At 42.6% G+C, this 576716-nt stretch overlaps 3 protein-coding genes, 1 long non-coding RNA gene, 2 other non-coding genes and 1 pseudogene across 16 annotated transcripts; 4 read left to right on the forward strand and 3 right to left on the reverse strand.

Annotated features, from left to right (window-relative positions):
• The first annotated feature begins 62695 nt into the window (after positions 1–62695).
• SLC4A7 (solute carrier family 4 member 7) lies at positions 62696–177376 on the forward strand. 10 transcript variants are annotated; one of them, XM_075547125.1, is made up of 27 exons: positions 62697–62965; positions 107560–107641; positions 113239–113385; positions 118507–118645; positions 119372–119532; positions 121573–121761; positions 124321–124689; positions 129723–129838; positions 131529–131686; positions 136272–136359; positions 138250–138396; positions 142052–142158; positions 144522–144696; positions 148184–148317; positions 149991–150236; positions 152278–152383; positions 153831–153992; positions 156127–156240; positions 158346–158507; positions 159355–159606; positions 161151–161219; positions 162355–162528; positions 165122–165253; positions 165384–165485; positions 167865–167965; positions 171402–171509; positions 173242–177376. In XM_075547125.1, exons 1-27 carry the CDS (start codon positions 62906–62908, stop codon positions 173321–173323), a joined length of 3882 nt encoding a protein of 1293 aa, XP_075403240.1. In that variant the 5' UTR covers positions 62697–62905; the 3' UTR covers positions 173324–177376. The 10 variants fall into 10 exon arrangements, with proteins under 10 accessions (XP_075403243.1, XP_075403240.1, XP_075403241.1 ...); XM_075547126.1 differs by having other exon boundaries at positions 62697–62953; XM_075547128.1 differs by lacking the exon at positions 171402–171509 and having other exon boundaries at positions 62696–62965.
• LOC142445366 (uncharacterized) lies at positions 91712–104040 on the reverse strand. Its single transcript, XR_012784010.1, has 3 exons — positions 103952–104040; positions 97593–97790; positions 91712–94792 (listed from the first exon to the last, which is right to left on the reverse strand). It is a non-coding gene; the product is annotated as an uncharacterized LOC142445366 (long non-coding RNA).
• A 2038-nt stretch (positions 177377–179414) lies between the features above and the next one.
• NEK10 (NIMA related kinase 10) lies at positions 179415–448073 on the forward strand. Of its 2 annotated transcripts, XM_075547136.1 has the most exons (37): positions 179415–179594; positions 204662–204772; positions 205084–205144; positions 218671–218801; positions 220810–220908; positions 236439–236523; positions 248820–248861; positions 250518–250596; positions 252443–252510; positions 252848–252927; positions 253667–253753; positions 257584–257808; positions 260905–261044; positions 263790–263851; positions 265288–265365; positions 268801–268865; positions 269874–269976; positions 270080–270208; positions 270723–270860; positions 275398–275443; positions 277409–277530; positions 277669–277771; positions 296516–296591; positions 336854–336983; positions 337624–337694; positions 353465–353678; positions 380696–380879; positions 381004–381090; positions 382537–382591; positions 393390–393427; positions 393523–393663; positions 413490–413590; positions 426570–426680; positions 435123–435231; positions 437690–437742; positions 437826–437881; positions 447171–448073. In XM_075547136.1, exons 2-37 carry the CDS (start codon positions 204699–204701, stop codon positions 447217–447219), a joined length of 3492 nt encoding a protein of 1163 aa, XP_075403251.1. In that variant the 5' UTR covers positions 179415–179594; positions 204662–204698; the 3' UTR covers positions 447220–448073. The 2 variants fall into 2 exon arrangements, with proteins under 2 accessions (XP_075403251.1, XP_075403252.1); XM_075547137.1 differs by lacking the exon at positions 393523–393663.
• LOC142447239 (NADH dehydrogenase [ubiquinone] 1 beta subcomplex subunit 3 pseudogene) lies at positions 250994–251471 on the reverse strand (annotated as a pseudogene).
• Positions 315695–315857, forward strand: LOC142447350 (U1 spliceosomal RNA). Its single transcript, XR_012784090.1, has one exon. It is a non-coding gene; the product is annotated as a U1 spliceosomal RNA (small nuclear RNA).
• On the reverse strand, positions 367241–367347 carry LOC142447445 (U6 spliceosomal RNA). Its single transcript, XR_012784146.1, has one exon. It is a non-coding gene; the product is annotated as a U6 spliceosomal RNA (small nuclear RNA).
• A 94698-nt stretch (positions 448074–542771) lies between the features above and the next one.
• LOC142447240 (small ribosomal subunit protein uS10-like) lies at positions 542772–543143 on the forward strand. Its single transcript, XM_075548946.1, has one exon. It carries the CDS (start codon positions 542772–542774, stop codon positions 543129–543131), a length of 360 nt encoding a protein of 119 aa, XP_075405061.1. The 3' UTR covers positions 543132–543143.
• The last annotated feature ends 33573 nt before the right edge of the window (positions 543144–576716 follow it).

The raw sequence follows: 576716 nt of genomic DNA on the forward strand, positions 1-576716 counted from the left end.
GAAGAGAGTGCCATTAGTTGGAACCATTACCAACTGTTCAGGAATGATATGGGAAGGACCTGAACTAGGAGAAGTGGAACATGTTTCTGTTCGATACTGTTGAGTCCATTCTGTCTCCTAGTGACCCTGTGTACCGTACAGTGAAGCACGGCTGGAAAAATGGAAGTGGACTGATTTGATACATTTGAGGATGTGCTGGCTGAGTGGCAGAGGATGAGAGAAGTCTAGGATCAACTGGACATGATAGCAGACATCCATGATTTTGATAACCCAGTACCATTCCTGTTTTTCTTTTTACTTAAAAGACAATCAAAAAGTACATGTTTTCTTCTGAAAATGGCTTAACCAGTTTTTTCAAGGAAAGTGTCATTGGTTTCTTCATAACTCGGCCCTCATGATCCTAGATGATTGGTCCAGGGGAAGGGGTGTTACCTGTGCCAATCACAGAACCCCACCCACCGGTCAGGGACAGATGTAGAGGAAGGCAGCTGATTCCAGCCAAGTATATTGAAGTCCTTCTCCAGGATTTTGACCTTGAAACTAAAATGAGTTTCAGTCAGTCCCTTTTTGGAGATAGAAGTTGCAAGAAACAAAATAATACAGATCTCGATTTTGCTTTCCACCACCTACAAGGAGCTACTCTTAAACAAACAAACAAACAATGGAGACAACAGGCGAGGAAACAGGAGAGTCTAATGTTTGAGACCCTAGATTTAGTTCCTACTGGGGCCCATTTTCACCTTCGAGTCTCCAGCAGTTTGAGTCTTTCCTTGGATTACACGAGGGAGCTTTGGTCCTTTTGTTACCTACAGTAGTTCAAGTCAGGTTTAGGCACTTGAAGCTAAGAGTCTTGACTGATAATGGCAGGACATTAATTGAGTTGGGGAGAAACAGATAGACAAGTCTGAAGGAGGAGTTAATGGGCTCAGTTTTCAACATATTGAATGGAATTGCCTTTGCACACCCACACGAAAATTTCCAACAAATATTTTCTTATGACTTTGAACCTCGGAAAATAGATGTTGTGCTCCAAATCAGCAAGCATATATTGAGAAAGATAAATGTAGGATAATACTTTAGAGTACACCACTCGAAACCCCCAAGTCAGCTTTGATGCTTGGACCATAGCTGTTTAAATAGCTAAACTCCATTCAGTTGAACTAGCATTCAATTTACCACTTTCAAACTGGTTCATAGTGATATAATGAAGTATTTTTTCAAGATCCTTGATAAAATAAAAATGGATTGTGTGTGTTTCGTTTATCTTATAGTTTAGTAGCATAGCATAGATGTAAGGTGGAAATTAAATTAGTTCAATAAGATTTGTTGGTGTACATGACTTCTAGTACTGCCTCAAATGGACTGTCACTATTTTCTAAATAATTAAATTAATCATCAATCGTGTATTCTTTTAGCTAAATCATATTTCCTTATCTAAATTGGTAGGACTAGGAGTAATCAGTAAATGTCCTGAAGCATGACAGATTTCCCTACACATTATAGGACCTCTCTCTTTTAACTTTGTCAGATCTACACATGGATGCTTTCTCACTTCCCAGCAAGGAGGTCCCAGCATTCCATGAACTTACTAGGGCCTTTGAATTGTCCCCTGTTGTTCTCTTTAGCATGGGAGGCTGTGGCTGCTCCAGAAAACCCTGGGTGAGTTACCATGAGAAAAAAATCTTTTTTTAGTACGCTGCTCCAGAGATCATTGTCTCTTGCAGGCAGAGAACCCTAGGATGCAAACATGGGCTCTAGTAAACATAAAGGTGGTTTGAGGAGGGTTACCTAACCATGACGCACCATCATTTCCCTTCTATGTAAAACGGGAACAAGATGTATTCTGTAGTACATCATTGTGGGGATTAAATGAGATAACGCGCTGCACAAATCGTGTGTGACCTAGAATCAGCTTTCAATCCGGGGTAACGTTGTTGTGTTTGTTAGCTGTAGTTGATGGCCTTGCTTCTTTCTCTTTCTACTTATTCATGTTTATTACTGAACTTAATTCCTTTGCATATCCTTGCCTTTTCCTTTGGAATTATTTCCTTCACCCTGGCATTGTTTCTGATCGGTAGGAAGATGAGGCATAAGAGGGGTGTCTCCACCAAATGCCTATGCCAGTGGCTCTAAGTCTTCCTAATGCTGCAACCCTTTAATACAGTTCCTCATGTTGTGGTGACCCTCTAACCAGCAAATTATTTTCATTACTGCTTCAAAATTGTTATTACTGTTATGAATTGAGCAACCCTTATGAAAGGGTTGCTTGAACCCCAAAGGGGTTGCGACCCACAGGTTGAGAACCACTGGCCTATGCTAAACAGAAATGAGGTGGCCATACCACAAATATAGGGATTTGAACGAAATCAGACACACACTAGACACCTATGGGGACAATCCAAAGCTGGGCATTCGAGGACCAAGGTTACCTAGGTATGCTGATGAAGGTCAACCTGGGCATGTCCATTAGAAACCAGCAACACTACGCCATAGATGTGGCTCAACTCAGCCACTAAGAACAGCCAATACTCTCAACCACGCTGCCGCCCCCCCCCCCCGCCCCAAACACACACGTTGGTGGGGGTGAGTGGATAAAAAGCAGAAACTGAGAGCAGGTGTTCTCTTTCAATTAGGAGGGCTGGGTCTCCCGTGTTCATGGCGTGTTCATGGCGCTCGGGTGTGTGCCCTTTCCAACTCCAGAGATCACCCTCTTTTGGTTGGAGCTCTTTTCCCATTTTCCTTCCATAACTCCTCTTTCCAGCCATTTTGCATGTGGTTTTTCATGCTCCCCTGAAGTGCCCATTATCAGTCTCAAACTCTTGCCAGCACCCCCTACCCCGCCACGGCCATGCACGCTATCTGAGACTCTATTACTCGAAACTTCTCATTCTCCCCTAAAAGTTACTTGGACTACAAAAGTGCTTCTTCCACGTGAATTCTTTCGGTGTTGAGAAACAAGAATGGAGAAAACCATCACAGAAACCTAACATTCGTCCTCAAAAAAAGAGTATTAGTTATCTGCCAGGATGGGTCATTTGTAAAATTCATGATCTTCTTAGGCAGTGTGTTAGTCTGGGTAGACTAGAGAAACAAATCCATAGAAACTCATGTGTATAAGACAGAGTTTTATATAAAGGGTAAATTGTACACTAAGAAAGCATCCTAACCCAGTTCAGTCCAAACCCATATGTCTGACACCAGTCCATATGTCCGACACCAATCTATAAAGTCCTCTTCAGACTCACAAAACACATGCACTGACGCTAAATGCAGGATGGTCCAGGCCAGTGGGTAGACAGTCTTTGGATCCAGTAGCGTTGTATCTCAGCACTGACCGGGGTCTCTACTTGGCTTCTCCAGTTCCCAGGGCACGGGGTCTATCAGTGTAGTACCATGTGTCCTGTCAGTTGAGAGTCTTCACAGGAGTGAGCTGTGAGAGAGTCTCTTCTGCCTCCAAGTAGGAAATCCTGGAGTACCCAGAATTTTCAGGAGAAGGCCATGCCCAAACAGAGACCTCATTGGTGATATATTGATTGACAGGCCAGACTCCACCCCTACACTCCTAATCCTCTCAAATTGACACCAGATTATGTAACTACCACAGGCAGCTATTCAAGCAAGGCTCATGATCATTTCTATCCTAATCTCTGACAAAGTGCCCATTTCGGAGTAAGTTCTCCAGTAACTCCAGGACAGCCAAAATAGCACTATGGGTAAGGTAAGTGCCCTTAATAAATATGTGAACACAAGTTATAACATGCATCTGGTTTGTTAGATATCCACATATTTCTAGTGTTTTAGGGTGTAAAAGAGACCCTAATCTCAAATATAATTTAAGGAAAGCATTTATTAAATTTTAACGGAGACAAAGACACAAACACATCATCTAAATGAGAGAGACCATTAGCAAGAGGTCAAAATGGTGTCTGAGGTGAGGTATGGAACAAAGGAAACTTACAAATTGATGATTGGTGGCAGATCGATATATCATAATTACATGTGGGATTACAGAAGCAGTAACAGAACCATGACTGGGACATGGGCCTTATGTTATATAGAAGGGTTACAAGATTGGACCAGGGCCTTCTGACCAAGGCAGCCCAGGTGAGACTGAGAGAGCATGATTCATGACTTTGTGACATCACCCCCCTACTACCACCACCCCACCCCATACAGTTCCCAGTACTACCCTCCTAAGAGAGAGGTGGATCCTCCCAGGACTGGCTCCAGGGAGCCAGTGGAGGTGATCTACCCTCCAGGACATTCTGCGTGAAAGCAAGTACATCTACAGCTTTGGTTCAGAATCAGAATGAATTCAGTGGATGCCTAATCTATGTGGGGGGACTCTGCAAATGGATTCTGGGTTGTCACTGCTATCAGAGCCTCTTGCCAACCAGGGTGCCCAGAACTTAAGTTCTAATGCACTTGTGCAAGTAGCTTGACAGGAATGGTGGAAGCAAAAGTGCCCTGCAAAGCTCCAGCAGCCAGGCCTCCTCCTGTGGCCCGCCCTATCAGAGCAAAGGCAGAGAGGGGATCAAACATTTCACACACATCTAAGGAACTGGAAGGAGTGAGTTCCTGAATAATTCTTTCTGTTATCCACTTTCCCACCCCCAATGCCCTTGTACATTCCCTAGGCCACCATCTCACTACCTTCACTTCTGATCTGCCCCCTCCTGTACTGCCTGAATGAGCTTTCTAAGGCGCTGTTATTGTCGTTAGGTGCCATGGAGTTGGTGCACATGGAAAGCAACACTGCCTGGTCCTGTGCCTTCTTCACAACTGTTCCTATGCGTTCACCCATCATTGTAGCCACTGTGTCCATGTATCTCCTTGAGAGCCTGCCTCTTTGGGGCTGCCCCTCTACCAAGTATGTTGTCTATCCTAAGGTGTAAATACATTTTATCACTGTGTCAAGTGGACCCTTCAATATGACTTCACTAGCTTCCTCTTGATGGGGTCACTACACTTCCCTTTAGTTGTGTTGCTCCTCACTTGTGGATTCTGAAGCCTTGCGGTTCAACCATTCAAAATGTAGGTATTTCTAGTCTCTGAAGTGCTTCAGGATTTCCCTGTGCCCCTGGGCATTTTCACTGTGGTACTCTGCCTGGAAAAGCCTAGATGTTCCCAACTACTTTGCCCTTGGGCTAATCTAGATAAAGCTGCCCCCTGGAAAGCTTTTATTGACTCTAGGCTGGGTTAATTTGCCTCTCTAATGTACAGTAGTGAATCATGATTGCTAAGTAAAAAGTGACTGCCTTTTGACTTGTCTAGATCAGTCTCCTCAACTGTAGGGACATGACAGTCTTACTCATCGTTTGTGTGGTCAGAATATGAATAAAACTTTGCATAGAGTAAGAATCTTTTTCTTTTTCTCCTTAGTACCTCCTTTTTATTCTTTTTTTAAATAATTCTTTTTTTAAAACATTTTATTAGGGGCTCACACAACTCATCACTAGAGTAAGAATTTCGACAAGTCAATGTTGAATCAATCCTGGGTGGTACAAATGGTTAAGATCCTTGACTTTGAACCAAAAGGTTGAGCGTTTGAGTTCCCCGGGCCACATCTCAGAAGAAAGGCCTCGCAATCTGTTTTATAAAAAATTAACCCTCTGCTGTTAACCCACTATGAACTCATAGTGACCCCACAGGACAGAACATAGCTGTCCCGTCGAGTGTGCGAGCTTGTGAATGTGAGGCAGTCACCTCTTCCTCCTGCAGAATGGCTGGCAAATTTGAACTGCCCATCTTTTGGTCAGTAGCTGAGCTCTTTAACCAAGCTTCCTTCTGAAAGAGTAGTCAATGAAAACTCTGTGGGCCACAGAAACCCACAGGCTCTGTTTTACCCTGTCTTGGAATCGACTGGAAGGCAGTGAAGTGTTTCATTTTTTCTGACACCTCTCTGAAAAATAAATGTGCTACCTTCAACACAACCTAAGTCTCAGAGTTAACTTTTCCTCAGGGTAAATGATCATGTTCCTGGTGAGGAATATATTACTTCTCTTTCTCTGAATAAAGATGATTGTGTGGGTTGAGTCCTCAAATGTCAGTGCCTGCGTGCTTCCACTTACCGTGAACTAATCTAACACACATTCGTGTGCCTACTCTCTTGTCCCGAACACTGTGCTTCCTTAGGTTTCCAGGGACAGCTGTGACACCCTTACGATTGCTAAGTCCTACTTCTTTTCCACATTCCACTCATAGTCTAATTTGTTGACTCCTCTTGGCATCTGAGGCGTTCCAATTTTACTTCCCTTATTGCACAATCAGCGGTGATGGATGTTGACGGATTAATGAGTAATCTCAACCCTCTTCATTCAAACACAACATATCTCTCTTAGTTTCACCAACAATTTACCAGAGATCCTTTTAAAGATCAAAGTCGTTTTCTCTGAGGGCACTAATAAGGAAACTAATTCTTTAGAAGTGAAGTGCGCAAATTATACCAAGATATTGGCGGGGGTTGGGGAATGTTTTTATTGCACAGTTGATTACACAGATTAATACATGCTTGTTGGGTATCTGCTAGGAAATAAAAAACTTAGGTCACTGGTACTTAAATGTGTGTGTGTGTGTGTGTGTGTGTGTGTGTGTATTGCCACAAGAGGAGCCCGGCTGTCATAGTAGGTTATATGTTGTACTACTAATTGAAAAATCAACCATTCGAAACCACTCCTGGAGAGAAAGACAAGCTTCCCACTTTTGTAAAGATTTACAGCCTTCGAGACCTACAAGTGATGTTCTATCCTGTCCTTTAAGGTCGCCATGAGTTGGAATCCACTGGTTGGCAGTGAGGATATGTTTCTTCTTCATTGTTGCCTCAAAGCAAATGAATTTAAGTACAAAATCATTTACTCATTAAATAGTCCCTGAGTGACATGAATGGTTAAGCACTCAATTACTAGCCAGAAGGTTGAAGGCTCGACCCTACCCCAAGGCACCTTGAGAGACACACCTGCTGATCTGTTCCCCAAAGGTCACAGTCTTCAGAACGCTCACCACCTGGGGCCACCACGAGTGGTGCAGCCTCTACAGCAACGACCAGCAATCAGCGATCGCCATTTCAGACTTTCGTCTGGGAGCAGCTGCAAATGTGAACACGAGGCCCTTCCACAAAGAACAGTCTTCTTTAGGGACATGACATGATTTGGTGTGATAAAAAGTAATTGGTGCTACTAAGAAGGTCCAGAAAGAGTTTGCTGAGAGTTCCAATGGACGAGCGCCTGTCCCCATTGGGAAGCAGGTTAGACTGTGGAGGAGGGGGCCCTGGTCCCATGCATGTGAGGCTGGGGCACAATTTCAAACTGGGTAAGAGTGCCCTGCCTGGAAGAAGGATCCCTGTGAGCAATTCAAATGCAGACTCGGTGCCGTTAAGTTGGTTACTGCTGTAGTCATGCTTCGGGAGGGAGTAGAACTGCCCGTGGGGGGTCCCAGGACTACATCTCTTTATAGGAGCAAAAAGCAGCTGGTGGCTTTGAAGTGATCCCAAGATCAGCAGTCCAATGTGAGCAAAACCCTCATATACCTTTTATGGAAGCAACATTCAGTTGCTGAAAAATGAAACGCATCCTCTAGAGCAGTGGTTCTCAACCGTCCTAATGCCGTGACCCTTTAATATAGTCTCTCATGTTGCGGTGACCACAACCATTATATTAATTTTTTTAATAAAATTATTTTAATTGCTACTTCATAACTGTAATTTTGCTACTGCTCTGAGTCGGGCAACCCATGTGAAAGGGTGATTCGACCCCCAAAGGGGTCACGACCCACATGTTGAGGACCACTGTTCTAAAGTCCTTTGGACAGTGTTTATTCAATGGCCCCACACCTGAGCATTTGCAAGGCGGTTGCCCAAAATGTTAGTAAATATTGTAGTGCAAACGATTCACACGGGAACTGAATGGTTCAAATGCAGAGGCACCTGGGAGGTGGCGCATCCTGGTGATCTACTGCTGAAGAAGCCATTGAAAATCCCAGGTGCACAGTCCTCCCTGGCCACATACCACGTTGACTCAACAGCAAGTGCTCTTAGATACATTTGAAGACACCGAGGGAATCGACACTGTGTAGAGAGATGCGGAGACACGTGCGGTGGCGGGATGACCTGCGTAAGAGCCACCGGTAGCTAGATAGAGCGTGCCCGTGTGTGTGTTTGAAGAGAACGTCTCGTGGATAGTGACTCCTAGCACTCCCCCGTGTTCCAGAGTACCACTGGAGGTCTTCTTTGGGGAAGCAGATTTGCACACCTTTTCCTTCCATACACGAAGGGGTGGCTTTCGCCTGCCAACAAGACTTCCCCGTGCGGCTGAGTGCTGCAGACACTGTGTGGAGGCCCTCTGCCTAGCGCAGGTACAGCTAGCTAGCCTCACAGCCAAGACACAGAAACTCCGCCCGGAGCTCGGATACCTCTGCCCAGAACAGTAGCAGCTCCCGCCGGAAGGACTGAGCACATGGGTGTGCTACAGTGTGTGAAGGAACACTTCTGGGAGAGGTTTCTGGGGATTTTTCTTTCCTGTACCTTGGGTCTGATTCATTTCTAGACTCATGTAACTCAGTTATCTGGGCCAAAGGGTGTGGAGAGAAACTGCAAGGCTAAATCCCGGAGCCTTCCTCTTGGCCTTTCCAGAACACTCTCCCCCTCATTTGGGTCTCCTGAGTTCATTGCATTTGAGATATGCACGTGGAGGGCAGGAGATATGCACGTGGAACCAAGAGCTACAAGTCCACTCACCTTTCTCTTCATTCCCCGGAGCCAGAAAGCTCCACAAACTTGACATAACTCATTTGGCAGCAAAAATCTGACCTCACGTGAACTCTTTTTAAAACAAACACTTGGTTCTACTGACATGCGATTATGGATAGTCATTAGCCAAATAGCACAGCCACATTTCGCTCCAGGAGAATGCATGTATTTTGTTGTTGAGTGTTGCCCAGACACCTCTGGGACCGTGTGTCAAATACAGCGCATACCCTGTGTTACCTTCCTAAAACCTCAGGTGATTCTGGGTTCCGGCCAAGTGTACCACTGATATCTCACTGCTGCCACAGCCATGCTGCCTCACAGTGCCCTCATCAATGGTTTCCACGGCGGTCCGTTTGACCTGGCTGTGACACCAGGACTCACTTAACCAACTGTACAAAGGAAGAGTCTTCATTCAGTATTATTTCTGAGTCTGAAATCTTTTTCTTCTTTCCAAAAATACTTTTCATTGTGAATTAGATGGGGGCTTACAGATGAGATCATCATTGGTGCATTCTACAATGTTAACATTTTAAGCAACCCTCCCAGTTGCTTGTTCCGCTCCCACCTCACCCCCCCTCCTGCTCCCTGCCTTTTTTCCCCTTCCATCTCTTTTTTGTCACATAGTAACTTCCCCTTCACCAAGCTCAGGAGGCCTGGTGGCATGGTGTTGCGGGTACCCATTAGGTTGCTAACTTCAAGGTCAGCAGTCTGAAACCATCAACCTTTCCTCGTGAGAAAGATGGGACTTTCTATTCCCGGAAAGAGTTACTGTCCTGTAAAGCCACCGGTAGTTCTACTGTGTTCCACTGGGCCACTAAAAGTTGGCATTGATCCCATGGCAGTGACTTTGGATTTTTTGGTCATCAAGTTGACACCTCTACTTTCCACCCTATGACTTCCCCAATCCGTCCCTTCCCCTCACACCCGTGGTGACCATTAAAGTATATTTTTGCTGGTATTATAACTGTTATCTTAATTTTTGCATGTAACAGTGGTCTCATACAATACTTGACCTTCGGTGCTTGACTAACTTCACTCGGCACACTGGCCTCCACATCCACCCATGTCATGAAGTGCCCCACGGTTTCTTCATTATTCCTTAGTGATCGGTACCATTCCATTGTATGTGTATGCACCAATGTTTATTGATCCATCCTTCCACTGACAGGCATTCCAATGGTTTCCATTTCCCTGCTGTTGTCAAGAGAGCTGTGATGGCTATGGGTGTGCATATGTCTGCTCATACTCTGTTCCTTAAGAGTTCAGGGTCTGTACTCAGCAGAGGGAGGGCTGGGTCACATGGTATGTCTATCCCGAGTTGTTTGTGGAAGCGCCATATTGCTTTCCACGGTTTGACGGTCTCACCCGTTGTGTACAGGGGTTCCAATCTGTTCACACTCTCTCTAGAATGTGTTCTTTTCTGTTTGTTTGTTTTTTAGACTTTGGTATCAATGCCAGTGTGAGGTAGTAACTCATCACGGTTCTGATTTGCATCTCCTGACTGGCCTCTGATCAAGAGCATTTATTCATGCTTATTAGCCACCTGGATGTCTTCTTTGGTGAACTCCCTGTTCCTGTCTTCTGTCTATTTTGAAACTGGATCACTGTGTTTTCCATTTTGAAATGTTGCAGTTAAAATTGATCCTTGTTTTAAAAAACAAAAACAAAACAGCTTTATTGGCACTTCATCCACATGGAAGAGAGGCTCTGGTGGCACAGTGCTTACTCATTGGGCTGCTAACCACAAGGTCCCCAGTTCGAAACCACCAGCCGCTCTGCAAATTTTCTCTTCCTGTAAGGAGTTACAGTTGTGAAAACCCACAGTCTATGGGATCACTGTGATTCAGAACAGACTCTGCGGCAGTAAAGTTTTTGGTGAGAGGGCCATGTATGGCAAGGGGGTAAACAGGAGCTACCAACAATGAATACGAGAAGAAAATGTTCTGAAATTGATTGTGGTGAGATTGTACAACTTTTCTTAATATAAGAACTGTTACATTTTATGATATGTGATGTATATGCCAATAAAACAATTTTTAAGTCCAAATGCTTTCTGCCTACTATTCAGAATCTTCCATGAGGCAACTATATCCGCTTTCTGATCTTTAACTGCTGTTAGGTGTCATTGAATCGGCAATAGTCATGACTTTATGTTCAACAGAACAAAACACTGCCCAGCCTTGCATCATCCTCACAATCATTTCTATAATTGAGCCCGTTGTTGTCACCACTCTGTCAATCCACGTCACCAAGGGTCTTCTTTTTTGCTGACCTTCTGTTTTACCAAGTATGGTAGTTACATAATCTGTTGTCAATTTGAGACTTCCGAGTGAAGGGGTTGAGTTTGGCCTGCCAATCAGGTCACAGCTTGATGACCCCATTTGGAGGCATACAGGAGATAAATAGCTCTCTGGAGGCGGGATGCATGCTCAGTCCCTGCCAGACATTCTTATTGACAAGCCACATGGAGACAGGCTGATGACAGTCAAAGCCTCAGAGCTGGAGAAGTCACGTGGAGACCCCTGCCAGTGCTGAGATGCTTACACTGCCACGGGACCCACAGGGCTCTCCACCCACTGGCCTGTGATCATCCTGTATTCAGCATCATTGCATGTGTTTCGTGAGTCTGAAGAGGAATTTATAAATTGGTATCGGACATATGGGCTAATACCTGACTTATGGACTTGATCAGGACTGGGCTAGGATATTTTCTCAATATTCAATTTCTCATTATACATTTGTATATAAAGCTCTTTCTTATACACATATGAGTGTCTCTGAACTTTTTTCTCTCTTCTACCCAAACTAACACACCAAGCATGATGCTTTTCTCCAGGGACTGATCCCTCCTGATAACACGTCTTAAGTAAGTGAGATGAAGTCTCACCAGCCTCACTTCAAAGGATCATTCTGGCAATACTTCCTGCAAGATAAATCTGTTCATTCTCCTGACAGTCCATGTTGTATATTTAATATTCCTTCCCAGCACCATAAATCAAATAGAGCTCATCTTGTCCAATCTTCCTTATTCACTGTCTGGTGTCTGCATGCATCGAAGGCAATAGGAAATACCGTGGCTTGGGTCAGGCATTACTTCATCTTGAAAGGGAGGGCTTTGCTTTTGAACACTGGCGACAAGTCTTGCGCAGCAGAGCTGCACAGTGCTCCGAGTCAAACAGTATCCCGCTGCTGTGCCGAAGGGTTTCACAGCCCAGAAGTAGATCTCAGGTCCTTCTTCCTGCTCTCAGTCTGGAAGCTCAACTGAAATCTGTCCCCTGTGGATGGCTCTGCTGGCATTTGCCATACTGGTGCTCTAGCTCCCAACATGACAGCAGCAGGAAAGCGGCCACAGGATGCAAACAGACAGGTTCCCAGGTGAGTCAGAGCTCTTTCCGTCGTTAGCTGCAAACCGAATATAACTTAAATGCAAAGGAAACGGACGAGCTTGATTCCCGACACGAGTCGGATGAGTTTGCTTCAGGCACGCTTGGCTTCAAGAATTCCAACATTGACTTCAGGACCCTTTAGGACCTCGGGGCTCTTCATGCTTCTGAGTTCATTTCATTCTGAGGTGGACATCTTAGGAAGAATACAGATCCCTGTGGCAGAGTTAAAATTTACACTGTCTTCATAGGTAGCCGTTGATCATTTCTTCTCCCTTAAACCAACCAAAAAGCAAATCGATGGTGATTGAATTGAGTCAAACTGATCCGGAGGATTTCCAAGACCAAATCTTCAAGGGGAGACAGCCTCATCTTTCTGGTGTGGTGGTACAGCTGCTGGGTACTGGCCCTGTTGTGAAGCCATCTGCACCGCCCCCTCACGACTATCTTACTTTTTCACTACCTGTGCTTTATTTACTAGGAGGGGATTCCTCCCTAATGCACCACAGAACTGGGCAGAAATCAACCAAAAGGTGCGTTAACCGTGCCGACCTCATTCTCCGTGAAGGTTTGCACTAAATTCTATAGCTAATACAGCCTTGTGGTACCACAAACAAGGGTGCTTGATGCCAAGAATCCAAGAACTGGTGCTCTGTATTTGGCCACCCCACCACCCTCTGCACCCGTTGCTGTGGAGTTGATTTCTACTCCTGGCCTGATCCGGCCCCCTCCTCTTTCCTTCCAGAGAGAATTTCCTATGTAGCTACAGAGGGACCAGCCTCTGCCTCCCGTGAACCCCCATAATGTGCTCTCCTCCGCCACCCATCTCACATTTAGCATGGGCTGTTTGGTTTGTTGAAGATCTTTACACATTAACATTGCCCAGTGCTTACCACGGGGTATCCCGCCAAATTGAGAATCAGTGATTTGTGGCAGTAGGTGAATTTCAGATACATTGTGCAGATAAAGGTAATAACGTAGAGGTTGAGACCATTTATGGAGCACTTAATAATTGCTCAACCTTGTGCTGAGTGCTGCCTGGGTGGGGTTAGAAAGTGTAGAGGCCGGTGCCCTTTTCCTCAAGGCAAGTGTCATCTTGCCATAGAGACCGAGCTCAGGGAAGTAACTAGGGAGCAAAGATATGCTGTGCTGCGGGCTAGTCTCTGTGAATGAAGGAGGAGCAACACCATGGAGGATTTTCAGGGCTTGAGTAATCAGCTCTAATCACTCCAATTTCCTTTGGAAGCTTGTGATACTCAGGAATCCCCAACAGGAATGAGGACAAAGATTTCCTTATAACAATATAAATTACACACATGGTAAGAAGCAGCAATTGAACATATAAAATAACCTCACCCAAAGCCTGAAGGACATACACTTGATGGGAGCCAATTGAATATAGGAAATATCCTGGGCCAAGTTATTTTGTATTCATAATATTGTTAATATGCAAGTCCAGCATTAATAATGAAGACCAAAGCATTTCAGTGTCTTAGACCAAGAGAACTTTATTTTCCTTCATATTACCTGCCCATTTGTGAACTGTCCAGTGGTAGTAAGGCAACTGCTTGGTCTCCTAAACCCAAACTCTTTCTGTCTTTGTGTTCTGCAGCTTCCATTTCACAGTGAGGCAGCTCAGATTCTGCCTCCTTGTTTGCATCGTAGTCAACGGAAGAAAAATGGGGGGAAGGAGAGCAGGCTCATGGTTTTGAACGGCACAGTGCCGAAGTGTAATGCATCATTTTTACCATGAAACCAAACCAGATCCACTGCCCCTGAGTCATTCTCGACTCATCGAGTCAATTTGCAAGGCAGGCTCGAACGGCCCCTGCGGGTTTTTGAAGGCTGTTAGCTCCCAGACTGTCAACTCTACTTTTCATGGGAGTACACAGCCTCATCGTTCTCCCGAGGAGCACCTGGTGTTTCCAATGACTGACCTTGAGGTTATCAGCCCCAAGTGTAATCCGTTGTACAGATATATTGTTGGTCAAATTTTGGTCATATGGCCATACTTAGTTGCAAATGAGGTTAGAAAATGTTCTTGGCTGGACTTCCAGCTGCTCAGCTAAAACTGAAGGGGTTCGATTACTAAAGCAAGGGAAGGATGTATAATGGAGTGTAATGGCATTGAGTAAGAGAAATTAAATCAAGGTGAGTTAGGAAGAGATAGTCTTGCCTTGTTTATCGATCCATTTCTGAAATAGTAGTGTTGATGAAGCTTCTCCCAAATTTTCCTGTTTAAAAACAATTCTCTTGTGATCTTTAAGTGGTTTTTTTGTCTGAAGAACCCTGACTCTCATCTACCTGTCTTTCCATTTAAATACTCTTTCAGTAGCTGAGCTTAGCATTCATGAAGAGCTACCACAACCAAGAGGAATGGGACGCAGGCAAATACTAGTTCATTTATTCAGTAAAGTTTGTAAAAATCCTACAATATGCAACACACAGGTCTAAGTACTTGGATACATCAGTGGACAAAACCAGAATCCCTGCATTGTGTAGCTCACATTCCTGTAGGAATTGGGGGATAGAGAGTAAACAAGGAACTTTAGATCCCACGAACAGCAAAAGAATCATCCGCCATCCAGACTGCAATGTCTGTGTATAATCCCTTGGATCAAGTTTTCCATTATGAAAGAAATGTTGGCAACCTTGATGGATCTTTTTCCACAATCAACTGGATCTGTGTGTTTAGTTAGGACCCTTAGTTGTGTTAGAAACTCAACCAGAAGTAGCACAAGGCAAAAAAGAAAAGAAAACAGAGAAGAGGGGAAAACATATTGCCATCGAGTCAATTTGGACTCAAGGTGACTCTATAGGTCAGGGTGAATGCCCCCTGTGAGTTTCCGAGACTGGAACTGTTGACGGGAGTAGAAAGCCCATCGTTCCCTGTGGAGCAGCTGGTGGCTTCAAACTGTGGTCCTTGCACTTTGCATACCAACACATAACCACTACTAATTTAAAAAAAAGCCAAAAATATGAGGCTTAGGCCATCAGACAAGGAGAGAGCCGAATTATGTTAGGGACAGACAAACAAAAAATTCAAATGCAGCCAGCATTTCTTTTTCTCTCACTTTTTTAGACATGAACTCTATTTCCTCCCCTTTTAAGAGTTTCTTCCTCTATATGCTAAGGAATAGAACCCTGGCAACTCTCACACCCCATGATCTCATCATATAAGAGAATATGGGCAGGGGGGGGGGAGAGAGAGAGAATTGGATTCTTTGTTAAGCACCAGTTTGAAAAATCCCAAGTGAGCACATTTCCTGCATTGATACTTAGCTCTGGTTGGTTTTCAACATGTTCTGTGGATTTATTTATTTATTTCAAATTGGGGTTTATCTCTGATGTGTTTTTGAGCTGGACAGTCATTTCAATTTTGCCATGGAAGCAAGCTGGGGGTCCGCCATAGACTTGAGAACATCATATACATCTGTCATTTTTTCCAATAAAAAGTGCCTGAGAATAAGCAGGATCAAAGCAGAGTGATTCTGAAGAAACTCTCAAAGTCACACACATGCAGTACCTTCACTTTAAAAAAATGTGGTCAGTACATTGGTACATAACCGTTTCCATTTCAACAATCTTTCCATGCACATTCCAAAGGACTTTAAATATATTCATGATGCTGTCTTCAAATAATAGGTTAAATGACCTTTAAATTGCAATCATGGCGGGAAGTGTGAGTTCATTGTTTGGCTTTGTTTTGGAATAGGCCTGGTGGCATCTTGCACATGTGTGTGCCTAACAAGCACATAGGTAGTTCAGGAAGTTTTTGTAATATCCTCTGATAATTATCTTTCAAAACAAGAAACTGAGACATTAATATAAAAAGCGTTCTACAAACAATGAAACTTTCTGTTTTGAAATGTCAAGGTCCCAGGAAAACAGCCCCAACCAAGTGGACAATCTTTGTTTTCCACTTGGTGGTGGTAGGCATTATAAGTTTTTCTCCTGTAAAAGAGAACATTTTGAATCAAGTCATACCTCTTCCTTCCTCTGACACCAGGCCCAGAGTGGTAGCAGTGAAGGTTTGCATAATCTTCACGTTTTTTGGCCAAGTATTAGCGTAGGTTGAATAACATTTGGATTGCTAGGGCCAGGGTTTGTTTTTGTTTTTTTCTGAGCTTTATGAAGGACCTAATGTAGTGACACTGTGTGGGCACACAATTAAGCCCTAATTATGTATACAACAAATGACATATGGTACCCAGCCTCCTCCAACGGTGGGCAAAAGGCCAACCGTTGAATTCCACACACAAAGCACCTGAAAAATTGGAGCACGTTTTATTTGAAATCTCTCTGCTTTCGAAACGGAAGCTGAAATGCCTGTGGTGAAAGGGTCTCCTGGGTCAAATCCCAGTTGAGCTCTTGGGGAGCTCAAAAAGCCCGTGTGTGTGTGTGTGTGTGTGTGTGTGTGTGTGTGTGTGTGTGTGTGTGTGTGTGCGTTGTCATCTTCACTTATGTTACCTGGCTTTCATTATTGACCGAAGCCACTGCAGTATAAACTAGCTGTTGGGATAATCCAGACTGTCAGAGCACTGTTCTTAAAGCTGAGAATGTCTGCTGCCTGGCCTTTCCCCTCGACAGAGTCCCTGAGTGGTACAAACAGTTAAGGACACAATGACTAGCCAAAAGGTTGGGGTTTGAATCCACCCAGAGGCATCTTATGGAGCCCCGGTGGTGTAGTGGTTACCTGTTGGACTGCTAACCGCAAGGTCAGCAGTTTGAAACCACCAGCCAGCTTTGAGGGAGAAAGACGGTCCTTTCTGCTTCTATCAACAGTTACAGTCTCTGAAAATCACCAGGGCAGTTCTACCTCATCTTACAGAGTCCGTATGAGTCGGCATCGACTTGACGGCAGTGAGTGTGCGTGTTGACTTATATTGAAGGACAGGTGGATGCTGTGTCTCCAAACGATCCTAGCCATGAAAGCCCAGTAGTGCCCAGGTCAACTTTGCTGGACCTGAGTTGGCACCTGAGTTGGCAACTAAGAAGGGCAACAGCGTGACACTGCAGTCAGGATCAAAGGCTGAAGCTTCTGGAACAACAAATGAGGCCAGGCATCGCACCAAAGGCGAGGGGGGGCATCCAGAAAAGATCCATTCAAAGTCAAGATGTTCTTGCACATTTCAAAATTGTCAATGAGATTGGCAGCCACACCGACTCCCTCCAAATACCCACCCTCACTTCCAGGCGAAGGAGGAAGAGTAGCCTTCCAGCCCATCCCTTCCCCAGCCGACAAACAGTCCTCTGTCTATTTTTACTTTGACGAGACTCCGCTTCCGTTTCAATCAATCACATCCTTTATAGATTTATTTCTCCGCCCCCCCCCATCCTTCCCTTTCCCCACTACGTGATTTATAAATGCTATATGCTTGTTTCTGGAGAAAGTAACTCTTGAAACTCTTGAAAAGTAACTCTTGAAACAATCTCCGAGTGAACAATGTCCGGTGCCCACTCGCCAGCACCCACAGGCCTTTCTCTTCACTCCTTTCGCCGACGCCCCTAGAGCGAGAAGCAGCCCAGCGGCAGGAAGAGAGGTGACTCAAACCCAGAACCCAGCAAACAAACACCCCCCCCCCCCCCCCCCATGATTCACATGTTGGAGCCAGGGAGCCTCTGAGACTTTCCTTCGGTGAAAAAAACTGAAGCAAACAAGCACTCCCACTCGCTGCCTGGCGGTGCCGTGGCTCTGCTGAGGTGGCTTCGAGGAAGGGGTGTGTCACCGAGGCAAGGCGGGAGTTTAGTGGGTCAGTTGAGGGAGGATCAGCCAGAACTCCGATTTCTTCTTTTCTTTTTCCAAATGCCGGTTGGAGAGAGTGTGACACATCCTGTCTGAGTCAGCTGTGACTCTCTGCTTCTGTCAGTAAGGACATTTTAGTCACCAGCCTGCATCCTCCCCACTGGTCTCAATTGTGATTTTAATTAGCCAGTATCTTCAGGCTGGAGGTTGGCCTGCCCACAGAACCAGGGTTTTCTGGCTGTGTGGTTCCTGGGTGACCTCTTAGCTCTTACAATATAAAATCTGTGGGCCTTCATTTTTTTAAAGTATTTTTTTCCTGTATCAAGTTTAAAAGGCTTTGCGGAAGTTTAATCCTTTGGTTTGCGTTTCAATATTTTTTAAAATGAGGGATAAAGGTGGGGATCTTCTGTGGCAAAGGCTTTGAAATTCTGAGAGGAAAGGGAAGCCGTAAAGAGAAATTGACCTCATTTATTTTGTAAGCAGTATTTTGCATGCGTGTATGGACAGATGTAACTGAAGCAGCTTGAACTGAATCTCTTCTACACTCAAAGGCCATGTGACCCCCTCTCTGCCTCCAGCAACATCTGAGGCTCAGTCTTTTTTAAAAATCATTTTATTGGGGGCTCATACAACCCTTATCACAATCAATACATACATCCACTGTGTCAAGCACATTTGTTTTATTCCCCTCCCTCCCTCTCCCCCCTCTCTCATGAACCCTTGATACTTTATAAATTATTATTATTTTGTCATATCTTACACTGTCCGACATCTCACTTCACCCACTTTTCTGTTGTCCGTCCCCCCAGGAAGGAGATTATATGTAGATCCTTGCAATCTATTCCCCCTTTCCACCCACCCTCCCTCCACCCTCCCAGTATCGCCACTCTCACCACTGGTCCTGAAGGGATCATCCGTCCTGGATTCCCTGTGTTTCCAGTTCCTGTCTGTACCAGTGTCCATCCTCTGTTCTAGCCAGATTTATAAGGTAGATTTGAGATCATGATAGTGGTGGGAGGGGAGGAAGCCTTTAGGAACTAGAGGCAAGTTGTATGTTTCATCCTTGCTACACTGCACCCTGACTGGCTCCTCTCCTCCCTGAGACCCTTCTGTAAGGGATGTCCAGTTGCCTACAGATGGGTCTTGGGTCCCCAATCTGCAACCCTCTCACTCACAATGATTTAAATTTTTGTTCTTTGATTCCTGATGCCTGATCCCTTCGACACCGCCAGCCCCTAACACATCATTACGGCTCCGGTAGGCGCAATTGTACAGCGATAATAAGTAAAGATCATAGTAAAGTTATTGAGAGCAGGAGAGATAGAATAGAAGTATTGAAATAAATAGAGTCAGTCACAATTCATGGTAGCATGCTCACCTCTGCTCCGCTAGATGGTCCACATGGAGGGAGAGAGAGAGAGAGAGATCTTTAATGCTAGCCCAGGCTTTTTATCTTCTTGGGGACATTCAAGTCCCCTAATTACAGGTGAGGACATACGTCACAGGAAGGGGCTGTACTATAGGTAATACAGTAATCAGAGGGGGTGGTCTGGGGACATACACGCAATAGGAAGGGGGATTGGGGGTATACATGTGACAAGATGGGCAGACCCTAGATTCAAGATGGTGGCCTAACCTTGGTCATCCTTGGGCGGGTTTGACCTCTCTGGGGGTCTCCTAAAAGAAAACAGACAACTACTATTCTTATCAGAAGGAAGTGGGCCCTATTTGTTGTGGGATAAACAGTGGTGACTACTTGCTCTAGAAGATTGATAGCTCTCAGGAGGAATAACCACTGGCCTACTTCTGATGACCTTCAAGTGTAGTCATTCCCAAGCAGCTATCTGGCATATATTTGGGGGAGACAGCTTGGGAGAAATCCTTCTGTATCCCACAACACAGGCTGGTATGCTTCTTCCATGTGGGCTTTGTTGCTTCTGAGCTAGATGGCCGCTTATTTACCTTCAAGGCTTTAAGACCCTGTATCTTTTGATAGTCGGGTAACTTCAGCTTTCTTCATCACTTTTTTTTTAATCAGAGAGAGTTTTATATAAAAGTTAAGTGTGCATCAGGAAAACATCCCAACCCAGTGCTGCCCAAGCCCACAAGTTCAACATTAGCCCATATGTCTGACACCAATCCACAAAGTCCTCCTCAATCTCACAAAACACTCACTATGATGCCGACTGCAGGAGGAAAGCCAATTCAGTGAACATGTAAGCATCTCAGCGCTGACAGGGGTCTCCACACGGGTGCTCTAGCACCTAGGGCTGCATCAGAGTAGATCCATGTGGCTTCTCCTCAGAGGTGTCTTGCAGGAAGTGAGCATTGCCAGCTGAAGCAGGGAACTGGTTAAGGCAGCTGCATCTTGGTTTGACCATCAGAAAGCAAGAGACCAAAGAACTACAAAGGCGAGGCTCACCAAGCCATTTATCCCTCTGCCCTTCAATTAACCCCACATGTGTTTATCGGCCAGGTTGGCACAATAAACTAACTACCTCAGGCCCTGAGAGCATTGGAGGGAGTATTCTGTGCATCTTACTGGCCTGTGAATAGCACAGTCTTCCTGCAGGTTGTGTCACCAGAAATGCGGATGGCGTCTTATGGACATACTTCTCCAGAGACCTATTTGCCAGAGGCAGGAAGCACATGGCTACCAGCTTGGACTTTGATTCAACTGTTTGGGTTCAAATCCCACTTCTACCACTGACTGTGTGATCCTGGGCAGTCTTCACCACTTTTTCTTATGCACCCATTTGTCTTCAATGATTGTATTGGGAAGGTGAGCATCACAGAATACCAGTTTAAGAGAAAAAAGTATTCTTGCATTGAGGGAGTACTTGAGTGGAGGCCCAATATCCATCTGCTAACTTAATACTAAACCTATAAATATATGCACATAGGTGTATTTCTCCATCCTCATAAATATATTTACATATGCATATGCCTTTATTTAGACCTCTATAAATGCCCTTTGCCTCCTGTTCTTTCCTCTATTTCTTTTTATTTTTCTCTTTTCCCACTATCATGCTCAGCCTTCTTTTGGGTTTCAGGAATTCCTCTCAGTTACAGTAAGTACCCTTGATCACACTCTGTCCCTTGCATGGCTCTGTTTCCCAAGCCAGATTCTATGGGCAGGGAAGGCAAACTCAGGCTTGTGACCCCTGAGCCCTGGTCCCAGGTATGGGGCCCTTCCTTTGGTTGGGTATCCCCAGGTAAGTTCTGTCCTCTCTGTAGGGGAACCCTGAGTTCAGCATAGAAAGGACAAAGTGAGGGGTTGTGGGGTAAGAGGCCTGTGTTTGGCTTTGCTTCCATATGTCTTGAGAATTCTCATCATAATCCTGCATCCATTAATGCATAGGTAGCAAAGTGCTCATAAGTGCTTCAGGCCAGGACTAATATTTAGCTGGAATAGCCAAGCCAAGGCTGAAATATCGAAGTAGCATCTGCACTGAATTGTAAATAGTGGCAGCTCCCATTATCCTGGTCTACCACCCATGATGCCACAAAAGAAAGGTCAACTTCTGGCAATATCGGGTGAGGGAAGCAGGGGAGCGGGGTCAGGACCATTTTATTTTCTTCTAGTTGCCAGCAAGCTGATTCTGACTACTCATGGTAGCCGGTCATGTCTCACAGAACTGGGCTCCATGGGGCTTTCATGGCCGGGACCTCTAAGAAGCAGATTACCAGGCCTCTCCTCTGAGGTGCCTCTGGGTGAGTTTGAACAGCTAACTTCATTTAGTAGCCAGCACGTGACAGTTTCTGCCATTGAGGAACTCAGGCTAAACCATAGTTAATTTTTTTAGTTTTTATTTCCCGCTCTGCGTGGTGAGCTTGACGCAGATCTTCCTTCCCAGCGTCCTCTCCATATTCCACTCGACTTTTGAAATACACAGATTCAAAGGAAAGGAGATGAGGAGAGTCCAGCGGCTTTTTGTTCCTCCGTCGGATGCAGTGGTTTCCTTACAAACTGTCTTTGAGGGTTTTTGCGAGAGGATGAGGAAGTGCTGGCGATTGGGTTAAGGGCTGGACTGCTAACTGGAAGGCCAGCAGTTTGAACCCACCGACTGCTCTGAGCAAGAAAGGTGAGGCTTTCAACTCCCATGGGGGCAGTTCTATGCTGTTGTATAGGGTCTCTAGGGATCAGAGTGTAACGCAGAGCAATGGATTTGGGGCGGGTTTGGGAGGAGAGGATTTGGAGTTCCTAGTGGTGCAGGCGGTGAACTAATTCTGCTCATGGAAAGGTCGGTGCTTTGTGTCCATCCAGACACATTCCAGAAGAAAGACCTGTTGACCCACATCTGACCAATCGCCCTGGGGAGCACAGTGCTGCTCAGGCCCACATCTGGCGACCCTGAGCGAGCATCAGCAGGGCACCGAGAACTAGTCACAGAGGACTGAGAGGTCCACAGCGCCCCTTCCTTCTTTCATTCGCTCTGTAGCACCGACCGGAGGAGCGTGCACACAAGATCAGGAGCAGGACTGGGAACCAAATGCTCTTCCATTCAGGAAGGGCTTGCCAACGGCTCCATGACCTCTGAAACACCACCCCTGAGACCAAAATGTTGCTCCTCACCCTTTGCTGGATTCTGACTTAGAGACCCCTATCTCGACTGCAGAGATGCTGAAAGAGACAGGGCCAGTGTGCCTGGGCCTCCACCACTTCAATGCGAGTAGCCATGGAGACCGAGGAATAGTGTAATTTACTTGGATGCTAAGCATAAAGGAGAAAAGACGGAGCCTGATCTCTGCCTGCTTAAGGCACTAGAACAACTTGAATGTGTGTTACTTTTTGCTTTTGCCCATAGAAATTCCTCTCAGTGGGTTTAAGGTCTGGCTGTCTTCTGGGCTGAACATTTGAGATTTGGTCCCGTGCTGACTAGCTCCAATCAAAGTAATGGGCTGCTTTGGAGTATCATTTTAACCACAGAGAATGAAATCCTGTCATGCTTCATATCATAAACTTTGTTGCCAAAACGTTTCCAAAATGAGAGTAATTACATATTTGTGATTTATTTATTGGAGAGTGTGGGGCTCCACAATTTTCTGAGTGGGAGAATGAGCATGTTAGGCCAGATGATGGATTGATTCAGAGCGGCTTCTCCCAGCCTTTGTGCCCACTTGCCCTCATAAAGAATTGTGTGTGTGTGTGTGCACTCTCACCCGCATATGTATGTCTTCTGAATTATACAAAAAACCACGGGCTCTGGTCTATTCGGTGCAATATTGAGTACAAATTCCTCCCTCTAGTCACAGAATGAAGTGTCCAGCGTTTCGGTGATCAGGACAGTTAACAAACAACTTTCAAAGCCTTTGATCTGAAACATTTTCATGAGTAGGCACGGGCTTCTGAATGTATCATGCAATTGGACAGAAGCCTGGAAATTCACCCTGGTGTGTTTAAACAAACTATGAATACCATGTTTCATGTTATTTGAACATTCATTTCCTTTTTCTTTAAAGGGACCCAAAATCCATCTTTTTCACATCATTGAAATAGTTGGAGTATTAATCCCAAAAGTGTTTTCAAAAGCTTTACTTACTTTTATCCTTATGGAAGGCTAGAAAGTAATATATCAAGAACATAAATGCTGGATCTTCAACACAGATTAAATTCTTAAAAAGTATTAGCCTTAAAAATCCCCCTTCTTAAAAAAAAATCCCCCTTCTTTTTCTCTCTTACATACACACCACACACAGACACAGTATGTATAGGAATGATGCTATTTTAATGCTATTTTTTATTTTGATGCTATTTTTAGCACTATCAACTTAGTCCAATACAGTCTATATTATCTTTATATACTCAGAATCTAGAACAGAATCAGGGACTGGATGATTCAGACTATATATTACACATGAGAATGTATCATTTCTCTTTTAATTGATCACATAGTAATATCAACTATGTAGATATGAATGGACAGAATCCAGTAAAATCCAAGCAAACTGGTAATTTCAAATTTTCAGAATTGACTACAGTTACTCATTCATCAAACATCTGAAAATCTCCTAGATGTCTTGAACTCTATTGTAGACCCTGGGAAGATAAAGGTGAAAATTGCAGTTTATCGCTCTTCCAGTGTAAGAGACAGAGTAATAAACATATAGATAAATTAAGGGTCATAAGATGCATGATATTTCTGAGCAACATGCTCACTTACTGCCATCATGTTGGCTCTGTCTGTAAGAAATGCTAAAGGCTGGCCCACCAGGCCGTGAGGATGATGTTCCTGAGTAGAGCAGCCAGTCCACAGAGAGAACAACATGGCTGGCCCCACTATGAGAAATGATGCCACTCAGTGACTAAGGGCGATACAGGGGACAGCACCGGAGACACAGTGTGGGAATTGCACACCGAGGCAAATCACTGGGGGAGTGCAGCGGAACAGCAAGGGAATGGAGTGGCAAGGTCCCCAGGGAATGCTGAAAGTGGACTTTGGGGCCAGGGCATGGTGCCCCAACAGACTGGACTGGAAAACGCTCCTAAGGGCCAGCAAACGACCCCTGAACTAACTACAAGCTTTTCTCTTGTGAAAAAAAAAAAAAAGAAAAGAAATGCTAAAGGACAGATGGCCCCGCACCTCAGGGATTCTGAGGCTCTAACTCTGTATGGAAGGAGAAAGCCTCATCTTTCTCCTAATGTCCAATGGGTTCAAACTGCTGAACTTGTGGATAACAGCCCTGCACCACCAGATGCTAGGCGAGCAAAAAGTTAAGCATCTACCTCGATCCCAGGGAGGCTACAGAGAACACTTGGGTTCACCCTTGTTAGCAAGTAGAAGCGATCTTGCTTGCCAAGGGTGACACACTCCCAGACAAGATGCTACAGGATGTCAACAGGAATTGACTGGATAGGCAGACTATAAATCAAGTGAGTTTTACATATAACTTAGGGCTTTGTGTTTATAGAGTAATCTGCAGAGAATCAGCCTAGACTCCTGGCTTTCTTGCCTATGCCATATCCAAGCAATCAAAGATATGGGTAAGATTATAGACTTTGTTCAACACACTTGCCACCAGCTTCTCTTGCCTGGACTGCTGCATAATATCTTAATAGATTTTTATTGTTTCTCTCTATCTCTGTAACAAATGCCACAAATTTAATTATTTGAAAACATAATTATTATCTCAGAGTTTTTTCGGGTCGGGGGTCCAGGCATGACTTAGATGGATCCTCCACTCAGAATCCCATAGTATTAATTAAGATCTCAGGGCATTAGATTATTAACCCAATGCATTTCTTTCTGGTTGTAGAACTAAGGGCTTGATTTTTCTCTGACTTTCGGCTTTGGTCATAGAAGTCTCCTGTAGTTTCGTGATAAAAGGTCGTCTCCATAGGTAGTTCATAGCATGACTGTTTGCATTCTTAAGGCCAGAGGATAATCTCTAACATTTCAGTCTGGCAAGGTGAAGTCCAACAGCATATTGTCCTGGGGAGGCTCGTGCATTGCTATGCTGTGGGAAGCTATGTCACTGGTATTCAAAGTAACAGCAGGGTTCGCCATGGAGCACAGACTTCAGCAGAGCTCCCAGAGCAAGACAAAGGAGTAAGGAGGATCTGGCCCTCTCTTTCCCTGGCCTTGTCCTTGAGCTTCCCCTTCATTTCGTCTATAGATGCAATTCATATGATTCTCATAAATCAACGTAGATTGTGGGGTGGGGGAGGAGTGTTTTCCACTAATAAGCCATTGGTCTTGCAAAAGCTCCAGTATTGTGTCTGTCACCAAGGCTGTATTTTCCAACTATGCCTCCTTGTTTCCAATTTGGGCATTTCAATCACCAGTAATCATTAATGCATCTTGGTTACACGTTTGATCAGTTTCAGACTATAGAAGTTGATCAAAATGTTCTACTTATTTATCTTTGGCTTTAAAGGTTGGTGAGGAAATTTGAATGACAGTCATATTAACAGGTCTTCCTTGTAGGTAGATGGATACAACCGGTCTGACAGTGTTCTGCATTATTCTTGTTTTCACTGAGCAGTCTTTTGGAAGGAGATCATGAGGCCCTTCTTATTAGGCTGCCTTAGTCTAAATGTTCCACTGAATCCTGTCCACCATGGGTGACTGAGATGTAATCAGTTAACATGGCCCTGCGGACTATAGTCCCTTCTGTGATGTGTGATAACTTCTCTCCTCTATGTCTGCGGCTATAATTCCATTTTGGAGGGAGAGAGTCTCTGCTCTCCATAGTGGACAGGATGGAGGTGGAATTGCATCTCCACCTTAGTAGAGGGTGCGAAACAAGTCACCACCCTTCATTTCCTAGGTGGCACAACCTTGCTTTCTGAAAACCACACCTCCATCAAAGTCTTTCCTCTGTGCATCGAAGCCAGCTCAGAAACACAGAGGGGTCTCCTAGCAACGTAGGAGAAAGAGCCACCAATGGGGTACCTTTGAGATCTCGTGTCAAGTGGTAGAATCAGTGGGTCAGAGCCCATGGAACAGAGCAAAGGAGCCAGGCCCAAACCTGGAAAGGTGGGCAGGAGGGAGGGAAGCAGGGAGTCAGGGGAAGAAATGGGGAGCAGATAGATATCAGGGGCACAAGTGGGAAGAGAATGCTTTGAAAATGACGATGATAATAATATGGGCAAATATGCTTGACACATTGTAGGAATGTATGGATTGTGATAAGTGATATAAAAGCTCCAAATAAAAGTATATTAAAACATTTTAATGTAAAAAAATGTGTTAAAAAAAAAGGTTTAAATCCCCCCAAAAAAGTATAATTCACAAATATAAGCTGTGAATCTGCAGAGACCATTAGGCCTGGGGACTATGTGTATGCTGAAGGTTCCCTCATTGAAGATGCCGATTTTTGTTTTACTTTGCCATACATACGTAAAGCGCAATAAAAGGGTCTCTACAGGAAAAAAAAAAAAGAAGGTGATCATGCTTGATAAAGAGTCGCCCCCCCAAAACTGGAAGACCTTGAGACGATGGATAGACACAGTTGTTGCCAAATGGGTTCAATCATACAACCTGGTGAAGCCAGTGCAGGCCAGCAGTGTTGCATTCCGTTGCCCACGAGGTTGCTATGAACCAGACCTGACTCGATAGCACCGAACAGCAATGTGCCCTATGTCATCTTTCTGCAAGATTGCTCATGATTTTGTTTTGTTGGAAGAGTGAAGAACACTGTTCAAAAGGGGTTTTAAGTCACTTCAGCAACCTTAGGATAGTTGCTATTTCTTTGTTGGCGTGTGATCAAAATTAGCATCACTAGTAGTGGAAACCCTGGTGTCTATGGATTTGGGTATTTGGCTGCTAATTGCAAGATTGCTCCTTCAATCCCATCACCCTCTTCTCAAAAGAAAGATGAGTCTATTGCTCCCATAAATATAGTCTCAGAGACTCTACCTAGTGTTGTTATAAGTTGGAACATACTTGGTGGAAGTAAGTCTGATTCTATGGAATGGGGGGAAATCTGGTATTTGGGGCCCACTATGATGCCATATGAAGTATGTAGCAATACCAATGAAGTGCTTTTACCAAACATGTTTAACATAAATCATGTTAAGGCTTCAGCCCAACTTCAACTTTACAAGAAATACAGAAGATACAGAAACAAATACCTGACATCAGAAGAAAACAATCTGATAAATCCAATTTATTTATTTATTTATGATGGGCTCAAAAGGTTAGCCTTTTTAAAATGTTAATCATTTTATTAGGGGCTCATACAACTCTTATCACAATCCATACATAGATCAATTGTGTAAAGCACACTTGTACATTCATTTCCCTCATCATTCTCAAAACATTTGCTCTCCACTTAAGCCCCTGGCATCAGCTCCTCCTTTTTTCTCTTCCCTCCCCACTCCCCCCTCCCTCGTGAGCCCTTCATCATTTATAAATTATTATTTTGTCATATCTTGCCCTGTCCGATGTCTCCCTTCACCCCCTTTTCTGTTGTCGTCCCCCAGAGAGAAGGTCACATGTAGATCCTTATAATCGGTTCCCTCTTTCCAACCCACTCTCCCTCTACCCTCCCAGGATCACCACTCACACCACTGGTCCTGAAGGGATTATCCGCCCTGGGTTCCCTGTGCCTCCAGCTCCTATCTGTGCCAGTGTACATCCTCTGGTCTAGACAGAATTGCAAGGCAGAATTGGGATCATGGGGGGAGGGGAGCATTTAGGAACTAGAGGAAACTTGTATACCCCTGAGTTTGTTAACACCACTTCCTTTCAAACACTGGGACAACTAGCTTTCCACATGCAAAAGGATGTGACATGAACCCTTACCTCAGGCCTCATGCAAAAATTAAAAGTGGATCAGAGCTAACTGGAAGAGAGAAATCATAGAGAATACTGTTGGAGAAAATACAAATGTAAATCTTAATGATTTAGGTTTAGGCAATGTTTTCTACAGTATGACACCAAAACCAAAGGGAAATTGGCTTCACTAAAGTTAAACTTTTTGTGCTTCGAATAACACTTTTAACAGTGAAAAGGCACCCCACAGAATGCGAGAAAATAGTTGCAAATCACATATCTGATGGGGTGTAAACCCCAAACCAGACTCATTGCCACCGAGTGGATTCCATGTCTGTTTATTATTGAATTGGAAGAACGTATATTAGGGATATATGTGGGTTGATATACACAGATTTTTGTAATATATGTACACACTTACAATTCAATAATAAAGGGACAAAAATCTTAACTTAGATTGTACAAAGGATTTGAGTAGACATTTCTCTGAGGAAGAGAATCAGATGGCCGAAAAGCCCTTGAAATGATACTCAACAGCATTGTTATTAACTCAACCCACTTCCACCAGCTCCATGCTGACTCATAGTGACTCTGGGATTTCCGAAACTGTGACTGTTTACAGGACTAGAAAGCCCAGTCGTTCTCCCGAGAAGCTGCTGGTGGTTTTGAACTGCTGACCATGCAGATCACAGGCCAGTGTGCAGCCACCACACCACCATCCATTATGGCTCCATCATTAGTTATTAGGGAGTTACAAATAAATACCACATAGATAGATAGCACTTCTTGGCTTTCTTTCTTTTTTTAAAATGGAAAATGAAAGTATTGGTAAGGTTGTGGAGACTTTAGGACCCTCATAGATGATTCATGGGGATGTAAAGTGACGCAGCTTCTCTGGAAAGAGAGTGCTGCAGTTGCCCGAAAGGTAGGAGGCTGGGCCAGGGAGGGGCAAAGGGGAGGAGGAGTGGCTGCCCATGGTTCTGGGATTTCTTTGGTGGGTGAGGAACCGGTTCTTGAATTAGATAGTGATGAAGCTGTTTTGTGAATTTACCCCAAACACCTGAACTTTGTACTTTTCATCAGGATGGATTTTATGATGTATATTATTTGTCAAGTCAAAACACAAAAAAAGGAATGAAACTTAGATAGAAGTTAAGAATGAACAATTCCATTCTGACTGGCGAGACAAGGTTCTTCATAGAGGTTACAGTTGTTAGATACCACTGATTCTGTTCCAGCCCATAGCGACCTTATGCACAACAGAACGAAACACAGCCTGACCCTGCACCATCCTCACAATTGTTCCAATGCTAGAGCCCATTGTTGCAGTCACTGCGTCAACCATCTGTTTGAAGGCCTTCCATTTAACCAAGTATGGCGTCTTTGTCCAGGGACTGGTCTCTCCCGGCGACATGTCCAAGGCTGCAGAAAGGGTAGAAAACTTCCATCCACAGCTAAACCTACCCCTGATTGATCTCATTCAACCTCAGTGTTGCTCGGATCATAATAACTACAATACTGCATGACACGTTCCCCAAATCTCTTGCCTAGTTGGTGGATTCTGCTCTCTCTCTCTCTCTCTCTCTCTCTCTCTCTCTCTCTCTCTCTCTCTCTCTCTCTGTCCCTTTCTCGATTCTACGGGGATCAAGTATATGAATCAAGCATTCCACAACTCTTTCTTTTCTTCCATTTTTTCCGTGTCAGTCTTTCCCGAGTTTCATGTCGTCACCTCTCCTCTTTGTCATGCATGTTGGCCTTTTTCTTCCTGAGTCCACTCACCACTCAGTCTCGATTCCTACACTCCCTTCTCCACTTTCTGTCTGCTTCCCTCTCTCTTCCTGAGCCGCAATAGAGTGTACCTGAAAGTCTTTGGGGGAAGAATTATGTGTTTTTGTCTTTTCTTTGTTTAAAAAGAAAGGGGAAGTGATTGTGAGATTGGTGCTTCTTTTTCTAACCTTTTCCACCCCTATAAGTATTAATTATAATCAAACAAAATCATACCTTATGTGAGCATGTGATGCATAGGTCACAGTAAGAGGGTACAATTTGAGAACTAGAATAGGCAAATCTATTCCCAGAAAAGCCCCCAAACCAACCTGGTTGCCATGGAATCAACTCTGACTCATGGTGTCCCCATGTGTTTTAGGGTAAGAGTTCAATGGCGGTTCCTTAAGAGCATCTTATAATTTTACAGACGCATATTCTTTCTTCCAAGGCACAGCAGAGTGGACCCTGAGTGCTAACCTTTAGGTTAGTCTCGAGAGAAATCCGTTTCCATCACCAAGGGACACAGGAACCTCTTTCAATGATTAAAACAACAAAAATGTCAGGAGCCCCAATGGCTAAGCACAGAGATCAGTAGTTTAAACCTGTGTTAGTCCCAGTAGACTAGAGAAATAAATTCATAGACACTCATATGTATATAAGAAAGAGGTTTATATACAAGAGCAATTGAATATTGAAAAAACATACCAGTCCAGTCCAGATCAAGTCAATAAGTCCAATATTAGCCCATATGTCCGATACCAATCTATAAAGTTCTCTTCAGACTCATAAAATACATGCAATGTTGCCTAATGCAGGAGGCTCACAGGCCAGTGGGTTGGAAGTCTTTTGGATCCAGTGGCATTGTAAGCATCTCAGCGCTGGCTGGGTGCTCTACCTGGCTTTTCCAGTTCCAGAGGTCTGGGTGCATCAGGGTAGGTCCATGTGGCTTCTCCAGCTCCCAGGGCATAGCGCCATGTGTCCTGTCAGTAAGCATCTCCAAGGGAGTGAGCAGAGAGAGTCAGTGTCTCCCACCTCCAAGGAGGAAAAACTGGAGTTCCCAGAATTCTCAGAGAAGGCCATGCCCACACAGAGGTCTCATTGACTATGTTCCGATTGACAACCTAGACTCCACACCTTCACTTTTAATCCTCTCAGGTCCCAAATTGACACCAGACTATGTAACTAGCACAGAAACCTTAAGAAAAGACCTGGTAATCTGCTTCCGTAACAATTCATAGCCTAGGAAATCCTGTAAAGGCAGTTCTACTTTGTCCTATTACGGGGTTGTTATGAATTGGAATATGCTTGACAGCACGCAGTCTTGTCTTTTCTTTTTACTGTTTAACATATAATAAATACTTCCCCATGTTATAAATACTCTCTTCTATACTGTTGTTAGGGTTACATTATATTCCATGTAGTTATCATATCTGAACATCTAGATGTGTGTGTTTATTATGAGTAGATAGGTATTTTTTATGTAACAATATTTCATTTTGGTGAAAATACAAAAACAAAACCTGTTCCCATTCAACAATTTCTAGACATAATTACCAGTGGCATTGGTTAAACTCTTCACATTGTGTCAACATTATTTCTGTTCTAGTTGTTTCATTAATAAATAACGACACTAAATTAATTACATGACTGGATTTAGAGGAATGTAACCAGAATAAAGAATATAAATATTGTCCACCCATGCTGTAGGATTAATTAGAAATAAATAATAGAGGCTAGACACTTTCATAAATAGTATAAAGTGATTTGTAAGGATAAGCAGACACTACTGGTAAACAGTGATAATATCTAGTATGGTAGTGTTTGCTGACAGTTAATTATTGCTCAACTTTTCTGAGTGTAGACATGTCTGAGTTAACCATTTAGGCTACAAAGAGAAAGCCACCTACACAGACAGTGTTTCCTGACCCATGCGAAGCTGATCATATTTTCCCTTAAGAATGCTCTTTTGGGGACTGCACCATAGGCTGAATTGCGAGCTCTTCCCTTATGAAGCCATTCTGAATGACCAATTATTCTCTGGCATTGACCTGGAAGAGCATAATTGACCAATTATTCTCTGACATTGAGCTGGAAGGGAGTACAAAAAGGATACCATGAGCTACAACGTTGTTATCTTTTCCAAACAAAATTCTGATCTATCGTTTGCATATTAAAATAAAAGAGTGATGGCTTTGGTGTGTACATAGGGCGAGATAATCCCCACCCGCTAACCATCGTTTTATAAAAGGCATTCCTTTTCATTTGTCGACAAATGCTCAGACAATGAACTGCCCACATGCCACTGGTCTTCATGATGGAAATGCCAGTGCGTAGAGTGGTGCGATGAGAGCCATGTGGCATCAAGGTGGTGATTGCAGAAACCAACCTGACAGTGTGGCTGTTAGAAGGGAGACGGAAACAAGGGGCCACCCAATTCTTCGGTTACTTTCTACGAGACTCTCTATCTTGCCTTGAACAAATAGACAAATTATTCTACTGTGGGATTTCCCGAGGTGTATTTGTAAGGATAAGCATAATCTATTAAAAATAGATGCATTTTTTAGATAATAGATTTTAGACAATTTGAAGACAGCTAATTAAGGTAGATTGTCATCAGAAGGGTCCTTGCCATTGACCAACTAGTCGTCGGCCAGCTGACACCCGTGAGGCCCCTCCAACAGGAGTTGGGAAGCTTGGCGTTTTCTTGACGTTCTTGTTTTGCACAAAGGCTCTGTGTCTAGGTCAGCTGGCTGCTCAGAAAATTGAGTTTTCTCCTTCCTGGGCATGCAAGTGGACTGTATTTCCCAGACTTCTCTTTTAGTTCCATGTGTCCTTCGGGGTAAATGTTCACCAATGGAACTTGTGTTGAAGTGATTTCTGGGTTAAGGCTTTTATGAAATGAAAATATCTCCCCCTTGTTCCATTTCTTCTTTTACTGGCTAGATGTTAATGACAATGGGACCCTGAGGGAAGAGGGAGTTAGATGATGAAGCACAAAATAGCACACCGGGGCCTGAGCGTGGAGGACAGTCAGTCACCTGCAAATCAGAAACGAGCACTTCTTGCCTGAGCAAGAAATACACTTTTATTATGCTTGCGTATTATGTATTTTGATGTGGATTTTTAAATGACTGCTGGCATGACTCTAATAAGGGTTTTGAGTAGCTCGTAATTGATGGACTGCAGTTCAAGGGGCAGCACCCTTGAAGGGGTGCCTTCAACAAAAGCTCAGAAACAATCCCCAAATCGGTCACTTTACTTTCTCTTCCTGTTGTTTCTCATTTTTGCTTTCTCTTTGGCTGACTTTCCGTTTGTATCCACATTTTCACAAGTTAATTTATTGGAAGCCTTGTCTTTTCTTTGAATCTTATCTGCATCACACCATGCACACAACCCAGGTGACTGAGTGTGGGAAAGTTTTCATCAATTCTCTAAGAATGGCAAGGGGAAGAGTTGGGGAGATTGTTCAGGGGGGTGTGGTGATTGATGGGAGTAGACTATTTAAAGTGTCTCCATGACTCTGAAAGAAACTGTTCCTTTCTGGGTCCATGAGGGATCATTTCTGGTGTCAACTTTTGAGACTCCTATTCAACACAACAAACATTATTTACATTTTATCATCTACCTTTCCAGTTGCCTTTAAGTAGCTGTTATGGCATGACCAATCAGCTAGATATCATGGGCCATTCTATTTATACAGTATCTTCCCCCCCAATTATTCTTAGGGGTTTTGATTTTTTAAATATGAGAACAGCTTAGGAAGAGAGAGTCAAGATCAGCATCTGCCCAAAGCTGAATCCTTTGAGGCCAGACATACCTACTCATGCCGATCTTTTAACCATCTTTGACATCAGCTGTCCCTCCCATGGTACTCTACTTCTCTGCTGGGTCTGATAATTCCGTGCCACGCTACACAAAACTCACAGACACTACTTCGAATTATTGGATTTATTAGAGAAGTAGCAGGTTACAATTCAGGATAAAGAATGACTCAGAATATAGTTCTTTGATCAGGACAGCTTCTTCTTGGTTGTATCTGACACAGCCCTTAGTTCCCTGAAGACAGACTCATCTCAAACCCTCCCCCCGGCCCTCCCACCAATGACAGACTATTCTTTGCCTTGCTCAGGCGAGTATTACAAAGTCAGCTCTTTACCTCCCTTGACAAGTAGAAGTCAATGACAAATTGAGTGCCTGCCTGGGCACCCGGCTTTTCCAGGAAGTCTCCTGCCTGCAAGAGTTTGGCTCGATCCGTCTGTAGGTCAGGAAGCCCACCACTGTCTCCAGTCAGTCTTGTTCTGCAGCTGCTGCTGTTACTCTGCCTTATTTGCAAACTCTCCTTGCTATCTTGTTCCTTCTCTGGTGTTACAGTATTCTTTGTCTCCTGGGTCTAGGTTTTCAGGGCAGATAATTCTAGGTGGTAGTTTGAAAAGACATACTCCACTCTTGGCTCTTCTTTCTGATGGTAGTAAAGCACTTCCTAAACCCCCACATCTTGTTCTGGGATTGGTCCTTTTAAACCTAATGAGCTGATGAACCTGACTAATCACCTATAAGGTTATATGCATATTGTTTGCATAGAGAAAAATTATCCAGTCCCCTCAGTCAACCATAAATATTTTATTACATAGGCCCATTCAATTTTTTTTAGGATCCCTGATGATGTAGTGAGCAGTGCATTGAATGCTCACCACAAAGTCAGAGCATCGAAACCACAAGTTGCTCTACAAGGGAAAAATAAAGCTGTCTACTCCTGTAAAGATTCAAAGTCTTAGAAACTCGCAGGGGCAGTTCTGCTGTGTCCAGTGGGGTCGCTGTGAGTCAGAGGCAGCTCACAGGTAGTGAGTTTGGGGAGTTTTACACAATCATTTTATGGAGTCCTAAAACTATGAAAGCATTTAAAAAACAAAATAAAATAAAACACTCTGCCATCGAGTTGATTCTGACTCATAATGACCCTATACTTATGATGGGTCAATATTTAATCATATAATGGATGATTTAAAATTTATTTATTTATGCTTTGATATCTATTATATACAAATATATCTAATAGACCTCAAATAGCTATTTATCTACATACTATATGAACGGTCCTAGATATACTTTGCTTGTTATATTAAATTAGTTTCCATTTCCTGAGAATACACCAAGTTGCAGTCAGCAGAGACAACCCAGATGTTTGCTAAGTTTCCTCCTGGAAACCATTCTGAAATGAAACATTTGTTACTAGCTTACCCAGGGATAGTCATGTGAATGAGAGCCCTCCAGAGTAGGGTCCCCAGTCATCCATTGGACCCAAAGGCTCTTCCGGAATCGGAGGACTCACGCATAATGGAAAGTTTTCAGGTGGTAGTTGCCTTGGTCCTGTGCCAGGGGGCATTACTCATTGCTCACAAGGCTCCAGCTGGTATTTACTGTCCAACCAAAGGGGAAATTAAAAATGTCTTGTACTAATTTTTACTTCACGTTGTACATAAGGCACGGAAGATGAGACAATGAATGTGCTGGGGGAGAGCGAGGGAGACTTCCCATAGTCCTGGTTTATTTTTATCATTAGACATCGCTTTTCTACCACTTTAGGCAATGTAAAAATCTTAAACTAAAATTCTTTAGCTAAATTTTGTTTATTGACCTCATATCTGAGGAAATAACATTGAATTGCCTCACTTCCTGGACGGCTAGTTTCATATCCTTGACTCAAATTACTGTTGGGCAGTCAAGGGATGCCTTTCTGCTCTCCTCCCCCACCGAACTGAAGGGCAGTTCTGTGCTTCCCAATCTGTGTTGACAGTGACTGGCAAGAAATACCCTTGCCTGGACATTCCTTTATATTTTCACTAGAAAAGTCCTCTAGAAATTTAATCTGTAAAAGAGGCAATAGCACCCAGCAACATTTTTCAAAGAGGAAACATTTTCGTTCCTTTATTTAGCAAGGCGTTCTCTGTGTACAGAAGGTTTAAGAGCTCGGCAGAGATGAATGGTCCTCACGGAACTGACTTGTGTGCAGTACAGTACGTGAAAAGAATCTATGTAGCCCGACACACAGTGAAATGAGTGCTGTGCCGTCCTGTGAGCCATGGATGGTGCCGATCGCTCTTGTCTGACACTTTCTAAGATGTATATTCCACGCCACATTATTCCACACTGTTTTTGGAGTTCTGCCCTCGGTGGTTTCCTATGGTTTTTCCAACTCACCTGATAACCTTCTTAAGGTTGGAAACGGTATCTTTAGAGAGTTGTTGCCGTTAGGTGTTGTTATTGTCTACTCAGTTCCAACTCACAGGGACCCTATGTACAACACAGTGACCCACTCCCCGACCCTGTCCCAGCCTCACTTCTCACTTCTAAGGAACATTACGGACACATTTATTCCAAGACAGATTGGCTTGTTCTTCTGTCAGTCCATAGCAGTATATCCCATGCTCCTCAGCCTCATAATTCAAAGACACCAATGCTTCTCAGACCTTCCTTATTTATTGCTCAGTTTTCATATGCCTTTGAGGCGACTCAGAATACCATCTTGTGCATTATCTCCACCTCAGTCCTCAAAGTGCCAGTAGTGCTCTTTAACGCGTGAAAGAGGTCTTATATGGAAGATCTGCCCAGTGCGACACCTTTGATTTCCTGCCTGCTGCTTCAAGGGGCAATTGTGGCCTCCAGTGAAATGAAATCTTTGACAGCTTCCGTCTTTCCTCCGTTAATCTTGATGTTACTTATGGGTCCAGTTGTGAGGATTTTGGTTTATATTGAGGTCTAAGCCATGCTGAAGGCTGTTGGTTGTGGTTGGTAGCTGCTGTGGAATTGGTACCAGGCACGGTGAAAGGAAAAGGATGCCCACCGCCTGATCTGACACCATCTCCGTGATCATTTGTGATTGGACTTCTATGATCCATAGGGTTTTCCTTGGCTGCTTTTGAGGAGGAAGTCTCTAAACCTTTCTTCCTAATTCATTTTAGTCTGGAAGTTTGGGAGAAAACTGTTCAGCATCACAGCAAAATGCAAACAAGACAGTCATTGGCTGCGCATGAGGTACATTGGCCAGAAATTGAACCTGGGGACGTTTAAGTGAATCCAAAGGCCTGTGATTCTTCATGTACAAAGGGCTCCCACTGGATCACCTGCCAGCACTCTGCTACCTCCCTAGGCTTCCACCACACCACAGCTCTTGCTACAGTACTCAGCCAATACCTAAAGACTTCTGAATGCAAAATTCATTTCAAACCAGCTTTATGATACGTGGTGACTAGTTGGAAATTTCTAAAGCATGGCACATCCTACAGGTGGCTGAAAATATTGTAGGTAAATTGGAACCTGTTAGGATACTATGTCTCTCTCAATATTTGCCAATCTATCAGAGGATCCCTGGAGGTGCAGTGGGTAGGTATTGGGCTGCGATCCACATGGTTGGCAGTTCAAAACCATGAGCAGCTCCACGGGAGAAAGACTGGGCCTTCCACTCCCGCAAACAGTTACAGGACGAAACTCACAGAGGGGTCACTATATATACATGCTATTCCAGGCCGACATTCCTGAAGATTAAACTGAGACACATTCCCTGTGCTTTTTTCTTAAAATCACTTTCTAGGGGACTCTTACAACTCTTATCACAATCCATCTATCCATTGTGTCAAGCACATTTGTACATATGTTGTCATCATCATTCTCAAAACATTTGCCTCCTACTTGAGCCCTTGATGTCAGCTTCTCATCTCCCACCTTCTCCCACCCTCCCTCCCTCACGAACCCTTGATAAGTTACACTTTTATTTTTCATGTCTTCCACCGACCCCTTTCTTGCCCTGTGCTTTTTAAGGGAGATGTAACATGTGTCTTAGTATTTCTCCTCTGGTCCCTCCATAGAATTACTCAGACAACTTTTCTTCAGAGTTGTTACGTTTGCATTGCAGCCCAAGTTCTGCTTTAAGGGAGGATATGGGCATGCAGGCTTATCAAGGGCTCCAGGACAACTCTTAAATATTCGCGCTGTGTATTAATTTTACAAAAATGCTGATCTGATCTAGGCCTCCTACGGAATGACCAATGCCTATTCTGTTTGAGAGTTGACCCCTTCTACCAAATGACTATTCAATTGAATTGTTTGGGGAAAATTTGTTATCACTGAAACGACATGCTTCCATCTTTGGCATGCCAGGTCTTTCCCACACCATTGTGAACCCCTCTCGTTCTCTGGAACATCCATCCTTACATTCGAACCAGTTTATAAATGGCCTTTCCTTTGACCGGGACTGGGCTCACTACCTGTCCTGCCCTTTGAAGCGCGTGTTCTTTTCACTCTACCTTGAGTTACGCTGCATAAATCTAAGATTTAAGATTCTGTCTTAAATCTTTCTAAATGGCTCCCCATTGCCCTCAGAACATATTCAAATGCCTTTAATATAACACAGGAGGTCCCAGGGATACGTCTCTCGCTACTCCTACCCATGAGATGTAGATTCCCTCATTAGTCTGTCTCCTTAGTTCCTCAATTTGCTCAATGTTCAAGAATCATGCTCCATGCTCTGCCCCTAGCCCTTTAAGGGCCATTTCCTCTGCCTGTACTCCACCTCTGGGTGACTCTTCCTCGCCACAAGGTCTTACTCAGCAGTCTCCATTTTGGGGGTGCCGTACTGGATCCCAGGTCTGAAGTTACCAGGCTCTTCCTGTCCCCATACGGAAAGTCTAACAGACAGGTTCACTGACAGGCACTCTCCGAAGGCTCTGAATGGGGTTGGCTTCACGAGAACACAGAAAGGAACTATCTGGTTGGGATTTGATGTTTAGTCGTCAGCTTGAAATCCGAATGGTTTTTCTTTGAATTTGTGTTTGGGAAGTGAAGTCCAGTGGGATTGTGGGGCACGCACCAGGGCTTTGTAGCCTAGGTTCCCGTGTAGTGCCATAGACCCCGGAGGGGTTCTTGACCACCAGCTCCACTGCTCCCACCCAGTGACCGCTGCTGCACTCAGCCCTAGGACAGGAGTGTGTGTGCGCACACAGAGGAGTCTCGGGCATGCCTGTGTGCCTGGCTACCTGTGGGGGTTTTCATGTGCCCTGAAAGTATCCCCATGCCCAGGGGAGCAGCATATTGAAGGAGAGACCCCAGAAGAAAGAAACACATATTTTTCTTGATCTTTTAAGCAAATGCCCTGTATTATCATTTTGTAATTTCTGATGCTAAGTCTAGCTCTCAGTGAGTATTTGCTGAAGATGTGAATTAAAGAAATTTGATGAGATGAATGCTAAATGCATGTGTCCATTCAGTGAGTATTTTATAGCTGTCTGCTGAGCATTTATGTATGCACAGATTTACTGTAGATCCACAGTAGGCCTATTGTATGATCTATTATATACTGATATAAATGCCCTATTTTAAACAAGCTCATATTACATAGTCATCTCTGTTTTAATCTTTTTAAGAAATGGAAAAAAGGTTTTTTGGATGGCAGCCCCAGATTTCTATAATATTCTTTGCCTTTGCAGTTAGTTATTCATGAATCTAAATACAAAGTGGAATTAGAAACTTAGAAATTAGAATCTTACTCAATTATATGGGCCCCCGACATGGTTGGCAATCACTTCTCCCAGAACTGGCCTTAATGGAGCCAGGAAGTTGAGACTTGTGTTGACTTTTAATTTTCCCCCATGGTTGGATCAGCCTGCAATATGTTTACCTTAGTAACAGATATTATCTAGGTAGGTAGGCCGATATGGGTAGGGTATTTGTCTTCGCTGTGTGTTTGATGTGCCTGGTATTTATCATATTCTCTTTTGCAATACACCTTCAGTCTTGTATTGACACTTCCCTTCAGGTAACCAAAGTTCCCTACCTGAGTACAACACATTCTATACTCACGGGGTGCTTTCCAGGGACAGGGCTTTCTTTGCAATCCTGAGAATAATTTCAATTTACAGAAGGCTTGTAGTTGATAACACAAAATAAATTGGGGTTGATTCATGGAAGCAGTATTTACTCAGCTCCTAATTATATGTGCTCGAAAGACTCTGGTTCTTGGGGAGGGGGTGTGGGGAGACAAGGAGTAGAGCCTCTCTCTGCTCTCCCGGAATTGCTGTTTGGTGTGACAGGCAGATGGTACACGAGTCAACAGATAAGTAAGGACGGCAAGTAAATGAGAGCTAGCAAGAAGTGCTAGGAAAGAAAGGGAAGTTTATAGCCATTTTTCTCAAACTTGTTGGTCATGAAGATTACCTGGGGCCCTTGTTAAATTATTACATTCCCTGTTTGCAGCTCAGCCTTGCTGAATCATTTCCAGGGAAATACAGTATTCTATAAGAACTCCAAATGTGGGAACCCCAGTTTAACAGAATTTAACAAAAAGAGGAAGAGTCAAACTTCCATCCACCCAGTCCTCTGAGAGACTTACATTCTGAAGAAGGATTATTTGGAAGATCTTTGAAGATTTCTTATCATCGTAACTGGCAGAAGATTTCCCATTCAAATCTGTGTTGGCTGATGCTGATGACCTATGGACTTAACTGCCAACTCCGTGAAGCCTCGCCTGGGTTGCTAGGCAATGGGCTACTCTCCCATCTGTGTTTTGTATCCCGGATCTAAGGTGCACGGAAAGTCCTGTAGCTTTTCTTCTCTCCTAGAAACACTAATATTTTTCCTTATCCGGAAAAGACGGCCTTGAGAATATCTACGCCGACAACATTCTTCTCCTTTGGGATCTCCCACAACATGCCCAAGAGGTCCTCCGGAGGGTTCTCCTTTATGACCCATATCCATGGAATCACAATGATGAGCTATACTTACTATGAATGTATGAGGCTTTAAAAAATGCGATCAAAGTGAAAACTATTAAAATGCAATATTCCTATCATAAAAATTTATCAAAATTATTTTGGACTATCTTGTCATTAAAATAATGCTTATGACTTTTTCTCTCACTAAAGAAGTAATTTGCTCATTGCATACATTTCTAAAATGCAAAAAACGTCTGAAGAATAAAATGTTTAAATGAAAAAGAAGTAGAATTTAGCAAACAAATTTGTTCGAAAGAATTAAATTTTTTTAAGTTAAAATTTAATCATATTACTCAACAATAACGGTGGCTAGCATTTCGTTTCAATTGTTTTAATGTTAATTTTTTATATATATTAACTTTGTCAGTCATTTATAGATAGGCACAGAGAGGTGGAGTAACATTGCGGGGATCGTGTCTGGCCTCCTCTGACGTCATAAAGAATGATAAGGAGAGTGACCATCAGCGTCTGCCGCAGGCCAATTCCTGTGCCGCTGGGGTCAGCATGCTTCCACTTGCTGGCCTAGTTTTGGCCAAAACAACAGTCATTCCTTCCAAGAAACTCTTTGTTCCACTCTTGGCTCTTCCCTCCTGAGGGCAGTGGGCTCTGCAGCTTCCGAGATGGCTTATGCAGACACAGTAAGAAGGATGACAGTCACAATGAACTCTGGGAGCACTCGCTCACCACCAAGTCACGCCACTTGTGCACATCTTTTCTTGCCCAGCCCATTGGGGAAAAGACATTTGGAGGCAGTTATAAAATCTGACTCCTAGAGGACCCATATTAAAGAATTCACTGCATTGCATTGTGCTGAATGTCCACATGCTTAAAAATCTGATATCATGAGCATTTCCCATCATTTAGAATGTCTTTCAAATTATATTCCAGCATAGAAGTAGGCAAACATGTCATCATGGCTTTCATTGTCACGATTTTAGATTTTTCATGTTCACGTTCATACACAACATTGGTGTGACTCCTTAATATAGAAAGATATTTACATTGTTACTTGCATCTTACGAGGTAGACTAACTATGCCATGAATTGCTACATTGACCGACATGCTCTTTTTCTGGGATGGCTGATCTATGCTGCCAATTCACGTGTCAGAAAGCATGTATCCAATGGGGTCAGTAGGTTCAAGGAAATGAATATGATATATGGAGGCACCAGTTAGCTTTATGCTCTGTGACCCCAGTCATATATTCCTAATGCTGATATAAATGAGTATCACAGGTGGAACATGGAAAGAGCTGCCTCCAACCACTCTTGTGACGACTACACTGAGCCCTTGAAGAACGTGCATTATGGATGATGAGATGTGTTGCTATCTTTGTATCCAAAGGGCAGCCTCTAGTTATCACCCTCATCTATGATTCTACTTGAACAATCAGCACTTTTGCTAATTGGGGTTAACAAGGGGGTTACAGAAAACGAGTCATTTGTGAATGATAAAAACCATATCCCAGGTTTTAGAGGATGCATTTTACAGACTCTAATGGGAACATTGGCAAGTGCTCTTTTTTTAAATTATTTTTTAAAGTTGTCTTTAAGGAAAGAGAGAGAGAGAGAGAGAGAGAGAGAGAGTGTGTGTGTGTGTGTGTGTGTGTGTGTGATAGAACTTGTGAGGTGAGACTTGTAAAGTATCTGTTAAAGCATTTTCAGTTGTGTCGAATGTCTCAAAGACCCAACAAAAGGAAAACGTCCCACATCTTAGTGCTAATGAATTCCAAGCTAGACGCACACTGACTGATCTTTAAGTGGAGGCACCATGCAGGTCAGTGTGCCCATTGACATGTGATAAGCTCGCTGTTCTCCTCACCAAATGAACCACTGGAGCGTAGTGTTTCATTTGACTAGATCAGGACTTACGTTGCTTATAGGGTAGGGGTTGAGGGGAGAGAGAAAGAAGTGTATTGTTTCATACAGAGCCATCGCACATAGGTTGTACCATGTATTTAGGTTCAAACTGAAGATTATGGAAGCTTCCAGGATACCAAAGAACATTCAGGACACCTCTAGGGCACAAGTGCCAACGTGATTCGATTTCTCTCAATTCAGTTGGCAACTCATCACAGCAAGCTTGTGTTTGGCAGAGCCTAGGGCAACAAAGGGCACCCAGGCTGGACTCCAGAGTGGTGAGGAACCCCACTGCTGTCCACTGCTGTCCTTGAAAGGGACCTGGTATAGCAGGGTACAGAAGACCCTGTAGGACAGGGGCAAGCTGAAAGCCAGGGAAAGGACAAGTCCCTAGAAATGCTTCCAGTGCAGGCAGAAAGCGTTCCCCCACCTTGCAGGAGTTTCAGAAACAAGATCCCATCGTTCCCTGTGGAGAACACGTATTACAAGTCTGTAATCTTTTTTTGGAACTCCTGGAGCCAGATATTTTAAGATTTTTGGATATTTCCCATTTAGATGGGTCATATAATGCTAATTATGTGCACTGTGGAATATACCCCAAGAGAGTCTGGCACAATATCCTGTGTTTGGGCACAGGACTATTTCTTCATAGAGACATATGAATAATCACTATGAGGAGATAAAGATTATAAACAGTCTCATGTCAGTTCAGGTTAGGTTCCTGCAGCCAACTATGTTTTGAAAAATCATCAGCTTCACAGAACTTTATAGGTTTTGCAATTGAGGCTAAGGGATTTTGTGGTCTGGATTATCTCCATTTCATAGATGAGGAAACAGGAATCTCACTGGCATTCAGTGCTACGTACAATGCTGTATGGAAAGCTATCGGCAGATCTAAGAACCCAATTCTCATTGTTCTTGCCAGTTTGAGAGTATCCTTGAAAAGGATGAATATGTAGGCTTCAAGGTGATCTAAGCCAATCCAAGCATTTGTTTTAACATTAATATACGATAACAATTTGTTCTAAGGATTTGAAATCATGGCCCCAAAAAAAGAGTTGACTTTCATCCCAGGATTTCTAAAAATTTATTATACCTTTGTTTGTGCATTACAAAAAGGATTAGTGGTGAGGTTTGAACCCGCTTAGAAATCCATGTGAGGAAGATGAGGTTTGCTGCTCCTGTAAAGATTTCGTCTCGAAACCCCAATCTATTTGACACCTATGACTCTATTTGACTCATTTTGCTATGAGTCAAAATTTACACAACGGCAATGAGTTTTGCTTAAAAAAAATTTTTTTTTATTTACTTACACTGCCCGGCGTCTCCCCTTGCCCACCTTCCCATTCCCCATCTCCCAGAGAGGAGGTTACACGTAGATCCCCAAGATCGGTTCTCCCTTTCTACACCCCCTTCCCTCCTGGTGTTGCCACTCCCACCACTGGTCCTGAGGGGTTCATCCGTTCTAGATTCCCTGTGTTTCCAGATCCCTACTGCACCACTGTGCATCCTCTGGTCTAACCAGGTCTGCAAGGTAGAATTGGGGTCATGATAATTGGGAGGGGAGGAAGCGTTCAAGAACTAGAGGCAGGTTTTGAGTTTCATTCTTGCTACACTGAACCCTGAGTGACTCATCTCCTCCCCACTACCCCTCTGCAAGGGATGTCCAGCTGTCTACATATGAGCATTGGGTCTCCATCACACACTCCCCCTCTTTCAGCGATGTGATTCCCCCCCCCCCCGCCTTTGTTGCTTGAGACCTGGTCCCCTCTGTCCTTCATGATCACACATATTGGTGTGCTGCTTCCGTGTGGGCTTTGTTGCTTCTGGGCTAGATGGCCGCTTGTTTACTTTCAAGCCTTTAAGTCCCAGATGCTAAATCTCTCAATAGCTGGGCACCATCAGCCTTCTTCACCACACTTGCTTATGTGCATATTCGTTTTCAGCGTTTATGTGAGGAAGGTGGAGTTTTGCTTTGTTTAAGCATTGCTAAAAGGGCTTTAGATTTCCTTGGTTTTGATGGAATCAAGACTCAGTGGTCCAGTAATAGATAATTGCTCAACTGCTAACCAAAGGTCAGTGGTTTGAAGCCACCCTCTGGCTTCATGCGAATGATGAAAAGATTTAGAAATCTAGGTGGAGAGCAAATGTTTTGAGAATGATGAGAGCAATGAATGTGCAAATGTGCTTTACACAATTGATGTATGTATGGACTGTGATAAGAGTTGTATGGCCCCCTAATAAAACGATTAAAAAAAATTTTTTAAAAGATTTGGAAATCTGTTTCTGTAAATATGAGAGCCTTGGAAATGCTGCCAGGCAGTCTGACTCTGTCTCATAGTAGTTGCAAGGAGCCCTGGTGATGCTTCCAGGAGAGTGTTTGACTGTGAAATACAAGGTTAGTGATTCAAACCCACTATCAGCTCCAAAGGAGAAAGAAAAAGTTCTCCGGTCCCATCAATATTTTCAGCCTCAGAAACCCTAAATAAGACTGCTATGAGTCAGTATTGAGCCTTGATAGCATAATGGATTGTGTGTTGGGCTGCTAACCACAAGGTCAGCAGTTACAAAACACCAGCTGCTCCTTGGGGGAAGGATGAGGCTTTCTACTTCTGTGAACAGTGACAGTGCTGGAAAGCCTCAGGGGCAGGCCTGCCCTGTCTTTTGGTGCGGCTTTGAGTTGGGATGCAGTCACCAAGCAGAATGGACTTGGTGGCAGTGGGTTCTTTTGTTACATCATAACCATGGAAAGCAATTGAATCCATTGCAAAGGGCTGGGTTGGGTAAGTCAAATGAGTTCTTCAGAAAGCACATTAATAAAAGGAGTCAATGTTTATTTAAATGTAGCTATACACAAGAGTAGGTCAAGAAGCACCATATTTAGGGTTCCAGTTCATACATGCACGGATTTATTTCAATCAAACCATGTTGAAACATGGCTCTGTGCGGTCCAGAAGATGGCTGCACGTAAGTCCTCTCAGAAATATTCTTGTCTTACTCTCCTTAGAATACCTGCGGGGGCGGGGGTGGGGGTGGGGTGGGTGGGAAGGACAGTTACGAAACAAAAGAGCATTGTGGGAAGATCAGCTAACTCCAAGAACTGATCCTTCCATCAGGCTTTTAAGCACGGTCAAAGCTAATCAAGCGGATGTTATACAATGAATCATAACCGGACATGTCTTGATAGCAAGCTCCAATAAAAACAGCTGGGCCAATGAAATTCAAAGTAGAGAGTCAGCTCAAATGGTTACAGCAACTGTTTCTGGAGGATCAAAGGGGTCGTCCTGATAGATATTCTTAAAGGACACATGGGGATTAGACTTACTATGAAGACATTTTAGAGAAAATTGGGAACTGTATCGGTAAGAAAAAGGTCAGGGAAGTTTCACTGAGCCATCCCCCAACCACACACACACACACACACACACACACACACACACCACTTTCCAGGATAGGAAGAGTTGCTTTATGTAAATTTTGTTAGGAACCCTCACCTCAGTTACATTCTAATCTTGATCTTGCCCCTTCACACGTCTTTTAGTTTCTTGAATTCAAAGGACATTGAACTGGACACCATTTGAGCCCCTCGAGCCTACCAAAACCACCCCCTTTGACCTTTGTAGAAAGCCGAATTCTGTGGGAATGGTTCGAGAGATGGAAATACCCACTCCAGCAGTGTATAGACCCTAGATGGAAGATCTGTCAGAAAACATTAGCTCACGTTGTGATATTCTTGTTTAATAAAGGTTCTTGTGGTCTTGTGTCGTACCCTCCGACAAAGAGAGAAGTGGGGATCCGCTCAACGTTCTCCCCGCACAAAGACAAAGAGGAGTTGTCTGGAAAATAACTGAAACCTAGCCACGCCCAGGTGTACCTAGGTGTGACAGAATATTGGACTCTGACTTTTAAAGAACACTGCCTAAATCAAAACATGAAACAATCTGAAAAGAAATTTGCTCACACTCCCTGGAGTGCCAATGTACATACATGCTCTCTGTGCTCACTTGCCACCTGTTACCCCAGAGTTGATGACATTATCGAGCTATGCCGGAGCAAACTAGATGGTGGTCAATGATTTTTAACTGACCCGGAAAAAATCCGCATTGTGAAAGAAACAATGAGTTGAATGCTAACCAGTCTAGTCCTTTGTTCCAGGTCCTCCCTAACTTGCTGGTTTTCCACCATGATACCGTTTCTAGGCTTCAGTTTCCATAATTGGTTCTTAAAATACACATGTGCATCAAGGATGCAGACACACAGGTGGTTTTTTAGATATGAATGTGGTGGGGAGGGGCCATAAGTCCATTCTGGCTCCTAGCAACTTGATGCACAACAAAGCAGAACTGCTTGGTCCTGTGCCATTCTCACAGTGGTTCCTGGGTTTGGCCCATTGCTTTGCGGCCACTGTGTCAGTCCATCTCATTGAGGGTCTTTCTGCTCGTTGCTGGCCCTCTACGAAGCAGGATGTCCTTCTGCAGGGACTGGTCTCTCCTGACCGCATGTTCACAGTACTGGAGACAAAGCCTAACCATCCTTGATTCTAAGGAGCACGATGGATATACTTCTTCCAAGACAGATTCTTTGTTCTTCTGGAGTCTGCATTATATTCAGTATCCTTGGCCAATAGCATAATTCAAATGAGTCCATTATTCTTTGTTCTTCTCTATTTATTGTCCTGGTTTCACATGTATTTGAGGCCATTGGAAATGCCATGGATTGGGTCAGACACATGTTAAACCTCACGGGGACAGCTTTACTTTTTAACACTTTTGCAACAGATTTTCCAAGGTGGTATGTCATTTGATTTCTTGGGTGCTGCTTCTGTGGATGTTGACTGGGGACCCAGGTAAAATGAAATCCTTGACATTTTCAATATTTTTTCCATTGATCATAATGTCACATGTTGGTCCACTTATAAGGATATTTTTTCTTTATGCTAAAGTATAACCCATACTGAAAAATCAAAGGATTCTCATCAATACCTATTTCAGTTGAACACTGAATATATCATGGACCGCCAGAAGAAGCAAGCAAGGTTGTGTCCTCTGCATAGCACAAGCTATTTTTGTGCCGTCTCTAATCCTGATGCCACGTCCTTCTTCACAGTCTTGCTTCTCATTATTTATTCAGCACACAGATTGAATAAGTGTCATAAAAAGATTCAACCCTGGCACATAGCTCTCTTGATTTGAAACTAGTTGGTATCTTTGTCTTGTTTGTTTTCTTTTTTTAAGCAGTTTTATTAGCCCTTCATCCATGTCATACAATTCAATAATTCAATCATATCAAGAGTTGTACAATGATAACCGCATTCAATTCTAGAACACATTCTTCTTCCTTGTACTCATTGCGAGTCATGCCATTTCCCCCCCTAGTTGTGGCAAAAATATGCACAACAAAACCTTCTCCAGTCCCACACTTCTGCATGTATAACCAGGGCCATTGACTGTCCGCCTCATGTGGTACAGCCATTATTGAGATCCTTTTCCATATGATTCCACCACCATTGACATAAATTTAATGTCCGCTTTCTCCTTCACCATGGTTACCATTGGTCAAGTTTCTTTCTTTCTTCTCTCTTTTGTGTGTGTGTGTGTTCTAGTCGTTTTCTTGATATGATAGTCACACATCACATACTAGAATCTTTGTTTGGCTTGAGTGTGGGGGACCAGCCTCCCCACAACCAAATGGGTCTAAGGGGCAGTTGTGTAATTGAGGGGTGAATTAAAGAGACGTCAGACCAGATACAGCATGCAAGGGCTCACCTCTCTGTCAGGACTTCAGGAGCCAGAGCAGAGAGAGGGAGTAATGTAATCTCATGAGTTTATGTAATTTGGAGCACACAGGCCATGCGAAGCACATGTGTAATAAGAAGGGGATGTGTAATAGACAATACACACGACGGGAGGGTGGGGACGAGATAGGGGTGGACACGCAATGGGAAGGGGTGCACTAGGGGCACACACGTGACAGAAAGGCATACACGTAACAAAATGAGCTGACTCTAGAATCAAGGTGGCAGCCTAACCTTGGTCATACCTCAGTTGGCTTGACCTTAGGAGGAACCATCCATTATCCTTATCAGAAGGGAGTGGGCCCAACTTAGGGTGAGATAAGCAATAGGGTCTGATTGCCTTAGATGGCTGACAACTTTCAGGCAGATAACCTTCAAGCAGTTGACCTCTAAGTGTGTAGTCAGTGACCATGTGCTTGCCAACAGCACCTTAGATTTGGCATTATTATGGGGGGGGGGGGAACATGGTGGGGAATAACTGTTACAAGAGAATATGAGTGGGACGCACCTCCAACCCACGAATGTGAAGATTTCCTCCACCGGAGCCTGGGCCTCCCAGACTCACCGTATGAATGTTGAGAGTTTGTCTGCATACATATTCTTCCCGGTTCTGTTTCCCAAACTTGAACGACTCCCTCGTGGTCTCTACAAAGGCTCTGCATGAGAACCATTAATTTCATGTGAAACTATCCATTTTCTCAGTGCTATTCATAATTTGCTATGATCTACACTATTGAATGCCATTACATAGTCAATAAAATGTAAGTATCTTTCTGGCATTCTCTGCTTTCAGCCAACATCCATCTGATATCAGCAATGATATCCCCCATGCCACGTCCTCTCGTGAAACTGAAGTCATTGGAAAGGGCCAGTTTAAGTAATTTTTAACATTCAGGATGCAGTGATATACTGGAAAAAAAATACAACATTGAATTACCATATACTTACAAGTATGTTACATAAGTCAGCTTTGAAAAAACAAAAAACTCTACCAGTTCTAAGGGAAAGGATGCATTGCATATGTTTGCTTTAGCACATTCAAATAAGCCCTGCAGTCAAGGGCAGGCAGGAGATGGGACAGTGAAGGGAGGATGTGTCCATCAGGTACAGGATTCTTTAGCCCAGGCTCCAGAAGTCACCAGGAAACTGGAGATGCCCAGAGCCTGGGCACCCTAGTAATCACAGCGGTGTCTTCCCAGTGTTGATCATCTCCACAAAAGCTTGCTGCAGTGCCTTGCAACGGTCAGTTTGGGCCAGCCGGCAGCCCGAGGCCAGCACAGAATCAAAGTGGCCCTGCAGACCAGGACCCAGCAGGATCTCCTTTAGCCAGTGGTCAATGTTGGGGCCCACAGTCAGCTTCAGGCCTTGCTTCTGGCCCGCCATCAGGTGGCACTTGGCACTTGCCAGGTGTCGGGGCTGCTAATGTCCTCATACAGCTGATTAGCAAAAGGGGGTATGGCCTATGCATCCCAAACAGCTGGAAGGACTGCAGGACTACTTCCTGGCACCATTTGTGGGAATTGCGGCCCTGGCTCAGGCCAGAGTTGGTTAAGCTGTAACGCGGAGTCTTGTGTGCCGGTCTGAAGGCTTGCTTTCAACTGTGGCCTTCACCTCCAGCCCGTGGGCCTGGACCTTGGTAGGATACTCCTTCAAGCTGAGTGGCAGAGCCTGAGCAGTGGGTCTTTTTATATCCCACGTTGGCAGGTGTATCTGCAGTGGAGCCGCTATCAGTGCGCAGGTGACGGGCCAAGTCCACCCCAATTCCACCTGAGTTCCCAGGGACCAACAAGAAATAGGATCACTCTTCCACAAACTACATGTCTTCCCTTCCAGGTCTTGTGGGTGCGACTTGCTGGCTGACAATTAGCACCTGGGAAACATCTCTCATAGCACGGAATCTTACCTTGCCAGAAAGCAGGCCACAAAGGAAAGGATCCATTCTCTGCTTTTCTTCTCCTTCTCCTTTCTGTTCACTCGTATTTATCCATGTTGGTGTTGTTAGCTGCTTCAGGGTTTCCATTGGTGAGTTTAGCAAGCAGATGGCCATGCCTTTCTTCCTAGTCTGCCTTAGTCGGGAAATGATAGAAACTTGTTCAGCATCCTAGCAAAGTGAAACCCACTACTGAACAGGTGGTAGGTAGCTGGCACACGTGGTGCCCTGAGCAGGTTCCTGGTTCTCAGGCATGGAAGGTGAGAATGCTTGCACTGTCTTTGGTTATTTATCTATAACTAATGTTTATCTTTCACTTTCACCAAAGAACACAAGTTGTTTCCAATTGGGCCACTATCTATAGAGTTTCTGTAAACATTCAAGGATATCTTTTTCTTTGAATGCAAGTTTTACTTCTGTTGGGTAAATACCCAGGAGTAGGGCTATGCTTTTTTTAAAGCATTTCCCCTACTTATATATTTACCAAGTTTAATGAGGTTGTATTAATAATTAAAAAGGGAAGAACTGATAACAGTATCTGTGAAATCTGTATCAAAGAAAATACTTTGCCTGAAATATATAGACAATATCGTTAAGATGATATTTTATATTATTGGTATAAGGGAAAACATTATCTTCAAGTTCAGTAAGGATTTTGTTGATCAGATATGCACTGGAAAATATCCTGAAAAGGGAGTATTTGATATACCACTTCAGGGTTTTTCTTAATAAGCTATCTTGTTGGATGTGTAGATAAGGATAGGCCCAAATCCCATTATATAACACTCCTATAATAAATTTATGGCTATGTTACATTTTAAATTAACTTTTTAAACATGGGGAGGTATGAAAAAAAGAAATACAAAGTTTGTGATTAGAAGCTAATATAAAGGTTGGCAGTTTGAATCCACCCAGCTGTCCTGGGGAGATGGACTTCGTAATCTGCTTGTATTAAGATTAGAAAAACAAACTCATAAATGAACACACTCACTGCCATTAAGTAAATTCTGACTCATAGCTACGAAGTGTAGAGTCCAGCAAATTCTTTTTTTAATTTATTTTTAAAAATATTTTTATTGGGGGTTCTTACATCTCTTATCACAATCCATACATTCCTCCAGTGTGTTGAGCACATTTGCACATATGCTGCCATCATCATTTTCAAAGCATTCTTGTCCCACTTGAGCCCGTGATATCTTCCCCCTCACTCCCTCCCCTAGCATCCAGCGCATTCTATAGAGCATTTAGTTCTACTCTGTAACATGCATGGCTTCATGACGAGTCAGAACTGATAGCAGCTAACAACAACAAAGGCTTATGCACATCCTCTGGTCGGCAGATGACACATCTTGCGGAAAGTGAGGAGACTTGAAGCCCTTGCTGATGAAGATCAAGGACTGCAGCCTTCAGTCTGGATCACAATTCAATGTAAGGAAGACCACAGTCCTCACAACTGGACCAATAGGTAACATCATGGTAAGTAGGGAAAAGATTGAAGTTATCAAGGATTTCATCTTGCTTGGAGCCACAATCAATGCTTATGGAAGCAGCAGTCAAGAGATCAAAAGACGTATTGTATTGGGTGAATCTGCTGCACCAGATTTCTTTAGAGCATTGAAAAGCAAGGATGTTTACCTGCCCCAAGCCACGGTATTCTCCATGGCATCACATGCATGTGAAAGTTGGTCATGGCATAAGGAAGACAGTACAAAAATCGATGCATTTGGATTGTGTTGCCGGAGAAGGATCCTGAAAGTAACCCCAGACTGGTAAGAAGACAAACCTATCTGTGTGGGGAGACGTAAGGCCAGAGTGCTCCTTAGAGGCCAGGATGGCAAGACTTGTTTCACATCCTTTGGACGCGTTGTCAGGAAAGAACCATCCCTGGAGAAGGACATCATCCTGGATAAAGTGGAGAGGCAGCGAAGGCGGGGAAGGGCCTCAACAAGCTGGATGGACACAGCGGCTGCATCAATGGGCTCAGGCAGAGAATGCGTTGTGAGGAGGGCGCAGGACTGGGCAGTGTTTCCTCCTGCTGTGCGCAGGGCACCTAACAAGACCAACAATAGCAACAGCAACTTTGTCACTGCGTGCATCACCCTGGTTGACATGAAATACAATAATATGAAGAATACTCCAGTAAAGATAGCCACCACTGCTTTCTCCAATGACATCCGCTGTTAGTCGTACTCCTTTCCAGAAGGGAATACAGATACATCATAATTTTAAAATTTATGAAATGCATTGTAGTATAGCCACTCACTATTCCTCATCTTGTCTTTTGTGTGTGTCTTAATAATATATGTTGAAACTCTGTTTTCTTATCAGCCCATACATTTTTACTTCATTTTTGGGTTGCTGTTACATTGTATTCCATTCTTTGAGGTACCAAAAATACATTAAACCATTTCCCTTATTGCTGTCCATATTGGTTAGTCTTTTTTTTTCTATCACAATGTTGTAGTGACCATACATGAACGTACTCACGTATTCTCCACTGCCAAGGCCATGGAGTCGATCCCGACTCACAGGGACCCCAGAGGACAAAGGAGAACTACTCCCTAAGGTTTCCAAGGTCATGCATCATCACAGAAGCCGCCTATCGCTTCATTTCCCCCCACCGAGTGGCTCGCGGGTTTAAATGACTAATCTGGTACTTAACAGCCCAACACATAAAACATTACGACACCAGGGCTCCACTAGTGTATTCCAGCAGCAGCCGAGTTTTAAAAGGAAGATGGATTACAATGTTTTAAAAACACTTTCTGTTTTCCTTTGTTTTTTTTTTTTAAGTGTGGCACATACATATCCACTAGGAATCCTTAGCTATAAAAACAGGAATGGTTGGTCATTGGAACCCGTCAGCGGTGCTTCTGGAGACAGCGCCTCAGGAAATATGCTTCTCAACCATCACAGCCTTCACACTGCAATTCTGCTCTGCACCCACAGGGGGCATGGTGTTAGAATGCAACTCGCGTGTGTGTGAACAATGAAACAATTTGTGGGGGAAATAGCAGAGTATCTATATGAGAGGCTTTCAAAAGTTGATGGAAAAACACCACCACCGCTGCCGCCCAAATTCCATTTTCCCAAATTTTTTTTGAAGTTCTCTCCTATGTATGTCTGTGGCCTAGGAATGTATCGGGTCTCTTATGAAAAACTGCCTAGGGTACTATCATACCAGGAACTTGGTGAACTGTTATTCCTCAAGGAGTCTTCCAGAGAGAGAGAGAGAGAGAGAGAGAGAGAGAGAGAATGTCGATCGTGAAGTTCAAGCTAAATATGTCCTGGTGTCGTGTCTGGATGCATTTCAGCGAACACACAAACCACTGTTGCCTCTCTTCCTTGGTAATGACACTTTACCTTCAAGACTTAAAAAGCACATGCATGGATCTTGAAAACATAACGCTGACTATAAATCAGAAGCAGAAGGCCAACTATTGTATGATCCTCCTGGTAAGACATTTCTAAAATAAGGAAGTGTAAAGGGACCAATGCTTATTTGGGGTCACCAGGGGGAAGTGGGAGGAGGGAAAGGTGAATTCCGGCTTAAGGGATTCAGAACTTCTGTTAATTGTGATGAAAACATGTGGAAATAAACTGTGATGGTGGTTACGCAATGTCACTACACAGTACATGTAAAACAATGTTGAAATGGAAAATTTTTGTTTTATACATATATATGTGTACACACACACGTAACTTTAGCCTGGAGTTCTATTTTTAACTTGAAACTCGAATCTGTCTCCAGTTGAACATTCCTGAAGATCATCAAATTCAGCGTGTCCATGAACCTTGAGGCACCTTAATTCCACCTGGAACCTTCTGTTATCAATGTAATTTCCAAATGATCTCTTAGATCTGACTTACATTTTTCTACTTCTCCTATAACTTCCTTAGTGTGGACTTTGTAAGGCTGCTCTGCCCAGGTGGAACATAACATGCAGCATGTGTGCAGTTGTCGTTCTCTGCACGTGAGGATGGCAGTGCCATCTGAGAAGACCAAGTCCTAAGAAAGAACACCCTGTTTTGTACAGTAGAGGCCCAGTGAACATGAAGGACACCCTCGCTGAGTCACAACCATGGATTCAATGGGGCAGCACCTCCTTCTGCTTTATTAGGAAGCCATCCTGAGCTGGGGCCTTTTAAGTTTGAGCCTATCGCAATTTGGACTAGCCAGAAATCAAGTGCTCAAGAGTCACCATATTGGATAATCCAGTACCAAGAAGGCCAGCCTATTCGTGGTATTTCTTCCCTATCTTCCACCTTTAACATGGTTATAGCTACAATATAGTCATATAATTCTCCTCTTTATACCCTCTGATGAAGGGTCTGAAATTGCACATATAAAAAAGTGTTGATGCATTTTATCATTCAATATGTTTTGAACTGGAAATATCTCTAAGCTCTTGGTAGTATTATTTGTCTTGGAAGAAGCACCTTACTACAGTTCCAGTGGCCAGGTAAACAGGGTCTCTGCACTAGGGGAGTGTTCATTCTAAGTGCAATATAAACTCAGTGTTCTGGCACACAGGTGGGCGGTGCTTAACGTTCACACACGTTGTGTGAAACAGGATGGTATCATCTGGGTGTCGTTCAAATACTATTTTAAAACGTTTGAGAGAACTTGCTCCTGGTCATCCTCATCGTTGCTGCCACCACCGCATTGCTAGTGATGCTGCTGATGGAGGCCCGAGGAAAGGGATACAGAGCATGCTCAGCTCTGCCCGCCGGCCAGACAAAGCCCGAGTCCAGGCCCCGGCCCAGGTCTCCTGCCTTACCTGTCTGTATCCCACCGAGGTGTAGTACAGCAAGCACCTGGGTTCAGGATATTTGAAGACCAGTAGGAGGAAATACTAAACAAAAGCAGAGCTGGGAAACTGGCACATCCTTCTCCTGTGGAGCAGTCAGTGGATTTGAACCGCCAACCTTCTGTTAGCAGCTTAACCACTGTGCTATTAGGACTCCTTAAATCAGCGGTTCTCAACCGGTGGGTCGTGACCCCTTTGTCAAACATGACCTTTCAACAGGGGTTGCCTAAGACCATTGGAAAATACATAAATATTTACATATTGTTTTGTGATTAATCACTATGCTTTAATTCTATTTATTTACATTCAATTTGTAACAATGAAAATACATCCTGCATATCACATATTGACATTCCGATTATAACAGTAGCAAAATTACAGTGATGAAGTAGCAACGAAAATGATTTTATGGTTGGGGGGTCACCACCACATGAGGAACTGTATGAAAGGGTCGCAGCCTTTGGAAGGTTGAGAACCGTTGCCTTAAAGAATGAAAACTTTCTGCCTTTTAGCAGATTCTGACTGACTATGACCCTAAAGGAAAGTGTAGAATTGCCCCACAGGCTTCCAAGGCTGAAAATCTCTATGGAAGCAGACAGTCTTGTTTTTCTCCCAGCGAATTGCCAACCTTGGGGTCAATAGCCCAATGTTTGTCTGTAGCACCAAACTAACACAATGGAAATCAGTCCCACTTAGTCTGCCTGAAGGATGGACATTCCTCACCCTCAGGCTGCAACGCCTCCTCTTACCAGGTCCTTGCTGGGGTTCTTGCTGCCATTCCTCTCCATTTTCGTCCCGTGCATTGGATAAAGTGATGTCACCACCATTCATGACTCTTTACTTTTTAAACAGCGCGATTGACATAATTAGCATATCAGACAATTCAAGAGTTCAATTGTATTTAAAAAGTCATGTAATCATCACCAAAATCCATTTAAAAACATTTTATTCTTTCTTATAGTCATTGATATTAGCTCCCCACTGCCCCTCCAAACTCCCCTGCCATGCTCCTAAGAAACTATTCATCCAGCTACTGTCTTTATAGCTGTATCTATCCTGGATTTCCTATACAGAAAAACATTTTAAAAATGAAAATAACAACAAAAAAACTGAGGAAACCTCAATTCTCCCCCCCCCCCAAAATAGAAAGTATTAAGAACTAGAATAAATTTTAAATGGGTCAAAGGAGAGATCAAATGATAAGGTATTATATTTTAACCTATGAGTCCTGGTGGTGTAGTGGTTACATGCTGGGCTGTGATCTGCATGGTTGGCAGTTTGAAACCTCCAGCAGCTCCTCGGGAGAAAGACTGGGCTTTCTAGTCCTGGTAAACAGTTACAGTCTCAGAAACCCACAGAGGGTCGCTGTGAATCACCACTGACTCAATGGCAGTGAGTTTGGTTTCGGTTTATGTTTACAACAATCCACTTTCCAACGCACTCTCTGATAGCAAAGCCACTCATATCGCTGGTCTATGGTGAGAGGGGATTCCCTAAGGGTTAAATACATCTAGAGGCCTTGCAAATGGATTTTAGGCTTTTACTGTCATCCATAGCCTTCTGCAAATCAGGGGCTCAGAATTTAAGCTCTAATACCGTTTCTTCCTCTGGTTTTGGGTTTTATTGTTTATAACCCTTGGCCTACATAGGCTGGTATGCTTCTTCTGTGTAGACTTAGTTAATGCTTCACTTAGATGGCTGCTCATTTTAATACAATCCTTTAAGATCCCAGGTGTTATCCCTTCGGATATGCGGGCACCATCTGATTTTATCACCACACGTTGCTATAGCATCCATTTCTTTACCAATCTCTCCACATTCTGTGGGATACGAAAAGGTTTCTCCCTAGGTTGTTCCTCATATTTATTGTATGCTCAGCCAAGAACACTGCTTGCAACACATGGCAAATGACTGTAGCACACTTGGAAGCCAGCTGCTTCGAAGTTATCTCGCTGAAGGCATCAGCCATCCAGAGCAATCAGATTATTGTCTGTGGGCTCACTTCCTGCTGATAAGGACAGTGGATTGCTTTCCTGAAGGAGAGCCCAGAGGAAGTCAAGCCAGCTCAAGGACGACCAAGGTTAGGCTGCCATCTTGAATCTAGGATCCGCCCATCTTGTCACATGTGTACCCCTAATCCCGCCTCTTCCTATTGCGTGTCCAGCGCTAGATCATCCCCCTCCCATTGCTGTATTGCCTATGGTACAACCCCTTCCTGTGATGTATGTGGTCACCTGTAATGGGGGGGGTTGCACACCCCTAAGTATATGTGGTTAGAAATATACTCTCTCCTCCTCTCATCTTCCATCTCCATGTGGAGCACCAAGAAGGGCTGAGGTTAGCATGCTACCATGAAATGTGTCCGACTCCTTTCTTTTACCTTCTGTCTCTCCTATACTCTATGACTTTACTATACTCTTTCTATATGATCACTGTATAATTGCACCTATGGACCCTGTGATATTGTCAGAGGCTGGTTACTCTGACAACATTGATGACTATACTTCCCTGTAACTTTTTCAAACACCTTCATATATACACTCAATCCACAGGTGGAAGCCTCATCCCTTCAAGTCCCAACATAATTCATCCTACTTTCTTTTCATTGAGGTATTAGAGCCACATAGCTGCCTTAAAGCTATTTGTCTATATAACAGGTATCTTTCACTCTGAACTCTAGAAAAGAGCACGCTTTTAAAACCCTTTTTATTTTAATTTTCTATATCTATTTGTATGCCTATGTCCTAAATATGGTATGTTAGTTTGGGTGAACTAGAGAAACAAATTCATAGACATTCATGTGTACAAGAAAGAACTGTATATAAAAGAGAAATTGTATATTGAGAAATCATCCCAGCCTAGTCCAGATCAAGTTCATAAGTCCAATATTAGCTCATATGTCAGATACCAGTCTATAAATTCTTTAGACTCATGGCAACCATGAAATGATGCCAAATGCAGGAAGATCATAAGCCAGTAGGTGGAAAGTCTTGTGGATCTAGGGTCTCCACATTCCTCCAGCTCCTGGGCTCTGATTCCTTCAGAGTAGCTCCATGTGTCTTGTCAGCAGGAAGATGAAGCAGAGAGAGCACGTGTCCCAGCTCCAGAGAGGAAGACAGCACTCCCAGAATCCTCAGGAGAAGGCTATGCCCACAGAGAGGCATTATTGGCTATGAGCTGATTGACAGGTTAGACTCCACCCCTTTGCAAGTTGACAAGAGATTATGTAACTGCCACAAATGGTTTAAAGGGCAACCATTTTCTCTCGTCTTTTGCCTATTGAGAATGCCCTGGTGTACTTATAAACACTATTCTAAGGATTTTAATTTCCCTTATAGTATCAAGTGATTAGAAACATTTTTAACTCCATCCTGTGACCAAGTAGTAGCCCTGAGGAGATACAGAATTGCCAAAGGATCTTCTACTGAAGTTTAACAACAACAACAACAAACCCCAAACAAATTAATTGACAATTTAGTCAACTGAGCTTTGACTCAAAGTGACCATAAAAGGCCGTGGTAGAACTTGTCCTGTGGGTTTTCAAGAGTAACACCCCCCCCCCCCCGAAACATTTCTAGCTTTATTTGCAATTTTTTCTTGTAAAAAAAAATCTTTAATATATATTATTGTGTTCCGGCGAGGGTTTGAGCACTGTAACTCTTTATAGGCGTAGAAGCCTTCATCTTTCTCTGGCGAAACAGATGGTGTTTTCAAATGGCTCACTTTGCAGTTAGCAGCTCAACACATAGCTCCTGTGCCTTTCAATTGACTTTATAGCTCATGCCCTGGCTCACAGAGAAGCGGTCAACAAAAGCCTGTGTGACCCCGGAGGATCTTGTCAGGGAATAGATGCCCTCAAGATGATTGCAGTTCATAGGGACCCTTTGTAACCCACCACTGCTGCTCCTGTGTCACTTCCCAGTCATTCTAGTTTGAGTCCATTCTCGTAGCCCCATGAGTCAATCCATCCCATTGACAGTTTCCCCCTTTTCACTGACCCTTTAGTTGAGCAAGCATGTCCTTCTCTAGGGACTGGCTCCTCTGCTAACATGTCCAAAGTACATGACACAAGGTTTACCATCCTCACTTTACTTTTTCCAAGACAGGTTGGTTCATTCTTCTGGACGCCCATGGAATATTCAATATTTTTCAGCAATGCCACCATTCAAACATATGAATCACCAACTGCTTCAGAAATGCAGGCAGGGTGCAGAATTTGAAGTGTAACTGAACCTCATCCAGTTCCGGTGGATGACTGGGGCGATGCTTAACTTTACACTTATTTTTGTTCAGCAAATGTTCACCTTTGCTACAATTTATCGTGAATGTTTAAAACACTCAAGAGAACAATTTGTCTTTAAACACTTTAGAGTCATCGCTGTTTGCATGAAAACAACTTTAATTACAAATTTCCTGTTTTATTCAAGATAACAGGAATTACCTCCTGATAAACATTAGCTGACCTTGAATTTGGTGGAAAATAGAAAGTAATAAACTATATTTAAGACTTTCATTCTAAAAACCAAAGCAAAGACTTTCATTCTCCCTGAGAGCCAATCTCGACTCAGAGAGGCCTTCTAGAGCAGTGTAAAACTATTCCTGTGGGCTTCCAAGACTAACTCTCTATGGGAGGGAGCAGAAAGCCTCATTTTTCTGCTGAAGAGGGGTTGATGGTTTTAAACTGATGACCTTGTGGCTAGTCAGCCCAGTGTGTAACCCATCACACCACCAGGAACCATTTCAGACCTTCGCTACACATTATTTTTCTAGTAGTCAGGAGAAGCAAGTAGTGGGAAAAGTTTACCGCAATACAGAAGTCACGTTCACAAATACTTGTGGACTGAACAAACCAAGGGATTTTCTTTTCTTTTTACCGGCAGATGAGGAGACATCCACGGAGCTTGAAGGTGACTGGCCCTTCCACTCTGGCACCAATTCCTATTTTGTTCTTGTTCTTACTTTGTCCACATCCCTCAGCTGTCACCCGAGATAGTTTTTGATTTCTTAAAGAAGGACACGGTATTCACCCTTATCCGGCCTTTCTCTGTACATTCTTGCAGTCAATGAATACACGTAATTCGGGCCCTGGACTCTAACGGCAAACAAAGCAACAATCACTGGCGCTGGCGTGAAGCGTTCATTAATCTCTGGTGACAAAAAAATCAACAAAAGAAAGATGAACGTACATGGAATCTTGTCAGGGAAAAAAGAGCCCCTGAGTGAAGCCCATGGGTCAGCACTCAAGGGAGCACTGGAGTCTGAGCCCATCCAAAGGCGCCTGGCCATTTGCTTCTGAGAAAGGCTGCTGGAAAATCCGTTGTAACAGTTCTTGTCTGCACACGTGAGATGGCCAGGAGTCAGAATGGACTTGATGGCAGTTCACACAGCCATCGAAAGAAGCAAGTGGTGTGTAGACAAGTGCAGCCGGGAAAGGGGATGGGAGCTGTTCTGGATATACGAAACACAGGGAAAAAACCGTCATATTCACCTTAGAGAATGACGGTGCTGGCCCAAGTCGCCGCCGCCTGGAGCACTTTTGTAGATAAGTTTCCCCCCAGCTTCGTTTCTCCTTAGTTCATCGATTTCATTCTTCCCTCATCTTCTCTTCTTTCTTTATCGTTATTGAATTTTCTTTAGTGAGACTTTAGAATAAAAACCCAGATTCATCACCACTCTGATTCCGAATTGACCCGCTAGGACAGGGTAGAACTGGCCTTGTGGGTTTCTGAGACTGTACATCTGTGTAGAAGTAGAAAGCGTCATCTTTCTCCCAGGAAGTGGCTGGTGGTTTCAAACTGCTGAGCTTGTGGTTGGCAGCCCAACGCATAACGCACTCTGTCACCAAGGCTCCTTGGCATTAGAATGCAGCAGTAGAAAGAGCAGTTCCACTAACAAGGCCCTAAACCCAATTTTCTCTGTGAGTTTCAGTTTCCAGATCTATAAAACAGGGACAATAGAACGCATTTTAGGGGAGCAGTGACCTGATACCAAGACCAGAAAAAAATGTTTTGAAAATGATGATGGCAACATATGTACAAATGTGTTTGACAAAATGGATGCATGTATGGATTGTGATAAAAGATGTAAGAGCCTCACTAAAATGATTTTTTTAAAAGATAGGCATATAAATATGCATTTAGTTTAAATTTAAAAAACATATTTTATAGTATTCTGAATACTGAAGCACTGAATCGTGCGTGCAAACTGTCACAATCTAATTGTTTTAGGTGCCATTGGGTAGCTTCTGACCCTATGAATAATACGATGGAACACTATCTGGTCCTGTCCCATGCTCACAATTGTGTTTGCACCCACATGCTGCGGCACTGTGGCCACCCATTCCTTGAAGGTCTTCCGCTTGCTTGTCCACTAGCTGTAGTCCCCTGGAAAAGGCAGCTATTAATAGAAGCACATCTGTTCTTATCCCAGTAAGCGAACAAAGTGTGCCAGCATAAAAGTGACACTGGGAAATTGGAACAAAAGATGACCAAGATCCAAACCAGGAGCTACTCATACAGCATCCTATTTCTGACCCAAGATCCTGTTGGAGAGAGCTCAACACACATTCTGAATATGTACGTTATTTATAGATAGAGTTTCCTTCCATAGCAAGGATTCAACTCTTCTCAACTAAACCTCCTTTAATTAAACACGCAAGAAAACCTTGTTAACAATAATGACTATTGAAAACATGCCAGACCACGTTCAAGGGTAAGAATTAATTTAATCTTTCTATGACCCACCTGGTGAGGTGGGTACCATCATCACCACCATGAATAGGATGCCAAAACTGGATAAATGCCCCACAGGATACCTGAGTGTGGAGTCAACCACCGTGCCCTCAGATGGGCTAGCGCGCAAGGTCAGGTGTACTCCCTCTTGCACAGACCCTGGGAGAAGAGAAACTCGCAGGAATCACAGAGAGCGTATTGGTTTCTTTTGAGGTTCCTCTGCAGAGTTCTTAAGGAGTCCTGGTGGTGGTGTGTGTTTTAACCTAGCAAGGTCAGTGGTTCCAACTCAGCAACTGCTCCGTGGGAGAAAGACGAGGCTGTCTGCTCCCATAAAGATTTACAGTCCTGGAAACCCTAAGTAGAAGTTTCACCCTGTCCTATGGGATCACTGCGTCTACTCTGACCTATAGGGTCCCCGACAGTGTCGGGCTTTTTTTTTTTTTTTGCTTTTGAGAGTCCTTGAGAGGGCTGGGGACCCTGCTATATAGCCTTCATTCCTCTCTCCTTCCCGCCTTCCTTTAAAGAATGTGGTTAGGAGTCAGGGGGGGACGAGGGTCCCCTACTACTCTAACAAACATTGGGGGAATCAAGGGGAACTTCCAGCTCTGTAAACGGGTTAGACGCTTAGCTTCGGTCAGTTACGATTTTACAAAGAGAGGCGGGGCCTCCCGCAGAGAAGGCGTGGAAACGCGGAGCCTGCGAATCGCTGATTGGCCAGGACAGATGCCCATCCCTCCTCCCTCCCGCCCCACCTCCGGGTGGCCTCGCGGTGGGGGACCGCCGAGTAGGCTCGCGGTGCCAAACTGGCAGGGGGCGTAACGGGAGGAGGCGGGGCGGGGGGCGTGTCCGGACCTTACCGGGCGCCCTGCGCGTCACGGCCTCCGGCCCCGCCCCCGGGTCCCTACGCGACTTTCTCCTCCTCCTCCCCCGCGTCCTCCTCCAGTTCGAGCAGTTCTTGCTCCACGTTCCACGCCGTGGAGGCAGCCCGTGGCCGCGGCGCACACGCTCGTCCCGCGTGGCCCGTGTGCACGGCGCCTGGCCGCCCCGCGCGCGCGCGCGCCCTCGGGCTCGACGCACGTTCCTGCCCCTCGGCGGCGGCGGCGGGCGAACCGCGCGGGGCTGCACCGTAGCGGCCGCAGAGGGCTGGCCGGCCGGCCATGGAGGCGGATGGGGCCGGCGAGCAGATGCGACCGCTACTCACCCGGGTAACGAGCAGGGTGAGGGCTCGGCGGGGCTCCTCGGCGGGGGGCGGAGGGGTGGCCGCGGGGCGAGGTAGACAAAGGCAGGGGCGCGGCGGGCGGCGCGGCCACCCTCTCGCCGGGCCCTGCGCCCCTCCGCCGGCCGGCCGGCGCGCCTCACCATCCCCTTTGTGTGGTCGCCGGGGGCGCGGGGCGGCGCGGCGGCGCGGAGGCCGCAGTGGGGACGGCCCGCAGCGCGCTCGGCATCCTCGGCCCGGCTCCCCAGCGGGGGCCGCCCGCCGGTGACCCCCCCGGCCCCCCATCCCTCCCTTTCTTTCCGCAGCGCTCGTCTCCCCAAATGCCCGGGCGTCCCCCCGCCGGGGTCCCGGTTCCGGCCGCCCGGGCGCTGGTTGCGATTAGCCCCTGGAGCACCCATCTTTCTTCTCCCTCTCCGGAGGACCGCGGCTCCACCTGTCTTTAGCCCCAGGCAGTGGGGAAGAGCTGCGGGGACTCTTCCCCCACTTCCCCCCCGGTTCGCGGGGTGCTTTGTTCGGTGAGTTCTCCGGCCGCGTGGACGAGCCGCCGCCTGTCGCGGCCAGGGCTTTTCGCGACGAGCAGGCTGCGCCGGGTACGCCGCCTCTGCTGGCCAGAGCCGGGGGAGTCGCCTCGAGCCGCAGGCCAAGTGCCCCGGGTCCTCCCGGCTGCTCTTCCTCCGCAGCAGCCTGGCAGAAAACGCGCTTCCTGGTGACCCTGGCTCTGGCTTCACGGGGCCAGGGGAGCGGTGGCGGGCTCTTCCCAAGGCCAGCGTGCCCATCTGGGACGGTGGATCTGGACGAGTGGCCCGTGCCGCACGCAGGATCGACCTCCTGCTCCCTCGTAGAGTACGCGTGCTGCCCCCACCCACACCCCCCCAACATCTTCCCACGCACACACACACACACACACACATGCGTGCGCGCGCACACACACTCATACACACACACACACACACACACACACGAGAGATTCTCTTCTCCCTCCCTAGTGCGTCACTCAAGGGGGGGATGGAGGTGTTATAAATTTTCCTACTTCGGGTTCTTACTCTGTGACTTAGCAAAGGAGGAAAAGTTGCAGCGAGGGAAACTTTCCAGTCTTCGACAACGCAACAGGAAAATTTGCTTTCCATGTGTTTTCATTCAAGACTTTCCCTTCAACGCCACCTCACCCGACCTCCACCCCCATCTTTTTTTTTTTTTAATTTTAAGATGATTTTAAGGCCCTGGTGAGTAGTCATTCATTATTTCAGTATGTTCACCTGTGAGTTTTCAGAACACATGAGGGGAAGTGAGTCTCCAGACAGAGAAGTTATTTAGCAGTGGTTATTGAGAAGGTCATTCCCAAAGAGGGTAATGGAATCCTGGATACTGGTCCTAGGGAATCTTATGTCATTCTTTGTGTGGCCTTTGAATAAAACTGGGTGTGTTTTTTCCCCTTTATCTTTTTTTGGAATATGCTTTTAGTACCTTATCTGATAGTGTGTATCCAACATTAATGATTTTTGTGGCGTTGAAAGCACCCTAGTTTTCATAAAATTGGGTAGAAACTGATATGCTACTATGATAGGTTCACAAATACTGATTTGCTACTTAACTAGCAGAAGAAGCCTATAAGGCCATGGACTTCTAGAATCATTCATTCATTCCATCATGGTACTAGTACTTGCTTCGAACCCTTGCTCTGTAATACCCAGTAAGACAAAAGCAGCCCTCCTTAGAAGACCTTAACTTTCCAGTGGAAAGATAAATGACAAAGGAATTACCAAACACGTTTGTTGCTAATGGCACGGGAGCACTTTGTGAAGATGAGTCTCGAAAACTTGGCTGCAGTAAACAGAGATCAATAATAGAAATCTGATGCAAGAAGAATTACAAATACATTCTAAAAATAGAGTGGGACCACAGTCGTAGGGAAGACTGACTTTAAATCTGCCAGGGGAGGAGACATTGGCATTGTCAAAGTTACAGTTTCCCTCACTTATTTTTCCCTGGCAAGTGAAACAGTTACACAACAACCATGATTTTTCTCTGACCTCCGAGAAGACTGCTTAGCTAGCCCAGGAAGTGGCATAAAATTAATATTCATATGATGCTTAGGCTTGTGATTATACAAATTAACTGAATAAATTGGTGGCAGCCCATATTACTTTGAAACAGACACCCATCTGTTTAATAATTTAGGGTCTAATGTTTCATTTGCTCCTCAAATTGTTACTGATTTTTCACAATAATTTCCACCGATCATGGTAGAGAGAAAGAAGTCACTCATCTTACAAAATGCTACTTTTGTGTTGCTTTTTTACAAAAACTCATCCCTGTTGGGCATTACTTGGAATTGAAGAGCCAGATTTATGTTCAGCTGTTGGTTAAATCCCCATTTGAGTGAATGATAGACCTTTTTAAAGCAATGTCTGGTTTAACATAATCTGTTTGCCTGTGGAGACGCAGCTCCACGAATTTCTTGTTCACACATATAAGGTCATTCAGTCCCAGTATTTATTACCAATCAGGCAAACGGGGCCGAGCCTTGCTCTCGGTGAGCGTGTTGGCGTGGGAAGTGAACACAGTGGTAGCATTTTCATTCCAGCCGTTCCAGTTAAAACATTCTCATGAATCTTTTCGAGAGATTTTCTTTAAATCGTCATTAGGATAAATGAAAGTTATTAACAACCCTGTATGGATTCAGTATGAAAAGACAAATGTTTCTGTGGGTTAGTAAGCATAAAGAAAGGGAAAAAGGCTTTGGGGGTGGGGTGGGGGGGTAGAATCTGATTAGTTATTTTATTTGGAAAGGTTTTAGTGCAGTGAAACGAAATTTTAGAGCATTAATGTATTATAAAAAGGGACACGGAGATCATTGGCATGATGAGAGATTTCCGAATTCAAGTGGAATGGACAGTTTCACATGATGCCATTTCAGTAGTGATTTACTTCAGTGACTGTCACCGTCACTGCATGAGAAATACTGGCCATTTACAGGAGTTTACTTTAGTGCCGCCATCTTCAGGGAGAAGCCCTTTCCCCTCCCGCTTTCACCTCCACTGGCCGAATCTCTCCCCATTTTCCTTTTGAGCCAGACCCAGCAGCTATGGTTGCTTGCAGGGCTTCTCCTTGAGCTTTTTCTCTGGAAACTTCCTACCTCCTTGGGTTACAGTTTCAGCGGCCCTCCTTTCCGCCAGTACTTGGTCAAAGAGGGGAAGAAACTTTCTAAGAGCCTGTCTGTCCTGATGCTTGGGTCGCTTGGGTCGCCTGCTTCAAGGAGAGACCCACACCTGGGCCGGGAGACACTTGATTTTTGAGAGTTCTAGAGACATGTCATCTCTGGAAATATTACCAGGATTTCAGTAACTTTTTTGATTCTTGCTAACTTTGGGACCCCGTCCATGGGGTTGTGATAAAGGGAGAGACAGCAAATCTGTGAAATAGAGGTACAGTTGAATTGATTGTAAAATTGTGTTTTCTTGTCACGGAGACGGGCGAGTTTACCCCAGAGAAAGCATAGGGTATGAACATTAGAATTCTGTTGCACTAGACTGCTGTCCTTGAGTTAAGTGCAAACCGAAAGCCCTAGTAACCTGGTGATGGAGGAACCTACTGTGTTTTTTTTAGTGGTATGTGGCGAGCTGAGCAATATATTCTAAAATTTTGGTAGCGAAACTTGTTAACATCCTGTAATGGGTGGTTTTTCTTCCTCTTCCCCTCCCCCTCCCCTTCTTTCTTACTGTCAGAGAACCACAAATGTGATCTTAAAGTGGATAGACCGAGCCTGCAACAGACAAAACAGATCATTTTTGTAAAGAAGCATCCAGGTGTAGTTCCAGTTACTGTTTAGGCTCATCTGAGATCAGGGTGGCTTTTGATTTACAGTATAGCTTCATCTTACTGCCTATGGATACGTCTACAGGCATCGCTTTTCATCCTTACACTGTTTTCAGCTTTACAATAGCCTGTGTCAGTAATGACAGTCAGTGGGCTGGGGAGAGATGTGGAAGTGTGGCCAGCCCCCTTTTGAATGAGACTTTTGATCCCTAGTCTAAGCAGGTGGAGAAAGATGAGGCTTCCTGTCCCCGTGAAGAGTTACAGTCTCAGAATCCCACAGGGGCAGTTCTAACCTGTCCTTTAGTCTTGCTATGAGTCGACATTTGATGGCCGTGAGTTTGGGGGTCAAAACAGGAAGTGTCACTCTTTAGTTTACAAAGGAATTTGTCTCTGTTTCCGTTGAGCAACTTGGGAAAACTTTGGGGAGTATTGTGATACTGATAGTCCTTAAGACATTTGTGGCTGGCATGGTTTTATGAGAGGGGCTGGCAGTGCAGAGGGCTAGCAGACTAGAGGAGTGATAGATTGCTTTCCCTGGACTAGTCATTTTTAAAAGTCTTCTCTGTGTTGAGACTTCCATGTGTCCCCTCCCTTGGGTATTGGGTTTCAGAAGGTGACATGAGAATGAGGGAGATTGACATTTCATCTGGAGCGAATCTGCTCGTGCAGATTTCAAATTTCTTCCAAAAGATTATTTCAAAACATCAATTAATCAAATCAATCATATATGTTTTTTTATTTAAAGATGATTTTATTGGGGGTTCTTACAGGTCTTATAACAATCTATACATCAGTTGTATCAAGCATTTTGTACATATGTGGCCATCATTATTTTTTATTTTTTGGCCATTTACTTTCTGTTGAGCCTTTGTTATCAGCTCCTCTTAAAAATTTGTTTTTTTTTAATGTGAGTCATTGTTTGGATTTTATTCAGTTCATCTGCAGTTTAATTTTAATTTTGGGTGGGGGAGGTTAGGTGGTGGGGGTCACAGTATTACAGTGAAGGTAAAACATGGGCCCTTTCATTGCCCAAATAGAAAAGGTGTTTTAATGTTTTTGGGTTTTTTTTTTGCGTCCCTGGGTGGACCCGAAGGTGTTTTAATGTTTTAAAAGATTCCTTGTGTATTTTTTTTGCTTTTGTAGGAAATCTTATGTGGGCCGGTGTCACTTGGCTCTCACTGTAACATCTCTCGGGGCTCTGGGATTGTATTGCTTCTTTCCTCAGATTGCCCAGAGTCTGGAGTAGCTGTTGAATTGCGTATCATGATCTGATTCGAAACTTGAGAAGTAGATATGTCATTGAAAATGATTCACACTTAGAAGATACCTATATTCAGTTTTATAATCGAAAGGAGTATTGAATGGTTTCTCAAAAGAGTATGATGAGAGAAATGAAAACATTATCTTTCTCTCCTTCTGTATAGTTTTGATTTTAATATTTTGTGTTCAGTTTGTGTACTTTTGCAGTCGGATGTTTTCAGCTCAATAGTCTTTCTCCAGAAAAGAGGGACAACACAGAAGTATCTTACTTTAGAAACTGTGATACGACCCAGAAAAGTAGGAGTCAGGTAAATGTACGTGTACTAGACTCTTCCCATTGAGTTCCATGTGGGTACTGCAGATGTGTCTCCTAAAAATAGCCCCTTAAGACATCGTTATTGGCTTGGAGTTGGAGGTGGAAGCAGCTAAATGGTCAGAGGATTCCTTCAGAGGCTAAGAGTAAGTGCTACGTACATAACTTGACCTTGCATTAAGTATCAAAACTAACGTAGAGTTAAGTATCTGAGATTATTTGTAAAGATGGCATTCTGAGGACCAAAGAAGGGATGCCCTACCCAAGACACGGCATTTTCAGTTGCCTCATAGGCATTGAAAACCGGCCGGTGGATAACGGAGATTGAAGAAGAGTTGATGCCTCTGAGTTGTACCGACGAAGAACACTGAGCGTCCATCGATGGACGGCCAGAGCAGACAAAGGTGCCTCAGGAGAAGTGTAGCCACAATACCCCTTAGAAGCCAGGATGGTGAGACTTGGTTTCATGTACTTTGGACATGTCGGGAGGGAAAAGGATATCATATGTGGTAAAGTAGAAGAGGAGCTAGCAAACAAACAAAAACCAGGGAAGACCCTTGAAAGATAGGTCTTGAACAGTGACTGTAGCAATAGGCTCAAACATGGCAGCAGTTAAGACAGCATGGGACCAGGCAGGTGGCTGTGTTCTGTTGTACATAAGGTTGACACAAGCCAGAATTGACTTGGTGGCACCTAAGAACGCCATCAACGTGCCATTGTAGTTAAGGGTCTTGAGCAACCTTGGATTTTGGTATCTGATGGGCATCTCAATGGGCATCGTAGAACCAAACCTGAGGATTCCAAATGAAGACTGATCTATACCAAGAAGCCATCCTTAAACTGTTTCCGTGTGTGTGTGCGTGCGTGTGTGTGTAGGGGGAGTTGGGGGGGGCAAGTTTTGTCAGGGAAGTGTGGAAACTAGGGACTGCTTTTGTATGAATTACAAAACGCACCTACCCATGGGCAGATGCAAACCTTAGCACAAGGTGTGGTGAGTAGAATCTGGTTTGGCCTTCAGTCTTCTGGCTGCATGCAGCCTCTGGATAGCCGTAAGGCAATGTGGTCCTGGGATGCATCACCTTTTTCACCTTGGTACCTCTTCTCTCATAATCAAGGAACCCTAGCGGTGCTGTAGGGTAAGGGTTATTCTGTTAACCTTAAGGTTGGCAGTTCAAACCTGGTGGCTTTACTGAGGAAGATAAGGCTATTTGTTGCTCAGAACAGAAGCTCATTTCTCATCTGCTTCAGCAGGGTAGACTGCAGGGCGAGGCTCTTTGTGTCACTAGCCCCAGGAGATCTTGATGCCTGTTTTGGCCGTACCCCTCTGGTATCTGGCTGCTCTCTGCCATTCCCCCCTGTTCAGTGTGTGCTATTAGAAGGAGGAAATGGACAGTTACTATTATTTTTAAGAACAACTGGCTCCTCCTTGGCCATGAGACTAGTAGAACTCAAAGGGTCTTGACTTTAATTACTGCATGTTTTCATCAAAGCTGCTGTAGATCAGAAGCATCAAAGAAGCTGCAGATCAGACGTGGAGAAACATGGACAGAATTTCAAATGTTCGTGGAAGCAGACTTTCTGGGTCCATTGAAGTTGGCCAAACCTTCAGAGAACTATTGCCCTGAGATGATTTTTAAACTTAAAACCAAAATACCCTCTTTAAGCCACTTAGCAGTTGAGCTTAATTAGCAAAGGATGTGTGTTTGTGTTTGCCTGCAGGATCACGTGGGCATCAGCAACTAGAAAGGTTAGATGGGATCCTTTGGAGGCAGTAAGTATATGCTCGTGGGGGAGGAGTACTTCAGACAAGGATGGTGAGAAAGGTTGTACATCTTGAAGAATTTAATCAGTATCACTGAATTGTACATGTAGGAATTGTTGAATTGAAATGTTTGGCTGTTTTTATTTTCAACAACAATAAATTTATACATTTTTTTAAACCTTAAGGATGTTCCTTTTGTCTTTTTATTCTTACCTCTGCTGAAGGTCCATGTTTTTTGTGTTTTTCGAAAAGTTATGGGAGTGGAAATGACTGTGGCAGAATTGCCAGGATGGCTGTGTGCCCTTCACATTGTTTTCCTGGTTTTGCTCGAGGACGCTATGTTTCCCTTATGGGAGCGTTGGTGAGTCAATGGTAGAATTCTCACCTTCCCTGTGGAAGACCTGACTTCTTGCTAGTGCACCTCTAAATAACTACCACTTGGTTTTGTCTGTAGTATGTGTGTGGTGTGTGTGTGTCTAAGAGATTTCAGCAGAGGTTCCGGTCTAAGACTAGGAAGAAAGACCTGGCAATCTACTTCTGCACATCAGCCAATGAAAATCCTATGTACCATGGGCGACTAAGTCCACAGCTGATCATGGGCATAGCCCAGGGCCACACAATATTTTGTTCTCTTGTGTGTGAGGTTCCCATTCATAAGGGGCTGACGGTCCAGTAGCTAACAACATAACACGTTTTTTTTGGGAATTGCGCAATAAAATGGCACCATGGAAGATCTTGTAGCTTTTGATTCCACATGTCTTTATACGTAGTCTGTGTAAAATGTAAGGCTATAGCAATGGCCTTAAAATTTCTATCCACAGAATTGTAACTTTCACTGTCATATATTTCCATCTTAGCAATTTCATTCACAAAAGTTTCAGTTAAAAAGACTCTTTAAAAAGTAGTTGAACACACAGGGAATCCAGGAGAGATGATCCCTTCAGGACCAGTCCTGAGAGTAGTGATACGGGGAGGGTGGAGGGAAGGTGGGGTAGAAAGGGGGAACCAATTAGAAGGATCTACATATAACCTCCTCCCTGCGGGACAGACCACAAAAAAGTGGGTGAAGGGGGATATCGGACAGTGTAAGATATGACAAAATTAAAATTTATAAATTACCAAGGGTTCATGAGGAAGGGGGGACCGGGGAGAGAGGGGGAAAATGAGGGCCTGATACCAAGGGCTCAAGTAGAAAGCAAATGTTTTGAGAATGATGAGAGCAACAAATGTACAAATGTGCTTGACACACAATGGATGTGTATATAGTTAGGGATAAGAGTAGTATGAACCCCCAATAAAATGATTGAAAAAAAAAGAATTACTGTAATCCAAATGAAGGCTGAGAATGATAGTGGGACACGAGGAAAGTACAAGGAAATGGAGGAAAGAGCTAGGAGGCACAGGGCATTTATAGAGGTCTAAATAAAGGCATGTACATATGTAAATATATTTACATATGAGGATGGGGAAAAATTTATGGCCATGTATTTATAGGTTTAGTATTAAGGTAGCAGATGGACATTGGGCCTCTACTCAAGTACTCCCTCAATGCAAGAATATTTTGTTCCATTAAACTGGCATTCTATGATGCCCACCTTCTTGACACAACTGCTGAAGACAAACAGGGTGGGTGAACAAGCAAATGTGGTGAAGAAAGCTGATGGTGCCCGGCTATCAAAAGAGATCATGTCTGGGGTCTTAAAGGCTTGAAGGTAAGCAAGTGGCCATCTACCTCGGAAGCAACAAAGCCCACATGGAAGAAGCACACCAGCCTGTGCGATCACGAGGTGTCGAAGGGATCAGGTATCTGGCATCAAAGAACAAAAAATCATATCATTGTGAATGAGGGGGAGTGCAGAGTGGGGACCCAAAGCCCATCTGGGAGCAACTGGACATCCTCTTACTGAAGGGTTGTGGGGAGGAGACGAGCCAGTCAGGGTGCAGTATAGCAAGGATGAAACACAACTTTCCACTGGTTCCTAATGCTTCCTCCTCACCCACTATCATGATCCCAATTCTACCTTACAAATCTGGCTAGACCGGAGAATGTACACTGGTACAGATAGGAACTGGAAACACTGGGAATCAAGGAGGGATGATCCCTTTAGGACCGACCAGAGGTGAGGGTGGTGATACTGGGAGGGTGGGGTAGAGAAGGGGAATGGATTACAAGGTTCTACATACAACCTCCTCTCTGGGGGATGGACAACAGAAAAGTGGGTGAAGGGATATATCAGACAGTGTAAGATATGACAAAATAATTTATGAATTATCAAGGGTTCATGAGGGAGTGGAGAGCGGGGATGGAGGGGAAAAATGAGCTGATGCCAGGGGCTTACATGGAGAGCAAATATTTTGAGAACGATGAGGGTAACAAATGTACAAATGTGTTTTTATACAATTGATGTATGTATGGATTGTGATAAGAGCTGCATGAGCCCTCAAATTGATTTTAAAAAGCTGCACAAAAAAAAGTTTTAAAAAAAGTAGTTGAAGACTAAAGAAATCCATTTAACCAAAATTTTTGAAGTTAATAGTTTGGAAAAAATAATTTGTTCCTGAGAAATTATTTTGTATGTATGCTTGAGATGCTTGAGTATGAGCCTCCTGGATATTCTGATGGTATAGTGCCTCAAATGAAACAGTGTGACCCCAGGGAAAGCTCTGTCACACCAGTTCTTCAAGCTGAGCCCTGCGTGGGTGAATGTTACTTTTCTTTTTTACATGGTTGCAAATCTGTAATCTAGAATTGAAGGTTTTATGCTTAACTTGTTAGAGAAAGCCTGCTGTGAGCCATGGATTTTTATTACGTATCTCATTTGACTTATCTTCTGTTAGAGTTGTGAATTCAGAGATGGTCAGGTTTTCTAAAAGAGGTCTACTTGTAACTAGTAAGAGGATCGGCTACTGGACTGCTGGTGGCGCCCCCCCCCCCACTGTCCATTTCTTAATAGTCTCAAGTAAACAGAGATACCAGTCTATCAGTACTGTTTAAAATTAATTATAATTGATTGTTTTACTTTTGTGATAAGATACTTGGAAACTATGTGCTTCAGACTTCCAAGTTTGATGCAGTTGTTTGGAAATGAAGTACTTTAGTGAAATTTATACCTACATATGAGGTCATTGCTATAGCTTTAGCTAGGTCTGTTCCAGGTTTTGAGACATTGTAAACATTCAATAAATGACTAATCTGAGAAGATTTGAAGTTGAATGTACTCCTAGTTGTTTTATCATTAATCACTGTAATACATTGTAGTTTGTGTTTGTGATACCTTTTAAAGAAAAGACTCTTACTTTGCTTGATGTGATGGCCAGTAAAAAATAATCCTTCTTAGTTCTTTTGGTGAGGGGATATTAACGGCACTGGATGGTATTTGATCCAAAATGAAGACTAGTTATCTTTAGTTTGTACTTTTGTTCGGAACCTGGAGTAGTCTTTTAGGCAAATGAGTATTAGATAACATGAGAATGAAAACTTGATTTCTGTACCATTGTATACTTTTGCTTTATGAGAATCAGTGACTTTTGATTCACGTGAATATAATAGTACCTATCAGTGACAAAGGGAGGGAGTCCTGGTGTGGTGTAGTGGGTTACAAGTTGGACTGCAATCCACCAGGTCAACCGTTCAAGACTACCCCTGCTCCAAAGGCGAAAGGATGAAGCTTTCTGTTCCTGATGTCAATTCCCTGCCCATTCAGGTCGCTATGAGTTGGAATCAACTTGAGTCCAGTGTTTGGCTTTTGAGTTTGGGGTAGGTCTGGTTTAAGTGCGCAAGCTGTTATGTTCATCTGCTTTTAGTTGGTGGATTTTGAAGATTGTGGGTTCTCCTCATCACTGGACTCTGCCATGTTAATATCCCATTCCACGGTGTTTATGCAGGTGCTGTAACCAGCTAGTGCACTAACTGCGTAGCGTTTTTTTCTTAATACTTGATACTTATTTGTTGTATTGTGCATGATTGTTTCCAACTGAATCCATTACCCATTTTTGTACATTCCATTACCAGTATCCTCAGGGTAAGGTTCTGTTAAGCTCTGCTTTGTATCTGAGCTAGTTGGCCTTACTGTTTAGAAGAATCATTTGTTCAGATTAAAGCTGGACTTTGTCCGGCCTTTCATTGTATTTTGTTAAGCTGATGTCATTTCGTAATAAGGCTTTTAGTTAATAGTCACCAGCTCCAAACCTCATTTTTCAAATAAGGTAAGATTTGGAAGTGACTTAGCAGACTCTAGTGTCTAAACAAGTACATGGTTGGGTCTCCGATCCCTATTGGCTACCTTGTGACCTTGGCCAGCAGACAGCTCGCAATTTCGGTTTTCTTAATTGTAAAGTTGAAACGATTATGACTGTACAATTTGTCTCCAGGTTCAGTGAAGAAAACGTGTGGTCCTTGTTAGCTGCTGTTGAGATGATTCTAACTCGGGGCAGCACCATGTGTGCTGGGTCGAATCACTGCATGAGGGTTTAAAGGCTGTGGCTTTTGAGAACCAGATGGTTCAGCCTATCCTTTGAGGCTCCTCTGGGTGGATTCAAACTCCCAACCTGTCAACGAGTAGTCAAGCACTTAACTGTACAAATATAAAATGCCAATGTGCGCTGGGAAATCATTAATCACCATCTTGTGATGCTCACTTCAGCAGCACATACACTAAAAATCACCGTCTTGTGTTTTTATGAGGTTTCCTCCGTAACAATTCTATTAGAGTTAGTATACACACTAGTAGAGAAAATATATAGAAGAAAGAAAATCTGGACTGTCCTGAAGCTCTGGGTAGCTCCTTCGTAATGGAGGCTGTAGTTGTGCATTTCCTAAACATCAGCATTTGAAGACTATAATTATACTTTGACATAATGTTTGAAGATGAAAGTATAATGTAATCCTGTTGCCATAACTTAATCTCTGGCGGAATATTTAAAAGGTCTTGTGTCTCTTAAAAGTAGAGACTAGCTATAGACTATTGTGTATTTTCCCCCTCTTCCTTTTGATCTGACCTTTTTTAAAAGAAAATTCTTTATTGTCAATCGGGGAGGGGGTTATATTTCAGACCATCAATTCTGTATCCAACAGTTTAAATCGCTCATCAAACTGCACCCCCACACCCACCCGCTGTATTCTGCCCCACCTCTTCCCCTGATCTCTTCCGTTGTGCCCCTTCATCTTCCCTTTTCCCCAATCACCATCTGCCGGCCCTCTAGTCTGCTGCTCTGACTCTCTCTCTTGCCCTCCCTCCCTTGGTCACATCCAAAGCCTCTTCTCTTTGATAGACAGGTTGTCTTGGTTTTTATCCCTGCAGTGCTGCTCTCATACAATATTTGTCATTTTGGTGATTGGCTAACTCAGCACAGTGATCTCCAGGTCCATCGGTGTCACAAGTACTTCGTGGTTTCTGCAGTGTTTCTCAGCGAGGCACGGTATTCTCATGCACTAGAAGTTCTTTATCCATTCTTCTAGTGATGGGCTGTCTCCATTTTCTTACTTTCGGGATCAGTGCTTCAGAAAACATGGGAGTGCATACGTCTGTTCCTGCTATGGCTCTTCTGTAGGGTTTACACCCAGTAGAAGGGTTGCTACATCTTTCCACCCTGTCGTATATGTTTACAGACCTACCAGCAGCAAATCTTTCCTCACCCTCTCCAGCATTTGTTGTGCTTTTAATGGGGCTGTCACTCTCAGTGTAAGGTGGTATCTCATCGTTGTTTTGATTCGCATCTCCCAGCAGCTAGTGATCATGAGCATTTTCTCTTGTTTGTTAGCCATTTGGATGTCGTTTTAGATGAACTGACTATTCTTAGTCCTGTGCCCACTTCTTAATTGGACGATTTGTCTTTTCTTTAATGAGATATTACAGTTTTCTATAGAGTTTAGAGATTAATCCCTTGTCAGTTATGTTATTGCCAAATATTTTCCCCCCAGTCTGTGGGTTCTCTTTTTCCTCTTAGGCGAAATATTTTGATGCACATAAATACTTTCAGTAGGTCCCAGTCATCTATCCTGTTTTTCTACTGTCTGTGTTTTCTGTATCATATATGATCATATGTCCATGATCTTCCCTGGGGCCCTTAAGTTTGTCCCGATATTCTCATTGATGGTCTGGATTTACATTCATGTCTCCGGCCCACTGTGAGCACACTGGATGAGACATGGGTCCTGTTTCATTCTTCTGCAGTTGAAGATTCAATTTTGCCAGCACCATTTGTTGAAGAGGCTGTCTCTTTCCAATTTAATCTTTTTTTAAAATCTTAACCTTATTTTAACTATTGTTAACTGAATTTCTTATCTTCCTTTAAATATGTTATAGTTAATAAATGAGAATACAGTAACTAAATTCACAGTGAGGGTCTTTTGTTATCTCTGAAACATACACTTAGTAATGCCAGTTTTAACTCTTAAAAAATTACAATTTTCTTAAGAACTTTTTTTTGTGTGTGGAAATAGGTGGGAGGTTAAGACCACATTGCTCCGTTATGGGGGATTGATGTGTTTATAAGAGTTTACTAGATAGATGCATTAATTAAGAGTACATACAGCTGTATGTGTTTATATGTACTTTTTGCGCTTATAGTAAACGTTTAGATGAACATGAGGTTCATATTTAACAATTTCTGCACAAACTATTTCACGAGTTGACACTTTTCCCAGTGTGTGAACATTCTTAGTGATTCTCTTCCGATTGTTTCATTTCTAGCCCTCTAGTTTCCCTGCCTCCTCACCTTCTCATCTCTGCTTTAGAGAGAATAATCCTTGACCATTTAGCCTCCTGTAAAGGAGTTAGCTGAACTTCATTCGATGTGCTGGTACTGGGTCTTTCAGAGGCTTGCATAAAGTAATTTGCAGGCATTGCAGTAAACAATAGTGTTTAGTACAGTTCTGGGCAGACTAGACCTGACTTAGTTCCTGATTGTTACAGTGTCTAAGGCATGATGATGCTAAATTATACTTCTTAAAGGGTTCATAGCTGCATCTGAAATGGAAGCATCATTTTGGGGGGACAGCATAAGTTGCCATGTGCAGTAACACTTTTAGACGCTGGCAGCTCTGTAAGGCCGACACCTGTCAGAGAAGGAAGGCGCAGACATTTCCTACTAGAATTCTCAGTAGCCAAGTGACAGCACCGGACCTTGTTCTTGGTGGGAAATTTATAAGCCTGGAGTACAAAGTGGCTCATCGCACGCAGGTATTCCTGAAATGTGTACACTAAAGTGCTAAGCCCACTGCCACCAAGTAGATTCCGACTCATTGGCCCCATAAGACAGAACAGAACGACACCTTAGCATTTCCAAGACTACATCTTGAGCGACTAGTTAGTGTCCGCTTTCTCTTAAGGAGTGCTAGTGGATTTGAACCACTGACCTTGTTAGCAGCCCAGTGCTTAATCCGGTGCACCAGCAGGACTCTTGGATAAAGGGACAGTCTTCTGGATTTTGTTTTACGTGTCCATATGCATACATAAGGAGCCCTAGTGGTGGAGTGACCGCGCGTTGGGCTGCTGACCACCAGGGCAGCAGTTCGGACCCACCTCCACTCCGTTGGGGAAGGATGAAGTTTTCTGCTTCCATAAGGAGTTACAGTTTTGAAAGCCCACAGGGACAGTTCTACGTTGACCTATAGGGTCTTTGTGAGTTGGAACCTCCTCTCTGACGGTGAATTTTATCCATACCTGAGAATGCCAGACAGACTCATTGTACATACACTCATGCTGTTGTGTGTTGCATTCATTCCAACAGTTGTGTGTGTCCCATCTCCGCCCCCATGCCCGCCCTCCCACCCTGCCATGTGTAGCTAGTGAACAGCATTGTTAGGCTTTGAATTCAAACAATCTGGCTCTAGAACCTATCCTTATTAAAGTAATGCTTCAGTTCTAACTGGCTGACAAATTGTATTCTCTGTGTAGAGTTAGTTTTTAGAAGCATCTAGACCTAATTTTGTACTAATAAAGTTTGTTGGGATAATTTCCTACATTAGGCCATTGATTTGGAAGCCTTTTCTGAAATGTATGTAAATTATTCTAATTGCTGAACAATCTTTTTTTACATTATCTAAACAAGATTTTATTTCTTCCATAACCTTTTATTTGAAGGTTGGTATTTATTTCCCAAGTGAGAGAGCCATTCCTAGCTCTACCTTATATCTGTGAAAAATATTATAAGATCTCACTTTTTTGTAGTTTCCACTCGTATGCTCTTTATCCATCTAAATTCTTTTAAAAAATTACTATTATGTTCATGGCTTTTTTGGGGGGGGGAAAGAAGCGATAACTCAATTAATTAAGTCTTGAGCTTTCATGTTTAACTTGATGACCTTCTAGTTTCCCCCTCTCTTGCCTTCTGTAAGCATGTTGTGTGCCCACGTCTCTTGAAACTCCTATGGACCATACTACGTATGCCATGACTCATGCGACACAGTACAACTGCCCCGTAGGGTTTCTCTTAGGCCGAAGTGTTTATCGGAGCAGATTGCTAGGTCTTTTCTCCCTTGGGATAGTAGACCTTTCACTTAGTTGAACACCTCCCCATTGTACCACCTAGGTTCCTTTCTTCCTTTCTGTAAGCATTACCCTGTGTACCCCCCTCCTCCTCCTCTGCCCCTGCCCCCCTAAGCCTTCCCACTTATAGTCATCCTGTAAGCGGAGTGTATTATTTCATGGAGGCATCTCTTTGTTAGTCACCAAAAACGTATCTCCTCTCAGAGAACACATGGGAAAACTTGAGAAACTTGGAAGAATGCTAGGTATATCTGATTCTCAAAAACTCGTGAGACGCTGGAAGTGGTGGAATCAAGTTCGTTCAATGAAAGGAAAGTTTTAAGAAGTATTCTATCCTGCATGCGGGGAATTGCCTTCTGAAGCAGTTTCTACTGGAAAGATAAACTCGATTTTGAATCTTTAAAAAGAACTAGTAATACTCAACTGCCATAGCAAGCAGTCCAACTTGTAGCCATCTTGTGGCTTTCTGAGACTGTCACTTTGTACGGAAGCAGAAAGCCTCCGCTGTCACTGGTGTTCTCAAACCGCTGACCTTGTGGATTGCAGTCCACCGCGTAACCACTGTACCACCAGCCCTCCCAACAAATGGCAGACGGCGACCACGATTTGTCGCAGCTGTAAAGACGTTCTAGTTAACCTACGTAATAACAATGGCAAAGTATTTCATAACTGACAATTGGTTGTTGGTTGCTTTATCTCAGTAAGTAAAGACAAAAGGAACTGTGGGAAGTGTTCAAGGCCGGCGGGGTTCTTTGGGTTGCATGGAATTAAGAAGCCCATTGGGATTTGAGAAGTCACAGCTGCAAACATCTGTTAGTGGCAAACAGGGAAAGTGTGAAGTAGGATCACTGTAAAGTGTGAAGCATGGGAAGCTAGGGAGCATCACAGTGGCAATCGGTCCATATCCTAGGCCTTAGCGAGCTGAACTACATTGGCCTTGGCCATTTAGAGTCACCACCTGGCCTATGCCGGGAACTGCAAGTGAACGCGGAACGGTGGTGTGTTTCAGTGCAGTCAGAGGTGGGCTAACAGTCATGCCTGCCAGGCAGACCAGCGAGTATGGCTGTCATTCAAATTACACACCGAAAATGCCAACGGTGGTGGAATCGAGGAGCTTTGTGACCTGCTGCAGTCTGAACTTGGTTAAGTATGGAATTGAGCTGTATTGATAATTAACCGGTGACTGGAATGTGAGCACTGGAAACAAACAAACAAAACGAGTCTGTCGATGGAACAGGTAGCCTTTGTGACAGAGTTGACACCAGAGATTGCATGGTAGAATTGTGTAAAACCAACCACTTCTTCAGAAACTGGCGCCCCTCCTCCCGCACCCCCAAACAACAGTCTTCGACTTCACACGTGGGCCTCAGAGGGTGGATTCCACAGGAGAGAGACCACGGAGAGCTCAGTTCCATCAGCCAAGACAAAGCGAGCGGACAACTGTCAGACCCTCACTGACACATGTGCACAATCAGGTTGAAATTGAATGTAACCCAAGAAAATGCATGCTTTTCACATGAATATGGAGGGTTCTCCTGTGACTCAGGAAAAGCGAGCAGAGCTTCCAAAAACAGAAGAAAGATGGCTTCAGAGAACAGCCGCCTGCAGGCTTCATTTTTCTCACCTGTCACGTGCTTCTGAGGTGCCCCACGCTCAAGGGCTGTGAAGACGACGTCTGTTGGGCAGATGAAGTAAGTGCGTCCCGGTGGAATGCTCACAGGGACAAGGGATACGAAGTGTCGAGGGTGTTGGGTTGGTCTGGGTGAGTCCATGCAGACACGCACCGCATTTTACCAGCCCCTCTGGATGTGAAAGCGGACGGGAAGAAGGAAAGGCCTCACAACACAATTTGTGATGTTCCTGAAGTGTGCACATAAACAAAAAGATGTTCATCTTGCCTCTATTTAAAACTACTTGAAACTCAAAACTCACTGTCATCAGGTCAATGCTGACCCTCTATTCTGTTCACCAGAGTCCAAAGCCCAGTCTTTTTGCGCAGAGGTGGGTTTTGAACTGCTGATCTTGTGGATCACAGCCCAGCATGTAACCACTACACCAGGGGTCCTCAGACTTTTAAAACAGGGGGCCTGTTCACTGTCCCTCAGACCCATTGGAGGGCCGGACTAGTTTTAAAAAACAACTACGAACAAATTCCAATGCACACTGCACATACCTTATTTTGAAGTAAAAATAAAACGGGGCAAAAACACCTGACGGGCCGGATGAATGTCCTCAGCAGGCTGCATGTGGCCCGCAGGCCATAGTTTGAGGACGCCTGCACGACACCATCACTTAGGAATGTTTTATCAAGTAGCACAGGCCATTGCTGAGATTTCTCTGCATTTAGAACAGGTAACTTCTAGTCCAACTCTCAAATGCAAGTTTAGGCAGCATCTCTGCCCACAGAGTCGATGGCTAGATGCAGTTTTTATAGCGGATGGGCGCTTTAATTTCTGTCGGCGTGGATGCACATTCATTCATACTGACTTTTGAGGAATAACCTGGTGACTTTTCTCTCTCTCTCTGGATCTCTGTGGATGTCCGCAGTAGCTGCAGTTATTTCTAGAGCATCGATTTTCAATAGGTGCATTTATTTTTGCTTCTTCCCTTTCCCCACGCCCCGGGGGTGGGGTGGGGGTGAGGGGGCTTAGGATTTGAACTACAGATCAGGGCTTTGAAGTCACCAAATGCTCCACGCAAGAAAGATGAGGCTATCTGCTCCTGTAATTAGAAAGTATAGGTAAGGAGGTCTCCGAGTCTGAATCCACGTGATGGCAGTGGGTTCGGATACATTTTGGTTTGTATCAGTTAGGGGCAGGGGGAAGGGATGTAATACTGGTATATAATGAACCACTTTCCATACCTAATTGTCAGTAGTGCCAACCTTGCAGAAAACTATTCTGAGGAATTAGGATCAAGATTAATTTCAGAGGACAGCACTGAATCTGCAGCTCTGGGAGAGGGACATGTCTGATCAGAGCACACTGGAGCAAATGAAGGAAGAGGAAGAGAGAGTGGAGCACATCCTGGCCCACCAAGCTTTGAGGACAATATTCCCACAGCCAATCCACAGAGAAGACCATATGGCCGGCCCCACTATGAGACACGACATCTCTCACTGACCCATAGCCCTACAGGGGACAACACTGGAGACAGGGTGGGAATTCCGCCCAATCTGATCCCACCCCACTGAGGCAAAACACTAAGGGTGCGCAACAGAATAGCAAGGGAAAAGAGCAACCAAGTCTCCAGGGAATACCAAAATTAGACTTTGGGGCCAGAGCTTGGTGCTTGAACATACTCACTGGAAAACACTCCTAAAGGCCAACAAACAGTCCTTTAATTAACTAGAAGCTTTTCTTTCTTGTTTTGTTTGTCATTGTTTTGTTTTATTTTGTTGCTTGGTTTTTCTCTGTCTTGTTTTTGTGCATGTTATTGTCTCTGCAGGTCTGTCTAAATAAGATAGGCTGGATAAACAATCTGGAGGAGAAAACAACAGGACCGACAGTTCCAGGGGGACATGGGAGAGGTGGGGGGAAAGTTAGTGGTAAACCCAGGGACAAGGGAACAACAAGTGATCCAAATCGGTGGTAAGGAGGCTGTAGGAGGCCTGATAGGGCATGATCAAGGGTAATGTAACCAAGAGGAATTACTGAAACCCAAATGAAGACTGAGCAAGATAATGGGACAAGAGGAAAGTCAAGGGAAATAGAGGAAAGAGCTAGGAGGCAAAGGGCATTTATAGAGGTCTAAGTAAAGGCATGTACATATGTAAATATATTTATGAGGATGGGGAAGTAGATCTATGTGCATATATTTATAGGTTTAGTATTAAGGTAGCAGATGGACATTGGGCCTCCACTCAAGTACTCCCTCAATGCAAGATTACTTTGTTCTCTTAAACTGGCATTCTATGATGCTCACCTTCCCAATGTGATAGATGAAGACAAAGTGAGTGCATAAGCAAATGTGGTGAAGAAAGCTGATGGTGCCCGGCTATCAAAAGAGATAGTGTCTGGGGTCTTAAAGGCTTGAAGGTAAACAAGAGGCCATCTAGCTGAGAAGCAACAAAGCCCATATGGAAAAAGCACACCAGCCTGTGTGGTCATGAGGTGTTGACGGGATCAGGTATCAGGCATCATCAGAACAAAAAAATCATTGTGAATGGGCCGGGGGGAGTACGGAGTGGAGACCCAAAGCCCATTTGTAGGCCTCTGGACATCCCCTTACAGAAGGGTCTTGGGGAGGAGGGGAGGAGACTAGCCAGTCAGGGTGCAATGTAGCAGCTTTCCTCTAGTTCCTAAATGCTTCCTGAGGACCCCACCCACCCATCCCCACCCCCCACCCACTATCATGATCCCACTTCTACCTTACAAATCTGGCTAGACCAGAGGGTGTATACTGGTACAAATAGGAACTAGGAATATAGGGAATCCAGGGGGGATGATCCCTTTAGGACCAGTGGTGTGAGTGGCGATACTGGGAGAGTAGAGGGAGGAGGGTGGGCTGGAAAGTGGGAACCGATTACAAGGATCTACATCCAAACTCTCTCGGGGGCGGACAACAGAAAAGTGGGTAAAGGGAGATGTCAGACAGTACAAGATATGACAAAATAATAATTTATAAATTATCAAGGGTTCATGAGGGAGGGGGGTGTGAAGAGGGAGGGGGGGAATGAGGAACTGAGAGCAAATGTTTTGAGAATGATGAGGGCAAAGAATGTACAAATGTGCTTTACACAATTGATGTATGTATGGATTGTGGTTAGTTGTATGAGCCCCTAATAAAATGATTAAAAAATATCAAAAGGTCCCAAAGAGAGAGAGAAGAGTAAGAACTAAGTTTCTGGAGTAAGAATGAGTGATCCTTCTTTACTTGTGGATTTCTCCAAGGAAGTGAGGAAAAGAAAGTCTGCTTTAAAGCTGAGTTTAGAGATAACTGGCTTTACTAGACCATGTTTTGACTTCCATCAATGCTTACGTAAGCCAGTGTTAATTATATTTCAGTAGCTATTCTGTTAACATTTCAGTGTCTCAGGGGAATTTTTCTACTAACTGCAGCCAGACACGAGGCTTACAAGAATTAAAAAATCGTGTCATTAACTTTAAGAACACTGTAATAAATGACTGTTTAGTCAGTGCAAATAAAATTAGCATACCAGTCAAATTTTGAACGACAGATTTTTGGTTTTTCTAACATTTTAATTTAGCATGTTCCTATTACAAATAGAGAAACACTTTTTCAGGCACAGTTGTTGCTTTCTTTAGAATGTGTTACGGGGAAGCTCTCGATAAAAGAATGCTTACTTTACCCTGGCTGAATCTTATGTGAATCCAGTTCTTCACTGATGAGTTTTCTTCAAATTATGGATAGGCCTAAAACATACAGTGAAAAGCTCAAAGCCTGGAGCGTTATAAGCATTTGATGCCAGTTTAAAAGGTGAATGTAAATCACCTTCACTTTATGTGCTGGAGCTTCAAGAAAACATTAAAATGTCCTTATGAAAAGCAGAGCTTTATCCTAATTTTGGTTAATATATAAAATATTTATGCCACAGTTCTTTTCTGCCATAGTATTTAAGTTGAATGAAATTAAATGCCTATGTTTCTTTCAAATAAGCTACCAGAACAACGTTTCCAGAACCCAACAAGCTTTTTAAGAGTCTAAAATTTAGACTCATTTTCTTGGCAGTGGTTACAGCTTTGAGTAAGGATCCCGCCAGTTTCTAGTCACCACCACTAGGTGGCGATCTTACAGTTGCTGGAACCTCTGTATTTGTGTTGTGGTAGTTGGTGGAACTGAAATGGTTGCCCAAATTAAGTAATGTGAACTCAGCAGTGGCATTTAGCAATAGGAAAGATGTGGACTAGCTGTACTGCTTACTGAACATACGTTTGAAAATGAGACTGATTTCCATTTGTTTTCTAGGCCCTTTCCCCTTGCTATTTGTCCCCCTTTCCCCTTGCTGTTTGTCCTCCCTTGCTCCCTTCTCCAGAAACCCTTGTGTATGGTTTTTATAATCCTGGAGACAGAGATCGGTGCTTGAGCAGGAGTTTGAGCTCCTAAGTACTACTGGGAGGCCAAGATTTTCCACAGGAAGTACATTTTAAGAGGTTCTCATAGAAATGAGTAAGCTGTGTACAGATGATGTTCATTTGGGAATATGATATATTGAGAGATTTAAAAATCAGTGAATGACATATTTACTTATTTGTTTCTTCAGGTCTACATATATTTACCAGAGATCTGCATAGAAAGACTGAAGGTTTAGAATATATGATTAATTATATGCTCATAACTGTTGATATTGTGGTTTCCAATTCTTAAGGAAGTTTAATGAATTTAGAATGTCATTTATAGTTGTAGGCTATGGCATGCCTGCTGCCTGGTAGCTGTAGTCTCATCTGGAGAGTGAAAGTCTTTAAAATGCAGTACTTTTTCTGTTTGCATTATTAATTCTGTTCTTGATGTCTCACATGCTATTTCTTCAGGATTCAGTGGATCCTACCATACTAGCTGATTTTGTGTGAGCTGAACATTAAATAGAAAATGTAATTGATTTGCTTTGTTAAAATGTAATGAGCCTTCAAAGAGTTCATGGGAAAGTAGAATGAAAATATAATAGAATTTTTCTGTGACTTTCGTAAAGCCCCTTCATATAGACTCTGATGATACTGGAAATAAATCTATCCAATTAGCATATTTTAACTTTTACTTGGATTTTATATGAATTTGATAAACACTTTTTAAATTTTATTCATTTTCTACCAGAATGTGCTTTTTCTATAGGTACAAAAAGTTTTTTTCTTACATTACTTGGAGTACAGGAAAGCATGAAGTAAGAAAGACTGGTGCTTGAATCTTAAATCCCTGCTAGCTAGTTCTTTGGCTATGGATAAGGGATTTAACCTCTGAGATTTTGTCAGAGCTTAGAGGATTAAATGAAGTATTTGGTGGCTAAGTATGCTATTTATAGTATGATGGTTTGGGGCCCAAAATAGTTGCTTAGTAAATATTTGTATTATTTTCAAGAAACTCAGTGTAAAAATATTTCTTAATAGAGTTTTTCCTTATGTACATCAACATTGATTAATTAAACAAAATGGTAGAGAACAGAACAAGAATGTATAATAATTCACCTGTGGTTGGTTGTAGGTCTTACATAGGGATTTTTCCTAGATTGTAAGTAACGTTTATGGGAAGGGGCCCTGGTGGCATTGTCAGGTTCTTACTGGATTGCTAACCTCATTCAAAGTGATTGTTACAAACCTACCAGCTTACTTGCAAGAGCAAGGTGCGGCTCTTTGCTCCCCTTAAGATTTATAGCCCCAAGGCACCTTATGTAGGGCCACTTTCAGTTGGAATCTCCCTGATGATAGTGAGTCATCTCTATGGGAACAGAACTCCAGGCCTTGCTTCTAAGGAACTGCTGGGTTGGCTGGAACCACCAACCTCTGGTTAGCAGCTGAGTGCTTCATTCTCGCACTGTCAGTTGTTGCTGTTAAGTGCTGTCCAGTTGGCTCGTGACCCTAAAAAGGCGCCCGGTCCTGTGCTACCTTCACAGTTGCTGCTATGTTTAAGCCCATTTTTGCCCTGCCAAGGATCCTGGCATGTACTTACAATTCTTTTATTTCTCATTTTACATTCTACGCAGTTTCTCAAAGTTGAATCTGTGGACCCTTGGGAGTTCACCCCTCAAGTTCTTTCAGGAGGTTCTCCAGGTCGATCCTTTTCTCATAGTGATACAAAAACATTCTGCATTGCGTTGGATAAATCTGCTGCACAAGACCTCTCTGAAGTGTTGATCATCAAAGATTATTACATTTGAGGACTAAGGTATTCCTACCCCAAGACATGGTATTTTCATTTCACATGCACAGGTGTGTGAAAGTCGGACATTGAGTTAGGAAGACTGAAGAAGAGTCAGTGCATTGAGTTGTGCTCGTGAAGAATGTTGAATGTACCAAGGACTGCCAAAGAACAAACAAAACCTGTCTCGGAAGAACTATGGGCCAGGATACTCCTTAGCAGCAAGAATGGTGAAACTTTAGCTCTTGTACTTTGGGCATGTTATCAGGAGAGACCAGTCCCTGGAAAAGGATATCATACTTGGTTAAGTAGAGGGGCAATGAGATAGATTGGCACCGTTTCTGCAACCATGGGCCCACGCATAAGAGCAAGGGTTAGAATGATACAGGACCAGGGGGTCTTTTGCTCGGCCGTACTCAGGGTCTCTGTTGGTCAGAATAGGCTTGACAGCATGTAGCTGCCTTTTCCTTCACACGCTGTGATTAGTCCAGCCTGATCCATAGCCATCCTCTGGGACAGAGTCGAACTGCTCTGTAGGGCGTCCGACGAGAGCGGACCACCTCCTCTTGGGGACTTACTAGTGGATTACCCATGGTAACCTGTCTAGGGTTTGGCCCACCGTCCTACCAGAATGGGCTTTTTCACTGAGTTGAAATTTGCATGGCTAGTGCACGTGTGGCGTGGGAGGTAAACTGCAGGCGTCTTAATACAAATCACGATAGTAGCATGAGCCAATCCTAGTTACTATTTTATTATCCACCACCTGTACTTTCCGTTTAGCAAAACCAGCAAATTTTCACGAGAAGCAGTCATTGACTCAGTAGTAGCCATCTTGATAAATCTCAGCCCTTGTGTACGTAGCAGTTTAGCTTTCTGAACAACACACGGGAGGGGTGCTAGACACACTGTTTGTTGCTCCAGAACAGTGGTTGGAGAAAAAACACTTGTGTGATTGCATGTGGAGCCCTGGCGACGCCACAAGACCAGCAGTTCGATCCTACCAGCTGCTCCCTGGGAGAACACATGTGGCTGCTTTCTACTCCATGCGGTAAGCAGTCACAGCCCAGGAGACCTACAGGACAGTTACATCCGGTTGTGCTGGGTTGCTGTGAGTCCGAATCGATTCAGTGGCGGTGAATTGGGTTTTGCTTTGGTGACTGCTTGAGCAACTAACTCGATGTCTTTGTTTTTGCTTTGGTGGCTCAAAAATAATAAGTATTCCTGTCACTTTAAGGAAAAATGGCTTTCGTACAGATAGTAACTCTGGCGGCCATCCAAAAATTAGAATTTTGGGCAAACTTATAATGCCAGCCTGAGGTTAACAGTTTCATAATATTTGGCTTTAGAAGCTTGTTGGTGATGTTGACAAGTGTGTTGTTGACGTTCTGTACGGCAATGCGACATTTGAAGGTCTCTAGTTCTCGTGCTCATGTATTTTCCACGTGGTTGAGTACGGACTAGACCAATGGATTCTAATGGGCTGTACTGAGTGCTCCTTTAAAACCTTTGCAGCTAACCGATACGAAATGACCCACTTGTTGGAGTTCATGAAGCATCACAGAGGAGTATCTCAAAAATCTCTTGAAACTGTTTTCCAACTAAATACCTGTGTGAAGGTGGGTTTTCTTCATCCATGTCCACCAGCACAACACATCAGCGCGCATGCAGAAACAGATCGGAGAATTTGGTTGGCTTCTTTTAAGTCAAATATTAAAGAGATCGCCAGAAATGTAAAACGGAGCCTGTTTGGCTTTTTGAAAATGGTTATTCATTAAAATGTTATTTATGGTGGCATTTACAGACTTTAAGGATGATTAATTAGTATTAAAAACATTTCCCCAGTTTTTGTTCCATATGGTAAACATAAATACCGACAGATAGCGCTCGTATAAGCACAAGTCCTTGGAGGACTTGACTAGGTTTTTGTAAAGGGATTCTAACCCTAAAGTTAGAGAGCAGACACGTTTCTTTGCTCCTTTACTGTTACTGTCCTTCTAAATCCTTCATTTTTTGCTTTATTTCCATGAAAGTTAGAAGACATGAGATTTATCAGTTCTGTTGTTCTTAGCTGAACTACAAAGAAACGTAGTGCCGTTGCTTCAGTGCTGACTGGCAGCAACCCCACAGGACGGAGGAGAGTTGCCCGTGAGTTTCAGAGGCTGTAACTCTTCATGGAAGTAGAAAGCCCGTTTTTCTCCCTTGGAGCTGACTGGTGGTTTCGAACTTTTGAGCTTGAGGTTAGCAGTCAGTGCACAACCGCGGCGACGACACCAGGGTATTTTAAATACCCTATTGTTAAAAAGGCAAAGCTAGTTAGATGAAAACATCCTTTCCCTTTCTAAAACGTAGTAAAAGACCGGATTTAATGAACATTATTGAAAATTCTCTAAAAATCTCCGAGCAGCTTCCAAAAAATTATGGAAAAATTCCATTATCTTTTCATTTCATTTGCTAATGAACTTTTTGAAGCCTCCTTGTATGTTATCCACACACATCCACCCACACTCTATCATTAGAGTAGAGTCTCTTTTTAAAACCGTTTTATTGGGACATAAATGATTCAGTAGTTCAATATTATCAAGAAGAGTTGTACAATCATTAGCACAATTAGTATGCTCTCTTTTGAACCAATGTGAAGAAAGCTTTTAGTTGGAAACTGGTTGCTATATTTCTCTTTTGCATTTACTAGCTAGAGTGAAATGCTTGCATCATTTTCCACATGGGTCATGCTCCGCAACCCTGCATACGTTGTAGTTCCTAAGCTTGGGAGATTAGGTGACGGAGAACACAGCGATTGGCTGTACCATAAAAGCAACTTAGAAGAGTTCATCTCCCAAGCACAGTGACCTGAATCAGACGTGTGCTCACTGTCCTGGGCTCTTAAGGCACTTGACTGCTTGACACATTCAGGAACAAGGCTTTTGTGTTTTACTATGGAGAGATTTCGCCCGCAGAAGAGACTTCTTGTATGTATCTGTAGTTACAGTTTTATATTTTATTTTAAAACCAGTTTGTATCTTTTCAGTGTTTAGCAGGGAAGCTTGGCGAAATGTCAGGCTTATTAGCACGGGCTTAGAATAGTATCATCCTCTGTGTCCTTGGCTGCGCAAGCCATCTGCTGAAAAGAGCCAGTCCTTGCGTAAAGTCACAAATGTGTGCGGCATCTTCATTACTCCGTGAAGCTAATTCTTCCAGAACCTGGACTGCGACCTGGAAAATTGTACTTACCTAAAATAGTAGAAAAGAAATAACTTTATCTTAATGGTTGAGTGTGTTTTTGAAGTCATAAGGCATTTGGTAACTATAATTGTTCCACGTGGTTAACAGTCAGAATTGATGGGGGCAGTGGCACTCCCGGACTATGGACATTTGCTTTATCTAATGGGGAAATTAATTTGTGGTAGGGTCTTGTGATACTGTTTTAATGTTAGGTTTTGTAAACCTCGTGGGTCCAGAAAGGATACTAGACTAGATTTATGAGCATATTGTACAATGCCGGATTCTTTTAAATACTTTTTCCTAATACTTAACCTCTTTTGTCATGTTTATTGATAATTTGACCAAGAAAATACAAATTGTGGGTTCAGGGAGACTGAGTGAGAAGAATTTGTAAAGTGTGCTATGTGGTGATGGAGTGTGTTTCTAACGCAACTAGATTTGTTTGGTTTTGGTGAGAACTCCCATTTGCGTATTGAATTCTGCTTTATCATGTGTTGGTGTTGGACTGCTTAGTAACTGAATTTCTGATTTTCAAAATGTCAAGTGCCTACCTCTGAGCTTAAAATTGTGTTGAGGAGGAGCCTGTGGATGGAATCTTAGTAAGTTTTTAGCAGCAGAACACCTTGGCCTTTGAGACATACTCAACATTCAACAAGGGCTGGTCAGAGAACCTGGGTCAGGGCCAGTTTGATGCTGGCGATATGGTGAGCAAAACCAACCTGGCTCCGCTCTCTTTGGAGCTTGCTCTTCCACCTGGGGACAATGCAGCCTGCAGTGACATAAATGTGTAATTGACGATAAGTTTTGACAAATGCCATGAGGAAGCAGTGCTATGTGTTCTCAGCATATAGTACAGGTGACCTTGATCTGTAGCTCTCTGGGGAGACAGGTGAGCATGTTTCCGGCAACTGGAACTCGAGAGACCTGACTTTGAATTTCACTTCTTTTACCAGCTAACTTAAGTAAGTCATGTCAGCTGTATGTTTTTCTTCCTCTACTTTTGAGAAAAATGAACTGGAAAGTAGGGTTACTCCATATCTGAATCTGTGAGTTCTCCTTTATTTGTCATGGCAAAGATAATTCATTGACTTTGGGATTTATCATAGGTGCAACATCTAAACTATGAGTTAATCGAGCATTAGAGTACACTATTCACTGCCGTTTTACCCAGGAACCTGGTACAGTGCCCAGCACAGAGCATCCCACCATCAAAGCGGTTCTGACTCGTAGCAAGCGACCCTGTAGGCCAGAGTCAGCAACTTCCTAGGCTTTCTGAGGTGGTAAATCTTTGGAAGAGCAGACAGCCTCAGCTTTCTTCCTCCGAGAAGCTGGTGGGTTCAAACTGCCTATCTCATGGTTAAACCCACTACGCCACCTGGGCTCCTTGCTCATAATATACACTCAATACATGTTTGTTGAATGAATAGACCAGTTACTTAATTCCTATTTTGCAAAGGAAATGAGAGCTTTTTCATGGCCCAAGGGTTCATGGTAAATAGGTATTTTCCAGGGGAAGAAAAGGCAAACACATCAGATGATGAGGGATTTCCTGGCTCTCTTGTTGCTTTGCAGTGGAACACTACAAACACCTGGCTCATGCTGATGGAAGATGAGGCATTTTGGAAGTACCTCTACTCTGCTAGACTTCTTTTTGCAGAAAAACTGGTTTCAGGATCTTTCCCTTTCCATTATCGTTCAGAATGCCTGTGTTTTTATGCTTTAATTACTAAGAAAACTAAAGAGATAGGGGGAAAATCAAAATATCTGAAATGTCTCAATTATTTTAGTGAATTTCTCATACTTGATAAACTTAAAATGAGGGGATTGGATTCCTAAGGGGTGTGTGTGTGTGTGTGTGTGTGTGTGTGTGTTGGATTTGAACTTGGCAGGAACGCATCTCTCTGTAGAAAAAGTGTAATAAATACTTGAATTAGATACTTGTGATTTCTGGAAAACCTGTGCCAATACAGCCTGTATGTATTAGTCTGGGTACTGTAGAGAAAGAAATACACAGCAACTCATGTATAAGAGAGAGTTTTATATAAAGGTTAAGTGAGCAACAAGAAAACATCGCAACCCAGTACTGTCCAAGCACACAAGTCCAACATTATTAGCCCATTAACCCATATATATGTCTGACACCAATCCACAAAGTCTTTTTCCATTTCACAAAACAAACACAACAATGCCGACTGCAGGAGGAAGGCCGAGTCAGTGAACATGTAGGCATCTCAGCACGGGCAGGGGTCTCCACCCTGGTGCTCCAGCACCCAGGGCTGCAATCAGGGTAGGTCCATGTGGCTTCTCCTTGGGGATGTCTTGCAGGAAGTCAGCCTTGCAAGTTGAAGCAGGGAACTGGCTAAGGCAGCTGCACCCTGTCTGACCATCAGAAAGCAAGAGACCGGCAAACTAGAAAGGCGAGACTCACCGAGTCATATAGCCCTCCGCCCTTCAATTGATCCCACATGCGTTTATCGGCCAGGTTGGCACGATAACCTAACTCACTGTATCTTGACTGCATCTTCTTTGTTACTGGTCCTCTCTTGCCCAGTTTCTGTGCTTCACACTTGTTTGGGTTCTCTTGCTCATAATTTCTTCGATATCTTCCAATTTTTTTCCCCTTTTGAAACTTTCCTGAAACTTAAATTACCTTTCATTTCAACCACAGTGCCTGAAATAAAACTTAGGAAGCTGTTTGCCCCCAATTTCTGAGTGTATCCATTTCCATTCTTGGTGACAAAGCCTTCAGCCTAGAGCTGATCTTTTCTCTAGAAACCACACGGTTTTCAGGATTTAAAATTTGCAGTGTATCTTCTTAACATGCTTTCCCTGTATTTTATTTAGTACCTATGTAGTTCTTTCTGTTCTACTCATTACACAGTAATGGAGGAAACCTCAATGCCAAAGGGGTTCTTCAGGAATTTTGGAGTTTTCATTCTATAAAACTGCAGGAATTGATGATTGCATCCTTTTACTGGATTGGAAAAGCTTATTGAATTTACATCCAAGTTTATTGCCATACTATGAAGGTGTTTCCTTTTTTAATGTTAAAGTTCTGCTCCTGGTTGTGGGCTGGAGATAGTGTTTGAATCATTTAGGAGGAACGCTGTATTTTGGGAGACATTGCTATTTAAATATACAGCACATTGGTGGCATGACAAGCTGCACTTGTAATTTTATTGTTGTACATATTACTGTCAATAATATTGCAGTGTGATTTGTAGATGTTATTCTCAGATGCTTACTTTTATGATTTATTGTTCAAAACACAGATTTATAAAGATATTCATAATGAAAGGTAATAATAACAAACCCTTAAAAATAAGAGGCCTTCAACTTAAGGCAGACCCGATCTACCACCAAGTAATTGGAGTGGAGCCCCTTTGTAACTCGGACTTTGGTAGATTTCCCTGGGCATCCTGGTGGGGAAAGCTGACACATACAGGTCGCCAGCACTACTTACAGGCTTGCATTACAATGAAAGTGAATAGCAATTTTTATAGTCTCTGGGTGTTTGTGGAATCTGGAAGAAGCATTTCCTTTTCCGTGGGATTACAGCAATGCTAATGATGTTGAGAGTTTCCTGTGAGGGCCACCAAGATGATAAAGGGCAGGATGCAGCTCTTACTGGAGAGCAATTTTCAAACATGGGATTTGTCTTCAACTTAATTGAAGGACATGGCTCTTCCTCTTCCGGCGTGCCCCAGAGTCACATAGAAAAGTTGAAAAATTCTGTTGCCGGGAGTTCCACCTTTACCTACTAACTCAGAAGGAATCTGAACTTTACTAAGCGCTTCAGGAAAGTCTGTGTTTATGTCTTCAAATCTAAACAGCCCATAAAGGAAGACGTTTTAAACTCATTGATGAAAGTTAATTACAGGACTCTGGGCAATTCTCCTTTACAACCATGCCTGCTCGGGCAGGACGCACTCAGTCCTCATCTTCACGACAGTTTTAATGAGGAAACTAAGTGACTTGCTTCCACAACCACAAGACCTACTGCAGTTAGCTTCGTTTTAAAGCTACATGGTGGGTGAGGAAGGGTTTTACCAAGTATATGTATATATATGTGTGTGTGTATATGTATATATGTATGTATGTATGTATGTACGTATGTCCCTCACTCAGAATCAGCAAAGCTTGAAGGGCCTCTGTAGGTTATGCTCTTGTGTCTTTGGCACTTTTACATAGTAGCTCATCCCCAAAGTCTGTAAGGTAGGCGGTACAGACGTTACAAGGTTGATAGAAGTAACATTTACAATATCACACACTTAACTCTATCCCAGTATTTCCATGGTTAAAAACAAAAACGATAAATAATAAATGAAGACGCTGACCTTGCACCCTTCTGCTGGAGGTAACCAGCTTTAATACTGTATATCTTCTCAAGGTCTTACAATTGTCTGTTAGGTAAAAAGTAGCCCACAGGAGATGCGTTTCAGAACCTTGTGTGAGCGACTTTTCCATACCAGTACATAACAAGTGTTCTCTGGTTCTTCAGCACCATGGCATTGCAGGGTATGTACTTGCCAAAGTTCATGATTTATATTGGCCAATACTTTATGGAAGGACCTTGGGGCTATTTGCAAGAGCCCTGGTGGCGGTGCAGTTATTAAAGCACTTGGCTGCTAACCAAGAGGCAAGTCCACGGAGGAGAAAGCTGTGGCAGTCTGTTTCCAGAACCCAACAGGAGAGTTCTTTTTCTATAGGATCACTCAGAGTTGGAATGGACTCCAGGACAATGTCTTTTTGTTTTGTTTTTGGGTTTCTGGTCTTAGTGAATACCAAGTAGTGCTTTAGTAAGTAACTTTATACATGGGGCATTTCATAGGCAGAGAATTTAGACCTTATGATTTTCAACAGAGAATTTTTAAATTTTATTATCTTCTATGTTATAAAGTTCTCAATAATTACTTCTTTACTAAGTAAAAAATTTGAAGTTAATGTGAAATAATTTCTTTAGTTTAGACTTAGTTAATAATGTCTGAGTATACTTGTGTGTGAGAGAGTTTCCTTAGTGCCATGACTGTTTATTTTAGCTTGGCTTTAAAAGCAGTGGCCTTGCGTGACGTGACTCAACCATCTGAAGTGAAGAGCGAAAACGTTTTCATTTTAGGGGTTTCTCATTGTGATTGCTATTTTCAGTTTCTCAGTATATTCCTGGAAGTAAAAAAAAAAGGAGAAAGCCATTTCCAGATGCAAGTTTTTTTCAAAAGAGCAAGTAGATTGAAGTACAGATAGACACATATGGGCATGCGCGTGCGTGCGTGGTTACACTCTAACGCAGAAAGACAAGGCGCTCTCTGACCGTAATGACAGAGTCCCAGAAGCCCACAGGGGCAGTTCTCCTTTGCCCGACAGCATTGCTGTGAGTTGGAATTGACTCAGTGGCAGTGAGTTTGGATTTTGATTTTTTGATTACTAAAAATAAACATTTATTTGAAGAAAAATCAAACACTATGTAGTTGGCTATCTTTTTGTTATTGTCCAACTACATTTTCAGGCATCAGGCAGAATTAGGGTTAGTAATTGATATTTGACCTTCTACGCATTTTTATTTATGTTATATAAAGGAATAGACTCATACTTTATATATATAGTATGTTCACTTTGTGTTAAGACGTATGGCTTAAATCACCCGAAAATGGTAGAATTTAAAAGGCACTATGTCAGTTTCAAAAAAAAATTATGTGTTGACCCCTGGGAACACCAAATAATTTCATTCTCAGAGGTTTTACGTCAGCACTCAGTTGATTTCATAAGAGTTGAATTACTTATATATAGATGGCCAGTTTGTGTGGTCCCCTTGATGCCTGCCTTTATACAGCCCTCTGACATTACTGATTTACACCTCAAAGCTGCTGAAAAGCTAAAAAATGATTTTAAGGGAAAGGAGAAAATACAAGTGCATTAAAAAATAAAATGCAGTGCTCTAAATCCAAGCCACTGAGTCACTTCTGACTCACTGGCAAACCCATCAGTATACTGTCCAATGCTGCAACGTCGGGACTTGGGAAGTTTAACATTTAGTTTGTTACTAAATTCCGCATGGAAACATTCTAATTGAAAGCTCAGACAATGACAGTAGAATTAAGTGTCACTTGGCACTTAATAAGCATTGTTAACATTTTGATGCAGATGTTGACAGGCCGTTTTCTTTGCTGTTATGTATACACATACACAGAAATAGAATTTTGGTTTTGAATCAATATTTTTTAACATTACTGAGTCACAGTTGATTTGATGATAATGAATTTGGTTTGATGATAATATTTTACTTCTCCAGCCCTTGCTTTTCCACTAAATAATATATCCTGGAGATGTACGCTGAGATTTACTTGATTTTTTTTTTAAGAATCATTTTATCGGGGTCTAATATAACTCTTATCACAATCCATACATACATCAATTGTATAAAACACATTTGTACATTCATTACCCTCATCATTCTCAAAACCTTTGCTCTCCACTTAAGGCCCTGGCATCAGCTCATTTTCCCCCTCCCTCCCTGCTCCCCCTCCCTCATGCACCCTTGATAATTTATAAATTATTATTTTTGTCATATCTTACACTGTCTGATGTCTCCCTTCACCCACTTTTCTGTTGTCCGTCCCCCAGGGAGGAGGTTATATGTAGATCCTTGTAGTCGGTTCCCCCTTTCCAACCCACCCTCCTCCACCCTCCCGTTATCGCCACTGGTCCTGAAGGGATCATCTGTCCTGGATTCCCTGTGTTTCCAGTTGCTATCTGTGCCAGTGTCCATCCTCTGGTCTAGCCAGATTTGTAAGGTGGAATTGGGATCATGATTGGGGGGAGGGTAGGGACTGGAAGCATTTAGGAACTAGAGGAAAGTTGTATGTTTCATCATTGCTACACTGCACCCTAACTGGCTCGTCTCCCCCCTCCCCCAGCTCCTTCTGTAAGGGGATGTCCAGTTGCCTACAGATGGGCTTTGGGTCTCCACTCCCCATTCGCAATGATATTTTGTTCTTTGATGCCTGATACCTGATCCTTTGGTACCTCATGATCACACAGGTTAGTGGGCTTCTTCCTTGTGGTTTTTGTTGCTTCTGAGCTACATGGCCACTTGTTTACCTTCAAGCCTTTAAGACTGATTTTTTTTTCTGTTGATTTAAAGTGTCTTGTAGAATTTCTTAGCATTAGATCACCTCACTATTGGCACACTTTCCCCTTTCACGGTTTTTACTATTAGGAGCACAGAGCCTCAGTGAAAATGCAAATTCAGAGATGTTGAATGACCTGCTCAAGCCTTCTTGCAAAAGGTTTCCTGGGAACCAGCTAGGTAGACTGAGCAGATGTGTTGATAGACATCCTTCCTTAGGTGCTGCCTCTTTGCATGGTTGGAATATTTTTCTGATAGACCAATCAGAGGTTAAAAGGTATGTGTATATTAAATAAATGTGTGATAGCCCTCAACTGAAGATGCTTTGGGATAATTGGGAATATTGTTAGTAATATTTGTCGGTACATCTAATATGTAAGTACATCTGTATAGCAATACAAGTTTATTTTTGTTATTGTTTAGAGGTGAGAGTGGAGGAGTGTATTGTTTTCCTGTGTTCTCCTGGCAATTGTGCAGGCTAAATGAAGCTTGGAATGAGAGCAGTTAATCCCTTTTAGAATAGACAATATGCTACCTCTTGTCTTTTATTTAGGAAACAACTTGTCTTTTGTTTCTGTGCTTGCCTAGGTACTAAACATAAAATCATTGGAGGAACGTGTGACATGGTTAATTGATGGTGATTGTTGATGGTTCTTGTACTTTGAAAATTCCATTTCCTCCTGTGTTCATCCCTCATTACTGAGAGAGTGTGCATATTACAGAGCACTTTGATTAACCCTATATCCTGTTAGTTTTCTGACTTTGTCTCAAGACCTGTGGAATCTGCTTTGAGCTACAGCGCTCACCAAGCTATTGAACATCTCTGGAGCGTCTTACCTGAAATTCAACAGTAGCCGACTCTCACACACAAGCATTCTGCTCTTCCGATCTACTCAGTTCTCCAATTTGAATATTTGCAGTTGAGGATGTGACAGTCCGCTGTCCTCAGCCGCGCGATGGGCTACAGGATGGCATGGGCTCTCCTGCTTGATTGAAGAGTACCAGTGACATTTCTAGCCCTTTTATTTAGACTTGCTGAGGGACGGATGGATATATTTAAATTAAATTGTTGGTGTGCATAATGAAATACTTGTTTTGATAGTTATTTGTTTTAGTTAATAGTTAATTGTTTTCATAATCACCTGCTTGCTCTGATTTTTATGATTTTTTTTACCAGATTTTTATGATTTAGGGACATGTTTCAGTTTGTATAACTTACTCTTCACCTTTTGTACTAAGTGCTTGCTTCTGATTTTTAATACTCAGGATTATTTCTTTGGATTCTCACCAATACAAATTTAAGGAAGTTACTAAACTTAAGTATAAAGGCATTCCTAATTTTAGAGTATGCCTGAGAGAAAAAAAAACATACAAAACCATTTCTCTTTTAATAGTAACTAGTTGTCATCACCATCATCTGTCTGTCCGTTTTTTTGCCCTGCGGTGGCTTGTGTGTTGCCCGTGGAAGCTAGGTCACTGGTATTTCAGATTCCTGTAGGGTCACCCAAAGTGAACTGGTTTCAGCAGAGCATCCAGAGTAGGAATAGAAAACAAAGAAGGACTGTAGATGGTCCCCTTCTGAGGAAGCAGCCACAGAGAACCTCGTGGATAGCATCATGGCATTGTCAGACACTGCAGGGCGAGTGAGCAGAAGCACTGTTGTCAGAGAGAGTGCCCAGGAGCGCCTCAGTTTGGGAAGAGCTGCCCTCTCAAAGTAGAGTCGACCATCACCTCATGGGATGGTGAAAAGCCTGCGCAGGAGGAAAGCCTTTGGGACCTGCATTTGCTGATGGGGCACGACTCAACATGAGAAGAATCAGCTGCAAAAATCTATTCATCATCAGAACTTGGATGTAATGGAATTTGAATGTAGGAAAATGGAAGTTATCAGAAATGAAAGGGAATGCATAAAGATCTATTTTCCAGGTATTTGTGAGCTGGATTGGGCTCGTATTGGCCACTTCGATCAGAAAATCTTAGGATTTACTGTGCTGAGAATGACACGTTCAAGAGGATTGGCCTTGCGTTCATCTTCAAAAAGAACCTTCCAACTTCTATCTCAAAGTAAGATGCCTGTGGTTGTATAATATCTATCCGCATCCAGGTAAATCCAATCAATGCAACTTACTGAACTTCAGGTACCACCCAAACTCAAACCAACAAACACAAAACCCCCAAACTCACTGCCATCAAGTTGTTTCTGATTCACAGTGACTTTATAGGACAGGGTAGAACTGCCCCGCGTGAATTTCCGAGACCATACAGTGTACAATAGTAAAAGGCTTCATCTTTCTCTTAGACAAAGACTGGCGTTTTTGAGCTGCTGGCCTTGCATTTAGCAGCCTAAAGCACAGCCAGTATGCTGCCGTGGCTAGTGGTGCCGAAATTAAAGAATTCTACCGACATCTTTAGTTTGCAATGGATCGAACATGAAATCAAGTTGCATTAGCAATTAGAATGCAAAAGTTGGAAACAAAGAGGAAGGAACAGTGGTTAGAAAATAAGGCCTTGCACCATGCAAAAAAAAGATATAAGTGTGTTATGTATGTGTATATGTATGTATATATGTATATGTATATATATACTATATTAAATGAAGGGGGAAGTGCAGAGTGGAGACCCAAGGCCCAAGTGTCGGCCAATGGAGATCCCCTCAGAGGGGTTTAGGAGAGGAGATGGGTTAATTAGGGTGCGAGGTAGTACCGATGAATAACACAGCTTTCCCCCAGATCCTGGATGCTTCCTCCCCCCAACTACCATGATCCGAATTCTACCTTGCAGGGCTGGATAGGGCAGAGGCTGTACACTGGTACATATGAGGGCTGGAGGTACAGGGAATCCAGGGTGGATGATACCTTCAGGACCAAGGGTGTGAGGGACGATGCTGGGAGAGTGGAGGGTGAGTGGGTTGGAAAGGGGGAACTGATTACAAGGATCCACATGTGACCTCCTCCCTGGGAGAGGGACGGCAGAGAAGGGGGCGAAGGGAGACTCCGGATAGGGCAAGAGATGACAAAATAACGATGTATAAATTACCAAGGGCACATGAGGGAGGGGGGAAAGGGGAGGGAGAGGAAAAAAAAAAAGAGGACCTGATGCAAGGGGCTTAAGTGGAGAGCAAATGCTTTGAGAATGATTGGGGCAGGGAATGTATGGATGTGCTTTATACAATTGATGTATGTATATGTATGGATTGTGATAAGAGTTGTATGAGTCCCTAATAAAATGTAAAAAAAGAAAAACATTTATTTTATAAAAAATAAAGTGACTTTAAGGCAGAAAGCAAAAAAAAAAAAAAGAAAAGAAGGCCTTGGAGATAGAAATGAAGATATAGCTCGCATGATAGGATATTGAAAGATTAGTGACTTCATTGCAAATATCTTTTTCAACAACACAAAATGCAACTGTCCTTGTGGACATTGCTGGATGGAATACACAGAAATCAAATGGACTACCGTATGCAGGAAGAGACCATGGAGAAGCTCAGGATGAGCTGCTAAAACAAGTGTAGGGGTTGCCTGTAGAACAGACAGATGATCAGACAATGAAAACAAGTCCACGAGAGCCAAAGAATCATCTTGAATCTATCCTACGTAACTCTCAAGAGCACCTAAAAAGGGGATTTGCTGCATTAAATACGAATATCATTCATGAAGAAAGAAAAAGGCCTTTGAAAAGCCAGGAAAGCAAGAAAAAAAGTGAATATCAGGAGGAACTTGCTATTAATTGTAGACTAGCTAAAGCAAGCAGAAGAAATGAAGTCAAAGAGCTGAACAGAAAACTTCAAAGGGCAGTTCCAGCAGACAAACTGTTCTAATGAAATGTGCAGTAACCACGGGTTAGAAAACTAAAAAGGAAGAATATGCTTAGCATTTTAAAAATCATTTTTGGGGGGCCTCGTACAATCCATGCATCCATCCATCCATCGTGTCAGCACATTTGTACATTTGGTGCCATCGTCATTCTCAAAACATTTGCTTTCTACTTGTGCCCACGCTCAGCATATCTTAAACTACGAAAAAAAAAATTCAAGCCTGGAGTTGTAATATTAAAAAATTCTGTGGGTAAAATGTTTAATGATATAGGAAGCATCAAAGAAGATGGAAAGAATACTCAGTTGCAATACCAGCAAGAACGAGTTGACATCAAACCATTTGGACAGGTGCTGAAGGAAGAAGTCCAAGCTGCACTGACGGCATTAGTCCAAAATGAATTGATGAAATATCAATGGAAAAGTTCCAACAAGTTGATGAAGCACTGGAAGCATGCATCTACGCTAGGAAATTTGGAAGACAGCTACTTGACCAACTGTACTGGCAGAGATCCATGTTTGCACCCATGCCAAAGAAGTGACCCAAGAGAATGCTTAAATTATACATATCACATGCAAGTAAAATGTTGCTGAAAATTATGCAGTAAGGGTTGCAGCAATACATTGACACAAGGGATATCATTGCTGATCTCAGATAGATCTTGGCTGAAAGCAAGGACTAACAGAAGAAAATGTACTTGTCTTTCATTGACTATGCAAAGGCATTCAACTCTGGCTCATAACGAACTATAGATAACCTTGAGAAGAATGGGAATTCCAGAATACGTCTTTGTGCTCATGTGGAACCTGTACATGGATCAAGAAGCAGTTGTGGAAACAGAACAAAAGAATACCGCATGCTTTAAAGTTTGGAAAGGCATGAGTCATGGTTGTATCCTCTCACCATGCTTTGTGAGTTTGTATCTTGAGAAAATAATGAGTAAAGCTGGAATATATGAAGAAGAATGCAGCAACTAGATCAGAGGAAAGCTTATTAACAAGCCACAATCTGCAGGTGACTTAATCTTGTTTGCTGAAAGTAAGGAGGACGTGAAGCACTTGCAGATAAAAATCAAGGATTGTGGCTTTCAGTATGGATTACAACTCAGTGTAAAGAAGATCAAACTCCTCACAACTGGACCAGTAGTTCACAGCACAATAAATAGAGGAAAGATTGAAGTTGTCAAGGATTTCATCTGGCTTGGTGTGATAGTTATATAATCTGTTGTCAATTTGAGTATCAAGAGTAAAGGGGTGGAGGTTAGCCTGTCAATCAGGTTGCAGCTTGATGACTTCATTTGGAGCTGCTAAGGAGATTAAATAGTTTGCTGGAGGCAGGAAACAGATTCACTCCCTGCGAGACATGCTTGCTGACAAGACACGGGGAACGACGCTAGAGCCCTGGAGCCGAACAACGCAGAGACCCTTGCCAGAGCACTGGATCCAAAAGACTTTACACCCACTGGCCTGTGATCTTCCTGCATTTGGCATCATTGCAGGTGTTGTGATTCTGAAGAGTTTCTAAACTGGTACTGGGCATATGGGCTAATATCAGACGTACGGACTTGGACTGGACTGGGATGCTTGCTTTTTTTTTTTTAATATTTTACTAGGTGGATGATTTCTTAATGTACAATTGTTCTTGTATGTAAAGCTCTTTCTTATACACATAAGAGTGTCTATGAATTTGTTTCTGTAGTCAACCCAGATAACACACTTGGATTCACAATCAATGTTCATGGAAGCAGTAGTCAAGCGATCAAAGGATGCGTTGCATTGAGGAAATCTGCACAGGCTTGATTTAAAGTGTTGAAAGGGAGGGAAGGAAGTTAACTTTGAGGACTCATGTTCCTGACCCAAGCTGTGTTATTTTCCCTGGCCTCATATGTGTATGAAGGTTGGACATTAAATAGACTGAAGACTGAAAAATAACCCATGTGTTTGAATTGTGGGGCTGGCAAAGAACATTGAAAGTACTATGAAAGGCCAAAAGGACAAACAGATCTGTCATGGAGGAAGTATGGCCAGAGTGCTCCCTGAAGGCAAGGATGGCAAGACTTCCTCTCACATAATTCAGACATGTCAGGAGTGACCAGGGGCGGTCACAGTGGGCTCAAACATAAAAACAATTGTGGGGATGGAGCAGTACCTTCACAGTGTTTCATTCTCTGGTACATAGGGTCACTCCGGGTCAGAACCGAATTGACAGAAATTAGCAGCAACAACAGTTGTCATCTTGTTGATGTTGTCATGGGAGTCCCATGTGGGCTAGATTAGAGTTGTGCTCCATAGGGTCTTCAATGGCTAACTTTTGGTAAGTCCATGGCCAGGCCTTTGTTGTGCTTCTGAGTGACCTTGAACCCCTGAACTTTTTTGGTGAGTAGTTGAGCATATTAACTATTTGTTCCACCCATGGACTCCTTATCTAGGGATGTACGTATGTAGGTATATATGTGTATATATATCATTTCATATACTGAATGCTTTGGAAAGTGGATTAATACTAGTCCACTGTGAATCACCTTGTTCTGATTTTCATTGCTATCTGCTGTTTTTTGTATTGAGGTTTTTTATGTTTTATTTTGTTAATTGCTGTGGAGGTTTATTTGATACACTTTTCTTTATATGAAATCCAGGATATGCAAGTCTATAGAGACACTAACTGGCCAGTAGTTTCATAGAGTTATAGTTGGGGAGGTTAGGGGGAATTGAGACTTAATAATTTTTGAGTATAAGAATGAAGAAAATGTTTTAAAATTGTGTTGATGATTGCCCAGCGCTTTTTAATATGTTTAAATCATTCACTAGGACATGACTTGTATGTCAATAAAACTTAAAATGATTTTTATAAACTTTATGTAAATTATTTCAACTAATTTTATAATTATAAATGGATGTTTCTTAAATCTAGCCTTTTAGAGTAAGTAATTGTGTTACAGTTCCATTTTAACAAGTGTAAATATTTTTGAGAATACAAATAATTTCCTTTAGATTAGACTGAGTATAATAGAGATTTTTACACTTTACTTATCTTTTTAATTTGTTTTTAATAAATTATTGGGGCCTCTTATCACTCTTCGAACAATCCACACATCAATTGGCTTTACTTTTATCTCTTTCTAAAACAGAATATTACAATATTTCCAAGTCACTAGGAATAAAATGTGAATTTGTTTGGACAGATTTCCTCTTTTAAAAAAGCTTATTTTGAATTTAAGGAAGTCCACAAAAACAGTACAGAGATTCCCCCAACATCCATCCTTGAACTTCCCCTGGTGCTGACATTTTTATAGCCCTGGTTAAAAGGGTAAAACCTGAAAGAAAGCATGGATACAGTGTCAATAGCTGAACCACAGACTGAGCCCACATTTCTCAGTGTTCTCACCTGTGGTCCTTGACAGTTCCAACATCTCACCTGGCCTTTAACGGTTCTTTCTCTTCCGTTTCCTCCAGCCTCTGGCTCTTCAGCCTTTCCTCAGCTTTCATCATTCTGACGTTGTGCAGCAGGGCTGGTCAGTTTTTTTTTAATAGAAAGTTGCTCAATTTGGCTTTGTCTGTGCTGATTTCTTATGATTGGAATGAGCAAATTTCCTCGAACTACAAGAGAGAGAGAAACCCGAAAATTATCAAGGTTATTCTATTTTGGTTGTTTTACCAGTGTCAGAAAATAGGCTAATTTTTCAACTTAAGTAAGCAGCCACATAAAAAGCTGACTGAAAATTATACATACATTATGACTATATATATATATATGTTGCAGTAGTAGCACTTGTATTTGTGTACTATAATCTGCTTGCATTTTCTTATTAGCGTTAATTGTCGTATTACAACTCACATGTCCAAAGATACTTGGAGGTTCCCAAGTCCAGATGGGATCATGGTTAGCATGCCCGACTGCTGTCCGAAAGGCCGCCTTTGAGAGTCCACCCACAGTGTCTTGGCGGCCAGGCCGTGTCCTACTTCCAGAAACATAGCCACTGAACACCCTATGGAGCGGAGTTCTATTCTGACGCACATGGGGTCACCACGGGTCAGAATTAAAGAAACAATAACTTAACAACAACACCTAGTTAGCTTTCCAGTGTAGTACACTTCAGAGTGAATTTTGTACCTCTTGCCTTCTGTCCTTCATAATTTTAGCACTGCTCATCTTGCTTTGTTAACAAGTTTTTCAGGTTTTAGATCCTGTTTTTATAATCAGACCGAAGACTTCTGGAGGAAGATAGGTTTTTATTATTATACCTAGACTGTCTATTTAGTGCTATCATATGAAAAGATAAGTTTCAAGTAGCCTGCGTTAAATTACATTTTTAACACAGTGAAAGTGTATTTTGTAACCTGTACAAACTGTCCATGTGTCATGAGCTTACCTCAGATAAATTATGGTATAGATAAATAAGAGAGGATTTGTTTTATGATGCATGTGACATTGAATATTTTAACATTACAAATTAGAAATTTTACGTCGAATAGTTTCTAAAATTCTTCACAGATTCAAACGCATACACACCAACTCACCTAACTATATTTTTTCATGTATTATAATGAATAGCCAACTAAGTATGAGACTGTTCCTTAGTTACAAATTAATTTTATGACTCTATCACAGGACCCCGTGCTGTAGGATTACTACTCTGTTACAACGAGCCGAGCTGCAGGATCCAGACTCTTGGCTTGCTTAACTATCAATTAGAGTTAAAGAGCCAACAAGAACATCATTTAGTTCAGCTCCTTCTCCCTTTTTATACATGAAAAAGAAACAAGTTCAGACAAGCTCAGTGACTTGCTGCTTAAGGTCCTTAAGAAGTAAGGGGTACAAGTTGGAGGCTTAATTTTCTTCTGCTCCATAAACTGGGATGTCGTCTACCAACCATATCACTGACTGGGACTGCTTTCCTCCTCTTCGTCTCAGCGAAGCATACGTTAAAATAGATCATATGTGTGTTGCTCACATCTCTGTAATCTTCATATTACTATGGTCAAAGTAGCAATGATACATAATCATATTGCTAAGTGAAAAGAGGCCAGACTGAACAATCTGTATTCTGTGTGTCCATCCTTGTGGCATCTGGTCAAGAAACCGTGGGAAGATCAATGGTTGCTCGAGGAGGAGGGAGTAGGTGGAACAGAGAGCATTTTTATGGCAGTTGAAATGATTTCTAAACATGGTGTTTTTGGTGAATGTTTAAACAGCTGTTTGGGTTTCCATTCAGCAGTTTTACACAGCTTACTCAGTGGCATTAGTACATTCTTCACAGTGCACGGACACTCTGCGGCATCTCCATTCTGGCTGTTTCCATCAATCCAGGTCTATACCTAGGCCCCTTTACAGACTTATCTTTGTTTTTAAAAGTAATTGTTTCCCTTTTTCTCATGTAGATGATTTTTTCAAGGGAGCTCAGGACTTAACAATGCTATTCTTTATCTTGTGAACTAATCTGTTATTTAGTTAAAAAAGAAAAGAAAAAAAAAAGGATGGACCACAGGGGCTATTTTTGATGCAAGGTTTAACCTGGATACCAGGGAATCCTCTGGTCTCAGCCAGGCCAGTTAATCTGCTTTGAGGTTGTGTTTAATGGAATTGGAGGTTTGGTACCTTTCTTTCCCATGCAAGCGATCAGGGTCTATCTATTGTGACTCAGTCAGGAATGGTTGGTAGTGTTAGCCTGCACCACCATCTAGGGGACAGTAAATAGGCTAAATAATTTTGGGAACCTATGTTGTGAGCTCTGGTTACTGCTTTCTTCTTGAATTGTGGTTTCCTTCTTATTACCTTCTCCTTCAGACAAGTAGACACCAATAGTTGTCCCTTGATTGGCCAATTTAAAAGCGTTTAAGACTGTAGATACTAATTACCCACCAGGAGGTAGAGTATAAACTTTATGAACTAAATCATGCCGTTTGACTAAAATGTCCCAGGAAACTCTGGTCCTAGTCCCGGTGAAAACTATTTTGAATGATGTGGTACAGTGACCTTATGTATTTGCCAAGCTCACAAGACTGAGCAGTCCTGTAAACTCTGGACCTTAGCTACTCACATCTCCGCATTGCTGCGTTCTCATAGTCGGGGAAGCCCACACGGTCTCTGTGAGTCTGTGGCTCCTTAATTGTAGCACATGAACTACAGAATGCCATTGTTAATAAGAGAGTCTTCGAGGGGGAGGACTCTATACAGGAACTCTCTGTACTCGCTGCACAATTTTTTGCGCCACCCCCCCAAAACAAATTTCCCCTGAAAAATAAAATCATCCTAAAAACAGTAAAAGCCCCCAGAACTCAACAGTCATTTTCACTTATTTTTTCAGTGATACATAAGTCTTAAAATCCATCCCCGGTAGCTGCCCAAGTCAGCTTCTTTTAGAATGAAAACCTTTTCTTGATTTTTCTTTTCTTTTAAATAACGGGTCTCATCATATTTGTCCTTTTGTATTTGGCTCACTTCGGTCAGCATAATGAGCTAAGGGCCCCTTCACGAGGGATTTTCTTTAATTTCTGGATTTGAAGGATCTTTCCCTTGAGCTGAAGTAAACATGCGTCAGTCCTTGGGTATGCGTGCGCATTTAGAAATTTCTAAAAAGCTTGACAAATATAATTAAATGGTTTAATTTCATTATATTCCAGGAATTGAATATAGACATCCAAGGAGAAACCGTATTTCCACACAAACAGCAGAAGGTCGTTTTCTTAGCAAATGTGTTTCTATTTGTTAGAGTTTGTGGTTTCTCTTTCACCTGCGGCCTTTTTGGTAATTCTATGGGCAAAAAGAGGAACAGTGTAAGATTTTAAATAGTCTTACCTGGGTTAAAAAAAGAAGCAGCCGTAGCACCCCATACACCTATTTTAGATGAGTACACCTCTCTGTAATAAACATTCAGCTGGCTGAGAAGGTGGCAGTCTGTTATTACTATTATTTTTTTACAATCCCCAAGAATAGTCATAACAGGATCTAAGTGCATATGGTTTCACATGTGAATGAGAACAATTTGTTTCTAGGGTCCTGATGAGGAAGCTGTTGTGGATCTTGGCAAAACCAGCTCAACCGTGAACACCAAGTTTGAAAAAGAAGAACTGGAAAGTAAGTTTGTTTAAAGTAACTCACTGTACTTAGCAGGATAAATTACTGATACAGGTTGGATATTGTCTTTTAAGATCTGCATACTATTTGTTGAAATATTTTTTTGGTGGTGCTGGTTGTGAGGGAGAGCATATATTGAGAATCATATTCATGCTCGATCCTTTTGAGTGCAATTTAAGGAGTAAGACCACAGATGCATATGTAGCCTCACCCATATCTAGAAATAAGCATTGCCAGTACCCCTGGGGACCCCCATATATGTCCTTACTGGATCTTCACACTTTGTGGAGACTATTGGCATACCAGATTTCAGCGTACTTTTTTTTTTAACCGCACGTAATTGATTTTAATGAGGAGGGAGGGGGGCTCCACATTATCGATTACCCTGGGTCATCCGCCTGGGAGGGCTGCGGCTCCCGGAGCAGTGCAGCTCAGGACTTGCTCGCTGCTGGAGAGTGTCGCGATGCGGGCGCCAGTCAAGCCGCCTGGCTTTGGGGCCCTTCAGCGCTGGAAGATGGGAGAATGCAGCTCCTGGCCGGACCCTTTCAGCGTACTTTTTAAACATCAGCAATGGCACTAAAACTTGGAAAATTGAGTGAGCACAGCTACGAAATCAGTTAATTCTTCTATTTTTTATGTCTAGTAAGCACAAGGTAACTCCAAACATCTCCCCATGTTAACATCTCACACAGCCACCATACAGTGATCAGAATGAAGAAATTAACTTGAGTACCATACTTTGAACTAAACTGCAGATTATATTCAGATTCCACCAGTTTTTCCATTGACGCTCTTTCCTCCTGTCCCACAATTGAGTCAAAACTCTAGACCAGTGGTTCTCAACCTTCCTAATGCCACGGCCCTTTAATATGATTCCTCATGTTAGGGTGACTCCCCCAACTATAAAATTATTTTTGTTACTACTTCATAACTGTAATTTTGCTACTGTTTTGAATAGGGCGACCCCTGTGAAAGGGTTGTTTGACTCTCTCCCCCCCCCCCAAAGGGGTCGCGACCCACAGGCTGAGAACTGCTGCTGTAGACCACGGACCATGTAGTGGTCGTGCATCCATAGTGTTCTCAAATCTCTGATAGTTTCTCAGTTCTTGTTTTTTTATGATCTGGATGCTTTTTCCGAGTCATGGTTAGGTATTTTGTAGAATGTACCTTTCGGTTGAGTGACACTGTTACATGAATACACCTAGGCTTTAGTATCACGGAGGAGGAGTTCCAGAGAGGTAATTATCTTTCTTGTTGCATCTTATCAGCGGCCGGTATCAACATACCTTATTAGTCATGTTAACCCTGAACACTTGGTTAGTTTAAGACTGTGTTCATGAACATTGTGTTCTTCGATATTTTCCCCCTCCTTTGGGTCTCTTTTGGGAACTACGGTTTTAAAGATCTTCTGTGAGAGATATTACCATAAAGGAATGTTAATCTGTTGCTTTAAAAAGAGGAGATGGAAAGAGATACAAACAAGGATCTTCCTCATTTACATTCTGAGATTTAAAAAACAGATGTCTTTTATTAAACTTCAATTTCTAGGAATTAAGGGAGTTGAATCTTATAGCCACCACTTTTCTGTCAAATGTGTAGTGATGCTTCTTTAATCATCACGTATTATTTAAAGTCAGCACTCTTAACGTGTGATCTTGAACATGCAGAGCTAGGTACCAAGCAGAGCAATTTTTTGTTAACTGTTTAGTTCTTTTGGTTACCCCAGAGCCCTTGCTCTGCATTCTTTGTACACATCGGTGTTTAGTTATTATGTGTAAAGAGGAGACACCAAGTTACTTCCAGAGAATTTGACTGAGTAGTTAGTTGTATGATTGGAAGAAGTGAAGTAAGGATCAAGGGAGGATAAATAATAGAGGACAATACGAGTGATCATAAAGGCAGAAAAACAAACAAACAAACAAACCTCAAGCCAATAGAGTCCAGTCACTCAGTTTTTGGATTCTGTATATTTTTACTTTGTCTTCATTAAAAGTGCCCTGGTGGCTGTTGGGTGAGGGTGGACTGCGAACTGCAAGGTCGGTGGGTCAAAGCTCCCAGCTGCTCCGTGCCAGAGAGATGCACCTGTGTGCTCACACAAAGATTCATAGCCTCCGAAGCCCCACATAAGGTCGCTGTGCGCTGGAATTGACTCGACGGCAGTGAGTTTTTGTTTAGTTGTTCTAAACTGCAGACTCAAGAGAATTCTTTTCATCTGGGTGCACTGGGACTGTGTGCCACGACCCATTAGTAACAGCTGTATAATTGCCCGTGCACAGTGGTGATAAATGAACTCTTTCATTTCCACTTTTCTTGATGTTCAGAAGGAAATACTCTCACTAAAATAGTAACATTACTGAGATTGTTTAGAATTGTTTTAGAACTCACAACATAAAATTTACCACGTTTAAGTGTATAGTTCGGTGCTTTCTCTACGCTAACCAATGAATTATGGTTACGCTAACCAATGAATTAAGAATTACCACTCTCTAGCTAGCTGTGGAATATTTTCAGCATCTCATATTGAAACCATGCCTAATTGGTTTTTGAAATTTAGGATTCACTGGTAAAATTTCTTTAGGTAGCTGATAGTTCATTCATTTCTGCAAACCCATTATTGAGTTCTTATACCTGAAAATGTATAACCAGATAATTTAGTTAAAATTATATTTCTTGAAGTCTAGTCTTCTTTTGTTTTAAAGGTGCTAATTTAATGACATTGGTATATTTGGCCCACTGATTAGCCATTTAGCTTGTCAAAAAAGACAAAGAAAAGTCCAGTAACTCTCCTATATTAACATTCAGAAGAGACATTACACCTAAATGAAGTACAGGATCCTGATTAGCTTCTTGACCGAGAACGAAAACTAACTCCACATTTAGAACATTATTGCCACAGTTGACAACATTTATATGTGAGATATAAATTCAATATTTTTGTCAATGATAAATTTTCTCACTTTTACTGTTTGTTTAATATATATATGTAATGGCACACACACTTTGGGGCACAATGCCTGCAGTTTATGTTCAAAAATTGGAAAAATTAAAGACGGACTATATGAAATGGGACAAAATGTAAATAATGGGTCTCAGTAAAACACGACAATTCCTTGTACCTTTTATTTTGCAAGTTAAATATATCTTGCAAGTTAAATATATTACCATGAAAAAAATATACTTGATATTGGGTACTCAAGATGGATTCACCATTTCTTTGACACATGTATGTGTTTTCTACTTGTTCTACTCAAATTTCCTATAAGCAGTGGCAAACCCAATAGCTATGACCACGCCTCGCACTAAGATCTGTGTGTAAATGCCGTTTCCGACTTGAGGCGCTGTAGGAAAGCGTGGGATTGTCCCTTTGGACTTCCGAGATGGTCACCTTCACAGAATACACAGTCTCAGCTGTCTGTCGTAGAGTAGCAGGTATGTTTGAACTGCCGACCGGCCTTGAGGTTAGCAGTCCAACGCTCAACCCACTGAACTACCAGGGCCCCAAAGTGAACCCAAGACTCCTTGGAGAATTGGCTGGTTCCAAGGCTTGGAAAAGCAGTGTACATTGTGATGAGCCTGGAAGAAGTGCTCACAACAAGGACGAGGGGGACACATGGCAGGAGACCCTGCTTGCAGGGGCTGCTACTGGCCCTCTGGGAACATTGTGAACATTAAAATAAATAAATGAATAAAATGGAAAAACCACAAGTCTATGCTGGTAATAAAATAGATAAAATAGAGAAAGAGGGGCTCTTCCTTTTTAATAGAATGTTGATTATTTTAAGGGCAAGGGGATGATTGAATATTAATAAGTTAGAATATTCAGAGGTATTTATTACTTTGGGTCTGTACAATTTTATATTTAGAGCAGCAGAATATTTTTTTAATTTTTAAAAATACTTTATATAGATTTTTCACATCTATCAAGCAAATATGTACATATGTTGCCATCGTCATTTTCAAAACATTATCTTTGTACTTGAGCTCTTAGCAGCTTTCTGAGGTACTATTGACCCACTGTCATTTGAGAGATTTTAGAGGTGAGACCTAATTGATTCACTTTAAACAGGTTTAGCTTGTTTTGTTTTTTTCCCTCATTAATTTGCTCTCACTCTGTGACTAGACTTGTGCTCTCTGACAAGTTTAAGAAGCCTTTTATAAATTTCCTTAAAGGGTTTAAAAATTAACCAAAGGAGGTGGTCTAAAAAACCTAAATAAGACATCATTTAATTCCCAGATTTTCCATCTATTGCTCATGCGTTGTACCGCCCACTAACATTGGGTTGGTTCTGATTTTCAGTGACCCTGTGTAGGGTTTCCTAGACAGAAGTCAGTATGGAAACAGACAGCCTCATCCTTCTCCCAGGGAGTGGCTGGTGGGTTTGACCCACTGACCTTTCACTGATCAGCCTAATGCCTCACCCACAGTGCCACCAGGGTTCCTTCCATATGCTACAAACCACGGGATTGATGCAATTGGCATTTCTTAGACTGTTATATTTTAAAATTAATTCCAGTTAAATATATGACAGTATTCAAAGTATTTTTTAAAATTGTAATACTATTTCTAGGGTTCAGAGAATTTTCAAATTGCATCTAAGGATGAAAGTTTTGGGACATATTTTCTGATCATCTTAATCTGAAATTTGCTAGGACAAGAATGCCACTAACTGATCCTATTTTAATATGCCACATTATATTTTGTTTCCTAAGGGCTGAAAACAGCTCATGCCAGGTGTGCTTTGCATGGTTGCAATGTTGGACTTGTTTCTCGCTCACATCTGCCTTCACTCAACACGGCTAAGATAGGAAACGCATGTGAACATTAGGAAATCAAGCTCACATCTCTTGGGATTTGACATAGTACTGCTCGCCATCTAATTTCCTGATATGTTCCACTTAATGGGCAAAAGAAAGACTGCCTTTCATAACGCTTTTAGCATATGGAGTCAGGCTATTGCAAAATCACAATTTGCTTTTCCTTGTCTGAAAGTAACAACAAGAAGAAAACACCCAAACTTATTGCCATCGAGTCTTGCTTGCATTGAGTCTGATTTGATTTATTTAATCTGATAATTTATTCATTGGAGTATTTAAACCATTTGCATTTAATGTAGCCCTGAGTAGTTTGGACTTTACTGTTTGAGGTTTTCAACCCTCCTGAATTAGTAAAGGGGTATTGATAGGCATACTTTTTATTAATATCGATTATAAAATACTTAATCGTGATTGAAGCAGATCTCTTAAGAACCTATACTAACTAACCCAGGCTGGCCATAAAGGTAGATGGAAGATCTTTATCTGTTGTATGATGTGATTTCAGTAACCAAGCTCTTTTCTTTTTTGTCTCAAAACACCTTTGATTGTCAAACAATGACTTGCATAGGTAACCTTTATATGTAGCCTGTCAATTGTGTTAACCCTTGACATGACATTCTGTGGAGCACTGTGTAGAACAAGATGAATAAAAGGAGGCTAGTCTTGTTAATTATGTGCCCTCGTATGTGATTAGAATCAATGTGAATTGTGGTATACTTTGTGTGCATCAGCCTTTTCCCCGTTTTGGAAAGTCAGTAATCTGTATCTGAACCTTTTAATAGGTCATCGAGCTGTATATATTGGTGTTCATGTTCCTTTCAGTAAAGAGAGTCGTCGCCGTCACAGGCATCGGGGACATAAGCATCACCACCGCAGAAGAAAAGATAAAGAGTCAGACAAAGAAGATGGACGGGAATCTCCTTCTTACGGTAAGGGCGAACCAAAAACCCTACGCCGCCTGCTTAAGGCTTTTCTGGACAGCGTTTTATTTTTTACCGAAAACTTCCTTTTCCCATTGCATGTCTGCAGTAATTGAGCCACGTTGTATATATTGGGTATTACTACTTGAAAGCAGATTTTTTTATAAGAAGAAAAATAATTAAGATCTATTTAGGACAAGTGAAAAAAAAGAAGTGTTTTTCTCTTGTGTTCTACTGTGGTATTGTAAAAGGTGGATCTTAATATTTAATTGCTAATTTAAGAGGATTTGATACCCCTTTTTATTAATAAATCATTTTATTATAGGAGCTTTTACAGCTCTCTTACAGTGATCCGTTCATCAATTGTATCACACACATTTGTACATATGTTGCCATCATCGTTTTCAAAACATTTTCTTTCTGCTTGAGCCCTTGCTACCAGCTTTTTTCCATCCCTCCCCCATCCTCCCACCTTTGTGAACCCCTGATAAATGACAAATTATACCATCCGCTGTCTCCCTTAATACACGTTTCTGTTATTTTTCCCTCTGGGAGGTGGGGGTTATATGTCAATCATTGTAGTCAGTTCCCCATTGCTCCCTCTTCTCCCTCTTCCTTCCCCCTACCCTCATGATATTGTTACTCCCATTACTGTTAGAGGGGTTTATCTGTCCTGGATTCCGTGTGTCAAGAACTCTTCTCTGTAGCAGTGTACATGCTTCAGTCAAGCTTGATTTGTAAGATGGAGCTGGGGTCATAATAATGGGGGGACGGAAGCATTAGGAACTGGGGTTATGTTATGTGTTCCTTCAGTGCTATGCTGCACCCTGGCTGACTCATTCCTTCCCTGTGACCCTTCTGTGAGGGAATAACTAATTGTCTACAGATAGGTTTTGGGTTTCCACTGTGGACCCCCCCCTCATTTGCATCAATATATTTGTTTGTTTTGGGTCTTCTGATCCCTAATCCCAATGAGACCATAGAGGCTGCTGTGCTTCTCCAAGTGGGCTTTGTTGCTTCTCTGCTGATGGCTGCTTGTTTACCTTCAAGCATTTAAGAACTCAGGCACTCTATCCTCTAATAGCTGGGCGCCATTAGCTTTCTTCACCATGTTTGCTTATTCACCCATTTTTACTTCAGTGATCCTGTCAGAAGGTGAGCAACACAGAATGCCAGGTTATTAGAACAGTGTTCTTGCATTGATGGAGTACTTGAGTAGAGGCCCAATGCCCATCTGCTACTTTAATACTTAACAATTAAATATATGTACCTAGACCTATAGCCCTGTGTTATATATTTACATATGTGCATGCCTATATTTATACCTCTGTAAATGTCTTTTGCTTCCTAGTTCTTTCCTCTATTTCTTTTGACTTTCCCCTTGTCCCACTATCATGTTTGACCGTCATTCGGCTCTCAGTACTTTCTTGGCTACACTGCATTTGATCAAACCCCACCAGGCATTCTATGCTCTCCTGGCCATCAATTTTAGATTTCTTATTGTTCCCTTGTCCCTGGGTTTGTGGGCTCCCTTTATCTTATGTGACATTATGTACATGTGCAGTGAACAGACATCTGAAATCCTGGAATGGATTGAGGTGGTTTTTGTTTTCCTCTTTTGATTTTTGAAGTTCCTTCTTTAGGTGCGTAGGTATTTGTTACAGCAGTGTCCTTTAGTTCGACTGACTATTAACTTATTGTATTATAATACCCTTTATGGTATTACAATACCCTTTTTTGGTCTCATGCTGGATTTTGCCTTAACATTAATTTATCAGAAATTGATAATATTACTCCTGCTCCTTTTTGATTACTGTTAACTTGATGTCCACCCCACACCACCACCCCTCCCTACACTGCCAATTCTTTGGTATTTTTGTCTTTGTGTAAAAGGTGAGTATCTAGAGACAGCCTACCAGTAAGTCCTGTTTTCTTAATGTGTATTTTTTGTGGTAATGCTGGTTTATTCTACATAAATTTCAGTGGTTTTCCTCTTTTATTTAAATGAGATTTATTAATTTTCTTTAAGCATACCCTGTAATTTTTTTCATTTCTTCCCACATTTGAAACAATCTGTTCTAACTTGAAATATTGTTGACTTCCTCCCCTTTTATGAGATCTGTAACCACACTTCTAATTGTCATCTGTGAGAATTTATATATGTCATCTTACTGCATTTTTGCATGCATGATTACCACTAAGAAATCAGAGCTAAGTCTTAGGGATTCCTCTTTGTAGGTACCTTTTTGTTTCTTCAATGCCACTCAGAATTCTTGTCCTTTTTTCCCCCTTGTCTTTGGATTATGATAAATCATGGTGATTTCTTTGTTGACGCTTTTTTAATGCTTATTTTTTATGATGTTATGTCAGAGTAAACCAGCCCCTGACAATATCATGGGTCTGTAGGCACAATTATGTGGCAGTAATGTATAAAGATCACAGTAAAGTCCTAGAAGATAGGAGCGATAGAAAAGAAGGTAAAAGAAAGGAGTCAGATACATTTCCTGGACAGCCATCATCTCAGCAGCCAGGTCCAAGCAGAGAGCAGGAGGAGGAGAGAGGAGGGAGAGCTATTTATTTCTAACCAAGGCTTATATATCTTTGGAGTGTGCAAGCCCCCCAGATTACAGGTAACCACTTATGTCAAGGAAGGTTCGTACTATGGGCAATACAGCAATGGAATGGGGATGATCTAGGGGTGTACAATAGGAAGAGGAGGCCTTAGGGGTACACATGTAACAAAATGGCGGATCCTAGATTCAAGATGGCAGCCTAACCTTGATCGCCCTTGAGCTGGCTATACTTAATTCTCGGGGCTCTCCAGGGAAACATTACTATCCTTATCAGAAGGGTGTGAGCCCCACCTAAGGTGGACCAGACAATACTCTGATTGCTCTGGATGGCTAATGCCTTCAGGGAGATAACTTCTAAGCAGCTGAATTCACCACACGCTGACAAACAGTGACAACCTGGGGAAAGACCTTTCTGTGTCTCACAATGTCAGGCATTATTTTTAACAGTTTTCTCTGTACACTTTGCTTCTTCCTTTTCTGGAATTCTAGTCACATGTATGTTATTCCTCTTGATGAATTCCCACTTAATTCTTAGGCTTTCTTAATTTTTTTTTAAATTCAGGCTCACTAATTTGGGCTTACTGATTTGGTTTTATCCCGGTGTCTTTGAATACATTATTTATTTCTGAAATTTTAATATTTCTGTTCTGGATTTCTATTGGTTGTTTTTGTTTCTAATTTTTAACATATTTTGCCCATTCAGGGTTTACTTTAAATCTTAAGGTTGTTTGTTGTTGTTGTTTTGTTTTACTGCTTTTGCATTTTCCTTGATTTTGTGTGGCTTCGTTGATTTTTTTTAGCCAATTTGTTGAGGGTCTCTAAATACTGTTGTTTTTTTAAATTCCTTATCATGTGGTTCCAGTGCCTTTTCTTTCCGAGAAAGGTCTTCTTTCTTAGTGTGAGTGGGAATTGTTTCTGAAACATTTTGATGTTGTGTTTTTAATTGATGATTTTTATGTTGGGGAGATCTGAGCCTCTCACTACCTGCCTCTCCTGGTGGGTTTAGTAAAGGATGAGTATTGGCATATTTATCTTTTTATGCTTGCTTTTTATGTAGCACAGTTGAGGGCTTGTTTCAACTATATTAATAATGATCGGGTGGCACAGGAGTTGGGTTGTGACCCTTGCCCAGTCAGTATGGCTCCAGGAGTTGGGGATGTGGCTTGGCTATGTGGGTACAATTGCTTCCTTCTATCAAGTGGGACATGAAAAAGAACGTCACAAAGGAAATATAAATATGTATACACACACAATTGGGAAATCAGATAAACAACAGCAAAAAATATGAGTAAACATGAAAGGAAAGGAAAAAGGAAGGCCAAGAAGAAAGTAGAATAAGGAAAACCAGGGAGATGGGGAAGGAAAAGAAAACTAAGGTCGATGGACAAAGAGGGAAGGGATTTAAGAAAAGGCGGAAAAAGCAAAAGCTAAAGAACCAAAAGCAAAGAAAGGAAAGCAAAATAGAAAGAAAAGAAATGAAAAGAAAGGACAGAACTGGAGACAGGGCCTCCTCTGCCAGCTGAGTCAGCCACAGTGGGTTGGGAGGGGGCTGGTCACCAGACCTAGGTGAGTTCCTTCTTGCAGGTTTCTATATTGTCTATGGCCAGTGCACCTGATCTGTACTGGCTCAGAAGGATCTCTGTCAGTCACAGGGGGCAGGTGGGGCAGGGCAGGTGGTTATGGAATGAGTTCCCAGCTGTCCAGGGGTGGCCGGGGACCCAGCACTACATCTGGTGTTCTGCTGGTCTGATGAGTGGGAGTTTATGCACCTCCAGGCGGGAGGGTGGAGCCCGAGTTCGAGGCTCACACTCAGACAGAGCAGGGACTGCTTGAGGAGTGTGTGCCATTGGCTACTGGGTGGGTAAGTGGAGTTCTGACCACCAGGAAGTTAAGGAGAGCAAGAGAGAACCCCACCTTTCTTGTTGCCAGCAACCAGCGTACCAGGCCATATGTGTCGGAATGCTTCTACAAAAGTTCTTGATGGCTACACCACATCCGGCTCGCTGACCAACCACTCTTCTGTCTTCTCCCTCCCTGCTCTGTTCAGCTGCTGCTTCTAATCAAGCCAAACCCACTGCCTTCAAGTGGATTCTGACTCGTAGCAACCCTGCATAGGGTTTCGAGGCCATCAATCTTCACAGGAGCAGATGGTGTCCTCTTCTCTCATGGAGCACCTGCTGGGTTTGATCTGCAGGCTTAGTGCTTAGCAGTCCATGCTTACCCAGCGGGGCCACAGCATGTAAAACACATCCTGTCCCTTCCCCTAGAATTCAGCTGAGCATCTGCATCTGTTTCATTAGGTCTCCTGAGTCCTTGATGTGTGAGAGGGCCTGTGCAGCCTGCCGGCCATCCTCTTGGAAGTCCCGTTTCCCTTTTGAATCCATATTCTTTGGCCAGATAGGCTGGATTAACCCTTGGTTATTGCTGCTCCCAGAGCTTTAAGACTATCCGTGGACTGTATTTATTATAAGTGTTTTTCTTTCAGAAATCTGAGTTTTTATCTTTGTATCAATTGAGAAAGATTTTGAATGCTTATTTGAATTTTCATTTTCTCAAGACACACCCTCGCAGAGAGTTCAGTTTATCCTTGGTACTGAAGATGATGATGAGCAGCATATTCCCCACGATCTCTTCACGGAAATGGATGAGCTGTGTTACCGAGACGGGGAAGAATACGAATGGAAAGAAACAGCCAGGTAGTCTTTCTGAGTCTCATTTCCTAATCCTTGTGGTCCTCACATGAAGCCGCTGATTTTAACACAATGGCCCAAGAACTTCTTCATCAGCGTCCGGAAATTATTTCTGTAGTCTCAGCATTGTTTGCCTAGAGAGTTCTTACTATTTTCACATTTTAAAAGCTATTGTGATATTGTAGATTTCTATAAGTCTTACAGAAATTTGGAAGATATAAATCTTATGTATTATAAGTTTAATAAGAGAAGATGAGAAGTGGAAACTATTAACTGCAATAATTTGCCCTTTTTTTTCTTTTCTCATTGTAGTTTATGTGAATAGTTACCAAAACAACTAGTTTCCCTTTCAACAATTTATGCACATTTTGGTTGATGATATTGGTTAACTGTAAGCTCTTCATCTTAATACCATTTCCGCTACTTCCTTCCTGAGCGCCCTGTTTCTGTTTGTTCTTTTTTCTTGCCCTTCTACCCACTGAGGATTTCAGCTTGCTTTTCTGTGCTGATTATTGTAATAGCTAGACTACAAAGAACTACAAGGAAACTTGTGGCTAGAAATATTGCAGACTCTGCCCTAATTAGTAAAAGTGTGTTTGTACCCACATTTTGTTGGGGTGTTGCTTGTCTTTCCCTTTGAAAGAACAAGTCTGTCCTTACTATACTAAAAGCAAACAAACGTGCTTTTATTTTAAAACTATTTTTATGTATTATGCTTTTTTTTTTTTTCAGGTGGCTGAAATTTGAAGAGGATGTTGAGGATGGAGGTGACCGATGGAGCAAACCTTACGTGGCTACGCTGTCTTTGCACAGTCTCTTTGAGTTAAGGAGCTGCATCCTAAATGGCACCGTCATGCTGGATATGAGAGCCGGCACTCTAGATGAAATCGCAGGTCCTGACCCAGTTTCTTTTATCCATTTTAAGCAGAATTAGAAACAGTTAAGTGTGGAGAAGACTCGAGTAAAATCTGAGGACGTTCATTTGATAACTATGTGTTGGCCTTCTCATCTGTGCAGAGTAGTCTGAGAGATGGGCACCCACAAGGAAGGTACACTTTTTTGGCATCTCTATGTTTGGAGTTTGGAAGACCTAGTTAGGCCTAGTGATTTTATCATCTCGAAAGCGACTAGTGACAGGCAAGGTGAGCATAGCCTCTGGAAGTTGAGAGGAAAGAGTCCCCCCTTCCCCTTAGGTTTTGACCCAAAGAGTCCAGGGAAGACTCCTTGAGGACACTAAGTGTACAGTTTATTTGTAGGACTTTGAATCCATGGGGACAAGGTCAGGCAGTACGGGGGACAAGGAGGTCTTCCAAGGAAGAGGAAGACCAGGAAGAAAAGTGCACGCGCACAAAGGCTTCTTGAATGGCCATAGTAGGAAGCATCTTGGGAAATAGCTTAGAGGGAGAGCCTACCGAGCCTAGAGTAACTTGGCAAAGCACTTGGGTTTTATTAGGTAGGTATTTTGATTGATTTAGTGGCTATAAGGTTGGATCATTTGGCAGCTTTGAATTAAAAATAGGTTTGATGCAAGGCCAGTTATTCTCTTGGAATAGTCTGATGGCATCATGAACCGTGGGAAGTAGTGGCAGTGGACTTGATGGGAGATGAGGCTTGAAGGAGACTGGCAGGAGTTTCCCTGGTCACAGTGGTGAAGCGCTCATTTCCTAACTGAAAAAGTTGGCACCTTGAACCTGCCAGCTGCTCTGGAAGCGAGAAGACCTGAAGGTCTGTTCCTGCAGCGATCACAGATGCGGAGCCCCTGTGGGACCGTTCTTTCTCCTGTGTCGGAGAGGGGTGCTGGGAGTAGGAACTGACTCACTGGCAGAGGGTTTGGTTGAGCTTGGTTTGGTTTGGTTTGGTGGAGCTAGAAAGGCCCTGGGTGGCACAGGAGTTAAAGCAGGTGGCTAACCAAGAAGGTTGGCAGTTCATTCCACCAAGGGCTGTGGAAGAAAGTCCTGGGATCTGCTACTGAAACATCATCAGTGAAACCCCAGGACAGCACAGTTCTACCACGAATTACACGAGGTTGCCATGAGTCAGAATTGGCTGAATGGTAACTGATTGTAGAAGTAAAAAGTGGACATACCCAGATACGATATTAAATTCAGTGACAATGAGTTTGATAGTGTGACTAACATAGATTACAGCCAGGGAACAAATGACAAACAAGCTCACTCTAGTATTTGATCTTTGAGAGACTGTAAACTTATTCGAATTTCTAACACTACAAATCCTTTGATCGTATCAGTTGCTTTATGTGCTGCGATCGTTACACAGAGCCTTGACTTTCTTGTCTTGTGTGAGTCACTGAACAGCTGAATTAGCTGAGAGGATGGAATTTGGACGCTGAGTCTTGAACTCTATGGTGATCACACACTGCTGTGCTTTGAGTAAATGCTGCGTGATCTGGCACTCATTTGCACGGAACACATTGTGTTAATATTTGTTCGCCTGCTAGATTGCTCTCCCTCATTTCCTTTCAGAGTAATCTACTCATAGTTTTGAATGCTTGAATTTTGATCCCAAGTTAATGTAAATGTTTAGAATTACTTCGACCTATTTTCTAAAGTAAGGGTAATCCATTCACCACAGTAATGCATAAAATGTCAGTGGTATCAGTCTCTCCACACCCTACACCTGATTATCCATCTTGTTTCTTGGTTTTAGTGCCTCTGGAAGCATGAGGGAAGAAACTTGATCCTCTTTGTTACCTGCTGTATTATTAGCATGGAGAGAACACGCAGTAAAAATTTAATAATTGAATGAATGAGAGTCCAGACTGTCATTTACAAAGCAAATTTAATTTGATGCTTTTTTTTTGAGCTGTTTATGGATCTAACGTTTGTAATGAGGTTTCATTTACATTTGTTGTGTATAACAGTCTTTGAGTGTTCATTTCTATAATAGTAACTTATTTTTCCCCCTTTGGGTAGATATGGTATTGGACAACATGATAGCCTCTGGCCAGTTGGATGGATCCATAAGGGAGAATGTCAGAGAAGCTCTTCTGAAGAGACATCATCATCAGAATGAGAAAAAATTTGCCAGTCGAATTCCCCTGGTTCGATCTTTTGCAGATATAGGCAAGAAACATTCTGACCCTCATTTACTTGAAAGGAATGGTGAGATAAGTTGTGCTGTCCAATTTTTGCTAATGCTTCCGCTCTTAACAGCATTTCTAGTTGATTGCAATGTTATTTATAATCTTACTTTTAAAATAATATGATTTATGCCTTTAAAAATAAGCATTTCCCAGATAGCTTTCTCTCACATACATTTATTTGTTGAAATTATATTTAAAATGCATTCATTATGTTAAAATGACACATTAATTTTTTTATTAAAGTCTTTGTAATATTTAATTCTGTCACTATGTACTTCACCCAGGATTCTCATTCCTTATTATTTGTTTCCATTCAAGATTTTTTAGGTATTGTTGAGTCAGTAGGTATAATTTATGGTCTTAAATGTAGTTAGATATTTATTTATTTATGCAGGGTTTGAAACTCCATCCATGAATTGATTTTTTTTCCTGTTGATTGAATCTCCTGAATATTTTTTGTTTGTTGAACATGAGTTCTGAGGTTGCCTTTTATTCATGCATAGAGAATTTGGACAAGTTTTGTTACATTGTAGGTGATGTAGTGACCTAGGTGGTCTTCCCTTGGCTAATAGAAAATGGCTCAGACCCAAGTCCACATTGTCGCTTCCCCTCATTCAGAGGGTAGTGGGGGTTAAGTGGGGCATGGGAAGACATTGGTGTTGTAGGCATTTACTTCTTTAATGGTTCTTACAGTTGTTGGCGCTTTGGAAAGTTTTGCCTTTGTTTTCCTCTTTCTCAAGCAGAGGACTTTATCACTTAGGGCTTGATTTTTGGCTCTCAGAGAATCTTCAGAAGCTAGGCATGCGGTGTATTGGAATAGCTTGTGGCGTCACTATTGCCTCCGCCACTATCTAATATCATGAGGTACGGTGAAGAGGGAGGGGTAGCATATGGGCCACAAAGCCTTTCTATTTACCTTTTATATTCCTGAAAGACGGGTATGGATATTGAGTGTTCTACAAGTAAACATCCCTAGGCCATAGGGTTAATATAGCTAGAGTCAGCACATTTTATTAATTATTGTATATAGATCTTTTGCAACTCATTGTAAGGTACTTAGGTCCATTTTTTTCTGAGCATTTGGTCATTGAAAAACTTTTTCATCTGTTTAAAATTATGCCTTGATAGATTTAACCAAGTTCAATTTGAACACTAGCCAAATATGTTACTATATTTTACCTCTCTTTTTAATATCATCATTATGTATGCTCTCCATTAGTGAAATGAATTCATTAACCCAGACAGATCTTGTTAAATGTTATTACTTATGTGCAGTGGTCCCTCACTCTTCCCGAGTGGTAGTTTGGTTCCTCTGCGTCTCAGACAATGACTGATGGCTCTTACAGGCCACTTTAGCACAGGCATTCTGTTAGTTTGGTGTTAAAGGTATAGTTATGGTTCAGGGACCCCTGCCGGTACAGTGCTAACCCACAGGTCGGTGGTCTGAACCTACCAGCCATTTTGCCAGAGAAGCGACCTTGACCTGCCCCAGCGAAGCTTATTCCCTGGAAATTCCACGGGGCACTTCTCTGCTCTGTTGGGTGGTTCTGAGGCAAAACTGACTTGGCAGTACCACTCACAAAGTTACCTCTTACCTGTCTTTCTGCACATAGTTCATGTTTTGTTTTTTAATCTAAATGGTGGTTGTTTTTATGGCTTAGAGGTTGATCTTTATTTCCGGATCCTCTGGAGCATGGAGCTCTGATTACTTAGAATTTGACCCCATTGGGTTGATTCTTATAGTTTCTCATGGTTTCCATAGAAACAGCATGCTACTCAGTTGACTACTTAATACCAGGTGTTTTGAGTATCACTATTTGTGCGCTCTTTCAATCTTCTAGATTTCCTTATTGCTGTTGTTGATAAATCCTTTATCCTTATACTGTTAAATTAAACGCTGTATGCATTTGTTAAACTTATGCTTTGAGATGTAAAAATTTGCATCCTCCAAAACAGACATTTTTCTTCTGAAAGAGGGAAAATAAGTTTAACTTGTCCTGTCATTTAGCTTTACTTGAAAGTACCGCCAGTAGGTGGTGTTCTATTGACTGAGGTCCTAAATATTTGGTTAAATATTTTTAGATTAGAAGCTATTAGGTAATGTGGATGTGGACTTGTGGGAGATAATGCTCTATAGCTGCTTGGTACAATGTGGGGATGTGCTGCCCGTAGGCTATCGGTGCTGGTAAGTTTCAGTTTGAGCTCTGCTTGCTAGATCAGTTTTCATATGTTCTCATTTGCCCATTATTTAAGTAGCAACAACTTTGCATTGATGTTGTCCTTTTCATAAAGCTGTGATATTGCTTATTCTGATTTCTAACAGAGTTTTGTCTCCTCCTCCCAGTCTCTGTAACATTTTTACTTTGGATGTAGCTTCAGGTAACTAAAGACAGTTAAATCCACTTCTGTGATTTGCTCACATTTTAATAAAAACTTGACTGCCGTGCTAACCTGCACAGCACGAATTTGGAACCTGTGGCCTACAAAGCATGCAGCTGACCGTGTAAATTGATCTTGTGTGTCTGTTTGCTTTCTGCAGTGAACTTCATCATTTTTTTTCCCGTTTGTTTTATCTCAGGGGAAGGCCTTTCAGCCTCCCGCCACTCTTTGCGAACAGGTCTGTCTGCTTCAAACCTTTCATTGAGAGGAGAATCGCCTTTATCTCTTCTTCTCAGTCATCTTCTTCCTGGTTCAAGAGCTGGAACCCCTGCAGGCTCACGGTCTACCACCCCCGTGCCCACCCCTCAAAACAGCCCTCCTTCCAGCCCTAGCTTCAGCCGCCTGAACTCCAGCAGCTCCCAGCAGAGTCAGCCTCAGACCCCAGAACTACTGGTGACACCCGCCAGTGATGATATTCCCACAGTAGTAATCCATCCGCCCGAGGAGGACCTAGAAGCGCTGAAAGGCCAGGAGCAGAAGAATGAGGAAAATATTGACATAACTGCAGGCAACTATCCCAAACCCTCCATGTGTGGTGCTTTCTGCCTCTGGGTCACGTGCACTTGGAATGCCTTTCAGCACATAGCTTGAGCAGCATACGTAGTTCATGCTTTCGATTTGTTTTGACTTCTGCATGTTGTTTCCCTGCGAGTGTGACAGAGAAAATAGTAGAATGGTTTGAAAATTTCATTTATACAAATACCACACATCATTTAAGCCCCTTTTTTCTTTTTTTTTTCAGTGAGATTTTTTGATATTAGGGTGTTTGAATGGTTTATAAGAATGTAGACATTTTGTAACTGTCATTTGCCATGATTTTTTTTAAATGGTGTCTTTTGTGCCGTTCTTTCATAACATAAGTAGGCACACGTTGTATATGCACGTTATAATCAGGTTATGGTACACCTCTTTTCTTCAGAGATCGAAGTTCATTTTAGTTTTCTTAGATGCTCTGTGGTGGAAAGTGAATCTGGCTGCTCCCGTAATGATTCACCGTAAAGGACGCTGTCCTCATTCTGGTCACTATGAGTTGAGTTGATTCACTGGCAGTGTAGTTTGTTATTTTATTTTTTTCTTAGCAAAGACAGGATTACGTGTTCTTTTTCACATTTTGCTTTCAAGAAGGTGGAGGCCCTCATGATTGCTTGTAACCATGTTTTTTAAGACTAGTTTTATATTTTGGGATAGAGGTTATCTTTTATTTATGGCTATATCTTTTTTTAATCCAAAATTCTCTCCTGATTTTCAGGAAAAGAGCACCTATAGTTATGGTTAGCATATACTTTTGTTTTTTTGTACGTAAATTAGGAAAATTACTACTTAGAGAATAAGTCATAATTCATTTGAGGGCTATAAGTTATGATTAAAAATGTTAATCCTATGTACATTTATGCTTTTAAATTGTCCCACTGGCTTCATGCAGGAAAATTTTTAAAAATTTATTTGTAATATTAATGACATTAATGCTAACTAGTGATTTTTAAAATCATACCTAGTTCTTTGTTGACACTTTACAGTTATTAGAATATTTAACATTTCTGAAGATTTGAGAAAGTTAGGTGTGAATATACCCACGTTCAGACACTCAGATTTTCCATAAACAGAGTAAAAAGTTAATTTCAGGAAATTAGTGATTAGAATTACTAATTAGTAATTCATAGTTGAAATCCCTGACAATAGTTGTTTGTGTTCCTGTAGCTGTATGACAGACATCTCTTTCTATTGGCTTCTGCCAAATACACCAAATAATATTTATTGAATCGAGGTTTATTCAATTTACCAAAAAAAAGAGATGCTTTTAAGAAGTATCCATGGAACTCTTGTGGCAAAACTTGGTGACATTAATTATGATCATAGTTACCGTCCCCATTGTTTTTGTAGCAGTGATCCGTGCTTTCGGCATGCCGCCTTTCTAATTCTTACAACGATGCAGTGAAGTTGGTGATCCCAGGCCTGCAAAGAGGTGTTATATCACACTCTCAATGACCATCAGGGGTTTCACCTCAAACAACCTACCCTACAACAAAATAAAAATATTTCACCGTGAACTTGACTGCTTCACAAAAAAATAGGAAATAATGAGAATGATTGAATAAAAGGTAAAAACACACTCAGAAATAATTACGTAGAAGTAATCAGCACTCTTAACTTTAATAATTAAGAAGACTCATCCTTTTTCGTTGAACAAAAGTGATTGTAAAGTTACTTGTCTTGTTTTTACCTGTATCGTGTTGGTTAGCAACCCTGAACGTTTCTTGTTTTATTTGCGCTTTTGATACAAAAGAGGAGCCTTAATGGTATGGTGGGATAGATGGTGGGCTGCTAACGGCAGGGTTGGCAGATCAAATTCACTAGCTGTTCCTTGAGAGAAAGTTGAGGAAAACTGTCTGCTCAGGAGATTTACAGCCTTGGAAACTGTACTGGATCAACTCAGTGTGAGTGGGTTTATTATTAGTAGGAAGAGAGTGTGAATTTTAGAGAACAAGGATTGGGCTTACGGATTCCTATGAGTTTGCAAGCTGGGATGGTCAGGAGACAGTAGGCAGTTAACTGAGAATTAGGGACTACAGTAAAGTATGTCACAAGATTCATCAGCCTTTTTGAAGAAAATAAATTAAATTGGAAGGGAGATGGAATTTCTAAACCAAGGAAAAGCTCCTAATTACTATTCATGGAGACATCTATTGAGGTTTTGTAATTACTAAATAAAAATAGTAGGGTCAATCGTCTGTTATCTTTTTAATTATCTTTAGTGGCTCTGGCACCTAGAAACTTCCGTTGAGTTTCCTTACTGGCTACGGTTCTGCTAGTGGAGAATTAGGGCCTCGGCTTCAGTTTGGAGAGTCTGTGGTCCCGTATTTTTGTGTCTTGGGGTCATGGCTTGGACAGATGGATAACAAGAGAGAAAGCAGTGTTTCCCATCAGTTTTTCAGTGAGAGAATTATATATAAAGAGGAATGTTTTTCTTCTGTCCGTGAATCTGAGCACTATGTACATTTTGGGCTAGATCTTTTTGTTGCTGTGGGGAGCTGCTGTACATTGTACGCTGTTTTAACAATCTCCGACCTCTGCTCGTGAGCTGGTAGTAGACACTCCATTTGTGATAACCCAAAAGTTGGCTAGACATTACCTTTGGGGGCAGGATTACTTCTGGTTGAAAACCACACCTCATCGCATTGCATCCATCCATTCATTGTGTCAAGCATATTTGTACATTTGCGAAAAGAGTTGTATGAGCCCCCAATAAATTGACTTAAAAAAAAAACACCATGCCTCTAAGTACTCCTACTTTCAAACTTTTAACGTTTGAAATAGAAAACATTCATGCTTTTGCATTTATCTTTAGTTAGGTTTGCTGTTTTACTTCAGGAAAAAAGTAAAACAATTTATTTGCCAGAGTACTTAAAAAACAAAAAAACATTTAATACATACAGAGCATTCACCTTTTTTTGGTTTTGTTTTCAATACTTGAAATTTGGTGAAAGTTTTATATGCCAGGTTAAGTTCCTGTTTAATCGTTTCTGTACGTATTATTTATTGACATTGGTTAGATTTTCCATGTGGTGTGAACATTTTCGTCGCTCCCATCTGGTTGCCCCTTTTCCGTGATTCCTGATTTGCTCCCCCCTCCCCTGTTAGCTGCTTGAGGGTTAACCTTCCCTGTATGTCTCATAGATGTCCCCCCAGCCCCTCCCTGCACCAGTGTTTTTCTTAGAATACAGCAATGTCATCCTTTTTGACACCTATGATAATGACAGCATATCACTATTATTCGCAATTTACTCATTTTAATGAATAGTTTACTCATTTAATTCCTAAGTTCCAGGAATTTATTCCAAGAGCAGAATGACTTGCTTTCTTGATGGAGAAAACACTGTAGCTTCGCTGAGGGTAGGGAGGTTTGTACAGAGAGGATAATGATGGAAAGTTTTGGCATGTCCCTGATGTGCTAGCTCTGAAAATGGGCCAGCTTTGTGGCTGCAAGCAATATCGAGGCAGTCGGTTTTCTGTTCCATGTGATTTCTTTTTCCTTATCGCGTCTTTCCCTACAGCCTTCTCATTCTGTTGTAGCATTGCTCTTCCTAAAACGAAGTGGTTGGTACTTTTCTGGAAAACTATGTAGTATGAATTCTTTTGATTGCATGAATTATCTACAAGTTAGATATCTTTTTTTTTTTTTAGTAGTTAGAAGTATGTGCTTGATGAGACCCGTCATTTCCTTTGTGCATTTGAGTAGAATTAGGTGTAAGCCAGTTTAAAATACTGCCTCATCCCCTGCCCTACCCACTTCTTGCTAACAAAGGAAGAAGTATTGGAAGTTTAGGGGCCAAGATCAAGTAAGAGAACATTTCTGTTGCTAAGCTAATTGTTAAAATTATTAGAAATCTTAGGTAAGAAAGTGTTTATTTCTCAGTTTTTCAACTTTTCCCACTGAGAACATTTCATATGTTTTTACGCCTAGAGTGTGGAGTCACAATGACAGTGGCTTAATTTGAATGTTGAAGAGAACTGACTGTCTCAAAGTTTTCTTCCACTCGTTAGTTAACTGTGAACCCGTGAAGCTTATCAATTTTCATTAGTTATGAAATGCTCCAGTTGCAAAAAGAAAAAATGAAAACTTTTTCTTACATCCATCATACGTATCTGATACACTTAAAACTTTCTAACCTGCCTGTAGATGTTCACGTCAGCGATTGTAGGGTCTAGTCTCCAAGCAAAGTTTAGGTGAATTTATGTGGGTCACTAGAGAGTGGTGATGATTATACTAATAATTAAGCACAGATATTTATCGTGTCTAAACCAAGGAAATGGATATGATAGCTTTGACTCAGTCTTACAGGTTGGGTGGTGCTACTTAAGGTCACCTACTTAGTTACATAGTGTTGGTTGGTATTTCAACAGCTCCATGTGGTTACAAAACTCATTTTTTGCTCTTAATATTGGAAGAACATTTCCTGTACTATTAAAAGCAGTACCGATAGTAGGCAGCCTAGTAACTCCCCAAGGCAGACAAAAATTGCTGAAGTAACTTTTGCATACAGAAGATTATAATAAAATTTATAGGCACCCTGTACATGTCCTGGATGTTGCCTTTCTGGTTCCTGAGTTAAAGCTAGACAGTGCCAGAGAACCTGTGTTGGCCAGGCGTACGCATGCTGAGTGCATTTGCCATCGTGCTCTTCCTCTGTCTGCATTTCACGTGTGTGTTAGCAATGCTGGAAGTCTGGCTTCCCAGCGGATTGGTAAGCAGACTTAGTAGCTCTTTCTCCCATCTCCTGTGGTTCCCACCCACTCACTTTTTTTCTTTCTGCCGAAGGCCACCATTTTTGTCAATTCCTGTTGATTATTTTAAATATTAAAACGCAGTGCTTTATTATAGAGTTGTATTCTAATTTTGCTGGTATGATACTAACACCTGGCACTTTCTTTTCCTCCAACCTTGCACATTTGCTTTTAAACAATCACTTGCAGGATATGAGCAGCGTCAAGTGACACCGTGCAATTTCTCTGTACTAACTTGAGTTTTATTCTTAAATGTAGGTATTTTGGCTTCTCCACAGTCCGCACCCGGAAACTTGGACAATAATAAAAGTGGGGAAATTAAAGGTAATGGAACTGGAGGAAGCAGAGAAAATAGTACTGTTGACTTCAGCAAGGTAATTCCATCATCAACCGGACATTTTTGTAACAACACTCTGTGTGGCTTTATTAACATTGATTATTTTGAATACTTTTTAAAAGGGTAGACTGGTGTTTTCAAACCTTACTGACACATGCTTACAATGTCCCATTGAGTTGAGAAAATGTGACCTCATAGCACATGCTTAGTACCACTCTTAGCCATTCTGGCACATACATGTAAGTAATGCGACGTGTCAGCTTTACCTACCTATAGACATCGTGAGGCTTCCCTACCTTTTGAACCACCGTGGTTTGTTCTGGAGCTACCACCACTAGAAAGGGTAATTCTGGGAATGCTGTTACAGCTCCAGCAATTCGGCCCTCCCTGGGCTGTAATTCCATCCCAGAATCCCTGTCTTGTGGTGTCAGTACTTTCTGCAGTGTCACTGGGAAACATCGGTGCTTCCCCATGGGTAGGTAAAGGCATGGACTTAGTAAAACACAGTAGCTATCTCCACCATGAGTTTTTATTTTGGGAGCTAAGTACTTAGGCAAAGGGGATCAAGAGAAAACCCAAGCCAACTTGATTTGGTTTTGTTAAATCTTTAATTCTGCAGTGCGCGGTCCATAAGTTACATTTTATAGATGGGCGTTTAAGTGGTGACGAGAGCTGTACGTTCCATCGTTACAGAGATCCTACCTATCATTCCCTCTGGCTGTTGTACATTGAATTCTGCCATGTTAACATGATCTTCTGATGATTCCCCATGAGTTAGAAGTATTTAATCACTAAGTTGCAATTTAATTTTGTTAATGACTACATTCGTATGATTTGCATGATAGCGCACCTCTAGACATCGCGTTGCCGTTTATTTTTGTTCCTCTGTCACAGTTTTGCTTTTTTACTTGGCCTGTTCCTGTGTCCGCCTCCTTGTCTCCTGTGGGGCAGGAGTCAGCCTCCTGGCACTGGAGTTGCGGCACACTGGGTGTGGGAGTCAAGAGGCCCGCTGTGAGTGCGGTTTTCTTTTCAGTAGCTAGCCCTGCAAGTGGTCGTTTAGTGACGTGTGTGAAGTTGCATCTCGGTGAAGAAACTCCCATGCTTTGGCATCATGTTGTAGCCTCCTCTCTGTAATTATACACAGACAACTAAAATTTATGATTAGGGCATTCTGAAGACGTTTACTCATCTTTTTCTTTTTAAAAGTTTGAATTAAAAAGGATTTGTATTACTTAAGAAACATTATTGGGAATTTTCTGGAATTCTCTTTAAAAGGGGCTTTATAAAATTATATAAAATACAAAGAGACTGATGAGTCTTTGCGATTAAACAAGAAGATGATTTGAAATGAGTCATTTTTAGCACTGTGTATAATTTCATGAATCCTTGTAAGTTTGTGACTGTATTTGTCTTTAGTAGTTTTTAATGAATAGTGCTATATTCTTTGAAATTTCTTCTAGCTTCTATTTGATAATTTAGATGTCTAAAGTAGTAAATATCGATAGTTAAAAGAGTTGAAATATTGCTCAATGGACGTGTTTTGTTTGCATTTTTGTATTTGTCTGCCCCCATTCTTTTTATTTGTGAAAATCATGGTATGTCCACATACCTAAAATCACAAATCTTGGTTATCCAATATTCCTGGAAGCATTTTTCTGTCTTATGCCCTTCTCAATCATCATGTAAGTCCCACAAAATATTTAAAGTGATCATTTATTTGTCAATAGGTGGACATGAATTTCATGAGAAAAATTCCCACGGGAGCAGAAGCATCCAATGTTCTGGTGGGAGAAGTAGACTTTTTGGAAAGACCTATAATTGCGTTTGTGAGACTGGCACCTGCTGTCCTCCTCTCAGGGTTGACTGAGGTCCCTGTTCCTACAAGGTAAAGAGTCCGGTCCAACCATTAGCTCTCTTCCAGGCTGCCCCAAGCCTACACATGTTCTCAATTACCCCAAACATTGCTTTGAGTATTAGAACATTAAAGAGTTAACTTCTCCCCCTCCCCCATAGAACAATAAATAAATAAGTCATCATTTAAAAATTACATTTATTTGGTAACTTATTATAAGGATCTACATATAACCTCCTCCCTGGGGAATGGACAACAGGGAAGTTGGTGAAGGGAGACATCGGACAGTGTAAGACATGACAAAATAATGATAATTTATAAATTATCAAGGGTTCACAAGGGAGCGGGAAGGGGGGGAATAAATGATGAGCTGATACCACGGGCTTAAGTAGAAAGCAAATGTTTTGAGAATGATGAGGGCAAAAAAGGTACAAATGTGCTTGACATATAATGAATGCATGTGTGGATTGTGATAAGAGTTGTATGAGCCCCCAATAAAATGATTTAAAAAAAATACACTTATCCTTTTGGAAGAAGTTTGACACTAGTTTGGAAAAGCAGTTCATCATTTTAGACCTAAGAAATAATGTTCTGTACAAAACTGGAGTCAGAATGCATCTGAGGCCTTGCTGTGCCTCTTTATGGGGGTGAGTTGGTAAGGGCCGGAAAATAAGTATAGTACCTTAGACACCAAGAAAACCAACCATCAACAGACCACTGCCTTCAGGTGGGTTCTTACAAATAGTGTCAAATATGTGAATTGGGTAAACTACCTTTTCTGACCTGACTTAAAACATCTCTGTAATGTACAGTATGAGTGAAAGCTAAAAATCAGCCATATGAATCATTAGCCAGTTAGGTTGTAAAGGATAATCAATATTTTTATTGACTGTATAATGTATAACCATAATTTAAACACAAATATTTTAAAATTATTTTATTTTTCGTACTATGATAAAATAATAGGAGATTGAGGAAAATATATTTGCTTGTTTTTAAGATGTTTTATTTAGTCACATGAGTTAATGGCTCTATTGAGTGAGGAAAATGATTCCATAGATTCATATAATAAAAAGCAGGAAGATAACTACTTCTGGTGTGTAGACATGCTCCTGTTAACCTTTTACTGTGTTGCTAATTAGGAGTGTTGGTGGCAGAATGGGGTGTGGAGCGTTGAGTTGCAATTCAAAACCACCAGCCGCCCTGTGGGGAAAGATGAGGCTTTCTACTCCGGCACAGAGTTACAGTCTCAGAGACCCTCAAGGACAGTTGTACCTGTCTTAGAAGGTCACTGTTTAGTGAGTTTAGTAAGGATATAACTAGCATGGTTGTGTTATATTTATTCATTAGAATACTCTGAAGTTGGGTGATATATTGGAGATTTCTTTTCTTGTCCTTCTAAAGAAAATACTTTTCTAAAATCCTGTACTTGCCACATTAGAGGCTTAGATCCAAACCTAATCTTCGAGGGGTTGTGGGTGCTTTTGTGAAAGTTGTTATTAGGAGCCACCCAGTCGCTTCCAACCCAATAGCACAATAGCACTCAACACTGCCTGGCAACAATTGTACCAATGTGTTTTACACAATTGCTGTGTGGATTGTGTTAGAGTTGTACGAGCCCCTGAGAAAATGACAACAAACAAACAAAAACACTGCCTGGTGCCATGCTGTCCTCACAGTGCTCCTATGCTTGAGCCGGTTGGCTGCGGCCACTCTGTCCGTCCACCTCACTGAGGATCATCCGTTCTTTTGCTGCCCCTCTACTTTACCCAAGGATGACGTCCTTCTCCAGGGACTGGCCTCTCCTGACAGTCTGTCCAAAGTATGTGAGACGAAGTCTTGCCATCCTTGCCTCTGAGGAGCACCCTGGCCGGACAGACTTGTGTGTCCTTTTAGCTGTCCACGGTGTTCTCCGTGTTCTTCGCCAGCACCCCCACGCAATCATCAATTCTTGTTTTGTCTTCTTTAGTCATTGTCCAACTTTCACAGGCTTACAAGGCAAGTAAAAATACAGTGTGTCGGGTCAGGCACACCTTAATTCTCTTAGTAACATCCTTGCTTTTCAATACTCTGAAGAGGTCTTGTGCAGCAGATTTACCTAATGCAACACATCTTTTGATCTCTTGACTGCTGCTTCCTTGAGCATTGATTGTGGACCCAAGCAAGATGAAACCCTTGACAACTAAGGTCTTTTCTCCATTTATTAAGTAGTTCCCTGTTGGTCCAGCTGTGAGGGTTTTGCTCTTCTGTACAGTGAATTGTAATCCCTACTGAAGGCTACGATCCTTTCCCTTCATCAGCAAGTGCTTTAAGTCCTCCTCACTTTACACAAGCACGATTTTGTCCTCTGCCAATCTCAGCTTGCTAATAAGCCTTCCTCCAATCCTGGTGCTATTGTTCTTCATATAATCCAGTTTCTCTGATGATTTGCTCAGCATACACATTGGATAACTGGTGAGAGGCTACAACCCTGTGGCACACCTCCCCCCATTGTAAACCGTGTAGTATTTTGTTGTTCTGTTTCGCACCACTGCCTCTGGATGCACCTGCAAGTTCCAGCGGAGCACAGCACAACAAAGGCTTCCAGAATGCCTGTTCTTCTCAAGTGTATCCATAATTTGTGATGACCCGCACCGTCAAATGCCAAGGCATAGTCAACAAAGACAAGTAAATATCTGTCTGGTATTCTCTTTCAGCCAAGATCCATCTGACATCATCTATGATACCAGTTGTTCAGCGTTTTTCTTTTGCATCTCACCCGAACCTCTGGCAGCTCCTTGCAACCATTGTCAGATGATCTTCAGCAATATTTTACTTGCATGTGATATCAATGATATTGTTGTTTAATTTGAGCACTGCGTTGTGTCACCTTCTTAGGAATCAGTACAAATATGGATCCCTTCCAGTCAGTTGGGCCAGGTAGCTGCTGTCTTGTAAATGTCCTGGCATAGATTGCTTCCAGTACTTCTTCAGGCCCTTGAAACATTTCAGTGGGTATCCTGTCCATCCTGGAGCCTTATTTTTGATGAATACATTCAGTGCCGTTGGAACTTCTTCCTTCAGCACTATTGGTTCTTGTTTATATGCTACCTCCTTCACAGTGGACTGTCGACTAGTTCTTTTAGGGACAGTGACTCTGAGTATTCTTGCCATTTTCTCTTGATGCTTCCTGCGTCATCCAATACTGTGCACGTAGAATCTTTCAGTTCAGATTCACTGAGCATGTTCCTGCCTTTTTTTGGTTGTCTAATTCTAGGTCTTTGCACATTTCATTATAACGTTTGGCTTTGTCTTCTCGAGCTTCCCTTTGAAATGTTCTGTTTGATTTCATAATTTCTTTCATTTGCCCTAGCTACTATATAATTAGAGCAAATTTCAGTCTCTTCTGACATCCACATTAAAAAAACCCAAAACTTTTACTGACCTTTTACTTTCTTCATGACCATTTGCTTTCTCGTCAGATCTTCTCTCATTAGCGCTCATGTGACAGTTTTGTTCTTGAGATGGTCTCAAAATCTGGGGCTGGACTCAAGGTCCAATTTTGGCTCTCGTGGACTTGTTTTCAGTAGACCTTCAGTATCTGACAATGTTGGGATCCTGTGCATAAGATTTGCAGCAGCTGCTGTGCAGCTGATTTCTTCTTTGTGGTGTGTATTTTGCCTGGAAGCTCTGCGGAAACTTGTCCACTTTTGGTGATCCTGCTGGCGTTTGAGATACCGGTGATGCACATCCCAGCATCCCGGCCATTTAACAGGCACCACAGTATGACCCACTGACAGATGAGTGAGTGGTGATGTTTGGTTTGGTCTTTGTTATTTTGTTGGGCAAACAGTGATGGGATTATTCATCATTGTCTTCACTTAATCCGGCAATCCAAATCCCTTGCTGCTGAGTCCGTTCCAGCTCATAGTGACCTTATAGGACAAAGTAGAAATGTTCCCTAGTTTTCCTAGGTTATAAATATTTATAGGAGCAGAAAGCCTCATCCATCTGCAGAGAGCAGCTCTTGTGGTGAGCCTCCCAGCACTCCACCAGGGTGCTACCAGGACTCCAGATTGGTCAGGACATTCAAGATGTGTTTGTTTAATCCCAAAGCATATAGGAAATGGGAACACATAATGTACTGGACTTAGTTCCTAAATTACTGTATTGCCCCAAGGAAGATGTGAGTTGATAATGTGGTACAGCAGGTTGTTGTGTGCAGTTGTGTTAAGTTCTGTGAGCTGCTTCAATAGAAGTTAAAGAACCCCGGTGGCTTAGTGGGTTAAGCAACGAGCTACTGACTGCCATTTCAAAACTTGCTACAGCTCAGGAGGGCTGTCTGCTTCCCTACACACTTACCACCATCTCCTAAGCTCTACAGAGATCCCTGCTCAGGCCTGAGGGAGTGCTAGGAGTCAGGACACGCTGGGTGGCAGCGGGTTTTAGAGTTCAGTCTGAATAGAATGAATGGCTGTCTTTTTTTTTTTCAGTCTTTGATGTGGGTGAAGGAAAAAGAATCTTAAGAACGATTTCTTTGTTTACTATTGAATGGTTTTTAAGGTAATTTCTTACCTGTATGTGCGTATGATATTTTTGAAATTGAGTTGATCATCCCTGCTTTTCAATGTTTCCATAGGTTTTTGTTTCTATTACTGGGTCCAGCAGGCAAGGCACCACAGTACCATGAAATTGGAAGATCCATAGCCACTCTAATGACAGATGAGGTAATTAAAATGCACTAAAATTTCATTGAAATAGGAACTGTTCCTGATAATAAATGACAATTCTTATTCTTTCCACAGCAAACCTTTAAAAATTCTCCTTGTTGCCTGCAATAGTTTTAAACTTTTTAACTGTATGCTTTTGTTAAGGTCTTACAAGACATTCTGTCAATACTTTTCTTTTTTCAAAACTATTGAAATTGTTGACACCACGTGAACATTTCCCTCATAGGTTGCACGGGTCTTGTTGCTGTTTCTTTTCCTCGTCATTGTCTGTTTCCCTGTAGATTTCTTTTTACTTATTTGAAGACCTCATTTTTTATGTTGCCCCCCATACATTGATCACGGATTTTCTTTTTCCCTTTGGGGAGAGTTTTTTAAGCAGATGTTTGCTAGATGTCTCTGTCATGCTTCCCACAAACCTGAACCTGCTTCAGTCCCGTTAGCCACCTTTAGTCACATGTTCCTGTTGCTTTATCTCTTCAATGGTTTTAGCATGTACTTCGTCATCTCCTTTCCGCCTCCACTGTTACTTCCCTTGTTTGGCAATTTGCCGTCTCTCTTTGGTGATTTCGGATCTCCACTGTTCTTTCTCTTGTGGTTTTTTCCTTTGCACTACTGGTGTCATGCAACTACTTTCCTTGATCCCAGCGTATCCGTGACATCCTATTAATAGACTTAGGCTTAAATTTCAGTTCCGTACAACTGTAAGCCTATTTATTCTCATAGACATACAATTCTCTTTCTACCCTTCCTCCCCCATCGTAGTCCTTTTGCATGGTTTTGTCTTCCCTTATTTCATTTCTCTTCCTGTTACCTCAGTGGTTCTCAACCTGTGGGTCACGATCCCTTTGGGGGGGTCGAATGGTGCTTTCACAGGGGTCACCATCTAAGACCACCAGAAAGCACTTATTTCCGAGACACCGCTCCTCTATCCGTCTCCAGGCAGGTCTGCCCACGTGCAGATAACGCCCACATAGTCACCTGGAGCGAAGGCTGTTACTCATGCTACACCATGCTTCAAGACAAAATTTCATTTATTTGTCACTAGAAATAACTATTTCACAACATATAATGACATACTCTTTTTTGTTTCCCAATGTGTATTGACACTACAGTATTTTAATTGTGTTTGATTTGTAACAATGAAAATCCATCCTGAATATCAGATATTTACATTACGATTCATAACAGTAGCAAAATGGCAGTTATGAAGCAGCCATGAAAATAATGTTCTGGTTGGGGTCACCACCACATGAGGAACTGTATGAAGGGGTCCCAGCATGAGGAAGGTTGAGAACCATTGTGTGACCTCCTGAGAGACCATTCCTATTCCTTGATTTGTGCTCATCAGAGCATTTGTCTTCTCGAGAATTATTTATGTAATTACTTGTTTTCACTCTCTCCCACTCCCCCATGCCCCAAGAAAGTGGAAGAATTTTTTTTTTTTTTAGCAAATAGGAGATCAAATAAAATAAATTATTTAACTAAAACTATTTGCATGTGAGTGGCCATTTCCTTAGAATGAATGACATTAAAGTTCTTAGACATAGAATGACATGACTTAATATTATTGAATTCAATAAAGAATTATTAAATATTTTTCATGTGCAAGTGAATTGTCCTAACACATAGTTCTTTGTGTGTGGTTGTTATCATTGATTCATTTGATCGTATTAATGGTCAAAAAAGAGTTACTTTTATAGTTGTTAATCTGGGATAGGTTGGAAACCTGTCTGGAATGAACATTTAAACAATTGCCTTCAGTTTAGAAATATTTGTGGTTTTTAAAGTGGGATTACTATGTCTGTAATATTCTGTCAACATTGAAATCGTATTACATGATCTATTAAAATGTTTTATAATTCCTCTTATTTCATTAATTTTGTTAAGATTTTTCATGATGTTGCCTATAAAGCAAAAGACAGAAATGACCTCTTATCTGGAATCGATGAATTTTTAGACCAAGTAACTGTCCTTCCTCCAGGGGAGTGGGACCCTTCCATACGCATAGAGCCGCCAAAGAGTGTCCCTTCTCAGGTAAGCGTTCACCTACCTCATTTTTCCTCTGCTTGTAGCTTTAAAAAAGAGGTTGTACAATTTTGTGATTCTAATATTAAAAGTATATGAAGAGGCTCATTCAGAGAAGTTTTCGCCCTTCTTGGTCTCCTTTCACTCTCTACCTACTTTCTGTGTTTCCTCCATTTTTAGGACAACAGGGTTTGTCCTTCAAATTCTTATGCAGTACGAGGCAGTGAACATTGAGTCTTATTTTTACTTTATCATATGTTTTCCATATAACATAGATGCCAAAAATACAATTATAATAGATTATAGAATTACCCCGTAACTTTGGTGCCCGAGATTTGTGGGATGCCATGCGTGGCTGCAGCACGGGTCACTGTGCTCCTGCCCTCAGGCAGTTGTCCTTTGCTGTGACAAACCATGACCGCTGTGTCCATGCCATTATTGCCGATGCAGACGTAGCTATTAAATAAATTGCCAGAATTTCTAAGGCTATGGCATAAAGGGTACGCTTTTTAGTAATTTTAGTAACTACTACCAAATTTCTCTATGTAGAGTTGAGCTGGCTTACATCGGGTCGGGCTTCATGTACGAACAAGTACCTGTTTTCCTACAGCCTCACGAATACCGCCTTTCTGGGTTTTGTCAACCTGATAGGAATCCGCCCTACTGTATGAAGCATTTTAATCTAGTTTTCATTGGCATTTCTGCCATGAGTGAGATTTAGCCATGCTGAATAGTTGGTTATCCTGCGCATTTCCCGCCCCCCTTACTGTTCCCTTTCTTTTTTCACACTGGAATCTTTCATGGATGCCTTAGGCTTATCTTGGGTTAATATGTGGCGTAGCATTCAACCTCATCTCTTTCTGAGTTGTGGCCTGGTTGTCCCTATTGAAAAGTTCATCTTTCTCTTTGCGGCTGTCACAGTTTCCTTTTACTTGATTTTCATATGCTTTCTGATGTGTTTTTCAAGTTTCTTTCCTTTTCCACTGGTCTGTCAGAGACCAATTACGCACTCTTACCTCCCTCTCCCTGTGTGTTTTTTAGTTTCCTTGGCTATCTTTGCATATTTCATTTTCTGCGTAAACTTTAAAATTAGATCTTTATTTCTTGAAACAAAACCTGATGGATTTCGGTGCTGATAGGGCGATTAAATGTCTAAATTTATTGAGGGACACTTTTTGTGACTTTCAACACTTGTGTTCAAGAACAGGGCCTGTCGCTATTTCAAGGGAATTTCTGTGTGGATAGCTTCCCTCATCTGCACTTTACAGGCCTTATTCGTTAGCGCTTTTTCTTTCTTTATTGTAAATGAGGAGTTGTTCCATTAAGTCACTGTTGCTGTTATAGATGTGAAGTTATTGCTGATTGTAGTCAGTGAGTGTTTCTAGTATTTCTCCTATTAAATAAGCTATTTATGTTGGTCAACATACAGATTTTGTCATGTTAAAAAAGTATCATAAATTTGGAAATTTTTAATAGAGTGAATTTTGAATTTTATCAAATGCCTTTTCAGCATTTATGGAAATGACCCTACGTAATTTTTATCAATTATTATGATTGATCCTAATATATAATTAAATATGCAGATACTGTAGCATTCTTGGAGTGAAGTCAACTTGAACTCCGAAATGTTGGTGTTCAATGTCTTATGTACCTACATACTATCTACTCCTCACTGTCTCTTGCCTTATTCAACATCTCACACCAGGAAAATAGTCAAAAAAGTTACTATCTGACTGTTCTGTAGACTACATACATACATATATGTTTGGCCTTGACAGACACCGAGTTGTGTTTATTAGTGTTATGTGTCAAGGGTGCTGGGCCGTGAGTCTCCGGAATGAAATTGGATACTTAGATAATGATTTAGTGACTTTCTCCATTTTGTATTCTGATGTGTTTATTTTTTCCCCTACCATGCTGGTCTTTAGAACCTAAGTTGCCAGTAAGTGAGGAGTGGCATATTTTATTTAGATACTTTGCATCATTGGGACAATTGTTAGGGGTGTTTGTAATTGTCTTCATGCTTTGGTATTATCACTATATTTTATGCAGGGAAAATTGTGAGTTCCCCCTTTTCTGTGTTCATAAATAGCTAGGATACTTTGGTTTTTAAAATTTGGAAGAATTCCTTTGTAAAATTGTCTGAACTTGACACTTCTAGGCTTCAACAACTTGCTCATTTATTGTGTGGAAATTGGCCTGTGTAAGCTTTCTCTTTTTTCTAGGGTCAGTTTTGGTGCATTATGTGTTTCTAAAATACTATTTACTTTATATCTTGGCATGTAGCTAGAGTAATCATAGTCTTCAACATATACACATATAAATACACACTAAATTTATTGTCTGTAGTATGAATTTCAGTCACAGGAACGCCATGAGACAGCGAACTGCTCCACATGTTTTCCAAGGCAGTAGAGTTTGTGGAAGCAGATTCCTACATGTTTCTCCCCTGGTGTAGCTGGTGGGTTGGAACCACGAATCCTTTGCTTTGCAGTCCCGAGCCCTGAGCCACTGTTAGGTGCATGGCCAGGGCTCCTTCTACATGCACTCTCCCTGTTCCTTTTCTATATTCAGATCTGTGTTGCTGAACTCCCCCTGGTTTTTGACATCATTGCCTTTTTTATCTTATTTTCTCTAATAATTAATAATTGTTTTCAAACAGTGCAGCTTTAAATTTCAGGGTTTTTTTTCCCACTAATACTTTTAAAAGTGTTCTAGTTTGATTCTTTTTTAGCTGTTTTCATTTCTTTCCCGCATTCTTTCAGGATTTAGGTTTTGTTTTTATAATTTCCTGAGTCAGAGCATAATTTATTTCTTTTTAGCAATATGTATTTTTTTAATTTAAGTGTAGTCACTCTACTTGTGGTGGGTCATGTTTTTCATTGTTGTTTGTTTGGTAAGAATTTTATAGTCAGTCTTATTTTCTATGTGCTCTTTCCCCTAAGAGAATGTTAGCTTCAGTGTTGCTGTTTTCAAATGGACACCTTTCTAATAATAAATAGAGGAGTCTTACTACTTTGTAAAGGTTAAGTGCAGAGATGGTGGAAGTTAGTTCAGCTGAGCACATGCCCAGAGGGCCTCCTGGAAGATGGGACTTGTATTCACACACACAAGCACACACATTCTTTGAAGCCAGCAATTCTTGAAGCAGAACATTTTAAAAGAAAGCTGGCTCTTTTCTGTTCAAGTGAGGGGGAGATCTCTTATCATGGATATATTACTATTGAATTTGTAATAAAACTTTATGGGATATCACTTTTTATGAATGTATGTGATACTTCTTTTTAAAAGGGGTAATAATTTAGTGGGGGGGAGCTGTTCTTTTTATCAATACAAAGTACTTTTTCAGTAGTTAGATGAACAGTACTTGAAAGAATATCGCGGGGGGGGGGCGGCGGCGATGGGATGCTTTCTTGTAGGATATTTATGGTCTTATGGCCAAGTCGTGATAGGAAATTGTGTGTATACTTAGTTGTAGAACATTTTGATGTTTGAACATGGAGGTTTATTTTTGGAAGAATTTTTTTTCCCCTAGGAGCATTGATATAGATAGATATATATGTGTGTATATATATTCAATATAAAACATATGTCCTCAAGTTGAAAATGCCATCTCAGCCTTTTTATAAACTGAATCTTCAAAGTGTCTTTTTATGAAATGCAGGAAAAGAGAAAAATCCCCGTGTTTCCTAATGGCTCTGCCCCCACTTCGGGTGATGCTCCAAAGGAGGCCGCTCATCATGCTGGGCCCGAGCTACAGCGGACTGGACGGTGGGTACAAATGCTCAGTTAGCACAGAGAGAGGTTTTCAGTCCAGGGGTTGAGATGATATTTAAAAACACCCCCCCCCCCCAAGTGTTTGAAGCATAATCTCCCATCAGTTTCTAAGTATGTATGTTTTTAATGTGCACAGTTATATTAAGGGAAATTATATGCTTTTAAAAAGCCAATATACACCTGGCTTTCATCTTTAAATAAATATACTGGACCAGATGATACTACGCATGCGTATATAGCATGTAGGTAATTTCTATTGCCTACATGAAAGATTCTTTAAAAAGTATAGAATCCTGTTACAATACCCAGTATCAAGATAGAAAAATAACATGAAATAGAGAGTAATTATATAACTATAAGGATTTTTCAGAGAGTGACCAAAGCCTCATAACTTAAAACCCAAAATTGAGCATTAGATCGGGACAAAATTATGTGGAGAAACATGATAAGTGATGGTAATAATCTTGGGAAACCTGATTAGACAAATGTTTAAGAGATGAATTTTCTTGATTAAAGATAAGAAGTCTTGCCAGGTGCAATCATGGGCCTTAAAATGGTTCCTAAAAGTAGATAATATGGAAAATCCATCATGTCGAAGATCATGTGCATGCCGGTCCTCTGGGCCCACTGGTGGTTACCGTGGAACTCAGGATTTTGAGTCTCAGCTCTTGTCATATTTTCTCTTAAACCAGGATGTCTATATAGACATGTTATTCAGGAATTTTAATGCATCAGGGTTCTAGTACAAGAAAAATAACAACTGAACATAGGCTACAGAGAAACTTCAACTCATAATTCATCAAGTCTCTCTGAATCCAGTAGAGAATAAGATTCTATCTCAGTGCCAAAATTCCTTCCTCACACTTGGCCAGAGTCTGGCTGAGGAGCCCCTAGGCTGAGGCAGTGTTAGTCCCTGAGAAATACCTGGGCAGGTGTGCCCTCTCCCCCATTGCCATCGTCACTCAAGAGCTTCGCATAGGTATTAGTAAAATAATCAATTCTTGATGTGATGATGTAGATGTGCTTTCCAGATTACCAGTAGTCCCTTGTTTTATTAAAAGCTTTGTTGATATATTTAGTTATAGGATTACTTCCTCACCCTTTCATGCATGTTTAGAATTTATTTCATTATTAATCTAAGGGGGAAAAAAAACTAGGATGGAAAAATCCAAAGCATTTGAGAACTTAAGAGGAATTTTTTTCTCATCTAGTTTTTTGCAGGAGAGTTGATGATTTTAAAATATATAATACAGGGGTCATCAAACTTTTTAAACAGGGGGCCAGTTCACTGTCCCGCAGACCATTGGAGGACTGGACTATAGTCTAAAAAAACTTGAGCAAATTCCTATGCACACTGCATATATTTTATTTTGAAGTAAAAAAAAACAAACGGGGCAAAATCACTCAGCGGGTCAGATAAATGTCCTCGCTGGGCTGTATGTGGCCCATGGGCCGTAGTTTGAGGACCCCTGATAAAATATATAAAATAATATGTAGTAAACAACATATTATGTACACTATGAGTCACAAAACACTAAAAATTTTTATTCAGTGATGATTATATTTGTTGAGTTGCGTAGGAAATGTTCCAGACGTTAGAAATATGGCAATGAACAAAAAATGTTTGCTCCTCACAGAGCTTTTATTTTAGTCGAAAAATTTCTAGTTAAGTGTTTTTTTAAATGATAAAAAATAACTGGAATGGTATTCATTTATGCATTTTGACTATATGTACAGTACATTAAATTTACTAAAATACCTTTTTAATTTTTACCTGTAAGGTGGAAGTACCGATTCTAAGAGTATTAAAGACTGTCATTTAATATAAGTGATTTAAACTTATATTAGTTATTTTAGTGTTCACACTAAAGAATGTTTGGGTATATAAGGTTTGTTAAAATTGCTGCCCGATATTTCTTATACTTGCTGTTATGATTTATAATGTAGATGATAGTTAATAGAATTGCTTATGCACATTTTCACGAATGGGATATTATATATTTTAAAAATTGTATCTTTCCTTGCCCTTCGTTGTCCAAATTACACTTACTCATGAAGTCATTTGCCTGTAGTGTGTTCAGTAAACAGTTCATAAATAGTTGTTTATGCCTCTTTTAACCTAATGAGACTTAAGCCTTCACTTTGTCATCAATGGATTAGATTAAATGGCTCTCTGTTAATTCTTGAAAGGCAATGTTTTGTTTCTGTACAGTTATTACTATAATTTAAATTGGGTTTTTAACTTTTGTTGACAAAAAGCACTGGGTATCAGCCGTCTTATGTAGCCCATAGCTTTAGTGTGAACGAGCTAGAATCCTCTAGTGTACAGTTTGACGAGTTTCATCTCACCTATTTAGGCTTTTTGGTGGTTTGATACTTGACATCAAAAGGAAAGCACCTTTTTTCTTGAGTGACTTCAAGGATGCATTAAGTCTGCAGTGCCTGGCCTCGATTCTTTTCCTATACTGTGCCTGTATGTCTCCTGTAATCACTTTTGGAGGGCTGCTTGGAGAAGCCACAGAAGGCAGAATAGTGAGTACAAAGATTGGTAGCAGCCAGGCTCTTAGCTCTTCAGAGGCAAGTGTCTGTATGCATTTGTCTCGCGATTCATACTTTTATTTGAAGAGTCTCCCAACAGCATGATTGCCCTGCCCCAAAGCAGACTTCCCCCAAAGGTAATTGCTATGGAAAACATGGGGAAGCCATTTGAACAGGAGAAGATGCACAGTTGAGGTAAAAAGGGGTGGGAGGGCATGTTTATCCTGGTGTGGTTTTATAACTTGAAGTAAAAGGCTTGGGTTGTCTTTGTTGGGGGGAGCGGCTGGGGGAGAACGATCACAGGGATTCTGGGTGGGTCTTGGGTGGGAAGATTTCTCAAATTTATCGATTTCATTGTATAAGGCACCTAGGATTAGTTAGAGCCATCTCATTAATATTAATGTCTCAGCCCTGGCTGATAGGCCTGGCCTAGACTGTGGGAGAAGAGAACACAATTGAGGAAATGATGGTTTTTTTTTTGAAGTCGTGTTTATTTTAATTTTGCTGTTAATAAAATTATGTGCAAGTTGCCAAAGCATCTATGTGGGAAATGTCATTGAAAGCTTCATCCTTCGATATGACTGAAAGTTCTTATTTTGTTGTTGTTGTTGCTGCTGTTCTTGATAATAATGTTAGGAATGGTGGGAGACATGATAACCGAACGAACTAGCTGCGGTGCTCTGTAACTCGTGAAAGGCATGGTGTTGTGTCCGAACATTGTAATGGCATTTAAATGAGATGACTTGTTTCTAAAGTGGTTAAACTAAATTTTTTTATTTCATGATAAATTTATTTTTATGGATAAGATGTTAAATGCTTAGGAGTGATAGAGTATTTTGTGACATAAGAATCTCAACACCTTAAGTTTTCTTTCAACTCTTGGTTTATTTACTTAGATTTATTGTAACATTTTCAGACATTTCGTAGATCTTTCTTTGCCTTATTCTTCAATCATTGTATGAAAACACGCCTATTTTCAGTAAGTTCCTTAATGCGCAGTCACACATTGCACACGTACCTCTGCTGGTCCCTGTGGACATGTGTCCTTTGTCTGCTGCCCTAATGGAAACTTCTGCTTTGCTGTTGGAGTAACTGTCACTCCCTGCCTGCCGACACGAATGTCACATAGACTGCTGGTGTGGCCTGGTATGCTGTGCCACCTGTGGGCATTGGAATTAGGGAAAAACCAAGAGTATCACGGAGGACAGTGCTAAGGAGTGACTTGGTTACCGAGGCTCTTTTGGACTCTCACGTAGAAATGGAGACATGCAGAGGTACATTCAAAGAGTTGGTAGACAGGCCCAGGAAGTATTTCGTTCCGTTCTGTGTTGGGCCGCTGTGAGTCAGAACCAACTCACAGCACAGATCGAAGAAGAGGAGAGACAAAGATGAGGACTTGTTCACCGACACGAGCAGGTTGAGACTGAGGATAAAGTGAGCCCAACAAGGGAGATAATTGGAGGGAGAGAAGCAGAGGGTAAATAGGGACGCTCCCCAGATTTGTGTAAGGGGAGAGGGATGAAATGACCCAGCACAGGTGCCCTAGAAGAGGAATCAGTGGTCTTGGCGGAGGAGGATTAGCAACCCAAGTCTTCAGTGCGGTGCGGGGGAGGGGTGTTTATCTCTCTGTGGGGAGGAAGGCGAGGCAGTGGCAGGCTTGTACAATAGAAGCTTCAGGATGTGGGCAGGTGGTGAAGACAGTGATTTATGCAGGAAAAGAGAAAACAATTTGGGAAAGAACCAAAAAGAGTTATTTGCCATCCTCCCACCCCCAAACCAAAAAAAAAAAAAAGCAAAAAAACCCCAACCAGGTCTGGTGAAAGCAAGTCTTGCTCCTAGTCAGAGTGACAGTCAGGGGCGGGGAGTGGAAGGTTTCCGGAAGTCAGTTTCTTCTTTCTCAGCCCAGGTGGGTGCAAAGAGGAACCCTCCGTTTGTGCCACCTGTCTACTGATAGCATTTCTTTATTTTGCTGTTTGCTTGCCTTCTCCACTATTTTCTGTCTTCTTCTTGATAACATTTAGACTTCCCCCTCCCCACTGACCCAAAGCCCGGATTGAACTAAGAATTTCATGATATTCAAGGACAGAAGGAAAATTTTCGTTTTGAAAAATGCTGCTCTAGTTGAGGATGAGAATGGCTACTTTTTATTGTGTACATTCCGTGTACCATGCTCTGTGTTTACACAAACACCGCTTCCTTACGTTCTCCTGGTTTGTATCAGCCTTGTTTAAAAGCTAAATCACTAGGATGAGATCTGTATTACACTAATTAGATTGGATTAGATCTGGCCACGGCTGGGTAGCCAGTCCTGGAAGCAGCCTTCCCCAGCAGCTCTGCTCTGAGCATGCTGCTGTACCGCCTCTCCTCCCGTGCCTTGGGTGCGTGTTGCTCACAGCCTCCCTTTGTCTGTCTTCTCCCACTGAGGACGGGCTTCTTCCTCTCTGGAAAGTGCTTGCCCGAGGCTGCAGTATGTGTGAGTGTGAATGCTCCATTCCTCCTCTTTGTGATCCGCTCCCTCTGTTCAGTGGCATAGCCAAGCACCACCCCTTTACCGTCTGCTCCACACCAGTTCAGATGTCACTGTGGTGGTCATGCACAGCTTCTCTGACACTTCCCTTTTATTTGTCCTTTTACCTTCGCTGCCAAACTTCAGGGACAAGTTGCTGTGCATTATTTAACAGAGGGGTTTTCATCTATTGCAGCGGTTCTCAACCTGTGGGTTGCCACGACCCCTTTGGGTGTTGAACGGCCCTTTCGCAGGGAGTCGCCTGATTCATTAACAGTAGCAAAATGACAGTTATGAACTAGCAACGAAAATAATTTTGTGGTTGGGGGTCAACACAACATGAGGCCCTATGTGAAAGGGTCGCGGCACGAGGAAGGTTGAGAACCGCTCTGTTTGATTTGTATTAAGCATTTCAGTTTTGTTCTCAGCTTATCGAGCCTGTCATGTAAAGTAATTCCTTTAAAATGTGTGGGGAATGGGTCTTTAGCTATCAAATTGGGAAAGGGGACTGTGTGTTAAATTTTTATTTGCTTTTTAATGGATTCTCTTTTATAGCACATCATACAGAATAATACGGTTTTTTATTTCCAAATGGATTACATAAAGCATATTAAAATTATTTAAAATAGTAGATGCACCGGTGACAGTCATAAGTAACAAAACATCTGTAGATAAGAGTTGAAGCCCCTATGTCTCTCTTTCATCGATTTCTGCTTTCTCCCTATAGTACTGGGTTGGATGTTAAGATTAATTGTGAAATTTTCCATTTCAATGTGCAAAATGAAAGCAATTTCCCCCATGTACTTAGAATGTGTGTGATTTTGGCTTATCTAACTTTTAAGGACTCGAAGTTGTGTTTGCTTTGTATTTTTAGCTATTTAAGATTCATAATTTTGATCTTCCAGATATTGTACTTGTAGGTTAGGGATATGTTTATGAAGTGTTGCTCTTATTTGTATCTTTTTCCTTAAACAGAGTGCAATAGAGTCTCTTTTTGGAGCATCATTAACTGGGATTGCCTATTCATTGCTTGCTGGGCAACCTCTTACAATATTGGGGAGCACAGGTCCAGTTCTAGTATTTGAAAAAATTTTATTTAAATTCTGCAGGTAAGTACTGTGATGTGTTATTTGCATGTTATTATTTTTGCATATTATTAGCATATACACACGATTGCATGTTACATATTAACTTCAGTTAAAATTACATTGCATATTTAAGAAGGAAAATAATCTGATCAGTATGCGTATTTTGGGTACTTTGCCACTACTCTATGGCCAGCCCTGCTCTGGACCCTCTAACAATATATCGACCCCAGTAACTTGGATTTGCGGATTAAAGATTGTCCGTGAGCGTAACATCAACAGGTTTGAGCATTAGCTATGCAGATCACTTGAGGAGCAATAAAAATATTTTATGCTAGCAAGTTTCAACCAGCAAAAAAGTGTTCATCCAGGTGTTTATTAGGTGGTAAGTATGGTAGTATCATAAGAGAATCTTTGAAAAAGGTAGATCGTGAGGCCCCTAAGGCCCGTGCTGCCTGTACCAGTCAGGCTTTGTTTAACTCAAAAGCAATATTGTAGCACTTAGACTAAGGTGTGGATTTCTACTGGCATGGAGATAAATACAGTTATTATTGATAGTTGACTTTGAATAGGACAGAATTCAGCATTCGTGAGATAAATGTAGTTGAGTAAGTTAGCCCTAAATTGCATGATGTTATTCATAAAGCCTTTGATAGACACCTTTTCAGATTCTTTGCTCATTAAACCAGCAAATTTTGATTCTAATCTGGCATACTGCATCTATTTATAGAGAGATCATGCAGTGACCCGAAGTGTTTTAAATTCCTTGGTAGTATTTTCTCGTGTGAAATTTAAAAACAAAATAGAAAAGCCCCTGCCTTTCTTTGATGATAGTGGTGGTGGAGGAAATTGTGGTTGTGAAGGTCGTGACGGTTTGGGCATGGCTAGTGACGGGATTGCCACACTGGCCGAGGTTCCTGACCTTCAGAGAGTATCAGCCAAGACCAGCTGTTCTTTCCTGTGGGCTGACACCTGCCATTTACTCTTCATCAGCGATTCCTCAAGTGAGGCCCAAGGGTTTTTAAATACTTACTGCCAAGTCGACTTCTACTACAAATTTTTTTTTACATCTGTATAGGGCTTTGAAACCATTTTTATTCTGTTCAGTCATGTCCAATGAAGTGACACTGGAATGGACTCAAATTTGTAAACCTGGGGTTGTACCAGGATGATAAGCAGAATGGGGGAAAATGATGGGTCAGTACCCTGCTCGAAACTGAAAGACAAGAGCAACCTGACAGCAACATGTGTACAAATGTGCTTGATACAGAGTTGTAAGGGCCACCAACAAAACGGTCTTTTAATTAAACCAAAACGAGCAACCTGTATGTTGCATAGCAGTCACATCTCTTGCCGGGCACTGTTGTGAATGTGTGTTTCCCCACAGCCCTGGGAACAATCAAGTCTCCCACAGGAGGCACCTTAAAAGGCGCCCTCTGCCTCCGCTGAGCCTCACATTCCAGTGCTTCTGCCCGTAATGTTTCCTGTCTGGGTCACTGTTTTGGCGAGTCCCCAGATGAAGCCAGAAGTACACACGGAGCTGTCTGCTGCCATTATTTGTCAGTCTTTTATTCGCTGTCCTCTTTAGGAATCTTAAGGTTTTATGTTGTTCCTTTTGTTGATTATGAGCTTTTCGTGAGCACAGTTATTTGAGCACATTACGTATTGATCATGTCTGCATTTTTCTTTCTAAACAGAGATTACCATCTTTCCTATCTATCTTTGCGAACCAGTATTGGTCTGTGGACTTCTTTCTTGTGCATTGTTTTGGTTGCAACAGATGCCAGCAGCCTTGTGTGTTACATTACTCGATTTACAGAGGAGGCTTTTGCAGCGCTCATTTGCATCATATTCATCTATGAGGCTTTGGAGAAGATCTTTCATTTAGGAGAAACATATGCTTTCAATATGAATAACAACCTTGACGAACTGACGACGTACTCGTAAGTGTTTCTGCTTCCCTCATTACTTCCTGTCACATCGTGCATTTGCAGCGGCACCTGCAGAGAAGAACATGGGTCTTTGCAGCGTCCTCGCGCTCCCTCTGTCTAGCTGAGACTACCCAATTCACAGTTTGGGGTGGTGACTTTGTTTCACATGAGATTTTGTCAAAGTGCTGAATGGACGTAAGATTGATGAGATACAGTAATTTTTGATCAGCTGCAATAATTTGTCCAAGAGTATATATTTTAGGTTTTTGTTTGAATTGGAATGATCAACTTAAATTTGGTTGTCAGCCGATAATACCAAAATGCAAATCTCAGGCTATTCAATTCAATCGTATGGTTTTGTAATCGGTCAGAGGTGTGTGTATGTGTATGCATCTCTTTATGAGGATGCTTCAGTAAAGTTAGTGAGAAAATGGAATGAAAAGATAATGGAGATTTCCCATGAATGTTTGGAAGCCTCCTCATATTTATTGATGTTCTTATGTATATTCATACATCTAAGGAGCCCTGGTGGTGTGGTAGGTAATGCTTTGGGCGGCTAACCCCAAGGGCAGCAGGCAGGACCCGCACGTCCACCCACAGGAAGAAAGATGAGGCTTTCTGCTCCCATAAGATTTACAGTAGCTGAGGCCCACGCGATGGCAGGGAGTTTGGGGTTATACTTATATAGTTTATATATTAATGCTTTGAAGTCTAATCATTTTTATTGGAACTTGATTTAAAGTAGAATTTTAGTACACTCTTACGTGTTGGTTGTGGGGTATTGTCTTTGTGATAAGAAAACATGGGAGGAAAATATTTTTAAACCTCAGAGTAAATTAAGATTTGAAAACTAATGTTTCAACATGTTGGCAAGTATATTGAACAAAAAGTAAAATAGGCGATTAAAATTGGGCATAGCTAGGTAGGTGCCTATATTTTAATTTTCTCATACGAAGGAAAGTAGTGGTTACCAAAAGAAAAAATGGACTTAACTTTCTGCACACCAGACAGAATAATAATGTTTTCTTCCAGTTAATTAACTTAGTAATTATGTGTGAGCACCAACTAGCTCACATTTATCCAGTATGTGTAAACACTGTGCTAGACGGGTTGTAGACTTTGCCCCTTAGTGTTATTTAACTCATGCTGTCTGCGTCTGTGGATGAAGAAGCTGAGCCTCTTAGAGGATGTGTCCTGCAGCTTGTGAATGGTGGCGCCTAGATTTACTCCCAAGCTGATCCTCCTGCCTCTTCTCAGACAACACACGATCTGCTTGGGAATATTCCTAGGTTTATTTATTTTCTTTACTTTTAATTGTTTTTCTCTCCTTTTTCAAATCTACTTTGTCAAATCTATGTTGAGAGACTTCTTCGCTTACATATATGTTTCTAGCTTTTTATAGGCAGTTGAGAGCATGCTGTCAGTGAACCGAACTCTATTTTATTCCTATCACTCTTCTGTCTGCGTGCCTGATGCAGCATGACTTTGCTGATTCCAATATGAGTTAAGGTCCATTAAGGTAGGACTTGTGGGAGGCCCAGCTGTGCAGGTGCCATGGAAGTGGTGAAATAGAACGTTACACTCTCTGGTGTAAAGAAAGCAGTGTCTCTCAAAAATGCTCCATCTAGCCAGTTTCAGTAGGTAACCATTTGGTTGATATTTGTGTTACTCGTTTTTTTTATTGTATCTAGGCTTGGCAAGGAGTGTGGTCTTGTGGTCTGTTTTTTTCTAGCCCCAGTAGTACTGTGAGTGGCTGAGTGCCCCAATGCTAGCTGAGGGGCTTGCGGTGATGGGGCAGCTTGCTCGCTTGGAAGCTCAAGGAGGCAGTTCTAGTCTGTCCTAACGGGTGACTGTGAGTCACAGCTGACTCGGATGGCAACAGGTTGGTTGTTAACCAAGCGTTCTGTTCTTCTTGTCTCTTTCCATAGCCTCTGTACATTGCAACGGAGAAAAACTAAGTGGTGGAACGCTGCCATTTTTGTATAATTGACTTAATGAAATGTGTGCATGTAATACAGGAACCTTAAACATGTGTCCTGTTTTTATTTCTCAGATGTGTGTGTATTGAGCCTCCTAACCCTACCAACGAGACACTAGAGCTGTGGAAAGAAAAGCATCTAACAGCGGAGAACATTTCCTGGGGAAATCTCACTGTGTCTGTGAGTATATTGCAAATTAAGGCTCTTGCAAATCATTATCAACCCGGTTCTTTTTTCTCTATCCTTTTCTGATTTGATGGACATTTTGTTCTTGGTCCGTGGATCTGCATGTGATTTCAGAATGCAGTGTTGCTGTAAGCAACTAGAGGTCCTTCCTTTCTCACTGCAGAGGGCAGTGAACCTGCACTGTTCCGTGTGCGGGATGTGGTCTGAGATTTCATTCCACTGCGAATTTAAAGGCTGCACTGTCCAGTAAGCAGTCATTCGTAACATGGGCATATGCATTTACATTAGTTCATTATTACTAAAATGGATTAAGCATTTCTCACTCGATCCACATGAACGTGCTTCCACACCTCATGCTGCAGCACAGATATGGAACCTGTCCATCGTGAGACAGCTGCTTTGTCCCTTGTGGGCATGGGATGGCTTTTCTATCGATGACTCATTTTCTAAGTTTAGAGATTTAAGGATATTACCATCTGGAAAGTGAAAATAAAGGAACCTTCAGCTTTCATAAACTTTTAGTTATTATTTTGTTAAAATGAACTTCACTCATCAGAAAAATATAGATTTTGGTGTCAGTTGGTTTTGTTACTTTCTGGGTTTGTTTTGTTTTTTAAAGTAATTTTTCATCCAAAAGTAAATTCAAGTCAATATACTTCTGGCAGTGTATAGACAGTGGGCTTGCTAACCACAAGGTCATCAGTTTGAAACCACCAGGTGCTCCACAGGGAAAGACGATGCTTTCTTCTGCCGTAAAGAGTTAGAGTCTTGGGAAACCTATTGGGGCAGAGACCACAGGGCAGGTCTCTGTGGGTCAGAATTGGCTTGGCGGCAGTAAGCTGGTGTAGCACGGATTATATTATGTTGCTGGTTTCATTTATTAGCCAATTGCAGCTATGATCCCATACTCGAATCCCAAGCTTTGAGTAAAGTCAGATTACAGGTGTTATATAAAAGTGGATGTTCCTATGTTTATGTTCATTTCCCTCCCTTAGCACTTAGCTTTCATTACTGATTTGAATTCTTATTATGTTAAAAAGAAGAGTGGGATTGCCTGTCTGCTCCTCTGTGTCTTAAACCATTTGTTCAGAAGTGAGACTGTGGACCATCAACAGGAAACATTTGAGAATTAGTATACTGACCACGATTCTCTCACTAAATGTTATATGGTACGGAGAGAAAGAAATGGTTGAATTAATGTGGCAGTACTCTGTATTTGAATGGTTTAAGATACAGTCTTTTGAAATGAGAATATTCTGGACTTTGTGTCTTCTAGTTAGTGTGTTTGATAATTGGCTTGGCAGTGGTTTGATTTTTCTTCTGAGTGAAACATTATCAGTCTGTAGCGTCGTAAGAGTCAATGAACTTCTTGGTAATTTACTAAATATTTGAGAATTGCCTCCATCCTCTCTTATTTTCTTTGTTTGTTTTTTTTCCCCAGCAATGTAAAACCTTCCATGGTGCATTTGTTGGATCAGCGTGTAGTCTTCATGGACCTTATATTCCCGATGTGCTCTTTTGGTGTGTCATCCTGTTTTTTACAACGTTTTTTCTCTCTTCATTCCTCAAGCAATTTAAGACCAAGCGTTATTTTCCTACCAAGGTAATTGTTATACACTGTGGAGTCATGCTTAATATTGATTTTATTTCCTTAGTGTATTTTAAAATTGTAACTTATTTTTTAAGGTTAATATTTGTGTGGGTCAAGTGCTGTGATAACAGAAGTACCTCTTTGTTCAAGCCAAAGAGAATTTGGTTTTCTCTAGAGGTCAGAGTTCAGAGCGTTGACTCCAGTGATGGAAACTTCTAATCTCTTCCCAGTTTCTGTTCCTGGGAAGTCTTTATGTGACTTGGCATCTCCCTTCTCCCATCTTCTTCTTTTATTGTTTGAATCACTTCTATCCCAAAGAGATCAACTTAAGAACACATTCTCTACTACTATTATTCATGTCCTTCCTCGATGCAGAACACATGCAGAGCCTGGCAGAAATTGGAGGGAAAGACGAGTAAAAGGTACTTTGTAGGCTCACTAGAATGGCAACTCTGCTCCCTGCATCTAGAGCATCTCCATGTTCCAGTTCTGGCAGCCTCTTGGACATTCTTCCCCTTGGCCGTAGAAACCCCACCCCTTCAGTTTGGTTAGCGGCCCTCTACTCGGCCATCCGTGAGCAACTGCGAACCCAGTTGAAACCTAGGAGGCTGTGGCCCCACCCATTGGGATTCTGGAGAGCACAGTCCTACTCTCCCAAACGGAGAAAGCCCTCCTTTTCCTGATCCTGCCTCCAGTGATATGGATTTCTAAGCTGCTCCGCGATGGCCCTTTTCTTTGCCTGAAGGACAAGATGTAGCTAGCTCTTTGACCTGTTCCCTGCCTGTGCAGTTCAGCATCCTTTCCCTCCCTTTTTTCTATCTTGGACCCCTTCAGTCTAAGTTCATGGGTTTTCTGCTCCGGTAGTTGATTACATCTGTCAGCCACAGGCATGATCTTTTAAACAAAGGATTGTGTGTCCACAACTTCATGAACATTCTAGGGTGTGTCCTTAGTTTGTATTTTGTAATTATTCTGGTCATACGTGTTCTCATTTTGCATTTTCTTTTGAAGTTCATCTCTATTGGACTTAGTCTGAACAGTTCAGGGGGAACCTCATGAACCTTTTAATACCTGGCTGAGGAGAAATCTCAACCAAGTGTCCAAGTTCATCGCTTACAAGTCCCACCTTATAACAAACATTTCAGCAAAAATTTCTGCTTTGTTGTCACTGCTTAAAAAGCATCACCCTTTCTCCACTACCCAGTCACATGTTCATCATTTCTTTTAAAGCCTCACCAGAAGCACTTTCAATGCCTACGTGTTTCCCTGCATTCGTGGGCTCTAAGACAGCAGAGACCTTTTTTTTAATAGTTATCTTCTTTTTGTGCCTTCCTTTGATCGATAATTCTGCCAACAGTCTCGTCAAGGTAAGAGACTGCCGCTTTATTACTGGGCACCTGAGGTATTTACCCCTTAACCCATTACCCAACTCCAGAGCCACTTCCACATCATAGGTGTTTGTTAGAGGAACACCCCTACTCTCAACACCAAAATCTCAGTTAGCCAGCTGCGCTGTCGCAGAAACTTAACAAGCAAATTGCTGTTCTCACAGGTTAGATGGTTACAAGTGTGAATTCTGGGTTCTGGTTTTAGGGGATGGCTTCCTGTTGGCTCTGGAATAAGGTTCTTTTCTCCTCGGGGATTTTGCTCCTAAGCAGACTTCTTGTGGCTCGGCATCTCTCTCCCCCCTATCGCATGCCTGTTTAATCTGTCTCACATCGCAGAAGAGAAGGGCTTTAAACACACCCTGTACAGATCCTGGGTCATTAGTAAATACAGCCCTTTTCTGGATGGAATTATAACCGCAGACCATGGGGGTTAGAATTTAGCACACATACTTTGGAAAACACGGTTCAAGCCCTAGCAACACTCTGTGCGCCGATAGTTGTGAAGAATTATTTATAGTGACAGGTGTGTGGTACATGTCTAGCTCCCCTTAAGAAAAGGATGGCACGGTGAGAGATAGTAGCTGGGTTGTAAAATGTGTTTTGTTTCTTTGGAGAAAGAATCCAATTTATTTCATTGATGTTTTCACTAATTAAAAACCCAATTCTAGTGAGATTTTATTTGTGAAAGATGTTAATGCTTTTAAAACGATGCATAGTATTTCTGTGTTTATAGTAACACAACCCCTTTCTTAACTTAGGTGCGATCGACAATCAGTGACTTTGCAGTATTTCTCACTATAGTGATAATGGTTGCAATTGACTACCTTGTAGGAGTTCCATCTCCTAAACTTCATGTTCCGGAGAAATTTGAGGTGAGGGCTATGACACATTGCTATTTGTTGTTTGGAAACACCAAAATAGTGCCCTGCCTGTACATAGTTCTCTTAAAGCTATATACGATCTCTTTTTGAAGAACTGTTGTTTTGTAAGGGATTTATGTGTCTATTTTATGTTTCAGGAGACTTCAAAAAGCTTGTGGGGAAATTTTATTGTTTTTTAACTCAATGAACTTTTGGGGGAGAGCGTGTGTGTGTGTGTAAATATGGATACACATGTATATTTACTTTCATTGTTAAAATGACAAGTAAACCTATTTAGAGAGTAAGATCTCCAAACTAGTTCATCAGGAAAAGTGAATAAAAATAACCATGGTGAAGAGGAGCTGGGAGCCATTTAAAAAATAGGATCCTACCCACAGCACAGACATTCCTGATGCACATTCCAGGGCAAAGAAGGCACTTCTTATTCTTTCCCAACGAGGAAACTGAGATTTATCAGAGACTGGGAAGGAGACCCTGTGTACGTTTCTCAAAGGATTGTGTGTCTGGCAGTCATTAGAATACTCCATGTAACATTTTCCAGCAGAAACAGGAGAGAACCACAAGCAACTAGTACTGAATCCAAACATCTGCTTGTGTTTGATATTTTCAGTCCCAACAACAGTCTTCTGTGGACATAATGATATTCATACGAGCCACCAATAAAATTATTTTTTAAAATCATAGTCATAATAGCATGCAATGATTGTTTTCTACATGGAAGAAGGTAACTTCCAAAGTAGATCTTATCCTGGAACTTTCTTATCATGAAGTCATTATAATTATTCTTCCCTCCCTGGAAGTGGTGAAGCATTGGGCTGCAGTCCGCATGGTCAGCAGTTTGAAACCACCAACAGCTCTGAAGGAGGAGCACTAGGCTTTCTACAAACAGTTACAGTCTCGGAAAGCCACGGGGGCGGGGGTCGCTATGAGTCAGCACCGACTCCATGCTGAGAGGTGAAAGGGCACATTCATTTTGAGTTGTGCGATCGCGTTTAACCAGATAATATGGCTCTCTTTAGAATCAGAAGATTTAAAGGGGATATGAATGTAAGAATATAATGAAGGTAGTTTTCAACTCTTTTGTCTTTCACACAATAATTAAACAGCAAAAAATAGTTTTTAAAAGCTGTGGTCTCCACTGTAGGGTACATGTGTGGAATTCATTCCAATAAAATTATTCACCCTGAAATTTACTATATTGATAGCCAGTCGTAACATAAAATGAAGATGAACATAGAGTCATTGTATTTATCAGTAGTCTTCAGGATCTCCAAAGTAGTTTAGTTTAGGAATTGATTTCTAGTAGGTACAGTGAGCCCACTGTATGTGACGTTCATAGGGATTTAGTGAAATCTACTTCACTTACCTCTTCCTACATAACAAACCTCCCCAAGGCATAGTAGCAGTAACCCTTTATTTGCTCAGAGTCCCGTGGCAGTTAGGCGGGCTTTGCTGGGAAGTAGTCTGGTCTGAGGCCTGATGGGTCTACCATCATCGGTTGACTCCACGGGAGCAGCATGGTCACTCACCTGTCTGCAGCCGAAGCAGACGCTGGAGCGGATGCTGCAAGGTTTCATGAGATTGCAGCTCAGAAAGTAGGAGGGTCTTCTCCTGTAGGCTCATCACAGGGCCATTTCAGATCCGAGCAGAGGGTCAGTCGTCCCTTTCCTCTGCGTGGAGAGAGTGGCTAAGTCACGTTACAAGGGGTCCTGCTTTCTAAGGATGGGTGGTGTGGTCTGCTTCTCCGAAAGCCAGCCGTTCGAAACTGCCAGCCTCTTCTCTGAAGAAAGATGAGTCTTTCTACTCTTGGAAAGAGCTACAGCCTTGGAAACGCATGGGCAGTCTACATTGCCCTACAGCGTCGCTATGAGTCTGCATCGACTCGATGGCAGTGAGTTTGGGTTTGGTATTTGCAAATAATTCTTCACACAGCTCAAGAGGTAATCCAGTTCTTTCTGATACTTTTGACTTTTCATAGAACAGACCGAGTTTAAGGTGTGAAATGTTGGGCAATAGAAAAAGGAAACCTTTTCTTAATGTCTTGTTTTTTAAATTTTTATTTATTCATTTATTTAATATCTTAATTGTTATAACAGCCTACTTATCCAAATCGAGGCTGGATCATAAGCCCTTTGGGAGAAAATCCTTGGTGGACCTTATTAATAGCTGCTATTCCAGCTCTGCTTTGCACCATCCTCATCTTTATGGATCAACAGATTACAGCTGTAATCATCAACAGGAAAGAGCACAAGTTGAAGGTAATTTTTGAACAGTTATATCTCTGTCATGACTTCTGAGGATTTGTGGTGTTTTTATGGTCAGTAGACTCTGGAAAGCGCTAAGATGAAAGTTAGTTTGTTCCCTCTTTGTATGATTTATAGCAGTAAGAACACCATTTAAAAATTCACCAACAAACTAATAATACAAAATTAAACAGCATTTCAAGTTCTTCTCTCAGGTAAATAAACCATACTATAATTGTAGGTGTTAGTCCAAGTTTTTAGAAGCGGAAAATAAAAGTGGAACTAATGAGGAAAATGTTAACGCTCACAGTCCCACAGAGAGGAAACCCTAGGGTTAGCCCCTTGTTGTACAGACATTGATGGTCTTTACATTAAATGAATTCATGTTTTTTTTTAAACTGGAAATACTTCGATAATTAAAGATAATGCTTCAAGGCCATTTGCATAGCTCCTATGTGTTTGTTGAACTACTATTAGTGCCGAATGAACACCCATTTGACAAAATAATTCTGAAACAACCCAATGAAACGCGAGGCGGCTTTTCCATGTTGTATTTAAGCACAAACATAGGACTAGGTTCACAGAAGTTATGGCTGTCAAATTTTAGATAAAAGCAATGTTTTGAAAGGTCAAGGTGGGAGTGGGGTGGGGAACCATACACACATTTTCTTTGCTGCTTCCCTAGACCTTATTTGTCAGTGCAAGACAGGGAAACAAGCACTTGCCTCGTGTGCTCTGGCCTGGTATGCTGGTCATCAAAGCACACACCAGGCTACGTCAACTGCCGCACATTAAATCGTGCAGCGTCTTAACCTGAGAGAGGACGTAGACTGATGCATACTCATGCTCCGTTCACTTGCAGAAAGGAGCCGGCTATCACCTCGACTTGCTCATGGTTGGCGTTATGCTGGGAGTGTGCTCCGTCATGGGCCTGCCATGGTTTGTGGCTGCAACAGTGTTATCCATAAGCCATGTCAACAGCCTAAAAGTTGAGTCTGAGTGTTCTGCTCCAGGAGAACAGCCCAAGTTCCTGGGAATCCGCGAACAGAGGGTTACAGGGCTGATAATTTTCATTCTGATGGGCCTCTCCGTGTTCATGACTTCCGTGCTGAAGGTAAAAATCTCGTTATCCATTGGGTTCAAGTATTATCATCAAGCCTATACTTCCTTGTATGAAGGGAAGCATTAAAATCAGCCTAATTTCCTAGGATTGATTAGGGAAAGAATACTTTGATGCGATTGTAAACATGATGTGAGAGGCTGGTATGAGGGACTGCAGATTCTGTTTGGAGGGAGCTAGCCCACGGGTAGTTGGCGTCTGCACAAGTACCTCAGAAGGTTTTGTCTGCCTGCTGGAGGAAGCGATGCGGAAAGATGGGAACTCAAGCCACGGAAATCTAAACATAACGCTGCTGTTAATTGATGCATCCTTCCGCATACACTTAGTGAAATAAAAGTAGTAAGCACTCATTAGGAACGCTGAAAACAGGTTAGCAGTGAAGCACAAGAGAAATGATGTTTGGCTAATCCTCTTTAAATCGCCTCGGATTTTTCATTAAGCATATTCCACTGAACCTAGGGAGTAAAAATAATAACCGTAACCATAACCAGCATAGCTGTTAGACCCCTCGCTCTCGTGGGAGAGGTACACCTCGATCCTTGGCTGTGCAGCAGCCTTTGGGAGAACACGCCAGAGCCGCCCCCACGCCCCCTCGTTGGATCAACTTCACCTGGCCTAGATGGGCCAGTTCAGGGGTAATGCCCACCTAGGTGTACCACCCCTTCCTGGCTGGGAACTCGAACCTAACATAGCTAAATAATTAATCTGAAAGTTTTAAGCACTGGGATTCTTTGGCTTCCTTTCACAAAATAGTCCGTTGAGTTCTTCTCAGGCTGGTCCCCAGTGGGGCAGCAGTAGTCACCAGGGCTCCTGATGGTCGCCCGTGAAGAACGTGGCAGTCCAGCGGGAGCAGCGGGCCAGCACTGAGGCTCAGTCAGCGCCCTTCCGCTCCAGCAGTCACAGTCCAAGAAGGAGCCTCCAGACCCAGTGCATTTTCTTATTATCTGTTAGCAGCTCTCCTTGAAGTGTGTCATGCAGGTTCCACCCTTTTGTGTTCCTTCAGTCATTGTTGTGGGTGGATCAGGGTGGGGTATTATTCAAAGAACGCTTAGAATAGGGTTCTTTATTTTTTCTCCTTCACATGGAGCGCCATAGACTGTACAACTCCAGGGTGGTGTGTGTGTGTGTGTGTGTGTGTGTGTGCACGCGCATATTTCAAAATTCCTTTATGTACCCTTACATGACAGTTAACATATTTTGAGTAACGAACACATTGCAGGTGGCTTTCTGAATATGTTATGTATTGGATGTAGTGGAATATTTATGAGAATCTGAGGTGGAAAGTGCGGCGCCCTAGATCTGAGTTTTAAAAACAAGCCGTTTTCAGGGTAACACTTTCAGCCGCGAACACCCCTCATTGTAGGCAGAGCACACAGGATGTTATGCTTTCAGGAGCGTTTTCCTTTTTTATGGGAACGTTGGTCGGTCAAGGCCTCTTCTAATTTTATCACCGTGGGTCGTTAGTGGCTGGTTTTTTATGTCGATTACGATGATGTTATTTCAGGAAGGCGGTTCTAATTTTACCTTTTCGCTTACAGTTCATCCCAATGCCTGTTCTGTATGGTGTTTTCCTGTATATGGGAGTGTCCTCGTTGAAAGGCATCCAGGCAAGTCCTAAGTTACTTTATGGTTTTGTAGAAAAACTCCCAAGTACCGGGGGCCTTCAGGAAGTTTGTGGGAAGAAATCCCACAGTCTTTCCCTCGGGCTTTGTGAAGCCCTCTCGTGTTGTGAATTTGCAGTGGCTGCTCTGTGACCGCAGCAATGTGCTCTTTCCCTGATGGCTTGGTGGGTTGCGGTTTGGGCTGCTTCATCGCAAGCCCAGCGGTGTGAACCCACCGACTGCTCAGGAGAGAGAGAGAGGTCGCGGTATCTGCTCCCATGGGATTGCTTTACCAGCTCAGATACCCAGAGCGGCAGCTGTGCTCTGCCTCAGAGGGTTGCTATTAGACTGGATGACAGTGTGACTAGTTTGGCTTCTGTGATACTTTCAGAGTGGGTTGGTTTTCTGATTGCTGACTTTCAGTCCACATTTGCCCCGTAATTGTTGCTTGCGACCCTCTCCCTACCTTCCCCTGGAGCTCACGAACGGATGTGATCCTCACTGATGCTTGGTTGAAGCCAATGAAAAGCCCTGCGTGAAGAATCAAAGCTACTGGGGTGGGCGAGTGGAAAGGACTGGTTTTTTAAGAAGCAGTTCCTTCTATAAACAGTTAACACCTGGCCTTTATATGGCACAGTGTAGTTCGTGCAGCTATAAAGCCCTGACCTATAACCTTTTCTTTTTTAATATCCTCAAAGTAACACAAGAAAACAGCAAGGGAAGAGATCCTCATTTAAAAATAAAGATGGACCCTACTGAAGGCTATTAGTTAGCAATCCAGCCACAGCTAGCACCCATCACTGGATGTGTGGCCCGATTTATAATACTTCCTGGAAAGCACTGAGATTGTAGGGCAGAGTGAAAACCTCATTTTTGTAACTGAGCATCTCCTGCAGTGGAGAGGGTGCTGACTGAGGTTGGGGCTGTGGCTGATGACTTGTGACACTGCTTTGAGGCAATGTCTTTACTTCTTAGCCTAGCCAGTCTAGCGTCTGCTCTTCACTAATCGGTGCAATCTCCTTTTATCCTATGTTTTTGAGGAATTTGTGAGGTGGACAGAGTGCTGCCCCAAAAAGTCGCATATCGTTTCTTTATTTTTGTTGAGAACCTTTTCTTCTTCCCTTCTCCTGTCCACATACAGTTTTTTGACCGCATAAAGTTATTTGGAATGCCTGCTAAGCATCAGCCTGACCTGATTTACCTCCGCTACGTGCCCCTCTGGAAGGTGCACGTGTTCACAGTCATCCAGCTCACGTGCCTGGTTCTTCTGTGGGTGATCAAGGCGTCCTCTGCTGCCGTGGTTTTCCCCATGATGGTACGTTTGTGTTTCCCTCTGTTTTGTCCTTTAACCATAATGGTTTGCGTGTGTTGATGCTGCTTTTAAAGTTAACATTTACAATTAACTTTGGGGGGAAAAAGCAAACCAAAAACCTATTTTTGACACCTTTGTTGTGTGAAATTAGAAATTGATTCTTTCTAGCTAAAAACCAGACTGTGGTTATTTTGTAATTTTTATTTTTTTTACATCTTTGGGATACATAAGTAGAACTTTGTCTTGCGTTTTTAAACAACTTCAGGGTTTAAGAAGCTTATGGAACTAGCATAACAGCCAAATAAAAGTAAACTTCCGAGCAGCCAGAATACACACATGGCTCTTTAACTGGGCTGCTGTAATACCTCTTTGTCAGGATTTTTGAGATCTAGATGTTACACAGTTATCAAGACTTTCCATGAGTTTAGTAACTCAATGAACTGAATTCATTATGTAATCACAGAATATCATACTTCCCCACTAGAGTATAAACACTCTTTTGTAAATTAGACAATGGTCATGTACAAAGAAAAAATATTAAAAGTGAAACGCTACATATACTGTATAGGTGGCATTGTCCCTACTCATAAGTAAATTAAATGACAAATGATGGGGTGGGGGGAAACCTCAAATAATTTTAAGTTTTAGGAAATTAAACACTGGTCCAAATAATCCCTGGATAGAAAACTGAGTTTCAAAACACTTTTGGAGATAATCAAAGAAACTTCTGCAACAATGTCTTATCTATAGGAAGGTATAAAATTACAGAAAAGAATACCGTTTGTGTCTTTATTATTCACGCCTTAAATGCAGCCAAAGGTTTTTTATTTGTAAAGACTGATAAGGAGTAACCCTTCCCAAGCCTGAGCACAGAAGAAAATAAAAGAGAGAATTGTGTGGAAGATAGGAAAAAAAGCTTTAAAAAATATTATATGTGCCTCTGGTGATAAATTTGAACATCTAGAATTGGGGGGAGGCAGTCAACATTTACACACACACACACACGCACACACACACCCGCCCCCACCCCCATAAAGGATCAAATAATAGTAAACATATTAAGTTTTGTGGGTCACGAGAAAACACAAATTTCCAAAAAGTAATTATACAACTTCTTAAAATCAAAATCTGTTCATGAGAAGAAAGAAATTCTATCTACTTGGGATAGCGTTTCAATTAATGGGGAGTTTAATATCAATTATTGCTCCTGGTCATCAGATCCCTTTCAAAGGTTCACTTGGCAAAACCATTCTTAGCTCATAGCCTCTGTGGAGCAGGTGACGGCTTGTCAACCGTAACCCAGAGGGAAAGAATTGTTATCGTACTGCGTACAATGGTAAGGTGACTCCCAGGGGACGTGTGACACCTAGGCAAAATTCAGAACTGGAACAGTAGTTTAAAACCGACCCTTGAAAACATTAACCAAGCTCAGATGGATTAACAGCAATTTTCTTCTTTATTATTTTAGCTTGCATAGCCATTGATTTTTACTCAGGTGTAAGTCAGATTCTGTTTCTTCAAAACCTTAAGAGGGGTTCATGAGAGCCCAGGAAGGTTGTATTTGTTGTGCTGAATCGGAGTAGCCCTGCAGTAATTCACTTGATACCTACTGAATGCAACACGCTAGGAATAAGAACAAAGGAATGAGAGAGCTCTTCAAAATGTGTGGAAAAATACAATGAAAAGACCTTGGAATTTTCCGTAAGCTTTAAAGGCCTCTCGAATGGACTCTATTCTACGTGGTTATAAAGGCTTCAACTCTCTTTTTCCTGCTGTGGAGTCACTGGTGCATTGTAAGCACCAGTGTATGTATGCTGAATGTGTTTTGATTTTTTTTTTTGGTTAGTTCCATAGCATTAGCCTTAAGACATAGGTATGAGGAATCAAAACTTGAGCCAGAAATATTCCAAAATCTGAGTCGTTTCTTTTGTACAGCAAAACCTGTGAGAGCCAGCAGCTGTTTGTCCAGGTTGTGAAAATTTCTGGCCTGTGGCAGGATGCACTTTTCTATCTACTTAAGTTAAAATGGAAAAAAGAAAATTTCTCAGGTTTTCCTAATATTCTTTGATGCTTAATATTTTTTCACATAATATCAATGCATATATTTTTACATACTATGCCGAGGGTTAAAATGTTTTCATGTTCTACCTCTAGAATGTGGAGCTTGGAGTTCATAATTATACTTTTTTCTGTTCATATCTTTCCTCAAAAATAGTAAAATTAATAGGAAGGTGTTTTTAATTACTTATATAATATATAATGTAAAGCCATTCTAAAACTTCCTAACTTTATTTTACTGTGATGATTCTCAGTATGCACAACTTACTTTATAATTGTATGCAGAAAGCAAGGTGTTTATTCAGAAAAGGGTTAGTTAGGAAGCCTCTTTGCATTTTAATTCCTTGATAACTATTATTTGAGAAGAAAGTTCAAGAGGAAAGGTGACCCAGTTCTTTTAAATTAAGATGGTGTATGCAAACATTTGTCAGCTAATTATATGAGTGACTTTTACATTATTTCTAGTTAATACATATTTTTATATTCTCTTCTAAGTGACAGCTTTTCAATGTTGTTAATCCTTGTCCATTTTCAAAAGGTTCTTGCGTTAGTCTTTGTGCGCAAACTTATGGACCTGTGCTTCACAAAGAGGGAACTTAGCTGGCTCGATGATCTAATGCCAGAAAGTAAGAAAAAGAAAGAAGATGACAAGAAGAAAAAAGAGAAAGAGGTAACAAGCCAAGAAATCCAGATCGACAGCATTGATTGGATTAGTAGTTTGTGCCGTCTGGCAGGCATTCTAATCACCTTAAATAGGTTAACTTCTCGAATCCTCACAAGACACTTGTTGTGATTTGTAGATTGAAGAAACGGCGTGGGGGCCCCCTCTAACCTCCTCCACGTACACATGGGAGAAGGAGACTCCGACTGCACTTTCCCAGGAGCCATCCGATAAGGCAGAGGTTGGACATGCCGCCACCCTCCCACCTTCTCCCTCCCACCTTCTTTCCTCTCTGCTGCCGCCACTGCCCACCCATGGCACCCTGTCTCTGTGCAAGGGCACTACCTAGGCAGACCTCCCGGACACTGCCCATAACCGTGGCGGTTTGTTAGGGAAGTTAGCAGGTCACATCACCATCAGAAATGTCAAGAAACCAGTTATTTTGGCTGCAGTGCTGCCTCTCAGTGGTGCCGTACACCCTTCCCTTGTGCCTCTTCTCACTTGCTGTTCTTAGAGTTCTGTCTCTGCTTCAGGTGGCTGGCTCACTTTATAGCCAGTAGAGTGGCAAAGCCAGCTAGCCCCCTGTTCAGAGTTTAACACACGCTGCTGTTTGCACGCTCCCGCCTCGTCATTTGGTGGTGGTTAGAAAGACTAGGGATAAACAGGCTGAGCAAGTAACCGCACATCATTACGTGGATGCTCTTGTTGTGCCGTCCCTGGAGGACAGCGTGCGTGGTAACGGGGAGGGGCAGTGAAGGGAGAGGCAGGCCCTCCAGGACATGGATGGACAGTGTGGCTACAAGAGTGGGCTCGGGCACAGGAGCAGTCGTGAGGATGGGTCGGGCCATGCAGTGGTTCTGTTGCGCATGGAATTGCCATGAGTGGTAGCTGACTCGGTGGCACTTAGCCACAGCACTTGCTGTGTCCACTTCACAAATAAGGAAACTGAGGAAGAGGACAGGTCAAGTATGGTGCAAACCTTGCCTCTTCGCCATTTCACTGTCTTGCTTCTCTTGATATTAGGAATACTATCTTAAAGTGATATATCACTTACCAACAATCAGATGTATTTGAGTCTTTAAAAAAATTCTTCATCCTAATCTATCATCTAATTTTACCTACCATGCATGAGGAGATTTTTTTGTACATGTTAAATTTTTTAATGAATTTATAATAATCAGGCATACTCAATGATGAAAAGAACCTTAAATATTTTTTATAAAAAATGTATACCATTTTAATCTTTACATGTAATTAAGTCTATCATTCAGTTGATTTGTATATTTTGATTCAACATTATTACTTTAGTTTCAGATGTTGTTTTGTTTTTTATATTTAACTGAGTGCCATCACTGTTTGCAGGGAGCATGACTGTATTGATTTTATTGCCTGGCTCAGTTTTCCCATTCAAAAGAGTGTTTGGAAATCAAAGATCAGAAAGATTTACTTTCAAGTTTGATAATTTTAAGTATAGATATTGAAATTTCTGGCTTTATATTTTTCAAGAAAATGATGAATTTTTACTTCGAAGATTAACTTGCATTGAGATGCTAATATTTAACAGGTTCTGTTTTTTTTCTAAAGTATTTTATATATATAAATATGAGCTTTTATGAATTTTCAAATGGGTGCCACTATCTTATAGTGGGCACAGAGTACTTATGACATAGTTAGAGGTATAATTACCTGTTGATTACTTAACAATTAGATAGGAGGGGGGATAAACACGAACACTCATTTTATTCTCTCGTGCAAAAATGGAAGAAATGAAGTGTGGGGTGCCCTATGGGCCAAGACGACTGCTGAACGCCACGTGTCCGTGATCACTGGAGAAGAGTAGAGCAGTCTCTACCCAGCGGTCCTTTGGTAGTCCCCCCAGTGTCCTTCACTAATCAATGTTACGTGTCCCACATGGCCACACTGGCTTGCTATGGACACCAGGACATTATAGAGGATCCTCCTTCTCTTTTCCCCAGCTGCACGCACCGCACCTCAGAATAACGAGAGTCCGCTAGTAGGAAGGGAGAGTCTGAGCGCCGTCTCTCCTTTGCTCCTTGCGATGTCCTGGTGTTGGTCTGTCCACTGTCCAGAGTTTCCCCACCCAAAGAAGTTTTGCAGTGTCAGACTGACTTGGATGTCATGCCTGTCGTGGAGCGAGTAGAGCCCAGAGGTGTTGGTGGTGAGCGTTCTATGTGTGCGCCCTCCAGACGCCTCCAACCAAAATGTGTCTGGTCTTTAAATGTCAGTTGCTGAGGTTGAGAAACCCAGCTTTATCCAAAGGAGAGTCTCCTTGTATTGCATTATGATGAAAGACAGAGAGTCGTATCTCTCATTAAGTGCCCACATTGTAATTGAGAGTCGGATTTACTTACATGTCTAAACTCTTTAAATTAAAAAAATAAAATATGACTGACTTATAGAGGTGACAGGTATACAATTAAACATTACAGTGATTGTGCCACTGCAAATCGTGCCACTGTGTTCATAGCAAAGTGAGTTAGTCGGTGGTAGGCAGATGTGCTCTCTCTAAATAATGTTTGGTTTTTAAGATACTGTGTATTAATTGATCTTCCTGAAGAGCCTCAGAGTAAAGTAACCATTTTACATACGCACCCTAAAGGAAGCTGAGCGGATGCTGCAGGCCGAAGACAGTGATACCGTGCACCTTCCATTTGAAGGAGGAAGTCTTTTGCAAATTCCAGTGAAGGCCCTAAATTACAGGTGAGCTGCTATTTTATTTTCTTAAAGAAGCCAGAAAACAAAGTATCTGATGTCGATGCCAACAGCATATGGAAACTATGGTCGTGTTTCTCTAGTGACGTCTGTGTTTTAAAGGCTGATAGCGCATCTGTTGGGCATGCCCACGCGAGTACTGCTTCTCACAGTCTCCAAAGCAGTGTCAGCTGCTCATCACTGGACGTGGACCAGCTCCGTTGACTACCTTTCATGTCAAGCCTGTGACATTTGCTTTTAACCCATTGCTTCGCCTGTCTCTGTGCCACTTTCGACCATTCCCCTTCTTCGAAGAACTCCTTTCTCGGTAAGGCTCAGTGCCATCGTCAACGCTGGGCCATAGCGACTCCCGTCTGAGACTGTTAGGGGAGTAGAAAGCCCAGCCTTTCTCCCTTGAAGCTGCTGCCCCGTAGTATTTCTTCTTCCTTCCTCCCTTCATTCGGGCTGACGTTAGTATGTGCTTGAAAATAAACGCCTCCATCCATTTTCTGATAACTTTCCCATATGTGGTATGTTGAGAGGCTGTCTAATGATGGTAACTTCCAGAGGTGAGCTTTTTCACGATTGGATGTAAGGGCTTATATTAAGGAAACATTATTGGTATGTATGATTTGGTAGTTTATATTCACATATAAGGATGAAAGCTGAAGACTGGATACACTATTTTACTATTTTAAAGTAGGGTAGGGGGAAAGACCTATATTTTTATTGTTGAGTTTCTTTCCCAACCAGTCAGTGAAAGATGTGTTGATGCCAACTTGCATCCAACTTAGAAAATATTTTATTCTGTATAGTTTTTACTGAAGTTGCACTTGCACATATATATGTTTATTAGTTCAGATAAATGAATTTAAGTGTTTTTCTTTTGTACATTTTAATTTTAATTTTGATCATTAATATTCTTCTGAGTCCCTTTCCATACTTTACCTCCAATCTTTGTATGTTGTTGTATGCTCCTGGGGAACCTTTGGACTCGTAGTGATCCACTGTGGCAGTGCAGAACTGCCCCATACAGCTTCTCTAGTCTGTAATCTTCACAGGAGTAGTTCACCAGGTCATGTCTTCAGTGGAACAGCTGGTGGATCTTTGGGTTGGCAGTTGCATGCTCACGTCTTGCACCACTAGGGCTGTGTCATACCAAGTATCTGGATTTTAATTCAGCCAGCACTAAAGGAAGGGCTCTGCTTTGCCCAGCACTGTAGATGTGGATTTGAGTGAATTCTATTAACCACTGTAGTTGTGCTTCTGCCAAGAGCATGGGAACTGTCGTGCTGCCTTGGTGACTCACCAGTTTGTGGATATCACTTGTCACTTCGTTTCTGTCTTGCCTTCTCACTTTCTCAGTGTGATTACGTGTGGGCCCTGACAAACTGAAGGGGGGAGTCTGTACGTGAGATTTAACACAAATTGATGCGTTGTCTGTCTTCTTGAGAGATGACACCAACTATTACTAATGCTGCTTTGCTAAAAACAGTTTCAGCATGATGAATGCTTATAAATTTGCAGATCTGTTTATTTCCCCGAATTAAAGTTTTTACATAGCTTTGGATTGCTTCCGGTGAAGATCCGTGAAATACAACGTGGAAGCCTTGGATCCTTCGAAAGGCCTGTTGTGTATGAAAACAGCCTACTTCATGCAGGCAGAGTTCCCCTCTCGTTTTATTTTGGAGGTTGAAAATGGCTGCATGCCTTTTTAAGGGAAAGCCTCAATTTCTACTGGTAGGAACGTCCCTCTTTAGAAGATGGCCACCAAGAGCGAAGACCCCTGAGCACACCCTTTCTGCAGTTCTCTGAAGTTGACAGCCACGCACATAGCTGCTGACTTGGGCTGACAGCGGTTCCAGTGGGAAGTCGGGCCATTTCTGAACCTGGAGACTTTAAAAAAAATTATTGGGGCTCACACGACTCTTATCACAATCCTTACATACATCAATTGTGTCAAGCACACTTACACATTCGTTGACCTCATCATTCTCTAAACATTTGCCTTCTGCTGGGGCTCTTGTAATCAGCTCATTTTTCTTTTTCCCTCTCCCTCATGAACCCTTGATAATTTATAAATTATTATTTTGCCATATCTTACACTGCCCGATGTCTCCCTTCCCCCACTTTCCATTGTTCACCCCCCCCCCCCCCCAGGGAGGAGATTATAGGTAGATCCTTGTAATCGGTTCCTCCTTTCTACCCGACCTTCTTGCCTCCCTCCCGGTGTCACCACTCTCACCACTGGTCCTGAGGGGTTCATCAGTTCTGGATTCCCTGTGTTTCTAGTTCCTGTCTGTGCCAGTGTACATGCTCTGGTCTAGCCAGGTTTGTAAGGTAGAATTGGGATCATGATGGCGGGGCGGGGGAAAGCGTTTAAGGTACCGGGACACTCTTACAAAAACGGACTTGGGTTTTCTTTTGACTGCTCGGTGACGACGTCCAGCTTGTTTGCACGCGATCGGGAGTCAGCACTCTTGAGATGACGGCTCTTCTCTGGTTCATTTCCCACCGCCTGTGGGAACACTGGTGTTTGTCGCTTGTGTGTGTGAAGTGGTTTCCCTTGGTGAAGAATTTGGCTTGCAAACACCTCTACATTAATTTCATGCTGCTCTGGTATTACATCTGACTGACAACCTAGAGCACAAAATTAAAAATTCATGCATACCATCGTTGGCTTTGGGTTTTTAAAGTAATGGTGGGAATATATGATAGGGATTGAGAGAAGTTTGTCCCTTGCGGGAATAAGGACAGTTTTCTGGGCTGTTAATTTTGGTCAACTCAAATTAGCACCTCAACACTAAGAAATGCTCTGTCAGCTAAAAGCCGTATTTTATATTGATGTGTGTGTTAGCTGTTGAAAATGTTCTGGGTTTTGTTTTCAACTTTAAAGTGTCCCATTTCTCCACTGTACTTTTTGAAGATTTGCAAAAGTGATGAAAACGAAGGTGGTTGTATTTTTTTCCCTGTCATCTTAATTTCCCTTAAGTATTTGGGATATTTGTTTGGTGACATTGGAATTCGTGTTATAAACATTTTTGGGGTTGTGGTAATCTTGCACCTTTTTAATGTGTATAAGCACCTTAGTATATATTCTTTCGTGTTATTTTAAGCAATGTTCTTCAATATTTAATATCCAAGGTGACTGTCTTTGGTCATCATGGCTAGAGAAATGCTATGGAACCTCAAATTATATTCTGAATATTAGTTACATAAATAAATTTTGCTTGTTTAAACGATCCTCTTGGTTTTGATAATAAAGTTTCCTATGTAGCCTTTGTAAACAGATGCCACGGTTCTGATACTTTGCTAAACCTTGTTGGTAAATGCATGGCAAGAGTTATAAGTTGATGAGTACAACTATTAAATAAATAATTTGAATGGCAGTATTAATGCTTTAGCACGTACTGAACACTAACCAAAAAGTGTGTTTGTTCTTCAGCGTCGACCCCTCAGTTGTTAACATATCAGATGAAATGGCCAAAACTGCACAGTGGAAGGCACTGGCCATGAACACTGAGACTGCCAAAGTAACCAGATCTAACACGAGGTAGCTATAACCGTTTATGCTTTTATAATTGTATCCAGTTTTCAGATTCCTTTAAGAAACCAAAAGTAAGATTAACATATCTAAACCTAATTGATTTCATCTTTGCCTGACAAAAACCACTCTGCCTTTTTCACCCACTCTTTTTCCTTCCCATGTGTGCCTGCGTCCACCTATCATTTTAGTGCATACAAACATAAGGCAGTAAGTAAGCTTGTACCTTATTTGTGTCTTTCAGTTTATACTTTGCCCATTGTCTACTCTAAAGAAAGGAGTTGAGACATTTTATGATAAATATGAACACATTCTATGAAATGAAAATGTAAACCATATGAAGAAAGATAATTACTAGGGATAAGTAGTTTCACTGAATACTAAGCTCAAATCATTCTTTCTCTGATAGTTGAAGAAAAGCATTTTCCCTTCTCAAATGTATGTGTGGGGGTGGGGGGGGCAGTGTCTAGCATTCCATTTCTTCAAATGTTGAGCATAGACTTTTTTTGGAGGATATTTCTGGCAGAAATTGAATCCATGTATGTAAAGATCGTCACTGGATCATGAAATGGAACTATTATGCAGCTTCTTGTGATGTAACTCAACATTAGACAAAGATTTTGTTTCATTCCTTGGCCCTCACTTTGAAGGCTGAGCTCTGCGTCTCCCTCCATGATCATCTGCGCTCCATTCCACAGTGCCTTGTAGCCTGTTCAGATGCTCACATTCAAAGGAACACCGATTTGGCGTGTGCTTTGTACCAGGCACTATGCTGGGCGCCTGTGTATTGTGTTTGCGTGTCATGCAAAGGGCGTTTTGGACACACGGCCATGCTCCTGCCCATGGTTGGCTGCTGTCTCTGAGTGCTGTCTCTCGGTAGCTGTGGGTTAGCTCCCCAGCCCCTGCCTTTCTCTACTCCCTTTTAGAGCCCTTTGCCTGTTTCTTTCTTTATGCTCGCTTTGCTCTTACTTATCTTAGGCTTTGTCATTTTTGCATTCCACACAACCCAAATCTCACTAACTGTTCTTTTGACTTCAGTAATTTTTCTCACCTTTTCGTCCCCTGCTTTCTGGGTTGTTGCTACAGTTGAAAGACTAAAGATGTTACAATAATGCCAGCGCGTGTAAAGTGAGGGACCCTGGACGTCCTGTCGTTTCGTAGGAAAGTGTTAGAAGGACCTTCATGAAAAATTCCCCCCCAATATCCAGAGATTCACTTGTGACATCAAATCAGCTCATACAAATGAAGTTATTTATACTTTAACTTGAAAGTGCAGCCTAAGTGTTGATTGCGAATTTGTAAACCAGGTGATAGGGAAAGGTATTTCATAAGTTTGTTACCTTTTCCAGGATATAGTTTGATACCTATATCTATTTGTCAGTAAAATAAAAGTCAAATGCTGTGCTTGTCTTCACGAATTCAGTTAAAATTACTAAATCAAGCCTAGTCACGTATTGACCAGTTTTCAGGACCCCCCCCCCCTTCAGTTTGTAAGACAAGTAGGGATTTCATTCATAAACACATCCATTAAAAAAACCACGTAAAAGCATTTTCATATTTAGCTTTCCAATTAAGTTTACTGGTGTAAAAAGAAGAGAGACGAATAGTAATAAAAACGTTGTAATGTTCCTAGTCATCTCAAAAAGCTTATGATAGATGTTAGCCATGTGTATAATTTTTAAATGTTCATTTTGAAATAATTTTCTTTACCTTTGTTTTTTTGTGTGTTTGTTTTAAACAGCCCTGAAAGATCTGTGAGTGTGAAAATAGATTTTGAAGATGAACCAACCAGGAGCTACATGGATGCTGAGACGTCATTATAGGATTGCCCCACGAAGAATTATACATATGTGTGCATTTGTATACTGTGTGTGTATATGTGTGTTTCAGGCCCTGTACATAATAATATTGTAGGCCGTGTGTGCGTGACTCGTGGCTCTTGTGAAGTAGCGTGTGAGGTTTATGAGCACCAGGGAGACTGTCTGTGTAATGAAATGGTCTCTCACAAGTGAGGTACATGATCCCTGCAATTCAAATATTTATTCTGCTGGATTTTGTTCTCCTTTTCTGCAATAGAAGGATATGGGGGAGTGCATTCAATCTACCTTTTTAAAATCTGTTCACAGTGACAATTCATATCAACTTTTAGTGATATTTATAATAATTTTTACATGTGAGTTTTAACTTGTTTCTGAAAAGTTTAGTCTATCGCATCAGCGAATGCTTTACGGGAGGAGCAGGGGGTCATTATGCCAGTGCTGTGGGACACATGGTAACATGCCGTGCCTTTTGCATGTGTCTTTCATTCATGTATCTGCCCATCCTGTTTCACAAGCAGTGGAGTTTGAGAATAGGACCTTCCTAGCTAGAGAACTATGGATTTGACTTTTATGTTGAAAAGGGTTTCTGAATCTCCACCCCCCCCTCCCCAACCTCCAGATTTAGTTTCTGTTCTGAAAGATAAGTAAAATTGCTAAATTTATGAGTTAGCCTCCATACTTTATGGATTTAATCTCCATAACCATATAACTTTTTGAAGCTAGACCATGCTGATTTTCCAAAGTTAAATTTTGTTTCCTGTGTTGATCCCCCCGCCCCCCGAATTCGTTATTAGATCCCAGAATGCCCACTTTGTTCTCTGCCTTTCCTGGCTTTTACTGTAAATGGTTTAGTTTGTATTAAGTTCAAGTCCTTGATTAGTTTCTCTTATAAGTCGTGTCAGCAGATAATCAGGAGTCAGGATTCTCTCATGGGTTTGTGATCAGTATTAATTTATACTCCTCAGAATTACCCTTCATTTCCGGTTGACAGTGCTATTCTTTCTATTGTACAGAATATATTTAATAGTTAATTGCCCATGATTATATTTTAAAATATTTTATTTATTTTAATTGATAGGGATGCTAAAGACAATATATACCAATTTGATAAGGTAACAGTACATTGCTATGTAAATAGTTGGTGCTCACAGCATTTATGATTTATTATCTGGAAGCAGTAGCTAGATTTTCTATCTTTGATACCGACTACTGCCATCTTTGCATTTTAAACAGAAAGTTGACATTTTCTGCATCAACTGAGATTGATGGCACTCTTCCTGCTTTGTTTCAGTTATCTGTTTTCTTCGTTTCTGTTTTTCTGGGCTGTCCTTTTTAACTTTCAGCAGTTCTTTTTGAGTCATGTGCTAGACACTCTTAGCTCCACATGAAGTAAATCTCGTTCTTACTAGTGAGGCCTGTGGGACGGGATGGATGGAGTTGTGAAGCTGATTTGGCAAGAGAATAATTTGCAGAATCCAAAAGAGCATTGAGAAGCCCCAGAAATCGACACCGGGTGACGGGAATGTTAGGGTGAGGATTTTAATTCAATGCCAGTGTTCCCGTCAACAGTCAAAACAATTTGATCTTAAAGGGTCACCGGGAATGCCAAAAGCTGGTGTTTTCTGCAATTCTGAAGTGTTTGTTTAATTCATTCCAATCTGTGTTTTGACCATTTCGTTTCCTCATCTAAGGTATTATTGCCAGATTCTCGTTAACAAAACAGTTTCAACTTCTGCCTCAACGGAAGAGGTTGGAAATGTAGCTGCTTTTCTTTAGAAATTATAACTGGTGTTATTTAGCAGTGCCTGAAAAAGAGACTCTAGTATTCCCCTTGGTGCTTCCCTGTTCTTTGTGAGCTTCCACAGAACTGATTCCTTTAACTCAGAGCAGCATCATTTCCAGAGACCCCAGGATTCGCTGCTATTTTTATTCCCCCCCACCTCCATGTACCTGAGAGCAAGAGAGTTCCTCACGTCACATCCTTGGGTCTGGACACCAAAGGGTTAACACATTGTATACCTATTTTACAGGAAGTGATTTTAAAATATAAACAGAAAACTACCTGGGAGCACAGTGTTTCTGTGATTTTTATTTAATTATGTATACTAATCATGCAGTGCCAGAATAACCATGACTTGTAAAATAGTTTGCACACAAAATGGTTTTTGCCCCCCACAAGTTTCTACTTATTAATGGCTTCTACTTCCTTGTGACTACTTTATTTTACTGTATGATCTGATATGACTACTTCATTGAAGAGCAAAGGTAACTCATGTTTAAATCATTTACTGCTTGTTTTACATGATTATACTTTTCCCACTTTTTAAAAAATAATCATGGTTAACATTCATTGCAAGACAGTGAAGAATATAATTTGCAACATAACGTTGGATTTTAAATATTGCCTTAAATGGGTATAGATGTGCAGTAGCAATTGCTCTATACTGATTTACCTCAAGGTGCAAAAGAACGAAACCTGTACATACTCCATTTTCAAAATGAAATCGGATGAACAGCCCTGCACTTTCTTAGATGCCTTGGTTTCCAGGGGTGGAGCTTCGAGCTACTGAATACCCTGGCCACAGAGCCACCTCAGGATAGTCTTCTCTCCGCCCTTTTTAATTTATTTATAGATGTCTGTTTACATAGACTGTAATGGGTCCTGATGTGTTGACCATCTGAACTATGCTTTCTTCTGAGTGCTGTTTCACTCTAAAATAACAACTTTAAAAAAAAAGCAAAACAGTGAACTAGCTTCATTGTGGTGAAAGCATGGTTCTACATATTTCATAATTAGATATGCAGACGTGAAGCACAGTGTCTTTCTGATGAGTGTGCATGTGTGTGTGATGTTCTTGATCAGTTTTTAGAATCGGCTGTGGCTCACCAGTGTTCCTGTTGGCCAAGTCTTCAGTAGGATGTGTAGCACAGAATTCTGGTGCCTGTAGTTATCGATCAGATTTCTTGACCACTTAAAAGTAGTAACTTTTCCCCTCCATCCAAACATACATTTATTTTCCTTCCTTATGCAGATAGTAGCCTTCTTTTTTTTTTTCTTTCACAAAGCAGGTTCCAAATTCTGTAAAAACAAAAATGGTTTCTGAAACTGAGATGCCACACCGGAGTTTTTTGTGGAAAGGGTTATATCACGTGCATCGGTTCTGTAAGCATGTTCAACAGTGTAACCGGCGGGGGGATCCTGTTTTTAACTGCACAGATTTTGGATGTATAAGCCATCGACAGAACAGTGTAATTCACAAATGATTCTATTGAAAAACAACGTCTGAAATTTATTTATGTAGACCAGATCATTGTTATACAGTACCAATGTGTGAAATGTCTTTTAGTCTAGACCAACAATTATTTATTTCTTAGAAAGTAAATTGAAAGGCTTCCAGGACATTCAAAGTTTGAATAGTGTTAAAAATGTAAAAACCTGGTAATTTTAATGTAAACTACTCTTGGCTAATCTTTCAAAAATAAAATGTCAATGATAGGAAAACGTAGTTGGAGATAGAATCATCTTAAGATTATTTTTAATTAAATTAGCATAAATTGATTTCTGCAGCTGGCTTCAAGTAATTGTTTAACCAATTTTTATTTTAAATCAGAAAAATAAAAAATGAGATATGGTTGGTTTTTGTTGTATCTTTTCTTTTGTTGTTTTATTCACGGATTTTTTTGTTTTGGGTGGAGGGTGGGGGGACCAGGGAGATGTGATTTGTTTCCATTGTTTACTGTGTTTAAATAAACAGATTGAATTTTATTGTTCCTTTATATAATATTTGATAACATGAGATGTAATTTCAAAGTACAGTTCCAATTTTTATGACTTTTTATAGTTACAATGGTAATATTTTTTTTGTAATAAAATCCAAAGTAAATTAAACATTTTAAGTGGAGAACTAATATTTTTCATTTCTATGAAGCACAAGTCTCTAACAAGTGTATGATGTGAATGACCCTGCCTTCAAATTTGTTTCATAATTTTTAGAGGAAAACTATTTTTTGGAATGTTACTGAAGTTGAGAGAGCAATAAAAGTCTACTGAATTAATTGTGGGTGTGTTTACTTTGTATTTGGACTGGTAGCAGAGGGATCATAGAGGAAAATGGAAAATGAGTGATTCATTCATTTTTCTTGCCAAAGAAGATGAAATAGAATAGTGGGTTTTTTCCAATTATTTGGATATTTAAGAAATATTCCAATTAAAGCCATCTACAAAGTGTCTGATCCTTTATTTCCCTTTTATGTAAAAATTTTGCATCATGTTTACAATCTGTAAACTTCATTTCAGGGTAGTAACGGAACAGCAATGTTACCTAAAGACGCAGAAAATGTCAAGGGAGATGAACATGGTTGAGACTGAGCGTCAGAGTCAAATTGTCTTAAGCTTACCCTATGTCAGTCGTTTACCACCTCTGCCACCTCTTGTGACTTCACAAATTTCATGTGCCTCAATGTTGCAAATCTAACCAGCAGCAGGTGAAGTTATTTGGACAGTAAATGAAGAAAGTTTAGGATAGTGCCAAGTACAAAATGAACAATCATTTTTTTAAAAAAATGTGAAAGATAAACATCTTTGAAATAAAGTCAAATCTCTTCTTTACCCTCCATGCAATGTTTTTTATTTCCCTCTCTCAAGCCTCAGACGTTCACAAAAGATTAAATGACTCGCACAAGGCCAAAACATGAATTTGTTCATGGGGGAGGGGGAGGGCTGTGTTTATCAGAGTTGTATTTTTCACCCCACAGTCTGTATGTGAGCAGATAATAGGAGACGCTGAACTATGTGAAGACCTCAGGCACCAGGAAGAAGGCTTATTAACGTTGGAAGTGCACGTGACACAGCCCTGCCTGATGACAGCAAGGAGGATTAAAAGCACTTGCTGGTGAACGTCAAGCACCTCAGCCTTCAGTGTGGATTACATCTCCATGTAAAGACAAATCCTCAAAATTGGACCAATAGATAACATTGTAATTACTAGAGCGAAGACTTGAAGTTGTAGGGAGTTCATCTCAAGAAATCAAAAGGCATGGCATTGGGCAAATCTGCTGAACAAGACTTTTAAAAAAATAATTTTATTGGGAGCTCTTACAATTCTTAGCACTATCCATACATACATCCATTGTGTCAAGCACATATGTACATTTGTGGCCCACAAGACTTCTTCTAAAGTGTTGAAGAGCACAGATGTCACTTTGAGGACCAAGATGTACCTAGTCCAAGCCATGGTATCTTCATTTGCCTCATATGCATGTGAAAGTTGGGCAGTGACTAAAAAAAACCTCAAGAACAACCGGTGCATCTGAATCATGGTGTTGGCAAAGAATATTGAAAGTACCCTGGACTGCCAGAAGCAAAACAAATCTGTCTCGGAAGAAGTCCGTTTGGAATGCTCCTTGAATGATGAGGATGGTGAGCCTTGTGTCTTATATGCTTTGGACATGTTCTCAGGAGAGAACCCTGGAGAAGGACATCAGACTTGGTGAGATTGCCAGTTAGTGAAGCAATACCCCCAAAGGTAACAGTTGTGAGGCTGTCGAAGGCAGTGTTTCGTTCTATTATGCACTGTTGATTGCACCTAAGACCACCGGACCACCACACCATCTAAGCCTTATTCTCAGTGTGTTTCAGTAATGACATATAAAAGTATGTTACATAATGCATAGATTCCTTTTTAAATTAATGTTTTCTGTGGAAGATTTTTTTGGGTTTTAGTCTTTCAAAGGAACTTTTGAACCACCTTGTGATATAAGTTGCTTTTTCCTACCTATTTTATTCCAAATGTCCTACGTGGGTCATTCAAAATCCAGAAAAATCTAGATCTGGGCAACCTGCCTTCAACCACGAAGCTCTAGGTTCAGGTGAAGTGGAGCATCCCTCAGCAGCATCTCCCTTTGCTCCTCCCTAGCAGCCTGGGAGCTAGACGCCGCGCGTTCTCTGGTTGCTATGGTAACGCGGGTCGGCGTCATCCGTCGTTGGGGCGACCGCCACTCCGCAACATGGTTATTCTGGATTGGCTGAGACTCCCTGGCTAGGCGGAGGAAGAGGTGCAGGCATTGGCTTAGGCAGCGCCGGTTGGTGGCCTGAAGGAGCAGTGATTGAAAAACCAACCGAGCGGCTGGCGGCGGCGCCCCCTGGTTGAGGGGACTGAGGGGGGCTGGGCTGAGACCGGACGGGCTCGCGGTCCGGCATAGCCGGTGGCCACACAAGGAAGGATGAGAGGGACGCCGTGGAGGTTCGCCTGAAGGAGGGCCTCCCTCCGGCGCGGTGAGTGCAGGCGCCGCTGCTCCGCGGGGCCGGCGCGGGCTTCGCGGCCGGGTCTCTCGGGAACTGCCCAGCGGTCCCTGTGCGGCCCCCCCGAAGCCTCGGGGACGAGGCCACCGACGGGAGCGCGGGCGTCTCCGTTCCCACCCCGCAGGACGGGTGGGCATCGGCGGTTGACGGTGGGAAAGTGCCCTGAGCAATGGCTGGTGGCCCTTCCAGTGGTTAAAGGGGAGGCCGAGCGTGACCCTTCTGATCTGCCCCTGGCACTTTGTAAAGCTCGTGCAGACTCTCACAGATGGGCGTCTCTCTTCTGCTCTCCCCACCGCATAGCGCTGCTCTGGCCTCGCCCCACGTTCATGCCTCCAGGTACCACGTTTCTGGAGAGGGGGAAGCCGCCACCTCCATTCCAGACTGCCCCGCTAAACGCCCCCAACCCAGCCCCAGCCAGAGAACCGCACACCTGTGCCAGCCTGAATCTCCGCCCCCTCCCATCTGTCACCAGATCGCACCTTCCCTCGGATTCCTTAGTTTGGACTCAACAATCCATTCCGTTATCCAAACCACATCCAAAGTCTAGATCCTTGGCAATGCCTCTTCTTCCACGTCTTCGTCTTCGTGACGTTCAACTCACTTCCCACACCACTCTCTCCATTCTCACACACATACTGTCTCACACACAACAGCCATCCAGCTTACCTGGCCATGGTTGGCCCCATTTAACTTTTTCTTTTGCTTCCATTGCTAGACGGATCTTCACTCCCTGAATCAAAGATTAGCCCTACCTTAATCACACCCCTATAGGTTCACATCAGCTGTTCTATCTTGGTTGTTCTCTCCTGCGTGGTAGTTCAGCTGTGTGTTCACGCTGCCCAGAATGGATTCTCTTGTTGGCCCCCTCACTGCCCAATCATTCTGCGTTGTGTTAACTGATGCCTCATCCTGTCTTCAGATGCTCTTTGAGAGGGCCTCAGCCGTGTGTGTCTAGCCGGTAACAGGCACAGAGCAGGTGCTCACCATCGGGGAGACTTAAAAATCCACTTAAATCCATTGAGGATTTCAGAAATGAGATATTACTGCTTGGCAGGGCATCCGTATTAGCTCCAGGAAACTCAGAAATCACGTGTGGCCATTAAAGCTATTGCTTAGAAAAGATAAATATTGAATTTAGAGCTTGTACATTGATTTCAAGACTCTAAATATCGGAAAACTCCACTCACTGCAATTAAGTTCATTCCCACTCACAGCGACCCTGCAGGACAGAGGAAAACCGCCCCTGTGGATTTCCCAGGCAGTGAATCTTTACGGGAGCAAGGAGTCTCATTTTACCCCCTGAGAAGTGGCTGGCGGTTTCAAACTGCTGACCTTGTGGTTAACACCACGAGGAGAGAAAGAGGAGGGTACTGAGTGGCTACAAGTGGCAACGGACCTGGTGGCAGTTAGTAGGGGTTTTTTGGTTTTGCTGTGTTTTTGATGAGTCAACCACATGGGTGGTGGTGGGTTTGGTTTGGGTTGGGCACTACGTGGTTGGAAGCTGTATTTCAATTCACTCTTTTCTGTTTATGTTTCAATTCACACATTTTACGCTATACCCATTGTGATCGTAGCTGTCATTAAATGACGGATGTTTAAACTGGTGAAACAGAATAAGCACAGCACGGCTTGCAAGCGCATGCTTGGAAGATTCCTACTTTGGACACTGCCAGTTATAACGATGACTTGATGTTTGCTGCTGGTCTTTCTCATTTTGAGTTGTGCTCTGTCGGCAAACGAAGCTCCCGGCGGCTTTGCTCCCACAGGCCTTGCTCCATCATTACGGCTGGCTCTATTTTGAGGAGGAAGCTTCCCCTCGGTGATATTTTGAGCGCCTTCCAACTTGAGGACTCAGCTTCTGGCCGCATCCCCGACAGTGTTCTGCATGGTGTTTCCATGCTACCCCACATCACACAAGGCACCAACATCACACATCACACAAGGCACCAGAGTATGATGCACAAGTGCTGGTGAACTCTTTCTTGCTCAATGCATCTGAAAAGATGATTTTGTGAGGATTAAAGAAATTAATACAGGCAAATTTCTTACACGGAATACAAATAGCAAATATTTACGTGGAACTTTTTAAGTACTAGGGTGAGGGCTGGTACCTAAGCAGTTCCATGTAAGTATTAGCTGTTTGCACAATGGTCTACTGGAGAGGAAGAGGCAGGTGTTATTGTTGCGGTTAGGTGCCGTTGAGTCCGTTCTGGCCCACAGCAACTCGGTGCATAATGGAATGAAGCTCTGCCTGGTCCTGTCCTTGAGCCCATTGTTGCAGCTGTGATGTCCATCCATCTCAATGAGGGCCTTCTCATTTGCTGCTCCTCTACGAGCATGATGTCCTTCTCCAGGGAGTGGTCTCTCTTGAGCACGTGTCCAAGATACTTGAGATAAAGTCTCATCATCCTTGCCTCTCAGGAGCACTCTGGCCATACTTCTTCCAAGACAAATTTGTCTTTTAGCAGTCCATGATACTTTCAGTATTCTTTGCTAACACTATAATTTAGGCAGATAATCAGATAAAAAATACATTGGTTTGGGGCCAGGCTATGATTTGAATTTGGGAATGAGTCTTACGTTCTTGAAAGACTTGTTCTTCTTGTAGGAATTTGTTTTAAACATGCACTTGACCCTTGAGCAACTTGGGGGGTTAGAGGTCCTGATCTCTGCACAGTTGAGATGTTTCAACAAGCCGATGAAGCACTGAAAACACTTGTTTACTTATGCAAGGAAATTTGGAAGACAGTTACTTGGCCAACTGAATGAAAGAGATTCATATTTTTATCCATTCTAAAGAAAAGTGACCCAATAGAATGCTTATACTATAGAATACTATCATTGATATCACATGCAAGTAACATTTTACACAATATCATCCAGCAATGGATGCAACAGGGAATTGCCAGTGAATTGCCAGAGGTTCAGACTGGATTCACAAGAGGATATGGAACAAGGGATATCATTGCTGATGTCAGCTAGATCTTGCCTCCAAGTACAGCATACCAGAAAGATGTGTCCATGTGTTTTATTGACTACAGGAAGGCATTTGACTGTGTGGACCACAGTAAACTCTGGGTAACCTTGAGAAGAACGGGAACTCCAGAACACTTCACTGTGCTCATGAAGAACTTGTGCATAAACCAAGAGCAGTTGTGTGAACAGAACAAGGCAATAAATACTGTATGGTTTAAAATCAGGAAAAGCGTGTATCAGGATTGTATCCTCTCACATAAGTGTTTAATCTGTATGTGGAACAAATCATCAGAGAAGCTGAATTATATGAAGAAGAATGTGTCCTCAGGATTCAAAGAAGGCTTATTAACAACCTTTAATATGCAGATGACACACTTTGCTTGCTGAAAGCAAAGGAGACTTGAAACACTTGCTGATGAAGATGGAGTACAGCCTTCATTATGGACCATGACTCAATGTAAAGAAGACTAAAATCTTCACAATTGGATCAACAGGGAATATTATAATAAATGGAGAAAAGGTTGAATTTGTCAAGGATTTTGTCTTGCTTGGATCTGCCATCAATGCTCACGGAAGGAGCAGTTTAGAAATAAAAAAAATTGCATTGGGAAAATCTGCTGCAGAAGACCTTTATTATGTTTTTCATTTATTTATTTAAAGTTCATTTTATTGGGGGCTCTTACAACTTTTATAACAATCCATACATCAGTTGTATCAAGCATAGTGGTACTTAGGTTGCCAGCATTCTTTAAAGAAGACCTTTCTAAAGTATTGAAAATCAAGGAAGTTGCTTTGAGGACTGTGGTGCACCTGACTCCATCCAAGATATTTTCAGTCGCTCTCTGTGTATGTGAAAGTTGGACACGGAGTAAGGAATACTGAAGAAGAATCTATGTATTTGCATCATGGCCCTGGCAAAGAACATTGAAAGTACTGAGGGCTTCCAGAAGAACAAACAAATCTCTCTTGGAAGAAGTATACCCAGAATTCTCTTTAGGAGTGAGGATGGTGAGATTTTATTTCACATACTTTGAGCATGCTAGGAGAGACTAGTCCTGGGGAAGGACATCATGCCTGGTAAAATAGAGGGGCAGCTAGACAAGACAGATTAATACAGTGGTTGGAACAATGAGCTCAAATGTAGGAACAACTGTGAGAATGGCACAGGACCAGGTAGTGTTTTGTTCTGCTGTGCATTGGGTCACTGTGAGTTGGGACAGACTCAATGGCACTTAACAACAACAACAAGCTTTCGAGTTAGACATGTGTGGAGTGGAATCATATCTGCAGCATTTTAACTTCAAGGTCCGCTATAAATTACTTACCTTTTAATCAGTTTCTTTTTCTGTACAATAGCACCTACCTCGTAGCATTATTATAAAGGCTGAGGGTACATAAACTCTACCAAGTGCCTAGTGTGTTCTAATTAGTAAGTTGAAAATTCTAATAAGTTCGCAAAAGGTAAAAAGAACATTTTTGATGAAAATATACACAGCAAAACCATGGTTTTCAGACTCAATGACCATTGACAGTTAAGTTATTTACAGCGTGTGAATATATTCATTGTTTCCATTCTGGTTGTTTCACTGTCATTTACTGAATTCTCATCCCCCCTTCTTCTCATTTATGCTTTACAAGAGCTGCGGACCCTTTGGTCCCGTGTGTGTGTCTGCACATAAACACACACATATATTTGAATATAGCCAGTATGTCTTTAAGAAGTATAAGAAGGGCCTGGAATATTCCTAGCCTCTCAGTGAGAGAAAGATGAGGCTTTCTACTCCCAATAGAGCAGTGGTTCTCAATCTTCCTAATGCCGCCACCCTTGAATACAGTTCCTCATGTTGTGGTGACCCCCCAGCCATAAAATTATTCTTGTTGCTACATCAGCACTGTCATTTTGCTCTTGCTATGAATTGTATGACCCCTGTGAAAGGGTCGTTCAACCCCTAAAAGGGGTCACGACCCACAGGTTAAGAACTGCTGCAGTAGAGGGTTACAATCTAGGAAATGTACAGGGGCAGTTTTGCCTGATCTGTGGGGTAATTGAATCGTCAGCCAGTTCCCCACTGTTGACTGGACCCCTTACTGATAACATAAGCCATCAAGGGACACATCAATGGCTTATGTCGTATATACTGTACCCACAGCAAAGCATGACCAAAAAGAGTTTTTCTGAAAGCGCCAGGTTTTCGCATCTGCTGGCCTACTAGCAGCCCTGTCTTCTTGCCTCTCGTGACCTTTTTAGCACGGCCCTCACGCTGGGCTCCTTCATCTTGAAATGACAGTGGAAGCCACAAGCCACTCAACGGTTTCTCGTAATGTCATGACTTTTCTCTGCTTCCTGGGAGCACCTCCACCACGGCAGGTGATGGTTGGCCGCCTGGATGTCATCCTTAGTCAATTAATCTACACCTGTTTTTTGCCCAATTTTCAACAGGGCTATTTGTGTCTTTCTTATTAAGGTATTATAATTATCTGTAGGCTTTATCTTATATATCATTGTAAAATACGTTATTTCCCAGTTGACAGGTTCTCTTTATTCCTTTGATGAAGTCTTTGGGTGGGTATAAATGTATCTTCAGTAGGTTCCAGGCCTCTATTTTGTCTTCCTTGTTATGAATGCGTTTTGTTGTTTTGGTTGAATATTTATGCTCTCTCAGCGCTCTTAAGTTTTTCAAGAGGCCATTTTAAAAAAGTTGTGTGCTAAAGGTCTCTGTTGTATTTGGGGTTGTTTTCTTACTCTTGTGGAGAGGTGAGTGGTTCAAACTCACTCTTGGGGAGGAAGATGAGGCTGCCTGCTCCCATAAAGACGTGCTGCCTCTGGGGCTTTGTCTAGGGTTGCTTTGAGTCAGACACTACTCGATGGCAGTGGGTTTGGTTGTTTTGTTTGTTTGTTTGTTGGTTTGGCCTTCCTTGCTGCTTGAGGTAGTTCCTTTGAATTCAATGAATCGTCTAATATAGTTTAGGTAAATTCATCTATATTAGAGTTGGTCAGAGGTTAATGAAATGTGAAAATGCAATGTCACAACACAGTACAGGGCCTTAAATAAGAAGGCAGGGCATCCCCTGGTTTGAACTCAGCTTGGAACATGTAGGGAGAGCAACGCAATGCCCCTCCCTCTGCACATGTCCACAAACGAGGACAGAAGCACTATGAGTATTGATGTTGGACTTACAAATACATTTTCAGCAAGTAGGCCAATGTGCAAATACAAAATCTGTAAATAGTGGGGACCAACAGTATTTTTCTATCAGAAAACAGGGAGTATAATTTGATCTTAGTATGTTTGGGTTCAATGAGGAAAGAGAAATTTGATGTGGTCACTTCAGTTGTTTTCATTGACTTTTGATTGAAAATGATTTCTTCACATCATTTTCTGAGCTTTTTGTCACTTAACTTTTCAAGACCACTAAATGCTATTTAGGTCTCAGATCCGTTTGACCCAGGTACATTATAAACTATCATATGAGTAGATAAATGAGCACGGTGTGTTATACATAAATCTTATTTCGCATTGGGCAGTTTAGAGCACCAGGGGGACTCTGTCCATGCTTGTGGGTATTTCCCTTTGAGTGAGATGTCTGGGTTTCAGGAGTAAAGGAATAAAGCCTGGTAACACGGAGGCTCATGCTCTCTAGGTGATTCTGACTCACAGACCTCCCCTATGTGTCAGGGTAGGGCTGGGCTCCCTGCCATTTTCAATGGCTGGTTTGGGGGAAGTGGATCAGCAGGCCCCTTTTCTGTGGCAACCTTGGGTAAGCTTGAATCTCCAACCTTTTGATTGGCAGCTGAGAGCACTAACTCTTTGGAACCGCCAGGGACCCCAAAAAGCTTTAGCGGTAGCGCTATCCATGTACTCTAGATAATTTTGGAGCAGCACCCAGAGCGTATTAACCAAAACTTACTGCTCTTGGGGCGATGCCCACGCATAGCCACACTACAGGACAGATAGTGTAGACCTGCCCCTGTGGGTTCTAGGACTCCTAGCCATTGGAAAATGAAGGCCAATTCTTCAGGGAATGGTCTAACATAAGCATGCGGTCAGTAATGAGTGGGTAACTGAGGGAGAGAGGGGCAGAAGATGATTACATGTGTTTATTCTTTTTACTTCTAAGTGTCTGTTAGGTATCTAGTGCTGCTATTACAGAAACACCTCAGATGGGGGTTATTCATGAACAGAAACGTGTTTTTTCACAGTTTAGTTTTTTCACATGCTGGCATGTTTGAATTCAGGGAGTTGGTCCTAGGAGAAGACCCATTTTGTCGGTCTGAGGGAAATTCTTGCCTCGGAATCTCTTAAAATCCCTTTCTGCGATCCTTGGAGATCTCCACGTGGCTTCTGTCTTGACCTCATTTTTCCTGCCCGCTTCTCTTCTCTGTCTGCTCCTTTTACATCTCACAAGTGATTTGCATAAGACACACCTTTACCGATTTGACCTCATTAATATAAAAAGAAAAATGTATTCCCAAATGGGATTACATAGACAAGGATCCTTGTGCTATCATAGACAAGGATCCTTGTTCTGTTGCGCCTCATACCTTCCAAACAACAGAATGAATTAATCCTGCCTGTGTTAGCCACAGGCTTGCTGCTGTTTGAGTCCATTGCGGTACCCATTGTGTCAGTCAACTCTTGGAGGGTCTTCCTCTTTTTTGCTGACCCTCCACTTCACCAAGCACGATGCCCTTGCTCAGACACTGGTCTCTCCTGACAACATGTCCAAAGTACCATCCTGGCTTCTCAGGAGCATTCTGACCATACATCTTCCAAGACATTTCTTTGTTCTTCTTAAAGGAAGCCCACGATATATTTCATATTCTTCACTCAACACCATATTTCAAAGGCATCAGTGCTTCTTCAATATTCCCTATTTATGGTCCAGCTTTTGCGTGCCTCTGAGGTGATAGGAACTAGCTTGGTTTGGATCAGGGGCACCTTAGTCCTCCTCAAAGTGAGATCTCTGATTTTTAACACTTTAAAGAAGTATTTTATAGTAGATTTGCCCAACACAACATACCGTCTGATTTCTTGACTGGTCCTTGCATGGGCATTGATTATGAATTCAGGTAAAATGCCATCCTTGACCACTTAAATAGTTCTCCCACTAGTCATGCTGCTGCTTAATGACTTAGTTGCTGAGGTTTTCATTTAACAGCCGTTAAACATTTACGCATCCAGTTGGAGAAGCTCTCGTGACTCCAGAATAGGAAGGAAGTCAATGACTTGACTGTTCCTTGGTGCTGTTGGGTGGGTGGGTTCAAATCGTCAGCCTTTTATCTATTGGCCCAGCACAAATTGTCAGCACCACCCAGGTACTTTTGGTTGGTCCGCTTGAGGATTTTGGTTTTCGTTACATTGAGAGGAGTCCTGACGGGGTAGTGGATTATGGATGTGAGTGTTAACCACAGGCCATCAGTTTGAATCCAACAGGAGATGATGAGGTTTTCTGCTCCTGCAAAGATTTACAGCGTCAGAAGTCAAAGGGATGCAGTTCTGCTCCATAGGGGGCAGTGGGTTTGGGGATGGGGTGGGATTGAGGTGTCACTGCATGCAGAAGGCCTTGCTCTGCCTCTTCAATCTTCATAAGCAAGTTCAAGTCCTCATCACTTGCAGCAAGCACGGTTCTGTTGTTGTCTACATATCACAGGTTATTAATAAACCTTCCTCTAAGGCCGATGCTTTATATAGTCCAACTTCTCAGACTGTTTCATCACATACAGGTTGAATAAGAGGGGTGAGATGATACAATCCTGGTCCCTCACCTACCTTTTCTTATTCTGTTTGAATGACCACCTCATTGTCTATGTATAGGTTCTGCCTGAGCGCAACTTAGGTCTTCTGGAATTCCCATTCTTCATAATATAATTAATATTTTTAATTATCCACAGCGTTGAATGCTCTCACATAATCTATAAAAAATAGAAGTAAACATGTAGTAGTCTCTGTTTTCAGCCAAGATCCATCGGACATCAGCTTTGATAGCCCACATTCCACATCCTCCTCTGAGTCCGGCCAGGATTTCTGACAATGCCTTGTCCATGTTCTGCTACAATCTTTAAATATGTCTCCAGCAAAGCTATACTTGTTTTTTCAGCCCATGAGGTTGTTCAGCCATTTCTGCGTTCTGTTGGACCACGTGTCTGGAAATGGCAGTGAAATGGAGATCTTCCAGTTGACTTGGCTGGTAGCTGCCTTTCCAATTTCTTGATGTAAATGAGTGAGCAACTCCCACGATGCCGCTCTGTTTTGAAAGATTTCAGTTGGCTTCTCCTCAATGTATGCATCCTTGTTTCGCACCAGTGCTTTCAGTGCAGCTGGGACTTCTTCATTCCTCAGTTCCTGATGATATACTACGTCCCGCAATGGTTGAACATCAGTCATTTCGTTTTGCCACGGTGACTGTGTAATCCTTCTGTCTTCATTTGATGTTTCTTTTGCTGTTCAATAATTTGCCCATTGCATTTATCAATAGTGCAACTTGAAGCTTGAATTTTTTCAGTTTTTCAGCTTGAGAAATGTTCTTTCCTTTGGCTTTCAGCTCCGTGGCCCTGTACATGTCATTATTCCAATGCTGTGTCTCCTGGAGCTACCGGAAGTCTCTGCAGCTTCACTTCTTGCTTTCTTCCTTCCTTCCTTCCTTCCTTCCTTCCTTCCTTCCTTCCTTCCTTCCTTCCTTTCTTTCTTTCTTTCTTTTTCATTCGCCTTAGTTTCTTTACCTTCTGGAGCTAGTTTCAGAGTTTTTTGCTCACATCCATGCCAGTCTTTTCTGTTTATTCTTTTAATGACCATTTACTTTCTTTGCGTTTGATATCCCTTACACAATCCCACGAATGTCCGGATCTTCGTTCATTAGTATTCACCACATGTAATCTCTTCTTGAGACGGTCCCTAAATTCAAGTGGGGGTATACTCAAGGTCATACTTTGGCTCTTGGGGACTTGCTTTAATTTCCTTCAGTTTCAACCTGAACTTGCCTACGCTCAGTCAATTGACAGACAAGTGACAGATGGACAGGTACAGAAGTTTGGACTTGTAACTTATTTTTGGAGGCTGGGTTGGGGAGTACACTATTCAATCCAAAAGACTTGTTTAAATAACAAAGTGATTAAAGTCTAAACTCAGGGAAAGTCTAGAGTCTTTTTGTTTTCACAACAGTTTTATTGGCACACAATCCACATATCAAAGAATCAAACAGTTCAACTGCTCAAACACATGAAGGGGGAATTGTACAATCACCACCACATCCATCCCAGAGCCTTTTGACTCACTGGAGCAAGGTCTTGATAATACTTGTACATCTTAAGAGACGTTCTCACTGATGTAGGTTCTGGACCATCTGTGTCTTTGTTTCCCACTAATATGGTGATGTTAAAATAACACCACCTATGTATTTCACATGGGTACACCAAGATGAATGAGCAGATGTTTATAAGCTCCCCCAGGGCCCAGGAGGTGAAGTTATGTAACCATCAATGGTTTTTATATCACTATATGCCCTGGGCTAAAGGCTACTGTCAACAAATTCTTCTCTTTATCCCAGGCTTGTCTAGTAAAATTGAGATCCTGTACTGAACTGCCATCTGTCCTACTCTTTCTCATAAAAGAGCTGCTTGGCCTCAGACACATTGCAGCTCTCCAAGCCCCAGTTTCTTCATCTGCTGGAGGAAGGGAACAGAATCGTGGTCTGAAACGGGTTTCTCGGGGACCTGTTTATTTTTTCCCTTTTCCTTGGCCAGTGTTTTGTTTTTTAAACCCCTAAGGAGGACAAGCCTTTTCAGGTTTGACCCCTACCCTTACCTCCACCAACACCTGTCATTCATTTGCCTGTCCCTGGACCGGTAAAAGGTGAGATGTCTGGCATGAGATACGCTTTCAGGCTCCTCCTTGTGATAGCCACCCCTGTTCTGTTTACTCCATAATATTTCCCATTGAAGAATAAGAATGTAATCAATCATACTGGTTGATTAGTCTAGAGAATGGAACTCTTGATTTTTTTTTGTTTTTCAATTTGATATTGAATAGGTATAAGCAAGCCATATTTCTTACAAGATTACCTCTTTTTGTTCATATTACACACCCATATACGTGCAACTATATGTTTTGGTGTATGTTTTATTTATTGTTCAGCATTTGACCAATTTAACTTTCCACTTTCCACGTATGTTACACCATTTTCTAACACGCATCTAATTTGAGAAGACCAAGGCACATAATGCATCTGTGAGGAGGGGGGTAGTTATTCCCTGGAAAAGAGAACCCCTCTATTTTCAAAACATTAGGAAATAAACCGCTTCAGTGATCCATAGATTTAAATGCATATTTTGAAATCATTTTAGATTTGCTTGAAAATTGCAATAATTGTGGAGGGGACCCATATATGTCACCCAGCTTTCTTGACATTCACGAAGACACTAGCATTTAACCAGCGCATTGTAACCTAGTTTCTTATTTCTGTATGCTCTATGCATCACATTTTGTTTTAAATGTTTTTTTCCCTCCTTTGAGGAGCCCCTATTAAAAAAATTGTAGGAAAAAAATACCCTAGAGTGGCAAACAGTTAGTGCCCAACTTCAACATGGTTCCATCCCAATGGCTGTCTTAACCTACCTTAAAAACAAAACAGAACTTTTCATGATGATTATCTTTCCATATCAGCACTTTCATGAATGTGATCTTCCAGCACTTGTGCAAACACTGTGAGCAAAGTGTGCAGTGCCACAGTGTATGTAGTCCCCGGTATGTGTCCACAGCGCACACAGACCCAGATGTTGGTACGTGGGGCTCAGCATCCCTTGAACATGTCACACGTGGGGGACTACCCATAACAGGAAAAGGGTTTTCCATTTTGCATTGCCAGTCGGTTATGAGAATGACAGTTCCTTAGATGATTCCATCGACTTTATCGACTAGAGCAGAACTGCAAGTTATCATCTAGGATAGAGTCAGCTATTTTCCTGCAAAAGGACGAAAGGACCCCTCAGTCTTGTCTCAGGGGCGCTTTAACATTCAGACATTCGCAAGGACATTTGGTGTCTTTTTGGTAGTAGGGTTCATAGAAGTTTATTTGGCTGCCTTTTTCCACATAGCAAAGTGATCATTTACTTTTGTCCTGTTAAGGCCTCCCACTGTTATTACTTCATACATAAAGTTTTAAAAAACACAAAAGCAGCAAAAGTAGTCAGTGGAATGGGATGACTATGGAGATGTAGCCCAAGTTATCAATAAGGGAAAAAGATATTTGTGTGGTTTGAACGTTAAATGCAAAACTGATTGAGATACATGTATAATGTTTATTTAATAAAGATGAAGGCATTGGAGGGGCTTCTGAGGAGTTGCAGCAACTGGGGAATTCAAAAGGATACCCCGCAGAGGACATGAAACCTCTCACAAGTGCTGTCTCGTTGTTGTGCGCAGTTGAGTTGTGACTCATAGCTTAGTAGGTCTTTGTTACATAATTTAGATGAATGATAATCAATTAAGTAATTCTTACTGAAGCATAGACACCTTTATCTGTCATGTTTGCTCATGTTTACCCTGTAATGACCGAGCTATCACGCGCAAATGAGGTGTGTGTCTCTGTGGATTTCTTCAACATAAGCATACATTTCACAGGACAATAGGGAGATAGTAATTGCTTTAGAAAGTTTCTCTCTCTTTCTTTTTTTTCTTTTAGTGGATTAAACAATTGTGATGAGTCAGACTGGGCTTATGCCTGTACTTGACGAGGGCGGTCAATAGCAAAACCCGTGGAGCTCCTTTGTAAGGTTTGGAGGGAGCTTTAGTTTGATCGGCATGGCCGAGGCTTATCAAACAAAGACACTGAATGATTCTGTGATTAAAGCAGCAGGTATTGGCTGACATATACGTAATCTCTGCGTGTGCCTTTTCTTTCTTTTTTTTTTTTTTAGACACTCAATGTTAGCTTTCCCATTGAGGACTGACCGAAAATCCTTGTGGGGAAACGGGGTTGTATAGCAACAATGGGGTTTTCATTTCTGGCTTCATCTCATCTGCCAAATGAGTGAGTTAGGTAATTAGTGGTTTTCTATTTTTATTTTTTAGCAGAGGAATCCCTTTTTCTCAAATGAAACAGTACAAGAAGCCCCCGGGAAGTAGGACTCCTTAGGACTGAGTAGGCCTCATTAAGCGCAACTCTTTGGCCAAAAGTCTCTCCTTCCAGGCTCACTCTCACCCTCTCGTGGATGTTCTGGAATTGACAGCTAGCTATCCCTTGGGAGAAAGTCATAGCCGAGAAGGGGAGAGTCTGCTCAGGGAGAGTCACAGCCTGGGAAATCCTCTGGAGCCGCTCCGTTCTGTTCCGTAGGGTCCCTCTGAGTCAGCAGGGCTGGATGGCAGTAGGGTTTGGGGTTTGAGGCTAGTCCCCTCTGCGCGCCGTTCTTCAACGATTCTTTGTGAACTTTGGTGAGTATCAGCATCATCTGGGAGGCAGTGAAAACAATTTTGTTCTTTGAAAGGGTAGACGTCAGTTATCTGTATCACCTCCATTCGGTGCCGTGAACAAACAGTTAAGTTACTGATTCACACGGACCTAAGTAGAAATGGAGTGAGCATTGCCCTGGCATTCAAGTATACTGTCCGTCCACTAGTCTTGCTGAGAAACGTATACAGCCCAAAGAACTCAATCCTATTGAGCTGCTTCTGATGCCTAGTGACCCCATAGGAGAGTAGAGTTGCTCCTGTGGGTTTCTGAGACTGCAAATCTTTACGGGAGCAGAAAGCCTCACCTTTCTTGTGCACAGTGATTGGTGGGTGTGAACCAATGGCCTTGCGTTTAGCAGTTCAATGCGTAGACCACTATGCCAGTAAGGCTGCTAAAAACTGTAAAGTTAAAAATTATAAACCAAACCAATCTCACTGTCATCAAGTCAGCTCTAATTCATAGAGACCCTCTGGGACAGCTAGAACTGCCCCTGTGGGTTTCCAAGACTGGAACCCTGCTCAGGAGTAGAGAGCCTCATCCTTCGCCGAAGGAGTGGCTGGTGGTTTTGAACTTCTGACCTTACAGTTAACAACTCAACACATAGGCCATTTTGCCACCAAGACTCCTCTCATAGAGCACAGGAGATTGTACAGGAAAATATTTTTTTTTCTACTATAGATAGTCTGAGAAGCACTTTTCCAGAAATTGTCTTTAATCGAATTATAATTTCCTCCTTAAAGACTGAATGATATCACTCCTGACCTCATTCAGGATTTTAATATCCCCATTGTGTATCCATTGAAATAGGCTCTAAAGGAACTTTATGAGGAACTTGTTGGACCACAATAGCAGCGATGCAAATTTCTTTACAAGTATTTTATTTACCCATTCTTGAAGAAAATCGTTTTATTGGCATATACTTCACATGCCGTATAATTTAATTGTTCAGTCACGTTGAAGACCTGTGCAACCGTCACCCTGTCAGTTTCAGGACATGTGCTTCTCGTGCTCACTGTTAGCTTCTCATTTCTCGCCTCACCCCCTGCTGAGTCCCTCGGGGATTATTAACCCAGTGACTGTCGCTATAGATCTCCCATGCTGGATTTCAGACAGACTCTCATACAAAACACAGTCAGAAAGTAAACAAACACAGAAACCAAAGAAACCCACCTAAACAACAGGGACTAGACAAAACAGACGAAAACCTCAAGCAGAGAGAAAACAAAATATGAAAAGCAAACAACTTTAAAGTGGGTCCGAAGGCAGATCAAATGATAAGGGATTGCATTTTCACCTGACTACATCTGCTGTAAGAGACTTTTCAATGCCCTCTGTCTGACAGCAAGGCTACTCACCTCCCTGAACTCTACGATCAGAGGGGAGCCGCTGGAGGCTTAGTCCACGCGTGAACCCTGCAAATGAATTTTGGGCTACCATAGTCTTCCATAGCTTTCTATACACCAGGCATGCACAATTTCACCTCTGATATCGTTCCCTCCTTCATATTGGGATTTTATTATTTTAATCCTTAGGTCACACAGACTGGTGTGGTTCTTCCATGCAGATTAGTTGAACACCTCACTTAGACGGCTGCTTGTTTAAAGACGAGCCCTTAAGACCCCAGGTGCTATTCTTTCTGATAGTCAGGCACCATCTGGTTTCTTCACCACACGTTACTATAGTACTCCTATCTTCAGTGATCTTTTCATGAGGGTGAGTATTGAGTGGGACATGTCATAAGAACTAATTGTTCTTCGATTGGGGCTAGAATTAAGTGCAAGCACCCAATGCATTCATATATCTATGGTTTATATTCATCTCTGGTTCATTTTAGAGACATCACTATCATTTTATGATAGAGAGCATTATAGATCACCCTCCCAAGGCATAAGGTAATTCTATTGATAGTGTCACTAATTTAGCCAATGCTATAGAATTTAAAACATTGTTGAGAGAAGGAAATTATACAAGTATCAGTTGGCTTCAAGTGACAATACATGAATTATTGACTTGTACAGATTTAACTCTTCAGTGACTGGACTCTACTTACACAGACAATAGGGCAAAATTTTCAATAACACTCATTCACAAAAGAAGAATCATGCCTACCAGACTAATGAATGTCATAAGAAAGCAAGGAGGGCATTAACATAGTGAATATATGGTGGTCTCAGGCCACCACTCATTGGCCACCCTCAAAGCAAGAGATCTGATCCCTGGTCCAATGGCCAACAATTCCATAACCTTGGGATCACAGTCGTCTGCTCTTCTCACAGTAGGACGTTTCAGCCTTAAATCCAAGGAAGTGTGTCACTTCCTTAAATCCGCCACAGGTGAGTTTAAGGTCGAGACCCAGTTCACTTAGTGGGATTTCCACATCAACTCCTTCTAGTGTGGTCTATGAAATAGAAGTTTTGCACCATGCATTCCTTGACTCAAAAATGTTACTGTTTGCCTGAGGTCTAATCCCTGCTCTTATGACATGAGTTAATCAGGAATGTTCAGTATCGCACGGGCAGGTTTGCAATGTGGAGAGTTTGGAGAAGGAGCTCCAGGCAAGGGGCAAAGAGGAGAATGTAATCATAAAAATAAACAATTTCTAAAGAGCAGATTATTCACAAACTTTGGTAAAAATACTGCAGCCTCTCGGTAAAGATTGCGACAGTAGTCATGTTACAAATATTTTTCGTGTCCTTTATGGCACTATTTTGTGTGTCAGGGGAGGTATCTGTGGATAAGATATACAGTCTCTGGTCTTGATCTTGAGGTTTATGATCTAGTGTAAGGAAACTAAGTAATAATGTATGAAAGGATGTCTGATTTTGATGAGCACCAGAAAGGAAACAAGACAGGACAGTGTAAGAAATATGTATGTAGGGTAGATCACAGATGTCTTGATGGCATAGTAGGTTAAGTTTTGGGCTGCTGACCAGAAGGCCAGCAGTTCAAATCTACCAGTTTCTCTGCCAGAGAAAGATGAGGCTGTCTGCTTCCATAAAGACCCAAAGGACAGCCTTATTTACAGCCTGAGAAACCCCATGGAGCAATTATACTTTATCCTGTAAGGTTGCTATGAGTTGGGATGGACTTAGTGGCAGTGGGTCTGAGTAGGGTGGCTATGTCGCTGAGTTTCATCAGAAGAACCCTCCTGAAGCTGCGACTTGAGTAACAAGAGGGCAGGGAGAGGTGTAAACACCAAGCTCTAAGTAAGGCAAGAACAAGGTCGATGTTTACAGGCCAGAGAGAAAGAGTGAATGTTGCTAAGGGGAAGGGAGCAAGATGGAGAGGGTGGGAAAGAGGCAAGAGTCCTGATTGGATGACGTGTGCGATAGGAGCGCGCGGAAGAGCAGAGGTGGAGGCAGAGGAGCCGAGTGAGGAGGCTGAGGGAGTGGTCCAGAGTTCTGGAAGAGGCTGATAGACTGGAGAGAAGGGAAAGCAGACTGCTTTTGCCGGCAGCTTGACTCTGGGAAGTAAAGAGCAAGATCAAGAATGGCCTCTGAAATTTTGTCTAGCACAGCGGTTCTCAACCTTCCTAATACAGTTCCTCATGTTGTGGTGACCACCCCCAACCATAAAATTAATTTCGTTGCTACTTCATAACTGTCATTTTGCTACTGTGATGAATTGGGTGACCCCTGTGAAAGGGTTGCTCAACCCCCAAAAGGGTTGGGACCCACAGGTTGAGAACCGCTGGTCTAGAGCATCTGGGCGTGTCAGGCCAGTCTGCCTCAGGGTTCAGAACTGGTGACACTCATATGTAAATAAGAAAGAACTTTCAAGAAGTAGTTTTAAATCAAGAAGGTATGCCAGCCCAGTCCAACTCAAGGTCATGGGTCTGACGCTACCTGGAGCCCTCTCCACGCTCACGTAGCTGCAGGTCAGTGCTGCCAGAAGGTGAAGTGGGAAGCAGAGAGATCACAAGCTGGTAGGGACAGTGGCGTGGATCCAAGGTCCCATATGGAACTGTCCCTGGAGGCAGCCGTAGAGTCTGTTGAGCAGGAAGGCCAAGGGCAAACAAGAGAGCGCCCAGTATCTCTCATATAAAAGGGCCATCTCCTGAAGGAGGCGTCACCACACTGTGAGGTTATTGGACTCTGCCTTTACACTTTCACACAGGTTCAAGTTGACACAAAGTCTAACTGCCACCCTGGGTGAAACGGAGATACGGGTAAGGGACGGGGGCGAGGACCCTAGAGGGGATTTGGTAATTGAGTGGGGTTCAAAAGCTCTGCTTGAGATGCCGATTCATCTCCGGGTGGTAATGATGTGCAGGCGCCAGGCCCAGGGGAGGTGGTGGTGGTTCCGCGTGGCTGTGGCACCAACTCCAACTCATGGCAACCCCATGGGGGCCGAGCACAGTTGCTCCAGAGTTTTCAAGAGGGCAGTATTTCTTTTAAAAAATAAATCATTTTATTGGGGACTCTTACAACTCTTATAATAATCCATACAACCATTGTGTTAAGCACATTTGAATATATGTTGCCATCATTCTTTTCAAAACATTTTCTTTCTACCTGAGCCCTTATCACCTCCTCTTTCCCCCCACTCCTTCCCCCACCTTTCCACCCTCACGACCCTTTGATAAATTATTATCTTTTCCATATCTTGAACCATCTGATGTCTCCCTTCATCCACTTTTCTGTTGTCCATCCCCCTGGGGGAGCTGTTATACATAGATCATTGTGATCCATTTCCCCCTTCTCCCCACACCTTCCCCCTACTCTCATGGTATTGCTCGTCCCATTACAGTTCCTGAGGGGTTTAATCTGCCCTGGATTCCATGTGTGTAGAGAGCTCTTATCTGGAGCAGTGTACATCCTCTGGTCTAGCTGGATTTGTAAGGTAGAATTGGGATCATGATAGTAGGGGTGGGGTAGGGGGTAGGGGTGGGGGAGGAAGTACTGAAGAACTAGAGGAATGTTGTGTGTTTCAGCAGTGCTATACTGCGCCGGGGCTGGTTTGTTCCTTCCTTGTGACCCCTCTGTGCGGAGATGTCCAATTGTCTACAGATGGGCACTGGGTCTGCACTCCAGCCTCTCTTGTTTGCATGGATAGGATTGTTTGTTTGGGACTGCAGTCTTTCATGAGCAGATTGCCAGGCCTGTCTCCTGAGGTGCCCGTGAATGAGCTTGACCCTCCAACCTTTTGGCTAGTAGTCAAGAACTTGAGTGTTTGCACCAGCCAGAGACTTGTAGGGTGGAGTTAGGGCTGGGTATCTACATTTGGAAGTCAGGAGTGCTATTTAAATTCTCGGGAGGGCAAGCGATCTACTGGGGAGAGAGGGGAGATAGAGCAGCAGAACAAGGGCACTAGCTGTTGCCCCACGAGGTCGGGAGAAGTCAAGCAGAACACCTACTGCTGCACCGCCAGCTCCTCTTCTTAGCAGCCTTGAAGAACACAGAGAACTCCATAGGGTTTCCAAGACGGTCAATCTGTATGGAAGCAGCCAGCTTCTTTCTCCCTCCGAGCTAGGAGAGACATTGGTACTCTGACCATCAGTCGATAACCTCTGCAGTAGGCTAAGCTTAGTTTGCATCCCCTGAACGATCCGTGTCACCTTCTTACCCGCAGCATTATTACATGTTCACTCTCATGGCCGATCTTGCCAGTCAGTCTTCTGCCCGGAGTTTCCCCAGTCCCTTGGGGCTGTTGTTGGCTTGTCCTGGGTGCTGTATTCAAGGTGCTTCAGCTTCAAACAGCCAGTTCCCAGGGCTCTTTGTTGGAGGACGTCCCCACACGATGAGTCTCTCTACCCACAGACTTAGACCACCTGGGTGGTGTCACCTCCCCAGGGACCCTTAGCAAATTACTGAAGGGTGCTGGAGGATGAAAGCCGCTCCCTGCCTGCAGGCGTGGGCAGCTCAGGCGGTGCTCCCCATGGGCCCAGGTTGAAGAGCAGTTCTGAAGAGTTTGTGCCTCAGGCGCCTTCAGCTCTCTTGGGAGCACTGCCTGGGAACACTGTCTGCCTCTGGGCCACTTGCTGTCAGATGTGGACTGCCCCTTCCACATACAACCATATCAGACGTTAATCAAGGCGATGCCACAGTCTTCATTTAAATGGGGACTGGAGAACACATTTCGAAAACGTTCCTAACGTCTCAAAGGTTTTTATCTTTTCCCCTTCCTTTCAGAATAGCCTCGAATTAAACAGTCATCGAGGGGAAATGGATTTTATTTTCTATCCCCATGCCTGTTTCTGCTGATTTGGGGGAAATTGTTTACTGTTTAATTAAATGTAACTTTCCTAGAAGTTAGCTGTTTCACTCTTCTAGCTCACAGAATTCAAGCTAGTCTCCAGCAGATAAAGATGTTAGATGAATTGTGAATGAGGGGGAGTGCAGATTGGGGACTCAAGACTCATCTCTAGGCAATTGGACATACCCTATGGAAGGGCTTCAGGGAGGAGACGAGCCAGTCAGGGTGCACTGTAGCAACGATGAAACATACAACTTTCCTCTAGTTCCTAAATGCTTCCCCGCCCCTTCCCCTCCACCCCCAGCCCCACTATCATCCCAATTCTACCTTACAAACCTGGCTAGACCAGAGGATGTACACTGGTACAGATAGGAACTGGAAACACAGGGAATCCAGGACAGCTTATCCCTTCAGGACCAGTGCTGAGAGTTGCGATACTGGGAGGATGGAAAAAGGGAGGGGTGGAAATGGGGAACCAATGACAAGGATCTACATATAATCTCCCTCACTGGGGGATGGACAACAGCAAAGTGGGTGAAGGGGACCTTGGGCAGTGTAAGATATGACAAAATAATTTATAAATTATCAAGTGTTCATGGGGGACGGGGGAGTGGGGAGGGAGGGGGAAAATGAGCTGATACCAAGGGCTCAAGTAGAAAGCAAATGTTTTGAGAATGATGAGGGCAGTGAATGTACAAATGTGCTTGACACAATGGATGGATGTATGGATGGTGATAAGAGTTGTATGAGCCCCCAATACAATGATTTAAAATTTAAAAAACCTGTTAGATGATTAGATCTTGTTCCTAGATGTAAGGATGCTAAGCATGAGAAGGTAGGGCGTTCCTCAGGGGTCGAAGGTGGAAATGTCATCCTCTAGCTGAAGAACTTTGCCCTGAGTGTTCCTATGCTAATCGTGTTGGTTTCCTTAAGATTCCTCAGGTGAGAAATACCTTGGTCCTTGGCTTTGCACGACGAAGAATTCACACCGAAGCCTAGTTTGTGATCCAAGTGGGTTTTTATAAAGGTTAGAAGCAGTTTCGGGTGTTACAATAAACTAAACACTAGCCAGAGATAGAGACTGTGGCTTGAGTGGGCAGGACTGGGGAGGAGCAAGTGGAAAAGAGAGGGGGGTCTCTTGGTTCAGGCTTTTTTAGGGCCTTCCACTGAGTGGCATGGCTGACGGTGCTGGTTGACCCCACTGGCTGAATTAAGCCCATCTGGCCTAGATTGGGGCCCACTCAGGTGTACCGCCCATCCTGACTCAGAGCCTGAAATTGTAGCATGCCCAGTAGACACCCTTACCTCTGATTTGGCTACCTAACAGTTTTAATTTCCTACTTCCAAAGTAGTTTGAAGCTGTGATGTGAGGAGGAATTTGAAGCAAACAGGCCAGTGTGTCTAAGTGGAATTTTCCTTAAACCTTTAGGGAAAATTTTAAATTGTATTCTATTTGTTTTGATTGGATTTTCATTTATTTTAGAACTTTTGGGCATTTTAATATCTGTATTAAAACGTACTCAGATATTTTGCTTTTGAACAATTTATAGCTCCTCCATTTTTACTTTTTCCTTCCTCTGTCTCTTCCTTGTTTCCCTTTTCTTGCTTGCTTCCTTCCTTCCTAGTAAAACCCACGGCCATTGAGTCAATTTTGACTCAAAGCCAACCCATAGGGTGAGGAAACCATGTGGGCCCACACCTGACGTAGCTCCCAAGTCCATTGCCTGCACCCTCCACCCTCAACCCTTCTTTTGCTCTATCCTCATGCCAGCTGCCTGTCCCATGGCACTCTACTTCAGTGGCTGGGTTTGATAATTCATTGCAATGGCCACATTGAACTCTCTGACCATACTCATGAGTATGGGGTCTATTATGGAAGTTAACAGGTTCAATTCATGTGTAATATGCTCAGGATTCAGTTGTTCAGTAAGGGACTGTCTGGCAGGCAGGTCTCTTTGGCCCTCAATTGCTTAGTGTGACTTCTGCCCTTTTCCAGCAATGTTATAAAACTCTTTTAGAGCTGCCAATAAATGCCCCAAAGGCATGTTACTCCATCACAAAATCTCAACCGGAAAGTACTCATGTCTAGCTCTTTGTGTCAGCAAACCCAGCTCCCCAATTTCACTGCCCAGAGGCACTCCACTCCACCAGCCAGTCTCCTGCCCAAAGGCACTCGGCTGATTGTTCTGTTCTGGGGGCTTGGAAGTCTGCTGCTCCGCCTCAGGCTTGGGCTCCAGTTGTGTTGCTGTGACTCCTCTGCTTCTCCTGTGGTGTCACAGTTGTCTTGTGGATCCATCAAGGAGGTCCAGTGTGTAGGAATCTCATGGTCCACTCCCAACACGTCTTTCTTGCTGGTGATAGTAAAGTTCATGCTCTCCAATCCTCTGGTCAAAGAGGATGCATTTTATCCCCAGCAGGATGTCATTCACAATCTACCTTGTTTACAGTCCCCCACAGCTAAATCATCTCATCCAGTCAGCATCTTAGTCCCACCTTTTTGCCTAGGTCCTATCATATCATTTGGTGGGACTAACAAGGCTGTGGCTAGAAGAGCCAAGTTAAACAACCCACTCAATTATACAGGGTTTCTGCGCCTGTGGATCTTCACAGGAGCATACCCCCCCCAAATCCACACTCATTGCCATAGAGTTGATGCCTAATCGTAGAGACCCTGAATGGCAGGACAGAATGGCCCGTGTGTATGTCTGAGACTATAACTCTTTACAGGAATGGAAAGCCCCATCTTTCTCCCGAGGAGCCGCTGGTGGTTTTGAACTGTGGACTTGGAGGCCAGCAGCTAACACGCACCCAGTACGCCACCAGAGCTCCTGCAGGAGCAGATAACCACATCTTTCCCCTGTGGAAGGGCTGGCTGCTGGGTTCTTTGGTAGAGCTAGGAGCCATGTGCTACTACCGGCATGGATCTTGTTTGTGGTCAGTTACCCAACAACACAGACGCCAAATCAAATCTCTATCTAACCTCCTTACGAAACCCGTTTTCAAGTCCAATTCGTGAGTTTTCCTTTGTTTGTGGTTGAAAGACATACCTGTGATTGACTCTCTTCCTCTGAGTAGTTTTCAATCTGAGGTATTTGATATGGTAAACACTGGTTGAATGAATACATCTCTTTGACATTACCCCTCTAGTACAATCTTAAAATGTTACTTTTGAGAGCTCAAGTAGAAAAAAATGTTTTGAAAAGGATGACGGTAACATATGTACAAATGTGCTTGATACAGTGGATGCATGGATTATTATAAGAGCTGTAAGAGTCCCCAATAAAATGATTTATTAAAATTAAAAAATATTACTTTTGATTTGAGGCCTCTTCCCCATTTCTTAATTCCAGTTCAACTATTCATCAGAAGTATATGAGGCCCTCATTTTTCATTCCTTAAATACGTAGGTTCCCTGTGTAGATTTCATCTTTCTGGATACCTTTGTAGTGAAGCATCCGTTGGCACATTCCCTCTGTGTCTCTGAATTCCTCGGGAACACCTGGATTTAACCATCGGTCGCACAATACATGGAGGCCTGTGATTATCAAATGGCAGATGCCTTTTCACGCCTGAACAACGCTCTGATGTCACACTGTGGCCTTGAAGCCTGGTTGGAAATGTTTTACTGACAATCCGATTAGACCAGATTAGCTTTATATTTTCCGTGTAACAAAGTACGAGGACCTTCACTCCTTTTTGTTTATCTTCTGGAAGCTGAAATAATTGCATCAGCCACCAGTGGCAGGTGGGAAGAGCATACAGAGGACTTGTGCTCGGTCCACTGGTGAGCGGATGCTTATCTTTTGGGCAGGGTGGGAAACAGTCGTACAATTTATCCTAGGGAGGGTACCCGGGAGGAAGGGGCTTAATTTAGAAGGCTGAGATGTCTGCTGGTAGTATCCCTACAGGACTAGCCTCCCTGCCCGGATGGACTGAGTATATCTCTGCCATCGGTGTACGTCTGCAGGCATGTTCTCAGCAATATGCTTGCCTGAGTCTCATCACGGTTAGGGTGCCTTTAAAAAAGAAGAAAAGACCCAAGTGGAGAGCAAAGGTTTTGAGAAGGATGAGGAGACAATGAAAGTACAAATGTGCTTTACACAATCGATGTGTGTATGGATTGTGATAAGAGTTGTATGAGCCCCTAATAAAATGATTTTTAAAAGATGAAGAACAGTGGCTTCAGAGGGGTCCTGCCGGGCCAGTTAAGTTCAAGGCAGAGACTTCCATGGTTGCAGCCACAGCGTCAGTCCTTGCTCGTTTTTGCTGCCCCTCTGCTTTACCAGGCACGATGTCCTTTCCCAGAGACTACATGTCCAAAGTAGGGGAGACAAAGTCTCGCCATCCTTGCCTTAAGGAGCATTCTTACTTTTTCCAAGGCAGAAGCTTATGGTGACCATTGGCTTCCCGCCGGAATATTCTTGATAGATTTTCTCAAAGGACACAGGGTGATCATAAAGTTTATTAAGAAGATGTTTTACAATGGAAACTGCAAATAAAAGAAATGTGGGTGAAGGGAGACAGAGGATGGTGTAATATATGAAAATAATAATAATAATTTATAGTTTATCAAGGGTTTATGAACATGAGGGGTGGAAGGGAGAGGGAAAAGAGAGGAGCTGATACCAAGGGTTCAAGTAGGAAGAAAATGTTTTGAAAATGAGGATGGCAACATATGTACAAATGTACTTGATACAATTGATGTATGGATTGTTATAAGAGCTGTAAGAGCCCCAATAAAATGACTTATACATTTTTAAAAAAAGAAAGAAAGCTTCACTGATGAGGGAAAAAAAAGTTAGGGAAGTTTTGCCCAAGAAATTTAATTAATTGTTCATTTTCATCGTGACAATGCACCTGAGTAGCAAGATTTTGTGAGAGTAGCAAGGTTTTGCTGAGGAACTTGGTCCTGTCCACCTTACAGCTTGTGTCCTTTCAAACTTTTTTTTGTTCTCTAAGCTCAAACAATATTAAAAGGAATACACTTTGAGTTCCTTGAGGATCCTATAGCTGCCTTATGGCTGTGGTCCCGTGGAAGAATGACTGAATCTCTGGGGAAGCGTCAGAGAGATGGAAACGTGCCGTGAGCAGTGCATAGGCCTATATAGAAGACATGCCAAGGGGCAATAGTTTTGCTTGTTATTTAATAAAGGTGTTCATGACATTGTTACACTACTTTTTGACTTACCCTCACAGAGGCTCATGAGCTAACTGTTATGACAAACTATGCCCTAAATGTGTTCAAAGGCTTTTGAATGATAAATAGTAAATGGTATTCTTATGACCATCTTTTGTTATTTTACTGGAAATAAATGTTAGCTTTTTGCTTGTTTAAATAGCTAAGTGAGTTGTACTTGTATAAACTGAAAATATTTTGGAGCACGCAAGCCAACTGAAGTTTCCACTCTGGTTTACTTGCACAGGAGTGCGATGTTAATTCTGGGGCACTGATGTTTTACAATGCCTGATCAAGACGAGAAGGGGAAGACCACGGAAAAAGCCACGGAAAAGATCCAGCAGGGAATCGCCACTAGGTAACCACGCCCGAGTCTTTGAGAATTACCCACTCAGGCGCTGGCCTGTGAACAGATTTCACGGCTTTCTGAGAAACAGAGTCACTCCTTGACAATGGCTATTCTGGGTAGCAGTAATTACTGAGGCATTGGATCATTTCTAGATTTCTAGATGAAATATGTATATCACACACACAAATATATATATATATATATATATATATATATATATATATATCTTTAAAAGCAGGCCTTCAAATGGCAGTGGATAGCATGGCCTTGTTCACTGAAGCCCTCGGTTGGCTGATAATTGTGTTATTTCTTTCTTCTAGGGATTATTCAGATCTTAAAAGACTTCGGTGCCTTTTGAACGTTCAGTCAAGCAAACAACAGGTAGTATTTTCAAAGAATGTGCATGCTCTATTTTTAAAAAATAACTTACTTTTGGAAGTATCTCTTCAGCGTGGTTTTGAACTTTTATTTTAACCTTTTCATTGTGAATTAGGTTGGGTGGGGTGGGATTACATGTCAGATCATCATTTGTGAATTCTTTTACTTTAACCACGTATTACCCGTTAGTTAGCTCTGCCCCCCTTTCCCCATCTCCCTTTTGTCAGATATTATTTCCCCTTCCATCATGCTGTCTCCCCTCTACCCTATTACTTCTCCTTCCCCCCTTCCCCTCTCACCCCTGCTTCCCATCAAAGCCTGCACCTTTTGGTGTTATAAGCCTTATTTCTCTCTTTTTCAAATAATAAAATTCTCACTGTATTTGCCTCACTTCACTCAGCAGAATATCCAGATGCATCCGTGTCATGAGGTGTTTTGCGTATTCATCATTCGTCATTAGCGATGCATCTGCTGCTCTTTGTTCTGTCCTGTCTTCCCCCTGTCTTCATCTGGCGGTTTTCCTTCACTCTGATTGAGGCTCGGCCAGGCCTGACGTCCACAGCCCTCTCCTTCTTCTCCTCTCATGCCCGGGCCCTGCCTCATCCCATGCGCTTTGTCCTGTGTCCCTGATGACCCCTGTTTTGACCCCTCAGTCTAGATCCATCACATTCTTCTCTGGAATGCGTGTGCACCTCGTCAGAGCTTTAGGGACGTTGATTTTCCAAAGTGTGTTGACCACCTTGCTGCCCTTCTCTTCTCAGTCACCCTGCTCCCTTTCACCGTGCAAGGAAGTGGGCTTCTAGCAACCCCACGATGCCCTTCCATGTGTTACTCTCACCCATCGTGAGCAATGGGTGAATCCGTACAGGGGCTGCTAAAAGCAAAGACCGACAGACAGGAGAAAAGATACTTTCTTCTGAGGCGCAGGAAGCACGGTGTCTCTCGAAAACGTGGACTCGTTACGGCAGCACTTGGGTTTGGCTGCTCTGAGTCTGTGGGGGAGCCGTGCGGTTGGAGGCTGTCCCGGGAGCTTTGGAGAGCAGCATGGCAGTGCAAGGGACGAGGATTCCGCAGGCAGCTAGTCCATGGCCAGGATGGAGCCTGACCCCGGCTGGTCTACAACCAAGGTCCGCCGTGCTACCCTTTTGTACACCAATGGGAGTGCCCACGTGGTTGGTAGTCCGACCCTGATGGGCTTGGCTGTATCAAGCAAACTACTAGGTAACTAGTACAGCCTTGCTATGAGTCGGAATTGACTTGATGGCAGTGAGTTTGGTTTGGGTTTTATGTGTGGTGGGGAATAACTTTCTGATGATTTGATGGCTTACAAAGCCCAGTGATAGTTAATATCCAGGGGCTGCTTACTGGGTGCTTGACACTTTACGCACATTTCTCTATGTAATAAACACAACTCCCACTTTTACAGATGAGGAAACTAGGGCACAGAGTGCTTAAGAGAGTTTCCCAAGAGTACACAGCTATGAAATGATGGAGTACCATTCTGAACCCAGGCAACAAGCCTTTGCAATGTATGATTATAATCACTAAGTTCTTGCGATGCAGTGAATTACTTATTATGGTCCTTGTAGCTGGAAGGCTGCTAAGTGCAAGGCCAACAGGCTTTCTCTTTCCATAGAAAGTGACAGTCTTAGAAACCCACTGGGGTAGTTCTACCCTGTCCTGTTGGGCCACTCTGAGTTGGGATGGATGTGCTGCCCTGGCGGCACTCTGGGTTATGCATTGGGTTGTGTGTTAGGCTGGGTTGTGTAGAGAAACAAAGCCAGGGATAATCATATAAGAAAGATTTAGATCAAGAAGTAATCTCTATCAAGAAGGTGTCTCAGCCCAGTCCAACTTAAATCCATGGGCCGCATGCTAGCTGGATCCCTCTTCAGACTCACCTAGCTGCAGGCCAAGGATGCTTACAGATGATCTAGATGCAGAGACCCGGTGGTTGCAGAGTTGCGTGGATCCAAGGTTGGAAACGTGGCAGGGTGCTGACAGTTCTCGGGGTTGGGCAGCCCACAGGGGCCACCCCTGGAGGTAGACACAGAGTCCCAGTGAAGTCCCAAGGAGGAGGAAGGTGAAGGAGCAGAGAGGGAGGGAGAACTCCCCATTTCTCCCTTATAAACAGGCCACACCTCTCAGCATGCATCACTGGTCTACTACCTAAATGACAGATTGGACTCCACCCCATCACTTTCATACAAATTCAAGTTGACGTAAAATCTGACTTCCAGAGGCTTCTAACTCCAAGGTCAGCATTTCACACCCGTCAGCTGCTCCACAGGAGTCCCTGTCCTGGGAACCCATGAGACCCAGGGTGTGGAGAGCTGTCACAATGGAGATGGCAAGAGATGATGAGCAGCAGCAGAGAAATGATGGCAGCAGACGTGGCAGAACCGAGAGACTGACGAGAGACATGGGGATGAGCTTTTTGGCCTAAAGAGTAAGGGAGCTGAACACTTGGATTGAGGCTTACTGGTGGAGTGGGGTGCCTCTGAGCTTGTATTGGTAGAACTAAAGAGCTTTGTAGCACTTGATCAAGCAGGTAGCAGGATAGAAGTTGGGCTGGCCAGAGAGGATCAAGGGTCTGATGACCAGAGAGAGACCTGTTTGTGGGCTCAGCTGAGCAGATGCTGTCCTCATTGAAGACCTGTATTCTGAGCCTTTTCTGATCCTGAATTATAACCTAGTAGGTACTTCGCTAATAGAAGGTTTCTTAACCACCTACGAAATGCAGATGGCACAACCTTGCTTGCTGCAAGTGAAGAGGACTTGAAGCGCTTGCTGATCACATCAAGGATTGCAGCCTGCAGTATGGATCACAACTCAATGTAAAGAAGACCAAAATCCTCACAAATGGACCAATAGTTAATATCAAGATAAGCAGAGAAAAGGGCGACGTTGTCAAGGATTGCACAATCACTGCTTATGGAAGTGGCAGTGCAGAGATGAAAGATGAGTGGCATTAGGTAAATCTGCTACACAGACCTCTTTAACGTATTGAGGAGCAAGGATGTTACTTTGAGGACTCGGGTGTGCCTGGCCCAGGCCATGGTGTTTTCAATCACCTCATACACACGTGAAAGTTGGGCCCTGAATAAGGATGACCAAAGAGGAATCGACCCCTTTGAAATGTGGTGCCGGAGGAAAATATAGAAAGTACCATCGACTGCTGAATGGACAAACAGATCTGTCGTGGCACTCTGTAAGGCCAGCCTGCTCCTTAGAGGCGAGACTTTATCTCATATACTTTGGGCACGTAGCCAAGAGCGACTAGTCCCTGGAGGAGGGCAGTATGTTCAGTAAAGTAAAGGGGCAGCAAAAAGGAGGAAGGCCCTCAAGGAGCTGGACTGACACTGCGGCTACAACAATGGGCTCAAGCACGGGAGCACTTGTGAAGCTGGCGCCTAGCCGGGGCAGTGAGGCGATAGGGTCAGCCTCATGGCGAGCATTGCCTGCGAGGTCTATGTGATTGCTGCAGTGAACCTCCGGACCCAGCGGAGGAGGAGAGAGTGCTGTGACTGGGGTGGAGGGTGGCAGATGTTGGGAAAATGTTGGCGCGAAGGAGGTACGCTTGACCCTGCCGCATAGCAATCAGCCAAGAGTGGCTGAGGGTGTTAGTGGTCCCCCACCCCCTCAATGAAGTTAGAGGGGAGATGCTCCTGCCAGGCTGTTTTCACATGTGTCTTTTACAGGACTTCAGAAATTAAATGACACTTCCCGATGCTGTTGGTTGAATGTGGGTTCAGTGTAAATCTGAGGCTTAAAATGTCCTTGCTCTGGTGAGCCCCTTCTTCTCTGCTAACAATGTGGCCATTCCCAGAGCGGCAGCCCTCTGATCCCTTGCTGCGTTTACGTGATGCCGAATTCATGTCTCATACAAAATTCCTGACTCACAGCCCTTCACAAGTCACTGCCTCACATGAAGCCAGTTCTTCCCTAGGAAAGCATGCAAGGTAAAGCAAAATGCCTTTTTTTCTTTTTTCATTAACAGTTTTATTGGCATATAATTCACATACAATTCATATTCTTCCTTAGCTTTAAAAAATGTCATTTTATTGGGGGCTCGTACAACTCATCACAATCCATCCATCCATCCATCCATCCATCCATCCATCCATTGTGTCAAGCATATTTGTACATTTGTTGCCATCATCATTCTCAAAACATTTGCTTTCTACTTGAGCCCTTGGTATCAGCTCCTCATTTTCTCCTCCCTTTCCAACCCCCCTCACAAACTCTTGATAATTTATAAATTATTATTATTTTGTCATGTCTTATACTGTCTGATGTCTCCCTTCACCCACTTTTCTCTTGTCCATCCCCCAGGGAGGGGGTTATATGTAGCTCCTTGTGATCTGTTCTCCCTTTCTCCTCTACTTTCTTCTTAGCCTCCTGGTATCGCTACTCTCATTATTGGTCCTGAGGGGTTTATCTGTCCTGGATTCTCTGTGTTTCCAGTTCCTATCTGTACCAATGTCCATCCTCTGGTCTAGCCAGACTTATAAAGTAGAATTGGGATCATGATAGTGGTGGGGATGGGGTGGGAAGGAAGCATTAAAGGACTAAAGGAAGTTGTATGTTTCATCAGTGCTATACTGAACCCTGACTGGCTCATCTCCTCCCCACCACCCTTCTGCAAAGAGATGTCCAGTTGCCTACAGATGGGCTTTGGGTCTCCCCTTTGCACTCCCCCTCATTCACAATGAGTTTTTGTTCTTTGATGTCTGATACCTGATCGACACCTCGTGATCACACCTCATGGTTATGGTTTCCACCCTTCCCCTCTGTGCATCATGAGAGACTCTTATACTGTCAGGACTCTCACCTTACCACTTCCCCTGTCTTCTAGGTTTGCCACGTCTCTCTCCCCAACTTTCTGTCCTATAAAGTCTGGTGTATTTGCAAGACCTAAATCGAAGGGCACCACCTCCATCAGCAACGTTCTGTGCTTCCCTAGCACCTTCTTTCACTGTGCTGGCATTCCCCTTTTTCTCTCTTCTTGGAAACATGGCTGTCAGGGAAGCCAGCCCCTAACACATCATTACGGGTCCGGTAGGTGCAATCGTACAGCGATAATAAGTAAAGATCATAGTAAAGTTATAGAGAGCATGAGAGATAGAAATATTGAAATAAATAGAGTCAGACACGATTCATGGTAGCATGCTCACCTCAGCCCCACTTGGTGGTCCACGTGGAGGGAGGGAGAGAGCAATTTTAATGCTAGCCCAGGCTTTTTATCTTCTTTGGGGACATGCAAGCCCCCTAATTACAGGTGAGGACATACCTCACAGGAAGGTGAGGACATACATCATAGGTAATACAGTAATGAGAGGGGGTGGTCTAGGGACATACGTGCAATAGGAAGAGGAGGGATTGGGGGTATACATGTGACAAGATGGACGGATCCTAGATTCAAGATGGCAGCCTAGCCTTAGTCATCCTTGGGCGGGTTTGACCTCTCTGGGGTCTCCTACAAGGAAACAGACAACTACTATTCTTATCAGAAGGGAGTGGGCCCTATTTGTTGTGGGATAAACAGTGGTGCCTGCCTGCTCTAGATGGCTGATAGCTCTCAGGGGGAATAACCCCTGACCTACTTCTGATGACCTCCAAGTGTATGGTCATTCCCAAGCAGCTGTTTGGCATATATTTGGGGGAGACAGCTTGGGAGAAATCCTTCTCTAACCCACACATGGTCTTATTTCCTGACAAGATTATAAATAGCTCAGTGCCAGCATGTGATGTTTGAACAAGCTCTTCGTATCTTGTTGGTCGGTTCTTGATCAGTTTTTTGCCCAATTGAATTGAGACTTGGGTTACCACATGCATATATATAACTCTCTGTCCAGAGCAAAGAGGAGCTCAGGGGTGACTTGTTGGGTTGCAATGCGTCAGTTGGAAACCACTAGCTGCTCTGCAGGAGTCCCATCGACAATCACAGGCTCGGAAACTCCCAGGGCCAGTTCTTCCCTGTCCTGTCGGGTCACTATGGACCCGCATTGACGCGATGGCAGTGAGGTTGATTTGATTGGTTTGCTCCAGTGTAAAAGGATCCCTTGTGGTACAGTGGGCTCGGTGCGGGACTGCTAACTCAGCATTCAGTGGTCCATGAATTTGCTACCATTTGCTCCATGGGGGAAAATCTGAGCCAGTCTGCTTCTGTAAACATTTACAGCCTCCTTCAAAACCTTAAGGAGTCATTTTACCCTGCCCTATAGGCACTATTAGTTGGAGTTCACTGCACTACAGGGTTTCTTAAAAAAATTTTTTATTGAGGTTTAGAGCAAAAGAAACATGAGAAAAGGTTTTTTTTTGCTCTACCTTTCCAACCTTGAAACCTATGATGAAATTTATCATATTCGCTTGCAACAGCACTTCCTTATTAACACCTGGTCGGCTTAATTGAAGTGAATTATTTTCCACATTCAGCCAATCTTAAAATATACCATAAGTTTGTTTTTCTTTTGTCACGTTCACATGTGACACCATGTTTTTCAGTGAAATATTTCACACGTGCAAAGAGTATTTGCATTATCTGAATTATCCAGAAAATGATGGTTCTAAAACTACGAAAATAATTGCCCTCAGTTATTTGAAGGTTTACAAAATTCATACCTCATTTTGTTAATGAAATTTTCATGCATGTAGAATTTTGAAATAGTAAATGATATTCTAGATACCTGTTCTCTATTGTGTGAAATAATGTGCAGACATATATTCCAAACTCCCAAGCAAATTCAGTGCAAATCCAAACCCCCAAGCAAATCTGAGTGGATTCCAACTCATAGCAACTCTATGTAGGGCTTGGAAAGCTGTAAATCTTTATCAGAGCAAACAGCCTCATGTTTCTCCTGTGGAGCAGTGGGTGGGTTTGAACCATCAATCTTGTGGTGAACAGTCCAATACTTACCTGACAGTGCCCTAAGGGCTCCTTGAATTTAAAGGATGAGAAAGATATTAGAGCAAATAAATGAGGAAGTTATTTATTTCCACCTTGCTTGTCTGAGAAAGATAGGAACCCTGGTGGCGGAGTGGTTATACAACTTGGGCTCTTAATCACAAGGTCAGCAGTTCGAAACCACTGGCTGCTCTACAGGAGGACTATGAGGCTTTCTACTCCCACAAAGGACTGCCATCTCGGAATTCCACAGGGGCAGTTCTATCTGCTCTGGAGGGTTGCTATGAGCCGCAAGTGGCCCAATGGCAGTGTGTTTGGAGACTTTAAAAGCAGCAGAGGAGTCTTTGGGTGGGGCCCACAGTTACATGCTTGACTGCCCACCCAGAGGTACCTCCGAAGACAGGCCTGGGAATCTGCTTTTGTAAAGTGGCAGCCTTGAGAAGCCTCTGGTGAAGTTCTACTCTGCACATACTAGGTCCCCGTGGGTGGGAACGGACCCATTGACAACTAACAAGAGGATACAGAGGAGTGACCCACAATTAATGGCGCTGTTACTAATGGAAACTTACTGAGATAGTTAAGGTTTATTGTGCCAACCTGGCCCATAAACACATGTGGTATTAATTGAAGGGCAGCGAATTGAATGCCTCGGTGAGCCTCACCTTTCGAGTTCTCGGGTCTCTTATTTTCTGATGGTTGGACCAGGGTGCAGCTGCCTTAGCCAGTTCCCTGCTTCAGCTGGCAAGGCTCACTCCCTGTAAGACATCCCTGAGGAGAAGCCACATCAACCTACCCCAATGCAGCCCTGGGTGCTGGGGCAGCCGTGTGGAGACCTCTGCCAGCACTGAAATGATTGCTTGTTCACTGATTTGGCTTTCCTCCTGCAGTTGGCATCATTGTGTGTGTTTTGTGAGATTGAAGAGGACTTTGCGGATTGGTGTCAGACTTATGGGATAATGTCGGACCTATGGGCTTGGGCAGCACTGGGTTGGGACGCTTCCTTAATGTACACTTACTCTTAATATAAAAGTCTCTCATATATATGAGTTTCTGTGGATTTGTTTCACTGGTTTACCCAGACTTACAGTTATGTATGAACACTTTTGAATAATCCTGGATGTTTCTTGGAAAAAAGCCTGGCAGTTGGTTTCTGAGAAAAATCACAGCTCTGGAAAACTTAGGACACCTTCTCCAAGGGAACACTGGCTCGTGGATGCAGCTGGTGTCTCAGGAGGACCTGGAGGTGCTTGTGCGCCAGTGATGGCAGCTCTCAGTGGCTTTCCACCAAGTTTTCAGCAGTGGTCTGTGGGGCTCAGAAGTCGGCCTGGGAACTCTCAGGGGAGAATCCAGGACCAGGCGTGGCCCCTAGCCAGTAAGTTGGGCTGTCTGGTCCTGGACATGAAGATCAAGCCCCTGGAGGGGATCATTGCTCCCTGCCCATCTGGGAGTCTGTGATCATCGACTTCTTCATCTTCAAAGAAGAGGTTTTGAAAATCATGCCTGTGAAGAAGTAGATGTGCATCATCTAGTAGACCAGAGTGAAGGCATTTGTCTCCATTGAGAACTAGAGTGGCATGTTCATCTGGGGCTTAAGTGTACCAAGGAGGTGACCTTTGCCCTCCAAGGGGCCATCATTCTGCCCTAATGCCCTACTGGACTCAGAGGCTACTGAGGGCACAAGATGGGCGAACCCTACACAGTTCTTGCAAAGTGACAGGCCGCGGTGGCTCTGTGCTGGGCTGCCTCATGCCTCCCAGAGGCACTGGCATGGCATTGGCACGGAGGCACTGGCATGGCATTGGACTCTGTGCCCAAGAAGCTGCTTCTGTTGCTGGCCAGTTTTGATGATTGCTACACCTTGACCAGGGGCTGCGCTGTCACCTGGGGCAACTTTTCCTGGGGCCACAGCTCTCTCATTCCCCCACCTCTGTGGCTCCCAAGCTCTTGTGCAGAGGACCAACCTCTGTGCAGTGGACGCAGGCTCCAGTCACCGTCACCACACAGTCGTTTTCATACAAGAAAAACAAAGTGAATAATTAAACATGTAACAATAAAGAAAAAGAAGGAAAGAAAAACCTATGGGCCGCAGTTTTCGGAAACACATGGAGGGGCCATGAGTTGAGTTAGCAACCAATGTGCTAATAACTCAAAATCTCACTGCCATCGAGTTGATTCTGACTCATAGCAACCCTATAGGACAAGGCAGAGCTGCTCCTGTGGGTTTCTCACGCTTTTCGTAGCTCTTTAGGGGAGTAGAAAACCTTACCTTTCTCCCTCAGAGTGACTGGTGGCTTCAAACTGCTGGCCTTGTTAGCTGCCCAACAGATCACCCACTATGGCATGTAAAGCATGACAAGCAGGCAGACATACACCCCCCACCCCCACAGCGTTCGAATTGACTCATGCATAGCAGCCCTCCAGGAGAGTTGAGCTGCTGTTTAGGGATTCCAAGACTGCTTGTTTACCATCTTGTTTACCATTGTTTCTCTCTGGAGGAGCGATGGGGGGGTTCAGTCACCAACACTACTTAGCCATCACGCAGTACCAATTAGGGTTACTTAAAAGCGTGACAGGTTAATGTAACTGGGACTAAAGGAGAGACACAAGCATCAGCAAAGTAGGATCAAGTGCAAGCAGAAATGCCCATCAAATAGGCAAAGAGACCACACGTTTGGCTCTGAGGTTTCTTTTTTCACAGTCAACTGGAAAAGGGGGGAGTCAGGTTCACACAGCTGAATTCCTGCTCCTCTAGGAAGCCCTGGGGAGAAAGATGCCGCTGTCACCTCCTGGGAAGCGTGACCGTCTTGGAAACCCACAGGCAGTTCTGCTCTGCCACGTAGGGTTGCCATGAGTCAGAATGGACTCGGTGGCCGTGAGTTTGATTTTTGAGTGAAGAAGACATGGCTTCCTATTTGCCAGTGGGGTGGGCTGGCCATGCGCCGGGTGCAGAGACTCTCCTTTAGGCAGATTCTTGGAAATAATGGAATGACCTGCATCTGAAGTCCTGACCAGACGGGCAGGCCCTTCCCCTTATCGCTACATGGTGTGCTGTATCCCACGTATGCATGCTCTGTCTTGACAGACTTCCTGCTCTCTCTGTGCCTGCTGTTCTGTGAGACAGTGTGAGGGCACCGAGAACACACGCATACTCGCCGGGCCCGAGGGGGGGGGCCCTCCCTGGCAGCACGCTTAGAATCCGAATGGCCCAATAAACCCCAAAATTCAAGAAAAAAGAACTGCCCCAGGGCTGTTGAGACGGAAGAGGTTGAGATTTCACTGGGCGCTTTTCACGACTCACGAAGGCATCTGCCTGGAGCTCTGGGATGAAGGTGTCTTTGTATGTCTGTTTGCTCTCTGTTCTTGGCCCTTTCTGCAGTCAGAGCCAGTGGAAGCTGCAAGACAGGTTTTCAATTAAAAAAAATAAAGAAGGTAGAAAAACAAAAACCACTCATTGTTGGTCCGTTCATTTCCTTGAAACAAAAGGGATTGTAATAGTTGCTATGTAGAGGAAAGATTCCCGCTGCCATCGAGTCAGTTCTGACACACAGCGACCCTACAGGACTGAGGCGAACTACCCCTTTGGTTCTCTCGGCAAGGTGCCGGCTTAGGGGGTGGGAAGCCCAGCGCAGAGCCACGGCTGCATGCGTTTTGAGGAGGAAGGTGAGGCCACTCTTCTCTCAGGTGGCACAGAAGGAGATGGCTCTTGAAAACGAGACTGCTTTTTTTTTTTTTTTTTTTTTTAAATGAGGGGACTTGCTGGGAAAGGCATCCTGCCCAAAGGGAGTAAAGCAAGCAGCCATTTGAAGGCAGGATGGCGGGAAAGTGACACACAATGGGCAGAGATGTCATCAGTGTGGCGCTAACTAAAGCTGGAGGGGCGGGGACGGTGCCTGCTGGCTCTTCTGAGGGTTTCATACTCGATCCCCCCCCCCCACCCCCAACAACGAATGTGGAAATTGCTGAGCAGAAGCGATGGGACCAAATGTTCAGGAAGGTCCTGCCTGATGCGGCCTGGCTCTGGCCTCGTACTGTCCACTCCCCTTGTATGAGGGGCAGAAGTGCCTTCTGGCTCATGGAAAGCCTTCTGCCTTCTGTTGTTGGCGCCAGGTGCAGGAGAGTCATCCCCGAGCAAAGCCCTCAGTAATTGTTCTGTTTCAGCCACTCTGCCATTCCCTTTTGTCGCCCATCTTCCTCATTTTCTACTCACCCTGTCCCTTCCAGCCCGGGGGCGGCAGTCTTTTGAGACAGAGGAAGAACCAATCCTGTCCCACACAACAATTTAAAAATTATTCAAGAACCATAAATATATTCTTTGGCAAACAAAGGAAATCACCATTATCTGAATAATATCCTTTTGAAAATTTCATTTTACTCCGGAGCCCCTGAAAAGCTGCCTATGGTCTGAGAGCCAAAGTTTGCCGACCGCCGTTCCTTCCAGCCTGTGTGAAAATCTGCCCGGAATATCTTGGAACGTTCCTCGCATGGCTGGTGCACAGTCCAAACCCCTGTTCACATGGGCCCATGCACGCCTTGAAGGCAGAGGCCAGGGCCCTTCTGCTTAATATACCCAGTATCGCACACAACACCTGATACCCAGTGGGTCTACAAGAAATGTGAATGGAGGTGGTTGACAAGATGGATCCATGTAGCAAAGACTGGGACCAAGGTGAGCATTCATAGGACAGCTTCATATCTGAACACCTACTAGGTGCCAGACCTTAGGTGAGGTCTTAAGAACACCAGGATGGCCAGACTGAGTGGGGAAAGCTGCTGTGTCCATTAGACGTGGTAACAGCATGTTGCCTGTGGTCAGAGGAGAGGTGGGACAGCCATGTCAGCCGGGGAGGGCACAGAGAGCTCTACCCAGGAGGCGCTGGGGCAGCCGTTTGCCCGGGAGATGGTTGGATCTGAGCCCTGGAATGTGGGTAGGAGTTGCAGGCCGCACAGGCCCAAGCATGGAGCGACGTGAGATGTGCTCCTGGTCCAGTGACCAGTTAATGCAGCCAGACCCCGGGCAGAAGCTGCTCACCTGCCTCTTTGCCTAGGAGTGTTCCGATTTGGTCTGTACCAGGTGGGTGGGTGGGTGGGAGCTGTTGAACCAAGAGAACTGTATATGTTTTACTGACCCTGCTTCTTCTATACAGTAGACGTTGAAGGATACACCAGAGGGTCTGAGGAATTAGGGGGCCAAAGCAAAGGCTCTGGGTTCTGAACAGATTTCTGAACCCACCACAGATTTGGTTTCTTCCAGGTTCCAGGTTCCTACTATTAAATTCTAAGCTTTACAGCTATTGATGCCAACTCTGCTGTATCCGCTGAGTTTCCCTCGATTGACTTCCAGGATCAGCTGCCTGGCTGCCTTCTCTCTGGCAGTCAGTCAGCATTCTGACGGTTCGAGTCACCCCAGGGGGCTTGAATCCCTTTGGCCCCGCATACACACCCACGTCCTGTTCTCAGCGCGCCATGACACGTTCTGTGCAGCACAGGAAAGGTCACTCCCCGATGTGACTTTGTGTCCAATGCTATTTGGGTTAACGAATGTAACTGACACGTAGCCAGCGCTTTATGAATGCTCATTTGAAGCCTCCAAATAACTCCACGAGTCATGCACTATTACTCTGATCATTTCTATTGTCCAGTTGTGGCAGCGGATGAACGGGGAGATTAAATATCTTGCCCAAGCTCATGCAGCTGGCTCATGGTGGACTTAAACCCAGGGAATCTAGTCTGGGGTTGGTTCTCTTACTCACAGAGCCCTGCGGCCTCCAGTGCCCACGGTCTGTTGTAGATTGAGCCACTGGACACTGAGCAGGAGAGTTTTACGGGGTGGAAGTTTTGTTCTTCTTCTTGTAAACACACCGTTCTTGCTGGAGAACTGAACCATGGCTGGCATACAAAGAACACCCCCCCCCCACCCTTTGGAGGGCTGTTGAACGCTCCCTCTCTTAGAATGCATCTCTGTTATAATTAAGCCATATTCTAAATGGGGTGTAGTCAACGTGTGGTTGTTAATTTAAGGGAGTTTTTAGTTTCGTACGGGGAATCCTATGGTACAGCATTTATAAATGCGATTACGTGTTCAGAAGGTTAAGGCTTTGACACCGCTATGTCACTACCACCCACAGCACGCATTGCGCAGATACGGTCAGTGCTGAGGAACGAATGGCATGGCATGCATGATGATTCATCCTCAGTCTGGACCCCTCACCAGTGTGCTCTAGCTGCATCCCGAAACGTTCTTGTGTGCTTGCACCTCTGAGTCATTCAGCAAGCTGTACACACCCCAGGCCTTCCCCTAGACATACGTCTCCAACACTGCCTTTTAGGTTCTGGGGATACAGCATTGGACAGACAGAGGCAAGTTCCCGCTTGGTACATTGTCATCAGAGGAGACTAGAAATAAATGCCTCTGGGACATGGCAGGTGGTGGCATAGGCTGCAAAGTCAAATAAAGCAGAGAGTAAATGTTTAAGTTAGCGTTGTTTAAATCTGGGGGGGGGGGTGACCCTACGTTTGACGTAGCTGCCAGGTTCCTCATCACCCTCCCTCCACCGTCATTTAGTTACTGTCTCTGCTCTGTGCTTAACTGATCCTCATGTACTCTGTGCTTCTCTTTCTGTAGCTTCCTGCCATTACCTTTGAGAGTGCCCAAAGTAGAATGACGAAGTCTGAGCCCGCCATCAAGGTGGGTGGACACAGAGCTCGAGGTCAGTGGCATGAGTCCACAGAAGCTGTTGAACTTGAAAATTTTAGGTAAGAAATCTAGTGTCACCCTTGTCTCCAGCCATCTATTCTACTTAGCCCTAAGCCTTATGTAGGCTGTAGCTCACTAAGGTTTTATAAGTCCCTTTCTTCTAATTCGTTGCTTAAGCCATTCCCAGAAATCGCCTGTAAACAGCAGGCATTGTGGCTATGGGTGACACTGACCTGGGGGGTTGGGGACACAGTGTTGACGCACATTGGGCCTGGGCTCAATGAGGAAGTGAGTCCAGACTGTCGACCTGGCCAGGCTGATCCCCAGCTTGCGCTGTTGATCACGGGAAGGCGTATCTAATCATTTGCGGTGAGGCGGTCTGATGGCTGAGGAATGTGGTTGTCAACGCAACCAAACCCTTCCTTTGGAGGGATCTCGCCTCTCCTCTCACCTGGAAGTGCCCACGCAGGTTTCTTTCTCTCGTCACCAGGAAGGTCTCCTAGAAGCCAGGAAGGTCTCCTAGAAGCCTCATGTCCCGAGGGCCACTCCCATTCCGGGAATTGGTTCTCGTCACCTTACAGTGTGCTGAGGTCATTTGAGACTAAGTGCTATGTAAATAATGACTGCCCTGAGATACTGATATGAGCATTCTAGATCGGCCATTTGCCCCCATTCTCCCCCCACCCACCCCCCCCACCCCCGACCTAGGGTTTTTGTGTTTGCTTGTTTTGTTTTCTCCCATTAAATGACAGTGGATTTAACAGCCTAGGAAAGTCCCATGGTTATTAATATGTTAATATTTTTAAGATATTGTTTTAGTGAGGAACTTAAGGACTTTAAGTTTGGTCACACAAGCAGCCTCCCAGGGTTTGAGTACAGGAAACAACTGCCTCTCTCACCTGGAGAGGATGGTGACGTGCCATCCAGGGACACTTGAAAGGCTGCGAAGGCAGTGTAAGGCTAAGGTGACAGCACCTGCCTTTGCTTATGTAATCCCAGCTTCTTTGGCCTAAGCTTTCAACTGAACGGCTTCTATGTGCACAAAAAGAGTGTGTCCCTTTTGTGCATACGTTTGTATCCTCTCCCAGTTTCAGCGTGGACTGTTTTGCGGGGGAACTTTTTAATGTGTTTGGTGGGCTGTCACCCCAGCAACTAGAAATGGAAGCTGGACAGTGTCAACACTTTGTTCAAAATGCACAGCCCTGCAGAACGCAGTGGCGAAATGCTCACATTTGACAGGGCGTAGACTGTCTTTAATGAGCCCCGGATGTCCACCAGGATTCTCTGAATGGTGCAAGTGGCTAAGACATTTTGCTGCTAACCAGACGGTTGCAGGTTTGGATGCAGCTAGAGGTATCTCAGGAAGCTCTGGTGATCTGGTAAACCAAAAGTCAGCTCTTGAGCGCCATATGGAGCACAGTTCTGTCCTGACCCATGAGATCTCCATGAGCCAGGATCGGCTGAGTGATCTGTAAGGAACCACAGGTGCCAACCAATGGAGCGGACAGTTCCAGAGGCCGGGGGCAAGGAATAAAGGAGTTCTTCTCTGCTTATTTCACAACTCTCTAGAGAAATGGGCCCTAATCGCTCTCTCTCTCTCCATCTACCTCTCTTCCCCCTGCCACCCAGTTTTAGATATTAAATGTTTTTAGGATTATTATACAATGTTAAGATAAAATACATGTACTGGGTTATTTATGTTATTAACTTCATACGTGAATTTTTAGTTCCTATTTTAACAATGTAGGCACCTGGTGATGCAATGGATGGATCCCTGGGCCACTAACCACAAGGTTGGTGGTTCAAACCCACCGGCTGCTCACAGCGGGGAAGATGAGGCTTCTTGGAAGCCTTATTTAGGGTTGCTGTGAACTGGCATCACCCAGCACAATGGTTTTCTTTTTTTGTGTGAAAATTTTAACAATTGCTGCTTACCGTTAGCACTGTGTTCAACCCCCAAAATTCTTCTGTAGTCGCAAGACCATATAATCTTTACCTGCGCTGTGAAATTCATGGCAGCCTAAATGATTTCTATTACCTAAAGCTTTTCTGTTTGTTTCCTCTCAGTATAAACTACAAGAATGAGAGAAATTTCAGCAAACACCCCCAGCACAAAGTATTTCAGGAGATCTTTACAGCCCTGGTGAAAAATAGACTCATATGCAGGTAAGAATGTCCTGGAGAAGGAAAGCAGACAGTTACCCAAGAACAGCATGTTTTATATAGTTTGTCTATAGACTCTGGTCTGAAGCAGCTTACAAGAGTGAACACAACGTAATTAATGGACAGACTAGAACAAAGGCCAGCTATGCTGGGGTGAACAGGTTGGCACTGTGGATGAGCTAACTCAAATCTCTCTGGTTAGATGCTGAATTTCCTGACTGACAAGGTGAAATGGGGAAGCTCTCTAGTTACGCTGTGCCCCGACTTCCCAGCCCTGGTATCTAAGCACACAGCAGAGGTTACTGTGTGGGCGTTTATGGGAAAATGCATTGGGCAACAACCATGGGCGACATTTTCCTGATATAGTTTTGCAGTAGATGCAGTTACTGAATAAATGGCATATTCCAGCCCTGGCTTTGGGGACAGAGGGGATGAATGTGCACGATGTCCAGCCATCGCCTGGTGAAGACAGGCCCAAACCAATGGTCCTCCTCTCTTCTCAGATCTTTCTTAACACAGGTTTCATGTTGGGGCTGTTGAAGAAGGGTTAGTTAATCCGTCTTTTAAGTTCCTTCTCCCACAGCAGAGCTTTGAGTGAGCCCTTGACGGCAGCTGGCCGGTTGCCGGCATTGGATTCCTCGTCCTTTATATGCTGGCGATAGCGTTCCCTTTGGTGCATATGCTGCACGCACAGCTACCAACCACAAGTCTAGCTGTTCGAATCTACCCAGGGGAGCCTGGGAGAAAGGTCCTGGAGATCTACTTTTGGATAACCAGCTGTTGTAACTCCTGTAGCTCAATTTCACTCGAAAACATGGGGTCGCCATAAATCAGAATGGATGCCGCGGTGAATGGGGAGAAATGAATTTGATGGCTGCTGTGCTGGTTAAAGTGAGATGTCAGTCTGCTGCATGAGAGGATGGCTCTCTACCTTTGGTGTGAAGATGTGAAGGAGGCTCCCTCCGTTTCATCAGTTAGGATCCTGCCTTTTGCTCCCCATCTTCCCCAAAGAGGTCCAGTCTTTCTCCCTACAGATATAGGCTGGAAGAGAGCAAAAAACCACCTAGGCTTACATATATGTATACACACCCAGAGGTGCATATCAAGGACATGGCTCACACAGTTGTAGAAACTTGTACAGTTTCAAGTCCATGGGTCAGGTGTCAGGGTGGAGGCTTCTTCTAACTCTCTTAGGTTCAGGCCCTAAGGATCCCAAGATGGGTAGGTCAGGCTTCTGGCTAGAGACGTGAATGAATGCCAGGCTAGCAGGTAAGATAGCAACTGCTAAGGAACCCTCATGATTGGCAGGTCAGGGTCAGGCCTCTGGCTGCAGAGACAGATCAATCCAAGGCTGGCAGATAAGATAAGCTGGGACATTACTGATAATTCCTAGGGTCAGCAGGTAATTCAAACAGGCCACTGACTGCAGCCCAATCCAGAAGATGGGCCAGATATAGGATCCGGAAACAGCAAGCTTTCCCACAGTGTCCACTTGTATTGGACACAGACCATGTCCTTGAAGAGAGAGCTCATCATGTGGAAATTACTTTGTCTTAACTATCAAACCGCTGAGAATCGTGGCCCAGCCAAGTGACTACAAAACCTTAGCTATCACCGATGCCTATAAAGAATCTCCTCTTACACTTCAGGGATGGATGGAGATATCTCAATTCTGCCCTACTGAGAAGGGAAAAAAAATTTATTTTGAACAATAAGAGAAGTGTTAATAATTGAATTCCTTGACCAAATTAAAACCCTGCGTTAGTACAGTGAATTTGCCGATTTTAGCGAAAAGCATCCTGATGGTCCTGCATGATAAGTCAGCTACTAAATACAAGCCTGAGTGGTGGTGACTTGGTGTTTAGATGGCATTATTTAATATTGTGTTTAGTGGGCCCTCAGCATCTGAGGGGGATTGGTTCCAGGTACCCTTACTACTATTACTGCCATGCGGTTACCAAATCAAGTCCCTCATATAAATTGGCATAATATTTGCAATATAACCTACACACCTGCTGTCATATATTTGAAATCATCTCTGAAAACCAAACTCACTGCCATCAAGGAAATGTCATCTCATGGCAACCCTATAGGACTGAATAGAAACACCCTGGTGGGTTGCTGAAGCCATAAGTCTTCACAGGAGCAGAAAGCCTCTTCTCTCTCCTTTGAAGCTACTGGTGGTTTTGAACTGCTGACTTTGCAGTTAACAACTCAAGCAGTGGGCCTCTACTCAAGCACACCCTCAATGCATGAATACTTTCTTTTATTAAATTTGCACTCTATGATGCTCACTCTCCCGACACAACTGCTGAAGCCAAAGCGGGTGAACAAGTAAGTGTGGTGAAGAAAGCTGATGGTGCCCGGCTATCAAAAGAGATAGTGACTGGGGTCTTAAAGGCTTGAAGATAAACAAGTGACCATCTAGCTCAGAAGCAACAAAGCCCACATGGAAGAATACATCAACCTGTGTGATCACATAGTCCCAAAGGGAACAGTTATCAGGCATCAAAGAACAAAAAATCATATCATTGGCTGCGCACCTCCATGATATGATCGCCGAAGACAAACGGGTGCATAAGTAAATGTGGCGAAGAAAGCTGATGGTGCCCGGCTATCGAAAGAGATAGTGTCTGGGGTCTTAAAGGCTTGAAGGTGATCAAGCAGCCATCTAGCTCAGAAGCAATAAAGCCCACATGGAAGAAGCACACCAGCCTGTGTGATCATGAGGTGCCAAAGGGACCAGGTATAAGGCATCATGCAAAAAAAAGAATATATATATATATATATATATATATATATATATATATATATACACATATATACCATAGTGTATGAAGGGGGAAGTGCAGAGTGGAGACCTGAGGCCCAAGTGTCGACCACTGGAGATCCCCTCACAGAGGGGTTTAGGAGAGGAGACAGGTCAGTCAGGGTGCGATGTAGTACCGATGAAGAACACAGATTTCCCCCAGATCCTGGATGCTTCCTCCCCCCAACTACCATGATCAGAATTCTACCTTGCAGGACTGGATAGGGCAGAGATTGTACACTGGTGCATATGGGAGCTGGAGGCACAGGGAATCCAGGGTGGATGATACCTTCAGGACCAGGGGTGTGAGGGGCGAGGCTGGGAGAGTGGAGGGTGAGTGGGTTGGAAAGGGGGAACTGATTACAAGGATCCACATGTGACCTCCTCCCTGGGAGATGGACGGCAGAGAAGGGGGGGAAGGGAGACCTGGATAGGGCAAGATATGACAAAATAACAATCTGTGGATTATCAAGGGCTCATGAGGGAGGGGGGAGCGGGGAGGGAGGGGAAAAAAAAAGAGGACCTGATGCAAGGGGCTTAAGTGGAGAGCAAATGCTTTGAGAGTGATTCGGGCAAAGAATGCATGGATGTGCTTTATACAATTGATATATGTATATGCATGGATTGTGATAAGAGTTGTATGAGCCCCTAATAAAATGTTAAAACAAAAAACAAAAAACCAACCCAAGCAGATTACTTCTCATATTTAATAAAAAAATAAACACTATGTAACTAGCATTTTAATATCCCTCTTAGTGCCTCAGAAGGAGTGCTTTAACAATTCAATTCCTTTTTTTCCTTCTTGAATGTTTTTGATCCACAGATGGTTAAATCTATGGATGTAGAACCTGTACATTTGGAGGATAAAGCGGAGGGAGAGGTTTCCCAAAGGTTGTGGAAAACAGAATGAAAAGATAATGGAACTTTCCCACTAAGTTTTAAAATGCTCTCATATTTAAGTGGTGGACAGTGAGTGCCCAATGCACGGTTTAGCTCAAAGCAATCCAGATTGAGAGGGCATCTGCCAGGCTTTTGTACTTAGTATAAGGAGCGGATTGTTAGGCTGACTCAGATGATATAAGCAGCCCTAGCAGCTTCAGCAGGGCTATGCAGTCTTTAGCAAGGCCTGCTCTGTTCTGGACAGTAGACTCAATGGTTGTCGAAAGATCCGTGAGCATGACAAAAGACCTGAAGTTGTCAACCGCCTCTTTCTCGGGCTCAAAGCGAGTACAACATGACTAATAGCAGAATAATTATGCCTGTAACAGTAATAAGAAATGAGACTCTATAATTTGTTTTGAGGACAGCTAGCATGAACGTTTCCAGGGATTCTTAGCCGACCATTTCTTTGTCTGTACTGTGTGCTCCTAGAAGCAGCAGTCAAGAGATGAAAGTGCGATTCACATTGGGCAGATCTGCACAGGACCTCTTTTAAAAGTCCCCCTCCCCAGAAGAAGTCAATGCAGAAGACAGTACTGAAGAAAGGAGGGTCTGTGCAGACCACATGGAAGCGAACTAAGAGGGAGGGAGGGAGGGGGAGAGAGAGAGAGAGAGAGAGAGAGAGAGAGAGAGAGAGAGAGAGAGAGAGAGAGAGAGAGAGAGAGAGAGAGAGAGAGAGAACGAATCTCATCATGGCCCACCAAGCCCCAGGGATGACATCCCTATTTGGAGCAGCCAGCACACAGAGAGGACCATAGGGCTGGCCCCACCACGAGACACAATGTTCCCTCCCTGATTCATAGCACTACAGCAGACAGCACATGGAAAGTGTACCCATGAACAGTGAGGTGAAATGCGAAGGGAATGCAACTGGGCAGCAAGGGGAGCAAAGTAACCAAGTCCCCAAGGAATCCTGAAAATAGACTTCAGACTTGGGGGACAGGGCTTGGCACCTCATCAGACCTGATTGGAAAACATACATTAGGGTCAACAGACAGACCTGGAATTATTGGTTTTTCTTCTGTTCTGCTTGTTTGTTTTATTAGGTTTCTTTTGTTTTTTTTTCTCTTTCTTTTGCCCCATGTCTATCTATATAAGATAGGCAGGATGAACAATCCCGAGGAGAAAACTATGGGACCAGCGGTTCTTGGGGGACATGGGAGAGAAGGGGGTGGGGAGCCAACAAACTCAGAGAAGGGAACAACAAGAGAGCTAAAATTGATGGTGAAGAGGGTGCATAATGCCAAGTGGGGTGTGAACAAGAGCAAAGTATTAGAGAGGAAATACTGAGAGCCAAATGGAGGATGAGCACGATAGTGGGACAGGAAGAAGGTGAAAGGAAATAGAGGAAAGAAACAGGAGGCAAGAGCTATTTATAGAGGCATAGTTATAGGCATGTGTATATGTAAATATATTAATTTATAACAAAAGGGATAGAGGTCAATGTACATATATTTATATGATAGATAGCAAGATAGCAGACAGACTGGGCCTCTATTCAAGGCTTCCCTTAACACAAGAACACTTGGTTCTGATAAGCTGGCACTCCTTCATACCTCATCTTGCCAACATTATTGCTGAAGACAAAATGGATGTATACACAAATGTGGTGAAGTGGATAGTGGAGAGTGGATAGTGCCCGGCTTTCAAAAGATAGAGGGTCTGGGGTCTGAAAGGCTTGAGTTAAAAGAAGCAGCCATCTTAACAGGGGAGCAAATAAGCTCACATAGAAGAAGAATGTGCTCTGTGATCATGAGGTGTTGACAGGATCAGGCAACAGGTATCAAAAGATCCAAAACAACTATATTGGTGTGAAAGGTGGGGTTGGAGTAGAGATACAAACCCATCCATAGATAATTGGATATTCCCATAGGTACAAGGAGGGGATGATTCAACCAAGATGTAGTATAGCACCAACGAATCACATCATTGCTCTAGTTCCCGAATATTCCTCCCCACTACCATGACCCAGTTTTAGGACATGCTAGGATGGGGAAGGGTGAGAAAAGGGGAACTCATCACAAGATTGGATACATAGTCCCCATCCCCACCCGAGAAGGGGACAACTAGTGGAAATGTGGGTGAAGGGAGACAAAGGACAGTATAAGATGTGAAATAACAATGACAATATATAATTGCTCAAGGATACAGGAGGGTGGGAGGGTGGGGAAGGGAGAGGGGAAGAGGAGCTTATATCAAGGGTTCAAGCAGAAAATGTCTTGATAATGATGATGGGAACATATATACAAATATGCTTGATAAAATTGATGTATAGAATGTTATAAGAGCTGTAAGAGCCCCCAATAAAATGATGGGGAAAATGTGGTAAAGCAAGGAAGTTACTTTGAGGACTAAGATGCAACTTATCCAAGCCATGGTCTTTTCAATGGCTTCCTACGTATGTGAAAGTTGGACACTGGATAGTGTATTTGACTTATGGTGTTGGCAAAAACATATTGAAAGTACCATGGAGTGCCAAGGGACCCTGGTGGCCTAGTGGTTACGTGTTGGGCTGCTAACCTCAAAGTTAGCAGTTCAAAATCACCAGCTGCTCCACATGATAAAGACAGGGTTTTCGACTCCCATGAAGAGTTATAGTCTTAGAAACTCACAGGGGCAGTTTTACCCTGTCCTCCAGGGTGGTTATGAGTCAGAATGGACTTGATGGCAGTGAATTTTTGAGTTATGGACTAACAAAAGAACAAACAACTGTCTCAGAAGAAGTCCAATCAGATTGTTGCTTAGACGCAAGGATGGAGAGACTTCATCTCATGTACTTTGGACCTGTTAACAGGAGAGCTCAGTCTCGTGAAGAGAACACCATGCGTGGTAAAGTGGAGGGACAACGACAAAGAAGACCCTTGACAAGATGGGCTGACACAATGGGCTCCAACATCACAGCAATTGTGAGGAGGGTGTAGGACAAGGTAGCATTTTGTTCTCTAGTACACGGGGTCACTATGAGTTGTACTGACTCGATAGCACCTACAACTACAAAAATAACAACAGCAACAATGACATTATGGAAGGCGGCAGATTTTCTGCATGGAGATTTGTGAGAGGCCTCATTTGCATTACATGCAGAAATCATTAGGGGAAATCATTGGGCAAAGGTTAGCATTCACCAGCTGAAAAACATCCTGGCAATTTTGAAGTCAGGAGATGTCCTTTCCTAATTTGTAGTGATTAATGAGCCCAGTGGGATAGAGTTACTGGCTCGCACATGCGCATCCTTGGAAATCTTCACACTAGGAAGAGCTGATTGTGGGCCTGTGATTTCATAAGACAAGAAGGACTTCAGGAATGTTGAACATTGAGGGCATCCTTTTATGTTGGCCTTTGGCCACAGATAGATTATGCTATTCCGTTCTATTCTAAAAACAGAGTTTAGTCAATGATGACGTAAGTATCAAGTTCTTCCATTGTGCCTCACCCTGCATAACCTTGCTAGGATGGTCACCTGTTTCTTCCCGACCCACATCCCATCCTCCACCATACCTTCAGCCTTACAGAACAACTGTGTTTCCACACCTTTTCTTTTGGAACATCAGATTTAATTGGATGAAAATCCTAGATTCAGTGATTCAAAAACCAAATCCTGGAACATGTATGTGCAAAGAAGGGAAGAAGCAGAGGGCAGAGAAGAAAAGAGGAACGGAGGGTGAAGCTACAAGGATGAATAGCGCATGCAGAGATGAGTGCCTTCCTTCTCTGGAACCCAGCGTCTGCTCTGATGAGGAGCCACTCTCTTGTGTCCCAATAAAAGGGAACACGTGGAGCGTTTCCTTGAACGTGTGACTTAGTGTTCTTTTAAAGCAGGTTCACTTCGTTTCCTCTTGCTGGTGCAGTTACCCTAAATCATCATCCCAGTGTGAGTAACGTGTCCCAGCCTCCGAGGAAGGATTACTTATACTTTAGCCATAGCCATAAGCAGCCACCCTCTCCAGTTTCCCATCTGGCTCAATTGATAGCTGTTTCTCACCAGGACACACGGCCATGAAAGCATCTGGTAAGCAACTGTCTGGTTCCAGGAGCCACGTTCCCACAGCTAAAAAGTGAGTCCACTTGCAAATGACCATCCACCCACTGTTATGAGAAACTGGCGTCATAAGCACAGTTCTTCCTTGCTGGAAATTTATTCATTGGTCCAGACACAGAATGGTGGACATTTGCTTCTTTGGGCATCACAAATTTAATATCCCATACATAAGACCTGTGATTCTTTTCTTTCTAATCTGCCCTCCTCACTTAGTCTTTTCCAACGGTTAGCCTAGTCCAAGCCACCGTCATCCCTGGCTTGCAATATTACATTAGGCAAGCTGAGTTCCCTACTTTGAACTCATCCAGACGGATTGCGTTAACATCCAAGTCAGATCATACCAAACTCTGCCCTTGGCTTTCAGCGACTTTCCAGAACAAAGAGTCCAGGGTCTTATTTAAATCTACAGGGCCTTTCAAGATTTAGATCCCATCATTTCATTGGCCTCAGCTCATGCCACCTTATTTTTGCTTCTCTCTCTGCTATTTGTCTGTGTTGGTATTCTCTGAACTTACAACCAGGCTCCCGCCTTCGGGACTGTCACCATTCTGCTTCTCTGGCTTGACATTCATTCATAGGACCCTCCTTTCATTTGCTCAGATACTGTTTTTTCATGGAATCCTTGTCTAACTATCCTAAATTATAAAGGGGCTTCAAAAGGTTTGTGGATAAACAGAACTAAAAGATAAAAATAAAAGCTATGAACTTGTTTTTCTGAAATATAAGCTCCACCACAGTTAAGCCACTTTTGTTAGTGTCTTACATCATTAAAGAACTAAGGATCCCAGGACTTTAACCATGTCCATGCCGTCCTTTATAAATTATTAACTAAAGAGAAATGGGTACTCATTAAAGGATTTCCTTTAAAAATTTTTATTTCTTTTTAAATTAGGAAACAAAAGAAATCAGAAGGAGCCAAACCAGGGTTGTAGTTAGATTCCTAATGATTTCCCATGGAATCCCTTGAAAAATTGCCCTTGTTTTGATGAGAGGAATTAGCAAAAGCATTGTCACAGTGGAGAAGGATTTTCTGATGAAATTTTCCCAGATGTTTTTCTGCTGTAGCTCGGGCTGACTTTCTCAAACAGTCTTGTAATAAATCAAAAAGCCTTTTGGAAAGTCAGCAAGCAAAAAGCTACGAGCATCCTAAAACCTGTTGCCATGGCGCTTGCTTATGATCGGTCCGCTTTTGCTCTGACTGACCCAATATCGCTTCTTGCTTGGATTGTGCTTTGTCTCCATCATGATACTGACAAAGCTCTGTTTCATCTCTCATTACATTTCTTCCAAGAAATGCATCAGAATCCTGTTAAAAATGTCCCCCAAAAGCTCAGCTTTTGCTTGCAGCTGATCTGATGACAACCGTTCAGACACCCTTTGAGCAGAAAGTTTGCATTACTTTAATTTTTCAGTCAGACTTATGTAAACCAGTTGAGATGTGTAGGTGTTGCTCATTACTTCTGTTATTAATTACCAGTCCTCTCTAGTTAGGGCACAAACAGGGTGATTCTGTTCCTTGAAAATCAGCTTGGTGGCTTGTCATTGCTTTTGTAATCTTCAACATGGTCTTGCTCTTTCATAAAATAAGTTATCACATTATAAACTGCTGATTTCTTTGGGGCATTGTCCCCACAAACTTTTCGTGAGGCATCACTTCCCCCTAAGTTTCACCATAAATTTGATGTTTGTTTGTGGTTCAATTTCAGCCGAATCCACAGTGCTCTTACAGGGGCTCTTTTCCAACTGGTGTCTTAGCCTTATTCCTGCTTCAAATAAGATCCTACTTAGACATGTTACATGAGTTCATTTGGGCACAAACATTTTTTGAAGTACATTAGTAGTTTTAAAATATATATATTTAAACTTTATGGCTCTTTACTGTTCATTGCCTGGCATACATTTTTATTTGTTGGTGTTTGTTATTGGCCTTCTCCCTTTAGAATGTATGCTTCCTGAGAGAAGGGCCCTATCCCTCCACCCACCCCACCTCATACAGTACTTGATTCTTAGATGTTTAATATTGGCCGGCATGTGGTAGGTGACAGTATTTGAAAACATTTTACTTTTAAGTTTTGTTTTATAAACTATGTAAAAGGAATATGTAGAAAAGAGTCCCTGCTACTCAAGATCCCTCTGAATTTAGAAATATTCACAATATGAATCTATGTCGCTATTCTGTATTAGGATTAGTGGAGGACACAGAGGAAGAACAAAGACCCATCACGTCTAGTGGAACAAGCTGGTGCATGACCTACTTGTTTTCAAACATAGGCTTGTTTGTTAAATTTGGTGTATCGACTTTGATGTGAATTTTATCTTTTCAACAGCAACAAGAAACTAGTTTACAAATTGGAGGTAACATTATATTTCTTTGGAAAGGACTTGAATTCCTTTCCCTTTAACTTTGGATCCTAAGTGTTCAATTAAAATAAAATAATAATACAACAACACAAAATGGGCGATTTGAACAACGGGCAGTTTAAACAAGTGAATGCTATTCCTTCTAAATGGGAGGCAGAGCAGCCCCCTACGAAGGGAAATGGAGTGCATCCCCTCTGGCATTGGCACGAGTCCCTGGATTGAGCTAACCCAGAACCTTCACCATCGGAGGCGATGGCTCTCTCGTCCTTGCGGCTTTGTTACTCAATACCGCAGCATCGTGGCTTAGCTTCATCTGGGATTCTCTTGTCCCATGTTGGTTTTCCCTACTGTGTAAGAAGGTCAAACCCTGACTGTGCTCTTTCTTGTGTTCAAAGACCCCCGCTGCCGCCCAGCGGCCTTTCCTTCTCTCTGTGGAGAGCAGACAGTGGCATCTGATGCTGAAAGTGATATGGCAGGGGGCCACGGACAAAGGCTCTGGAAGCTGGTCACACTGCGATGTATTAATAGTCCTGTGGACACAGTGGCAAAAGTTCAGTCACAAGATAGTCTAAATATTTGCCCTCACACGAATTCTCTGCTCCGCGGTGGTTATACTGAGCATACCCTCCAGGGAGACGCTATCATTGCTGACAAGTTTTCCAGGGCTGCCTCCAAGGATCCCCAGGCCACTCTGCAGAGCCCTCCTGGCTCCGGTACTCAATGTGTTTGAAGAAGCACTTTCTCTTCAGACATTCCCTTGTGTCTGGGCGCCAGGAGCACTGGCTGAGAGGCAGCCCCCCAACTGGGTTTCTGGTGTGCAGCTAACTCCAGGCTGCGGTTGTTCAGCCAGACTCAAAGGCACTAGCCTTTACAGTACACCCACTGGTCTTCTCGATGGAACTCTGCTCGCACCGAGTTGTGTGTTTCCAGGTCGCCCCACCTCTTGGCAAGGAATTATCCGTATCGTCTTACAGAACACGCAATCCCCTTTGAATACCAACACCGATTGGATGGGCCACGTCCTGGTGGGGTTTCAGGGGCTGGGAGCCAAGGAAAGGAACAACTGCGCCTTCTGAGGTCAGTGCGTGCAGAGAGGGAGCCAGAGCAGTCAGCCACCAGGAATCCTATTGACATGGACGCCAGCAGGGGCCAGCCTCGCGTAGGAATGTTAATAGCTGTGGGCTTCGGTCCCCAAATTACAAAACAGAATTAAAAAAAATACACGCTATGTGCTTGGGACAGAACTTTCAACTCTGAGACTTTCCTGGAACTCATCGTCCCCTCTTTTAATAGTAAAAAATAAAATTTTTTTTTTAAATCCAAGGATGGATTTTTTTCCTCCTCTCTCTTTTTTTTAAGGAACAGGGACACCATTTCACTATTTATTTTGACACACACACGCACGTACACACACACACACACAGGACTGGAAAGGTTATGAGCTTACCCCATGAAGATGTTATCTAAGAAACAGGAAAGAATACCAAGTGCACACATACTGAAGGTGCCCTGGTGGTGCAGTGGTTGATGGACTTGGCCGCTAACTGAAAGGTTGGTGGTTCTAATTCACTGGCTGCTCCGAGGGAGAAAGATGAGGCAGTCTGCCTCTGTGAAAGAGTTTACAACCTTGGAAGCTCCATGGGGGTAGATCAGCTCTGTCCTGCAGAGTAATTATGAGTTAGAATGGACTTGACAGGAACAGGTTTAGTTTGGGTGGGTGCACGCTATTTTTGCTGCCTGAATTATCTCTTGAAACACCTCATTGCTTTTCTCTTAAATGATGAAAATGAACCACCATTAAACTTCATTAAGCATCCACCAGCTCTTCCAAGTTGAGCATTACTTTCACTAGATTCTTGTGATGCAGTGTCTTTGCACCTGAAAGGCGCGCCAGTCCTGTGTCACTGGCCTATTCATAAAGACTAAAGGTATTCTCTCGGGAATTTTAGAATAACCAGGTGTTTCCAAAGGGGATTGGTTTTAAGTTTAAAACATAGTTCAAGTCTGCAGTCTATATGCGTGTTTGTGTATTTCCCCCCCAGATCCAGAATATGTACAGACATGAGTGCAGTTTCCAACTGTGGCTTTGGGTAAATTTCTCATGCTGGCAGACCTGCTCCTGATGGATCCTGAGCTTTGTTTTCAGGAAAACCCCCATTGAAAAGGGGTGTCTGACAAGAGGGCACCTGGCTGAAAATGTCCTGGCGGTAGTGGCAGCTGTGGCAGATGCTCCTGCCAGGCCACTTGGTGGTGGCATGGGTCATTCCTAGGCAGTGTGCTCTTGGGGCATCTTCTTCCGCCTCTCTCAGCAGTCAGGACTCTGCTGTGTGAGCAGCACTCAGACGACCCTGGGACTAGAAGGGATGGGAAAATCCCGTTTGCCAGCTTCCTTCCTATGAGATAGTTTTGGCAGAGGCAAGGACCGATTAGGGTGAATACACACGGGCACAGGTTAGTTCTCCAGCGGCAATAACTACAGGGGTTCATTTGGCCTCTCAGTAGACTGAGTCTCAGTCGCTTAATTTGAGAGATGTAGGTTTGCAGACAGATTTGAATTTAATTGTGGTGTTGTCAAAGAACACTGATTAGATGGCGATTGGCCAGAAGAACCAGAAGTACAGCCAGAATGATCCTGACAAGGGAGGATGGTAGGAGTTCATCTCAAATACTTTGGGCATGTATCAGGAGGAGCCAGGCCCTGAAAAGCAGAGGGACAGCCCCAGAGAGGATGATCCTTTGGGGGAGATGGATTGACACAGTGGCTGCAACACGGGGCTCAAATACGGGAAAGCCTGGGAGGACGGCACACAGCCAGGCAGTGTGTCATTCTGTCGGATGGAGGGCTGCGACAAGTCAGAGCCGACACGATGGCAACTGACAATAGTATAGATGAGACAAACCTGAATCCTCACCCTCACGGGTCAAAGGTCAGTCTAAGAGAAGCCAAGTGAACCGTGGAGGCGGGGCACAATTCAACCAAGTGCTTCCTTTGATTGGGGACAGACACTGAGACTACAGGAACCTCATTGGATCCATACCAAGCTCGGCAGGGAGGGAAGCGATGTGGATTCTCATCTACATAAGCCTGGGGTGTCTCCCTGTTTCCCTTGCCTATGAACCAGTAGATACTCTCCCCATCAAGTGTGTACCTTCTATTTTGTTGATTTTTAAAATTTTATTTTGGGAGGGGGTGGTTGGTTTACGAATTCTGTTTCAAACATTCTAGCCTCAGCCTGGGCTCTATTCCTTGGCCTCCTTGGGTACAAGTGTTACCACCAGCTGAGGTGAAAGGCATCTTGCACCTCACACATGCCATTACACCTCACACCCTGGCCCTTTGTGCCCATGTGCTCTACATCGATCTAGCACTATTGGGAGCAGGCTGGGAAGTTTGAACATTTTCACTACATTTACTACTCGCTCACAGTAGGGAACACAGCTCAGCCGCTTGATGATATTGGTCCAGAAGGTACTGGTCTGGGCAGGACAATGAGCATCAACAGAGCATGCAGATTACACCCACCCTGTCTTCCTACTGTCTGCGCTCACACAAGCCCATTAATGATTGAGACTCTTCAGCGCTAGATTGGAGTCCATTGAGGGTGCCCTGTACTGTGTGTGGTGCATGATAACAGTGTGGTGCTGGCAAAGGTCAGAGAGTCCCGTCAGTTGACACTGGATTAGCTGGGCAGTGGCAGGTGTTGTGACATACTCTGATCCCACGCGTTGTCTGTCCCTTGACCTTTCCATCAACAACATATCGAAATTGCATTTGTCCTTGTTGTAAATAAAGATCCCTAAGGGCGCGAACTAACAAGTCTTTGCTAAAGACACATACGTAATTTAAAAGTCTCTCAGAGTGCACGTGAGTGGGCACTGAATCATTAGATGGCAGTGAAGTGATCCTTGGAGCTAGCTACTTTTTTGAAAATTGAGTGTTTTCTGTAAATTGGGTGTCCCCCCTGTTTGAAGCCGCAGTCCATTTCTCTCCTCCTCCACAACCAGCCCAGGTCACTAGTTGCCTGTGCACTTGAGTTTATGATAATGCACCTTCAGCATCCAAGGACCCCACCTGAATCCCTGCATTCTGATCTGTTGTGAACTATAGAGATGTAGGACAATGCTGGTGCTTCTCGGCCTGGGACGCCCACTTCGTCCCTCCCCACGTTGGGTCTGGCGTTTCCTTGCCCCGGGATGTGCAGACCATCTCAGGCTCCTCGAGTCCGGTTTGCCAGCAAGCACGGGGCCAGTTTATAAGGGCTAATGACATCACTTTGGGGACTGGGAAAGGCCAGTCCCTTGCTTCAGTCTGGGGCCACTCCTAGGTCTAACTTCCACCCCAAGCTCCCCTGTAGCATCAGGTGAGGCAAGGCTGGTGCTTTGCCTGAGATCAGAGTTGCCATTGGCTCTTCCTCTTTCTCCCACTCCCGTTATTAAAGCACGTCTCTAATAACGCTCTGCACCTGCACACCCATCTTCTTCCCAGGGTCTGCCTGCTTCTTGGGAAATGCACGGCGACGACGAAAGTACTTTCTCACCAAGTTTTCCAAAGGGCACGGAGATGCCACAAGATGTCACAGTGAACTCCCAGTGTGGGCGAGTTCACAAATTCAGGAAGTTGAACTTGATATTCGACGTCTCTTAGATACAGAGGCAACTACTCACGGTAGCTTAGAGCTTCCTTGTTAGATCTTATTACCTTCCTTCAGAGGACGGCACATCTTTCTGAAGTTGGATTTTCAGTGGTTGCCACACAGAAAGGAAGGGCAGTGTGCAAATCAGTGGGCCACAAGAAACGAAGATGGTGGCTTCCCCTCTGAATCCAGGGCTAGGTTACTTGGTGCCTGCAGGTTCACCTACCCACCCTATTAACCAATTGTAGCTCTTTCAGGATAAAGTTCAAATATTCTTTTAAGATACGTGCATTATTTCTAGAGGTCTATAGGACATGCATACATACTAAGTTTGGGCCTTACTACTGCATACATGGGACCGGTAGATACTTCCTCTGGCCCAGGCATGGCATGAAAAAATGATTGCGACAGTAAGGTCCCTATGAACCAGAAAAACCTGGGGGCCTCTGCTGTGTAGTGAAAAGAAGACAGTTTACAAGGGAGTGTCCAAAAGTCCAGGAAAAGTTCCATAATGTTTCAGTTCCATTTGCCCAGAACCATTTTGAAGTCCTCGTGTATATGTGTGCTGTTTAAAAATGGGTCATGTGTTCAAGTTCACGTAATCAATTCCAGTTGTAGATTAAACTTGACATCATAAACTCTGTGGTTATTTTGTTAGACCCATGCTTGTCTTCACCGTCTTAAACATTGCTCACGAACCATCACACTTGGCAGTTAAACTTGAACAGATTCTCTTGTTTTCTTTTCACAGAGAGTGGGTTAACCGAGCCCCGTCTATTCATTTTCTGAGAGTGTTAATCTGTCTGAGACTATTAATGAGGGATCCGTGCTATCAGGTTAGTTGGAAGAAGAAAAATGTTTTTATTTATTTATAATTTGTTATGAAGACCAAACCAAACAACCTTGTGGACTTTGAAGCTGGCCACAATAACTTGCTTCCTCTCTCATAACTGTATTTAAATTCTTCCTCTGCCACCTAGAAAGACATGAAAATTATTTTAATGGGGGGCATCTGTATATATTTACTATATTACCTATGGGGCTAAGTGTGTTGAACTTTAGGTCTATATTTTTGTGTTTACCTGGCATTTAAAAACCATTACTAATTAAAAGAGGTCCCCTTGACCAGACATTCAAGCTTGTTCAAGTTCATCCAGGTTAAAGTCACAGAGACAAGTAGGGACTTGCCATGTGGCTCACTGACGGGTAGGGGTTTGCAGCTTCAGCAGCTCCCCCAGAGTCCATTTCTTCCCAACCTCCTGCTTAGGACTAGAGAGGAGCAAGGGGTTGCCCATAGGGTCCCGAGCTCAGGACTCTTTCCCTCCTCTCACTATTTACTTGAATCTGCTGTCTCTGGTTTACTGTCTGTCTAACATTACTATGAATAGCAACCACTCGGGAATCTTATAAATGCATACCTGATTCAGTAGGTACAAAGTGGGGCCCAAGTCCTGCATTTCCAACAAGTGTCCAGGGTCGCCTAGACCGCTGGTCCATGGTCCACATTTTGAGTAGCAAGGATGTAGAGCTTCAGCGGGAGGCTCCAAAGCACCGCTCACGGATCCCTTCACCTGGACTGAAGGTCCTTCCTTCCAGTTCTGCCTGAGGGATTAGCAGAGTCTCTTCAGTGCCCAAACATTAGGGTGTGTCAGAAACCAGGGGAGGGGTAGATTTCTGGGAGCGGCACCCAGAATTTCTGATTCAGTAAATTTGGGATGGAGCCTGAACATTTGCGTCTCTATAAAGCTCCTAGGTGATGCTGATGCTATGACTTGAGGGCCATGTGTTCAGGAACATTGCCCAAGGTCTCTAGATTGCCTCTTTCCCCCTCCTTTTAATAACCCTTCCTTTTCCAATAGTTTATTCTGCCCCACCCCCACCCCCCAGCTTCTGACAACCACCAATCTTTTGTCTTAATGGGTTTGCATATGCTAGATAGTTCTCGTGGAATCATGCAATAGTTGCCCTTTGGTCTCTGATGTATTTCATTTAGCAGCACGTTTCAAGGTTCATCCATGTCACAGCACATTTCCGGACTTCGCTTTTCTTCATGGAAGACTCGTACCATGTTTATCCACCTACCGCTTGGCTTGTCTTCACCTTTTGACTATCGTGAATTACATTGCAATTGGTATCAAAGTGAGGATTTCTAATGGACCATTATTATTTCTCTTTGCCAAGGTTAAATGTTCATCAGTACCCTTCTTTTTCTATAACTTTCACATTGTTATTGCCCCACCCCCCTGTGCGCCACCCCCCCCCCCCGAACATCTCTAGCTAACAAACTCTAAAGCAAAGTGCACTTATCCTGTCACCTGAACCTGGAAGGTCATTCCTTCTGGTTCGAAGCTGCTAGAAAGCTCAAGCTGCTCAAAAGATCTTTTAAGCTGTGTCTTCAGTTTTACTGCTGAATCCTTATTTGAGTCAGAAGATGCTTTCTTTCATTGTCCAAATAGCAGTCTTTTGAAAATCTTGCACTTAAAAATGATATATATAAATAGTATATAAAATATAATATCTAAATAAAACACACATGTGTGTGTATATATGTATGTATACATACATACATACACACATACCATTTATCTCCAGAGCCTGCTCTGGTCTGAGTTTTCTTGGATTGTTGGCCACTCTATGTCTTCCCTTGAAAAGAATCAGTCCTTCCTCATGCTGTTTTCTAAACTGGCCTTCGAAACCACCAGCCACTCGTCAGAAGAAAGATGAGGCTTTCTACTCCCATAAAGAGCTCCAGTCTGGGAAACTCTCTGGGACAGTGCCTCCCTGCCCTCTGGGGTCGCCATGAGTCAGAATGGACTCAGTGGCAGTGAGTTTTTTGATGTTATTCTGAAAATCTTCCAAAGGCCATTCTGCCCTGTTTGCTTGGTTTTTGGTCATCCTCTCCCCACCATGAACCAGCCACACAGACCCGTGGGTCCTGTGTGTTTCTGAGTGGCCATTTCAGTTCTGCGTGGGTCAGCCATAAGGAGCGGGAGCCCGAGTTCCATTTTGCCTCGTTCAGTCCCAGTACAGGCTTGCTGTTTCAGCTTAGCTATACACGGTGCTCTCGCTTCGTCTTCACCATGGCACAGTTTGGATAAAAATATTTCATGTGTGAAATTAAACTGGTAATCCGTTTGTTTATTCCCCTCCCTCCGTTATGGCTAGAGGGCAATCACCGGAGGCGTATTTGGGCTTCTTGGGCTTCACTCTCATCCCTAGCCTTCTGCAAGCCAAACCCTCACCCTTTAAGCTCAGATACTGTTCCCTCCATTGGTTTTGCCAACTTTCCTTTTCTTATTTCAGTAGAAATGTTCTTCTCCTCACTGTGACTTAGCCTTTCACTTGTGCTTTTAGAAAATGTGGTCAGTACCTCCTTAGCTTTCCCTTGGGCTGCTAACTGGAAAATTGGCAGTTCAAAACCACCGACCTCTCTGCAGGCAAAAGATGAGGCATTTGACGCCGGTGAAGAGTTACAGTCTTGAATTCTCACATGGGGGTTTTGATCCTGTCCTGTAGGGTCACTGTGAGTTGGTGTTGACTCAATGGCAGTTGAGTTTTGACCCGGCTACCTCTTTAAGCCATCACCTTATCTTCACCACGGTGTTTCTTAAAGGTCAATCCGTGTCTCTTGAATCTACTTCCTCCACACAGTGATTGCTGCGTATTATAAAATATATTAGATTCTACGAACAAGGTTCTCTCTGGAAGCCACTTAAATAGACCACAGTGTGCAGTGCTGCACCCTCCATCCTTGGTACAGAGGTTGGAAACTGGTGTCCTCCGTACTTATATCCTCTGTACTGTATATTGGTCTGGCCTGCCAATATAGAGCCTTTGGCATGAGTTTAATGGGTGTGTGTGTGTGTGTGTGTGTGTGTGTGTGTGTGTGTGTCCGTGTCCCAGCAAGAACACTTGGAAGAAATAACAGAGAAGTCATTTTTGAAGACATTGTTACTTAGAATTTCCAAGAATTAAAGGAAGATATATTTTGAGATTTCTAGTATACTTGGTGCCTGAATCAGAATAATATTAAATTCTCACCTGGACACATTATGTAGTCAAATCATAACATATTGCTCATCGCGATAAAGAGAAAATGTATGTGCTTCCAACTGTAAGTCTAGTAGACACAGCAATAAAATGATTGACCCCGGGGCATCTCTCAGCCCTTAAGTTCTTTAAGCTCCTGTTAGAAGACACTCTACAACATGGTCTGCTGGCCTTCTCAGCTCCTGAGTCCCTCTAGGTCATAGTCAACAGTGCTGGTTGGACATTTTCTCTATTATTCACTTGCTTACTAAGTGTTAACCTTCCCACAGTGCTCCTTTGTCCCCAATCTTCTTCAACCCCGTACTTCAGCGATCATTTTTTACTTTTTCACAAGGTCCTGTTGCCACCCTTCAATAAATTCTGCACTTCCAGGTATCTGGTAGACAGCCACCTGGTGACACAGCAGTCTGAAGGGACTTCAAAAGTTTGTGAAAAAATGAAATGAAAAGATAATAGAATTTTTCATGAACTTAAAAAAATTCTAAAAAGCTTTTTACTATGATTTGGGTGGCAGTTCAGAGAGAAGAATAGTTTTCCATTCAATAGTTCATGCACATTTTGTCTTAGGTCATGTACTGCAATCCCCACAACGTGATGTGTCTCCCTTCCTCCCCATGCTTCCTCTTCCCCTTACAAAGTGTGTGCCCGTGGGCCAGTGCTGCCCCTTTACCTCATGTGGTTGATTCCTCTGAGCACCTCTGTAGGGTTCCTGCTCCTCTCATGGACTTGTTTATTGTTTGTCTGAAAACTAAGCCATGGGCGTGAGTTTATTTCCAGACCTAAGGGTGATGAAGGGCTGTCGCCTGGGGGTCCCACCAGGCTCTGTTCGTTTAGTAAGCCTAATTGTTTTTAGGATCTGGAGGTTTTGTTCCCCATTTTTCTCTCACTCTATCCAGGATCTTCTACTGTGGTCTCTAACAGAGCAGGTACTTAGTAGTGATAGCTGGCTTCTATTTCTAGTGTTTCTGGCCTGAAGAGTCCTGGAAACTGCTATTTGTGGTCCACAATTTTTCAAAGCCTCCTCATATATTTAGTAGTTCCCAAGTAGGGTCTGGGGAGCATTTACAGTTCTTGGGGGACATTTTGAGGAGTTCCACATATGCCCCCAGTGGAAGATTGATCAGAAACAAACTTTCTATCAATTCTTCTTTCCCCCTCTAAAAAAGTCTTTGCCTCCCTTAGGTCATGAAGTGTTCCCTTTTCGGTTTCAGGTTTTCATGCATCTAGAGTTGATTTTGTGTATGATGTAGGAATCGATTTTAGTTTGGCTCATATGGCTGTGCTACACTCGGCATCAGTTCAGTGCCTGGATCCAGACAGGCAGGTCTGTGTGGACACTCTCGTCACGATGAGTCCTCCGAGGTCCCCTGAATAGTCACCGTAACTTGTAAACCTCTCTTATTCATCCCCAGAAGTCTAAACATACCTAGCAGGCCTTTCCGCCGTACTTGGACAAACTAGCGAAGACCAGTCCATTAGGATGTTGTAAAGTCAAGATGGAGGGATAGGAGTAGGCAACGCGGAGTCACGGAGGATTGTGGAACAGAGGGGCATCCACGGGCCATTCTTAAGAACTGACTGCAGGGCAGGCGTAGGTCTGATAGAGCCTGATGGAAAGGACAATGGTGTTCTAATAACATCCACAGAAGCAGTCTGTGCCCCATTTCTTGAAACAGGACTATACTGTTCATTTATAAGAACAGTTGTGAGGATGGCACAGGGCCCACGGTGGTGTTCATTTGGTTGTACGTAGCGTCCGTATGAGTCGGAACTGGCTCCATGGTTCCTAACAAAACGACATCTTACTGGAAGAGCCCGGAGGGCACTGCCATTTAAACATTGGACTGGTAACTGCAAAGTCAGCCGTGCAAACCCACTTTTGGCCCCTCAGAAGGAAGATGAGACTATCTGTTCCTTTAACGAGGTACAGTCTTGGATACCTTATATAGGGCCATTGTGAATCGGGATTGAACTCCGTGGCCCTGGGTTTTGGTGGGATATTACTGAATCTCTTTGGGGGGCGGGGAGGGACAAAAAAAGAAAAGAAAGTTACAAAGTGAGCAGAACAAGGACATTGCTCATATTTTACATCCTGAACCAAAGTCGAGGTGGACTAGCGGCCTTTTCCCTGGTCAGTAGGTGCCGGCACGCAGGGTGCCTGTCTCCTGACCTGTGCTGAGTTCTGAAAGGTCACGCAGGCGGCAGTGCTGTAATCTAAGCCTGCGCCCGTATTTACGCTTCAGCTCTGTGACCAAATCTGTTAAGCCCAGGTGGGTTGCCTAGCAGGTCGTCATGGTTTTGTCCAGTTTACGCGCTTAGGTCAGAGCAGTGTTTCCCAGAGTGGGTGACACTATTTCCTGGTGGGGGTCCTGGGCTGATCCAAGGGTGCTGCAAAAGCAGATACGCTTTATCCTTGACTATGGGTTACAGTGTAACAATATTTGAATGCCAAGGTGATGCTAAGTAGTTGGTTATTGTTTCATCTGAAAAGGAGGTGGTAGGCCACCTAAATTTGAGAACTTATGGGTTAGTGCAACCACATTAATATAACTGAAACACACACACACACACACACACACACACACACACACACACACACACACACACACGGAAGACCGTGAGCTTATAAGCAATCCTCCTTGCCCTGGGCCAGTCTCCATAGGAGCCTGTGGGGAAAGTGCATAATTCAGAACTGAAGGTTACACTGTCGAGTGTGAGTGACAACTTTTCTCTAAGAAAATAAAGCCTCTTTCTCCTTCCTGGCCTTTTTAGCATCCTTTACTCAACTTTTCCCAAAGAAGTAATACGTGTTCTCTAAGAACTGTGTTTTGGTTAATAATGTTCAGTAGAAGTTGCAGACTGCTTCTCCATTAGAGATTCATGATGCAAAGCAAACTATCAATGATTTTGAGGAATTCTGCAATAAAGACCTTTCTGTTTAACCTAGCATTTCCCAAGCTGATTGAACCGGAGTTTAAAATTTTTTAGTGTAGTAAAAATAACTCTTCCCAGGCCCTAGAGTGGGAAGCAATGCCATACTTCCATATTGTTTATATTGAATAGCAGCTAGATAGGTTTCTTGTTATGGCTTACATTTCAAAATGTGACCGAGTAGAAAACAATATAGAGGACTGGATGCTTTCTCCTTTGGTGCTTTCCCACACCCCAGTTTCAAGTTTGAGTTGCCTTCATCTGACTGATTCCCTGATTTTAGTCATTTTCTGTGGATTTTAGGAATCCCTATGTAGGAGTGGGTCATGTACTGGGCTGCTAGCCACAAGGTCAGCAGATTGAACACTCCGGCCGCTCCTTGGAAGAAATGGGAGGCCATCTGCTCAGAAACCCCAAGGGGAAGTTGGAATCTACTTCATGGCAATGTATTTTAGGGTCTGTTTTAGTTTTTCCTGCTGGACGTTCCATCAAGCCCTCAGCATGCCCTTCCTTTGAATGCAGTCTGATCCTTTCCTCTGTCACTGTCCCAGAGTCTCCCAGCTCAAATGTGATGACGTTTTCCACTTTGATCCCATTCTTCCAATCCGCCTTCATCTCTGGTTGGTCATATTTCAAAGGCCATCCTGCCCTCTCCACCTCTCCATTTTTATTTTCAAAACCACGGATTCCCAGAAACAGACAGCATTCCCCTTGTAAATGGGAGCCACACAAGGATGCCTCTCCTGATCACCAATCTTATTCAATATTGTACTGGAATCCTTAGCCAAACACAACAACAACAAATTAGAAAAGAAAAAGGAAAATGCTCACTGTGTTCAGATGAGATGATTTCATACATAGAAAACTTCAAAATCTGAAAAACAAAAAGCTGTTGGAAACAATCTAAAGACTTGGCAACATGGCAGGACACAAGATTAGTGTACAAAAGTCAGTTGTCTTCTTGTATATTAACACGAGAGCTCTGAAAAAGAAATCACTAAAACAGTACCATGTATACCAGCCACCCAAAAGATTAAAAACTTAGGAATAAATCTAACCAGAGAAATACATGACAAAGAAACTACAGAACACTATTACAAGAAACTAAAAGAAATCCACATATGGAAGAATATTCTATGTCCATGGATAGGAAGACTTGCCATTGTGAAAATATAAATACTCATCCCCCAAATCTATAAATATAAAGTAATTCCAATCCAGATCCCAATTCCATTCTTTAAACAAATGGAAAAATTAATTACTAACTTTATAAGCAAAGAACCTCTTAAGAAGTAGAACAAATTATAAACCCATAGAAACATTCATAAAACAAAAATAATGTAGAACAAAATTGGAGGCCTTTCACTTCCTGGCCTCAAAGCCTATTATACAGCCACAGTGGTTAAAATAGATACATAGAGTGGTGGAATAGATAGAGAAAGCAGAAATTAACAAATGAATGAATGAATGAATGAATGAATGAATAAAGCCATTCATCTACAGACAACTGATCTTTGACAAAGGGCCAAAACCCAACACCATTGAATGGAAGAAGATAATTTCTTCAGCAAATGGCACTGACAAAATTGGATCTCTATCTGCAGAAGAATGAAATAAGCCCTATACCTTACCCCAAGTGTTAGTCCAGGTAGACTAGAGAAACAAATAAATAGACACACATATGTGTGTAAGAAAGAGGTTTATATACAAGAGTAATTGAATATTGAGAAAACATCCCAGCCCAGTCCAAGTCCAGAAGCCCGCTATTAGCCCATATGTTCATACCAATATATAAATTCCTCTTCAGAATCAAGCAACACATGCAATGATGCTAAATGCAGGCAGAGTGGGCTTGTAAGCATCTCTGTGGTGGCAGGGGTCTCCTCGTGGCTGCTCTAGCACAGGGCTGCATCAGAGTAGGTCCACGTGGCTTCTACAGCTCCCAGGGCATGCAGTCTATGTGCGCAGTGCCATGTGTCTTGTCAGTAGAGCCTCTCCAAGGAAGTGAGCCAAGAGCGAATGAGTCTCTCCCACCTTCAAAGGAGGAAATCCAGGAGTTCCCAGAATCCTTAGGGGAAGGCCATACCTACACAGAGGCCTCATTAGTTATCTCCTGATTGACAGCCTAGACTCTACCCCTACACTCTTAATCCTCTCAAGTCCCAAATTGATACCAGATTATGCAACTACCACATCCTGTATACAAAAAACGAACTCAAGATGGATCAAAGACATAAATGTAAATCCCAAAGCTATGGAACAAAATTGAGAAAAGAGGGACACATGGAAGGGACCTATTGCAGGGCATAAGCACACTATGAAAGCTAATGAGGGAGACCCACCAAGTAGGAGACAACTAGATGACAGAGACCTCCGGAAAATAAGACAGTTGCGTCCATTAAAAGATTTCATCAACAGAAAAGCCATGGAGTGGGAACAATTTTTTTTTGGCGTGGGGAGAATCTATAAAAAACTGCAATACCTCAATGAGAGAAAGACCCATAACCTAATTCAAAAACAGGAAGAGACAGTTCACTAAAGGTAACACCCAAATGGTCAACAAACATGAAGAAATGTTCACAATCAGTAGCCATCTGGGACATGCAAATCAAAAGAACATTGACACATTCCTCTGACATACAACAATAGCCACATTAAAAGCAAAACAAACCCCCCAGAAAACAACAGATTCTGGAGAGGCTGTGGAAAGTTCAGAACCCACACAGTGCTGCTGGGGCAGTAAACACATGCAACCATTGTGGAAAGCAACATGGTGCACCTCACACAACTGGGAATAGAAACCCCCTATGACCCAGCAATCCCTCTGATGGCTGCGTTCCCTAGAGAAGCAAGAGTCCTGGTAAAGACAGGCGTAGGAATGTCTACTTTCTTCACAGCCCTGTTCACAATAGCAAGAAGATGGAAGTCATCAAAATGCCCCTCGGTTGGAGAATGGCGAGAGAAACATCGGTACTTGCACACCATGGAATACTATACATTGCTAAAAAATAATAACACCACAAAGCACCGGATGGCATGAATGGATTAGAAAACATTACATTTCGGGCCGTTAGTCAATCTCAAAAGGACAAATACAATGCGAGACTACTGTTAGAAAGAACAAGGAAGAAAAATAAAACCTGTTCTTACCAAAGGAACAGACTCTGGAGTTTACAAAGAGGCCAAGGCGGGGCCGGTGAAAGAAGAGAGGTGAAGCAATAGCTAGAGGCTTGCCATGTACTCACTCGGGTGAAGGGGCAGATCATAATCCACAAGGGACAACAGCTAACTCCAAAGAGATGGGGAAGCTACCTGGGAGTTTGGTAAGTCCTTTACTGTGTTGGTGAATACCACATTGCTTATCTGAAATGTAACCCCCTGCCTAATTCACATTTAAAAATAGTTAAAAACAAACAAACCCACAGAATCCCAAGTGGAATCCCAGGTAACTGTTTCCTTCCTGTTCATGCTGAGACGAGAGGAGCATTCTCTCAAGCGGTCCTGATGCATCCCTTGTGCATACAGTTTAATTGTCTGCACAACCCAGTCCAAATTCAGGCTCATGTCCATGTCTTCCCACAGTTTAATCCCACTGTTCTATTCAAACTTATTTTCATTAATGCCCTTCGCACAGTTATAGATTTGGCTCATTCCAAAGCTGTGGAATGTCTCACTGTTCTTTCTATGTAACATCAATCTACCCTTATGCCTACTGCTCTCTTTGCTTGGAATATTTATTTTCCTAGTTTCTTCTATCTCCACTCAACAGATCCATGCTCTTTTGGGGTCCCTGTGCAGAAGCTACCAACATGCTGATCTTTTGCTTCAGTCTTTTCAGCGGGGAGTTCTATGTCCCTTCCTTGGGCATTTATCGTGGGCTCATATGAGGGGCCTTCAAAACCTTAGTGGAAAAATGGATTTAAAAGATAATAGATTTTTTCCCCACCAAGGTTTTGAAGCCCTTCTTATTTGTACCCTGTTCATAACCAAACCCAAGACCTTTATATAAATATAATATTAGTAGTTTGAAGATGCATAAAATAGCCTCCCATAACTAGGTAAAATGTGTGCAGTCTCTCTCTATTCTTCAATTACAGCACTTCAATGGTGAATAGCAATGACGAGACTTCCTATCAGTAGGTAGTCACAAACGATTTTTAATTGAGTTCAAGTGCCCTGGCATGCTGTGTTGAAACAAGGGCCTGTGCACTGTTTACCAGTTGTCTCCATGCAGAATAAGGAAAGAGGCCTTGAGAGCCAGTGTCTTTTCCCCGGCTGCCCGCTGTCGTTCATGAGAACAAGACTGGTCTCCTTTACACTCTTGAACTCTTCCCTCACGCGGTTCCCAGCTTTGGGATGATGGCAGTGGTGGCTGATGTTTATATTTCAAATAACTTCCCTGTGTGCATGTTAAATAAGAAGGGAGATGTCAACACAGCTTTAATTAAGGAGGCCACCTGAAAACACACTGCCCTGCAGATGGTTGTCAATGCGGATAACCTGAGAGCACGCACTCTGAACAGACTCCTTAGCCTGCCCTTTTCCCAGCACCCACCTCTCACCACTTACCTTCCTTACTTAGCACTGTCAGAGCAACCTCAGTCTTCTTATGAGGAATTGGCTTTACAGTTGTGAATCAAGAGACATTTTTGCAGTGCTTGCCCTCTGTTTGTTTAGAGTCTGGGTTTGCTACATCCAGCAGCCTAAGGATTTTATGAAACCCCGTGATCTACAAAAACAGTCCTTAAACTTTTAAAAAAAATAAATCATTTTATTGTGGGATGTTACATATATTATAACAAACCATACATCTATGACCTCAAGCAGACATGTACAATTATTGACATCAATAATTTCTAAACAATATCTTTCTTCTTGAGCTCTTTGATATCAGCTCCTCTTATTTCCCCCTCCTTTTCTGCTCTCCCCCTCCCGCCCAAACTCTCAATATATTATGCATTGCTATTATTATGTATACATATCTTACACTGCCCATTCTATCCCTTCATCTACTATCCTGGTATTCTTCCCCTGAGGGGTTATTCTGCCATCATTGCTGTCCATTCCCCCTTCCTCTCCTTTTTCCCCTACTCTCCTGGGATCATTGCTCCCATTATTGTTTCTGAGGGGCTTTGTCTTTTCTGAATTCCATATATTGAAAGCTCTCATCTGTGCCACTGTCTGTACACTTTACACAATAAAGTCTTTCTCAAACTTTATTGTGCCTGTGACTCAACTGGAGATCATGCTGAAGTTCAGAGTGTGATTCACAAGGCTGGGTACAGCCAGAGGTTCTGCAGTTCTAATCAGATTCCAGGTGAGGCAACCGGTCTGTGGACCACACTTTAGGTAGCAAATAAGCCTTCTAGCCAGTTCCTTCTTGTTTGAGCCCCTGCAGGGACTTTACATTTCTACTCCAGATATGCTGAATCAGAAGCTACATTTGAACAGATCTGATGTGTAACTAAGAATCACCTGGGCATCAGTGAGTCACTTGGGAATTTTGTTAAACTGTAGCTTCTGATCCCAGTATATTTGGAGTGGAAATGTAAATTCTCCGCAGGGGTTGCAAGGAAGAAACTAATCAGAAGCCTTAAGAGCAGAGCCTAGGGAAGATGTCTGGGGTTGGATGGTGTTGAATCTACCACCAGGCATTGTGGCTCTGGCAAGATGGTCTCCCTTACGGGTATTAGCTTCCCTCATCTGTAATGCGAGAGGCTGAATGCAATGAGAACCAAGAACTCTTCCCTGCTCCCAGAATGCAATGCAGTGAGTGTCCTTTGGCTTGTTAGAGTCTGGGTTTAATCCATCCAGTGGCCTAGGTTTTTTTTTTTTTCCTCTGATGACATGTTGACGACGTAAAAGAGCAAGAACACAGGCCGCTATTCTGAGCACATGCACATCCTCTTACTCTCAGTTCAATGTTCATATTTATAAAGCCTTTATTTTAAAAATAGAACAACAGACATGAAGTTCTCTCTGCCCCCGCCCCCCCACCCCTCATATTGATGTTAACAGTAGATCTTTAAGAAACATTATCATGAATCCCAGGCCTTGATAAAGAAATTCCCTATAGAACAGAGCCCCCTAAACTGTCATCTCTTATGTGTATCCTGCTGTTTCTGTTTTTTTTTTTGTTTTTTTTTTTTAGGAAATACTCCATAACCTGGGTGGGATCGAAAACCTAGCTCAGGTAAGACTCCTCGTGTGGTGGCTGGCCTTGCCTTTGCGTTTTGTGCCATGGCTCTGGGCAGGGATTACGGGGTGCTTGACCTGAAGGCAGCTTCCTTCTGCTACGCTGCCTGCCAAGGAAGGGGAGGAGCAGGTGAGGTTGTGAAGTGCAAGCATGAGGCACGCTACTCAGAACAGGGAGGTACCTGGGACCTTTTGTTCGGGCTAATTGGGCTCCCTTTACCCAGCCTGTTGGAACGAGAATATGTTATAAAAGGTCACATGTCTTTAGCTCGTGTTGAAAAGGAATAGGCGTTGGCTGGCAGGCCCATGCCTTCAAAACTGCACCAACCATTGAATGAGGGGACATATTAGTTATGAAAATACCCCCAACATTTTCACCACGGTATAAAACAAAAGTAAGTGAGTACTATGCTCATTAAATATTAATGTTGATAAATAAGTGATCACGGGATAGATGATCTCAACCTTGTTTTGCTAACTACTGAGGGAGGCAATGGAGGGACTCTATTACCCATGTATGCCGAGCCCATTAAAAGACTGGCTTTATTCATGTAATGGAACACCCTTTCCGTGGCTCTCACCGGGTTGGATCAGACCCGTCTCCTGAAACCTCCACTGGGTGCACAGAGGATGATTTTCATAATCACCCCGAGCCCTGCAAGCTCATTCTGAATTATTAACCGAAGATTAAGTGTAATGGTCATTTAATATGAAATCTCTTATTTTACTCTATTCTCACTCATGATACAGCGTGCCTAGTTTTGATTCATATGAATAAAACACTTTTAATTGACTGGAGGCTTAACTCAGTCAATAAAATTCTCTTTTCCTGAAACTTTACTGTCGAGGGAAACGCCTTGAAAGTAGCTCTCAGTGCCACGGAGCAGTGCCGGCTCATCCGGACCCTGCACAGCAGGGCAGAACTGCCCCCTGGGTTTCTGAGTCTGACTTCACAGGAATGGGCAGCTGCGTCCTTCTCCCGAGGAGCCACTGGTGGTTCACACTGCCGACTTTGTGGTTCGCAGCCCAACGTGTAACCAGCAGGGACTTTCTTATCTGCGCCCGCCAAGACCTACCGTCTCGGAAACCCACCCGGACAGTCCTACCCTGTCCTGTAGGGTCACTGAGTCAGCATCGACTCCATGGTAGTGAGTTGGAGTTCTTTTGTCACTCCCGTTTTCATATCTGAAATGTGGTGTGTCTTTCTGCGCCGGTTTATGAATATGACCAGTTAGTCACAGTGAAGAATTACCAGACTACTCAGTTCCCACTCTATTCTAATTATTATCATCTGCGTATTTCTGGTTAGATGCAATTTTGAATACTGTATAAGGTCAACGGAATGGATGCAGTGTGTTATGAAACTACTAAAGAGGCACATTGAAGAATTAAGTCTATTATGCACTACATATTGTACATGTTACATGTTACCTTATATTTGGATGCAACATCAAACATGTACAGTCCTCCCTGCACTTCAGTGCAGGCAAGAGAATCCAGAGACCCAACCTTAAAAGGGGCCCAGAAGGTGCCCCCAGTGCTATTTGGTGAATCTGTTGTGCCACCTGCAGGCCGTTTTAAGAATTGCACCGTCACCCGTGCGTGTGTGCCTTTGAGTGTCCTGATTTGCTGGTTGCTTTGGTCCCTCCTGCAGTACATGGAGATGGTGGCGAACGAGTACCTGGGCTACGGCGACGAGCAGCACAGCGCGGACAAGCTGGTCAATATGACATGTGAGCACAGTGGCACGGGCACAGCCAGCCCTCCAGCTGGGCTAGGATAGGCCGGGAAGGTGTTTGCAGCAGGCACAAGGAGACATTTATGAATGTATCGAAAGCCTTCAGGACACAGTTTGCTGTCCTCGGTGGCAAAATCTCCTCAGAAGGACGGTTTTTAGAGCACAGCTCTGACCTTGCAAACACAACTGTCATATTTAAAGAAAGATCTTTAAAAAATAATTTTTATTGGGGGCCCTTACAGTTCTTACCACAATTCATCCATCCTTCCATCCATCCATCCATCCATCCATCCATCCATCCATCCATCGTTTCAAGCATATTTGTACATATGTTGTCCTCATCATTTTCAGAACATTTTACTTTCTTTTTTAAAAAATTTTTATGGCATCTTACTTGTTTTATTTAATGAACAAACACACCGAGGAGGAGGCTATGGTATAGATATCTTATTTCTATAATAGATTAAGAAGTCACTAATCAATTTTCAGGAACTAGCTTCAGTGATCCTTCTTATCTTTATGCGGGGACTCCAGGAAATACTCAGTTCCTGCAGCTATCACGAAGGCAGCAAATCCCCATTTGAATCCTTTTAATATTGCACCAAGAAAGGAAACATTGTTTGCAAATCCACCCATGTATCTCCAAGCTTCATTGTGGCCCCATGGATCTCTTAGCCCCTGTGCAGCCAGCTTCTCCTGGACAATTTCTAACGGTGTCCCTCTATCTTCCACTGTCTATAATCTGGAAGTTCCATTTTATGATGGCCATGTTCATGTCCATGTCCATGTCCATGTCCAGGGGCCATGTCTACAGGAAGATACTGACGGCAATCTGACCTCTCAGGACATTCAAAATTTAATCTTCCATCGAGAGCCCCACATTTTACTTTCTACTTAAGCCCGTGGTATCAGCTCGTTCTCCCCTCCCATCCTCCTTTCTTCATGAACCCCTGATAATTTATAATTATTTCCATGTCTGACACTGACTGCTGTCTCCCTTCACCCCCTTTTCTGTTGTTTGTCCCCCTGGGAGGGGGCTTATATGTCGATCATTGTGATCGGTTTCCCCTTTATTGAGCAAAAGCTTACTTTCTATAATGCCAGGAGGCTTCCATGAAAACCATTTTTTTCCAATGTAATTTTTTGCTCTTCCATTTCTGTGAAACCACCACGAGTTGTTAGCTCATAGATCTGGCATCTCTCATACAGACAATGAAAGGAAGACAGCCCTCATATGAAATGATGATGGGGCAACGCTGGGCTCGCCGGAGGTCCTAGCAGCCGGGGTGCCATCTGGTTTGCGCAGCTGGAAGCCCCCTGCTGCCGTGTGGGAGGCTTGCCCAGGGTCTTGGTGTGGCAGGGTTGGTTCCCGCACTTGTTCATGGGGCGTGTAGCACACAGCTTCTCATTTAGGGGCAGCGAGAAAGCAGTCCTAGTAAACCCGACCAGCAGGCAGTCCCTCTGAGATAGATGCCCATTGGACTTCTCTGCCCTCTTTAGACCTTGTCCTCGGTGTAGGGAGGATTTCTGGAGGCTAGCTCTTGCTTTGAACTCTTGATGATGTTAAGGAATTTGCTTAACTTCCAGGGGAAAGAAATATTTGGATTTTTTTGTCTTTCCCTGTTTTATGATAACACCACTATAATAAAACACATGCTCATTGTGTTTGGTGTGTGTGGGGGGGTTTCATTCTGGGAGTTAAAAAACAAATGTCCCTGTGGCTCTGTGCTTTTTGCGTTCTCTGTGCTCCGCTTGCCCTCTCTCTGCGTGCCCATCACGCTTTCCCATGAGAGACCCGCTGCTTACTGGATCCCCCTCCGAGTGGTTGTCATCTTTTACAGATATTTTTCAGAAGCTGGCTGCTGTCAAAGACCAGAGAGAATGGGTCACCGCAAGTGGAGCCCACAAGGTGAGTAGCCCAGGCTCAAGCTGTGGTCAATCCACATGCACATTATAATCCACAAACACGCTAACCTGGAGTCTAACACCGCGGGTCTCTGCCAAGGCTTTCCTAGGTTGACTAGCCTAAACCTGCTGCCAGCCTTTTCCTCTTCATGCCATTTACCACCAACTCAGTGTACCGACTACTTACAGTGTTGCCTGGTACTCATACACCTTCAATCTGTCAAAAACACGATCTTCAAGGTGCAATACAATGATGTGGAATACATTGAGATACTTCTCTTGATCCTTCAAGAAACTTGTAGTCTTTCTTTCATTAAATTCTATTTTACATTATTTTTCAGACGTTAGTCAACTTACTTGGTGCCCGAGACACGAATGTTCTCTTGGGGGCTCTGCTGGCGCTGGCTAGTTTAGCGGAGAGGTAAGTATTTGATAACCTGCCGTTCAGTTCGTTTTTCATACACTCTTCAGCCATGTGGCGTGCGAACGAGTCAGTTTCTGTGGTCACTCTGACACCTGCTAGTTACCGTGTTTGAAACATCAAGATGGAATAAAGTGAGTAAGTATGTCGAAGAGAGTCCTGGGCGGAGAAAGTCTCTTTTTAAAACTGATGCTGGAAAGGCAATTCACATGAAAACATTTTCTTTTTTCTCCATGATTGGAAATATTTACCTAGCCTTTTTATCCAACCCTCAGTTACCTCCACTTTTAAAATGATCTTACTATTTCCTTGGAAACAAAATATTTTTTCCTTTTCATTTTTACCTGGCGATTAGAGCATGCAAACCATTTTCAGATATTTTTGACCTGTCAAACATCGCAGCTAACCCTGGCCCCTCTTGGTGGCTTGGCTGCTGGAAACCAAAGAGCTTTATGTATATTTTCATACAAATATATGGACCATTGTGCACTCCATGCGTGTGTTTGTGTATTTGAATAGTATATGACTGGTTCCCTTTAGAGAAATGAAATGGTGTTATCACCATATTGCTGTTTGGTTAGTTTATGACCTATAGTATTCATGGAGCATTAGCATTTGACGTGGCCCTGCCTCTGGGGATGGGTTGTATTTGTCTCATCCTGAAATATAATGTGGGATGTTAAATAAGTGGAGTAGATAAACTACGTTTGTACTAGTTCTCATGTATTTTGATTTATAGTCCAGAATGTAGGGAGAAGATAAGTGAACTCAACATTGTAGAAAACCTGCTGATGATTTTACATGAATATGACTTGCTTTCCAAAAGGTAAGATTGCTCTGGGGAAGAAGACTAGAAAATGGTGGGTGTAGTAACATCAGAACCTAACTTCAAGGGGCTAATGGCCAGAACCAGGCCAAAGCTGATCCGTGAAGTAGAAGTGAGACATCTCTCTACCCATCCAACTATTTCATCAGTTCTGATCCCTCCCACGGCACTCTCCACTTCTCTTCTGAGTTGTAGAATCCATTTCAATGCCTACCCAAAACCCAAAGACCTTACTTCAGTGGATTTTTAGGGAAGCAGTGGTGTAACTGAAGGTCAAGATAAAAACAAGCATTGTGGCAGTCTTCCTTCTTCACTGCAGGACAACCTCTTCTTGACCCTGAAGTCTGTCACTACTGCCACTGCCCCAGGACCCCTCCCAGGCCATCCCTTCTGGCTGTGTCCCTGGCTCTTTTCTTCAGTGTTGCAGCCTTTGGCTTGTGTTACAGTTTTACTGAATCTGGGACATTCTCTCTTTTCTCTCTTTACTCCTCTCTCCCTTTTCCCTCCTCCCCTTCTTCTTTCTTCCTTTTGCTTATCTTCCTGCGCCTCTTTCTGAGCCCTCTGTGAGATTGCCTGCCTATATGTACAAAATCCCTTGTTGAGTTCAAAGCATGGCCCCCAACCAGGCCCACGGACTGATCAGTCCTCTTGTAGGTCGCAGATACTTCCTTTATACAGAAGACTACTACAGCACAGTTTAATGGTCAGTTCCGGCAAGGTGCAGACCAATCGCAGGACAGATTGTATCCCCGGCTAGGCAAAAAGTATCAAACCAAGTTGTTTATAATTTATTCAGGAAATGTAACCTTCCAGGTGGAAGAGTTGGGAAAGGTACCTCCCATGGCTGAGGGAAAATTTTTCTCAAGCTGTTTTCTGAAGAACCAAGGCAAAGGCCACATAAAATAAATAATATAAATAAAAACCCCATTTCTCCGCAAAGGTATTTTCTTATATTTCTTAAAATTCTTATATAAAATCCATTTTATATAAGATAAGGAAAATGAATGACGACAGTATAATCTTTTATGTAATTACCTGTTTTTATTACTCAAAAAAAGATTCTGGAGTAAAATGAAAACATTTTTTATTGGAACTGCCTATCACTCTGAAGAATCATTGTAGCCGGTTAATTACCAGGTTGCTTTTAAGTGGAGCTGCATCCTACATCATTGGAGGCTTCGTTGAGTAAGGCAGAACCTTCTAAAGAGGCAAAATAGAAAACAGAAATCTCACGCAAAGAAGCCCTAACATCTGACTCAGCAAATCCTCTTAGATTCTCAATCAAGCTGATGTTTTTGCTTGCGCACATTATACGTAACCAACTTGGCAATCTGAACTCAGTCACCTCCTCTCCCCCCCAAAATCACCTCAAGGTGCCTGACCCCACACCAGTTGTAAATTTGAAGCTGTATAGGGGAGCAGCCAGTGGGAGGGTAGATGGCACTTAGGTTCCTCTGGGAGCATGAAGCAGAGGACCTGGAGGAAGGAGTTACTGGGCAGAGGAGAGCAAGCAGACAGACATCGAAGGTGCCTCGACAGGAGGCATGAAGTGGCGGGCATGTTAGGTATGGGTGGGCTTGCGTATATCTCCAGAAAAGAGTGCAGAAGGAAACTAAGACAGCTTAGTAATACACTTCTATAAAAAATAGGTAATTTTCAGTTAGCACATTCTATGTGCCAGGTTATTGCTAACTCATTTGATCTGTATCACAACCCTATTATTTTCCACATTCTTCAGATGAGGCAACACCTATAAACTGAACCCACTGAGTCGGTTGTGATTCATAATAGCCTTGCATAGGGTTTTGTAGACTCTCAATCTTGACTGGAGCAGACACCCCATCTTTCTTTTGTGGGGTGGCTGGTGGGTTTGACATGCCGACTTTTCAGTTTGCAGCCCCTGCTGCACCAGACAGCATTACCAGGAGCATTACCAGGGCTCCTTTGGGCAGCACCTACATCCAGAGAAGCTCAGGGACTCTGTGGTAAAGAGGACTTTACCATGAGCATTATGGGAACGGACAGAATGACTCTAAAGTCCAATCAGATTAATTTTTTTTAAACATGACTCTAATGGCAATGTTTGTGTAGAGTGAGGTGGGTTGGGGAATGGCCCCACACAGTAAGATCCACTTCCAGAAAAGGAGTATGTTTGCTGTAGGAAGTTTGTGAAGCTGAAGAATCTAGAAAATGGCAGAACAGGAATGTTTGAGCCCAGCAGGAGTAATGGAAAATTGGGGAGGGGAATTCTGGTACGAATGAGGAGAACCCTGGTGACCCAGGTTCAGAGCTTGGCTGACACTCAAAAGGTCAGCAGTTCAAACCCACCCAGTTACTCCATGGAAGAAAAGACGTAGTGATCTGCTCCAGGGACAGTTGCAGGCCTTGAAGTCCCACGGGAAGTTCTAGCCTGTCGTACAGTGTTGCTATCACTTGAAACTGTCTTACAACAAGGAGTAGGTGCGTCAGAGTATTAGAGACGTAGATTAGCAGAGCGCCTTGTCTCTGGAGCATGGTCAGGATTCCTGAGGATGGAAGGCACAGCGGGTTGAGCTCGCTGTCTGGTTTACTAGGGAACCAACCCCAGGGGTTCACCCAGAAAACAGGGGGCACCTAGGCTAGCATGCTCTCTAGAAGCAAGGAGGGTAAGACTTGCTCCCCTTAACACCTTTTGGATGTGGTTATTGCGGGAGACTCATCCCTGAGAAAGGCCCTCATGCTTGGTAAAGTGGAAGGTCGGCGAAGAAGAGGAGGACCCTAATGAGCCGGTTCCGCAATGGGCTCTAGAATCGAGGCAGGTGTGAGAATGGGGCAGGAGGGGCAGTGCTTCCTGCTGTGGGGTGTGATCCCGTCAGCCAGAGCCTCTGAGCAACAGCACTAAGGCCATTGAGCAGCAGCAGCAGCAGCAGCAGCACTAGCCACCACCACCACCACCACCACCAGGCCTCATGATTGCCAATGATGACGTGAGGAATGAGAAGGAGGCATCTAGGACGTCTCCCATCCTTCCAGCTCAGAGAACCGGGGGTGGGGGTGGGGGTGGGGCTGGGGGATGCGCCAGGAGCCCAGACCCGGTAAGGAAGAACAGATCTGGGGAGGAGGGTAATGGCTTTAATGTACACCTGTTGGCCATTTGTGTGACTCATTCGGGCAGAGATTCGCAAGGCCAGGGAAGAGATGGCTTTTAGAGGCAGAATGACTGTCCCCATCCAGGGACAGTGCTTACAGGATGGACAGTGGACAACCAGGGCGGTTTCATGAAACATATCATCACCATTTTCCAGACTTCAGCTGAACTTGCCTTCTATCATTATTTTTATCTTGATTCTATAGTGCATATATTTTTAATTTCATTTTAAAGGTCTTAATTTTTCACAACCACAGGGTACATTTCTGAAGACTAAAATAAGAGTTAATTTAAAAAAATCTTTAATTACAGTGTAGGGCATAGATACTTGAATGTCTAATTGTTGGTTCATAGGTTGTCAGGCCAGATCAATAATTACAACCTGCAGGCTTACTTTGGTCTGTTGCCTGCTTTTGTGAAAAAAGTTTTATGAAGACACAGCTATGCCCATTCGATGACATATTGTGTGTCGCTGCTACATAGTCGGTGCTGAGTTATTGCGACAGAGACTTCACAGCCCACAGAGCCTACAATGTTAACTACCTGTTCCTTTTGGGGAAAAACAGACACAAAAAGGTTGCTGACCTGTGGCTTAGGAAATGTAGTGCTCATAGCTGGTTCGGTGCCGATACCTGTAGCCTGGTGTGTGGTCAGCAGCCTGTGTTGGCTGAGACTCTAATCACCCCTCCCCACCCGGTTCCAGACTGACGGCAGAGTTGCTGCGGCTGCTGTGTGCCGAGCCCCAGGTGAAGGAGCAGCTGAAGCTGTATGAGGGGATACCCGTCCTCCTCAGTCTGCTCCACTCCGACCACCTGAAGCTCCTTTGGAGCGTCGTCTGGATCCTGGTTCAGGTGTGTGAGGACCCTGAGACCAGTGTGGAAATTCGCATTTGGGGAGGCATCAAGCAGATCCTTCATATTTTACAAGGGTGAGTCGCGGAGGGCGTGTGTCCCCCGGGTCCTCCTTACGGAAGGCTGGGGACTTGTAGGGCAGGATGGCAGATGGGTACACGCTCAGCTTGCTTCCTCCGCTCTGAGGTTTCTCTGGTTGTTTATGTTTCCCAGAGTCCCATGATCACAAACACGCTCTCAGTCAATGTATGGGGCATTAGTCTTTGAAGTTTCTTGGGAACTGTGGTTTTTTTTTTTCTTTGCTTCACCAGCCTGGAGTACAGTGCAGGCACATCGTGAGTCACCAGCCTGCAAATGCAGGCTGAATAGAAGTCAGTACCCCAAAGAAAACGCTTGCCTTTCTACTTTTCTGTGACTCATTGTATGTGCCTTGTATTGCCAACAAGTGCAACGATGACTAACCGTCTCTAAAGTGTCTGTGTGTATGTGTGTGTGTGTGTATGTGTGTCTGTGTAGAAACTTTATCCTCCAAGAGAAAGAAAAGCCCTCATGAAAGAAACAGATGTATAGTCCTTACGTAAAATGAGGGAAAACGCCACTAACCAAGTGCTTCCCATGCTGCTGACTGCAGGCCAGTGGCGTTTACTCTTCCCTCTAATCTTCACTGCAGTCGGCTAGGGTTGGTATTATTATCTCTCTTCCAAACGTGGAATTCCCATGGAATCTAAAGCCAGGAATTTGTTTATTAAAACAGTTGCAGATGGGAATTCTCCTGAAGTGTGTTACACTTCAATCCTTCTATTTTGTGCATTGCATGCCGGCATATTGGAGTAGCTGACTAATGATATCTTCTGGCACCACCCTGGGGAAAGCCTTGTTACCTGTTATTATAAAGCGCCACTGCAGCCTTCTGGGGACCGACTCAGCGTTGAGAGCAGTATGTCTCCTTGGAAGGCCCAGCTGCAGTGTGATCTGTGGTACAGAAATGAAGCTCGCGCTAATGAAAGCAGAGCGACTTTATCAATTTGAACATGACTAGATGTTATCAAATCAATATTATTCAGCCTTGGTACTTGTTATGCCCCTAGGGATATGTGGAATTATGTGTTACCAAGTGCATTTTCTCTGAGGAAATATTCCAAAGCATAAGAACAGGCTGTAGAGATAAGAACAGTCACCTTGTTGGTGATTTCTGTTATTATGTAAAAAAATATGGACTGATGTATCTTCTTGCCTTTAGGAATGTACTATTAATATATCATATCCTTAGAAATATACATTGTTCATTAGTACTGTGTCACCTTAAGTTACTCTCTTGTAACTTATAATTTAAAAGGCTCAGTTGGATGTATAGTTTGTTGTTGTTTTTTGCTTGTGGAGGGTGTGTGTGTGTGTGTGTGTGTGTGTGTGTGTGTGTGTGTGTGTGTGTCCGGGGGTTGGTTTTAAAGAATGTTGAAGGGGCTGGTCTTAGTATTAGTTATGCATACCCATTGCAACAGCTGTGGCTTGCTCTCACAAAGCGCTTCCACTCTCTTCGTAATAAAACGAATAAAAATTCCACAATCGCTAAACAGTACTTCACAGACAAACCTACTCCTCCACCCCACCTCACCCCAAATTGAGTTTGACATAGGAAACCACTCTTCTTTTTGCTCAAGCCATAAGTACCTTTGATAGGAAAGGTTTCTCTGAAGTCTCCGGAGTCATTTTCCAGCGTCTCCACATTGTAAGGATAGAAAGCTCATCCTTAGGAAGATGCTACGTGTCAACTCTTGTTCCATGGGAAACAGGTCTCTGTGCTCTGGAAGCATTTATTACCCTGGCTGGACAAACAGTATTATTTCCAAGCTTGTGCCTGCTCTGGCGGGGCTTCGTGGAGCTGGGGTCGACTTTGCAAGTGGTTGTCTAGTGTCTTGAATATGAACAGGGACGGTTATAGGCTAGTTCTCAGGAGCCCTGTTCCTGCCCGTTCACCTGTAACCCCCAATGCACAACAGTTTCTGAGGGGCTGTGCACTCTTGATGGGGCTGGAGTGGTCCCCAGACTTGGAACTTTCACATAAAACCACAAATTGTGACATTTCCTAGGTCCAGCTCCAATGCCATCCCCGTGACTATTGAAGAAAGGGCAACAGGTTGGCCCTGATAACAGGAGAGGACGCCCAGGGGCCCCCATCGACACTGTGGTTGGGCACGCATGGTTCCAGATGGAGCTGCTGGCCACAAAAGAAAATCGAGTGAATGAAAGAATAGGGCACGTCTGTCAAGCAGCAGGGAGCCACACACAGACACACACACACACACACACACACACACACAGATGCAGGCTGTTCTGTGGAAGACGTTGCACCAAGTAAACAGAAAAACGAACGCTTTATTCAGTCAGACACTTAAAAGAACACAGTATATGAAATGAGATGAATGTTGAGATGACAGGACACTGAAAAGGAGAGAGAGTGCGAGATAAGGACAGAGAATGAGGACCGGACGATACCCAGGCAACTGTTGAATTAACCCAAGTATGAGATGGAAGAGAGTTATGACACAGAGAGAAAACTTGGGGGAAAATATCTACCTGGTAGAGGACAAAAACAAGGTCTTAGGAAAGGAAAGAGCTGGCCATCAGAAGAGGAGGGGTCAGCATGTGGGCCACGGACATCCCCACATTGATTAAGGTAGAAAATCAAACCTAAAAAAAGTGTCCAGAGAGAGTGGGAAGGCACTCTCCTAAAATGAAGGAAGCTGGGCATTTCAGGGAAAAATAGAACTCAGCACGCTCCACACTGAGACATCCTCAAGCTAACGACCTGGAGCAGAAAAGAGTCCCCGCACGACCCCACACCTCTCCGGGCACCTCACTGATGTCACGGGGAGAAAGGGGGACAGGCTTTTCAATACACAGTGTCACCTCTGCGCAGCAGCCATGCGAGGAAAACAAACCCAAACAAAATTTTATCCCTTTATCAGACTGTATGCAAAATCCACTCTAGGCAGATTGAAAAGTGAACCCGCAAAGAGAAAACCTTCATGAACTGGGCTGGGGGTGTGGGGCGGGGGAGGCAATGACTTCTCACATGGGACACACACACACACACACATACACACACACACAGACACACACACCCATAAAGGAAAACCGATCACTTGCTGTGCACATCAACTTTTCTTTTTCAGAGATAGAAATTTCGTCTCTGATCGTTCCTCCATCGGCAGCCTGTCCAGCGCAAACGCAGCGGGGCGCATCCAGCAGCTTCATTTGTCCGAGGATCTAAGCCCCCGGGAAATCCAGGAAAACACCTTCTCTCTGCAAGCAGGTATTTCTGTTCCACCGCCGCATTTTGTTTCTGTGGTGTCGTGCTTCGCTGTCAGGAACGTAGTGTGGGCACGTTGCCTGCACACGTTTGTCAGCTTAAAAGATGGCGAGGTAAATCCGAGCGGACACTAGAAGCTTCCTCTAGTCTAGAGTCTTCTGCTGGCCACATCTCTCGCTTTCTTTCTTTCTTTTCATTTTTTATTTATTGCTGCCTTTCAGAACCATTTTATTGGGAGTCAACACTGTTATCATTCCATAGTTCAATCACATCAAGCGGTATTGTGCAATCGCTACGGCCGCAATCAGTTTCACAACATTCATTTCCTTCTTGAACTCCTTGACATCAGTTCCCTTAACTCCACCTCTCACCACATTCCCCCCCCCCACCCATCCCCGCCAGAAGCCCTTATTCTACTTGCTGTCCCCATAGGTTTTTCAATTCTAGGTTTCATATACTGAAACACGGAAAAAAACAGAACAAAAATTTAAGAGGATGACACCCCAATGACATAACACATCTGAGATAAACCCCAGTGTGAACAAAAACCAAAATTCCAATGGATCTCATTCCTTTGTCATTTTTCTCTGCAACAATGTGCAGAGAAAATGCCAGGGAATGGCACAGCGAACATTCCTCTGCCTCCACCCAGATCTGCACTGAGAAGCAGACATGCGGTTTGTCTGTGGCCGGAATCGGGCTTGGGATTGTTTTCTGGATCGTGGGGCACCTTCCTGAAGGGATAAACTCCTGTGGGCAAACCCTTCCCGCCTGGGTCAGGCTGGGTGTTCCTGGCAGAGACAGAGGCTGCCCTGAGTTTCCACATGCAAGCAGAAGCGAAACAGCCTCAACCCTTTTTTTTTTAAGCAGGGCCCTTTTGAGCAGTTGTGCAGTGTGTGCCCTGCTCTGGAGCACCTGGCCTTTGGGACGCTGTGAGGCCCCAGCATTGCTCCCCATGCTGGGTGCGGAAAGGCACCGTCCGGGCCAACAGGCTGGTGCACAGACTAAGCTGGAAAGAGCCAAGGTGGGGTCTGCGGAGTGGGAATGAGAGAATAGGAGTAGGACTGACTGACTTTGCCCTTTTCTTTCGTCCTGGAGCCTGAAGAAGTCATGTCCTACTGGGAGTTGGAGGAAGGGGGAAGAAAGTCCCTGTAACAGCTGCTCAGCTTACTCTGAAAGGGCTCCGTCTCAGGACAGTGGCCCGCGCGGGGTGTTTCTGGTCTGAAGGCACTCTAGTATGGGCTGAATCGCGGTGCGCAAGTGTTTCTAGGTCACGCTCAGAGAGTGGGATAGACGGCTGGTGAGAGAAGTCAGAAGAGTGAGTATGGAGGTGCACCATGCTGGAGTGGTTCCTGCCTGGGCGGGAGCACCAGGGCACTCCGCAGTCTGGAAATGTCCTTCATCTTGAACTGCGTGGTGGTAACTGGGTATGCAGATTAGAGAACATTCGCCCAACTGGACACTTAAGATACATTCTCTTTAGGCAGTTTTCTCGGGATATTTCATGCTTCAATAAAAAAATGGGAAAACAAGGAAGGAAATGAAAATGAAATAAGGTTAAGGCTTGAGTTTTGGCTCCACTCACTGTAATGGACGTGTGACCTTGGGCAAGTTCCATAACCTCCTTGAGCCTAAATTTTGCTCCTTTAGGCAATGGTGATGGTCATGGTGCTGTTAGTACTGGAAGGTTACTGGGAGGATGGATTGAGTCAAGTCTGTGGCACAGTGTCTGACCCAGGGTAAGGAATTGTTCTTCACAGACACCTGCTACATCTGGGAGGACCAGACGCCTCTCAGAGTAGAAGTCAGCAGAGGCTGCCCTGCGGCCACTGGGAGGTAGGTGTGGGTGGTGTTGAGGGCAAGGGATGGCATGTCTGTTGAGTTGGCGTGAGATTCCTGGCCCTATCCACTTGCAGCAGTGGTTCTCAACCTTCCTAATGCTGTGACCTTAAAATTATTTTCATTGCTGTGTCATGAATCTGGTGACCCCAAAGGGGTTGCGACCCACAGGTTGAGAACCGCTGGCTTACAGGCTATGTGACCCAGTCTAGTAAACTCTCTGCACCTCAGCTTTCTTATCTCTAAAATTAATCATCATAGGGTGCATTATGATGCTCAAGACTAATTTGGATAATGTATTTACAATATTCATTTATTTATTATACCAGATTCATGAGTAAATACAGTAAAACCTGAGAGTCAGTTCTGAGAGTCAGAACTCGATGGGGCTGTCCGGTTTATCTGGATTGTGCAAGTTTCTTTTTTCTTTTCATTTTTCTTTCTTTCTTTTTTAACCTTTGATAGGGTGCCACCTTAGCCCTTGCCCATTGATATTTTATTAAGAATCTTACCTGGTAACCCCCCACTGAGTTTTCCTTCTCTGAGAGTTTCCTCCTTACACAGGTTAGGACTTTTGCAGGGTTTGCTAATTGAGCACCTACTTTGTGTGAAGTGCCTTAGCAGGCACTGGGGATTACAGGGGACCAGACAAAGGCAGTTTCCGCATCCCAGCCCCTAGCGGAAGCTCGGAAAGAGGCGACTGCGTTGTACCTGCGTGCATGTCATGAAGGGTGAAGTTAAGTCAAGCAAGGTGAAGCTTCTCTTTTTCCAGAGCTGTGCCAGAAAGAAAACTGGTCTCTGATCAGTGGCTTCGACCAAATCCTGCGGGAATTGGTGTATCGGCCTGAATAGGTAAAAGCGTGCTTGCAGTGAAGACCCTCCCTGTACACCTGCTCTTTGTCATTCCAGCCTGCTGTGCTGCCCTCACGGAACTGGTGCTCAACGACACCAACGCCCACCAGGTGGTTCAGGTGAGCATGCGCCTCTGGAACCATGGGCACCATGCACCTCACCTTTTGTGTAGGCTCTAGTGTGTAGTCCTGGTGGCATAGTGGTTATGAGATGGTCTGCTAGCAGCAAAGTCAACAGTTCAAAGCCACCAGCTGCTCTGTGGGTGAAAGGCAGGGATTTCTACTCTCGTACAGAGTTGTAGTCTTGGAAACCCACAGGGGCAGTTCAACCCTGTCGTATAGGGTGTCTAAGAGTTGGCATAGATTTGATGGCAGTGAGTTTGGTTTCTTGGTTCTATGTAGTCTGACCATGTGTTTTGGGATCACGTCACATGGTTTTTATGTTTTGTCTGATTTAATTTTGTAGAGTTCTGTTTTCTGTTCTTCTCTGTCTTTAATTCACTTGGCTTAAAAGCATCAACATGTAGTTAATTGATAATGATATTGTCTCTTTACTTACACCTCTTCATAGTTATATATGACCATTTTAATCGAGAGCAGCAAATTATTTCAAAAACCCCCAAATCAAACTCACTGTCATGGAGTTGATTCCCACTTGTAGTAATTCTGTAGGACAGGTCAGAACTGCCCCTGTGGGTTTCCAAGACTGTAAGTCTTTGTAGGGGTGGAGAGCCTCAGCTTTCTCCTCAGCTGGTGGTTTTGAACTGCTGACCTTGTGATTAGCAGCCCACAGCAAATTACTTACTTAATAATGGAAAAGTAGCAATAAGTTGATATTATATTTATTTATCTATATCTGTATCTAGAACATAGGATCCCAGACTTATGTGGCCCACTGCCTCCTTTTCAGGAAAAAAAAAACAAACTCAGTGGCCTCCTGGCAATTACTATATATAGCCCATGATCCAGAAGAAAGTGTTGCTGCTTTTGCAGCCCCTGCATTTCTCCCAGTAACCCCTAGGGTGCAGTATCACCCACGCTGGGAAAGAGTGGTCTGCTCTAGAAAGATGTTAACTTTCCCTAATGTGTTTTCCCTAATAACTTGTTGATTTTCTTTCCCCCCTACATATTTGCGGGTTTCCAATTTTTCTTCTTTTAAACAATGAATGACTTACAAATTTTTCTTTAATTACAGAAACTATACATGGAGAAATGATATCCTATAGTTACAATGTAAAGTTTTAAACTATTCACATCTCTTCATTCTGTACCTTTTTATATTCCATTCTTTTAAAATACTTAAGCCATTTAAAATTTTTATTATTTATAATCATGATTTTTTTTAAGGAAATCAAAATGTTAAGTTTGTGGTTATGGCCGTAGCTGCTTAAGAGTATTACATGGCTGTTTTATTATTTCTCTGCGGTGTTTGCTTTAGTTTCTAAAGCCATACTAACAGTGCTTGCTTAATATTAATTTGTGCGATTGTTTGGTTCTTTCTTCATGTTTCTGTTATCACTGCTCACTGATAAGATCCTCCCCTTTTTTTCTTCCAGGAAAATGGTGTCTATACAATAGCAAAATTGATTTTACCCAACAAACAAAAGAATGCAGCAAAAACAAATCTATTACAGGTAACAAATAGGTTTTCTCTTCTTCAATTCAAGTTGCTGAAATCTGGGGGAACTTTGATAAGGTATCTATGATATTTTGAATTTCAGTTGGCCCATGCTGAGTGGGAGGAAAAATACCTCCTGTAGAGGCTGAGCTAGAAACAAAGAAGCAAAAATTCCAACTCCACTGCCACTCATAACTACGGTACTTGGGGCTTCCGAGTTGGAAATCTTTATGGGACCCGATAGCCTCATATTTCTCCTTTCTGAGTGACTGGTGGCTTTGTACCGGGGACTTTGCAGTTAGCAGCCTAACACTTATTAAAAGAATGTAAAAGATTTAGCAATGTTATCTCAGTATGAAAGAATGAAGTGGTTTTATGGATATTTCTTTGCTTATCAGTAGGTTAGTGGAGGGGGGGTTGTGGGGAGGCTTTAAAACACTCATGGAAAAATGTCTTCATCTGTGAATGCAGCCTTCCTATGACCTTTTGGAAGTCCCCTCCTCTTACTTGTGCCACTTTAGTGTCAGAAAATAACAGACAAGGAAACTCTTGTGCCCTCTCCGTGCATATGCCCCCAGCACACTTAGCAAGCAAAGCCTGTCAGGTGGACGAGTTGGGGCTTGGGACTTGCCGCGTGGAAGCGGGCCTGGAGGATACGCAGCTGGTAGCTGCCCCAGCAGCACAGAGGGGCTTTCCCTGAGGACAGAGCCGCCTCTGCAAAGGGTGGAGGCCCCTGGAGAGCTTAGCGTGTGTTTAGGGACGTGTGGGCTGCTCAGAGGGGTTGGCAAAAGAGAGAGAGTCTGAGGAGATGTGGGGTCCAGGGTAAGAAGCAGCCTGGCATTGAGGGCCCTGTGTCGGGGACAGGAAATCAGTTGTAGGGTATTGGGGAATCAGGACCTCCAAGGGCACTGGGGTGGCAAACACCGATTCAGATGCAGTCTCTGCAGCAGGTTCAGCTCATCTGTCTTTGGGCCCATCAGAACAGAGAACAGCGGACCACATTTGCCTCTAAGATGACTTTAGAGCTATCATCTCGATCGAGGGTCAAACATAGCAGAAATGTTTGCGGGGGTGGGGGGCAGTTTCTCTGTGCTGGCAGGCAGCGGATTCGGGGAGCTTACTAGTGAGGGTGTGCCGTGGCGGTCCTTGCTTTCTTTGGCGTGTCCCAGACACCCGACCCTGGGCTGGAATGGATAAAGTCAAATCCAGCCTTCAGATGCTTTTCATTAAGCTTATGGAGTGGTTTTTAATTAAAAAATTATTTTCCTGCTGTTGGGAGTTTACATAGCAAAACGTGTATTAATCCCACAATTCCTACAACTGCAATCCAGTGACATTGATTGCATTCTTTGAATTCTCCTTCTCTGCGTTGTTCTGCCCTCGTTAACATAAACCCACAGACCCATGAAGTTCCTACCGACCCTTTCAAGTAGCTGCTGTCAGTTTGATCCCATGCATCTAGCTCTTCAAAGAGCAGAGAGCTCAAGGCAGACATTCTTTATCAGAGAGGCTGCTAATGGCTTGATTTCACCACGGTGGTTTTACAGCACAGAGCAGACCGGCTCCCTGGGTTTCCAAGACTGTGAATCTTTAGAGCCTCATCTTTCTCTCATGGAGTGACTGGTGGGTTTGAACCACTGGCTCACTCTGTGGTTTGCAGACTCAGAATCAACATGATGACAGTCGACTTAGTTTGTTGTTTGGCTTTAAGAAGACTTGAGGGGATTTTATGGTATAAGATTTAAAGGTTGTCTCAGGAAAGCAATTTTAAAGGGTTCATCCAACCTTGCGGCTTCCAGAAGTCTGGAGTCCAGAAGGGTTTGACAGTGTTTCTGCATTTACCCCTTTTTGATGAGAAATTTTCTATAGGCCAGCAATGTGTTTTATAAAACATTCAAATTGGAATGGCTTTCAAGGTGAATATGTGCTTTTTACTTTCTCATAGTCTCACCATGATTTTGTTACCTGCTTGGCCAGACTGGGCAATTTTGTTAATCAACCTTGTAAAGTCTGATCTCGTGGCATAGTGGTTACACATTGGTCGAAACCACCATCTGCTCCATGGGAGAAAGGCAGCTGTCTACTTCTGTGGCGAGTTACAGCCTTGGAAACCCGCAGTGGCTGTTCCTCCCTGCCCTACAGGGTCTTAGGCGTAGGAATCAACTTGATGGCAGTGTATGCTGGGGTTTGTTGCATTCTGACCACTAAACTTATGAGGTGGTTTCAGATTCGCTTGCAGCAGGCTTTGTTCGCCCTGCGGTGAGCTCTAGCTCACGTACAGCTGCAGGCTCTCCTTTTCTGTTCTTGGCATTGCAACATGTCAGATGTTTATTTTTCTTAAAGTCTCCCAGGCCTCTTTCTGGGTGTTCTGGGGAGTTGCTGCAGACGGTTCTATTTGGGGAGTGCCTAAGACTCTTTCCTCAAGAGACCAGTTTGTCATGGTTCCATCCAGTGTGCCTGCGACTATTTTTACATGTCATCATTTGCTCTGTTTATTTTCTCACAGAAAAGCCTTATCAATGTTGAGGCACACACAGCAGGCCGGAGACAAAATAAGCCGTGAGCTCCCAAGATCTTGGGATGTTTGTTTGTTTTTTCCTCCATTTAGGAATCATAATTTCTTATCTCTTTGTTCATTTTGTACTCTCTAGAAAGGAATGAATGACAAGTAGTGAGTAATGCAAGACCCAAATCCCTAACGTTCTACAATGCAAACACTTTTTCACATCAAGAACGATCCTGGGGGTGGTGTGGTGTGTGTGTGTGTGTGTGTGTGTGTGTGTGTGTGTGTGTGTGATTTCCTTCTGCTATAAGCATTAGAACGAGTGTGTGTGTGTCTGCTAGAAGCATTAGAACTAGCATAGGCTGTGTGTGTGTGTGTGTGTGGTTTGTGTGTGTCTGTGATTTCCTTCTGCTATAAACATTAGAACTGGTGTGTGTGTGTGTGTGTGTGTGTGTGTGTGAGAGAGAGAGAGAGAGAGAGAGAGAGAGAGAATTTCCTTCTGCTATAGGCATTAGAACTAGCATAGGGGGTGTGTGTGTGTGAGAGAGAGAGAGAGATTTCATTCTGCTATAAGCATTAGAACTAGCAGAGGCTGTGTATGTATGTATGTGGTTTGTGTGTGTGTATGTGGTTTGTGTGTGTGTGTGTGAGAGAGATTTCCTTCTGCTACAAGCATTAGAACTGGTATGTGTGTGTGTGTGTGTGTGTGTGTGTGTGTGTGTGTGAGAGAGAGAGAGAGAGAGAGAGAGAGAGAGAGAGAGAGAGAGAGAGAGAGAGAGAGAGAGAGAGAGAGAGAGAGATTTCCTTCTGCTATAAGCATTTGAACTAGCAGAGGCCGGGCACTCACGGTAGGGCTGCTCAATGCTTGCTTCAAAGGTCATTCGATCTTGAAAATGCTTGACTTGGTGGAACTGCTGTTTGAGAATCGTGTCTCCTTGTATTTTCCAGTGTTACGCTTTCCGGGCCTTGAGGTTTCTCTTCAGTATGGAAAGAAACAGACCACTCTTTAAAAGGTACTTGGGCTGATTTGGAGGAATGTTAAGCGCCCGAGACCATTAGGCTCCGCTGCGTCCACTTGCCTGATGTAGACGCAAACAGCAAAGGAGGGGGATCAGGCTGCAGTCCATGTGCCTTCAGGCTTGCCCACGTCCACACATGGTCCCGGGCTGAGCTGGAGATAAGTAACCATGAGATGAGGGTGGAAGCACACGAGTGGCTGTGCCAATACCACCTCTCTGGATGGTGATGTGCCGGCTACAAATGTCAGTGTTTGCTCTTCAAAAATCAACGTTTGAAACGATGGCCTCTAAATTCATATTTGTTTCAGATGTGCCCGAGTGTTGATCTCATCATTCCCCTTCACCAGGGGAAAACCCAGATGCTGGTCTTGGATGTTCTTGGGAGGTGGGGGTCGGGGCATAGCGGTGGGGGATGGGAAGGAGGTGCGAAGCTGTGCTGGTGAATATGATGGAGAATGCGCCGACGCCAGTAACCATGTGTGTTGTCTTCACCCCATTTAATGGGATGGGTGCTCCGAGACCACAGACCCAAGTTCTTGCTAGCATTTTACTGTCAAAGCAGAACAGAAGCCTGACGTTATTATAGCACCTTTTGTTCAGAACACATGTTGGGCTTTCTACTTGAATTAAGCGTGAGGGAGCGAGAGCATGTTAGCTGCTCATTACAACCTGCCATCTCAAGGCCCGCAGCTATTTTATTTTATGCCGTTTTAGTGGAGTTCAATAGCTAAAGAAGCTCTTGGTCCCCGTGCCTTGGGAGGGATGAACAAGCCTTTCCTTTAGTTTCTTCTGACCTCTCAAGGATGGTCACAGTGGGGAAAAAATGGTCACAGCGTGTACGTTTGATAGATGAGTTCCTTTCCCCACTTCATTGATGACCCGCGGAAATGACATGTGTTTCGTGTAAAGCACCTGTTAGTGAGCGCGATTCTGAGCCAGAAGGTGAGTTATGTCCAACACTTTCCAATTCCTACATTAAGGGTGTGTGTGTGTTTCCTGCAGACTCTTCCCTACGGACTTGTTTGAGATCTTCATTGACATAGGACATTATGTTCGCGACATCAGTGCGTATGAAGAGCTGGTGGCCAAGCTGAACTCATTAGCGGTACGTTGGCAGTTTGAAGCATTTTCTCATGGGTTCCCTTGTCAGGAGCGACTTTTTTGGGAGCAATCCACATCCCTTCTGTTTGTGCTTGTTTTTTATTTAGGAGGAAGAACTGAAGCAAATTGCTGAAAATATTGAAAGCATTAATCAGAATAAAGCTCCCTCAAAGTATATAGGCAACTATGCGATTCTGGATCATCTCGGAAGTGGAGCATTTGGCTGCGTTTACAAGGTGACTGACGGTGTCCTTTGAATGAGACTTTTGTGTTCACTTACACACTAACGGAGTCACAAAAATAGTAAACAAATAGATGCGGAAATGAGATGATACTTCTCTGGGTGCCACAGAGTTCTACTGGTGTAGCCATAGGTCTTACCGGTAGGAACTTGACGTTGACCTGGTGGACACAAAAGACTTCCTTTTTGGAGACAAAGTCCTTGCACAAAAGATGGCCAGAGTGGCCTTGTCACCCTGTGCCAGATCGCCCCACTCACACCCTGGCTTTCAGTCATCCAGGAAAATCCCGCAGACCACTGCACACCGGCCGGGGGCACCAGTGAATTTTATGCTGGGCTTCATGTAAACAGAGTTAGAATTTTGAAAGTTCTGTGATATTTTTTAAAAAAACGTAGCTTAATTAACTGTGTGACCTTTATAATTCATCTCTTTCACCATCCCTTTCAATCATTTCCTCATTCTTTAAAAAAAATTTCCTCTTTCCTTTTTTGTTCCTTGCTTACCCTAGGTTAGAAAGCGTAGTGGCCAAAACCTTTTAGCCATGAAAGAAGTCAACCTACACAACCCAGCATTTGGAAAGGATAAAAAAGACCGAGACAGCAGTGTAAAGAACATTGTTTCTGAATTAACGATAATTAAAGAGCAGGTAAATCTTTTCCTTGTTTCTGAGGGTGTTTGCCGCCCAAACGTGGAGTTTGGGTGTAATTGTTGCCCCAGGTGCCTAGGATTACAGGTTCCTGTTAAGACAATTGGCTTGGAGGCGTGATTTGTGTTTAACCAGCTTTCCTCCTAAGGCTTGACATTGGACTATAGAAATGCCCTCTGGAGTGTGATTCAGGGCTGGGAGCAAAGAGAGTGAGTGTTACAGCCCACATAGAGAGAGAAGCTTCTCTTTCTTCACCGTAAGCACGCTATTCCCTTCTGGTTGTATCGTATTTAGCTTTGTGCATAAAAATATGATTTATGTGGAGTGGAACCAAGCTGTTAGCGTTCCTCAAATATGGCTGATTGAATCTAAAATGCGGATTTTTGAAGGCGGCTTATTCTTTTAGCGGTTTTATTGGCATGCAATTCACATACGATACCATTCAATAGTCCTGCTTCATCAGGAAGAGTCATAGAGTCCCCACCACAATCAGTTTTAGGACATTTTCTTCATTTCTGTACTCATTTTTATTAGCTCCCTTTGCCTCCAACCTGCCTGCCAAGCAACATTCATCAACTACCCTCTCTGTCCGTATAGTTGTCCTGGATTGCATATACAGACGAACATTAAACAGCAGCAACAACAATCAGGACAGAATAAAACCTCTATTGAAAAGAAAACTGAAAATATTAAAACTTCTTATTGCTTGGGTGAGCCGAATATTCTGACTTAATGATATGGCTCAAATGAACTGTCTCATGAAGGTTTGTTTGGGGAGAAAGAATAAACAAATCTGACCAATAATGAGAATAGAGATACGAGGAGGGTGGAGGGAAGGTGGCGGAGAAAGGGGGAACTGGTCACAATGATCTACATATAACTCCTCCCAGGGAGACGGACAACAGAAAAGTGGGTGAAGGGAGAGATCAGACAGTGTAAGACCTGACCAAATAATAATGATTTATAAATTATCAAGGGTTCGTGAAGGGGGGAGGGTGGGGAAGGGAGGAGAAAAAAATTAGCTGATACCAAGGGCTAAAGTAGAAAGAAAATGTTTTGAGAATGATGATGACAACAAATGTACAAATGTGCTTGACACATGGATGCATGGTTGTATTATGATAAGAGTTATATGAGCCCCCAACAAAATGATTTTTTAAAAAAAGCATAAACACATCAGAAGAGAATCGGGATTCATTTTTTGTGATCCATGAGCACATTGCTTTCTTTTCCAGCTTTCCTTGTCTGTGTGTCTCTTTTGGATCCCGTTCATTTATAACTCCCGTGGAGAGCCAACAGTTACACGCCTCTTTGTCCTCCATCAGTCAGATTTGCCTTGCTTCTGGGCTGGCATGCAGAGCAGAGTGTAAATACCATCTTTTGTCATCAAAATCACCAGTGCCTCTCCAATTTATAAATTGTAGCAAATAGCAACATTCATTGCTTGTTTTATGTTTGCCTTTCATACGCTAACAGATGAGATTAAAAGGAACGCATTAGCATGCGCTCATGGTGAGGATAACCTGGCCTTCCGCAGTGTGCTGTTTCCCTTTGGCACAGATTAGAGCAAGGCTTTTGAGTCAAGCTGATGTACTGTCTTCATTTGGAATCCCATCTGGTTCTGGTCCTAGTGAGTGAGGTCCAGAATGTAGTTCTGGTGGCTTACCTGATTTTAGTGTTTGTTGTAATCCCCTGGCCATTTGCTAGTTGATGAGGAAACCTCTGCCTTTTAGCACATTGCCCGAGAAAAGAGAGTGTCAAGGTGGGGTAGAGAGGAGTCAACTGCTTTGCCTTTGAGGTTTCTGATAGTCTATACCTGCTCTCTCGGCTGAGGATGGAGCCAATGGTGATGATGGTCACCTTGGGCCGAAGAAAGAAAGAAAGAAAAAATGAAAGACTAAACCCACAGCGATCAAGCAGATTCTATAGGACAGAATAGAACTGCTCCATAGTGTTCAGCAACTCTGCTGAGTTGATGCCCACATGCCCCATGGATCGGCTGGTGGTTTTGAACTGCTGACCTTGTGGATTGTGTAATTATTATACCGCCAGTCTTCCATAGAGTTACTGAGATGGTTTACAGAAACAGTCTGCCTCATCTTCCTCTCCTGGGATGGCTGGTGGGTTTGAATCCCTGATCTTTCAGTTGGTAGCTCAACACTTAACCTATTGCACTGCAAGGGCTCCCTTTGGGTGTCCTAATTGGGGCAATGGCAGAAAGAGGCGCCAGAAATGGGACTTAATCACTAAAACCAGAGAACCCATTCATTAAAGTGAAGACTATACAGTTGCAGTAAAACCCAAACGGAGCCCCTTCGCTGTGGAATTGATTTTGACTCACAGTGACCCTATAGGTCAGAGGACAACTGCTCCCCAGGATTTTTGAGACCCCAAGTCTTTACAGGGTCAGATTGTCTCGGCCTTCTTCTCCTGAGAGCTAGTCAGTTTGAGCCACTGGCCTTTCAGTCAGCAGCCACAGGCTTTGCCCATTGTGCCCTCAGGACTTGCCCTGCTCTGACAAAACCCCCAACCCTGACCCACTACTCATAGCAACCTATAGAGGGTTTCCGAGACCACAAATCTTTAGAGACAGCCAACGTCATCACTCTTCCCCCGAAGGCTGGTGTGTTTGAACTGCCAACCTTGGGGTTAACAGCCCAACGCTTACCCAATAGCACCACCGGGGTGCCTTTGCGGTAACAATGTCACTGCCATCGAGCACAGTCTGACTCAGAGCAGCCCTGTTGGGCAGAGTAGAACTGCCCCGGCGGGTTTCCGAGATTGTAACTGTTTACGGGAGTGTAAAGCCTCATTTTCCTCCCAAGGTACGAACGTCTGGTAGTTTCTAACTGCTGACCTTGCAGTTAGCGGCCCAACATCTAACCACTGTGCCACCAGGTACTTCAATAATGGAAACCAAAAAAGCAAACGGACTGCCATTGAGTCACTGCCGACTCGAAATACAATAACTTAAAAAGAAGTCTTATAATATATATGGTATTTAAGGAACATCGAAGCTTGGTTTGTTCCTTTGTTTTCTCTCCCCATGTAAATGCCCCCAAACGAATGGATCTCATGTATCGTGTTCTTTGCGCCTCCATGTGGAAGGTGGGACAAGGAAATGGGAAGGTCCCACCTGGTGCGTGAGGCTCAGACACCTGAGACCTGTGGTGTCCACTCACAGTCAGTCAGTAGAATTGGGAGAAAGGCCTCGTGCTGCAAGCCTGCTGGGGAAGCTTGTCCAGGAGCAGCTCTGTTACAACCACGCCGAGTGGGAGAGCGGTTTCTGGTGCACAGCTCGAAGGCAGCTTTGCAGAAACGGGGCAAGAAGGCTACAAATGAGATGCAAGCCACTGACAGATGTTCAGGACAAGTCCTCTGAGATCAAACACATTTCAATTTGCCTAGAAGCTCAAATTGTAAATATTCAATATTCCTATAGAAAATATCTTGCTTTGTTTTCAAAAGACCATTCCATGCCACATCCTGAAATGAATTTTGATTTAAACTCTACCACTTCTTAAAGGATTTCTATTTTATAAAAATAATTTTGGAGAGCCTAGGACATTTGGGTACAAAGACACCAAGTGATGTCTGTAGATATTTAAGTAAAGAGAAGTAATTAGAGGTAAATACCAATGAATGTGTGCGTGTGTGTATTCTACATAAATTATTATTGTCTTCTCTCCATGCATTCTGTGTATGGTGTTGGGGCCGGGAGTACTAAGTGAATTCTAAGGTTCCTGCTGATTCTCCAATTCTGAATTTCTCTTGTAGGAGATAAAGCACAATATGAAAAGGCTTCAAAAGTTTGGTGGAAAAAACCCATTTTGTAAAAAGAAATTTAAGTTCTGTTGGCATCTAATTCCCATATCATACCATCCACTGGTTTAAACATACTGAAAAGAGTTACAATCAATTTTAGAACATTTTCTTTATTCTTGTACTTCTTCTTATTAGCTCCCTACTTCCCCCTAACTCCCCCTGCTGTAACCCTAAGAAACTATCAATCCAGTTTCTATTTCTATAAAAAACATAGAAAAACCCAAACGATAACAGCAACAACAGACCCACACCACAATAATAAATTAAACAGAGGAAAACTTAATTGGAAAAGAAAGCATAAAATAACCAAAGTTAGAACGGATTTAAAATGGACTCAAAGGGAGTGCAAATGACAGATGTTAAATTTTCACCCAACTGCATCTGCAATGCACTCTGCCCGATAGCAAGGAGATGTGCATCCCTGGGCCCCGGCCAGAGGGGAATCCTATTACAATTCCAAGGCCCCTCCTATGTTTTAGTTCTATTTGATCAGATATTAGCTAGCTATAATATTAGTTCAATTTAGGAGGTTGCCTTTTACAGATAAGTTTTGTGCATAACAAAAATAATCCTGAAAAATCTCAATCAGATGATATATTGAAATGTTTAATTCTGGGAATAATATTTCTTTTTGCTTTCAAATTAAAGAGCCTGTGGAAAAATGATTACTGTTCTGAAGAAGAATAATACCTGTCATTTCTTTTCCTTACAGCTTTATCATCCAAATATTGTACGCTATTACAAAACATTTCTGGAGAGTAAGTAGGCATTTCTTATGATTTTGGAAAATAAATCTGAGTTTTACATATGTTTTTTCATATTAGAATGCCACAAAATAAGTGTAAGAAACTAGTTTTCCCATATTTTCTATTTGCATGATAGTGTACATCCTCTTGATCAGGGAAACAGTGATGCGGTCAATGGTGCAACAATAGGCCTAAAATACTTACATTGAGAAAGGCCATAAAAACATCTCACAATAGTTATTACTGCTGTTGTAAGATGTCAAAAGAAGTACACGATAGGACCAAGATGAGAGAAAGCTAAAGTCTGGTGAGCTAATACAAAGAAAAGGTAGAAGTTACTTTGTTGCACCAGACAACATATCTGTTCCCTTCACAAAATAAGCTGGAGTGGTTTTGATACTTGAGACTGTCCATCCCATGAGTAGCAGAAGCTTACACACTCAACGACTAGCTGGAAGGTTGGTGGCTCGAATTTACCCAGAGGCACCATGCAATTGGGGTGGCTCTGGGAGGAGTCCATCTACAACAAACTGGGCTCTTGACATGGCTTTCCCATGAAATTCAGGTGAGCGCCACAAGGTGGCGATGGTACCATGGCGATTCTGCACACGAGGGCCTCTGCCAGGGTGAGGGAGTATTGACTCAAAACCTTGAGCTACACCTAAACGTCGTCACTTGTTTAAACAAATATAGAATATCTAAGTGCAATAGCACATGTACTGATAAGCATTAACGATCCGTATCACATGAAATTTCAAGCTGAAAATCCATTTGAAGGAAAGTTTAAAGAAATACAAGGCTGAAGCAAAGACGTCCTTCCTCATGCATGCAGTCGCAATGGGATGGAGCTAACAGCAACAGCACCACTACCTTCTTGATCAGCCCTGAAAATGGGCGTGCCCTTTGGCCTTTGTTATGATGTCGTCCCTCTCCCTTCCTAGAAGAACTGCAGCTTATCTGGTGGGAAGCTCTGCCAGCAGGCCCAAAAGACACCCCGTTTGTTCTTGAGATGAGAGCAATCACTCTCATTCCATGCACACCCCATGAAAAAAAGCCTGAGATTGTTTTCCTCATGCTGTAGGGTTATAAATTGTTTTAATTTAAAAAGAAAAGAAAATTTCTTTACAACCTGACATCTCACCCAAATAATTTGAAGTGTCTTAAAGATGTCTCAATAGGTGATCAAATAAATTAGAGAATTTTAATTAAAGGGAGCAATTGAAGACAGACTGGGAATAATATAGAGATATTTGGAATTATGAAAAGTTGGAAACAACATGGAGGTCACTCATTAGGAGAATGGGTAAATCGACTATGATACACCCATATTATACACTCAACAGAAAGCTTGGGGTAGGTCTGTGTGCTGATGTACGAGACAATATATAGTATATAGTAAAATTGTGTCTTGTGTATATATTATCTGTGTAAATACACATACATGCACATCAAAAAAGTTATAAAGGATATGTATCACTATGCAATTGTGAATAATTGCATATCAGTTTTGGAAGAGGATGTGAAATTACTTTTCGGTCCTCTGGCATCCAGAGCAAAACCGTGAACTCAACAAGTTAGGAGATTCTCAGATAAAAAGTTGCACCCCAGCTTTTCCCACTCTTTAGGGACATAACACGTGTGTGTGTGTGTGTGTGTGTGTGTGTGTGTGTGTGTGCTGGGTAGTGTCATAGAACGGCCACCTCATGATTCCAGTGCGCACTTCTGTAAGACCTTGTGTGAAACTCCTAAACAATACAGCTTGCAGCGCTATTTTCCACTGCTGACTTGATGGAAAGGTACATTGAGGTTAATGAGAGGAAAGATAGGGGTACTCAGTCTCCAGGAAATCCCCCTTTGCTCCTGCCAACCCTTCCACATCTTAGTTTACACAAAAGCTGATCATGTTTGCTAGAGTAACATGGTGTCTCTGGTACATCCAATTCAACTTGCTCGACTTACCTTTTTTTGCATGTATAGATGACAGATTATATATCGTCATGGAGCTTATAGAAGGGGCCCCGCTTGGGGAGCATTTCAGTTCTTTGAAGGAAAAGCAACACCATTTTACTGAAGAAAGGCTATGGAAAATATTCATACAGGTATTCTTTGTTCTTCCATCGTTTTCTATTGAACAGTGCAAGTTCTGAGCCGATGTCTCAGGCACAGGTGTTAGTCCTCCTTGGCCTTACATCTATCGCAGGGGTAAAAATAAGCATGGTTTTTATTGCTGTTTCCAGCTGTGCTTGGCCCTTCGATACCTGCACAAGGAGAAGAGGATAGTCCACAGAGATCTGACGCCCAACAACATCATGCTGGGGGATAAGGACAAAGTGACCGTTAGTAAGTACAACACTCTCAGCATGTTCAACTGAAGAAGTTGTGAATAGTAGTCAAGGCCCCTGCTGTCCAATGGAACTTTATACACGGCTGGAAAAGCTCTTGGTACACTCGGCCCCACATGTTAACCACCAGCTGCATGCAGCTGTCGTGCACCTGAAACGTGGCTAGTACAGCTGTGGTGGTGGATGTGTCAGGGTCATAAATCCTACTCAGCCTCCATCCGCCTACCTATCCATATGTGACCAGTTTGGACTCTGCTATATTTTTGCCCATATGAGAGAATGGGTTTTCTTTCAAATGTTTAAGTGTTTAAAGTCTCACATCAGTGGTTTCTAATACTATGTCACCAATGCATGAGCTCATTATTTGGGAATATTTTACCATGTCATGGGTGACAAATATTTATACCTAGAGGTAGTAAAATCCCAGCTGTTTGTATACATCAATATCATATTTTCATCTATAGCAGGTAGATTTACTCAAAGTTTCATTTTGACAAATGAAAAGGTTGATTTTTTTCCTCCACAATTGTCTACTTCCCAATTATAAGCTAAAATCATTTTTCCCAACAGTCTTATTAGCAAATAATTTACATATCATATAATTCAATAGTTTGATCCTTCCAGCATATCAAAGAGAATTGTACAATCACCCCCACATCAATTTTAGAGCATTTCTCCCCCACTCCCCACCATGATTAAATCACCTTTAAGTTGAGGTATGCAAAAAAAAAACAAAAAAGAAAAAAAGTTGAGTTACGCAATCACAACCATTCTAGTGCTCCCTCCCACCTCCCATCTTCATTATTTACTCCCCAAATCCCCATTCTCTCTCCCTATCATCCACCCTCACCCCTCTTGTATCCTCTTGTATCACTCCTGTGCTTCATATCTGGGAGAGCTAACAGGAGAATTAAAACACAAAATCATGCAAAGGTGGTAAGGATAAAACATAGTAGACAGACAAAACTTAGCATATATATATACATATATTGTAAACAAACACCCCCCCCACACACAGACTTGTGCAGAGATATGCACATATATGAGCTATCTTCTGCCCTTCACTCATGAACCTTGTTATTTTCATGAACTAGTAATGATTCACCAACTAAAAGTGGGCAGATACACTCCTAAATTAGTGATGTCCAAAGATTTTGATCTTGGCTTTCTACCAGTGATTATTTTTTGCAAATACATTGCCAATATAGGTACGCTCATGTATAAATTTTATACATATATTGTTATATAAATATTTTATACCAGACAATAAAGCATATAGTGGTAAAATGTAAGAGATGCATTAGAAAGTCAAAATAGAGCTCTTGGTATTTTTATTGCACCCTAGTGGATTGCCTCCACTCCATCTGCTAGCCTTTCAGTATAGTTTGTAGCATAATTTTGGGTAAACTTGATATTTCATGCTTACCTTATTGCCACTATGTAAATATTCTTCTATATAGACTCCTTTTCTTTATCCACAGATGTTTTCCTTCCCTTCTGTGGAGTTCATGATTTCCATTTTGGGGGGGTGTGTGTTTGTTTTGGGTTTCTGTTGTACCCATTTTTGCTATTTCTTTCTAAGTCTTCCAAAAGGATTATAAAATTCCATTACAGACTCTTCCCATCTGGTCCAATGTAACAGCGACTCCCAATTTTCTTTTCCTAGAAACTTCCTACTTGCAACTGTTTGCTCTCGGTCTGTGGTCCTGGAACTTTTGGTTACTCTCCTGCTCTATGTCCTGTTCTCTTTCGTCTCTTCTCCAAACTCCTTTTGTTTTGCTGAAGTGTAACTTCTAATACTTTCCTTTGAATAGTGCTTTGGGAATTACATGCTTTGAATGCTTGCATGGCACAAAATATCTTTATGGGATTTTCATCGCTGGTTGTTAGTTTGGTTGGGTATTTTATCTCCCAGATGAAAGTCATCATCCTACACAAATTTGGAAGGGTCCAGCTTAGCTGTTAGGAAACCCACTGTTTTTCTGATGTAAATGCTTTATACACGAGCAGTTGTCTGTGTGGAGATTTTAAAGAAGGTTCCCTTTATCATCTGCCTGGGGTAGGCCTCTTTTAATCCAACATTTGGAAATTACTAGGGGGTCCCCCCACAAAGAACAGCATATTTTTCAATGCTATGTATTTAAATTTTTAAAAAGACATTCTGATCACCTTCAAAGTACTCTTCATTACACTTAATACATTTGTCAAATCTGTGAATCTATTTTTGGAAACATTTTTCCAATTAATCTATTTGAATGGCTGACAGCACCTTCCTTGTTTTTTTCTTCACTTATTCTACACCATCAAATGGCTGTCCTTTCATGTCCCTCTGCATTCACAGAAACAAAAAGAAGTCACCCGGAGCGAGGTCAGGTGAGTAGGGTGCAGGGCAAGAGAGGCGTGCTGGTTTTTGCCAAACGCTGGTGCACTGAGATGGCTGCATGGCAGGTGCCTTGTCGTGGTGGCAAAACCAGTCCCTGGTCTGCCACAAACCAGGCCTTTTTGTCACGCCCTGTTACATTATCTTTTTAGAAACTTTAAATAGAAAGCTTGATTAACAGTCTGACCTGGTGGAATGAACTCCAAATGTACTATGAGTTGACATTTTTTTCTTTGGTTCTGGAAGTTGATGGAAGTCCTGAATGAGGTTTGCCATCAATTGATATTTCACCTTTTTTGAAAGAGAAAACCATTCTCGCGCACTTGAGTTTTTCCCATAGCGCTGTCCTTGTAAGCTGTGCTCAACATCACGACAGGTTCTGCAGCATTTTTAGCAAGCAGGAAACAAAATTCCACAGCTGCATGCTGCTCTCTTAAATTGGCCATCACCTAAACAAGGTTGGGGTGTGTGGTGGTTTGGGTAGACGAGAGAAACAAATTCATAGACACTCATGTGGATAAGAAAGAGCTTTATTTACAGGAGCAATGGAATATTGAGAAAACATCCCAGCCCAGTCCAGATAAAGTCTATAAGTCCAATATTAGCCCATATATCCAATACTGGTTGCGGAGATACATACTACATCATCTCTGTCCAGTGGAGCTATTTTCCATTTTTTTTGGGGGGGGGTGCCCCCTCATAGGTGTGTTCTTTGCCTTGGAGATTTACAATGTCAGTTCCTTCCCCTCTGGTTTATCTGTTCATTCTTTCCAGAAGTACTAGCATCAAATATTATGCCAACGAAATTGATTTAATTTTCAAAATAATGTATCTTCTTTTCAAGTAGTTCTTTATAAGTTATGTTATTCAGCTTCATTTCCCAGTCCTATGGAATATTTCATTTTAGATATCATAGTTTTCATTTTAAAAAACCTTATCTTGTGCTTTGTTTCATTCACCTGGAACCTTGTTCACAGTACCTGAATGTTTATCTTAATCTCTTTCAGTATAGTATTACATAGAGTGTGTTTCTCTCTCCTGAACTGCTTTCTGAGCCCTCCCCTCCCCTCTTTTCTCTACCGAGTTTGATCTCCCTTCCTGTTGGAGGCTCTCTCAAATGTCTGGGGATTCTAGAATGGCCTTAACTACCTCAGAGGAAGACATTAAGCAGGCTGTCTTCTGCGGACTTTATTACAGAATGATGCGTCTTTTCCTTTGGAGACTCCCACAGTCAATATCGAAAGTTTTCTGCCTCCTCCTTTTTGCCCGGGGGAGTGTACCTCTGTCTGTTTCATTCTCGGGGCAGCGTGGAGCAAGAGGGCTGGGGGAACCAGGTTCCGTTTTATTATCTTTGACTGAATTCCCCAGCGTTCAGTCTCGTGTGTTGTCTCAGCCCTTCTCTGCTTGGTACCTTACTAATTTAGTTTCTTTGGAAAATAAATCCCCTTTTCTTTCTTGCTTTGGTATCAGAAGAGCTTCGCCTGCTGTCTGCCCTGTGTGGGCAGGAGAGGGAGTGGGATCCGCATCTCTATTCATACTCGGAGCTTTTTGCTTCAGCCTTCCTTGGCGCTCTCCCGAGTTGGCAGGGCAGCAGGATTCTTTTCTGCCTTCTCAGTCTCAGGACTTACTGTTTGCTGACGCTGTGACCATTTTCTATTTACATCTGGGGATATTGTATCCTTGGTGTCTCCTCTCCCATTCCCCTCATCCCCGTGGACTAGGAACCATTCAAAGAAAAGTCCTTCATTATAGCAGGATCTTAAGAACGAGTGCACTAGTGCATTATTAAGCCTACAAATGCAGTTTAATGAGACGCTCACATTTATGCGGAGTGTTTACATTTACATAGTTAAAATATGCATTTCTACTTGCATTCAAATTGTAAATGACTACGTAGAAAGTGCGACTTAATTTTACCGGAGTAATTGTCTTCTTGCTCAAACTGTATTCTTATTAAGATTAACGTTATCATGGTGGATATGTCACCCTCGTGTTGGGAGCTCGGTGGCTCAGTGGTTCAAGCACATGACTGCTTATGGAAAGGGCAGTTATATGAACTCATTATCAGCTCCGTGGGAGAAAGATGTGTCAATCTGCTTCTGGAGAGGTTTACATGTCCAGAAACCCTATGGGCAGTTTCACTCTGTTCTGCAGGGTTGTTCTGCATTGGAATCCACTCAGTCATGGAGGGTTTGGCTAATTGATGGGTGAACCTCAACCTATAGTTGCAATTAAGTTTTGAAAAGTCTAATTTTCAATACTTTTCAGCTTTAAGCAAGACAATGTTGTTCTAGCTTCAAATAAGAAGCAGCCATAAAGCTTGGTGCACAATATCGACTTAGTCTAGTTTCTGTCCCCAGAAACAGCTGCCTGGATAAAACATTGATCTTCCAGTTTTATTTTCAGTGAATACAAAGTTCCTAGAGAGGAAAAATGGTTCGTGTGCTGGGCTGAAAGGTTGAGATTCTCACATTTGGGGAGTTTGAAATATGCCTGTAGTTTCTAAACTAAAATAGCCCAAACTCACCGTGGTTCAGTTTGTTCTGTCTCATCGTAACCTCGGAGGACAGAGTAGCCTGCTCCACAGGGTTTCCCAGGCTGCCAATCTTTCTGGAAGCAGACTACCATATCTCACACCCCCAGTGGGACAAATGGGTTCCAGCCCCCCAGCCCAGTGGTTGAAAGTCCGAAGCAGCAGGTACTTTAGCAGGACCTCGCCCCTGGGCCTTTTCCCTGAAGTTCCTGGAGCTGATCCGAAGAGGTTGCAACGTGGGACATTATGTCACCACAGGGGGGCAGGCTTGTCCTACGTTAGTTTTCTCCTTTGGGTGCTAGAGAATTTATTTACTCCCAGAAAAGAAGTACGGAATTAGCACATGATGTGTAAGCTATATGGGGCAAAGTAGATTGGAAATGTAAGCCAAAAAAAAAAAAAACCAACAAAATCCCCTTTAGAGCAGCGGTTCTCAACCCGTGGGTCACTACCCCTTTGGGGGTCGAACGACCCTTTCACAAGGGTTGCCCGATTTATAACAGTAGCAAAATTACAGTTATGAAGTAACAACAAAAATGATTTTATGGTTGGGGGGGGTCACTACAACAGGAGGAGGAACTGTATTAAAGGGTCGCGGCATGAGGAAGGTTGAGAACCACTGCTTTAGAGAAAGTGCAATTTGCCTCTTCTCCTTTTCCCCGATGCCGTGAATTAAATGTTTTGGGTGGAGGTTGGTGTGCATGTGTTTACAGCAAGCCTGTTGGCCGGAGTTCGGCTTCACATGGCAGCAGAAGAGAAAGTATTAACCTCTTTAGGAATGTACGGCTTTACAAATGCAACATATTTTTAAGTTTAATAACTTGTTAATGACTTGTGCTGGGACACATGCCCAAGGATTGCCCTGGCACTGATTGGTGAACTTTGAGATAACACCAACGGGCAGACGTGGACTCAGTGACAGGCGAGGCTGAGCAGGCCTTCCCCCAAATACTGCCGTCTGCCGAGCCAGAGCCGTAACAGTGCGGTCACTACCAGTGCGACCGTTGCACCCCTTGAACCTACCGTGTCACAGCTCTTTGTGTCAGGGTCATGCTGCGGGAACAGCCAGCCTGAAAGTCTCAGCAGCTTAGAGCTGCCGCTGGTAGCATGTTGGCTAAACACTCACCTACTAGCCCGCAGCCAGGGGCTTCTCTGAAGACAGGCCTGCAGATCCGCTTTCTAAAGGTTGCAGCTTTGAACACCTAGGGGATGATTCTACGCTGCACACCCACGAGTCAGGATGAACCGGCCTCTGCCGCCACCCCCACCATGAATGTCGATTCTTCACGCTTCCTCACCTCCCCTAGTTCTGAATAGATGAGAAATGGAAGAGAGAGAAAAGATGACACTAATTTGCTTATATTTAATATAAGTATGGGCTTGAATGCATGCCTTGGGAGACATGTTATCTTTTGGAAACAAAAGCTCTGTGAGATGGAGTGCACAGGTCTCCATTTCAGGGCCTTAAGTCCCTTCCTTCCTGTGCCACTGTCGCGTTTGTGCATGTGGTGGAAATTCAGTGATGCACACAGAACTCGAATCTCACATGCTCACCCGTAAATAGCCTTTGCACGGTTTCTAGATGACGGTAAGGAGCTCTCGTGGAGCTGTGCGTTAGGCCATGGACTGCTAACCACAAGGTAGGAAGTTCAAACCCACCAGCTCTCTGAGAGAGATGAGGCTGCCTGCCACCATGAGGATTTACAACCCTCTATACAAGGATTGCTATGAAACCCGAGGGTGGAGGGTTTGCATTTTGCTTTTGATGATGATAACTAACTATCAGAACATACTGAATTCAAGGGATGTTCAAGGGGAAGACTCGTAGGTTCATTATAAGAGTACGCCAGACATTGTGCTGGTCTGGCATTCGGGTGGGTATTGGATGACAAGCTCTGGTCCCTGCCCTCTGAGTTCCTGCCTCAGTGAAGGGAAATCGTTCAGGGTTCAGCAGGCATTGAATGTGCTCTCACAGCCCGCACTAAACAAGGGCAGCACATCTAGTCACTACCCGTTCTTATGGAACTTGTATTACAGCGTGACTTTTGTCTGTACCAGACGCTCTTCTGCTAATCAGGCTGCGTCACGTTGTGCTGTGCTAACAGCCAGCCTGAAAGTCTCAGCAGCTTAGAACCGCACTGGCACACTGCGCCCAGAGGGCCGCAGCCAACCCCGGGGCCTGCGTCCGCATACCTTGCGAGCTAAATCTGGTTTCTGATGCCTTAAAAGTGCTCATTAAATACAAAACAAAAAGAGGAAGACTATGTGAGAAAGACTTATTGATTCACAAATTCACAATATTTACCCATTTACTGCTGGCCCTTTACAGAAAAGTTTGCTCACCTCTGACCTGAAACAAGGTTTCTATTTTGTTCGTGTTTCATAACCATAGTGGGTCAGTAAGGGAGCTGTCCTTAGAGACCCAGACTGCCTGAAGCTTCCACGATATCATTTTCTATGGCGGGTCTTCATATGGTTTGTGGAAAACTGGACTAGAAAGATTGTGAAATGTTGTCATGAGTTTTTGATGCCCAGAGGCAGGAAGAAAAGAACTCGGCAAGCTAAAACTTCTCCCTTAAAGTTGTAACACGTTTACTGCTTCTCAGGTTTCCTTACTCAAAGCAAATCTAGTTCAACAGGATGGGCCTGGCTTCTTCCCATGATAGAATATGGGTGGACAGTTATGGGTTCCACCACAGCCCTCTGGACCAGGAGGAGGACAGAATGAGCTCTGCCCAAGGAACCTTAGGGCGGGCGGGGCCTTACACAGGAGGGACATCAGATGCGAATGGTTGGAGACTTGAACGCGTTATCAGGCCCAGGGATTGTGGAGATGTTCTGGGAGGCCAGAGGTGAGGAGTCTGTGAGGAAGGAGTTTGGCATTGCCTTTGGGTTAGAGATTTATCTTAGGGAATTTCGGAATGGAAGTTGTTTGATTTGCTTTGAGAGGGAGAAGGATCATTCTAAGGGCAGGTGTGAAAGCTTGGTGGGACAAACTGGAGACAGAGACTGTTTAAGAGCTGAACCAGTTCTGTGCAGGGGATAGCCTGCTTACCAAGGGTGAATTCTGGAGACCGCGTTCTTCTAGTAGGGAGCCTGAAGGTAGAGAGTTTCAGGGGCCAGGGGGCTCGGGGGGTAGAGAGTTGCGGGGCTGCTTCATCTAGGTCAAGGCCTCTCAGTCTGCTTTCTGCATTATCGCCAGCACACTGCTATCTGTTCTTAAGCTTGTCACCTCATAAGCTCAAGATTCAGGACTCCAGGCTTCTCTACCAAACTCAGATCAGAAGAATTCTACCCTTCCCCCAGGTGTGGATGACTGATCTGATCCCATCCTGAGTTCCCTCAGTACGCTGGCACTGCGCTGGTCTTTTTTCCACCCCCTACCAAAAACCCAAACAAACAACTAACGCCCTGCTATTGAGTCAATTTTGATTTATAGCGACCCTATAGGACTGGACAGAAGTGCCCTGTGGGTTTCCCAGACGGTAAATCTTTATGGGAGTGAAAAACCTTTATCTTTCTCCCTTGGAACTGCTGGTGGTTTTGAACTGCTAAACTTGCTGTTAACATCCCAAGGAGTAACCCACTACCCACCAGGGCTCCTGCCTTTCACAAGTTACTCTCTGCCATCAAGCCATGTCCACTCACACAGGTCCTATAGGAAGGGGAAGGACTATTCCTGTGGGTTTCTGAGGCTGTAACTTTTTTGGGACTAGAAACCCTAATCTTTCTCCCGAGGAAGAGTTGGTGGTTCTGAACCGCTGACCTTGTCATTAACAGCCCAGGGCATAGCCACTGCGCCACCTTTCATAGCTCATCCCCAAACAAAACAGCTGCCACCCATTTGACTCTGATTCCTCATAACTGTGCCAGGGTAGAACCGAGCTCCACTGGGATTTTGACGGCCGCGTCTTGCAAGTAGTTCACCTGGCCTTTCTTCTAAAGCGCCTCTGGGGAGACTTGGAATTCCAACCTTTTGGTAAGCAGTTGAGCATATTAACTCAGGGATTCCCTCAGTGGACATGGTATTGAAAGCATGAGTTTATTGTCATGTCCTCCTTGATGTAAGGGAAACGAAATTTTCCTTGATGTTGCTGCTCCGATAGCACTTCGTAAATATAGATCTAATAAATGGCTAGAACAAGTGAGGGAAAGAATACACACATGAATTAATACACTTCCATGTAGTAACCTTCAGAAATATGTGATCATGATCTTCAGGAGAGATACCTAGGTTGGGAGATTGTGCTCTGGTAGCCAACAGAGCCTGGGCAGTGTTCAGTGGGAAGTGGACCTGAGACTTCCGATGGAAACCAGGTACATACATGGGGAAAGGTACACGCGGGTCCCACTCTTTTCTCAGCAAGCTGTGTACCCCAACATAGAGAAAATCATTTTCCTTTCATGAATGCCACCAAAGTTTGAGAAATAAACTTAGACCTGTCTTATATTGTCAGGATTCCAAGAGGGTGTTACTTATAATTGGTTGGCTTACTTTTTGTTGAGAACTGGTGCTGTCATCGGAACTAAAGTAGTAGTGTCCTTGTGGTGAGGAATTCCCAGTCCCTACAGGCAGATCATCTCACAAACCTGTACACTCTCCCTGTCGACGGCGTAGGTAATGACTCTGTCGACGGCCTCAGCTGGTCTTTGGCTCTCCTTTGCTTCGGAGCTGCCTCTGCTTTCGCTCCGCTAGCCAGATCTGGTGACTAGCTGAGTACGAGATGCTGCAGAAGCTGTGCCCCCGTAACAGACCACAGAGCACTGAGCCACCTCTGTGGCATGCCCTCACAGCTTCTGTTATCGAAGGCCAGCTGCGGGCTTTCTCTCTTTCTGCATCACGTCACGTTATTAAGAAGGGGAATAATTTCTTTCAAAGTCCCCACAGTTGTCTTTTGTTGCTGAACTTTTTGTTGTGATTTAGGTGAAGGTTTTCGGAGCGGGTCATCCCTTTTACAAGCAACAGCTCGTCTACATTTGTTTCAGCTCGACCATCGCAGTCCCTCAATGTACCACCGTTACCTGCTTTCTGCGGTTTCCGTTCCATTCCTCCCCTTCGACTAACCCTGTGAACTTTGTCTTTGGGTAGATTCTGCCCCTTTGACCTTAGTTGGGTGACATCTTATCACAGGGTGGGTTCAGTTCTGGACCTGCTGGGTGACAGTGCCATAGTCGTGGGGTCTCACCAGTCTCTAGCTGACTGTAAGCCTAGCCTCTTTTATGATTTTGAGTTTGGGTCCACGTATTTTTTCCAGCACTCTACCCAGGACCTCCTAGTGAGATTGTGTTCTGAGCAATTTCACTACAGTTTTCTTATATTAGTCACTTGCGCATGTGAAATAAGGAAAAGACGTGAGGAAAATTCAGTCATCATGCCATTTGGCTGTTTTTAGGTGTCACATAGAGTTGACTTGGTTCTGATTCCACAGTGACCCCATGTACGACAGAACGAAACGCCACTCCGTCCTGCACCATCCTCATAATTGTGATGTTTGAGCTCATTGTTGAAACCACTGCGTGGATTTATCTTCGGAGGCCCTTTCTCTTTTCTTGCTGCCCCTCTCCTTTACCACGCATGATGTCCTTCTCCAGGAACTGGTCTCTCCTGACAACTGCCCAAAGTATGTAGGATGGAATGTTGCCATCTTTGCTTCTAAGAAGCATTCTGGCTGTACTTCTTCCAAGATAGATCTATTTGTTCTTTTTGCCATGTGTTCTTTATTGATACTATCACAGGTGACTATTGATACTTATTTGTGAGATTATTTGTTAAACGTTTCCCTGCATCACTGTTCCCTAACATCGATGGTAATATAGATGGTTTCTAGGTACTATCTTCAGTACTGAGCCTGGTGCATGGTGGGGGCTTACTGTATATTTGTTGGACAACAGAGTGAATTAATGAGTAAAGGGAAAATCTGGAAGATCAGACAGGGCATCTGGGAATGGATGCTGAATAGCTGATAATCAGGAGACCATTTAGGACGTGGTTCTCAACCTTCCTAAGGCCGTGACCCTTTAATACAGTTCATCATGTTGTGGTGACTCCCCAACCATAAAATTATCTTTGTTGCTATTTCATAACTGTCATTTTCTACTGTTATAAATCAGGAAACCCTTGTGAAAAGGTCATTCGACCTCCAAAGTTGGGACCCACAGGTTGAGAGCTGCTGGTTTAGCACTTGGCTGGGAGCTACTGCGATGAAGACAGAGGCTGGAGGATTGTTCCATTGTCGAATCCCTGACGAAGGGCTTAGAAGAGAAATCTTCTCATATAATCTTCCAACTGTGATGAGGTCCTCCGAGGCTGCTGTAGAAGGAGGGATGGCCTCTTCTCCTGACACATGGAAAAAGTGCTCACTGAAATCAAAAGATAGGTTCCAAAAGAAGAGAGAGTCCAGAAGTGTTAGCTGGGCTGAGGAAGGGCGGGTGTAGGAGCCATAGACACGAGGCAGAGACTTCAAGCCTAGAGAAGGGGGAGATGAGATGCCATTTGCTGTACTACCTGTCCACGCTGTGTGAGCTCAGACTGGAGGGTGAAGTAGCTGGGGGTGAAACCCCAGACCACAGCGGGATGTTCTGGCCGGACTGTGGAGTTGGGAGCCAGAAGAATGTGGCATCAGGATTGGAGGAAGGCTTATCAACAACCTGCGATATGCAGATGACACAACCTTGCTTGCTTTAAAGCACTGGATGATGAAGATCAAGGATTGCAGCCTTCAGTACGATTATAACTCAATGTAAAAAGAAAACCCAAATCCTCACAACTAGGCCAAGAGGTAACAATAGATAAACAGAGAACGTATGGAAATTGTCAAGGATTTCTTCTTGATTGGACCCACAGTGAATGCTCATAGAAGTAGCCTTCAAGAGATCGAAGGACACATTGCGTTGGTTAAATCTGCTGCTCAAGACCTCTTTAGAGTATTTAAGGATGTTCTTTGAAGCCTAAGGTGTTCCTGACCCAAGCCATGGTATTGTCCATTGCCTCATATGCATGTGAAAGTTGGACATTGAAGAAGAACTGATGCATTTGAGATGTGGAAAGAACTGTGAAGAATATCGTGAGCACCCTGAATATTGGTGGAATATTGAAAGTACCATGGCCTGCCAAAGGACAAGCAAGTCTGTGTTGGGGGAAGTATGACTGGAATGCTTGTTAGAAGCAAGGATGGGGAGACTTTGTGTATTGTACTTCGGACGTGTTGTCAGGAGAGACCGTTCCCCGGAGGCGGCCAGCGTGCGTGGTAAAGTGGAGGGGTGGTGACAAAGCGGAAGGCCCTCGAAAGATGAGTTGCCACAGTGACTGCCACACTGGGCTCCCACATAAGAACAATTGTGGGGACGGCGCAGGACCCGCCAGTGTTTCATTCTGCCGGACACAGGGTTGCTATGAGTCAGTGGCACGGACTCGCTGGCACCAAACAACAACAAGAACAGCAACAACAGCATGCAGATGATGAATGAAAACATAAAAATTGCTGAGTTCCCTATGGGGACAAGGGGAATGCCTCGCATTGTATTCGATTGTTTCCTCATGTCTAGTCGTGTGATCAGCAGAGCCACCCCTTGCAAAAGGTAGGGCCAGCTTTATGGACCATTTTTGAGAGAAGGAAAGCAGTCATCCAGCCATATGTCCAGTGCTACACAGAGAGTAAATGACAGAGCCAGGATCAGGGGACTCGTCAGAGACCCACAGCTTTTCCATCTGGAAGTTGACAGCTGCAGGCGGTAGCATAAACATGCTGAGGTCTTTCCCATTTTCTGTATCGTTTGTTTTATCAAATGAGAGATTGAGAGTGCTGTACCCTGCCCCTTTAAAAATTTTAATTCTGCACATAAAATATTTTCTGCGATTTGGAATTTCTTTCATAGCACAGATTCTGAAATAAAACATTTCCTGTCCTCCCAAATGGGGGTCACACAGGGGAAAGAGTATTCCAGAAGCATGACTGCTGCTACCCCACCCTCTGACTGGCCAGTGTTCGTTTTTGCTCTCTTTAAGAATTGTTCCCACCATCTGTGTTTTTGCAGACGTCTGTCTGAGTTTCTGCCATTATCTGAATTAACTGGAGTGATTAGAATTGTTAGGAGATTTTGCCTCTCCATCAAATTCCCTGGCACTTTTATAAGCTTAAAACATTTTTTTTATGTGTAATGAGATTTAAAATTCCAAGTATTTTAGGTTGTATGTTGGACAAGGCTTATATGTTTGCTAAAATATAGTGAGTCCCTCCCTACCTAAAATTACTGTGCTGTCACTTCTGTGTAGTGATTGCTTCATTTTGAATTACAGTTAATTTCCTGCAATATTTAGTACCAATAAGATTTATAGAAATTATCTAGCTCATGACTAGTTTTTTTAAACGTTTTTTATTGGGGGCTCATACAACTCTTATCACAATCCATACATATATCAGTTACATAAAGCACATTTGTATATTCGCTATCCTTATCATTCTTAAAACATTTGCTCTCCACTTAAGCCCCTGGCATCAGCTCATTTTCCCTCTCCCTCCCCACGCCCCCTCCCTCATGAACCCTTGATAATTTATAAATTATTATTTTGTCATATCTTGCACTGTCCGACATCTCCCTTCACCCACTTTTCTGCTGTCCGCCCCCCAGGGAAGAAGTTATGTGTAGATCCTTGTAATCGGTTCCCCTTTTCCAGGCCACCTTTCCTCCACCCTCCCGGTATCTCCACCCTCACCACTGGTCCTGAAGGGATCATCCGCCCTGGATTCCCTGTGTTTCCAGTTCCTATCTGTACCAGTGTACATCCTCTGGTCCAGTCAGATTTGTTAGGTAGAATTGGGATCATAATAGCAGGGTTGGGGGTCGGGAGGGCTCAGAACATTTAGGAACTAAAGGAAAGTTGTATGTTTCATTGATGCTCCTGCACCCTGACTGGTTCATCTCCTCCCCACGACCCTTCTGCAAAGGGATGGAAAAGGCTGTGCTTTCTCCATTTCTTCTGTCCATCATTGTTCAGAAACAACTGACTGTATAAGATCTATTTCTGCATTTTCTTACTCTGCCCCACTAGTCAGTACATCATTTTGCAGTAAGTACCAAATGTCGGTTGCAGTAAGTCTTGCAATTAAGTGTTATGGGTCGTCTCACTCTGTTGTTAATTTTCAAACTTGCTTTGGGTACTGTAACTTATTTGCCTTTCTATATAAAGTTTAGAATTAACTTGTGGAAATCTAAGGAAAATGTTGCTATGATATTGATTACTTTGGATGGATGGTTCAATTTGGGTAGAATTTACATCTTCACAACATTTTCTAATCCATGAGCATTGTCTTATCTCTCCACTTATTTAAGTCCTCATTCATTAATTCTTTCACTTGAATATTAAATTTTATTTTACTAATTCCATCTCCAGTGTTCTATAGTATTTAGTTTATATATATATTTGAATTTATACCTAGGTGTGTCTTTTGTGTGTATGCTATGGTAAATGGACACCCCTCCCTTTTTATTGCAAGTTCCAATTCTTTGCTGCTGGTATATCCATGGCTGTTATAACAATTCTGACTCACCGTGAGCTATAAGTATAATCAGTTTGTATGTTGATTTTGTACCTGCAACTTTGCCAAATTCACTTCTTAATTTTAGGAGCATTTTAAATAAATTCCTTCGAATTTTATATATTGCAAATTGTATCATTTGTTAATGGGCTATGAGGGGACTTCAAATAGTTCATGGAAAATGGCATTAGTAGATAATGGAATTTTTCCATGAACTTTTTGAACACTGCTGTATTTAATTTCTTTATAATTTGGATGTCTTTTATTGGTTTTTCTTGCCTTGTTGCACTTACTTGGGTTTCCAGTATAAGGCTGGGGAGAACAGACTCATTTTTTTAATCTTAGGCATAAAGCATTCCAACATCAAGAGGTATATTAGCTGAAAACTTTTTTGTGGGTCAGTTGTTCAAACCTACCAGCTGATTCATGGAAGAAAGGTGAGGCTATCTATTCCCATAAAGATTTATAGCCTCAGAAACCATAGATAGGGGTTGCTGAGTTGGAAATGACTAAAGAAGACACTGTGTTTTGTTTTGCTTAATTTGTTTTTCATTAAGAAAGTTCTCATCTAGTCTTCATTTCCTCAAAGGAGTGGGTTTTCAATTATGGCAAATGTCTTTTGTGCATTTTTTTTGAGATGGTGTACTATAGTTTTAATTCTTTTGTCTGTTGATCTAATGAACTACATAGACTTTTCAGCGTTCTATTAACTTTGAGTTCCTGTATAGACTTTATTATTCCCTTTCTACAGCGTTAGATTTCATTTGCTTATATTTCACTGAGAATTTGTGTTTCTGTGATTCATAAGGATGTTGTTGGTTCTTTAGTTCTTCGTTGTTCTTGTAATGTCTTTAACTGACTTTGGTATCATAGTAATGCTGACTTATAAAATTATTTCCCAAGGATGTCCACCTTTTCTATTTCCTGGTTGAGATCGCAGAATTGATAGTACTCATTATTTAGGCGTTCGCTTGAATTTGCCAGTGAAACTCTCTGGGCATGAGTGTGGTGGTGGTGGCTGTTATTGGTGGTGTTACATTTGGATATAAGGATTTCGTGCATTAGAACCAAGAAACCCCAGGTTCATATCTGTCACTTTCCCCCAGGAAGAACTTGTGCAAGTTAGCATATAGTTTTCTCATCTATAGGATGAGTGATTGTGAAGGTTAAATAATAATATATACTAGTCATTCAGCACCGTACTATTAGTTACTACTTTTGCATTTAGTAGTTGATTAATATACATAAATTTTACAATGACCATTTGAGGTAAATATTGTAATCCTTAAAAGGAGCCCTGGTGGCCTCGTGGTTACACGTTGGCCTGCTAATCCCGCAAGGTCATCAATTTGAACCCACCAGCTGCTCCGTGGGAGAAAGACAGGCTCTCTCTGGAGAGTCACAGTCTCAGAAACTCAGAGGGTCAGCTCCACACTGCCCTGGGGGTCGCTATAAGTCAGCATCGACTTGATGGTAGTGAGTTTATTTCTTTCGTAATTGTAATCCTTAGTTTCCAAGAAGTAGTTCACAAATGCTGCAAAGGGAAATCGAGTAATTTACCCAGGGTTTTTCAGACAGTACATTAGATAGTTAGGATTTAAATCGAGGTTGACTAATTCCAGAGCCTTCACTTTTAAACACTACGCTATATCAACTACAGTTACCTTTTAGAGTCCCTAGGAAGCTGAAATGAAGACCCATGGTGGTATAGTGGTTAGAGTGTGAACCAAAAGTCAGAGGTTGGAGCTCACCAGCTACTCAGTGAGAGAAAGACGCGGCAGTCTGCTTCTGTGAGATTTACAGCCTGGCGCACCCTATGGAGCTGTTCTGCTTGGTTCTATAGAGTTGCTTTGAGTCACAACATACCAGCAGTGTGCTTTATCAACATTAAATGGGCAACACATGTAGGCAAATAATTTTGTGCTAGTGTCAGGTTGTGATTTGAGGAGTAGGTATTGTAATGAATAATGTGAATAATTACAATTTTATCTTTCTTTTTATTATTTTAAAAATATATTGGGGGCTCATACAGCTCTTCTCACAATCTATACATTCATCCATCGAGTCAAGCACATTTGTGTATATGTTACCATCATCATTTTCAAAACATTTTCTTTCTACTTGAGCACTTGGGATCAGCTCCTTTCCCCCCTTCCCTCCCTCAGGAACCCTTAATAAATTATTATTTTTTTCCATGTCTTACACCCACTGCTGTCTCCCTTCACCCGCTTTTCTGTTGTCCATCCCCCTGAGAGGGGGTTATATGTACATCATTGTGATCGGTTCCCATCTTCTCCCCGCACCTTCCTCTTACCCTCCTGGTATTGCTACTCTCCTTATTGGTCCTGAGGAGTTTATCTGTCCTGGATTCCCTGTGTTTCTAGCTCTTATCTGTACCAGTGTACATCCTCTGGTCTAGCTGGATTTCTAAGGTAGAATTGGGATTATGACAGTGGGGGACGGGTGGGGAGGAGCCTTAAAGAACTAGAGGAAAGTTGTTTGTTTCATTGGTGCTATGCTACATCCTTACTGGCTCGTCTCTTCCTTGTGACCCTTCTGTAAGGGGATGTCCAGTTGTCTCCAGTTGGGCTTTGGGTCTCCACTCTGTACTCTCCCTCATAACGTTGATATTTTTTTTCCCTGGGTCTTTGATGCCTGCTGCCTGATCCTATCAACAACTCATTATCACGCAGGCTGGTGTGCTTCTTCCATGTGGGCTTTGTTGTTTCTCAGCCAGATGGCCACTTGTTTACCTTCAAGTCTTGAAGACCCCAGACACTATATCTTTTTATGTGAATTATTATTACTTTGAAGACAAACTATGGGATATTTTCAACGTCAATTGCATGGTGTTATAAGTAATCAAATATTTTATTCAAGTTTATTGCAGTGAGATTCCCGTAAGCATTTGGCATACTTTATACAGTGGTATGTTATGAACATCACATCTATTAGAATTCGTGATTTGAATTCTGGACCTAGTTCAATATTGTGCTTTTGTTTGATCCTGGTAATTAATCTTTTTGAAATGATGGTAAATCTATACCATAAGTAGATAAAGAATATCTGGTGTCACTGCTTTGACCTAAGTTATTAAAATATTTTAAAAACAGAAGTATCTGATGGTGCTTTCAAAAGCACTGACCAGTGTGAATACTAGTTGGTGCCAGTGTGAATACTAGTTGGTGCCAGTGTGAATACTAGTTGGTGTCATTGTGAATACTAGCTGGTGCCAGTGTGAATACTAGCTGGTGCCAGTGTGAATACTAGCTGGTGTCATTGTGAATACTAGTTGGTGCCAGTGTGAATACTAGCTGGTGCCAGTGTGAATACTAGCTGGTGCCAGTGTGAATACTAGCTGGTGCCAGTGTGAATACTAGCTGGTGCCAGTGTGAATACTAGCTGGTGCCAGTGTGAATACTAGCTGGTGCCAGTGTGAATACTAGCTGGTGCCAGTGTGAATGCTAGCTGGTGCCAGTGTGAATGCTAGTTGGTGCCAGTGTGAATACTAGTTGGTGCCAGTGTGAATGCTAGTTGGTGCCAGTGTGAATACTAGTTGGTGTCATTGTGAGTACTAGTTGGTGCCAGTGTGAATGCTAGTTGGTGCCAGTGTGAATGCTAGTTGGTGTCATTGTGAGTACTAGTTGGTGCCAGTGTGAATACTAGTTGGTGCCAGTGTGAATACTAGTTGGTGCCAGTGTGAATGCTAGTTGGTATACTCATCTAAAATCGTCATCCTTTTTCATGGTCATTAGATGATTCTGAACATGGTAGGTGCTTCAGACGTGGTAGTTCATAAGTATTTGGTTGAATATGCCAGGGAACCCCGATGGCATGCTTGTTGTTGTTGTTAACTGTGTTTACTCCTTGCATGACTTTGTGTACAATGAGATGCCATTTAATAGCACTCATTCAGACCTTCCTGTCGGTTATTCAGGCTTATTTTATTTTTCTTTCAGCCTTAAGAGGTAATTTTGCTGAAATTATTAGATTCATTCCATTACTTGAAAATTATAAGGGATAGTTGGACAAGTGGAATGGCAAATTTGATAAGTAATGTGCAAGGTTTATTGTAAATATTTAAAAATGAGAAACTACTATGCCATATTACACATGATAAAACCAAGAATGGTGTGTATAGAATATTGGCATATGGGATGTTTTCATGAGATACAAAAAGAAAAACTTTTTATTGTGAATTGCAACAGTCAGTGTGAGGCAAATCAAGAATTAAGGAACAATGTTACATTTGGGAATATATATTAACATATTTCTTTGTCTTGTGAATTGTAGCTGACTTTGGCCTGGCAAAGCAGAAACAAGAAAACAGTAAACTCACGTCGGTTGTTGGAACTATCCTGTATTCCTGGTAAGGACAATTATTTTATTACTCTTAAACATTATATATAACTGGTTTGAACTACCATGCCTTTTTTTGACTTACCATAGAATAAGGAAGCTCATTGAATAAGATTACCAATATTACCCAGGTAATATATATATGCATGGAATTATGGAATATTAGGTATATTTTTAAAAGTCACAGGAACTTTTATAAGCACTTTATAAAAGGAAATAAACCTTGTACATATTAGGTGTGTAACAGTTGTTGAGTGAATCCGTGAATGAACCAGTTGATGCACTGCCCAACATAGTACTTTGAACACTGTATTGTACCTACTTGCATATATGACTTTTCATCTGTTTTCACCTGTAAATACGTATTCAAAGCCAGGGAACGGGCTTTCTGTGCTCTGTTGCGTATTCTAGCACTGGGCAAGTGCTCAGTAACTGCTTGCTGAATACATGAACGAGTGAGGACCTATATACCGGCACATGCGTATAAAGTGGTTTGCTTACAAAGTAAATGGGTATTTATATTTTGAGGCAACAAAACACTTCTAGCCTGTCTTTAGGTTATTTTATTTGTTTATTTATTTTACAATCTGTGTTAGGCTGGGCTGACGAGAGAACAAATCCAGTGACACTCATACTTGTGTAACAAAGAGTTTTATATCAGGAAACAGTTCTATACGGAGAAAACATTCTAGCCCAGTCCATCTCGAGTCTGTACGTCTGATACTGGTCCATAAGCCCTTTTTCAGACTCACACAATCACATGCAATGTTGCAGAATTCAGGGATATCACAAGCCAGTGGATGCAAAGTCTTATGGATCCAATGCCAGTGGACACATCTCCTGGGCTCTGGCAGCAACTAGGGTCAGCTAGGAGGAAGGTGAAAGAGAGAGAGGGGAGATCACACAAACCCACCTATGAGTAGGCCACACCCACAAAGAGTCAACCTTACGCTGTGACCTGATTGACAGACTAGACTCCACCCCTACACTCTTATATATCTTCAAGTTGACATGAAATTATACAACTACCACAGAATCCGTTAATTGTTACAGAATTATAATTTTTTCTAATTATGCACACATACTGTGTTAGTCTGGATACTTTAGAGAAACAAATCCACAGAGACTCATATGTGTAAGAGAGAGTTTTATGTAAAGGGTAAGTGCACATCAAGAAAGCATCCCAACCCAGTGCTCCCCAAGCCGCAAAGTCCAACACCAATCCACAAAGTCCTCCTCCATCTTACAAAACACACACAATGATGCTGACTGCAGGAGGAAAGCCGAATCAGTGAATGTGTAAGCATCTCAGCGCTGGCAGGGGTCTCCACACGGCTGCTCCAGCACCCAGGGCTGCATCGAGGTAGGTCCATGTGGCTTCTCCTCAGGGATGTCTTGCAGGAAGTGGGCCTTGCCAGTTGAAGTAGGGAACTGGCAAAGGCAGCTGCACCCTGGTGCGACCATCACAAAGCAAGAGACCCAAGAACTAGAAAGGCGAGGCTCACCAAACCATTTATCTCTCTGCCCTTCAATTAACCCCATGTGTGTTTATCTGCCAGGTTGGCACAGTAAACTAACACACACACACACACACACACACACACAACCTTTGTGATGTGTGGGCTAAGGGTTGAGTTGTTAATTGCAAAGTCAGCAGTTCAAAACCACAAGGACGAAAGATGAAACTGACTGCTCCCCTGAAGATGCACAGCCCTGGAACGTCTGTCTAGAGTCTAGGTGAGTTAGAGTCCACTTTGTAGTATTGAGTTTAGTTTATATTTGTGTGTGTGTATATTTGTTTGTTTCTAAATCTTTTGAAATTGGCAAACAAATATGCTCTTCCGGGAGATGGAATGGGTCTCAGAAATATTCTGAAACCTCATTCAAGAGGCGCCGTGATTAAGGCATGCCTATCTTCTCGTTAACGCTGTTGTGCACTTGAGTCCTGTGGACACAGTTGAGGACAGAGCTGGGGATGAATCTCTTTGACAAAGGGTGGCAAAATGCACCAAGTCATTCATACAAGATTTCCAGGTAGTACTTTAATCACAGGTTTAGTTCTTTTACTAGGACTTTTTACATCTTTGTTTTTGAAACTAGCTTCCGGAAAATGCAGAGATTGACGGCCAGGACAATATTGTGCCTTGAAAACCACAACTTGATCTACATATCTGTCCTTTGGACAATAACACACTGACTGCTTGAGTATCTTGTTTCATTTTGTTCTCTTCTTCAGAAATAATGAGAATTGGCTCACCAAAGTGTTAACTAATCACCTACTCCTCAGTAGATTTCATGGTCGATCAAAACACGAACCATAAGCTCAACTTTAAGTCAGTATGACTTGGTTTAAGCGGATTTCCTTTCCAGGCTGACTCATGTTCAGTATGACTAATGTGAGAGTGTCAACCTTTGAGTGTGTCCGCCTCCGAGGTTCTTTAGCATGCGTGGGAAGAAATTAAAAACATGGCGGCTGTTGCTTATTAGTCCAAAGATGGATTCGTTCTTTTCTTTGATTTTCACATTAGCTGGATTTAGGAAAGCTGTTACTCCTCATATAGATCAGCTGTTATTTCAAATACACGTGTCAGTATATGCATGAAATAGCTTATTACATTTGTGTTTTCATAAAAACACATTTCGAGAAATTTGTTTTTAAAAAATTGCTTGAAAACATTTTCTTTCCATTCCCTCTTCCCATCTCTCTTCTTCTGCAGTCAATGGAAATGCCCCTTATTTACCGTGAACTTGGCTCACAGACCATCTTTCTTTACTTTTAGTTTTTGACATTTTCACCTGAGAGTAGAAGTGAAAGGACTGAGTCTTGAAATACACGCTGCTGGTTTTTCAGTTTGGTCATCGGCCTCCTCAGACAATCTACCCGATCTAGGTCATGCTTCCCTTGGTACACTGCTGCCCATTGGCCAATGACCAGCCGGTGTAGACACCCACAACGGTGTAGCTGGGCTGCTTCTCCTTCGGTTGTGCATGGGGCTACAATGAGTTAGGGTCCTGGCCAATGGCAGATAAGGACAACAACCACAGAAGCCCCAGACTCTGACACCAGGATGCCAGGGAAACATTTGTTTGGGAGGAAATCCCAGGAAGCACTCTTAGGTAGGAAACTGAGGAAATGATACTGGGAAGGGGAGCAGGCAGCCCAGCATTTATCAATATAAGGAGGTTAAACCCTGGAGAGTTGGGCTGAGGGTGGGTGGCCTTCCCACAAGAGGCCTCTGGGCGACATGTAGGAGATGTTCCCCAGTTGTCCCACGCTTTTGGACGGCCTGAGCCTGAGAGAAAGCCATTAGGCTGAAGAAGGTATCAGGCAGGGTGTGAAGTATGATGCCGTAGGTTGGCATTAGAACAACGAATAGGCAGGAACCTGGGCAGAGGCCTGACACTATTGGCTATGATAATCTCTCTCTTCTCATTGTCCAAGTTTACAGTGTCTACTAACTACCTTTTCTCTCATGTCCTATTCTACTTGTGTTTCCCCTATATTGATTTTGTGGGTTTTGTTTAAACAGAAACCTCTCAGAGTAACTCCTAGGAGACTCACACCTTTTGGTATCTTCTTGAGTTGTCTTGTTAGCCACCCCTAGTGTGTTTGTCAAGAGAGAAGCCATCTGCTGTCATCACACGCTCACTCTGAGTTTCCCTGAGCCTGTAACTAGGGGTGCGGGAAACCCAAGGGGTCTTCATCCTTTCCTCCGGAGCTCCTCAGCGTTTGAGGAGCTAGAAGTCCCGGGGCACTTCCCCCCTTTTCCTTTGATACGAACTTACTCAGTGGAAAAAAAAACATTCTCCTTATCAACACTCGTAAGAATTTATTCTGTATCTCAGCTGCCAGATAAATATCTGGCAGCTATTTATCATCGGAGACCCTATTGTTCTAGAACAGATGGTCAATAAAATCTACTTTTCTTCAGCTAATTTGATTCATGATTAGCCAACACTTGTTAATCTTCTTAAAAAATAACTTCTTAATTATTTTGCTTTTTATCTTTGTTCTTTCCCATTTTCATCTCTCAATCTCAGTCTAACTCTGAAGTCCAACCCCGCCCACCTCCAAGCTCAACTGCACTTTCATGGCAGAGTCTAGAATTTGAAGCTTGGGAAAGCATTTTAGGACATGTCTGCATGGAACATATATTTGGGATTTATGAGTAATGAACTAGCACTATATAATAAAAGTGGAAGCTGACGACTCTGGGGATGGGAATTCTGGGAGAATTTATTGCTCACTATAACTCTACTCATATTATGGCATTAGGTAATTGAAAGAAAAGCCAAAGGTTTCCTTTGATGGATTAAAATGATACTGTGAGTAAACCCAGACAAGTAGAGAGAAAAGGCAGCCTGCCAACTGTTGACGGTATCCCTTGAATTCTTAAAAAAGTCGCAATACACTCAGAACCCTGAAACTTTTCAGCAGCTTCAAACAATCCAGTGGTGGGGAATGACTTAGGATGTGAAGATCCAGTCCTGGGCTCTGGCCTCTGTCGATTTCTCGAGCGTCACATCGGACTCCTCTTTACCTCTAGCAATCCCAGTTGTCCTCTCTCTGTTTCCTCTAGGAAGGGGCCTTTGCGCATGCTCTCTGCCTAGATTACTCATCTTACACTTTCCATCTGGTTAACTCCTTCTCATTCAACTGTCAGCTGGAATGTAGCCTCCTTAGCCGACACCTTCCCGCTCCCTGGACAGGGCATATTTGCCCTGGTCTCATGATCCATGCATGGTCCCTTCCGCCACACGGTCAAAAATTTCACCTATTGGTAATTGTTGGAGTCTGCCTCATAGCCTCCCTGAAGATAGAGGCTACAGAGATTTTGTTCACTGCTTGCCCCAGCAACAAGAGGACCCCTGGTGGCCCAGTGCATTAAGCGTTGGGCTGCGAATCACTGGGCCAGTAGTCGGAACCCCCCAGCTGCTTTCCACTCTCGTAAAGAGTTACTGTTTCAGAGAATCAGAGGTCGTTCTACTCTGTCTTAGTGCCTTGTTATGAGTCACGCTAAACTCAAAGGCAGTGAGCTTTTGTTGGTTTATTTTCCATTTTTGCTATCCTGAGTACCAAGCCCAGGTTCTTGTATCTTCTCCTGAAACCCACTGCCCTCACGTGGATTTTGACTCGTGATGACCCATAGAGGGATTCTGGGGCTGTACGTCTTTATGGGAGCAGATTAATGGGTGGCATCGCCAGGCTCCTGTGGTTCCATAGAGGCTCTTGAAAAAATAATTTTTACTTAATGACTCGAAAATTGCCTAATCATGAGCAGGGTCTGAAATGATATGCTGTGGAAAAAATGGCTTCTCTCCATCATAGCACAGTATCAATTGCCTGCTACACTCTGCCTACTGCCGGAGCTGCAAAACCTTCAACCTACTCATCCCCGAATCACTATGACCCAGAGAGCTATACAATTTGCTTCCTCACTTCATTCCAGACTCGGCTTGAAGATCTCTTCTGTAGAGGTTTTGCCTGATTACCTGCCTAAAATACTAGTCTCTCTTCAGAATCTATCCCCGTATCCTGCTTGATTTTTTTATTAGACTTCCTTGTATATGACACTCTATTTTAATCAGACTTTCATATGTCTCTTCTATGAAGTATAAGCTCTATGAGAATAGGCCTGTTATCCATTTTCTTCATGATTGTTTCCATAGAGCCTAATTGGTACAATCTTCATACATATTTTGAGTCATTATACTGACAATAAATCAGATTAAAATTCCATGTGATCAAAAATCAGTGAGGTGAGCTAAACTTTCCAACTCTCTGGAGGGAAGATACTCAGGGATGAGACTTGGAAGAGTTTTGTAAGAATAATGAGGAGAGGGTAGTAGAGAATGAAAATTGTGTTACAGTAGAAAAGAACAGGTTTCTTCATTGCATATTATTATAGGCACTGTGCATAATTAGGCAATTATGGGATCCTTCATGTAACCAATATTTTTCATGAGCCTATATCTTCTAGAAGGTGGGCCTGGCTCTGAAAATAGAACTTAACAGAACCACCATGACTTCTATTTTCAGTTTTTAAAACCACCAACATAATTCAAAGGCATCAGTTCTTTTTTGATATTTCTTATCCCGCGTACAGTTTTCACATGCATATGAGGTCATTGAAAATACCAAGGCTTGGGTAAATCACAACTTAAGTCTTTGAAGTGACTATCCCTTCCTTCCTTCCTTCCTTCCTTCCTTCCTTCCTTCCTTCCTTCCTTCCTTCCTTTCTTCCTTCCTTCCTTCCTTCCTTCCTTCCTTCTTAAAACACTTTAAAGAAGTCTTGTTGGCAGATCTGCCCATACTTTATTTGGTTTCTTGTGGTGTGGTGGGTTATGTGTTTGGCTCCTAACCTAACCACAAGGTGAGCAGGCTCCAAACCACCTGCCCAGGCACAGAGAGTTACAGTCTCAGAAACACACAGAGAGCGTTCTGCCTTGGCTCCAGGGCTGCTCTGAGTCAGAACTGTCTTTAGGACAGCATGGGAGACTTCTCTCACTGCCAACAGTTCTTGATCTTATGCCACTTCCTGAAGTGATCTGAACCCCCTCATTTCTTCTTGGTACAGTGACTCTGTATTACTTCCATTTTCTTTTGATGTGTCCTGCGTCATTCAGCATTTTGCCCATGTTCTGTCTTCACCTCTTTCAGCTTGCTATCCCCGTTTGCTTTTCTAAGTCCAGGTCTCTGCACATTTTGTTATTCTGCTTTACTTTGTCTTCTCAAACTGCCTTTGGAAATCTATTGAGCTTTTATTTCACTATTTCTTCCATTCACCGTGGTTAATTTATGTTCAAGGGAAAGTTTCAGTCTCTCTGACACCCACTGCAGCCCCTTTGTTCTTACTCTCTTTTGCTTTCTTCATGTATGATGCTCTTTATGAATCTGTGTGTTTTGCAGTCATTAGTGTTCACTGCATCAACTCTGTTCTTGAGATGACCTTTAAATTCAGATTTCCTCAATGTTGTACTTTGGCTCATGCGGATTTTTCACTAGTTTCTTCAGCTTCAAGTTGCGTACAAGCAATCGATCTTCTCTTCCATAGTTGGCCCTGGCCTTGTTTTGGCTGCTGCTATTGGCTCCATGGTTCTTTCCACAGATGTAATTGGTTTGATTCTTGTGTTTCTATCCAGTGAGGTGCATGAGTCTAATCACAGTTCATGTTGTTTACAAAAAGAAGTATTTTCCGTGAGTAAGTCACCATTCCTGCAAAATTCTATCATGAGATCTTCATGGTCCTAGCACCAAGGGCATATTTACCAGGGCGTCCTTCATTACAAAGCCCTGGTGGCACAGCGGGTACAGGTTGGGCTGCTAATTGCCAGACCAACAGTTCAAAACCACCTGCAGGTCTGACGGTGCAAAACAGAACTTTCTACTCCCATAAAGAGTTACAGTCTTAGAAAATCACAAGGGGTAGGTATTCCCTGTCTAATAGGGTCACAATGAGTAAGCATTGGCTTGGTAGCGAGTTTGGTTTGGGGATCCTCTATTGTTTCATACTTTTGCATCACAATTATCAGTAATTTAAGTGCATCTTGGTTACCTGATTGCTCAATTTTAAATGCAAAACCTTGTAGAATCTTCAATTTCTTCATGTTTCACATTTTGTATTAGTGTAGAAATTTGAATAATAGGCGTACTAACTGGTCTTCCCCTAAGTAGCAATATTGTTCTATTATTGACAATGCTGTACTTTAGGAGAGATATTGAAGTATTCAATTTGACAATGAATGTGATGCCATTACTTTTGAATTTGTCACCCTGACCTCATAGACCATGTCATTAATTCAAAATGGTCCCTACTAGTCCATTTCAACACACTAATGCTGGTCCATTCAGTTCACAGCTTAGGATGTTGATCTTTTTGTGTTCCATTTCATTCTTGACAACTTCCAATTTTCTTAGATAGATAATTATCACATCTGTGCTCTAACTATTAACAGATGTTTGTGTGTGTTTATTTTAAGTTGTGTTGCACCAGCCTTTGAAGGTCCCCCAAACTTTGCTCCATCCACATTATTAAGGCTGACTCCACTCCGAGGAGGCGACTCTCTGTCAGTCATTGTACTTTGAATGCCTTCCAACTGAGCGGCTCATCTGCTGGCATGATATCAAACAATTCTCCATTGCATTTCACTGCCCAATTGTCGTAGACCTTCAGGTTCTCCTTCCGATTGTGTCTCAGTCTGGAAACTTCCTTGAACTGCACCCAACAAGGGTGACCCTCTTGGTATTTGAAATACTACTGACAAAGGTTCCAGCATCACAGAAACTTAAGAATCACATCATAATAAAAAACTGACAGAGGAGTGGTTGATATTTGTTCCACAGGTAATTTAACCCTCTAACCTCCTTTAAGGTAAGTGAGGCTACCTAAAGCAATTACAAGGGTGGTTAAGTCATTTGCCCAACATCACACAGCAAGTGGATCCCGGATGCAAACCCACACCGCCCACCACAGTCCAGGTCATTAACCATCATGCTATTGTGCTTGCTAATATAATCATGAGTAATTGGTAGATTAAGTTGACATATTAAGAATTTAAAATGTTGCACTAGGTTGATGTCTTCGTGTAGGGGTATTGTGATTTGTTCTTTAGAGAGTACATATTCCGGAGAGCCTTCATCAGTATATATTTTATTTGCAGAGTTTTATTTAACCCAAATCAAATTCAGTCATATTTAGAAAGAGTTGTGTATACATCACCACAGTCAGTTCTTTAACATCCTCCCCTCTTCTATATTAATTATTTGCTCCTCATCACCCTGCAGCCCCACCCCCAGCCCCAACAGTGCTTCATAGACTAGAAAAGTGATAAAGCAATAACAACAACAGAATACCCAAACACAACAAAATACACACAAGAAGCAAATACTGTATATACTCAAGTACAAGCCGACCCGACTATCAGCCGAGGCACTTATTTTTTTAATCATTTTATTGGTGGCTCTTACAGCTCATAACATTTCGTACATTAATTGTTTCAAGCATATTTGTACATACATTTCCATCATCATTTTCTTTTTTTTACATTTTATTAGGGGCTCATACAACTCTTATCACAATCCATACATATACATGCTTCAAGTGTATAAAGCACATCCATACATTCTTTGCCCAAATCATTTTCAAAGCATTTGCTCTCCACTTAAGCCCTTTGCATCAGGTTCTCTTTTTTTCCCCCTCCCTCCCAGCTCCCCACTCCCTCATGAGCCCTTGATAATTTATAGATTGCTATTTTGTCATATCTTGCCCTATCTGGAGTCTCCCTCCCCCTCCCCCCACTTCTCTGCCGTCCATCTCCCAGGGAGGAGGTCACATGTGGATCCTTGTAATCGATTCCCCTTTCCAACCCACTCACCCTCTACTCTTCCAGTATCGCCCCTCACACCCTTGGTCCTGAAGGTATCATCCACCCTGGATTCCCTGTACCTTCAGCCCTCATATGTACCAGTGTACAGCCTCTTCCCAATCCAGCCCTACAAGGTAGAATTTGGATCATGGTAGTTGGGGGGAGGAAGCATCCAGGATCTGGGGGAAAGCTGTGTTCTTCATCGGTACTACATCGCACCCTGACTGACTCATTTCCTCCCCTAAACCCCTCTGTGAGGGGATCTCCAGTGGCCGACAAATGGGCTTTGGGCCTCCACTCTGCACTTCCCCCTTCATTCACTATGGTGTGTGTGTGTATGTATATATATATATATATAAATATAAAAATTATTATTTTTTGCATGATGCCGTATACCTGGTCCCTTTAGCACCTCATGATCGCACAGGCTGGTGTGCTTCTTCCATGTGGGCTTTGTTGCTTCTGAGCTAGATGGCCGCTTGTTCACCTTCAAGCCTTTAAGACCCCAGACACTATCTCTTTTGATAGCCGGGCACCATCAGCTTTCTTCACCACATTTGCTTATGCACCCTTTTGTCTTCAGCAATCGTATCATGGAGGTGTGCAGCCAATGATATGATTTTTTTTTGTTTTTTGATGCCTGATAACTGATCCCTTCGGGACCTCGTGATCACACAGGCTGGTGTGTTCTTCCATGCGGACTTTGTAGCTTCTGAGCTAGATGGCAGCTTGTTTATCTTTAAGCCTTTAAGACCCAGACACTATCTCTTTTGAGAGCCGGGTACCATCAGCTTTCTTCACCACATTTACTTGTTCACCCCCTTTGGCTTCAGCAGTTGTGTTGGGAGGGTGAGCATGGTAGAGGAGGCACTTAATTTTACCACAGAAACTGCATTAAAAATGTGCTGAAAAACTCGGTTTATGTACCAGTATATACGGGAGATTAAAAAAAGAAAAAGATCAACAGCAATATTATAATAAACTAGAGGAAAAACCTCTGTCATGAGAGAAACAGGGGCTATTGAAAACTAGAACTGGATAAAATGATTACAGGCAATCCCATGTGCTGCAAGCAGGTCGACAGTAGTGTCTGTCGGTGAGATGAGCAAGCTTATTCACACCCCTCGAGTGTGTTCGGAGGGGCTCTGCCAGCAGCTACATCCATGTAGGGCCCCGGCAGACGGGTTTGGGGTTCCCACTATCACCACAGTCTTCTTCAAATTGGGTGTTCACAATTTAAGCTCAGATTCCTCACCCTCCTCGGGATTTGGATTTTGTTGTTTATCATCTTTTTAACCAGAACATTTTTCTTTCTTTCTTTTTACCATTTTCACAATTAATTACTAATTAATACATTTTAGGAAAGTGTAGATATATTTTTCATAATGGCAGCAGACTTAGTAAAGTCCCAAGACTCTTTCTGAATTAACGAGGTTATTTCCAGAAAGGGAGGCAAGACAAAATCGAAGTTAAGCAACTGCCCTGTAGGGTCTCGAAGGCTAGAAACCAGCACGAAGCCAGCGGCCACATCTTTGTTTGCGGGTCAAGCCTCCACACTTTTCAGTTTGCTGCTGAATGCTTAACCCCTGCACCACTAAGGCTCACGAGAGCACTTATAAATTCATATCCTTTCAAAATTAGTGTTTTGACACTTATAGAATTTATAGAAACCACAGGAAAAATGGATAAAATTAAGTATATATTAGAATATACGCTAGTTTTAATTTTGTGTGTGTCTTTACTTAGCCAAGATTAAGAACAGTGTGACTCGAGATGCATGCTGGCAGCTCCTTCTGGATTGTCAGAGGCTGCTCTGCTCTGGGCTCTTCAGCAATCAAGAAAGGGGCCTCGCTCTCGGGTGATTGGTTTCACCCATCCGCAGAGGCCCTTCGTGTGTTAACTAGTGATTGAGAATCGCTTCTTTTCACTGTCTATATGTCTCTTCCCTTGCTTTTTCATAATAGCATATATTTTTACAAGTGAACATGAGTCTGTAAACATTATATGTCTTTATCCACATGTATCTTTTGGGGGACCTGTTTTGTCCTCTTAAACCTTCCATACCAATATACATTTCATATTTCTACTGGAAAGAGACATGATTGAGAATACAGAGTAGATGTCTTCCTTTAACATGATATTCTTCTTGGTGGGTGTAGGGGCATAGTTGATCACAACATATCCTCAGGAAATACCACAAAGTGAAAAATCCAGGTGATTTATTTGCTGATGGGAAGATGCAGGTTTTTGTTATCCATTGCTTTATAAGGAGCCCTCATGGTGCAATAGTTACACACTTACTTCGTCACTGAAAGGTCAGTGATGAACGATGGGGCATTCAGCCTCTGCAACGATTTCAGCATCAGAAACTCAGTGGACTAGTTCTGCTCTGTTCTCCGAGGCTGCTATGAAGCAGAGTTGACTCAACAATAACTGAGTTGAGTGTAGTTTGTTATTACTTAGAGTAAATTCACTCTGGAGAGGCTTTAAAGAACAATCTGTGTGGCTTTGCGGGGTTTACTCAATCAGCATTCAGATGAATGGTTGACTGAGCTGGTAGGCCCACCATAGCCTGGTGCATCTGGGAGTTGGCCTTGGTTCCTGGCTGGGGTGCCCAGGGCCCTCTTCCTTGTCTCCTCTCATTTCCATGACGTAGTCCAAGCTGCACTCCCAAAGGCAGAAGTGGACGCTGCAAGCTGTCTAAAGCCTAGCTCTGGTAGTTGGTTAACACTCCCGTCACAGTCTGTTAGCCAAAACAAGCTAAAGCGAGACCAAATTCAAGGGATTAGGAAATGGATTATCTCTAGATGGGAGGAGCTGGCCAGAATGTTTTGGCCATACTCAATAAACTGAAATATAGCACTACTGTTCAGTCAAAGATAAGCAAAAACAACCTGTAAGTGGATTCAGGGGCCAGTAGCTGTAGTAAAGAAAACGAGTCTGTTTTAACCACTAACATTTTGACCTCTCAGCCCATATCACCTCAGAATGACGTGTAGCACTTTAGGTCCTACCAGAAACAGGAGATGACATGGGAAATGTAACATAAGGGATTGGTAACTGTGATTAACGATACAAAGAAACTCTTCCTGGTCCCTTCAGCAGAGGGAGAGCCTATCCAAGGGTAGGTTTACTTGCAATGGGTTGAGCCTTCTTTAGAGAAAGTGCTTCTGAGCAGTAGACAGCGAGGAGTTCACTGGATGGGTCCCGGTGGAGCTGGGACCAGCGGTGCAGAGTGGCTGTGCAGCAGGGAGTCTGGGTGCCTGAGGGCAGAGGGCTTGAGAGGAATTGGGGAGGGTGGGGTGGGGCGAAAGCTGGGCGTCTTCCAAAGTGTGCGTTCTCTGGGTTCTGTGTTGGCCTGGGTAAAGCAAGGTTATCAGCAGACTGAGGTTGAAGAGTCTCAGAGGGACAGCCTTCTGGGCCAGTGTCTGGAGCAGATTCCACGGAGTGTTGTTTTTGTTCGCTGCTATTGGGTCACGTCTGATCCATGGTGAGCCCATGCACAGGGAAAGCAATGGCTGCCGGGGCCTCTGCCGACTCCATGCTCCATGGAGGATCTGACCACGTGCTCCGTCCACAGAGCTTTCATGGCTGATCTTTGGAAGTTGAGCTCATGCCCTTCCTTCGGCAATCCTTTCAGAAGTCTCTGTAGAGAGAGCGTAATACTGCGTTCACTTTACAGGAAAAATATCTGAGGGGATTCCATTGCTTACCACAAAACGGACACTGAAGGGTGCCGTCAGTGCTGAGGGGCAGGAGATAGGAAGCTGACACACGGAAGTAAGTTCACACTTGGTCCCGGCACAGCGAGGCTGGCATAAGCAGAACAGCCCCTGCCACTTCCACGGCGGGGGAACATCTTGATTTCCCACTCTGCCGCTGAGTGCCTTTTAGAATTGTGCAAATTAACCCTTTCTTCAGCTCTGTCCCGCACATCCGCAGCTTAGTTAGGGAGAGCAGAAGTCTGGGTTGGAATTTATGTTGGATCGCAGACGGCCTGGAGTTTCCTTTCAAATGTGAACAGGTGAGAATTTGGAAAGCAAAACGGGGACAGTGATGTGGGTGAACAGAGAAGGGAAAGAGCGAGAATCTGGGGGCCATCTGAGCAGTTGGGAAATCAGAACGCCAAAGTTCCATGCCGGTGGTGAAGAGGTGAAGAGACCCCTTAGTTGTTGTGTGGTGTCTCGTTCGACTTGTACTGTTCTTATGACTGAGTTATTCCAAGTGGTCTTGCAATCATATTTCAACCCCTTTTCAATCTGTGATTGCAAGTTCTGTTTCATAACTTATTTGGCTAGTACTATAAAACCTCTATGCTGAACATTAATTCAATTTTTAATCTTGGCATTTCAGAGTAGTCATAACAATCCTAGGTGAAACAAAATCATAAATGCCAAATAAAAGACAAACTTTTTTTGAAAGGCCAGGGATTATTTTTGCTAAAATGGTAGGATCATAGTTATGAATCCACAACTTTGAAATTCAAGCTGCCCTTTGGGGAAGGATTTTTTCTTTCCTTTTTTTAAGTACACACAAAAAAACAAAACAATAAACTGTCAAACTGTGACAATGATGTAATGGGCTATGAGAAAATGTCAAAATAAATATCTGAAAATGTGAACCCTAGGTAACTTTCATGTACATAGGTGATATTCAACTATTTTAGAATCCACACGTTTTGGGCATTAGGTTCTTAAAGACTTTACATCCATCAACTAATATGTTCATGCTACTCTGGTTTTCCCAAAAGGTTTTTTCTCTAATAAAACATTTCCCTCACATTTTGCTTAGCCTTTCCTTCCTTATTTCCTCCAAGCTCATTTATAATTTTTGTATGAAAGCTTACTTAATTTATAAACTTAGTAAATATTACCACAGAGCAGCAGTAGTGAGAGAAGCCAGGAGGTGTAGGAGATTTCCCTGGAGGGAGAGTGTGACATAATAAAGAGCTAGATTCCCTGGATTTGCTCCCACAGGGCGCTTTTAAAAAAATCAGTTTATTGGGGCTCATACAACTCTTATCACAATCCATACATACATCAACTGTGTAAAGCACCCTTATACATTCGTTGCCCTCATCATTCTCAAAATTCGTCTTCCGCTTGGGTTCCTGGAATCAGCTCATTTTCCCTTTTTCCCTCCTCCTCCCCACCCCCCCCATGAACCCTTAATAATTTACAAATTATTATTTTATCTTATCTTACACTGCCCAGTGACTCCTACAGGGCTTTGTGCCTTCTTGTTTGATTGTGTTAAAGTTACTTAATTTTTCAGGACCTCAGTTTTCTCATCTGAAATGCTGGATGATGATAGTCCCCCCAACCCCAAAAGGTGCTATTCTGATTAAAAAGAAACAAAAAAAGATGATTAGATAGCTAGCTAGATATGGGTAGATAGCAAATGCTGTTAGTGACCATAAATATTAGCTATTATGATATTGGGAGTCAACCCTCACTCTTCACTCCAAGTTACATGGTTTGTACGGTTTAGCACGTTTTATCTCGTCTCTCTGATCCAATCTGGTTTGCCCAGCTTTGGCATTTGTCTCAAGGTGGGCTAACCCTATCGCTCACATGCTCTGGTCAAACATGACACGATGAGGAATGTCGCTTTCATTCTAAGTGAAAATGGGCCAATTGGAGTTCTTTCCCAACTAAGTGTTGAGCAAGGGCTCAGGGAAGAGCCGAAGCTGGGAGAAAAGGGGCCGCAGAGTGTTGGTGGGCGTGTTCCTGAGCCTGGAGGAGACCAGCCTGGGAGACTCAGACCAGCACACGGTGAATATCAGAGAACTCTGACATTGCCCAGTTCGCAGTTACTCTTGGTCCCTGAGACCTAGCTGTAGCCTTGCTCTTGTGATACTTACAAGCGCCCACGAGTGAATTCCTCTGGGCTTGCCACTTACTTTTACCTACCTGTGAGTTTGGGTTCCTTTAGAGAAAGACCCCAGCACAAGAATTCAAGTGCAGGGGATCATTCTGGAGGCGATTCTAGGAGCCATGGATAGGGGAGTGCGGGACTGAGGCAGAGGAGGGTAGGCAGTTGATAAAGGATTTTTTGTGCAAGGTTTCACTCTGGGTATCTGAAGCATAAGCCTGCTGGGGCATGTGGGAGCTGGTGTAAATGATGTAACAGAATTATCATGCCCTAAGAGAAAGAGTATTTCTGTACATCAACTCTTCTCAGCCATTGCTTGAGGGTTGTTCCTGGGGCACATTAATTCCATCGACCCCTGTGGCCTTTCATGTTTCAGGCAGAGAAAGTTGAGGTGTTAACAAAAATCCTTCGACATTCAAACAGTTGGAAGTCTGGCCAGTGTGCTTGGAAGCAGGGCCAGTGGGGCTGGACAGGATACTTACAGCCGTCCCTAAAATCTACAGGAAAAGTGCTTCCGTGTAAGACGTGCTTGAAGGCCTCAAAGTCTTTGTGCAGCCAGATAGAAGCTGAAGCTTTGACCCTCCCCAATCTCTTCATAATTTTAAGCTTTCTCGATGTCCTTTTGGACACACTCTTCTTTGTTAATAGTTGAAAGTCATTAAAGCGGTTCTTGGCAGCTCTTTGAGGTTTTTCTTATAGAGAGATGGAATTGAGACTGTTTTTCCATTTCATAATGTCACACAGAGAAAATTTCTACCCCACGCCCTGCCCTTGTAAGTCTGAACTGCTATTGCCTGCATAGACTTGGCTGATAAGATCGTAATCCAAGGCAAAGGGTCTAATGATCATTTACAAATAGATATGATAGTAATAACTGTAAGCCTGATTCAGATAAAGAATATTCTCCATTAGAGAGGATCTGCTACTGAGCATGAAGACAATCAGGTCTTTGCTTGGAAGTTGCTTACCATACTTTCTTGTTATGTTTGTGTTATGGAGAGATACACATTTTGATGTGGCTTTCTATTTAGGGAAAAGCATTTATATAATTATATACTGTAATTGAGATTGTACGATCTCTTTTTGATACAGCACCACTATTACTTGGTTTAGTTATATACTTGAATTTTAAAAGCTGGTGATCTGTGGCTTGAGTGCAAATGAAAAATCAGTGAGTCAACCCACGTATGTTCAATATCACTAGAGACAAAAGTCATTAAAGCAGTTATATATATTTATGCTTAGAAATTTCAGGACTATTGGCTCTGAATTCCATTTCTGTTTATGATGCAAAAATATAGTGCTTGACAATCACTAGATGGCTGGAGTATAATAATTGGGTGAATTTAATCTATTTGTTTAATTACCCAGAACCCTCACTGTGAGTACATTCAGTTGGTTTCCATGAGGGCCTTCTGGACAATGAATGAGGAAGAGAGCAGAATTGATGCTTTTGAAAGAATATTGAAAATACACTAGACTGCCAGAACAAACAATTCTGTCTGGAAAGAAGTACAGCAGTCAGTGTAAGATATGAAAATCATAGTAATTTATAATTTATCAAGGGGTCATGCGGGTGGGGAGGAGGGCAAAAAGAGGAGCTGATATCAAGGGCTCAAATAGAAAGTAAATGTTTAGAAAATAATTATGGCAACATATGTACAGATATGCTTCATACAATTGATGTCTGGATTGTTATAAACTGTAAGAGCCTCCAATACAATGATCTTTTAATTAAAAAATAAACAAACAAGAAACTACCAGCCAGCGTTGCTGGAGAAAGATAGGGCTTTCTACTCCTGTACAGAGTGACAGTCTCAGAAACCCACAGGAGCAGTTTTACCCTGTTCTGTGGGATCACCATGAGTTGCTATCAACTTGATGGCAGTGAGTTTGTCTTTTTTATGCTTTGCCTAGAAATTCAGCCACGGAAATGAGTTCATTTCCAGACTTGAAGGGTGGCTAGGGGCTTTGGTCTTAGGGATTTCACTATGTCCCATCAGTAAGGTCTTTTAGTAAGATTTTAAGTTTGTTTCACACTTTCTCACTCTGTCAAGGGCCTTCTAATGTGATCGCTTTCAAGGCAGTTGGTCATAGTGGTCGGGCACCATCTCATTCCTATGGCCTCAGGATCAGGGAGGGTGATGCTCCCATGGTCCATTAGTCTATTGGGCTGATTATTTCCATATATCTTCAATTGTCTTTATTCTTCTTTCCTCTGGACGCACAGAAGTCAATAGCTGGGCCTTTGATGTTGGCACATAAGCTTTTAAGGCATCATGCAAAAAAAAACCCCAACGATATAAGTGTGTGTATGTATGTGTATATGTATATGTATATATATATATATACCATATTAAATGAAGGGGGAAAAAATGAAGGGGGAAGTGCAGAGTGGAGACCCAAGGCCCAAGTGTCGGCCAACGGAGATCCCCTCATAGAGGCGTTTAGGAGAGGAGATGGGTTAATTAGGGTGCGAGGTAGTACCGATGAAGAACACAGCTTTCCCCCAGATCCTGGATGCTTCCTCCCCCCAACTACCATGATCCGAATTCTACCTTGCAGGCCTGGATAGGTCAGAGGCTGTACACTGGTACATATGAGGGCTGGAGGTACAGGGAATCCAGGGTGGATGATACCTTCAGGACCAGGGGTGTGAGGGGTGATGTTGGGAGAGTGGAGGGTGAGTGGGTTGGAAAGGGGGAACTGATTACAAGGATCCACATGTGACCTCTTCCCTGGGAGAGGGACAGCAGAGAAGGGGGGAAGGGAGACTCCGGATAGGGCAAGATATGACAAATAACGATGTATAAATTACCAAGGGCACATGAGGGAGGGGGAAAAGGGGAGGGAGGGGAAAAAAAAAAGAGGACCTGATGCAAAGGGCTTAAGTGGAGAGCAAATGCCTTGAGAATGATTGGGGCAGGGAATGTATGGATGTGCTTTATACAATTGATGTATGTATATGTATGGATGGTGATAAGAGTTGTATGAGTCCCTAATAAAATGTAAAAAAAGAAAAGAGGAGAAAAAATGATTAGGGCAGGGACTGTACAGATGTGCTTTATACAATTGATGTATGTATATGTATGAACTGTGATAAGAATTGTATGAGCCCCTAATAAATTGTTAAAATTAATAAAATAAATTTTTAAAAAATCATTTTCTTGTGATTTAGGTGGTTTCCTGAGTCTATTGCAGTTTTACCTTCAATAAGTCATACATGTTCTGATGCAACTCACTGATCCAAACCCCTTCAATGGACCATCACTCATTCCCTGTGTTGACTATTTCCAGCCTTCCTTCTTTCCTGAGGCTCTAAACTTCGCCCTTGGGCAAAGGCTGCCCTTTGTTCTTAGATTGTTAATTATTTCTAACACAGAGGTGAATTCAGTCTCTCTCTGACCAGTCTCTAACCAATAAAACTGATCTTTTTTATGATTTTGACTTCTGTTCCACATTTTTCTCCCACTCTATTTTTCTAATGTGATTCTTCCCAGAGAAGTTGCTAGTGGTAGTCATGCACTGTCTTCATCATAGATTTTTAAGATCTATTGACAATTCTTTTTTGGAAGCCTATAAATATTTTTGCTTAATGTTTCCCCCCTCCCTGCTGTGTAGTTGACATTTTACTTAATTTTCAATCACATGTGACTATTATGCAGTGAAATGTGGAGTTGGTTAGGTACATGTGAGGGGGCTTCAAAAAGTTCCTGGAAAAATTCCATTATCTTTTAATTCCATTTTTCCCACAGTCAACAATTGTTTTTATATGTTGATTTGAGATGGTGCAATGTAAAAGATTAAAGACTCTCTCTTGGATGTGCAGATAGTGATCACCAGGAGAATTGGAAAGTAGTGCTGAGAATCAATATGCTTACCTGGCAGGGAGACACCATGATCACGAAGGTGGTTTTTCCAGGGCGAGGCTCATCCATCGCTCTCCGGATATGCTGACCCCTGAAATTTCCCCAAATGTGGGAAACTCGACTGCATAATTTGTAGTAATGGGGGACTATGTTCACGCTGTCTCTTATTAAAAAAAAATTGATGCAAGACTGCAGTGGGAGGGGAAAAGTGGCTAGCTAAGGTAGACAGAGCACTAGCAACAACCAGAAGAGAACACTGCCCTGAGACGGAATGTGAGAATGAGGGGCCCAGGTAGAACCTGGAGGATTGAAGATACTTGTCTTCAGAGGGAGAAGGAGGCACTGATGGAGAGAGAAGTAAAAGGTGAGAGAGAAGCAATATTCGGTGGAGCAATAGAAGGCAGGTTCAGCCCTCTGTTTTAAACAAGGCTCTTTTGTTTTGATTTCTGTTCTATCTGGGGCTTCTGTACCATTATTTAAAATGAAGAAAGAGTTCTAAAAAACCTTTAAAAACACTGAATTAGATGTTCCAGTTCTAAAAGTCTATTAATTACGAGATACATCTCTACCCAGAGTAATTTACAATAATAACTTATATAGAGCCCATTCAGATAAAAGGACCTTAATCGACAGGAATGACGATTATAGCTGTAATTATTTGCATTTCAGTTTCTGACTAGTACTTAAACATTAGGGGTGTGTAAATTTCAACCTGTAAATTTTGACTTTTGTTTGTGAAAAGAAAAGGAAGCATTATTCTGCACTGAACTACCTGTGGAGATTTTTATATGAAAATGAGGTTTTAGCCCGTGTTCAGTTTTTATAAGCATGTACAGGCAGTTCCCAAGGTTCAGACATTGGCATATGAAGCGCTGACTTACCAAACAACTACAACTTGCCCTTTAACTTTAGAGAAATTTGTTCTTTCTTTGAAACTCATCACTTTCGACTTTCCTATCACTGAAAAGACTTTGGACTTTTCTTGCATTAGAAAAACAAAAGCAAAACCCCACCCACTCCTATCAAATTGATTACAACTCAGAGCAATCCTACAGGGCAAGTCAACTCCAAACCAACTCACTGCCTGAGTCCAGGCTGATCAGTGGAACCCTATAGGACATGTCTGAGACTATCACTGTTTATAGGAGTAGAAAGCCCTCTCTTTCTCCTGAAGACTGCCTTACAGGGTTTCCAAAGTTTTACCTTTAAACATTTTTTTATAAATCATTTTATTGGGGGCTCTTACAGCTCTTATAACAATTCATATACATCAATTGTATAAAGCACATTTATACATAATGTTGCTATCATCATTTTCTTTATACTTGAGCCCTTGGTATCAGCTCCTTCCCCTCCCTCCCATCCCACTCTAGCCACCCCTGGATAAATGATCATTATTTTTATATCTTACACTGTCTGCTGTCTCCCTTCATCCATGTTTCTGTTGTTCATCCCACTTGGGGTGGGATGTATATGTTGATCATTGTGATTGGTTCCCCATATCTTCCCCTTCTCTACCCACCTTCCCCCTACCCTCATGGTATTGCTACTAGCATTACTGTATCTGAGGGTTTATCTGTCCTGGATTCCATGTGTCCAGAGCTCTTATCTGTACCAGTGTACATGCTCTGGTCTAGTCGCGTTTGTAAGGTGGAACTGGGGTCATGATAGTGGGGGGTTGGGTGGGGAGCATTAAAGAACTAGAGGAATGTTGAGTGTTTTATTGGTGCTATACTGCACCCTGGCTTGCTTGTCCTTTCCTTGTGACCCTTCTGTGAGGGGATGTTGAATTGTGTACAGATGGGCTTTGGGTCTCCACTCTGCCCTCTTCCTCATTCACATGGATATGATTTTTTGTTCTGGGTCTTTGATACCTGATATCTGATCCCATCGACACCTGTGATAAACAGGCTGGTGTGCTTCTTCCATGTGGGCTTTGTTGTTTCCCTACTAGATGGCTGCTTGTTTAACTTCAAGCCTTTAAGACCCCAGACACTATCTCTTATAATAGCTGGGAACCATCTGCTTTCTTTACCACATTTGCTTAAGTACCTATTTTAACTTCAGCGATCATGTTGGGAAGGTGAGCATCATGAAATGCCAGGTTATTAGAACAAAGTATTCCTGCATTGAGGGAGGGCTTTAGAGTAGAGGCCCAATATCCATCCTCTACCTTGATACTTAACATAGAAATATATGTACATTGACCTATATCCCTATAGTTACATAGTAATATATTTACATATATCCATGTCTATATTTATACCTCTATAAATGTCTTTTAACTTCTTGTTCTTTCCTCTATTTCCTTTTATTTACCCCCTGTTCCAGTACCATGTTTGACCTTCATTCGGCTCTCAGTAATTGCTCTCAGCTACATTGCCTTCGTGAAACCCCACCAGGCGTTCTACACCCTTCTTGCCATCGATTTTAGATCTCTTATTGTTCCCTTGCCCTTGAGTTTGTTGCCTCCCAGCTCCCTCTCCCTCTCTCCCCTGTCCCCTTAGAACCATTGTTCCTGTTGTTTTCTCCTCAGGATTGCTGATCTTGCCTATCTTATATAGATGGAAATGAAAAAAAAGAGAAAGAAACAATAGGGCCTATAAACAATAGGGCCTACAGTTCCAGGTGTGTCTACTGACCCTTATGTACATTTTCCGGTAGAATCTGATGAGGTGCCAAACCCTGCCCTCCAAGTCTGAAGTGTATTTTCAGAGTTTCACCTTTGTTTATGATAGCAGGCTACCACACCCCATGAGGCGACTGGTAGGTACCCACCTCAGGGTAATGGTTAGCAGATTAGTAGCCTGCAGCTTCATCATGGCACCACCAGAGCTCCCAATGTAAGGCCAAACAAGAACAATATGCACCTATCTGACTACCAACAGCATGTTAAAGACAGGAATGGTTCTTGTTCATAACCCACAGGCTGTTTGTACTACCGTTTAATAAAAAGATTTTTATTACTCTCTATCTCTGATGACATCATTGAGTAAGCCTTGGATTGATGGCTAACCGCGAGGTTGGTGGTTCAAACCCACCAGCCACTCATGGGAGAAAGATGAGATTTTCCGCTCTTGTAAAGGTTCAGCACCTCACAAACCCTATGCTGGGTTTCTGTGAGTTGGAATTGACTTGGTGACAGTGGTTATTATTTTTTTTTGTTTTTGCTTCAGTAAAGTTACTGAGGACAATACATATTTTTAAAATCATTTAATTGGGGGCTTATGTAATTCTTATCACAATCCATACATACATCCATTGTGTCAAGCACATTTGAACATTCATTGCCATCATCATTCTCAAAACATTTACCTTCTACTCGAGCCCTTAATATCAGCTCCTCATTTTCCCTCCCTCATGAACCCTTCATAATTTATAAATTATTATTATTTTGTCATATTTTACACTGTCCGATGTCTCCCTTCACCCACTTTTCTGTTGTCCATCCCCCAGGGAGGAGGTTATATGTAGATCCTTGTAATTGGTTCCCCCTTTCTACCCCACCTGCCCTCCACCCTCCAGGTATCGCCACTCTCACCACTGGTCTTGAGGGGTTCAACTGTTCTGGATTCCCAGTGTTTCCAGTTCCTATCTGTACCAGTATACATCCTCTGGTTAGCTGGATTTGTAAGGTAGAATTGGGATCATGATAGTGGGGGGAGGAAGCATTTAAGAACTAGAGGAAAGTTGTATATTTCATTGTTGTTACCCTGCACCCTGACTGGCTCATCTCCTCCCTGCAATCCTTCAGTAAGGGTGTGTCCAGTTGCCTCCAGATGGGCTTTGAGTCTCCACTCTGCTCTCACCCTCATTTACAATGATATGATTTTTTGTTCTTTGATGCCTTATACCCGATCTCTTAGACACCTCGTGGTCACACAAGCTGATGCGCTTCCTCCATGTGGGTTTTGATGTTTCTGAGCTATATGGCTGCTTGTTTATCTTCAAGCCTTTAAGACCCCAGACACTATATCTTTTGATAGCCGGGCTTCATCAGCTTTCTTTACCACGTTTGCTTATGCACACATTTGTGTTCAGCTATCGGGTTGGGAAGGTGTACATCATGGAAGAGGACAGTACATTTTTGAAAACCAAATAGATTGCTTGTTATCAAAAAATTAATGTTGTTTGAGAGAATTTTTGAATTATAAAAATGTGTCAAGAACAAAAATTTTTAAAGTGATTACAAAAAAAGATCAAAATTAAAGTAGCATATAATCCCACCTAGAGCTAACCATTATTTAGCATTTTTACTATTTTATATATGAAACATTAAAAAAATCCAACAACATATAAAAAATCCATCATGATGAACTGGGATTCATACCAGCGATACAAGGATGACTCACCATTCGAAAAACAAGTAATGCAATCCATCATATAAATAAGATAAAGTGTAAGAACCATATGCTCATGTCAATTGATACAGAAAACTCATTTGACAGTATCCAATACCCATTCCTAATAAAAGCACTTAGTAAGACAGGAATCCAAGGGAAATCCCTCAACACAATAAAGGCCATACATGAAAAACCAACAGCTAATATCACATCCAATGGGGAAAATTTTCCCACCGAATAAAAGGTAACCCAACAAGGATATCCCTGATCACCACTTTTATTCAGCATTGTGTTGGAAGTCCTAGCCAGAACCATAAGACAACAGCAAGAAATTAAGGGAGTACAACTGGGCAAAGAATAAGCGCAACTTTTTCTACTTGCAGATGATATGATTTTATAGATAACCCTAAAGTCTCCACAGTGGGATTGTTGGAAACAATTAGGAGTTTGTAATTAGATTCTCTATATCAGTAATGAGAATTCAAAAAAAATACATCAAAAAAATAAAACCATGCACAATTGCCTCACAGAAGTTGAAATATGTAGGAATAAACCTAAAAGAAGACAAAAGACCGGTACACAGAAAACTTCCTAACATTATTACAAGAAACAGAGAAACTACATAAATAGAAAAACATCCGGGGTTCATGAAGGAAGACTCACTGTTGTGAAAATGTCAATACTATCTAAGTCAATGTAAGAATTCAATGCAATTCTGACCCAGATCCCCATATCATTCATTAAAGAAATGGGAAAACTAATTACCAACTTCACATGGAGAGAGAAGAAGCCCAGGTTAAGCAAAGTGCTCCGAAAGAAGAACAAAGGAGGTGGTCTTGTACTTCCTGACCTCAAAACCTACTACACAGCCACAGTTGTCAAAACAGTCTGGTACTGGCTCAAAGGAGGATACATTGACCAATGGACCAGGACAGAACACGAGAATTAAAAGCGTCTGCATACAAACAACTGATGTTTGACAAGGGCCCAATAACGGGAAGGTGTTGGCCTCTCCCATAAATGGTGCCAGGAAAGCTCTATATCCATCTGCAGAAGAATAGAACAAGACTCACACTTCACCCCACACACAAAGAAGAACTCAAAGTGGATCAAAGACCTAAACAGAAAACTCAAAGCTATCAGGATCATTCATGAGGAAATTGGGACAAATCTAAGTGCCCTAGTACAGGGCATACCCAACATAATAGGAAGCACACACCGTGGAGGACACAATAAATGAATAGGATTTATTAAGAAAGAAAACGTTTGAATACACCAAATGAGCTAATCAAAAGATTAAAATGGAAATCACAGAGTGGGAAAAGATATTTAGCTATGGTATAATGGACTAAGGACTAATTACTAAAATCTACAGAATACTTCTACAAGACTACAAGAAGAAAAAGACAAATACGTCTCAATCTAAGAAGCATAGTTGGTTCTAGTTGTTGGCCAGCAGCTCTCTTGGGCTGCCATTGTTGTTGGTGTTGGCATTGTATATTCTCCTCTGCTCTCTCTACTACAGGGAGACCGAGCTTTTTACAATATGGTGGATGGCATCTGAGGAGGTGTCCAAGAATGAGAATTCTAGAAATTAAGCCTGCCTTTATAAGTACTTAGCAAGCATCTGCTGTCATCACGCTTGCTAATTCCTTGTTGGCCAAAGCCAGTCACGTGGACGTGGCCACGCTCAGAAAGAGTGTGTAAATGGACTCCACACAAGCGACCATACTAGGAAATAAGCATTCCTGGTAAGTCCGCAAAGTCTGTCACCCTCCAAAATAATAAAGTATATGCAACTTTTATGGCTTCCTTCAAGAGAATATTTTCTTTGGGTTTAGGCCATACAGCTTAGCATTTGTTTAGCAAATTAAATGTACTGACAGATTATTCACATTGTTATGTATGCCAAAGATAAATTGTATGATTCCCCCTTGTTATTGTTGATTGTTTTTAATTTAGTGCTCTTTATATTTATAATAGTTTCTGCTTTGTTTACTTTTATGCAATTTAGTTATGTTAAGATATATTAATTATTAAGATATATGAATCCTTATTTTGAATTATACCTTTCATTAGTAACAGGTGGCCATCTTTGTGTTAAATACCTTTTTTTGTATGCTTGTCCTGATTGTTTTCTTTGTCTTCTATTACTGCAATTAATTCTCATTATCTTGATGGTCTTCAGTCACTTTTATTTCTTGTTTTTGTATTGAATTGGTAACGACCCTGGCTGAGATGTTTTGATTAATAACCATCCTCTTGGGCAAGACCTGTTTTTCTTCTTTCTCAGATAATGAGTCCTTTCACAGGGCTCTTTTTGTTTACACTTTTTACAAAGTTAAGAAAAGAGAGGGATCTTCTAAGGAAATACAGATTTCAATTTATAACAGTTTGACTTTCTGAGTTTATACAATAAATCAAGATGATGATCGCTACATAAAATTGTGGCAAACAAATACAGCCCCCTTTTTACCTTTTTCTGTCCATCTTCCCCCTTTTGTTCCATTTAAACTGACTGCATCTGAGGAAAGAGGAGGAATGCATATATTCATCATGATAGGGCTTGTGCTTTGAAGAAAAAAGAACAATGCATTTCTTCTCCAGCTGTACATCAGCTTATAGACTTACGATCTATACCTTCGGCAGTTTATGAGAAGATAAACTGGTGGTTTAAACTAAAGTATATACAATAAAAAAACCAAATTCTTCAAAAGTGATGGGAACATATGCTAATCTTTAGAATAAATATGTTTTATTTTGCTTTAAAAATGTAAAGACAACAAAAATTTTAAATGTACAAAGTAATTGTGCCAGTACCAGATATCTATTCTATTGTTCTGTTCTATAGAATTACTTCCTATTCATAGTGATCTGTGAATCAGAATGAACTGCCCTATCGGGCTTTCTAAGCTATAATCTTTACAAAAGTGGATCACCGTATCTTCTTTTCTGTGGAGTGGCTGATGGGGTCCAATTGCCAGACTCTCAGTTAGCAGCACAGCTCTTCCTGCTCAAAAATTGCTTACCTGTTCACAAATTGGTGGTGAGTGTGAATGCACTGTACTATAGCGGTGCTTCAGTACTTCATGTTTAAGACGTACTGAGAAACAACTTTATTCTGGGCTTCAAAACTGAGTATATATCTGTCATTAAAATACTTCTTAAACTTTTATGATGGAGACAGCATTTCAGAACAGGAATAGAGCTTACAGACCATCGATTTTCCTATTGAGTTGCGGAAATTGAGACGCCCCCCAGTGATTGCTTATTCTTGAGATAAACATTTGTTTATTTGTTTGCCTGTTTGTTTTTAGCTTGTCCATTTTCTTTACTTATTAAGTCTTATTTATGTTTGTGTTGATTTTAATCTAGTAAATTTTAATTTACTAGAATGTGAATTTCCTGAGACCAGGGATGTTTGCGTGATTTTTTTCTTCCTTTCTGCTGTAACTTTAACATATACAGCACCGTCTGGCACATAGTAGGGCGCCCAGTGAATATTTCTTGAATAAATGAAAGGATGACTATCTAGGGAGCAATTAAAAAAGGTGTGTGTGTTTTTAGAAGATGATGTCAGGCTATCTGTGTGCACTGGCCAAAGAAGATGTTACCTCATATGTATAGATCTCACCTTAGACATGCAAAGATGCTCTATTTGGGGGACCAAGGGTATGACATGGCATGACTGGCAGGGGTCAGAGATTGGGGGGGTTAACATAGTGCGATAGAGGAGTTGGTAAGATTAGGCTGCCATTACTGTTTAGAGTCCACACATGTTTTCTAGAATTATTTAGGTTACAGGCTGGAAAGAAAGACAACCTGAAACCATTGTCACCAGAACCAGGTTTCTATTTTTCCAGCAACAGTAGTAAAATTCCCTTGTTATCTCACTTTGCCTCAAATAGGTCCAAGATCACATATTTGTCTGGACCTAGGCCATCTCGCGCTTCAGGCATGTGGCACTCTCATCTTCACTGCCATGCCTATGGCCTTGCCCCTTTTTTCCTGCCTTCACACAATCTCCATGGAAGCTGAGAACTCTCTCGGAGATATAGCACCTCTGTATATACAATGATGTCACTTTGCATTTCTGTGACCCAAACCAAACCAACCGCCATCAAGTTCATTCCAATGCTTGGTGACCTTATAGGACAGAGTAGAACTCTCTGTGGGATTCTGTCCCTGAAAATCTTTATAGGAGCCTCATCTTTATCCCAATAACTAGCTGGTGAATTCAAACTGCTGACTTTGTGGTTATCAGCCCGACTCATAACCCATAACCCACTATGCCAGCAGAGCACCTTTGCATTTGTATAGTGTTTAGGCTTTTCAATGGCATGTGCACCTATTTTATGAGTGGATTATAAATAAATTGCAGTGCTGCATGAAACCAATTGTACTATCTGGGAAAAGTTCACCGATCTGAATGGGATAATGAAAAATTGAGTCTAACTAGATTTTTCATTTCCATTTAAAACAAATCAATTAAAGACATAGTGGCAACCACACAGCTAATCCCAGATCTTGGATTGTAGATAACCGTGCCAATCTATTCTACTTTTTATTACCATATGTACTCATGCATAAGCCATTTTCAGCACATTTTAATGCAGTTTTTGTGATAAAATTAGGTACCTTGGCTGATATTTGGCTCAACTTATACAGTATGTTTTTTTACATTAGATATGATGCAATGTAGTTTTTTGTTTTTTATATATATATGTTTGTGTTAGATAGAGTTCTCTAGAGAAACAATACCAGGACACTTATTATATATACAGCACTGAAATTTATTTGGATATATATCTATATCATGAAGCAATATAACAGCTAATTAGTCCACACAACAATACAGAGGGCTCAATTCAACTCATTTCCATGGAACAGTTAATATACTGTAAGTCCTTCAATTCATGAGGGCTGCTGGGTCTAAGGTCAAGGAAGTAGACCGCTCAGTCTTCCCTAAGGCAATGCAGGCAGTCTGGTCACAGCAGCAAACAGCAGGGTGGGTCACCAACAGTCAGCAGCTCAGGAGCTTAGTGAAGCAGGCTTGGATGGATTATCAAGCTCAAGCAATGTAAGACGACCAGATCCCACAGCCTCAAGCTCAAGCGATGTACACACCAGCAGTGTGGCAAAGCAGGTCTCAAAGGAACTTCAAGCTCTAGCCATACAACCCATGGGTTGGCTGTCACACAGGTAGTGTTGCTCACAAGATGAGGCAGAGAACTAGCTAAAGAAGCTACATGCTGTTCTGATCACCAGAGAGCAAGAGAGAGAGGGATGGGGCTTGTCGAATCATGTATCTCTTTGCTCTCCAATCAAACTGTGAACTTAATAATCCCACATATCCCTACTGGCCAGGTTGGCACAATAAACCTACCTATCACACTGGTCTCTAAATAAGTATTATCTGAATTCAATAAATAATGGTCCAGTTTTAGTTGTAAGTCATCTTCTACTCATTCAAGGAAAAGATATTAATTAGTTTTCCAACTAGAGTGACAACTACTCTAGTTCAAACCCATCAGCCACTCCACAGGACAAAGACAAGGCTTTCTACTCCTGTAGAGAGTTCTGTAACCCCCAGGGGGTTCTCTGTCCTTTGGTTCACTATGAGTCAGAAATGACTCAATGGCAGTGAGAATGATTTGAATCATGCTGTCTCCCTCGCATGATGAGAGGGTTTGGTGTCTAGAAACCAGTCTTGGCCTAGCTTTATCTGTGGCAATAATAAGGCTATTTTAATGAACCTAAGGCCAGTTTGTTATTTAACTAAATTATTTACATATCAGATTTGATAATTTGTGTCAACATTGGGTATAGATTTAAGATTTATTTGTATAGAGATACTATGAGTTGACATTGACTCAATAGAAGAGAGTTTGGTATTTTTGGTTTTGCACTTTAAGATGCTACTTATATTTATAAGACCACCTTAATCATAGATGTCATTGGTGTTAAGATGTGTATTTACAAAACATGAGAGAAATGTTATGCTTTTAGAGATAAGACTCAAGTATCTTATATTAAATACATGACTATCACTACTTTTCTAAAGTAAGTGAAGAAATGAGATTCAATGTTCAAATAATGTGCTTTTCTAAAAGAAGTATAAACATTAATTAAAGATGCACACAAATAATTTTGTAGCTCAGGTTGTCAGGTAAAATAAATAAATGTGCCACGACTTGGATAAACCAAAAGTGAAGAATAAGCTCAGCATTTCTCAAACTGAAAGAAACGAAGAAATAAACCATGGGGGAAAGGAGGCAGCAGTCAGTGTAAGCTATGTAAATAATAATAATTTATAATTTATCAAGGGGTCACAAGGCTGGGGGGAGGATGGAGAGAACAAAAGAGGAGCTGCTACTAAGGGCTCAATAGAAAGTAAATGTTTAGAAAATAATGATGGCGACACATGTCCAAGTATGCTTGATACAATTGTTGTATGGGTTGCTGGAAGAGCTGTAAGAGCCCCCAGTAAAATGATCATCTAATAATAATAGAAAAATATACCAAGCCTGTAGTTGTTCCTGAGTTCTACATATGAATACAAGCACACAAGCATTCAGAAAGAGACACCAGGCACACACAAATATGTGCATGCACATATTGTATCTACTTTATGTTGATGAATGCCATTTCCTGTACTACATAGACGCATCCTGATAGGGAGTCTAAATAAATGGGAGCTTTTTGTGTGTAGATTTAATATGTCTTGAGCAAGTCTTTATCCTCATCACTTAAGTTGGGCCTTGCCTCTTTGATGATATGAATAGTGGATCGTACGTTCTGACACAGATGAATAGTGTTTTCTTAAAATGTATGATTTTGTTTTTTTTTCAGTTAGCAACAATAAGTTTGCCCTCTTTCTCCTTGTAGATGAGGGATCAGGAAGTTTGACAGCTAATACTTGAGAGAACTAAATGTACTTTTTAGAGATTCTGAATTAATATATTGCAGTGAGATGTAAAAATCCCTTCCCCATGTTTACTCAGTGAAGCAAATATTATTGATTGAATTACTTCAGCAATAGAAAGTTGTCTCCAATGTTTAGACTCAACCACATCCCCAAACCCTCAAGATTCTTTTAATAATATTTTTGAAAGCGTGGGCGGGCTGCATTTTCTTTTATGATGTCTCCAAACACCACTTACAAGATGCTAGATCATTATGTAGTCAATTAGATACTTTCCCAATGAGAAATTTTCAATTTCTCCCCAAGTTTTAATGTCTTCTCCAACGTTAACTCTTCTGCAGTGGGTGGCTCGCCTGTTGCATGTTTCAGCTGAGCTGCTGAGCACTGTGCCATTGGTATGGTGGACAGGTTCTAGACCAAGGCACATTCAGAAGAAAGAAGAGGTGGTGCATTCAGCAGTTAAAACCAATGATCAGCCCCCTTCCTCATGTTCTCTCCCACCCACCCCTCTCCTGATTTTTCTTTTTCTTTTTATGAACCTTTGCCCAAACCTGTCAGTCTTCTCATCCATTCATCTTCCCACCTTTTCCCTCCATCCCTTGGGAGTCCCCCAGACCTGTTTCCTTTGGTGTGCAAATCTTTGTCTTGGTTACTTGTGCTTCATTGACTATGCAGAACTGCTCTGTGTGGACCAGGGATCCTCAAACTATGGCCCACAGGCCACATGCAGCCCGCAGAGGATATATATCCAGACCGCTGGATGTTTTGCCCCATTTTGTTTTTTACTTCAAAATAAGATATGTGCAGGGTGAATAGGAATTTGTTCATAGTGTGTTTTTTTTTAAACCATAGTCTGGCCCTCCAACGGGTCTGAGGGACAGTGAACTGGCCCCCTGTTTAAAACGTTTGAGGACCCCTGTGTGGATCATAACAAACTATAGACCAGACTGTGGAAAACAAGAATTCCAGAACACATCACTGTACTTCTGTAGAAGCTGCGCGTGGACTCAGAGGCAGCCCTTCAAACCGAACCAGGGAAGACTGCAGGGCTGAACGTCAGGAAAGGGGTGCCCCAGGGTTCTATGCTGGTACTGTACTTACTCAATCTGTGTGCTGAGCAAATCATCTCAGAAAACTGGACTACATGAAGAATTCAGGTCAGGATGGGAGAAAGGCTCATTAACAATCTGTGATACGCAGATGACACACCTTTCTTGCTGAAAGGAAAGAGAACTTGAAGCCCTGATTGATGAAGATCAAAGACTGCAGCCTTCAGTAAATATTGCAACTCAATGTACAGAAAACCTAAGTGTTTACAATAGACATTATGATAGCTGGAGAAAGGATTGCATTTGTCAGTGATTTCCTTTTCTGTGAAACCACAGTCGAAGCATCTGGAAGCAGCTGAACATATCAAGAAACCCATGGCATTGGGGAAATCTGCAGCAGAAGACTTCTTTAAAGTGTTAAAGAGGAAAGATGTCCCTTTGAGATGCGTCTCACCCAAGACAGAAGAATTGATGCATTTGACTTATGATGTTGGTGTCGAATAGTGGAAGTGTCCTGAGCAGCCCCCAAATCAAACAAGTCTCTCGGAAGATGTAGAGCCAGAATACGCCTTAGAATCGAGGACGGCGCTACTTTATCCCATACTGGGGATTATGTACTGTGGATTATACTTTGGGTCTCTCAAGCCCTGGAGAAGGACACTGTTCTAGGTAAGTATAGGCTCAGTGAAGCAGAGGAAGACCCTCCACAAGAGAGATTGACACAGTGTCTGCAAGAGTGGCTTCAGGGAGAACTGTGAGTGTGGCGCTGCCCTGGGCAGGGCTTGTTTAGTGGTACATAGGGCACTATGAGTGGAAACCCAACGTGATGGCACCTAACCACAATACAAATGAATCTACCTTAGTCCCTGGCATTTCTTTTTGTTTGTTCATTGTCACTGCTATTGAGTCATTTCTGACTCATAGCAACCCTATAAGACAGGGTAGACCTGCCCTGGCGGATTTCTGATATTGTAATTCTTTATGGGAGTAGAAAGCATCATCTTTCCCCCAAGGAGTGGCTGGTGGTTTTGAACTGCAAACCTTGAGGTTAGCAGCCCAACGTGTTACCACTATGCCCTCAAGAACTGACATTAAGCAGTTATTATGAAATTCTAGCTGAAGAATTACTTGAAGTGACTTGTGTTCACAGTACAAAGGGGATGTGGGACAGGCATTCCAGTATCTCTCTGGTTATAGCGAGTTCTGTGGTGAAGACAGGCTTCAGAGGCAATTCTAGAAATGTAAGCAAGTAGGTTGTTGACATTGTATTTTAAATTATAAAACAGTTCGTTAAATGGTTAAATCATTACAGAATGCAGTCCCTTGATCAGAGACTTATGATGTCACTCCATAGCTGAGGGCCAGCTGTGTCCATGTCACAGGTGTGTGGAATGGAGATGAATCCTAGGTGCAATCAGTATATGGTTTTAATAGATAATGTGGGTGTAATTGAGTGAAGAGTGGAAAGAAAGAAAAGCACCACATATTGTATGGGTGGAGGATATCAGCTACTGACTTTTCATTACATGGGATCTGAGAGAAAGAGCCTACCTTTTCTAATCTTGCATCTTGCCTTCAACCACCACGCCCCACCTCCAGTAACCTATGTTTTCCACAACAGTTATCACCTACTAAAATGCTGTGTACTTTACTTGAAGCCCTTTCATTAAAAGGTCCATGAGAGAAGCTCTTCTTATCTGGGGATGGCTCCCAGACAAATAGAACAGTGCCTGGTACTTGGGATGTGATCAGTAAATATTTACTGAATAAATGGGAAAATAGCAATATTTCAGGAAGCACGTCTCACTCAACAACGTCAAAGTCTTCAGGGATGTCACTTAAAGCAAGCGAGGCAATTAGCAATCTATTGGTGTTCTTAGGACCCACTTGAGTGGAATATGGGAAAAGAAGCTAGTTGTAGTGGGACTGAAGAATGAATGGTCAGGGAGGAAGCACGGAAGTCATTAGAACTACTATGAAAGTTTTAACTGTAGAAGTTACATACTGCATGGTTTAAAATCAGAAAACATGTGCATCAGGCTTGTGTCCTCACCATATTTATTCAGTTTGTATGCTGAGCAATTCATCGGAGAAGCTGGCTTATCTGCAGGACTCAGCCCCATCACTGGAGGATGGCTTATCAACCACCTGCGATATACAGATAACACAAGCTTGCTTGTGGAAAGTGAGCAGGACTTGACGCACTTGCTGATGAAGATCAAGGATGGCAGCCTCCGTATGGATTACAACTCAATGTAAAGAAGACCAAAATCCTCACAACTGGACCACGAGGCAACATCATGAAAAATAGAGAAAACGATTGAAGTTGTCAAGGATTTTGTCTTGCTTGGCTCCACAATCAATGATCACGGAAGCAACAGTTAGGAGATGGAACAACACATTGCATTGCAAAAATCTGCTGCACAAGCCCTCTTGAAGAGTGTTAAAAAGCAAGGAGGTCTCTTTGAGGACTAAGCTGCGCCTGACCCAAACCCAGGTAGAATTTTCAATCTCCTCATCTCTATGTGAAAGTTGGGCATTGAGTAAGGAATACCGAAAAATTGATGCATTTGAATCGTGCTGGCAAAGACTATTGAAAGGACCATGGACTGCCAAAAGAACAAACAAATCTGTCTCTGAAGAAGTCCAGCCCGAGTTCTCCTTAGAGGCAGAGATGTTGTCAGGTGAGACGAGTCCCCGGAGAAGACCATCAGAGCTTGGTAACGGAGCACAAGAAAGAGGATGCCCCTCAACGAGACGGATGGACACAGGGACTGCAGCAGTCGGCTCAAGCTCAGGAACAACCATGAGTGTGCTGCAGAACCGGGCAATGCTGTGTTCTCTTGTGCACAGGGTCACTGTTGGTTCAAATCGACTCAGTGACACCTAGCAAAGTGACAGTGTAGTAAATAAGATGAATATATGTGTCTCTATACGCCCACCCGTCAGTGATTGACATGGTTAGGCTCTCAAGACCAGGTTGTTAATGTGAAAATTATATGACAATGGAAGGTCGGATCACTCTATCAGATCACAACATGCAGAATGACTGTTCCATGACTGTCATGCTGCATCACTACCTAACTGGCAAACTACTGAGAATCATGACTTCATCAGGGTGATCGATAACTTTAGCCAGGATTATTTTGACTTTGTAGCCCAGTGTTCACTATTGACAGGTATAATGCACAAAAATACAATTTTTATTATTGCTGTAAATGCAAAATGTTGAATAATGAGATTGCTAAAACATGAGGCCATGGTATATAGCATTTTTAAACAGTAATACCTGGGAAAGTCAGAATTTGTGTATGGCAGAAATCTGTCAGAGCAAGAAAACAAAAGTATTTTCCACTAACAGAAGCACTAGGAAAAGGCAAGATTGCACTTTGTCAAATGCAGAAACTTGTAAGACCTGGACAGGCAAGGCAAGTCCATCAAGTGCCAACTCTCACAAGGTCCACTGTCTAAGTCATCTTATTTAATTCACTTTGTTCTATTTTAAGAAACTCCTCCAAGTTTTATAAATCATTATATTATTGAACCATTTGATAATTACGGAATCATTCACATTTTAGGATGTTTTGAAAGATACCTAAGACCAATACTTGATTATTTTCCTTATTGAGTAAGTAAGAAAAACTCATTTGTAATTAGCAACTTAATTGTTTATCTATTCAAAAGAAACTATTAAGGGAACATTAAAATCTAAACCATCTGCCTTTAAATAATCAGAATAAGTATTCTTGCTCCCTCATTTTTCTTCCACCTTGTTTTCACTGAGTGTTTAATAATGAATCCCTTTCCAGACAAACCCTTCAGGAACAGAAATGGGAGCAGGGACACCAGGAGGGGAGGTGGGTGGATGGGTGGAGGGGAAAGGTGGGGGGTGACACGGAGGAAAGGGGAACCAATTGCAATGATCGACACATACCTCCTCTCCCCACCTCCAAGGGGATGAATAACAGAAACCTGGGGGAAAGGAGACAGTAGTCGGTGTAAGATAGAAAAGCAGTAATAAATTTTAATTTATCAAGCGATCATGAGGGTGGACGAGGGAGAGGGAGGGGAAAAAAAGGAGCCTGATACCAAGGGCTCAAGTAGAAAGTAAATATTTAGAAATGGATGATGGCAACATATGTCCAAATGTGCTTGACAAAATGGATATATGGATTGTTCTAAGAGTTGTAAGAGTCCCTGATAAAATGATTTATTATTAATGATAATAATAATATATCCCTTTCTAAGACAGAGGTAGTTCTTAGGTAAAGTTTAGTTCAGCCTCTTTACAGTCATGACTGATGATGAATTATGTTTACTATTTATGAAACTATTTATAATACATTGTTCTTTGCTATCTTATACCTGGTTACACTTTAAAAAATAAGTTTTTTAAAAATTATAACTTACAATGAATGTAATTTTTTATACATTTAATTGTACATAATTAAAACAGTCACTTCCCCTCTCTTAATATGCTTTGCCTGGATCTTTGATAATGCTTGTGTTAAATTATGCACTATTTTTATCACAAATGAGATGTTAAATGACCAGATTTTTTCATTTATAGAGAATATATTTTTTTGAACTGTAAATACAGTATGTATAATTTAACTTCTCTCAAATGACTCATTCTTAGCTCTCTTTAGTACTATAACTAGTAATATAACTGTCTTTTTCCAAATGTGTAACTGGAGAAATTGGACATTAATGTATGATAGTTAATGAATTTTCAGTAGCTTTTAAAACAATGATCACATAAAATCTCTATGATATATTTTCAAGTCGTGACTCAAACAATGACTTCAGCCAGACTTCCCACAGACTAGGCACTACTTTTGGGGTGAAAGGAAAAACAATTCTAGTAGAGAGCCTTTTGTTGTGACTTCTAGAAATTTCAGTGCTTTTTTGTTTTGTCGTTATTAGTCATTGTTTCTAGTTTTAGCTGTACATCTTTTTAAACCATAGGATATTTGAAGTTTGAGTCCAGATGCCCTGTGACAGTTAGCAACTGTTCTTTTTGATTTTTACTGTGTCTTCTTATCTGCAAGAGATATGGTTTTGAATTTTTTTCAAGGGCCTTTGGACAGGATCTGGTGGAAACTATTAAATTAGTTCACTCTTGCTATGTGACAAGTCACTTCCAAATGTACTGTTTCAGACAGTAACTTTTCCCCCTCTTAGTGCAATGCTGTGCATTAGCCACGTGACCTGCGTCCCGCAGAGGCTGCTCACCATAGTGCTAACTGGACTCCTGTACGTGTTGTGGTCAGAGGTGGTCCATGGCTTCATTCACATGTGGACTGACTGTGGACAAGGGTAGTGGAAGGGTACCATCACCCAACAGAGCCTGGGCTCCATCACCTGGTAGTGCTTATAGGATTTCTGAGAATAAAAATAATATTTTAAAAAATGTTAGTTTAAAATAAATGTTCAGTTCTCTGGCATTAATTATATCTACAATGTTTTGCTGCCACCATCGCTATTTGCTTCAAACACCTCAGACAGAAATCCCCCATCTATCCTTCTCTCTAATCTAGGGGTCCTCGAACTATGGCCCACGGGCCACATGCGGCCCGCCGAGGACACTTATCCGGCCCGCCGGGTGTTTTTGCCGTTTTGTTTTTTTTACTTCAAAATAAGATATGTGCAGTGTGCATAGGAATTTGTTCATATTTTTTTTAAAACTATAGTCCGGCCCTCCAACAGCTCTGAGGGACAGTGAACTGTCCCCCTGCTTAAAAAGTTTGAGGACCCCTGCCATTGTTATTGCGAGGTGCTGTCGAATGGGGTCTGAGTCATAGCGACCCTCGGTGTGAGAGAACACAATCCTGCCCGTTTGTGCCCCATCATCACAGGCGGTCGAGCCCCTGGTGCCCTCACTGTGTCAGACCATCTTGTTGGGCTTTCCTCTTTTCACTGCCCCTGCTTGACTGTGCGTGATGTCCCTCTCCAGGGAGCGGCCTCTCCTCACATGTCCAAAGTAGGGGAAATGAGTTACTGCCATCCTTGCCTCTCAGGAGCATTCTGGCTGTACTTCTTCGAAGACAGATTTTTTGTAGTCCGTGGCACTTTCAACATTCTTCTCCAGCACCAACCACAATTCAAATGCATTGATTCTTGTTCAGTCTTGCTTACTCAATGTCCATCTTAGCAAAATACCATGACTCCTGTCAGGTGCACCGTAATCCTCAAAATGAACTCCTTGTTTTTCAACGCTTTAAGGAAGTCTTGTGCAGCATATTTACCCAATGCAATCTGTTGTTTGATCGCTTGACTGCTGTTTCCATGACCATTGGTTCTGGGTTCATGCAAGACAAAATCCTCAACAACTGCAGCTTGTCTCCATTTATCATGATGTGTCTATTGGTCCAGTTGTGAGGATTTGGATCTTCTCTACATTGAGTTGCAATCTATACTGAAGACTGCAGTCCTTGATCTCCATTGGCAAGCGCTTCAAGCCCTCCTCCCTTTCAGCGAACAAGGTTGTATCACCTGTGGAACACAGGTTGGTACTAAGGCTTTCTCTAATCCCGATGCCGAAGTCTTCTTCAGAGAATCCAGCTTCTCTGATTATTTATACAGCATGTCGATGGAAGAAATATGATGACAGGATATAACCCTGGCCATAGCAACTGTTTACCTATTTCCTGTCTCAATGCATTCGCCAATTATAGATACATAAGTGGGGTAATAAAATATCTGTCCTTTTGGGCTTGGATATTTCACTTACCATTCTGTTTTCAAGATTCATTCATTTTATAGTATGTATTAGAACCTTTTTGGGGTAATGTTTCATTGTATGTAAATAGCATACTTACTCTATCCATTCATCAAGCATCCCTGGTTTTTGTATATGTATGTTTGTTGAATACTTGGACAATTCTTTTGAATGTTTTATGAGTTCTACTTGTGCTTTTCCAATCTGAGAGAGAGAGAGAGAGAGAGAGAGAGAGAGAGAGAGAGAGAGAGAGAGAGAGAGAGAGAAAATGAGAATCAGTTCAAAATATACAAGGGAACTGTATTTCCCTACACACAAATAAAATAAATAAAAATAATGACCTGTAGCTTCTCACAGCTTAATTCTCCTTAAAGATCAACAGCATCTTTGTTGACATGATGGACGTTGCATTTCAGCAACACATTTAAATTGCCCATCGTATTACACCAATTTATAAACTGGAGTTTAGTACCAGACAGGTGGAGGCTATACCATTCACTTTGACCATAATAATGCGATATAATACATAACCACAAAACCTCGTGACATTCAACAATAAGTGTTTCTTCCATCACTGACTCATTTATTGGTGTGTGGGTCAGCTTGGCTGGCTGCCCTTTAGGCTGTAGCCCCACAGCTTGTCTGGACATATCGAATCATGTCACTTATTCGAGAACCAGAGTGGAAGGGTAGCAGTTATCTGGGCATGAGCTTTCGGTGATCGTGACAGAAGTTTCTAGGGAGACAAATGGAAACACTCACTATCTCTTAGGACCGAGGCTCGGATTCCGTGCACTATGGCTTCTCCATTCCCTTAGGCAAAGCAAGTAAACACTCCACAGGCAGGAGTTAGAAATGAACGCTGCCTACCCTGAAGCCTCAAGTGTGGGTTTGTGCAAAATTTCCACTGTAGTGTGGAACTGAGTCCTCAATTCCTTCCGCAACAGAAAAGGCTGCTGCTTCTGGCAATAAAAATAACTTACAGATACATTATAGACTGTTTACCACAGAACACTTAGACTAATCGGGCCATGCAAGTTTTAGTCTCTCAGGCCCTGAGTCCAAAACTAAATGATGCCCGGTTACCACTACCAAGTGCTCTGAAAGGGACCACATTAGGTGGTCCTGGGTGGAGTGAGAGAAAAATGTGAAACAGAATCAACATAATGAAAGAGACCAGGGATTTTTGTTGTTGTTGTTGTTAGATAAAGGTTAATGGAACCCCAAGACTCTAATCCTTACCCATCCTTCAGGTTTGAAATGAGCTCACCTTTGTGGTTCAGTTTTCAGCCAAACAATGGATAACAATAACACTTGGTAGGTTACTCGCACTTTGGAACAGTGGTTCTCAACCTGTGGGTCACGACCCCTTGGGGGGGGTGTTCAATGATCCTTTCACAGGGGTTGCCTGATTCATAACAGTAGCAAAATGACAGTGATGAAGTAGCAACGAAATAATTTTATGGTTGGGGGGAATCACCACAACATGAGGGACTATGTTAAAGGGTCACGGCATTAGGAAGGTTGAGAACAACTATCTTAGAATAATAGACAATCAGTTAAGAGCAAAAGGGAAGTATTTACCCAAGAACTTGTTCAGAAGGTTAGGAAAGGAGGAATGGAAAGGGGAAGCATAGGGTAGAAGTAGTATATTGAGGGGATTGCAATACATGAGACGAAGCAAAAATGTGTATGACTTGTTGCATGTAAGATGTGATTTACTCTGAAAACCTCCACCTCATTCATAATAAAAAGCTTTAAAAATAGAGCGGACGATGTCTATGTACTTAGCTGATGTTTAAGTGGCTTTAAAGGAAGAGCAAGGCCTGTTGGTCTGCTCCTGTAAAGATTACTGCATGGGAAACCCTGCGGGCAGATCTGCTCTGTCACACGGACCATTATGAATCACAGTGGACGTGTTGGCACCTACAGCAGCAAACTGCAATTGCTTGAGTACTTATTCAGTCGCCGAGGTGGGAGGCTTCCTAGATATTTTTAATAGTTTTACCTGGAATAGGATCAAGAGTTTCAAGTGTCTCCTCCCACCTCCACCCTTGTGTGCAACTACAGCACGAGTCTTTGTTGACTTTTTTAAGAGCCTATTAACATCCTTATTCCAATCCAGCCCCGAGGTCCTCAAGAGTGAGCCCTATGGAGAGAAGGCTGACGTCTGGGCGGCGGGCTGCATCCTTTACCAAATGGCAACTCTGACTCCTCCCTTCTACAGCACCAACATGCTCTCTCTGGCCACTAAAGTAAGCAGCCCTCGGGAACCCAAGGGCCTTTGTTGCTAAGAATGCCGTCCCTCTGCCCTGATAGAGCTTTTGAAAAAAAAAGTCAATTAAAAGCAGGCATTGTACATGACTTAATTTATCCCCCTCCCCTCTATCTACACACATACATATATGTTATATATGTTTGTATCAGGATATGTATTATGTAGTATACATGTATATACATCATTTATATGCTATATATATACCATGGTGTATGTATTGTATAAGCACACATATCATATGCTATTATATATTTCCCCCTATCATTGTTAATATTTATCATAGAAAATTACTAGATATATCAAATTACTTTTGATCTTTAATTTTCATTGTGGTTTGGCTACCCACAATCCCTATATCATATCATCTCACACTTGACTTATTTAAGAATCCAAGGTTAACTTTTACTCAGCTTGGAGAACACAAATCCGCGTGCAAGAACTGTTTAATTGATGCCGAGTTTTACATTTGGTCAGGGTGTTTGTGTTTTGGAATAAAATCTGTGGCTGAAGTTTTACTGCTTAATCAAGTACTCTCATGTTGGGGCCCAGTATATGTGATGTAGTACAGGTATAAACGATCCCTTTATTTCTGTCACTCTCATCTGTGTGTTTTACAGATAGTGGAGGCGGTGTACGAACCTGTGCCAGCAGGCATCTACTCAGAAAAAGTGGCAGGTACCATCAGCAGGTAATTAGTGCTCATCTACAATCGTGATACATGTGATATGTACAACAGCGCCCATCCGGGCCCACTGCCCAATGCCCCACATCTGCAGAGATTTCCTGTGCATTACTGGTCAACAGCACAGGAAGAGGAAGGGCCCCACAAATAATCCAAATCTAGAAAATTGTTTATACATCGCAATTATAATTTGGAACTAGATACAATGCCCAAGAAAACTCAAAAACAGTACGCCCTGCCCAAATCAAAACAGAATCCCAATGCCACTGCCTTCAGGTTGATGGGGAGTCAGCAACTTTATGGAAGCAAATAGTGTCATCTTTCTCCAGAGGAGCAGGGTTTGAACCTCAAATCTTGTGATTAGCAGTCTTTAACCGTTACCCAACAGTGCTACCAGGGCTCCCCAAAACAATACCTCTACCCCAAAAAACAAACCTTTGCTGCCATGGAGATGATTTTAACTCTTAGTGACCCTATCGAACAGGGTAGAACGTTCCCTGTGGGTTTCTGAGACTGTAACTCTTTACTGGAATAGAAATCTTCATCTTCTTCCCGCAGAGCAGCTGATTATTTGAACTGCACATCTTGCGTTTAGTCACTTAAAATATACAACCACAAAAAAATCATTGTTTGGCACAAGAACACTTTGTTCTATAACCTGGCACTCTTTGTTGTTGTTTTTTCTTTATTTTTTTATCGTTTTATCAGGGGCTCATACAACTTTTACCACAATCCAGACATACATCAATTGTATAAAGCACATTTGTACATTCGTTACTCTCATCATTCTCAAAACATTTGCTCTCCACCTAAGCCCTTGGCATCACCTCCTCATTTTCCCCCTCTCTCCCCACTCCCCACCTCCCTCAAGAACTCTTGGTAATTTATAAGTGATTATTTTTGTCATATCTTGCACTGTTCAATGTCTCCTTTCACCCATTTTTCTGTTGTCCATTCCCCAGGGAGGAGGTTATATGTAGATCCTTGTAATTGGTTCCCCCTTTCCACCCCTTCCTCCCTCCACCCTCCTGGTATCACCACCCTCACCATCGGTCCTGAAGGGATCATCTGTCCTGGATTCCCTGTGTTTCCAGTTCCTATCTGTACCAGGGTACACCCTCTGGTCTAGCCAGATTTGTAAGGTAGATTTGGGATCATGTTGGTGGGGGGGAAGCATTTAGGAACTAGAGGAAAGTTGTATGTTTCATGATTGCTACAACTTGGCACTCTTTGATACGCACCTTCCCGACATGATCACTGAAGACAAAAATGGATGCATAAGAAAATGTAGTGAAGAAAGTGGATGGTGTTTGGCTATCAAAAGATGTAGTGTCTTGGGTCCTAAAGGTGTGAAGTCAAACAAGCAGCCATCTAGCAGGGAGGCAACTAAGCCTATATGGAAGGAGCACACCAGCCTCTGTGATCATGAGGTGTTGATGGGATCAGGTATCAAAAGCTCCAAAACAAACAATTACATCAGTGTGAAAGAGGGTGGTTGGAGTGGAGACCCAAAGCCCATCTGTAGACAACTGGACACCGCCCCCCCCCAGAAGGGTTGCAAGGAAAATTCAACCAGGGTACAGCATAGCACTGATGAAACACACATCATTCCTCTAATTCCTGAATGCTTCCTCCCTCCCACAACAATGACCCAATTCTACCTTACAAATCCAGCTAGACAGGGGAACACACATTGATAAGAGCTCTCAGCACACGGAGTTAAGGACAGATACACCCCTCAGAAACAGTAGTTGGAGTAGCAATGTCATGAGGGTAGGGGGATACTGGGGGCAGGTGGTGGGAGAAAAAGGGGGAACCCATCATAAGGTAGGATATATAGCCTTCCCCACCAGGGGGACAAATAACAGAAATGTGGGTGAAGGGAGACAGTGGACAGTGTAAGACATGAAATAACAACAATATATAATTGATCAAGGATTCACGAGGATGGGAGCATGGCAGAGGGAAGGGCGATAAAAGAGCTGATACAAAGGGCTACAAGTAGAAAAAATGATTTGGAAGTGTAGATGGCAACATATGTACAAGTGTGCTTGATACTGTTGAATTATGGATTGTTATAAGATTTGTAAGAGCCCCCCAATAGAATGATTCATAAATAAGTAGCTAAATAAATAAATAAAATCCTTTGGGAGGAGGCTTTGTAGCAACCGGTAAAATGCATAGGATATACAACTAAATTCAGCAGACAGGATATAAAGTTGTTTGTTACTGTAACCGAAACCTTAAACATAAAAACCGTCACCAGTCTGGGAACAGGCTGTCGGTACTCACATGAACTGTGTAACTAACACATGGTAGCTGATAAAATTGCAAGTAGTTTTTATTTCTATTTTGACATTAGTAGCATTTCTCCTCATAACTAACGGATCCTTTTCATATGTTTATAGGATTTTGTGTCGAGTCTTTCCTTGTTCAGAATGTACTGTTGTGTTAAATCTTCACCCAGTCCCCAACCCCAAACCCACCACTGTCCAGAGGATTCCAACTCATAGCCCCCACAGGACAGAGTAGAACGTCCCAGAGGATTTCCAAAATCTGTACTCTTCAGGGAAACAGACTGCCCCACGTTGCAGTCACAAAGCGGCTGGTGCCTTCCGCTCCAACGTTTCCATTTGCTGCCATGCATTTAATCAACATGGCAGCCACCTGGGGTCCCTCAGTTTCCACACACAAAGGTACTGGTAGCAACAACCGCAGTGAAGAGCCTCAGGTCAACTGGACGAACAACTTGGCTCTTTTTTCCCCCTATTTCCTTTATCCTATGAAAAGAGGATCTTTATAAGACCTACCTCTTTGAGGCAATGGGATAAGTATATGAAGTAGCATATGTAAACACTGGGCATCATGTTTGACAAATGGTAAATGAGACATGTTAGTAATTGTCATTTTTAATTTTATGAGAAATGAGCTGAAGCTCATTTGCATCCTTCTCCATTGATATGAGTCCAGATCAATGTATTTAACTGCCCCTTTCTTCAGGATGTGCGCCTGTTCTTAGTGGTTTTCTGGAAAGCACTTTTATTTAAATTTTAAAAATCTTATTAGGGGCTCATACAACTCTTATCACAATCCATACATATACATACATCAATTGTATAAAGCACATCCGTACATTCTTTGCCCTAATCATTTTCAAAGCATTTGCTCTCCACTTAAGCCCTTTGCATCAGGTCCTCTTTTTTTTCCCCTCCCTCCCTGCTTCCCCCTCTCTCACGAGCCCTTGATAATTTATAGATTGTTATTTTGTCATATCTTGCCCTATCCGGAGTCTCCCATCCCCCCCTTCCCTGTCGTCCATCTCCCAGGGAGGAGGTCACATGTGGATCCTTGTAATCGGTTCCCTCTTTCCAACCTACTCACCCTCCACTCTCCCAACATCACCCCTCACACCCCTGGTCCTGAAGGTATCATCCACCCTGGATTCCCTCTGCCTCCAGCTCCCATATGCACCAGTGTACAACCTCTGCCCCATACAGTCCTGCAAGGTAGAATTCAGATCATGGTAGCTGGGGGGAGGAAGCATCCAGGATCTGGGGGAAAGCTGTGTTCTTCATCGGTACTACATCGCACCCTGACTGACCCATCTCTCCTAAACCCCTCTATGAGGGGATCTCCAGTGGCCAACAAATGGGCCTTGGGTCTCCACTCTGCACTTCCCCTTCATTCACTATGGCATGCACACACACACACACACACACACACACACACACATACACATATTCTTTTTTTTTTTGCACGATGCTTTATACTTGGTCCCTTTGGCACCTCGTGATCGCACAGGCTGGTGTGCTTCTTCCCTGTGGGCTTTATTGCTTCTGAGCTAGATGGCCGCTTGTTCACCTTCAAGCCTTTAAGAACCCAGACACTATCTCTTTCGATAGCCGGTCACCATCAGCTTTCTTCACCACATTTGCTTATGCACCCGTTTGTCTTCGGCGATCGTATCATGGAGGTGTGCAGCCAATGATATGATTTTTTGTTCTTTGATGCCTGATAACTGATCCCTTCGGGACCACCTGATCACACAGGCTGGCTTGTTCTTCCATGTGGGCTTTGTTGCTTTTGAGCTAGATGGCCGTTTGTTTATCTTCAAGCCTTTAAGACCCCAGACACTATCTCTTTTGATAGGCGGGCACCATCAGCTTTCTGCAAAGCACTTTAAAAAAAAGTAAGATGCCAAGATGAAGTCCACTGGATTAGCTCATTTAAATATCTCCTTTATAGTGGTGCATGAATCCACAAAGAGGAGAAGGAGGGGTAAGTGCAGGAAGGACGAACACCAGTAGGTTCTGGCATCCACTGGGCTCTAATTTCTATGCTCCCACCCACTGTCTGTGTGACCTTGGATATTTTACTGACCTCAAAAGCCTTCATACCCTCACCAGTGATATGTGGGTTGGAACAATCACTATTTTATGTTGTTTTGAAACTTAAATAAATTAATGCTTCTGACATATTAGGACCCCCACATAGAAGTCCTTTATTAAGCATTGATTTTTGTTATTATAATTTTAAATGATAAGATAAAATATATGTTATTGTAATTGTGATAACAGATGTTAAAGGAAGCAGTGTGAGAGATTGCCTAGTGGTGGGGTTTGGGCTCAGCCCCTCTGAAGAAGGGATGTGTAAGCTGGAGCCCAAATAGTGAGTCTGAATTCACTGCCATTGAGTTGATTCCAACTAAGCGACCCTATAGAACAGGGTACCCTGTGGGTTTCTCAACCGATACATCTTTATGGGAGTAGAAAGTCTCCTTTTTTCATACATGGAGCAGCTGGTGGTTCCAAACTGCTGATCTTGTGGTTCACAGCCCAACTTGTAGCCCACTCCACCACCACCAATCCTTGATTAATAAATGGCAATCTCCAATAGTAAACGCAGTGGAAAAAGCATGCCAGCGGCTTTCCCAAGGAATGAAGTTGATAATCGGAGGAATTGAAAAACAGTGGAGAGAAAACATGTTAAATAAGACAGAGAAGAATCAGTGAATGAGGGGCTGGGAAGCAAATTGGGGCCTGGTCAATCAGGCCCTATAGGCCATATTGAGGGCTTGGGGGGTTGTGAGTGCCAAGGGGTGTGTCGCTAGGTTTGCAGAGGGCTGTGCCATAGTGATCGTTGCTTCTTTCACAAGGGCTGTGCTGGCTGCTCAGTGGGATATGTAGGAGAGACTGCGCATGGGAGGAGGAAGCAGCGCCAACTGTTCCTAGAGAGCGGACGGTGGCTTTGACAGGAGTGGAGGTGGAGAAGAGCAGTTATTTGCGGGGTAGTTAGGAAATTGCGCCAACAGGCAGAATGATAGGATTGCAGTAGAGGAGGCTACTAGACGGTAGTGAGTTCACTGTCACCAGGAGTCAGAGGCGGATTGATCACTCATTAACTGCAACCCAATGAAATGTGGAGGACACTTCTAATTAAAAGCAAAACAAAACAAACCACATTGATTCCATAAGAAGTAATGGCTGGCCATTTATTTTATAATGGACTATATGAGGGGGTACCCCGCCCCTAAATGGAAAAATTTCTCACAGCTACGTATTTAATTTTTTTTACAAAGCAACCTTATCACCTTTAAAGTACTCTCCATTACACTTAATACATTTTTCAACTCTACAATTCCATTCTTGGGAACATTTTTCAAACACATCTGTTTGGATGACTAACAGCACCTACCTCATTTTTTGCTTCACTTCTTCCATGTTGTCAGATCTCCGTCCTTTCATGTCCCTCTGCATTTTAAGAAACAAAAAAAAAGGCACATGGAGCGAGGTCAGGTGAGTAAGGTGCAGCAGGGGCAAGGAAGGCATGCTTTTTTTTTGCCAAAAGCTGGCGCTCTGAGATGGCTGCATGAGCAGGTGCATGATCATGGTGGCAAAACTGGTCCCCCATCTGCCACAAATCAGGGCTTTTTTGTCACGCATTGTTACACAATCTTTTCAGAACCTCTAAATAGATAGCTTGATTAACAGTCTGACCTGGTGGAACAAATTCCAAATACACTATCTTCCTCACATAAAAAACAACAAAAAAAAGCATTACCTTAATTTTTGATTTCACTTGACAGGCTTTTTTTGGAGTGATGTGATGATGGTGTCTTCCACTGGCTCGATTGATGTTTGCTTTCAGGGTCATAAGAATAGCACCATGCCTCCTCACCAGTAATGACCTTGGAAAGAAGTGTGGGTCACCTTGCAGCTGTTCATTCTTTCTTTTTAAATCATTGTATTAGGAGGCTCTGACAGCTCTTATCACTATCCACACATGCATCAATTGTGTAAAGCACATTTGTACATTCATTGCCCTCATCATTCTCAAAACATGTGCTCTCCATCGAAGCCCTTGGCATCAGCAGCTGTTCTTTCAAAGCACGGCATGTTTCCAATTGATGCTCTATTTACTGGCCAGTCAGAACCCAAGGCACAGACTTCGCAGCGACTCTTCTCATTCCCAGACCTTCCATTAAAATTCACTGACCCCCGAGTTCCAAGTGAGTCCAGATAACTTACCCATCTCTTCAATGGTTTGTCATCAGTCTTGGAGTACAAGTGTATGAATTTTGTTGACATTTTTATCCATTCGGGAAGTTGACAGACATTGAGAACAATGTTTGTCATCAATGAATATTTTTTTAGAAACAAGAAAACCACTCTTACACTTGAGTTTTTCCCCATAGTGCTGTCCTGATAAGCTGTGTTCAACATTACAACGTTTTCTGCACCATTTTTCCAGGGCAGGAAATATTTCACAGCTGCACGTTGTTCTTTTAAATTGGCCATCACAAAAAACGAGGTTCAAATGAAACTGCTTTTATGAAAAAGTTCACTCTGACCAGAGAGAACCTTCCCAGGCAGTGTCACTGGGTGCACTAACTCAGACTGAGTTGCTCGATGCTCGCCTTGCGGCCAAAATGCTACTACGAAAGCTCTGTGTGCGTGCGTGCGTGGTATCCCCTTGTATATTAAAATTACAGCATGTATTCTATAATAGATATTATTTTCATTTAAAGCTATTCAGGACTACACGATTTCTGGGTTCACATCACTGATAAAGTTTCATCTTTAGGAAATTTTATGTAAAACCAAAACCAATCAGGAGCCATATTATCCAAACCAAACTAAGCCAAACCAAACAACTCACTGCCTTTGAGTTGATGCAGATTCATAGTGACTCCCCTGTGAGTTTCAGGAACTGTCACTGTTGAAGGGAATAGAAAACCCATTTTTTTCTCCCTTGGAGTCGCTGGCGGTTTTGAACTGCTGACCATGTGGATTGCAGCCCAATGCATAACCATTACACCACCAGGGCTCCTGAGCCATATGCAAGTGCATGGTTAATTTGCTCGGGGTTTTTCATCCTTAAAAAAATTGTGACGTCCCCAAAGAATTAGGGAACATATTTACATATTCTTTGCTCTTTGATTCCGTTCCCCCTCCACAAGAGAATGAATCAATGGGTCCATAAAGAAAAAAATATCATTTATTACTCAGGAAAGCATTATGCCCAGATTGATAAAACTTCTGCAATTTAAGTCAATTGTTGATGGGGAAGTTTCACTATGATAATTTCTTCTTGATTTAAAACTCTGCCTGGATTCTAATCATGCATACGTAGTGTCTTTGATCTCACTAGCCACTCATCTTCGTCTCCTTGCCCGTGTCCAGTGGGGCTCCTGATGTGTGCACTTCTGGGGTACAGCCGCTGCATCTTCTCCCATTCCCTCCTGAGGCATGGATGCACCCCTCCACCTGGCAGCCTCTTCAATTGGGAGAGTGGCTTGCAGTCCTGAAGCCTTTGGGGCAGAGCTTAAATGCATGTGTGGTCCTGCCCAGTACCAGCATTACGGCTTGCACCTTCCAGGTTACTGGTAGAGAATACTGTCTGTTTACTCTTTGAAAAGGAAGATGAACATTTCATTTTATGCACAAATGATTCCAACTGCTCCCGTTCCCTCCGTCAGGGAGTCTGGTTGCACAAGGTGTCTGGTACTTTAGTGCAGAGGTCGTCTTGAGTGACAAAGTGGATGCTTGCCATTAGCTAGCTCTTAGAACAAGCACATCTTTATGTTTTAGGCATATTTATCCAGTTTCTTAAAAACATGCAGTGGATACAATCTCAACTCTTTGTTTCTTAAAAACACGCAGACGCCCTATCCCATTAATTTTTCCCATCTAATCTCTCAAAGGAGCATGGGCACAAGTTGGGTGAGCCCAACAGTCCAAGGTTGAATTTTCTTTTAAAAACATCATTTTATTGGGGGCTCGTACAATTCTTACCACAATCCATCCATCCATCCATTGAGTCAAGTGCATATGTACATGTGTTGCCATCATCATTCTCAAAACATTTGCCTTCTACTTGAGCCCTTAATATCAGCTGCTCATTTCCCCCCTCTCCCCACTCCCCCTACCTCATGAACCCTTCATCATTCATAAATTATTATTTGTCACATGCTATGCTCTCTGACGTCTCCCCAAGCCCTCTTCTCTACTGTCCCTCCCCCAGGGAGGAGGCTATACGTAGATTCCTGTAATCAGTTCCCCCTTTCTACCCCACATTCCCTCCATCCTACAGGCATCGCCACTCTCACAGCTGGGAAGGAGTCATCTGTCCTGGATGCCCTGTGTTTCCAGTTGCTATCTGTGCCTATGTACATCCTCTGGTCTAGCCAGACTTTTATGGTCGAATTGGGATCATGATAGTAGGGGGAGGAAGTATTTAAGAACTAGAGGAAATTTACATGTTTCATCGTTGCTACCCTGCACCCTGACGGGCTCATCTCCTCCCCAAGACCCTTCTGTAAGGGGGTGTCCGGTTGACTAGTGATGGACTTTGAGTCTCCACTCTGTACTCACCCACATTTACAATGATATGATTTTTTGTTCCTTGATGCTCGATCCCTTCGACAGCTCATTGTCACACAGGCTGGTGTGTTTCTTCTATGTGGACTTTGTTGCTTCTGAACTAGATGGTTACTTGTTTATCTTCGAGCTTCCAAGACCCCAGACGTTATATCTTTTGATAGCTGGACACCATCAGCTTTCTTCACCACATTTGCTTAAGCACATGTTTGTCTTCATTGGTCATATCAGGAAGGTGGGCACCCACTGATACGATTTTTAGTTCTTTGATGTCTGATAACTGGTCCCTTCTACACTTCGTGGTCAGATAGGCTGGTGTGCTTCTTCCATGTGGGGTTTGATACTTCTCACCTATATGGCTGCTTGTTTATCTTCAAACCTTTAAGACCCCAGATGCTATATGTTCTGATAGCCAGGCACCATTAGCCTTCTTCACCACATCTGCTATGTACACATTTTTCTTCAGCAATCATGTCGGGAAGGTGTGCTTCCTGGAATGCCAATTTAATAGAACAACGTATTCTTATATTGAGTAAGTGCTTGAGTCGAGGACCAATGTCCATCTGCTGCCTTAATACTAAACCTATAAATATATGCACATAGATCTGTTTCCCCACACTCTTATACAAATATATTTACATATGTACATTCCAGTCTTTAGACCTCTGTAAATACTCTTTGTCATCTACTTCTTTCCCCTATTTCCTTTCACTTTCCTCTTGTCCCACTATCATGCTCAGCCTTCATTTGGGTTTCAGTAATTTCTCTCCGTTACATTGCCCTTGCTGAATCCCTACCAGGCCTCTCTCACCCTCCTTGCCACTGATTTTGGATCACTTGTTGCTCCTTTGTCCCTGGGTTGGTCAGCACCACCTCCTTACCCCCTCTTCCCCATCTCCCGTGTCCCCCCAGAACCATTGGTCCCGTTGTTTTCTCCTCCAGACTATTCATCCAGTCTATCTTATCTAGGTAGATCTGTAGAGATAATAATATGCACCAAAAATCAAGCCATAGCAAGATAGGTGATGAGTGAGAACACAGCAATAACAACAAAAAAGGAAACCAATTACCCATAGAGGAATAAATTAATTAAAAGAAAAAAATTTTAAAGAAAGAAAAACCTGTAAATAGATCAAGGTCTGATATTTGATCTCTAGGCATGTCCTTCAGTCAGGTCCAATGGGGTGCCATGCTTTGGCCCCAGAGTCTGTCCTTTGTACTCCCTCAGGGGCTTCCTGCTCTGCTCCCATGGTTGCTCTGCTGCACGCTTTTAGTAGTTTACCTTGGTGTCACACGGTCAGTCTGGTCCAGTCCTGACCCTGAGTCTCCAGTGTTGTCCCCCATAGAGCCCTGGGCCATCAGGGGATGGCGTGTCTCATAGTGGAATCAGCCATATTGTCCCCTCTGTCCATTGGCTGTTCAGAGCGGGGATATCGTCCTCCAGGCCTGATGGGCCAGGATGTACTCCACTTGCTCCTCCTCCCCTTCATTTGCTCCCATTTGCTCTGATCAGACATGCCCCTCTCCCCTAGCTGCACCTTCAGTGCTGTCCTCTCAAGTAAATTCTTCTGGGGTGAGTGGCAGTTGTCCACATAGTTGGTATGGGGACTGAGCCCTCAGGCCCCTCCACTGGTTCCCCACTCCTTGCCAACATACTGAATTCGTCTGGCACTGACTTTATATCTAGTCCTTCTTTCCTGTGGAGACAAACAATACCCTCCCCTTGGGTGGGTCAGTGCCCTATTCCCCCATCACACATCTTTTATTTTTTCTTTCCTCTTTTCTCCCTCCACCCCCTTTTTAGTTGGCTACCGTATGTATCCCTGGATTTGGTCTGGCCCCTGCCATACTACCTGGACCTCACCCCCGGAGTGTTTGTATACAGTAGCTTTTCCCCTGTGCCCCTTTTGCACTTGCCTTTCTGTTCTCTCATATATATCTATATCTATATATATCTATATATAAACTTACAAGGTTGAATTTTTTTAATGAAGAGTGATAGATGAACCATCTATCATTCATGTTCTCTGATTTAAGGATTTCTCAGAGTTGTTTCTGAGCAATGAGATGAAACTGGAATTTCTGGTAGGAGTGTTCCTAAGAGTCAAAAAATCTGTGACCTTATCTTTTGGGTAATAGATACTATTCGGTACTCATTCATTCATTCATTTGCTGAGTACAGATCAAGATCAAGATTTGATTTTATCTGTTGATGAGACCACAGTGAAGAGGACACATACTCTCCCCTGGAAGTCTCTAGTTTAGCAGTAATACAGACCATTACAGTCTAAGACTTATGGTCATTTTCAGTTCTAAAATGTAGATGGTACAATAAGAGCATGCAAAGGGATTAGGAAGTATGTCTGGTCATAGTCCCATAAGCCTTGTCAAATATATGCTTGAAAAATATGCAGTTTTGGCAGGCAGATAAGGAATGTAACAATTGCAAATCACTGCCATAGAGCCAATTCTGACTCAAAGCAACCCTAAGGAATAGTTAGGGAAAGGACATTTCTAGCAGAGGAAATATCATGAGCAAAGTAACAGAGGCTAGGAAAGCCATGGTTGGTAAGAGAAGGTGTGGGTAGGATCGTTTGGTTTCTGGACAAGGAAAGGAACATGTGAGGGTGTACAGGGGAGGTATGGTGACTTATATCCACCCAGATACCAGAGAGGAAATGGCTTGATCTGCCACTGTGAAGATACCCACCCACCCCTAAAACAAAACAAAACCAGACAAAATTCACTGCCATCAAGTAGAGTCCCACTCAGGGTCAAACTGCTGCTGTAAGTTTCTGAGACTAACTTTTTATGAGTAGAAAGTCTCGCATTTCTCCTCCGGAATGACTGGTGGTTTTCAGCTGCTGACCTCGCAGTTAGCAGCCCAGTGCATAAGTCAGTACTTCACCAGGATGCCTGCTTTTAAGGTTACAGCCAGGAAACCCATATGGCCGAATCTTACTTAGTTAGTAACCTATGGAGGTCACCATGAGTTGGATTTAAATCAGAGCCAATTAACAGTAAACCTAACGTGGCATGCTGGTAATTATAATTTTGTCCTACCAGGGCATGTAAGGGTGTTGAGGGATTTTGAGCAGAGGAAGAAGACTGTAGTCAGATGTAGGAATGTTGTTCTGGCAGCAGATCAGATGTAGACCACCTTCCTGTTGCCCACCCCCCAGAGAGGAGGTTATACGTAGATCCTGAGATCGGTTCCCCCTTCCTACACCCGCTTCCCTCCCGGTGTCGCCACTCTCACCATTGATCCCGAGGGGTTCATCTGTCCTAGATTCCCTGTGTTTCCAGATCCCAGATGTACCACTGTGCATCTTCTGGTCTAACCAGGTTTGCAAGGTAGAATTGGGATCATGATAGTTGCGGGGGAGGAAGCGTTTAAGAACTAGAGGAAGGTTGTGAGTTTCATTATTGCTACACTGAACCCTGAGTGACATCTCCTCCCCACTACCCCTCTGCAAGGGATGTCCAGTTGTCTACAGATGGGCATTGGGTCCCCATCATGCACTCCCCTCATTCATGATGATATGACTTTTTTCCCCCACCTTTGTTGCTTGAAACCTGGTCCTCTCGGCCCTTCATGATCACACATGGTGTGCTGCTTCCATGTGGGCTTTGTTGCTTCTGGGCTAGATGGCCGCTTGTTTACTTTCAAGCATCTATGTCCCCAGATGCTATATCTCTCGATAGCCAGGCACCATCAGTCTTCTTCACCACACTCACTAATGTGCACATTCGTCTTCAGTGTTTATGTGGGGAAAGTGATCACACAATGATGGCTTTTGTTCTTTGGTGTCTGCCACCTGATCCCTTCAACACCTCGTGTTCACTTAGGCTTGTGTACGTCTTCACTGTGGGCTTTGTTGCTTCTGAGCTAGATGGCCGCTTGTTTGCCTTCAAGCCTTTAAGAGCCCAGATGCTATATCTTTTTGATAGCTGGGCACCATGAGCTTTCTTCACCACATTTGCTTATGCACACATCTGTCTTCAGCGATCATGTCGGGAAGGTGGGTATCATGGAATGACTGTTTAGCTGAGCAAGGTGCTATTGTATTGAGGGAGTGTACGTGAGGAGGCCCAATGTCCACTTGCTACTCTGCTACTGAACCTATAAATATATGCACATAGGTCTATTTTCCCCATAGTCATAAATATATTTACATATGTGCATGTCTGTATTTAGGCTTCTCTGTATGACCTTTGCCTCCTACTCCTTTCCTCTGTTTCCTTATGCTTTCCTCCTGTCCCACTACCATGTTCAGCCTTCATTCTGGTTTCAGTAATTCCTCTCAGTTACCTTGCCCTTGGTCACTCCCTCCCAGTCCTCCCATCCCCTCCCTCCACTGCTTTTGAACCACTCGCTGTTCCCTTGTCCCTGGGTTGGCCAACACCTCCTCCCTTCCCCTACCTCCCACGCTCTCATGTCCCTCCGGGACCGTTGGTCCTCTTGTTTTCTTCTCACATTGTTTTTCCAGTCTATCTGATCTAGGTGGACCTGCAGATATAGTAATATGCCATAGCTGTAAAAGTTTTATGGGAAGTTCTAGAATTGAATGTGGTGATAATTGTATACCACATTCTTGATATGATTGAATTATTAAATAGTATGACATGTGAATGAAATGGTAATGAAATTTAAAAAAATCTTTACAGGAGCAGACTCCTCTTTTTACTTTGGAGAGTCTGGTGGTTCCAACTGCTGACCTTGGGGTGAAAAGTTCAACACATGACCCATGATGTCACTCGGGCTGCTCAAGGCCAGAGCGAGTGCCTTCTGAGCTGGGGTTTGAACTCTGGTCATCGGACCGCAGAGCCCACATGGATGGTCACAATGCTACATCGTGCCTTCCTGGAGGCGCCTTTTCTAGTGAAGGCAAATGCAGGAGGGGAGAGTAAGCTTGGAAACAAATACCACCTTCATATCTGTCATCATATCTCCAGATCCTGAAAACGTGGTGGTTGAAACAGTGAGCAATTTTTAATACGTTGCCTTTAAAGGGCTTTTTAGTGACCACTGATATAAAAGTTTAAATTTCTGTAAGACATTTTTAAGGGCCTGCAGGAGTAGGATCTTTAGAGGCTTTTGTCTTCTCAATGAAACGTGCACCAGCTGGAAGCAGTGTCAGATGGGAAAATGTCGGAGGAGGAAAGCTCAAGTATATGCCACCAAGAGAGCAGTAGAAAGTGGTAGGACTGCGACCTGTGGGGGAAAACTCGCGAGACTCAGGAAAAACAAGACGATCCCATCCTTGAGTCTCAACCCTCCCAGGTCCCATAGCAGACAAGCATCAGTTCCCAAACGACCTTACATTAACTGTTTGGTTTAAAACCTAAAACACAAACAAAACTTACTCAGCTGGAAATCCAAATGCTAACTGATCTCGACTCAATTGAAAGATACCCAGCCTAGAGGCGGGAGGGGGGGAATAAAGAAAAAATAGAATAAGAAAAAAAAAAAAAAGAAAGATACCCAGCCTAAGCATTTAGGCAGGCAACTGAAAGGTTTAAAACCAGGAAACGTGTGCATCTGAGCTGTATCCTTTTCCCCATATTTATTCAGTCTGTATGCTGTGTTCAAACCCACCAGCCACTTTGTGGAAGAAAGACGAGCCTACTTGTTTCGGTAAAGATACAGCCTTGGAAACTCAGGCTGAGTCAGAATGGACGAAGGACAGTGGGTTCAGTTTGGTTTAATAACTCATTAAGAAAGAATAATGATCACATCATTAAAAGAAAGTCTTGATTTGATTTCTATTGTGAGGCGTGAAGAGCTCTGGTGGTGTAGGGATTACACCTTGGGCTGCGATCCACATGGTCGGCAGTTCAGAACCACCAGCAGCTCCTCCAGAAAAAGACTGGACTTTCGACTCCTTGAGCAGTCTCAGAAATCCCCCGGGTGTCACTGTGAGTTAGCATTCACCTGATGGCAGTGAGTTTTGTTTTATTTTGTTTTTAATCATGATGCATAACTGTGAGTGATTCTAAAACTTGCCTAGAGACACAAGTAGGGATGAAAGTTTGTTTATTGGCGGCTAAATCAAATGCAAGGTGTGAATATTAAATTGCTTTCTCAAAATTAAAACAGTGACATTATATTGAGAAGCACATATAGCTTTGATGATGCTGGAGACTTTGAAATAAAACACAAATAAAATGTTATATTAGATGCCAGACATATTTAACATATCAGTGATCTTGCTAATTTATCCCGCGAACATCAAATAAACACTTTCTATGAGCATTTAGCTGTGACACAGCAATGCTTCCTTTAATATGCTATTGATATTTCTTACCTCCAAAATCACCGAACATATTACAATGTAAGGTATCAAATTAACTCGCCCACCCCTAATTTACTGCAAACATCTTAAACATTTCAGTAGCTGGGTTTTGTTTTATTCTTGTGGCTCCATATTTTGTGTGCTATTTCCACTAGTTAAATTACATGAATATTGCTAAAAGACCAATAAATTATGACACCCTCCCCCCCACTGAAATGTTCCTCCGCCCCCCTGGTGCATTAAGAACGATCACTCAGGGTTAACTTTGGGTGTCCCTCTGTGTTTCATTGACTGGAGAGTTGGCAGCTCATCACTTAAGAGGAGTCCCTAGGAGGCTGTCCTGAAACCTGAGGAGCCACCTCTTGATCACCCTATACATCCTCACCTGTGAGCATACTCGATCCCTCACCTTCCCTAGCATTGCCCGTGACTTTCGAGAAGTCTCAGCTACAAAACCGTGTGGGTGTCCCTCGTACCCCAGATTCTCTTGGGGGGAATAACGGTGGACTTTAGCCTTGCCTCTTTGCACCCATGGCCAGCTCCCCTCACCCAACCCTGAGCAGAGAGACTGTTAACAATGAGCTCGAATTATCGTCCTTAGGTGTCTCACTCCAGATGCAGAAGCCCGCCCGGATATTGTGGAAGTCAGTTCACTGATATCAGATGTTATGATGAAATATTTAGACAGCTTATCTACATCCCAGCTGGCCTTGGAGAAGAAGCTGGAGCGGGAACGCCGGCGCACACAGAGGTACTTTATGGAGGCCAACCGGAATGCCGTCACGTGCCACCACGAGCTGGCTCTGCTGTCTCAAGTACGTGCGCATCTTTCCCTCTCTTTCTGATGTACTCTAATGGACTGTTGGAGATACATGTGTTTTTAAAGGGAAATTTAGCTAATGCCTGGGATATACAACCAGTTACATGCAGTGTTTCAGTAGTCTAGAGTTACATATTTCATGAATTTCTATGTCTTACAAATAAATTAACTCTGCATAACTGGTTTCATTAAAAATTCACTCATAATTTATTATCGATTAAACAATCAGAGATGTCAAAAAGTTATCTTAGCAATTCTTTATGTTTATCAGAAGGTCTTTATAGAACTCCCAGCGAATGCTTATCTTTAATTTCAGTGATCAGATTGTACCTTTTGGGAATATTGATGACAATGTTGTGAGTTAATTCAAAGAGGAAAATAATAGTTACCTTAAATGTTTTCCCTCTCAGTCTATGTAATTGATTTTATTACTCTCTGCGGTGGCTATGGTACTGCCAGACTTCAAATTGGAATTTGTCACTTTTCCTGCTAGAGACCTTCAGATTATTTTGCTATTTAGGGTATCACTGAACATCTCTTGAAAAAGTGAGGGCAAAGCCACCCATCTGCACATGTGCACATACATGATGGTGCCAGGGCTGACCTGGTTGTTCCTCTTTTCCTTCTTTTCCACTGTTTGCTCATACTCTGGGGCCCCCACTCAGCAGGGGTTAATGAAAAGTCCTGGTAGTGTGGAGGTTACACACTGGCTGCTAACTCTAAGGTCACCGGTTCAAAATAACCAACTGGGCCATAGGAGAAAGATGGAGCTTTGTACGCTCAGGAAGAGTCATACTTTCAGAAACACACAGGGGCAGTTCCATACTGCCCTGTAGGGTCACTATGAGTCAGCATTGACTTGATGGCAGTGAGCTTGGTGTGAGTTTGATCAACCCAACAAACCTTATTTTCAATATTTCTTAGCTTGGGACACAATTGAGTGGGATCATAAATCCAGTCCTTGGTTAGACTATCGGTTCTTAGGTTCTTTCCCAGGACCTAAGAATCTGCTCTACCTCAGCTAGGAACATGATGCAAAAAGTTGGTCTCAAAGAACAGGCAATTGTGACTTTTTACATAACACTGTTTTCCACTCTTACAAAGATGGCACTACTGTTTAGTGGGCTAATCTTAACATCTGATCCCAGGTTAAAAAATTGGCTACAAAGTTACAGGAACCTTTGTTAAACAAAAATATCAAAACATGCAGCTCCTGCTTCTTTCTCCCCCATGCAGGTCTGTCCACTTCTGATGGGTGTTGTTCCATCCCTCTAACCCTGCCCTGCAGGGCTTTGTGTCGTAGATTGACACCACATCAAAGCAGCAGTCTTGATATCCAAAACAAAACAAAAACCCAAACCAAACTCACTGCCATTGAGTTGGTTAGGACTCATAGTGACCCTATATGACAGCAGAACAGCCCCCTTGGGATTCTGAGGCTGTAAATCTTTAGGGAGCAGAAAGCCTCATCTTTCCCCCAAGGAAGGGTTGCTGGGTTCGAACTGCTGCTCTGTGGTTAGCAATCCAACACATAACCTACTTTGCCACCAGGTCTCCTTTCCAACTCTTTGTGACCCTCTACAGGGCTTCCCAGTCTTTATTTTATTTTATAAGGATCCATTCATTTTTTTGGAAACCATTTTATTGGGACATAATCCTCATATACAATTCAATAGTTTAACCATATTAAGAAGAGTTGGACAGGCATTGCCACAACCCATTTTACAAGGCTCTCCCCGTCTTTGGAAGGAACTTTGTATTTCCCTTGAGGAGCAGCTGGTGGGTTTGAACAGTTCCTGCTTCCTTGAAAGCACCACCAGGACTTTTTGGCAGTCCCAAGGGATTCGAACAAGGATCCTCTTAAATGCGCTATAAATTTGGGGAACTAAAAGAAGCCTAATGGGACACGAGCATGGTTGTAAGGTGAACAGGGGACAGTTTCCCAGAGATATTCTCATAGGACCGCTCTTGCTATCGCTGAAGAATGAGCAGGTGCTTTATCATGATGGAAAAAATATTCCTCAACACAGCCCCCTGGACCCTTTTCTCACCAATACAGTTTTCAATTGTCAGCAAACTTCTTCATCATAAGCCCCTGTGATTATTCCTTGTCCTTCTGTACAATTTGTCAAGATTTCCTTATGAGAGTCCCTAAAAACACTTGCCATAACCTTCTTAGCTGACTTCTCTTGCCCTGAATGTAATTGGCTCAGCATGTCACCCCGAAACCACTGTGTTAAAGGGATTTTATTTTAAGGCACTCTAAAGAGACTAAGGCAAGTGTACTTGTATTCTGGAGGGAACTTGTCTGCAGCCATCTACTCCCAGCAGCAATAGGTTCCGTGTAGAATAGATCCATGCATATATGAATGGAACCTAGTAGTAATGCTTTTAACTTATCCTCCTAGTTGATGCCAGCTGTCAAAGACTCAATTTAGTTTTCATGGGGGGTGGGGGGAAAAATGCCTTTATCTTCATTACCTTAAATACTAAGTCCAACTGCAATTTCACAGAACAGCGCCTGGTGATTATCTAAGGTCTCAGCTTGTGCTCAGTAGCCTATGACTTAGAGTGATAGTTCTGGTTGAACTTGGTTAGATCGCATACATGGGGAGTTAGAGCTCACTCTGCTTGCTATTTTACTACCGACTTTGTAAAAACTAGGCCACAATGAGAAACAGCAGGATATATAAGCCAAGTTGCATTGAGGATATGGTATTCCCGGTAGATGAAAATTCAAGAGATTTAACTATTTCTGTATATCACAAGTATTACAGACCCACTATTAAGTCCTACCCCGCAAAGCTCTTTAGCAATTTCCAGTTTGATATAAAAGAGTCATTTTATATTACATTCATGCAGCTGATTCAAGGTTAGTTTAAAATCTTACATCAAAAATCCTCTTATCTTCAGCAAAACACCTTTAGAAAGGACCATTTTATTTGCTTGTTTATTTTCACTTGTCAGCTATTTTTTTTAAAAAACTCTTTATTGTGGAATATTTCAGACATTTACAGACACAAAGAGTGTGTCATAATGATCTTCTTCATATATGCCCGTCTTCCAGCCTCAATTTTCAACTCTGGACCAAACCTATTCTCTCAGCCTCGGTTCACTTCCCCTCTCTGCCCCCCCATCCCCCCCATGAGTGTGAAGCAAATTCCGGGTGTCCGATGCTTCCACCCACTGAGGTGCAGCAGCAATGGCAGCAGTGGTGTGAGAGCATCTCCACGTCAGTTCAGAGTTGTTTCCAGTGAGGCGCTGGTTGGACATACCTGTACTTTTCGACGTCTTTACCATTTCTGACACCTACTACCCACCCCATAATGCACGAAAGAAGTACATTCTGCTTTTTTGCTGGGTTTGATAATTTGTTGAAATGGCCTCATTGAACCTGCAGACTATAATTCCAAGTAAGCGATATATTAAAGAAGTAACAGGGTACACCTCAGGATCAGAATTAGCCATCTGCCACCCTGGGGCAGGGGTAGGATGTGGGGAGGCAAAGTCTAGAAGGTGCCCCTGAAGTAAGGAGCACATCCTTCTTCAGTGCAGGACTGCTCCCTGAGTTCTTCTTGGCCATGCAGACGGGCAGCCCCTTTTCTCCGTCTGGCATGGCTTCACCAGCCTCCTGCAGCCCACTCATGTGGCCTCCCTGCTGCCAGCCTTTCCGGGACTAACTGGCCCAGACCATAGCCAGAGTAGAAGCTTCTGTAACCACCGTCAGCTCTGCCACGGGGCCTGTCCCAAACCTGTGCTGCTGAGTTTGCCATAGGATTTCTTCCAAGCCTCTCGTTAGCTTCGATGTTACAACTGTTGAGCCATGTTACAGATCTTCTAGGGGTTCCTCACCTCCTCGCTCTTGCTTGCTATTATTAGAGTTTTCTCGATCTCTGTGAGGTTAGCCGCATAGATGAGCGTCCATCTCATAAATTCCAGCATGGCTCTTCGGGCAGGACTAGGAACTGACCAGTGCACTCAGCGCACCGTTGTCACTTCGTTTGCATTCCCAAACTGCCCTCCGGCATCAGTTGGATTCTGACTCGTGCTGATCTTATTATGTAGAGTTTCTGAGACTGTAAGTCTTTATGGGAGCCATCTTTTCCCCCTAGAGGGTGGCTGGTCGGTTTGAACCTCGATCTCTGCAGTTAGCTATCCAGTGCCTAACCCACAGCACCACGAACGCTCCTTTTATTTGCACATAATGTTGACCAATCCTTGCAAGGTAGATAAAATAGACAAATTACAAAAAGTATTAAACCATACAAACTGTATGCTGTCTACCCAGGAAACGTTTATCCATCTGGACAAAAGTTATAAACCCTGCAAGGTAAAAACTAGGGCAGAAGGGAAATTCTTCAACTTGTTTTCCAGAGAGCCAAGACAAAAGGAGTTCATTAAACCACATCCATGCACATTTCACTAACTATTCATGGGGCTGCTTTTAATGTAGAAATCTTGCTCACGGGCCACAGTCAAGTAAGACAAAGCGCCTTGCAGTCAAGAGAGGGAATTTTGAGTGTGTAGGGCTTGCGTCTCTGGATGGTGTAAACAATGAAGTGCTGGCCTGCTCACCCAAAGGTTGGTGGATTGAATCCGTCTAGAGATAAACCAGGCCACGATGGGAACGTTGGTGGAGAATCGTTCTGCTCTGATACACAGGGTGTCATCAGGAGGTGGGCTGGTTTGTTCTTTGGTTTCTGAGTTTGGTTGTAAACAGATTTTGCTGGGAAGGAGAGAGGGAAGCAGGCTGGGAGGCTGGAGGGCCTGAGGGAAAGAAGCAGGAAGGAATTCCCGTGCGGTGACAGTGATCTAGGGGCTTTCGAGAAACTGGTGGTTTGGCAGTCAATCCTGTAACACGATGTTTTGATGGGATGTGAGGCCACCCATCCTCTACGGCTATTCCTACATCTGTGATGAAAGCCCATTACCCACAACTACCTGGTGTCTATTATGGTTTTGAAAATCTAGGGATGGATGTATGGATTGTGATAAGAGTTATATGAGCTCCCAATAAACTGACTTAAAAGAAAGAAAATCAAGGGCAAGGAGACGCGGAACCCTGCTTGAGTTTAGAAGGGCAAAGAGATGGCTGGTCAAAAGAAGGGAGGGGCACATGGAGTTCAGCAAACTGACAAGGATGCCTGCAAGGTGTCTAGAATCCTCTGGAGATATTGCTAAGGCAGTGCACGTGGTGACACATGAGCCCCTCTGGGCTTAAACATTAGTAATCCTGCATAAGCAGTGAAGTGAAGGTGATTCCGAATCTGGGCCTCAGCTGAATAAACGTTCTATATGGTTCTTCAGAATTTAGCTCCAGGAAGTTAAATAGCTTCATCTTACTGTCTCCAGAAACTGTCATTATTTTAAAGCAAAAGCTTTTGCTTTTTAAAAATCAGTGCCAAACAGCTTTGTGAGACTCAAGTACAGTGTGCTTGAACAATTTGGATTAAAAGACATATCTGCTTTCTCTATTTAGAGAATAAACGCATTGAACCGTGAATAAACTGGCATTTTGTGAATGCTTTCAGCCAGTGAGCCCAGCCATGCAAACACGGCTAAGTCATGACTTGGTGACCAAAGAGGCCTGCATATGGTTTTGTCTAGAAGGCTCCATTTCCTTGCCTGTGCCTCACCCTGATGGGAAACCTAATCTTTGGAAATGAAAAATTCAGATTTGGATGAGTTAGGAGTATTTTCTACTTAAAAAAAGTCTTCAAGATAGTTTTGAACTAATGCAATGACATGTAACTCAATGTGGAACACCTTGATTTGGATACATGGTCATCACAGTGATGGAGACACTTTACACGTTGTTTTTAATTTATGTGAATCCAGGTACCACTACCCATTATTTGTGTGAATTTTTTGAGGTTCCACATGAAATGATCTTGTTTGTAAAATCCAGGGTACCCGAGTTAGATAAGCTAATATGCTTGGAAGTGCTGTGTCATTTGAACAGTGCATAGATTCCTAAGAAGCCTCACTTACACAGAAGAGCTCTACTTGTGCTAAAGGGGTGCCATGCTGATGTCATTTGTTACTACCTAGCGAACTGGTCCCAGTGGTTCTGGTGGCATTAAAGACAAGTATTTAATTTATACAGTTAATGTATTTTTAGGGAGTACATGCCACTCACCAGCCTCAGACTCCTCATGAAGTGCAGTCTTATAGGACTCAGGGAGATGTGCTTTATGTCAAAGCAAATTTGTATTTCTGTCTCAAAGAGTCATACAGTTTCTTCTCCTTGCAGTATTTTATGTATACCGATAACTTTCCATTTCACAATTACTCAAATGTTCAGTAAAAGGGAAACAATGCAGATTTATTTGAGAACCGAGAAGGGAACATTATATTTCATCAAATGATAGCATGCAGTTAATTGCCGTTATTCTCACTGGGGACTAATTGTAATTCTAAAAACGTGCATCCATATCATTGCTGGCAGAAACAATTATAGGTGTAAAATGGTATGACCTTTTTTCCCCAAAGTGGTGTTATCATTGTTTCATTTAAAATATAGATGACTCTTCACCTAGAACAGTTAATATCAGCACTGCAGTTACACAACCGGTGATAAATAGCAAAGGAGAGAGAAATTTGTGGATTACGTAGAACTTGATGAAATTCCAGTACTAATAAGGAAGTCCACTATGAATTATTGAAATTTTACAAATTAGGTAAACAAACAACTAATAAGAAACATCAAAAAACTATATCATGGGGTAATGTTCCATTTACATTCACATTTTAGCTTATTTTTAATCAGGGCAATTTTCATAGCAGACTAATCTGAGACAAGTACTAAATATATATATATATTTCTACAGGACAGAAACCGCTTCAGTCGTAATGTTTATTGCTGTGTACTGTTTATGGCTGTTTACTGTCTATGAAATTTGAGTGAACTTCCATGTTTCTTTTGAAATGTTCCCATTGAAGAATATTAAGCTTCTGATTAAAATAGAAAATAAGCTATTTGGGGGAGAGTTCAGGGTTGAGAAAGAGGAGACTCAAATAGAGGGAAAATGAAGTGCAGCTTCTAAGTCAATGTGCAAAATAAGTGGCCATGGCGTTGACATGGCCACCATCAGGCTCAGTTTGGCCCTGGGCATGACTGTGCATCCAACGCCATTATTGAATTAGGACCATGGTATTATAGCAATGAAAGCATAATCGGGGTAGTATAGCTCAGAGAGAACAGCTGTTTAGAGACATTTCCAAGGGGCACAGCGCTAAGTTTTTCATCACCCAACGCAAAGATGAATAATGAATAATAAAACCCTGAGGAATTGATGGAATATTGACCTTTAGGCTACATTTACACTGGTGAACAAACACCTCTCTGTCTGTGTAGAGTTGAATATTCTAAGGGGGGAGGTGGTTCTCAAGAGTAACCAGGAGAGAAGCCTGTCCTCTCAACGGGAGATCTTTCTGTGACATTTCATCAGGACATTATCGCTACATCTCCTGCTAAAGCTTAAGGATGCTTTCCCCCCAGTAGGTTAGGACATTGGTTCAGTTTGGACAAGTGCTTTAACTCCAGAAGACTTATCAGGAAACAGCACAACGAGAGAAACTGAGAATGCATGTAGTCTGTAATTAATAATGAAAGAACAAGGGTTTGCTCGCTGTCTGCGGGTGTTTGGTATTGTGAAGGTGATAAAAAAAAAAACCTATGAGCAATAGTCCCAGCCAGGAAATAATTTGTAGTCCACTTGGGAAGCTATGATGAATATGCAGGAGGGAATTTCTAATTGTTCCAGACAGTCTGAGTAAATATCAAATGAGACGTTCAGAGCGAACAGTGCCACCAGGCTTTAGAAACTGGAGAAGGAAGAGGAGCGCAAAGGACAGACACTCCAAGTGTACCAACAATCCGGTCCTCGTTGTTATGTGCCATTGAGCCCACTCCAACCCAGGTCGACCCTGGGCACAGCAGAACAAACCCCTCTGGTCTGGCGGCATCCTGACCATTGTTCTTATGTGCGAGCCCACGAAGTCTCACCGTCCTTGCTTCTAAGGAGCTTTCCAAGACAGATGGTTCTTCAAAGGAGATTTGTTTGCTTGCTTCCATGGTACCTTCAATATTCTTTGCCAGCACCCTAATTCAAATGCATTGATTCTTCATTGGTCTTCCTTATTCAATGTCCAACTCTCACATGCATATGCGACAACTGAAAATACCATGTCTTGGGTCAGGTGCACCTCAGTCCTCAAAGTAACTGCCTTGCTTTTCAACACTTTAATGAAGTCTGGTGCAGCTGATTTACCCAAGGCAGCAGCATGTCTTTTGATCTCTCGGCTGTTGCCTCCATGAGATTGATTGTGGATCCAAGCCAGATGAACTCCTTGAGAACTGCAATCTTTTCTCCCTTAATCATGGTGTTATCTATTGGTCAAGCGATGGGGATTTTGGTCTTTACATCGAGTTGTAATGTAACGCATACTGAAGACTGCAATCTTTGATCTTCATCAGCAAATGCTTCAAGCCTTTCTTACTTTTAACAAGTAATTCTGTATTTTCTGTATATCTCAGGATGCTAATCAGCCACCCTCCAAAACGTTTTTCTTCATATAATTCAGCTTCTCCGATGATTTTCTCAGCATATAGATTGAATAAGTACAGTGAGAGGACACAACCCTATCACACACTTTTCCTGCTTTTAAATGATGCAATGTCCCCGTGTTCTGTTTGCCCAACCTCCTCTTGATCCATATACTGCTTCCTCATGAGCACAATGAAGCATTCTGGGATTCCCATTTTTCTCAAGGCTACCCATAGTTTTTTCTGATCAGCATAGTCCAATGCCTTTCCGTAGTCAATGAAACACAAGCAACTATCTTTCAGGTATTCTCTACTTTTAGCCAAGATCTGTCTGACATAAGCAATGCTCTCCCTTATTCTATGTACTCCTTAGAATCTGGTCTGAGCCTCTGGCAGCTCCCCGACAAAGTACTGCTGCAATTGTTGTTGGAGGGTCTTCAGTACAATTTTTCTGGCTTGTGATATTACTATTCTGTAATCTGAGCATTCTGTTGGGTCACCTTACTTTGGAATGAGTATAAATATGGATCTCTTCCAATCATTTGATCAAGTACTTTTCTTCCAAATTTCCTGGAATAAACTAGTGAGTGCTTCCAGGGCTTTATCAGCTGGTCAAGACATTTCAATTGGTGTTCCGTCAACTCATGGATCCTTGTTTTTCTTTTTTTTTTTAAAACATTTTATTAGGGACTCATACAACTCTTATCACAATCCATACATATACATACATCAATTGTATAAAGCACATCTGTACAGTCTTTGCCCTAATCATTTTCTTTTCTTTTCTTTTCTTTATATTTTATTAGGGGCTCATACAACTCTTACCACAATCCATACATATACATACATCAATTGTATAAAGCACATCTGCACATTCCCTGCCCCAATCATTCTCAAAGCATTTGCTCTCCACTTAAGCCCTTTGCATCAGGTCCTCTTTTTTTCCCCCTCCCTCCCCACTCCCCCCTCCCTCATGTGCCCTTGGTAATTTATACATTGTTATTTTGTCATATATTGCCCTATTTGGAGTCTCCCTTACCCCCCTTCTCTGCCGTCCATCTCCCAGGGAGGAGGTCACATGTGGATCCTTGTAATCAGTTCCCCCTTTCCAACCCACTCACCCTCCACTCTCCCAGCATCGTCCCTCACACCCTTGGTCCAGAATGTATCATCCACCCTGGATTCCCTGTGCCTACAGCCCCCATATGCACCAGTGTACAACCTCTGCCCTATCCAGCCCTGCAAGGTAGAATTCGGATCATGGTAGTTGGGGGGAGGAAGCATCCAGGATCCTTGTTTTTCATGAATGCTTTCAATTCAGCTTCAACGTCTTCCTTCAGTATCATTGGTTCTCGCTCATGCTACATGCTGAAATGGTGGAATATCGACTAGTTCTTATTGATAGAATGACTGTGCATTCTTTCCATCTTCTCTTGATGCTTCCTGCATCATTCAGTATTTTTCCCATAGAATCTTTAAATATTGCAATTCCAGGCTTGAATTATTTTTGATTAGTTCTTTCATTTTAAGATATGCTAAGCATATTCTTGGTATAATAGTAGGATTAATAATTTAGAAATGATACTGTTTCATGCTTCAACTTAATAGGGAAAGGGAAATGGAGAATTGTTATGACAGTTATCCAAGATTTCCCAGCAACAGACCAAGGACCTAAACTTGGATTTCCTGACCTACTGCATGCATCTAAATGTACATTTTGAGAACCCTGGGTGTTTAAGGTATTTGAGTTCACTATTCTAGGGAGTGTCATCTAAATTTTTTTATTTCTTCAATGTAACTAACACCTGAATTGCTACATCTAAAGGCTCATTCTTCCTCGTGGTTCATATTCCCTTGAATTAAAACATGTTTTAAACAATTATATTGATTGTTTTATTGATTTACATATCATACAGTTAAATAATTTAAACTTAAAAATTTAAACTTATTAAAAGAGTTGCGCACTCATCACCACAATCAATTTTAGATTTTTTTCTTCTTTCTTGTGCTCATCATCAGCTTCCCTTTCCCCTCAACCTTCTCTGACGTAACCCTAAGGAGCTATTAATCCAGCTACCCCTTCTATAGATTTATCTATCCTGGATTTCACATGAAAAACCACATTTGATCTCCCTTTTGGCCTACTTTAAAGTTATTTCATATGTAGCTATAGACAGTGAAGGGGAAAGACCAGTGCATGAAGCCTCCAGTGAGTTCCCTCTGGCCACAGACCAGCGCTGTGAATGGCCGTGCTCTTATGCAGAGTGCAGTGGAAAGTGGATTATTGCAGAGCCAGATAGCTTAAAATCTAATACCATTTAAAATTTGTTTCAGTGTTTTATATTTCATGCTTTCTTTTCAATTGAGGCTTCTCTGGTTTAATTTGTTATTGCTGCGTGGTTTTTTTCCTTGTTTGTAGTTATTGTTGTATGTTTTCTGATGTATGAAATACAGGCTAGGGAAACCTATACAGAGAGTAACTGGATTAATGGTTTATTTAGGGTATGGGAGGGGGAGGTTGGAGCGAAATGGGGAGTTAATATCAATGATTATATGTGGAAGGAAATGTCCTAGAACTGATTGTAGTGATGTTTGTACAACTTTTTTTCAATGTGACTGAACTATTGAAGTATATGTTATGTAAATTATATGTCAAAGGGGGAAGGAAAGAACCCAGCAACACTAACAAAATAAAACAGAAAATCTTCAATCAAAAAGATAACAGTAAATAATAAAGACAAGCACAACTTTAAAATGGGTCCAAAGGGAGAACAGATGATAAGGTGTTGAATTTTAACCTAACTGCATCTGCAGTAGTCCACTTCTCACTCTTCTTGGTTGAAGGCTATTCACCTTACTTTCTGATCAGTGATTGGAGGGGATTCACCAGGGGCTTATTCCACACTGGGAACCTGCGAATGGATTTTGGGCTTTCACTAGCACCCACAGCTTCTTGAATATCTTTTTCTCCTATGGTTACCGCCACATCTGGTTTCCATCTTACCTCTTTTCTCATTCTCTCATTCATCCTTGCCCCTTAGATTTGCTTGCTCTTCCTGTCTTGCTCATTCACTCATCCAGCCTTATGGTTTGCCATTTCTTCTGAATTGGAATCAAAATCAGGGGTGCAAAAATGGTAATTTCATTTACTATACTCATATCTATAGATATGATGCTATGGATGACACTGTTGGGTAAATTCTGGATTATTAAATTCAGAGTTAGTGGTTCAAACTCACCAGCAGCCTTATGGAAGAAAGATGATGCTTTCTTCTCCCACAAAGATTTACAAAGCCCCAGAAATTCTGTATAAGGTTGCCATGAGTCGGAATGGACTTGATGTCTGGTAGTTTTTCTTGATGGGAGTATTTCTCTTTTTTTAAAAAAAAAATTTATTGGGGGCTCGTACAACTCTTATCACAATCCATCCATACATCCATTGTATGTCAAGCAAATTTGTACATTTGTTGCCCTCATCATTCCCAAAACATTTGCTTTCTACTTGAGTCCTTGGTGTCGGCTCCTCAGTTTTCCCTCCCTCTCTGCTCCCCACGCCCTCATGAACCTTTGATGATTTATAAATTATTATTATTTTGTCCTATCTTACACTGTCTGAGGGGGGTGTTTCTATTGATGGCAGAAAACCGTGGATCTAGCGCATGTAAGTCATGTCATTCCCTTTGGTCTGAAAGTTTCTTTCCCACTCCAAGGATTCCATTCTCTGTCTCCTCCCCCCAAGAAGACAGCTGGGATGGGGAAGGAGCTTTGCGGCTGCCTTCTCTTGTTGGCCTCTGCTACCTGCAACGAGGGGAACCCATCTGTTTCGGGTCTGAAGCGCCAAACTCTATCCCTGTGAAGTGTTGATGGCCCCACACCGCAGTTCAAGCACAGTGAATGCCCACGATGCCTCCATACCCACCTTGGAGTCATGGTCTCTGTTCATTCTGTGTCCTGATTGTAACCTCATTGGCAGCACTGATTTCAGGTGTATGTTCAATGACCTCACTGGAGAGTGGGCCTGGTGACCTGGTCAGCCAGAAGACAGCGATCTTCTACATTCTCACTGATGCACTCGGGATATTCGGGTTTGCATCCATGCCACTCACAGTTGATGGAGAACCAACTGGGAGTGTGGGAGACACTATGTTAGTTCTACCGTGTCCGTAATGTCCTTCATCCCTTTCCATTCTTCCCCTGTTCCTTTTTCTCCAGTTATTCAATTCTTTGGTCACAAATATTTATTGAGCACCTATTTGGTGTCAGACACAGTTCTAGGCACTGGAGATACCTCAGGAACAAAACAGATAAGGCCTTTGCCCTCATGTTCCTTGTGGTAAATGCCCATGTCAACTACATTGTATGTAGTGCTCCTGACCCCATGACTTTTCCAAAGCGCCCGGTCTTTTCTGGCTGTGTCTAAATTTCTCCTTCAAGCCCTCTGTGTACTTCTGCTGCAAGTTCCCCAGCTCCCTACCCTAAGTCCTCGGAGCAGGTGTGAGGGGGAAAAGTAAGCCCCTCACTCTTTAGTTTTTATCTTTTTCTAAACTTTTAAATTGTGTATTAGGTGAAGATTTACAGAGTTAATCAGTTTTTCATTAAGCAGGTCATGTACATTTTGCCTTACACCACTGATCCAATCCCTAAAAGTACCACCACCTATCCCATTTTCTCCTGTGTCTCGTTTTCTCTTCCTACTCCTTCCCTCCCCTTCCTGAGCTTGGTTTCTGATGAAATACTGCCTTTTAAAAATAGCAGATGGATAACTGCTCTAAGGTGCTGTCTAGCTCCCTATTGTTATTATGTTTTGTTTTTTTTTTTGTTTTATTTTATTTTATTTTTTTTTTAATTTTAACAATTTATTGGGGCTCATACAATTCTTTTCACAGTTCATATATATACATACATCAATTGTATAAAGCACATCTGTACAGTCTTTGCCTTAATCATTTTTTTCTCTTTTCTTCTTTTACATTTTATTAGGGACTCATACAACTCTTACCACAATCCATAAAAATATGGAACGCTTCACGAATTTGCGTGTCATCCTTGCGCAGGGGCCATGCTAATCTTCTCTGTATCGTTCCAATTTTAGTATATGTGCTGCCGAAGCGAGCACTGTTATTATGTTTTTATAGATATATTTTTTGACTGGAAATCGAGAGGTTAGTTCATTGCCAGATCTGAAGGGTGACAAAGGGTCGTAGACTCTGGAATCCCACCTGTCTCCATTGGGCCAGTAAGCCTGGTATTTTTTTTTTGGATTTTGAGTTTTATTTCACAATTTTTCCCCCACTCGTTCCAGGACCATCTAAATGAATTTCTTCCCAAGCAAGGTGGTAAAGGCTGAGATTCAGGTGTTCTCTTTGTGCGTTGGGTTAATTGTTCCCATGCACCTTTGATGTTTTCACTCTTCTTTCCTCCAGGCACAGAGACACCAATAGCTGCTCCATAGATTGCCACTCATGGGCTTTTAGGGTCACCACCGACCAAAGGAAAAGGCAGCACCCTGGGTTGTTTTTGGTGGACTAAATTAGACCACTTGATCTAGATGCCCCCCAACACTGTGGTCCTAAGTCCTGAAGCCCAGTGACTCATACCCTCAAGGTGGTTGGTTATGGCTAAGAAGTTTCTAGAACTTTGCCACCTGTAGTAATGTGCTCAACTATATCCTTGAATGTTATGAGGGGACTTAAAAAAGTTCATGGAGCAATGAGATAATGGAATTTCCCCCTGAGCTATTGAAGCCACCCTCATCTATTTGCAGGTATGGCTCCATTCTCCTTCCTGTTTGTTCATTTTGCATGTCCCTCTAGGCATCCCCTCCTAGATTATTGCTGCAGGATTATATTCAGTAGCATTTGCTTTTGATGCCTCTAAGTCATTCATGTACTTTCCCCAAGTTTGTTCTTGGGCTTCTGAACGGTTTTTCAGTCGCTGGCAATTTCCCTTCCATCGCTTGTTTCTCTTTCCCCATATGTTCTTCAACCTGCCTTCTCTTGGATCTGTAAGCCATAGTCTCCTGACTTGTTCTCCATAGTGGATGGGCGCTGGATACACGAACTCTTTCTAAGTAAGCAAGACCTACTGGGGTATGTTGTACAGCATAATTTCCAGACTCACTTGCTGAGGCTACCAGTCTGATACGAGCCTCTCCTGTGCAGCAGACCCACACATTCAGCAGACGGCCTCCCAATCAACAAGCGCCACACCAACTGGGCTCTTTGCTTTTAATCTGATCCGGCTCTTTCCACTTTCTTTGGAACCTTGCCATCTTCTTCAACTCAGTCTTCCTCAGAGCCTACCAGTTCAATCGGTGAAATATTTAACAGGTCCATCTTATCCTTTCAGTTATTATGTACCTTGCCTTGTACATTGTGATATCCAATATTTCCTACTCTAGTTCTTTCTCCCCTCTTACCAGAAATTCAGTGGATCACGTCTTCATCCTAACAATGATCATTAGAGGCCAGGGTGTTATTTCTGCTTATCAGAATCACTCTGAACAACGCCTGTATTAAAGAGCAACAAGCAGGGACACTAAACATTGTGCCGGCGAAGGACAATCCTGTATGAAATGTGTACAGCAGAACCAGTAGGAAAGTAGGAAATATGTATTGAGAGATTATACATTGCAAGAAATTGGCTTACATGTTTGTGGGGAGTGGCTAGGCAAATTCAGGGGCCACAGGGCAGGTCCACAGAAAAGGCCGGCTGATAGCCCTCTGGCACAGGTTGAAGCTGCAATTCACAGGAGGAAGTTTTTTCTTCATGTCAGACTCCTCAGCTCTCCCATTAAGACTTTTTAACTGATTGAATAAGGCCCCCTCTACTTATCTACCTTTCCTCCACGCTGCTACCATAATTATCTTTCGAAGAAAGTCCTTCAAATTTACACGAAGGTTTTAGTTTTATTGAAAAAGAATAAAAAAAAATAAAATAAAATAAAAAAAGGAAAAAGAATAGATTCCTATAATCAGATTTTGTCAGATAATTAAACTATGGTTTCACATAAGTGATACCTTAGATTTCATCTACTTTTACGGACACCAAATGATATTTGATACATTTACAAATAGACTGTAATCATGTTTTTATTGTGAATTGTGATGTTTTACTGACATTTTCTAATGTAATCTCTGTTATGTTTCTCACAGATTTTTGTTATCAAGCATTTGCTTTTTTTGCTTTTTCAATTTTTTTAAAATAAATCATTTTATTGGTGGTTCTTACAGCTCTTACAAGAATCCATACATCAGTTGTATCAAGCACATTTGTACATATGTAGCCATCATTTTCAAAACATTTTCTTTCTACTTGACCCCTTGGTGTCAGCTTCTCTTTTTTCCCTCCCTCCCCCACCCTCCTACTCTCACAATCCCTGGATAAATCATAAGTTACTATATTATTATTTTGATATCTTATACTGTCTGCTGCCTCCCTTCACCCACTTTTCTATTGCTTGTCCCCTGAAGGTAGGGTGTGTGTGTGTGTGTGTGTCTGTGTGTGTGTGTGTGTGTGTTATACATTGATCATTGCGATCAGGTCCCTCTTTTTCCCCTTCTCCCCCCACCTTCCCCCTACTCTCATGGTATTGCTACTCGCATTACTGGTTCTGAGGGATTTATCTGTACTGGATTCTGTGTGTCGAGAGCTCTTATCTGTAGCAGTGTATATGCTCCAGACTAGCCAGATTTGTAAGTTAGAACTGGGGTCATGATAGTGGAGGGGAGAAAGCATTAAAGAAATAAGCAATGTGTGTTTCGTCAGTGCTTTACTGCGCCTTGGCTGCCTCATCCCTTCCTGTTGGCCCTACTGTGAGGGGATGTCCAATTATCTACATTTGGGTTTTGAGTCTCCACTCTGACCCCCTCATTCACATGGGTATCGATTGCTTGTTTTGAGTCTTTCTATGCCTGATACTTGATCCCGTTGACACCTCATGATCACACCCGCTGGTATGCTGCTGCGATGTGGGCTTTGTTTAACTTCAATCCTTTAAGATCCCAGACACTATATCTCCTAATAGCTGGGCACCATCAGCTTTCTTCACCACATTTTCTTAGGAATCCATTTGACTTCAGCGATTGTGTCGGGAAGGTGAGCGTTAACAGAGTGCCAGGTTATTAGAGCAAAGTGTTCTTGCGACGAGGGAGGACTTGAATACAGGCCCAATGTCCGTCTGCTACCTTGATACGTAACATATAAATATATGTACATTGACCTATATCCCTATTGTTATATATTAATATATTTACATATATACGAACAGGCATTTGGTATTTTAATCAAGGTCTCAGTTATGTTTAAACACTTAAACATTTAGTGTAATTGAGATTTTCATGGTGAAAAATTTTTTAAATGTGCTGTTTATTTACGTGAGTTTTTTTGCTTTTGTTTTTACTTCTCTCATATATCATTTACAGTGGCTGAGCACACCACTGAAGGTGTGTGTCTGCAAGCCTTTGGTAAGAGATTAAATTAAGCCATGCAGAAAATGATATATTTTAAAAGAACAATCCTTTTTGAACACCTTTGCTTTTATTATCTAGTTAATTGCTGCTGACTGACTTTCTCTCAACAGTGTGAAATTGTAACAAGTAATGATGCAGTGACAGAGGATCAGGAAGAATCATGATTTGCTTTGAAAATATTCTTTGCTAGTTATGTTATAAGAAAATAAAGCAGTGTTTGATAGACTCCCACACATTTCTCACATTACCCTATAATCTCCCTTTAATTGAGGTATAACATATGGACAATAAAACATATAACTCTGTGTTAGGTTCGGTGACTATTAAAATATGTGTAACCCTCTACTTAAAGCAAGCTTCAGAACATTTAAAATGCCTCAACATATCCCCTTGCCTCCCCTTTTAGAAACACCCTTGCTGGAAAGCAACCATTGATATGACTTCTGAAACCACAAATATTCTTTTATCATCTGGGTTTATTACATTCACTTTTTCTATGAGATCCATCCACACGGTTGTTTACCAGAAATGCATCGTTTTTATTGCTACGTGGCTAACAGATATTGAGGTTGCTCTAACTTTGCATTTTCACAAATAAAATTGTTGTGAGCACGTGTTTCCATTCTTTCAGATAGCTACTCAGGAATAGAATGACAGGGTCATGAGGGAGTTGGACATTTCACTGTAAAAAAGACACTGCCAAACATTTCTGCAAACGCATGATTTGACACTCCTAGAGCAGTGTGTGAGAGTTCCCCTTGGTATTGTCAGTCTTTTGACCTTCCCTTTGGGTAGTAAATGTAAGAAGGAGTCCCTGGTGATGCAGTGGGTTACACATCGGGCTGTTAATCTCAAGGGTCAGCAGTTCAAAAGCACCAGCTGCTCCATGGGAGTTGGTGACACTTTCCGCTTCTGTGAAAATGTACTGTCTTGAAAACCCGGAGGGGCAGTTTTACTCTGTCCTACAAGGTCCTTATGAGTCCGAATGGGCTTGAGGTGGGTTTTTGTTTTTGTTCTTTGGAAATGCAAAATAGTATCTGCACGTTATGGTTTTAATTCCAATTTTTATTTAAAAATTTTAAAATGAAAACATTTTATTGGGGGCTCTTACAACAATCCATATATCAATTATATCAAGCATATTTGTACATATGTTGCCATCATTCTTTTCTAGACATTTATTTTCTATTGAACCCTTGGTATCATCTCCTCAATTCCTATTTTTCTGATGACCAATTATGTTGAGCATCTTCACATATAAATATCAGTTATTCATATATTTTGTCTGTTCTTTTTATCTGTTCAAATCTTTTGCCTCCTTATTTTACTAGTGTAGCTATCTGTTCTTGTTGGTTTGTAGAAGTTTGTTCTATATCCCAGCACTATATCTAGTCTCAAATAAATGTATCACAAGTATTTTCCCCAGAATTGTCTAGGCATTTTATTAACAGTATTTTTTGATGAGCAGAAAATTTCTATCTTATAACCCTATTTATTTATGTGTAGCTAGTGGTCTTTGCATCTTGTTAAATAAATTGTTTTATTCCAAGATTGTACAGAATGGTCATTGTATTATAGTTTTTATGTTTAGGTCTCAAATCTATTTTTATTTGATTTTGCATATAGGATAATGAAGAGATTGGATTTTTTCCATATAGAATTCCTACTTGTATAGCATCACTTAAAAAATCTGTTTTCTATTGATTTACTTCACCCACTTTTCTGTTGTCCATCCTCTTGGGAAGGGGTTATATGTAGATCATTGTGATCAGTTCCCCCTTTCTCCCCCTACCTCCCCTTTCCCCTCGCGGTATGACTACTCTCAATATTGGTCCTGAGGGGTTTATTATGTCTGTATTCCCAGCTCTTATCTGTACCCGTGTATATGCTCTGCTCTAGCCGGATTTGTAAGGTAGAATTGGGGTCATGATAGTGGGAGTCGGGGAGGAGGAAGCATTAAAGAACTAGAGGAAAGTTGTATGTTTCATCGGTGCACCCTGACTGGCTCATCTCCTCCCAGTGATCCTCTGTAAGGGGATGTCCAATTGTCTACAGATGGGCTTTGGGTCTCCACTCTGCACTCCCCCTCATTCACAATGATAGAATTTTTTGTTCTGGGTCTTTGATGCCTTCTACCTGATCCTATTGATATCTCATGATCACATAGGATGGTGTGCTTGTGGGCTTTGTTGCTTCTTAGCTTGATGGCTGCTTGTTTACCTTCAAGCCTTTAAGATCCCGGATACTGTATCTTTTGATAGCCGGGCACCATCACCTTTCTTTGCAGTGACCATGTAAGGAAGGTGAACATCATGGAACGCCAGTTTAATAGAACAAAGTGTTCTTGCATTGAGGGAGTACTTGAGTAGAGAGGCCCAATATCCATCTGCTACCTTAATACTAAACCTATAAATATATGCACATAGATCTATTTCCCCATCATCTATAAATGTATTTATATATGTACATGTTTATAATTAGACCTCTATATATGCCTTTTGCCTCCCAGTTCTTCCCTCTATTTCCCTTTACTTTCCTCTTGTCCCACTATCATGTTCAGTTTTCATTAGTGTTTCAGTGAGGCCTCTCAGTTACATTGCCATTGATCAAGCCCTACCAGAACTCTTACACCCTCCTTTACCATTGATTTTGGATCACTTGTTGTTCCCTTGTCCCTGGGGTGGGTCTATTTCTGAACTCTATTTTATTCCATTGATTCATATATCTTTTAGACTACTAACACATTTTCTTGATTAGTGTAGATTTATAACAAGTTTTGAAATTGGGTCCTAAAAGTCTACAAAATTTGTTCTTTCCTTCAAATTTGATCTGACTATTCTAGGTCCATTGCTTTATCTTCCCAATTTCAAGATCAACTTGTCAATTTCTTCCAAAAAAAACTCCAAACCCCAACATATTGCAATTTTTATTTCCCTTCTTTTTTTCTCTCCTTTGTTTTAACATGGAGATCATTTTGTAAAAACTTGTATTCCATTTATTCAGCAAGTATTTATTGAGAATATACTCCCTTTTCATAATAATCACATCTGGTAAAATAGCAATGGACAAACTGTCCAAAATACCACCTTCATAATGGGGGTGGTATAACAGATAAATATACATTTCAGTGCTGTGGACCACACTGAAAGACGGCAAGGTGATTGAACGTGACTGCTAAAAGTGGGAAGACAATTTTAAACAGGGATACCAGGGAAAGCTTCCCTATCATGCTGTGACATTTGAGCAGAGACCTGGGAGCATTAGAAAGGGTGATCCAGGCAAACATCTGGAGACACAGCATTGGTGGCAGAGCCTGAGGTGGGAGTGCGCTTGCTATGTTCAAAGGGTCTCAATGAAGTGTCTTTGGCTGGCGTGTAGTTAGCAGAATGGAGAGCAATGGGAGATGAGGACTCAGTGGCATAGGCTTGAGGATGTCAATTTGAATATAGCTCGCTGCTCTCGGTTAATGGACTGATACCAGCCAAGAGTGGCAGCAGTGAGATGGGTCAAGAGGAGACGGCAGTGTCCCACGCAAACCATCATGTGATGCTTTTCCTTGACAGTTTTTTTTTTCTCTCCTGCCGCTTAATCAGTTTGGTATTTCAGTATCATGTGCTATATGTGTGGGTTAACAAGTGCTAGAACTTTTCCTATGTAATTTTATTTTAAAATGGAATCGTAACTGAGTCCTAGTTTGTGGAGTTCATTTTGTGGCTAGTATTCTGACTCCCAGTGACCTCATGGGATAGAGCAGAGCTGCTCCGCAGGGCTGTCGGTCCTTACAGAGGGAGATGCCAATCGTCCTCACGTGGAGCAGCTGGCGGGCTCAAACTGCTGAGCTTTTGGTTAGCAGCAAAGTAGTTATGCACTGCACCACCTGCATTCCTCATGCTCACAGTGCTTATGCCGGATCCTGCGCTCCGAAATGCCTTACACCTGCTTTATTTTTGAGCAATCCAAATTAGAATGTTGTGCAAATTTGACCACTTAATGAGTCTCTTCTCATTGTTCCTGTGTTATGCTAAAGAAAGGCCAGTTTCTGGCCTTACTTGAAATTCTTTTAGAGATGGGAACATTCAGTTCAGTTTGTATTTTGTAGTCTGAGAACAACACGGTCAGTAAATGTTGTCTCCTATATCTTCTGTATGCTTAATAAGTGATAATTTCAGATTATACCATTGCTCTTTCTCTTCTCATATTCATATGGTAAATTAAAAGCTGCTGTCTTTTCATTAGGAATAATAGAGAACCCGTGTCTGATACTACGTTAGTAATGTGTGGCAGAGGATCTGTCAAACACTATCAAGCACGGCACATTCGAAACTGTATGTTCAGACTGAGTTTCAATGATCAATCCATGCCCTAATTTATTTCATGTAGTGACAGCTCATTAGTATGCCATAGTGCTTCCAAGAAGTTCTAATTAGTCTACTACCTTGATCATGGTGGGATCCTAATTATGTCATGGATCCAAAATTATGACTATTTATGATGAGCATTCATTTTTAGCTTTGTGTGAGTATTTTTGCTGAGATGTAACACTTAATAATTATGATCTAAACCCGAGGAAAAGATTTTCCTTCATTATACAGACCTCATTGATTTATTTCCAGGACCATATTATTCTAGTTTAACTTTAACCTTGTTGCTCTCCTACCTGATATGTGGAGAAGAGAGATGCTTCAGGATGTCACAGACAAAATTTCTCATCCAGGCAGATTTGGAGGTGGAAGATTTTGATCGGCCATTGTGAATGACTAGCCTCCTGGCTAGTTGGATCATTCATCTGCTAAGCTGGATAGACGCAGGAGTTCCTGCAGAGCATCCTCTCATTTCCCCAGCTAGAGTGGGCAATGCCCTCAGCTACGGCTGCCTCTATCTGACCCGTCGGCCAGTAGGCCACCCTGGCTGGCTGTTTGTGTCCTTTGGAACCCAGGAGCCATCAGACAGCCAGTAACCTGCTTCCTACTTTGAATTTCTCTGTGCCGTCATCTGTGAGAAGTGCAGGATGTGATTGCACCTGCTGAAAGATCAACTGGATTAGATGCATTTCTGTCAAGCTCCTGGTGCCCTGAATTTAAGTATTGAGAACAGCACTATTAATGAAAGAAATTGAAGGAACTGTGTAATAGAATATGAATACTTGGATATAGGTACATTTTTCAAGGCTCTAAAGTAAACAATCTTTAGGAGATTGGTGGTGTTGTGTTATTATTTATCTCTTACCCGCCCCTTATAAAATTAACATTCTGTCCAATTTTTAAGAATGGCACTTATTTTAGTAAAACAGATTCTCATTTCTGCCCTTCCCACTGCAGTTAATTTGGAGACTGTCAGTATGTTGATATTAGAATTGATTTTCAACTGAAAATGTACTATGAGCTGTGCACATATTTAAAGAAATTACAATATAATGAGAAAAACCAAGCTAAGCATGATTGTTGTACCTGTATTAGGGTGCTGGCAGGCACCATCCTCTGTGACAGATGTCTCCGGTGGTAATTTAATGATCTGATTTGCATTGTATTTTCCTTGGTGCCATTTCGATACGCAGAATGTGTCCATCCGTTCCTAGGAGGCATAGGTACTAAATGCATCTTATTAACTCCTTCTCTTAGTTCTTTAAAAATCTAGATAATTAGAACATTTTTTAAAAGACGACAGAGCCAAATTCTGTTCCTTAAGGCTAGGCCTCTTTTGCTTAAACTCCTCCATTAGGCTCGTATATTTGCTCACAGTTTCTTCTGTGATGTATTAATGGCTTCATGTCTCAGAGCAAAAATAGTCCACAGTTTGCTGCTTTGGACCAGTGTCTCTTGGGTCATAGAGATGTCTTGTCTTTGTTGAGCTGGTCTTCTAGAAGGCAGATGAGCCTCAGAACTCCTCCTAACGCACAGGGGATATACTGGCCAATTGTGCCTGTATTTCCTAGAGAAACCTAACAATGTAGGCTCCTGGATGACAGGGAAACAAAGGAATCAACCGCCAATATAGAATCCCCAAAGCCTGCGCATCGGCTGAGCTACCCTACCTACTTTTCTAGGCCTTCTCTCCCTCTGGTCTCAGCATAGCAATGAAGTACAAGCAGGCTTCAAAACGTGTGTGGATAGATGGAATGAAGAGAAAATGGAATATCCTACTAACTTTTTTGAAGCCACCTCATCCCATGCAAGTAAAAGAGTAAGCTGGAAGCTGAAGGATTTAAAGAGTGACTGAAATAGTCCTGGGTCCTGCACGGAGCAGATCGGATAATGAGTTGGGTCCTCGTTGTTCAAAGTGAAAACATCAGGAAGCCACAGTGGAGCAGGTGTACTCACCATGCCATGTCGTCTGTGACCAGCCGGTGGCTACATGCATACTTTGAAGCAAGAGAGAGGGAGAGAGGTAATTTTCTAGAAATCAAAGCTTTAAACTTGCTATGTATTCTGTGTTGCTTTCTCATGCCTTCTATAATTACAGAGTCTTAAAGATCATATCGCCCAGATTGTGACTTCTCCATTCATCTGGAATGGTGTTCAAATATCACATTACATATGAATGCAGTGTGGCCCATGGCAAGTGTCTGTTGGTTTACAACTCAACTTGTTCGTGGGTATTGGTCGCAAGTCCAGCCTTCTCAAGTCTGGAATTGTCTGTATTGGGAATCACAGCTTCTCCTTGTTCTTGATTTGCTCAATGAACCATGCCTTCCACGGAGCCTCACCCGTGCCTGTGTTTTGTTGCTTAACAGTTTTATTGATATATAATTCACATATCATTCAATTGAGCAGCTCGGCCATATAAAAAGAGTTGTTCAATTATCACCACAATCAATTATAAAACATTTTCTTCTTACTTGCACCTAGTTTTCCCCCAACCTCACCTGCTGTACCCCCAAGAAACCATTAGTCCAGTTACTGTCTCTATAGATTTACCCATCCTGGATGTCATGTACAGAAAAACATACCAAAATAACAATGACAAAATAAAAGAGAAAACCTCAATTGAAAATAAAGTAGAAAGAACGAAAAAGTAGAACAAATTTAAAAGGGAAAAAAGATAAAATAATAAGTTGTTAACTTTTAACCTAAATGCATCTGCAGTCATCAACTTTCCAATTCGTTCTTCATGATAACATTCACATCCCTGCCTGTGGTCACAGAGGGTTCCCCAAAGGCTTTATTCATGCGTATTTCCCCTTCACTGTAAAAAACAAAAACAAAACTGAAACAACTTTAACATGGGTCCAAAGGGAGAGCAACTCATCTATTCCATTATAACCTAAGTGCACATCCCATAATTGACTTTACAGTGCTCTGCGCCTGGTAACATAGCTCTTTACCTCCCTCCACTGTGGTCAGACTTAACCCATCTATGGACCCTGCAGCAAGTGGATTTTGGGCTTCCACCGTCATCTATAGCCTTCTTCAAACCAGGCGTTCACAATTGAAGTGTGATGTCATTCCTTTCTTTGCATGTGGATTTTATTATTTACAATCCTTGGCACACACGTGGTTGATGCCTCGCTTAGATGGAAGCTTGCTTTAAGACAAGCCTCTAACGGACACTGTTCTCTCTGCTAGCCGGGGACCATCTAGTTTCTTCGCCACAATTTGCTCTAGCACTCTGATCTTCAGTGATCTCTTCATGAAGGCTAGCACCAAGCAGGGCCATGTCATAGGAACTAATTATTCTTTGTTTGGGCTAGAATGAAGTGCATGTCCCAGATCTATTCATATAGCTAACTCTGTCTGTTCTTAGAAAGAGAAGCCCTTTCCTAAAAAACTGGTAGTTTTAGAGACTTGCATTTCAGTTCCTAATTATTGGACTATTAACCTTAAGGTCAAACCTGCAGTTCAAATCTACCCGCAGTTCCTTGGGAGAAAGATGACGCCCTTTGGTCCCATATAGATTTATGGTCTTTATGCTATATAGGTTTGTGATGAGTTAGAAATAATTCAATGGCAATATGTTTAGTGGTTTTTTTCTTAATTTTATCAGTGCAATCAAAAACTTTCGCAGCTCACAAATTACCATATATACTCATGTATAAGCTGACCCAAATATCAGCTGAGGCACCTAATTACCACAAAAGCTACACAAAAATGTGCTGAAAAACTCAGATTATACATGAGTATATATGGTACCACTCATCCTTGTTTCACCACTGATAGCATTGGTACATCTTGAGCCTGCAGGTCTTACTAAACCAGTTGTTATAGAGTAAGTTCCATATGCTCCTTTGAGGGCTGTTAATGCAGGTATATATTTTTAAAATATGGCAGAAAATTACTAATTTATTCTCAGAAAGGTCAAAAGGAGAGGGAAGCCTGGAATCATTTCTATGTACATTTCTGATGACTTCACTTGAGGAGAATGGGAAGAATTGAGGATAGAGAGAGTAAGTAGGCTCTGGAGGATGCTGAGGGGGGTCCGCAGTTCAATCTGGGGCATATTTGAGATTGGCAATGGGAGCTCCTTACTGGCCTTGGCATTATAATTTTTGGAAAAGTATTCATCCAGCTCTGCTGTGGAGATTAAGGAAAGGACACTCAAGGCATCGCCGGCTCAGGCTCTAAGTTATGGACCAGGATGGATCCATGAAGCAGGAACTAACACTTCTGTGTCATAAAAGGAAGACGTCTTTGAACATTGGATGGAGAACTAGACATAGAAATTTTAAAGTCACCTTTACCTGTATATTAGCTTCAACAAGACAAGAAATATCTCTAAGCATCTTAATGGAACTTGTAGGACGGGAACACAGAAAGACTCTCAGGCCAAAAGTGATAATGGTCGACTTGACTGGATAGTTTACATCAATACTAACTTAAACCTCAAACTACCCTAGCGCATAGTGACCCTATAGAAAGAGTAGAAATTCTCCCTATGGTTTCTGACACTGTCCATCTTTATGGGAACAGACAGCCTCATCTTTCTCATAGGGAGCAGCTGGTAGATTTGAACTTGTCCTTGAGGTTATTAGTGCAGCACTTAACCCACAATACCATTAAAAAATGGCCATCCCATCGATGCTGGTCCGTAGTACCACTAGGGTTCCTTAATCCTAATTGAAGATACAAAAAGTCATTGGTATTCATTTTCTTTTTAAACGTAATATTATTATTGTGATTTGAACGTTTACGAAGCAGATTTGTTTTTCATTCAACAGCTTGGATACGTTTTGATTGATGGCATTGATTATAATCCCTATGTAACTGCACTCTTCCCACTTGCTCCTTGGGGTTCACCACATCCCCTTTTTTCTTTCCTTTTCCTTCCTGCTCTCTGGGTAAATGTACTCCTTTCTGTCTCATGGGTGTGTCTGTCCCTGGTGGTGTTATTCACATTATAGACCTGTCTGTCATTGGCTGAAAGGCCAACCATGGGGATGGGTCTAGTCCTAGGCTCGAAGGGTATCCAAGGACCATAATCGTGAATACTCCACTAGTCCATCAGACCTGGAAGCCATTTATAAACCAAACATTATTCTGAGTCATCTTTCAGGAAGGTCACTTCTCTCTGTGTGCCCTTCCTTCCTTTGCTACTAAGTTCCCTTGAGGTTTGAAGAAAGCATGTCTGGCTTAGCTGCTATGGTGCTGAGAAGGTTTGGGAGCAGCTGTTTTGAAAACAACTGAAAGCGGTCAATGCTTAGATACATGATCTATTCCTTCGGGCCCGAGTACTCTGGACTGGCCACTCTTTGTTGCCCAGTGGTAACTTACAGTCACGTGTTGCAGCACCCATTGGAGGATGGGTGGCTTGTTTATGTATTTATTTTTCAGGTATTTTCCTTCCTTCCTTTCTTTTCCTATCTTTTCTTGTGTTTATGGACTAAGGATTCCACCGCAGGCGTAATGGTAGAATTCTTTTTCTGCTTCTGCGTAAAGTACTGGTCAGGATATTTGAAGCACATATATAATCTGTACTGTGAGAAGCTACGAGTCCTACAGAATGAAAGAGAAAGAAACTATTAAAAATAGAGCCCCCCGCCTTTTTTTCTTCTTCTTTCAGGAAACCTTTGAGAAGGCAAGCTTGAGTAGCAGCAGCAGCGGAGCAGCCAGCCTGCGAAGCGAGCTTTCTGAAAGCGCAGACCTGCCCCCCGAAAGCTTCCAGCCCCCCTGTAGTAAAGACGAAGACAGGGCCTGTGAGGAAACCCTGTCAGATGATAACTTCAACCTGGACAGCATCGAGAAAGGTGCGCCTAGTGACAAGGTGTTGGCACTGAGGACACCCTGGGCCCCGTCTTGTGTCAGGATTCACTCGTCTCTCTCTCTCTCTCTCTCTCTCTCTCTCTCTCTCTCGTTTACACGAATGTGCAGACATCTACTCGGAGTTAGAGGATGAGCTGGACGTGTCGGATAACTCCAGCAGCTCCAGTTCGAGCCCCTTGAAAGAGTCGACGTTCAGTAAGCTTTCTTCACCCGTTTGTCATGTGGGGGACTTCAGCAGGTTGGATTTTGAGAATGAGACTGTATCAAGAAGAAAAGTAATACGTGACTAGTGGTTTGTTTACAGAGCATTTAACTAGGGCAGCAGGTATGTGGTGCAGGCATGTGGGCAAGTAGGGGTGCTACTGGCACAGAACCCCCAGGCCAACCGACACACGTTTCCATCGCCCAGCTGTAAAATCCGTAGTGTTGTTGTTTCTGTCAGCAAATGCAGGGTCTAAATATGCTAACTAGTTAGAGACAACCTAAACAATGAAGAAAATGGAGTCTGTTGATTTAGATCAAAAATCTGGAGAATAAGTTAGTCCTGGTACGAGTAGTTTTGGTAGGATTTCATCTATATAATGTAAAGGGACGTACTGTATTTAAGACCTTACACATGAAAGAAATTGTTTAATTTTCAGAACCATGAAAGTAATATGATACCTAAATTCAGTCCATGTGCTAATCCTGACTGAAAATGAAACAGTAAAGAAAATAGTCACGCTATTTTAGTATAGGGGAAAGGAGGAAAAATAGAGATATGGATAAATTTAAATATTGTATGGGAAACAGGCTTTCGAGCGCTCACCAAATCTGAAATAGAAAGTGGGAAGAAAAGAATAATTTCTAAATGAGTATATGATGCAATATTTCAGAAAGATAGAAATACTCTGAAATGAGCGAAGTGTAAATAATTCCTTTCACTAAATGAATATACTACAAAAATCTCATTAAAAAGGGTTTAAAATAGTTTCTCTAAGGATTAAATATGACCCGAAGGCTTCAAATACTCTCCCTTTCCCTTTCAAAAATTAATTGGTCCATCATAACGGTGACTAGAGGTTCAAGATTTTCTGGGTCAACCCCAATTTCCAACACTGTCCTATTTTCCCTCTAAATCCCTGCCTTCTAGAAAAAGTATCTTGATTTGCGATTATGGAAACATGAATATTTCACAGGAAAAATATTTATGCATTTTCTGGAAGCAGTTCACACTGACTGTGTTGAGGTGAATGAGTGCGGAGCTGTGTATCCCTTGTACCAAGGGAGGTAGCCAGTGTGGGAAGCAGGAGGTAGAGACTGGGCCCTCAAATGTGCAGGTGGTAACTTGCAGCTGCCTGGGCAAAGGTTTTAAGATGACTATGACTTAAGTCTTTTACTGAACTTTGTTAGTTATTAATAATGGAGATTTTTTTGGGCTAGCGCTCTTTCTTTGGGAAAAAAGACTTTTAAACAAACCTGTCAACTTGTAACATTATATTTGCAACTGATGCGTTCATAAACCCAAACTATCTTTACAATATGCAAAAAAAAATCAAATAGCTAACAGAATTGCAGTGTTTTGATTTAAAAGCCAGAGAGAAAGAAAGAACATACTTGCATGGGAAAAAGCTAGTTATTTCTGTTTTTTTGTTGTTCCAGCCGTTTTAAAGAGAAGTTTTAGTGCTTCCGGAGGAGAAAGGCAGTCCCAAACAAGGTATGGCCAATTTAGCTTCCTTTACAGAGCTGAGCCCCTGGCGTTTAAATGGCCCACTGAGAGCCAGAAATTACCCGAACACGTGGTCACCGAGGCCCTGAGAGCCACCCTCTCAGAACTGATCACAATGTACAAGGCAGCAGATGGAAACATACTGAGCCTGGACCCGAGTTGTAGTCCAGTGCTGTGTTTTTCTAGCTTTACGGCTTTGGCAAGGCAGCATCTCTGAGTTCACGAGCAAACCAAGAAGGTGGGGATGTTTCGCTCCATGAGCTCTGGGTTCTATCTCTTTCGCATCCCTAGAAGCAGGGGTCCTCAAACTACGGCCCGCGGGCCACATGCAGCCTGCTGAGGATATTTATCCAGCCCGCCTGGTGTTTTTGCCCCATTTGTATTTGTTTTTTTTTTACTTCAAAATAAGGTATGTGCAGTGTGCATAGGAATTTGTTTATAGTTCATTTTTTAAAACTATAGTCTGGCCGTCCAACGGGTCTGAGGGGCTGTGAACTGGCCCCCTGTTTAAAAAGTTTGAGGACCCCCCCAGAGTCTTATTCTGATCCACACCCTTGCCAATGGGAGTTGGAAAAGGGAAGTGGAAGGCACAGCCTCCCCTTTTAAAGGCAGGACCTGGGTCGTTGTACTTAACATTTTTTTCTCAGACTATTGGCCAGAACGTAATTATATGGCCAGTGTGGAGTGCGTTCAGCGGCCTGTATTTCTGAGGGCGCCCTGGGAACGTAGTGATTACAGTGCTTGGCTACTAACGGAAAGGCCAACATTGCAAGATCACTGGCCACTGCCGCGGAGAAAGAGGTGGAAGTCTGCTTCGGTGGAGATGTATGTCGCTTCAGAAGCCCCCTGGAGAAGACCTGCTCTGTCCTAAGGAGTCACTGTGCGCTGGATTTGACATGATAGGGACAGGCGTGGGCGTTTTCTGTTGTGTGTTTGCTTGTTTTAAAAGGCAGGCTACCTTGTTATTTTTGGACAGCGAGGAGGTGTTGTGTGGTTTTGTCTTTGCTGTCACCTCTCTGTCAGTTTGCTGTGGTGGTTGTGTGTGGCCGGGATGCTGGTATTTCAGATACCAGTAGGGTCCCCTCTATAGTGAACACATTTCAGGGGAGCTTCCTATGGAAATGGAATATACTGTCCACTTCCGAGAGATTAGCCACTCACAATCTTATTGACAGCAGCGTAACACTCAAGATGGATTGGAAACCTGGACAATGACGGGATTGTCAGATAGAGTGCTAGAAGGTGCGCCCCTCAGGTGGGAAGGCATTCAAAATCCGACGGGAGAAGAGCCGCCTGCTCAAAGTAGAGCCGACCATAATGAGGTGGATGGAATACGACTCGAAGGTCCTTCATTTGTTGATGGAAAAAGACTCAAAAATGAGAACAGACTGCAAACATTCCACGAATAATTGGAAAATGGAACCTATGAAGTGCAAATCTACAAAAACTGGAAGAACATACTCAACACTGATCAAGTTGAAAGAACTAACAAAAAAATTCAAGCCACTAGTTGAAATAGTGAAGGATTCTATGGCCAAAATATTGACCTGTGCAGGAAGAACTGATCAACATTCACCTATTTCAAGAGAAAGCTTATGATCAAGATCCAGTGGTAAAGGAAGAAGTCCATCCTGCACTGAAGGCGTTAATCAACACCAAGACTCCAGAAATTGATGAACACCAAGGGAAATGTTTCAACAAGCTGATGAAGCACTGGAAGCGTTTACTCCTCTATACCAAGAAATCTACATAAGTGCTACCTGGCCAACCAACTAGAAGACATTCAGATCTTGTGCAAATTCCAACAAGGTGACTCCACCGAACGCAGCAAGCAGTAAACAATATTGTAATGTCACCCGGAAGTAAAATTTTGCCGAAGATCACTCAACAACGAACGCCCAGTACCTTGACAAAGAGCTACCAGAACTTGAGGTCAGATTCAGAAGAGGATGTGGAACAAGGGACAGCACTGCTGATGTCAGATGGATCTAGACTGAAAGCAAAAGATACCAGAAATATGCTTCCTTTGTTTTATGTTCTATGCAAAGGCATTTGACTGTGTGGGTCATAACAAATCATGGATAGCGTTGAGAACCATGGGAATTTCAGAGCCCTTCATGTGCTCCTGCAGAACCTGCGCAAGGGACCAGGCGGCCGTTTTTTGCACGGAACAAGGGGACACTGCAGAGTTTAAAAATCAAGAAATGTGTATGCCCTTTCAGCCCACTCATTCATTCTTTGTACGAAGTAACTAATCTGAGAAGGTGGACTACGTGAAAGGAGCATGGCATTAGGAGTTTCGGAAGGCTGTTTAGCTTTGGCGTGCATCTGACAACCTGGCTTGCGGAAATCAAGGACCATTTGTAGCACGATGTTGGAGATCAAGGACTGCCGACGGAAGTTCGGATTCAACCAGACCAAAAGGCCGCGTCATGATGAATGAAGAATAAGAAAAGGAATAAAAGCAACAACATAAAGAAACCTTTAAAAGAGTGTCGCAGCAGGTCCTTCTTTCAGTAAGAGCTCAACGGGTCAAGCACCCAGGTGCTGCAGGTACAGGACTCTGTCTGCTTGGGAAGAGGTGGGGCTGATTGCCACTTGTGTGTGGGAGGGAGCCCAAGGGAATCAGAAAGGTGTGGAATGGTAGGGGGGATTGTTCCTGGGCACTACAATGAGGCAGGTGGGTAGTCACTTCACCCCTAGTCCCCTGGGAGGTGTATTGGGGAAAGCAGGAGAAAGCATATCTCTGGTAGCAAGTCACTGTAATGGGCCAGGTGCACTCCTGGGCGGGTATAGCCAATTCTCCACTTCCTGCGTAGACTCAAGCCTGTTGGGAGGCACCCAGAATTCAGTAGCTACCATTGGTCCATAGCCTTTCTCTGACTGGGTCCTCAACCTGTGTGAGTAGGACCCTTCTAGGGAGTTGTTTTCATCCCCCTTCACTGGCTCCCTCCCCACCCTGTGATGCCTGTGCCCTGGGTTTTTAACCTGCTCTCTGGCACCTTCCTCTCAAAGAGCCAGCCTGTGTTCTGCTCACCTTGTCTCAGTCAGGATCTGGCCACACTGCGTCTTTGTCCCGCTGGGGACTTGGTGAAGTTGGTTTCCTCTCGGTCTTGTGTGCTGCCTTCCATCTCTCACAGTGGTCAGATGCAGGATAGGTACCTACTCAGTTTCTCTCCTCAATCACAGTTTTCAATCTGTCTCCCTTTCCAAACACAGTCATGTTTAATCAACAACTTTATCCTTTCATTTACAGATTATCATCTTTGTGTGCTTCACTTGTGTTTGTTGGGGTCTCCATTGTGGAGGTATTGGGTGGAATGTGTCAGCAGGATGGCCAATTGGATAAAGTAGGGTCACTGCAGAGTAGAAAGGAAAAGTGACATCTGAAGTTCATTGAGACAGAGTTATTGTAGAATGGATATCTTAGTGGAAAAGATGGAGTTAACAACAGAGTCAACAAACAGAGTATAAGAAAAATGACTCATTGGGCAAGAGTGATGCCCATGTAGGTGGGTTTAAAAGTAGATAAGTGTGATCTGATATACCATTTGTGCAGCTGTGTCATGTATGTGGTATAGTATGACCTGCCATCGGCAAATACAGGTTAATTTAGACAAACTCCTTTCCTCCAAGGAATTCACAGTGTATCTGAAAGCCAAGCACATACATTTGAGAAGAAAATAAATGTTATCAGACAGTCTATGATTCATGCCAACAAGAGAAAAAAATTAATACCTCGTTGACTTTCTTCCAGGAAATTCCCAGAGTCTCAGAATTAAAAGGAGACAACTCTAAAATGTATTTAATTCTTTAAAAGGCATTAAGTAAAGCTAAAGTTATTTACAGTCTGATTTGTTTAGGATTTTCCTAGATTTCTTGGTTTGGTAATATGAAATGGGAATCTATTCTGGAAACTATACAGGAACTACATGAGAAGTTAGACGATGAATAGAGATAGCAAAGCTACATAATAAAAGTAAATTGAAATTCTAGACCGTCTAATTTTATTTTGTTTTATTATGCTCTTTAGCTATTCTGTGTTAGGTATGGAAGAGTCTAACAGGTTCTATGACCCTTATGTAGTTCTCCCAATTGGGGGACCCTCCCTGACACTTAAAACAAGGAATTGGTGCCAATGAAAAGTAGCCACAGAGAAGGGTTTATCTGGTCTGGGTAAAGGTTCTAGAGGTCAGACGTGGCCTTGCTAGAGAGACACCTTAAGAACACATACACAACTTTGGTCACCCCACATATTAGGAGTCGGATTTACACCATTGCCTGCTGAAGAATCGAGGTACCTCACTTCCTAATAACTTGGAATAGATTTTCTTGGGGAAATGGACCTGGCAATTGAGTAAATTATGAGCAAACAACTAAGAAAGCACAGTTCTTGGCTCCTCGGGGCAATGTTGAAGTCTCAAGGTTCAAGGTACCCTGGTAATCCAAATAATGATTAATTTATGTACCTTTATTCAAGGAAGATTAAGAGACAACCAACCTCCTTATCCTTGTTTTATCTATGAACTCTTTAGCAGAAGTCATATTAAGTCAGTAAATAATTCCTCTGAGCTCCTTCCCCGCACTCCGCCTTTATTACCAAATTCTCAACTTGCCAAAAATTGTAGAAGCCAAACTCAAAACTGTGATAAAGCTCAATGGACAGAAAGCACCCAGTCCATTGCCTCTGGAAATGCACCCATCAGTAGCGGAAGGGGTGACCATCTTCTCAACAGAAGCCTAAACATGTGCAGCCAGTATTGGGCATCCCCAAGCACCCGGACAGTGAATTTTTACCACCGGGGTGCTGCATGGCCATTGCTTTCAGGAGATTTTCCAGACCCTCCGCAAACCTGGATGGGTCAGTGTAGACTTTTTAATATTACCGAAGTAGACTATAGAGGACTTCTAATTGACTCACATTTCCTAAGAATGAACAGGTAGATCACTTACACCACAAGTAAATTCACTTAGCATGAGTTATTTTGAGGCAGGCTTTTAATGGACTGGAATCGGGATTTTAATTTCACATCTGAGTTCGTAGCATGTAATTAGACTATCACCACTAGGAGTATCACTCCTACCGATATTTATCAGCCCGGCCGCCATGTAGCGGCTTTAGCTGTGATCATTTATACTCTAGTGAGGGCTAGCTAATTGCACTCTCAAAGATATAGAGCCATGAGATAATACTTCGTACTGTATAGAACCATGAGCTACTAGATGGTACACTCCCCTAGTTAAAGGAGTTCAACCTCTGTATCACAAACACGGAGGTCCTAGTGAGCTTCGATTATGTGTTACTGTATGCCAAACATGTCAGACTGGCCTATATTTACAGTTCTCTGGGCACAGTACATTGCACACAGGAGCCAGCCCACATATACTTGCTGTTAATACATGAGTAATCTTTGCGTAAATTCTATACCTTTCTCAGTTATAGGGCTGTTGTCTCACCTACTGGCTTGAACTATCAGCTTTAGTGGTAGTCACAGCCGAAGACCCCATTTTCTTTTCTTTTTTTAAGGTCCTGTTGCCTGAGCAACAGGCTTTCTGTATGCCTGCTTGCATCCTGTTACCAAGGTAACAGAGTGTCCTCGGAAGGCCCATGTTCGTGCTATGAGAGATGCCTGTGGTTCACAACTTCATTGATAAATTGGTATTTGCATAATTGTACCTGAGAGCGTTTCTGACTCTCATCTTTGCAAATAAAGATGACTGTGTATGTTTGTAACCAACCACCATCACAGATGCGAACAGAATGAGCCTTGTGTGAGCTTAGAACCTGCCTCCTTTCTGCAGTTTTTACCGATTCTTATTTGTCGCTCTTCTTCAGAAATCCCTTTGAATAGTCTGTGCCTTCATCTTTTTCGTAACTTGAACTAACAGTGTTTGATCACGACTTGCAAGAATCTATTTGGCCTGTTTACCAATGTCCCAATACAGCAGTCATACAGCAAATACATTAAGTATACATATACAAAGTCAGTGCCTGCTTCATTCCCTCTCTGGGATAGCCAGAAACTTCTCTGGATTATTGCTTGTTTGTTCCTAGTTGTTATTGAGGGGATGGAAGGAGGGCTAGCGTAGTTGCAGTGCTCGCTTTCCTGCAGGGATTACAAATTATCACAGACAAAAACTTTTGATAAATCATGAAAGCATACTTGCACATGTGTGACTTATTCATACATGATTATGAGTAATGCCAGGGCCTTAGAGAGGCTTTGTGCCAGGAAAGTCTCATTAACTGAGATCGTGTGGCTGCAGTGCCATCAGAAGGCATTAGGGCAAGGTTGTAAGCCAAGTTTATTTCATAAGGTTAAATATGTCTTCTTTGTATCAACATCAGATTGTACCGGCCAACACTCCTCAATGGAATTACTGGTAAATTGTGTGATGCATTTCAAATGCACTTGAAAACAGTTCCTTGGTTCTGAGACATATTTTAAAAAACCTTTCAAAGCTAATTATCTTCTTTTTGCACCATATTTATTAGTGGTTTTGGCGGAAATTTGTAGGCTAACACTCATTTTCAGCACTTCAGTTTCTATTTTGACTTATGAATTCCAGATGAGATCAAACCAGATCTGAAGAGAGTTGGAAGTAAATAACCTTTCAGAATCCTTTCAACCTTTTATGTCTTTGAAATTCTGTTTGCATCAGCCGGAAGTTATTGGTCAATGGCCATTTCAAAACTTTGAGAGCACACAAACTTCAATATGCCAACTCTTTAATTTGGGGGGAATGTTTTCTTTTGTATTAAACTATTTCTTTGTATTTTCCTGCTTGTTCAATTATGGGAAAAAGCTCATTCTGCAGATTTAATGTTCTGCTGGGGCACAAACATTCAGAATGATTTAATCTCAAGGCAGACCTCCTCCAAGCTCCGCATAATCGAAATCTTTTGTCTACTCATGGATCAGCAAACTGTATACTTAAAAGGTTCCACGTATAGTCACCAGGAGTCTGCTTTATTTTGAAATTTCAAATAACTATATTTCCTTGTGATTAGAAATACAACTTTGAGAGAAAACAACAGTGTTTGCTGTGTCTTTAAATTCCTCTTCAATAAGCTTCAGGAAGTACTTCAAACTAGAAGCCACGTGATCTTGAACATTGCAAGACTGTAGGGGCCTTGTCTGTTTTCACCCTCTCCCCTTCAGTGCCCAGCACGGTGCTTACACATAGAAAAAGAAAAACCCACTGCCGTCCAGTGGATCCCAACTCAAAACGGAATATAGGGCAGAGGCCATTGGCTCCACAGGCTTTCCAGGGCTGCCAAGCTTTATCAAAGCAGACTGCCACGCCTGTCTCGTGTAGAGTGCCTGCTAGTTAGCAATCACGTGTTCTAATCTCTGCACCAGCAGGGCTCCGTAATATTTGTTGAACGCACAAGTTCCATGATTGTTTTTCAAGCATTCCCTGACACTGACTATAGGGGAATTTGGAGTTGGGAGCAGCTCAGCATTGCCATACACACGGACAGGACATCCTGTATGTGGCACTTTTATTAAAGGAAAAAGGCTGAAATCTTAGATTCTTTCAGACAGCTGGAATAGTCTTCTGGTTATCAGTGCGTCAGGAGCCCCCATAAACTTAGTCATATTTTTTTTCCAGAAGGTACATTTTTCTTTCTTTATCAGAAACTGCAGCATTAGCAGGTTTGAGCCATGACTGTTCAGGCCAGAGGTAATGCAGGTGTGAAGATAATGATCAGTGCTTTCTAAGGAAGAGTCTGGAAGACACTGCCAAATCCGGTAGCGCTGGCCACGTGTAAGGAGTCCGAGTGATGCATTGGAAGACCAGGAATTCCAACCCACTAGTCGCTCCATGGGAGGAGGAGGAGGCTCTCTGCTCCTGTAAAGCGTTACAGTCTCGGAACTCTAAGGAGCAAGTCACCCTGTCCTGAGGGCTCCTGTGAGTCAAAAAGGGTTTGATGGCAGTGGGTTTGGTTTGACCACATGTCCCTATCGATCAGTTGAAATGTAGCTAATGTGACGAAAATGTGGATTTTAGATTTCATTTCATGCTCATTTACATGCAATATCTCAATGTAAACTGCCTCATTCATTTTTAATATAGATTGTGTATTGAAATGGTGACATGCCAGATAGACTGAGTTCATCAAATTGATTTAAGAAGAATTTTACTTAACAATTACGGTAACCCAGTTTTAGAATTTTGTGACTTGCAGTATATTTCTATTGCAAAGCAGTCCTCTCTATCGGAATTTCAGGATTATGTCTGTGACTTGCATGACATCTCTGTTGGAAAGCACTGGGCTGGTCTAGACGGTTCAGAGACCAGGTTGTTCAGAAAGCCTTCTCGAGGAGATGGCATGTGTGCTAGGCCATACGGTGCCAGAACAGAGGCTCTGCTTCTCAGCTTATCCTCACTGTGCCGCCCAGGTAGGGGCTCTGCTGCCATCATGTCCCTCAAGGTGTGCTGAGGGCAGCGACCACCCCTTTTCCTTCTTTAAGCATGCCCTGTATCCTAGGGCTAGGGAGAGCGTCTAAGCTATGCAAGACATGAGTTATATTTACTTTTGACGGCTCTTTGAACCTGGACTAGGAGTGGGACAGAACATAAAAAGAGATCCAAGAGGACTGCTTGGTGAGAGACAGAGAAAGGGGCCAGAAACTCTCTGGATGAGAAGATTTTGGTATTGTCGTCCTGCTTACACTGGCCTCTTTTAATATACATAATAATTTGTATGCATAACCTGTAGGTATTGACAATTCTATGATTTAAAAGGAAAGGATTGAGACAAGAAAATTATCAACTATTCATATTTGTGTTTGAATCTCTGCATCCACTCATATCTAATAAAATGGTCACATGTGCCTTATGCATAGTAGATGTCCCATTGTATTTTTGCTGGATTGCCTGAAAGTACAGTTCATAGAATTGTCAGGGAACAGGTATCTGTTACTCCATTTTAGAATATGATTTAAAAAATTAACTGTAGGTTTCAGTGGAAGAAACAAGGTCCAAGGTTATTTCAGGTTGTCCTTGGTGTGGTCTCAGAGCTAAAACGAATTTGAAAAATGATCAGACAGTTTAGAATTTTAGGGCGGGGAAATCAGGAATTCTTAGCAACACTGGAAACTTTAGAAAAAAATCGAAATCCTTTGAAATGTCAAAGTCTTCTAATTTCATAGAAACAGTTAATGTTTTTATTAAAGATGGCAGGAACAAAGTCTGGGAAAATAATGTGTTTGAAACTTAAAAAAATTAAATTTCAGAGGAGGTGGGGGAAGTGAGGAGGAAGCCTTCCAGGTGATTCTGGTACCCACTTGAGTTAAAAAGTATCCATCTGTAAATGAGTTCCTAGACGTAATTGTAAGCCCTGAGCAAACATTAGTATTGAAAATGGCGGTCCATCTTAGAATTCAAGCCTCATAGCAGAACTCAAGCCAACCTGAAGCATGTCAAGGCTAAACCTGCGCAGGGAAGAGAGCCTTTCTTTTTCACCAGCCCTCACATGGGAGCTCTTCCCTTTGCAAAGGATGCATGTCCTTGCTGTCTGGGAGCAGTCCAGTCATCACTCTAAGACCCCTCCTCCATGAAGCCTTTGGAAACAATTCACAAAGTGGATGAATTGCTTTCTCCCCTGTATGCCCAGATTCCAGACACCAGGCTCCAGATGCCAGGCTTTCATGTTGGTCAGCAACCCTTGGTGGTCTAGGGATTATTATTGAAATATTTACCCCATAAACTTGTACCACCTAATGTGGTGCCCATTAACCATAGTGAGCATCCCCAATGGGGCTAGGGTAAATTGAGATATGCTGTAAGTATAGACTCCACAGTGGATTTTTAAAAATCCGCTTTGTCTTTATGAGTTAGAGTATCAGTATATGTTATACATTGAATTGTGTCCCACCAAAATTATGTGTTGTGAATAATATTTATTTTAATGAGACAGGATTAGTATAACTGTATATGAATCTTGTGTGTTTTAAGCCAATATCTTTTGAGATAGAAAAACCCCCAAAGATTAAATAAGCAAGAGAGAAAAGTCAAAATGGGGAAAACGAATACCAAACTCACTGCCATTAAGTTGATCCCAACTCAGAGAGAGGCCCTTCCTCCAGAGCCAATGGAGAGAACGCCTTTCCTTAGAGCAGGGCCCTGAGTTTGGAGTTGTAGCTTCCTAAACTATGAGAAGATACATTTACCCTTGCTTCACCACTGATAGGAGCACTGGATAGACGAGGGCAGTAAGAGAAAAGAATGTAGCATACCTTGTTCATAATATTCATATTGATTTCATGCTGAAATGATATATTTTGGATATATTGAGCTCAATACATACATTTTTTAAGAGGAAGGTGTTATTTGTTGTTTTTTATTTTTTTAATCATTTTATTGGGGGACTCATATGACTCTTAGCACCATCCATCCATCCATTGTGTCAAGCACATTTGTACATGTGTTGCCATCATCATTCTCAAAACATTTTCTTTCTACTTGAGCCCTTGGTTATCAGCTCCTGAAAGTGGCATTTTGATTTTAAATGTACGAAAATCAGGTGAGGCTCTGAGAGCTAGGCTTCTCAGTCATTCTTACAGCTTTACAAACGCCGGGGTGGGACACGTTTCTTCCCTTTTCGGGTGGGATGCCAGTTCTACTTTGAGTTGCCACGTGTTTATTTCCTTCTCCATTGAAGTCTTGAGCATTTTACTTTTACAATGTAGACCACAGCAAAGCGCAGGCCCCCAGTGAGTGTCCAACCAGAGCTGTGTTAATAAGACACTCTAATGGCCTCTCTTTCTGCTTTCAGGGACTTCACGGGTGGAATTGGATCAAGACCAAGGCCAGGTAACTTATTGTTGGCAGCAGTAAAATCATACTCATTGATGTTGATTGTAATTTATGTTACAGTTTCATATCTTTCCCCCCTTTTATTTCTTCAGCTTTGCTGCCTTTTGACCTGCTTCTGAAAGTGCCACCTCTCATGCTCAGGGCCCACGTTAAGGAGCTAGACACCGAGTTAGTGACAGGGTGGCAGTCCCACAGCCTTCCTGCTGTGATTCTTCGCAATCTCAAAGATCATGGTAGTACTTACTAGATCACAGTAATGCCAAGCACGCAATGGGAGAGCACAGAATGATAGTTGGGCCTGATATGTCTGAATGATGCTTGAGAGGTAATTTTAATACAAACAGCAGGAGGATTCTATCCACCAATGTAAGTTTGGCGATTTGATGGTTTCAAGATGCTCTGTGTTCACTTATTTGATTGAAAGATCAGACTGTTTTTCAAAAATTTGTGCTTCCACCCCAGTGGGATTGTTAACCACTTGAACTATTGATGCTTAAAGTGCATATCTGCTAACAAAACTAATAAAAAATAGTAACTGTTTCACACATATATTTCTATCCTCTCTACAGTCTTGTATAATCCAAGAGACTGAAGGATATGTATTCTCCTACCTCCTTGACTCTAACACAGTAACTCTTTTTAGTTATTTCCATTTGTGTATTTTAATTGAACTGATTTTATACCACATTGTTTCTTTAATAATTTGAAAACTATAGATGGGTAAGACATAAAATTTTATCACAATGGTTTGGGAAGAACAGAATCCATTTCTAATTTTTGTTGAGGACCCAAATCCAAAAGTAATAGTGAAATTATTAGATAACCTTGAACATTTCAGAAAAAAAGTATAATTCATGATTACGTTGATAATTTATGTGTGAATATATTGATGGATGTGCAAATGCCTTTTGGGCATAAAGCTTTATTCTGTTTTGTTTAACTTGGAATTATTGTTTAGTGTTATTTTCACCTTGGCTTTCTTAGCTCACATATTTGTGTAGAGATAACACATATAGAGAACATAGGCTCTGCGAATTGAGCTGCTAAACTACTAGTCACTTTGTAAAATTGGCTTTAGAACATTTGACAGTTTGGAGTCACTTGCACCACTGACATAGATGCAGAATCAGATGGCTTGGTTTCTTATGATGTTTAAACCTATCATGTTGACCATGTTATTCTCGTTTTTTAGAAGGTAAGTTCATCATATAATAATGAAGTTAAAATGACTTTTTAATTTGATTGACTTTTGGTGACAGGAAGAGTAAAACATATACTGTTTTTTACATGTTACATAGCTGTGTAAATGGTGTGCACCTGCATATAACATGTGTAGAGGACACATAGGAAATGAATGCATGAGGGGGTTGGCAGTTTGAACACAATATATAATGCATGCATTATTTATGTAAAAGTATGGTACATATTGAGCGATTCATAGTCCTGGTATAATTTCAGAATAGTGATCAGTTGTTCCTAAAGGCATGCTGAGTTCATCCAATTTAAGACTTGCATTTGTACCAGTTAAATTAATCAGGTGTCTGAAGCTTTAAGCCAACTAATTCTTTTACAGCACAGTTTATATGTGACATATTCCTTTGTTCAACACTTTTCTGCACCATCTAACTTAAAAAATTCACCCATTTGTAAATATAGTTTAAATTTAAAGTAGAATATGCTAAAAAAATAGATGTTATGTAATTTTACATGTTGACCATGAATGGTAAAGTTTACCCACCGAAAAAGTAATCCATTTCTAAAGTTGTAGAACATTTTGAGCCATTTTTTATCATGGGTTATTGTACTTTTGAGTGAAAAAAATTAGATCTTTGTGTTTTCTCCATGTTATTACAAAATTGTGTTCTGAATACTGTAAAAATCTCACTTTTTAAAGTTTTGTATGTAAATTTGGACCTTTCATTACTTTATCTGACCACAAACAACTAGTTAGGTCCTTGTTTACTTAGGTCATCACATCTGCAAATTGTGCTTTGTTCCAGTGATGAGCTCTGTATTTCTAGCCTACGGAGGCATGAAAGGGCAATCTTAGCACTATACTAGGGCAGCATGCCGGGACCAAAGTATCAGGAGATACAGCTGGTTCCAGCAACTGTATTACTAATAAGTAGGCAAAACACTGATATTTGTGAATGGGTTATTATTTTTTTAATAAGCAGATTATATTAGTGTATTTATTATGTTTACTTAGCACTTGGTGTTGTTTTGTTAGAAGAAAAAGAACAGGCTAGAAACCAGGAGCATAATCAGTAGCTACAGGATTGCATTTGCTTAAATGTTATGAAAAGAATCGGTAGGGAGGGAAGGAAGGAAACTTTTGTCACAATTTGGGTGTATCACAATCTGGATATTTCCTCAGGAGCGTCTATAGTTGGTGAGCATCATTTGCCGTTTGGTCTAAGAGCAAAGGGTGAGGCTTATTATTGCAGAGTATCAAGTGTATATGTATAATGCAGTCTTCCCTGTGTGGTAATTGGTTTTCAGATACACTCATGGTGATGTTGTAGTATTTAATGACATCTCTAGACAAATAACCATGACAATTTTACAAAGCTTATCATATGTTCCTTGCTTTATCTTTTAATACTAACTAAATTTTATAGATTATTTATCTCATTCATACTTTTTGGATTAAATGATAAACTTTCATTCTTTACCATGAGAAATGAAAATGTAAGAATGTCCAGATGAAAACATATTAGCATTACATAACATGGAGTCAATGAATAAACCAAATATTGTTAACAGACTTATTATTTTACTTCTATTTCCCCAACTTTAGTCAATGTGATTGCTATCACACACACGTGTTTTTATCTGAGTACTGGCTGTACTACTATTGTCCTAATATTTTCACCTCACTTTCAGCTTTAATTTTAAAGAGGAAGTTTATTTCAGGCTCTAAGGGGGAAAGCAAGTATAATATTGCTTTCCACACATAAATAGTAGTTGTAAAACTGAATATGAAATTAATCAAGAAAATATTCTTAAATTCTGAAAAGATCTTATCTACCATGAGATCTTCTGTATTTTTTATAAAGGAATAGTAGGTTGGATTTGAAATAATGTGAAGACATATTTGTACTATGCTGAGAATACCCAAAACAGCAGGGCAAAAAAAAGAAAGAAAATTGGAAAAGGTATAACTTCCCCACTATGCTATTTCATGCCTGTTCTACTTACAACATAAAATCATTCTGAGTAAGTGTCCCGTATTGAAGGGAACTCTGTTCTTTGATTGGGCCCATTGTCTATAAAGTTAAATTAATCAGACAGCTGGCTAGTATGATTTTGAGTGGGAAAAATAAGCCTTAAGGTAGATAAAAGAGAAGCTGTCCTGTCCTTTGGAGCTAAGTAGATGGGTGAACTAGGAGGCTTAAAAAGTTCTTAGAAAATATTTATTATTTTTTAACTCTTTTTTTCCACAAACTTTTTGAAGACCTTTTGTGGTTTTGAAAAATTGAATCATACCAAAATATCGATATGGGAAATGTACTCTCTTTCAAATAAATGGGGGTACACTAAAATGTTTTTAGATATAAGGTAATGTCAGCTGAGAGGAAGGCCCCTTTTGGCTGCATTTACATTGCCTTTTTTCCCCCTTAAATGAATGGAAACCTAAAGATAGCTCACTGGCTTAGTTTTGCATTTAGCCAGCACCTGACACCAAAGCATTGAGCTGATGTATGGGAATTCTTAAGCTCTGAATTTTCAGCTGGAATAATCACTTCATAATAACTGGGCTCCTAATTATGTTTTCTACTAGATGCCTGACAATCTATTTTTGCACTTGGTTTTGTTCTAAAGGTCAGGGCTGGCTCAAGTAGTCAATGTTTCATGCAGATATTCCAGGTGGAAGCACGGCTCGTGTCTAGTTGTCTTTATTACGAGCAATCTCCGGTAGTCTGCTGTCAAGTTAGTGGCTCAAATAAAGTGCTCAATTTTCACAACAAAACAATTTCAAATATTTGCCTTGTCTTATGTTACTAAATAGTTTTTTGAGAAGACAAAAATTTACACAAGTTTTAATAAAATCTCCTATCATACTAGTCTCTGCTATTCAGTTTGATGTGTAATACTTTCCAGTATTGTTTGTTGAAATCTCGAATAAAATCATGTTAGTTATGTTTCCCAACCAGATTATAAGCTTCTTCAGTATAGTTGCACATACTCACAGAGAGAGGGAAAGAGAGAGTTTTCCTTGAGACTTTAAGATCAGGACTTAAAAAGTTGCTTCCTAAGTAACTAATGAAAATTACCTCTGTATAAACCTTTGTTTATTCTTGGATAAACTGTTATCTATTGAAAGGAACTGCATAAAAATCTGGAACAGTGGGGAAGTACTTTTTTAAAGATTAAAATGTAATTTGAGGAAGAAGTAAAGATAACAATTTTTTTGGTACCAATTGTGATTTACCCCTAATTCCTCATGCCAAGAGTATCCTGAAGAACTGAGTACAAGGTCCCAGGAGGATGCTTTGTGGAGATATAGTTTTGGGGGGCAGGGAGTGGGGAGGCATTGTGTTCTTAATATCTTGTCTCTCAGAAAAAAGTTGTTGATAGTCTCAAGATGAGTTGCAAACTTTAAATCTGCTATTGAAAGAACGATGTGTAACTCCAGCTTGGGCCTTCTGCACTGGCAAAAGGCAAAATGGAGAAAAGGGTGGCAAGCTGCACTTCCCCCTGGTAGGAAAAAAATGAGGCCCTTGTGGCTTAGGTAATAATGGCAACATGACCTAAAAGATATTTGAGCCAATTCAGGAAAAGTGAGGCTCTCAAATTCCACACTGCCGTTGTTTGAGCGATCTAAATGGATTAAAAATAGAACATCAGAACACCCACAACTACCTTTGTATTGCTTTGTTAAGATAGTAAGCTTCTTTGAGAATTGAGGATGAAGACAGGTAGGCCAACCATAATGAAAAACCTGTTCTCCAGGACAACCCTCGGTTGGAAGAAATTCAGCCAGGATGTGCTTCAGCAGCTAAGATGGCAAGACTTCGTCTCACGTACTTTGGGCATGTTATCAGGAAGGACCAAGTCCTGGAGAAGGACGTTTTCTTGGGAAAGCAGAGGGTTGGTAAAAAAAGAGGAAGACCCTCAATTATTACGATGACCACAGTGCCTGCAACAAAGGGCTCAAGCAGCGGTGACTGTGAGAATGACACAGGACTGGGCAGTGTTTCCATCTGTTGGACATGGTTGTGTTGCTATGAGCTGGAACTCCAGTTGAAGCCACCTAACAATGGCAGCACAGGAAGCCTCGAGCTTAACCGCTCTCATTTCAGGGCTGTAAATGGCCTTCTTTAGCATGGACGGTAGCGTTGGATACTGTGATGTGCCCTTTTTCGGATGAAGACACCCCGATGACTCTGTGGGTTAGGTTTTGGGCTGCTAAGCACACGGCTAGTGCTTCCACCTCAGCAGCCGATCCTCGAGATAAAGACGACAATCTCACTTTCACGAAGATTTACAGTCTTGGAAACCCGGAGTCAGCCTCGACTCAATGGTAACGACTTTCGTTTTGTGTTGGCAGCGTCATTAGAAAACGTCTAGAAAGATTTCAGAGAATCAAGCAAGAGTCATGTATGTCTCCCCTCTCACCGCCCTCCCGCTGTACCACACCCACCTCACCCTCTCTCCTGGGCAAATTTTTCTCTAATGGCTTCAATCATCATCATTTCCAGAAAAATTGAATGAGGGAAAGGCTCCATTTTTTCCCTTTTCCTTTTAGATTAATTGATCAGCTTTCTATCTCTAGTGATGACTATGATGTATGTGTTTTATAACTATATATATATATATGATAATTCTAGAAATCCTAAATAGAGTCCACTTCTAAAGAAGAAAAAAATTAATCTCTATTCTAATAACTTTAACTGGTTAGTGATTGTGGTATAGTATAAGAAATCATTGAATGAAGCGAAGGGTCAGATTTTATCAAAGACTAAATGATATGCTATTTTAGGCCATAAATCCAGGCACAGTATTTCACCTTTCTGTGTTTTCTTAAAACTGATTTTCATTTCTATTTTAAAATAATTTCACTGATATAAAAAATGCAATCAATTAGTGTATAGGTAAGTTTCAACCTGTTGACTATTTCTTGATCACATCAGGCTAAAACAGTCAGTTTAATATCACCCTTTTCTCTCTTCTCCCTTGGTTGGTGTGTTGGCCCTTGGTTGGTGTGTTGGCCCTTGGTTGGTGTGTTGGTCCTTGGTTGGTGTGTTGGCCCTTGGTTGGTGTGTTGGCCCTTGGTTGGTGTGTTGGTCCTTGGTTGGTGTGTTGGTCCTTGGTTGGTGTGTTGGTCCTTGGTTGGTGTGTTGGCCCTTGGTTGGTGTGTTGGCCCTTGGTTGGTATGCTGGCCTTTGGTTGGTGTGTTGGTCCTCAGGGGTTCAGTCAGCACGATGCTACTGGAGCTGAGAGACCATCAGTTGCTGGCATTTTGACTGACTATTAAGTATGGCAGCCCTTAATGCTGGCATATATAAAAGTGCTATAGACGTGTCACTGCCATCCCTGATCTCCAGTTACCAGTCCTTGTGACCACCCATTCTCTTGGCATGAAGAGAAGACCTCTCTGTAAAGCAAATGATCTCTGTCAGCTAACCTACTTGGGCACGGGGTAGATGAACCTATTCTTCCCAGTATCTTTGGGCATCGAGACTTAGGGAATCCGGCAGAGCCTGTCTGCTTTTGATACCCTATGAAGTTACCCCTACTGCCTTCCCTGCTGCCTCGGGCTACAGTTGGGCATGGAACATCAATCAGTGTGGCTACTGTCTCCAAGAGGCTTCCATGGGAACAAGCACAGGTCTTCACCACTCCTGAAGCAGGCTGCTCAGAGTAGGTTAAAATTTGCATCTGTCTCAGAGATTTTCTTCTGTGTCTCCTCAGACAAATATTTATTTCTTCTAGAGGGAGTAGGAAAAAGAATTTTCAGCAACAATTTTCCAAAACTCTCTGCTTGGACCATTACATTGTTTTTTTCCTTACTAAAAGTTCACACAGCAACTTAGTTCCAACAGTGTCCCGGCATCAGTTGCTATGCCTGCAATATGCCAGCACACTCCCATTTGTGCCCCTGCTTCAGTTTCCCACTCCCTCCCTTCTTTCTCCTCTTTGCTTTTGGCTAGATCTTGCCTCTTTGGTCTCATAGCTCTAAGGTAGTGGTTCTCAACCTGTGGGTCGCGACTCCTTTGGGTGTTGAATGACCCTTTCACAGGGGTCATCTGATTCACAACAGGTAGCAAAATTACAGTTATGAAGTAGCAAAGAAAATAATTTTATGGTTGGGGGGGTCACCCCAATATGAGGAACTGTATTAAAGGGTCATGGCATTAGGAAGGTTGAGAACCACTGTTCTACAGAATACATTACTTATGGGTAGTAGAATTGTATTTCATAGACCATTCTGTTATTTGGCTGAAAGTTGACTATTGGGAGGGACTTCCGTTCCAGGTTAACTGGATGTTTAGGGAGATAGTGTTAGAGATTCTTCCAGTTTCTATTAGTCCAGTAAATCTGGTCTTTTTTTTTTAATTTGAGTTTTGTTCTACATTTTATATCCAGAATTTTCTATTGTGTACCTGGATAGAGTAGACAGTATAGATAGCTGGGTACCATCTAGTTCTTTTGGTCTCAGGTGTTTTGTAGACTAATTGCTTAAGTCTGGTTTCCTTTGCTTTTACAGTAGGAAAGAAGAGACCAATAGTTATAATTTAGATGACCACTTGTAAACCTTTAAGATCTCAGACACTACTCCATTCCAAACTAGGAGGTAGAAAGTTATCTTAAGAATGTTTGCCAGTGTTCCTCCAAACAATGGCCCTTAGCCTCACCTCATAAAATGTTTGACTCTAAGAGTTTTTCATAACAGTGCCCCTTATATGTTCTGCTATGGAAATTAATGCTGATTCTGCATATACAATTAGATACCAAGGTAATTACAAAATTGCCATTGCTAGAGTTCTAGTTTATACATGAATGGGTGTACTCCAAAACAATACTTATTAACAACATATCTCTGCAATTAGTGGGTATTTGCAGAGAAATTCAAGAATACATTTGTCTTAGTCCATTTGGGAGATTCAGCCAGTTCCTCCCAGTTCAGCAGAACCGATACCTAATTTTTTTTTTTTTTTAGTGGACCATTTGTTAAATCAGGGTTGTTTCTGGTGAGTGGCTGGACAACTGCCCATTGTGAAAGTCACAAATTTACATTCTTTTAAAAATTGTATTAGTTGGTATTCAATACATATATCATTCCATATTTCAATCAAATCAATTAGAATTGTACGATTGCTACCACAATTAGTTTCCAAACACTCTTTTCCGACACGGGGAAAGTTACATTCTTTACTCTGTTTTTAACATCCATCTGTGCAACACAGTGTTCCCATGTCTTGTTAAAATAATAAACTACTTTTGGCATACCTTTTTTATATGCAAAACAGTCATAAAATTATTTGAATCCTACAACTCTCATCATCTTAAAAGAATAAGTCCAATTAAAATTGGTTTGGGAGAAGATACACAGGGCCAGTTAATTTCAAGGCAGAGAGCTCAGCTCAGAAGTTTATGATGTCTGTTTAGTAGAAAACCAAAGAACTAACCTGGCTAGGACACAGGATAATCACAGGGGCTTATTATGAAGAAGATTTCAAAAAATAGAAAACTGCAATGTTGAGGAAAAGGTCAGATGGCTGTGCTGGGGAATGTGGAAAGGGAAACCTGAGGACGCGGGCCACATGATGTTACCTTTGGGGATTGTAATTAATGACACAACAAAATGTGTCTGAACTGTTGAATTGAAAACCAATTTTCTCTATAAACTTTAACCCAATTCACAATAAAAATGTTTTAGAAAATGTTGGGATTCGTATTGGGATTGCATTATAGCTTAGATTTTTTTTTTTGTTAGTACATTTTACAAGTTGTCTTCTAATTCATGAACATGGTATTTTTCCCATTCATGCACCTTACATGCTTGTTTTTAGTTGTTTTTGTTTTGTTTTAATTTTCACTTAAAAGTCTTTTATGTCCCTGGTTATACTTATCCCTACATATTTTATCCTTTGGGGAGCTAATGTAAATGGTTTTCTTGTTGTTTTATTTCTTTTTCTTGGAGTTCTCTTTGTTAGCATAGAGGAATTCAAGTGGTTTGGGTATGTTCATCCTGGATTCTGTCACTTTGCTGAACCGTTTGATTAGTTTTAGAACCTTTTAGGGGGGTGGAATTTCTGGGATTTACTATGTATTGGATTTATGCTGAGCCCTGGTGGTCTAGTGGGCTACCTGTTGGGCTGCTAACCAGAAGGTCAGCAGTTCAAAACCACCAGCTGCTCTGCTGGAGAAGGAGGAGCCTTTCTACTTAGTTCAGAATCACCGTCTCAGAAACCCAGAGAGCAGTTCTCTCTGTCCTATCAGAATTGACTCAGTGGCAGTGAGTTTAAGGGGTTTTTTTTGGGGGGGTGGTGGTGTTTGTTTTTAGGATTATGCCCTCTGTAATTTGAAATAATTTTTATTTCTTCCATCCATTTGGGGGCGTTTGATTTTCTTTTTATTTATTTGGTTAGGGTTAGGATTTGGTTATTTGAGTTTCTTGCCCTATTTCTCTGATGGGGATTTTTCACACAATACCAACTACGAGCAATGATACTGGACATTCTTGATTCCTTCTCATTCTTAAGGTGAATGCTTTCAGCTCTCTCTGTTGACAGGAACACTGGCTGTTGGTGTTCCATGTGTCCTTAATTATGTTGTGAAGTTTCCCTTCCATTCTTATTTTTTTTATCAGTAAAGGGTGCTTGGTTTTATCAATGCCTCTTTTGCATCGATTGAGATGATCACATAATTATTTTCCTGTGTGGGTCATCATGGTGACTGATTTTCTGACACGGAATCACCCTTTCCTCCCTGGCATGCAGCCCATCTGATTGTGACACGTTATTTTCCCATAGGTTGTTGAGTTCTGTTCCAAGCATTTTGTTGTCAACGCGTACATCTCCATTCACGAAGGATATTGTCCTGAAATTTTGTTGTTGTTGTTTGTTTGCTTCTCTTGGTATCTTTGTGTAGCATTGCTGTCGGTGTTATTCTGACTTTATGAAACAAGTGTAGTCCTTCTTTTTCTGTGCTCTGAAATTATATGAGCAAACTTTGTGCCAACCGTTCTCTGACTGTTTGGTAGAACTCTGCAGTGCAGTAACCTGCACCGTGACTTTGACAGTTGTTGCTGTTAAGAGCTTCAATAAGTGTCTTCTTTTGTTACAGATCTACTTAGGTAGATAGCGTGTGTCTCCAAATGTGATTATTTCTTCTAGGGATTTAAATTTGTCGTACGATGTTTTCATAATATCTTGTTAGGCTCCTTATTATTTCATTTGGTTCTGTTGTAATATTGCCCATCTCATATCCTATTTTGGTTATTTGCATCTTTTCATTTTGACCCCCTCGTCAATTGGATTTGACTTGATTTGTCAGTTTTATGGGCCAGCTTGTAATATTGCTGATTCTGTCATTTTTCTGTTTCATGTATTGCTGCTCTGATATTTCCCCCTCCCAACCTCCCCTCTGGTGACTGTGCTCTTTAACTGCTCCTTTCCGGGTTGAATTGTAAGAGCTGTTTATTTTGGCCCTCTCTTCTGTTTTGATAAACACTCATATAAAGGCTTCTCTGCTGCTGTTCCTGCGTCCCAGAGGTTTGAGTGTCTTATGTTTTCATTCTCATTTGATTATAAGAATTTTAAAGCTTCATTTTTTAATTCTTTTCATGACCCAATAGTTTTAAAGTAAGATTCTATTCAGTTTCAATATAATATTTTTGTTTGTATGTACTTTCTGATATCTTGTTTAATAGTATTGTTATCAAAGAAGATGCTTCATATTATTACAGTGTTTTTTAATTTATTAAGACTTGCTTGGAGGCCTACCATGTGGTCTATTCTGGATACTGATCTATGCTTGTCTGAAATGAATCTGCACTGGGGTGCTGTTAGATGATTAATTCAGTATGTATCTTTCAGGTCAATTGGTTGGTTGTGTTATTTAGATCTTTTGCATATTTGTTACATTTCTTCTGTTTTTGTCCATCTTTGAAAGTGGTTGCATTAAAGTCCCCTAGTATTGTAGAGCTGTCTGCTTCTTTCCCACTTGGTTTGAGTTTGTTTTATGTATTTTGGAGCTCTGTCATGAAGAGCATGAATATGTATTCTGGTTATGTCCTCCTGGTTGACTGACCCTTGTGCTCACCAGTAGGGCTGGGTTGGGACTTTCACTCATCCCTCTGCACCTCCCTCCCCCTATTCTCCACCACCACTCTGCACTCCCTGTCTATGCTTTATCCTTCTGTAAAGTGACTATGGCTCAGTCTGTTTCATTTACTTTAAAGAGACTTCCCCATGGTGCCCTGGCTTCAAAGCTGTCCCTCACCCCCATCCCAGATGCCCCGTCACTTATTCCCAGGGTTGTTGGCACAGAATTCCTGCCACCAGCCTCACCCTCTTTGAGGATGCTTTCCTAGCTTCCTCGCTCAAGGTTGTTATGGCACGCTGTTCCAAAGCCATCATGCTGCTCCACCCCAGCAGCCAGGATGCATTCCGTTGGTGAATCTCTGGGGTTATTTTTGTTGGTCTCCTTCCATCTCTCCTTCTAGTTGGTGCTCAGTACATTTCTTCAGTTCTCTTTATGATGCGCTCATGTCCAAGGTTGTTTTGTGTGTGACTTCATTATGCAAGTCTTTCTTGGCTGGGTGTCATTGCAAATACCTACGGTGACATGTTGAGGAGACCGTTGCTTTGTAAAACCTCGGAATTCCCTCCCTCTGCCCTTGGGGTTCTCTCCCCCACTCAGGAGAGGATCTCATGAAGCTTCACCACCATGTATGGTCCTTGGCTACCTCTTCAACCGTATCCCATATCATTCCTTTGCATCGCTCTGCGTGTCGACTAAACTCCACGGTCCTCTCTTCAAATGTATTCTGCACTTACGAGATGCCTGTCCGATGCCCTTTCTGATGCCCTGTCAACCCAGAAGCTACCCCTGAAGCACCCATTTTATTCCACCCCATCTATGTCCGGTGTTCCTTGAAGCCCTGCTCTTCTGGGTTTTAATAAGCCACTCTTGGTCCCCCCATTTCCTGCTTCTCAGAGATCCTCCCATGAACCTTTTGAATACAACAGCCTTGGTCTCCGTAACTGCCTTCCATTCTGCCAGATTCCGTGGTGGACCGCCCAGGGTTTGTAGACCTAAACTACAACCCATCAAGTTTATTCCCTTTTATAAAAGTCAAAGGAAGAGGTGAGCTCAAAACTATTCACTAGTATTTACACTGAAAAAGTTGTACTGTTTTTCAACAGGGCACTTAATTACACTGCATTTTCAACAGGGTACTTCATCTATATAGAGATGCTCATGTTTGTTTTGCTTCTGTTCATTAAGAGAACATACCTTTTTTTACTTCTCCAAAGAGCCCCTGAACCTTTTGCCTCTCCAGCTTTCTAAAAATTCCTGATGCTCAGCAGAGGGAATTCAGAAAAATAGGTTGAGACTATATCTAGGTCAATATTTGGGGAAAACAATGTAATCCATCTTTTTAAAAAATTGGATTTGTAATAATTAGCAGCTCCAGGGCCTGCACTGTGAGTTTTAATTTTAATAGATGGATATATAGTGTAAATCAGGTCTCAAAGCACGGGGTATGGGCAAGTACCCCTGCTAGAGTCAAGCATGAAGCGATAATAAAACAGAAGCTAGTGCACCTGATGATTCCAGTTTATTTTATGTATGTGCTTTCTGAAAGTTTTAGTTAATGAACTGTTCACAGGTGGAGGCAGAACATCAAGCTTGAAGTAGCACCTTGTTAGAAAGAGTAATAGTATTTCAGACCTGGGAATGAATGTAGATATAATCATGTACTTGAGGTGACCAGAGGGATTCTCTGAGACCACAGTGTTGTATTGACAGGCTTCAAAGTGGTCTTAGAGTCCCATCTCTCCTAGCTCTCCGTCTCAGAGCCCACCTACTTTCAACTCCCAGCTCCCCTTTGCTCCATAATCTTGGTCGGTCAATTTCCTTCATCAATTCCAAGGCTTGTCTTGTTACCTGCAAAATGGGGATACAAACGCCCGCCTTTCAGAATGGTTGTGAGGACGAGGCCAAGTGCATAAACAAGATCCCTGGTGCCACAGTGGCTAAACGTTCAGTGGGCTAACTGCTCAGCCGCAAACCAGAAGGTTGGTGGTTCAGCCACACCCAGTGGTCCCATGGGACACACACCTGGTGCTCTGATCCCATAAAGATTATAAACAAGAAAGCCCCCCGGGACAGTTCTTCTGCTCTGGGCCTTGGCATTGCTGTGCGTAGGAATTGGCTCGACGACACTTTGCAACAATAAGTGTGTGCAATCTGTGCACAGATTGGTCCCCTGCTCCTGTTTACCACCTCAGAGAGGGCAGAGAATGACTGCGTAGTGTCATACTCTCCACAGAGAAAGCTAGCAAGTAGGATTCATTGTTTTTGTGTGTTCCCGCCCCTTCCCCCACAGGGCAACTTCTCTCTTCTTTTAAAAAAAATCATTTTATTGGGGGCTCATACAACTCTTATCACAATCCATACATACATCAATTGTATAAAGCACATTTGTATATTTGTTGCCCTAATCATTCTCAAAACATTTCTCCATGTAAGCCTCTGGCATCAGCTCCTCATTTTCCCCCTCCCTCCTCACTGTCCAATCCCTGATGAACCCTTGATAATTTATGAATTATAATTGTGTTATATCTTACACTGTCTGATATGTCTCCCTTCACCCTCTTTTCTGTTGTCCATCCCACAGGGAGGAGGTCACATGTAGATCCTTGTAATTGGTTCCCCCTTTCCACCCTACCCAACTCCACTCTCCTGGTATCACCACTCTCCCCACTGGTCCTGAAGGCAGTTTTTTTTTTAATGACTCAAAATTTTATTATTGAAATCATACATCTCTTTTGAATGTTCAGATGTTCCCACAAGCTATTAACACTCCACATGAGAAAAAAGTGGTGCTTCTGCACGTCCAAGAGCCCCTCTCCTTTCCCAGCCCCCACTTTCACCTCAGTGGTTTGGTCTAGACCGCCTTGCCCACACAGAGTAGGTGAGGTTCCTATGTGTGCCAGGCAGGGTGAGGGCTGCCTGCCTACTGAGCTCTGCTCCTGCTTAACAGACAAAGGGAAAATGATTTCATTCGGTTTTGATGTCTGTCACTTTTAAGCATTTTATCTCTTATAAAAAAATTTGTAGCTTTGTCTACATCTTGAAACACGAATTAAATTTACTATTTAAACAAAATTCATAAGAATAGGAAGATATTTCAATATATGAAGCATTAGTTTTACTTAAAACTTATTTAAATTAAGTTTTTTCATAGAAGACTACAGAGATGAATTAATAGTATATTATATATGACTTCATATATATTATAAAATATCAGGTATACACTGTACATAAAATATCAGTCTCATTAAATTATTTTAATAAAAATATTCTTTATTTTCAAAATAAATATTTTATTGGGGGCTCTTACAGCTCTTTTTAAAAAATGATTTAGAACAAAAATTTCATACATTTTCCATGCTTTTTTTGTGCTTTTTCTGTGAATTGTTAGTGACGTTTTTAAAATCTAGTCTTAAAGATGGAAAGATTGTAAGATTTTAGTTCTTTAAGGAAAATAAACCCCCAAAACTAGGATATGAGTGACATTTTCCATGAAACTCAGTGGTTACTCGATAGTGTGAGTTTGTTAAGGATGAATAAAAATATCTGTCTGGATTTTAATTTTTAAATGTTTTCCTAAAATAACTAAAAGCTAAATAGATGCACCTTTTCCCCCGGGACTATAAAAAATGGTGAGGATTTGATCAGGTAGGAAAGGAAGAATAAGTATTCTCTTATCCATGATTTTGTGACCCCGTCCCGGAAATCCAGAGAGTTGTGAAATGGTCTAGCTAGCCAGACTTCTTGCCCCGCCTTTCTAGTGAGCTGGCCATGAAGTCTCAGCTGATGATAGTGGTACCAGAGGGACTGGCTGTGTGTGTGTGTGTGTGTGTGTGTGTGTGTGTGTGTGTGTGTGTGTGTTTCTTCAGAGTAGAAATTATCACTAGTAAGGGTGGTGGACCTAAGAAATGCCTTTTAAGGAGAAGAAAAGTAGCAGATTCAGAAACGGTACCTTTAATGTATAAAATACAGTACAGCAGTGTTCACAGTATGTAAAGAGCGGTTGCAGAGCAATAAGAAAAATAGAACACAAGCATCAAACAGGAAATTTGCAAAAGAACAAGAATGTCATTTGATGTTGAGTCGGTGATGTTGAGTCGGTCTGATCCTGTGCACTAGTAATCTTTAAAATGCACATTAGAATCAGATTGGCAAAATGGAAAAGTTTGGTATACAGCATTGATCAAAGTGTTTAAAAATGGGCTTTTCTCTGATATAAGTTAAGTGAGACATATTTGTATGTATTTGTTAAACTAAAAAATAGACATATAATTTCAGATTTCCTTACCTACTCTGAAAAAAACTCTTATACCTTATGCACAATGAAACATGGGTCTTTATTAATTTAAAAAAATTGTTTTATTAGGGGCTCACACACTCTTTTCACAATCCGTACTTACATCATTTGTGTCCAGCACATTCATATATATGTTGCCATCAGCGTTCTCAAAACAAGTGCTTTCTACTTGAGCCCTTGGTATCAGCTCCTCATTTTTTACCCTCCCCCGAACCCTTGTTAATTTATAAATATTATTTTATCATATCTTACACCATCTGACATCTCCCTCACCCAGTTGTCCGCTGTCCAAACCCCAGGGAGGAGGTTATATATAGACCTTGTAATCTGTTCCCCTTTCTCCCTCACCCTCCCTTTACCCTCCCGATATCGCCACTCTCACCACTCATCCTAAGGGGCCTCATCTGTCCTGGATTCCCTGTATTTCCAGTTCCTATCTGTGCCAGTGTACATCCTCCAGTCCAGCCTGATGTGCAAGATAGAATTGGAATCACGATAGTGTGGGGGAGGAAGCATTTAAGAACTAGAGGAAAATTGTATATTTAATCGTTGCTATACTGCACCCTGACTGGCTCGTCTCCTCCCTGCAGGCCTTCTGCAAGGGGATGTCCAATTTCCCCCAGATGGGCCCTGGGTCCCCACTTTGCACTCCCCCTCATTCACAATGCTATGATTAAAAAAAAATATTTTGTCTTTGATGCCTGCTACCTGATCCCTTTAACACCTTGTAATCTCACAGGCTGGTGTGCATTTTCCATGTGGGCTTTCTTGTTTCTAAGTTAGATGGCCCCTTGTTTATCTTCCAGCCTATGGGACCCTAGATTCTATATATTTTGACAACTGGGCACCATCAACTTTCTTCACCACATTTGCCTATGCACCTCCTTTGTCTTCAGCGTTCGTGGTGGGGTAGGCTGGTGTGCTTCTTCCATGTGAGCTTTGTTGTTTCTTAGCTAGATGGATGCCTGATTGTCTTCAAGCCTTTAAGACCCCAGATGATATATAATTTGATAGCTGGGCACCATCAGATTTCTTCACAATTTTTGCTTATGCACCCACTCTGTCCTCAGTGATTGTGTTAGGACAGGCCAGTGTGCTTCTTCCATGTGGGTTTTGTTGTCTCTCAGCTAGATGGCTGCTTGTTTATCTTCAGGTCTTTAAGACTTCAGATGCTATATCTTTTGGTAGCTGGGCACTATCAGCTTTCTTCACCACATTTTCTTGTGCACCTATTGTCTTCAGCATCTTCAGGTGCTATATCTTTTGGTAGTCGGGTACCATCAGCTTTCTTAACCACATTTGCTTGTGCACCCATTGTCATCAGTGATCGTGCCAGGGAGGTAAGCATCTCAGACTGCCGAATTGTTAGAACAAAATGTTCTTGTGTTGAGGGAGTACTTGTGTAGGGGCCCACTGTCCATCTGTTTTCTTACTACTCAACCTATAAATATATGTACATAGACCTATTTCCCCCTCATCGTATATAAATATATTTGCATCTTTATAATAGGGGCCTTTATCTGCAATGTAGCATCACTTATAATCCTGATAAGCTAAAAACAACTAAATACCCATCAAGTTGTACGTGGTTAAGTAAAACATGGCACAGCTCGATAGTCTGTGCTATTGGATGGTTATAAAGAATGAACTACAGCTATGTGTGTTGGCCATAAAAAAAGATTATGGCAGAGTGCATAAAAATATGATGTATCACCATATTAGTATAGATCTGTTAAAGTAGTATTCTCAAAACTGCTTTTGGAAATGGCCCATCAAACAAGGAAATAATACTGCATCGTTTAAAATCAGGAAAGATATGTGTCAGGGTTGAATCTTCTGACCATAATTGTTCAGTATGTATGCTGAGCTGTATTATATGAAGAAAGTGGCGTCAGGATTAGAGGAAGGATTGTTAACCACCTGAAATGTGCAGATGACACGCCTTGCTTGCTGACAGTGAGGAGGACATGCAGCCCTTGCTGATGAAGATCAAGGGCTGCAGCCTTCACTGTGGATGACAACTCAGTGCAAGGAAGACCCAACTGCTCACAGCTGAACCAATCAGTAACATCATGATAAAAAAGGTTGAAGTTGTCAAGGATTTCATGTTGCTTAGATCTACAATCAATACTCATGGAAACAGCAGTCAAGAGATCAAACAATGAATTGCATTATGGAAATATGTTGCACAAAACCTTTTTAAAGTGTTGAAAAGCAAGCATGTTACTTGGAGGACCAAAGTATACTTTACCCAAACCATTGTCTTTTCATTGCTTTGTATTCACATGAAAGTTGGACATGGAATAAGGAAGACTGAAGAGAATTGATACATCGGAACAATGGTGTTGACAAAGCATCTTTAAAGTGCTACGGACCGTCAACGAACAAACAGAATTGTCTTGGAAGAAGTGCAACCAGAATGCTCCTTCGAGGCAAGGACACACTTTAAAGACATTGTCCTACATCCTTTGGTCATGTTGTCAGGAGAGACCAGTGTCTGCTGGGTAAAGTGGAGGGGCAGCGGAAAAGAGGATTGACACAGTGGCTGCAACAGTGGGCTCGAACATAGGAACAACTGGCGGTGTTTCGCTCTCTTGTACATCGGGTTTCTATGAGTTGATGGCACCTAACAACAAAGGGACAGTTGGCTTTATAGTTGAGTAAACGCTCACTCTCTGTGATATGCTCTGAACTTTTCTTGTTCTGTTCTATTGCACTCCACTCTATTCCATTAACTTTTTTATTGCTGGTCATGACCCATTAAATTTGTTTCAGGTTCAAGCAAAGTTTGACAAATATTGTTAAGGTATGTATTGCATACATGACTGGAAGTTTGCACATCAAGCTGATATCAGGGCGTAGTTCAGAGGAGGTGGCTGCATTGGACAGGGGGCCTTGGATCTTGCCTGTGATACTTTGTTTTGTTTTTATAAGATGCATAATTAAACATTTTTAAATGATGTTTTTAGAGAGTGAGAAATCAAACTTTTCAAAATGCAAGCATTTATGGAATTGGCGAGGTTTTATGAAAAATAACTTAAGTGGCTCAGAGGGTATAGAGCTAACTGTCTCTGTTTTTGTATCTAGGGCCACAGATGAGCACATTCTTGTGGCAAGGTAGAGTCATGCCTGTGTGGTTTTCTACTCAAAATGTAATCACAAACCTAAGAAAACTCTGCCATGTTGTGAGATTTTAATTGTTCCTTATGTTAAACCTACAATTAAAAAATGTGGAGTAGTCCCCATGGAACAGTGGTTCTTAACCTTCCTAATGCCACGACCCTTTAAAATAGTTCCTCAGGTTGTGGTGACCCCCCAACCATCGGAAATGTGTGTTGTCTGATGGTCTTAGGCGATCCCTGTGAAAGGGTCGTTCGACTCCCAAAGGGGTCATGACCCACAGGTTGAGAACCGCTGCCATAGAAGAAGCTATTTTAGAAAGTGCAAAGCTGGTGTACCCACATCAACTTAACTGCATCACAGTCTCTGGTTTTGGAGATTAAAACTAAACCCATTGTAATCTAGTTCATTATGACGCAACCTCTATATAGGAGAGGATGAAATTGCTCCTTAGGATTTCCACGGCTGGAAATCTTTATTCGGAAGACTGCTTCATTTTTCTCCCATGAGTAGCTATAGACCTAGATTATGATTAGCATTTTAAGAATTATTTCTGTAAGAAGCACTACTGTAGAAAAGAAGGCATATGTACAACTGGCCTGACTACAGCCGGGAATAAACAACTCTACTTCTGAGCTTCCTAGTTTGTAGTTACATTAATGTTTTCCTCACATTTTGTACCAAAAAAGAGAATGCACCGATGTTCATTTTAGTGACAAGGTAGTTGGTGTACAGAAGGAGTCAGCCACAGTGTCGAAGGGAAATGAATTGTCTTTGAAACCTCAGGCCTTTAACTGCAGCACGTACTGCAGATAAGCCAGAGCTAGAGAATTTCTTGTGTAAGCTGCTGAACTGATTGAGTAAAGACATCCTGAAAGAAAGTATTTCCATACACTTGTACTTTTTATTCTGTGTGTGTGTTTGTGTGTATGTTTTACATATGCTTATAGTAAAAAGCCACATTAACTTTTCTCTGTAAGTGTTTTGAAAACAATTTTTATGATAAGTATGCAAGTTTTCTCATCAAGCACTTATATAAAAATCTTAACTGTTGTTCGGGCAATGGTTATTGCTGAATTTAAATCCACAGAAAGCTCACCATTGTGTAGTAGAAAGAAAATAAGGGGGTGTTATGACAGGGAATGGTGCCAGTTTGTCACTTAAGGGACCAAAGAGTACAGGGAAGGAACTGGGTATTATGTATCATAAAGTATTAAAGGGTCACCGGAGTCTACGCAGAGTCTCTCCTTGGTAGGATAAAAGTAGTTGCTGAATTTCCCCCCAGAGTTTTACCCTCTTCTTCACTAATGTCACTTTGGGGAAAGGACACTGGGTTTCCTAACTAACTGCAGATCCTCTCGTCCGCAGCCTCGGCGGGGATAGCTGTGTCCCAGAGGAGAGTGCGGCAGATCAGTGATCCCATCCAGCAGATCTTAATTCAGCTCCACAAAATCATCTACATCACGCAGGTCAGTCTTCCGGCTTCCGATTTTCTTTTCACGCCGAGTGAGAGTTTGGTGCTAGTATTGCTGAATAACTCTTCTGAGAACTCGGAATGAGAAGGAGTACTTTGTTCTAATCCTGTCTGCATATACCTGGGGGCCCTTTGACTTAGCAGCAGAGCAGAGAGGGTATGTGGATATCCCCTGTGTCTCCTAAGAGTTGTGTCATCTAAGCAGGAAAAAAAAACACCCAAACCTGTGAGGACATGACTGCTCCACAGGGCAGGATGTGCCTGTGTGTCCTTCAAGTGTTGGATGGTGGCAGAGACAGCCAAAGGATCTAGTGCAGTGGTTCTGAACCTTCCTAAAGCTGCGACCCTTTAATACAGTTCTTCATGTTGTGGTGACCCCCCAACTATAGCATTTTCATTGCTACTTCATCACTGTAATTTTGCTACTGTTATGAATCCGGTGGCCCCTGTGGAAGGGTCCTCTGAGCCCCCAAAGGGGTCATGACCCACAGGTTGAGAACCACTGATCTAAGGAGAGCAGCTAGAAGGAGCACTTAATACATCTGGGGCTGAGGAAGCGCCCTCAGGAAACGAATGCATGTGGATGCAGACACCCTCTTCTTGGGCAGTGTTCTAGACTTCCCTTGAAATGAGTGTACTATGGAAATTAACAGGGAAGCCTCCTTCTGGGTCACCTCCACAGTGGGGTATCATGCAGTCGAGCTTGCTGGAACTCGGTTTGTGAGAGTGGTGTACTGGGAAATCACCCTGAATGGGGCCAGGAAATAGCCTGAAAGATTGGTGCAGGATTGCAAGCCTGCAAGATTGAAACCAACAGGGTAAGAAGGAGGTCAGTGCCATGAAGTGTCCCTCATGGTACTGACTGCAATGCGCTATGGGAGAAAGAAGACAAGAGCGCCGTGGAATCAGAAAGAAAAGCCCGATCCTCCTCCAACATCTACTAAATGCTTGAGGTTAGCATCACAAGAAGGACCTGGAATGCTGCCTTGGATCTGAGAGGCGATACCTGAATACTTGGTACACGCAGTCTGGCAGATGGACCAAGGACCTCTCGTCTCCAGGACCTCCCACGTTTGTTTCTAGGCGATTTTCTTCTAGGAAGTCTTCATTTATCCTGGGCTTGGGGGTCTTGGCTCTTACCCATCATGTTTTCTCTCAAATCTGGTATTTTTCAGTCACCCTGAAAGTGAAGCTGTTGAGACTCAGAAATCTAGAGTGGCTTTTTTTTTCTTCCTTTGGTCCTACTCTCAACCTTTCTCTTAAACAACCACGTGGAATTGTTTTACTAAATGAAAGGGAGTGAAGGGGTATAAGAAAATATGAAGGAGAAACTTAATCAGCTATTATTTAGTAAAATATATGATTACATTTGTGTTAGGCTAGATTCTCTAGAAAAGTAAAACAAGTGATATTCATACATACATACATACATACATACATACATACAAGCATACATACCTGTATACATACATGTATCCACATACACATAAAAATACAAAGAGAGGAATTTATGTCAAGAAAATGACTCACACCATTGTAGAAGCAAGTAAGTCCTGTCCTCTTTCTCACAGACTAGTGGCCAGTAGATGAGGTTTGTGACTAGGGAAACAAAGGAATCCGAGCAGGTTTGATAGCAGACAAATAATAGCTCCTGGATTGGTGGCAGTAGAGTCTGCCATTGGTTTGAGTCCAAAGAACTGGACGTCAGTGAGCCAGACACAGGATGCAGACCCAGCCAATAGAAAGCAAGCTTTCCCACAGCCTCTACTTGTGTAGGAATAAGGCCGAACCCGAGAAAGCTTCTTTCCATTGCATCAGGGCTGTGACCTGAGTAAGGGGGTCACACCCCACCCTACTCTTTCTATAACGACTTGGTAGCTCATGGCAGATCTTTATCATGGAATTTGTTACATTATATTAGGCCATATCATGAGAGATTATTAGGTGTCAGCTGCCAAACCACTGTCCCAGCCAAGTTGACACAAAATCCAACTATCACAATATTAAAAATGCATTTTCATTTAAATCCTGATGTAGAAATATTGGAAATGTATTCTTAATTTTAGTTTTATGGAGGTAGTTTTAAGAGCTTTTTTATTTACCATAACTATTAACTATGGAGTCCTGGTGGTATGGTGGTAACTGCAATCGGTGTGGTCAGCAGTTTGAAACCACCAGCAAAAGGCTGGGCTTCCTACTCCTGTGACCAGAGCTCGTCTCTGACACTCATACTCCTGTGGCTACGAGTCAGCTATAAGCCAGCACTGGTTCCATGGCGGTGAGTTTGGAGTTACTCTTAAGCAGGGGTTCTGAACTTACCTCAAGCCGTGACCCTTTCATATAGTTCCTCATGTGGTGGTGACCCCCCAATCATAAAATTATTGTCATTGCTACTTCATAACTGTAATTTTGCTACTGTTATGAATCATAATGTAAATATCTGATATGTCGGATGTATTTTCATTGTTACAAATTGAACATAATTAGACATAATTAAAGCGAAGTGGTTAATCACAAAACAACATATATCGTGAAATATTTATGTGTTTGCTGACGTTTTTAGGGGACCCCTGTGAAAGGGTTATTTGACCCCCAAAGGGGTCATGACCCACACATTGAGAACCATTGCTCTTGTATTAACCTGAGAGGAAATAGACTTTAAATTTTCTTATTGTTTACATATGCCTGTTTTCCTATCCTTTATATATCCAAAGCATCTAATGGATGTATTACATTTCTTTATTGGGTTTTAAAGTGTTTTTAAAGCAAAAATAAAGTTATTATAAATATCTCTTTATTAGCCTTTAAACTGCCAGCATAACAAATGGCTACATATTCTTTGCCAAGGTGGCACTCTCAGCAAGTTCAGATAGAACCAGGGCGAGTCTTAAATGTGTTTTCAGAATGCTTAAAAATTTATGACACTTCACATGGTAAGGAATGATTCCCCCTTGGGCACCTTCAACTCACCAGTGCAAAACAGAGTCAGTGACTGTCCAACAAAGGAGGAAAGGACAAGGCTAAAAATGATCCTGATGTGTTTGCTATCGTTTAAAACCACGCGTAGTATTCTCTCGCTGCTCACTGCGCAGGGAAACTGCTGCAATTGTCCAAGCAAGCAAACAGCCCCTTCCTGTTCCCCTATGTCTTTGCCAGTTTACGCTGTCACAGACTTACACCGCGGTGACTGCCATGAACCATGGGACCCGATACCACCTGGCAGCCAGCACCTGTGCTACACGGGCAGCATCTGGCTTTTTACTGCTGGTGGCCTTTCCTGTCCAGTTTCCATGGAGATAGAGCCGTGAAAGTCATCTATCTTAAAAGGCAGGATGTTAAAATCCTTACTCTGCTTTACAGACCCAACATCTGTTTGCATCAAAACAGAAATGGTAATCTTAAGACCAGCAAGCTAAGAACAAAACCAGCGGTTCATTTGCATTTGCTGGAAACCCAAATCTGTCTTTGGGGACATAAGGTGACCAAAGTGTGTTCATTTTGATGTATGATTGTTGTAGCGGCAAGACTTACACAACCTAACCCAAGCACTAGGTTCAACTCCGTAGGTGTGCTTTGATTGTTCTCGTTAATAAATGATTTGAAAATATGCATACAGCCACTTGAAAATTTAAACATCTGCCGCCCAGAGAAGAGGCAGGCAATATGGTTAGCCCCTTCAAACTGCCATTTTAACAACCATGGTTGTTGCCAGCAGAAAGGAAAAAAAAAAAAAAACGTGATGGGAATAAAAATGTGCTGTGCTCAGATGAAAAGTATACCGCTGACTGTCCTCAGAGACACGCTGTTTGTTTGGCAGGAGGGATGGTAGTGGGGAGAAACCGCTCAAACCTCAAAATGAATTTCAGAGGACTTACTTGGCTTTAAAGATCCATTCAAATGGGGGAAAGCACCAGGTCAGACAAGTGAACACATGGTGACTCTGGAGACAGTGACAGTGATAAGGCCAAATGAGGATGTCACAACAAAATTCCCTGGTGGGTTATCAGAGATTCCCAAAGTTATTGGCTCACCACATCCTTTTCAGGAAAAATAAATTACTCAGCAGTCCTCTGGCAATGAAAAACGTGTATTCTAGGTTTCCCTCCAGGATAAAGTGTAGGTTTCTGCTTTGCTGCCCCGAGCTAGCGTGGACCCCCTCAGTGCCACAGGCGCTCTTACAACCCTAGGGTAAACATTGGTTGAGGTCAGAAGACGGAGGGTCAAGCAAAGAGGAGAAAGGACTTCTGTTGGATGCATATGCTTAGGTATGTTTAAAGGGGCTGCAAAGATGGGTTACAAGAGCTCCATGCAAAAGTTCTTCAAGCACAGAGATTTACCATCGTAGTCTCAAGAGACTTAAAATGCCTATCTGCTAGAATGATTTTGATGGAAAACATTTCTTGGTATACAGGCTCGTGGCAAATAAATAAACAAAAGGTGCCAGGACTCCTTCCTGAGAACTGCTAGCTCGGTGGGAATCTTTCCCGAGACCTGACCACTTGGGGTAATCCTTGTGTAGGTTTCTGGGGGGATTCCAACGGCTCTTCTCAACACGGAAAGGATTCACGCAGCAGAAGCACTTACGTAATCCAAGCCACGCTTTTGAGGGAAAGGGACGGTTCAAGGAAGACAGTCTCAGAAAGGCCGCATGGCAGGGGCCATGGGAAAGTGCGCGATGGAAAATGGCCACCGCAGCCACTTCAGGGAGCGGCAAACACGTGGAAGGAGCACTGGGACAGGATCGCACGTCCAGAGTGCGGGGCCCAGGGAGAGAGCGCGCGGCCTGAGAGCGCAGAGAGAGCCCAAGGGAGTTCACACCTGGAGAGGGGCTGGGCACCTCTGCCCTGCAAGAGAACACCTGAACCAGAGAGGGTGGCTGCCCTCACACTGGGACTTATCCCCTCCCATCGCCGCTGGCTGGGGAGGCATGGTTGAGGGTACTGGCCCATCTTATTGGCTGAGTTTAGGCACACCTCTGTGCGATGTGATACTGCTGGTGCCTAATGTGGGTGTGCCCAGGTTGGTCTCCACCTGGGCTAGGTGTCCAGGGTGTGCCCATGCCCACTTCTGGATTTTCTCAGAGGTGCCTGTGCCTGATTTCTTTCCAGCCCCTTATGGTGCCACGGACAGCTAATTTTCGATTAGCAGAGGCATGCGGTGGAGAAACTATCCCTAATCTAGTAGCTCCCTTTCAATGGGACCGCTAACTACCAGGCTGTCCGCACCTGTAAAGAGGTACAGCTTCACAAATGCTATATTGAGTTCCTGTGAATGGGACTGTTTTTGTTGTTTGCTATTTTAAAACAATCACAATAGGAATATATCTTAAGGCCACTTTATGCAAACACATTTGTGTTACAAGGCCTTCCTGGCTTGACTCAAAGAAGATCTCTTCCTGGCTGCCCATGGTCACCAGTCAGATCAGGAACCCCAAGGCCGGCATTGTGTGTTTGCTTTTAATTCTGATGAATGTAGCAGAAACATGGACTTTAATGCAGGCGTTTTACTTTGATCAAAGATTCAGAACTCCTCTTGTAGAGGATGAGTGAGGATGTAACCAGTCACACCTCTTTATCTGGACCTCCTACTTACGCGTGGCCTGAGTGACTGAGATGACACAGAGCTCAGTATTAGAGCAAAGCTAGGGTTTTCGAGTTGACTCGTGTTTTAGGGTGGTAGAGTATAAGAGACGTTTTATCATTTGCATGCTTATTTTGATGATAGTCTGTAAACGTAAATGAGTGGACTCCCCTCTCAAGCAGTAATATGGCAAAATATCAACATCTTTATAGCACAAGGTGTTAATTTAAATTTTTTATCAAATGGGGGACCTGTGGAGTATGGTTGGTCTACTACATTATGAGAGATTAACAAGAGAATGCAGTTCTTTGGAAAAAACAAAGTGGAATCAAACACACTGCCATTGAGTGGACACAGAGTGGCTGTGTAAGACAGAGTAGAATTGACCATATGGGCTTCCAAGAGTACATCTGTACGAGAGCAAACAGCTTCATGTTTCTTCTGTGGAGGAATTTGAGCTTGTGACAAGTCGCTCAGTGCATATCTCACCACGCCATCAGGACTCCTTAGTTCCACAGAAAGAACCTATGGGTTATACAAGTTGGAGGGAAAACAATAATAACAGAAAAAACTAGCTAAGATGGATGAGATTCCACTTTCTCTTGCTTTGTGGGCTATAGTAACAATAACAAACAAAAACCCCATGTGTGTGGATGGCTGACTTCAAGGAAGTCATTATCATCTCTAGAATTTGTTTCTTCATGAGTAAATGGGGGGTTGCTTATGGGACTAGTTGAGCCTCCAATGAAATAAAATGTTTATAAACATTTTCATTTAAAAAATACTATCCTATGACAACACTAGTGGCGCCAATATTTGTTCTGGCCTTATGGTTGTACTAGATGCCTGAGAAGGTATCCTGTCATGCCCTATAATCTTTAAACTTTTATTTCCTCACTATTAAAATAGTACCTGATCGGTAAGGCTGTTGTGAAGGATTAAATGAATGATGCCTATAAAGGAGTAATTATAGTGCCTAGAACATACAAATCATAGCTAATAATATTAATGTTCTATTCCATATGTCCTAGTCTTTTTAAAAAATCGTTTTATTAGGGGCTCATATGACTCTTATCTCATCAATTGTGTAAAGCACATCTGTACATTCATTGCCCTCATCATTCTCAAAACATTTGCTCTCCACCTAAGCCCCTGGCATCAGCTCCTAATTTTTCCCCTCCTTCCCTACTCCTCCCCTCCCCCATGAACCCTTGATAATTTATAATTTATTATTTTGTCATATCTTACCCTGTCTGATGTCTCCCTTCACCCACTTTTCTGTTGTCTGTCCCCCAGGGAGGAGGTCACACGTAGATCCTTGTAAATATTTCCCCTTTTATAACCTACCCTCCTTCTACCCTCCCAATATCGCCACTCACACCACTGGTCCTGAAGGGATCATCCACCCTGGATTCCCTGTGTTTCTGGTTCCTAACTGTACCAGTGTACATCCTCTGGTCTAGGCAGACTTGCAAGGTAGAATTGGGATCATGATAGTGGGAGGGGGGATGAGGGGGAAGCATTTAGGAACCAGAGGAAAGTTGTATTTTTCATCATTGCTACATCGCACCCTGACTGGCTCGTCTCCTCCCCAATACCCTTCTGTAAGGAGATGTCCAGTGACCTACAAATGGGCCTTGGGTCTCCACTCCGCACTCCCACCCTCATTCACTATGATAAGACTTTTTGTTCTGATGATGCCTGATACCTGATCCCTTCAATACCTCCTGATCGCAGAGGCTGGTGTGCTTCTTCCATGTGGGCTTTGTTGCTTCTGAGCTAGATGGCCGCTTGTTTACCTTCAAGCCTTTAAAACCCCAGATGCTGTATCTTTTGATAGCTGGGCACCATCAGCTTTCTTCACCATATTTGCTTATTCACCCACTTTGTCTTCAGCGGTTGTGTCAGGAAGGTGAGCATCAAAAAATGCCAATTTAATAGAACAAAGTGTTCTTGCATTGAGGGAGTACTTGAGTGGAGGCCCAATGTCCATCTGCTACCTTAATACTAAACCTATAAATATATGCACATAGATCTGTTTCCCCATCCTCATATATAAATATATTTGCATAGGTACATGCCTTTATCTAGACCTCTATAAATGCCCTTTGTCTCCCATCTCTTTCCTCTATTTCCCTGGACTTTCCTCCTGTCTCACTATCATGCTCAGTCCCCAACAGGGTTTCAGCAATTCCTCTTGGTTACATTACCCTTGATCATGCCCAACCAGGTCTCCCACACCCTCCTCACCACCGATTTGAATCACTTGTTGTTCCCTTGTCCCTGGGTTTGTTAATACCACTACCTTTCCCTTCACCTCCCCGATCCCATGTCCCCCAAGAATTGTCAGCCCCGTTGTTTTCTTCTCCAGATTGTTCATCCAGCCTATCTTATTTAGACAGACCTGCAGAGATAATAACATGCACTAAAACAAGACAGAGAAAAACCAAGCAACAATGTACAACAAACCAATGACAGATAACAAAACAAAACACAAGAAAGAAAAGCTTGTAGTTAGTTCAAGGATTGTTTGTTGGCCTTTAGGAGTGTTTTCCAGTCCATTCTGTTGGGGCACCATGCCCTGGCCCCAGAGTCCACCTTCAGCATTCCATGGGAACCTTGCTACTTCATTCCCTTGCTGTTCTGTTGCACCCCCTTAGTGTTTTGCCTCAATGTGGCAGGATCAGATCGGGCCCAATCCCCACACTGTGTCTCCCATGTTGTCTCCTGTAGGGCTATGGGTCAGTGAGGGACGTCATGACTCATAGTGGGGCTGGCCACGTGGTCCTCTCTGTGGACTGGCTGCTCTAGTTGGGAACATCGTCCTCTTGGCCTGGTGGTCCAGGTTGTGCTCCACTCTCTTCTCCTCCCCCTTCATCTGCTCCCATGTGCTCCTATCAGCTATGTGCCTCTCCCGGAGCTGCAGATTCAATGCCATCCTTTGATATAAATTCTTCTGGGGGGAGGAGCAGGTGTCCACATAGTAGTTGGGCTTGGGAGCGGCCCCCCAGAAATGTCCTATTCTTTATATATATTTAGGAGGAGCTCTGATGGCACAGTGATTAAGAACTCACTGTTAACTGAGAGTTTGTTCAGTTAACTTTCCAGCGGTTCCGTGGAGAAAGATGTGTGGCCGTCTGCTTCAGTACAGAGTACAGCCATGGGAACCCTGCGGAACAGTTGCATACTGTCCTACAAGGTCACCACAAGTCAAAATTGACTCAAAGGCAAAGGGTGCGGTTTGGCGTTTGATAATATCCTGTGTATGCAATTGACTTATGTCTGAGTCATCATTCTGTGTAAAATTTTAAATCTTCCTTGAAAACTTTAAAGATGATATGCTGTCCAATTGCTTTCTAAGACTGCCCTGCACATGAAATGCAAGTTGAATGAATGTTAACTTGCTTCAGGTTACTGTAGTGACTTTTTAGGAGGGTAAATTCATGCCACTAACAACAACAACAACAACAAGCCAAACTCACTGCCATCGAATCGATGCTGACTCATAGCGACCCTGTAAGTTTCTGAGACTGTAACTGTTTATAGAAGTAGAAAACCCTGTGCTTGTCCTCTCAGAGTGGCTGGTGGTTTTGAATTACTGACCTGTGGTTAGTAGCCCATTGGCTAACCCAGTTCGCTACCAGGGCTCCTTTTAGGGCATTAGAGGCAATGAGAACAGTTCTCTGTTGAGTTGAATAACAGCAGAAGTGGTGCCATTAAATCAGATAATCTCAAACCGACAGGGGTCAGTGCTAGGGAAAGCCCTTTTTGTGGAAACCATGAACGCACCAGACAGTCATATGGTTCACATCAGGCGTATTGCCTTCTCCTTTGATTTTGCTGTTAGGTGCCGTTTAGTTGGTTTCAATTCCCAGTGACCCCCCTCTGTACGACAGAATGAATCAGTGCTGGCTTCCTGTACCACCCCCATCTTTGTTATGTTCGGGCCCATGGCTGCTGCAGCCACTCTGTCAAGGGCAGCAAGTAGGCATCTTGGACAATACTGCTCGTGCCACTTGGTTTTGGGAAATGGAAACCTCTGGTGTTTAGACAAGGGACTTATCAAACCAACGTGTCTCTCCAGGCACCTTTCCCATTCTGTCCACCTGCCAACCCATCCACTTGTGAGGGAAGTGTATATGGGCTCGTGTTAGTCCAGGTAGACTAGAGAAACAAGTATATAGACACTCACATGTATATAAGAAAGAGCTTTATATACAAGAGAAATCAAAAATTGAAAACAAATCCCAGCCCAGCCCAGATCAAGTCCGTTATTAGCCCTTATATCCCATTCCAATATATAATGACCTCTTCAGACTCATGGAACACATGCACTGATGCCAAATTCAGGAAGATCACAGGCCAGTGGGTGGAAGGTCTTGTGGATCCAGTGGCAGTGTGAGCATCTCAGAGCTGGCAGAGGTCCCTATGTGGCTCCTCCAGCTCCAGAGCTCCAACTCCATGTGTCTTGTCAACGGAGATGTCTCACAGGGAGTGGCCATGTGTCCATTCTCCAGCAAGCTATTTATCTCCTTAGCACCTTCAAATGGGTCTCAAGATACGACCTGATTGTCAGGCTAAACTCCACCCCTTCACTCTTCTCTCAAATTGACAATAGATTATGTAATTGCCACAGTGCTCCTCCCTTTTCTTGTCTGTTTCTCTCCTAAATTAAACTCATCCCCCTTTTGCTAATCCCTCACGCATACAAAAATCATTCTTCTCATCTATTTTAAATGTTGGGTCATTAAAGAGACAAAATCTCTTTCTTTATTTGCCTCTTTCTATATCTTGACTTCCTCTTTTGATTTAGGGTGTGAGTCAAAGGACCTCAATCATTATAATAGTTTTATGAAGTTGGGTCTTAGGGTTGGCCAAGGTAAAAGAGAATATATAAATATTGACATTTAAGGTGAAATCAAAAAGCATTGTTACTGGAGTCCCAGTTTCACATATGCCCAGGCTTATTGAAACAAATGAAAACATTTTTGTGATTCCTCTGGCTGCAGACAAGCACTATCAATAATACATTTGACTTAGTCTCATTAGGATGCCTTCCAAAAAAAAAAAAAGGCCAGTGAAAATGGTGCCTTCTGAGGGAATCTGCTGGTCTAGTTATATTCAAGGCAGCGAGGTCAGCTCAGAAGGCTATGGTGAATATATATTTCTGAGATTCCAAAGGGGTAGTCTTGATCGATTTTTCCTGGGGCTTATTAGGAAGAGGTCTTCTGCGAATGAGCACCACTGCATTGGTGAGAGAGAGGTGCGGAAGTTGTGTGAAGGATTCTTTTGTCGTTCCCACACCGAGGGTGGCCAGGGCTGTCCTGTGAGCATTTCACTGAGCAATCTTACCTCATCCACCATGTCGCCCTGGTTTTTCTACGTCAGACTTACGTTTGTGCCGCAAGCTCCAAAGAACATGGACAAGGATCACGAATGGAGCTCCCTTCTAAGGAGGCCAGCCTGCCACTTTGGTGTGATGCCAACGAGGACACGGAGTTCCTCAGGGAAGCTTCCCAGTTAGAGGTGCATAGACCGAAACAGACGGAATGCCGAGGAACAAGGGACTTGGGTTTTTCCATTTTTTGGCTTCACGCACGTGCCTGTGACTTTGTAGTGACACTTTTGGACGTATGCTCATGCAAAGAGATCCCAAGAAGCTCGGTGCTGTTAACGACGGAGCCTTTCAAACCACCCTGAAGGGCTTCAAAAACTCCCGCAGAGTCTCACTTCTCTAATGAAACCTGCTTCATGCACGAGGCTGCAGAATGCGTTTTAAAAACATTCCCCAACTGTGCTGTCTTTCTCTTTATGGTTTGACGATGCTTCATGATGAGCCCTTCCTTCTGTCGCATTTGGGGTGATGGGTAGCGTTACTTGGGCTTTAAGATCAGTTGTTGTGAGCCTCAGTGACCCTGCTGTCCACTCTGCTCTGACTTTTGACTACATTTCCCTTTGTTCCTTGTATTCGTCGGGACAAAGTAAGCTATAGCACTCTCATAGATAAACTCTGTAATTCCCTGCCCTATTGAACACACTAGCGATTTGTTTCTCGGTTAACTAGAGTGTGACAGGCCGGAGGAGCCTCCTGCATGTGTACTTGAGTCATCGGTTCAGGTGGGCGCTGCATTCTTTGCAGAAGGGAGGAAACACACTGGGCATGAACTGCCTGTCTTCCTGCCCAGTGGCACCAATCACCCTGTCATGTAGCTAGAAAATGGAGGGGAAGAGGAGCCACAGAGGTGGCCAGGGGGGTGGAGGTGGTGGGCGGAGGCAGTGGTGCTGCTACTAATAATTGTGTCTTTCATTTTTGTTGTTCTCACCCTGAGTTTTGAATCCGGTTCTTGGTTTATAAAGTTTGGTTCCTTTCTCTCTCTTTTCAAGGCCTTTCCCTTGAGTTTGAAGCAAAACCAAACATCATTTTGACCCGATCCTCCGACCCTCTAAAAAATAAAAACAATCTCTAAAGCCAAACCCACTGCCATAGAGTTGATTCAGACTAATAGCAACGTTACCTAGGCATTCCAAGGCGACACACTTTTACAGGGGCAGGAGAACGTCATCTCTCTCCCTCTCGGAGCTCCTGGTGGGTTTGAACTGCTTGCCTTGTAGCTAGCAGTCCAACATGTACCCAGCAGCATGTCCAGGGCTCCTTCCTCTGACCCCGAGGCCCCTGATAATGCCGTGTTTTCTCTGTTGTGCCTCTCCCACACTTGACTTCATCCCTCTTTCCTCTTTGCGTCCCAAGACCTTTGATATATTGATGTAAATCTAACTGACAAAGATACCAAACCAATCGTTGAAATTCCTCATTTTTATCCAGTCACCCTATTTTCCAAGACTTTGCAATGACTTCCTTATTAAATCTTGTCATCCTTGCTCAGCTCTAATACATCCTAATTATTCCCCTTCTACTCCTAGATGACACCAGAGGGGACTTGCCCGGAGCACTCCCTCACAGACAGCTGTGACTCTGTGCGCTCTCGCTGGGATCTGTCCTTTGTCCCGCACAGGAGCCAGATCTAGTCTAGTCCAGGTGTTGTGAGTGCCTAAAGATCTGATCAATGCATCTCCCCTTGTAAAGCCATGGAATTCATTTTATGTGTGTAATTGATAGATCGTTCCGTTTCTAGTTGAAAATAACATCTGTAAAATGAAAGAATAAGATAGATGGAAGCAAACTTTGGAACGAGAGCAAAATCATGCATTTTACTTTGGATCGCAGGATGAAGAATGGTAGCATATATCCGTGTGCCACTTAGAATAAAAGCTAAATTATATTCCGGTCTTGTTGAGTGACTATTGTTCCGCTAGCCATCAAGAAAGGCTTCCAGGGAGCTGTCTGGGCAGCATTAATGATTTGGTTATAATGGGTGTTTTCTCATTTCCTGCAGCTTCCTCCAGCCTTGCGTCACAATTTGAAAAGAAGGGTTATAGAGAGATTCAAGAAATCCCTCTTCAGCCAGCAGAGTAACCCTTGCAATTTGAAATCTGAAATTAAAAAGGTACAGTATTCTATACATAGGGATTCTTTTGGTGAATGAACACATCATATGACTTGTATTTTGTTTCTCTTTAATTTTAGACTTGAAACTCGATCGCTAGGATATTCAATGGTGGATACACCATTGCCTCTAATTTTCTCACCTCTATTTCTATAGCCATCATTGTCAGAAGATTGCTAGAAAGTTCTTTGACAAGTATCACATATTTGCCTAATGCGCGTGTTATTGGAATAGCTTTCATTTTGTATATATTTTATCACCTTTTAGAGAATGAATTCCAACATTTTGTTAGAACGGTGCTCAGCAAGCTTTTAAATGGAAAGTTTGGGGATAAACTATGTTGGCCCCTAGTAGGGTTTGTCACTCTGAACAAGTCATGTCATTTTCCAGAATCTTGGTTTCTTAAAAAAATTATTATTCATGAGGGTTGAAGGTTTTTTCCATCTTTGACTTCTAGAGCCTTCTAAATTTGGGGAACCAGTAAATATGTCTGTTCACATAGGTAAAAACTAGATCAGAAACAGGGCAAGTAACCAGACAGGAAGGGAGAAAGAAAATCATTTACCTGCGGGGTATATATTTGGTGACAGGGAGTCCCTCTGTCCTGGCTCTCAGCCATATTGGATGCAGCCCTGGAGGCGGCCATCACTGCCATCTCAGATTCTCTGGTTCCTGAAAGGCTCTGGGCATTACCAACTTGGGCTCCCTGACTAAAGAAGCTAGGTCTCACCCTAATTTCTCCTTTTTGAATTGTATCATATACTTAAATTTGGCTTAGTCATGCTGTCAGTAGGTTTTTCTTTTGAAGGTTTCTTTCTTTTTTCTTTTTTTCTCCGTCCTGAACCCATGCTCAACCCAGTCCCTTTGTTATTCAGGAAATACAATGGACTCTTGGGTACAAAATGGAAACAGTACATTTTTACTTTGTTGTCTAACAGCATCGGTACACACACGCGCGCACATATACACACTCACATACACACTCACGCACACACACTCACATACCACACACACACACTGAATCAAAGGAGATAGCGGGGTGTGGGTGGTTGAACACAGGTGCAGGCGAGCCAAGCATGAACCCCCTCATTAGAGATTAGAGTGGAGATGTGTTTCATGGCTTCTATTGGCTAAACAAACCCAGGAGCAAAGCGAGAGGCTATCCAAATAGAAGTGGAAGAGACCCCCATTATTTCATGACATTTATATAGCGTCCCCTGAGTCCCAATACATTTATTTTAAACACATTGCACTCCAATCTCCCATTGAAAAGATGACATGCTGCTAGGTTTTAGTATTATTGTTCAAATGATATTTTGAATAATCCCATTTGCACACAAATTTACTTTTAACCCCAATCCCGTTTACAGGATGGAAGAAGTGCCTATTGCCTGTTGTCTTCCCTTTCTCCCTGAGAGAGAAGAGAATCCTGTTAGTGAAATTGCCTTTCGCCCTGCCTCCTAGCCTGCCCTCCTGTCTATTGTGCCAGCATTTCTTGCTGGAGTATTTCCCTTCACAACCCTGGCCCACCCCCCGTGGCGGAATGGCTCCTGATTTGTGGCAGCCCTGTGTGTGTATCGTTGAAGCTACGGGCTCCATAGGGTTTTCCATGGCTGTTTTTATTTCTTTAGTTCCAGAAATAGATCTCCAGGCTTTTCTTCCACAGCACCTACCTCTGGGTGGATTTGAGCCTCTGTCTCTTGATTAGCAGCCACAGACGTAACCATGTTGGCCACCCAGGGTGTCCTAAGTCATTTGAGAGTGTTTCACTTGTCACCAGCAGAAGCAGCTCCACCAACCGGGTGAGGTGAAACACGTGCGTGGGGGCATTCCAGGAGCCTAGTGGAGAGAGACCCATCCTCATCTTTAATTTGGTCGAAAGGCAGAGAATGCTATCTTCAGATGAGTGCCGTCGGTCTCTATACTAGTAGTACAAGCTCATGTTGTCCCTGGAACATGTGGCGGGGACCTCTAAGCTGGCCAGTGTCTATATGTGGATTCCGATTCTGGGGTTATCCAAGGGAACCCCCAGTTTCCAGGCTCAGCACATGACCCACACAGTTAGAGTCCTGGTGTTCCTGAGCCATCTCCCGGGCCAGTGGGGTGGCAGGCCACATCTCCTGTGTGTTAATGACAGCTCTAGTCTGGGAGATTCAAATCCTTCTTACTCTTCACCACTGAGCCAAGAAGTTACCTCCTCCATTTAAAACCTTTTCTTTTCTCCTTTGGGCTGCTAACCTAAAGGACAGTATTTTGAACCCACCAGCCACTTTCCAGGAGAGAGACTAAACTTTCTACTCCCATAATGAGTTACAATCCCAGAAACCCGTAGGGCCCGTTGTACACTGTCCTGTAGGGTCGCGCTGAATCACAATTGACTCAATGCAGTGAGTTTGGCTTTGGGTGTCTCTTACTTGAGTCACTTTGTCAATCATATGATTGTGTTCTAAATAGCTATAAGCTGCCTTCAAAGCCCACATGGAAGAAGCACCCAGCCTGTGTGATCACGAGGTGTTGATGGGATCACCTATCAGGCATCAAAGAACAAAAAAATCATATCATTGTGAATGAGGGGGAGTGCAGAGTAGAGACCCAAAACCCATCTGTAGGACACTGGACATCCCCTTACAAAAGGGTTGCAGGGAGGAGACGAGCCAGTCAGGGTGCAGTGTAGCAACGATGAAACATCCAAGTTTCATCTAGTTCCTAAATGCTTCCTCCCCACCACTATCATGATCCCAATTCTACCTTACAAATCTGGCTAGACCAGAGGATGTACACTGGGACAGACAGGAACTGGAAACACACGGAATCCAGAACAGATGACCCCTTCAGGACCAGTGGTGAGAGTGGCGATTCCAGGAGGGTGGAGAGATCTACATATTACTCCTCCCTGGGGGATGAACAATAGAAAAGTTGGTGAAGGGAAACATCAGACTGTGTAAGACATGACTAGATAATAATAATTTACAAATTATCAAGGGTTTCTTAGGGAGGGGACAGGGAGTTGGAGGGGAATGAGTTGCTGATACCAAGGGCTCAAATAAAAAACAAATGTTTTGAGAATGATGAGGGCAACAAACATACAAATGGTGCTTGACACAATGGATGGATGGGTTGTGCTAAGAGTTGTGATTCCTCAGAGCATTAGTGCCTGGCTCACAGTAGGCATTCAGGGCATAACTGGGGGCTCAATGAAAATGACCCCACTCTATCAAAACCTAAATGAGAAGAATTCGTGACCATTGGTTCTCTCCATTCTGGAATAACCCTTTGCCAGAGGGTATTTTTTTTTCAGGATTGGACGTTTTTCTTTCCTCTTTAGTCATGGAAGGTGGCCCAGGGGCACAATAGTTGAGCATTCAGCTGCTAAGGGAAAGGCAGAAAGACGCAGCCATCTGTTTCCATCAAGATTGCTTTTTGTTGTTTTGTGCACAATAGAACAGAACACAGCTTTGTCCTGCACCGTCCTCACAATTGGTAGGGTTGAGCTCATGGTTGCAGCCACTGTGTCTGTCCATCTGGCTGAGGATCCACTTCTTTTTCGCTTACCTTCAACTTTACCAAGCCTGACCTCCTTTTCTAGGGATTGGGCTCACCTGATCACATGGCTAGCATTCATGGGACAAATGCTTGCCTGCCTCGTCCCTAAGGAGTATTCTGGCTGGACTTCTTCCAGGATACCCTACAAAACCCTGTGAGGCCATTCTACGGTGTCCTAGAGGGTCACACTGAGTCCAAAGGGACTCACCTGCAGTGGGTTCCATCATAGAGGGGATCCTGGACAGCACAAATCGTTCACGTGCCTGGCTGCTAGCCAAGGTCGGCACAAGTGGGGTCTCCGTGGGTTGGAACTGTCCCCTGGCAAATGGTTGCTCTTTATGGTGAATGTGGAAACAGGAAGCAGTGATAGTCCATCAAATGGCCTTGATGTTGACGCTCCCCTCTGAAACATCTGTGGAACGCCACAGACCACTTTGGAGGACCTAGAGTTTAGAATGTAATGCAATTTTTTTATGAGTCTTACCTGTTCAAATTTACAAATTTCCTAACATGTCTACTTAAAAGATTTAGAAACTAAGCCAGTGGCAATGAGCAAGCCTAGCATGCCGGACTCCTGGAGAGCTAGCTGGTCAGCACTCTAGGGCCAGAGTTGTGTGAAATGAGACTGCACTTTCTTGAAGTAACAAGAGAGTAGGGACTGAGGCTGAGTCAGGGGATTCAGTGCCCGCTTGATGGGCCTTCCACTGGTGCTTCATGGGGATAATTAGAGCACTAATAAGAATAACAACAGCGGATTGAAAACACTTTGTTTAATCCAGGAGTTCATAATGACTCTCAACAGTAATCCCTCCTTGGTTGCCCTTGGAGTAACCTTGAGAGGTAGCCAACTCCTTATTTTGAAATTTATTTACAAAAGAAAATACAGCAATAAATTTTTTTTTAAAAGAAAAAGAGATTCCAAACAAAAAAAGAAAATACAGCAAGCCCTTTTCTTTTCTTGATTAATTCTGTCAGATTTACTAAATGGTTGATGAAGGGATATGTCTCATTGTAGAATTACTTCAGCTAATAAGTGCCAAAGGTGAATTGAGATGACACCATTTTGCAGCCCCTAATGAAACATTGTACCTAGTCCCTTCAACCTGATGGTACACAGCGACACAAGACATAATCACCAGTGGCTGTTAACAGAACAAAAAAAAAGGCATTGAATGGCTCCCAATGGGAGCACGAAGCACCACCTATGAAGCATTCTTGCCCGAACCTTGAATCTAAATTCATCAGACTTCTAGCTGAACTCACTGCCATCCATACAATTCCAATGCCTAATGACCCTATAGAACACAGTAGACCTGCCTCCTATGGGTTTCTGAGATGGTCAGTGTTCACAGGAGTAGAAAACCTCATCTTTTTCCTGAAGAACCACTAGTAGTTTCAAACTGCTGACCTGGAGGGTAGCAGGCCTACTCTTAACCCTCTGTGTCACCAGGGCTCACCGCTAGATAAGGGGTCAATAAACTATAGCCCTTGGGCCAGAGTCAGCATAGTGATTTCATTAGTAGATTTTTATTGGAACCCAGGCACACCCATTTGCTTAAACCTTGTCTGGGCCGCTTTCTTTCCCTAGGAGTAAAGAACACAGTAGGAAGGGAGGCAGAGGACTCATCGATGAAGCTAGAGCAGCCATGTTCACGATGGGTGGTGGATATTTTTATTGTGAGATGCTATAGTGTTGTTTCCAACCCACAGTGACCCTGGGTACCATGCAACGGGACACTGCACCATCCTCACTGTCATTGTGTCTGAGCCCACGGTCGAAACCACCGTGTCACTCTCCTTGGGGTCTTTCTCCTTTTGCCGACTCTTCTTTCCCAAACATAATGTCCTTCTTCAGGGACTGGCCTGCTAACATGTCCAAATACATGATACGAAGCTTCGCCATGCTGACCGACTTTGAAGGGACATTCTGGCGATACTTATTCCAAGACACATTTGTTTGTTCTTCTGGCAGTCCATGATACTTTCAGTATTCATTAGCAACCTCATAATTCACATGTGTCAATTCTTCTTCAGTCTTTATTATTCTGTTGTCCAGCTTCCATATGCATCAGAGGCGATGGATATCCCCATGGCTTCAGTCAAAAGCACCTTCATCCTCAATGTGACATCTTTGCTTTGTAACATTTTAAAGGCATCTTTTTGCAGCAAATTTGCTTAATGCAATACATTGCTTAATCTCTTGACTGCTGCTTTCTTGGGTAGTGACTGGATCCCAGATGTTCAATATTTTGTCTGCAGAATCCTTCTATGTATTTAACTCACAGCGTGACTTTGTCTTCAGTTCTTTAAGTTTGAGAAATGCTGATAATCTTCCTTATCCGCCTTTCTGCCTCTAGATCTGGGCACTGTTGTAATATTTTATCTTCTCAAGCCATCCTTTGAAATTGACTTCAATTATTTTATTTCACCATTCATTTTGTTTGCTCTAGCTCCTCTATGTTTAAGAACAAACTTCAGAGTTTTTTCTGACATCCATGTGGCTCTTTTCCCAAGTGATTGAATAGTCGTGTGTTTTTAATTTGCCTTGGATGTATATAAGGCTCAACAAAACATACTCACTCTATAATCCTAAAACTCGAGTTCTAGGTATTATTCAAGAAGAACAGTGTATGTGTCGATCAAAAGATATATACAAGAATGCTCATGATACTTTGATTCATAAAATGTAAAATTCTCTCCCCTGTTTCTTAATGGTAGCCAACTCCTTATTTTGAAATTTATTTACAAAAGAAAATACAGCAATAAAATTAAAAAAAAGACATGAAGACAGCAAAGCCATTAAGAAGACCATCCTGTTTTCAGTCCTGATGGACGTGTCTTAATTTCTCCAGCTTTCATTTTAACTTGCCTAGGAGCAGTTGAAGACCTTTTCCACAGTCAGCCCCTGGCCTTGCTCTGAATAAGAAGATTGAACCTCTGTCTCATCTCTTTCCTCAGAGGTACTCAATTTAATCCCTGTGTATTCCAGATGGTGAGGCCCACTTTCCTGTTTATGTTGTTGATAAAGTGTATTTGTAATAATAAGTAGGTGATCTAGTAAATATTCTGTCGTGCCTGCTCCCTCACCGTTTCTTTCACCAAGGCTATATTGTCCATCTGATGATTTGTCTTCTTTGTTTCCAACTTTTGTCTGCTTCAAAATTGCAGTATCAGTCTATTCTACTCACTGATGCCTACAATTTGATTTTATGTGTTCCATTTCATTTTTGATGATTGCCAATTTTCCTAGGTTCATAATTAGTATATTCCACATTCTGATTATTAATGGATGCTTTCAAGGATTTCTTCTCATCTTGAACTGAGCCACATCATCACCTTCAGAATCTTTACTTCATCCACATCAAGGTTGATAACATCCTGAGGATGTTCCCTTTGAGTACAGTGGTTAAAGCACCGGGCTGCTAACTGATAGGTAGATGGTTTGAACTCAAGTAACTCCATGGGAGAAAAATGTGGCATCTGCTTCTGGAAAGACTTTTGTAGCCTTGGAAATCGCATAGAGTGGTTCTATATCCTACCTTGCTGTCATGAGTCAGAGTCAACTCAACAGCAGTGGACAGCATGCTCTCCTCTGTTGAGGAGGCAACTTTCCCCTTTGGGGTTTTGAGTGCCTTCCAACCTAAGGGGCTCAACTTCCAGGGTTCTCTTGCTGTTTATCAGGTTTTCCCTGGTGTTATTATTTTTTTTAAGTAGATCACCAGTTCCTCCTTTTTAATCTTTCATAGTCTGGAAGCTCTGCTGAAACCTGTCCACTGGGGCGATCTTACTGGCATTTTAAAGACCCGTGGCCCAGCTTCTCACATCGCAGCAGCACGCGAGCGCCTGCGGTACAACAAACTGACAGACACGCGGTCAATCCACACACCTTTGGACTTCTTCCGAATTTTACATTTTATGAATCAAAGTATCATGAGCATTCTTGTATATATCTTTTGATTGACACATACACTGTTCTTCTTGAATAATACCTAGAACTCGAGTTTTAGGATTATAGAGTGAGTATGTTTTGTTGAGCCTTATATACATCCAAGGCATTTCCCCAAGTGATTGAATAGTCGTGTGTTTTTAATTCATGAGCAAAAGTATACATATTCAGGGTAACTAGGATTACATAGTAAAAATCGGGCCAATTTGGTTATGTTTATTAATACAGATTGATGTTTTGAACACATATATTCAAGCACAAAACCTGGGCCAACCCAAATGCTGGTTGAAAGGAAATGAAAGAAAAGGTTAATGAAAGGTTAACAATGAAAGGAAGAGTGCAAAACACGTAGAGCATGAAATTTCATCCGAACAATTCATCTATACAAAGGGCATTAAACCACTGTAACTTTAATCAATTCTGTCATTTGGTGAATTACTCTTTAGAGTGTTGTGAAGAAATGTGAGGGATTAAAGTTAATTAATAGGAATTTAGGGGAAAATGTATTAAGAGACTACTTTGTCTCAGCCCGATAAGAAGGCATTGTTCACAGCAACTATAAGACAAAGATCATGATTTGAGTGAAATGCATTGTTCTGTCAAATCCTTGGAGGTTATTCTTCTATGCCGGGCAACACTGACATTTTGATGTCCAAGGCCTCGTGACACTGTTGTTCTGCCCAGTTTGACTTTGCTGTCATAAAGCTGTAAAGCACTTTATTTTTTCATATGGCCAGAGAATTATCTAGCTTGCTTTCACTGTAATTTACCTGCCTAGGATTTATAAATTATGTAAGAAGGAAGAAGCTGTCTCTGTCTATTTACAAGGAATTGAAAAACCACAAAGCACTAAATTGTCTATGTTGTGATTTAGGGAAATAGAAAGCCTTCTGGCCTATTTGTTTCTGTGTTTAAAATAAGATGTGGTTTTGCTGTGTTTTTTTTTTTTTTAGTTATCTCAGGGATCTCCAGAACCAATTGAACCCACCTTTTTTACAGCAGATTATCATTCATTACATCATTCATCTGGTGGAAAAATCCTGTCCCCAAATGACCCAACAGGTAAGGGCCACCGTCATGGAAAATCAGGCTTTCAGATGGAAATAAATTGTTTAAATCTATTTGTCTCAACAGTTATCTCTGATAGATAATTTTCAATTAAAAGAAAAGGCAGGGAAAGCTAATTTTCATGATCTCTGACAGTAATTGGAAGAGGCATCTGATAGGAAACTAGAAATCCCCCGAGATCCATCTTACCTACTTGTGGCAGCGTCCTTGATCATGTATTAACACCATCAATAAACACCAGATGCTGTGTGGGTGAACAGTGTAGCCTTTTATGTCTTCTGGCTTATCTGATGGGGGGAAGTCAAAGGCTCAGAAGCAGCCAGTGAGAGAAAAAGTAGAAAAGAGTACTTTGTACTCAAAATGGACAAAAATCTAACAAAACAAAACACAATAAACTTCTTCAGACAGATATTTATGTATCCATCTTTCTATGCATGGGCCAGTTTAATTTTGTATGCATTTTACCTCGGGAGGCACAGTAGAGCATACGGATTAATGGTTAGTGGTGTAAGTTCTAGAACCTGAATGCCCAGGTGAACAATCTCAGCTAGCACAGTTAGTAGCTGGTATTAGAAAACCAGACTCTGTGCTTTCGGATCAAGGCTGACTAGTAGTGACCCTATAGAGCAGGGTAGCACAAGGTTGAACTGTGAGTTTCCGAGATGATAACTGTTTACAGGGATAGAAAACTCCTCTTTCTCCCTCAAAGCAGCTGGTGGTATCAAACTGCTGACCTTTCAGATCACAGCCCACCTTGTATCCACTGTGCCACTAGGGCTCCCTAACTGGCCTTGGATAAGATATTTAAACCTTTCTGACCCTCAATTTCCTTGCTCATAAAACGGGGCTAAATATAGTGCCAATCTTATTGGGTTACATTAAAAATTCAGCATAAAAAGTACTTGGCCATTAGCAGAGGTTCAGTATAGTTTAATACTTATCACATATTTGAGATCTAAGGAGAAGCTTTCAGGGTACTCCAAAGTTTCAGTTATTTAATAATTTTTGAATTGCTGTAAACTATAGTTACTTCACTCTGTGAACTTGCTGAAACTGCAGCTTTTATGGTTAAAGGAAGACTTCTCTCTTCAGTCCGGAAAAAAGGCACTAATTTTTCTTGTCCTTTCATTGTCTAATTTAGGAAGATCATTTTATTGATCAATTATCAAACATTCCCTACGTCTTGGACTCATGGGCTAAAGCAAGCCTGTGTAAACAGATTTTTTTTAATTGGCCCTCAGGAATCTGTAAGATCAAGATAAAGTGTGGTCAAAAATCATTTGACTTTACAAGTATTTCCCATGACAAGTCCTCAGGCCAAACTTCTCTGATGGAAGTCTTTCCCAGTTCCCATAGTGAGGTGACTCCTTGCAGGGCAGGTGGACACCCTCCCTCCCTCCCAGTTATCCTAGCTAGCCCTGTCACAACAGGAAAGGGAAAAAGCAAAGGAGGCAGAGACCGCCAGCCCTGTGGGAAATGCTTGGATGCTTGGCTTTAAGAAGGAGCTGCCGAGACTTCAAGCTTCCATGTCTCCTCTCAACCATCGCCATTTTCTTTTCTCTATCTAAAACGGCAGGGCTGTCTCTGGTCCTCCACATGAGTCACTGTGGATTGAATGCTGGCTCATATGGCTTTAGGTAATACAGAGGGTGAGCGTGGGTTACAGGGCGCCTTGGTGGCTCAGTGGTGGGAGTGTTAAGCTGCTAACCAGAAGGTCAGAGCAGCAAACCTATCAGCCACTCCATGGGAGAAAGATGTAGCAGCCTGCATCCACAAAGACTGATAGCCTTGGAAACCCTCTGCCCTGTAGTTTTGCTGTGAATTGGAGTAGATTTGATAACACTGGGTTTCGGTGGGTGTGGGTTAAGGTATCGGTATACCAAACCCACACTAACAATCAAAATAAGTTTTGTCTTTTGGCGTTAAGTGTAGTTTATTTACCTCTAGGCAGGATTATGAAGTCACCAGATCCTTGGTGTTCTTCACTGTCCGTTTCTGCCCTCCTCTCGGAATTCATTTCCAGAATTCACTTCCAGCACCTATTTGCTCTTTTTCCCTTCTGGACGAGGGAGTTTCTTAATCAGTTAACTCACATGTCAGACACTTGTGTTTAGAATCCTTCCCCATCTGTCCCCAACACATGCGTGTGTACACAGGCAGACACACGGTGATCACACTAACTTAGCTGACCAATTTTTATACCCTGAACAATGCACCTAAACCTGTCTGTGTGTTAACTCTGGGATGGCCACCCACAAAGCATGTGAAGATTTAAGCAGAGAGACAAAGAGTTGGGATACTGAAAAGCAAAATACTTTGGAATTTGCTCACAAGCCCCCATCTTCATCATTAAGAAACTGACCTGTTTCCATTGCAGTCGGGACATTATGGTCAATAGAGCCTAAGAAAATATGAACCAAATGTCAGACTTTCCATAATTTATCTATTTCAGGTTTATTCAGCAGCTTTGACTTGGAGGAAGGAATAACATACGAACAGATGCAGGTGAGGATTGGGCAGCACTTCTGAATCATTATATGATGTTGCTTGTAAAGCAGTACTGACCTGTTTCCCTCCCCCATGTGTAGACGGTGATTGAAGAAGTCCTGGAGGAAAGTGGCTATTACAATTTTACTTCTCAAAGGTGAGACCCAGACCTTTCTTTCAAAGAAAAGAGGAACTGACATAATTGGATATGAGATCCTACTTCTTTGTCCTTGATTCCAAGACGGGTTTTTTTTGGTTGTTGTTGTTGTTTTAGCTTTCATTTTGAACATTTGAAAAATACAGATGGTGCTTGACTAGCCACCACCCTGGGGAGGGTCTGTGCTGCGCAGCTTTGTATGCACACGGCCGCTCCCTGTGGAAACAGAAAGGGTGGTCTCACCCACGGTGACTTGGGTCCAACTCACAGGCTCATGAGAAATAACGAAGAAAATGAAATGAAACACAAAATCTCTGGGTGTTTCAAAATCAACTATTCATTTGTACTATTGTAGAAGAGCTAGAAACACAGATCTCCTTCCCTGAAACCTATCCGTTATTTTTATAGAATAATTAGGAAGGAAAAAATAGGTATACAACGAAACAAACATTTCTTTCCCTTTTTTGGGGAAAATTTTTGATTGTGGATTAGATGAGGCTTTACATTCCACAACACCAATTTTGTATTCCAATGGTTTAAATGACTTACCAATTCCGCTCTCCCTCCAGCCCCGTAGCTTACCCTTCCGGCTGCTCCTCTGATTTCTCTTCTCCTTCTGTGGGTTAGGATCTTTCCCTTCATCCAAGTCAGATCACTAGCCTATTGCTCTGGCTCCCCTCCCTTGCCCTAGCCCACCTGGTAACTTCAAAAGTCAGTTCCCTTCGGTTTGAAAGCCTTTGTCTTGATTTCCTTTTTCTTCCCATACAATATTTGTCCTTTGGGAATTGACAAGTTTCACTCAGCAAGACTTAAAACAGGTTGGTTGCTACTTGCAACTAAGTAAGACTCTTCTGTTTACTGGCACTGTGTATTATCCTATATTATAACTGTTACTGGTATTCTAAAAATATACTCTATGCTATCAATGTAACCCATCTCTAGATTCTTATATTAATTACTAGAGGGGGCACTTTGTTGGGCACAAGGTGTTTGAATGCAATTAGTGTATCAGAGGGTTAATCCAGAGCCCTCTTGGCATGGATTCAAGGTCCACCAGCAGTTCAAAATCACCAGCTGCTCTAGAGGAAAAAAGACAAGACTTTATATCCCTGTAAAAATGTACAGTCTTGGAAACCCACAGGGGTTGTTATACCCAGTCCTATGTGGTTGCTATGAGTCTGAGTTGACTGGATGGCAGTCAGTGAGTGAGTGAATGAGTGAGTGAGTGAGTGTGATTAATATGCAGCTGCTCAGTAGTACAAACCCACCAACCTCTTTGTGGGAGAAAAGACCTGATCACCCGTTCTTATAAAGATGATAGCAGAGTAAACACCGTGGGAGCCGTCCTCCTCTGTCACACATGATCACTCACTACGAGTCAGAATCGAGTTGGTGGCACACCGCAACATCTAGCCGGTTATTGATTTGGACAATCAAAGCTTGACCTCACTTGGAAAATCGGAGAGAGCTTTCTCAGTGTGGAATACAGTCCCACTCTAGGACTGAGGGACTTTCCATCTTTATCCTCCAATTTATACCAGTCACCGTTTGAGGGCTGCCCTTAGGGGGTTATTGATTTCCTGGCAATTCTGGCTTGTTGCCCATGTGGGCAAAGCTGGCCCCGGAGGCCAGAGAATGTCTTCCGGAAAAGAAAGACAGGTTGGCAGTTGGATGACGGGCAAGCATGCCTTGAAGTGCTGAGTGAGGGGGGACATGGTCATTGACAGTGTCTACTCCTTACAACTTGACTTTCCCACGGATCTTACTCCATCCTGAATCCTCAAGTTGGTCTTAGGCATCCACGGCCATCAGCTTCCTCCTGTGTGGCTTGAAGTTGTCTAGGAAACATGCTGACTCTGGAGTAGATTCTCTCAAAGCAGTCTTGTGTGCTTTAGGGAATTTACCACCTTTCCAGCCACCCCACCTGGAGCTTGACCAGTGTGTAAGACCCGGAAGTTTCTCCAAAGAAAACTGGAAACCGTGGTGCCGGAGAGAGGTTTCGAGAACAGCCGGTTTCAGCCATTACGTGGGAATTTGATTCTTTTTTGAGTTTAATTCAATTTCTGAGCAATTTCTCTCCTCCTGTTTCAATGACTTATTCTTATGAATCACACACACGACTATTCAACTGCTTGCTCTTCAGGCTTCATAATCTACTTCCAAAATACTACCTTTGTAAATTTAGTTCTATTGTGATTTGTAACTGCAGAGAAGTGATGAGTCAGTCTCTGGCCAAAGGCGTATCTTTCACAGGAATGACAGCCTCCGCAGCCACGCCTCCCATCATCCCTTTAGTGACTGTGGATTTCCACCTTCTCCTGGAGCCTTACCTGGGGAGGATCAATGGCTATGTTCTTGACTAGCAGCATTTTATTGTTTCAAGTCCCTTTGGCCTCTCGTGGGAATGGAGGTCATTCTTGTCATTTTATCAGCATTTTCTCACAGACTCACACTCATGGGCAGTGAAAGGCTTCATATTTTTGCTGCAAATAGAGTAAATACCAGTGAATATCCAGATCTGTCCAGACCTTAAGCAAAGCTTTACAGGACTCCTCCTCACACCTGCCCCTCCCTTTTAAAAACTGTCATTTGAGTCATGCTTTGCAGTGCATGGCTAATCTTATCCTGCTCTACCATAATTAATGTTTGAAAAACTCCAATACTACTATTCCCCAAGCCAACGTTCCTCTATCAAAAGACATCATAAGTTTGCCTTATTATGATAAATAGATAACCAGATGCATAATCAAGAAGACTCACAATTATTCAGAGTTATATTGGGACTTATGACTAGATGGTACAGGCAAAACTTAAGTAGGTTTAAGTAATGCAAGTTTGATATGACATCCAATTTTTTAAAAATGCCCCAAATTAAAATGGATCACCCATTAAAAAGCCCACAGCCCATGGTTTTAGATTCTAATAGCAGTAAGAGTCTGAAAATCTACCTTGAGAGGAAAATTCCTTACAGGTTACCAGTAAAATATCGTAGGCCCCCAGAGGATGCCTAAGACCACTGCTTGATTAGAATTGTTTCAGTTTAATGTCAGGTCACACTTAGGAGCACTCGACAGTCCACAAATGAGAAACACCGAACTGCAGATGCCAGTCAGATCAGCTGTTACTGTCCTGATTTCCCACAGTCAAAGGATGGAGATGACGGAATATGACAGGATATTCATGAAATATAGTTAGACTTAAGAGTGTATTTCTTCAAATAGGTTCAATGGAATGACTGATATTATCAAAGATATTAATAAATTATCCCAGAAAAAAGTTCATGACCAAATAGATTTGGCATGTGCTGGGTGTACAAGTTTTCATTTTTGGAGACTCTCAACATATATTAACATACTAAGGACTCGGCTTTTCTGTAAGAAAGACCTCTATTTATCTTGCTTGTCCAAGTTGAGCCCTAGCTATGTGGATAGAAGTAGAGAAGGCTGCTTTAAATCCTCAACCAGGGTCCAGCAGGTCTGCTATTATTTTCTTTGTCATCGTCATCCATCATAATTGTCAATGGCATCTTCATTGCCAACCCTTATTAAATGATCTTAATTAAATGCAAATCTAGGACTGTTGGTCCAAGCCCACACATGCATTTGCAAAGCATCCAGGTGGCAACTAAAGTGTGAGTTCAAGGTATGGCATGTGTTCAGCTCAGGATGTGGGGCCTTAGTTAAGGGAAGGGCAGAGACAGGTGACATTTTCAAAACGAGAGTTGCAGAATAAAGCCTTTATCTATTATCTCTCTCTGAAAAAGTTTCTAGAGCTGTGCAAATAACTTTTTAAAAAGAGACCGCTTTGACAATTGGGTAGGAAGAATATTCTGGGCATAAAATGCTGCATTAAGAACAGAAAATGGTGAGAGAAAGAGGATGTTGTTAGGCGCCATTGTGCCAGTTTCAACTCATGGCAAGCCTATGTACAACAGAAGGGAACGCCACATACCCCAGTCCCGTGACATCCTAACAATTGCTGGTATGTCTGAGGTTGCTCCCACTGTGTCAATCCATGTTGTCCAGAATCTTCCTCTTTCATGCCCCTCTGCTTTATCAAGCATGAGGTCCTTTTCCAGGGGCTGGTTTCTCTTGATAAGTCCAAAGTACATGAGACAAAGGCTTGCTATCCTTACTTCTAAGGAGTATTCGGGCAGTACTTCTTCCAGACAGTTCTGTTTGTTCTTCTGGAATTCCATGGTACTTTCCGTGATCTTTACCAGCACCAAAATTCAAACATACTGATTCTTTTTTGGTCTTCTTATACAGTGTCCAACTTTCATATGCATATGATACTATTGAAAATTCCATGACTTGTGTCAGGGGCAACTTAAAGCAACATCCTTGCTTTTCAATGCTCTAAAGAGATTTACCCAATGTAATGCATACATCCTTTGATCTCTTGACTGCTGCTTCCATGAGCATTGATTGTGGATCCAAGCAAGGTGAAATTCTTGACAACTTCAATCGTTTCTCTGTTTACCATGATGTTGCCTGTTAGCCCTATTGTGAGGATTTTTGTTTTCTTTATATTGGTATGTAATCCATATTGAAGACTGAAATACTTGATATTAATCAGCAAGTGCTTCAAGTCCTCCTCACTTTCAGTAAGCAAGGGTATATCATCTTCATATCAAAGGCTGTTAATTAGCCTCTTCCAATCTTGATATCGCCCTCAGGATATAGCTCAATTTCTCTGATTATTTGCATACAGAATGAACAAGTGTGGGGAAAACGAGTATTCCCTTGTTCTGCTCACACAACTGTCTCTTGACCCATGTACAGGTTCCACATGAGCACATAGGATTTCTGGAGTCCCCATTCTTCTCAACACTATTTATAGTTTGTTATGATCCCTCCAGTCAAATGTCTTTGTATAGTCAATGAAACACAAGTAAATATATTTTGGTTATTTTCCGCTTTCCACCAAGATCCATTTGACATCAGCAGTTATATCCCTTGTTCCATGATTTCTTCTGAATGTGACCTGAGTTTCTGTTAGCTCCATGTCAATGTACTTATGGAACCATTGTTGAAGAAGCTTCTGAAAAATTCTTGCTTGCAAGCGATAGCAATGATATTGTTCAATAATCTTTACTTTCTCTTGGTAGATATATGGATCTCTTCCAGTCACTTATCCAGACAGCTATCTTCCAAATCGTTTGGCATAAACAAGGAGTGCCTTTAGTGCTGTGTCAGTGGTTGAGACAGTTCAATTTGTATTCTGCCAATTTGGGTGGCCTTGTTTTTGACTAATGAATGCCTGCAGCGTAGCTTGGACTTCTTCCTTTCGTACCACTGGTCCTTGATCGTGTACTACCTGCCTCTTGAGATGGTTCAATATTGACTAGTTCTTTTTGGTACAGTGACTGTGGGTTCTTTCCATCTTCTTTTGATGTTTCCTGCATCATTCAATAATTTGCCCGTAGAATATTTCAATATAGTAACTTAAGGCTTAAATCTTGTCTACAGTTCTTTCAAGTTAAGATGCTGATTATGTTCTTCCTTTTTAGTTTTCTAACTTTAGGTCTTTATATTTTTTCACTATAATACTTGTCTTTTCAAGCTTTTGAAGTTTTTTGGTCAAATATTTTACTTCATTTCTCCCATTTGTTTTAGTTACTAGACTATAAAGAGCAAGTTGGAGTCTCCCCTGACATCCACTTTGATCTTTTCTTTCTTTCCTGTACTTTTATTGACCTTCTGCTTTCTTCACATATGACGTTCTGGATGTCATCCCACAGCTCATCGGGTCTCCTGTCCTGAATCGTCAATGTATCAAGTCTCTTCTGGAGATATTCTCGAAATTCGGGTGATATAGACTCAACTTGTATTTTGGTTCTCATAGATTTGTTTAATTTTCTCTAGCCTCCAGCTCAACTTAAATATGGGCATTTTATGGTCACTTCCCCAGTTGGCCCCTAGCCTTGTTGTTGCTATTAATATTGAGCTTCTCTATCATGTATTCCCACAGATGTAGTCAATTTGACATTTGGGTATTCCATCTGTGGGAGTCCATGTGTATAATATCCTTTTGTTTTTTGGGGAAAAAAGTATTTGTAATGAAGTTATTGGTCTTGCAAAATTCTGTCATATGATCTCCAGCTTTATTTCTGTCACCAACTCTGTTCCTTTCTCTTCATTTCCAACTTTTGCATTGCAATTGATCAAATTCAGAACGAAGATGTTGATAGAATCTTCAGTTTCTTCATCACTAGCTTTCATTGTTGGTGCATAAATGTGAACAATAGTTGTATTGACTGGGTTTCCTTATATGTGGATAAATATTATAGATAGATGGATATTGTACTTTAAGAGTAGATCTTGAAATTTCCTTTGTGATGATGAATACGATGCCTTTCCTCCTGAGTTTGTCATTCCTGACAGAGTAAACCATGTGACTGTCCTAGTCAAATGGCCAAGACCAGTCCATTTCAGCCTAGGATATTGATCGTTATGAATTTCCTTTTCATTTTTTATGACTTCCAATTTTCTTAGATTCATGCTTCATACATTCTAAGGTCCAATTATTAGTAAATGTTTGCTACTATTTCTTTGCATTTTGAATTAGCACCCATAAGCAAAGGGAGGTTCCAAAGGCTTCAGTAGTGCAGGGTGCACTCCAGCCATGTCACTGCACTCTACTTTGAGAAGGCAGCTTGTCCTCAGTCATATTTTTAAAAATGTAATAAATCAATTTATTGGGAACTCTTACAGGTCTTATAAAAATCCATACATCAATTGTATTAAGCACATTTGTATATATGTTGCCATCATCATTTCTAAAACATTTTCTTTCTACTTGAGCCCTTGGTATAGGCTCCTCTTTTTTCCTTCCCTCCCCCACCCTCCCACCTTTCTGAGTCCTTGATCATTTATAAATTATTTTTATTTTCATATTTTACACCATCCACTGTTTCCCTTCACCCACATTTCTATTGTTCATCTGCTGTGTGTGTGTGTGTGGCGGAGGGTGGGGGTGTACATCAATCATTGCAATTGGTTTCCCCTTTCTCCTCTTCTTCCCCCACCTTCCCCCTTTCCTCATAGTATCACTACTCTCATTATTGTTCCTGAGGGGTTTATCTGTCCTGGATTCTTTGTGTTGAGAACTCTTATCTGTTCCAGTGTACATGCTCTGGTCTAGCCAGATTTGTAAGATAGCACTGAGGTCATGATAGTGGCAGGGAGGAAGCATTAAAGAACTAGCGGAATTTTGTGTGTTTTGTCAGTGCTATACTGCACTCTGGCTGTCTCATCCTTCCTTGTGAGGGGCTGTCCAGTTGTCTACAGATGGGTTTTGGGTTTTCATTCTAAACTTCCTTGTTTGCATCAAAATGGCTGTTTGTGTTGAGTCTTCTGATGCCTGATACCTGATCTCATTGACATCTCGTGATCACATGAGTTGGTGTGCTTCTACCAAGTGGGTTTTATTGATTTCCTATTAGATGGCTATTTACCTTCAAGCTTTTAAGACCCCAGAGGCTATATCTTCCAATAGCTGGACACCATCAGCTTTCTTCACCACATTTGCTTATGCACTCATTTTGTCTTCAGCGATCTTGTAGGAAAGATGAGCATCACAGAATGCCAGGTTATTAGAACAAAGTGTTCTTGCATTGAGGGAGTACTTGAGTAGAGGCCAAATGTCTGCCTGCTACCCTAATACTTAACCTATATACATATATATGTACATAGATTTGTCATTATATATTAATATATTTACATATATACATACCTATATTTATACCTCTCATATATACATACCTATATTTATACCTCTATAAATGGCTTTTGCCTCCTAGTTCTTTCCTCTATTTCTTTTACTTTCCTGTTGCCCCGCTATCATGTTCAACCTTAATTCAGCTCTCTGTACTTCCTCTCAGCTACATTGCACTTGATCGAACCCCACCACGCATTCTATACCGTCATTGCCATCGATTTTAGATCTCTTGTTCTCTTGTCCCTGGGTTTGTTGACCCCTCCTTTGCTCCCACCTCCTCCTCCCCCATGTTCCCCCAGAACTGTGGGTCCCGTTGCTTTCTGCTAGGGATTGTTTCTCCTCCTCAGTTGTTCACCGAGTGCCAGCCCTCTCCTAGCATTATATTGGACTATGTTCTGCTGCTATTCATGAAGTTTGAGGTGGCAAATGCCTCCAAAAAAGATAGTCAATTCCTTTTTTTATGGTCTGTTCTTATTGTGGAAGCTCTGCCAAAGCCTGTTCACTCTGAGCGACCCTGCTGATGTTTGAAATAGCTCTGCTATGGTGTCCAGAATCAACAAGACACCACAGTAGCAAAATCTGACAAGTGGTAGAAATTGGATTGGTAGATTTCTATTTTAACAAAATGGGAGATTCTTCTGGGCTTCTGTTAAGAAGAGGTAGGGCTGGTTGAGAGGAGGAAAGTTATGTAAAGAAAATAGCAGGACAAACAGACCTGCCAAACCTTGTAACCATTCCACAAATGGGCTGTAATTCTTGATCATTGGCACGGCTGACTGGGGCTGCTGTGAGTTATAACCATAGGAAAATGTTGTCTTGAAAACTCTCACTGACGTAAGTGGCTTGGTTTTGGGTTCTGTTTAGTAACTGCGTTTTATGAACATGCACATTTAGCTAACTCGCTAAAAGGATACAACCCTAGCGTGCCGTGTTATCACTGCTGTTTGTGAGGGCGACATTGTTTGAGCTCAGACAGAAGAGAAGATGAGCATGTCAACTTGTAAAATATATTTGGCATTCACATTAATATTTTATTTCATCATGCTGAATGTATTTTGATAAAAACAACCAGATGGAGTCCACTTGCTGAGTCCTGCTTCCCCGACTGACGAGTGGCCCGAGGGCTCTGTGCCGCCATAGGGGCCCATGAGCATGAAGTAGAACTGCCCCTTTGGGTGCTCCAGACTGTCATCTTTGTGGGAGATTATTTTTCTCCTGTGGACCTGCTGGTGGGTTCGAACCACTGACTGCTGGGTTAGCAGCTAATCATTAACCGTTGTGCAAACACAGTTCTTTTACCGACTGATGTTGGGGGCATGATAGATACTTTAGTACACTTAGGTACTTAAATTCCCATCATAAAGGGATAGCTGTTTCTATTGAGTTCGTCATTTGAGAAAGACCCTATTCTGATTTCTAAAACTATACCTTTATGTTTAGAAACATTTTTTAATAATTTGTGATTGCATGGCTTTCTCGTGCGCCTAAGCGACAGCTGTTTAGAGTGACTGTGTGAACCTACAATCTTGTGACAACTGGCCACTCTTTTCACTTCTGAATCATGTAGGTACCACTCCTATCCATGGGGGACCAAAAATCACCCGGGCAAAAGATGAAGGCAGTGCCTTGGAATGGACTTGATTTTGCCCCAGTGACGTTCAAACTCTGGACTTCAGCCACCATCGAAGGATGCCCAAAGGTTCTGCTGCTGATAAAGGGTGTGGAAGAGGAAAAACCAGGATGCAGGGCACATGTGGGACCTTTTTCTGGATTTCTGAAGTCCTGGGCAATACGGCAGCTGCAGTAGCTGGGGGCTATTTCCCCAGGAGGCATTGCCTGGGAGAGGATGCGCCCACTTCCTCTCTGGGAGGAACGCCCACTCCTCACAGGACTGTCTTTCGAGTTTAAAAAACAAAAAGGGAAAAGAAGTTTGTTATATTTTCAAAAGAATATTTTATACTCAGGTTTACTAAAACTTTGTTTAAAGGCATCTAGCCTTTTTATGTATAAAAATAGTTTTAAGTAAAAAGAAAATTAAATGACCCAGAGTACTATATTGGGTGATTCACTGTATCCCCAAATTTTTCTTAAAAAGAAATTCAACATATGCAATTGATTTTTCTTTCTTTCAAATGAAAGGGATTGGCTCTCTTAACCACTTGGTGCTTGTGGTTTGAACTGTGATACAGTGTAGACAGTATTTATAACCTTGCACAGCCTCTGGAAACACCTGTCATGGAGTCATATGTAACTTGGACTAATACACTATGTGGATGTACTGTGTGTCTATATACGCACATGCATATGTATATAATGTATGGATGGGAGGCTTTGATTAGACTACTGCTTTGCTGCTAATCAAACGTATAGTATTTATAGGGCACTTTGATGAGTTCGTAGAACCTACGAAAGAGATGCAACCTTCCTTATTCTAAGTCCCTCCATACTTATCTGACTGACATTGTTTAAATCTGGGAAATGGAAATGAAAATAAATTATATAATAAAATATAATCTCCTTCGTTATTTGTTGAAATAAGCCTCAGAAAGGGAGATGAGAATATGCCAAGCAGTGTACTAGTTTGATATGGAGAGAATTTCTGATGATTGGCTTAATGCTTATTGGGTCAAAATTCCTTTCTTTAACTGACCTCTGGTATAACGCCAAGAAATAACCTCACTATCAAATGATTTCTAACTGCTAGAAGAGCAGATATTTTCTTCTAAACAATTAGTCATCTGTAAGTTAAGGGTCTACTTTCATCGAATTCTCTCATCGTGATTTGCACTCATATAATTTTAGTGTGATGGCTTGATATGTGTAGAGGTAGCTGAAACACCGCCTTTAGTACAGTAAGACATGGAGAAAATCTCTTAAAGGAAACCCGTAGCTTACTTTTAAAATAGTGTGTTTATCCAAATTCCCTTTAACTGCATTAACACCTTTGCAGATTGCCAGTGAATCTCTGTATTTAAACCAAATTAATTATTGCAAATGCACTGTGGTACATTAATGGTACATACAAATGTAGCTGTGAATAATTTCACTTTGAGCCTTCAAACCAACGCCCATCCATCTAGATGTGAAGTCCACACACGTGATCAGAATGCTGTCATTTTGTTGATTTGCTCGGGTCTAACATCACTGGGATTCCAACTTCACCTGATTCTGCAATACCATTATTTATACCCCTTAAGGCACATTTTCACATCATGCAGAGAGCGTAGGCCCAGAAGGGGGCACACTTTCAAAGTGTGACTTTTAGTTAGGACTTTGGAAAGAAACAAAGCCAAATGGTGGAGTGCAAGTTTGTCTGATAAACTTCTTCCTCAAGTAGTAACACCTGCAGAAGAAAGATAGGACAAAGCCATTCACTCACATATTGGCAAGGAAAGAAAGTGTCTTTAAAATGCATACAGCTGTGATTAATTGGAAAGGAGAGACATCTTCATATCTCACTCTTACTGGTTGTGCAATTGACATTTAATCTGATAGAAGCCAATAAGAATGAGCAAAATTGGGCAATTCAATTTCCTTTTCCGACACAGCTTCAAATGCAGCAATACTGTATTGATAGATGAATTGATCTAATAGAGAATGTCTTTATCGGACCATTCTGCCTTTGAAAATGTAAATGGAATCAACTATAGGGTTTCCTGTTTATCACTATCACTGGATCAGGGTTTCCCCAGCACATGACCAGCTTTCTCAGAGCAAAGTGTGTGTGTGTGTGTGTGTGTGTGTGTGTGTGTGTGTGTGTGTGTGTGGTGTGTGGGAGGGGGCGGGGTGGAAAAGGACTTGCTATAGTCGCCATCTTATGCATAGAGTTCCATCCCAACACAAAGTCAGCTTTTCAAAAGCCCCTTTATTTTCTATGTTTCAACCTAGGAACATGTCTTCTCCTAATTTTATTGTAGGCTCCCTGACCCGTCTTCTAGCACAAAGAAGTTGTTCCTTGAGCTTTGAAGGCGTCAGAATCGGCTCCTTATTGCAAGTCATTTTTTTCTTTCTCTTGCCTAAATTTTAATTATTTATTGTGCAGGGAAATCCCTGTGGATTCAGCTAATTCCCAACAATTGAACATTTATTTAGATGGTGGGAAATATCAACCATCTTTCCCAGATCACTTTTGATTCACAAATGCTTCAGTTACTTCTGCTTTGATCCATGTATCTGAATCTGTGTACTCGAGACCTTAATTTGCTTTTCAGAAGCAAAATGTTCCATTCTCATGGAAGTCACGGAAGCAGGGGCATTTGCTTGTCACTTGCTAAGACTGTCTACACACTAAGATGTGTGGTGGCTAGCTGTAGACCGTCAGTGCATTGCACCATGGTCTCTACGCCTAATGCTCCGGAATTGATTCCAGAAACCTGGGGAGTCTTCTGCTACTTGAGTTTGAGGTGGAAACTGGAATGGCATTGGACAGTGTGCAGAGTCTACTTAGGCATTCTAAAGCAGAGCATAATTAAGAAGCACTGCTAGGAAGTGGAGGAGCCCTGGTGGTGTCGTGGGTTTTGCGTTGGGCTGCTGACCACAAAATCAGCAATTCAAAACCACCAGCCACTCCACAGAAGAAAGATCAGGCTGTCTACGCCAGTAAAGATTTACAGTCTTAGAAATAGTTGCACTCTGTCCTGTTCTATGGGGTCTTATGAGCAGGAATCCACTCAACAGCACGAGGTTTGGGTGATGACATCTACCCAAATGGCATCATTGATTAGGAATTAAGGTCCTATCTAAAACTCACGACAGGTTATGCTTCTTGACACCCAGAAAGAACCCTAGACGTCATCTATACCACAATGTTGTTGAGTCAATTCTGCAAGTATTCATGTAGGTCACGCATTCCTTTTGCTGGTTTACTCAGTTGGAAACTATTTTTTTTCTCTCTTTTTTAATGATTGAACAATACACAAGAAATGGGTGGCTTTAGAAATGGCTTGGTTTCTGTCTGAAGACAGGGAAAACTCCTGGGTAAGCCGCTTTTATCGTTGACCTCTTGTTTTTGTTGTTAGTGATGTATAATCACGAGTGCAGAAATAAAATGGAGAGGCAACACAATGACACCTGGGCTAAAGCTGCTTCTCTGAGGAGCGCCAAAGCAAGGAAGCGCAATGCTTCTCTACCCTGGCCCCAGGGGCTTGGCGGCAGTTCCGTCCAAACAAGAAATTCTTCTGTGTCAACAACTGATCATGAAAATATCCTTGGTGGAAATGAGGTTTTGTTTTTGTTTTTTTAATTTGAACTGGGCTGCTAACAGTATGTTTACTCTTGAATGCTATTTTTTAGATGGATGAGAAGACACGATGTCTCAGGAAATAGCTTTGTGATAAAGGAATTCGTAAGTGTATCATTACAGCGGAACTGCATAGTGTCGCTACGACTGCTGGAGTGGGTTCCATCCCCACTGTAATGCTGGTTTGAGATTCACAAGAGACACAGGAATGCATCGGTGAATTTGATGGTGGACATTGGGCATTAATATGTCCTCGGGGTCCATGGGTGGTTGTGGCGTGTAAAAAGGAAGCACACCCCCCTAAAATCAGCCTCCTTGGCGTGGAAGTACACTGGAGTTTGTGCTACACGTTAGTACAGGCGGCAATGAGCTATCACCATTTTTAAAACACAGTTCGCTGATTTCATCAAGAAAGTAAATGGACTCCTCTTAGTTGACAGCTGAATATTATTCCAGAAGCTGCAGGCCTGCCTCCCGTTACTTTTTAATTAATACAAAGCATTGCGTGACACCCAGGTAGCAGAAGTGAGTTACGGGAGCCGTGTGACTGTTAAAGGCTGCCTCTGTGTCACTTGTACAGCGACAGGTTTTGTCTCTCTGGAAAATGATGATCGGCTTATTCTGGCAGAGAGTCAAGTGGTCCGGGGTATGATTACAATTGATTTGATGGCCACACGGATGAAACTTTAGTCAATATTTTATAAGCATGCCAAGCCCGGGTCCCACAGAACATGTTCAGAGAATGTCTACGCCCCCTTCAACAAGCCCTGTTTCCAAACCTGTAAGTCAGGTCCCTGGTGGAATGACAGTGTTAGCCTGTGATTGAGCTCTGCTACATTCCAGGTGCCCTTTGAACCAGGATTCTGAACCAGAACAGAAGGTTTTCATGGCAAGGGAATGTTTGTCCTCTGCGTGCTTTGTCTTTGCCTCACACTCCAGCCAGTTCGGGAGGAAACGGAACTGGCTAAAAGATGGCTCCTGGCCAGGGAGATGGGGTGAACCTAACACTTCACTGAGGGAGGGAATCAAGGGAAGTGAAAGTCAAACTTGCTCAAGGCAAGTTGGCAGGTCTGCTCCCAAGTAAGTACTGCAACTTGGAAGGTAGCCCTTAGATGGCAGGGGGTCCTGAAGCCTCTGGCCCTGGCCTGCCTAGTGTGCTCTGGGTCCTGAGCCATCGGCACGGGTGGCTCCTGGAGCATCCAAGGCATTTGGGCGATTGAGGCTGCTGGATCTCCAGGAAGCAGCCAACCAGATGGCATCCCAGGGTGCAGTTACCTTGGCGCTAGCCCAGCACTGTCTCCTGAAAGGCCACCACTCAGGACAGTCGCAGGAGGCCGCCCGCCATAGGGTCCCCGGTGACATGAAATCCCCCCGACATCACCAGTGCCCTCCGAAACATTCCGAAGACGTACCCAACCTCCTCAAAACGAATGTGCCGCCAGCCTCTTTCATCCCTGGCCCTTGGCTTTGACCAAGGGCACCTTTGAAAGGACTGCGGCTGCGTGCAGGTGCATTTGAATAAGCACACACTTAGCGAGCAGCACTTCAAGATATTTTAGTTGCTCGCAGGCTGCTGAAAGAGCAGGGAACTGAGGCCATTTAAAGGACAATCTTCCCCGTGCCTTTGGCTTACTGACATTTAGCCAGTCCTGATGGAATGCTTCCTGCCTTCTCTCATCCTAACGGTGAGCTAGGCGAACGGACACATTCAGAACAAAAGAACAAGCAATGGCAGAGCTGTCCTTGCAGGCCCCCCTCCCGCAGAGTCCACGTTTCTGCAGAATGGTCTGAGTTTCCGCACAGCCGAAGGTCGCAATCAGAGGACCTGGGCCCACTCAATGGAAAAATACTCCCAATATGATTGTTGCTCCTTATTCCTTAAGATCCTATCTTTTTCTGTCCCCTCCAAGACTGCACCCCTGTCCCGTCTCCCCCTTGTCGCCCTTCTTGAGGAACCCGCCAGCAGAGGGCCCTGCAGGGAGTCTTGTCCTCCTATGACAGCGGGTGGAACCGACAGCCAAGAAGCCAGGCGCTGCCCAGTACACGATTCTGCCCCCGTGACCACGACACGCCTGCGGCACACAGAGATACTCAGAGAACCGTGAAGTTGAAGCCCTGGGAGAAAAGAAAGAAACAAAGAGAAAGAAATGCCTTGATCACAGATTTCTATCAATGATGCAAGCCAGGTTTGTTTTTGCTGTTGCTTAAGCATGCTCTATAAAATGCTGGGAAAATTTTTTTTTAATTCTCAGCCTTATTGGAAAATAATTTCTATTTGGTCAAGCATCTGCAGCCAATGGGCCCCTATCTTCTCCCATCAGTCTCTCCTCTTACTCTTGTCAAGCTGGATTCTAACACAGCAAAAGATCGTTCTGAACAAGCAGACGCGTTCCATCTGGATGGCAGGGACTTCGGTTCGGTTTGGCAGCAATGATTTATGGTCGCAAATGTTGCAGAATGGGACACCCCCAAGTATAAAGCAACACACAGGCGTTATTTCTCAGGAGCCGGGGATTTGGATGGCAAAGTGGGTGGGCACTGGCTGGCTCAGGATGGCCCAGTGGGGACCAGTTGGCTCTCCTCCCTGTATCTCTCATACCCCTTCAGCAATTTGTCCCAGGTGTGTGTTTGCGTCCAGGACAACCGCTTCAAACAGAACGCAGAAATGCATAACCCCACCCCCTACCCTTCCCACCCCCCACCCCCCACCCCCCAGCGTTTGGAACCAGCTCCGTTTGGCTGAAACAGCTCCATCGGAACAGACTCGAATTGTTTAATGTGAGTGAAGCGGGGCAGTAACCAGAATGGGGAAAGCTAGGGGTTGGCGCCCTGGAATGAGCCCTTGACGGAACCTCGTGCGGAGACCAGACTCGCGCCTGGACGTTAGAGAGCATCACGCGCTCAAACCGAAGTGCTTGCTGCGCGATCCCTGCTTCCAATTCCAACGGAAGGCGGCCCTTGTTTTCTAAGAGGGAGATTAAGCTTCTAGCACGGTGCTGACTCATAATCCCCCTCCCCATTCTGGTCATCATTCCCGGGCACCCACAGCTTACACGTTGGGTCCATTCTGCTTTCACTCTGCCAGCCATTACTGCCCTGAGACCAGCTGGTTCCGAGTCTTGCTTTGTCAGCCTTTGCTTGTGGGAAGTGGGGCCTGTTCCATTGGCCAAAGCAGGTCACGTTGCCAAGCGCAGAGCCAGAGCGGGAGGAGTGTGCTAGGTGTTTGTCATTGCCTGACGAAGTCCCATACACGTAGCAGTTCCAAACAGCACACCTTTCTCCAGGGTCGACAGCCCTGAGGACACTGTCGAGAGGCCCGCTGCCCGGGGTCTGCCAGTGTTGCCTGGGGTCTGCCAGTGTTGCCCGGGGTCTGCCAGTGTTGCCTGGGGTCTGCCAGTGTTGCCCGGGGTCTGCCAGTGTTGCCTGGGGTCTGCCAGTGTTGCCTGGGGTCTGCCAGTGTTGCCCGGGGTCTGCCAGTGTTGCCCGGGGTCTGCCAGTGTTGCCCGGGATGGAGTCTGAGTTGAGGTCTGCGGTTTCACTCCAATTTCCCACGGTTGGCAGAATTTAGGATCTTGTGTTTGTTGGAAGAAAATTCAACAACTAGTTGCCAGTGCGGTCCCCTATCACGTGGCTCCCTCCATGGGAAGTTCCCACTAAGGTAATTTACATCTTCAGGGGTTTCTCTCTCTGGGCTTCTAAGCAGGATCTTAAAACCCAATGAGGGGCGGGGCATTTCATCCCCTTGGACAATTGGGAAGTGCTCAGCTGCGAATCTCTCTTGACAGGATGCCCAAATATGTACAACAAATTCCCACCACCCTTGCTCCTAAGGAACACTCTGGGCAGACTCTTCTGAGCCAGCCTTGTTTGGCCTTTGGCAGTCCGTGGTACTTTCTTGGAGGGGCAGGAAAAAGGAGGACCTTCATAGAGACGGAGGGATACCGTGGCTGCACCAATGGCTCCAGCAGAAGCACAATGGTGAGGATGGCCCAGGTCGGCGGAGCTGTGTCTTTCTGTTGTGCATCGGGGCGCTGTGAGTTGGAGCAAACTTGATGGTACTTATCAACAACAGCTGCTAATCTGGAGGTCAGTGTAAAGATTATGGCCTAGAAATCACAAGGGGCAGTTCTAATCTGTCCTAAAGGTCCCTGGGAGTCAGAACTTACTCTATAACATGAAACAACAAGGTTAGAAGCAAGTCGTAGCTCCTGCCTCCACGTCAATGGGTTGAGGGTGGAGTGGGAAGGGAGATTATAGAGTCAGGGATCTCTGTAGGCCACTATCACTGTGGGCTAAGCAACCCTGGTGGTGCTGCTGGGTAAGTGTTGGGCTATCATTCACAAGGTAGGTGGTTCAAACCCACCAGCCACTCCTTGGGAGAAAGATGAGGCTGTAGAGCAGCAGTTCTCAACCTTCCTAAGGCCGTGATCCTTACATACAGTGTCTGATGTGGTGACCCCCAACCATAAAATTATTTTCATTGCTACTTCATCACTGTCATTTTGCTACTCTTATGAATCTTCATGTAAATATCTGATATGCAGGAGGTATTTTCATTGTTACAAATTGAACATAATTAAAGCAAAATGATTAATCAAAACAATATGTAATTATACATTTAAAAATTTATTTCTAATGACAAATGAATTTTTGTTCGAAGCATGGTATAACATGGGTAACAGTCTTAATATAACAACAGTAAACTATATTGCTACATTGTGCAACATCAGAAATTTTTGGTTTCCAGTGGTCTTAGGTGACCCCTGTGAAAGGGTCGTTTGATCCCCAAAGGGGTCATGACCCTCAGGTTGAGAACCACTGCTGTAGAGTCTTGGAAACCCTATGTAGGACCTTGATGAGTCAGAATTGACTTGCTGGTGATTGTTTTATAGGTGTGTGGGCCACCAAGAGCCAAACCAAAAGACCCCAATACGCGTACCCCCGACCATTGTACTGCTGTGGCAGTGGACCGCGCATGGGTCTCAGAGGCTGTCCGTATTTGAGACTTATCTTTCTCCTGAGGAGTGGCTGGTTCGAACCTCGCGAGCTGTGTTTATAACCAGGGCTACCTAGACGTCTGGAGAAGTGGAGCTACTTATGCCATAAAAACCCCACCCCCGTGACAGAGGACTCTCCCGGGGGGACTCTGAAGAAGCAGTACCAAAAAAGCACCCTCAGACTTCTGGACCCGACTTCCGGAACATTCCACTCCCCTTCCCAGGGTTCACTTCGATGTCTCCAGAGGGCTATTTGAAAACCAGATCTGGCCCAACACTGAACCACACCTCGGTCTTCCGCATGAGAAGCAGGACCAGAAATGATTTCTACCTCAGCAGCAAAGTCGCTTTCAGCAGCCTGCCGGCAAACACCCCACATTCTTAAAGCTCAGGGAGGTGCAACCTGCCCGTCTTCCTTTTGTCCTTTATCAAATGACGACAAGTGGGTTCCCCATAATCACTTTTATAAGTGAACTCGAGAGTACAGTTGGATACAGCCATAAGCTGCCATCTTAAAAACAATACTTCATAAGCAAAGACTTTAAAGATTCTGTCTGTCTTTTCAAGATTGATGATAACATTTTATATTGCTTTCACTCCTATGAGGCTGCCCTGTGGGGACGATTTAATTTGCTAGTGTACTATCAAGACTGAATGTCATGGACAAATGTTCTGCATATACTGGTTTTGTCTTTTAAGCCACACAGTGTTGCCACAGACATGTTAACGGGGGCTGTTGTTGTTAAATACCCCAGGAATACACGTGCAGATGTACCTGTCTGCGTTATCTCCTGCTGCTAGCAGGGAAACCACAGATGGGAGGCTTCGAGGAGCGCATCTATTTTCTCACAGGGCAGGAGGCAGGAAGCCCGACTCTCGGGCAGCGACTGCAGAGAAAGACTTCCTTTCTTCGTTTTCTCTGGAGGATGCCCCTTTCTCCTTCAGCTGCCAAAGCCCCGGCGTGCCTCAATTCCTTGGTGATCCTCAAATAATATGTCTTGCCTCCGATGTGCTTCCTTGTCCGTGTGTTCAAGGAGCCTTTGTGACATAGTGGGTTACTCATTGGGTGACCAACTGCAAAGTCAGCAATTGGAAACCACCAGCCAATCTGAGAGAGAAGAATGAGGCGTGGTACTCTCTTAAAGAGTTAGAGTTTTGGAAAGTCACAGGGGGAAGGTCTACACTGTCCTATAGTGTTGCCATGATTCAGAATCAACTTGATGTCAGTGGGTTTGACTTTTGGGATTTTGTCTCCACATTTAGGAGCCCTGGTGGTACTATCAGGTAAGCATTGGACTGCGAAGTGCAGGGTTGGCAGTTCAAACCCACCAGCTACTCCATGGGAAAAATGAAGCATTTGGTCCTGAAAATATTTACAGCCTCAGAAGCCTATATACAATTGCTGTGAGTTGGAATCAACTTAATGGCAGTGGGTTAAGTTTGGAGTTTGGTCCGGTCTCAGGATCTACACTGGAGAAATGATCAGGTTTAGGATACACCTTATGTGCCTGTGGCCTCAGCCACCGCAAAACCCTATTTCAAATAGGATTATATTCACAAGTGTCAGGGTAAGGGGCCCAACACCTCTTTTCATTTTTTGGACGAGGTGATATAATTCAATCTGTATCAGTACTCAGCCATCTCACCTGAGAATAAAGAGGAGCCTATCTGCTCCCATAAAGATCTCCAACCTTGGAAAGCCCCCAGCATCATCATATGGAGTTTCTCAGAGCTGAAATAACCTGATGGCAGTGGAATGGGCTCGATGGCCCACAGTAGTGCCTAGTCCTGTCTCATCCTGCTACAATGGCCTGGAGGGACTCTACTCTGTCTACCGGGGTCAGGGGCTGTGCATCTTTGTTTCCCTTTAGTTCAAGGGGCACCATGAGTCAGCAGTGACTCAATGGTGGTGAGTAGAGTTAAAATCAGAACTCTGGTGGGGATGTTACAAGGAAGGAGATGGTCTTCTCCCCATACCCGGGAACCCCTCTGCTGCCCAGGAAGGAAGGAAAGGCTGGCTTGGATGCTAAAAGAGTTCATATATTTTACTCACAGATTCACCATGTGGAAGTTACATAATCTGGTGTCAATTAGAGACTGGAGAGGATAAAGAGTGAAGGGGTGGAGTCTTTTTTTTTTTGCCCAAGGGAATCCATTGTTTATTTTTTTAACAGCTGCTTATGTGAGCATTGATTATGGATTTAAGTAGAATGAAATATTGAACATCTTTCATTTCCCCCCTCAGTTTATCATTGTTTTCTATTGGTTCAGTTGTTAGGATTTCTATTTTCTTTGTGTTGAGTTGTAATCCATACAGAAGGCTGTAATCTATGATTTTCCTCAAAGTCCTTCAAAGGTGTCTCACTTTAAGCCAGCAGATTTGTATCATGTGCATATTGTAGGTTCTTAATAAGTCTTCTCCAATCTTAATGTTTAGCTCTTCTTCTAATAGTTCAGCATCTTGGATTATTTATCCCTTATAAATATTATAGTATAATATTATGTATTATTCTATTTTCTTCTAGAGGAAGTAATTCCTATAAAAATAGCTAATTACAGTTGATGAAGGGGTGGAGTCTAGTCTGCCAATTGGATCATAGTCAATGAGGCCTCTGTGTGGGCATGGCCTTCTCCTGAGAATTCTGGGAAATCTGGTGTTTCTTCCTTGGAGGAGGAAAACACTTCTCTCACTCTGCTGACTTCCTGTGAGACATCCCTGAGGAGAAGCCACATGGACCTACCCTGATGCAGCCCTGGGAACAGGAGGAGCCACATGGAGCGTCCTGCCAGATGCTTACAACACCACTGGATCCACAAGACTTTCTACCCGCTGGCCTGTGATCGTCCTGCACTCAGCATCAGTGCATGTGTTTTGTGAGTCTGAAGATAACTTTATACATTGGTGTCAGACAGATGGGTTAATATTAGACTTATAGGCTTGGACTTGACTGGGTTGAAATTCTTTCTTAATATACAATTACCCTTTATATAAAACCCTCTTTTATACACACGAGTTTCTATGAATTTGTTTCTCGTCTGCTGGACTAACACACATCAGTTTTTCATCTGAGGGTGTTTGTTTCATTCAAATAATCTCAACCAAAGTAATGAGCATTTTGACACTTGCTAACTTATTTTTAAAATGCTTTCAATTTATGGTTATTAATTCTACCCTGGACTTTTAAAATGATTGTATCTTCTACCTTTCCAGGAAATGAATTCTCACAGCAACCACGTACTTTCCATATGAACTACACACCAAAAAATGACTATTATTTCTATTCAGCTGCGTATCAGCATCTCTGGTCAGTAGTGCATCAGGCAATCATTTCATTAGGAAGGCTTCTGACAACATTCAGGAGTTGTCATGTTCTATTGTGTCCCTCTCATCATCCGTCTGGTTGTACCTCACTAAGAACAGCATTAATAGGTGCTTTCGTCTGGAAAGAATATTCCAAAGTCACCGTGGCAGAAAGGGCAGGAGGAGGAGTGAAATAATAAATGTTAAAAGTCTACGTACCCTTCCATGACAGTGGGTAAGGAGGTAAAGCCATGGTTTCTGATCTGTTCTTGGTGTTTAATAAGAACCAGTGGGAAGGTTGCCACTGGAGACCTTTCTTTGTCCTCTTCTTTTACTCTCTACATGGACTTTCCCCTGTCCTGCCTGCATATCTCTCTCTCTCTCTCTCTCTCTCTCTCTCTCTCTCTCTCTCTCTCTCTCTCTCTCTCTCTCTCTCTCTCTCTCTCTCTCACACACACACACACACACACACACACTCTCTCTCTCTCTCTCTCTCTCTCACACACACACACACACACGTGATTATTAGGACTAGATGAGCAATGATTAAGTACTTGATTGTTAATTGCAAACTTGGCAGCTCCAACTAACCCATCTGCTTGGCAGTAGGAAACCCTGGCGCTCTGCTCCCATAAACATCTCAGTCTAGAAAATCTTATGGGACTGTTATATTGATCAACACTGGTCAGTTGCAAGAGCCTCGTGTATAATGTCGGGAATTGCTATTCAATGCTCAGCTTTAAAAAAAAATTTTTTAAGTTGTAAGTTTTATTGATATATTTCACATGTCAGAGAATTCACTAGTTTAAACAGATTAAAAAGATTTGTATAATCACCACCACAATCAATTTAAAACATTTTCTTTCTTGAACTCATTATTATTAGCTCCTCAATTCCTTCCAACTTCCCTGACCATAACCTCAAGAAATTATTAATTCAGTTACTATCTATAGATTTATTTATTCTGGATTGAATATAAAGAAACCATTCAAAACCAAAACCTTAACAATACCAGAAATAGAACAGGAAGACCTTTAGCTGAAAAGGTAACAAAACAAAAAACTTTGGCTGAAAAAAAAAATAGGAACTAGAAAAAATTTAAAATGGATCAAAAGGGAGATCCAATGATAAGGTGTGGAATTTCAATCTAACTCCATCTTCATTAGTCTGCTCTCTTTCTGAGAGTCAGCTATTTACATCCCTGGTCAATGGTTGGAAGGATTCGCCTGCGGCTTAGTCTAAGTGGGGATTCTGCAAATGCACTTTCGGTTTTTATTGGCATCAAGACCCTTCTGGAAAATTGAGTGCTTACACTTTAAGCTAGAAGACCACTCCCTCCTCTGATCTTGGATATTATTATTTACAGCCCTTGGATCATACAGGCTAGTGTGCTTCTTCCCTATGCACGTATGCATGTAGCTGTCACTTCACTTAGATGGATACCTGTTTTAAGACAAGTCTTTACAACCCCAGGCATTATTCTTTCTCATAGGCAGGAAAACTCTGATGTCTGCACCATACTTCGCTATGTTACATATCTTCCGCGATCTCTGGATAAGGTAAAGTGGGGCCAAGTCATAAGAATAAATTGTAGTGAGATGAGGGCTATGATGAAGTGTGAGCCCCCCACCATTCATGTATCCATGATTTACACGTAGACACATCATTATCCTTTTATTTGGGAACAGTATCAGTCATCCTCAGGGGGCATATGACAATTCTATCAATAGGATCATTACTTTAGCCAATGTGGTAGAATTTCAAATACTGTGTAGAAAAGGAAAGAATACATACACAGGCCAGTTTTTAGACCAAAGCACATGGTTATTGACCTGAACAGGTCAAAAACTTGGGTGACTGGACACTATAAATCGTAAACTCAATCAATGAGGGTTGGAGATAGGGCAGGACTGTCAATTACACTCATTCACAAAGGCAGAATCCTGCCTGCTAGACTAACACATGCCATTTTAAAAAAAATCATGGGAAGAGGAAATAGATGGTAGTCCCGAGCTGCCATTCACTGGGCACCCTCGAAGCAAGAGATCTAAATCAAAGTCCAACAAACTCCAATTCCATAGCATTGGGCGAGTGGTCACCTGCTGCTTCTTATACAAGGGCAGTTCAGCCTGAAGTCCAAAGGAGTCTTTCAGTTCCTTAAATCTGCTGCAGCTGAGTCTAAGGGAAAGTCCGCTTTGCTTAGTGGGGTTTCCAGATTGGAGTCTTTTGGTGTGGTCTATGAAGGATGTTGTGAACCTCAAAAGGATACAGTCTAAACTTCTGGTTGTCTAAGCTCATGGCCTGCGTCACTAAGGGCTAGCGAGAAACGAGGTCGAAAGTGCTGAATGAGGAACATAATATTGGGCACAGTCTCCCCTAGTGGGTCAATATAAGTCAAATGTTAAGCATTTTTTCCTAAGGGCAGATCTCCCTACCTGGCTTATCCACCAACAAAGTATAACCACCTTCCCCAGGACAGACTTGCCCCCTCACCACCTCGGACACTTAGTTCCATTAAGGTCACTGAGCACCCTCATAGGAGAAGTGGTTATGGATGTGGTGTCACTGTAGCACGAGGTGATAGGGCAGAAACTGCTGGGTCTCCTTCTCCCTCCCGCTTGAAAAATGGACCCCGGCTGAGGCGCAGCCTCTGCATGGAAGTGGTTATTAAGGGGTGATAAGGATTCCTGAGCATTGGGAGATGATGAGAAGATTCCATGATCTGAAAACAAAAGGCTGCCTTTGGTTTGGTGTTTATTCTCAGAGTTGTGGTCTCATACAGTGTGTGTCTTTTTGTGGTTGACTAACTTCACGCAGCACAATGGTTTCCAGGCCCGTCCATGTCACGAGCCATGTCATAGCTTCATCACTGTGTCTCAGCGATGCACAGTATTCTAATCTGTGTATGTACCAGAATGCCTTTATCCATTCTCCTACCGATGGGCATTGGGGCTGTTTTCAGCCGCTTGCTATCGGGACGCTGTGCTGCATGCGTTTCGTCTCTTACTTCTCTGACGTATCCATACTCAGCAGAGGTGTTGCTGGGTCCTACGGTACTTCTATTTCTACTTGTTTTAGGCAGTTCCATCTTGCTTTCCACAGTGGTTGTACATGCATGCACCAGCAGTATATAAGAGTTCCGACCTTTCCACACCCTCTCCAGCATTTCATTTTTTTAGTATGGAATTTGGAGCCTTCATGGTGTAGTGGTAACACATTGGGCGACTGCCTGAACAGTCCTCATATCAAAATGACCAGTCACTGCTTCTCAGGGGAAATACTGGACTTTGGACTCCCTGCATTAGTTACAGTCTTGGAAACTCACAGGGGCAGTTTCACGCTGTCTGAGAGTCTCACGATGAGTCGTCATCGACTCGATGACAGTGAGAGTGTTTGCGCGTTGAGCTAGTCCCACACTCACCCTGCTCAGGTATCTTTCCAACAGGAAAATAGCAGTCCACACAGCCCAGTGTCTTCCATGGTCAATACAGTTCATACTGTTTAATATGGAAGTTGGTCTTCTCTTCCACTCTCTTCTTTATTATCAATTTTTAACATGCATTTGTGCTTTAAGGGATATAGAATGCCACGTAAACATCATTTGTTCCCCATTTTCTCCTGCAGCCTTCAAAACAGTCTTAGAAGTATGTATAGTATAATTATTTTGTTTTGTTGTTTTCCTTAGGAACAATAGAGGTGAGTTGCTCTCTTTGAAACAAAATTCTGATCTCATCTTTAACTTGCATGTCTATTTTTAAAAACCCTACAGAGCTATGATGTGCTGTCAGGTGCTTTGGATTAAGAAATAAACATATAAACAAGTGATTGACAAATAGCTGAAGATTGGAATCAACAACTCTATTATACACTTAAATGGAAAGCAGATCTGGTTAAAGAAATGCTAGATTTATAGGGTGCCAGATTCATAAATTCATGAGGATGGTTTCCATGATTCTCACCTCAACATGAGTCCTCTTCTTTTCCACCAGGGGGCAGGGGGCCTTGTTGGGGGGCTGACATGCCAGGCACTGTTTAAAGCACTTGTCATAATCATTTGATTATTGATTCTGATGAAGGGAAAAGATTGTAATAATCATTTGATTATTGATTCTGATGAAGGCAAAAGAAGAATTCTTCCGTTACTGTAATGACAAAAAAAACCCCAGAATTCAATAAAGTAAATTTTCATTAGCTGGTCCTAAAAACAACAATGGCTACAAAATCAAGGCTGGAGTCCCAGAAGAAGAACTCAATCTTGTAGCATGCTTCTTTCACCATTACCAAACCCAACCCCCTAATTATATTACAGAGACCTCCATACTGTGAAGCCCCTTTCAACTCAGAGTGACCCTCGAGGGCAGCCGAGAACTGCTTCATAGGGCTTTCCGGGACTGTAAATTGTCAAGGGAGCGGACAGCCTTCTCTGACAGAGCAACTGAGCATCGTCAACAGGGCTCCCAGGAAGTAGAGAGAGAGAGAGAGAGAGAGAGAGAGAGAGAGAGAGAGAGAGAGAGAGAGAGAGAGAGAGAGAGAGAGAGAGAGAATGGAGAGCGTCTTTGACTATTCTCCTCTGGGTCGCTTTGCTGTCCTGGATGTGGGACAGGCAGCTGCGGTGGCAAGGCAGTGGGCAAGAAGGCTGCTGAAGCTAGCAAGGTCGCCCAGTCTGCTCAAAGGCTTAGAAGGCTAAACGAGTCTTACCCATCTCACCTGGCACTCCAGTCTTAATCAGCTATGGAAGAACAGTCTCAGAAATGGTGTATCTCAGTGGGCCATTTAAGTTTAATAGTAACAGCTCTGGTTAATGATAATAACGCATCATAAAACTTTCAGAAGGCAAGGAGTGTTTTATGGGCCATGTTTCTGTTTTGTGTTCTTAGTTTTTAATCTTAGTACTTTTAAAAGTGGAAACAACTTGACCAAAAAAATTGTCTTTTGGGACCCATTAAATCAAAGAAAGCTTAAGAGACCACACACACACACACACACAATAGGCCACACTCAGCTCTCAGTAACTGCTTAGTCACTGCCAGGGCCCGACCCCCTCAGATTAATCACAACCTACCCCATTTCAAATGTTTTTGCTAGAATCCAATTTGCCCAAAAAAAGCATCTCAGTCACCTTACTGATGCCACCTGTCGCCATGTAATGTGCGCTGACATAAAATTTGTCAATTAAATGGTTCCAGAATCAATCAGGCAGTTTGGTTCTAAAACTCAGTAGTCTACCGCTTTCTTTGGAGAGGGGAAATGAAACATATTGTCTGTGTCCCCTGGCGAATGACTTCTCCACTCTGAACCTCCATTGCCTGAAGTTACTCTCGTACTAGTACTACAGTTTTGTGAAGGACTAAAGGTCTAGAAACAATTACTTCAGTGGGTGGATCAAGGACAGCATGAGATCAAACGAAACGATCAATCTTATGCACCTGCAGGATCCCAAAGGAAACTTGCTGGCTTTTACAATGGTCCAGCCAGCACTGCCTTCGTCGCTGAAGATGTCCAGTGCTGAGGCTGCCTGTTCCACGGGAACCGTGTCGAAGGGGCTACTGGCGAGCCGAACGTCTGAATCAACAACTCTCACAGACACTCAACAGGAAAGCAGGTCTCCTTAAAGAAATGCGGGATTTATAGGGTGCCAGATTTATAAATTCAGGAGGATAGTTTCCAGGATTATCACCTCCTTTTCCTTTCCACTAGGCGAGAGTGGATTCATTAATACGGACATGGGCGTATCCAGCACGCCGTCAGTCTAGAGGAGAGGGGACACTAAACCAAATCGTTCATGAAAGGAGTTTGATTGGTTTAGGTCGTTAACATATCAAGGACAGGATAAGGTTGAGGTTGGGATAAAGTCAAGAGTGCAAGAGGTGCAGCAGGACTTTATGTAAAAATTTAGGAAGTTTTTTTTACTAAAACTAAGTGATTGCATTCAATGCAGTCCTTCCTGCATCCTCCCTGCCATTGAACCAATTCCGACTCCTCAGGGAGCCTGCGGGAGAGGACGGGACTGCCCCTGCGGGTGGAGACTTCACGTGTCCCACGGGGAGCGGCCTGACCTTTCCCCTGCAGTGGGGCTTAGGGGCTCCAGCTGCGGACCTCGGGGAGAGGAGCTCAGAAAGCAGCAGCCCACATGTCTGTCTGTCCTCCGGCTGCTGGCCCTGTTTGCGCACTATGCTAATTGCTAGAAGCCATCGATAATGAAATGAATATTTGCTCCGCAGAAAAGCCAGGTGAAATACACCCTAAAGGAGGAGATTTAAACCCAGATACATTTGTGTAAAATGGCTTTGAAAAAAAAGGTGTGTTTTTTTTTTTCCAGGATAGCATATATAAACAAAGTCTCACAAACAACCTAAGACTGGCAATAAAGTTTCCTAGGCAACCAAGATGGTTTCACTTGAGCCAGCCAGTTCTAAAGCAAGATCTTTGGTGTCCATTCTTACCAGCACGTTCAGCTTCAAAGCGCAGGTTACATCAACTTCGACATTTTTTTAAACCGCTTGGAAAGCTTACATTGGAAGCACTGTGTGATTCGGATGGTAACCCTTGTCCACCCAAACATGTAAGCGTTTCTATCACTCGGGGGTGTTTCTCCCCCTTTCTCACCCTCCCTTCTATGGCTGCACCGAAAACTGACCAATCAATGGTTTGATTGTAATCTCCTTGGTCCGAGTCCTGTATTTGCCTTTGCTCAGGACCCACTTGCTGAAATTGCCAGGATTTTAAGCTCTGTAAACTGGTGAGTATCTCTCCAAAGACTGGTCATCTGACCCTTCACTGGGTGTTTTTCACAGCAGCAGCTGTCTCTCTGACTCACTGCTTCGATCTCTCTCTTCTCTGAGCTTCGCTCTCCTCCATCCTGGCCTTTCTTCTCCCCAGCAGGCCCACTTCCCACAGTCACTCCCAGAAGCTTCCAGCTCAAGTCCATAGTAAAAATCTCCATTTCTCGTGAATTTGATGAAAATTTTCGAATTAATTCTAGATGAACCAACCTGGATATCAGACCCAGGCCTTAAGCAATCACGGGAGTTAAAGGCAAGATGGGTTAACAGGAAAAGCTGATAGCGTGGGCCCGTGTTGATGCCTGAACTAATCCCTGTGTCCAGAAGAGTGAAATGTCCGTTGTTGGGGCTCTAGTGGAGAAGCCCATGGGAGCGCATGGGTTGGAAAAGCCATGGAACAACTAACTCACTGAGGGATGACCATGAGCTGGGGTGTGGGCCTAGAAACAGGACATGTTCAAGCATTGGCTTAGCCTTATCAGGATACATGCGCATCATTCCACAGATACACTCTCATGGCTAACTTCTTCTTATCCTACTACTGTATCACCTCAGTTTGCTTAAGAACATGTAAATAACCTCTCAAGAAAAAACACAACCAACTAATAGGAGAAACACCATGGCAGACCAGGGGGGAAAAGATCACCTTAGCACTTGTGTTTCATCTGTCACAGCCCACTGGGTAATGGTGAGCAGACAAAAAACAAACAAACAAACAAACAAAAAACAACTGAGCTGGAAGACTAAATATATCCTTCCTTGAGGGTGTTTCTGGCATGGCTCTTGTTACTTGTAGCGAGCTCCCCGTGCAGACCTGTTCCGTAGTTTTCCAGGCTGTGAGCCCCCAGAAGCCCATTGCCAGGCCTGTTTGTGAGGCACCCTTTGGGTAGGTGCCAACCAGCACTTTTCAATTAGTAAACGACTTAACCTTTGTGCTACCTTATCAGACAGCTCACTGCAGTCACTCCTTGTTTCTGCGCTGTGTTGGGAGCCCGCTCTGTGTTTCTCAGATGGAATGCGTTGGTTGCCGTGCCACTCTGGCTGTTGTTTCTCGGCACTTCCATCTGGGTCAAGGCAAGCACCAGCCTTCCCGAACTCTACCACTCAGTGTGCCCCACTGAAGGCTGACCCCAAGCCTCAGGTCCTCCCAAATTTGGGCCCATTCTGATAAGAACGTCCATCAGATTAACAACAAATTTAGAAACACACAAACATCCCCCCTTCCATCTGCAACAATTTTTTGGAGGTTGTTTGGTTTGTTTGCTTATTTTGTTTTTTGAGAGGGTTATGGGGAGCATCACCCCAGGGAAGATCCATTCTAATATTCCTGGACTAATTCTTAATTTATTTTCCTTTCTTATTCTTAGTGCTGTTGCTCTTGCTGTTAGCAGGAGCCTCCTCAGGTCCCAAAGAAAATGAGAGCCGTCTGATCCAATGTCTCCGGTCTCAGTGCCGTTGGTCCCATCCACAGTACCAACCAGGCACAGGCTTGGGTTAGGCGTATACAGGGCACGCAGTGGCTTAACTAATATGGCTCTGGGCATAGTGCACGTTACTCCCATGAGACAACCCTCATTCTCCTGATAGATCTACGTGAGAAGGCGGAGGGGTGGGGAAGATACAGATCGGAGTAGGCGATTCAGGTGTGAGTGATTGTTAATAGGGTTCATTGTGATTGACATCCTGCTGGGTATGAAATGAGCCGTCTCAGAAGCAGGAGGGCACGGTTTTACTGCCAGCAAGAGAGAAGAGTCAGGAGGAGCGTACGTCCTTAGGACCCTGAGATCCCCCACATGCAACTTCCTTATCCAGGAGACAGCCTTGATCCAGGAGGAGGAGCGCCAGCAGAACCAGGGCCCAGTGCACGAGACAGAGCGGTGGGATTCCCAGCCCACGGACCAAGTAAGTCTGCATGCGGGGCAGAAGGCTGGCTTTTGAGTGGACTGCGCGTGATATGGGAAGTTGGGTTTGCTGAGCGCCTTTGGATCAGGGCTCATCATAGAGTTGGTATGTCCCCTGTGCATTGATTACCAGCCTTCGAGTTTTGTAACAGTGTACATGCAGGGCAGAGACCACTGGGCTGTGTGGCTGAGAGACCCAAGATCAGAGCGTGGCCTGCCCATGACTTTCACGGAGAAAAGGCTGTCCTGTGGGACTACTTGCATCCCGATCATTCGTAACCTGCTAACCTCCCTAAGAAACCCCACAATCCTGAGCGTGGCCTGTGACTTCTGTATGGCTACGTCCATGAATGACCAAACTGAGGAGAACTAGAGTGCCACGGGAGCAATTGTTAAGGTCGAAATAGGGTTAAGAAGAATGGAGGGTGAAGGGCTGTCTGTTCTCCACCTGTGGCAATTGACCTTGGGAGATGAGAAGGTCAGGTGCGGTCTCCATGCCATTTGCATACTCACTCAGTCTTGAGAGCGATTGATTTGCTTGATTGCAGCCCTGTAAATGCCTTCAAACCCAGCCCAGGTAGCTGAATTCAAAGCAAATTCACCACCTGCAACCTAAACAGCTTGTAACTTACCAAACAGCAATGTAAAGCCTTGGGTCATGGCTCACCCACAACAGGCCACGTCAGATCATGAACTTGGGCAGTAGCTCAGAGTTCCAACTTCTCCTCACCCCAGTTCCTTATAGGCAAGATTCAAAAGCCTGTGTGAGGGCCCTGAAACAGGTGCTTGCCATGATTGAAAACGACTGGCATGGATCTGAAGGACTTCTTTTTAATTTTCGTGTTTTGGTTTGTTTTTTAAGTTAAATTTTATTTTGTCTTTATTTCTGCCTTCTTGTGGAAGCTGTGAATTTCTTCTAAAACTTTAAACCACCCGCAGCAAACAGTAGGGGAGGCAAGGGTACAGTTTGTGAAGAAATGTGTACCAGGAAGGTCTTGACAAATTGCCTGACCAAGGAGGAATGTATGGTACATGTTTCAGAGAGTCACTGGACGAACTGATTCTAAGGATTCAATGCTTACGTGTAGATTAGCTAGCCTCGCGTCATTTTAACTTGCTGTGTTCGTATAACTATTGATAATTCCTGCCTCATTGTCTGTTGAAAGACTCACCTCGTCTCCATCATGTTGGGGCTCTTGGTTTCAGTTACACGGTCTCAGAAACCCACAGGAGCAGTTCTACTCTGTCCTATAGGGTCGTTGTGAGTGGTAATAGACTAGATGGCAGTGAGTGAGTTTTGTGTCTCTCCGATATATCTCTTCCTCAATAAACTTCTGTACTTTGCTCCTAACAGTACTGGGATTTTCTTCTGAAAGTCCAATGTGCAGCAGTGTCAAGTCCGGAAGGATGCTTTAAGTAGGTGGGGAAGTTGAAGAGGGTGAATTCTCCATTATGTACGTGCTGGGAAGCTTAGTAAGCTACTGTACTGACTTGTTTATTCGCTCCATTATTCATGTAGTATTCATCATAGTCTAGTGCGTCTGAAACCTTAATGAGCATATTCATTGGTTGGGGCTCTTGTTACAATACAGATTTGATTCATTAGGAGTGGAACCAGAGATCTTGAACCCTTAAGGAGCGCTCCAGATGAGGTGCATGATGACAATCCATGGGACAGAGTTGGAATAGCAAGAAACAAAGAAACGCAATATATGTTGAAGGTTAAATGAATGAAAGCCCGAAGCCAAATTGCACATTGAAATGTCAACTTAGGTAACTAACTGAGAAGCATAATATTGGCTAGGCTATCGGTAAGTGACAGGCTAGTGGGTCAAACTCCCAAGCCTTTGCCAATCGATTCTTCCCTGGTGTTTCTCATTATCCATTCTGTTGGCCTTTGACCTGATCCATCTGTCCTTACCTTACACTAAGCCTTAGTGACTAAGGGAACCAAAGCCAGCTTTAGAGTTGCCTTTCGATTATCTGACTTTTTAAGCCGGTTCTTTTAAACGGTACTCAGTTTTAACATGAGCTCTGCAATGCATACGAGGATAGCTTGCTATTAATATGCACGCAGTACTTGGTGACTGGCAGGTTAGGTCTCACCAGTAGGCCATATCTTCACTTCCATGGGACCCCAAGGCATGGCATGTCTACCTAGCATCTCAACAATCCCCAGAAGCTCCCAATGAGTTAAAAAGGAAGACATTCAGAAGACCACACTATACACAAAGCCCAGTCCCACCTCACCTTCCTCACCTCGATCTATTCTCTCCTCCTCTCATATATCTGGTTTGATTTCTTTGCCAACGACATGTTTCTTAGCTGCACAAAGGATACTCTTCTGTATCCTTAAAGTTCCTTTGTCAGCGTACAGCATACTTTGAGGTAAGGTTTGCTCCCTGAAGCAGGCTGGGTGCCCGCCTCTATGGAAAGCTCATTAGAAGTCCCCAGAGGTCTGAAGCAGGCTGGGATTGAGAGAATGACCATCCTTGGTGAAATGTTAGTCCTGTCATCCTCATTCCCTGGAACTCTGGCTCTGCGCATAAGAACAAGTTGCCCTTCGATGGAACTTGCTAGATATGTTGGGATGCTCATGCATTTCTTCCTGTATGCCAAAAAATGCTCCCTTACTGACATGCCCCCTCCCCCACCTCCCCACAGAGCCATAATCTACAATAGCCCTGGACAGGAATTCAACGGACCTCTGGTTTCTCATATTTTTATCTGCAGGTGTATCTTTGAATGCAACATTTAATATTCAGAATCCAACAGGATCTTACGTTTGTTTCTAAACGACTGGTAAGCGTTTTTGCCTTTCCATGTGGAAGGCGTCACACATTTGAGTGTCACGCTTGTTCAGGCGCCCATGCTCATCCTTCCTGTGTTGATCCAGTTTTAGCAGATGTGCTCCCAAAGTGGCCACAGCGACGATGCCAGTTGAAACTGTTGTCAACCTGAGCTCACTTGAGTTCACGAGTGGGAGACCCCCTTGTCATGTGATCACACTTTACTTGGCTTTAGGAGACATCCAAATCCACTGAACTTTTTGAGCAGGTAGTTGACCTCAAATGTCAACACCCTCGCTGTGACCGTTGTAGCTTTAATAGGAATCTGAGAACAGACTATCAGTGAATCATGGAAGTCTTCCCTGCCAACGTGTGAAGGAATGCAGAACGGGGGAGCCCCCGGCTGAAGTGGGAGGAACATATTGAAGCAGTCACTGACGTGATCTTTGGAATGGCTTGGTTGGCACTTGCAGAAGGCACGCTAGCATGGCTGCACCTGATGCCGCGTCGCCTCGTCACACTCTGAGTACCTGGAAGAAATTCAGAATGCCATAGGACCACTCATGAAGATACTTTCTCTAGTTATCATTTTTCAGTTAAAGTCTTTTTTAAGTTAAAATGACTTTTGGGGTGTTTTATATACCTTCCTCTCAGAAAATTTAAAAAGCACGAAAAAGAACAGTAAAACACTCCAATCTTAACCATTCAGAATTTTTCCCAGTCTTGCATATCGTTGTTTTAAAAAAGATGTTTTCTAACTTTTTTTGTTGTAAAGCACTTACCAATGTGGTGTGCATAGCTTGATGTCAAGAACAAAATGAATACCGGGTGGAACTGTGAGGTGGAAGGGTCGAATCCTGCCTACCGCCTGATCTTCTACGTTTGAACTGGAACTCAGCCCTGTCTGTTGTGTAGGCGTTGCTAGCTGCTTTTGAGCCACAGTGGCAGCATTGCAGTCCTCTCAGTGGTCGGGCCTGCCGAGCGTTGGCTGTTTTCCATTGGCCCTTTTCAGAGAAGGTTTCTTGGCCCCGATCTGCATTCCCCTTTTGACCATTTCTGAGCAGTCTTTCTTGGCATCGTACTGAGTCAACCAGCACAGCTCACTACTGACGGCTTGTCCAGCTTAGGTGACATTTAAAAACTGCCTTGTAGGTGGTTTCCCACGACATGCAGTGCTAGGATACAGAGCGGCATTATCTTTCCTGCCACCTTTCCACCCCAGTAGGCCACATTCTGAACATTGCAATTTATTGGGCCCCAGGAATCATCCAACTTCCTTGGTCTTGGTGTATCTATTGTCCTGCTGGTCATCTCCAAGGTAAAGTTGTTCTTCTGGCAACAATCGCTCAATCCATGCAGAGGGGAGAGGCCCCTAATTTCTTATGCTGACCAGCTGTAGAGCTAGGCCCACACAGCAGGCGGAAGCAAACGGTACGCAGACCCCTGGAGAGAGCCTGGCAGAGGAAGAGGCAGAGCACTCTGTCAGCCAGCTCCCAGGCTGCACCCTCCCAGGAAGGCCTGGACAGACAGACTGCGATTTGTCTACCCCCTGATGGATTTGTCCTCCGGCTTGGCTCAGACCACATAAAAAGAGAAAATAAACCCAAACAAACAAACTACATTGAAATAGCCAGCTGTGGTGGCGGCTCAGAGGTAACTCGGGTGCGTTTTGATTGGCTTGTGTCATTTTCTATGAACTTGTCACACCTGTAGTAAAATATCAGGCCCGGCCTCTCAGAGCTCAAGATCAGCTTCTGCAAATGCCTTCTCTGGGGTCCTGGGAGCTACGTGGACTCTGGCCTTACACTTTCCGGCCCTCTTTAGGCAGGAATTTAAACTCATCTATGTTTCTGCCATACCCTGGCTCCAACCCTAAATTCCTCAGAACCCTTACTGAGCCTGATAGATACTGGACATTTTCTCTAAAGCAGTGATTCTCCCCCTTCCTGATGCCACGACCCTTTCATACAGTTCCTCAGGTTGGTGACCTCCAACCATAACATTATTTTCATTGCTACTTCATCACTGTCATTTTGCTACTGTTATGAATCAGGTGACCTGTGTGAAAGGGTCATTCGGCTCCCAAAAGGGTGAGGACCCCCAGGTTGAGAACTGCTGCTAAAGTGTCTTCTGATTCTCTGCACAGTGCAGGGAGGAAGGCAAACAAGTAAGCCAATGGGTAGAGATATTTCGCTGTCTTTTCACTTGTCAGCATCTTCCTCTGGCTTTAAAAACATATCTACTCACATGTACTTATACATGGATACATACAAGTTAATCCTGTGGGGGAAGCAGGCCCGTTGTCTTCTCTTGAAAATAAAGTTTAGGACGGCCCATGAGCCAGTGGTCATGAGGTTGGTTGCCTGGGAGCTTGTTAGAAAGGCAGACTCTCACCCCACTACAGACCTATGGCGTCTTCATTTTCACAAGATCCCCAGGTAATCCCAAGGCACATGAAAGCTTGAGAAAAGTTGCTTTAGGTTGACCTAAGCCCTTTCCTTTCCTCCATCTTTTCCCAAAACTCCATGGAGGGAATATAGGCTGCCGACATCAAGGATTATCTCATGGCACGAGAATAGCTTGATTTTAATAAACAAAAGAATCCTTTACAATGACTGCAGGCTAACATAGCTGAGGCAGTTTAACTCCAAGGTGTTCTGTTTATTCAGCAGGCTGTGCTTGCTTCTGGGAAGCTGTCCAGGTTTATTTAGAGTGGAGAGCACAAAAAAGCCAGGTCCTACGTCCTCACGAACTTGTATATAACCTTTGCTTACCCAAGGGATAGAAATGCTTCTTGTTTTCTTTTTGTAGATTAATTGTCCATGAAGAGAGAGCTGGGGGCTCAGTGGCATCTCAAATGCATTACAGCAACAGGCTCTGTGTTGACCACACTGTTGCTTCTATCAATCTAGGTGCTTATCTGTATCCACCGCCACCTCCCAGGAGGTAGAGGTGGGCTCATAAGCAGATCGGAGAGCTGCCACATGCCTGAGCCTTTGTTTTCACTAAATCCCCAAGTAATCCCAATGCTCGCTCTGATGGGGCAGCTTGCCCAAGACACTTGGTCTTTTTGCTTGGTGACCAAGCTGTCAGTTTGTTGGTGAATTCCATCAGAATACCAAGAGGCTGTTGAAGAAACTCTAGCAGATGGGTAAATGCTGGGGCTTTGTCAACTGACCGACCTGGATTATATCCCAGTTCTGCCACTTCATTGCTTCGGCCCCACCCTCACGTCTGCTTTCTCATCACTAGCAGATTGCTACAAAGAACAAATGCAATAAACAGTTGAAAAAACCTCATATAAACTATAGATGATCTACCAATGTCTGATGATATTATTACTGTCACTGAGTGACCCTTCGAGCTTTTGGGAGCAGAGAGCCTCATCTTTTTCTTGCAGGGTGGCTGGTGGGTTTGAACTTTCTGAGCTTGTGGTTAATAGTTCCCTGCTTACTTAACAATGTCACAAGTGTTCCTTGGTTTCTTTTGGGATGTTAGTCCAACATGGCCTCCTGGCATAGACTGTCAGGCACGTTCACTTTTCCCAAGCACCTCTCTCACCCCCATCCATGTCCTCGACACTGGAGGCTCCCTTCATATTGTGATCGATGTGGGGCAGAACCTGTGTGGTTATCTGCTGCTACTGTGCAATAGCTCTCTTGACCAACATGACATCTTCTGGAACACACCAAGCTGGGGGCTCCCTTGGATCCCGTGAACTTGGCGTTCCTTCTCTCAGGTCAGGCCTCACCTCAAGTACCACCTGATAAGAAAGCTGTCCCTGACCACCCTATTAATATCATCCACTCCAAGGACTCCAAAAACCTGCAGAAAATGGATTTCTACTGTCAACTGTCACCCACATCACAACCACAAGTTCAAAAACAAATGGGAAGAGCAGGATGGAAATACCAGCTTGGGGAGAGAAAGCCAACTGGTTTATTAGCCTTCCTTATTCAGGAAAACCGCCTTAAGAACATGCCCAGTTCTTCACCGAAGAACCAAGGTTCAGAACTAGAACCAGGCTCCTGTTTGGGGAGACTCTCGGGAGGCGGGGGGGGGCAGATCATGGGAAGTATGAAGACCTGATTATAGATTGTGTTTGCTTTACAGTTTGCTTCAGAGTAAAGCCCTAATCACAAGCATAATTTCATTTTTTAGAGAAGCACAGTTAGTAATGAAGAGGACAGGGGCTGGATATCGTCTACTTGCATTCAAATCTCAGCTCTGTCACTTGGGAAAGTCATGTAACCCCTTCATATCTCCATTTACAAGGCTGCGAGACACTAGTGGGGAAACGTATTCTGCCACAGGCTGCTTATAACAGCTGAGGGGCAAACATTTCATTAGCTCTCCCCGAATGCGATGGCTGGACCTGATCTACTTCTCTTTAGGGAGGCTTGTGGGGTCAACAGGTATTGATGATTTTGTGGGCCATAAACAGCCCTTTGGCTGGACATTCCTCACCCCTAGTATAAGATAATAACTTTATTCAAGAGATGGTATTTTTTAATTCTTTTAAGATATGTGAAATGCTGGGACAGTGTGCTGTATATTAGAAGAGTTCCATGTATATTAATATTAGCAATTATCATTTGGAGTTGACTTGGTTGGAACTAATGGTTTTTATTATCATTCCAAATTTCCACAGCAGCTTCCCTGTCTGGTAGGCTTTCTTATTCTCATTTTATAGAGGAAGAAGCCAACTTGCCAATAACCTAAGCCTGCCAATGTTTGGACTGAAATTTGGATCTTCTGGAGGCAATTTTCTTTCCACTTTGATTTCTGAGGGTCACTCACTCACACACTTGAACTCAATTTCTCAACAAATGGATCTGGGGTGTCTTTCGGAGCCAGCTGGGTTGTAGGCTGTCGGTATGGAGAGGGACTGGAGAGGAACGAGGGGCAGAGAAGAACCACTTCTTCATCCAGGTTTGTAGGAGGAAACCCTTGGTGCATCAGCCTCTCAAGGGCACGATCTTGCTAGGCCTGAGTATAGGCTGACACCATGGAGATAGTCTGAAAATGTATGTAGAACTAGACGTAAGCTGAAGAGATGGAAGTGGAGATAGAGATGAGAAAGGACTTAGGTCCCCACAACTTGTCCTCTACTGTGTGCCCCCTCCCTCAGCCATGTGTGCCCATCGACTCTTTGAGTCCAGTTGCCTGGACCATAAACATAGTTGTCCACAACTTCCCCTCCCCCAACCTCATTTTCATTTATTCTTCTAAACCATGCACCTTTTCTTAAACCCACTGTGATTTGATTGCTCCCCAACTTCCACCCTGTCTTCTCTGTGTCCTTTCTTTTTGGGTGTTGACTGATGCTTCAAGGAAGGCTCGACTGAAGCACCATGTGGTTTGTAGCAGATTCTGTCAACAGCTCATCTGCATCAGCTTGCCATCTCTTCCTGTGAGGGACAGCTGGTCTGCTGTCTGCCAGTCACTGTGACCCCCACTGAGGACTCTCTCGGGCTACCAAGTACATTCTGCTGACAAGCAAGGCTTGCTGGAAATGCAGAGGAACCAATGGCCTGATCCTCTACCCCAAACTGGCAGGATTTCTCTTCGGCAGAGCCACTCCAAGGAGCGTATTCAACGCTGACCCTTTGGTGTTCTAGCAAGACTCCAACTCCAGAGGCCGATGAAAGTAACTTGCTTGACCAAACACGGGTCTCCTTCCTTTCCCTGTCTCTCTCCCATGCTTCCCTGCTGGTATTTCTCTAAATAAATGACTTGCTCTCAAACTTTTTGCTCAGGGTTAGCTTTCTCTCCTGGCTTTTTGTAACCCCCCCAAGAACCGTATAAACCAAAGCTTGCTGGGGATCCGATTCTGCCTGAGAACCCCTACAGTCCAGGGTAGATCGGGCCTCGTAGGGTTTCTAAGGTGGCAAATCTTTGTGGACGGAGATGGCTGCATCTTTCTCTCAAAGAGTGACTGGTAGGTTTGAACTTCAGAACTTCTGGTTAATAGTCATTTGCTTAACTCCTATGCCACCACGGTTCTTGAGAACTCTCTGGGGTGGGGGAAATGGCTTCCCTGTGCATACCTCTTACAAAGCTGTGAGGGCAATTGATTAAAATTACTGCTTAGGTATTAGACGGTGAGCTGGGGAAGGCAGGGCCCAGGTACCTCTGATCCACGTAGCACCTAGCACGGGGTACACGTGCTGTATACTGGGCATTCCATATTTATTGAAGGTCAGCTTTTAGGCTTGGCTTCCCCCTCTGTGCTTAGCGCCTTGCCCTCTCCTGGCAGGGTCCAGGGATGTATCAGCAGTTTCACCTAAACCCTATTTGCACTGGCATCTTCTTTGAAGGCTGGCAAAGAGTCCCTGACCATCAACGAGTATAGCAAGAATCCGCTATTAAAGAATTAGAAGGCCAAAGATTAACCACATTTGCAATTCTAAAATGTTTAGCTTAATAGGGCTTGGGAGTTGCGCTTGCTCATAGGAGGATTACTAAGCAGAAAGGTTAAGATAATGAGGATGGGTCATTGACCCAGGTTGGAAGAAAATTTGCTGAGATGGCCTGTTGTGAGGTCCACACAAAGCTGGAGCCCCATCAGCCAATTACATTTAAACTCTCTGCGGGATCATCTTTTTCTAGAGCCATTCAGGGACCAAAGTAGATTATTGTCATAATTGAAGGTCATGAGAAGTACAATCCAGAAGAGGAATTGATCAGTTTCTTTCATTGAGTACCATTAATTCACATCTCATCCTTCAGTCATTCATTTGTTTGTCCACATCTATATCCAATATATATTCACACAGGATTTGTGAGGGTGATATGTAAAGCAAGGCTGACTCCGGCACTGAATTGACTGTGAGGATATTTGGGTTTTGGTTTTCTTCTCAGATCTTAAGTCTATGGTTGCTGGTTGGTCATACATCACATTACCCCAGTATTTTTACAAATAGAGATTTAATATTGCTATCAATTATTGCTAGGACCTCCAAACAATAACTCAACTGGGAAGATAGTACTATTCCCATGATAAGAAAACTGAAACAGTAAATTATTGGTTTTTTTTGGTAATACTCTTTTTGAAATTTCTTAATTAATCACTTAAAAATAGTTAATGCTTTCCCTGCAATAAAGATAATCTAGCATGTTTGCATTCTTAAATATCTTTTGAGAAAGAAATATGACAGTCACTGACAGCAAAGAAAAACTGTAACAACTTGTATGTGACCATGAGAAGAGTTACAATATGAACCATTTATTTGCATTTTGTCAGGAAAATGTCTCCTCTAGTTATCCCTCCCAACATCATTTCAAGTAAGCAAAAGTGCTAAAGTACCAAAAATAATAGAGCTAACACCGTTTGTGTTAAGAGAAAATGCAGATGGTTGTTTTACTTTCTTGGTTATCACTACCAATTATTTAAACTCCCCTGGAATACTGTATGTAGGTTGAATGCCAGGCAATCATTCCAAATATCTCTGTCAGTGACCTACCCAATTATAAAGATTCAAAAGAATGCCACCTCTCTATGGTAGCATTTCAGGCTCTCAAATGGTCTGTTATTGGTTGCTCTGTGTCTTGTCAGTTCTGACTCACAGCGACTCTCTACGGCAGAGTGGAATTACCCCATAGGGAATAGTCTCCTGTCCTTGTGAAAGGTGACTCTAGCAACTGTAAACTGCCATTGCGAATTTGAGAGATTAGGATGATTTAGTTAGGGTATAAGTTTCAGACTTCTTCACGTGGATGTGGGAATGAGAGGGGAAACTCTTAGAAGATATAACAGACCAAATTTGTATTACTTCATTTATGCTTCCTAGGTCTTTTGAATTATGCCTTCTTTCAAAAATGCTTATGAGTTGAGGCTCAATAACTACCCTTAAGGCAGTGGTTCTCAACCTTCCTCATGCTGCAACCATTTCATACAGTTCCTCATGTTGTGGTGACCCCAACCATAAATTTATTTTCATTGTTACTTCATAACTGTAATTTTGCTACTGTTATGAATTGGGTGACCCCCGTGAAAGGATCATTTTACCCCCAAAGGGTCATGGCCCACAGGTTGAGAACAGCTGCCTTAAGGTATACTAAAATTTAACTGGTATACTAAACATATACGAGTTTACTGATAGGTGAGAAAATGGTGGTTATTTATGTATGTAGTTGCGTGTGCCTACATATGTAGTATGTATGAATATAAGTATGCGCAGAAAGTAAATGGACACTTAACTTAGAGTTAAGTGTCTGAACCAAGATTCTACCCAGATGAATAGTATAATTTTTTAATATTTCTAATTTTATTAAACTATATCATTTACTGGCTCACATGTATGGAAAAACTCCATTATGACTTCAGAAAGATTTGATTCAGAATCTCAAAATGTTATCAAGATTCTTTTGAAATGCATGTGAATCAAGCCTCTGGTGAATTGCCTTGATCATAGACCAGGGATGTGAACAGCCTTGGTGTGGTAGTTACATAATCTGGTGTCAATTTGGGATTTGAGAGGATTATGAGTGAAGGGGCAGAGCCTAAGCTGTCAATCAGGTCACAGCCAATGAGCCTTTGTGGGCATGGCCTTCCCCTGAGGATTCTGGGAAAACTACGGTATTTCCTGTTGGAGGTTGGAGACACTCTCTGCTCACTTCCTTGGAGACTCTCTACTGTCAAGGCTGACTTCCTGTGAGACATTCCTGAGGAGAAGACACATGGACCTACCCTGATGCAGCCAGAACCCTGGATCTTGAGAAGCCACATGGAGACTCACCTAAGCACTGAGATGCTTACAATGCCACTGGATCCACAAGACTTCCCACCCACTTGCCTGTGATTGTCCTGCATTCAGCAGCATTGCATGTGTTTCGTGAGTCTGAAGAGGACTTTATAGATTGGTATCGGACATATGGGCTAATATTAGTCTTAAGGACTTGATATGGACTGGGCTGGGATGTTTTCTCAATATTCAACTGCTCTTATATATAAACCTTTTTCTTATAAATATACACATGAGTGTCTATGAATTTGTTTCTCTAGTCAACCCCGACTAACATACTTGCTATCATGCGCAATTAGGTTAAAGTTTGGCACCTTATCATTTTATTTCCCTTTTAAATTTGTTCTGGTTTTTAATATATTTTGCTTTCTTTTCCACTGAAATTTTTCTGTTTTACTTTTTTAAATGTTTTTCTGTATATGAAATCCAGAGTAAGTAAATCTGTAGAGACAGTCACTGGATGAATGGTTTCTTGGGGCAGGGCAGGGAGGTTGGGGGGAAACGGTGAGTTAATAATAATAATACAAGAAGGAAGAAAATGTTCTACGTTTGATTATGATGATGATTGTACAACTCTAAGATGATTGAATTATTGAATTGTATGCCAATAAAACTGCTTAAGAATAACATTTCTTTAGAAAATGTCTTCCTTCTGCTTAGTATAGCACTTGGCCTTATCGGAAGGTTGATTCCGTTCATTATCAACAGACCCCAGGGTTTCCTGCTTTTTCTTCATTACTTTCAGCAAAGAGAGAATGCTTTCATTTCAAATTCTGGATAAAGAGTCTAATATTCACTTTATAGAGGTCACCCCACTGGAAAAACTATTATGAGCAGGGGAATGGATTTTGTGGATCCCCAAGTGGAATCCTGGAGTTCAGAACCACATCGAGAAAGAGCAATGGATTCTGGGGAGGGAACTAATGTCCACCTCCTTCTGAGTCCAGAGAGAATATTATGCCATTGGGAGCTGTGAACCTCAAATGAATGAGAGGATGTACAAGGATTTTGTAAACGATGTGATAAGGTCGATTCCCAGTATGAAAACGATTATGAAGGTCAGTAGTGACAAGTTTAAATAAAGATAACCCCAGACATAGAGCTGGAGCTATCCAGATGTGAGTAGTAGTCATCTTGTTCAAACCTCTTATTTTACAGACACTTTGCTTCCTCCATACCATTTCTCCCCCTAAAACAATGCATTACACTCTTAGCTGCGGCAATCTTACTCTTTTTTTCTGTCCTGAACTGAGACTCAGTAAATAGCTCTTCCATAGCCCTGGCTGAACCCTACAGTGAACTGAGGTCTGTGCTAGATGGCATTTCCATCAGAAAACATATACACTATGTGGCTTCTGACCTTGAACATGAGGAGACACATGAACACAGAACTGCGAGCTGATGTTGTGGACTGGACTGTTCTCCACAGGTTTTTACCGTCTAGGTGCCAACCTTTTCCCCCAGTCTCTCTTAGCCTGAAAGCTTATGCTAAAGCCTGTTCACCACCAATGACCCGTCTGATATTTGGAATACCAGGGGCATGTCTTCCAGCATCACACCAATAGGTGAGCCAACACAGGATGGTAAACCAAGGGATGGCGAATCCTAACAGAAAGGCCTATTTTATACATAAAGATGTGATTTCAGTGTTATGTCTAAGAGTTGTCGTCGTTGTTGAGTTGATCCTGAGCCATGACGGCCCCACGTGTGCAGAATAGAGCTGCTCCGTCATTCACAAGCCCATGACCTTTCAGTGGGAGATTGCCAGACATGGCTTCTAAGGCACCTCTTAGGTGGGTTCAAATTAGAATTAAAACTAATTTTTGTTTCTAGCCATAGAGGCTTGGATAAATAAATGTTAGAGTTAAATGCATCCATTAAAATGATTGAACAGAGTCTATAGTAGTATGAAGCAATGCTTATATCTAATAGATTCCAGATTCCTCTTGGGATGTTGGAAAGTGAGTGCAAAGACCTTCGATCCCGGATCCCTCTTACAATAGTAATAAAACACACAGAGTCTAAGGTCACAAATTTTCTTGAAATCAGACAGCTTAAGTCGCAGGGCAACCAAATAACCTGAACTCTGGTGAAACGGGCACCTGCAGGGTGCTTCTCTGAGGGAAGTGCTACCAGACCGCAGCAGGAAGACTTCAGCTACAAGAGGTGACACCTTGTTAGAGGCCAACTACTGGCTGGGAAGGTGGTGTGAACTACTAGGAGCTACAGAGAGAGGAGGGTGCAGTGTGCCAAGAGTTGGGCTGCTAACTTCAAGTCAGTGGTTCAAATTCAGCAGCTGCTCCACTTATCTCCAGAGGAGAAAATCTCCCATAAACATTCATGTCCAGAGGCTACCTGCTCCCACAATTACAGTCTCCGGAAACCTATGGAGCGCCTCTGCTCTGGTCTGTAGGGTCACTGAGTCAGAACTGACTCAATTGCAGTGGATTCAGTTTTCATTTTCCTGCAGGCCTGGGAGCCGCAACTGAGGCCACTGAAGGAGAGGCAACACCCTTCTCACACTCCCCTTCATGCTAGAACAAAAGCCTTCACCTGAGGGCATTGTTTTGTTGGTGTTAGGGACCCCTGAGTTGATCACCTTCAAGGCTGCTGGGTGGATTCAAGCAGCTGACTCTTCCTTTGGTAGAGGACGACTAACCACTGTGCCACCAGTCCTCCTTGGGTGAGATAAGAGAGGACCCCCCCCCCAACCACTTATTTTTATGAACATGGGTAAAAATTCATTGCAGCTGGGGTCGGAAAATGGGGGTGTGGGAACCCTTTCCCCTGGGGAGAATCGGAGAACTACACCGGGCTCATTTTGTAGTGCCTCAAAGTCGGAAAGGGTTCCAAACAGAAGGAGGAGATGAGGGAAGTGGTCCAAAAAGGATAAAGAACTCAGAAAGTTCCCAGCACCCAACACTGGACCGATTAAGCAACCAAATAGTTCACGCAAGCTGTTCTCATGCTGTTAGCTGCTATGGAGTCACAAGGTGTGAATTTTTGGAAGCAGATTGCCAGGCCCGTTTTCTGAGGAGCCTCGGGTAGTTCCAACCAGGTTTTCAATTACTAGTCAAGTCCTTACCCAGTTGTACCCTCTCTCCCTACGCCCCCCCCCCGCACCCCCCCTCAAGGGTTCTTACTAGAGAATAATCTCAACGCTGTGAGTCTGCAGTGATCCAGTGATAGACAAAGAAGCCAATAGATGAAGAAGAAGGGAAGCTCTTCCCTACAGAATGATTGAAGAAAATAGAAAATTGTGAGAATACTTTAGTAATCATTGTTGCAGGCATGAGCCACTGATGGAAGCTAAAATGAATGGGGGAAATTGAAGAAAAGCCTGATAGCTGCAGTCTTAAAATATCATCCCCTCATCTTACTTTGGTAGATATCTTGAGCTAATTTCCTGTACTGAAGGTACAGGTGGATGATAGAGTTCAACTTTTCACCCAGTTGCTTAATAGAAAGGGCATTGAAATGTGAGTCATCATTTAGTTATGTGAATTTGAGCAGATAGTTTAAATTCTAAAAATTGTAGTGAAGGAAAATAAAGTGAAAAGGAAATAAAAAGATAAAAGATTACATATATATATATCTGCTTGGGTTGACTAGAGAAATAAATCCAGAGACACTCATATGTATATGAGAGAGCATTATATAATATAAAAGAGTAATTGTATAGTAAGAAAAACATGCCAGCCCAGTCCAGTTCAAGTCCCTAAGTCTGTATTAGCCCACGTGTCCGATCCCAGTCTATAAATTCCTCTTCAGACTCACTCAACATATGCAATGATGCTGAAATCAGGAAGATCACAGGCCAGTAGGTGGAAAGTCTTGTGAATTCACTGGTGGTGGAAGCATCTCAGCACTGGCATGAGTCTCCACATGGCTCCTCCAACTCCAGAGTTCTGGTTGCCATCAGCATAATTCCATGTGGCCTGTCAACAGGAATGCCAAGCAGAGAGAGTGTCCCCCTCCGGCGAGGAAGACAGGAGTTGCTAGAGTCCTCAGAAGAAGGCCAGGCCCACACAGAGGCATTATTGGCTATGATCTGATTGACAGGCTAGACTCCACCCCTTTGCTCATACAATTATGTAACTGCACATACACATACACACATGCATATATAGATATGTGTGTATGTATATATATATATATATATATATATATATATATATATTTTCCCCAAGACATTTATCAATTGGAAAGTGACCAATACTAATTTCCCTTCTATAAATCTGGCAGGTGCCATCTTACCACACCACATTATCAAAACGATGTCACCAATTATAAGACATACTGACATCCTGCCCAATCTGGTATGTCATAATGAGAAGGGCAGATCACTTTTGTAGTATTCTTGCAAGCAATACAGAACTTCAGATAAAACCAAGAAGCATTGAAACCAAAATTGAACAACATAGTGTAAACAAATGGCCCAGCATGAGTGGATTCAAAGGCAGCTCACAACAATTTTTCAAAGTGACCCATGAGTGACAAACTACTACAGACGGTGGAGGATATGATAAGACATTGCCGTGCGGGATGCTGGATGGGATCCTGGAATGGATAAAGGACATTAGCAGCAAAATTTGTAAAATCCACAGTCAGTATTTTAGATAAAACTATTATGTTCAATTGATAACTGTACTGTGGTAAAGGGAGATTCAGGAATTGTGGTGGCTCAGCAGTTAAGCATTTGAACCAAAAGGTTGGAGGCTGGAACTCACCGATCTGGCAATCTGCTCCCATAAAGATCACAGCTCAACTCTATTGTGTCCCATGGAGTCACTGTGAGTCAAAAATGGACTTGACAGTGCCTCCGATTGGCAACCATGCTGGGTGTCCACAATAGCGGGAGCTAGACGCCTGCTATAGGAGAAATCTACCAATTTTGCAACATTTTCTAAGTCTAAAATGATCTTAAAATTCTGTAAGAACATGCTAAAATCATCTATATTTGGTTCACAGCACACCAGTTTTTATTCATTGGAAATCATTTGGAAAGAAATATTCAAAAGTATTATATAAGCCTTTGGGATTGATTGATCAGAGTAAGGAAAATAGTTTAAAAGTTCAACTGTTCTTAAGTCTTATCAATCTTCTCTGACCTTGCATAATGACCAGCTTTTGACAGATGAGAAAGCTAAGGCTCAGAGAGGACAAATATCTTAAGTGTGTTGGACTGGGTGGTCTGAAGAAACAAAACCAGTGACACTCCTATCTATATGCTTAAGGTGGCACTGTATATTAAGAAGTAATTTTACATCAAGCCCATGGGTCAGATGCTGGTGGCGGTGCTCTTCAGACTGTGGTGACTGTGGGTCATTGATGCAGACAGTGAAGCAGGAAGCAGGGAGAGCACAGGCAGGTAGGGGCAGAGTACCATGGATCCACGGTCAGTGGAAATGTGGCAGGGCACCAACAACCCTCTAGGTTGGTGGCCCATATGGGGTCTTCCCTGCAGGCAGACACAGAGTCCCAGCGAAGACCCAGGGAGGCAGAAAGTGAGGCCAGAGAAGGAGGGGGGAAGTTCTTCTTGTCTTTCCTGTAGGAAAGGCCACACCTCAATGGAGGTATCCCCATTCCCCCTCGCCCCTGCCCCCAGTTACTACCTGATTAACAAGTTTGACTCCACCCCTACCTCCACACAGGTACCATCAAGCTGACACAAAGTCTTACTGCCACATCAGGGTTACACAGGATCCAAGTGGGAGATCTAAAACATGAGCACGGTTTTTCTAACTCCAAGGGCCATGGATAAGGCTACTTTTCTTCTTCTCTACTTCTTTCTCTCTTTGAGATCATGCAATCACAGTACCTTCCTCGGAAAAACACACAAACGAAAATACCTCATACCAGTACAGTAAAAACGAAATGAAACTCAGTACCTGAAGTCAGCGAAAGACTGAAGTATATTGACTGAGAGAAGAACGACATGCCGACCATGGCATGCCAAACATACTTGGCCAGCACAGTCAACTTGAATCTCTTAATGCTTTGGGGAGTATGACTCAATGTCTCGCAGACCGAGATCTGTGTTTCTCTTGTTTCCAGAGTTTTAGTATTTGCTGCTGCTTTAGTCCCAGAAACATACACCCTCTAAAAATAATAGGAAATCTTAATTTTTTTGAAACCATGAAGAATTCAGTGACAGCCATTCCATTTCTCACCTGAGAATGAGTGAAGGTAGAACGATCTCTTTTCTTCCTCTGAAGAACCCAGGGGTTCCAAAGAATCAATTGATATTTAATTCCATTGCAATACAGTTGTGACCAGAGTTATAATCTATGCCTGTATGAAGCCCAAAGTAATTTTAGGAAGGGGGTGGGTGGGATCGATTCTAGAAGGTTGGAAACACTGGACTTCTTATAAAAGTCTCCTCTTTGAAGCGCTGCTGTGGTCTCTACTGAGCTTGCTTTTTCCCATGCAAACCTTCCGGGGAATGTTGCATAAATTGGTAACGGTTTCTGGGAAAATAGCTTCAGGTCCTGCTCAAATAAGGACATTTTTTTCTCAAGCATAGAAAAGCATCAGCATTTTCTAAATTTTATTTTATGAGTATCTAGCACACCTCAAGGACTCTGGGGAATACAAATCTTTGATTTCTATATGTGATTTCACAAGAAGCTTTATACACTCAAATACCTACAAAGGGTAGACAGTAAAAGTGCACAGGAACCAGAGCAAGGTGAGGGTCAAGAGCAGGGAGAGGGAATGCCCTGAAAAGGGGGCAGTTTCTATTGAATAGCGAAGGAATTGCCAAGTCTTACTGTTCCCAATAAGTATTGCAAATTGATATAAAATATTAAGACACAGGTTAGCTAAATAAACATGTTCATGGACTTAATCCTGCCTGTGGTACCCAGTTAATGTCTAGCTTCTAGAAACTCCAAGGATGTCACATCACTTGTAAGAGTCACTAGAGAATCAGCGATGATCCCCAAACCAAGCAGACTTAGACATAGGGACTTATCCCATATCAGAGGCAGGGCAAAGATTCAAGAAGAAGAAAAAACAAACCTTTCTTTCAATCCAGCAGTGACAATTTAGTGAGGAAAATTATCCTTTAGCTTATATTTCTGTTTTCTTGGTTTCTCATAAGGCCCTTCAGTCAGCTAGGAAGAAAGTGGCCAAGTGGCTAAGGCACCGAGGATGGTCCAACGCCACTGGAATTCTGAATGTTGGCTGTGCCATCAGTAATGACAGAGGAGGGGTTGGAATGGGTGTGGTTTTATTTCCTCTGCATTCTTTTATCTTTTTAGTGATTGCCAACTAGTTAAGAATAAATGAAAATTTAAAATCCCTATTAGAGTTTATCCAAAGACTCTGGAAGTCATGGAATCATAGATTATAAGGACCATCTGACCCAACTCCACTTTTTTCTTCCTATTGGAAGAATCAGCTGCCTGTGAACCTTAGTTGTCTCACTGGCAGGCAAGGCCCTAGGAGTTTCTAAGGATTTTCCCACGGTGGGATGTGCTGACTTCCACCCGGAATCTAGTTAGATTGTTTAGTCTCCATATTGCTATTTATTTTACAATGGAAGGGCTCTCAAGTCTTTTATTTCAAGCCCTGTGAACACCTGTTGCAACAGAAGGAAATAATTATATTATTCACAGAGGGCTGCTACATTTCAGATCGATAATGAAGGATTTGGTCTTGGTCTAAATAAACCAAGGCTATCAGCCAACAACAAAGAAGGGAGAAGGCAGTATGATTTACTTGTGGAAAAGCTTAAGAAGGGATCTCAAGTTTGTACATCCCATCCTAGCATTGTCTTTTCCACAGTCAACATCAGCAACTTTCTAGGCATTGAGGGACATACCCTCCGTCTTGGGGGGCACTTGATTGCATTGGGCCATTGGCAAAGTCAATTGACTTACGAGGTGATTCAGAAATGATGGAGCAAATATTGGTGGGGAGAGGGATGTCCAATGATAACATTCTTGTTGTGGGAGCTGGGCTCATTACTGCCTGATGTGGGTCGACATTGTTACCTGATGGCCTGAGAAGCGTAGGTGGTTCAGAGTGGAGGGGATAGTGGGGTACACTCGCCACCGGCAACTGGAGGGGCAGAAGACACTAATTCAACTCTGCATGATAATTCTCTGATGTTGGCAATTCAGGCAGATTCTGACACCCTAACTCTCTTGCTGGTCACACCATTCCTATTAGTCTTCCATCCTCATCAATTCTGTTCCTTTTCCCTCCCCACTCTCCATCCCCCAAAGGTACTTCAAAAAGTTTGTGGGGAAAAAATAGAATAAAAAATAAGGGTGTTTTCCTACAAGCTTCTTGACACATCCTTGTATATACAGATGCTAGCTGGTCTGCACTTTTCCAATGCAGGGTAGCTAGCTCATCGGCCCCAAATGTATTATTGATCATAAAATCTTTTTTGCTGCTCAAAATACCCAGCTTCTTGCAAAGAAAACCTTTTCTTTTAAAGTAACTGTCTTCACCAAGGCCCTCAGAAATATATTTTGAAATTCAAGGCTAAGTAGCTTTCTTTTCTCTCTTGAATCTTTGCTGCCACAACCCTACCTTTAGGGCAGACATATAACAGCAAATCCTTGTGGCTATGTGAAGGGTGGCCGACAGGATAGAAGTGAAATTGCAGGAGAATCATCTGCAGGCTAATTTAAATATTTTTTTACCCTTCTACACAGAAAATTTAGATCCCTCCCTTCTCACCCCTGATGTTTGCACACTCCCCAGATAATTGGGCTTCATGGCATAAATTAGCCAGAGTCTCTCGGCTCAACTTTCTACTTCAAATGGTGCTTCACTGGCATATAAATATGCAATGATTTTACTCAAAAGAAAGAACAGGTAGCCATTTTACATAGGAATAAGATTGTTGGAAAGCAGCGTTGGTTCTTTGTGTTTTTAGAGGTTAAAGTGAGTCAATTCAGGCCCAAGAACAAAGACCAGTTGAGGAGGACGCTGGTGTCTGAGAGAATTCTGGAGGGGAAATCAAGTTTTTTCAGCAAGCGGTAGGGGTCGTTGTAGACAAGATTGTGCGTGAGATTTTCCAAGGTGGGTATTTTTGCTCAGTCTCAGATTTGTGTTGTATGTCCTTTAAGGAAACCCTGGTGTCTTTAATTTAGATCGGAGGTAGAGTAAGTGTTCAACTTTGCCAAGGAGAAAAGAAAAATCCTGCGGAGTCCTTATTATTTAATCTTTTGTGTCCAGGACTCTGATATTAGTCATTTTATCTCCTTAATGCAATTCCAACGAGAGGTTTTGGGTATTGAAAGGTAAGTGCCTGTTTGATAACTTAGATTTGAGCAAGTCCTAAAGGGATTAGAACATCTCTTTGTTGCTGCCAGGAGCTCTCTCTCCAGTTGTGACTCAGAATAATGCCACGACGAAGCGGAACCGCTCAGTATTTCCTAGAGGTCGTCACCTTTACGGGGCCGATTATCAAGCCTTCTTGAGGGGCACCTGCTTAGGTTCACAAATGCCGATCGTTGTACTGGCTTTCGATGTAGGCATCTGCAGTCCATTTAGAACTGGAGATCCCCACCTTCATTTTAGTACTTTAATCTTGACCAGGGCTGCCTCCCCCCACTCTCCGGCGCTGCTTGAGTCTTGCGTACCTTGATCTCCACACCTATCCAACTCCCCCTGGCTTGGCTGCAGTGTCTTAGCCTGGTGTCTGTCTGCCTTACCCTCGGCCTCCTCTTTGCCAGATTACTCACAGAAGTTAGATTTTTCTTCCTTTATCACATTTACTTTCCAAAATCTGGATGAAAAGGGACCAGATATGGAAGAGCTCTGGGACGCTGACATGTGCTCCTGTAGGACGATCGATCGGCCTGTGTCTGTGGGTAGAGTCCTTGCTCAAACCAAGGCAGGGCTAGAGGCTAGAGGCTAGAGGCTGATGGGTGGGCTTGCAAGTCAGATGGCCACAGTCTACATCCAGATCCCTGATAGCTTTCAACTTTGGGGAAGTGACTCAACATGTCTTTGAACACAGTTTTTGGCTCCAGGTGGTAATGGCTACTATGCTGTGGAAGGGAGTCTGAGTTGTGTGAAGAGTCAGCAGACCCAGCTGCTTCACCAAAAGGCTGGGGCTACACAGAGGCACCTCGGAGGAAAGGCTTGGCAATCGACTGTGGAGAAATTGGCCCTTGGAAATCACGTGGAGCTCTGTTCTACTCGGGCATCCAGGGGTGCCATAGATCTGCCGATGAAGCTGACTCGATGACAACTGTGTATTTGTTGTTGCGGTGGGGGTGGTTTTTTTCAATAGAGTGACCGTGGCTCGCTGCCTTCTCACGTCTCTTTATCCTTTTCTTTCTAACTCAACTCCAGTGTTTCTTTCTTTCAGGTCTTCACTCATCCTGCGTGGAGCCGACTTCCTCAGGGGAGGTGACCCGTGTGTGCTGTGCTTCGTCCCGGAGCACGCAGCCCCGGGGTGCTCAGCGAGAGGTGGAGGAAATCAGTGGACAGGAAGGGCCCTCATCCTTCGGTGACTGCCATGAGAGGAGCGCCCCTCGATCAGGTTAGTGACCGTGACCACCTGACGCTGTCGTATGTCGTAGCCAGCTTGCTCCACTGGGGGAAGCAGCCCTTATGACTGGGGAAGAGTGTAAAGGCTGATTGATAGGAACCAGGTCATTGTTGTGGGAAAGGCACTGAATCAACCCAAACCCAGAGAGGGCTGTACCATTTCTGGCTGTGCTCTGCTTGAGATAACAGATGGATTCCTGGTTGCATCGGTTTGGGTAGGAGCTTCTGTATGTTTCTGGCAAGGTTTTTGGGAATACCAAATGAGTATAAAACTTTGAAAGCACTGAGCACCTATATAGGACATGTCAGTGAGCTATTCGTTTAAATATATTATCCACGACATCAGGGGAACAGGCTGCTCCTGGTGAAGAAGCTGCCCAATATTGTGAGACATGGGTATGATGAGACCACTGGGATTCCGTGCCCTCCACACAGCTGTCTTTCTAAGAGGGGAGAGCAAAGGGGTCTTACAGCTCTGGGGACTACATCTGGCATAGTGCCACTCACCAAAACTCCACGGACATTCTAGCAACTTCTACTTAACAGAGACTTAGCAAGTGGAGTGACCTAGCAGCAAATAAGACCATAGGCATGTTCAGGCTTACAAAAATCCATTTGTCTATAATCTCCCCTTTAAGGCCAGTTTTCCCAATCTAGTGTGCGCCCTGCTTTGGAAAGGCCTCTGAGATCCCTGAGGGGCCGCAGGCCCCGGAGTTGGGAGCACTGATGCCTGGACCAAGGGTTGATGGAGAGAGACCTGCTTTTCCCTCTATTGTCCTGCTTGTCTTTGTGCTGAGTGACTTTTGTGGCCTTGCCAGCTCTGGTCAGTGTGGCTCTTTCAGACAAGTTTTTAAAAATTCGATACTAATTGTTGCCCCGCTGTCAGTCAGTTTCTACTGAAGGGAATTTACTCAGCTCCGTTCTACCCTGCCAGTATTACAAGAGACCTCCGGCTGCTTTGGTTCATTCTAGCCCTAGTGCTTGGGGGTGGGGGCTGCCCACGAGTGCACTGGGTCGGCATTGTTACAAAGTGGGACGTCTTAGCTCTGCACGGGCACCAAATATTGTTTTCGTTCTTTCTTTTTGTCTTAAAACTCATCTGACCTGGCTCTCAAAGATGCTGCCTGTGGAGGAATGAGCCTAGCGTCTCAGGCCCCATTGCATTCCGTCGTCGGTCATGTAATGGGTTCATGTGTTCTCCTGGAAGACAGCGCAGCTGCCATGGCAGCCCGCTGTGGGTTGAATTCCTCCTGAGCATTAGAGCCAGAGAGAGAAGATACATCACCGTGCAATCGTCCTAGGAACCCTGGGCGGTGGTCCTCAGGCACATTTGCATGGGGAAGAGGCGGGGATAAAAGAAGAGGCATGATTTCCTTGCTTCTGCAGGCCTGGGTAGAATTTATTTTGGGCTCTGGTGTGTGCACACCCTTACCATGAATATTCCTTCTCGTATTGCTCCACAGGAGTCTCAGCTGGGAACTCTAGGGAGTTAAGGCCCCCCGGACCTGGATGGATTTTCTTTTCCTGCCTCATTGCCTTCTGCTTTCTCTCCTGGGCTGCTGTCAGGTAGACAGGCTCTGCACTGCGCTGCCTCGGGAAGCTGCTGCTCCATCCAGGCCCTGTGTTCCCCACTTGCCAGTCTCTCAGGACTCATTTTCAACTCCTTTTTCTTTGGCCTCCTGCCTTCCCTGTCTATCCCCATGTCGCCTCTTACAACTCTAGGGTAGCAAGTGTGACATATGCCAAACTTGGGCATTACCAGCGCTGTCATTGTGTTGTAGACCTGACGTGCAAATGTGCTTGAAACTACCCCCACAGATTAGTGCAAATGACTCAACATAGCAAATGCATGGAGCATTACTAAAGCGAGGTATGCCGCCACGCATTGCCTTTTCCAAATGAAGGAACGATCAATGCTTCCTGATGCTTAGCCTAATCACAGCTGGGGTTTGAAGACCTAAATCCATTTGTCATTGCAGGAGATCATGGCTTTGTATTTCTCTCTCTGCTTGAGAGCTACGAGGTTAGGAAGAGCTTGGGTTTGCATGATGCTGTTGTGTTTAGGTTGCATATTTTCCAAATGACTATAGAATCCTATGGAAAATCGAGAATCCAGGAATCCAGAATTGATGTACGTTGGTAGGGAAAATGAAGAATTTCATGTGTCAGTCATCGGAGCTGGAATCATATTTTAAAGTCTTATTAGGATTCTATAAATAGGGAGCAGTTTTTCCCAACCTTACGAATATTATAATTGGATGCTATCAGCTGGGTGATGGGGTAAGTAAGTAGTTATCATGACTGGATTTAAACTTCATATTTCTTAAGCTAATTCAGCATCTAATTTTAGAGGCACGAATCTGCCGTGTTCTCACCAGGGAAAACACATCCCAATTCCTTACTAGGTCTAATAATAATTCTTTACGTGCGCTCCATCCTTTTTAGTCATCGCACCGACATCAGCTGGGATTTCAATAACATGCCCCATTGCTAACGGCAGTCGCTGCCAGCTGCCTGTCATGAGATAGGGTGGATGACCTAGAAAAAATGTGAAGCGGCGCATAATCCCCAATGCCCGTTTGGCCAGCAACTCGGACTTCTTCAAGGCTTTTGAACTTCCCCTTTAGGCAATGCGAAGGCTTCTGCTCTCTCTCTCTCTCTCTCTCTCTCTCTCTCTCTCTCTCTCTCTCTTTCTCTCTCTCTCTCTCTCTCTCTCTCTCTCTCTCTCTCTCTCTCTCTGGAAGAAGGGATGACAGGCAGGAAAAAGGGTCAGGAAGAAAGACACTTGTAAAGCAGCCATTAGGGTTTTACATTCATGATCTCGTTCATGTTTCACCATCAGTGGGTCACAACCTCTAGCGTCAGTGAGGATCATTTTGGAATGTGGTAAACAACCCCCTATGTTCAGACTAAGTCCCTGATCAAGGTCTCCATACTTAAACTCCCCAGAAGATGTCAAGCAATAGTCAGGGGCTGCTCCTCTTCACAGCCCATGTTATTCTGTGGAAACGGAGGCAAGGTGAATTTCATTTGTTTACACAGGGCAATTCTCAGGAGTAAGTTTTACAGGCACCAAACCCACCGCCAATGAGTCCATTCCTATCAAATCCTCGCCATAGTGTCACTGCAGGACAGACTAGAACTGTGCCATAGGGTTTCAGAGTCCTGGTGGCGCTGTCAGGTAAGCAGTGCACTGCTAACCTCAAGGTGGGCAATTCAAGGCCCCCAGACGTCTCACGGGAGAAAGACGAGGCTGTCTGTACCAGTACAGATTTACAGTGCCTCAGAAGTCCTCCAGAGGGTCATGATGAGTCAAAATCTACTGGATAACAGTCATTTGGGGCTTTGGTAAATCTTGGCAGAAGCGGAATTCCTCATGTTTCTTCCAAGGCTCAGCTTGGGGGCGTTCGAACCACTGACCTTTAGGTTAGCAGGTGAGTGTTTCTTGTGCAACCAGAGCTCCGAGAATCTGCAGCACTGCACAGATGCCTGTCCTACACCGCACAGATGCCTGTCCTACACTGCACAGATGCCTGTCCTGTCTACTGCGTCCGTTGAGACTGAGTGGTGATCAGAGGCATGTCCCTGGGCCTGGGGATGTGTCCGCTATGTTCTACCCTTCTTTGAGGTTCACCCTGGGGGTGTAACCTGGTGGCATAGTGGTTACACGTTGGGCTGCGATCCACCAGGTCGGCAGATTGAGACCAGCAGGCAGTCCACGGGAGAAAGAAGAGGCTTTCCTCTCTTCTAAGCTATTCTCCCCTGCCCTATAGGCTCACTAGGAGTGGGTATCAATTTGATGGCAGTGAGAGTAGAGAGAGAGGAACCCCCTCCCCACCTTTGGGATCCCTGGTGGGTTGGTGGTTACGCCTCGGGCTACTTTGGACAATGGCAGCAGTTTGAAACCAGTAGCAGCTCCGTGAGAGAAAGACGGGCTTTCTACTCCCTTAAAGAGCCACAGTCTCAGAAGCTCAGAGGCAGTTCTTCCCTGTCCTGTAGGGTCGCCATGACCTGGAATGGATTTCCTGTGTCGGTTTACCTCTCTTTGCATGTCTTCTGGTGGACACACTCAGGGAAACAGAGGCCCTGTTGGTAGGTTTGGTTTCCCCCTTGCTGAGGGCGGAACTTAGACATATCCGCCCTCCCCCACCTGCTGTCTCCTTTCTTGGTCTGCTGGGCCATGGTCATTAGCATTTAGATAAATAAAAGGATTAGGTTCCTAGGTGGGTGAAGCCAATTTCCTCTTGCCATATTTTTTTAAACCTCAGGAGATTGCCTGGTGTGTCAGAAAACCTTCCAAGCAGTGCTGAATGTTAAGAAGGAAATGAAACAGTCGGCTCATCTGAGAGCAACAGGGTAGAACCTGAACTTTATTTGTCCTTCTGGTTATTGAATCTCCAGGGGGAAGAGATGCCAAGGAGGCAGCCTCTTCCTGCTAAGCTTCACCAAGAGCATCGCCAGCTGCTAAAGGGGAGGATGGAGTGTGCAGAGAGGGCAGAACCTGCCAAGCCAGGAAAGGGTGCAGCCATTTGAAAGCACTTTAAAGGGAATTTCTGTGCTCACCCTGGGCCTCCAGGGGGCCTGCAGGCTTTCAAAGAGCGGTTTTCTGGGCAGTTCCGCAGCGGCTGCCTGTTGCTAGCAGGGCAGGATGAGACCGTGGAGGCCAGCCATCTGCTTTAGCACCAAAGCCTTGCAGTTCCACGGAGCACGGTTTATTGGCTTCCCTTCAGGATGCATGCCCGTGGGTGCATTGGATGGGTGAGGAGGGTAGGCTGAATGCGTGCCCCACAGGGCTGGCTTGATTTTAGGTGCAGAGCTCTGATTTACGGAGAACAAACCCTGGGGAGGGGGCCTCTGACATAGTCCCAGAGTTCGCCTCCTTCTGACAACCATTTGGGAAAGCTATGTGCCTCCAGAAGCCTGTCTCAAATGAAGGAAGGAGGGGGATTTGTCTGAAAGAAAAATAGTCTCAGAGGGAATCTCCCGGGATGGCGGCCAAACCACAGCCTCAGGAACTGGCCACACTAATGGTCATGATCCAGGTTTGGCCACTGACTGGCCGCACCACCCCAAGAAGTCCCTTCAAACGTTATCTTCAGCATCTGTAGATCATGAGTGTAAGATATTATTAGCTAGTGTTGCTAAGCCCTCAACCAGGGCTTCTAGCAGGGGCAATGTGGATTGACAGCACCCCCACCACCACCCTGCTGAGAAATTGCATTTCTACCCTTGTTATTGTTAAGCGCTATCAAGTCAGTTCAACTCACATGCACCCTATGGGCAACAGAAGGAAGCACTGCCCAGTCCTGTGTCATTCCCACAGTTGCTATGTGGTCGGCGCTGTTGCAGTCAATCCATCTCATTGAAAGCCTGCCTCCTTCTTACTGCCTTCCTGCTTTCGCAGGCAAGACGTGCTTTTCCAGAGATTGATCTCTCCTGAGCACCGCTCCAAAGTACATGTGAGGACGTCTCACCATCCCTCACTGCTACGGAGCCTGCTAGATGTATCTTGACATGGTACTGTTACATCCGCTGTGCGAGACCTATTTAAAGTGTTATATGCAAGGATGTAACCTTGCAGACTAAGGTGCCCGTGACCTAAGCCATGATATCTTCAGTCATCTCATACACGTAGGAAAGTTGGGCATGGAATAGGAAAACTGCTGAGGAATTGATGCATTTGAATCGTGGCAAAGAATCTCGAAAGAACCATGGACTGCCAAAAGAACAAACATTTCTACCCTACATGAGCTGAATCAGAATCTACAGTAGAGCATCTGGGATTTTGTTAAGATGCAGATTCTGATGGAGTATATCAGGGCTGGGAATGCAAGTTCTCAGCAGAAGGCTAGAAGTTCTGCTCTCAACCTTAGCTGTATCAAAACCACCACAATGGTTATCAAATACAGATTAGTGGGCTTTTTGCCTCTAAGATTTCTGATTCGGTAAGTCTAGAGGGGGCCTGACTATTTGCTTTCCTGACTAGGTGCTGATGCTGTTATCGGTACTCTATAAATCTTTTAAAAAGTTATTTGTTTATTATTTATTTTCAATCATTTTACTGAGGGCTCGTACAACTCTTATCATAATCTGTCCATCCATCCATTGTGTCGAGCACATTTGTACATTTGTTGCCATCATCATTCTCAAAACATTTTCTTTCTACTTGAGCCCTTGGAATCAGCTTCTCAGTTTTTTCCCCTCCCTTCCTCATGAAGCCTTGAAAATTTATTAGGGGCTTTTATAACAATCCATACATTGATTATATCAAGCATATCTGTACATGTTGCCATCATTCTTTACTAGACATTTGCTTCCTACGGAGCCCTTGGTACCTTTACGCAACGATGTGCCTGGAACTTACCTAGCCACCTGGAGTCATTTCAGCAATGGATGGATCATTCAAAGGGTTAGCACACTTGGCTTTTAGCTGAGAAGTTGGGGATTCTGCTCCACCCAGAGATGCCTTGGAAGGAAAGCTTGGTGATCTACTTTAGCCAACTCCACTGCTGGAAACCCTATGGACCACGGTTCTGCTCTGACACCTTGATCCAGAATCAACTTGACGGTAACTGGCTGTGATAAAGTCACAGTCGTGAACAAAACACAGTTCTTTACACGGCGCTCCTAGTCTACTGGTTGGAGGCAACAATGGCCCAAGCAGTAAATACGTGGTAGGAGAAATATGTCACAAACATGCACACAGTAGCAGTATAGGACTGTGTCAAGTTAGGGCAGGAATGATTTTATTTTATATGCAATAGCCAGGCTCTACCTGAATAAATATTTGGTGACATTTGAGCAGAAACACTAACACAGTGAGGAGATCAGACATGCAAGTATTTGGGGAATGAGCATTTTAAGAGCACAAAATAGCAAATTCCCAGGCCCTGCGGCAGGAATGTTCTCTATGTATTTGAATAGCAGGGAAATAGCCAGTATGGCTTGGTGCGGAGTGATTGACAGAGAGGAAGGTAGGAGGTGAAGGCAGCAATGTAGTAGAGGGCAGAGAGGCAGGGGTTTGAGGCCATTAAAATAGGGATCTGGTGGAGAGGTTTGTGTGACCTGATCTGACTTCCCTTATGGAAAATGTATTTGCCTTGTGTGTTGAAGATGGACAACGAAGCAGCAATGAAATGTGGATCACATCAGAAGTTATTGCAGGAATCTCTTGTTGTTAGGTGCTGCCACGGAGTTGGTTGTGATCCAGAGTGACCCTATGCACAATAGACTGCAATGCTACCTGGTCCTGGCCACCCTCCCAATTGTTTCTGTGCTTGAGCCCATTATTGCAGCTACTATGTCAATCCATGTCCTTGGGAAACTTTCTCTTTACCAAGCATGATGTCCTTCCCCCAGGACTGGTCTCTCCTGACAACATGTCCAAAGAATGTACGATGGATTCTTACCGTAACCTAGAGGCGACCTTTAGAGTGGTGATGGTTCAGTGGTCGAATTTCCCTGCTCATCACTTCTTGGTCTTTAGGATAAGATCAAGTGTAGAATTTTCCTGGTCAATGTACCTTCTGCACAGCCACCATCTGTCTGTCATTAGATGCGTATTCAATGCTACGATGCTGAAAAGATTTCAGTAGAACGTTGAGACTAAATTGAACTAGGAAGAAATGCCTGGAGGCTTACGTGGGGCAGCCAGCCAATGAAAACCCTAAGGGTTCAAGCCACCATCAGTCCTAGAAAAAGCACAGGGCCTTCCAGCGTCTAGCGCTACTCTCCATGGGGTTGCCATGAATTGGAGCTGAGTTGTTGGCATCTAACAGGAAGGGGTGATAGAGTGGGGACTTGAACCATGGTGGACGAAATTTCTGACTAGATTGTGTAAGTAGAGCTAACAAGGCTTACTGATGAATTTGATACAAGGTAAGGGAGGAAATTGAGTCAAAAGTCACTCCGAATTGGCTTGGGCAGTTGGAAAGAGGAGATTGTCATTGGTGCTCACTCTGAAGACTGGGGGATACGAGTTGTTTAGGAAAGGATGAAGGCAGCAGGTCTGGCGTTTTGTTTGCTGCTGCTGCTGCTGCTGCTGCCACCCATGGGCGACTTTAGAGACTAGAACCTGATGGTCTCGCAGTTTGGGAGTCCGAATCAGGGTATTTTCTCTAGGGGAGAACCCCTCCTTGACTTGTAGACAGTCCCTCACAAGTTCTCTTCCCACTGTGTATGTGGCCTGTGTCTACCCTCTGTTAAGAAGGTATCATTCCAAATTGATTAGGGTTAGAAGCCATCCTGCCTTTATGACTTCATTGTCATAATAAAAGAGATCCTATTTCCAAACAGGATCATATTTACCAGGAAGGGTGTAGGACTTGGGCATTTCTTGTGGGGAGGAGGAACGGGGAACACAACATTTAATTCACAACACCTGTATTTTCTCAAACCCTGAACACACCAAAGAAAAACCCTGTTTTCAGGTTTAGCCCTTGGCTAGCTAACCTCTGAGCTCTGAGAATATTCTGGCCCAGAAGAATGCTTTTGTAAGCTTCGGGGTTTGAGCCAGAATTGACTGGAATGCTAAATAACCATCTCTAATAACTTAAAAGCAGTTGCCACCGGAGCTGAATCTGACTGATGGCCCCTCATGTGTGTCACTGGATGGTGCCAATAACACATGCAGCCGCTAACCAAAAATCTGCCCAGAGGTGCCTCAGAGGAAGAACTTTGCAATCCACCCTCAAAGGATCAGCCATTGAAGATTCACTGGAACATATTTCTAATCAGATCTGAATAGTCAATCTTTAAGATTTAGTTCTGAAACTTCAACAGGACCCTAGAGTGTAAGTTGATAAGTTGAACTCAACAGTGGGATTTGCATTAAACTCTTTTCCCTTTGGGGACTAGAGTTTGAGTGGCTGAGGTCAGTCACCTGGGTGCTTTATGATTGACCCTAACAAAAGCTCAGCTCCAGACAGCAAGGCTTGAGTCTAAGTCTCCAGGCTGGCAAACCTCTGTAAGTGCTGTCACAGATCCTTGCTGGGAAAATGAAACGTGGGATTGCCCAGAAGTATGTTCCTGACTTTTCCTCGACTTTGTATGAGATTTTACACTTTATTGATTTTAATCTGTACCTTCTCAATTTAATAAAGTACAGCTATGTGTGTAGTGAGGAGCCCTGGTGGTGCATTGGTTAAGTGGTTGGCTGCTAACAGTAAGGTTAGCGGTTTGAACCCACCAGTTGCTTGATGGGAGAAAGACGAGGCAGTTTGTTTGAGAATGATTTACAGCTTTGGACACTCCATGGGGGCACTCATACGCCTATACCCTTTAGGGTTGCTATGAGTTGGAACAGACTTCAGTGACAATGGATATGAGTTTTACAGCTTTTCTAAGCCCTGTGAATCCTAGAAATTCAGTAAGCCCGTGAATGGTCTTCAGGGCTCCTGGCATACCATATGTAAAAGATAAATGAGAATTTGGCATGTGAAGCAATGGGAATGTTGGTAAGTTGTTGCCTGTGTCAGTTTGGAGTGACGAGGAAGGTTTGGATTGGAGGTGTAAGTATGAGAGATGGATGTGGAATCAACTCTTGTTCTTTATAATCCTCAGTTGTTTTTTGTTTATTTTTCATTTATCGTACAGCAAATTTGGGCTGGAAACTAGCAGTTATATTTTCTTTAAGAGATAATATTAAAAAGTTTGGGTTCTTTTGCTAACTCAGTATGATTGGTTTTAACTTCTTTCTTAGGGGCATGTTTTCATCAGGATAAAGTGAAAAGCGTGAAATTACAGAGCTGCTGGGAAATCCAGAAGGGAATGGAAACGGTCAAAGGAAAACTGGGTTTATTTGATTATCGACTCCTGCCCAACCCACTCTCTTTTAGCCTTTTTACACTTTGGCCTCCTTCTGAATCTTCCAGAGGGAGGAGGGGAGCGGTTCTTGTTAAATACAGATTCAGATTCAGTCTATTTTCAGTGGAAATACAAATCTTATAGATAGATGAGCCAGAACGTATGGAGTTTGAAGCCCTGGGTTAGATACTCAACCAAACCAGAAAAACTGAACCGTTGACATCTAGTTGCTTCTGACTCACGGTGACTCTTTCTAGGGTGTCTGAGGCTGTACACTTTTATGGGAACAGCCTCCTCTCTCTTCCTGAGGGCAGATGATGGGTTTAGATCACCAACTTTGAGGTTAGCAGTTCAATGTTTATCCAATAGCACCATGAGGACTCAGATAGAACTCAGCCTGAGTGTTAATCTGAATCTGCTACTTACCCTTGGGATGTATTTTCTGTGTGATTGTCCCAGATTGGAGGGGTTTCTTAGGAGGTGGAACTTTCAGTGTGAAACTCAGATATTTACCAGACAAAATGGGCCACCCCATCTTACCCGGAGAAACATATGTGATTTTGTTCCCCATCGTTTAAATAGGGTTAAAGATAAGTACTCGAGAGCATGGTTTTGAGGATTTCATGAGATCATGTATTCAGAGGAGTTGGCTTAGAGTGGTGGGTGCTCAATAGACACTTTTTTCTTACTCTTTGGACCTGGCCCCCTACAGTATTCTTTTGTGCCAGAATTAGGGTCCCAGTGAAGTTTCCATCAGCGTAAGACATGACAACATAATAATAATTTATAATTTATCAAGGGTTTATGAGGGAGAGGGGGTAGGGAGGGAGGGGAAAAATGAAGAGCTGATACCAAGGGCTAAGTAAGTAGAAAGCACATGTTTTGAGAACGATGAGGGCAACAGGTGTACAAATGTGCTTGACCCAATGGATGGATGGATGGATTGTGATATGAATTGTACGAGTTCCCAATAAAATAATTTAAAAATACCACTTCAAAGCAAATAAGGCAGTGAAAAACTACATTCAGTAAAAAAAAAACCTTAAAGATTGACCTGCATGTTAAATAACCATCTCTAATAACTTAAAAGCTGTGGCCATCGGAACTGATTCTGCCTCATGGCATCCCCTTTGTGTCTCTGGTTGGCACCAGTGGCTGCCGCACTGAGTCGTTAATCAAAAATCTGCCAGAAGTGCCTCAGAGGAAGAGCTTGTGATCTCCTACCACAAGACAGCCACTGAGGACCCTCCGGAGCAGAGCTCTCCTCTGGTTCCCACAGGCCCTCATGACTCGGGTTGGCTGGGTGGCAGCAGGAACGGGAGAGAAAACCTGACGCTCAGAACTTCCCTTTCACACTTCAGGGCCACATTGGGTAATAAGAGCGGGCCTGCATTTCACAGGCAAGAAATGGGAAACGTGTCCATCTGTGTAAGAGGAGGAGCCTCTTCCATCAGACTGAACATCAGATATTACGTTCCAAGCCCAGGGCACAGGTGAAATGGAATCTGAAGTGTTAACATGTGAATTAATTGACATGTTTTGTGGCTGGAATAACCAAACATGCAATATAAACATACGCCTTGGGCCGGATTACTTTTCACTCGAAGGGTATTGTCTTCCATCTCTAAACCAAAAAGTGAACTCCTCAGGAGTTTAGAAGTATGGGCGAGGTGTTGTTAATATGTTAGTAAAGTCTATGTTTTCTGCAATCAGATATACATTATAAACTCCATATTAACCCTCTGGTAAGTGGTTTTGTTCTGGGCCAATAACTACAGAGTCAGAAGCTCAATACCATCAGCCAGGCTTTGGGAGAAACAGGCTTTCTACTCCCTTGATCAGTTACAGTCTTGGAACTTGACAAGGGCAGGTCTGTTCTGGCCTACAGGGTGGACTTAAGTTGGAATTGACCTGATGGCAGTGAGTTTTTAAATTTTCTTTTTTTTTTTTTTAACAATTTATTGGGGCTGATACAATTCTTTTCACAGTTCATACATATACATACATCAATTGTATAAAGCACATCTGTACAGTCTTTGCCCTAATCATTTTTTTCTCTTTTCTTCTTTTACATTTTATTAGGGACTCCAACAACTCTTACCACAATCCATACATATACATACATCAATTGTATAAAACACATCCATACATTCCCTGCCCCAATCATTCTCAAGGCATTTGCTCTCCACTTAAGCCCCTTGCATCAGGTCCTCTTGTTTTTTTTTTCTCCCCCTGTGTAAAGCCATTTTCTGAATATGGCTATGTAACTCTAACAGGTTCCCATTGGTATTGCCCTGAAGAGCAAGCTGTCTTATGTGTTACTTCAGAAAATTAAAAACAAAACAACAACCTGACTTCATAAGTTACCAGCTGAAAATAGTGATTCCCTAGAGCAGCGGTTCTCAACATGTGGATCGTGACTCTTTAGGGGTCGAACGACCCTATCATAGGGTTGCCTGATTCATAACAGTAGCAAGATTACAGTTATGAAGTAGCAACAAAATAATGTTATGGTTGGGGGGAGGGCTCACCAGGACCTGAAGAACTGTATTAAAGGGTCGAGGCATTAGGAAGGTTGAGAACCACTGCCCTATGGGATAGTGTAATCATTTGCTGTTCAATATTTACCTAGAGGGTAAGATAGAATATATTTAGAGCCCGGGCCTTATACAGTCTCTCTTGCAATCACTCAACTCTGCCACTGCACTGACAAAGCAGCCACACGCATAAACCAGTGAGGGAGGCTGTCATCCAATGTGACGCCGTGAGTGTGTGCCAGCTACACACTCCGGGGTGAAGGTAGCAGTGCAGCTCAACCTGTCTCTCAGGTGGCAGTCTTGATGACTCCTCCTTGAGGGTTTGGCCCTGTTGCCTCTTCACCTCCCTCTGGATCTGAATCCTGATTCTGCTTTGTCAATCTCCTGTTGCAGTGTCCATGAATAATTTCCAAATAATTGATTTAAAAATCAGTTTGATCCAAGGGCCATGGCTGCCACCATGCGATGAGCATGACTAGACATAAGAAGCCTATCTGCTCAAAGTGAAACAAAGAAAGAAGCCATGGAGACATCAGAGGCCAGGAAGGCTCAGGAAGCGACGCAGAGAAACTCATGACCTACGTGGTACAAATGGTTAAGCCCTTCACTATAAGGCAAAGGGTTGACGGTTTGAACCCAGCTGGAGGTGTCCTGGGAGACAGACATACACGGTGATCTGTTTTCAAAAGGACACACCCTTGACGACTGGAAGAAACACACTCTGCACACACGTGGTCACCAGGAGTCAGAACAGACTCAACAGCAACTACTAACAAGAAGTATACGGGCCCTGCTCTACTTTCTGTGATTGAATTCCGTGAGATTCTTATGGCCTGCTATAACAAAGTCCATTTTACACGCGCTTCTATAAATGGGTTTCTGTTCCTTGGATCTTTACGATCTGTTGAAAACACTGTCAAACTCCTCCTTTTCTTTCCCTTTTCCCTTGCGGATCCTCTGCTCTAGCAGCCTCTTCTAACGTCCTCCCTGCTGGGCTATCTGGCATAATGTGCAGGGCACTGAGGACTGGGCGTCCGGGTACAGGAAGAAGAAAACCTCCTTCACGGATGCAGTGTGGCCATTGTCTTACAGAGTAGGGCAGTGTGCAGGCGAGGCCATGCACTCTGGGGTGAGACCCGTCAGATGCTGAGTCCTGCCCAGCTCTCTCGCCCAAGCCCACTGCACCTTCCTATAGAATCAAAGCCTCTTCAAAGGGCATTAATAGAGGTCTAAATACAGGCATGTACATATGTAAATATATTTATATATGATGGGGAAATAGATTTATGTGCATATATTTATAGGCTTAGTATTAAGGTAGCAGATGGACAGTGGGCCTACACTCAAGTACTCCCTCAATGCAAGAAAATTTTGTTCTATTAAACTGGCATTCCATGATGCTCACCTTCCTGATGTGATGAAGAAAGCTGATGGTGCCCGGCTATCAAAAGATATAGCATCTGGGGTCTTAAAGGCTTGAAGATAAACAAGTGGCCATCTAGCTGACAGGCAACAAAGCCCTCATGGAAGAAGTACACCAACCTGTGTGACCATGAGGTGTCGATGGGATCAGGTATCAAGCATCTAAGACCCAGAATAAAAACATACCTAAGGTGAATTGTGGGGAGGGGCATGGAATGGAGACCCAATGCTCATCTGTAGACATTTGACATCCCCTCACAGAGGGGGCACGGAAAGAGAGGAGCCAGTCAGGGGGCAGTATGGCACCGATGAAGCACACAACTTTCCTCTAGCTCTTTGGTGCTCCTTTAGCTCCACTGTCATGACCTCAATTCTACCTCACAATCGGATTAGACCAGAGCATGCACACTGTTACAGATAAGAGTCTGAAACACAGGGAATCCATGACAGATAAACCCCTCAGGGTTAACAGGAGAGTAGAGATACCAGGAGGATTAGGGGAAGATGTGGGGAGAAAGGGGAACTGAACACAAGGATCAATCTACGACCCCCTCCCAGGGGGACAAATAATAGAAAAGTAGGTGGGGGGTGATGGATGATGATGTAAGATATGGGAAAAATAATCTATAACTTATCAAAGGTTCATGAGGGAGGTTCAGCGGGGGAGGGATGGGGAAGAAATGGGGAGTTGATATCAGGGACTCAAGTGGGAAGAGAATGCTTTGAAAATGATGTTGGCAGCATATATGCAAATGTGCTTGGCACACTGGAGCAATGTATGGATTGTGAAAAGAGATGTAAGAGCTCCCAATAAAAGTATGTTTAAAAAAAAAGAAACATACAACTTTCCTCTAGTTCTCTAATGTTTCCAACCCCCCCCCCCCCCGCCTCACTATCATGATCCCAATTCTACTTGAAAAAATCTGGCTAGACAAGAGGTTGTACATTGGTGTACAGATCAGAGCTGGAAACAGGGAATCCAGGACAGATTAACTCCTCAGGACCACTGGTGAGAGTGGTGATACCTGGAGGGTGGGGTAGAAAGGGAGAACAGATCACAAAGATCTACGAATAACCCCTCCCTGAGGGATGAACAACAGAAAAATGGGTGAAGGGAGACATTGTACAGTGTAAGACATGACAATATAATAATTATAAATTATCAAGAGTTCCTGGGGTGCAGGAGGGAGGGGGAAAATGAGGAGCTGATACCAAGGGCTGAAGTAGAAAACAAATGTTTTGAGAATGATGAGGGCAACAAATGTACAAATGTGCTTGACACATGGATGGATGGATTGTGATAAGAGTTTTATGAGCCCCGATAAAATGATTAATAAAGAGAATCAAAGTCTCTTGCCAAATATACAGGTCCTGACACTGAAGGAGCACTCAGGGACAACATAAGCACCATTGAGCAAGGTAAACACATGCTTATTTGTGCTTACTTTCTAATTGGTACTGAACAGTTTTGCATGTTTTTCCACCGCTACAGGTCCTTAGGTAAGCACAGGTAAGCTGTGTTTACTTTCTTTATTGGGTACTTCACCCCCTATATCAGTGGCTCTTAACCTTTCCAATGCCTTGACCCTTTAATACAGTTCCTGACGTTGTGGTAACTCCCAACCATAAAATTATTTTCGTTGCTACCTCATAACTTTAATTTTGCTGCTGTTGAGTCGGGCGACCCTTGTGAAAGGGTCGTTCGACCCATAGGTTGAGAATCGCTGCCCTACATGGAGTGGAAAACAGAAAGACCAAAACAATTCAATGTTAGCAAGATGGTGAGATGCAAAGAGTTTTCATCAGAGCCTCCTGAGTGTTAAATGCCCAGGAACCACAATATGCTCATTAGGAAGTTAACAAGGCCCTGATTTGAGTTAATATCTGACTTGATTGCATCCCATCATCATTACTGCAGACAAGAGGTGATTAGCATGAAGCCTTTTCCATGTGGCAATGACCTAATCAATTGCAGGCTGTGCAGATGCAGACCTGGCCTGGGACCCCTCCTCCCCACCATCAAACACAGCAGCTTCCTCCCCCGCCCCCTGGGGAAGTGCTCAGTGGTGGAGATCTGGGGAAGTAACACTGGGCTTGGCAGCCATACTGGGGGAGCCAAGGAGTCCTGAGGGGATAAATGGTGTGACCAAATATTTCGATGGATGCTCATGGTGATGGAGAGGCTCTCTTGCGGAGTGGATTGATGAGACTTGTGTGTAATCTGAACGTGAGCACGCTTCATCCTGGGAGCTGTCTTTGAGGAGGGGGCCTCGTATGCCTGGCCCGGTCTCTGCAAAAGCTCCTTGTGTGAGTTTGCTGCAAGTTTGAGTGAATGAGAGATGAGTACGTCTTACATACTTAGGAGGAGGAGGAAGCGGGTATAGGTGTGTCTTGCAGACCTAAGCAACTTCATATTAAATAAAACATATTCTCTTGGAAGTTGGTGAATTGTCCTCCTCCCTTTTCCTATGAGCAGGTTCACTTCTTCTTTTGAGAAAGATGAGCCTAAGCAAATTCACGGAATCTCCCTGGGTCTTGGTTCTTGTTCAGATACGACTAAGACAGACCAAACGATTGCTATTGATTTGCTCTGACTCCCAGTGACCCTGGGTAGGTCAAAGTAGAACTCCGCTCCAAGGCATCATGGAGTGGACGTGAACTTCCAACCTTTTGGTTAGCAGCCAGGTGTGTTAGCTGCTTGTACCATCCAGGGACTAGGAAAAAGAAAACATGTTACGGAGATGTTGAGAGAATTCAATTAAATGTTGTGTATCAAGCACTTGCACAGCAGTGGGCACTCAATCAATATTGTTTCCTCCCCAAGTGTCTATATTTCAGGGATAATTAAATGACAGCTCTAAGGACATATATGTATACGAGTACCTTGGCATATCTAGATATGATGATGATGAAGTCATGCCGATATTTCAGTACTTGTGAAAATCCCTGATTTAAAATCCCTGAATAAAAGACAGAGGATTGCTCAGACACAATATATCACTGCCCTGCAACACCAGGAACACAGAAATCGGTCAGGGTAGCCAGCAAGCTCTAGCTTGGAGGTGGGTAGAGAAATTTCCAGGGGGAAGGATGACCCCTATGACCACAGATACTCTTTCGTGGGTGGAATCCTGCGTGATACAGCTTTCCGTGACTAGAAGCCCCCGCTATGGAATGACCAGGATGAAGGCAGAGACATACGTCTCCCAGAGCAAGGGAGTCCTAGATGGATGTCTTTTTGTGATTTTTCTTTCATTCTTTTTCCCTCCAGAAGGACTGCTAGACATTTTGCTGCTTTGTAACATGTCTGGCTAGGAAAGACAGGATCAGTTTTCTCCTTGTGTAAGAAAAAAAAATTTTTTTTTTTATTGCCTGGCATATTTCTCGGCAGTGTCTTGAAATTGCAAAATTGGGAATGACAAACATGCAAAAATGAATCATAGGTAAGAGTGACAGTTGAAAATGACAAAGGGGCTGTAGGTGGGATGCGGTTTAAAATGGAACATGAGCGGGAACCAGGCTTTCTCTTCCTTTACCTTTTTTCTCTCCAGCCCACTCCCAACCTTCATCTGGGAAGAAAAACAAAAGCAACGGGTGCATTTACGTGGCTCTTTCTCAGTCAGGTCATGTGAGGGATCAAATTATGCAATCAGAGTTGGGAAGAGAACAGCCATGGGACAGTGAAGCCACGGGCGAGGGCTACCGTGAGTACATGTGAATTGCTGTCGCCGAAGCCTGGCTGGTGTCACCCTCTTTGCAGGTATCATAGGGAGGTGGGGGAGAGGTAAAGTAGGGAGGAGAGTTGGTATATGGTATACTATTGGCCTTAAGGATACAACAAGTCAGGCCACAAAATTACCTGCAAAGGGAAGGATGTGTTGCATATCGCGTCAGCAGACCTGGTCTGTCAGTTAGTTATGACCATGTAACAAACCACCCCAAATGTGGGGACTTAAAACAATGATTGCTTATTCTTTGTGTTCATCTGTCTCTTGGTCAACTAAATCAGCCTGGGCTTGACTGACAGCTCTGCTTTAAGCTCTACATATCACCGAGTTTGACTTCTTGCCATGCACTGAGTTCAGGTCTCTTTTTGTGGATATTTTTCTGGGAGTTTGGCTAAAGTACCAGAAGCTTCCTGGGGGCAGCTCTTCTCAAGTTCATGACAGAAGGGCAAAAAGACAAAGGGGAACAGGTAATGCCTTTGAAGGCCTAGCTTTGGAATTGGCACACTCATTTCTGCCCACATTCTGTTTTTGCCATGGTCATGGCCATGGCCCCTTAGAACATGAAGAAGATGGGGAAGTAAATAGTGCCTTTAGGGGGAAGGATTGATTGGTTACATGGAAACGCATATAGGTAGAAGGAAGACGTCAGGTGCCATTGAGTCAGGTCTGACCCAGAGGGACCCTACGCACAACAGCATGGCCCTGCTCCATCCCCACAATTGTCCCTGTGCCTGGGCTCATTGATGGAGCTGCTGTGTCAGTCCATCTCATCGAGGGTTTTCCTCTTTTTTTGTGAACACTCTACCAAACATGATGTCCTTCTACAGGGACTGGTCTCTCCCGACAGTATGTACAAAGTATGTAAGATGAAGTCGGGCCATCTTTACCTCTAAGGAGCACCCTGACCTTACTTCTTCCAAGACAGATGGGTTTGTCCTCTTCGCAGTCCGTGGCGCTTTCAGGATTCTTCTCCAACGCCAGCATTCAGACGCATCCGTTCTAAGATCATCTTCATTCAATGTGCAGCTTTCACATGCACATGTGCAGCAGGCTGGCCTACGGCTTGGGCCAGTCACATCTTAGTTCTCAGAGTAACATCCTTGCTCTTCGACACTGAAGAGGTCTTATGCAGCAGATTTACCTCCTGCAAGACATCTTTTGATGTCTTGACTACTGTTCCTATGAGCATTGGTTGTGGATCCAAGCAAGACAAAATCTTTGACAACTTCAACCTCTTCTCCATTTATCATGATGATACCTCTTGGTCCAGTTGTGAGGATTTTGGTCTTACATTGAGTTGTAATCCACACTAAAGATTACAGTCCTTGATTAGCAAGTGCTTCAAGTCCTCTTCACTTGGAGCCAGCAAGGATGTCTCATCTGCATCCCGGGGGGTTATTTATAAGCCTTCCTCCAATCCTAATGGTGCACCTTCTTCACAGAATCCAGCTTCTCTGATGATTTGCTCAGACTGAACAACTATTGTGGGAGGGCACAACCCTGATGCACACCTATCCGGATCTTAAACCATGCAATATTTCCTTGTTCTGTTCGTATAACTTCTTGATCCATGCACAAGTTCCAAATGAGCACACAGAAGGGTTCCAGAACTCCTCTTGATTGTGTTCTTCCCGGCAGGGCAAATCATATGATTGTCTGATATCAGCTCACTAATGCCCAGGATCTCGATCTTCATGTGTTCCATTTCATTTTTCACCACTTCCAATTTTCCTAATTTCACACTTCCTAGATTCCAAATTCCAATCATCGGAAGGTTTTTGCACCTGTTTCTCTTAACCTTGAGCAGAGCCCCATCGCAAAAGAAGGAAGGTGACATGCATTAATTCAATAAGCATGGCTTATATTTTTCAGCCCATGCTTTTAACAGGGTACAGGAAAGAAACCGAACAGCATACTTCCTTCCTTCAGTCTGATGTGACATGAAAAGCATCATACCTCAGCTAATCCCCCGCACTGCCACCGGGTTGATTCACATTCACATCAACCCTATGTAGAGGTTTCCTATAAATATTTACAGGGACAGAAGTCTCATCTGACTAGCAGTGGTTTTGAACTGCAAATGGCAAAAGGCTTACCTGGCACTGCCAACCAGCAGCACTAATTGCCACCAGGTTGCCTCCAATGCACGGTGTTCTGTGTGTGCAGAGTAGAACGATGGAGCTTCGAAAGGACTGCAAGGCTGTGCCCTTTGAAAACCAGATGACCAGTGCCCCTGCGTGGGGTTTACTGCCGACTTTTTCACCTCGTAGCTGAGTGCAGAACTGTTTGTTCCAGTCAGGGATTCCAAGAGCCTGAAGTGTTACTGGGTGGGAAAATGGTCTTTCTTCTTTGCTAGCTAACTTAAATTGATCACTAAGGAGCCATGGTTGCTTACCATGAGAGGTGGCTGAGTAAAAAGTGTTGTGGGCCTTCGCGAGCATGCTGAGCAAACACTTTTTCAGGCATTGCACAACAAAGCGGCTCCAGAAAAGACGGTGACAAAGCACCTTTTCCTTCAATGGATTCTGTTTCCTGCATTTGAGATGTATGGATATGTATCGTAGGGGCCCCTCTTCATCTCCTTGATTAAATTCATTGCTCTTTTACTGGAAAAAAGTTTATCCAATAACTTTTTGGATTTGTCATGCCAGTGAGCTTTGTCTCCTACAAGTTATAGACTGCTAACGGCAGTCGCGAGGGTCCAGGCTTTGCCGGTGTCCACCCTCCTGCCCGCTTCTCTCTGCTCCAAGATCACTGACGTTTGTGATCCAATTTAAAAGTGGACTTGTATTTGAGTTGATCACACTAAATGTTTTTGCCTCTTGCTGTTTTATTATTGATTTACCTGTTTATTGTAGGAGAAATTGTTGATAAAGGTGACCTTTGAAAAAAAAACAAACCCATGCATACCTCAGTGAAGCGCTTACCAGGTAAACACCCGCAGAGCCACCCCCACATAGTGAGGACCATCGTCAGCACCCACTGGAAGCTTCCATATTGTTACCACACTCACAGAGCTTCGCTTTTTCCACAAATAAGTGTTGAATGATCATTTCTTTGCATTTCCTTATGGTTTCATCTCCCACATCTTTGTTTTCTAATACACTTGTTTCAACTTTCCCATTTTTAAATGTTGTTTTCTTAAACCTCTGCTTAATCTAAAATTTCCCATCCATTCCTTTATTTTCTCTACATTGTATCTGCTGGGCCATATGATCTATGGAATTTTCCTTGATTTATGTCCTTTATTTAGTTTTCAACGTAATACATTGGTTTTCTGACATCCGTTGAAGGTGATAGAACGTTTCTTTATGTCATTATAAGTTCATGGATTATAAATATTTGATGAGTGTACAATTCATATCTTTATTGAACTTCAAGTTGGCTCACATTTGGCTAGTGGGGCCTCTTGACATTGGCTCCTGAATCTATTGTTTCGACAGCTCCTTTCCTCCACGTGGGGCGCTGATCCGTGCTTGTTTTGTAGATTTCCTGGCACAGCCACCATTCTGAGCAGTAGGCTGGCCCTTCACTCGGGGGCCTGACACCCTTTCCTTTCCTTCGAGCCACTCTCAGTGCTACCGAGTCGATGTTGACGCATACCAGTGCTGGACCTGGGCTGCATTGGCGTCATCCAAGGAATACGGAGCCACTGTGTTATTTTGTTGTTATGACTTATTCGTGGTTTGCAGGATCGCTATCTAGTTGCTCGGTTTTTAATGTGGCAATCTGAGGAGAAATAAAACAGTCCTGCTTTATTCACACCTATTTTCACATGTGATCTTACTGTTCAAAACCAGAACATGTTAGGGAATGCAAAAATGCAACCGGCCATGTTAGCTCATGAACGCGAGAAGCAACATGTAAGGAAGAATTATTTTTTATGTGTGCGCTTTTGTATCTTCTGGGTAACAGTTGTTTATAATGAGGGATTTAGGGCTACTGGGATTACCTACTTAAGAGTTCTTTTATTTCACTCTCTCACTAAAGAAACCTCGATAGGAGTCAAAACAGACTAGGAGAGGGACATCCCTTCCTCCTGTAAAGAGTGACGCTTTTGACAACAAATGTCGCCATGAATCATTTGTTTATCCTACTTTGGTTATCACGTTAACATGAAGATTTCAATAATGTCTTAAGACTTAGTGAGATACTGGAATGACATCTTCAAGAGTCTCAGTGGAGCGGCTCACCAGGTTTTCTGCTGTTTCTCTGGCTTCTGCTTGCCTGCATCTCATGGCTAAGAGGCAGCTTGGAGAAGCTTCCCTGCCACAGCCCAGGAGGAGGAGGATGGCTATGCCCTTTATTATTTCTGATGCTTCTATTCCTTTTAGTCCTTGGAATGACCTTTTAAGATCAGATTGGTTTTTGAGAAAAAAAAAAAAGAAAACAATGACGCTTTGTCTTGAAAAGACAGAGATGGATCTCCTTTCCAATGAGCATCCTGCCTCAATTGGACCCCGAAGAACCTGTCATTATTCCTAGAGTATTAAAAAACCATTCTGAGTCACTTAACAAAAATAACTACTCTCTCTAACTCACTGCTATAGGGTCAATTCTGGCTCAGAGAGACCCTATAGGACAGGGTAGAACGGCCCCGCTGGGCTTCGCCGACCGCAACTCTTGACAGGAGTAGGACGCCTCTCTTGCCCTGGGAGCAGCCTATGTTTCACGCTGCTGAGCTTGCAGGTGCCGTCCACCATGGAGCCCGCTAAACCACCAGGGCTGACCCTCACTGAAGAAACCTCAACAGGTCAGAACAATCCAGGAGGGGAACACACCTCTTTCTCATCCGCAGTTTCTTTCTTTTGCAGAGGCCTCTCCTTTCATCCAAACGTTGTGTCTTTTTCCAGGGATAGTGTGAAAGCTTCCAGGCCACCAATGGAGACGCCAGGGTGAAGGAAAGGAGGAGAGGTTCTCGGCTTTAATACTAGTCATCTGAAAAGGTCCATTGTTTTACAACGGGTCCTAGGCACCACAAGTCGCTGGTGTGTGAATGTCAGTTGTCCAGTTTGATTTTTAAATATCCTTCTTTCTGATCCGTTGGATCATTCTTCTCTAATGTGATCCAGCTGGTGTCCCGATCACAGCCCCCCTACGCCCCTTGACAGTGAAAGGCACGCAATCTGGAGTGGCCACTAAGATGATTTGTGTTGGTCATGTGATTGGTACGAGTCTGAACAAGGGACCAACGTAGGAAGCCTCAGAACAGTTGTCAGGGCTGATGCGTGCGCTTGGGGACTTGGAGAGCTGCGGGTGGAGAACCTCAATCAGGAGCTGCCGAGCTCATCTTGCTCACTGTACAGAAGCCTAAAGACTAAAGCCGCCGAGAGTAGCAGAGGTAGTGTGCTGGAGAGAGACCAGCTAGATGATGGTGGTCAATTACTTAATGTGGCTCCCCTAGCTATAGCCTTTGAAAACTCCCCTCAAATGACTGGGTAGGGCCATGCAAGCCATTATTAAGATCATGGTTAATGGACATACTCCAACATGTCATCTCCAACATGAGGTGCTTATGACCCACCACGGGGACTAGATAGCTTGACAAAAGTGTAAATAAGGTATATGGTGTACTTGAGGGGGTTGTATTAGACAAACAAGGTATATAGAATCCTCATGTGGGGATCGGTCAGTTTTGCTAGCACAGTAGTCTTAAAATGAGCTTTCTTAGAGGTGGAAGGGAAAATCTTATGACTACCCACATAGATGAGTCAAGTGTGGATTGTGTCCTTTGGACTTGAGATCTTTGAGCTGGGGGCCTCCTTGATCCAGGAACCAGAAAGCTGGGACACCAGAGACGGCAAGGGACAGCAAGAAGTAGTGGCAGAGAAATGGGACTTCAGCGGCATCAGAGCCATGAGGCTGGCAAAAGGCAGAGCAGTGGACTTCCTGGACCGTGGAGTGAGAAAACTTTGGGCAGAAAGCTTGATGGGGACAGGGGTCTCTCTTGACACTTGGTGAACTTTGTAACACTTCCCTGAGCAGAGCAAGGCCAAAGGGAATCAGGGCTAAGAGGCTGTAGGCCAGAGAATACCGCTGGGAAGAGGCTGCCCTGATCAAAGAAATGTATTTTGAGCCATGTCTGACCCTGAATCAGAGCCAGTTCCTGCCTTCATAACCCCCACCATCACGAATGCTATCTGAGTTCTTTGTGGCCACTGCAAGAAATTATTGCGCCCAGCAGAGAAACGGAGAGTGCTGCGGGAGGGGTGGGTGGGACCGAGGTGGTGGCTAAGGCTGGAGTGTGGGCCACATCTGACCTGCACCTCATAGAAACACACTGTGGGCTCCTTATCTTAATCCTCTGTGTGGGAAGTCAGAGGAGGTTAGATGCCGCTGCCATGGCATTCTTACATGGGGTAAAGAAAGCTGAATCCTGCTCATCCCAGCTAGTGAATCATGAATGAAGGTTCTAACATATTTTCAATGTTAATTCGTAGAGACGGACTTATGAGGGTGTTTTTTTCCTCTGAGAAACTGAGATAAGACTGCTTTGAAAGAAGGGGAGCAAGCAGGCTTTATGGAAGCCGAAATCAAAGGGAAATAATAATCTGGAGAGAAACAGATCCTCGTGGGAGTGAGCATGGGATCTTTTCATTTCAGAGCGGTGAGAACAAAATGGAGGAATTCTGGGCTATCACGTAACTTCGAACACAACAGTGGTAGATTATGCTACTGATAATATGTTTTTCCCCATCACTGGAGCTGGGTCCTTGGTCATGTAACTTTGTAGTGCCCTACCAATATTGGCAAGGAGTACTTCTCTGTTCTTCACTCCGCATTTGGGTATGCACTTGGCTTTGTCAATGGAATGAATTAAAATTATGATTCCAAGACCAAGACAATGTCTTAAAAGACTGCCCCTGTGCTTCTGCTGTCACTACCAGGAGAACATATTTCGTTGGGCTAGCTACTAGTCCCAGGAGAAGAAGAAGAGACATGTGGAGCAGTGTCCCTTCCAGCTGAGCCCAGCATAGATATTTGAACACAATTCACCTGCTGGATAAGTGCATTGAAACTCTATTGAAGCTCAGTGTGACCATGCAGCTTGCAGATCCATAAAATTACATGATTCTTGTTGTAAGTCATTGATTTTGAGGATGACGTCTTTTGTATCATAATTATGATCAGGGTTAATGGGAATGTTCCAACCTGTCATTTCACCTATAGGTCCCTTATTACCTTTCTAAAGATAGGATAGAAGGCTCCCAAGTCCTATGTAGAATAGGGACGTGGAGAGAAAATGTTGACTCGCTGCTGAATATAATAGGACCAGCAGTGAATTCCACTATGATTATTCAGAAATAAGTAGGTGGATGAAACTTGGTGGATAGAAAGAGAACGAGCCTGTGATTACAAAAATACTCATTCCATTCTGATCATTTGGTTCTGATGACTTGCTTTGTTGGTTTGTTTTGACCTTGTACCTAGAGAATATAGAAACAGCTCCTTGGCTGTTACCAACTGTCTTTCCCTCAGGTAGATATCCTGGCTCCATCCTTCTACTGGGTTTTTCTTGTTAATGTCAGTTTGCATCAGCAAAGGCAAGGAGCCCTTAGGAACCTTTAAATGATGAGCCATATAGAAACGCAATGTTTTATTATTCCATAAATGGAAAAGCCAAGTACTTTTTCAGAGTGATTAAACTCAGCAACTAATCCATTATTGAGGTAATTACTTTTTAATTTGCTGAAATGTTAGAGCACAGCTGGCTGTGACGAGGGGAAGAAAATGAACTGCTTATGGGTATTAGAAGCGAAGGAGGCAAACGAAGTATGACAATGGCAGAATGTTCTGTTCAGCACCACAGTATTGGATATTCTCCCTCTCAAAGCACAGTAGGGTCATCTAGTGTTTAATGTGTGTGCTCGACCCATGTTCCTTCAATAGCTCGATTCCCTGGCTCTTCCCTCAGCTTCCAGGAGTACTTAGGCAATGGGTCTCCCCTGCATAGTGACTACAGTCACTGTGTGTTCTTGAATCACTTCCCTTCTCTAAGGTGGGTGTTCTCACCTGTAAGGCGGCATTGTCTAAAATTACTTCTAAGACCACATTTTGACTAAAAGTCTATGTTGTGGAAAAGGTCATCGTTGGGAAGCGAAACTTAGACAATAGAAACCTAGTGACCGGCGTGGTGCAGCGTTGAATGAGAGCGATGAGAATCACCAACACTGGTCTGGACAAGCAAGCGTCTGCAGACATCAGGCCACATTCCTCAGACTCAACGTTTCCAAGCTTTGATAGCATACTGGAGACTCACATCATTGACAGGTGGGTGAGTGTTCAGGGGTGGAGAATTCAGGTTGAGTAGAAGGGTCTGGAACGTTAAAGAAATGAATTCAAAGGAGAGGACTCCACTGATCTGTGGACCTCCGGATTGCTCCTTTGATCGCCTTTCTGTCTTGATTGGGTTTGAACAGGATGGGTCAGAGGTAAAACCTGGGTGGAGTCAGATCACCCTGGGTGCACATCTGTATTCTTCACCTACTAATTGTGTTACCTTGAGCCAGTTATCTAACTTCTGGGCATCAGCTTTTATTATGGAAAAATAATACTTAGATCACAGTATTACCAGTTTAATTGAAACAATAGACATAAAATAAGATCTTAGCTTCAACCTAAACCATCATGGAGTTCAGTATCTTGCAAATTGTGGATGGTCTTAGCATAGGACCGCTGTGAGTGAGCTCTGACTCGGTGGCAGTGAGCAGGTGCATTAGCAGAAATGTATCTGCGGGCAGGAGTTGCACACTTCAAACTTATCATTGGCGAGAAAGAACCGAGCCTGTATCACTTAAATGGCAGAGAAATAGAACCATTGTGAGTTCCATGGAATTAGATTTTAGTAGTTTTGGAAGCTGGCTAAGCCGTCCATATAAGGCGGGTATCTAGTGCTGGTCCTGTGCCAGCAGTGTTAGCAGTTGGGAAGGGAAGATGGAATGAAATGACAGAGGCCAAAGGAAGACTGGAAGTCACCAGGGTGAATTGAAATCATATCCATTTTTCATTTTTCAAATAGTGAAGAGGGTGACCTGCGGAAACTGATGCCTGTCACCATGGTGCTGCATAGAGACCTGGTCCAGGACTTGGCAGGAGCTGAGGAGCTGCAAGCTCAGCTGCTGCTCATTGCCAACAAAGTAGCCAGCAGATCAGTGATAATGTGCTTGAGCTGCACTTGCACTTGGCTCCATACTCCTCTTCAGAGCTTAGCAAAGTTGGCTGCAGCTTCATTTTCTGTCTTCCAAATTCCAAGCAATTTTCTCTTGTGGCCATCTCTAACTTAAAAACACATAACAATGGGAACTTGGGGATATGTAGATTTAGTTTAAATAATTTAGAACAGTATAATGACATAATTATCATTAATAAAGCTGGAGAGGGAGGTTCTGAGCACAAGAAAGCCTTTTAAAAAATCATCTTATTAGGGGCTCATGCAACTCTTATCACAATCCATACCTACATCAATTGTGTAAAGCACATCTGTACATTCATTGCCCTCATCCTTCTCAAAACATTTGCTCTCTACCTAAGTCCCTGGCATCAGCTCCTCATTTTTTCCCCTTCCTCTCTGCTCCCCCTCCCTCATGAACCCTTGATAATATATAAATTATTTTGTCATATCTTACCCTGTCTGACGTCTCCCTTCACCCACTTTTCTGTTGTCCTTCCCCCGGGGAGCAGCTAATATGTAGATCCTTGTAATCGGTTCCCCCTTTCCAACTCACCCTCCCTCTACCCTCTGAATATTGCCACTCTCACCACTGGTTCTAAAGAGATCATCTGCTCTGGATTCCCTTTGTTTCCAGTTCCTATCTGTACCAGTGTACATCCTCTGGTCTAGCCAGATTTGTAAGGTAGAATTGGGATCATGATAGTGGAGGAAGAGGAAGCATTTAGGAACTAGAGGGAAGTTGTATGTTCTATCATTGCTACATTGCACCCTGACTGACTCATCTCCTCCCTGAGACCCTTCTGTAAGGGGATGTCCAGTGGCCTACAGATGGGCTCTGGGTCTCCACTCCCCACTCCCCACTCCCCCCTCATTCACTATGATATGATTTTTTGTTCTGATAATGCCTGATACCTGATCCCTTCAACACCTCGTGATTGCACAGGCTGGTCTGTTTTTCCATGTGGACTTTGTTGCTTCTGAGAAAACTTTTTGACTCCAGTTCCAGCCTTACTGAAGCCATGGAAGAAAAATTTGCAAGCAAATGTTCATTTAACATTGGCATTCAAGCATCAATGCTGACCAAGCTAAAGGGGGGAAACATTTATTTTCTGCTTACCTAGACTGCATGTGGTAACACTGGAAAGGAAATACGTAATTAAATAAAGCTATAAGGATAAGTATCTGCTGTCAGCTGGCATTTCTAGAGAAGCAACACCAGTGTGCTTCGTCCATGTGGATTTAGTTGATGCTCCACTTAGATGGCTATTTGTTTGAAGTCAAACCTTTAAGATACCATATGTTGTTCCTTCTGATAGCTGGGCACCATCTAGTTTCTTCATTACACTTTGCTATGGCATCCACATCTTTCGTAATCTCTCCAGCTTTTCTGTCTTGGTGGTAGTTAGGTCTCGCTGAGCCATGCTCATTTGCTTAATTAAAAAAAATATCCAACTTCATTAAGATCATAGGATAAACATATCAAAAATTTAAAATGGAGGATAATTACATAATATTGAGAATCTTGTTCTGGCCAAGTTGATAAATTATAGGTCGGACTGAATTTATTTCATAGCAGATACAAAGAAATTATTTTAATGAATACTGATTTTTGTTTAAAATAGTATCCTATTGGGTTTTCAGTGAAGGTTTACACAGTGGTTCAGAAACCTGTTCAAAAGTTTCCACACAAGTTTTCCAGTGACATGGGTTATGCTCTTCACAATGCCTAGGCAGTCCCATTATTTCCATTCTGGTTGTCCCGTTTCCATGAATCTAGTTTCCTTTCTCCCTTACATTTTCATCTTTATTTAAAGTAATTGTTGACCATTTGGAGTGATATATGTGATTTTTAAGGAGTTCAATATTTATAGGAGTTGTTCAAGATGAACAACTGATTTAAAAATATAAATAAAATGACGAAAAACAGAATCCAGAGATTCTATTCCAAGAATGCAAGCATCACTCTGGATTATAAATGTAATATCAGTACTCTTCCTGTTAAAAAGTCAAAGTAATGATTTATAAACTTAAATGGGTATGATTTGAAGGAGAGAAAGCATTAAAAGAGGGATTTGTGGAAGGAAAAATGATTGTCTACATCAAAGTTCATCCAGCCTGGGTTACTGTCACCTTTACAAGTTTTAATGTGCTTTGGGGCCAATTCACCCAGAATCCGAGGACAATGTGGCAAATTGACAAGATGGTCGAGGGTTCCTTAGAGCAAACAGCCTTCACATATAGAAATAAGGGGAAATGTAGGAACTTTAACTTTTAACTAAGGCTGTAGGATCTAGAAATATCACCAGGAAGAGACCGGAGGTAGAGAACCTTTTCCTCAAAACATTTTGGGGGTCTGGGCTATCTCCAGTCATTAGGACGGTCATTCAAGGAAGACTGCTACCCTCAGTAGTGACTATTATATGGTAAATCTGAAATTATAGGTAAGCAAAAGTGTGAATATTAATACTATCAGTTATTCTAGCATGCAAGAGAAAAACTACTCTTTATCATGATGTTATATTCTTCTCAGTATATATGTACTTTCACACTTAGAAGATATCAAGCTGCAAGAACATAAGAAAAATTCAAGCCTTAAATGGTAATATTGCAGGGGTCAATGGGCATAATGCGGGGGCAATGTAGGACGCACCAGAAGATGATGGAAGAAATACCCAGTCACTGTGCCAAAGCGATGGGTTGACCTGTGAGAGCCACTGGTATCGAAGGAAGAAGTCCAAGCTTTACTGATGACATTAGTAAATACAAGGATTTTAGAATTTAAGGAATACTGATTGAAATGTTTCCAAAAGCCTATGAAGCACTGGAAGCACACACTGGTCTATGCCAAGAAATTTGGAAAACAACTACCTGGCCAACTGAGTAGAAGAATTCCATTTGTGCCATTCCAAAAAATAGATAACCCAACAGAATGTGGAAATTATTGAACAAGATCATAAATCCCACATGCAAGTAAAATTTGGCTGCAGATTGTAACATCAGTTGTAGCAACACATCTAGAGTGACTTGCCTGGATTCAGAAGATAGCGTGGCACAAGAGATACTATTACTGGATTCAGAAGATATCATGGTACAAGAGATACTATTACTGGATTCAGAAGATAACGTGGCACAAGAAGATACTATTACTGATGTCAGATGGATCTTGACTGAAAGCAGAGAATACCAGAAAGCTGCTTAGTTGTGGTTTATTGAATATGTGGAGGTGTTTTACTATGTAGATCATAACAAATTATGAATAGCATTGGGAAGAATGGGAATTCCAGAACACGTCATTGTGCCTGTGCATAAATTGTACATAGATCAAGGGGCATCAGTTCAAAAGTAACAAGAGAGTATTGCATGGCTCAAAATCAGGAGAGATGTATATCAGGAATGTACCCTTTCACCACGCTTATGCTAAGCAAATGACCCAAGTAGCTGGACTATATGACCAAAGATGTAGCCTCATGTTTGCAGGAAGGCTTATTAGCAACCTGTCATATGCAAAAGATGACATCTTGCTTGCTGAAAGCAAGGGGGAGAGGCGCTAGTTTATGAAAATCAGAGATTGTCATGCTCAGTATGGGTTGCAACTCTATTTAAAGAAACCCAAGTCTTCACAGCGGAACCAATAGACAACATCGAGGTAAACAGAGAAAACATTGAAGTTGTCAAGGATTTAATTTTATTTGTATCCACAGCCACAGATCATAAAAGCAACAGTCAAGGAATCAAATGATGTATTGCATTAGGCAAATATGCTGCACAGAACCTTTTTAAAGCATGTAAGTGCAATGAAGTCACTTTGAGTCCTAAGATGAGCCTGGCCTGACCCAAGCCTTAGGATTTCCCATCATTTCATAGGCACGCGAAGGCTGAGCAATGCATATGGAAGACTGGAGAAGAATTGGTGCATTTGAATTATGGTGTTGGTGAAGGCTATGTGGAAAGTACCATGGATTTCCAGAACCAACCAATTTATTTGGAAAGAAGTACAAAATTTATTTACAAACAATTCTCCTCAGAAGCCAGAAGAGTGGGACTTTGTCTCATAGTCTTTGCATGTTATCAGAAGAGACCAGTCTCTGGGAAAAAGGCATTATGTTTGGTAAAAGAGGGTCAGTGAAAAGAACGCGCTTGACGCCATAATGGGCTGACATGGCGGCCATAGTGGGCTGAAACATCACTGTTGGAAGGAGGGCCCAGGACTGGGAAGCAGTTCATTCTGCTGTTCATGGGAGTCCCAGTGAACTTGAGGGCATCTAACAACAACAACAACAACAACAACAACAACAACGCTGTTCCTTTGTATAAATGGACCATAATTTAAGTAATCCGTCCTCTCGTTGGGCATTCAATTAATTTGATTTTCTTCCAATTTTCTGTCTTCACAAACCAGTGTTTCTCAACCTGTGGGTCGTGACCTCTTTGGAGGTCAAACAACCCTTGCACAGGGGTCACCTGATTTATAACAGTAGTAAAATTACAGTTATGAAGTCGTAACTAAAATAATTTTATGGTTGGGGGTCACCACAACATAAGGAACTATATTAAAGAGTGGTGTCATTAGAAGTTTGAGAACCATTGCTACAAACAATGCTGATATGGAAACTCTGCGATTTAATCTTTGTATTTATCCTTAATTACTTCCTTTTGGAAAAGTTCCAGAAGTAAAAGTGATAATTCTAAGGCCATGAAATTTATAACAATTGTTACTCTATATATTTCCAACTTGCTTTCTGGAAAGTTATACCAACTCACATGCCCAACAGCAGTGTAAATTGGCTCTGTTCATAAAGTAATTCCGGTGAAGGAATTTCCATGATCACTATTAGTTTAGTGAATTTGATGTCCAACAATCACTTAGGAAATCAAATCTAGCCATTTCACTAATAACATCCTGAAGAGAACTTGCATTTCAGGCAGGATACAGACTTTGAAGCTGAGATCTGGTGAGTACTTGCAAACTTCTCAGCATTTAGAATAACGCAATAAATCGTAATGGCCCAAATTAAACTTAAATTTAAGGGAGGCTGAATAAGTATGTTAATTTCTCATTTTATAAACATGGGTAAGTAATAAAAGACTCTATTTCAGAGAGCTGTGTAAATATTAATCATTTAATTCCTATATAATAAGCACTCACCCTAGCACACAGTAAGTGCTTAAAATATTAACCATTATTATTTTAATTAGGAAAGAATATTTAGAAAACCTTGACTAGTCCAGAAAGAATTAGGTGCCTATATAGAGGAGATGTTAAAAAATATTTTCTCTACTGACTCCATGTTTTCAAACCAGACAAAACAGGTAATGATGAGCGGGAAAGCATTCTAGAAAGAGAACATGTTCAGTGATTTGAGGAATAATGGGCTGCAGGCTTCTCAGAGAGACGCTGGCCGAGAGGAAGAGAAGCCATGCTCAGTGTATTGGCTTGTGGGGGCTTTCAGGACCTCCTGGAGGGCATGGGGGCGGGAAGTGATGTTTCTGAGTGGCCTGATGGAGAGGCGAGGTGACATGACAAGTGGCGTGTTCTAGGAGGGCATCTGGCACATGCACTTGTTGAGATCGGAATAAGAGGAATGAGGGCGAGCAGCTGGCAGCTCCAGGGAATAGTTAAGATGGGAAGTGAAGGAGGCCTAAGTGCAGAAATGCGAACACTTCCTCTCCTGATTCTCTCTCCGTTCCTCCCTCTTTACGACTCTCCATCTTATCCATCCCACCTTGGACCTGCTTTCTTTTTCTCAGCTGAGTCAGACATCAACTAAAAGCATGATGGAAATCAAAAATTGTTGAATTCTTCCAAAATCCAACCGAACCAGAAAAGAATGGGTGTCTGACATGCCCTTCTAGGGCTTTTTAAGAGGAGAAATCAGATTGATTTTACTAACCTCTACCTTTCCGCATCTAATTTCTTCCCAGATCAAGACCATTCAGTAATCAATTCCACAAGTATCTATTGTGCACCCACTGTGTAGCACGCATAATTTGAGAGTTGAGATGAAGCAGGGAATACATCAGACCCATCGGTAGCACAAATATTAGGGTAGGAGCAGAAGGCCCTGTGGGTTTTCCGATCTTTTAGCGTTTAGTGAAATGTCCTATGATTAGTCTCTTCCCTCGTAGAAGTGGGAAGAGTTACCAGTCTTCCCCACAAGCAGAGAATGGAGGCACACGGGAACGGTTCATAAAGATTGAGGTGACTATGAGAAGAGGAAGTAGATTAGATATCTGATTAGGCTGAGCATATCGAAATATCCTAGGATTCAACTTCTAATAGCAGAGGGATCACATAACTATGGAATCTTCCTGGAGCTTTATAGCAGATGTAAAAGGGCATTTGAAGATCAAGGTGCTTGGCATAACTCAGATGGCAGATTCCGGTATAGGCCACACTCCATCTTTAATTAAACTTTCAAAGAAGTCTATGTTAAAAAAGTAAATCAGCTAAACTTGTAGAATTTTAGCTTGTGACTGTCATACTATACCAAGCCTCTAGGTTTCTTATTTCCTTAAAATAAAGTATAACCGGTTTTGTGTCAGCCTGGCTAGGTCATGATTCCTAGTGGTTTGGTAGTCAAGACCTAATAATCCTCCGTGATGTGACCTAACACAATGTAATCATCTACATATAAGATCTGCTATGAGCAGTAAATCAACTGTCAGAAAATCCTGGCGGAGTGTAACACTCTATTCAAATCACAGCCCTGATGCAATTAGTTGAAAGAACGTTTCCTCATGGTGCTCCCAGTGTAAGTGGATGCTGTGTAATAGCTTGCTTGCTTTTTGCTGCCTCTGGATCCTGCATCTAGCTCATCGACCTCCCATCCTTTGGACTATCTTATCTCGCTAGACCTGCAGAGATAATAATATTCACACAAAAAAGACAGCAAAACAAAGAAACAAAACAAAACAACAACAAAAAACAAAGACAACAAAAAAGAGAAAAGCCTGTAAATAGTTCAAGGTCTGTTTGTTGACCTTTAGGAGTATTTTCCAGTCAAGTCTGATGGGGTGCCACACCCTGACACCAAAGTCTATTTTTGGCACTCCTTAGGGACTTCCTTGCTCTGCTCCCTTTGCTGTTCTGTTGCATGCCTTTCGTGTTTTCCTCAGTGTGGTGGGGTCAGATTGGGTGAATTCCCACACTGTGTCTCCAGTGTTGTCCTCTGTAGGGCTATGGGTCAGTGAGGGATGTCATGTCTTGTAGTGGGGCCAGCCATATGGTCTTCTCTGTGGATTGACTGCTCTGAGCAGGGAACATTGTCCTCAAGGCCTGGTGAGCCAGGATGTGTTCCACTCTCTCTTCCTCCTCCTTCATTTGCTCCTGTGTGCTCTGATCAGACATGCCCCTCTCCCTGAGCTGTAGCTTCAGTGTTGTCTTATGAAGTAAATTCTTCTGGTGGGAGGAGCTGCTGTCCACGTAGTTGGGTTTGGGGCCAATGGCCGCCTTTCTGTGTGTTCCTAACACATCTTTTTATTGGTTGAAGATGAAGCAGTCTATGAGCTAATATTTTACTCTGATCTTTTGAACATAAGAGGTCAGTTTTAAGTAAGTGTGTCTAAAAGATGTCAACTACTTTGTTTGACAAAATATTTTATTTTCACTGTCTTTATTCTTATTATTAATTGCTATTGAATTGATTCTGATTTATGAGAACCCACGGGTTTTCAAAACTGTGACCTTTTGAAAGCAGGCCTCTAAGAAACATGAGTTAAATTGAATATGTAAAATGAAGTGAAGGAAATTTTGAGTAATTTTTTGCAAGCTCTTAATGTTTTCTAACTTTAAGGGTAGGGGAGGAAAGATGTTTGGGGAAGTTGAAAGGACATGGAGAGTGGATGCTGTGAAGTTGGGGTGATATGTATGCCATAACAACTTATTAGTAATGGTGTAGGCTGAAATTCTTCTCATTCTTATTACTATTCATTGGGATTTAATATATACGCATATATCATATCACTCTATGGTTGAATCACATCAAGTTGAATTGTACAATTGCTACCACAGTTTCCAAACATTCTTTTTTTCTCTAAACTCTTTTATATTTTCTCCCTTTTATGCCCCACCTCCACCCTCTTCTACTTTACTCTCCACCCCCTCAAAATCCTGATTCTTCTTTCTGTCTCTATAGGTTCATCAGTCCTGAGTTTCATATAGCAAAAAAAAAAAACAACCCAGAAAAACATATAACCGAACCTCAAGAGGGTGACCTCTGATGACATAACACCTCTGAGATACACCCTACTCTGAACAAACAAATTACAGAAAATGTTGAAAACCATATCAGGTCCAGCATGCATCAGTTGACAAAGTTTTAATTGTTCAAGTCGGATCTATGCTTTTGATCTTCTGTAGTCACTTCTCCAATGCCCTTTCCTTCCATCCCTCAATTGTGAGTAGAGGGAGTTCACTGGAGACTTGTTTCCTTTGTAGTTCACACAAATGAATCTTGGGTACCACTGTAGTCTTCTGAACACCAGATTCTCACAATTTAGGCTCTGATCCTAGCCCTGCCTTTGATTTTGGATTATGAGGGATTTTCTTGTCACATTAGTGAATGTAAGCTTTTGCTTTTAATATAAGAGATCCACTGACTATTTTTGATCATGGGAGTGATACTGTCAAAATAGTGTACGGAAGTCTTTCAAATGTTTTCTTTAAAACATATTATTTATTTTCCATTTGTCACAGATTGAATTGTGTCCCCGGGGGGTGGGGGTGGGGGGAGGAACGTCAAGTTGACTGTGTCCCGATTCTCTGATTTAGCAGTTATGTAATTATGTTACATGGCAGTTATTTAATGATAACCCATGGTATGATCTATGGAAAAGTCAATCAGTTGTAAGAGAATTAATGGTGGAATGTAACATCCTTATTTGCATCGTAACTCTGATCTGATGTAAGGCGACTTTCTCTGGGGTGTGGCTTGCAATCAACGATGCAAGGAAAGACCAAGGAGTTCAAGAAGAAAGAACATGTTTGAAACTGATTGTCACAGCAGTTGTACAACACTGCTCGATGTTATTGACCTATGGAGTATGACATCCGTATTCGCTCCCAATAAAATGATTTTGGGAAAAAAGTGGTTTACACACCAATGGACAAGACTTTGAAGACTACGAAGAGGCCAGAGATGGAGGTGGGAAAGAGGGAAGGAGAGGGGTTGGGGAGGGACAAGACAATAAAGTATTTAACATGAACTAATTAATAAAAATAGAAATTGCTTCCTGAAAAAAAAATCCCTCCAAATTCTGAATCCCTCAGATCTTAATATTGGTCTGAGTGGCTGAAAAAGGAGAAAGAGTGAAACTGAAATGGAGTCTTTACTGACAGACATGTCCATTTCAAACTTAAAAAAATACAAGGAAAAAGACATGAACAAAGATCAGAGGGACCTTCTACCACCATGAAAGAAAAATGGGAAAGGACCCAGATCTTTGTACTGGGAACCTCCTAGATCCAGGGAAAGGTTGGTGCCAAGCCTCATGGAGATCTCTAAGGAATGCCCGGTCTATGGATGCTGAATGGAGACAGACTTTCCTCCTCAACTGGGAGCCAACACGGAGAGGAAGCGTTTCCTTTGAACCTGTGCTATGAATTTGCACGTCTAGCCTCCTACACTATGAGAGAATAAATCTGTCTGTTAAAGCCATCCGATGCTTGTGTTCTTTCTGATATAACAGCACTGGGTACCCGAAGCTTTTTTTTTTTTTTTTAACATTTTATTAGGGGCTCATACAACTCTTATCACAGTCCATACATATACATACATCAATTGTATAAAGCGCATCAGCACATTCCCTGCCCCAATCATTCTCAAAGCATTTGCTTTCCACTTAAGCCCTTTGCATCATCATATGGTATAAATTGGATAACCATACAAGGTTAGGTTTGACCATGTTAGTAGGTCATAGCACTAGAGTATTGGTAATTTTGTATGTTTCCATGTATGGATTTATTCAAAGTAACTGGAAGCCGCCTTGACATTTCTGGCTTTGAAATGGAATCTGTCCGTCTGCAGAGAGCACAGCTGCTGACTCACTGGCAGCCGCTGAGTCCTGCCAGCTGGGAGATGGGTAACACCCAGCGGAGGAGCCCTCACAACCATGAATACTCTCCCTTCCTTGACCCCTGCCTGGTGGAGTTAGTTTCCCCACCAACATCAGAGATCCCCTGTTGCTGTAGCTCTTCTCCCAGAGCCAGATTCTCTAGGGGAAGACATGTCAGCAAGTGGTGCTGTCTTCTTCAACTTCCAGGATTAGGAAGGGCAGCTGGTATCTTCAAAGAACTGCTGCTTCCCTGTGGGGTCTCCCAGGGATGTCACCCGCTTGCTGGGCAATCACACAGCCAGATGGCCTGTGGTGAGCCCCTTTGAAAGGAGGAAGGGACTGATAGGTCAAACTTTTTAGAGTAGTTTAAGAAAAGGAGATATGGGGACACAGAAAGAGGGAGAGGGAGAGGGAGAAAGAAATAATGAGGGAGGGAGAGAGAGTGATGAGGGAGAGACTGAGAGAGAATCGGAACTGAAGCATGGAAATAGAAATCTAGTTTCCTAGATGTCTAACTCTGAGTTAATCTAGGCTCAGAAAATAGACTGCTGAACTGTCTAAATTCTGAATCAAAAACATCTGTTTAAAAAAATTGTTCGATCTCTGAGTTTATGTGAAAAATCTTAAAATGTAAAAAACATTTAATATAAACACATAATAAATATATAAATGTAATATAAAACAAATTATTTGAGTTTTTAAGAAGAATATAATTATATTAAGTCCATTGACTCATTACACAATGATTCAAGATGAGCACTGTACTTGTGGATTTGCAATTTTGGCTCTCCAGAATTTGTGTCACTATGTACTTTTTCTTCTTCCTGGGCTTAATGATTCTAATCAGCAAAATGAGCTAGTCTTACAGGGTTTTTTGTTAAAAGGGGTAGAGCTGGGAGAACAACGAAGTGGGCAGAACTTTGCCTGTCTTGCTCCATCCCATCCTACTAGGACCCCAGCAGCCCTGGAACCCTTGACTTATTTCATATTTTCCATTTGTCCAGGTGAGGTGGTGGATTTGTATCCATTTTATGAAGACCTTTGGCCCATCCACAGTGAACCTAACAGAGAATTCTATGCTTTCCCAGGTTTCTAAGATCCTCTCATTGCCTCCTTAAGATTCTAGAGCCATCTTTCTCCTTAAGTGGAGACATGTCATCATTGAGGGCAAAATCGGAAACCAAGCATGTCTGCTCATCAGAAGAGTTTGCTGCCCGCATCCCCCACCCCTAATTGTCCTGATAAAATTAAGGTGGATATGACTGGATCAGAATGTGAATGTAATAGCCTGAAAATTAGACTTCAGATAAAAATACAGAAGATTGATGGAAACATGGCCAGTGCACAAAATCCAAGGCACCTAGTAGATTTCTATTACCGATTTTTTCCACTTGGGGAAAAAGATGAGTTTTTGCTGCTTTCACTGAGTGCAGCAGGGAGAAGGTTGTTTGGGCTGAAAATGCACTCTTATTTTTAGAACTTTTAGATGTCTAATTTACTGACTCGGGCTTATAACTTAGACCTGTAACCTTTAGAAAAAATAACCCTTCCCTCTTGAAATTTCTCCGCATGATTTTTCCCAGAGGAGATTTTTCTTTTAGGTGAAAGATTGGTGAAATATGCCTTGTCATCAGAGTTATAGAGGCATTCAAAGAGAGGTGTGATGTTTTCATTAGAATATCCTGGCACAGGGGGAACCGATTACAAGGATCTACATATTACCTCCTTGCTGGGAGATGGACAACAGAAAAGTGGGTGAAGTGAGATGTTGGACAGTATAAGACATGACAAAATAATAATAATTTATAAATTATCAAGGGTTCATGAGGGAGTGGGGAGAGGGGGAAGAAGGGGAAAATGAAGAGCTGATACCAAGGGCTCAAGCAGAAAGCATATGTTTTGAGAATGATGAGGGCAACAAATGTACAAAAGTGCTTGACACAATGGATGCATGTAAGGATTATGATAAGAGTTATACGAGCCCCCAATAAAATGATTTAAAAATATCCTGGCACGCCCTCCAAATTCCCATCCCCAAGATAATTTTTGGCAGTGAGAAAGAGGAAGATTTTTTTTGTAGTGAAAATGAGAAAGACTCACAAATGAATCCATTGATACACTGACTATACAAAAGGGCTCAGCTACAACAATTGTGAGAATTGGGCAGCATTTTATTCTGTTGTACCTAGGGTCTCTCTGAGTTGGAGTCCATTGGACAGCACCCAAGAACAAAAGTATTGTTAACAGATTCTTACTAGAAACATAACGAACTGCGAGAATCATGAGCTTCACATATGTAACATTTATTTGTCTGACATTTATCTATCATCTATCTGTCTATCTATCTATCTATCTATCTATCTATCTATCTATCATCTATGTATCATCTATCTATCTATCACCTATCTATCTGTGGTTTAGAGAGCATATTTGGGGATCAGAGGTATTTATGTGATGTATTAAAGGTTGTCTGATTGGATCAAGCTAAAGTTACTGTAATAGACATTTTGGGTATCTTTATATATGAGTGCTGCTCTGTGTGTTAGCAACTGAGGACTATACCACTCATTAGAGTGAACTGGAACTACCGTATATACTCGAGTATAAGCTGACCCGAATATCAGCTGAGGCACCTAATTTGACCACAAAACTGCATTAAAAATGTGCTAAAATCTCAACTTATACACGAGTATATATGGTACTTTCTAGGAGATGTCTGAGAGGTAATCCTTTCCTCTCAAGGAGCGGTGGTTGTTAAGTACTGTTGAGTCAGTTCTGACAATTGTACATAGCTGTACATAGTTGTCCAACTGTGCATGTGTACATAGTTGTACATAGCTACCCTATATGGACAACAGAAGGAAACACTGCCTGGCCTTCTGCATCCTCACAATGGCTGCCATGTTTCAGCCTACTGTTGCAGCCACTAAGTCAGTCCATCTTAATGTGGCTCTTCCTCTTTTCACTGATCTTTAATATACCTAGCATGATATGTTTTCCCACGGGCAAGTCTCTCCAAATAATATGTCCAAAGTATACAGGAGACTGTTCCAAGGATCACACTGGTTGTATTTTGTCCAAGACAGACTTATTTATTTTTCTTAATTCGAATGTTTCAGTCATTCTTTTGTCTTATCTATTGTCCAATTTTCAAGTGCATGTGAGGAATTGAAACCACCATGGTTTAGGTCAGGTGCACCTGAGTCTTCAAAGTGTCACCTTTGCTCTTTAACAGTAGGTTGTGTAAAGCAGATTTTCCCAATGAAATATACTTTTTGGTTTCTATACTGCTACTTCCGTTAGCATTGATTGTGGATCTAAGGAAAATGAAATCCTTGAAACGTCAATCTTTTCTCTGATTATTTTGACGTTATCGATTGGTATATCTGTGAGAGTTTTTGCTTTCCTCACACGAAGTTGTAATGCATACTCAAGGTTGAAACCCATGAGTTTCATGAATAAGTGCTTCAAATCCTCTTCAAGTCCTTTCAGCAAGCGTCGTCTTCACATGAAAGGCTGTTAACGAGACGTCTGCATTCCTGGTGCTGTATTCTTCTTGGACTGTTTGCTCAGCATCCAGGTTGAATACATACGGTGAGAGATGTAGCGGTGGTGCCCATCTTTCCTGATTTTAAACCACGTTCTATCCACCCAACTACCGATGTACACCTTACACTGAAGTACAGGTGTGCTTTGGAATCACACTCCTCACAATAGTACCTGTACTTTTTTATAACCCACACACCACCAGGGTAGCGGCAGTCAATGATTGACTGGAAGAAGATAGAGACTCTGGAGCTACAATGGCTAAATTCTCAACAGTTAGCCTAAAGGTCGGCTGGTTGCATCTACCTCCGTGAGAGGATGATCTGGTCATCTGCTTCCATGAGGATTGCAGACTACAAATCCTTCAGGACTAGTTGCACTGCACACATGGCATGAGCTGAAATCATCCGAACGGCAGTCAACACCACCATGCAGTCAGTTGCTTGTCTCAGCGGGGGCTCCTGCACCAGGCTGCTGCCCTTGTTCCCAGTGACTTTCTCCTGGAAACACTTCCTCCAGAAACCACTTGTACAAGACTCCCTAGCTCAGGCTCTGCTTCTGGAGAACTTTATCATTGTCTGTATTTTAACTATCTGTGGCTTTGTTCTTACAAAACAATATATATTATTTATAGAAATTTATATAGCTATTATTTATTATACATATTGTTTTTTAAAAGTCTAGGGGAAATGGACAAACCCATCAACTCCACAAGGGACCTGAGAAGAGTATTCTTTCATTCAGAAGTATTTGGAATATTAGTGTTCTCAGCGGTCGTTATCTCAGACGTTCGCAGGTTGTCTCTTTTGGTCATGCGATTTGCTTTTGTTAGTGGGGTCCTAACATGTGTGCATGCAGAGACTTAATTAAGAGCTTGCATGCTGGGTTTCTTCTTTTAGTAACTCCTCTTGAAAGCCATTCCCTATGCACAAGGAAGTCCAGATAATCCTGTTGAATTATGATAGAGACGCTGGAAGGTGAGAGGATGGAGGGTCTAACATCAGTCAGACTCCTGGCTATGTGAGTCCTCCCAGCTACACCACATGGGTGGAATGCCCGTTAAAGTGTAGTCGGCCCAAAGATGCATGAGAAATAGCATCATTGTTGTTTTAAGTAGAAGTCTGGGGTTGTTTGTTATACAGGAGCAGATGAAACAATGGAGTGTGGGAGTGAGCTTTTAGGTCTGGTTCTGCCCTCTCATCTCCCCACCTCTATATTATGTATGCGTACCTACTACCTACCCCTTTCCCAAAGGCTACTGCTGCTGGTGACAAGTTCTATAGCATCTATGGAGTTATAGTTACTAGTGGGCTGGTTGGGTTAATTGTGCCCAGATCATTTATTTTCATCAGTTCTTCTTATTCCACTCAGTGATATCAATACAACAAGTCTGGTGTGCTCTCTCTCTCTCCCTGTTCAAACAGAACCTTGTGTTTTCCCCGTGATGGGAGGCAAAGGCCACTTATAAGCTCTCAGCTTCTAATCTTTCACTAAGAAATCATAGGCATCTCAGGCCCTGAGATGAAAAAGGGGTAATATTTACTCTTTGGATTTGTGCCTTGCATTTCTTTCTTTGAAGAAAGCTAAAAGAAATAATGAAAACTTGGAAGGGCAAAAAGTCAGGCTTTCCCGAGTTCTCTGGATCATATATCACTTAATGTCATCAAAATCCTATCCACAGTTTCTTGTTTTAACATTTTTGTTTAACTAAAAACATAATTTTTGTAACCTGTTTTTCCTCTCCAAATATATGTTGACAACACCTCTTCAATTTAAAAGAATCAGCAATGTAGTTTTAATGGCAAAATGCCATTCCATTATGTGGATATACTATAATTTACTTAATTATTGTAATAGAAAACATTTTTAGTTCATTTCCCACTATTATGAATTATGTTCTACTATTATGAGCTATACTAAACATTCCAAATATTCAAAAGCTTATGTACATTCTAAATAATTTGCTTAGGATGCATTCAAAAAAGAATATCACTGGTGAATTTTATATTAAAAAGGTAATAACATTTTAAAAATAATTTTATAAATATTTCTAAATTTACCCTTGGAAAGATTGTATGCTTTACATTCTAATCATTGTGTACAAGCACAATCATTTTCTAGTGACTTACCATCACTAGTATTTTTGTCATCAATTTTGTAAGAAAAATATCCCCAAAAGCAGCTTATTGTTTTCCAAATTAAAATTTATTTTAAAAGTTTTGATGTTGGAAATGTTTCCTTTAAATAAGCCTACAATGTTGTGCAATTATTACTTTTTAAAGCGGTGTTTAACTTTCTTAACTTTGAAACAGACTTAAAAGAAGTTGCAAAACCAAAAAATTTATGTATATGTGATACTATTAACTGAAGTGCATAGTAAACCTGAGCATACAGTTCAGTCGCTTTTCACACACTGAACACAGTCACGTAACCAGCAACAACACAGGCACAATTCAGGTGAAGAAAGACAACATCACCCATGCCCAGAAGCCTCTCACCTGCTACTCCCACGGTAACAAAGAGCCAGACTTCCAGCAGCTTAGGTTCATTTTCCCTGCTTTGGCACTTAAATCCAAACAGCACGTACTCTACCTTTTACTCTATTGAAAATAAATAATTACATTTACCAAATAGTGCGACTGTCCCCACAATTTATTTCCAAAATGCTATCATCCCCAATAGAAACTCTATACACTTTAAGCAGTCACTCTCCTCCCCACACCCTCAACCATTAATATGCTTTTTGTCTTTATAGATTCCCTTGTTTTGTGTGTCTTATTGGAATGAAATCAGATGTCATCTTTTGTGATGGGTCAATTTCAATTAATAGACTGTGTTAAAAGTTTACCCATGCTGTAGCATGTATCAGAGCTTCATTCCATTTTACAAACGAATACTGTTCCATTTTATGTAGACCCTATACCTAAATAAATCCATTCTTTTGGTGATAGGTTTTTGGCTTGTTTCTATCTTTTGACTATTGTGAATAGTGCTGTTGGCAGATCATGTGTCTGAGTTTCTATTTTCAATTCTTTGGGGGGTATGTATGCAGAAGTATAATTGCTGAGTTACAAAGTAATTCCACGTTTAACTTTTTTCCCCGAAATCAATCAGTACATATCAAGCTATATTTTATTCATTTCCAATAAGTAATCCAAAAACTGAAATTAAGAAAACAATCCCATTTACAGTATCATCAAAAGAGAAAAGTTCTTAGGATAAACTTAACAAAGAAGTTCAAGATTTGTACATTAAAATTGTAAAATGCCCATGTTTAGCTTTTTGAGGTACTTACAAGTTTTCTTTCACAGAAACTGAACCAGTTTATATTCCTACCAGCAATGCAGTACGGTGTCAATTTCTCCACACTCCCAACAACACATTATTTTCACTTTGATTACAGCAAGACCTTGAGTTACAAATGTCTAACTGAAGAGCACTTGCCCTTGCCCTTGCCCTTTCATCACTTTGAAATGATTGGGCCGACCCCAAACCTCAACAAATTCTTCATCACGATCACCTTCCCTCGTTGTCTCTGCAGCTATTATATCATGGAAAAAGCTCCGAATCTTTGCTTGCCAAAAGTTGGGCCAAATAAGAATCATAGGTACCTGTACCAATTTATCTACAAATTCAACGTAAAGACACACTTCGGAATGGATCTCATTCATGATCTGGGGACTGTCTAACTAGCCATCCTAGGGCATGCATGTTAAGTGGCATTTTGTTGTGGTTTCCTAATGTTAAATTTCCTGTTTTTAAAAATTATTACACAAGAGAGTCAGCAAAATTTGCACTTACATTGGTCATTTTAAGTCTCACTCTGCAACTTGACTATTGGCAGAGCGTCAAGCCTGTGCCCAGGAGTCACTACCTATGACTACCCCAGAAAGTCAGCTAGCTGCCCAGGTGACAGATAATGGGAAGCATTTGTGGGTAAGTCTCGTTTGACCCCACGAAGGGGGAAGATAAATGTCCAAGTGCACTTGTCAAGTGTTCTTTGGCAATGACGGTGAAAATCAATTTCAATAAGGCATACACAGTTCCTACTTTCAAGTTCTTTACAGTCTAGGATGGAAAGACCATATACAATATTCATTTTTAAAATTTAGTTTTGACCTCATGTGAAATCTAGTTCTATTAAATTATTTTCTAATTGCTTGGAGAAGTTAAGACTCAGATAAATACCCAAGAAACCACATTGACAATGACCTTGGAACTGCCCCGACATGCATTCGGAATACCGGAAGCTTCTCTGTCTTGACCTGCTGCATCTGGAGCCACTTGGTTCATTCCTTCAAGGCTCAGTGGTTGGTTCCAATTGCTGCGAGTCCTCTCTGATGAGATTTTCAATGATGTGGTAGGTTAGGAAACAGACATTTCTTTTCAATAGCTCCCCAAATCAGGAGTGGACAAGAGGCCTGCTTCGATACAGTTTCAAAATTGTTTTCCTCTTTTTCCTTTTAATCTCCTTAGCTTTCCAGAGAGCTTTATTTTCAACCTTTCATCTGTGGACTGAACCAGAGGAGACCTCTGGAGGCCAGCAGACATTTTCTTGTCAACGTGCCAGGGCCAAGTGTACATTGGGACATTGTACGTGGAGGATTTGGTTCTGATTTTTATCTTGGAGCTTGCAGTGGTTATAGTTCTTTGACAAAGGCAAATTCTATTAATATTACCTCTCAAATAGACACCATGGTGTTGAACATTTGAGATGAAAAGGATTTGGGGAAGAGTCTTTTTTTTTCTTTCCCTCTCTTAGTCAATAAAATAAAAATGTCACACAGAGACCATTCTGTGTTATATTAACTTTCTGCTGTTAACATCAAGGATATTTTTTCAGGAATGGGTGCTTGATGTGTGACATCAATGTGCGCCATGTATTTCAGACTCTTCAACATCTCCAAAAACCTCTACTTTGACATTGATGATTCCTTATGGTGCTTGTGATAGGTAGGTTTATTGTGGCAACCTGGCCAATAGGAACATGTTGGATTAATAAGGTTACAGTTTCATTGGAAGGCAAAGAGATAAATGGCTCAGCAAGCCTCACCCCTCTTTCTCTTGCTTTCTTGTGATTGGACTAGTAGGCGGCTTTAGCTAGTTCTCTGCCTCAATTTGTGAGCTACACTACCTAGGGGACAGCCAACCCATGGATCATGTCACTAGAGTTTGAGGTTCCATTGAAACTTGCTTCGCCATACTGCTGGTTTATACATCACTTGAGCTTGGTTGTTGGATCCTATTGTCTTGCATTGCTTGAGTTCAGTATCCCATCCGAGCCTGCTTCCACTAAATTCCTGAACCGCTGACTATTGCTGATCCGCCCTAATGTTTGCTGCCTGTGGCCAGATGGCCTGCATTACCCAAGGGAAGACTCAGCTATCTGCTTCCTTGACCTTGGACTTAGTAGCCCATGCGAGTTGAAGGACTTCCAGTATATTAACTGTTACACGGAAGTGAGTTGAACTGAAGCTATTGTACTGCTTTGTGGACTAATTAGCTGCTGTATTCCTTCATGCTGGATCATCCATCTATATCTAACTATCTATCTATCTGTCTATCTATCTATCTATCTATCTATCTATCTATCTATCTATCTATCTATCTATCTATCTATCTATCTCATATATACTCAAGTATAAACCAAGGCACCTAAAAACTGGGGGACTTTTTTCAGCATAAAAATTTGCTGAAAAAAATCGACTTATACTCAAGTATATAGGTAATCATAAGTGTCCTGGTTTTGTTTCTCTAGAGAACCCTGTCTAACACACTGTTCATATTCATGAATTTATGAGGAGGCCCTGTAGTGTAGTGGGTTCACTGCAAGGTTAGCAGTTCAAAACCTCCAACCACTCCACTGGAGAACGATGAAGAATTTTATTCTCTGAATGAGTTACAGCCGCAGAAACCCACAGGGGCAATTCTGCTCTGTTCTTTTCAGTTGCCATGAGTTGGTTTTAGCACAAATAAAATGTCTATTAATCGATTACTTACATTTCTACTTTAGTTCTGGAGACTACTTTCCTAGCTCACTTTTTAAAATTGGAAAACTATATTATTGGTTTTTTTAAGTTACTTTTCTCTCTTTTATGAAGTAGTGCCAAATACACGTTAGTTCTGGGGATTGTTAGGCAACTTTCCGGAAAGTGCTTCTTAGACAAATACAAAGTCCCTTTTGTGGTCTTGGTTTATAGGTCTTTCTGTATATTTGGTATGAGAAGCATCAGCAAACTTTGCGATTTTTCCCTTCATTTTAAGACTCCTGGCTGAACAAAGAGCACGTTTGGGGGCTAGGGCAACACTGGGTGATGCAGCTCAAAGACAATTGTATTTGGAGGTTTTTTAAGGCTATCAAGCAGCCTCCCATTATTTCACATCTAGAGAAGACCTACCGTATGTACTCGTGTAGAAGCCGAGTTTCTCAACACATGTTAGTGCAGTTTTTGTGGTAAAATTAGGTGCCTCAGCTTATATTTGGGTTGGTTTATACTCAGGTATATAGGTTCATCTAGTCTCTGAAAATATTTCAGAAAAATGCCAGAAAGAAACTAGTTGGAACAATCAACAGGGGAATAATAAGCCAGGAGCTTGAAACACTTCACACAAAAGTATAATGGGAGGAGAATTAATTTTTCCCATGAACTTACTGAAGACTCCTTCTATGAGAGATGAGTTGAAGAATGGGAAGAAATCCATCTTTTTTGTTCCTGAAAGCAATCAAGCCAAGGGCTTGTAACAAAACCAACCACCACCACAGGCAGCAGTTTTACATCATTGCCATGTTTAAGGTGATTATATTTATTGATACAATGAATATATCAAACCCACTCCCAAATTCCAGAATTAGTAAAGTTTATTGTTTTCATCTAGTATATGAGGAAACTGTGGTTTAGCAAGATAAATGGATCATTGGCCAAAGATTTATAATTGATGTAGCAGAATCAGAAGTTAAGCTCAGGCCAGAAAACATCAGATTGAATATCCTTTATGACCATGCTGGTTTCATCAACATTGAAAGAACTTAGGATCATGGAACTTTACAATTGAAAGAGATCTCTCTCCTCAACTCATTTTGCATGTATGAGATTTTAGACCAGGACATGGCATAAACCTTAAACTTGAATAGCTCAATAATGAACCTTTCATGAAATTAGGTAAAAATACCAAATGCTCCTACTTGAAGAAATACAACATAAATTCCAGTTATCATGCATTTGTTTTATTTATTCATTTTATTAATTTTGTTTATTCATTTATTAATTTTATTATATATCATGCATTAAAAATGATTTTATTGGGGGCTTGTACAACTCTTCTCACAATCCATACATCCATCCATTGTGTCAAGCACATTTGTACATCTGTTGCCATCATCATTCTCAAAACATATGCTTTCTACTTGAGTCCTTGGTATCAGCTCCTCATTTCCCCCCTCACTCCCCACCTCTCCTCCCTCATGGACCCCTGATAATTTATAAATTATTATTATTTTGTCATGTCTTACATTGTCCAATGTCTCCCTTCACCCACTTATCTGTTATCAGTTCCCCAGGGAGGGGGTTATATGGAGATCATTGTGATCAGTTCTCTTTCTATCCCACTTTTGCTCTACTCTCCCGGTGTTGCCACTCTCACCACTGTTCCTGAAGGGATCATCCGTCCTGGATTCCCTGTGTTTCCAGTTCCTATCTGTACCAGTGTACATCCTCTGGTCTAGCTGAATTTATGAGGTCGAATTGGGATCATGATAATGCAGGGGGTGGGGGGGAGAGCATTAAAAAACCAGAGGAAAGTTGTATGTTTCATGTATTTTTATGAAAAGCATAATTCTAAATGTTAATTTTTCAGGATCACAAGTCCCAGTTTCATCAAACATGCACACACATCTGGTACTATCTATAAGATTGCACCAGCCATTGTGCTATGCTGGACACAAGCACATCTTTTCTCAAAGCAAACTCACTATCGTTGCATCAGGCCAGTTCATAGAAGATGTAATGGTTTTTGATCCCTGTAACAAATTACCACAGATTCAATGATTTAAAATCATATACATTTATTATCTCACAGAATCTGTGGTACTGTGTTGCGTCATAGACTGTTAGTTTCATAAGCTAAAACCTAGCTCCACCAGTGTTTGCTGGAGTTCCAGATTTTCTTCCAAGCTCACATCGGCTTGGGCAGAATTCAATTCTTCAGAAGCTGTAAGAATGAGGTTATTGGTTTCTGGAGAACAAGGTCAGAAGCCCCTGCCTGCCTTTCCTTTCAGGGTGACTTTCTCACAGGCCCTTTCATAACACGACAATGTGCTTCACAGCTATCTTCGCCAGGCCATTAATAATGTACTGTAATCAGGGTGGTGATGATCTCATCACCTTAAACATACCTTAATGGAATTGACTTGATGGCAATTGTTTTATTGATTGGAAGTAAAGCCACAGGTGCACTGTGTTCATGAAAACGCCCCTTATTTAAAGTGTGACTCTCCGGGGTCCTCTTAGAGTTCTGCCTTCCACTGGAGAGATGGTCCAGAGAGAAGTGCTGTAGCAGGTGATGTCCAATCAAGGGTGACAGAGTGCCCATGCAGGTGGTCCCAGGAGTCGCCCAGCCTCCTGGTTCTCTATGTTGGTTCCCCTTTGGAGTCACCTGGAGAAGAAATACTAATGCCACGTGGCACCCCTGGAGAGGCTGACTCAATTCATCTAGGATGAGACTAGGGCATTAGATACATTTTAAACTTTCAGGTTATTTGGATATATATGGACTTTGCTTTGGCAGACACTGATCTAGTCTAACTATTTTATTTCATAGATGAAGAAACTGAAGTAAATATTGGTCACGGATCAAGCCTCTTAAATATGTGCAGCAGTTAGGTAGGATTAATTAGGCCTGCTTTGTCTTAGAAAATTATATGGGATCTGGTGGAAGTAGTCAAGTTTGTTATTTAAGCCTTGAAGGGTCTTATGGATTAAGTTTTGGGCTCTCCAAATATGTGTTGTAAATACAAGCCAGGGCCCTGATGGTGCTGTAGGATACGCATTAGGCTGCCAACTATAAGGTCTGCGATTCAAACCCACTAGTCACTCTGAGGGCGCTACTGAGGTGGTCTGCTCCAGGAAAGATTTATAGTCTTGTAAATGCTATATAAGGCCGGTATGAGTCAGAATCAACTCAATGGCCATGGATTTTTGTTGTTTATCTTTATAATTAAAAGTTTATTTGAAAATGCAATTTCTTTAATATATTACTGATGCAGGATTAGTGTAGGGTGTGATATGAGTCAATCTCTCTTAAGCCACAAAAAAGATTAAACATAGAGACGAGGAGAGATGAGATAAAATAGATGAGATACATGAAGCCCTGGAAGGAATCCAGAGACAGGGCAGGAAAGTGGAGGACCTTCCACTACAGTCAACAGAGAAGAGACCTTTCCTAGAGGCTGGCGCCTTGAACTTAGACTTCTATCTAGACGCCCAAACTTACAGAAAATAAATGTGCATGTAAAAGTCACCTCCCTGTTACATCAACACTACACCACTAAGACAAAGGGCAAGAAGTCCTTAAATTGTTGGGAGATCTCAACAAAGGCTGTCAAATTCTATTGTCCTATTATCAAATTCTCAATATTAGCATGGCTTTCCAAAATTAAAAGGCAGTTACATGCTTTAAAACATTAAAATTTATTGTTGGAAAGTTAGTGTACAATTCCTAGCATTTGGGAGAGTCTTTTCCACTGTAGTTTATGCCACTTACTGTCCTCACTTATCAACTATCTTGTTATCTGGCATTTTACACTTATTACCATAGTAAACAATCAACAATCCAACCATTTTGTAGAGTAACAATGTGTGACTGGTAGTAACAAATGCTGAACTGTAAGGTGAGAATTTTGTTGACTGTAATTGATAATTATGTATTTTACATATTATATATATTTTCTATCACCAGGGCTATATTTCTTTCCTTCTTTGACATTCCAATCTCCAGAAATTATAAATACATCTTGATTGCATTTTGGATCAATTTTAGGCTGAAGAAGTTGGTAGAATTATTCAACTTCTTCATCACTAGTTTTACTGGTTGTTTCACAAAGCTTAATAATTATTGAATTAACTGCATTTTCTTATATAAATATAAATATAATTCTATCAATCCAGGATAGTTGATCCCTTCAGAACCAGTGCTGAGAGTGGCGATACTGGGAGGGTGGAGGGAGGGTAGGGTGGAAAGGGGTAACCATTACAAAGATTTACATATAACCTCCTCCCTGGGGGTCGGACAACAGAAAAGTGGGTGGAGGGAGACGTAAGACAGTGAAAGACATGGCAAAATAATAATAATTTATAAAGTGTCAAGGGTTCATGAGGGAGAGGAGAGTGGGAAGGGAGGGGGAAAATGAGCTGATGCCAAGTGCTCAAGTAGAAAGCAAATGTTTTGAGAATGATGATGGCAACAAATGTACAAATGTGCTTGACACATCGATGGATGGATGGATTGTGATAAGAGTTGTGAGCCCCCAATTAAATGATTTTTAAAATATTATCCTATCATAGACAGTATTGTATTTCAAGATAAATCTGGAAATGTTTTTGTGGGGTGGATTAGGTTTTCATCTAACAATTTCTATACAATTTATTCAAAGAGATTAGTTACACTTTTTCAATAAAAAAGCAGAAAATAATAAAAATAGAATAAATTAAGAATAGATTAAAAAAGAAAAAGAAATGATAATATGTTAAATTTTAACCCAAATCTATCTGCAATAACTGACTTTCTTACGTACCGTCTGTGGGCAGGGCTTTCCACGTCTCTAGGCAATGATCCCATGGTTTCAGTGGAGGCTTATGCCCCACTGGGTCGGTAAAAATGAATTTTGGGCTTTTGTTGTTAGTCATATGCCATTTTTGTTGTTGTTAGCTGTGCTTTTAGATGGATAGAAAAAGTCTACTCACGTTTGATGTATTGTTGGAAGAAAACACCACATCCTGCAGCTATTGCCGATTAATCAAGAATAGTACCAGCAACAATAACCATGTAACTAGCAAACGGTTGGCCAATAGGTAATGGTTGATACATTTTAGCAATTGTTGATCCTATGGTGTGACAGCAGGGCCCAAGAGTAAAGAAAATAAGGAGAACTCCAGTAAGGAGAGACACTGTAGCGTTTTATTTTTGATTCTGCAACAGCTGAAGCTGGTGAAACATCAAGTACTCTGAAAGCCAAATGGGGAGAGGAGCAGAGGGTTATACGTGAGTCAGACTGCTTTCTGGGAGCAGAGTATGTACGCCATTTTTCTGACTCACCAATGTGTACTAACATTTATTTTTTGCTCATTCATTTTCAGAACATTTGTATCATTTGTTTAACTAGAAATATAACTTTGTATAATCTTTTTGCTGAGAACAAAACATTATTCCTAGGTTTACCTCAGCCTGCTTCACTTCAGGAAGAGGCTGCACGCATTCTGGAAGCAGAAAAGGGATACAGGGCAACGAGAAACTTGGATTCCAACCAGGCCAGTCACTTAGTCATGCCAGCTGCTTCAGCGCTGGTGCTTTTTCTCACATCCCCACTTCTGGTCATGAGTCTCCACAGAGTCCTTGAACAGCGTGCTAAGAGTGCTTTCTTCTGCGTGGACCTACTCACAGTGTGTTTCTACGGAGCTGTACTTCTCTGCTATTAGAAAGAGGTACCATGCTTCAACGTGCCATGGCTCAGACACTGCACCTGTGACGTTCTGTTTGGGGCCAGTGTAGGATGAGGCCACATTAGAAGCAACAACACATCATTTCTACAATACTAACCCACAGTGTGAAACTGGATGGACATTAAAAAAAAAAACTTATGATCTCTGCTTTTCTTTTTATTTGAAGTGTATAATTCTCTGTATGGCCAGGAGAATTGTTGGTTGATTACAAATCTTAGAGAAGCAATCTAACCGAGATAATAGAACCAAGATAATCAATCTATCCTGTAATAAAGAATGCAACTAAAAGGCAATATTATTAGGTAACCAGCTAAAAAATAGCAACACAAGGAATACAGGTACAGGATGTATTGGGTGAAATCAATTTGCTTTTTGGCATTAAACAATTTTGTTCTGTTTTTCTGGCAGCGTTTCTTCAGGCATATAAAGAGTAGTGATGACATACGTAAGTGTTAACTTCAGAAAACTCAGCAAACGTGCATGAGATCTTGTCCTTCAATCTTGAAATTTAGCTGTCTACTTCAGATGTCACCTTCTTGGCCACAGTAGTGTTATTTTCAAATCTCCAGAGAACTGACTAATCTAAAGGCTATTTTGGGTTTTCCTATAATTCTGATAGTGTTCAATTTTGTTAAAATACATTGGATCAAGTATAATCAATGGGTTGTAAAGTAAAATGGCAAACTTGAAATATTAACAATTAAAATATTAACTTATAGTAGAATAATTTAAAAAGTAAAAGACCTATGGAAATTAATTATATAACCAATGTAAATGGAAATAAAGTCCATTCAAAATGATGTTAGATGGCTCTTTGAGGAAGACGCGGCCGTCGTCCCGTCGTGCTCTGTCCCCCGCTCCCATTCCTGACTCACCGCTGTTCGGAACAAGTAGGTCAGGAAGCGCCCCACCGCCATGGCATTTAAGGACACCGGAAAGACACCTGTGGAACCAGAGGTGGCCATTCACCGAATTAGAATTACTCTGACCAGCCGCAACGTGAAATCCTTGGAGAAAGTGTGTGCTGACTTGATCAGAGGGGTTAAGGAGAAGAACCTGAAAGTGAAGGGATCAGTTAGGATGCCTACCAAGACTCTGAGAATCACGACCAGGAAAACTCCCTGTGGGGAAGGTGCTAAGACCTGGGATCGATTCCAGATGAGGATCCACAAGCGTCTCATTGACTTGCACAGTCCGTCTGAGATAGTGAAGCAGATCACTTCCATCAGTATTGAGCCTGGAGTAGAGGTTGAAGTCACCATTGCAGATGCTTAAATCAACTATTTTAATAAACTGATTTATCTGTTGGTTAAAAAAAAAACCCAAAATGATGTTAGATGAAAACATTTCTAAACATAAGTATTAATCTTACCTTTAGAAAGTTTAAAATATAACACATAATCATCTTGAGATTATAATACTAAATAGAAGATAGAAAAAAGACAGGAATTATAATATTTTAAAAATAAATGATGTTAATTTCCCAAGTAAACTATTGGTTTTGATAATGTTATATTTAAAGGAAACAAAGTTATAATTAAGTTAGCAGTTGAAATAATAGGTATGACTATATTTCTTTTTATAAAACAGACATACTTCTTTTGTAATTTTCTATGAGATTTAAAAATTGCTATGAGGTCATTTAGGAATTGATTAAACCTTTGTCTTCAAGGCTGATTGAGTAAGAATACAATTAATTCTTACGCCGAGTAATTAAGAACATGTTGTTATCTTAACAGTGACAAGTACTTGTTTTAGCTTTGTTCTATATGCAACTTTGACAGTGAAGCTTTTACATTTTATTCAGCGTTTGTCTGACCATCTTACTCTGACTTTCTCTAGTCCTTTAAAGTTTTACTCCTTCTCATCTTGGATCTATACTTTTCTGCCTCTATTACTTAGAACAGTCTATTTTATGTTAGTACAAAAATTATGGTCTCTAAAAAATATTTATATATTTTATTCAGTTTGAGCTCCTCAACAAGATTTTGGAGGCTGTTTATAGGTTGATATATTTTGACCATAAGATTTCATCAGAAATGTATTTTTATTAATTTCTGGAAATATTAAGATGATTCAACTTTTTTGAATTTTGCTTTTCCTTATTAAAAAGACATTAGACGGCCCCATCCCACCAGTAGATGCATTATCACCGGTTAGCGCGGAGCCCACTTGTGGCCAGCCCAGTGTGTCAGAGTAGGACCGAGCTCCTTAGGGTTTCCAGAGCTGAGATTGCACAAGTCGCTCACCGGCCTTCCTTTCAAAGTACTTTCTTTTGGTTAGTAGCTGAGGACGCTAGCTGTTTGCACCCCCTAAGAGTCTTTTCTTTTTTAAAAATTTCAAATTAATTTTGGGGGGGCTCTTACAGCTCTTATAACTTCCCATACATCAATTGTATCAAGCATATTTCTATATATGTTGCTATCATCATTCCCAAAACTTTTTGTAATTGAGCCCTTGGTATAAGCTCCTCTCCTCCTCCTTCCCCACCTCCCCCCTCATGAATCCTTGATCAATTATATAGTGTTATTATTTCATATCTTACACTGTTCATTGTCTCCCTCTACCCACATTTCTGTTATTCTTCTCCTTTGGGGGGGGGGCTATATATCCAACCTTGTGAAGGGTTCCCCCTTTCAATCCCTTCCCCCTCCCCAACCACCCCCATACCCTCATCATATCGCTACTCCTACTCCCCACTACTGTTCTGGGGGGTTTATCTGCCCTGAATGCCATGTGTTGAGAGCTCTTATCTGTGCCAATGTGTGTTCTCTAGTCTAGCCAGATTTGTAAGGTAGAGCTGGGTCATGGTAGTGGGGGTTGGGTAGGGGAAGCATTCAGGAAGTAGAGGAATGATGCTTTACTGTACCATGGTTGAATCAAGATGATTCAACTTTTATAAGTACTTAATTATTATTAAAGAAACCAGAGAAAATTCTTAAAAGAAATATTATAACTTAATTTAGAAATACCATACAAAAATTTTAAATGTTTATATTCTCATAACATTTTCCCCCCATGCTTTATAGGATCCTTTAGAAAAGCAATGTCAAATAATTTGTCTCTTTTAAAGGTTTATTTGACCAATTGAAATGAACAATTTTTCTTTTTCAAATCAATGAACATATTTAAGTTACTTAAAGTAACTATTAAAACCAAGCTTTCAAAACAGAAACAAGTAGTTTTGTTTTTAAGATAACAGATTTTTAGATAGTTCTATGATAAAGATTATCTGGAATAAAGGTTAGACTTGATTCAAAAACAGAAGTGTAGACCCAGTAAGCTCTCAGAACAAAGTGAAACAAAAACAATTATAACCTGTTTAAAATTCAAGCTTATGAAATGCCATGTAACTGAACATAAGAAGGAGACAGTTTCATCCGACTTTCCTCATTTTAGAGCATTTTGGCTGTCCTTCCAAGAGAGATTTGTTAGTTCTTTTGGCAGTCATGATACTTTCAGTATTCTTCTCCAGCACCACAATTCAAATGCATCAATTCTTCTTTATTCTTACTTATTCAATGTATAGGAAAATAAAATAGACCGTTAATTCAGAACCTATATATCAGTGGTTTTAAATCTTCCTAAATTCCTCTTTAGACGTACACAACACCTGCAATGGCACTGAATGCAGGAAGATCACAGACTAGTGGGTGGAAAGTCTTAGGGATCCAGTGGTGGTGGAAGCATCTCAGCGCTGGCTTGGGTCCACGTGGCTCCTCCAGCTTCTGTGCTATGGCTCTGTGAGTAGCTCCATGTGTCTTGTCAGCAGGAAGATGAAGCAGAGAGAGTGTATCTGGCCTCCAGTGTGCTATCTGAGGTCATTAAGCTGCGAACTGATTGACAGGCTAAACTCCACCCATTCACTCTTAATAGTCTCAAGTTGACACTAGATTATGTAACTACCACATATGTGACATCAATGATATTATTCTTAACTGTTGCATTCTTGTGAGTCACTTTTGTTTGGAAATGGATACACGCATGGATCTCTTCCTACCAGTTGGCCAAGGTGCTGTCTTCTAAATTTCTTGGCATAACTTAGTGAGTGCTTTCATTGCTCATCAGCTCATTGAAACATTTCAGTTGATAACCCATCAATTCCTTGAGCCTTATTTTTGGGTCATGCTGTCAGTGCAGCTTGAACTTCTTCCTTTAGTACCAGTAGTTCTGGCTTATACCCATATGATACCTCTTGAAATGATTGTTGACTACTTCTTTTTGGTATAGTGATTTGCGTAGTTTTTCCATTTTCTTTAGATACTTCCTGCATCATTCAATATTTTGCCTCTAGAATCATTCACTATTACAATTCAAGGCTTGAATTTTTTTCTTGAGTTCTTTCAGTTTAGGATATGCTAATCGTGTTTTCTCATTGTTTTTCTAACTCTTAAGTCTTTACACATTTCACTGTACATTTTGTTTTATGTTCTCGAGCTGCCCTTTTAAATTTTCTGTTCAGTTCTTTTACTGCATCATTTCTTCAATTTGCCTACAAGTTAGAGCAAGTTTCATAGTCTCTTTTGACAGGTAGGCGGAGCTTTTCTTTTTCCTGTCTTTAATGACCTTTTGCTTTCTTCATGAATTACGTTCTTGATGTCAGCCCACAGCTTATCAAATCTTCTGTTAGTAGTGTTCGATGTGTCAACTCTGTTCTTCAGATATTCTCAAAATTCAGGTAGGATATCTACTTTAAATCATCTTTTGGCTCTGTGGCATTGTTTTAGTTTTCTTTTGCTACAACCTGAATTTACACAAGAGAAATTGATGGTCTATTCCACAGTCAGCCCCTGGTCTTTTTTTAGCTGCTGATATTGAACTTACCCATAGTTTCTTCCCAGAGATGTCATCATCAATTTGATTTCCATGTATTCCATCTGAAGAAGGTCATTTGTTTTTTTAGCTTTTTTTACTATGTAGATGTTGATCTTGTAAAATTCTATCATATAATCTCAAGCCTAGTTTCCATCACCTTGACCATAGTTTCCTAATACTGCTGCTTCTTCTGTGTTTCTCACCTTTGCATTTCAATTGCCAATAATTATCAATGTATCTTGGTTACACATTTGATAAATTTCAGACTACAGGCATTTGTAGAATTTGTCAATTTTTCCCTCACTAGCTTTATTTGTTGGTGCATAAATTTGAATAATAGTTATATTGACTGGGGTAACCTTGTAGGCAGCTCAATATCACCCTGTCACAGACAGTACTGTACTTCAAGACCGATCTTGAAATGGCCTTTGTAGCAGTGAATGTGACACCATTCTTCTTGACTCTGTCCTTCCTGGCATAATAAAAGCACATGACAGAGTCAAAATGGTAATACGAGTCCTTTGATCTTTGTGTATTCCATTTCGTTTTAACCACTTCCAATTTTTCCTAGATTTATACTTCATGCATTCCAAGTTCCTGTTATTAATTAGTGTTTGCAGCTGTTTCGTCTCATTTTGAGCCATACCTCCTCAGCAAATGAAAGTCCTGTTCCCATGGGCTTTACTCCATCCACGTTGTCACCATTGACTCAACTTAGAGGAGGCAGCTCGTCCTCAGTCATATTTTCAGTGCTTCCTGACCAGAAGGGCTCAGCATCTAGCACCATTTCTGCCAATTTTCTGTTTCTCTGTGTGAAGTTTTCAGTATCTGACAGGTTTCAATGCTGTCCAGAATGTTTTCAGTTGCTAATTCCTTTGAAGTGGACAGCCTACTCTTTCTTCACAGTCTGTTCATAATCTTGAAACTTTGCTCAAGTCTGCTGACTCTGGTGACGCTGTTGGTCTTTACAGTGACATAGCTTCTAGTATCACAGCAACGTACACACCACTATTCCTACTTGGCTCAGTTCATGCTTGGTTATAAATCAGAGAGTCCAGGTTGGTACTCTTTAATGAATATCTTAAATTCTTCTTGGTTGTTGGCGTTTATATTTAATTAGCTTTAAATTGCTCACAAGGAAACAAACTATTTAAAACCATTAAAACTTCTCTTGAACTATTAATCCATTTAACAAGGTGCATCAAAATCTTAACCAAAAGAACCTCTGAGTGGTTACTGATCGAACAAACGTTTCTAAGTGGGGGATGCTACAAAACCAAACTCACGCCATCACATCAATTCTGTCTGACACTTGGTGGTCCTATAGGATTGGGGCCTGTATGTTTCTCAGCCTAAATGTTCATGGGAGTAGAAAATTTCCTCTTTCTCCCCCAGAACTGGCTGGTGGTTTTGAATTGAAGACGACTAGTTAGCAACCCAATGTGTAACCAGTGCACCACCGGAGCTCCTTTGGCGTGCTGCTAGTGGTCTCTTGGTTTCTAAGCTGCCCCCTAGGACAGGCCTACCAGCCATCCATTATCTCCTCTGAGAAATCTGCAGATCACTGAGCTCAATCCACCCACTCTGAGGCCCTTGATGTGAACACAGAAATAAAAATAAAGAAATATGAGAATAAACAGAGAGAGAAAAATTACCCTTGGAGACAGACAAATGGTTGGGAAGTGCCTCCAAGAGATTTTGGCAGTGATGTTATGGAATTGGAAACAACTTTCAATTTCAATGACAGAGAGGAAGAAAGAAAGACAAGATGCTGGTGGAAAATAAATCCAATACCTGAAGAACAGAGGTTTGGACTAAGAAAGTTAAGGCTCAGTTTGCAAGAGCTTATTTTCCTTAAGTTGAGTCTGAGAAATTGTGGAAGCTGAGACTTGAACTTGGATCCTTAACTTGTTGGGAATCAAAATTCCACAATTCAAAGAGAGAGAGTTAAAAATCTTAGTGATCCTATCAGGAGAGAAGCAGTAGGCTTTTGGGGGGTTGGTTTTGCAATAGCTGAAGCTAGGACAACGTGGGGCAACACACCAGGCTCTCTGAAGTAGCAAATGGAGAAGATTCTTAGGAAGGAGGGAGGCTGTACACGAGTCACAAGTACTTTCTGGGAGCAAACTATGTAAGTCGTTTTTCTGAGACACAGTTATATAAGTGAGGGCTTCATAAAGTTTATGTAAAAACTCTATTGACTTTGGATTCAATTTTTCCATGAACTTAAAAACAATAGTTTTATTGAGATACAATTAACATAGGATGCAATTCTAAGGTACAATCATATTAAGAAAGTCTGCACATTTATTACCAAAATCAATGTTGGAACATTTTCTTCCTCCTTGTACCTATTGCTGTTGATGCCTTATTTCCCCCTCAACTCCCCTGCCATGCCCCAGGGAATTATTAGCCCAGTTGCTGCCTTCATACATCCACCTATCCTGACTTCCTTGTACAGAAAAACATACAAAACAAAGACAAAAATGAAAGAAGAGCCCAGTAGCAATAACCAAATAAGACCTCAATTGAAAAGAAGGCAGAAAATATTAAAAACCAGAATAAATTCAAAATGGATCATAAGAGATCTGGACGAGGTGTTACATTGCAGCCGGACTGCAGCTGCTACAATCCATTTTGTCTGATGCTAAAGTTGTTTACCTTCGTAAAGTAGTCAGCGCTTTCAGAACCCCCTTGTACAAACATTGGGGCGGGGGTTGGAGGGAGCATGTTCATTGTTTCCTTCTGAAACAGTCTTATCAGTTGTTTAACCATAATTTTGTGTACAAACATCCCTTCTGAGAACAAAACCTTTTAATCTGTTTTAAGTAGGCATGCTCCCCTCGAGGAGCGTGGTGTACATGTTCTACAAGGAGCAGAAGGAAAGGGCTATAGGGTCAAGGGAGTTTGGATACAACCTGTGGCAGTCATTTAGTCCTGCCAGGTAACTCTTTCACAGTGGTGAAGATGATGGTGACAGTGACAACACTGTATGTTGCTATGTTTAAGACCTTGCGTTAAGCGCTTTACATATGTTTTCTCATTTCACCCTCTTAACGCCCCTGCCAGATTGAACTTGGGAAGTACAAGTAACTTGGCCAAGGTCACCTAGCTAGTGAGTGAAAGTGACAAGATTTGAATACGTGTCTATATGATTCTATAGATAATTTTTGGCCATTCAACATTATTTCTATTTGACTTTTTCTGAGACTCTCCTTAAAAAAACAACAACAACCAACTTTTACTGGGGGCTCTTACATCTCTTACCACAATCCATACATTCCTCCAGTGTGTCAGGCACATTGCACATAGGCCACCATCTTACTTTTCAAAGCATTCTCTTCCCACTTGAGCCCCTGATATCAGCTGCCCATTTCTTGCCGCTTCCTCTGCCTCTGCCCTCACTCACGAACCCTTGATAAGTTATAGATTATTTTTTCCATATCTTACATCATCCTCCTTCGCCCCTCATCCACTTTTCCATTATTCTTCCCCCTGGGAGGAGGTTCTAGATTGATCCTGTGATCAACTCCCCTTTCTCCCCCAATCCTCCTCTAATACTCCTGGTATCTCTTCTCTCCTTGTTGCCCCTGAGAGGTTTATCTATCCTGGATTCCCTGTGTTGTACGTTCATATCTGTAGCAATGTGCATGCTCTGGTCTAATCCAATTGTAAGGTAGAATTGAGTTCATGATAGTGGGGTGAAAGAAGCACCAAAGAACTACAGGAAAGTTGTGTGTTTCATCGGTGCTATACTGCACCTTGACTGGCTCATCTCTTCCCTGTGACCCCTCTGTGAGGGGATATTCAATTGTCTACAGATGGGCATTGGGTCTCTACTCCATTACCTCCCCCCCATTCACCTTGGGTATGGGTCTTAGATGCCTGATTCCTGATCCCATTGACACCTCATGATCACACAGACTGGTGTGCTTCTTCCATGTGAGCTTTGTTGCTTTTGAGCTAGATGGCTGCTTGTTTATCTTCAAGCCTTTAAGACCCCAGACACTATATCTTATGATAGCCAGGCACTATCAGCTTTTTTCACCACATTTTCTTATGCACCCATTTTGTCTTTAGCGATCATGTCGGGAAGGTGGGCACCACAGAATGCCAGATTGTTAGAACAAAGTGTTCTTGTGTTAAGGGAGTACTTGAGTCGAGGCCCAGTGTCCATCTGTGATCCTAATTCTTAACATAGAGAAGCTGATGCCAGGGGTTTAAGTGGAGTGTAAATGTTTTGAGAATGATGAGGGCAATGAATGTACAAATATGCTTTACACAATTGATGCATGTATAGATTGTGATAAGAGTTGTATGTGCCCCTAATAAAATGATTTTAAAAATTCTTGACATATAGATATGAGTACATAGCTCTATTCCCCTCTCATATATTTACATATGTACATGCTTTTGTTTAGGCCTCTATAATTTTCCTTTGCCTCCTGGTTCTTTCCTCTATTTCCTTTTCACTTTCCTCTTGTCCCACCATCATATTCGGCCTTCATTTGGATTTAGTAATTCCTCGCAGCTACATTGCCCTTGATTAAGTCCCACTAGGCATCCTATGAACTTCCTTGGATTTTAGCTCACTTGTTCCTTTGTCCCTGGGTTGGTACCCTGCCCCTCTCCTTTATCTCCCTTTCTCCCACATCCCTGGAACCATTGGTTCTATTCTTTTTCATTTCCGAATTATTAACTCGCCTATCTTATCTAGGTAGAATGCAGATACATTAAGTGCAAAACCAAATAAAGCAACAAAGGAACTCAAAACCAACAAAACAATAACAACTGCAAAAAAAACAAAATAACTATAACAAAAAGAAAGCCGCTGACAAAAATGGAAACGCCTATAAATAGTTCAAGGTCTGTTTGTTGGCCTTTACGAGTGTTTTCCAGTCAAGTCTGATGGGATGCCACACTCTGTCTCCAAAGTCTATTTTTGGTATTGCCCTGGGGTTTCATCACTCTGCCCCCCACTGCTGCTCGGCTGTATGCCCTCGGTACTTCGTCCCAGCGTGATGGGGCCAGACTGTCCACTATTCCCACTTGTGTCTCCAGTGCTGTCTCCCACAGCTCCATGGTTCAGTGAGGGATGCAGTATCCCTTCATGGGGCCAGCCCTACAGTCCTCCCCATGTGTTGTCTGTTCTGAGCAGGAACATCTTCCTTGGCGCTTGGTGGGACAGGATGTCCTCTCCTCCCTCTCCATCAATTTGCATTTCTCCTGTGTGCTCTATTCCAATGTACCCCTCTCCCTAAGCTGTAGCCCCAGTGTTGTCCTCTGAAGTGCATTCTTCTGGGGTTGAGATAGGGGCTGTCCCTGCAGACCTCTCTGTTGGTTCCCTGGTACATGCTGGTATGTTGTATTTACGTCTTGACGCATCAGGTTGAAGCCTGGTCTCTCTCTCCCTCTCCTGTGGAGGTATAAACCATACCCTCTCCTTGGGTGGGTTAGTGCCCTGGTCCCCCACTACCCATGTCTCTCCCCCCCCCCCCACTTTATTTCCCCTTCTTATTTACTTGACTGCCATATGTATCCCTGGATTGGATTTGTCCCCTGCCATAGTTGCTGGACCTCACCCCACGGATGTATGTATATAGTAGCTTTTCCCCTATGCCACTTTTTTATTTTAAAGCTTACCTCAGTGGAGTCATGTTGTACTTGTCCTTTTGTGCTCGACTTACTTCACTTAGCATCATTTTCTCCAGTTCTTCCCATGTGGCAATATGCTTCATGTGTTCATTGCTGCTTTTTCGGGATGGATAGTACTCCATTGTATGTATGTACCACAGTTTTTGATCCATTAGTCTGTTGATGGGATTTTGGGTTGTTTCCAACTCCTTGCAATTGTGAACTGTGCCACGATGAACAGTGAAGAACAGATATCTGTCCATGGTTTCTTTCTTGCCTCTTCTGGGTATATGCCCAGTAGGGGGGATTCCTGGGTCATGTGGTAGCTCAATCTCCATCTATTTAGATATCACCAAATCAATTTCCATAATCGCTGTATATTCCTACAGGTCCACCAGCAGTGGATGAGAGTTCCTGTCTCCCCACAGCCCCTCCAACACTTGTTACTTTCTGATGTTTAAATTGAGCTATCTTTGAGGGTGTTAGGTGGTATCTCATAGCTGTTTTACTTTTCATTTCTCTTTTGGTGAATTATTTCGATGTACACAGGTGATTTATCTTCAATTTGTGGCTCCTCTGTATTTTTATCCTTCCCTATTTCCAATAGTCTATGTATTCCCTGTGCCAAGGTTCTCAGGTTTGTCCCAATTCCCTCATTAATGGCCCTAATAGTTTGGGGTTATACCTCAAGGTCTGTGATCCACCTTGCTAAGGGTCTTGCTTCATTTTTCTGTAGGTAGATATCTGTTTTTCCAGCACCATTTATTGAAGATGACATCTGCTTCCCATTTAATATTTTTGGGCTCTTATCAAAGATCAGTTGCCTATATGCTGATGTTTTTATTTCTGGGTCTTCAGCTCTTTTCCATTGGTCTGAATATCTGTCATTATACCAGTACCACACTGGTTTGACCACTGTGGCCATATAATGTGTGCTAAAATCAGGTAGAGCAAGCCCTCCCACTTTGTCCTTCTTCTTGAGGAGTTCTCTGCTAATTCTGGGTTTCTTCCCTCTCTATATGAAGTTGGTAATCAGTGTTTCCAATTCTTTGAAGAAAGATTATGGTATTCATATCCGAATATCATTAAACTTATAGTGTCTTGGGTAAAACTGACATCTTTACTATATTGAATCTCCCAATCCACAAGCATGGGATATTCTTCCATTTGTTGAGTTCACTCTTGGTTTCTTGTAATAGCATTCTGTAGGTTTCCTTGTACAAATCTTTTTCTTTTTAAAGTCAGGTGTATCCCTAAATATTTCAATTTGTACTTGGTTATAGTAAAAGGTATTACCTTTTTAATTGCCTCTTCTATGATCTTGTCTGATGTGTATAGCAGTCCAATAGACTTCTTTTTGATGATCTTGTATCTGCCACTCCACCATATTCCTCTATTACTTCCAACACTCCACTTACAGAGTTTTGGGGATTTTCAATGTATAAAATCATGTCATCTGAAAATAATGATAGTTTCACCTCTTCTTTCCCCTTTGATGTCTTTTCTTTGTTACTGTTCATCCTCCTCACGCCCCTCTACGGGAACCAGACACTATTTTCAAGTAATATTTAATTTCTATGAGACCGAACACCAAGATTGTTGTGTCGTTGTCCAAGATCGACTTTGAATGGGAGTCTGTGGTTCTGCCTCTCATGACCTTTGGTCTTCTCCGGAACTCTGCCTGTCACCACACCGGGACCCTGTCCTACATTTACAGTGCTGTGACAATTTGAAGCAGAGAACTAGATGAGAGAAATGTGGGTGAGATCAGTCTTAAGATTTCTTCCAAACTGGAGGGCTAAAGAATCTCTGGTCCCCTTCATCTTGGGATGCACATGATCCTTCACCAATAGACACATGACTAGCGTCTTGGAAGGGCTGTGCATTCCTTATTCCCCACCTTTTATGTTTTGTTAAGTGTGCAGGTTCCTGCCTACATAGCTTCAATTCTTCTTTTCTCCCAGGCCCTATAAATTGCGAAGGTAACTCCTTCCCCATTAGTTTCACCCTACTCTTTTCTTCTCAATGATTGTTTTAGTTTTCTTATTCATTTATCTTACTATTTAATAAAGTGTCTGACTCCACTCATTTAACCTATATCCATTAATATCGAGTGAACAAACCTACTTTTCATATATGACGCCAACTGTTTCAGGCACTGAAGTGTAAATATCAACCTTAAGACTTTGTAGTTTAATGACAGAGAACAGTGTGACAAGTGCTATAGAAATAGGCAGAAAAGACTCAGAGCAGGAAAACGCGAATCAGTGAAGGTTTTGAGAAAGAGGCAGTGGCATACCTGACACTACATTAAAAGAGATTCACACTTTTTATTCCCCTTCCCTTTTAAAAGATTGAGACAGGACAGAAAAGTTGAAGGAAGATATTGGGGGGAGAAAAGATCCTGGGTAGCTAAGGATGTGTTTACAGGTCAAGGTAAACAAATAACTTGCCTGAAAGCACACCATGTACAAAGTCAAATCTTGGGAATCATGAATTTGTAGTATGATGTAGTATTGTGCCCTTGAGAATTTAGATTCTCAGATGTACTCACACGAAATACATCAGGATAGAAATAATCTTTCACTTTTTTAACATAAAGATCTCTCTTTCCTTATGTAGTATGCAGTAGATCAGCAGTTCTCAACCTGTGGGTTGTGTGACCCCTTTGGAAGTCAAACGACCCTTTCACCAGGGTCGCCTGATCCACAACAGTAGCAAAATTACAGTTATGAAGTAGCAATGAAAATAATTTTATGCCTGGCGGGGGTCACCACAACATGAAGAACTGTATTAAAGAGTCACAGCATTAGGAAGGTTCAGAACACTCCAGTAGATGATAAGAGTTGAGAGACCGCAAAGCTCTTTCATTCTATGATTTTATTATTTGATTCTTCAATGATCTGAAATTAAAGCAAAACCAAAAACTAAATACTCATCATTGGATTGAGAGGTTTGATAAATGGATTTTACGTTTCTTCCCAGATTATTGGACTGCATTATTTACTTTGAACTGTAAATGCTCTATTCAAAATTTAACCCTCACTGCCATCAAGTTGATCCTGACTCACAGTGACTCTAGAGGACAAAATGGAACTGCCCCGAGGGTTACTGAGACTATAACTCTTTGTAGGAATAGAAAGCCTCATCTTTTTCCCAGGGAGCAACGGATGGTTTTGAACTGCTGACCTGTGATTAACAGCCCAACAGAAAATAAGGAATCTGGGGAGATTCCCAAGAAGGAGCATGGATTATGTTAAGAGGATATAATTGTCATATAATTATGAAAACAAGTCTTTTTGAAGGAGACGATGGCTATCTGAAGTGTTTTGGAAAATTATGGTGTCTATAAGACTAAACACGGGTCTGCTCTAGCATTGGATTGCTAAACACAAAGTTGATGGTTCAAAATCAGCAGTCCCCCCATAGGAAACCGATGAGGCTAGTTGCTTTCTGTGAAGATGTGCAGCCTAAGAAACCCTCTAGAGGGCTGCTGTGAGTCAGAATTGACTGAAGAGTAGTAAGGTTGGAATATGACTAAAAGGGAAGGAAATGCAAAGTGCATGCCAATTCATAGCAATCCTGATACTGCCATACATGCATACCAGAATGGAATAATTAATTAAATAGATGGCAAATAGTGGGGCTCAATTTTCTCAATATTGGAATGGAAGGTTATACTTAAACAAAGGGATAAAGTCAGAATGACCGATGTGATAATCAATTAGAAGTGGAGAATTTAGTATAAAAGCTTAAAATAGATATAGTTACTAAAATATTTATCCAAATATAAGAATAAAGAGTAAAAAATATATATGCTTCCCCTTTGCCTACTTTTTCCTACTCATGGTAGAGACTAGGCAGTTTCCATCCTTTCCTGGATCCTGACCTGGTCCTAGGTGTAGTGAATGGGAAGTACAAGGCTCGGATTTTAAGAAGGTCACTGTCGGGCAGGCTATTTTTCACCAGCAACATAACTCGGGAACATTGAAATTAGGAGGGTGATAAAGAGTATTCAGATGTAAAAACACATAGACCTTAATGTTGGGCCAAGGTAGACATATGCTCTCTGAAACACGTGGGGCATACAGGCTTTTTTGGTGATTAAAATAAGCATAACTATTCTTCATTCCCATGGAAAGAAGATAAGCTGGGGAGAGTGAACATATTTCTCTCAATCTTTTAAAATTTTTAGTCATTGAATTTCTGATGACTATACCCAGGATGTATACCTATTGAAGTACTAAGGAAGAGTTGCCAGCGGGGAACTGTCTGCTATTATGTTCCTGTGATATTTCTGTGTACGTGGGACTGTTGGGCAGCCATGGAAACAAGCCCCAGCCCACCTACTCTGATCCTGAACCAGCTTATATCAAATAATGAGATTAATTACCATTCTGAAGTAGGTTTAAAATAAGTCACAGTGCAAGTATTTATGTTTTCTCACTCTGCTTTTCATATTTATCTTTGTATGTTCAGGAACTCAACTACATGCATTTTTCCCTGGCCGCCCTTAGCCTCACAAGATGTAGAATTTTATGAGAAAACTGAAGTCTAGAGAAGTGATGTGGCTAAACCAATGTCATACAATCACCAAATGGCCAAATGCCAGTTGTTGTCGGGAGGGATTGCCGAGTTGCTCTAGACTCACAGTGACCCTTTGTACAACACCAAGACTGCCTGGTTCGGCACCATCCTCACCTTCATTCCTCTGTTTGAGTCATTGTTGCAGCTACTATGGTAATCCATCCAATGAAGCATAGTTCGCTTTTTCATTGACCTTCTAGTTTACCAAGCATCATCCTATTCTCCAAGGAATTGTCTCTTGTGATAACATGTCCAAAGTACTTGGGACCAATTGTCACCCTTATGGACCGCTGCTTCCATGGATTTTAGTTGTGGATGCAAATCAAATGAAATCCTTGACAACTTCAATATTTTTTTGAGTTTATCATGACGTCTCGTCGTGAGGATTTTTATTTTTTGTAAGGTGGAAGTGCAAGCCATACGAAGACAGTAGTCTTTGATCTTCATCAGTGTTTCAAATCCTCTTCACTTTCACGTGGTGTCTTCTGCAGATGACAGACTTTTAAAAGTTGATTATGCCTTGGTCTGCTAACCATGACGATGGCAATGTGAATGGACCAGCTGCCCCACGGGAGAAAGATTAGACTTTGTGCTTCATAAAGACGTACCACTTCAGAAACTCCACATAGGGTTTCAAGGAGTCAAGGGCAGTAGACCTCCAATCATGAGGTCATCTTCGTCATCAAATTCAGGTTCAGATTATTTTGTCAGCCTACATCTTGAATACACAAGGGGAAAATATACAACCCTGATACACACCTTTCCTGGTTTTAAACCGTTCAGTATCTTTCCACTCATTCTATTTGAACGACTTATCCTGGAGGTATTGCAAGTTTGGCTTCTGACCACAGTATTAGACTAAATATCTCCGTAAAATGAGTCTTATAATTTTTTTGGCTTCTTGTGTAAAACTTATGCTGACACTATACTGTACTCTGTTAAATGTGCAAGCAATCGCAGTCTTGAAATTGTGAAACCTTATGAAAACGACAAAAAATGCACAGAGAAACAGAGTGATCGTGTGCTGGTGGAAAAATGGCGCCCACAGGCTCGGTTGATGTGTGGTTGCCACAAACCTTCCATTTGAAAGTTTTAAAAAAATCACTGTCAAATGCAATAACAAAGAGTACAATAAAACGAGGCTTGCCTGTACGGATTCTGTCTGCAAGAACACAAGGAAGTGTTCTGGAATGCTTAACTTGGCAATGTTTCCACATTTTCCTATGATCCAGACTCAGATGCAGTTCCACAGCCAATAAAACACAGGCACATATCTTCCTCGTAATCTCTGCTTTGAGACAAGATCTCCCCGACATCAGCAACGACACTCTTCATTTTATCTCTTCTTCTGACTCCAGCTCACCTTTCTAGCAGTCCCTTGTCGGTGTACTGCAGCAACTGTTTGTGTGTTTGACCTGAACTTGCTTGTTACTGCAGACTCCAAATCCATTTCAATCTTTCTTTTCCTCCGCTTTTTTTTTTACACCTTTCAGACCACTATTTAAGTCTGAATCATAAGGAATCGGGAGAGATATTTTTGGGTTTTAAAGAAACATACTATATATATTTACACAGCCTATCTCAAGAAATTAAATCAACAATAATATTCTATTAAACCTTCCACATATATGGTTCTTTACCATCACCACCCAGCCTTCCTCTCTCTCCCTGCTTGTTCCCACCCCATCCCTGGCTTCCTCACAGTCTTGCCTATTGGTATAGAAACCACATGTCTCTTCTTTGTTTCCCTTATAACTCTGGTGTTATGAAATACTTATCTTTGTAAGATTGACTAAGTTTGCTGAGCATAATGCCCTCTAACTTTGTCCTTGTGGTTCAAGAGAGTTGTCTTCTTCTTTTTTTTATGCATAATATTCTGCAGTATGAATGAACCAGAGCTTATTTATCCATTCCTTATAATTTGAGTTTTTTGGTTGTTTCCATGTTTCTGCTATTCCGGAAATTACTGCAATAAGCATAAGTGTGTATATGTAGGTGTCGTATTTTTGATTTCTTCAGGGGGTAAACCCAGTAGAGAGATGGCTGGACCATAAGGAACCTGTATTTGCATTTGTTTAAGGGAATGCCGGACTCATTTCCATAGTGGGTGTACGATTCTACAGTCCCACCACCAGTGTAAAATGTTTCCTCTTTCATGGCAGTCTCTCTAGCATTTATTTTTTTTCTGTTTTATTGAATTTTACTAAAGGTGCTGGTATAAGGTGATATCTTATTATTTTAATTTGTATTTCTCTTATTGCTAATGAACGTGAATAGTTCTTCATAAGGTTGTTAGATACTTTGGGCATTCTGCTGCATCGCTTTGCCTTTGAATGGGCACGGACACGAATCTCTTCCAGTCAGTTGAATAGCCGTCTGCAGAATTTTGGGCATCGACAAATGAACACTTGTAGTGTTGTCTGTATTTCAATTGGCATTCTGTCAATTCCTGAATCTTTGCTTTATCTTGGCATTCCTGGAGCAATCGCACACAGTGGCTGTTGCCTCGTTGGCCTGCCTCTAAAGGAGTGGGATCCGACCCCTACAGATCAAAGGTGGCGAAGGATGAAGCACACAGTTTATGAGGCTCCGATGAAAGGGAAGAATGTTGCGAGTGAGGATGCCAATCAAGAAGCAATACAGAAATACCTTAAAAAGTAGTTTATTGGTTTTTGTCAGGTACTATTTCATATTTTTCACTAATAGTTTAAAACTCATTCTTATAACATAATTTATTTTTGTGCACCTCCTTTGTGTTCTTAATTAAGTATCAGCTGTATGAAATCATATACTATATTTCAGTATATGCATTTTTAATAATTTAAATGGTCATTAGGGGAGCATATGGTTATTAAATTATTTGATCCCACCACTGCCTAAACCTACTCACTTCTGAGTTACAAAAGACCAGATGGAACGGACGAACGCATACAAGGGGAATGGCAGATGCCAAGGAAGGATTGCCAAGGGATCCCCGAGACTGCCTCTCAGGAACAAAGGCAGCACAGGTCAGACTCGGCTCTGGACTTTTAGCCTCCAGGACGGTGGTGCTTTAAAACCACTCGTTTGAGATAGTTCAGCCTTGGTATCGAAGACAGACCTCTTAAGAAAAAATGTTATAATCAGTTTACTTCTTGAAGCGTGAACCAGGGCACTTTTTCAGTATGACTTTAGCGATGCTTTTGCAGTGATAGAGTTTATTTATTTTTTTCCTTCTCTGAGGCATTTTCTGTGGCTGATATTTCTTATTGTGTTGACTAGTAATCACCCCACACTGAAGGGATGTAACTCCTTCACCTTCAAATAGGCACTGAATGATGCTCTGGGTAATCTGGGACTGGCTCTCTCCATATTCTCTCTCTCTCTCTCTCTCTCTCTCTCTCTCTCTCTCTCTCTCTCTCTCTCTCGCATTATTGAAGACACAGTCTTTCTCTGGATGACATTAGACTCTCTTCCCCGAGTCTCATTCCAGATGCTCTCTTAAAGAAGAGAGTTCTTGGCAAAAACTATGCCCTTTTTGATAATTTATGTAAGGGGGGCGGCTATACTTTTCAAAGAACAACAGTTTAGATCCTTGAGGAATGGTGTTCCTTTGTTCTGATGAACAATTTAGCAGGGAATCTGGGAGAGAACAGACTCGTCTGAATAATGCTGTCACTCGCGACCTTCAACTTGACTCAAACTTGCGGTGCCCGCGTACTAGAGAGTAGAACTGCTCCCTGGGGTAGTTTCAGATAGGCCCTTTTCACAGAAATATGTATCAGAATTATTCCTATGTTTCTCAATTTTCAAATAAAGACTCAAATACTCAGGAAATGTTTGCTGCAAGTGGATATAGATACATCAAGACAAAGAAAGGGCTGGCTAGATTGCGGCCTTGAGGTTGATGATTGTTATTAGGATAAAACAGAAATAGCATACTCACAAAGAGGACCAGGAAGCAGAGTGCCAAGAATAAGCATGGTGCAGAAGTTGCATGGGGGCTGCTTTGTTTTTACAGCCAATGGCTCAGTTGGTTCAGCCAAAGGGCGGAGTCTGCCCAGTTGACAGCTGGGCTCTACTTGAGGCTGATGTTGATGTCGGTGGGTTTAAAGCGAGGCGTAGCATCAGATCTATTTATATTTCTTTTCTCATTTGTCGATGTGAGTGAAAGCTTTAAGTAGCTTCCCTGGGTGCTTCTTTCTCCTTGCCAAATTTCTAAATCAGTGCAAGATCATTTTAATTTCTGGGTGTATTCTTGAAATATATTGATACAGAGCTGATGAATTGGCCAGGTGACTTTTGACCTCCAAAAGGGCCTTTCCAGAACTATGTAAAACTAAGTATCTTTCATATATGGCCAGGTCATTGCAAGAATTTTTAGATAGATGGTTTTGTTGTTTGATCAATTTCAGACTAAAGAAGTTGGTAGCATTCTTTAATTTCTTCATCACTGGCTTAAGTGGTTGGTGCGTACATTTGACTAGTAGCTATATTGACTGGATTACCTTGTTGGTGTACAGATAATATCCTATCACAGACAACATTGTATTCAAGATTTTCTTTTAAATAATCATTTTATTGGGAGCTCGTACAACTCTTATCCCAATCCATACATCCATTCATTGTATGTCAAGCACATTTGTATATTTGTTACCCTCATCATTCTAAAAAAATTTGCTTTGTACTTGAGCCCCTTGTATCAGCTCCTCAATTTCCCCCCTTTCTCCCCACTCCCCTCTCCTGCACGTACCCTTGATAATTTATAAATTATTATTTTGTCATATCTTACACTGTTTGATGTCTCCCTTCCTCCACATTTCTATTGTCCATTCCCTAGGGAGGAGGTTATATGTAGATCCTTATAATCTTTCTACCTGGATTCCCTGTGTTTCTAGTTCCTATCTGTACAGCCTCTGGTCTAGCTGGATTTGTAAGGTAGAATTGGGATCATGAGAAGGGGGAGGAAGCATTTAGGAACTAGAGGAAAGTAGTATGTTTCATCATTGCTACACTGCACCCTGACTGTCTAATCTCCCTGCGAGCCTTCTGTAAGGGTATGTCCGATTGCCTACAGATGGGTTTTGGGTCTCCACTCTGAACTTTCCCTCCTTCACAATGGTATGATTTTTAATTCTTTGGTGTCTGGTACCTGATCACTTCAACACCTTGTGATCATACAGGCTGGTGTGCTTCTTCAATGTGGCCGTTGTTGCTTCTGAGCTAGGTGGTTGCTTGTTTCCTGTCAAGCTTTTAAGACCCCAGATGCTGTACCTTTTGATAGCAGGCAGTATCAGCTTTCTTTACCACATTTGCTTATGCACCCATTTGTCTTTAGCAAATGTATTGGGAAGGCGGGCACACAATGATATGATTTGGAATGCCAATTTAATAGAACAAAGTGTTCTTGCATTGAGTGAGTACTTGAGTGGAGGCCTAGTGTCTATATGCTTCCTTAATACTAAACCTATAAATATATGCATGCAGATCTATTTCCATATTATCATATATAAATATATTTACATATGTACCAAGATTTTTAAAATGATGAATACAATGCTATTTCTCTTTTTAAAAAATGTATTGAGCTTAATTAACATATCATTCAATTCAATAGCTCAGTCATAGCAAAAAAGGTTGTTCAATCAGTTCCACACGCAACTTTGGAACGTTTTCTTCCTTTCGTAACTTTGATGTCCCCATTTATGCCAACCTCCCCTTCTGTGTCCTGGGGCATTCAGTAATCCAACGACTGATTGCATACATCCACCCATCGTGCTTTACCTATACAGAGCAGCATATACAGTGAGCATACCATTTCTCTTGAGTTTGTCAATCACAGCACCATAAACCATATTATTTTCTGGTCCCAAATGGCCAATACCAATTCATTTCAGTTCACGAATGCCTAATGCCATATCTTTGTGCAGTCCATCTCATTTTGGTGACTTCTAAATTTCCTAGATTTATACTATGTACATTCCATGTTCTGGTTATTAATATGTCTGCAGTTGTTTCTTCTCTTTTTGTGTTATTCACTATCAGTAAATGAAGGTTCTGAAAACTTTACACCATCCAGGTCATTATTGTGCCTCTAATTTGAAGAGGCAGGTGTTCCTGAGGCATATTTTGAATGCCTTCTGATGTGAGGGGCTTAACTTCTGACACTTTGTTTGACAATGTTCCACTGCTATTTTTAAGGTCTACAGTGTCTATTCCATTAGGAATGGACATCCTATTTCTTCTGCATCGTCTGTTATTGGTCCAGGGCCTCCACTGAAGCCTGTTCACATCAGGTCACCTGGCTGGTGTTGAACTAGCAGTGACATAACTTCCAGTATCAAAGGCAGTTCAAAACTACCAACCATTAGGAGAAAGATGGGTTTACTACTCCTATAAAGAGTTAAAATCTAAGACACTCACAGCGACAGCTCTACCCTATCTTATAGGGTCCCCTGGAGTTGCAATTGACTCAGCATGGAGAGAGTATGTGCATAAAATGATTCCACGCAAAAGTGACTTGGGATCTGCTGGGCCTTTTCAAGGCAAAAGGTTGGTACGGAACATGGTAGCAATGTTGTTTGACTGTTTTCGAATTCCAAATAAGTCATCTTGATGCATTCTCTCAAAAAACAGAGGCCAATCACAGGGGCGTGTGCTGAATTGTATAGGAAACGGAAAACGCCATTGATGACTAACAGCCAGGAATGTTGCACCCAGGATATTTCCCCATTGTAACAATGCACCTGCTTAATTCTTTGAAAATAACAAGGGTTATCCCAGAAGAACTTGTTGTAAAATCTTCTTCCACCCAACCGAAAGCTCTGATCCTTCCCTTTCAGATATTTTTGCTCCACAAATGTAATAAACACTGAAAAGGATCATGATTTAGATCTCTCAAGGATGCCCAAAGTACTGTTATGATATGCCATTAAAAAAGTGTATTATTCTTTGGAGAAGGGTGAGATGCAAACATTGCCTTCAAAAGTGTATAAACATGTGGGAGATAGGTGGAGAAACAATAGCTTCTTATGTTTGTTTACTAATGTTTTCTGTGATTTATAGCAGTACTTTTTGACTTATTCTTATTTACCCCACACTTTGAAATAGATACCTGCCTAGAAAACTGTGATGTTAGCTGTTTCCCCACCACTTATTTTCCCATTGATGTGGGTTATGAAATGAAATGAGTTACTGAGGAAAGTTTAAATGAAAACCACACTTGAGCCCCGGCAGTGCACTGGCTAGGCATTTGGCTGCTAACTGCAAGGTCCATTGTTAGAAACCTCCAGCTGCTCCTCAGGAGAAAGCTGGGTTTCTACTCCCATAAAGAGTTGCAGTTTGAGACTCACAGGAGTCGTTGTACCCTGTCCTATAGGGTCACTGTGAGCTGGCATCCACTCAATAGCAGTAAATTTGTTGTTGTTTTGAGATAAGCTTAGCAGGATGATTTAAAAGCAATTTAAAAATTCCTTAGAGCATATTCTCCCCGATGAAGTATTAATACAATGAGTTTTAAGACCAAAATAAAATATCCTAGAGGCAGGACTCTGTCTCAAGAAAGACATTGGTCGGTATTATATTAGCCTGAGAAGGAAGGAGATCTAGAGGGCTGAACACTTAGCCCTTTCGATGTAGTTTCTAGCGCTGTAATCAAAGAGTCAACTTAAGGCAGGTAGAAAAGTGCAGCTCTCAGAAGCTCTGCAGAGCAGTGGAGTTGAATGATTTCCTGGCTGTGCTTACTATGTATGGATCTTTAGGTAAGTGAATCTTGAGCCTCATTTAGTTATTAGAAAAATGGGGAGCAGTACACCTCGCAGGGTTCTCGTGAAGATTTAAGATGTTATTAAATGGAGTATGCTGGGAAATAGAAGATGCTTCATTACGGCTCGCTCCTCTTTTCTTGTTATCGTGTGTGAAAGGCTCACGCCTGGCTCCAGTTCCTACCAAATTCTGCATCAAACTTTTGTTGACTGTCGGTAGGTATACTTGTGGCTCATTTGGGTGTGTCAACTTTTCAAGGTTGGAGTCAGTCTCCTGGTGATGACTCTTGCTCTAGTTTTCAAACAGGGTAACTTTAATTGAGAAACTGTTGGTTGATACCAATGAGGAGCTGATACCAAGGGCTCAAGCAGAAAGAAAATGTTTTGAAAATGATGATGACAACCTATGTACAAATGTGTGTGACACAATCGATTGTTGTAAGAGCTGTAAGAGTCCCCAACAAAATGATTTAAGAGAAAGAAAGAAAGGTAATGCACTGGTGCATTTGATCTTGCAGTTTTGAATCTCTTCCATGACTCTGAGAAGGATATGCCCAAATACATTGGTCCCAAGGATAAGATGAGAGATGTACGGAGCAGAGCCACTCTCAGGCAAGCCTCATGCAGATCTGACAAACACAGGCAACACAAACCCACAAGAGAAATACTAAATAACTGCTATTTTCAGATATGAAATATTGTGGTGGTCTGATACATAGTGTTACCAAGTGGATAGCATCCCTTTTGATTTCATAAATTTATACAATTTTGAATCTATATGAGTCAAGGAGACTGTCTTCCCCTTGATTTTGCTCTTAGCATCTCCTGAATCCTTGGCATGGTGGCTTCAAATTGCTCAAACCAAAGCATGGCATTTGGTCCCTCACTCTACTAAATCATTTATGCTTGCTCTTCACTGACACCCACGTCTATGAAAGGGACAGCCAAATTTATGGGGGTGATAATTGTATCTAATGAATTTTAAAAATAAAATTTCCTAGGAGAGTCATTGGAAATAGAAAGGACATTTTTATTTGAAAAAAATTATTTGCATAACTAGGGCTCTTGCCTGACTGCAGTGAGGCCAATCAACAGGGAACACTTTTAAAGTTCTTGTATCAAGTTATCTGATTTGTAATCAATAGTTATTTCCCTAATACATTATTCATTGGTTTGATGTGTACCGTATGGGGAAAGTCAGCTGGTTGTAAGCAGCTATATTAGTTCTTTTGCTGTATAGTTTCTTGCTTTGAGCCAGCAATGGCCTGTCTTCTATCTTTTATATAAATAAATTATTTTGGGGGGTGATGGGAAGGAGCATTTGGAAGGCAATTCATTACTCCAGATGAACTCCAGATGTGAATCAAGAGTGTACTTTACTCAGTAGGTGATCTCTGGCAGAATTTCCTCATACTAGTTTGAACTGATGTGAGCTGTCTTGTTTGCCATGGAGATTCTTTTTCACAGTATTTGTTCTTAAATGTATTCAGCTCCAGGGCAAGGTTCCAGTTGCAAGTGAGTTGGACAACTTCCTTCCTTGTATCCTGATTTTAATGTCCTTCTAAGGGAGGTGAAGATACAACACTGGAGATGCTTGCTCATGTATGTCAAGAAATTGAGAAAGACAGTTACCTGACCAACTGTGGTAGTCACATAACCTGTTGTCAGTTTGAGACTTAAGAATGAAGTCTAGCCTATCAATCAGATTGTAGCTTGATGGCCTCATTTGGTGGTACTAAGGAGATATATAGCTCACTGGAGGTAGGACATACCCTCACTCTTTGGGAGACATTGTAGCTGACAGGACATATGGAGTTACAATAGTGCCCTGAGCTGGAGGAGCCATATGGAGACCCCTGCCAGTGCTGAGATGCTTGTAACACCACTGGATCCACAAGACTTCCCACCTACTGGCCTGTGATCTTCCTGCATTCAGTATCATTGCATGTGTTTGGTGAGTCTGAAGAGGACTTTGTAGATTGGTTTCAGACATATGGGCTAATATCGGACTTCTGGATTTGATCTGTACTGGGCTGTGATGTTTTCTTAATGTACAATTACACTTTATATAAAGCTCTTTCTTAAAGTAATTTGAGTGTCTCTCAGGATTTGTTTCTCTAGTTAACCCAGACTAACATACCAACTAACTGGAGAGACCAGTATTTGTACCCATTCCAAATAAAGGTGACTGAAGAGCATGTGGAAGTTATCAAACAATATCAATAGTGCATAGACTTAAATTTTTGTTGGCGATAATTCAAAAATATCTGCAGTAGTCATACAATAAGGGCCTGTGATACATTTAAATCACCTTCACAACAGGACATGGAATAGATGCTATCATTGTTGATGTCAATATAACATTTTTTTTAACTTTACAGGTTTGCTTTGATCTAGTCAGAACTCCTTAGTAGCAAATTCCTTGTATTTGAAAGTGTTTCTAAGAAGTTTATGAACCTGTCATGTGTCAGGAACTGTACATACTTTGTATAATCTTCATAATTGGTTCTATGAACTAGAGGAAAAAACTGTAGCTCTGAGAGATTAAGTATATTGCTTGAGTTCCCACTTGTAGTAGATAGCTGGGCCACCAGGATTTGATACATTTTAGATGCTTAATGGATAATCTCTGGGCATGAAGCAGGTTATATATATTTATAGGCAAATATGTAGTGATCTCTGTTGTCACAAGAAAAATTCACATGGCAGATAAAAGCATGGGCTATGTAATACACTTTGTAAATTCATTTTTGGTTTTACCATCTACCAACTTAGTGACTTTTGGTATTGGTTAACTTTAGATTCCTCCCTAAAAAACCAGAATAATAATAGTACCACTGAGCAAAGCATTCCACCACCGGTCTAATGGTTTATCATATGTCCTGTAGTTTATATGTCCTGTGAGGCTGGAAGCTATGCCACCTATATTTCAACTACTAGCAGGGTTAGCCACAGCGAAGAGATTTCAGTGGAACTTGCAGTGTAAGACAGACTAGGAGGAAGAAGTGCTCCACTTCTACATATGAAAACAATGTCACCTTATTGATACAGTGCCGGAACTGAGCCTCTGATGTGGAAGGGCATTTAACATCTGAGCAGGGAAGAGCTGCCTCCTTAAAGAAGAGTTGACCTTAATGGTGGGGATGAAGCAACACTTTGGGGACATTCATTTCCTGATGGGGAGTGACTAAAAATGAGGAGAACCCCTGGCAAAAATCCATTCATAATTGGAACATAGACTATATCAATTATGAATGTAGGAAAATTGGAAGTTATCAAAAAAAACCAACTAAGCCAAATTCAGAAGAAGATGTGATATGAAGGGTATCATTGCTGTTGGTAGATAGATCTTGGTTGAAAGTAGTGAATACCAGGACAATGTTTGCCTGCATGTCATTAAAGTGGATCATAACAGCATATGAGTAATATAATCATATTGTGAGGAATGGATATTCCGGAATACTTAATTGTACTCCTGCAGAATGTGATCATTGACCAAGAGGCCATTGTTCAGACAGAATAAATGGATAATGCCTGAGTTATTAAAGGAAAGGTGTGCATCAGGGCTATGTCCTCTTAACGTGCTTATTTAATCCATATGCTGAGCAAGTAATCTAGGAAGCTGGACTAGAGGAGGAAGAACATGGAGGGCATCGGGATTGGTTGTAGGCTTCCTGAAGGCTTACCACAACTTGCAATATGAAGGTGACACAACCTTGTTTGCTGACAGTGAAGATGATTTGGAACACTCATTGAAATAAAATTTAAAACCCCACAGTCTTCAAGGCAGATTACACTTCAATATAAAGAAAACAAAAAACATTACAAGTGGAACAATAAACATCATGATACACAGAGAATAAACTGATGTTGTCAAAAATGTCATGTTATTTGAATTCACAGTCAATGAGAACAGCAGTTGGGACATCAAATGATGTTTTACATTGGACAAATCTCTTGCAAAAGACCTCCTTAAAGTGTTGAAGAACATGTTTGAGTAGCAACTCTGAGAACCAAGGCGTCTGTGACTGAAGTCATAGTGTTTTCAATAATCTGCTAGGTGTGTGAGAGTCACTGGAGATCAGAGAACAAAAGATGCATTGGCATTCTGATGTTGGTGAAGACGTCTGAACACACCTTGCCCTTCCAGAAGAATGAACGCATTTGTGTTGGAAGAAGTCTACTACAATATTTCTTAAAAGTGAGGTTCGTGAGACTTCCACTCATGAACTTTGGACAAGTTTTCAAGAGGGACCTGTTTCTGGAGAAGGACGTCCCATTCTTGGTAAAAGAAGGGATGGGGTCATTGACAAAGAGGAAGACCGTCAGCAAGATGGATTGAATCAGTGCCTGTAACAGTGGTCTCCCATATAGGACAGATGGTGGAGGTGGCACAGCAACATTTCCTTCCATTCTACATGGGGCTGCTGTGAGGCTGGAGCATCTTGATGGAACCTAAGAGGAACAGCAACGAATTATCATTATATCAAGCAATAAAATGTGTATAGGTATTTCATGCCATAAAAATATAATGTCATATTAGATATTGACATAATAATGCTGGTAGTTGGCTACTTATAAATGCAGGTTGATTAATGCACACATTTGGGGAGACCTATTGTTTTTTCATGACTATGAGGCTGGATCTGTAGCTCTGCACATATTTGCATTGCATATGTGTGGGTGCATGGGTGCACATGCACATACAAGAAAGAAAGAGAAAGAGAACCAGGCATTCAGTGGGCTCTTTAGCAAACCACAGCTTCATGTTACATTTTCTTAGGTGCTTTATATGAATGAAAGGGGCCTTGGGGCATACGGGGTTACATGTTCTGCTACTAACGACAAGGTCAGTCGTTCAAACCCATCAGCGTCTCTGAGGGGAAAATAGGAGTCTTTCCACTCTCGTAAATATTTATACTTTCAGAAACCCAAAAGGGTAATTTTATTTTGTCCACCGTGTCACTATGAGTCAGAATAGGCTCAATGGCAGTAAGCTTGGTTTGCATGTGAATGAATACATTCTGATTAGCCTTATTCTTACTGGATAGCTATTATCACACAACATGCATGTCCAAAGAGGCTGGTGAACTTTCTTGCATGGGTTCCTGGGCCCACCTGGCTCTGTCACCAGATGTGAGTGTCCTACAAGCCTCATCTCTATTTTATACCGAGCTCTGGGTCTTCTGAGAAGATGTCCAAGCAAAATTACACATGCAAAGGTTGTGTTGGGAGAGAGCCTAAGAGGAAAAACAAATTGGGGGGAGGGACTAGATGAGGCTGAAGACAGGGAAGGAAGGTTGGTTAGAAGAATCATAGACTTTGTCTAAGGTAGGGAAACAAGTGCATCAAGGAATCCTTGGGTCTAGGTCAGAAGAATTGTCTCCAGTTCACAACTCCCCTTTGTAGCACCACCGCATTGGAGGCAGCGTGTGAGGAGCACAACCTCAGTGCAAATGAGGCTGTGGATTATAAAGCATAGAAGTTGAGTCTGTGCCCGGCTACTGAGAGATACAGTGTCTGGGGACTTAAAGGCTTAAAAGCAAACAAGCAGCCATCTAGGCCAGAAGCAACAAAGCCCACATGGAAGCAGCACGCCAACATGGGTGATTGTGAAGGGCAAAGGAGACCAGGTCTCAAACAACAAAGGCAGAGGGGGTGGTAGAATCACATCACCGTGAATGAGGGGGAGTGCGTGATGGGGACCCAATGCCCATCTGTAGACAGCTGGACATCCCTTGCAGAAGGGTAGTGGGGAGGAGATGGGTCACTCAGGGTTCAGTGTAGCAAGAATAAAACTCAAAACCTGCCTCTAGTTCCTTAACACTTCCTCCCCTCCCAATTATCATGACCCCAATTCTACCTTGTGGACCCAGTTATACCAGAAGATGCACAGCGGTGCAGTAGGGACCTGGAAACACAGGGAATCTATGACAGAGGAACCCCTCAACACCAGCGGTGGGAATGGCGACACCGGGAGGGAAGGGGGTGTAGAAAGGGAGAACCGATCTATGTGTAACCTCCTCTCTGGGATATGGGCGATGGGAAGGTGGGTGAAGGGAGATGCCGGGCAGTGTAAGATCCGATATAATAATTATTTATAAACTATTAAGAGAGCAGGGGGTAGAGGGGAGCGGGGAGGGCGGGGGAGGGGAAAAAAAGGAAACCGAGCTGATTACAGGAACCCAAGTGGAAGGTGAATTTTGAGAATGACAAGGGCAACGAATGTATAAGGGTGCTTTGCTCAATTGATGTATGTATGGATTGTGATAAGAGTTGTATGAGCCCCAATAAAAAGATTTATTAATGAAAAAAAAGAAGTTGGTTCTTATAGATGAACTCTTTGTATGTGGAGGTCTGTGTGGGACATTTTCCTGGCAACCACAATGGATCTATAAAGCATACTTATTAATGAATGAGCAAATATGAAGTGGTACTTGAAAAAGAGAAGAAAAAACTAGAGCCATTATTTTGTCATTGCTTTAGCAAAAAGTAAGAATTGGCAGGTGATGTGTAATTGAGAGCTGGCAGGATCCAGAACGTTTGCACTAAGCCATGTAGTCCAAACTGCTGCAACAGTGGACTTTTTGATCCATAAGAGCTCAACTACAAAGGAGTTGAAGCTCATGCACAAGGTGGTTCAAGGCCTATCTTCCTGAGGAGTTGGCCACTTGCCTCCACATGATGATTGTTGTTTCTAGGTTCCTTCCATCTGGGGGCGCTGCGGTCCTTAGGGGGACCCATGGCCGACATCCTGTTGGTAGAGGGGGAATGAAAGCAAAGAGGAGAGCATAGTGGATTCGTGCCAGCCATCATTCTCTTTCCTTTTTGTCGGCTAGACGGTATTGCATAGCAACACATTGGATGCAAGGAATCCATAACATTAATTCTTTTCGAGAATCTGTGCCAGACTAAACCTCAACACTGATGAAGACAAGTATAAACCCTGACATTCAGTTAGCTGTCCGGTTCGTGGTGTTAATGTCATTCATTACTAAGAGGATTGGGTAAATTTCAAATCATGAAGGGGTCACCAATGAAGTCTCAACAGCAGACTGGCCTGATGATGTTTGCATTTTTCAAGATCACGGGTGTATCATAGTATTAAATGGATTGGATAGAGATAGCACCTTCTCTCTCTGTGCAAATGGGAATCTTGCCCAAGGTAATGAGGGTTTTGTCATAATCCAGGTAAGAAAGAGGCGACGGTATCCTGGAGTAACAGGATTAAGAAAAGTAGACACATATTACAAATATTTAGGAATTAGACCTTGGAGATTGATTGACTGTGATGAGAATGACAAACTGGGCATTCTGTCTTAAGCAAATTGATGAGTGTTGTGGTACTAACAAAATTTGAGGATAATAAATAGACTCAACTTATATCCCATCAGTATGATGCTTTTCATGCTTTTCCTTGAAAATATCTTTAAAACCAAAAGCAAGGTAAATATGTATCTCAAGAGGCTCGAGTGGGTAGCTCCTTCAGTATATTTTGCAGATTTTATTTTCTATCCCACTTTATCGTGGGAGAACAGTGAGGCATTCTGCTGCCTTCAGTTACAATGTTTGAAACCCACAGAGGCAGTTCTGCCCTGCCCTGGGGCTGCTAGGGATTGGGATTGACTCGAAGTCAGTGAGGTTTATTGTTGTTGTTTTAATTGCATTATACATATGGACTTGTGAAATAAAATAAGGCCTCAGTTGGTTTTAAAAAGCACCAAAGAAGCTACCAATCGAATCTCTCATGTAATAAGCATGTAGACACTATCGGAGTTGAATCTATTCTGACTCAGGTGACCGCATGTAGCATCAGGGTAGAACTGTGGCCCAGGAAGGTTTCCAGGAACTTCTTCATGGGCAGGAGATTGCCAGGCCTTTCTTTTGAGGCCCTGCTGGGTGGACTTGAACTGCCAATATTTCAGATCGCAAACATGATGAGCATTTGCATTACCTAGCTACTCCGTAGAATACTGGACGTGTACATGATCCCTGAGCCTACGCTTGACTATAACTTGTCATCTCAATTTCCCCTCAAGACCTTGCACCATCAAAGCTTTTTATGTGTGGCTTACCCTTCCAGATTTTCCCTTACTGATGTACTGGGGGAAAAAAACCCTGGGGTTTTGTGTTTTTATGAGATACAAAACCATTCTGCTCCTATTATGTCTGCTTACTTTATTTTGTACTAAAAAGTGACATATTGAGATCTCTCCAGGTGGATACAGATAGAAGAGTCCATTCCATTAAACGACTTCCCGAGACTCGCATTGACACTCCGGAAAGATGACCCTCGTTTACTGTAGTGGCCCAGAGTGGTCCTGGAATGTGGCAGCCCACCTCCAGCATCACGTGAGCATAGTTAGACGCGCAGGTACCGAGAGGCAGCACCCTCTATCCCTGTGCAGGCGAGAATCTTCTTGCCCAAAGTGATGATAAGCACGCACATTTATCTGTGCTATGCATGCTGTGTGGATTCATAACAGTTCTGTCATGTCGGTATAATTGTCCACATGGTGCAGATGAGAAAACGAACAGTAGAAAGTTTGGACAAGTGGACTATGGATATTTAGGCTTTTGATGGGAAAGTCAAGAACTTAACTCAGGCAGGCCGATTAGAATCTTCTCAAACGGTTTTGGGTAAATGTGTGCGATGCCTTGTAAGTCCCAGCTGATGTCTCTGTGTCCCCACGGCAAGAGATAAGCAATGAGCTCGATGCTTCAATGCTCAACTACAGCAGCCGCCAAGTGGTCTTCCCAACCATCTGGGCTGATGAGAAGCTTCCCGTGTTTCTGAATTTATGGTGGGACTCATGTACAGATGAGATACCTATTAATTGATCTGGTAAATGGAAGTAGGATGAGTGGTTATGGTGTCTGCTCATGGGCAATGTAGACTAAGATTCCCAAATCCACAGCTAAACAGCTCACTCTGCACAATTCATCTAAACAATCGGGGGGAGCGGTGAGAAGTCCATAGGCAAGGAAGGATGCTGCTTTCCAAGAAGGCGCTGGGTCCCTGCTGCTTTCCCTTCAGCTGTGGTGCTGACAGGACAGCATTTTGCTGCTGGTGGCGCATGTCTCAGCTGTTGTTCCCCCTGGGATAAGAGTGGAATGACACCAATTACAGGGTGTGAATGCCGTTTGGTCTGCCTTTTGCGTCCTCCCCAATGTGACTGATAGCTTTGACACCAGTGGGGGTTGGGCATGGAGAAGGAACCTTTTAATTAATTTCTTTCCCCGCCTTGTGCAGTACTTATTTTAAAATGTGGGGATGAGTGCGTTGTGCCTTGTTTTTTCCTCCCTGAGACAGTGTAGATATAGCAGGACATCAAATTCTTTTGCTGAGCCCTCTTCTTACATGTTATACTGTATTTTGAATTTCCAGGATAGTGGTGTGAACAAACGCATTGGCAGCAGAGTGTCTAAGGGAGCAAACCTTATTCATTTAGAAATATCTGATAAAATTCATAGGATGTAGAAACAGAAACTCATGGGAAAATGATTAGGACAGCTATAAAAAGATCTGTTAATATGTTACATGAGAAATAAAAGGGGGATTGGGAATGGACAGGGAGAGAGGAAATCAAGTATCAAGGTAAGACGTGGTCAGTTGGAGTTTGGACTGAAAAGTCTAACATCCAATTGTAATGATCTTCCTCTCTCTCAACCTCTTTCTTCCTCTCATTCGTTGTTTCTTTGTCCCTTTCATTCTTTCTGCTTTTCTCCTTTTTCTTTCTGCCTTTCTCCCTTCCTTCCTTTGCTGCCGTGGTTGTCCCACAAGATGTGGGAAATGCACAAACCGCTATATGGCAAGTGTGGAGGAAACTTTGAGGAAGGAAGAAAGGATAAACCCGGAGCAGAAAGAAAGGAACAGGTCAGTCACGGGAGAGGAAGTGAACATGACACCAAAGGAAAAGTTGGAGCAGAAATTTAGTGCTTGGCATCCCAATGGATGTGAAATCCCGATCTTGAATCAAACTTCTTTACAGATCAAAAGATGACCTCAACAGACACTCGGATGACACAAAGAAATAGTCAGCTCGAACCAAACATACAAGATGTTTTTATTGGTTCATTCAGAAAACCCCTGGATTAAACAGCTTACTGGGTTGTAGGTCAAAACAATGCTCCTCCAACTTTTCACAATTTCTCCTTATTTTCAGGGTAAGATCAATGATATTTAGTTCTGTTTCTTTTTATCTATTTAAAAAAATTACTGTGAATTACGTGAAGGCTTACAGAGCAAATCATAGTTTTTCATTCAATAATTCATTTACATTTTGATTCAGTTCATTTGGGTAAATGCTGTCATCTTCGTCTTAAATGGCTGATTATTTTAAAATGGGTGATAATTCTATTCCAGATATAAAGAATGACTAAGAGTAAGAGTCTTGGGGGGCCTACCAGTCTCTCTCCGACCAATAAGTCTGGATCTCTTAAGATTTTGAATTTGGTTCCATATGTTGCTCCTACTCTAGCTAGGACCTCCGAATATAACCCTTTTCAGAGCCGTTCGTAGTGATAGTCAGGTGACCTCTAGTTCTTCTGGTCTTGGGACTGTGGATAGGGTTGTTTGTGTGGCCCATCAGTCCACTGGGTCAGTTGTCTCCATGCCTGTTTACATTATCTCTCTTCTTTTCTCTTGATGAGGACTGAACATTGGCAGTTCCTTAAATGACTGCTCATGAGCTTTTAGCACCTCAGTCTTAAAAAACTCCCCTGTTGTTCCCAAATTGCAGGGTAGAACATTGTCTTTGGGAACTGTGTCATGCCATTGCACAACTGTGTATGCATTGCACAACAGCCTTGGGTATTTGTGAGCGAGGTATTTTTAATTAGGTTATTTTACCGCTGTTGTTTTAAAAATCACTTATAATTTGTAATTTCCTTTATTTGATGCTTTAATTTATTGTATGACTTCTTTTTCCTTCATTAAGAACAAACAAGGTTGACCAGAGAGGGACTGTGCTTTTCAATATTTGTATCTTTTTTGTATCAATGGAATTAAAAAAAAATTATATATTACTTTTTCTTTCAAACCCTTTTATTAGCACCCAATCCAGACATCATACCATTCAATAGCTCAATTATATCAAGCAATTTTGTATAATTGTTACTACAATCAGTTTCAATATATGTACCTTAAATGAAGGTATAATACTGTTTTCTGTATCTGAGCTTTTTTTTGTTTATTTAATCACTTTATTGGGAGCTCTTACAGATATCATAACATTACATAGTTCAGTCATATCAAGCAGTAATGTACAACTGCTACCACAATCAGTTGCAAAATATTTTCTTTCTTCTTGAACTCCTTGATAGCAGCTCCTTTTATCCTCCCCCTCCCCCACTCTACCCCAAAGGAACCCCCTTTTTCATAAACTAGTTTCCCCCCCATATCTTACACAATCCCATCAATCTATTCTCATACAATTCTGTAGTTCAATCCCATCAAGTGGGGTTGCACAGTCATCAGTGCTATCGGCTCCCTGTTTGCCCACCCCCCTTCCATACCCTCAGGGGAGCCATTGCTCCTATTACTGTTTCTGAGGGATTATCTATCTTGGCTTCCATGTACTGAATGATCTCAAATATGCAAATGAACATACTCAAATCTAACACGATTAATGATGTAAAACAAATAAAAAACATAATAGTAAGGGGAGGAAATATCAAAGAACCAGAGGATAGTTTCATCAGTGTTATACCACACCCTGGACAAATCATCCCTTCCATGTGGTTCTGTGAGGGACTGTCCAATTATCTTATAGGTGGGTTTTGGTTCTCCACTTTGTCTGTGTTCCTTCACATCAATTTGGTTGCTTGTTTTTGAACTTCTGATACCTCTTCCCATTGACACCTCATGATCACACAGGTTGTTGTGCTTCTTCCCTGTGGGCTTTGTTGATTCCCTGCTAGATGTCTGCTTATTTAACTACAAGCCTTTAATACCTCAGATGCTATATCTTTTAATAGCTGGGCACCATCAACTTCATCACATTTCCTTATACACTCATTTTGTCTTCAGTGAATGCGTAACATTTTTGGACCATAGATGTATGAGTTTGTTTCTGGATTC

This window comes from Tenrec ecaudatus, chromosome 4, assembly GCF_050624435.1.
Source record: "Tenrec ecaudatus isolate mTenEca1 chromosome 4, mTenEca1.hap1, whole genome shotgun sequence".
NCBI classification, from domain to species: Eukaryota; Metazoa; Chordata; class Mammalia; order Afrosoricida; family Tenrecidae; genus Tenrec; species Tenrec ecaudatus.

Bases quoted from the DNA above. Each gene is read 5' to 3' on its own strand.
- SLC4A7 (XM_075547125.1), top strand. From the start codon at position 62,906: ATGGAGGCGGATGGGGCCGGCGAGCAGATGCGACCGCTACTCACCCGG. The intron at 142,159-144,521 runs GTGGGTACAAAT...TCACCTATTTAG, and splicing joins GAGCTACAGCGGACTGGACG to GCTTTTTGGTGGTTTGATAC. The intron at 167,966-171,401 runs GTGAGCTGCTAT...TTTGTTCTTCAG, and splicing joins GTGAAGGCCCTAAATTACAG to CGTCGACCCCTCAGTTGTTA.
- LOC142447240 (XM_075548946.1), top strand. From the start codon at position 542,772: ATGGCATTTAAGGACACCGGAAAGACACCTGTGGAACCAGAGGTGGCC.
- NEK10 (XM_075547136.1), top strand. From the start codon at position 204,699: ATGCCTGATCAAGACGAGAAGGGGAAGACCACGGAAAAAGCCACGGAA. The intron at 205,145-218,670 runs GTAGTATTTTCA...CTCTTTCTGTAG, and splicing joins TTCAGTCAAGCAAACAACAG to CTTCCTGCCATTACCTTTGA. The intron at 413,591-426,569 runs GTCAGTCTTCCG...CATTTCCTGCAG, and splicing joins AAATCATCTACATCACGCAG to CTTCCTCCAGCCTTGCGTCA.